This window comes from Bacillus rossius, chromosome 1, assembly GCF_032445375.1.
Source record: "Bacillus rossius redtenbacheri isolate Brsri chromosome 1, Brsri_v3, whole genome shotgun sequence".
Lineage (NCBI taxonomy): Eukaryota > Metazoa > Arthropoda > Insecta > Phasmatodea > Bacillidae > Bacillus > Bacillus rossius.
The window spans coordinates 361,058,930-361,635,645 of NC_086330.1; the positions used below are offsets into that span (position 1 = coordinate 361,058,930).

Consider the following 576,716-nt stretch of genomic DNA (forward strand, 5'->3'; position numbering starts at 1 on the left):
GTAGGCATCGATGTACAGGAACTGTGGAGGGATTTTAAAAAGGTGGTGGGAGATGCTCAAGAGCAATATGTACCTAAAAAAAGGATAAATGTGGGAGGGGACCCACCCTATTATGGAAGGGAAATTCGAAAACTAAAGAGGAAGGGTAGAATGTTATATGCATTGGGGGAAAAGGAGGGAAAGAAGACAGTATCAGAGGAGCTGAAAGAAATAGGAAAGCAACTTAATTGAGAGATAAAGAAAGCGAAGGAGGCCTACCTCGGGGACCTGATGGTACAGGATACCAAAGGCAACTGGCAAAAGCTATACGGGTTTGTTAGGAACACGAAGGGCACAGGGACAGGGGTACCGATTCTGAGGAATCAAGAAGGTGAAATTGCAGCGGGATCCAAGGAAAAGGCGAACATGTTGGCCACGCAGTACATGTCAGTGTTCGAGAAGGGAAAACAGTGGGAAAGGAAACATGCTGAGCAAAGTACAGGGCGACATGAGAAACGGCTGGAGTTCAGGAAGGAAGAAATCGCAAAAGTAGTGACAAGGTTAGACAGCGGGAAAGCCATAGGCAAGGATGGCATAGGGAATGGGATGATAAAGCTGGAGGGGGGGGGGCAAGCCATGGTGAAGTACCTGGAGTTGTTATTTAGTAGATCGCTGCAGGAGGGCAAATTGCCGCAAGAATGGAAGGAGGCAGTGGTGGTACCTATACACAAGAAGGGGGGTAGCAAAGAGGACCCAGCCAGCTATAGACCAGTTAGCATCACATCGGCAGTAAGTAAGGTAATGGAGAGGTTAGTGCACAGGCATGTAGTAGGGGAGCTGAACGGAAGGCAGTGGATTGACAGGAGACAGCATGGATTTCGGAGGGGATATTCATGTGAAACTCAGCTGGCGGGCCTATTGGAGGAGCTGGTGGAGGGGGTAGATAAAGGTCTGCAGATTGATGCCTGCTTCATCGACTTTGAAAAAGCATTTGATTAAGTTCCTCATGATAAAATGATGAAAAAAGTGGAGGGAATTATAAGTGACACGAGGGTGGTGGGTTGGATTGGTGACTTCTTAAGCAACAGGACACAGAGGGTACGTGTGGAGGAGGATATGTCGGATGAAGGAAGGGTTACGTCAGGGGTGCCACAGGGCACTGTGCTCGGCCCACTGCTCTTCACCATAATGATGAATGATATAGGAGAGGAGATACAAGGGCATATTAGGCTTTTTGCAGACGACTGCGTTGTATACATGGATGCTGAGAGGAATGGGCTACAGGATGATCTGAAAAGGTTGGAAGAGTGGGTGGAAAATAATGGCATGAGAATAAATGTGGGTAAGACAAAAGTGGTCAGGTTTACCGGGAAGAGGAAGATTGAAAGGAGGTAATATCGCTTGAGGGGAGACGTGATAAGTGAGGCCACCAGTTATATATATCTAGGGGTGGTGCTGAAGGGTAACCTGGGGTGGGGGGAGCAGGTGGACAAGGTGGTCAAGAAGAGCAGACAGGCTCTGGGCATACTGGGACGAGTGCTAAGGGGTGGAAGCAGCACCTTACGTGATAAGGCCTACAAAACTATGGTCCGCCCCATGCTGGAGTATGCCGCAACAGTGTGGGACCCGTACACGGCAGTGCTTGAGAGGGAGCTGGAGGGGGTGCAGATGAGAGCAGCTAGATGGGTGAAGGGCAAGTGGAGGAGAATGGACAGAGAAGGGAAGGGGGAGTACAGTACCACAGAGATGATGATAGGATTGAGATGGGAGAGCTTAAAGGAAAGAAGACAGAAGGAGAGACTAGTCAAGATGTACCAGGTGCTGAGTGGAGTGGGAGGATGGGAAGAGCTGGGGGGATGAGTCAAAACGGGAATGCCTAGAAGTAGGACGGAAAATACTAGGAAGGTCTTCAAAGAGAGGAGGAGAACAGAAAGGGGAAAAAATTCGATGGTCGTGAGGACGGTAGGGGAATGGAATAGGCTGGAGGAGGAGTGTGTGTCGGCTGGGAGTGTGGACCAGTTCAGAAGGAGAGTGCGGGGAAAGTAGGGAGAATGCTTACCACTGGGCACTTCTGTACCCATTTGCAGTTATATAATAATAATAATAATATAAATGAATGGGAGGTCTAGTATAAAAGTGAGAATATGTTTTTTAAAACTCTGTTCCGTTTTGAATGTCTGGTAAGGTTTAGGTTTTTGAAATTTGTTTGTCAGCTTTTTAGGGATTTAATGCATATCAATAATTTGTAGCATTGCCAGAATAGTAAATTCAAATTTGGATTCCTAAACAAAATCGGATAGATTTCCTATAAAAAAAATAATATTTGAAATGTTAAAAACTTATTTAAATCAAAAATATTCGTTTGCTATAAATCTCACTCTTCAAGCAGGTCTCTTTTTTTTTAAACGTGATTTTAAATTTAGTAATTTATTAAATCTAACGAGGGGAGAATCTAAATTGGGGCTCACCGGTTTGGCTTAAACTGTGAGTGGAAACAGGTACGTGCCCTCTTCAACATTCTGAAATATCCTGCTTGAGTGGGCCGTATAAAATGAGATTAATTCTTTAAAGATTTTAAAGTAATAATATAAAACATATGTAAATATATTTTTACAAGTTTACTAAGTTAGTTGCATTGTGTATTCTTAAACACGTAGCCTGACAATCTCCCGACTCGAGCTCAATGCCAACTGGAATCAAATCTTATTTTACATTTTTTCTTGCAATATTAAACAATTAATTCCAGATATTAAAATATATTTAAACAGTTAAATGTATATATTTAAAGTGAATTTATTTAATTTACTATGTTTCCTTTAATTTAATAATAGATTATATTTATATTTAAATAGGAAATGTTTTAAATTGCCGTCACCCGTGGTCTCGTGATAGAGACCCGGGGCGGTCCTAGTGGTTTTCAGTGGCTCTATAGGAAATCTCCAGCCGGCGCCAGGTTAATTCGAGGATTAACCGAGGTGGTTGTGTGTTTTTGCCCCTGCGCGTACCACTAGGATCAGCGGCTGTTGATGGTGGGAGGGAGTCCCTGCTTCTAATACGCACTGGCCCTAAACAGTGTAGAGGACTGTTTCCTAATTGTTCAGGAGGCATCTACGAAATAAAGAAAACGGTATTTAGGTGCTGGTTTTTAATTCCGCATCTCACATAGTGTGGATGGGGCACAAGTTACACAATTACACTTGACAAAATACGCTGGCACTATACACACTCGCACTGAATAATCAATTACGTGTTATGTTGCGGCACTTGCAAATAAGATCCCTACATGGGTGTGAAGGTCGTCAAAGAGTTTGAGTGGATTAACGGCCACTCACGTGATGAACTGGAACTAGCTTCGTGCCCGGGCTCACCTGTGTGAGTCGCGGGCCCACGAAGGTAATATTAAGAGACAAGTCTTTAAGTTTGTAGTCGGCAGGCGTATGCTCGACGAATTATATTAATTTCTGTTCGCGGGAGTCAGCCCGGACCATAAAGTGACTGCGTCGCGAACCGTTGTTGCACGACGGGCAAAAATTAACGCGGCCGGGTTAAGCCCTGCACCGGAAAAGGGCACAGGGGCACGATGGGAAAGGAAAAAGAGGTTTTAATGAATTATGATATTTACCAGTATGAAGAATCAGGAGTACAAAAGTTGAAGTCTACCCGCGGGATCAAACGTCTGCCCCGGCCCGTGAGTAAAACTTGACGCCAACCGCCGGTGCTCCCTCTGGTCCGCAAAGGTCGTTATGCCACAACAACACTTGCTCGTAAGTGCATCGAACACGCCCGAGCGTGATGTCCGCCGAGTGTGTGAAAGTGCGCCGCGACGAACACCAAAGCGACGTCAGCGCCCGGCCGGGTGTGGCAATGCGCCTAATTAATTGTATAATTATTTTGTCAAATTAAAACAACTAAATTAATAACAATTTAAAAGAGGATTCATGTAAGGGAAATTATGTCTAATTGTTTTATAAGCATTTATTGTGTAACTTGTCTTTAAGTCCAAAACTGGCCGGGTCGGTTTTCCCGCGTTTCACGTGGTTAGGCGCGAGGCCGCAGGGCGGTCTCGCGCTCAGTTACCGTCTGGAGCTCGAAGGGGTCACGCGCTCCGCGAACGTCGGGTCATCAACTTTAGCATCTCTTCAACATTTCAGCAATAGTGTAAGTCTTGTAAATCATTTAATCAGCTCGGCGCCAACCCCAACCCGGTCGCACGATATGTCATGCGACTCTTAACTTATTAAATTCTTCCCACAAGGGAACTTTATTTTCATACGTAAACCCATTAGTAGTAGTGGTACGCAATTTTCGGCTCATTAGCCAATTAATCGTTATCGTCGTAGATCCTCCGTAATAAATGTTGAGAAGAATACTGACTAACTTTCGTCTCTTAACTTTCTCCATTTTTATAGTGCAAAGTGTAACGTGTATTTTAAGTGACTAACTTTCATCTGCAAGAGACGTTTACGTGTACGTCTCAAGTTGGCGTTTCCACGTAATTTCTGAAATGTTAATATTTCGTTGCAGGCTAGACTGCAAATCATCCTAAACATAGGAACTTTTCTACGTATTTACCAGCCCGCCTAAGTTGGGGCAATACCAGTTTCATTTACATGCTAAACCTTTCACAGGGACGAGAACCCACTGTTTCAGTTTGTCGATATAACTTTGCAATCCATCTTGGTCGTGCAAACCGTCACGTATAGAAATACGCGTGTCATAGCGGCCTGACAACGGACGCGGCCAGTATCGGGACGAACGAGTGTATCAATACTGTGCCGTCGTCCGGGGTCTCGGGCTCGAGTCCCGGTGTGGCTCCTAGTGGGAAAAGGCGGTTCTTGATACGTTTTGTCCGGGTGGGCGCCAGACTAGCTCGGCTCTAGTCGTGAGTTTGGGGTCGTGGATGTATGTGCCCCTGCGTGGCCCACTAGGGCCGGCGGCGGTGTTGCGTGAGATGATATTTAAATAAGAGACGTGGAGTTGAGGTGATGGTGACGTACCTTTTATTCATAGGAGTGAGTCATACACAATACAACACTCTACAGAGGTCCCCGGGGGGGGTTTACTCGTTCTTCGTGGCGCCGTATTGTTTGTGTTCCGCGTTACGTGGGCCTCGGACGCTGTTACGTCTCATACGTCTAACTGGTTACGCGGGTAACGTAATTTCGTAACACAAAGGCGGGACACAAAAGTACACTGAATTAAGGGGGTGCGCACAAGTTACGTGGCACTCGTTACTCGGGTAACATAAGTTAGTAATACAAAATACGGGACACAAAATACACTGAATTAAGGGGGGGCGCACAAGTTACGTGGCACTCGTTACTCGGGTAACGTAAGTTAGTAATACAAAATACGGGACACAAAAATACACTGAATTAAGGGGGCGCGCACAAGTTACGTGGCACTCGTTACTCGGGTAACGTAAGTTAGTAATACAAAATACGGGATACAAAAATACACTGAGTTAAGGGGGCGCGCACAAGTTACGTGGCACTCGTTACTCGGGTAACGTAAGTTAGTAATACAAAATACGGTGATACAAAAATACACTGAGTTAAGGGTTGGGCGATTGGAGACGGCCAATCCCGTATATGAATGTCTCTGCGCGGGTGTTGTACCCACTGTGGTGAAACACGCACCGCAATTAAGTTTGTCCAAGCTCCCTTGCGGGTTTGTGGTCAGCGCCGTGCGCGTGACCTTAAGTAAAGTTCTGTGCGTTGCGGGAGGCGGCCCGTGCCGTATACTGAAGATCAACCCCGCTGACCAAGTGTGGTGCGGGGTGTCTTTAAACTGATGCAGTCGGATTAGGTCCTGGACCGAAAAGGGGGACCGGGTACTCACGGAGAGTTTAAGTAAAAAAAAGGGGTTCTGTTAATTAGTGACTATATTTACCGGACGTTACTTTCGATGAAGACAAAGGTTGTTGCCTCTCCGTGGGACGTAGGACCGCCCCGGTCCGCGCGCCGTGATGAACTGCCGAACTGGCATGGCGTCCGAGGGAGGCTCGGCCTCTCTCGCGCCCGGCTTGACCTCATTACGCTAGACTCTAAATGGGTGTGTCTGGTAAAGACTTTATTGTCGCTAAAATCCTAATTTAATGTTCCAGGAGGAATGGGTACGGTTCTTCTCTTGTCTACTCAGGTTTTCGCGGGTTTGCCTTTAATCGCTGTTCGGCTCGCCTGACTCGGGAGGCCATGGCCAGGGGTGTGTTCCGTTAGCGGGAGCGTATACTGGCGGGTGCAGGTCGGGCTCTGGGGTGGTCGTCGGCCGGACGACGTCAAACGCCCCCCCCCCCCCTGCGAAGCCATACCTTGCGCCGCTTATGGTCCCGCTAACATGGGGCCACCCCTAACTCCGGCCGCTCCATCCCGGCCTGGTTCGCGGCTCAGCAGCTGGTCGGCTCCGCGTACCGGACCCGGTGATCGTGGCTGACTGGGCCAGCGTGCGCGCCGCCCTGGTTGCCGTCGTGGCAGGCGTGCCGGGGGCGGCGTCGTGGTGCCGGTGTGTGGTCAGCGGCTGGTAGGGCCAGCGCACTGGACCTGGTGATCGTGGCTGACTGGGCCAGCGTGCGCGCCGCCCCGGTTGCCGTCGTGGCAGGCGTGCCGGGGGTGGCGTCGTGGTGCCGGTGTGTGGTCAGCGGCTGGTAGGGCCAGCGCACTGGACCTGGTGATCGTGGCCGACTGGGCCAGCGTGCGCGCCGCCCCGGTTGCCGTCGTGGCAGGCGTGCCGGGGGCGGCGTCGTGGTGCCGGTGTGTGGTCAGCGGCTGGTAGGGCCAGCGCACTGGACCTGGTGATCGTGGCCGACTGGGCCAGCGTGCGCGCCGCCCCGGTTGCCGTCATGGCAGGCGTGCCGGGGGCGGCGTCGTGGTGCCGGTGTGTGGTCAGCGGCTGGTAGGGCCAGCGCACTGGACCTGGTGATCGTGGCCGACTGGGCCAGCGTGCGCGCCGCCCCGGTTGCCGTCGTGGCAGGCGTGCCGGGGGCGGCGTCGTGGTGCCGGTGTGTGGTCAGCGGCTGGTAGGGCCAGCGCACTGGACCTGGTGATCGTGGCCGACTGGGCCAGCGTGCGCGCCGCCCCGGTTGCCGTCGTGGCAGGCGTGCCGGGGGCGGCGTCGTGGTGCCGGTGTGTGGTCAGCGGCTGGTAGGGCCAGCGCACTGGACCTGGTGATCGTGGCCGACTGGGCCAGCGTGCGCGCCGCCCCGGTTGCCGTCGTGGCAGGCGTGCCGGGGGCGGCATCGTGGTGCCGGTGTGTGGTCAGCGGCTGGTAGGGCCAGCGCACTGGACCTGGTGATCGTGGCCGACTGGGCCAACGTGCGCGCCGCCCCCGTTGCCGTCGTGGCAGGCGTGCCGGGGGCGGCGTCGTGGCGCCTCCTAGCTCCGGCAACAGCTCCACCCGGGTGGTGCTCGCGGTGGCCGCAGTTGGTAGGGCCCGGGCACCTGTCCCGGGTCGTCCCACGCCGAACATCCGCGGGTCGACTCGTCGAGGCGGCCTTGCGGCAGACAGGCTCTGCGCCCTGGTCCTAGGTCGTAGTCGGCTAGGTGAACTGGAGGTCTGTGGGCCCGTCGGGGTCGTTCCGCGGGCTCGCTGGCGGGTTCGCTTGTCCCCGGTCGATGTCCCGGTCCGAAGAGGTCCTCCTTCGGCGGCGGTTGACAGTTCGTGGACTGGTACGGACTCCGTTCCCGTTCGGGTATGGCGGCTGATGCTGAGGCGGCGATTTCCGGGTCGGTCTCCTCGGGTTGCGTGACGATCGGCGTTGGCCCGTCGTCGTTGCCCGCGTCGGATTGACCTATGCTGTGCGACAGCTCGGCGATCTCCACGGTCTCTGCCTCATTGCCCCGTGGGTAGTATTGCGGTGGGGGGCTCTCGTACACCCCGCTCCCCTCCCAGGGTACCACTGCCGTCTCCGGTGCGTCCTCGTGGACCTCTTCCGGTTCGTCTGGCACGTCGTGGGCGGGGTCGCCCCCGGTGTCCCCCGGGGTCATGCTAAGGGCGTAATAGTCGAGGTACGTGGGCGGGCGCCGCCACCACCGTGGTCGTGGCCTCGCCTCGTCGTCTGATGCGGTCTCCGCGGGCGATGTCCCGGGCGTGTCCGCGGGTTTGTCTCGGGGCCTATTGGACGTGGTTTTCGTGAACACCAGGGTGCGGTATGGGCGTGGTTCGGGTCGGCTTCTAGCGGGGGTCACTTCTGGCAAGTCGTCTTCTTCGTGGACGGCGTCGCTCTCCGGCGTACGGCGTCCGTTTTCGTCCGGAGTGGGGGGTCCTGCGTCTCCGTCTGGGTTCCTCTCCCCAGGTAGGGCGGTGAGTCGGATGTCGTCCCTGTGTACTTTCTTCAGGCGCCGTCCCTCCGTGCGGACTAAGTACGTCATCGTGCCTAGTCGTCGCCGTACCGTGTATGGCCCGCCCCAGCGCGTGGCCAGTCCCGCGCAATAGTTGCGGGGTGCGGCTGAAAGCGGGTGTAGTCGCGCGAAAACCTGATCGCCGACCTGCACGGCGGGTGGAGGATGATCTGTGGTTGGGGTGATCCGGTTGGCGTATCTCTCCTGCCTGCGTCTTGCCTCGTCGTGCAGAGTCACCCGTCGTTGGTCGCGTTCCTCCGTCGTCTCGTCGGGGTGTGGAGTGCCGTGTGTGGCCCATTCTCCCGGTAAGGGCAGGTTGTGGCCCTGTATCATTTCGGCCGGTGTGCGGCCAGTTGCGGCGTTGGTGCGGCACCGTACACAGAAGAGGGCATCAGCCACGTGTAGATCTTACTGCGTGTGGTCCGCCCCCAGCCAGATCCGGAGCTGTGCCTTCAGTTCCTGGTTCCGGCGCTCTGTCGGGTTCGCTCTCGGATGGTAGGCGGGCGTCGTGTGGTGCTCGATCTGGTGTTCGTCGCACCAGCCCTTCCACTGTCGCCCCAGTAACTGGCTGGCGTTGTCCGTCAACACCGACTGGGGGTATCCCCAACGTGACAGGAATTCCCTGGTCAGCAGGCTGATGATGGTAGTTGCGCGCACGTTCCGGCATGGATACGCCTCCGTCCACTGCGTGAAGAGGTCCGTTACGACGAGGAGGAAGCGTTTACCGTGCGGCGTGCGGGGGTAGGGGCCCATCACGTCCAAGGCTATCGTTTGGAAGGCGGTGGTGGGTTCCCTGGGTCGTTGTTGCTCCTCGCCGTCACGCCGCCTCGCTTTCCTCGCCTGACATATCTCGCATTCGCGCACGTACGTACGTACATCGTACGTGATGCGGGGCCAGTGGTAGTGCCGGGTGACTTCTCGTCGTGTCTGATCGGTCCCCGGGTGTCCAGCGAGGTCGTGGTCGTGGAAAAACCGAAGGACCGCTTTTTGGGCTTCCGTCAGGACGTAGGTCCTCCAGTCCTTCTGGTGTTCGGGCGTGTGAGTCTGAATCAGGCCGTCTCGCACGCGCCACGCCTCATGTCCGGCGGTCGCTTGCTGGCGGCGTTTTGCCGCGTCTATTGACGTTTCCTGTGCTCGACGTACCCGGTCCTGGACGTCGGCCACGGTGTTGGGTGGGTCTTCGTCTCCGTCCGCGTCGGCCGTGATGCGCGCGCATGCCGAGTCGTGCGATGCGTGTCCGTGTGGTGTGGAGGGGGGTAGAATCTCCTCCCAGTCGTCCTCGTCCATCAGCTCTGTTCGGTCGTCGGGTTCCCTCGACAGTAAGTCGGGGAGCTGGTTCTCCGTGCCGGGAACGTGCTCGACGTCGAAGTCGAACGACTGGAGGAATAGCGTCCATCATATGAGTTTGCCTTTCCGCCCCTGCATCGTACGCAGCCAGGTGAGGCAGCTGTTGTCCGTCCTCAGTGTGAAGCACTTCCCCTCCAGGTGGGGCCGGTACTTCTTCATGGCCCAGACTACGGCTAGGCACTCTTGCTCGTTGCTGTGGTACCGGCGTTCGGCCGGTCCGAGCTTTGCGCTAGCGTAGTCGATGACCTCACGGACCCCGTTCGGGTCCGTGTGGAAGAGCACCGCGCCCACACCGAGTGCGCTGGCGTCGGTCTGGAGGTAGAGGCGGCGTCCGGGGTCTACTCGTGTGAGGGTGTGACAGCGAGTGAAGGCGGCTTTTATTTCTTCAAAGGCGCGTTGCGCGGGTTCGCCCCAATGGTACCGTGCCCGTGGTGACAGGAGGTCGGTCAGCGGTGCGATGGTACGGGAGAAGTCGGGAATGTACCCCCTGAGCCAGTTCACTAGGCCGATGAACCGCTGGAGTTGCTTCCTCGTCCGCGGTGGTGCCGCTTCAGCGATCTTGCGCAAGTGAACGGGTTGGGGTCGGTTGCCAGCCGCGCTTACTAGGTGGCCCTGGAATTCGACCTCCTGGGTCCCTATATGACACTTGTGGTGTGCGGCCGTTAGATGGTGTGTGGCTAAGCGTTCTAGGACCAGCGCCAGGTGTCTGGCGTGGTCCTCCCACGTCTCGGAGAAGACGATCACGTCGTCGAGGTACGCGATCGCGAACCGGCCCAGGTACCCCTCCAACACTCGGGTCATCATTCCCTGGAACGTGTCCGGTGCGCACTTTAGCCCAAAAGGCATGGCACGACATTGAAACTTCCGCCCGTCTGGTATCGTGAACGCGGTTTTTCCCCTGTCTTCCGCTCGTATGGGCACTTGCCAATACCCAGCCTTCAGGTCGAGCGTACTGAAGACTTTCGCGCGGCCGAGCCCGGCTACGGCGGCGTCGACGCTGATTTGATGTGGGGGTGAGTTAATCGTGATCGCGTTTAACGGCCGAAAATCGACGCAGATGCGTAGCAAACCGTCTTTCTTTGGGGCTAACACGACGCAAGCATTGTAATGACTGTTGAACGGTTCGACTACCCCGTCGCGAAGCATGTCCGCCACCTGCTCCCGGATGGCCCTCTGCTCCCGGAACCCGTAGCCTCTCGGGGCCTCGTGTACTGGGTTGTCGTGGGTAGTCGGGATGTGGTGTTCGGTGATGGTGGTGCGCTTCAGTGGGTCGGCTACCGCGAAGACGTCCTGTCTTTCTGCCAACACGCGTTCAACTGCTGTTCGGTATTCGTGGGGGACGTTGTGGCGGAACTGGTCTAAGGTTACCTTCTCCCCCTGACTCACGGGGGTAATGCCTATAGCGTTCACCGTGAGTCTCTCGCGGGTGCCAATGTAAACTCGTCTGGGTTTCATTTCGATTACCGCATCTTGTCTTGCTAACCACGGTTGGCCTAGTACTATCCCTTCGTGTAATTCCTCTACCACCAGGGCGGTTACTGTGGTGACGTCGTCCCGAATACGTACCTCGAGTTCGGCTTGCCCCACTGTCGTTCCCGGTTGTGTGCTGGTTGCCAACCGCAATTCGGCCTGGTGGGGCTGCAGCGCGCCGGGAGGTACCAGGTGGGGGGCCACGAACACGTGGCTCGCGCCAGTGTCTACTAGGGCTGCCGTGGGTCATCCGTTGACTTCCACTGGGATGCGGAGTAGGCCGTCGCGTGGGTGGCCTAGCTGGTTTAGCTGCGGTGTGGCTGCCTCCGCGGCGGGTGTGGGTTGGCTCGGGTTGCTCGGAGGCGCGGGTTTTACAGCCGCGCCCCCGGGTGGGCGTTTCCCGACGTGTTGGTGACGGGTAGTGTTTGCCGACGTGGGCAGTCGACATGTCAGTGGCGGGTACCTGCGGGGCAGCCCAACTGGCATCGCGGTAGTGGGGGTTACTGTTGTGTCGATGTCCCATCGGGCCTACCGGGTGGTGGTGCGTCCTCGATGGCTCGTCGCGGGTAGTCGGGTAGGTAGCCCCCTGCTTCCCGGTTCTGGATTCTCGGACCCATTGGGCGCCTGACCAGGCCCCGATCGGTGTTCGTGGGGTCGTAGTGCCGCAGTCCTCGGATGTTCCGTTGCATGTCTATGGCTTGTCGGACGTAGTCCTCGACTTCCTTGGCGCGGTAACACCGCATGAACGGTTGCAGTTCATTGTGTAGGAGGGTGGTTATGGTTGCGAGCGCGGCGGTTGGTGCGGCGTCGGGCGCTACTCGGTTGAACAGCTGCATTTTCTTGGCCAGAAACTGTTCGACGGGTTCGCCATCGCGTTGGCGTTCGCCATAGAACTGCGTAGTGCATTGGACCAGTGCGTGTTCCGTGTCAAATCGGCGGTTGAATGACGTGGCAAACTCCTCCCAGGGCATGCCGAAGCGTCCCCAGATGTTCCACCATTGGCGGGCGGTCCCCTCCAGCTGTTCGCTCGCTCACCCCGACCATTCGTCGGTCGGTATTCCGGACCGCGCCAGTCTGACCTCGCAGTGTGTTAGGATGTCTCTGGGTACTTCGTGCCCTATTCCGCTGAACTCGGGTAGTGCTAACATCCCTGTGTAGCACGGGTTGCGTGTATGCATCCCCGTGTTTGGTCCGGTGATTGGGCTTAGTGGTTGGATGTATTTGGGTGCCAGATTGGTCCGTGCACTTGTAAGGCCCGTAGCCGGTAGTATGCCTCCCAGTGTGACGTTAGCTAGTGCCTCCGTTTTGAGCGGTGCCCATGACCACGGTAATTGGGTGTGCTGCTCGCCGAGTAACGTCTCGCTCCAGGGCTGCCCCAGGTGTGGTCGGTTACGTCTTCCCGGGCGTTCGCGCATTGGCATGTCCTATACCACGGCAGCGATCCCGTCAATAGGTCTATTTCCCGCGGTAATAGGCAACGCGTGCACACGAGGTCTGTAGGTGGTGCCTGCATGTTGAGCTGTATGTTGTATGTTCAAGTTCGCCGTTTGTGACGGGCTGTTTGTAGTCCGGGCGCGTGTTGTAGCGCGCGGGTTTGAGATCGGCGGCGGGCAGGTGCCCGGATAGCCGCACAAAGAGGAGGCGAAAACGGTCCGCGCGGGTGGGGGTATCAGGATGGTTGCCCGAATCGGAGAGCGTGAAGAAGGGTGACGAGGTGGGGGCAGGTGCCCGGACAGCCGCACAAAGAGGAGGCGAAAACAGTCCGCGCAGGGTGGGGGTGGTGACGTCGCTCCGATGCTCGCCTCGCCGTGATGACGAGTGGAGGTGGGGGTGGTTGGAGTGTCCTTTGTCCGCTCGCCTCGTCGCGCCGGTCTGTCTGGCCTTCGACCCTTCCTGTGTCCAAAATGGCCGTTTCGTGTCTCCGCTGTCGCCTGTTGGTGTATTTATCTCGAAAATGTCCAGGAGGTGGAAAAAAAAATTTTCACGTTATTTTCTGCCCCACGTTGGGCGCCAAATGCCGTCGTCCGGGGTCTCGGGCTCGAGTCCCGGTGTGGCTCCTAGTGGGAAAAGGTGGTTCTTGATACGTTTTGTCCGGGTGGGCGCCAGACTAGCTCGGCTCTAGTCGTGAGTTTGGGGTCGTGGATGTATGTGCCCCTGCGTGGCCCACTAGGGCCGGCGGCGGTGTTGCATGAGATGATATTTAAATAAGAGACGTGGAGTTGAGGTGATGGTGTCGTACCTTTTATTCATAGGAGTGAGTCGTACACAATACAACACTCTACAGAGGTCCCCGGGGGGGGTTTACTCGTTCTTCGTGGCGCCGTATTGTTTGTGTTCCGCGTTACGTGGGCCTCGGACGCTGTTACGTCTCATACGTCTCACTGGTTACGCGGGTAACGTTATTTCGTAACACAAAGGCGGGACACAAAAGTACACTGAATTAAGGGGGTGCGCACAAGTTACGTGGCACTCGTTACTCGGGTAACATAAGTTAGTAATACAAAATACGGGACACAAAATACACTGAAATAAGGGGGCGCGCACAAGTTACGTGGCACTCGTTACTCGGGTAACGTAAGTTAGTAATACAAAATACGGGACACAAAAATACACTGAATTAAGGGGGCGCGCACAAGTTACGTGGCACTCGTTACTCGGGTAACGTAAGTTAGTAATACAAAATACGGGATACAAAAATACACTGAGTTAAGGGGGCGCGCACAAGTTACGTGGCACTCGTTACTCGGGTAACGTAAGTTAGTAATACAAAATACGGGATACAAAAATACACTGTGTTAAGGGTTGGGGGATTGGAGACGGCCAATCCCGTATATGAATGTCTCTGCGCGGGTGTTGTGCCCACTGTGGTGAAACACGCACCGCAATTAAGTTTGTCCAAGCTCCCTTGCGGGTTTGTGGTCAGCGCCGTGCGCGTGACCTTAAGTAAAGTTCTGTGCGTTGCGGGAGGCGGCCCGTGCCGTATACTGAAGATCAACCCCGCTGACCAAGTGTGGTGCGGGGTGTCTTTAAACTGATGCGGTCGGATTAGGTCCTGGACCGAAAAGGGGGACCGGGTACTCACGGAGAGTTTAAGTAAAAAAAAGGGGTTCTGTTAATTAGTGACTATATTTACCGGACGTTACTTTCGATGAAGACAAAGGTTGTTGCCTCTCCGTGGGACGTAGGTCCACCCCGGTCCGCGCGCCGTGATGAACTGCCGAACTGGCATGGCGTCCGAGGGAGGCTCGGCCTCTCTCGCGCCCGGCTTGACCTCATTTCGCTAGACTCAAAATAAGTGTGTCTGGAAGAGACTTTATTGTCGCTAAAATCCTAATTTAATGTTCCAGGAGGAATGGGTACGGTTCTTCTCTTGTCTACTCAGGTTTTCGCGGGTTTGCCTTTAATCGCTGTTCGGCTCGCCTGACTCGGGAGGCCATGGCCAGGGGTGTGTTCCGTTAGCGGGAGCGTATACTGGCGGGTGCAGGTCGGGCTCTGGGGTGGTCGTCGGCCGGACAACGTCAACTGAATAAAGTGCAGTGTCCTGTAACTCGTTTACCATTCATTTACAAGGCGTCCTGGGTGGCCTGAACAGCCCAGGTAATTTTTGAAACGAGACGCGCTCCTGCCTGCAGCTACGAGGCCGAACCCCCGTTAAAACCCCTGAGATATTTTACAACGCTAATAATTAATTAAAAACTAAAACAGGCAGCGGGAGTGGCCTCAAACTCTACTGCCGCTTTGTGCCGGCTTGGGAGGGAAGGAAGCGCCATGACGCGCCGAACTTTCTAATGTGCCGTTATTCCAAATTTATAATTATAATTAGACATTATTATTTCTAGAACCCTTGTAACTTAATGACATCTGTCTGAATTAGTTGGCGGAAGGCCTATAATAATAATACATAATAAAATTCAGATTAATAATATTTAAAAATAAAAAGCCAAGCTGGAGACTGTCTGTCACTTGTTGACTACTCCAGTGGCTATTTGCAGGTGAAAACAGGGAGGTGAATTAGGTTGATTAATGCTGTGGTTAATTATTGGCGGAAGGCCGCAAGGGATGTTCCGGATGTTTATTAATTGTGGTTTCCCACGGGGAAAACCGCTGCACCCCTACAACACACTTTCACTCTTAAGGGTTGTTTTGTTAATTAAAAATCACTTAATTACTCACAGTAATTAATTATGTATAAAAACTGTTTGGCGGAGTTGTCTAATGGGCGTAATATGTGAAAACACTCACCGATATCGACGGCTCGGTTGACTCCCGTGACCTGGGTTAGGGTTGCGTTCTGTTAGCGGGGTTTTATACTGGCGGGTGGAGTCCGGGCTTTATGGCCTTTGGACGGACGACGGCAAAATGATACATTTTGGAATTGTATTTACTGTCGAGTGTAGATTTTGATTCAAACTTTAGTCCTTTGATAGTAATATTTTTTCTTGTTATATCTCCATTTGATCCTTTTTCTTTATCTCTTTCGTGCCTTCAGAGCACGTGGCCCTGGCAGGTGTTTCAAATCCCCTATAGTATGATGCGAACCCCACTACCTCTATGTGAATTTAAATAACTGAAGTATTGTTCGGAATCTCAGGGTAAGTTCGGCCTTGTGGCTAGAGTCAGTGGTTCGACACAGTAGCCCCCCCCCCCCCCCTCACCGAGCTGTTTAGGCCACTCGTGCCGCCGGAAATAAATAAGAAAATACCGGCTGATTTCTGATTTATTTATTCCGGCACAGCCCTATACACAGTGCTGCCCATCCTGGCCGTAACGATTATCCCGAATCGAATCGTCACACGTGCGACCAGTCACTCAGTGGCGGTTCACGAATTTACTACCCGGTAAGGTTATTCACTTTGGACACGATGCGGTGATTACAAAAACAAACCCTAACATAACACACTAGAACCCTGAACACGATTACACTTCACAACTATAATTACATAGTACACTGGGCTAAGAACACATAGGCCCGTAACTCTGGTGATGCTACCTGAATCTTAGGACTGTCCCAGAAATTGACGCATTAGTAAGATTGATTGTTACATTTTGCTTACTGGCTGCCCCGTGCGGGCTGAAACTAATTAGCCGATTGGCTAGGATATCGCGTGAAGCGCCGACGTACCATCTCGTAGTTCGCACAGAGTACTTACGTATCACATCGAACGCTCGTCTTGGAGAACTGAATAATTAGGTTAAATACAACTCGGTAAGTCGAGGTCGACCACGGAACTGATAGAAAAGGTTTGCAGAATTATACAACTAGGTACTTATTGAAAACTATATATCAGTGAAAAATAAGAAATGCTTGTCCTGTGTTGCGCGGAGGCTGCCGGCCTCTGTGAGCTCCGGAAGGATACTGCCACTCTCACCGCGCGCAACCCCCCTCCTCCGCCAGCCCTTCTGCGGAAATGTGTGATTTTCGCGGGAAACTGAACCGGCCAGGTTCGGGATAATGTGCATGGTGAAACATAATTTTGAAGAAAATAAAGTTGTAAATAATGAAAATAATTTCTAATAATATCCTGTAGGAAAAATACATAAACATCTGTTATAGTTCGGCGGAGGGATACGCCACACCCGGCCGGATCCTTCCGCCTACGTAGAACTTGTTACCTGACGTTCGCCCCGTTGCACTTTCTACACTCCTGTGCGCGCACGAGCACGTTCGGTGCACACGCCTTCATGAGACATTGATGAGGCATAGCAGTCTATGCGACATAGAGGAGCATTGGCGTTCGGCGTCAAGTAAGCCATTGCTATACACTTTCCCCTACAGTGTGTAACAGTCTCTACAGTTATGAACAGAATTTGGCTACGTGTATGCAGCCATTTGTCATAAAAACATTATTCTATTGAAAAATGGAAACAAAAAATGTTTCTAGGTGGTATCGAACCCGAGCCGCTATATTGTCAACTGTACTTTTTCTTTTTTCTTTTAACCAGATTGTTAGTTAGGTATAAAAACGAAAAGAAAAAGGGGGTTGTCTGTAAAGTCAGTTTACGGACTATAATTTTACGTGATAACGTCATAAGAAAACATTGATGAAAAATTGCATACTTTTAATTTTTAAATATTATTGACAGTTTTTGCAACTTTAATTTAAATAATTTGTTTAAATATAATCACGAACAATTAGTTATAGAAATAAACTGAAATCAAATCAATGTCAATAAATTATTAATTTCAAATGACGAAATTGGACAAATAAATAAAAAAATTTATAATGCTGCGTTTAAAAAGCCCGCCTTAACCTTGTTACGCAGTTTCGCACTGCGTAACTATACGACTACCAGACAGCGCTCCTGGCTATCTGATGGAAACCACCTGCAGTACAGGGGAGCACAATGTTCGATTCCTGCGCGCCAGACGGCAATGCATCGGGGCTGCTCGGGCCACTTCAACTCCACCTGTCTTCGCGGGCTTCGTCCGGAACAACAAACGATGACGTACATCCGCCAGTGGGTATCCAGACTGTTCCTCGGTCGGGTCCCGGCGGACTATATAAACCGGCCCAGCCAACGCTTCTGCAGGCAGTCTCCGACTGGCCCAGCAGCATGAACCTGCAGTGACTACGATGACATGCCGGCCGCTTCAGGAAGAAAACAGTAAGAGACGCAGTCAGAATCTAAGTCCGTAAGGGACTCTGAAAAATTTTCAACCCAGTAGAAATATTACAAGTCCATGAGGGACTTAGAATAAATTCAAGCCGAATTAGTTTGGACTTAGAATTTTCGCAGAGTGAGGAAACAGAAAATTTGTCTCGTCTGTAGAATGAAGGGAACCGTCTCGTGAAGGTTACGGGATAAGTAAATGTTTGACTGGTGTTGAAAATAAAACGACAGTGGGGCAGTGTGGCAAGGGACGGAGTAGAGGTCGAGTACCGCATATCGTAAAGTGTACCAACTTGCAATACATGAGGCTTACCGTAACGTAACCAACGTAGTTTTACATAACGGATTCGACTGAACTGTTATAAGTTCCCGAACAACACGATCAATGTAACGAGCACTCCTGTGTGAACTTCAGTACGCAGCTACTTCGTAGAACGACTGACGAGGCGAGTAAAGATAAAGACTGCTCGTCGCAATATTGGCGGGGCACCACGGCATACCGCTGTCAGTAACCAGGAGACTTTTGAATACGACTCGCTAACTACAAGTATGTGTAAGAACATAAACATTTTAAGTGTCATAAATTTGGTATTGAGACTTACACCAGAAACACTGTTTAACTTTAAAGAATCAGACCATGATGAGAGAGAATGAATTTCAAATTTAATCGATATTTCTGGGTAAACTAGTTACAGATAATATTTAACTGTACTAAGCGATTGCATGTCAGTTCTCCTTGATTATTTTCTTTCACTTTTCTTATTCTCTAATTGTAATTTGATGTGTTTGGCAAATGTTAAATTCATGTTAGTACAGTTATTTAACGTAATATTGAATGTACCAAAAAGCCAAATAATTAGATGTTCATATTTTCTGCTAATATAATATGCTGTTTGCTTAATAATATGGCGTTAATTTAATGTGTATGAAATCTATATGTGATCCAATATTGTTAATTATATTTTTCTGTTCACAAACATCATGGACACTTGCTGTAATCATCAAAATCAGAATGTTGTCATATCAGAACATGCGTGTATTGAAGGATGTTATGTTGTTATTACAAGTTTTGTTAATAAAAGCAGTTTTGTTTCACGATCTTTAGAACCACTTTCTGAGATTACACCCCTTATCCTCCTGCCCTTCCGGACTGGAGGTAACAACCTGTTTGATATTATAGAAGATTTTCTCGAACGGTGGTTGGCTGGTTGTTGCACGCTCGGCACAGGCGGAATGTGACAATGAGACATGCATTTTCGTGCGAGCAGCCGGCGTTCATCAATTTATAAGGCGTTAGCACGTTAAAAAAACTTGATGGTTTTAAGCCGTAACCTTTATTACAATCAGGTGTTATACAAGAGCGAGGCATTCTCTCTCACTATTTCAATTTAATTAATAAATGTGGAAAATGTTAAGTTTTGGGTACATATTAGGCATTTACCAAGCACCCAAAATAATGGGAAAGTAGTGATCTAAGAAAAAATTAAAAAAATTAAAATGGAATTAGGAATAATATCATATTTAATATAATACTTCCCTTTATCATGATGTTAATCGTTGGCATGCCCACTACTAGCGCCATTAGTTTGATGGCTGCCACGAGCTTCACTAAGCGGTCGAGGCACGCTAAGGAAACGAGCATCCAGACGTATCTATATATCTGTGGTCAGATCCTATAAACTTTTCCGTTCACTACTGACCCCTATTGAGAATTTGAAGTACTTAAGATAAAAAAAAATATTATTTTTCTAATAAAATAAAATATTTTAACATTGTTTACAGAATTTTTGTATTTGAATTTTATTTTTTTCGATTTATGTTTGAAATTGCTTTTTTTTAAGGATGTATTCTTGAGTTATTTTATTTGGAAATTCTAGACCGGATATTTCTGATAGCAATTTGAGCGCGTGGCTTCTCAGGTCTCACCTGCAGTTTGGTGTGTGTCTGCAGAAAGAAATTTATTGTTCTTGTGCGTCTGGTACTGCTTGAAAGCGCTTGGTAGGTGATGAAGTCATTGTAATTATTTTATGTTTACTCGAAATGAATATCATGTCTTAACGTTGCAATCGGGAATGGGTTTTTAGATTGTAAGTAGTATGTTAAATTGCTATTTTTTTTTTCTCTAGGTTTGGTGGTCTCGAAAGGGTCCACCTCGAACGTTGTCGAGCATCTGTTACGTGAAGGTTTTTGTTGCTGCGGATTTGCTTTCGTCCGGGTGGGCGTTACCATTTTATATGACTTTACTTACATGCAGAGGTAAGAAAATCGACTTAAAATTAGAATTTAAGCTTTTCCAAATTTAAAAGACGAGAAAGTTCTGCGACTCTTTTGGTTTGTTCGTACCTATGTTATGGTAACATCCGGATCCGATTCATGTTATGGAGTTTTTGTACCAAATAACCATGCTGCATTTTCGTGTTCACATGTGAAAACTTGTTATCTGAATTAGGTTACATGTAGATTTTTATTTACATGAATAAATTCTTATTTCGGTTTGGACTCGTAAATTTTGAGGCATCATTTTATAAATATTTATAAATCGATTAAGTATCTAGGGTTTTATAATGCACTTGGTTGACTGCAACGTTATTTACAAAGTTTGAATCTCATTTAGATATAAATTTTGTAAAATGTTGAGAATATGGCTCCATTGAGCAATGCACACAATCAGAATTGTTGGTGATTAGATAATCCTTCGAGATTTATTTACAATAAGATTACTCAATAATGTTCGGTTGTGAAATGTACTTCACCCGACGATTTTCACATTAACACTTAATAAAAATTAAATTATCTATTACTAGCATTAATGTGAAAAGGTGTGTGTTCACCAGTGAGATTAATGGCATGTTTACACTAGGCCAGTAATTTAGTGGTGAGTAATTTAGTAAACTTGTGTTTGAACAGAATTGTTTAGTAGAGGTTTAGGTAAATATGTATTGTACGGATTAGCGCCAAAAAAAATCGTACAAATATGAAATAACTTTCATTATATGCTATCTTACGTCCTCTTTTCAGAACCGCCTGCGGAGATAAAAAATTCCAATTACTTTAGGAGATATCGAATTTTTTAATCTTCATTTTTTGGCGATTTTTTTTAAAAAAAAAATTAATAAATCCGAAAATACCTTTATTCTGTGCTCTTAAACTTCCTCTTTTCATTGAACCTGGCTGAGATAAGAAATTCCAAATACGTTTGGAGATATCGAATTTTTTAATTTTCATCCTGTGCACTCATGCAGCGATAACGGTTGCTTGTTTACAAGTATGATTTTTTTTTTTGCGATGTTCCCGAACGGAGAAACCTAAGATGTACATAAAGTTCTGCCATTCCCGATTACACCCGAACAATTCACCTTCGGCCAACCTCGGGTTTATTAATATTTATATTTCTCTCTTTATTTTAATGTAGCTATACTAACCTAACTAACCATCCAAAGGGTTTTAAAGTGTTTTAATGTAGCTAACCTATCCGACCACTTTTAATATTTCAATTCATTTTTCCTGCGCAAAATTAAATAAATCCCGAGGTTGGCCGAAGGTGAATATTCGGGTGTAATCGGGAATGGCAGAACTTAATGTGGATCTTAGGACTCTCACGTGAACGAATACATCATGTAAAAAGAAACTTACGTGAGTTTATTCTGTTCATCCTTTGTCCCGGTTTGTTAGGTCAGGTCAGCTACATTATAAATACTTAAAACTATACAACATGTAAAATTAATTGATATTATTTTTAATTTCCGTTTATTTTGAAGTATTTATAATGTAACTAACCTTACCTAATGGAAAATTTCTGTTATTTAGACATTCAGGCGCACACGGCAAAATATAAAATGGCAACTGTCAAATTATTACACACGTCTCATATAGCCGCATGAGTGCACAGGATGAAAATTAAAAAATTCGATATCTCCAAAAGTATTTGGAATTTCTTATCTCAGCCGGGTTTAATGAAAAGAGGAAGTTTAAGAGCACAGAATAAAGGTATTTTCAAATTTTTAAAAAATTGTTTAAAAAAAATCACCAAAAAATGAAGATTAAAAAATTTGATATCTCCTAAAGTAATTGGAATTTTTTATCTCCGCAGGCGGTTCTGAAAAGAGGACGTAAGATAGCATATAATGAAAGTTATTTCATATTTGTACGATTTTTTTTTGGCGCTAATCCGTACAATACATATTTACCGAGGTTTAGTAAAATGGCAAGTGAGCTTGATAAGTGTAAAAGAATGGTGGATGGTCAAGTAGGATTCCCTCACCCAACCTTACTCTCCCTTTACTGGAAAGGTAAGAACGACGTTATAGTAAGAGGGTAGGTAATTGTTGCGGGTCATGTACCCAAGTTTATCCCTTGATCTTGAATGGAATCATTCTGTTGTATATGATGCTTGCCGTTATAATTTATTACTTCGAAAGATCCTGGACATAACAAAAACATTACAATACAAACAATGTTAGTAAGTAAAAAAAATTCATTTTCTGATTTTTATTTGTTCAAATAATTCAATTGTAATTCATTGTTACATCACAATTTTTGTTGTATCCTGGATGTTTTGATAGAAATCATCATTTGCCACAGGGTCTGTGCATTCAGGACCATGCCATTAGGATTGAGGGATAGGCTTGAATATGCAATACAGAACTTTTACCTAGTACGTAGTTCATTACTGGATTGCAAATTTACAGCTAGACACACTGAACATTTATGAAAACACTCTTCTTGCCTTGTGTGTGAACCCTCGCTCACGTACTTGCCATTTTGTCATCCACTTGCGGATACTAAATTTCTGATCTACTTTAAACCGGCTGTTGTGCTGTTTCCAGCATATAATTGTACTGATAATTCAAAAATAAATTTTTTTTAATGATACTTTACTGTCCTGCAAACAAAAAAAAACTTTTTAAATCTTGATTCTGAATTACTCTTTGTTTCCAGGGAAACATTATAAATGAGAAAATATTTAAGTGAAGATAATTAGAATATCTATAAAATTAAAGATTGCAACTTAAAGAATTGCTCATCAATATTTTTCATGGTGTTAAATTGTTCAACCAAGAATTTTGCTAGACTTCAAGGCCATTTACAACCAACACAAGATTCTCTGGAATCAGTTGGCCTAACCTACCAAACCTTTATTTTAGTTTTCTGTGAATACCTACCTTCCTGTGAAATTATGTAATTAGTGTGGACAATCTTGGCCATGGCTGTAATGTAATGACATTAAACATTGCTGTCTTAGAAAACAGTCAGCTATGCTGTATTCTCAAGGCTCTCTGGAGCACAACAGAATCAAGTTGCGGCTAGCATCAAGTAACAGAAGGGCGGTGACAATAATCGGGCCAATCTCTTAGAAAACTGTCTTGTCTATGCTAAGTACAATGGTGACTGCTGAATCCCTGCACAGGCTACCTAATTTATCTTTTAGCTGTAATTTTTGAGAAATTATTAGGAAGTTTGAAACATTCTGTTTTCAGGGTTAGTAAAGGAATGTCTGAAGTTTTCAAAAACATTTCAAATTTTAGTATTTTTGTAATGCTGAGACTTTGTGGCTTTTTAGAACAGAAAGAAAAAAAATCTGATAACATGGTTTTCACACACTACACACATCCCTAAATTTACTTCGAAGGGATAGTTTCGTAATTCCTACTAGTTGGTGAAAATAATTAATTTCTATATCCTACATTACAATCCCTCTGCTTTTACGCTGCCACTGCCATTTATTGTTTACTCGTGAAAAATAGGAATATATGTTTTCCATGCAGTTAAAACGACGACGTTCTTGAATTAACCCTGAAAGGAAGGTTTCTTAATTCCTACTGGTTTAAAATAACAGCTTACATTACAATACCTGCTATCCCCAACATTTATTGTTTACATGTTTGGTTATTTTTTCAATTGGAGAACTTTAGTCACTGTAGATGTTGTAATAATGAAATTTGGTTAAATAACGTGTGTACATATAGCAATTGTAAGGAATTTTTAATGCTTAAATTTCATGTTTTTGTTTTATTAGAATAATTAATTGTATTATGAAATGTTTGTTACATTGCATTTAAAGTACATACTTTTTTGAGTCAAGTGACGTATAAGTCAAATGAGAGACAAAAATTTGGTAAATATGTACAGTCGCGGTAGATGCCAAAAAAAAATGCTAAAAATCCGAAAACACTTTTATTCTGTGCTCTTTCACTTCCTCTTTTCAAATCAACCGGCGGAGATAAGAAATTCCAACAACTTTCGGAGATATCGAATTATTTAATTTTTATCACAATACCTGCGTATTCATGCAGAAAAAAATGCTAACAATCCGAAAATACTTTTATTCTATGCTCTTTCACTTTCTCTTTTCAAATCAACCGGCGGAGATAAGAAATTCCAAATACTTTATGAGATATCGAATTTTTTAATTTAGCAATACAACGCCCGTTTAACCCTTCGAACGTCGCCATTTTTTATTTTGACGTGTGTTAGTGAATGCGTAATAAATAAAATGGTCGATTAGGTCAGGTCAGTTACATTATAAATACTTTCAAACTAAGTGGACATTAAAAATAATGTGAATTTAATTTAATGGTTCTTTAGTTTTAAATTATTTATAATGTAACTGACCTGACCTAACAAAATCCGGACAAATGATGAACATTAACAACTCACGTAATTTTTTTACTTAATACTTGCGCAACAATATCCAAATAAAAAAATAATACTTTAAAATTAGAAACGTTAAAATCTCACCTAAGTTGGAGGCGGGTACATTTCCTTATAATAATAATAATAATTTTACACCTGCAATTGGGCTTCCGCCCGGTGGCAAGGAGTTGCCACCCCCCAACTACCCTCACTCCTCCCCCCTCTGGAGCCTCCTTCGTAAGTCCTTCCCTCCTCCCAGATCCAGTGTCCTCCCCTTTGCCACTATAAGGAAATGATGTAGTCGTTCACGGCAGAAGTTGACCGATTAATTAAACATCGTATTGAACAATAAATGAATAAATAATCACGTATTGGTTCATTTCAATACTGACCAATCACGGAATAAATAATCACCTATTGGTTCATTTGAATACTGGCCAATCACGGAACAGTCACGTGACAAAATTGTCCAATAAGAAACATGATACTCGTAAACAAGAAACCTTATTATCTATGACAAGAAACAATGGTAATCGCCGCATACTACGCAGGTATTGTGATGAAAATTAAAAAATTCGATATCTCCTAAAGTATTTGGAATTTCTTACCTCCGCCGGTTGATTTGAAAAGAGGAAGTGAAAGAGCACAGAATAAAAGTATTTTCAGATTTTTAGCATTTTTTTTGGCATCTACCGCGACTCTACATATGATGAAATTTAAAAATTCGATATCTCCTAAAGTATTTGGAATTTCTTACCTCCGCCGGTTGATTTGAAAAGAGGTAGTGAAAGTGCACAGAATAAAAGTATTTTCAGATTTTTAGCATTTTTTTTTGGCATGTACCACGACTGTACATATTTACCAAAAATTTAAATAGAATTGTTAATCTCGTTCATTTTCTTTGAGGAATACATGCTGTGCACTGAATTTACTGATACATTGAATTTTGCAATCTTTCCAAGGAATTCTTTGATTACAGCCATCATATATTCTGTGTTTGATGTGGATGGTGTTTCATGTATTCCAGTTTATTCCTGGATCCTGATGGCTTGATCCTGTTGTAGGTGATACTTGCTGTTTTAATTAAGTACGCCGACAGATCATGATGGCTGGATCATACCATCAGAATCAAGCCTTCAGGATCCAGGGATAAACTTCAATATATGAAACTGAAAAATTATTATATTTTTAATTCTCCATAGTTGGCTACAGTTGTGCTAAACAGAGATATCTGATAACTGATAAACAATAAGTGTTGGCGGCTGTGTGAAATTCTTAATGCTATACTTAATTAAACGTTTTTTTTAAAGTTATACTTTAGGTGCATTATGAAAAAATGATGAGAGAGAAATTTTAAGATGCGCACGCATCACTGTAATAAAATTAACAGGTTGAAGCTGCGCACGCAACATGTAACGACATTTTCACGGTAAGATGGTAGACCCACGAGTATGAACATAAACCCACATTAGGGGACATACCAAATGTACTGGTGTGCCAAATGAAACTTTATGATAGTGAAATTACCATGGAATTTATTTTGGTATTACATCAAATATAATACACATTTTCCTCGTAACCTTCTGTCAGAGCAGGGGTTATACTGTACGGTCAATATGCTGAAGGGCCGTAGTTCAAAACTCTGTGGTGGTTTTTTTTTTTTTACTTTTTTTTTTTTGAAGTTATACTACTTTAGGCGTGTTATGAAAAAATGATGAGAGTGAAATTTTAAGATGTGCACGCATCACTTTAACACAAAATTAACAGGTTGAAGCTACCCGCTAAAGCGCTCATTAAATCTCAAAAAAAAAAAACTACCAACAAAATAGAAATAGAACCTCTATTAGTCGCGCATGTTGGCATGCTCGTCGCCTCTGATCACTGTTTTCATATTTATAATATTTATCCACATGTTTCTACTTTCTACATTCACAACACACGTTTTAGTTTCATACAAGTGCAAATTATATATGTGCTAATAAATTTTATTCAGTAGTGATTTAAATTGAATATTTTGATTAATATTATTTACTATTTGTAAATATTAGTAAAAAAAAATTGTGCCTTTATACTTTTTCAAGTGCTCCAATATAATTGAGGTTAACTATCCATATGTATTATTTATTGATATAAATTAAAATTTTATTTAATATTCACAAGATAAAGAAATAAATTTAATAAAATATTTTATAAAAAAAATTGTGATTAAAATTGAACATCAAATTAAATTATTAATTTTTAATATTTATTGTTAAATTGAATAAATAATAATAATTAATGAACAAATTTAATGAAAACTTTTTGATAAAAATGAAAAGTGAATATTAAATTAAGAAAATAATATATATTTAAAAAATAAATAAACTTAAATTAAATTTTTGAATTTATTAATAAATTTATTTATTTATTTTCTTTTAAAATATTAAATAATCAATAATCTAAATCTAATCTATCTAAATATATATATTTATATAAAATGCTTTGTTAGTACGTAAATAAACAGTTTTCTCTAACCACCACCAACCCCAATCAACTTCCCGTTGGGGTGGTAAATACCCCTTGGTCTCCAGGTGGTAGTAAGGGAGTTTGGTCGCGGTGGGTGGTTGTGGGTGGCGAAAATGTAAAAACATATATTTATGTCCTTTTCTAATGCATGAGGACTTCTGAAAAGATCTCAAAATTTCTTGAATGGTCTAGAAAGTTCCAAAATGTGTAGAGCGGTTATAATTGATCTGGAATGTTCTAGAAAGTTTTAGAAATATCTGGAACGATCTAGAAAATTCTAGAATGAGTGCAAACTATTATAATCAATATAGAATGTTTGAGAAAGTTCTACAAATTTTTGGCTTCATCTAAAAAGTTTCAAATTGTCCAAAACTATTGTTATTGAGTTAGAATGTTTGAGAACGTTCTAAAAATTTCCCGAATGATCTGGAAAGTTCTAGAAAGTTCTAGAAAATTTTAAAATGAGAGAAATTTATTGCAAGCGATTTCAAATGTTTGAGAAAGTTCTAGAAATTTCTAGAATGATCTAGAAAATTCTAAAATGAGTTCAATTTAGAAAGTGTTGTAAAAATAAATTAAAAACAAAAAATAATACTAAAATAAAAAATTTAAATGTATAATATATGTCAATATATAATGTAACATGTATATGAATAATATACTATGTAAATAAAACATGACTTTTTCATTTACTAATTTTTTTCTTAAAATTATTTTGATTCGTTAATTAGTTTACTCTATTAAATATACTCTATATACACCACATGTTTAATGGCAGAATAAGTTTCGCAATATCGAAAATAGACATCTATTAATATCTATATTAAAAAATGTATCCTTATATATTTTTTTTATACCATTAAACATGCGATGTATCTTAACCCAAGCAACGCTGGGTTTCGCTGCTAGTAAATATTTAAAATTAAAATCTTATAATATTTAGTACAAATTATGTCATAGGTATATATGTATTATTCTCTAAATTTTATTTATTTAATTTTTCAAATTTAAACTGAACTTTATTGACCAGGGTTGGCACGTTTAAATCAAAATGTTTAAAACAATATGTTCAAAATTGTTTTAAACAATACACTCTGAATAAAACAAGTTTAAAACACAATGTTTAAAACATTCTGTTCTAAATATGTTTTTCATATGTATTTTAAAAAAAAGTTTTATTTCTTACAAAAACGAAAACTGCATATTGACATTTTCATCGCAAAGCATCACTGTCTCATTGTAAGTCACCAATTGTGATAAATATCCAGACTAGGATGAGAAGTTTTGAAGTGTAACACATTCCTCACGTAAACATAAAATACCAGCACTGCTTGGGGTCAAACCAGTCATACCTTTTAGGGTGCTAGTTCTACTAAGTTCATCTAACCTCATTAAAAATCTGTTTTTGTTAGTTAAGTGCACGGAAAACAGTTACAAGTTTGGCAGCTTCTCTGTTCCTAGCCGGTTCCTTACAGTACTATGCACAAACCCGAATGTGGAGAAAAGACGTTCAATACCAGCTGACGAAGCTACTGCACTGTGTAACTGATGTGCCAGGTTCAGAGTTGCATGGTGAGTACTTTTCTCCAAAGCCATCCACCATACTAGGGGTTTAATCTCTTTTAGTGTTACAGGACTGAATAAGTAATCCTTGAAAGGTGAACTTTTTGCCTTGTACTTAATAATATCCGGAATGGCTACAGTCGGGGAAAACCGGGCAATGTCAGGGAATTCCATATTCAAAAATGTGTAGCAATATACCTTACACCTGATGGGACTTCTACTGAAACCATATGTGCAAAACATATTCTGGTGGTTTTGATTAAAATTAATATTAAAAACAAAAAAAAGTTAAACTTAAAAAAATTCTTTAAAACATGACAAACTTTTAAAACAAAAAAAAGCAGTTTAAAAAAATAAAAAAATATTTTTTTTATTTAAAAAAAAAACAGTTTTTTTTACCAACTCTGTTATTGACTGTGTTGACTATCTTTTTACAGCCCTTTTATTATTTTATTGTAATTAATTATTTGCATGCAATTAAAAACTTTTAATGATGCCAAAGAAGTATAACTTCTCACGCGTGTACATAAGTACACGTACCCATTTTTTGTAATTGTGTCAATTTCATGCTGTTATGTAACCGTTCAAAATTGAAATTGTATTTCTTGGAAAATGGGGTGGGTTTTCCCATCCCCTTTTTTTGAACCAACCTCTTCTTATGTTGGCTACACCTTTTGAAAGTAACAGTTTCGAGAAATAGCACAAGGATGAGCTGCTGCTTACTTTTTTCTTCTGTAATTAAACTGTAGTTTCTGGATATATGTGGGGAAATATTTTATCCATACTGCTTCCTCAAATTACATTTCCCAATAAAATAATCTTTGCAAAAAAAATAATAGTTATGACAATTTAGCAATCGCTTGGTTATGTTGATCAGGGCACCAACTAATCCTAGATCTTTACAGTGGCATTAATAAACTGAGTTAAAACACTGTATTTTTGAAGAAAAAAAATTATCAAATAGTTTGAGAAAATTAGTCGTTATATTCAAAGCAAGTTGCAAAGTTAAAAACGTCATCGTGAACAAACAGCGTCAGACACACTGACATATATCTCGTTACCTAACTTTCACAAACAATATATACTGATTATCAGAAAGTAACCTCCAGCTTGTTAATTGTACCCAAAACAGAGTTACCTGTGATTAGTAATGAAGGGAACAGTAAAATCTTAAAATGCACACACGTATTAAATTTCTAATTAGGCAACTTGTAGCAGCAGAAATATTATTACGTGTAACAACTAGTTCAGTCCATGAGCAAAATAACTAAGATGTGCTCAATTAGATATTTTATGTTTTTGAATATTTTAATTTTAGGTAATAAAATTTGCAAGGAGATAAATGGAATCATTGCCCAGTGTGGATTTACTTTACAAGAGTGTATCATTACGGGATTAAAATTGATATCTTGACAATAATTTTCATAAAGTTATTTTATATTAATATGTTTTTTAACTGATTAAAATAATGTTAAGTCATTGTATTTTAATGAATTAATATCTTTAAAAAAATATTGATAGTTGGTTGAGTGATCATGCTCAAGTTTTAATCATTATGTTAATAAGTGTGGTGTTAACATGATTTATATTAAGGGACCCGGCTAGTCAGGAGTGTTTGTGTGTGTGTTAGTGAGGCGGGATAAGTGTGAGACCTATTGGTGCTTCTAGCGCGGTATCGCTTCCAAGTGCAAGGCACTGAACTAGTACGATTTCTTCTTAAAATGCAGTGGGTAACTATGAGACTTTAGCGGTAAACAGTACATCGTATGGCTGAGAAGTGAAGTGTACTGCAAGGCCTTTGAGTGCTTTCAAGAATCTCTACTGGGTCACTCTCATCCCTTAGAATTATTCTGAAAACGGGCATTTAACATTTTCACTCTAATAAAAATAGTTTAGTTTAAATCATAATACCTCAACCCCCCCCCCCCCAACCGGCTGTATTCTTAATGCTTTTCGTAAACATATGCTTTCGTAAACTTTGATCTGCTAAGAAGTTTTTAAATGGCGTGGTGTTTTCTGAAGCTTAGTACACCATATGTGTGCCCTGGTAGGCGAGGCCTTTAACAATTAATTAAAACTTAATATTTGAACATCACTTTATTAATATGCCTTAAACGATTTGTACTGGTAGCTATTATATTGGGTACTGTCCAACCGCATTAGTCAAAAAGTAACAACCTGTGAAAATGAACAGGTATACTTCACAGATAGGAATCGGTAGCAATGACAGTAACAGGTTGCCGTTTCGCATTTCGGCACAGTTCCAGTCTGTAAAAGACCCGCAATAGCCATTCCATTGCAAAATGAACGTTCGTGCGCCTGTCGTGTCTTGGGATTGCCCCACCGCCGAGGGCGCTGGTATGGCAACGTCGCATTTCTTCTGCCGCCAAGGTTAACTGCCAGTCCTCTCCTCTCTCGCCATTATCTGCACCGTGTCGGCTCTTACGCGCGGCCCTGCGGCCGCCAAAAGTATTTTCGCAACCATAAAAAATACGCGAAACAGGCTTTCGGTGGTTCCCCCGCCGCCCCCTCCGCCCATAATGTACTTGGCTGTACCCGGGTGGCGCAGTAGTAGCAAATACACGTAACACTCGTACCGAATACTAATACCAATTGCACTAGAGAATAATCCCAAAAAAAGACGTAGCTGTACAAGGTGTAACTACATAATTATTTAATAAGTAAACTGTTTAAATTGTATTTATTATATTCTGTTAAACATGAACATTACTAACTTTTTTGTTGCCATAAGCATGTGTTATAAACACGTACTGTGCATACCGACTGCCATCTGTGGAACCGACGTGACAACACCGCCAGGTTTATAGTTCATGAACCGGTTCTCCAAAATGGTGGTTGCGGAACATTTTGCGTGTTGCGTGGTTGATGATCCAGGCCTAGTCCAATGCCTGTGTGTCCGTCGACTGCTCGCTACTTGGGAGGATGTCGAGGTTGTTTGCATGGGGGAGAAACTCTTAATTGTCGACACAGAGATGAAAGTTTTGAAGCACTTTTGGACCTACCCGCTAGATAGTGTCTTTCCTAATATATATTATATAACATAACTACATTGATTGTGAGAAGTAATGCATCAGCTATCATCAGCAAACAAACCATTGAAATATTAGTTCACTTTATTTTGGTAGCCACATATTTTGTGCTGTGGCATACCAGAAATACTGTATCTCCTACAAATTTATGTAGAGAATATATTTTTTTTTACAAACCAGTAATGTGTTTTTTTTTTGCACAGTAATTATTTTTTTACTAAGCAGTTGCTTCGAGTAGTTAAATTATCATAAATCTTAACACATTGGATTTTAGCCTCCCGCCCGAGACATTTATGCCAGTAGTAAATGGGCCCACCTAACATGCGTCGCATGTCGCGCAAAACTTGGCTTTGGTTTCCGCTGTGAGAGTCGCACTTCTGTATCTCTCTCGTTCTGTGGTTGGCTGCCCTCGTACTGACAGTCCGCCGCCATTCAGGATCTCGTAACACTTTCCCACGGTTCGCCGTACGCATTCCATCATTTATGCATATGGACGACTTTTGTGACGCAAAGAGGAAAACCAGTGAAACGAACTTAAAGGAATACATTCACTTGATGTGTGACCCTGTTCCATTCATTCCACGTAACGTAACGTTTACTTAATGCAGCGGTGGTCAGTCGACCGTCGGTATCCACTACCAATTTCCCCCCCCCCCCCCCCCAACTTCTGTTTTCTGTTTTATTTTATGAAATTATGGTTTGTGATATGATTAAAAACGTAAGATCGTATAAGCAATGCGTTAGTAAGATCACGGCTTTCATCCATCAGTTGAAAGAATGAATCACGATTTTTTTAAGAATTTTGCGTGCTGTTCTAGATTACATGTGATATTAAATAATAAATTAAATTCCTTAAAATCGCGTTCAGAATGTACACCTAATTTACTTACCTTTGAATTCGATTTATATATTCTGAAATATCTTTTAATCGTTACCAAAATTTATCAGAAGCAAATGTCTGTATGTATGTATGTATGTTGTGAAAATATACTTTACTGAAAAAAAAAAAGTAGTGCGTTAAAAGTGATACTTTGCCCTTCCTTAATTTTCTTTTAAAGATCAAATAAGGTATTGATTACATAATTCACTGGAACGTTAAATGCTAAGCAATAAAGTACACAATGGAGATTCACACTCGTAAGAAAAATGGCTATGGAAAACCTGCAGAATCCTAGTTGTCTGACTCACTACTTTATTGGTAATCTCTCCCTCCATAATTGTTCGTTCCGCTCTAATGAGTCATCGCCCTATCCTTCCGGTTGTAATGAAGCTTCTCTTAAAGAAAACCAATCAACATACCTGTATACCTACCCGTGTTGTGCTCAATTGCAGTACCGTGGTTCAGTTTGCAATCACTTGTGTGATAGAAGCTATAGTGTCTCTTATATTGCAGTGTTGCCAAATTGATACTACCCAGCTTTTTAACATTAAAATCTTATTTCGTGTACAATCGTTAGTTATTACTTTAATGTGTGTTTCATTTTACTATTTGTTGAACTTCCAGTTGCAGGCATCCTGAAAGAAAAATAGAAATTCATTGCTAAACGCCAATTATTATTTCAGGGGAGAAACTGAGATGGTCAGAAAATGTATTTCCATAATTCTTGTTGCAAATTTTTCTTTACAAAAAAATACAGTGTTTCAGATACATTTTAAAGATTTTTCGTTACATTATAAAGTTGTGTCTGAAACTTTTGTTCTATATGGCAACAGTACACTGAAACATAGCGCTAATTGCGGAAGTCGTGCGTTGAAAAGAGAGAGTAAATGCACACTTCAGTCTCGAGGTATGAGAGGGGCTGTAAACGTAATTGTGTGAAATTCCGTGTCCAGGTTTTCTTGCCGGACACACCAGCAGCACCGAGCATAGAGCATACAATGAGTGAGGTATAGAAGTGCTACACTAGGGGCGGTATTCCAAGATTTTCGGGCAAGGTAGTGTATTCACACTGCCTTGTTGGGATGCAACCGTAACCTAACTCGCGGACCGTATTCCGGAACGCGTTCAGACCGAATCTCAGCAAACAAATCGGCAATCGTTTTAATGAACTGTGCCCTGCGCGAGGCTAGAAACTGGTTTAAACGCACTCTAGCGGACGTTTTGAAACCATCGAATACAAATGTTACTGCATAAATACTATAGATAAGCAGCAACATCGCATACAAAAAGACAGCCTTTCTAATATACTCAAGTTGCGATCATTTATTGTTATTACCGTTAAAGTGTACGAAATTTATTCCAGGATAGTTTCGCTCTCACAAAGTTTAATTTGGAATACCAACACGTTTGGTTCGCCCCCCGATGATAACAAAAATTGACTATATACGAGTTAATGGCGCCAGACGCAGGTCCGTCATCTTGACGAAATCGACGGAGTCAGCTCTGCGCATGTGCGGAATTTGGGCAACGGATAGGACACCAAAATACGTTCCCTAAAAATAAGGGACTGGCTGTGTCTTATCGTGCACAAGGAATGCGGTTAGGGTACTGGTGTGGCATATTCAACACCCAAATCCTCAATTTTGTCGTGGAATGCCGGTCTTAAAAGTGGATACTGAAACAGTGTTTTGCGCGACATGCGACGCTATAAGAGTTGCCCCGTAACTACTATCAAATAAAGGTTGGTCTAGAAGTTCAAATCTAAAGTTTTAGGTGTACGAAAACAACTTAATGCTGCTTTGTAATTTTTTTTTAAAAAAAAAGCATATTTTCTTTATAAATGAGTTGGAGATGCAAAATTTCTGGTTTGCCATACCACAAAATATGTGTGCAACCAATCAAAATAAAGTGAATTAATTTTCACTGGTTTGTTTGCCTGGTAATAGTTAGTGCATTTCTTCTCACAATCGATGTAGCTAAGGTGGTAATATATTATGTAAGCTGCTATCTAGCGGGTGAGCCCCAGACTACTTCAAAAACTAGGTCCCAGTCTCGGCAACGAGAAAGTCTCCCCCGTGGCGCCGAGTGTTCGTTGCGGCTGGGCGGTGCAGGCAGCGGGCGCTACAGCCACACAGTCGTGTTTGTGTGTGCGCGTTGGAGGGGGAGCTCCCAAGGTCGCGGTATTTCTGTGTCCCCCGCCTCCCCTGTACGGCCCCTGTGACTCCGGTGCACTTGCACGCGGCCGCGTGGGGCATGTTGGTACCACTGCAGCCATCGTGCACTGCACTAGAGATAAGATTTCTATTGCTTTGTTTTTAAGTCCAATTTATATTTTAAAACTGAGCGCTTCGGTGGTGTTGTTTTTTTTTTATTTTTATGAAAGCCGTGTTTTAATACTTGTTCCACCCTAATAGGGGTAAAACGTATGTGCTGCAATTTTACGGTAAAACTTTTGATAAATTGGTCTTGAACATATGCATTTGGAACAAAAATAAATAAGCGAGCATTTATGGTTTCAATTTGAGATTTATTATAAAGCATAAGCAATAAGCATCCGTGCACTTTTGTACATTTTTTTTTTTTTAGAGATAATGACATTCATTGAATTTCAGACATTAAAAGATTGTTTTTTTAATGATTTGAATTAATTTGGGTTTAATACTACCCAATTCCATTAACAAGGTGTATTAACTTGTATTTCGATGTTTGACGGTGTTTTGAAATGCTTATTGGTTTTATCGCATTTCACCATATAATCTTGTGCCTTTTTATTACGTACTCCTTGTTTCATTTATCTGCTGTTTGCAAAAGAATCGGCCTATTTAATCAGATCAGTTACGTAATGGCCACTCTCCAGAAGTTCATTTTCAATTCGTTCTTTGAATACCCTTGCATGCGCCACTACTGGTTTACCCTGCATGTCTTGGAGAAACCTCAAGCACGGACAAATATATGAATATACAAACACGCACAAAAAAATGGGCCAAATTCGGCCGATGTCAAATGTTAAATGTAAGTGTAAGGAATTGGTCGGGAAAGTTATCACTGCACAGAACAACAGTGGGCTGACAACGAGCAGGCAATTGCAAGACAAAAATCCACCTTGGACAAGAGCGATAAACTGAAGAACTCAACGATGATACTCAACGGATAATATGGACAACACATCTGACATCTCCCGTCATCAGGCACAGACATACTAGGGTTGCCGAAATATCGCAGCTGTCTTGTATTAGGAAGTTCGCCGTGTTCGTCTGTGCTGTAATATTTTTATGTCTATGCATTTAACTTTTGATTTTGTCGTGTTTTCTGTGTGTTTGTCTGTTCATCTAGAGGTCCGTTCTTGAGATTTCTCCATGACATGCAGTGAAAAGTTGGGTTTGTGATTGAGAAACTTAAGAAGAGTTGTAAACTTTACGTGTACGCCGATAAGCACATAGTTACGTCATACTGCGAGTTTCCAGTTAGATTTCGTGGTTAATTCTAACCAATGTAATTTATTTTGAAGTGCATTTAGATTAGGAACCATTGCCAATCGATAAGTTGTTCAGTAAACATTTTTATCCATGGTGCAGTTAGATGTACCCACTTGAAATACCAAATGTATGAATACGTTTTAACCTAAAATTGCAACATTTCATCTCGTATTTAAAAATTCGTATAAAAATTAGAATCACTATATGTAAGTACTATTCTCATGTAATGTTAATATTTCTATTCCAAGCCACCATAAAGTGGCTTTACAGTTTAGAAAATATATTCATGAATTGTAAGTACATTTTTATAGACTCGAATGATAGCAAAAATAAACCAGAAAAATCAGAATAATGAATTTCCAAAATCATAAAACAAAATTAAAAACCCAATCAGAGTTTTTTTCCTAATATTTCATGCAATTATCTTCTGAGTAACTATCTTATCGTTTCTTAACATTATTCTAATAATTTTGTATTTCCTACTCCTTTCGTAATATTTTCCCCAAGGAACATTTATTTTGCGCCAACAACACACTGTGCTCTAATTAGTGCTTCTAATAATTATCAAGGAAAGAAAATAAAACATATAATCATCTCTGTTAAGTCTTAGTCAACATATGATAAGCACACACAACTCGTACTCAATAATCGTAAACTATCCCACTAGTAGTATACATAGTCAGACTTGCCAACTTGTACGATTTTCCCGTACAATGTACGGAAAACGACTTACTTGTACGGTGTACGGGGACGTCTGGAAATCTTCCGGATTTTTTGCATTTTGTAGTGTAGGTATGTTGGTGAAAAGTGAAACGTTAGTTGCTCGCGCTCATGTGTCATGTTTAGGCTTACTGGCAATTTTTTTTTATTGTGATTTACTGTTAGTCACGCCGTACCCTTTTCGCCGCCAACCAATACAAATATTTTCACAAATAGAAAATATACTGGTAAGTTTTGGATAATTAACGTACTACGAATACGTTTGTGTGGCCGTCTTTTGTTTAGATAGCTGTATTCAGCTTGCAGCGACAGTTGCGCGCGCACAGGTCAGTGTAAACAACATGGCGTCTCGCAGCGCGTGCCTTTGTTGATCGTTAAGGTTTTATATGCATATATTCTTTGCCAACTCACGTAGAAAGTTATTTTGTGCAGTGGATCTAAATCTGGTTTACATTTTTGTGCTCACACTTTCGCTCTCCGCCCGCGAAGATTTAATTTCCTTCATGTAATAATATTGTTGATAGTTGACGACGCTTCAGGTGGAAAATGCCTCCAAAGTTGAAAAAACAGTATATGCAAGTTTTCCTTGACGTTTACGCGAAAGATTTTCCGTGTATGATTAAATCTGGAAAAGGAATAAACTTCGCGTTTTGTTCGATTTGTAGGTGTGACATAAATATCGGACATGGTGGCAGAAGTGATATAAATGCTCACTTAAAATGTGCAAAACATGTTTCGAATATTATGAGTAAGGAGACGAGTTGAAAATTTCTTGACTACTTTGCTAGGAATGAAAAATCTGACAGTGCTGTGATAAATGCTGAATGTCTTTTCACAAGTTTTCTTGTGGAACATAACATTTCGTTAAGTGTTTCTGACCATGCCGGCCCACTCTTTAGGAAAATGTTCCCAAATTCTGAGACCGCCAAGAGATACGGTTGTGGTAGAACTAAGTCAACAGCTATTATGCAAGAAATGGCTGCATCTGCCACCGAGGATATTATTTCTTTGTTGCTGTCTGTACCATTTTCGATAGCAACAGACGGCAGTAATGATTCAAATTCTAAATTATATCCTTTGGTAATTACATTTTACGATGAACATTTGAAGTCTGTAGTGTCCAAATTGCTTTCGTTGCCAGTTTTAAAGGGGGATGCCACTGGCCGAAATATTGGCAACCTAGTAATTTCAGAATTGGAACATTTGAATGTCCCTTTAACACACTTGCATTTTCTGCAGATAATGCTCCAGTTATGCTGGGAAGCAAAAATGGTGCAGCTTCTGTGTTAAGGGAAAAACAAGAAGCGCTTATTGTAGTTGGGTGTCCCTGTCATCTGATTAATTTGGCTTGTAATGTCCATGACATTTTGATAGATGTCTACTACTATCTTGAAAAAAGTTCAAAAAGAAAAAAAAACTGCAGAAAAGTTTTGATAACATCTCTATAAGGACATCAGTTTTTACAGATACTTGTTCCAAAACTCCCGCGAGCATTTTACGCACTTTTTAAACATTTTTGCTTATTGTACTATTTGAGAATTTTAAAAGTTGGCAAGTCTGCATAGTCATATCTTAGGTACACAACTACTTCTTAATTTTCGATCGTAAACCCACCTCATACCAGGAATGGCTTATGTAAAAAAAAAAAAAATTAAAGTTTATTTTCTGTTTTTCACACCTGGATAATGCATTCAAATTTATGTAGTTGCGTTTTCTAAACATTTCTTCGTAAAGATCTGGATCTGGAATTAGCTGGGGAAACGCAGCTTGGTGGCTGAAGTTAGGCCTTAACAGTGTTTTATAGAGTTTAAAAACTTTGCTTTGAACTACTTTTCTGTGAAATGACCGAAATTCAATGCTTTCGACATTTTTTTAACTAAGGCCTAATATGATCTGTCTTTGTTTTTGAGTTAGTTATTTTTCTACAAAAATGTTTTATTCACTCCAGATGGGACTATCGTTTTTTTTATCAGCGTCAGTTAGGTACGTAGAGTTATTTACTCGCCTGCCTTATCTGTCTGCAAAGTCGCTCGATGTGATTAATGTGGACTAGGCGCTCGCTTTGGTCATAAAGCGAGATAAGTTGATGCCCATGGGTCTACTTTTCTCGCTGTTAGCTCGCTTCTTGTTTTGTTTTGAGATTGTGATTTGTATGGGTAAATGTGCTTTAGATTTAAATTATTAAAATGCGAACAGCTGAAAAGAGCGTTGTTTTACCACGCGCACGTTTTTGATGTGTTACATCTTAGCCCTCGGTATACGGCATTGGTGAAAGAAATTTCGCTATTGTGACGGAAATGTGTAACCTCGTTGCTGCCATCCTTTATTTAGTATTAATTGTGTCATAAATTTTAATAAGATTCATTGTCGAAAATCATGTCCCAGGCCGGGTTTTAGTGTTTTTTCAAGTCATTTTCGCTTTTATCGGAGCCGTTTCGTTGTATTGTTTAACCTTTTACTCTGCAAATCTAATAATTCGACAGTCAATGTAGCTGCTCCGGCAACGAATTCTAGCGGCGAGTGCGGAAACTGCTTGTGATTCGCGTTAAAAAAAAAGGTGGTTGAATATCCAATTTACGTGTATTTTATCACGGTCGGCATTATTTTTAAATTTTCGTATGGTAAGTGTATTTGCAACTTGAGAACACGGTGAATTTTCTCGTTACAGAGGTTAGATGTTGCACAAATCTGGCGAGTACTGAAAGAATGGCTCACTTTTCCCCTCCCTCCCCTCCTCTCCTTTTACTGTCCCACGTGGTAGTGCGGGTCAGTGAAGCGTTGGAAGTTGTTTTGTCGCGAGGCGGAAGTGACACCCCGTTTACCCCAGTTCGCCGCTTGGCTGGTTCCGCGGGCAGTTACAGCCTGCCGTCGCGGCCAGGGGAATGCCCGCTGTGGCGTAATTTCCGCGTGCTTTCCGGGAGACTAGAGGGAAAACCCAGGGAATTAAAGAAAAAATGTCTTTAAAAACCTGGAGACAACAGGGAAATAGTATATAAGTACAAAAAGGTATCAGTAATTTATTCACGCTACGCAGTGTAATATCTTATTGCCCTGAAACCGAATCTATTTCGATCATAAATTCATTCGCTGTTAGTAATCCGTAGCCGATTTTCTCCATCAATTAATTGTAAGGGATAAAAATTAGTTACTGCGGATTAATTTGAAGCAGAAATAAATGTGTTCGTATCTTTTCTAACGCTGGTGGCAGTGTTTGATACATAAGAGTTGATCAAAATAATGGTTCAAATTGTATATTCTGCAGGAAAATATTTAGTCAAATTGTAATGATATGTATGTTTGTCTAAATGTTTTTGATAGCATTTTTATTTTAGAATCTATTATTTTGCCAAATAGACCGATGTTGCATGGGGGGAAAAAATGTATGGGACAGGGAAAACTCGGAGAAATGAGCTGATGTGAGAGTGGGGGAAACCCTGTGTTCTCTAAACGTCTCTGCTGCTGTTACGTCGGGAGAAGCCACGCTACTGCATACAACCAAAATAAAACAGAGGATATTTTTTTTGAGGACGTTCAGCATAAGAGCTACTCCGAATCCTCCGTGTGCCATCTCTAGGGTGACGCCTGTCTTCGTGGCTGTGGCTTTAATAAGGGAAGGGGGGGGGGGGTACAGACAGAAGCCATCTTGGTTCCAACTTTTTTTTTTACATAAAGAACGATTGTTTATCGGTCACTGTTGAAAATTTGTCTTCGTTAAGGCTGAGATCACACAGTAAGAGATTTTTAAGGCTCTATAATATTAAATTTTCTATTGCCAGTATTGTTACAGCTGTAGTCATCCTCAAAAGTGAATTTATTACTAAACACCGGTTACTTGGAGCTCTCCAGTTAGTTACGTGCTACCCTTTAACGATGCTAAATATCCAATACTAAACTTAAAAAAAAAAAAAAAAAAACGGAATTTGCCTAAAAACTGTTATCGTGGATTGTGTACCCTGCAGCATAATGCATTCATAGTACGCACCTGTAAACTTTATTCAACAGCAACGTAAATATGAAACCGGTACTTATGAAATTTTGTGTGGGAAAAGAGTTGTTCAGTGTATGAGTACGAAATAATGCTCTAGCAGTGTGTCCAGTTTCCTGAAAAACAGGGAATAGTCCGGGAATTTTGAATTTCTGGAAAAATCGGGGAATAGTCAGGTAAATTGAATGAAATCGCTAGTCAGAGGCTAATCATGAATGGATGATGCATTACCTTTGCCGTGCATACCTTGTTTGGATCCAATCTTGTTTTGTTAGCTTGCTACGAAGAAACTTTGTGTGATGATAAAAAAATAACCGTCAGACGACCTTGTTAGATTTTTATGAAGCCTTTTGTGTCAAAATAACGTCGGTTTGCGTTTTTTTGCAATCATAATATAATTGTATTATCTAAAAAAAAATTGACTTTTTAAAATTATTTTTTTTAGTTTCTGGTTCCAATTCAACATAATTTGTTTGTATGTTAAATTGTTGTACTCCAACTTAATGCGAATTCGACTAAAACGATTATCGCTCGGTCCCATCCATCGCGTAAGTTCAGGGTATTACTGTATAATTTTTTTGCTACCAGCGTTACATATATGGTAATATTGAACTTGTTCAGAAGTGTCCGGTGTAGTAGTATTGTGAACATTCCGTGTGCGTTGATAAGACCTGACTCGTGGCTCTCGAGCGCCGGCGAGTGTCTGGGGGCGGGGGGGGGGGGGCGGGGCGTCTCGCGCCGCCGACGCCGACGTGTGACGTCCCTCGCTCCGGGGAAGTCGGTCGGAAGCGGCGGCCCCGTCTCGGCGCGAGGGGAACGCGCCCTGAAATAGACATTGTCGGGCCGAGCCGCGGCTCTGATGGCGGCTCGGTGAGTCCGCGCAGCACCGCCGTTCCGCCCGTCTCGGCGCGCGCGCGCACGCGGCTTGCAGGGGAAGCCTTCATTTCACAGACGAGAGAGCCACGCCCGAAGTTCATGCTCGCTTCCCCCCCCCCCCCCCCCACCCCACCCCTCGTTCTATCTCATTGTATAAACCGGTGTGGCATTTAAATTTTGCGTTCGATTAGGATAGGTTAGCTAAATTATCAGTAGCGGATCCAGGGGGGGGGGGGGCGGCTAAGGGGCTCAAGCCCCCTCCAAAAGCATTTGGGTCTACTATTGTTTTAGTGTTTGCCTTGATAAAGCCTAGCCTCAGCTGGGTCAAGCCCCTCCCAAATCAAAATCCTGGATCCGCCACTGTACATTATAAATACTTTTAAAACATTGTGGATGGTTGGTTATATTAGGTAAGTATAGCTACATTAAAAATACTGCAAAATCATTTTATGGTTGCTTAGCAAATAACTTTTTAATATGTAGCTATCCAGGGCTAGGAAATCGTTTACATGATTTCACAATATCTTTAATGTAGCTAACCTAACCTTTTACAATGAACCAAAAAAAAACCGAAGATGCACGATTGGGAGTTTGGCTCTCTCGTCTGTGAAAAGGATTCCCGGCTTGCAGAGCTTCAGAGGAAGCCGCGCGATTTGAAAACTGCTCAAGACATCAGAGCATTGTATGTTCACGAAAAAAAAAATTGGGGAATACGCTGATGGTGGATAAGTAGCTCTGTTTCCGAATTTCGTTTTGAGACAGTGCTTTTAGAAAAGTGAAGATTGCTGAAAACGTTAGTTTTAAGACTAATTATTTGGCATAGAAAATCCTGTAGAGAATTGAAAGCACACAAGGGGGGTTGCATTACACCTCAATCTTCATTTCTTCGCCCATGTAATGTTACGGTCACCGCTCGAATCTGTCAGCCACGACGAGGAGAATGCGCGCCAGTCCAGAGCCTTGCGCTTTTTCTTTCAACCTGACCTGACTAAAATTATCCACCTCTGACTAGGCGGGCCTCTTAATTCTGTAACTTGGAACCAAACGAGCATAAATCAAAATCGAGCGAATTTGCAGGAAGTGGTAAAAGAAACGGTTGTTTTCCTCCATCAACCTGTGTATTGCCGGCAAGAATTTCTTCCATATGGGGACTTTATCCAACAGCCACAGGTATATAACATTTGTAACTGGTGTTACGTTTGTCAGGTTCAACTTAGGCTGTTAGAATTTTTGTTAAATGCTTAAAAAAAAATTTTTTTATTAGGTCACGATGTTAAGATTCGATATAAAATTAACTTTCGAGACATAATCTCCAATAAAACATAAATCGCTGAATTTAGACTGAGTACGTTTGACTTTTGAGATACAAAATTATGGTTTGAATTTGAAGTAAGCTTCGGTAGATAATCCAACGGTTACTAACTGTTGAAGTAGGCGTTACATGAAATAGACGTCTACTGCCTTTCGGGAATCTGCTTTTTTCTTAGCAAACACATATTCTGAATTTTAATTTTATTCTGCATACACATTAATCAAGAAATTTGAATGAAATGGTAAGCTAAAAAAACTATTTTGTATAGGTTTATTTACTGTGCTATGCATATTGTATTTGGCTTCAAGCAGAGTCGTATTTGTGGCATTTTAGGCTTATTCCATCTGTTTTGATGCCTTGGAGTGGAATGTAAGAAAAATCACTTACTGCATAATTATCAAGCCTTTTGTTTTTTTTATACTGCGTCAGTATTTTTGTCGCGCCATTCTAGAAACGTAAGTACCTAGTAACTATGTCAGTGCAAGGAAGTTATGGTTATCGAAATATTACATGTTTTGGTTGGTGAAAAATGATAGACCTGGCGAAGTCAGAGTATTCGGTATGTAGGACATCTGAAGTAGCCAAGTAGTAATTCCAGGATGTTGCAACACATAATCCCGACAAATGTTTCTTTCAAAACATCTAGGATCTGTTCAGGTCAAAGCAGCTTCGCTTTAAACGTTTACCAATGAGACAAACCTATTAACTCACATGATAATTATGTTCTATGCAACAAACTAGGCTATAGAGATTTTCAAACGGGCAGGGTAAATTCTAATAAATTGTGTTTATTTTACTAGTTTTTCTAAAATGGATAGTGCCGTGGGTGGTGTGGCCTAGTTTATCCGGACATGACGCAACATTGAATTACAAGATTTGATTTTAAACAAGGAGTTTCGGCGGTTTAGAACAAATTTCGCGTCATACATCGGTTTGTGGCATTCACGGAAAACTTCGTGCGACTCGTTGCTTTCCAGCATTGTGTGCGATATTGCCACAGCGATGACCTTGAGAGCTCTTTGACGCGTGCACTCGCGTGCAGCATGGTGGTTGAAAGGTCAACCCGCGTGGTTTTTTTAATGCAGTTAGCTTTGTCAGTGGCGTGACGTCGCAATTGAAGGTCTGCACTAGCCAGTCGCTAGGGGAGATGCATTTGACTACACACTGGGCAATGTTTCTACCCGACTGCAAATTAATTCGCTAGTTTCTGTCTTATTAGTTGACACCTCCGGCTGCTAAATTCGCAAAAAAGTACAAGATGTGTACAGGTCACGAAAAATCATAAAATAAACATAACCGGTGCTGTAAGTGTACAAACTATAGTTTCCAGAAGTCTTTTGCTAACTTTCGTTTTGATTATTGTCGCCTGACTTCAGTTTATAATTGGACCTTAATGAGGATTAGACTTCGCCATCTTCAAATTGTTTTTATACCGCTTGCTATAAAGCTTTCTTGCTAATTTTTTTGGCTCGATTTGGGCATATAACTTAGCTTTGGTGAACTGCTGTGATTATAATGATAGTTGTCGCCCGCGGGAAATAAGTTCCTTACTCACGGCGCTTACAGACTAGAACCTGTTTGTAAATGTGTGGCTGCAACAAGGTATACGAAATCTGGGAGATACTATTCGTGCCTTGAAATGCCAAAAATAATACATTGTTCTTGTCACATAGTCCTGAAATAGCCCTGAAATCTGTTAACCAGGTATTTGTAGACAATAATAAACGCCGTTTATTGTCCAGCTAAGTTCTGAAAAAAAGATTTTTTAAGACGCTGGTACGCTGATTTATTATTATTATTTTTTTTAGTATGAAACGTTCTTTGTAAAACACTACTTGTAACCGGTATTGAGCGAGTAAGCAAGTGAGATGGACCGCTCGCCGATGAAGCGACTCGCCAGCGAGTATCTGAGGGGACCGGCTCGCGGGCTGATGTTTGTCGTCGGGCTAGTAGCGGCGGGGCCGGCGCCCGGATCAATACCAGACTCGCACGCCTGCCCGATTGCGAAGGGGGGGGGGAGGGAGGGGGGGGGGGGTTAGCCGCGGCGTAAGGCGAGAGACCCGGGGAAGCGATTTGTCTGGGTCTTGGCGAGTGTCTGGCGGCGATTACTTGTGGTCGATGCATTGCGCGCGTGGGTCACGGAGCTTTAAGCCCCGGTGTCACGCGCCATGTTGCATTCGTACTGCCACAAATATCTTCAACAGATGATCACGTTGTAAATATCTTGGGTCTAAAAAAAGGCGCACAAATCTTCGTAACTATCATAATTGCGCGACGTTTTACACAGTGTGAATATCTGTTGAAAATATTTATGGAAGAGCGACTGCAAAGGAGGTATCGTTAAGATATTAAAAATAACCCTTGAAAAAGGAACGAAAAAATCAACACTGTGTGTGAGATCGACGATCTGATTGGGGTAAATCGGTGGTGGGTAGAATCCGAGGTAAAATTTTCAAATATTACTCTTCAATTTTTTTTTTTTTTTTACCTACATTAATGTAAAATATGCCCAAATGTTAACAAACGTAACGAACATTTTGTCATATTTAAATTAATACACGTAATAATAAAGTGTGACAATATCTTTTTGAAAATTTTACCTCCGAATTACGCGTGCACAGGTTTTCTCCATCTTACCGCATTAAAAATGTATAGCACGGTTTGTACATTTCTTTACAGTGTCCCATCTGAAGTTCCCGGAGCCGAACAGTGGACAAGGATTCGATTCTTGATGCAGATGGCTTGATGTCAGTTTCCCGCTTTTCCAAAATCATTCGGAAATGGTTCCTTTCCAGCAGGTCGTGTACAATTTTCTTTGGAAGCTTTCCTAGCCCGTTTAAATTTCAAGATTTTTTTTTTAATTCGTGAGTTCACACACAGATAATGAAAATTACAAGTCTGTTGCTAATGCAATTATTTGGAAACATAAGTTAATCCTATACACGGAGATCATGCTATCAGTTATGATCACGGTACCGTTTATAGTTTTTTTAATTTTTTTTTTGTGAATGGGATTAAAGAAGTTATACATAAGTATTGGAGAGTGTGCCCGAAGGTCTTGTTATGGTCGAAATGACCTCGCGATTGCAATGACACCAGAGAAGAGCAAGATGGGCAATCGCCCAGGGCCCCGCGGTGGTGTTTTTAATTTTTGCTTTACTGTTTGTCTGGTCTTCTCTTAAAAATATGAACATCAATGGCAAAAGGAAAATTAAGATTTAACATGAAAATTAAAATACTGGTCAGTACCAATTTCTATTTATGGTTTCATATTAGAAAAAAAATCTCTTTTGTTATTGCCACGATTATAATTACGCGATTCCGCCGGAATCAGATCTTAATCATTTATAAAACTGACCCGAGGATATTTTATCGGGAAAGAATGTTAAAATTTCTAAACCATTGTCGAAACTTAAGTTCCAAGTTGGCTTAAAAAATTTTTTTAAAAGAGATAATTTTAAAAAATTTTTAAAAGAGATAATTTTAAAATTTTGCAAGGGGAGGGCGTCCTTAAAAGTAAATAGCCCAGGGTCTCGTGGAGTCTAGGACCACCACTGGCCGTGACAGTTCATGCAGTGCAGTCATTCTTAGTTGCTACCTGGAAACGAAACTTTCGAGATAAAGAGTGCTGGGGAGTGCGTAAAGCCGCTGATATCTACTTTTATTGAGAAGGTAGCTGAAGCGGCAGACAATATGCCATCGTTTATCTGATAGTGCTATCTGGAGTTCATTGTGTTTGGCCTCGCGACTTCATTTCAGCAACAGCAGAACTGTAGTTTTTGCGTTCAGTTTGCCGAGCGATCCACTCAAAACAATTTCATTTGAGTTGTCAGTATGCCAGTGGTGCCAACCAAGTTGTCAGTATGCCAGTGGTGCCAGCCAAGTTAGTTGTCAGTATGCCAGTGGTGCCAGCCAAGTTAGTTGTCAGTATGCCGGTGGTGCCAGCCAAGTTAGTTGTCAGTATGCCAGTGGTGCCAGCCAAGTTAGTCAGTATGCCAGTGGTGCCAGCCAAGTTAGTCAGTATGCCAGTGGTGCCAGCCAAGTTAGTTGTCAGTATGCCAGTGAGTTGTCAGTATGCCAGTTGTGCCAGCCAACCGAGTTGTCAGTATGCCAGTTGTGCCAGCCAACCAAGTTGTCAGTATGCCAGTGGTGCCAGCCATGGCAGTGGTGCCAGCTGTGTTAGTAAATTATGTGGTAAATTGAGGTGCTGCGTTGGTAAGACACTGCACATTCAATCCAGAAGACGTGGGTTTGAGTAGATGTCCGGTCATTCTACACACACAATACCTTTAATAAACAGTAAAAATCTTGGGCGACGATTTTCCAAATTATACTTTACTTAATAAACAAACATCGTTCTTTGTAACGTAAATTCATTGAATATGCGCGCGCGTGCGTAAAACATACGAAAAAAATGCGAGTAACGAAATGCATTCGTGTGCAACGTTTCGTTACTCGGTACTAGATGGCGCACCCGTTACGCAGTACCGAATACATACGGTTTGCTACAGCTCTACTAGCGTGTCACTAGGCCAGTGATGACGTCGCACGCGTCGTTCACTCGTGCGCGCGGTGGCGCCTGCTGACGGGGCGGGCCACGATCACGCGCCAGGCGGGTGGGGCTTATCGGCGGGGAATGCTGTCCCTTTCCCGGGGGGGGGGGGGGTTGTTGTGTGTGTTCCCTACTACGTCTTATCCTCGTGTTGCAGCCCGCACCCAACCCTCGGGTAGCAGCCCAGACCGGGTCGTAACCACAACGCCGAAATACCACAACCTAACGTAACCTCACCTAACCTAACCTTTGTGGCAGTCCTGCAATGACAATTTTTTTTTTTTTATTTTCAAGTATTTCTCTGGCGTAATTCGATGTCGAATACCGCTTTCACTTCTGGGCGTAGCTACCAAAGCGAATACAATTTTTAATTTATTATTTAATAACCATGGTGATAATTTATGTTTTGCACGTAACTTTTGCACTGAAAAGATAGCACTATATCGTGTCGCGAGAGAGGAGAGCAATTCAAGTGACCCAAGGAGTTTTACAGTGTGTAACTTGCCAGTTAACACTCCACAAGGAAACATTTATCATTTTAACGAAAATCCATCAAGTGTCCCCGTGAATACGCTTCGCGAAAGCGGTGAGACATCGTAGGTCTCAAAAACCATGGGTAGTTGCATATCCTCAATAGCTTACGACAAGTTAATCGTTACAACTATGGAGTTGCATATCCTCAATAGCTTACAAGAAGTTCATAGTTACAACTATGGAGTCAGCTTGACATCTAGTTGGGTCGATATGTGAATTCGATTAATGTGACTGGGGGATGATAAGTGCGACGCTCGCTGGTGATTCTGGCGCGGTATCGCCTCTAAGCGCAAGACTCTGAACTGGCGGGCAGTCTTCTCATCGTGCGTAGGCCAACTACGAGATTTGAGCGGTAGCCGTATCATCGTGTGGCGGAGAGATGAAGATAAATGTGTAACTTGAGTGCTTTCAGGAATTTTGTACCGAGCGTTTATTATTCGGAAAACCTGCGTTTTCGGTCCCTTCCACTCTCCTAAAGATCTAGTTAAAAACTACATCATGACACAACTTTCGTAAACAGACCCCACTCTTGATATCCCGAGCAGTTTTCAATTGGCGTTTTTTCTGAAGCTCTGCGCACCGTGTTGGCGCGGGGGGGGGGGGGAGGGGGGGATGGTGTATCCATTGATCGTGCCCCAGAACACGTGTTATTCGCGACGCCCTTTGTCGTGAGCGTGCGATGCACGGTGCGAGGAATTGTCCCGTGCCAGGCGCCACGCGTTTGTGGCGTCGATATCGCCCAGGAGCGGTTATTATTAGCCCCGTTCACAGGCCTCTGCGGGTCGCCGCTAGCTGCTGCACTTCCTTGCAGACCGCACGCTCTGGTTCCGCGCAGGCGCTCAGGGTGAATGAGTATTTCTTTTCCGATTCTAAACTGTGTTTTTTAGGAGAGTGAAAACGGCTAAGATAGTACTCAAGGTACTTTGCGTTACACCTTCATCTTCAATTCTCCACTATCTAGTGTCATGTTTACCTCTCAGATCACATGGTTAGCCCATGCAGGACGATAAGACTACGCACCAAGGAGCGTCCCACTTCCCATCCAGCCTCACCAACACACACAAGCTTACTGACTAGGCGGGCCCCATAGTCTCAGTGGTGCAAGTCATTTCCGTCAGTTGTGCATTTGTAACCGTTGTACAAATTCAGTTTAGCTTAAATCTCGCATGTTGAATTTAGATTCTAGGTGGCATTACAACATCCCCTCTCTCCCCTCTTCCGAATTTTATACAGTACCTTATGCGTTATGTTTCTTTCTCTTAAACGAAAACCAGTGGAGAATACAGAAACCTTTTTTTTTCGGGAGGGGATTTTAAAAATTTAAAAAAAAATTATAATTTGTGTGTTAAAAAAACATCAACAGGGATTGGAGTAAAAGGTGATTGAACAACTCACCTTGCATCATCTATAAACTGAATTCTCGCATATTTTTTCATAACTTAAGGCGAAGGGGATATACATATCCCCTATCCCCCCCCCCCAATCTTATTCCCACAAAAATTGTATTGTATTGAATTTCAGGAGTCTCATAGTTATATTGTTTTCATTAGTCAGTGACTGCTGAAATGTGACATCACTGTAAGTCTTAGCCCGTCCAATTATGAAGACATAAGTTTTTTGCAGTATACCTACAATGTTGATACGGTTGAAGACACTTAGAGCTGTATTGCAAATACCTTTAAGCAGGACATCGACTGTAAACTTTCAGTGTACCGCCATGAATAGGGAGTAGTTAATCTGTATTGTTAACAAAGCGACTTAAATTCCCTCCGCAATCTGCGGGCTTAAAAACTCATAAATATACACAGCCTCTTGTTTTGATCAAGTAAGTATAATTTCACCAAGCTCGGAATAAAACTATATTTGTGATTTATTTTTATTATGAGTAAAAAAATAAAGATTATATGCCTACCTAGTGTAAAATAACCAAACAAACTTAGCTGTGCATTATAACAATTTGTTGAACAAATAAGTTATAATATAATTTTCTTATATTATGACGTTAAAAATGCAATAATCATTATGGTATGAAAATAGTATCGTTAGTGGTGGGATTTGAATCTCGGGATATGCATTTCGAAACCACGCATTTAACCTCCGAGTTAAGCAGATATTTTGATGATCCTCTGAGAATATTGGTTCATCAGTATTGTAATCCCAGGATTATAACTTTTTTTTTAAGTTCTTGCTAGATTTTTGGTGTGACTTTTTGTTACAAAATGTATCTGTGATAATATCGTTATCACGAAGATTTGTTTGGCACACCGATATGCTTAGTACGTTCCCCGATGTTTATAAAAGCGAACGTATACGAGTTCATGCCGCCGCACGCGATCGGCAGTAAAGCGCATGCGCGTTGTAAATGAACTTGTTAAAAATTCCTGGGCGTGTTGCGCGCTCGCAGTTTTTTTTTTTCATTCCCCATAAAACAAGGAGGAAGATGATGAAGTGCGCATCTCGCAGTGGAAACTGAAACCGTATTTACATTTAACGAACGCTATCTGTTGGCGGGCCCATGACTACTAGTAAAAAAAAACTCAAGCTAGAGGCTCAAATCCAAAGATTTAACTGCTTGACTAATTGCGTAGTAAAATAAATTTATACTGCCAAAAACATTGCTGTTGTATAATGAAAAAAGAATGTTCTATATAAAGAAGTAGGCGAAATAAATTTCTGGTATGTCACGCCTCATGATATAAAGTGAATTTACACTGGTTTGTTTGATAATTACTTACGCATTGCTTGTCACAATCAATGTAGCTATGTTATTAATGTGTTATGAAAGCTGCTGTCTGGCCGGTGGGCCCGAAACTACCCAACAAAACTGGGCTCTTAGTCTCGGCGCTCCCCCGTGGCGTGCTGAAGGGTCCACCCCAAGGCAGTAAACGGCGGCGCTGCAGGGGACCGGACAGACAAAAGACGGTGCTGGGTGAACTATGGCCGGCCGCGCGGGCCGGCGCCGGAGAAAGTGAGAGTTCCCGGCCCGCGCGAAGGAGAACTTGTCCCGTGACGCGGGTCGTTGACACCGGGGCGTCACGGTCCGTGTCTGCAGAGCGTCTGACTTCAGGGGATAACAAAGTATAAATGGTGGTTATTGGTGGCTGATTCATTTTTTTGGAAAGGGGTGGGGAAGAGCGCGAAGGGCTGAATCGGTTTGAAGTGCGCACTTGCATACATACGCGTTCGCATACTTGCACACATTCTCATGTACCTTTATCTGTGAAACTTCACTTCTAACACGCTTGACGATCATGCACTCCTGTGTGTGTGTGATTTTTTTTTTTTTAATATCTTAATTTTTCAAAATTACGTTTTCTAAAAAAAACTGAAAAAAAGGTGTTTTTTTTTTAATGAGCTATTTGCGACATTGTTGCAGTAGTTCTTTTTTACAGGCTCAGAATAAGTTAAATCAAGATATATTTTTTTTGCGCCGTGGAGATGATTTAAACTCAATTAGTAAGATCTTGGTTTCATCCACGCGTTCGCATCCCTGCCTATAATTCGCACATATTAACGTGAACATGTCCTGGTACACGTCGTCATGTCACGTTGATGGAGAGCTAAAGGAGAGTAGTTCGATGCACGTATTCCCTTAAATCGTCATTTTTTAATCATTATGGACATGAAAGCTGTCCTCGATCGCGTGTTGAGACTGCGAATCGGTGTGTGTGTGTGTGTGTGTGTGAGGACCCGCATATTGGCGTGGACATTTCCAGAGGCCTTGACTGTCGCGTGGACAGAGTCGTTGGCCCACAGCAAGCGGCGCGGTACAATGGACAGGAAGAGCTAACAAAGCAGGGCGGCTACCCAGCGGTAACACGCGTGCATGGCTTCTGTCCCTCTCACTCGCCCGCCATGTTGGTTACTTACTTCATTTTATCATTTCCATAACGGGACGACTTCGATTGTAAATTTGTCGCGATAGCTCTCTTGCATGTTGTGTTTGTTACCGAATATTTTCTAAGCGGTAATAAGGTCGTGCAAATGTTAATATGATCCCTTGCGTGACACTTTACTCCTCACAAGTAACGTTCAGTAAATATACTTTGATAAAATTTGTGACCAAACAAAAAATGCCAAAGAGCTATTGCGATACATTTACACGAATAGCTCTTAATGAAGATAAAATACGAAAACAAAATTGTTTGCTGCAGGCTTTGAAAACCTAGAAAAGTCACGGGGAAAACGTTTTGTCAGGGAAAACGCTTATTTAAGTTGTGCGTTTTAATCTGTCCGTTAAACTCGTTTCTCTAGGACTATAAAATACTCCCACTGCAAAAATAATTTTCATTGTCTGCAGCTGTTGGGTGGCATTAATTTTTTTTAAGTATATAAAGAATCAGTATTGATTAAAAAAAAAGTCAAATAACACTACCATTTTAGCTTTAAATGGGTTGAATATTTTGTATTTTTGTGTGCAAATTTGTATGAAATAACTTTTGTTTAAATGAGTGAATTCTTAAGTTTTTTTGTCCTGAAAATCTAGAAATAACGGAGGAATTCGGGCCTGCATTCTATGAAATAATGTTTAAAAGTGCATTCCATTATAACGAAGATGTCTGAAGTTAACGGTTTTGATGTGACTGCTCGTCACGTTTATTAACACCTGAATATTAAATATCATACAAACATCCGCTAATCTATTTTTTTTTTGTTAATTTGCAGTATATTTAAAGAAATGTGGCCGCTGTATTTTTCAAGGAAAATTTCTATCCCTAAACGACAGTGCAAAATTAACAAGTTATTTGGCCTACCGCTTAGCGGTAATGCGTCTGAAGACAAAGAAAACAATCTTGGGTGCTTGAAAGTCCGTAAAGAACTGCATTGACCTCGGACCGTGTCGAACGGTAGCTTGGTGCTGTGTGTGTCTCACTTAGCGGTACCGTTATCAGTGCCCGGTGGAAGTGCGAGTAGAGCGGACCGATAATTGTTTGAGAACAACTTCCGGAGTGATTGTGATTTTCCACACACGTCAATGTTCGTAGTCAAATGCAGCGACAAATTATTTTAGTGATAACAGCCTGTCACTGTTGGGATATGAAAATGGTGAGCATTATTAATTAGTTCTATTTTAAGATACTGTGTTTATAAATTTTTTGAAGACGATTTGTTATATTATTGTCTAGTTAAAAATAATAAACATTATCTACGTGGTCAAGTAAACTAGGGTTTGCTGCAAAACTTCCAACAAAGCTGTTCTTCGCAACTAGCAAATTCCATCCCCATTAAGTTATGCAGAAGTATACAATATATTCACCGCTACATCGTGAATTTTTTTTTTCGATCATCTTTTAGAAGATGACGGCGACGTCTTTATAAGCGTCGTAGCCTAGAGGGGGAAAAAAAGGAATGCCACTATTGATTAAATATTGGCCTGTACAGCCTCCCCTCCATTTTTTTGCGTCGTGCATACTTTAAAAATATATATTATGATGATCAGTCCTTAACAACCTGGGCACATACGGTGTGCCGAGATTTAGGAATATCCGGGTGGGGTCTGTGTACGAAAACCATCGAAGAATACGCCGAGGTCGGATCAGTAGTTCTGTTTCCGCATTGAGGTATGAAACACCTGGTGCATATTTTTTCAAAGCTCTCGAGGGACTTGCATTACAACTGTATCTCCATTTCTCTGCCACATGATGTTGTGGTTACCACTCGAATACCATAGTTGTCCTTTGCACGACCAGAAGACTGCGCGCCAGTGCAGGGCCTTCAGGGCCTTGGGCTTAGAGGCGATATCCCGCTGGAAGCATCAGTGAGCGTCGCACTTATCTCGCAAACACAAATATGGCCCCGACAAGGCCGGACCCTTGCCAGACTGACTCCCAATGCAGTAAGTAACCCTAGACAACTGCACGGTGATTAAATCAGCAACGCAACTGTGGTTCTCATAACTGGGTGATCGTGCTGTGATTGTCGATCGTCTTCCGAAGTATTTGGTGATAGAAAATGGGGTGGGAGGGGGGGGGGGGTTAGCGGAGTTGAATGAACAACGCAACGGGATATACCCAGTAGTGTTTGCTAGTAGAAAACGTGAAGTTGCCGTACGCCTGTGAAATAATGTGGAATTCCATGCGTTCAGTCCGTCAGTGTTAAATTCTGATTTATTCACACTTCACCATGTGGCTATCGACGAGACATAACCCGAGTAAAATAAAATGGCCGCAAGACCAAACTGTCAACATGAATTAATCATAAAGAATTATAAAATAAACTCTGAATCTGTCTTCGTTGGGTCACCTAGGGGCTTGAATTATTGGTCCATCATATAAATTAGAAAAATCGTTATTTAGGATTATCACAACCCATAGTTGGTTGTTTGGTTTTCTGTCACTACTACCATTTGATATTTTCAGTAAATTAGTCCAATACTTTTAGCATTTGTTGGCCCACACATTTGTCACAAGATGCCTACTAAACGTTATTTTCGAGCTGTAAAAGGTTACAGAAATGATAGTGATAATAAAAACTTGCGTTACTTTTCACCGCTATCATCTAATGTACAGTAAATATTGGTTCAGAAAATTTGAGACGGAACACAAAATGCAAGAGAGTTGTGATAAATTTATAGGGAAAATACCTCAAATAACAGTAATTACTAGAAAATTGGATAACCAACATAACGGCGCGAGAAAGCATTTGGCCGCCAAAGTTTCGTTTTATGTTGAGCAGTGAAAGAGGTGAAATCATATAATTTAATGGACGTTTGTAAGTATTAAAAATTCTACACGTAAATTACCGCCTAACGTTCCATAGAGGCACGTTTCCGACGCGAATTCTGCTCGCAAGTTCGATGGCCCGGTGTGTAGAGGTGAAGATGTATGTGATGCGCCAGCCGGTGTCGCCCTTAGTACCAGGCGGGCCACCTTAACACAACTTGAAACTGACGAAGTGTAAGATTCTACATAGCGTGCGTGTTTGAAGTAGTGTGTTTGTGCGTTGCGGCGGGCACACACTACAACGCCGAAATACCGCAACGCCGAACGTACAATAACGCCGATTGCCAAATTGACTACAACGCCGACAGCTATAAAACTGCTGTGTACCACAACGCCGAAATACAGTAACGCCGAAAAATGTAGCCTAACCTAACTTGGCAGTCCTGTAATGACTTTTTTCGGCGTTAATGTATTTCGGCGTTAACGCCGAAAAAAGTCATTGCAGGACTGCCAGGTTAGGTTAGGCTACATTTTTCGGCGTTACTGTATTTCGGCGTTGCTGTCAATTTGGCATTCGGCGTTATTGTACGTTGGGCTTTGTGGTATTTCGGCGTTATTGTACGTTCGGCGTTGTGGTAACGACCCCGTTGCGGCTACACTCCTGGAGGTAGTGTGTGTGGCGGCGCGGTGTAGGAATGCGGCCATCGCGCTGCCGGTTCCCTCCACCCCGTGTCCTTGGCGAGTGTGACGTGGCTTCCTGTCCCCCACCCCCCCCCCCCCCTTCTGAGTTATTATGGGGGGGAGGGGGCATGGTTGAGCCGCCGTGCTCGGTGCCCCTCGAACCGTGACTTAGTGCGTCGTGGCGTGTCGTCGCTCGTCCTCGTCCGTCCACGTTGCTGATTCCAGATATGCACCAAGAAAAATATTTCCAAAATGGGAAAAATACAAGCGAAGTTATTTGCGTTTACCAAATTTGCATTACAAGTGTAACAAGAAATAATGCCGTAAGACGTGGTTAGGTCTTGCAGCTCACTTGTAGCATTTTTCATGTTTAATTTATGTGGATGTTCGTCTTGTTTGTGCGCGGTGCAGCCAGTCATGAAACAGGATATCTGTAGTTCATGGAAAAGTAACGAAACTAAAGGACTGGTCACGAAAGTCAAAAATAATCCCTTTAATTAGCAGCTAAGGTGCTGAAGTCACGAAACTTTAAATATACGTTATATTGCATTCTGCTGGCATATTTTCTCTTTACGCCTCACTTAAGTTTTTAGTCATGTGTAGACTTTTACTCACTACCATTTGATTTAAAAAAAAATATATTGTAGGAAAATTTTGTTAAATGTTCTGAAAAGGTCCATAAATCAGTTCACTATGTATTTGTTGAAATAGCAGACCCGTGATACCATGCAAAGTACCAGTGCTGGTATGGCTACGTATCTGTGTCTGTTTAAGCTACGAGTTTTGAACAACGCAATCATCGGACAACTTTTCAACTTCCTGCGTTTAGCTTGCGTTTCCGCCCTCTATATTTAAAACGAAGTGTTCAAAGTACTTTTAAAGAAGCAGATGTAATGTGAATAACCGCCTAAGATTATATTTTTAACGCATCCATTACGTTTTCACAACATTTATCATCACAAGTCCGAGGAAGAAATTATTTTTCTACAGTTTTAGAGATCAAAGTTGTGGGGTTGACGGTGCGGTTATACAATTACACGGCCTTGGTTTTCTTGCGTTAGTAGCGTCCTTGCGCTATTGCGTAGTTTATAATCTCGGCCTTAGTAATATTAGTAATTTCGCTTGTGTTCGTGGTAGCCTCACAACGAGAAGCCCGTGTTAGGAATAAGACATGAGAGTCTAGACAGTAGAAATTGAGAACTTTTACGTGCGTGACATCAATAGACGGCAGAGGATATGTCCAGTACCAACGTTACGGCAATTAAAGTTAGTACTTTTCTCTTAAAAAATTTTTTAAAATCGTTTTACAAATTTATGGTTAAACTGCCCGTGCCGCAAAATTTCAAATAGGTGCAAAATGTTACGTCACCTGATTTCAGTTTTCCTTGTTTCCCCGGTCACTCCATGATGCAAATGCTATGATGCATATTCCATTACCCTCGGAAATCCAACCGACAAAAGGAAATACATTCAAAGAAAACAGAGGTTCTACCCCTGAAATTTTGTGTACGCTCAATGAATGTATTCATATTATTGTAGGGACACGGTGTAATGCTGAATGCTATTGCTCGGGTTGGAATGAAAGAAGTTAATTATTTGTATTTATTTATTTAATTTTTTTTACATGCCCACCGAGTCTTGAGACTTGAGGTGGGCACGACACAAAACGAGTAAAAAAAAAACACCGTCACAGGATATTCGTAAAACACGGTGGATTGTGGCCGTGACGTGTGCCAACCCGCCGACAAAGCCCCGCGGTCGGTCGGCAGCGAGAGGTCGAACCCGGCCGCGCTGCAGCCCCGCGCGTGCGCCCCGCTCCGCCGTCGATCGACCCCCGGGCCCCAGGAGCCACCCCCGGCCCGCCAGTGCATCTCCGGCGCGGGTCGCGGCAAGGGGCGGCTTCTGTTCCTGCTCGCCTGTGGTGGTGGTGTTGTGTCTCTCGGGTGAGCTGCCTCGAGGGTCCCGTCCCCCCACGCCCCTCTGTTGCCCGCCCCTGGTCTATTCTCTGACTGGGCTGTTTCTGTTCCCGGTGGCGCAGCAGCAGGTCTGAACCAAGGACTGACAGCGGGCGGCGCACCCCCTATCCTCCGTCAAACATATGGTGCTTCCCGGCACAGGTGAGGGGCGATCTTCCTCAAATCCTTCTTCTCGAACGAGTAGGCTTTTTTGTTCGTGTGGACTTGCACTACGTGGTTCCGGAACCCAATTTCCCTTGAGATATCATTTTCCATCGATTTTTGGTACCTTTGCACTGATGTAGGGTGTTTTTTTTTGTACAGTGGTTCAGAACACCTTGTTCTCTACACACGACTCTTTAACGCTACAAACAGTGTTTCCGCGAAATCATCCTACTGAGTACATATTATGGTATTACTGGTAAAAAAATTTTTGTTTGGTTGGGCGTAGCACACATTGCGTGCTGTTTCGTGCCGTGTGTGCATTTGATTGCGTCACGGAATACCTCCGCGTTCTCGTAGCTGAGGCGCGCGCAGTCAGTCAGTCAGTCAGTCGTCCCGTGTGGGTTATCTCTCTGATAAGACCCTGGACATCTAGTTCTTACTGCTCCGAGCATTTTTGTGGTGTCTAGAGCAGAGGTTCCCGACTTTTTTTTTTTTTTAGCAATTGCGTAGCATTTTACATTTTTAGAAACGTTGGTGTACCACTAGGCACTAGGACTACTTAAAATTAGTTTTATACTTTAGTATATAAGCTATGGATACATTTTTTTTTTAATTTAGTAAAGAATAAAATGTCTATTGCAAAACATTATTTATAACGCATAGCTCTGAAAACAGACAATTATAGACATTAATTTAAATTGAACATTACAAAAAAAAATTTTAGACAATCATTTCAAATTTAGTCCAAAAATCAAGATGCATAGAAAACTGCTATTTTTAGTGGGGAACAAGTTGCTGTTTGTCCAACATCAAACTTTTTAATATCAGGGTCAATGGAACTTGACAGCATTTGATCGTCTTATCACCTGCAACGTTGCCATGTACCATCAGTGGTATGCGTACCACTGTTGGGAAACCATGATCTAGAGCATTCTAGGTGCAGTTTGGACTTAACTTTAAAGGGCGAAAAAATGCGGTCGAGGAGTTTTTAATTAATCTCAGCTTTTTTTTTTATTGAGAGGGTGTAGAAGTGCATATCAGTTTACTTGCAATTTACTTTCTAAAATCATGTATGGTTAAAAGCCTGTTTCTTTTTCTAATGCATAGCTTATCTTGCCTTGGTGCTCTTATTAATGGGGTGCTCAATTATTCATAATGTTGGTTTTGTTGGTGTGTAAATATATATAATTTAAACCAGAAAGTAAGAATATGAGATTGATCATCCTTAACTTGTTTTTTGTACTATTGACATTGGCACATACTGAAATTCTTCTGGGGGGAGGGGGGTGTCTGGATAAAAGACTACAAAGGTTGATAAAAGCACTTTGTTAGGCATCTCCATCTTGCAATTTTGAATATTTAGATACTGCTTACAGTAAGCTTCAGTACTCAAATTTTTGGTTTGATATGGCATATGACTTAGCTTTGGCTAATTGTTGAAGTCAACGAGTGATTATATTGATAAAATAAGTTACTTCCTCGTGCTAACAGGCTAGAGACTGTTACTAATTATGTGGTTACAACAAGGTATAGAAGATCTGGGCGATAGAATTTATGCCTTGACATGCCAGAAATTGAGATAAATAGTTTAAGTTAGAATTCTAGTAAAAAATTGGAAAAAAATTAAAGATGAAAGGGCCAAATTCTCCTTAACATATCTTATCCCTTTTGACTAGTGAGCACAGATTTCTTACGCAATAGCCTAATAGCATCAACATTGTTTTAAGGGCACATTGTTCTTCATTATACACTCCCTAGTGGCATGTTTTTTCTGTGGTCCTGATTAACCAGGAATAGATTATCTCAATAATTTTTTTATTCTAAATTTTTCATAGAATGGACATTTGTTTAAGAAAGAACTATACAAAAATGACAACCCCATTATATAAACAATATTATCAAAACACTATCAGCCACTGTGGAATTACATGTATGTGAATGGAAAATGTCAGTTCAAATGGTGATAAAACTGATAACATTTAATGACCCCATTAACATCAGTAATGTCAGAACTGTTGATAATAAAATTAATAGCAACCATAATGTAAGTGGTATCTTTGTTCCTTGAAAGAATTGTTTGAGGCATCGATTGATGCCCACTGGCATACTGGGAGTTCTTGGTTTTGATTATGGACTAGTAAAGAAAAACTTACGTGTAAGCAAGTTCACTAGTTTGAGAACAAATAAAAAGAATTAATGAGAATTATTATTGGTTGCATTGATACTATCAAAGGTACCAATAATGTATTTGATTCAGACATCATTGATAGTATCAAATAACCAGTACTATATGGATGATTCATTATATTTGTCAAAACAGCTCTAATTCTTACTGTATTATGCACCTAGATCTACATTTATTCCTCATAGAGAAGTATTGTATAGTTATAAGTTCTACTGTAGGACTTCTTGGCATTGCTCTTAATATTTACAAGGCAATTTTACCTCTGTGATTATAAAAAAATTCCAGATATCTTGTGATGATATCTTTAATAAGGCAGACTATGAGAGGTAATTTGGTAGAGTATGTTAGTAATGACACTCATCAATGCTAAGAGAACTTTGTTAATTTTTGTGATTAAATCTGATTTGTGTTAGTGATCAGTAAAGGGAATGCCTGTTTTTTGTTAAGATAAAAATTAATATTTATTGGCAAAGAATAATTGGGTTGTGGTCATTTAAATTTGAGTGCATTTTATACATATAATTACTTTAATTTTACCTGAAGTTTGTTTAATAAAAGGCTCTAGTGAACATTGTGATAGGCATTTGCAAGCCCTCTAAATGTAAAGATTTAGCTTGGCTTCTGGGTTGTAGCCGTGTCCTTGTCGAATAATTCACCGAAGTTTTGGTTGACATTGCAGTCGCCATCATCAGGGAGGAGTTACCTGATGATGGCGACTGCAATGTCAACCAAAACTTTGGTGAATTATTCGCCAAGGACCCGGCTACAACCCAGAAGCCAAGGTACATACTTCAGACAATGGTCGTGAAAGCCTGTGAACATTATTACCCTCTAAATGTAATTGATCAATCCTACAAGAGAATGGTGTAAGTCCTTGTATTTTTTTCCCCGACCCTGACCCCTGTCTTTTTATCTTTCTTCCTCACATTGTTTTGTATTTTTTTGTGCTTATATTATTTTAATGAGGGTGAGATCAAACCTAGATGTTAAATCTAAATGATCTAAAGTTTTTAGTTTCATAATTTGTTGTATGTGGAAGTGACCCTTTCATAGTGTCTTTAATTGCTTTTTGAGAATTATTTTGAAATATATATATATATATAAAGTTCCTATTGATATACTTTTTTCCACAAATTCTAAATGTTTTATATTAGTGATTAGAGGTTATTTACTATTTTCTGTTAAAAAGTTTAAATATAGAATTGTGTGCCTTGATTAGATGGAAATAATGTTCATTCATTAGTATTAGTTGTACTTTTTTTTTCAGTGCTTAGAAATGGTGAATATGCTTGACCCGTTCATAATCATCAAATCCATTAGTAAAAATTACTCAATTGTTTCATCCATTCATTAATTTATTGTTAATGACTGTTTCCACTTTAGTAAACAGCTTCCATGTTCTTTATAATGCTACTACTCTCTCCCATTCTGCACTTCCATTTGAAGTAATGATACTTGCTATTAGATTTTGATATAAATTATCATCTTATCTATGGAAACTGTTTAAGATATCACCAAAAAATAAAGATAATTAATCCTAGGGGTTACTATCTAAAACATGTTTGAATTACAAGTTGATGAGCAGTTCTTGAGCAAAATTATTTTTTTACAGTCATGAAAGTATTCTATTTTTTTCTTAGGTATCTAATATGCTAACAAAAAAAATTTTAACATGTAGTAATTGGAAAATCACTGTCTTCGATTTTGTTGTGTTTGGTTTTTAACAACCAATTAAAATTGTCATATCAGGATGTGAATCCGAGAGCACTCAGTTTCTTTCTGGGGAATTTTTTTGTGTGTTTCTGCATAAGTAGCAGACACAGACACAAATTTTCTGTAGGGGCGATTTGAAGTGGAGGGGATGTGGTTGGCTGGAGGTTTTTTTTTTTGGGGGGGGGGGTGGGATGGAGGGATAGTTGGAAATTTAATGCAGTTTTGACCTCTTGGATTTTTTTTAATTTTGCCGTTAACGTTTATTGCTTAAATTTTAGGAGGGAGGCTTGTCATCCCATCACTCCACCCGTAGGACTGCCACTGTGTTCTGTGTAACGCGGATATTTCCATGGTACCTGCATATTATATAAAGAGCTGTTGGTTTCATTGCTGATGTTGCATGGCACTTGAAAAACTACACTCTGCATGTGTTTGTTGCAGAGACAACATTATCCAGAGGAAAATCTGGGAGTTTTCACATAGCTCAAGAGCCAGTTCGTGGCCAGGACTCAGGGTGTATGATTTCAACTAAGAGGCAGGAGCCTATCTGTTATAGGTGAGTTGCTTTCAGCCCCGTGCAAGTGTAGTGCTGTTGAGTTTTATCTGACAGTTCGCAAAGCAACAGAAATGAAAGCCAGGACCTAAGTGGAAAATAACACAAAAATTCAAGACAAAATGCATCAAAATTTACCTCAATTAACTCATTTTTATCTAGAGAAATGATAACTTTAATTCGTAAACATTTAGTTTAGGATTTATTCTTAAACAAGTTTCTACTATAAAAAAATTTATTTAGTTTCCAATGTATGGTTTTCTAAAAATAAAATAAAAAATAGTCAGTGTCTAATATCATACAGATGAACCAAGGTCTTTTTGAGAACAGTTAGGATTTCAACATTGTGATTTTACTTTTTTTTAAATTCAAATCAGTAGTTTTGTAATAAGACAGTGACAAAATGTAAACATAAATTTGAAACTTTTGTCAGCACCAGAAAGAAATTTCAACCCAATAGTTTTAGTACTTCCACGAGCATGGTTTCTTGTTTAGGTCATAAAGTGTAATTAATTGCTACAATTTGAGTAATTTTGCATACTTAATGCACGATACTACTGATATGTTCCACACTTGTAAAAATAAATATAACAAACAAAGAAATCTTGAAAGTTTTCACAGCGAAGTTGGTCAAAATACAAAACCATAAAATCTTTCATTTATAACAAACTAGCTATGTATTTTGCTGCATGGGTTGTACTCTGTTCGATTCTCATAAGTGAAGCACCTTGTTGCATACAACAATTTTTGTTTTATCAGGCGCAAGAACAAATAAAGCGGGTGGTTTGCAGACACTTGAACATGCCACGTACAATTGACCATGAGAAAAACATGCATTTTCTATATTCAGATCAGACCACAGACATTTAAGGATTGGCCTTGTGATTTGTTAATCGTAATGGCGAATGCAAGACTAATCGGAAATTGAATTTGTTTAAACTCAAAGGGTATATCGGTTGGGATCATCGAAATCCTCGTAATGAGAACTTCCTCAACTTTGAATTTTCCTTTGAGTATCATTGCGTGAATCACACTGATCATCAGTTTTCTTATCACCAAACACGTTGCATTGTTTTGGTTGGTTTAGATTTCGAAGCATGATGACTACCGGCCCAACCTTCGGTTGTAAATTGTGCGGTGGTAAGCTAGGCACATCTAAGGAGTTTAAAAATTCAATTGGATAGTTGGTGGCTGTGTCTTCGTTTGAATGAATGCAGAGTACCAACGATTTGATTCTGAATTAGGAAGTTTGTCATCCACATCTATGTTCTTAGCTGCCAAAATTGCTTGCTCACTCAACCATTTTTTATGATTGTGGTTAGCAATGATGTTTGGGAACACTTTGTTTATGAGCTCGTCTTTTGATGAGCCGAATTTGCAAAAATTCAGATGAAATGAAATCAATCCGCTCTTGTGTTTGAGAAGCACGAAGTCGGGCCATACTTACGCAGCGCTCTGTTCCGAAGCCTAATTGCATTACGGCTTTGTTGGGAAAGATTAGATCGTCTTTTTTGCAGCATTGTTAATAATAATACTCTCATAATAAGATTTATTAATAACACTCACACAAAACAAACAAATCTACCGGTAATCTTAATAGACTTTTTTGACAACATGAAACAAAAAAAAATGTACACTTTCGTGACTTAATGCTTATATACTGACAGGCAGCGGCACTGGAATTTTCAGAGTTTCTCATACATTCTGTGTTGTCAATCTTATTATTTTTTTTCTGTGGTAGTGCTGTAGTGTAATGTGATTGGGTGATTCACTGTTATTAATTTTAATGATAAAAGTAAACAATAAACCACAAAATTGGTAAAAACAATTGTCCCAAACATGATGACTATAAACAGTTAAGAGCTTTAGTTTTTCTTACTCTACTTTATTCTTTAGACTAGCTTCACGGCTATTGTTTGGCGGACATAGAGGAATAACACTCGCAGTTTATAAGTCTGTAACTTTGTATGTCTATGGCCAACCTGTGTGATATGAGCTGTCAACTGCGGAATATGGCGGAGTTCCAAACCGAATTTATTTTCAAATATATTATTTATTTTTTTCCTATGAATTTTTTTAATATTTTAATAGTTATTCTGCTATTCGGGGTGGAGACGAATCCAACAAATCAGAGATCATTAAAATTGGCCCAGCCGTTCTTGAGTTATAAATGGTGTAACTAACCCAACTTTGTTTTATATATATATATATATATATATATATATATATATATATATATATATACACACACACATACATAGATACATGCATACATACATAAGTACATACATACATACATACATACATACATACATACATACACACACATACATACATACTAATTGGTTATAGAAGTTTCAGAGTTGGGTTTATAACTTGATAGGTGGCATTTAAAAAAGAAGCAAGAACTTAGTCTGGAACTAAGTTGTTCACAGTCCAGCGAATCTTTTAAGGTCACGTTGCTCTTTAATGTACAGCTGTTTGATGTTGATGGTATGGTTGATTTAGCAGACAGGTGTTCACGCCATGGGAAACTGTATAATTATCAGGGTGCCAGAAAATCAGAGAATACTTGGTGATTTTTATGTTTGTTATTTGCAGAAATGCTTCGATGCAAGGGTTGGTATTTTGTTTGCTGTTGTGTCCTTGGATGTAAGGGCTGTATTGTGATTGGTCTGCAAGTTCACACAGCTGCCGCTTCTCTGCGTGGTTGTACGCAGTTATGTACAAGTGCTTTGGTTGCGCCGTTTGGGGGCTCGCTGAAAACAATTTTAATGGTATTGAAGGGGCAAAGAATTTCACGTCTGGATGCTGGGGCCATGCTGCAGTAAGCTTAAACCTTCATTTATTCATTTTCAGACTTTTAATTACCCCCAAACGTGCAATGTGGACCCATGGTGGCTGGTGGGTCCTCCAGGATGTAGTTTCAGTGTTTTTTGTACCTGGACAATGAAGTCTATACAACATTTTTTGTTAAGGCACAGGAGTGTGAGTAGCTGACGGTGAAAGTGAGCAAGTGGTTTTCAATAAATCATGTGATGGTCAAGTATTTTTAACCCGGAGAAGAATAAATTTCAGAAATCATTTCAAACTCTTTTATTTAAAAGTAACCATTCAAAGTTTTGAGTAATTTAACAGTCATTAACAGAAATTTACATCCCACTACCTCAGATAAAATATTTTTCAAAAAAAAATTTGTATATGCAAGGGACAATTGTCATCTTAGCCAGGCACGGTAGTGGTTGGTAGTTATAAAAAATGCTGGATATCATGTGATGAATCCTTTTAATAAGGGAGACTATGAGAGGCAATAATTCCTCAGAGTATGTACCTAAAATACCTACCTTTATATATATATGTATATATATATATATATATATATATATATATATATATATATATATATATATATATAGTTTGATTAAATTTATAATAATATTTGGGTTTGTTATTTGCTATTCAGAGGTACAGCCCATGCTGGATTATATATTACATCTAGAAAGCACATAAAATGGTTAATCATAGTAGTTTTTCTTAACATATCAAGACCATTGTTTGATGGGTGGCAAGTTATGCAAACCAACACCTTAGTATAATTAAACCTAACTGCCCTTGAGCAGACTTTGGTGCAGTGAGTTTCTTTATTCTCTTAAAGACAAACACATGTGCACAATTGATATAGTAGTTCCGAAACAACAACTCGGGCTATCAGGATTTTAAGTGGTGTTTTAAGCCCAGGGAAATGTTTTGTTCTTTGTGGTCATATAGTTTTAATGACTTGTTGAATATGTTCCATTTATTTTCCAGGACATCAAAATTTTCCAGTAATCGGCACCGGAAGCTACAACCATTCAGAGAAACGTGACTATTTTGTACCGAGAGCAACAGCAACTTTGTTTTGTCAGCCACATTTTTGTCGTCATCGTCTCTGTCATCCTTGCTGCCAACACCCCGTCCCCTGTTCCGTCGTGTTGAGCTCCTTCTCCGCTAGCTATTCCTTCCCGACAAGATGGGGAGCGTGAACGTCAACCGCAACGTCAGCGATGCCTTCTACCGCTACAAGATGCCCCGCCTCATTGCCAAGGTGGAGGGCAAGGGGAACGGCATCAAGACTGTTATCGTGAACATGGTAGAGGTTGCGAAAGCCATCGGCAGGCCTGCCACATGTGAGTGCAAGACTTAACCTCTACACACTTGCCTCAATTACTCTGTTACCTCTATGATTATAAAAAAAACTTATTGCAGAAGAGTTGTGAAGATATCTTGAATAAGGCAGACTATGAGAGGTTTTCATTTTTAAGATTGTTCATTTGTTGCTTACGTATCTTTTTGTTGATAAGTCTACATAATGTACTAAATTTTTGTATTACTGTGATGATCATGGGTGTATTATCTAACAGTTTCTTTCATAACATATTTTAAAAAAGTCCGGACTAATTTATTTATTAATTTCTAATCAGTTCATTGTAAATTTTCAACGTCACACATATCACTAGATAACTTAGAACAGTGATAAACATAATGAATTTTTGTCCACAAGGATTTGTTTAATGACATAAGTAACTGATCAATTTACAGACATTTAAATAGAAAAAAATTATCTTTTTCTTAAGAGTGTACAACTTTTTTTATATATATAAAATAAATTTTAACACAAACATTTATAATTTATGTGTAAAATGGCAAACCCATTTTACAATAAATATGTCTTGAATAATATTGTTCTTGCATTTTAATATGTATCAGTCTTTTGATGAACAAAACAAACTAAATTGAAAATGCTGGTATCGGTTGTTATAAAACTCGTCCTGTAGACGATGAATAGCCACGCGAGTGCTATCAAGCATCTTAAATTAAGTCCATCTCTTGTGTAGGTTGTAAGAAATATGCCAACTGAAACATTGCCCACGCTCTAATAATCGCTTGGCGAGTAGCGGGTTGAAGTCCAGCACATAATTATCATGTACATAAGATTTTTTTTCTCCTTCCAAAGGTGAATAGACTTCAGACGCCAAATAAATATTTTCTTAAGGTTTAGAAAAAATATTAACTTTTTCTATTTTTGTTTTTTTCCCCAAGAATTTGAGCACCATTTTCACTCACGATTTTGTTGCAGTTATGAGATTAACAACTATCTTGATTAAATCATCTTTTAGATGTAATAGTCATAATGATGGTGTTGCAATAAAAAAATAAGTGTGTTGAAGTTTTATAAAAGATTGAGAAAAGAAAGGAAAAAATTATTTGACATGTAAGGAATTTTTATTATTTCATTATGCCTTACTAATGTTTTTTCCTTGCATTGTTATAGGTTACTGGTACAAAAAAAACATATTTAATTAGACTTTGAATTTCTGGGCCAAATTAATTTTTTACTTTGTCACAAAATGAAATATCCAGCTGTTTCTTATTTTTATAGGTTTAAATTTCCCTAGTATGTACATGCAAAAATTGAAACCATAATGGTATACATTTTGTCACAGCTGTAGTTGTTTGAGCCTTGTTGTGTGCCATGTTCGCAACACTGAGTGGGACTGTGTGTGTGCGTGCGTGCGTGCCAGACCCCACCAAGTACTTTGGGTGCGAGCTGGGCGCGCAGACGCAGTTTGACTTCAAGAACGACCGCTTCATCGTGAACGGCTCGCACGACGCCGCCAAGCTGCAGGACCTGCTGGATGGCTTCATCCGTAAGTTCGTGCTGTGCCCCGGCTGCGACAACCCGGAGACGGACCTGCTGGTCAGCCAGAAGAAGGGCCTCATCAGCCAGGGCTGCAAGGCGTGCGGCTTCCACGGCCCGCTCGAGTTCAACCACAAGCTCAACACCTTCATCCTGAAGAACCCGCCCAGTGAGTGGCTGGTTCCCGTTTCGGTTCGCGAAAAGAATTTTAAGAATGCGTTTTGGTTGGACGAGCAGTTCTGGTTCCGTGTTTCGTTCAAAATGCCAAGCGTGAAAATGGCTAAAAAAGTATGTTAACAGAATAATTTTCAGTCATGAAATGAAACACCCAGGGTGTTACCTTCAACTCACTTCGCTTACCTTTCCGCGAACTTTCCAAACTATCCTCCGTTGGCAGTGAAAAACCATTGTTCGGAGATTTAAATTTTAAATTTTTCAAAAATTAAAAGTGCTTATTCGTGTTATCACCGCTTGGTTCACATCAATCCTGTCGGGCCCGTGATTTTTTTTTTTCATTGCACCGTTCGTTGAACTACCTTTTCCCTATGTATCATGTGTTCATTTCTGTTCCCATAGCTGATGTCAAATATATTCCCGCTAGTACGTCCAGCAGCATCAGACTTATATGAATATTTGATAGTCTTTATTTTGTATGATTGTGCGAGCAATTGACTTGTTTAAAACTAAAGTGCGGCCAACATTAGTGTGTGTGGTCTTCATGTGACAACAGCACAGCGGCATACATGCGGACGTAAAAAGTTTGGTCTCTTACGCTCCGTAGCTACAACTTAGCTTGCCATAGCTGATGTTTGTACAACAGCCGATAGCGTAGTCAGCTGCGTGCGCATCTCTTCCTCCCTCGTTTGGCTAACTGTTGGCACGTTAATCTCTTGTTTACCGGGTTGAAACAGACTTCGTAGAGTCATGCCCGAATTTTTTTTTTTGCCTGTGGCGATTTCATACTAACTGAAATTAACAGATGTATTCCAGACTGGAGCAGTAAAATTAACATCGCGCTAAATTAATTCACTCAGTCAGATGTTTGGTGAAGGATTTGTGTACTTATTTAAGGCTTAAAAAAAAAAATTTTATGCCACATTTTTGTTAAATTTGATTGTGTCTTAAAACTTGTGTGTTTGAATGTTGTCAGATCTGAACCCAGCTGCCCAAGGTTCATCTCTGACTGAAGGCAAGCGCGGCAAGCGCTCGACCAAGAAGAACGGCGAAACCAATGGGGATGAGCGTGTTTCCGATGACAGCGAGCAGACTGTGGAGGCCCCCAACAAGGTGGCGAATGTAAACGTGAGTTGACACAGTCTCTGCATGCTAGTACGTCAGCTCGCTAAGGTACCCATCTACCTGCAGCCACTGCTCGTTCAGCTTCGTATAAGGAATAAAATGTTGATTCCAACATTAGCGTGCACAAAGGATGGATGGTCTGTCACTTTTTCCGGTATTTGGATTTGATTCAGCATTTCACATTTATCTTAAAGCATGAAACCTTTTGTACTTTCATTTATTCTGTGCATTGGCAATATGCGTTCTCTTCCCCTCCCAATTGAAAAGAAGCATTGATGGAAACTTTGTTATGAGAACATCATCTTAAAGTTTTTTAATTTTGCTTAGTGTTTGCAGGATAGTTAAGTATGAACAAGATCACACTTTGATGAAAATTTTTGAAAGTTTTCAGTATCCTTCTGCCATACACCTAAATATAATTTTCATGAGTATATCAGACATATTAACAATTACGAATCAGTCTTAATGGTTAACATTTTCCTTCATAGTTACATTTTTATGAATGGTACTTCTGAAATTACGATCACTATCACCATCTCTCACTAGAACTATCAGTATTTTGTATGCTAAAACTTGTGCGTATTTTTGGTTGGCTGTCTACTGCACATCTGGCACAATAATATTGGTATAATCAATTTTGGTTAGATTCAGTTCATCTTATTAAAAGTGCTATAGAAATAAAATTGTCCCCAAGGAAATTCCAAATCCAAGCATGTGATCAATGCTTGCATTATCAAATTTTAATAATGGTAGATGTAATATGCTATACATGAATACTCATGGTTGCTACAGGACTGGAAAACCGGGAAATGTCAGGGAAATTTAAATGGTCAGGGAATTCCGGGAAATGTCAGGGAAAATTCTACGAATTCTGGAAATTTTAAAGTTGCGTATAATTCAAACAAAGCTTTGTTTTGATACGCTCGTACCGCTACCGAACGACTCCGCTAAAAGGCTGTTGCTTAAGGCACACGGCAACTGCAATGTTTTTTTTACTTGGTCTACTATTGTCCATTGCAATAGGCTGTTACAACCACCCACCATAACTTCTGGCCAATCCAAGCACTCGTTTGTTCACTAGCGAATACAGGCCTTCATTTGTTCGTGTTTTGCTCCTTTTTAATTTGCCCTTGAGACTTTGTATTATGTTCCATTCCATGCAATGAACCAAAAAACGGGCATGGCGTCATTTATCTTTTGAAGGCTATTGTCACGTGGAATAAAGTGAAATCAAAGTTATTACGTGAATTCAAAGGCGTTGTTTCAGGTGAAGTTAGTTTTTGATGCGATAATAAGATAATAAAGTGCATTTTGATAAAGAGGCAATACCAATTCTCATTTTGAAAACTACCAAGCTGATACGAAAACACGTGGCTTTTGTGTGCAATTATGTTCTTGCATTTTTTTCTACCTATTTTTTTTAATTACTTTTTTTTTCAACCGTTATAATCCGTGATTTCTGTTGCGTGACACATTATGTATAAAAAAATATGCATAACTAAACATGTTTTTTCCCAGAATCGTTAGTTAACATTGTAAGAGTATTGCATGTTGTAATGCTGATATTGTAATCTAAGTAGGCCCGTTATATTGCTAGGTGTGAATTCGTAATACTTTTTGTATTTGTGTAGTTATATTTTGTTTAAGAATTCATAAACAATAATGTTTTAACCTAACCTGAAAATATTAATATGTACTTTTTTTTAGCTTAGAGATGTCGAAGAAAACTACTTTTAAGGAGAATTGGCTCAAGGAGCCACAGTTTCAGCATATCAAACCCTCTGCTAAAAATATAAATTCTGCGTACTGCACTTTGTGCTACAAAAGTATTCAACTCAGCAATATGGGTCGAAGAGCTCTCACCAGCCATGTCGAAGGAAAAAAACACATTCACAATTCTGCTGTCAAAATAACACAAAAAAACAAACTTATTTTACCTCATTTTGAAATTTTTATACTACATTTAATCATATGCACGTTAATATTTATGGTATGTACTTCAAAAGAAAGTCAGCGAATTTTTCTCTTAAATTTCTGGAAAACAGGGAAAAGTCAGGGAATTCTAAGATTCTATTTCTGTAGCAACCATGATACTAACCCTGATACTTATTTTGTACTTAATAAAGTAGTTTTATACCTTTGTAATCATTAACTATTTAATGGATTGATTAGCTTATTACTGTATAAGTGCCGTAATCATTTTCTATAGTCTAGTATTTGGCGTAAACTTTAATATGTTTTGTTGTTCGGATAAATGTGATTACTGATAGGTGTGCCTGGAAGTTCGCAGTACTGGAACTAAATAAAGCAGTACACAAACAGGTCAGGACCTACATAATGTGTACTGTTCTAGATGTTGTAATAACAAAGTAAATGTAAACCAAGGGTTTGTGGCTAAGAATATGTAAAACATGGTAACATGATTTCTGATACCATTAACAGTTATTTCTTGGCCCAAACTTTAAAACTACGAAAATGTAAAATGTAAAAAATGAGAAGATAGATTATTTTCATATTATTTGTCCTATTTATTGGAAGTTTTCCATGGGACAAAGTTTTTCTCCGCTTGAAAAAGATTGAATTATTTGTGTCTCGGCAAGTAAAACAAATTTATGTAAAACCAGGTATAAATATAAATGTAAAGATAGCCATTCCGCTTTACAACTAATTATATGTATATACACGATGTTTATCTTTTTGTTTTGAAAGCACAGCACAAAGAGCAGAGTATTATGTTTGAGGCATTCATAAATGATTGGCACTGTAGTAGCAAACATACTATATCTGAGATATCTATATGTTTTGTTATTTTAATTAGTTTCTATGTTCTATACGATGTACTGCATGAAGTTTTCGTGAATTGCATCCTACAACTCATGGAAACAAGTTAATTGCATGCCAAACTTTATGTTGCCACGAAATTTTTAAATTCTGCGTTAAACTCTTCATTTTGTCATTTTTCGCAACTTCTGCATATCACCATTTTTCGGGGTCCCTACTAACCCTGTTTATAAATGCTCTTTTAAAATAAGTTATAAATAATTTTCTTTTGTATCTATAAATAAATACAATTTTACCCTTTAAATAAAATTCTCCATAGTCTAAATAAGTACCTTCAGAAATTTCTTATGAGGAATTAATTGTACTGCCCTTAAAACATGTTTACCAGGTAGTTTTACTGTATTTGGATTGTCATGTAATGAATCTTTACAAATTGTCTTTGTCCCGACTGAAACAATTCATCATTGTGAACTTAGTCCTGAGCACAGTTCGGTAGTCGTGGGGATCGACATGTGGTTAGCAGGATGTTAGTGTGTTATGTTTTCATAAATATGCTTATAGCTCATGGGGTTAATTAAACAATGAGACTTGTAGTTTTAAGTTATTTTATGTGCAGTATTGAAATGGTGTTTGTTATAAACGAACATGTTATGTTTACATTGTACAATGAACTCTACATACGAGAGATGTATAGAGGGAGCAGGAATCTTTACTAACAAAAATGACTATGGAAAGAGCAACGAACGACATTTGAGTTTCCGTCGGAGACACGCGCCGTGGCGAATACCTGCCGGTGGAGCCTGGTTGCGAGCGAGCGGAGAAGGGTTCGCAATTCCGACAGAACCATCTTGTTCGGAGACGGGGCCCTGCGACCTGAGACGCAACACAGCAGCTGGCGGACGACCGAAGATGGAAGACCCCCGCCTGGTCCCGGGAGAACGCGTGTCGGCAGTGCCTGGACGGAGGACCGAACCGCGGCGTGGCCCCCCGGTGACTCGGTGCTGGTGTGCCGGTGCAGGAGGAAGAGGACGACACCTGGGCGGTGGACGTGTCGGAGGAGGCGGTTCGCGCCCGCATGCAGGACCTGACGGACGGCGCCAAGGGCATGACCATCTCGGACGACCTGGAGAAGACGGAGAAGGAGCGCATGGACCTGGTGTACGAGCTGGTCAAGTCCCGCCGCGACGCCGGCACGCTCGACTCGGCCCACAAGGAGATCACGGCCGAGGCGGAGCGCCTGGAGATCAAGTCCAAGACCCCGCTGGTGCTGGCGGAGCTTCTGTTCGACCACAACATGCCGCTGCAGGTGGGCGCCATCTTGCTTCTCCGTAAACTTAACATTGTGGAACTTGTACTAAATACTGGCTTTACACTACTTGTCAAATTTGGAACTCGCAAAGAAAAAAAGTTTTTATAGGTAGTCTACACAATGTTTTTTTTTGCAAAGTACTGTCATACCTGCCAACTCTCACGATTTTGGTGTGAGGCTCACGATTTTAAGGTCCATCTCACGCCCTCACGCCAAAATAGTGTTTCCTCACGAATTTTTGGGGCCCCAAGATTTTGTTTGTAAAAGTTACAAAACAAGTTTTATTAAAGCTTACAGTAACGAGTTTCCATCAATACTCGAGTCACGTAAAGGAAGCAATTTTGCATTTTGTAGCATGTGCCGTGCTGATTTTTCTATCTCGCATAGTGGAAGAGGAGACATTGTGAAACATGTCGCTACAAAAAAACACAACTAACACGTGAAGTGTATTGCTTCCAATAAAAAAATTAATTTTGCTGTGAACAGTGATAATAGTGTTACACGAGCAGAATGTTATTTTACATCTTTTTTTATGCGGCCCTGCATGATCACTACACAACAGCGCTAAATTATGTTCAACTAAATTAAATCTGCAACCTATAATTTGTTGAAATAAATTTTGAAGCAGAGACCATGTAACATATGTACAGGTATGTCACTTAAATTTAAAGATTTTCATTTGTTGTTTTTTATTTCTAACTTGTATTTATGGGCCTGAAAATTTTTATCGAGGACCTCATGATTTTTTAAATTTGAATGTTGGCAGGTCTGTACTGTATATTCTTATACAAAAAAAAATTAGTTGCTGTTCGTATTGATTCTGTGTTCACCTTTAGTTCACACACTGATCTTTATTATCCTCCACACCAGAAACTCTGAAAACTGACTAAAGTTAATACTCGTAGAGTTTAAATTTCTAGGTCGCTTGAGAAATATACGTGTTTTTACTCAATGTTATTGCTGCTAATTGATGTATTATTTATTGGTTATAGGTAGGGCCCCCTGAAAGTGGTAAATAAAATTTTCAGATTTCGTCATTAAAAATTACCAAAAGCGGTGTTAAAATTCACTTTAAAACACAAAAGCGGTGCTAAAATTCACTTAAAAACACAAAAGCGGTGCTAAAAACTAAAAAAAAAAAAAAAAAAAGAGCGCGTGTTTTCGTAAATACATCTAAAATTATTTAAGTTAAATAATTTTACTTGAACCTACTCATTACCCTAAACAAATAGGTTACATATATTTATATGACAATACTTTTGATTTAGACACTGATTATTAGTTCGTTCCCATAAACTAATCTGGAAAACTATTAATTAGGCATGTGCGAGAAAGACTTTTTTGATTTCGAGACGAGATCGAGAAAGCAATTTAAAAATTCTCGAGAATCGAGTCGAGATCGAGAAATCTGTACTTTATTTAACAGGATAATATGATCCAAAAAAGAAAACTCAATAATCTGACAAACATACATAATAATTCAATAATTTTATCAAGTATCCACAATTGCAATTGCAATTACAACTTTACCTTTACACTCAACAGTTTATTTGCCTACTGTCGTATGTAAACATACGTTATTGACTCCATAGTCTATACAGTTTCCTTGAGCCATGGACGGTACTTGATCATGAAAGTCTGAACATTCACCACTATCGATATGTCACTATCGATACGGACCGCAATTTAAACATCATGTTGCTTGTTATATACTGCTGGCCGTGTGTATAACGTAAGGCCATAAAACAAAATGCAATCGCGGAAGAATTCTGCAGTCATGTTTATATTTTTATTTTTTACCGTACCGTTTTACGTTGATACTTGATATTGATACCGAAAATGATTTATTTTTAACTTTAATGTTGGTTTTATTAACGGAAAATAATCATTTTCTTCTGTAATTTAATGTGATAACCACAGCACAATTCATTGTTTACGTTTACCGTTTCATGTAGTGACTTGTGAACGGAAGTTGTTCGTTTTTAACTTTTTAATAATTTATCGTGTATACTATCGTAACAAGTAAGTATATTTTATTTTATTCGATCTACGTTACGTTGAAGATATGTTAATTATTTCAACACGCAACGCAAAATGCTGCCTCAATATATTATATTACCTAACCTATTTCTTGTTTACAAAATTCTCGAAAATTCCGATCCAAAAAAATTATCTCGAGACGAGATCGAGAAAATTTCTGTCTCGACTCGTTCTCGATGATGCCGAGACTCGCACATCACTACTATTAATCCCTTTAAAAAAATCGAGGATGCATCACAATGCCGAAATGCCAAATTGATCACGACGACAGCTAGAAAACTGCTGTGTACCACAACGCCAAAAAATGTCATTACAGGGCTGCCACAAAGGTTGGGTTAGGTTAGACTAGGTTAGGTTGGACTAGGTTAGGTTGGACTAGGTTAGGTTGGACTAGGTTAGGTTAGGCTAGGTTAGGTTAGGCTAGGTTAGGTTAGGCTAGGCTAGGTTAGGTAAGGTAATGTTAGGTTTGATTGTGGTATTTCGGCGTTAAGGTACATTTAAGAAACGCACACAAATTCATTCAGTTGTTATTTAGGCTTTGTGGTCAATTTTGACATTCGGCGTTATGGTATTTCCGCGTTGTTGTAAGGACCCAACAAAATCTATAAAAACTGTTGGCCAACTAATCATCATCGTCACACCATTCGAAAATTAATGTTTGTTTACATTTTCCCGCTTTTTGGTGCGATTTAATCTGCTTGATACTACGACGCTGTTCCAACTATATGGCAGCGCCCCCGGCAGACGTGATATGGCCACTCACGTAAGGCTGTTACAAACACCGTTCGCCCAATCATCTGCTTGCTTTTGTATTTATCCGGTGTCGCTGTTCCAAGCTGACGTCAGTGCCCCGAGCGGTGTGCGTACGCTTTAAAACTTCGCCTGTTTGTCTTATCTATCCAAACATTATGCCGGAAAGGAAAATAAACGCCGTAGTTTTGCGTATTTTTACAGTATATTTTTGGGTTTAACATTATAACGTGAGCGTGTGTAAGCTTTTGTTTGCTTTAGTGCATTTATGTTTGTTTGGCGGCCATGTTGCGGTGTTTGTTTACCATTGACGAGACAAGTCTTTTAACCAGTATTTCAATTTCTCGTAAAAACACTGCGATTTCGCGTTTTAATACAAAATTTCGTGTAAAAACACTGTGTTAGGGCGATTTCGCGTAAAAACTGTATTTAACGGTGATTTCGCGTTTATCGTCGTTTAATCGCGATCGCGAAAAGAACAGGCCCCTAGTTATAGGGTTTGAGTTTTTTTCATACAAGCCTTTGCTGTGATGAAGTCTTATTTTTCTGAAAATTTGTGTGGTGTTAGTGGTATTTCTGAGCAAAGGGTATAATTTTTTCATAGAAAGAGGCCAGATTCTCTTGAAAATTAATTTGAATAGATTATGCAATATTAAATTACATAATCATGTATTGCTGTCATGGGTATTCTTTGTTTTTACTCTGTAAATATATTGTTAAAAAAATTCATGTAAACTAATTTTACATAAAAGTTCTTCAGATACTGTAAAACCACACTTTGGTATTTAAATTTCTTGTAGCAATTACAGTGAAAAAATATTTTTATTTACTGTGTTCACAACAAATTATGAACTAGTCTGGAGATGAAATTTGTTTTTAATCAAGTTAAGTAATCGGTGAATTATTTATATTTATAAAAAAATACTGAAATAATTATTCCAGTGGTTTCTCTCATTCATCAGATAGAGGGTAAGTTCTTTTTAACTTAGTGTTTTGATAATACATAATGTTAATGGTTCTTTATGATTAGAGGCAAGATTTTATGGTGTTATTATAAGGCAAATTTCGTTTTTTAAAAACATTTCGGTGTTATCGGTTTTATTATGAATGACTTTTATAAGCGATCCGATAACTTATCTAATGTATTAAAAAAATATTCATGTGAGAGATTAATTATTTTTAATGCATGAAAACACATTGTAAAATATTAATCAAATAATAAATGGCATGTGTTACACTTACAGAATGGTGAAATTTGAATCTTAAACTAATGAACTTGAAAATAACTTAATAAACTGTAACATGGTACAGTTAATTTTGTCAAAAAAACATCTCCTTTGGAAAGGTATGTTAAATTACATTCATTTTTATTTACACTAATATTGGCTAATAACACTAAAATGTTAGCATTGTTAAACGCTCTGCATTTTTTGGAGAAAGTAGATCGCCTGTCAGAAACTACTAGAGAGTACTCCGTAAATGAACGTTCACAATCAACATTTGCAGTTGGGAACCATATTGCTCTTAATCCAGCAGTTGAAAATTCACTGTAGTTGGTTTTAATTGAACACAGAACTTGCACAATATCGACAGTCTTTGTTCCTGGTTTCGCTGGTAATATGAGAGTTCGCAGGTAGGTTTAGGATTACTTATTGTACGTTTTCAGGTTTCATGCACACCCTACTTACATTTTGCTGGTTAAAGAAGTAATCAATTGCTTGAAATGTTTCCCTGCAAAGATCATTCTGCATCAGTTCTAGAAGTTTAGTTCCACATTTCTTGCCAGTTAATTGCAAACATTGTTTCAATTCTGCCTGCTTCACGGTGCGTTGTTCACAGATCAAGTCATTTACTGAAGCTGAAACACCACCATTGCTCAAAACACTGAATTTATTCTGCAGAGCTTTCAATTTTGTTGTCAACAAATGTGCAGTTGGGTACGTATTTCCCTCTAGGGAAGTTATCAACTCTGTTAGAGGAGAGCAGTTTAGTGCCACAAACAGAGCTTCAGCTTTCACAACATTCACTTCCTCTGCAGACATTTCTTTCAGGAATTTAATGCCACTGTTGTGTTCTCTCAACTCTTCAAAGAATTCCAAGATATCCTGCAAATGTATGCTAAGATAGACAACAGACTCAAACCGTGTGTTCCATCTGGTAAGAACAGGTTGTGGAAAGAGCTTGCACATTGCAGGATCATGAGAGTATTTAGTGTTAAGAAATTCCAAGTACTGATTTTTGCGCTTACTTGTGTTCTGAAACAAATTTTTTACCTTCACTATAACATCGTTGAGTTGCTCAAGGTTAGACTGCCAAACAACTCCAACTAAATTAATTTTGTGCGCCCAGCACTGCACATGTATCACACGATCACCCAACACACCTTGAAGTGTACTGGCACATTTAATCATGTACCTAGCAGAGTCTGATACAAATGCACACACTTGTGAATGATTCACTTCATATTTAGTTAGTGTGTCTAAAACAGCACGAGTACATGATACAGAATCTGCAGAATCCGAAACAACTGATGCAGCAAGATGTGATGATTGGGTTGCACCAGGCTGAAGGGTCCTGAAAATAATATTGAACACACAGCGCCCATTCCTGTCTGTAGTTTCGTCAGCCAAAACACATATTGGAATGTGACTGACTAATAATTTTATAGTCTCTTTTTTATTTTCTGCGACTATTGGGATGTACTTCTTTCGTAACCAATCTGCAGTTGGTAGGTCACCACCAACCTTTACACACTCTTGAATCCATGCTCTAAGTGCAGGATTGTCCAATTTCTCCACCGGGATATTTGCTGAAACAAAAGCTTCAGTTGTTTTTATGATAGTCTTCTTTATCATTTTTGGCCTTTTTCATTGTAACTACCGACTCGGAAATAGAAACTTGCCTTTTTGTGTGTATCCCACTCTTTTTACACCTTTTATGTTTTTCACTCGACACGTTTCACTAAAGTATCGCGTCTTTAATGTTCGAGCCGGCAGTTGCAAAATTTACACATCAAATTATTTTCACACATGTAAAAACCTTCACCAACACACTCCTTAATGGGCCCACCTCGTCAGGGGTGTATGTGTGTTAGTGAGGCGGGATGATAAGTGTGACGCTCGCTGGTGCTTCTAGCGCGGTATCGCCTCTGAACTGGCGCTCAGTCTTCTCGTCGAGCACAGGATAACTGTGTAATTTGAGCGGTGACAACATTATATTGAGGAGAAATGAAGATAAATGTGTAATGCAAGTCCCTTAAGTGCTTTCAAGAATCTGTACCGGTTGTTCTACGCCTAAAAATTACTCTGAAGAAATGTGTTTTAGCCATTTTAACTGTTCTAAAAATACAGTTTAAAAACTTACTTAATCCAAAATCAAAAGTACTTTTCGGCCCTCAGCGAACTCTTAAATGCGTTTTGTAAGCAGACCCCACTCGGATATCTTGAGTAGTTTTGAAATCGCGTTGTTTTTCCTGAAGCTCTGCACACCGTGTGCCTTAACTCTCTCGTTAGCCGAGACACTATTCTTCGGCATTATGAAATATTTGTGTTTCAGAATAATTTACATTGATTTTCCGTAGCAAAATTCACCAAGCCTACGTTTCAAACTGTTTGAAATCATACAATATAAACTGAAAATAGTACCGTTTGCTGGTTTTGTGAACTAAACAACAAACAAAACATTAGTTTTGGATAGTCTTAGATGTTAACGTAACTAAAATAAATAATTCCAACACAAATAAAACATGCTACACTAGCACTTCGTTGCGGTCTAATGCATCAAATTGGTATCGCAACGTCCAAATATACGAAAATTGTTTCATGTGTTCACTTCACCATCACGCGTCAACCATTTTGTCTATGGTGGAACTTCTGAACTTGTGGCATTTAGCTCGTTGGGCAGTACGCATCTCGTAAATTAAGGTTATGTTGCGGACTTCGGCATATTTTGCATTATTTCGCGGACTTCGACATATTTAGTTTTATTTCGTGTGTATAACCAAATTTCGGTGTTATTTCGTTTTATCGCGATTCACCATAAAATCGTGCCTCTATTTATAATACTTTTGAATTTGATTTGTATTCTTGTACAGGATTTTGATTTTTTTGTTTGCCTTAAGAAAAATCTGTCTAAGGAAATTAAAACAATTTCTGTTAGTGATTAGATTTTTTTTTTTTATTTGAACTGTTAAAATTGTTTCCGTAATTTTGATAATGTTATAAGTACATATAAATTCCATATTAGGCTTAAATCCAAGAAATACATTTTGTCAAGCAAAAAAAATTAAATTATAAGGTTTAAAATTTAACCTTCCATTACTAAATAGTGTGAGCATTTTTTATATTTTTACAATGTGTATATAGTATGTGACAGCTGAAAATATGTATGAAACAACCTAACATTAAATTGGATGTTTATGTTAATGGTTGGCTATTTGTACATGTTCCCAATTTGAGTAATTAAATGTACAACCCGGCAAACACGAAGCGTTGTGAATGTTGGCATAAGTGGAATATTTTGTTCCAGGTAAAGAAGCACAGGGTGTTGTTTTTGCGCTTCACCCACGAAGATCAGAAAGCCCAGAAGTACCTGCTGGGCGGGATAGAGCAGGTCATCAGTCTTCACAAGGACGCGCTGCTGCCGAAAGTACCGGGCATTTTGAAGGTGAGCTGTGATCGCATTGTTTCTCTCGGTGATTCCTTAATAGAGATAATAGGGTTTTAATTGAACTCAACAGTTTGTAGGTCCTCTTTAGGGTATGAAATGTGATATAATTTATTGATTGAAAGGAGCAAATAGGTTGTTGTTTGAAATGATTTGTGTTTTCAAATTTAATTTAATTTCAAAGAATGGCCATAGCTAAAAACATTTAGAAGTATTTAGTATGTGAAGTCAAATTACCCTATATGAATGGTTAAATTTTCGATAAAAACAAATGTTTAATCCACGATGATGTCTTCCCCTTAAGTGAGCGCACACTTAAAGCTTTGCTAGATTTTCAGTAGAAAATAGTGTGCTTGCCTACTAACAGACACCTCTAGCACTATAGTGATACAATGATTCACTTAGAGAGATGGTGGCTGGTACTTCTAGCAGCTGGCTGAACTACCTGAGGGACAGGTTCATTGGAGCTGTTCGCTCACTTCATCTTCAGTCTGACCGGAAACACGTTTGGTATGGGAAACATGGTGCCTGAGGATCTATGGCAATGTCATGCCATTGGCTAAAACACCACAACCATTACTATCTATGAACTTGAATTTTACTGCAATTAAGCTCGCTAGCCAAATAAATGTGAGAGTTCCATGTTCAAAGTTTTAAGAGAATTACTTGCACATTAATGCTTTGCTGTGATGAATATATTTCAATTGTCTTCTTTTCCCAACTGATTAAAATCTGTGTTGACAATTGTTAGTAACTGAGTGAAGCTGAGGACAAACCTACACAATCTTTAAGTCTTTGTATTCTTTCAAGTATCATCTTAAATAATGGTTGATGACTTAATGCACAAGCTCAGGTGTGTGTGCATAGGTGGTGTTTACTAGAGCTGTGTTACTCTGTCAAGTGATAGTTTGTGTGTAGGGTCTTCAGTTGCATCCGGTACATCAGCAAATGTGTACCTGTATGTATGACTTCGTTCTGAATACGTGTTTACTGTCCAAAATATTAACCTTTAATAATTATTAGTGATAAGATTTTATGGTTAAATTTTTAGGGCTAATTTCTTTTTATTCATTGTTTTAATTAATAAAATTATTATTTAAAGCAAAAATTAAATAAAATATTAATGCTTATTTCACTAAAATAGTCTAATTTTGTCTACATGATGCACTAATACACTAAATAGCTTTGAATAATTAGTATATCAAGATCAAACATAAAATAATTTTTTCTTTCTATTTAGTTTATATATTTGGGTCAAAATTTTTGTAGTAAGTTTTGTCAAATTGCATATTAATTTCCTGTTAAAAGTTACAATTTGGTGCTAAATGGTGTATTAAATTTCATTTTGGTGTTCTATATGATATTGACATGCCTTGCGGTGATAATTCTGTTTTCGCAATTCACCATATAATATTGTGCCTAACAATTATTTATATTTATATATATATATATATATATATATATATATATATATATATATATATATATATATATATATATAGAGTTAGTATTTCACTGAAAAGAAATACAGAATTAATAATTAGTGATGGGTCGAGACTCGAAAAATCCAGCGAGTCGAGTCGAGCCGGCGAAACTAAACTCAACTCGAAAACCGAGTTGAGTAAGATCGTGTCCTCGAGTCTCGTCAAAGTTTAGTTTTTGGCTCGACCATAATGTTGCACAATTTCCAATCATGAAGGCACTTATCCGAAACCATGCATTTTAAAATAAAATAAAACGTATTATTTAGGCCTACCTAGTGGGAAACCTCTGATCCAACACTGAAAACCTTGAAAACGAAGTCGGAAGATTATTTATTTTCGATCGTGTATAACCGCAAACAGTGCATCCCATCCTTCAATATGCACTTCATATTTCTAATTGCAGCAAAGTACCTTTATTTAACTATAACGGAATTAAAAAATGTTCTCTAGATTGTCATGAACAAGACCACGAACATCGTCAATATTTGGGCAGCTTTGTAAGTAAATAATTTTTACTACTAAACACTAGATAGCCGCCATTTTAACTCCGGGCCAATGGCCTACGTAAGTTATCATACAGCCAGGGAATGCTGCCACTTTGACAAATCGATATCAACAATAATTGAAATTACCAACCAGTTTTCCATGGCCGAACGGAAAATTGAGGCTGTTGAAGTTTATGTTTACACTTGAAAGTAATGTTTGTGTCGCCGGCGTCGTATTAATAATAAACGGTTTAGTATTAGTGGAATGGATATGTTTGTACGGCCTGGGAAGTCACAAAGTGACGAACAGAAATCAAGAGCAGAGATTTGGGAATTTTTTGAAAAAATTGATCATCAGACAGCTAGATGCAAGTACTGCAAAAAAATTTACAAGACTCCGTCATCATAAACTTCAAGTCTGATTCGTCACTTGGATGTGCATTTTCACTTTAAGATGAAGATTAAAAAAAACAGACAAAAAATCAAAATGTTTAGGGCAACCTTCAATTATTATATTATATTGAGAAATATTTAACTTATATTTATTTCGCTCATTATTCTGCCACTTGAACCTCGCTAAGTTTGCCTCATCTCGACAAATTTCCATGAGTTCGGCTCGAGTTCGACTCGAAGACAAATTTCTATGAGTTCGACTCGAGCTCGACTCGAAGTAAATTTCTTTGTTTAACTCGAACTCGACTCGATGCTGAAATAGGGTGACTCGACCCATCACTATTAATAATAGATGTATAATGGCTGTTAGAAGATGGTTATGGATAGGTAGACTATAAATATATATTATTTATGCTTTGCCATGATGAATATATTTTTGTCTTCTTTTCCCGACTGAAGATAAACAGTGATGACAATTGTTAGTTACTGAGCAAAGCTAAGGTCTTCAAACTGTTATGTATTATTGTGGCAGTTCAGTCTCATGTTAAATAATGGTTGGTGATGTGACACACATGATCATCTGTGGTGTGCATGGTTTGTGATAGTTTACTTAGGCACTGTTGCTTTTTGAAGTAATGTTTTGTGTGTACGTTCTTGTTTTAAAACAACATATTTAAACTGTTGAATCAAAAACTAATTTAGTATTACATTACAGTAAGTCCTCGGTTTACGTCGGGGTTACGTTCCTGAAAACCGCGACGTAAATAGAAACGACGCAAAATGAGCCATGTTTCATGCCACGGCCCAAGGTCGGCCGGAAGCGCTGGCATACAGACGTGACAACGGGCAATTTTATCAGCAAATGACAACCGACAGCGTGGGAAACAAGTCCAACTAGTACTTCTCAGCTTTATAGAATGGTTATTTAACCAGCTGCTTTATTACCTTTATTGATTGAAATATAAAAACAGATATATAGTCGTTTGGAAGACATCTTATGAAGAAAAAATCATAAATTGCAGTGAGCTGATACTGTAGGCCTACTACAAACGCATTTAATCACGATAAAGTTAACAACGGCACGTTTAAAACTCCGGCCAACTCAATGATATCATAGCGACTGAAGTGTAGAGCTGTAGCAAACCGTATGTATTCGTTACTGAGTAACGGGTGCGGCATCTAGTAACGAGTAACGAAACGTTACACACGAATGCATTTCGTTACTCGCATTTTTCGTATGTTTTACGCATGCGCGCGCTTATTCGTTACAAAGAACGATGTTTGTTTATTAAGAAAAGTATAATTTGGAAATTCGTCGTCCAAGTTTTTTACTGTTTATTAAAGGTATTGTGTGTGTAGACAATGTTTAAAATTGGAACAGAAACAACGTAAGAAAGTATTTTTTACAAATTATAAATATGTATGCTTTTGTTTTTTATTATCGCGTATTTTCACGTTTTTTGTTCTTATCTTAAAAGAGATATTATAATAAAGCTGCTCTAATGAGATTTTATTGTTTCTTGGTTAACAAAAGCTGTTAATTATCAAATACTTTTAATGGTTTATATTCGATTTATTATTATTTACGCGACGTCATACTGTACGCGTACGAAATACGACTCGATTCGTTGCTGTTACATAACATAGCATGTTATGCGGTATCAGAAGTAACGAGTAACGATACGAAAGTAACGAGTACTAATTGTTATAGTAACGAATACATACGGGTACACTTTTTTTAGTTACTTTTACACCTCTACTGAAGTGCCAAGGAGTTGGACGAAAAGGGGTAGGAGAAAATGCTGTGTCGTTGCGGGAAGTAGATAACACTTCTACGTGCGAGATACGTGGGTGGCCGAGCGGGTGGGCTGGTAGTATTGCATCACCGTGCGGAGAGCAGCGGAGAGCAGGAAGTGTCCCTCATGATGTATGATAAGATAAGGCGGTGAACGTGTAGCTTACGCTACATAGCATAAATTAACTACCGAAGGAAACAAAGAATTATAAACGAATTATATACGGTGTTTTGGTTAAAATAAAGATTTGCGGTCATTGTAAACGACGTTATTGTGAATCGGCGACAACTTAAATTGAAACATGAGTACTCAAACATTAGCGACGTTAATCCAAAACGACGTAAATCGGTACGACGTAAATAGAGGACTTACTGTACTACAAAATTGTACCAAAGTAACTGTTTGGCATTATAAATTCTATGTTATTATTAGACTCTGTGGAAGCATTTTTCATCAGTGAACTGAATTAACTGGGTTTTATTTAAAGAATTTTCACTGTAGCTAGTATTTTCACTTAAAATCCAGCTTGCGAGGAAAATAATCATGAAACTAATGATTTCTGTTTTGAGTTTATTGGTCATGTACTTACGCTTTGCTGTGATGAATACGTTTTATTTTGTCTTCTTTTCCCGACTGAAGATGAACAAGTTGATGACATTTGTTAGTTACTGAGCAAAGCTCTCATGCGTGCGTGCGCGTGTGTGCGTGTTGTTGTAAGCCTGAGCGGAGCTGACCGGTGCTTCCAGCTGTTCTACGACGCCGACATCCTGGAGGAGAAGGTGCTGCTGGACTGGGCGGACAAGGTGAGCCGCAAGTACGTCACCCGGGAGCTGGCCCAGGAGATACACAGCCGCGCCGAGCCGTTCATCAAGTGGCTGCGAGAAGCCGAGGAAGAGGAGAGCGACAGCGAGGAGGAAGAGGATGACGACCTGGAGGTATATGCCCCGCCCTTGCGGCTGAGGAGTGGTGAATGGGAGAGCGGATTGAACTGGGTCATTAACGTCTCGTCAGCGTCGAGGGGCGTTGGTGATGAGGACGGGGCATTCGCGGATAGAATTGTGTTGGAAGGAACGGGAACACCCTAGGGAAAGTCCGTCTGCTTTTGTCGTTTGGGTTTGACCCTGTCTGGAATTGAGCTTGCGTTGCTTTTGTTGCACGGAAGTGATTTGAATACGTTGACCACTTTGGTGTTTATGTAGCGATGAGGCGGGGCTGATGACGCCATGCTTTTAACTGTAACATTTGGTGACAACTGCAGCCCCCTTCACTTCCCCCCTACTCATTTTTACAAGTATATAAATGTGCTTATTAGTATTTATAGAATCAACTGACAATGTGAAGTATCTTGCCACCTTTCTCATCTTCAGAAAAGGGGCGGTTTAAAAAATATGCAAAATAGACGGGAAGGGAAAAACAGGTATAAATATTAATTTCCTTCGTCTTTTTTTGTTAAGTGGTGCAGGGAAATTGATGGGCCATAAAGTTTGGAGGGGGAAGAGAAGTGGGCACAGGACTACTGCCTCACCACCTCCCTAAGTAATAAAGTAGCACAGAAAGCAAAGGACAAGGGTCAACACCAGTGCAGTATTTGATATGCTGAGATGCAGAACATAAAGACTTATCATGTGCCTGTCGAACACTACTGGAGATAAGTATATGGTGTGACCCATATTCGGGGGCGACCTTGCCATGAAAATATCAGAGTTTATGTCAACACTATAGGTGCAACCCATAAGCAGGAGTGACCCTTTTGCAGGAAATACGTTAGCTGATCAGCAGGAAAAATCAGTGAACATGATTCCGATTGCAAAGATTGATAAGAAGACAATACCTGCCGATTAATAGTTTGGAAAATTTGTATCTGTCCAGCTATACAAATACAACCTAAACAAAATAAATATTACAGTCTAAATATTCATAAACTAAATTTATTTAAAAATACCTATGAGTAAAAACCTTGTTAAGTTTAGTACAAAGATCACACTATTTTAAAACTTTTTAGACTAAAACCATAAAAAATTTAAACACTATGACTCACCCCCCCTAATGATGCCCCCTCTTCCCCCCCCCCCCCCCCCCCGAATATTTTTATGCCATTTTCTCAATGATTTACTCAATTATTTTATAATATTATACTTTTTTAGTATTATATTTTATCACATTTTGCATTAATTAAAACTGATTTTCTAATAATAATTTTGGTCATATCAGGTAATATTTCCATCTTGAACAGACAGATGCCAAACTGCTTTTGTTGAGGAAAGTGCGGGGTTGCCAATTTGATTTACAAGATCCCTTTCAATTACCAAAGCACCAGAAACGTATTTTCACATTACAAGCTATAATTATGTAAATAATAATATACATTTTTTTAGTCTTTTAACCCCCCCCCCCCCCCTGAAATTTTAATGACGCAGTCTGCGTCGTTACCCCCCCCCCCCCCCCCCCCCTCCCTCCCTTGTGGGCACCCCTGTGTTAATTACGTTTAAAAAATTGGAAATGCAATATGATAAACTTTTGAGTCACACTTTAATTCTTAGAATAACACACAAACCAACCAGATTAATTGAGTTAGGTTTGATTCACTGAAAAACGTTATTTGGTTAATATTCTTTGCTAAAAACCTACAACTGTGTTTGGCTTTTGTCAAAATTATTCCTTTGAGGTTTTCCGTGTGTGTAAAAGCAACCAGATCATGTTCAAGAGTAATACATTTTTCAATAGTTGACTGTTAATTTACATTCATAACATTTATTTGAAGGTTATATTTGATGGACTAAGTTTGATTAGGTAGTCTGAACATTCGAGAGGGTATTGTCACCCTGGTATGTTACTGCAGAATATGGGTTGTGTTACCTGCCATTGTGTGTGTGGTAAATTCAAGAACTGCATTAGAAATGTTTGTGCTTCTTCCAGATTGAGTACAACGACAGGGCCAAAGCTTCACCTCTCAGAGAGCAGCCGAAACCAGCCGTTAAGAGCCAGTTGAACAACGCGGATGATGTGGATGGGGAAGATGACTTGGACATTGACGCCATTTAGAGATAACCTTCTACGACCAGGGTAAGGTTCCCTGCTGGAAATTACGTAGTTGCTTAATTAGTAAGTTTGTCTAAGTTAGCTTTCATTCATTAATTATAGACCTGCGCAAATATTAGAATTTTTGAGTTCATATAGTTCATTAATCATATTCAATTTGACTTCAAAATAATTATTTGATATAGCATACCAGGTGAGTTTGTTATAGTCCAACTTTTATTGTTTATATAAACACCCAGTTAATTGGTTTTAATGGGACTGCATAATCAAAAACTTGAACAATACTCTGTATTTTAAACATGCAATAATTAATCCAAGGTTTTTCACTACTGTCTTGCAAAACAGTAGCATAAAAAATTGTGTGGTGTGTTAAAAATACACAGTTTTTTTTTGTGACATTTTCAAACTTTGAAACTATTATTTTTATTAGTTTCTTCATGAGTACAAGTAGTGGGGAGAAAATTAATTAGTGTCAAATCCACTAACTTTAGTAGAAATCTTAAAAGTATAATATTAATATATTATCTTCTGTAATGTGTAAAAAGATATATCTCTGGTAACGTTAGGGTTATACTGTAGCACCTGTAATGCATGTTTAATAAGGCTCTCTCTTGCCACTGGTTAAAGGGTGATGTACCATCTTTCGGCCTTAGTAACACTTGAAAAATAAAATATATCTAAATAACATGTGTGATAACAGACCGGATGTTTACTGCCCAGATTTTCTACCTTCACAGTTTATCAATATCTAATAACATTCAGATAATGCTACGCTTTGCAGTGATGAGTATATTTTTTTATGTCTTCTTTTCCCGACTGAAGATAAACTATGATGACTTTTTTTTTACTGAGCAAAGCTGCCTCATTTTTTTCCTATATTGTAATTACTCAAACAATGTTAACAGTCCGGTATCACTTGGTTTAATTCTAGAAGATAAAAATAGTTAAATATTATTCTTGCTATGTTTACTCTGTGGAGTAGTTGATTGGAGATTAATGTTCTAACAAAATGTTTGTGTTACTTTTTCACAGGTGTGGCTTATTATACGGGAGCAGTCTCGGGGGAAAAAAAGCAGCTGTTTGCTCTTAGCACTTCTAGGAATGTACATCTAGTTAGCAAATTAAAAAAGTGCTGTCCTGTTCAGTGGTTTGCATTTATAATATAATATATAGCTGTTGTCATATTTTCTCAAGTCTAATCTGATGAAAGAATGTACCCTTGTATACGTGGCATTTCAAGTTAATTTCCTCATTTTGAGTATATATAGATTATATGGTAAAGTAAATGTTACCTTATTTTATTTGTACATTTTGTGAATATATTATTTGTGAATTTTTTTGTTCTTACTAGACTGTTGCTGTTTTGAAAGAATGAAATTTCTTGCAATTAAATTTATCTTCAGTGTATCACTTTCTTGCCTGAAACATCTTGACCATCCTTGCTTCGTCCAGGCGTTGTTGTGTTTTGTGTGCATTTTGTTATCTGTAAGAGCTGTAAGATATGTTGATTGATAGAGACATCATACATAAATGCAAGGAAATTTTGTGGGCATAATTTTTGTTGTAGGAAAATGCTGATCTGTGAAAAATGTCCAGAGGTGTTATAAAAGTATGTGTATGTGCAGTCATTATCTTGAAAACACCCTGAGATTTTAAAAGTGTATGTTTATTGCTTAATAAAGATTAAGAGAATATTCTTACTTGTTTCTTTGTAATGTTTAGATTTGTTTTTTTCAACACAATAAACCATTAACTAGGGATGTGTGAATCAATGATTTTCAGTTTGGTTCGAATTCGATTCGAATCCCTGGCAATATTTGAGATCTGAATCTGAATATTGAGCACAGAATAATTATAAATAACATTAATTTAAAAATAATGTGTGTTCTCTTTTTCTAACTATAACTACTGGCAATTATTTCTTACACTGAGATTGAAATGTTTATAATTATATTAACTTAATAATAAACCCTCTAAATTATGAAATTCAAAACATGAAGCAAGTTTCAAATATTCCATACTTGGCCTATCTAATACAATTGGTTTTCAGAAGTTTCAGAATACTCTTTCTTGTGCATCATTAAATGTTTCTTCATGCTTGGAAGTACAGTGAAAGACCGTTGTAGCGAATACGGTCTATAACGTAAAGTCCGCTGTAACGATAATTGCCATCGGCACCGTTGTGCATATGCTGTGTAGGATAAAAATTTCGGAAATAACGAATGCAGCGTGGGCTCATTTTCGCTATAGTGATAGATTACATACCTGTATTTTGCTCTAAAACAATGAGAAAACATCTACATTTCCTTAATAAATGAACAGCTTCGCACAATTCCACGCATCCGGCAAATGAAACAACGCGCATAATGTGGCCTTCTTGGCAACACTGCACAAGGTGGGGCCCCAAAGCGAGCATAGCTTACCTCGCGGCGACGAAAGCAAGACAGGGCCTCGCTGCGAACATTACTTATTTAGAATCACGCTGACTGTAGCCCATAAAGGAGCATAATTCGTCTCACACTTGCATCGTAAGCGTGCGGGGAGTTGACGAACATGGAACTTGTCGAGCTCGTCTCTTCTAATCAAAACGAAGTGGCGTTTGAAGATGATGGCAATAATGACGACGAACCAAGTGACATATCTGTTCCATCGAAAACGTCAATGATGGAGGCACTTGACACAATCAGTTGTTTTTATCACCATACAAATGCTTCGATGAAAGATTTGATGAACTTCCAAGAGCTCCAGTCGTTTATTTTGTCCGAAAGTCTAGTGAAATCAAGGCAAACGAAAATAGATTCGTTTTTTAAGAGTAATTTTTAATTTTGTGTTATTTTCCAAGGGTCTGTACGAGTGATTATTTTTGTGTTACTGACCAATTGTCGAAAAAATTATTTTATATAATTTGTATGGTTGTCCAATGTAATTAAATATTTTTTTTTTGTATTCAAAACTCCGCAAATATGCACCCGATATCATCAGCTCTCCAGCAAACCAGCTGCGGTCAAAGCAACAGGAAGCGGCCGGCATGATCTTGCGTGATGGCCTTATCACAGCCACGCGGTCTCATATTTCGTAGTCAGCAAGTGCTGATATAGCTTAAAAATGTTATTTTAGTAAGTTTTATGTCTATTTCCTTTATTTTTGTTGTGAATTTCTATAGTAAATACAAGCAAGAAAATAATATATTTTAAAAATGCTACAAAAATAAGATTTTTTTTTAAATTTTGGCTATAACAACAATTCGCTATAACCTATAACATAAACTTTTGGCGCCGTTATAAATTTACGTTATGACTGACTTTTACTGTACTACCAGAGGTGCATTTAAGCTCACGTGTACACGTGTTACACTTTGACTTAAAATCTGAAGTTTTAGCGAAAGAATTCCAAACAAAGCTACGCCAACTATGGTGTTTTTGTTTTGACGTCGCTGGCACCATCATGACTGTCGGAACTATTTTTTTTTTCTTAACCGATATCTGAAAACTGTTACACCATGAAATATTGTAAATTACAATTCAAGACTCAAATACAAAGACCAGTATGGAGGTTACGTTGAATTTGAACGAATGTGGTGCCGAAAGTAAATCTCATCGACGAGCATATCAAACGCAGTTGCAGGAAATATTTCGAGTTTCGGCAAAAAAAATTGGTTGTTTGTAAAGTCTGTTTACGGATGATAGTTTAACGTTACGTCATAAAACATTGATGAAATGATAGCATACTTTTATGAATAAAATGGAATCATTTTTAATTTAAAAATAAAAGAATAAATACTTGAAAAATCCTCGTTTTATTCGAAATCGCGTATTCTGAATCATTATTTACATAAATAGCAACGCTAATTTATTTAATGTGTTCCAAAATTGTGTAGGAAAATATACTTAACGTAATATAAATGTGTTGAATAACACTAAATATTAGTGATGGGCCGAGACTCGAAAATTCAAGTCGAGTTGAGCGAGTAGCAGCTCGGCTCGGCTCGGCATTCGAGTTTATTTTACTCGACGGGGCGAAACTCGAAAGGAAATTCGGGTAAGACTCGATGATAAAATATAATAAAATTGAATTACAATAAATTCTTAATATCTCCTTAAGTGACTTCGGCCGACACTAAAAATTACGTACGTAAGGCCGAAACACGTACTTACAAACGACGACAATCGGCCATATTGTTTAAATTTTAGTTTTACATATTATATTGGGGAAGTCTACAATGTACAAAAGTTGAGGAACATCCCGATGAAGCCCGAAGGGTTAACCTTCGGAAGTTGGTTTTCTTTTGAAAAAACGCGCGGGAATGTTAAATAGATTGTAAATATTGCACACGATAACAATGAAATAGAGAATTTGTTTAAAGAATGTGTAAGAAATGTGTCTCAGCAGGTAACGACGGCGAGGTCTAGAGCCGAGAATTTTTTTCATTTTTTTTATTGATTTTTGACCAGTTATTCCCAACAAACTTTAATGTAATGGCATTGCATTGTTGGTGCCTTCTTTATCTCCTGGCAACAACTGTTACATTGCCGGTACTTTCTTTATGTTTGTATCTTAATCCAGTCTTTCTTAATTTATTACATTTGCTGTCATATTGACAAATTATTGTTGACTTAAAAATTAGTTTGAAGGCCCTTAAAAACTGTTGCCTGCAAGACATTGGTTAATATTACATTAAATCACAGCACTCAATCAATCAATCAATCCATTTCTTCCCGTTTATTGCTGTTATATTTATTTCTGGAAGTTGATTTTAAAACATCTAATTTTTTTTCCCCGCTCGATATGCGACAGTGGGGTTCACACTAGGAGGGGATTGTGAAATAAGCAGTGCGAGAGTGTTCTGCTTGTAGACTGCCACGGGTGCATTTAATTAATTAATTTAATACAATAATATTTCTCTTTGTATCTATTGCATGTTACCTTAATGTTTCATTTTCCTGTGGTGGCAAATCCAAAATCAGCTACATGCATTTACACCTGCTGTCACCTGGTCCTCTGTGGAAGGCCCGGGGAATACCTGACGGGCTGTACGGGTGTTGTAATGATGATGATGATGTCCGGAGGGCGCCAGGATAGCTTGGAAACCTTGGCCGTTGTTGGTCGTGGGTGCATTGCCCCAGCGTGCTCCGTCTATATCTTATTTGTAACATTTTAAACTTTCTATATAATCAATATGGGATTTATAATGTTTGTAGGCCTATCAATTCCTAACTCAATGAAAAATGTATGTACATACTTATAAAATTGTGATATAATAATTTGGTTAGCATTTTTAATTAATTTTTATGTATTTACTGGTCATAATAAAAAACTTTTAAATGTTCTCCTGTAAACTTAGATAAATGGACATAGCACCCTTTCCCTATGGGGTACAGAATTGTTTAAATTGAAGAAAGTTATTTTAGCCCAATTTTAAAGTTAAAACTAATAACTTTGAATTGTATTTGTGTGTGTACATATTCTAATGTTTAATGGCTGATTCATGTATGTTACGCAGGAACTGTTTTGTTTGTTATTGAGTATATGTACTTACTGTCATTATTCTGAGCATTTTCCTGCTTAAGTTTTGTTCGAGGAATAACTAATAGAATATTACCAGATTACATTTACAGGAATCAAGTACATTGAAAGAGAATAGGAGTTACTAGCCATATAGCATTTAAAGCAGAAAATTTTAATGTATCAGCTGATATTTGGGTTGCTGGGAAAGAATTGGATACATGTATGCATGTTATTGCATCTAACAGTTTATTTCAGAGATACCAGAACGTACTATACTTCAACTAACTATGTTTAACATCTAGGCACACTGAAGTTATATAACTTGTGATGACACAAATTCTGTTGGTCAAAATAACAAATAATTATTTTATTTAATTTTTTTTTGCACAAATTAAAGATTCTGTTTCTCACCATAAAAGTAATTTTTCACATAGATGGATACTGAGGTTCAACACAATTGTGTGCTTTAGGGCCGGTTTCACCAGTCGAGTTGAAAATCCCGATGATGTTATCGAGATAAAAAGTTAATCTTCCATTTCTATCTCGATAAAGTTATATGTGTTTCACCACATATTATCTTTCTCTGAGAAAATCGAGATAAGTTTAACTCGATCTTCTGAAATTATCGCGATTTTCTGTTTGTAAACACCTTTCGTTATCAAAGTTTGGCTAGAAATTTCGTAGGCTATTATGGCGAGCCAAGGCTGTAATTTGTCAAAGAAGCAGAGAAATAAAAATACATCGCAGCAGGAGAAATACATTCTTTTAGATTTAGTAACTGAACATTTCAATATCATTGAAAATAAAAAAACAGATGGTGTTTCACAGCAACAAAAAATGAAGCAGTGGCAAATACTTGCAGATACTTTCAATTGTATGTCTGGAGAACATCACAGGACTGCAGAAAATTTAAAAGCGGTGTGGGAGAATCTCAAAAAGCACACGCGAAAGACTTCTGCTGATCAACGAGTTCAAGTATTAACTGGAACAGGTAATATATTTTATGTCTGTATATCCTGGTACATTATATTTAGGTACAGCAATAAATATTGTATGCATTTTTATCCATAATGCAATTTTACGAATTGTAAACATGTGCAATAACAATTTTTTTAGTTACTTGAATTAATTGTAATATATTAAAGAGGTATCTTGGGTGGAGTTGGAATCAGAACTATAACCTTTGCACTGTCAAGAAGACACTTCGCACTATACCACCAGTGGATATGAAATATACACCACATAACTAAATTAATTCTGTATTTTTTCAGGTGGAGGTCCTTCAAAAACAGTTAGTAAGGATCCCATTTGTGAGAGAGTGCAGAGCCTAATCAAACCGACTATCGATGGTGCCAAGAATCCCTTCGATTCAGATTCAGATGCAATAATATTACCATTTGATGCATCAAATAGGCCTACTGATGAGGATGACAGCATTCAACTGGATGTCGGAGCAGAAGTGGATGTTTCTTTCGTGGAGACGGCAGAGACAGTTAGTAGGCCTACACTTTATTTTGAGAAAACCTAATGGATGTGTCACTGTGCATAGTTATGCTTATTAATCATGTATAGCTATAGCCTATGCACTGTGTTAACTTTATTTCTCTCACATAATGTTCAAATTTAATTTTTCCACAGGTAACTCTTCCAAATGGCGACTGGACGCATTATACTCCAGCCATGCTCAGCAGTCCTGTGTGTTCTGCCCTTCGACACTCCAATAACAACTTGGCTATCACAAACACAGTGCAGACCAATACTACTGATTCATGCAGTGCAAGTAGTGGGAAGGCAATGCCTCCTAGCAGTAGGGGAAATGCTTCAGTGCAATCTCCCTTTACTAGCAAGCGGCGACCAACCCCGGCCACCAAAGTGAAAGAAGTAAGTGCTGTCAATGCAGCAAAAATCGAACTAATTGAACTTGCAAAAAAACATGCAATCGAGGAAAAAGAAGTTATGAAAGAAATCTGGGAACTGCGGTTACAACAAGAACGAGAAAAAGTAAAGCAGGAAAAGCTGCAAACTGAACTTTTATCTTTACAAATCTTGAAAATAAAGAAAGAACTAGAACATTTGCAGTAATTTAATTGTTCTTATGTATTAAACATTTGCTCAACTATCATGACATAATTGTTATATATTACATGTATATTTACAAAGTGATATTCATTGTGCCTATTAACAAACAGTTTCAAGTACAAATGTTAAGAATTATATAAAAGATAATACATGTTCGCTTATGTCACATTATTTTGTATGATCTAAGCAGTTGTACAATGCAAATGTATTAAAATATTCCATACATCTTGCTATATGTAGTTATTTTCACCAGCAAATCTTCAAGTTGATGGCATCTCTGTGTGACATATAGATCAGTATGACCTACAACAAACTGAAAATACACAGAGTGATAAATAATCGTATCTTAAATAAGTATTACAACACACACACATATATAGGTATTTAATTATAGGTATATGTAAATTTCATTTACCTCCTGAAATAGTTTTCAATCAGTAAATGCCTGACACTGTCATATCTGGGCCTTCTGTTTGCATTTTCGTTGTTCTGCTGTACATTTCCTTCCTCAAGCAACTGTTGCCAAGGGAGGTGGAGATTGAGGTTAGGGTCGTCTGGAGGGAGTTCTTCCCCAGTTTGTCGCAGGATATTATGCAGCACCCCAGTCGCTACAATGATGGCAAACGAATGTTCTAATGACACTCTCAATCCTAAAGATAAGACTGGGAAACGTCGCTTCCAGCAACCGAATGTTCGCTCTACAGGATTTCTTGACCTAATTTGCGACTCATTAAATAGGTGTTCCTGTGGACTTCTGGGATTATCTAATGGAGGCATTAGATATGACCTACAAGCATAGCCCGCATCAACAAGTAGTACAGAATCACCATACTCCCCTCTCTCAAAACATGCCCTTCTGTTGCTATTGTTGAATATGGTACTATCATGTGAGGAACCAGGCCATCGTGCAACAATATCTGTAATTTCCAATTTTGTATTACAAATTACTTGCACATTCACAGAGAAGTAACCTTTTCTGTTACGGTAGAATTCTGCATTGTTTCCACCTGCAACAAACATAAAACAAGCTTGTATGTGGATTGCAATGTTTAATAAAAAGGTAGCATAAAATCAGTGTTTAAACCAACCTGGTGACTGGATTTTTACATGAGTGCAATCCATAGCACCAATAGCCCTGGGAAATTTAGCAATTGCATAGAAATCCCTTTGTGCTAAATTCAGTTCTTCCATCGTCTCTGGGAATTTAATGAACTGCGGTCGAAGAGATGCAATTGCGGAGCTAACCCTATGTATTATTCGGTGAGCTGTGGGTTTACTAAAGCCAGCATAATCCCCAATGGTTAGCTGGTTACAGCCTGTAGCATAAAATCGAAGTGTAGCCAGCAGTTGGTTCATTGGCGACACTGACATATTCCTGTGAAAGACGAAAAAAGTATGTTGAAGGTTGTAATGTAATGTTCGTATAAATGAGTTTTATTTTACTTGTCTATGATTTCATATACATATTTATTATTCTACAGAAACAATTAACATTAGGAAATAATATTAATATAAACTTACTTTTCGGGAAACTGTAGTTGATTTTCTATAAGTTCCAAAACAAACATAGTCGACTGTTTTGAAAGGCGAAAATGTATTTTAAAGTCTTCTTCATCATACATTTCAAAATAATCGCTTCTATCTCGCAGCCATCGTGGCCGACGAACAATGGCATCTTCTTCATCACTTTCATCTTCAAAAATCAAATTGTACATGCCTCGAGCCATTACAATTTTTAAAATCTCCTCTCGTCACTTCGTTTTACAATATTATCTCGATAATAAGACTTTAACCACGAAAATCGGTGGTTAAAATATTTTATCTCGATAACACTAAAAGATCGAGATATTCGGTGTGGTGAAACGGGATATTCAGTTAATCTGGATAATTCATTACTTTATCGAGATAATTTCGCTTGGTGAAACCGGCCCTTAGTGTATGTTGACTTGCAGAGTGTCATCTGGTCGTAGAATGTAAAGAGGAAATATTACTCTGTAATCTCTGTTTTGGTAATGCTCAGTACAGAAATAATACATTTATTTATGTGAAAGTTAGAGCCCACAGTTTCATCACAAATATATTAATGGAAATAAACATAAATATTGAGTAATTTTTAAAGTTTTGTTGTATTTTTTTTATTCATAACAGCCCTGCCCAAAAGAACCCTATCCATGTCCATTTCTTTCAGCCTATACCGGTACCTCATAAAAGTTGACATGTTACATTTAAATATATATGTGCAGTTCATATAGAAATTTTTTTATGTACTATGCATGAATAGAATAATGACATATTGAATATGTTAAGCCCAGGGGCGTAGCCAGGAGGTGGGGGGGTTTAGGGGTTCAAACCCCCCCCCCCCCCCAGCACCAAATCTTTAATTAATTTCTTATTCATCACTGAAATAAATTTCATATTAAAATTAATAAAATTTTTACCATTAAAATATTTAAAATTTAAGAACCGAAAACTGCTAAAATAGCACTATTTTACACCTTAAAATCCCAATTTTTCCGGGGGAGGACCCCCAGACACCCACTTTAATACAGGGGGGCCATGCTTCTTAACACCCCCCATACACAAATCCTGGCTACGCCACTGGTTAAGCCTAAATCTTTTTTTATGATTCAAATATTACACTTTCTTTCTTGTAACTTACCTACCAATAACTATCAATGTGTTTGAAAATATACCTATTATGTTATTATTATTATTATTATTATTTCTGCAAGTGGGCACAGAAGTACCCAGTGGCAAGCATTCACTCTACTTTCCCCGCACTCTTCTTCTGAACTGGTCCACACTCCCAACCATCACACACTCCTCCTCCAGCCTATTCCATTCCCCTACCATCCTCACTGTACAATCATTTATTATGAATATGTGGCAAAAAATCTTTATACTTTTTTTCTCTCCATCCAAATTTCATAAGTTTTTTTCATTGAAATATAAGGTTGTAAAAACATACTCTTTGATTTTTAAATAATACCTACAACCAGTTTTATTTCAACTTTCTAAGTTACTATCCTTAAGTGGCAATTAAATAACATTCTAAATCCAGTAAAAAAGGCAAAGTTATGAGGATTGATAAAAATATCTCCTAATTTTCATGTGGTGTCCAAGGAATCGCATGTATAAGCAGATGTTCTAATTTTTTCTCATGCCTGCAACAAACGGAAAATAATTCTTCATTTCCATGGCGCGTCCAAGGAATTTAACGTATAAGCTAATATTGTAATTTCTTCACATGCTTGCAACAAACAGAAGCAATTTACAAGTAGGTACTGAGGATGTAGTGAATTGCTCAAATAAAGTTTGTTTGTTTGTTTATCGTCTTTATTGGTGGCGAAGTTAAGGCACGCCTTCTCTTACACTTAACCACTTTTCTGCAATTACATCAAAGATTTGAATATTAAAAACTAAGCATGACATAGACTAAATATTAAGAGAACAAATTAAAATTTTAACTTAATGTTCAAATATTAACTATTACAAAAGATTCAACCATAACTTATTATAAAGTAATTAAAAACTAAGCATAGACATACATAAAAAGGAAAGTAATTAAACATACAGCAAAAAGTATCAAAACCAAAAAAAATAAGAAAAAAAACATTAGGTGCTACTACATTAAAACCAGTCACTCGCACATTCACACACAGAATCAAGCAGTAGGGTAGCAGTGAAGTGGTCATGGTAAGCAGTTGTTACAAAGATGTTTTTTCAGCCTGTACTTAAAGGATGCTAGATTTTTTGTTTGCCTTGTCGCTTGGTCTAATTTATTCCAGAGCCTGCTACTCACGGTTGCAAAAGATCCCGACAGACATTTGGATGAGTGCACTGGGATAGATAGCATTGGGTTGCGTGTGGATCGCGTGTCATGGCTATGGTAACTATGTAGGTAATTAATACCGGCTGACACATAATGAGGTGATACCTGCTGCAGCACCTTATAAGCAAGGATAAGTATGGGTAAATATGTATTAAACGGATTAGCGCCAAAAAAAATCGTACAAATATGAAATAACTTTCATTATATGCTATCTTACGTACTCTCTTCAGAACCGCCTGCGGAGATAAAAAATTCCAAATACTTTTGGAGATATCGAATTTTTTAATCTTCATTTTTTGGCGATTTTTTTTTAAAAAATATTTAAAAATCCGAAAATACCTTTATTCTGTGCTCTTAAACTTCCTCTTTTCATTAAACCCGGCTGAGATAAGAAATTCCAAATACTTTTGGAGATATCGAATTTTTTAATTTTCATCCTGTGCACTCATGCGGCGATAATGGTTGCTTGTTGACAAGTATCATTTTTTTTTTTGCGATGTTCCCGAACGGAGAAACCTAAGATGCACATAGAGTTCTGCCATTCCCGATTACACCCGAACAATTCACCTTCGGCTAACCTCGGGTTTATTTATTAATATTTCTCTGTTTATTTTAATGTAGCTATACTAACCTAACTAACCATCCAAATGGTTTTAAAGTGTTTTAATGTAGCTAACCTATCCGACCACTTTTAATATTTCAATTCATTTTTCCTGCGCAAAAATAAATAAATCCCGAGGTTGGCCGAAGGTGAATATTCGGGTGTAATCGGGAATGGCAGAACTTTATGTGGATCTTAAGGACTCTCACGTAAACGAATACATCATGTAAAAAGAAACTTACGTGAGTTTATTCTGTTCATCCTTTTTCCCGGTTTGTTAGGTCAGGTCAGCTACATTATAAATACTTTAAAACTAAACAACCAATAAAATTAATTTTATTATTTTTAATGTCTGTTCAGTTTCAAAGTATTTATAATGTAGCTGACCTGACCTAATCTACCTTTGTCCCATTTTGTTAGGTCAGGTCAGTTACATTATAAACAGTGGCGTAGCCAGGATTTGTGTATGGGGGGTGTTAAGTAGCATGCCCCCCCCCCCCCTACGTATTAAGGCGGGGGGTCCGGGGGTCCTCCCCCGGGAAAATTTTGATTTTAAGGTGTAAAATAGTGCTATTTTAGTAGTTTTCGGTACTTAAATTTAAATATTGTAATGGTAAAAATTTTATTAATTTTTAATATGAAATTTCTTTGAGTGATGAATAAGAAATTTAATTAAAGTTTTGGGGCTAAGGGGGGGGGGTTTTAACCCCTAAAACCCCCCCCTGGCTACGCCCCTGATTATAAATACTTAAAACTATACAACATGTAAAATAAATTGATATTATTTTTAATTTCGGTTTATTTTGAAGTATTTATAATGTAACTAACCTTACCTAATGGAAAATTTATGTTATTTAGACATTCACGCGCACACGGCAAAATATAAAATGGCGACGGTCAAATTATTACACACGTCTGGTATAGCAAAATAAGAACGGCCATATCTCCAAAAGTATTTGGAATTTTTTATCTCCGCAGGCGGTTCTGAAAAGAGGACGTAAGATAGCATATAATGAAAGTTATTTCATATTTGTAAGATTTTTTTTGGCGCTAATCCGTACAATACATATTTACCAAAAGATATTATTTACAGCAACATAATACACACCCAATGGTCAACATATTTCACACGTTAAAAATTTGTATTCTTTGATAATCTCGATAATTTTGGTATCTTATATAAATATACATTTATCTTTTATCTATTCACACATTTCATTATGAAGTCATCAACACAGCAGCGTTGAAGTATTTACGACTGTACATTCTTAGGTCGAAAATATGGTCTCAGGGCGGGTTCTACCACGTGGCTGCAGGCAGGAGTGCGTCGTTAATTTAACTTACCTGGGCTGTTCAGGCCACCCAGGACGCCTTGTATGAATTATGAATTAATTAATTTGTACTCTTGCAATTGGGCTTCCACCCGGTGGCAAGGATAACTCCCTCTCAACTCCCTGAGCCTCCTCCTTAAGTCCCTCCCTCCCTTCCCCTTTAATACTCACTCCTCAAGCTCACTCCACTCTCGTCCCGTTCTCACCAGCAATGAAAAGGAAACAGACTGAGTAAAAACTATGGCACTTTATTGACGTATCATACACACGCTTGTCCAACCAATGGCCGAGTCTGTTGTCGAACCGTCGTTTCACGTTAAGTCTATCACTCTGACGTTATGCACGGACAGACTAGAGATAATAAATTCATCTTCACCTGCTGAGGCACCTAGTAAGAATAACCTAACTGTTACAATCCATTCGTGAATGTTTCACAGACAACTTCCATCTCCACATACCCGACGATGTTTTCCATTTTATTTTCTATACATTCCTTAAATTAATTCTCTATCTTACTGTTCTTATATGCCATGTTTACAATCTATTTCTAAATACCACGGGTTTTCCCAAAATAAAAACAAACTTCCGAAGATGGCCGAAGGTTAACCCTTCGGGCTTCATCGGTATGTTCCTCATCTTTTGTACATTGTAGGCTTCTCGTACAGGGTAGGCTTCCCATTATATTGCCAACTTAACAGGTGTGACCACATAGCAAAGAAGACGAACACATTTTTAATAAACAAAACACGAATTAAATTTTATAATCATAATATCGGCACAAATATTAATTTATTTTTTTTAGTAAATCCGTGCTACAATCGGCGCAACGTTACAATTACAATAATAAATTAACAGTACCGTAATATTTGTGTTACAGAACGCATGTTTGCGACTGATACGCCACCAATAATGAAATGGCAGTTAAAAAAAAAACTTTACTCCACTAATTTAGGAAGTGTAGGTTGGCGAACATGAATTGTTTTTCCGTGTTTGTTTACATAATTACGTTCGGCGAGATTGCGTTTTGTATAATTGTTTGCTATCCAAGTTAAGTGGCAGGTTAAAATTAATAATGAAGTATAAAGTATTTTATAAAGTGTAACTATTCAATACAAATACAAAAGCATGGATTGGTTGGAAGTGCCAGCTTTGCGATTGGCCGGCAACGTAACGGCGTTAGTGTTGTAGCAATAATCTTTAAATGTATTATATTTGTTATGGGAACGTTTATTGTAATGTTGCGCCAATTGTAGCACGGCCTTACACTTCCCATAAGTGAAAGTTTTCAAAAATGTTCTAATGATTGTGTGAAACTTACCCTAACCTTCGCGCCAACAAGCCTAAATTATATTCATTGTTTTTTATTGACTCGTGAATGCTGCAGGCCGCAGCTAACTCGTTCGGTCCAAAATAAAGTATTATCGTCGGTCTAATTAGCAAACCTCGTAACTCCACTTTTTGTCAAAAATTGTTTTTTGGCACTATTATATACTCAGTTATGTGTTCTATTACCATTCCAAAGATCATAACAATAAACAATACCTATGGGCTACAATCCTATTTTCAGAAAACCTCTTATTTCCAGCTGTCGATTTTCTGCATATTAGCATACCTCGTAACTCCATTTTGTTAGTAAACAAACACAGTGTTATTGTTGGACTGTCTATTTTTTTAAAATATTATTCTAATTGTTTCGATATTGTTTGAACTTATGGAGCAGGTACATTTTATTATTATCTCACACTTTAACTATTGTCCATCGGTTATTTATGCGTGCAAAACACTTATTGCAATAAATTATACTTTTCAAACTTTTGTAATACAGGCCATAATATCAAATGTTTTTGGAGGTAATGTCTAAACTATTTTATACAATTTAGTTATCCATTCTTCATTTCAGAATGTCAAGAGCCAATAATGATTTCGGCATGGATCTCATGAGTATTCCTTGTAGAACATCATACATTCTTTACGATATTGGCACTTTCATTGTTTTCTTTTACTGTTTTCGATTTGAAAGCCAAAGATGGCTTCTGTTATCTGTGGAACGAGACTGAGATGGGCCTTGGTTCAAATGAGTTTGCTACAATAATTTGCAACTTCATCTTGTCGCAACTACCTTTGAGGAACGATGCCGACAAATTGATACTGTATTGTGATGGTTGCTGCTATCAGAACAGAAATGTGACTATAGCCAATGCACTCTTACAGATATCGGTGACAAAGTGTGTAACGATAAAGAAAAAGTTTCTGGAGGTCGGACACACACAAATGGAGGCAGACTCCATGCACTCGAAGAAGAAAAAAAAGCTGAAAAACAAGAAGATTAATGTTCCAGCTGACTACATTGCAACTTGCAGGAAAGCTCACAGAAATCCACGTCCATATGAAGTTCATTATTTGACTCACAGTTTTTTTTTTAATTTGATCATGCTCAAGTGTATAGCTCTATCAGACCAGGCAGAATAACTGGGGATCCATGTGTTACCGACATCAGAGCCTTGAAGTACACTCCAGATGGGGTTATTTCCTACAAGTTGGGTTTCACAGAAGAGTGGAAGAACTTGCCTATTCTCAAAAAGAACATTACTGATAAGCCATTTAATCATTTGCCAGCACTGTACACTGAGAGGCTGAAGATAAAGAAAACTAAATACGACCATTTGCAGTCCCTGAAAACAACTATGGAGTCAGACTATCACTTATTTTATGATAGCCTTCCTTTTCAAAACTGAAGCATTGATTTTCTGAGGGGTAATTTTTTTTTTACAATTTATTGGAGTAATATTTATTGCCTCAGTTATCAGTACTTAAAAGCTAGTTTTATCTTGATGTTCTTTCAAACGAATTCATAGTTAATGTTGATTTTATGTACTATACAATATTGCTGTTGTGTATTGTATACTGTCCTTACTGTTCAATATCGGAAATAACCCTTGTATTGTTTGAGATACTTTTTTATAATACACGAATAAATTTGGTGCTATAACTATTCATCTCAAAATTGTTCTAATATCAATATTAAGTTTACGCCAATAAGATGATTTATATCTTATCAAACCTCGTATCTCCATATTTAGTTTGAATTTATGATTGTAAAACCTCGTAACTCCATTAAAAAAAGGTTTAATAATTAAAAACTGACACAGAGTTTGTTGACAAACGTCAGAGGGTGTTTTAACTTTTATGTGATGAATTAAACACATATTTAGTACAAACAAAAAAGTTATTCAGTTTTTTGCTTCTCTTGTAAAATTTGTCTTCAGGGAGTTACGAGGTTTGCTAATTAGACCGACGATATATGTAGTTGAGCTAGAGGTAGAGGTGGGTTGTTACAGCAATTTTCGGTATCTGTTCCAACCTGATACTGATACAGTAATGTACCTAGTTTCAAGTCTCTGATACTTCTGTATCAGACGGTCCCAGGAAGCAACAAAGCTCCGCGTACGCAGACCGTGCGACCGGAAGGAGAATCTGATACATTATTTATCACGCCCGGTAATTCTCTACCTCTGTTACTCTCATGCCCGCCTGATACAGCCAGTATCAATCAGTTCAACATTCACTGCAGTTCGTCCTGGCCGTGTATCACCATGTACATTGTTGCGGGCTGTCATGCTTTTGTAGTTAGTATCTTTATAGTGAAATAAGGAATGGATAAGTGCACGAAAAAGACTTCATTTGTGTGGAATTTTTTTACGGAAAATAATGAGTTTGCTAATTGTAATTTGTGTAAACAAAAACTGAGTTATAAATCATCATCGACTAATCTGAAGAAACATTTGAAACGTAAACATTGATATAGTATGCTCACTAATGTACGTATCTGTTTTTTTTTTTTTAATTTTTAATTTTTTATAAAATCGTAATCTTTTAATGTATGAAAACACTAGTTACTAATTGTTTTCGAAAAAAAAGTCCTAATGTTGATTACATCTGTTATTAGTGTCAACTGAGAATTTATTTGCATTTTCATAGCTGTTAGGTGCACAATTATAAATATTATATCTTGTATTAATGTACTTTTTAATATTAAAATTTCATTAGTTTTATTATTGAACGAGTCTGTGCACGCACTGCGCTCTGAGCATACTTTGATGTGGGACAATAACCAAACGACTCGTAACAATTTCGCTTTGCGCCTCTCCTTCAACGCCTTCCCCTGCGCTTCCTCCCCTACATTATTTCCCTTCTTTATCCCTTATTCGTCGTTCCTGCTCCCTCCCCTTTCACAAGCTCCGCCCAAGTGACCGTCATCTGCGATCGGGTTCTGCGCACATTGGCCGTGGTGTAGTTCCAGGCGAATTTTGAACTGATACTAAAGTACCTGATACTTTTCAAGTGTACTCGTTTGCCGTTCCTGATAAAGGCGCGTATCAGTGCTAAAGTATCAACCTGATACGTTGATACTTTGGCACTGATATGCGCCTGTATCAGGAACGGCAAACGAGTACACTTTAAAAGTATCAGGTACTTCAGTAACAGTTCAAAATTCGCCTGGAACTACACCACGGCCAATGTGCGCAGAACCCGATCGCAGATGACGGTTCACTTGGGCGGAGCTTGTGAAAGGGGAGGGAGCAGGAACGACGAATAAGGGATAAAGAAGGGAAATAATGTAGGGGAGGAAGCGCAGGGGAAGGCGTTGAAGGAGAGGCGCAAAGCGAAATTGTTACGAGTCGTTTGGTTATTGTCCCACATCAAAGTATGCTCAGAGCACAGTGCGTGCACAGACTCGTTCAATAATAAAACTAATGAAATTTTAATATTAAAAAGTACATTAATACAAGATATAATATTTATATTTGTGCATCTAACAGCTATGAAAATGCAAATAAATTCTCAGTTGACACTAATAACAGATGTAATCAACATTAGGACTTTTTTTTCGAAAACAATTAGTAACTAGTGTTTTCATACATTAAAAGATTACGATTTTATAAAAAATTAAAAATTAAAAAAAAAAAAACAGATACGTACATTAGTGAGCATACTATATCAATGTTTACGTTTCAAATGTTTCTTCAGATTAGTCGATGATGATTTATAACTCAGTTTTTGTTTACACAAATTACAATTAGCAAACTCATTATTTTCCGTAAAAAAATTCCACACAAATGAAGTCTTTTTCGTGCACTTATCCATTCCTTATTTCACTATAAAGATACTAACTACAAAAGCATGACAGCCCGCAACAATGTACATGGTGATACACGGCCAGGACGAACTGCAGTGAATGTTGAACTGATTGATACTGGCTGTATCAGGCGGGCATGAGAGTAACAGAGGTAGAGAATTACCGGGCGTGATAAATAATGTATCAGATTCTCCTTCCGGTCGCACGGTCTGCGTACGCGGAGCTTTGTTGCTTCCTGGGACCGTCTGATACAGAAGTATCAGAGACTTGAAACTAGGTACATTACTGTATCAGTATCAGGTTGGAACAGATACCGAAAATTGCTGTAACAACCCACCTCTAAGTTGAGCGGTATTTGCGGGAAAAAAATGTTAAAAATCTGAAAATACTTTTATTATATGCTCTTTAAATTCCTCTTTTCATTAAAGCCGGCGGATATAAGAAATTCCAAATACTTTAGAAGATATCGAATTTTTTAATTTTCACAGTTGGGCGATATTTGTTAAATAAAATTTAAAAATTCCGAAAATACTTTTATTCTATGCTCTATACCTCAATTATTGAATTGTATTATATCAGTTAAGAATTTATTCTAAATGAATTATTTGTATTAATACTTGTATTTTAAATATATTTGATTAAGTGGGCCATGATATAACAAGACATCCATCTAAGGACTCTTAGCAGTGAAGTGCAAATAAATATTCAAGCTCGACTTAAGTGTCAAAGATTCAAATAAAAATTCAGACTCGAATCGACTCAACTTGAATTTATGATCTACAAACTCAACTCGACTCGACTTAAAAATTTGCAGGTTCGTACATCTCTAATAAATATGTCACATCATTTATCTTTAATATATGCCTCCCATTGCACTTAGTATGACAAATACGACACTGCGTAACAGGAGATACGTAGTTATGTACTTTATCGTCAGTCGGCTTGCCCGCCCGGTCGTGTACCTTTCCAAACCATCCTTTACTGACAGTGAAACCAATATTACTGTACGGATTATTACATTTTAATTTTTCAAAAATTAAAGTGCTTATTGGCGTATCACCACCTGGTTCACACCAATCCTGTCAGGCCAAAGATAATTTTTTTCATTGCAACATTCATTGAACAACCTTTTCCACGTCAATCATCTGTCCATTTCTGTTCCGGTATCTAATGTCAAATATATTCCCGCTAGTACTATCAACAGCATCAGACATATTGCTTTAGTTTGAGTGAATTCCCTGCCACTGGCTAGACTGAGTTCACGGCCCAGGCCCCCATAATGAATCCGCGCAATCTGAAAAGTGAGGGATAGGTGTAAGGATATTTGAACCCCATTAGAGAAACGGTTTGTTAACCTATATTAACGTAAACAAAATTATAAGGATAATATATTAAATGGCCGCTACCTAGAGACCCGGAAAAATTCCCTCTCGTGAATTTTAGAAAAATTACTTAACACTACATATTTAACAGTGGGAAATGAGTTTTAATGCAAGTTAAATATTTCAGGAAATTTTTTAATTGCGAATTTCTTTAACAATGATTATATTTTTGTATTATTTTTTGTATCCAGTAAAAAATATTAACGAATTTTTAGTTATTTACGGAGTCTTTTTTATAATAGGTAGTTAAATAAATAATTGGGAAGCCTCCGGGGATATTGAGTGGCAGTGGGAGGCAGAGATAATATAATTTATTATTTTCTTAATTGTAGACATATGTTCAAAATAATGTTTCACTGTTGTTTATACATGTATTTTTAATCTTAAAAAAAAATAATTGTGGTTAGAAAAGAAACATAAAATTTAAAATGTAATCAAACCGAACATGCATGATGGCGCTGTTCGTTGGCAGCCACTGCCAGGAAAGACTGTAAATAAACCAGATATCTCGGTGCCAATTGCTGATTCAGGCATTCAGCAGTCAAAACAAAAACTTATGTTGTTAGGCAAATTGAAATGATTGTTGAGTTACTTCATTTTCGAGTTGTTCTTGGGATATTTTTATCACTCCTAGCCCTTTTCCTGGCAGGACCTATTTCCCTTCATATGCCCCTCCGTAACACCTATTCAACCAGCCTTAGCAGTTCCACCCCTGTGGATCATATCCAAGCCACAGGTTTAAATTAAAGAATAAAGAACCAGTAGAATGAAATAGCATTACATGCTGAAGTTTTCATTTGTGACAACTTCCTATTTAATCATTTCTACATCAACTAAATACGTTTTATGACGTTTACTAAGTATATCACAATTACAAAGTATTTGTAATCCTAGATTTCTCCAGGTTTGTGTTAAGAAACATTTCATTAATGTAATTGTTTCCCTCCATGTAATTCCATTTAGACTTTAATACTGTATATTTTATGAACATCGCAACTATTTAATCTATTAAAATTTATTTTTATTTACCTTTTTTAATGTTTTCGTGCTTCGAACCACAATTTTTTTTCTTCAATATTTTCTTAAGAGGATTTTACTATATAATAATAAAAAAAGGCATAATTACATTTTACTCCCATCACACTTTGTATGACAAATCGACATTGAGTAATGGGAGATATGTACTTTATCGTCAGTCGGCTGGCTGACTTGCCCGCCCGGGCATGACCTTCAACTCACATCGCGTACCTTTCCAAACCATCTTTTACTGACAGTGAAACCAATATTACTGTCCGGATAATTACATTTTAATTTTTCAAAACTTAAAGTACTTATTTGCATATCACCACCTGGTTCACACCAATCCTTTCAGGCCAGTGATTATTTTTTTCTTTGCAACATTCATTTAACAACCTTTTCCACATTAATCATTTGTTCATTTCTGTTCTGGTATCTAATGTCATATATTTATTCCTGCTAGTACAACCAACAGCATCAGACTGATATAAACTTTTGATAAGAGTCCTTATTTTGTATGATTGTATACACAGTTGACTTACTTAAAAATAAAGTGCGATCAACATAAGCGTGGCCTTCATGACCATCTGCGCACCGTAATACTTCTAGTTTTTTGTTTCAAATACGTGAACACCATGCATTATGAGTGATCAAGCACGTACAGTTACCGGCAGCTGAATGGACAGACGTTGCTTTTGTTTGAATAAATTCCCTGCCACTGGCTAGACTGAGTTCACGGCCAGGTTTGTAGCCAGGCGACAACGGTACTGAATGCCGTCATACGCGCGGACGTAAAAACATTTGGTTCTTTACACTCCATAGCCGCAATTTAACTTGTCATAGCTAATGTTTGTACAACAGCGTAGACTGACCTGCGCGCGCATCTCTTCCCCCCTTGTTCAGCTAATTGTATCCCACGGCACATCTGTTTACTGAAGTTGAAACAGACTTCATGGCGTCGTGCTCGACTTTTTTTTTGCCTGCCGAGATTTCGTTTTGTGCTAACTGAAATTTACAGACGTGCTATTCAAGACTGGGGCAGTAAAATTCACATCGCGCTAAATGAATCCGCGCAATCTGAAAACGTGCTAAGTGAGGGATAGGTGTAGGCAAGCATTATGCTGGGTTTCTACACACAAGCAAAACAGAGCAGTCCTCTTATAAACAAAATGTCATGTATATGAAGGTACAAGATTTATCACTTATATGTTCATACATTTATGCCAAACACACATACTATCGAGATTGACAATGTGATAGAAAAGTTTGAACATTTGAAATGGTAAAATATTTTCTTTTTGAGGTTTATTTGCTGTGTTGCAACTATATGACATACTTTTATTTCCATGTGGCATTGCTTCCAGGATTTTCTGATTTGATAGAATGCATAAATTCATTTTCCCTAGCCAAGAAGTCAAATATAAATAAAACCTTTAAAAAGAAGCAAAGCAATTTTGTTAATTTTTAAATACCCAAAACATAAAGTGAAATCAGTGAATCCATATATCCTAGCCAAGTAAATTAAATGTTATTTTGCATTTGTAAATTCACTTAATTCTGTCAACTGAAGTAAACTTAGAAAATATTTATGTTGCTTAGGTAAACACCCGAAAACTCATGTGAACACCTTTTAAAAATCAACTAATGGAACTCCATCTTTTTACTTTGCTACGAACTATACTAAGCTGAGAAGACACCTAAAACATTAAATTAAGATTTTTTTTTTCAGTGAGCTTTGATGAAATAAAGCCTGTATGTTGTTCTAAGCTACGCTTAAGTTACCTGTGAAAATCCCATGAAAAATTGTTTAGTCATTTTGGAGCGTACAAACATACTTAGTGTCCAACTGGTTAATCACTATTTCAGTTCAAACATTACAAGCATTACATGATTATTTTCTTTATATGAATCCTAAAATTTATCCAATAAATGTAATATTGCTTCATCAAAAACAATACCTATTTGCTTTGCATCAAAAAAATATTTCACAGGCATAGTTCAGAGTTCCCACACGCTTACATTAGCCAATTTCTCTGATTTTAACCTATATTTCCTGTCGAACCAAAATTTTTTTTCCTGTCTCATCAATTCATCTCACAAGATAACATAAAAATATTGAACTATAAACAATCATCAAAACAAATTTCAAACACAATTGTCAAGCAAACCATTAAATTTTTTTCTAGCACAACACACAGTTTCACGTATTATTTCCGTCAATTCTATTAAAAACAAAGCTGTCAATTTGTGATTAAAATACAAACAGATTTTTATACATTAAAGGCAGACACTAGTATTAAATATTTCTAATCCAGCTTGTGAACTAATATTCTGTCAATTTCTGTTTTTTCTAGGTTTTGAAAACTTTTTTTTTTATTACATGAGTTTTGCATTTTTCCAGATTTTCCATGACTGTGGGAAGCCTTCTGTTTACAACCTCTTTCTTATGCACGTTTCATCCAGTGCCGATACAAGATACCGAGTAACTTACTGGGTAAAAGAAAAAAAAATTAGCTTTCACTATTTAGAATTTTAATAGCTTTATCATAAACCAGTTTATATAAAATTTTATCACCGCTATAACATGTACACACAACATATGCACCAAATTTTTGCATAGCTATAAATTTTACAGAAGTTCTGAAACACACAGTTTTGATTCACGACCCGGCAGCAAATACAACAAAACCTTATGCCATCATTAATGTAGGGGCCTAAATCTCGAACATGTACAAGATGCGGCAGAGAATTTGGTGATTTGACATCACTAAATGTAATGTGGGAAGAAATGGCTCAAATTTCTGTGGTCATGGTACACAATGTGATGGGTAAACTATGTACAAAAGCTCTTAAAATGGAGTTCAATATCTTGAAATTATTTAATAAGTGTTATTTGATTGATTTGCTTAATTCACGCTAATTATTTTCATTTGCATTAAGAACTATGTTATCAGTGGAATATTTATAATCACCAGAATCACTGCCACATCCTGAATATCTACTGGGCCAATAAAAAAATAGATTACAAAATGAAGGCACTCAAGATTACACTTTCTCTCATAACTCAGGTGTAATATGCCCTTGGCATGATAAGTAAGTTTAACAATTCAATATGGAAATGAAATGTTGATTTCAGAAAAAAAATGTGTAACAAAATACATGGTTAGAATCAACTGAACTAAATCTGCATTATGTGTTTAATTATGTACTTGGGGATACAAACAAGGGCGTATCTAGAGAGCGGAGCAGCCAAGGACAGCTAACCCCAACTAAAATGGAAAAACAAGGAGCTGAAGGTAGAAAATATTTAACTAATTGTCAAAAATTATTGTTTAAAAAAAATAGTTTTCTTTTAAGTTAATTATGTCTTTATTTTATTATTGTATGGCACTACGAACACTCCTCTCCCCATAAAAGATGTTGAATCCTGAAAAATACGTACCCCCCCCCCCCCCCCATTCTATTTTAAGCTGAATACGCCCTTGGATAATCAAAGATAAAAATTAAATTTACACATTCCCACATCCTCCAATGCAATTAGTTCAATAGGTTTTTGGTATGCAGTTCAAATAACCTTATCTTTACATCAGCATTTTCTGCTGAAAGTATAGCCAATACTTCTTTCCTAACACAAAAATTTAAGTCATATCTTAACTAATGATGTAATTATTAAAAAAAAAAGTATTAAACTTAATGTCATTGCTTTGAATCATCTGACTTTGAAGATGGTGATGCTGTTGTAGGTGACCCCGGTGTCAGTGATTCTCCTGCTTTGACACTCATTTCAGCCAAACTTGAAAGCAATTTAGCTTCTCTTGCTTTTCGCTTCGCTTCTTTTGCTATTTTCTTTTCTTCTTTTTCTTTCTGAGCAAGCATTTCCTGGAATCGTTCATCGCGTGGATCAACTTTGAAACCAAAATGTCGACGTACCTCTTCCATCAACCTATCCTTCTTATCTTTGGCAGCCTGTGCCACCTCTAGTTTCTTCGCCACTCTTGCATTAAGTTCTTCTTTCCACTTGTCTAGCTTCATAATTTTTTCATCTATTTCTTCTTGCCTTTTCTTTAACGCAAGCTCTTTTTCCTGCTTCTTTGCCCTATTCTTTTCGATCATTTCTTGTAAAGTTTCAGGAAATGCAACTGATTCATATTCCAGTGTATCTGCCAATTCTTCTCTAGTAGGCCACGTTAGAGCTGGGTTCACACCACTTGCCTCACCATAACGGCCGTACATTCTCCGTTTATACTTGATGGTTTCGTGAAACCACGCTTTTGGTTCTACGTAAGGAATTTGCTCATGTACCATATTTTTATGGTGCTTGAGTAAACGAGACTTATCTCTTTTTCTCTGAATTTCTCTCTCCTTTGCTTGGAGAGCCGCAGCTGCTTCTGCTTCCTCTATTTCTTCACTAATTTCATCCAACACGTAAGGATCAATTGGTTCACTTTTAAGTGTTCGAGTAATAACATCCGTACGGCAATACGGGACTAAGATTGATGTAAGGCTGCGCTGCCTCATTACATTACTTACAACACCGAATAACCTCATTATAATCATATATAATAATTATAGCATTATAAGAATACAAATTCCTCTTCTTCTCACGTATTTCCAACACAAGCAAAATGTTAAAATGTTTGTTATTGTTTTCGATCACAATTGTTAGGCTACAATGATACCAACAAACACGCAATGAATCTGATGAAAAATTAAAAAAAAAACCTCTAAAACTACGGATTAAGAAACATTAACAAAATATTGGTTTGATTTGTTTACATTTTGTACAAAAATTGTTGTCTGTAAAGTCGGTAAACGGACGATAGTTTAACATGACAACGTCATAACAAAACATTCATGAAATAAATGCATACTTTTATGAATAAAATTGAATCATTTTTATTTTAATAATAAAAGAATAAATAGGTACTTGAAATTATACTAATAATCAGATATTTAAAAAGCAAGACAAATTAAGCTTGATGTCACTCGGCCTATGGTCCCTAATTTCCTTTTTGCAAAAATTTCCTGTTTTGCCCATGTAGCTCTCGTCGGTGAGGAAGTGAGTTCAGGCCAACGTGGCCGGGACCAGAAAATACGGGACCTGGAGGGAATGTTACGTGGGTAGGAGGAACGGTAGGTAGTTCAAAGGATAAGGCGATGATGTCCGTTTTCACGAGCCCCGTTTTATTTCCGTCTAGAAATCCTGCCGCAGCCTGGCCGGCACGTCGCGGAACGAGCGTCCTCCCGCCACGACCCGGAATCCCGGAAATAAGACTCGTCCTTAGGATGCGACCCGAAACGAACAGAGTAGGTAGCCTCGTAGCTAATCGTACCTGTTACGAAAGTTCTGTATCAATACGCAGCACATACGCGGCCCGTCACTTGAGCGAAAGGTCCAGTAATTACTCGTACTGACTGAGAGGTTCGGCGGTTCGAAGAGGCACTTACACGGCCTGTGACGTATGCAGTTAAAGTCCCGATAGACACATAAAGCTGAGAGAGTCCAGCGGAATAACGAACGCTAAAGAAGGACAGCTCGGCTGCAGGCAGTCCCGTGACGTTTCACTGACTACTAGCTAAGAGCTAAGAAAATGCGTCTCTCGAGCGGACCAGAGCGGAGCGCACGACTGCTCGCTCTCGCGTCTGGTTCACCACTGCACTCCTCCGCCCGCTGGCAGGCCGAGGCCCGCGGGCCGCGGAGGAGGGGAGGGGAAATCGGCCGGCATGGGAGAGGCCCGCCTCGCGATGCGCCAGGCTGCAGTTACATGGCATAACACTTGAACGAATTACAGAATTACTATAACGATATAAAAAATAGTCAGTTAATAAAATACAAACACAAATGGACCAGTTAATAAATTACAGAATAAAGACGAAGTATTTACATAACATTCATATACACTAATCCAGACAAAAGTTATATATTTGCGGAGGCTCGTGGGTTATTTAAATGTATTAATAGAACATAATTATTTACAACACTCCTGACGTCCGCTGACGTATCAGGGCGCACGCGGGTGCGTCCCTGTTCGCCGCACTTCACAGTCGGTGCACTGGGGGGAAACATATCTCCCTTAGGTCCACGTCGGTGGACAGGTACGGCCTCTGCATCTGGAAGGGTACGACGACTGTCGTCATATGCCCCCCCTCTCCCGAAACAGTCCTGGCCCCCGACGTCGGCCTAGACTGGCAGCTGCGGCCGCGTCCAGCCTAGTGTCTGGTCGTCGCTGTCCGTTACGTCAGTTTACATGGGTCGGGTGAACCAGGGCAGGAGCTGCATCACACTGCAGTGCACCCCCCCGGCGGCCGCCTGTCGTACGTCTCGGGGCTTGTACTGACCACCCCAATCGTTGTCCCGGAGGTAGTGAGGGGCAGTCGTCTCACGCGTGGACCGGCGCAATGCCAGCCCTCTTCCCGCGTGAGTGGTTGTCATCGGCTTCCAGGAAGGCAAGTCCAGGACCACCTGCTGTGCCCTGTCGACATCACCCTCCCCACTGAGGAGGCGGACCATCACCCCGTCTGTCACGTCCTTGTTCACTTCCGTCCTCGTTACCTGCCGTTCCCAGGGGTGGACGCGTCTCCGTCCACATCCCACGTCAGGCTCCGGCAACGTCACCACAGGGTCGCTCAGGTTGACCAGATCGCCCTGGACAGTGTCGTCTTTCGTCACGTCCTCAATGAGTGGTCTGTCGTTAACGTTGGCGTTGTCGTCATCGGGCGGAAGTACCCGGTCCACAAGGCGCTCCAGCTCTACCATGCTTGCGCCACGCGGGCCCCTACCGCCCATCCTGTCGGGCGTCCTTGCCCCGCCCCCTCTCACAAGTCGGTAGCCGTCGTTCCCTCTCTGATGCCCCCTCGCAGGAGGCGGAGTCGGTATTGTCGTGCTGTCATGTTCGTGCGTCGCGCCCTGTGTGTCATCATCTCCGTCAAAGTCCTCGCATACCACCCGCCGTGCCCAGGGGTGGGCGTGCCCCCGTCGATGTCCCTGGTCAAGCTCCAGTGGCATCACCACAGGGTCACTGAGGTCGACCAGTATTCCTACAGCGACGTCGCCATTGACCCTGTCCTCAACTATTGGCCCACTGTCGTCGTGGTCGTCATCGTCGTGCGTCCCGTTTGCCAATCGGATGTCATCTCTATGAAACTTTGTCGTCCGTCCGTCGGCGCGACGGACGAGGTACGTGGTGGTCCCCAGTCTGTCAATAACCTCCTGCGGGCCTGACCACTTAGGGGCCAGGCTGGCGCAGAAGCCTCTCTCGCCCGACGACAGGTGGTGACACCTGACAAAAACCTGCTGGCCAGGCTCCAATTGTCCTGGAGGCTGGTGCGTCTGCGGCGTGCGTCGGGCCAGGTATCAGCCTGGCATCGTCGTGCATCTTCGCGCAGATCGTCCGTGGTCGTATCGTGGGAGTCGGGGAGTGTGCGTGCTTCCCCGGGCAGGGCGAGGTTTCGGCCTTGCACCAGTTCAGCGGGGGAATGGCCCATGACAGCGTTCGTCCGACGGCGCAGGCAAAACAGCAGCGTCGGCAGGTGCAGGTCCCACTTGGTGTGGTCCTTGTCCAACCGGATGTGCAGCTGAGTCTTAATGTCCTGATTCCGCCTTTCAGTCGGATTCGTGCGCGGATGGTAGGTGGGCATCGTGTGATACTCCACCCCCCCTCCCGCGCAGGACATTCGCCAGTTTCTCCCAGTGAACTGCACCCCGTTGTCCGTCAGCAGGACCACGGGGTACCCGTATCGCGGGAAGAACTCACGCTCGAGCAAGGCAATCACAGTGGCGGCTTTCACGTTTGGCACTGCGAACGCCTCCGCCCAGCGGGTGAAGACGTCCGTGCAGTGGCGTAGCGTGGGTGGGGCGGAGGGGGCGGCCCGCCCCGGGCGGCAGCCCGCGGGGGCGGGTCGCCGGTGAAGCGGGTTGTGACCTGATCTATGATTCATTCATTACATGTGTCAGACACATTATAATGTTCCATTTTTATCTAAAATTTTGCGCACCAACTATTTTTTAATATTTATTTAAAAGAAAAACTGCGAAATCACTGACAGAGCTCTTTATAACGTTTGTTTGTTTACATACGAACGGCAACATCGCATCACGCCGAGCCGCCCGGCGCGCGCGAGCGAGTTGAGCAGCACTCCTTATTATGTTAATTACTCATACAAAATCTTTTGTTTCACGCGTCGGCCCGTGTCAATGCCTCTCTTTCGCACTCATTGAATTTAGTACTACGCATTGTACTGTAAAGTTTGACATTATCAAAGGTAGCAGCTGTAGCACACATGCTACAGTACTGATCTTTGTTTGTTTTAGTGCATCGTGAAGTACCGTTACGCAATCACGCTTTACTCGTATGTTCGTTTCGCGAGAGTTTCGGATACGGAACGAAAGTCATTTTGATTGTGTTTCGATCTTTTAAATACTGTTGAATCTTCTAAAACTAAACATTTAGAACTTTACCCAATCTTTGAACTAGTTTTTGAAAATGAAAAGGAGTCAAAGAAAGCGGTGCGGAATTCCGCAAAAAAAAAAAAGGCTAAGAAAGAATCAAATGCGAAGAAGTCTCAAGGTGCATTACTGAAATATTTTAGTTCCAGTTCTGGTTCGAAAGCCACGTTAACGTCTTCGGTGGCATCCTGCAGCAGCGGAAGTGATTCCAGTGTAAGTAGGTATATGATTCCTCCATCTAGAATCATGCATGGCCTAGAATTACTCCAGTTATTTATTATTATTTATTTATTGTTTACAAAAGTTACAATATTTCTTACATTAGTCTCGCAAAACCTATTCACCTAGGTTTGTCTGCGAGTACGGAGTCACACTCGTTCATTAAATCTTATTTTATAATACACTTAAAATAGCTCTAATAGCTGTTTGAACATTGATTATTGTTTAAAAAGTATGGAGTATATTAACATAAATTACATTGAGTTAAGGTACATCTTTTTAAGTTTACGACTGAATTTTGTCCTGCTACTTGAATTTAAAACTTCAATAGGGGATGTTTTGTAAATCTAGTAGTAGTCTAGGAATTTTTTTTTTTGTTTTTGGATAACTTGATTATTTATGGTACCTTTCACAAAGAAAACATAATTTTTCATTTAGCTCAAAAATGGCGCCAACAATTTTTCTCAAATTTCTCGTCATTTTATCTTTTAATAACATCTATAACATGGCTTACTCAGTCAGTTTTTACCGGGAAACTCTAAAAAAGGTAGCTGCCATACAAAATCAATTTTGTTTGTAAATTTTCCCATAAGCCCAGCAAACCGCGCCGTCACCAAAACCACTTTTGTTTTGTGATAGATAAAATACTTATTTGAAATTCTAACGTGTCCTCCGGCCAATATTCATGGGAATACATAACTTATTTTACAGGTACAAGAAGAAGACGTACCTGCCGTCGCAGTTGGAAGTAGTTCTGATCCCACCACAGAGCAGGGTAAAGACGAAGTCGACTCATCAAAAGTACCTCAAGCATCTAGTCATAAGCCTGCAGAAAAAGTGAAGGCCTCGTCTGCGGCGGGGGTCCACCGGAACTTAGTCTTTGGCGACAGAAGGTCCGTCATCGGGGCCTTGATCGTGGCGAATTCGGGGACAAAGGACCGCAGCCAGTTGAGCAGCCCCAGCAGCTTTTGGAGCTGCTTCCTCATCTTCGGTGCCCCCTTCCCCTCGAACAGCTCCAACTTCTCGGGTCGGGGATGGCACCCCTCCGCTGTCACTATGTGTCCCAGGAACTCGATCTCAGTGGCCCCAATGTGACATTTCTTTGGGGCACACGTCAGTCCATGTCTGGCCATACGTTCTAGCACCAGTTCCAGATGGTGCGCAATTTCCTCCCACATCCTGAACCAGATGATAATGTCGTCCAGATAGGCACTGGCGAATTCACCAATGTACCCGTCCAGAACACGTACCATCAGGGCCTGGAACGTGGCAGGGGCATCCATGAGACCAAAAGGCATGGCCGACCGTCTGGTGCTGTGAATGCCGTCTTTGGGCGGTCCTCCGGGCATACTGGCACCTGCCAGTAGCCCGATTTCAAGTCAAGAGTCGTGAAGATGGTCGCGTCCCCCAGTCCGGTCAGAGCGTCCGTGATGTTGATCTGCGGGGGTGGGGCGGGAATAGTCAGTTTGTTTACTGCCTTGAAGTTTACGCAAAAGCGTAAACTCCCGTCCTTTTTGGTGACCAGCACCACCCGCGAGTTGTACGGGGAGGTGCTGGGCTCAACCACTCCGTCACGTAACATCTTGTCAATTTGAGTCTGTATGGCCTTCCGCTCTCGGATACCAAATCAGTACACCTTTTCAAAAGGAGGGCGGTGCGGTACCATCGGTATCCGGTGCTCAGTCACGTTCGTCCGTCGTAGCCGGTCCATGGCCGCAAATACCTGTATTTGGGATTCGAGGACACTGTTGATGGCGTCGACGTGCTCCTCGGGGACACCGTGCTGAAGATCCTCCAGGCAGATGACTGACTGAGGGGGACTGGTGTGGACCTGGTGTATGCCGTACACTGTCCAGCGCCCCCGGGTGCCGAAGTGCATCCGCCCAGCTCGTACTTCCACGGTTAAATCGACCTCATACAGCCATGGGACTCCCAGGATCAGCCCCTCGCAGAGCTCGGCGACCACCCAAGCCTCAATGTGGCTAACGTGACCAACGATGCTCAATGTTACCTGAGTGATGCCCCCTGCTGCGACGACGTCGTCCCTGGTGGCCAGCTGCACCAGCTCCCTCTGCGGGGTCACCGCCTCCACCCTCACCAGGTGGGCCGCGATGTAGGATCGGCTGGCGGCGATGTCCACCAGGGCCAGCATCTCCCGTCCGTTAGCATGGACGGGGACTCGCAGCAGCTCCTGCTCCTTGGGGCCGACCTGCCCCAGCTGTGCAGTCGTCTGTTCTCCACCGCCCCTGGCCTCCTGGCCGTCCGGGCATGGGGAACTCGCGGTGAGGTCCTCAGCTCGTCCCGGAGTTGACGCATTGATGTTCCGGTGGTCCACCTCGTCGAAGGCAGGTCGACGAAGCGGCTGGTCCGGCCCCGGAAAAACCTCCGTTGGGGCCGCTGTGGTCGTGGTGACACTCCGTTGTCCCTGTTGCTGCCCCGGCACGGAGACCGCTGGTGGGATGCCTGTCTCAATGCTCAGGTTGCCCACCTCGCCGACGGCATGTCGACGAGGCGGCTGGTCCGGCCCCAGTAAAACCGGCGTCAGGGCCGCGGTGGTCGTGGTGGTATTCAGTTGTCCCTGGGGTTGTCCCGGCACGGGAACACCTGACAGGGAGCATTTCTGTTGCCCCTCGCTTCCCGGCGACGGACATGATGTCGGTGTTGTAGGCACGGGCGGTGTTCGACGAGTCATGCTGGTTACTGGGTCTGCCGGTGGTTGGCGGGTCGGGGAGCGGCACCCAGTTGTCCCTCCGCCCCCGTCCCCGCATTTCCTGCCTGCGACGTGTTGCCCTCACGCTCCTCCTCCCACGCGGCTCTGGTGGGGCACAGGCGCTCGTCCCTCTCCAGCGTTCCTGTCCGCTCGTGACGTCCCCCTCCTGCGGCAAATGTCTCTGGGCGTCCCCTAGTGCCACTTCGGTTTGCTGTCTTCCGAGGTCCCGCGCATCGGCGCATCTCACCATGGCCATGTCATTGTCCGTGACTATTGTGACGGTCACCCCCCGCGGTCCTGAGCAGGCCCGGGAAATTTCTCGCGCCTCTTAGTGCCGTCCTCCAATGCGACATGTCGCGCTCAATCACACGAGCGAGGGCCACGAACTCCTCTGTGTCACGTCCGGCGGCTGTCCTCATGAAGGGGCGGAACTCTGGTAACAATTGTTCGACGATGGTTGGTAACGCCACACTCACGTCCCCACTTGTTCCCAATCTGCGGAACATGCGCAGTTTTTCGTCTTCATCCTGGTTCCGGCAATAGAAAGTCCGCAGACACATCGCACGCGCCTTGATTTTGATGTTAAAGATGCAATTTGGCTTTCGCCTGGTGGAAAGCATTCTCCCTCCCTTAATCGACTTCCTCTACTTTTTTCTGAAGCTTCTTGCATTAGTGTTCGCACCTTTCACTTTCTATATTTTTCAAGCTTTATTGCTGTGTTATTTCATTATTATCATGGAGTTAGGAATTTTGTAACCTTATATTTACAAATGTATGTCAATTTAGTTGACAGCCATTGGTGACACTGTTCGTTAGCTTAGTTTTAGTTAACAGTTAAAATTAAAGATAGCAGCACTACCTAGTTTTTTGACAAAAAAAAAATAATTTTTGTATGCTAGCAAAGCAAGTGTAGTGAAGAAAGTAGGTGGGTTTTATTAGAAGTTTTATGTATAACATGACTTTTTGACATTGATCTAATTTGAATGATTTCAGTTGATCACGAAATGATGTTTTGTGTTGGAAAATAGATAGTTAACAACTTTCGTTTGCAATATTGACTCGTTTCGCCATTTGTTCATTTACTTTTGCTGGTAGTTTTTTTACTTGTGGCTAAATTGTACTGGTATTGTGTATTTTCGTTTACTTTGTTTATATACTATGTCAAACAGCACATAATGTAGTTCATTTTTTACAGATCATTAATTGACACATTGATCAATGGACGGACGTCCGTATGGTGTCTGCTGAAATAGTAATGGAAGATCGCTGCGACTCGTAAGTAAACAAATGTATTTTTGCCAATAATTTCAATGGGAGTATTTATTGGTAGAAAAATAGTGTACGTTCTACGGTAATTATTTATAATTTTTAAAAGTGTAAGAAAGGTAAAATGCTTGCATGAAGTGGTTAGGAGTATACATAGTTCTTTACCAAATTATGATAAATTATTGGCAAGTATTAGTTTCTGGAGTTCGATTTAAACTGGTGTATATGGGTCACATTCGGCAAGTGTTACTTTATTGTCATGGTTCAGTAATTTTCGGCTGTCTGACAATTTTAAGACTGGCTACATTCGTAACAGTACCTACCATATACATACAGCTCACGTGCAAGGAAGCTGAATGTACACGAATAGATAGCAGCTACTACATCGAAAATAGTACATGCATCATGACAAAGTTGACTTACATTTAACTCTAGACTCTACAAATCCCAAGCACCAGCTCGCCTGGTGTCTAACTTTATCTAACTTATGCCAAGATACAAAGTTATTTCTATACAGTGGTTTTGAAAAGTCAGCTAATTTTGTTGTTAAAAAGTGGTTGTTGTACAGAAATAACTGTGTCCAAGTAACTTGGTCGTCAGTCTTCCTCATGGCGGACTCGCTTCAAATACAGCACCCGTTTGCTCCAAACTCTTCGCATCATCTCATATTTACAACTATATTATAATGCAATCTGAAAACATACAAGAATAGCACTCACTGGCTCTGTATTATTTACTTGTCTGGTACGCGAAGTGTGATCAGTAAAATCTGAATAAGCAGAAGACTAAGACTGGCTCCTAGTTTTGGTAAATATGTAGTTGGGTGATATATGTTAAAAAAAAAAATTTTAAATCCCGAAAATACTTTTATTCTATGCTTTTTAACTTCCTCTTTTCATAAAACCCGGCGGAGATAAGAAATTAAAAATACTTTAGGAGATATCGCCATTCTTATTTTGCAATACAAGACCTGTGCAATCATTCGACCACCGAAAAATTAATGGTAAATATTTACTTGGGCGGTATTTCCGAAAAAAAATGTTAAAAATCCGAAAATACCTTTATTTAATGCTCTTCAACTTCCTCTTTTCATTAAAAGCGGCGGAGATTAGAAATTCCAAATACTTTAGGAGATATCAAATTTTTAAATTTCTTCATATGTAGTTGAGCGGTATTTGCGAAAAAAAATTTAAAAATCCGAAAATACCTTTATTACTTATATGCTCTTCAACTTCCTCTTTTCATTAAAAGCGGTGGAGATTAGAAATTCCAAATACTTTAGGAGATATTGAATTTTTAAATTTCAGCACAAAACCAGCGCATTCCTGTGGCGTGCGTGCACCATTGTTTCTTGTTTACGTTACGTACGAGTATCTATTTTTTTATTGGATAATGATGTCACGTGATTGTTCGTGATAGGCCAGAATTCAAATGAACTAATATGTGATTATTTAGTTCAATTATTGTTTAAAACGGTGTTTAATTACCGCCTCCAACTTAGGTGAGTTTTTAACGTTTCTAATTTTAAAGTTTTATTTGTTATTTTGATATTGTTGCGCAAGTAATAAGTAACAAAAAAATTTACGTGAGTTGTTACTGTACATCCTTTGTTACGGGTTTGTTAGGTAAGGTCAGTTACATTATAAATAATTTAAAACTAAAGAATAATTAAAATTAATTCACATTATTTTTAATATCACCTTAGTTTGAAAGTATTTATAATGTAACTGACCTGACATAATCGACCATTTTAGTTTACTGTTCACCCTCTGTCCGGGTTTGTTTGGTCAGGTCAGTTACATTATAAATATTTTAAAACTAAACAGCCATTAAAATTAATTCACAAAATAATTTTTAATGTCGGCTTAGTTTGAAAGTATTAATAATGTAACTGACCTGACCTAATCAACCATTTTATTAATTACGCATTCACGATTCACGTATTCACGAACACACGGCAAAATAACAAAAATGGCGCCGCTCGAATGGTTCCACAGGTCTTGTATTGCAAAATTAAAAAATTCGATATCTCCTAAAGTATTTGGAATTTCTTATCTCCGCCGCTTTTAATGAAAAGAGGAAGTTGAAGAGCATATGATAAAGGTATTTTCGGATTTTTAACATTTTTTTTTGCAACTTCCGCTCAACTACATATGATGAAATTTAAAAATTCGATATCTCCTAAAGTATTTGGAATTTCTTACCTTCGCCACTTTTAATGAAAAGAGGAAGTTGAAGAGCATAAAATAAAGGTATTTTCGGATTTTTAACTTTTTTTTTCGGAAATACCGCCCAAGTAAATATTTACCAAATTAATTCATATTATTTTTAATATCTGCTTAGTTTGAAAGTATTTATAATGTAACTGACCTGACCTAACAAACCTGGACAAATGATGAACAGTAGGAACTCACGTAATTTTTTTTACTTATTACTTGCACAACAATATCCAATAAAAATAATTGATACTCGTAAACAAGAAACAATGGTGAATGCCGCAAGAAAAAAAAATTTCATACTCGTAAACAAGAAACAATGGTGTAAACCGCATGAATGCACAGGTATTGTGATGAAAATTAAAAAATTCAATATCTCCTAAAGTATTTGGAATTTCTTATCTACGCTGGGTTCAATGAAAAGAGGAAGTTAGCATAGAATAAAAGTATTTTCGGATTAAAAATTTTTTTTAACACACATCGCCCAACTACATAGGTATTTACCCTAGTTTTTTGGTGTATGTCTTGTAAAATTTCAGAGATTTTGTAGAGACCTGTTTTAACTACAGTGTGTTGTGTTGCAATTGCTGTGTGCAACCAATCGGCAAATACTGGTCAATAGCATAGTTGGACTATGAAAACAAAAAATCTTGTTTCAGTAGCATATTTCATATTGTTTTTCTCATTTCAAAGATAAGAGATGTATAATAAATTGGTATAACATTTAATTGTAGGATAGTGCTTTGTAGTTAATGACGTGTAGCTGTTAAAAACAAATTATATTGTTTTATTTAGGTTTAAAACTGTTTATAATAATAATAGCTGACAAAAATATTAAAATTTACAGAATTGATAATTTTGTTAGTTATAAATGAGAGGAAGAAACATTTTGAATGTTACAGTACATTCAAAATAGACACAAACAACACAGCTCTGAACAGCACAGAATTTGATGTTTTGTGCTATTCTGAGTGAAGCCCAGAATGTTTCCTAGGTGATTTCATATTTATTTAATATTAGTAGGATATGACTTGAAGGGTCGAAGAAAGGTAAAATACATTAAGTACCGGTACTTGGAAATACTTTGAAGTAAAATACATGAAATTTATCTGGGCAAGGTGCATAAAAAAATCAAATACCCAAAATGCCTTTTTTTTACTTTTTTAGTCATTTAGTTAAACAGCATTGCAATATTTCAAATAGTTTACCAGTAAAATACTGTTTTATTGGAGTTTTGGATTAACTTTATTTAAAATACCTACTAAAAATTTGCGTGACTTTTCAGTTAGGTTAGGTTAGCTTCATTGGAAATACTGGAAAATATTGTTAACGGTAGGTAATTAGGTAATGTTAGATTAGCTGCACTACTTACATATTATGTATTAATCATGTAATAAATATGTTTTTTTTTTTTTAAATCTGCAACACGTGTAAGAATCTAACCTTGGTAACATACATAAATTAAATCTAGTAATCGGCAAAACTACAAATTACGAAGAAATATGAAATAACTCACCTTCACAACAACTTGTAACTGCTAGTGACACGCGAACGTCTAGTTTCAAATATTCAACGTGGCAGAAATCATATCCTATGAACATCTACTGGAAAATAATCCTGTGTCGGGTGATTAAATTATAGTAATGGCTTTGCCGAATTGCTGAATGATAAGAAACAATGTCAGGAAAAAAATTCACATTTTTTTGTGCATTCCTCTCCTAGATGATTACTATGTACATAAATTAACTAAAGAGTGTAACATGTGAGAATCTAATTTTCTGTCCGTTGGTTATTACTTAATTATTTGTGAAATTTTTTTTTGAGTTTCTGATAGTTTTATGTAGGTAATAATGTAGATTGCAGGCTTCCATGACCATTGACAAAAAATAAACTATCCTGGCTTTCGAGATTGAGCAATGCATTGCTCTGCATTGCAGCAGGTATCTTAAGGGTTGAAAATAATCAACTGAGCCAGAAGGTGGTAAGGCTCTTTATATATTGAAACTGGTGTTCTTCAGGGAGCCAACTACGAGAGGTCTCGTCCTATTGTATTGCTTTAAATGTAAGAAATTTGTTGAACATTTTTATCTGAAGAGCTGTTTAACCACAACGTGCCTAAATACGTCCTGATTATAGCTAAACCCGAATACTAGCCTTATGGATCTGTTAGCTAAGGGGTCCACTATAAGGTCATCGTAGTGGATGTGGCCATCTTTGCATTGATTCTGAATTCTCATAAGGGATGCATCGGCATCCCTACATGCGTCCACTAAAATCGAGATTTCTAGGGAGGTCACTCGTATCCACTGTCCCTACATCCATTACCTTTAGAATAGTTTATTTTGTTTGTAAATAATATTTAAAATTTTGGCATAATATTTGGTTAAAATGTTGTAAGCATAAGTGATAACTCAAATAGATACAAATCTAAATGTTGATAAAAATCACAGAATGGCAAACTTAAACTAACAGAGGCATTTAATGCTCATTATAAGACTTTGTAATATTTTGAGATTCAAAACAAATTTTGAATTTTGATTGCTAACATTTATAACATCCACGCTACATTACATTTTTTAAATATGTCATTGTTATTTATGTTTTGCTGAATATTCGTAGATATTTCGACTCAAAATAAGTACGTGCACATTAGTACTATCGACTGTAAACAGGTGGTGATAGCACTAAAGGTTTTGGATACTATCCATCCCTTAGAAATGGTCTTTAATTTGTGGCTGCATTTGCTTTGTTGCATTTGCATTGTTAGGCTGGAATCACCATGGTCTGTTGTATCCGTGTGTGCGCATCTGTCTGTAAACAAGGTATCGTCTTCAGACTATCACAGGGCAGACTAATGAATGATGAGTGTCATAAATAATTACTGTAGGCTATTCATAATTATTATGCTAAAAAGCGTAGAATTTTTATGTAAAAGATACTTATTTCAAAAAATTATTTAAAGTAAAAATAGAAAATTTTGAAGTCTACAAAATTTTTTATGTTATATGAGGACAGCATTTTGAAGAATTTAAAAATACGCTAAGTGCAGATGAGTAGTTCTGTTTTAACTTATTTCATTTTTAAACTTTATATTTTTAGAAGAGTGAAAATTGCTAAAACATGTGTTTTCAGAATTATATTTAGGCATGAACACAGTAAAGATTCTTGAAAATACAGTTGGCATTTAAATGTCACATTTGTCTTCAATTATCTGCTGTATAATGGTATGTTTATCACTCAGATTATGTAGTTGCCCTATGCTTGATGTAATGATTGCGCGTCAGTTATGAGTTTGGTGCTTAGAGGCTACACCATGCTAGAAGTACCAGCGAGTGTGGCACCTATCATCCTGGCTCACCAACACAAATACACCCTTGACTAGGCAGACCTCTTATCCGTCGGGCAAATCCCGTCGGATCACTGAAATACGGAAATGGAGTTTGGTACAAGTGGCATTGTGAGTAAGTTAATACTTGAGTGTTTAAGGCATCAAGCAGTTTGCAAATGTAGTTTCATCACTGCTCCAATGTAAAACTTTAATCCACCTCATCTCTAGGCACCAGTGAACATGATATTTTCCCCAGAAGTCTGCTGCTCTGGACTTATGCCTAGATTCCAACTTCACCACCTCATGTCAGTAATATTTGATAACATTTTTATTTATAGTGACCAAGTTAAGGGATTGTTCAAGTACTTAAAAACTTAATTTATACTTACATTTGTGTATGAATATGTATCACATTGCAGTTACTTTACATTTAAATTCAAGAAGATAAACAAAACTGAAAAAAAATGAAGGAAATTTTTTTTTTTACTATGTAGGTTAAATGTTATTTTACAATAAATTTACAGAGAAAAAAATGTTTTGTTTTAAAAAAATTCAGACTGCATTTCCTCTTACCATTCATACATACAGTGTTGAGCATTGATTTCCCTGTAGTTTGATGTGACTTCACAAGATCCCCAGCTTCTTGTTATTTGGTTATTTTAAGGTACATTAGACACTAATGTATAGTACTTAAATGTTTCAAAGGGGGAAACGTAAGTCTTCACTCTTAAAAGTCCTTTTATAACCACATAGATTTAAAAACTTGAATGACATGGAATCTTTGGCATTTTCATTGATTTTACAGCAAAAGAGAAATTTTAAAACTAATTTACTTCTCAGTAATTACTGCAAAGAAAAATCTAACTATTTTCGAAAGCAATCAAAAAAGTTTTCAGGCTTAGCAATACAGAGCGAGTTGATAAATGGAATTCTCTTGAGAGGCTGACAAAACTGTAAATTAGACTGTTTATCAAATTGTAGTCAATAAATTGGCATATTTTAATATGTATATGGTCAGAATTTACCTGTGTTGCATGTTATGAATAGATATTAATAATTCAAAGAATAGTACCAATAAAACAAATGTTATTTTTGTCATAATCTTTAAAATTTTGTCTTAATGGCTTTATAATGATTACAATTTTAAAAACAAATTAAAATGAAATTAAAGTGCATTAAAACCCAAGTACTACAGCTTAAGTCAGTTTCCTACTTAATTATTTTGATTTTCACTCTCACCAAATAGTACTGCATTGCAACATGCAATGTGAATTCCCTTTTGTTTTTGATAAAAAAGCAGGTAACAGTAACTATTTTGTCTAAAATGAAATCTGCTTATTTGAAATAGGCCTGGGTTTTAGCACAGGGATGGTCCTTTTGGAGTGTCCTCTCCCCTTCCCAAAAACAAAACCCTTTAGCTAAACATGAACTGGAGTGACAAAAATCATTTACTTCAGGCTACACCTGACCTTTGATGTAAATTTTTTTTCCCTAAAAATGTGTAATTATAAATTTTTTTCATGCTACTATAATGTGTACAATTTTTTTTTAAAGTTTGTAAGGTGTCAGTAATGCATTAAAAATTTTGTTTAAAAATTGCATTTGTTTAAAATTTTAAAAGTTTGTGTATGTATGTGTATATTTTCGGACTTCCTATTTAACTGTGAGGTACAAATAGCACACCAACGAAAACTCTTGTCATCCGCCCCTTTCAAAATGCGTGGCAGGGTGTGTCCCCCGCCTCTGGTGCTTCAATCATCCCTCCCCTCTCCCCTCCACCTTCCCAGCCAAGTTCAACTGTGCATTGAAATTGCACGCCACATGGATAGTGCAGATGCGATTGGCCACAGGAAGGGCTGGGTTTGGGAATATAAGCATCGGACGTCGGGCCGTGCGCGCTCGTGAAGCTGTGACGTGCAACCCGGAGTGGCTGGTCGAAGCCTGCCTGCTCCCCCCCTCCCCCCGCGGGTAGTGTTTTTGCATGGAACCCGCCGGTTCGCGCCGCCCCGACCGCCTTCGCCGCTCGGGTGAGTCATGTTGGTTGCGTCACGGCTTCCCCGGGAAGAAGAGGTCAATATCGCGCCGCGGTCTGCGTGCAACAAGCGCGCAAGTGCGCGACGCCACGCCACGCTTGTGGCTCTAGAGCGGTGCTTCACGTAGGTCGTGGCCGCAGCATGTACTTGCATACTTTCACTTGCCCTTGAGGTGCACTTGAGCCATTCGGAGGGATAAAGCTTTTGGCTTAGGTATATGAATGTTATTTAGCTAGCTAAATAGGTTGTTACTTTTTTTTTTTTTTAGGTAAATATATGTAGTCCTTGCGAGTAGTATATTCTAACATTCGGGGGAAAAAAATTAGAGGCTAAGTACTTTAGTTTTAGGTTGGTTTCAAAGAAATACTACCTATTGTAGCCGTTATCATGGTCTATGATCCATAGACCCCAAAACCATGGTCAACTCAAAAGTTTATTTGTGTGTGTGTGTGTATGTATGTATATATATATATATATATATATATATATATATATATATATATATATATATATATCGCATTTTTATGAACACGATAACTGCCATTATTTTTCACATCACTTCCAAACTGATACATAAAATATAGAAGTGGAAAATCTGTGTCAAGTTCGTTTATGGGGCAATATCCGACCAAAGGGGTAGAAATGAGGAAGGTTTGTTCAAAAACAGAAAAATTTCTATAACTCTCATAATATGACGAATATCACATCTGTTTGACGTATTAAAACTCTTAGCAGAAATACTAAAAACTTTTGACTAAATAAGTTTTTGACACGAACAATCATAACTGCAAGGGGTGGAAAACACAAGTGTAGGAGGACAAAAAAAAATCTTAACTCCCATCGTATGCACATCATAAAATTCGTTCAGGTTGTTTGTTAATCGTATTTTTATCTAAAACTTTTGTCTGAAACAATGTTCGATAAGACGAACTATTGCTGCAAGGAGTTAAAAAAAAAGAGGGGTAGAATTTAAAACAAACATAACTCACTTAGTAGGCACACCGTTAAATCCGTTCGAATTGTTTTTAAACCATATAAATATTTTCTAAATTTTTTGCCTAAAGTAAATTTTTATGTAACACACTATTACTGCAAGGGGTGGAAATAACAAGGGTTGAAAGACAAAATGTCATTACTATAAAATCCGTTATAATTTATTGTAAAAATCCTAAACTTTATTTAAAACCTTTGGGTGAAACAATTTTTTATAAAACGAACTATTACCGTAAAAACAGTAGTTGAAAATTAAAAAAATTTCAAACTTCCTTAGTATCAAATTCGTTCCAATTTATTTAAAACCTTTAATATTATCTTATACCTTGGTGACTATATAGAATGTTACACATTATTAAAATGTTCTAGGAGTTAATAGAAGTTAATAGAAGTTTCCCGAACATTTCCAGAAGACTTCGAAATCTAACTACGCCTGTAGGCTTTGCCAAACGTGATTTTTTACTTTTGTTTCGTAAGTTACTATTCATTTGTTTAAATTTTCTTTAAAAATTGATTTTTTTATAAATGGTAATTATAGTAATATTGAGTGAACATTATTTTAAGAGCAATGTAATTATTTCAGTTTTCAATTAGATATAATCTACATGACGCTTCAAAAAATGGCGACATTTCTTCACCTCGAAGTACTTTCGGACATCTCTTCCAGTTCAGACACGGCCTTAGTTTGAATTGATATTTGAAATTTAACGTAGAATTCCTTAAAGTAATTCCGAGAGGTTTAAATATACACAAATTGTGTTTTCAACTACAGATCTTGACGCGAATCACAAGTAGTTCCCCCACCCGACGCTAGAATTAGTTTACGGAGTAGCTACGTGGATCATCGAATCATTCGATTTGCAGTTCGAATAAATAACTAAACGGCTCCAATAAAAGCGAAATATATATATATATATATATATATATATATATAAAATACTAAACCCCGGCTTTGGACTTTATTTTTCGATAGTGCATTTTATTAAAATTGCCTATCTTGTCAGAATTCATTAAACAGCAATACTACAAAGTTACCCGTTGACTTTTTGAACTTTTATTCGCGCTATCCGCTTCAGATGGCAGCACCGTTACACATTTCCGTTTCATGCGACTTACGTTCCATCCACCAAATGGTGTATACCGAGATCTAAGGTGTTGCACATCAACAACTCGTTCATCATGATCGCTGTGGCCGATCCAAAGGAATAGAGCTTCCTTCTGATCTCAACTCGCACTGGAGAAAATGACGTAGATAATATCGTGAAAAACTTGGTTTATGAACACAAGCACGTCTCTTCACGAGCTTTACTGCGGCACCGAATATGGAACTCATATAATTCATATATTCGCATAGTTATATTATAATTAATTAATTAATTATGGAGTATTGATACCACAATTATTACAATGGAATAATCTTTCGTCAGCGACATGTTTTGCTGTGGTTGTAAAATGTGTTTAATTAAACATTTAAATTAAATATTTGTGGCAAGGAAGGTATCCAGTTAAAATGTCAGAAATAACCCTTAAATAATAATAGTTAGCTGAAAAAAAAATCTAAATGGCGTGTGGGACCGAGCCTGGCATATAAAAAAAACATCGGGAACGCGCATGAAGAGGCTACTTCTACATAGTTTCGCCCGGCATGACATGTTGGTTCCTTGACAGCAGCAGCATTGTGTGTGGTTTGCACAGCCATGCAAGGAAAATCTGAGCATAAACTACACAGATTAAGTGGCGCAATACGTTAGGTATTCGCAGACCGTAACAACTTTTATGATGTTTGCGTAACGCACGTATCCTTTCCCACGAGGTTTAGGGTTTCGTTTCAGGATAAGATTTGTTCTTCATTTGTGGGTATTAAAGGGATGGTTTTCTGAATTATTTTTCTCATATAATTTCGGGTTATTTCACATTATTTTTTAATAAATTCATAATATAGGTAACCATTGTTGTATCCGAGCGGCGAGGATTTATATTGGGCAGCGATGTTGCGGGTAAGCGAGTGAAGTTTCAAGCAATTTTTTGTATTTATGTTTATTTGTAATTTTTTTGACATATTCTATACCATTGTATGGTCTATTGAATGAAATAATAAATCAAATCACTCCTGTAATACTATGTTCTCTTTTATTAGACTCTACATCGGTGTTATCTTACAATAATCATAAACTTAATTCATTATTAAGATTACTAATGGCAGCCAAGCCATGGTGGTTGCGAAGTATCTACATTAACTGCTTCCAGTATTCTGAAGACTTTAACTAATCATTGCGCTTCCTGCCAAGCGCGCGGACCCTGCTTGGTCCCTACTTTACGACTGTCCTACTCCAGCTTCTACTAAAGACTCCCTCTACCCCGATAGCTTCATCTGCCTTTTCTCCTCCTCTGTCTCAACCCTGTGACCCGGGGGTCACACTGTAACAACCTGGTGACCAGGAGGTCACTCAACCTCATGACTGGGAGGTCAGTTCCTGCTCTGGTCCTGTAAACATGGTTGCTCACATGTTTGTACTTCCAGGCCAAGAGGCTGTGCGCTATTTACCCAAGTTCCGCTACTGGTTCATGTGCATTCCCTGTTGTCCCGTGGCTTTAGGCTCCCGCGGATACGCTATTGACTCTGTACACACTCGGTCATCTCGACTCGCTTGCCCGACAGTCCAAGTAGCTAATACATTAACTAAAATTAATACACATAACTCAACACATACAGTAAAAGTTTCACATATATCACACCATATGTAATTGTTTATCAAAGGTTTTTATGTTTTTAGGAAAACCTTAATATTATTGATTTAATGAATGAAATACTAAAAATAAACATATTATTGGTTAATTCAAAACTATATCACTTGAACTTATGTTTTTAGTTCATGCTAGGACTCACATAAAAGTTAACCTTTAAGTTAATAATAGAAGCAGAATATTTTAGGATACTGCTTCCTTAAGACGAGGTAAGTGCTTTTTTTTTTTATCTTTCCCTGACCCCTTCGTTAGTGTTCTGGCAGTGTGGAAAAGTGTAAAATAAATTAAAATATTGACGTGCCTAGGCCATGCATACGGTGTCGAAGCGTCTCTTATTCTTGTCTTCTTGGGATACATGCTTACAGAGGCTCAAATCTGTATGTTTTGCGCGGGGGGAATCTGCGGCCCATGTATTTTGTTAGAGAAAAATAAGAGGTGGGTTGAAGTTCAAGCTTGCGCAGAAGGGACAGGGGAAATATTAACGGAACCCTTGAGTGGGAAAAGAAAATATGTTTCTGTCGTTGGTATATTTTCCCCTCTTCAACAATACACCATGGTAAATAATAATCTGACATGTAATCAGTGAAAATCATTATGTTGAAAATCAATAGGTGGTCTAGGCCTAAATGCATGGAATAAGCGAAACACTTGATAATATTAAAAATGCTTTACTTAAAATATGAGTTTGTCATTATTATTACGTTTATCATCCCTGTTTCACAGCTAAGAGTTTTGCTATGGGGCCACTGCAGTGATGGTCTTCATAATTCATTTGAGGGGGGGGGGGGCTGTTGCCCTGCTTCCCTCCCCACAACCATCCTATATCTACGCCCATGGCTTCACAAAAAAGATTTCTTGGTTATATTTATTGTTTCGGAAAGTCTGTAGAACATACTGGTACCTAGTATACATTTTTATGAATCATGGACTCGAAATATAATTATCACAATTATGGATATATTTTTTAACTAGCGCAGATGAAAAAGGGTTCGTGATGTCGAAGGATGAGGGTTGAAACAAAGAACAACACCCTTTAAATCTGGGTTAAGGGTTTTTTTAATTTTATTTTTAGGTTTGACATTTTCCATGAATGTCAGGGCTACTCGACAGTAAAACCTAACCATGTTGGCAGCAGTGTGCAATTGACGGGACATCAAACGTGTTCTGTCGTACTTAGTATTGCCGCCACATTGGCCTAAATACTTCCAACAATAAAAATGAAATATATTTCTTTTTACTGGCTCCTTGAAAATTTATTCGACACCACACGATATTTAAGAAATTTCATGTGATCATGTTTTTTGTTTAATTAATTAGAAGTTAATATTTTGAATGCAGTTTATTGACTTTTAATTCAGCGCATATCGAAATGGAAAATTGAAAATACTTTTAATTAAACTTAGAAAAAACTAAGTCATACCACCAAATTATCTGTCTGTGTATTACCGACAGACTTTTTCAATAAGAGTTAAATTATTCTGTGTGATGCTAAAATGATGTCATGACAAATGGCGATTATAAAATTTTGTGCAAATTTCATCTACACAACGTATATTAACTAGCTCCAATTCACAGATTAGAGTACGTATATTAATTTCTCATGTACAACTGAACAGGCAGGAATTTTCCTTATCCTGAGCTCAACTTGATTATTATTGTAACACATAGGACTTAGTACTCATTGCCACACAAATATTAGCAAGTGGGCAACACAGTGCTGCTGTATGAAATCAGTCGTAGAGAACTCTGGAGCGAGTATGAAATATTTCAGTTCCTCAATGGTTCTCCTTGAAAGCATTAATGCACAAATCTAATTCTTACACCGTTTTGAAGATATGCGGGAGTTATTAATTAGGGAAAGCTGAATAGCTTCAGCTTGCAATGAAATCGTTGATTATACCGTAGTGATAACCTCATCTGGTTTTGTTTTTATTTGCCGTGAAATTTAATAGTCGTGAGCTATAAAAAAAACTTGACATTCAGGGGTTCACCTGGCACGTGCACACATCTGGGCACACACACATACGGTGTGCAGAGCTCCAAAAAAATAAATAAAAAAACACGTGATTTGAAAACTGCTCAAGATATCCGAGGCTTCTCGTTAAGAAAAACATTTAATAATATGCTGAGGGCGCATCGTTACTTTTGTTTCCGTATTTCGTATTTCAGCTCTGTTTTTAGGAGAGTGAAAATGGTTAAAAATAAGTTTTTTTTTTCTTTTCCCATTCGCTACATATTCTTGAAAGCACTCTATGGCCTTCATTACACCTTTATCTTCATTACTTTGCCATATATGTTTTGGTCACCACTTAAATCGTATAGTTATCCTATGTACTATAAATACTGCGCAATACACACAAATTGTCTTAATTCAAAATGGTGGCTATAAATACTGCAAATACGCAGATAAGAATTTAGAATCAGTGTCTTCAGAGAATCACCTGTTAAATTAAAAACACATGGGCGCACAAAATTAACATAAATGTGAGGTCTCCCGATTTCTTTACATTTGAGGCGTTACACATTATTCAATACTTAGAGATTCTATTTATTATTTTAAATACATCAGGCAGGCATGTGCAAAACATAACGATATTTTGACGAGCGCGATATGAAGGAAAAAAAAAAGACTTCAACCTAATGGTGTATCCTTTGGTTATTCTTAGTACCTTTATTAAAAAAAAATTGGTTGTCTGTAAAGTCAGTTTCCGGACGATAGTTTAACGTGACAACGTCATAACAAAACATTGATGAAATGATTGAACCAGAAGAAAAGGAAATATCATATTCGGTCTGAGACTGAGCCGTAATAGGCTTTTGCAACCAAACCATTTAGGCATTAAAAATATATTCTTTGAGGAAGAAATTTTTTTTAATTTGAATCATTTTTATTGAATTATCACTATTTTGTATGGATACAAAGGAGTGAAATGAAATGTACAATTTAATTAATAAATTTACTTTTATTTGCATTCATTAATTCAAATATATTTATTACTATTGAAATGATGCGCGCGCCGTATTTATTTTTACAAGTACAAAAAATTTGTTTGCACCTGCCAGGATTTGAATTGACATCCTTTGGACTGGAAGTTTGCGACGCTGACCCCACAGCCACGAACCATACATGAAAATTGGTAGTTTCAAATGGCATTATAATTTATAAACTTTTTTTCAGGGTAGGAGAATAATATTATTTCGTTTTTATAATACGATTTGATAACAAATACGCATCCCAAATACACCAAACTTATTTATAATGTGTTACAATATTTTTTAAAACATTGTGCAAAAGATCCCGGGTGTAATTTGAATTATTATGTGTAACTGTAAAACACCATTGTTGGTTCAAAACGTATTTGAATATTCAACATTACTTTTAAATAACCGTACCGATTGTGCTGAAAATCGGTGGACGATCGTTAAATGACATAATATTAATAATTCAAACGACGAAAATATGATTGAAAAGTCAAATCGATGGTTGTTCCAATCGAGTGGAAGAGAGATGCCACGCATGCGTACAATGAGCACACAGGACACATCCGTAGTGGGACATCCGTAGTGGGACACTTTTTCGTGCGTGCATCGATTTATTAGACGTCACGTCAAAAAATTGTAAAATGGTTTCTTCAACACTAAAATGTCATACTAGTAACAATAAACATTTTAAGAATATAAAATTATAGCTTGTTCACAAGTAACATTATTGAAAATTATTTTTAAATTAGCTTTTAATGTGACTGACATTCTGATGTTGGTACGGACGAATCGTTAGTGTAAAATAAGCTCATCGCAGACCCTGACTAGTTAGTGACAGCCCCCTGACCTAGACCACACCAGTGCGACGCTCCCAGACGGTAAGCCTAAGATGTACATCAAGTTCTGTCCCTGCCCGAACACGCCCGAATATTCACCTTCGGCCAACCTCGGGTTTATTTATATATATTTATATTTCTCTGTTTATTTTAATGTAGCTATACTAACCTAACTAACCGTCCATAGTGTTTTAAAGTGTTTTAATGTAGCTAACCTAACCGACCACTTTTAATATTTCAATTCATTTTTCTTGCGCAAAAATAAAACAAATCCCGAGGTTGGCCGAAGGTGAATATTCGGGCGTGTTCGGGCAGGGACAGAACTTGATGGACATCTTAGGCTTCTCCTCCCAGACACACTGCTCCCGCTAACTGAACACCAAAGAGAGAAAATGTCAGTTACTGAACGAACGTTAATGCTTTTTGAACCTTATTGAAAGACCTACACTGTAAAACAAAATCTTGGTAACTCAAGTTGCCAAATATATCATTTGTAAAATTGCAGATGGTACAAAGCTCTGGCTTGCAATTTCATAAGCGATATCGTTGGCAACTGATTTTTCAAGGACTGCCATTTTATAAAAGTGCAAACATTTTTTTTATAGTGTAGAACTTGACTGCGTGGTTTCAGATGTTAAAACCTACAGTGAACGGACTTCATTTACGAGTTTTTGTAGTAATTCAAGATCTTTGTTCTGTTCTAAACAAGGCTAATGAAAGGTACATTGTAGGAAGAATATTGTCCACATTCTGGAAAGTCAGGTGAAAAAGTTCGAAATGGCCAAGGAAAGTCGGGGAATTCACTTGAAATATTGGAAAAGTCAGGAAATTCCCCAATGCTAGTAATTTGAGGGGAAAAGGTAATCCTGTCTGCCATCACACAGTCTGTAAAAGCATTTTTTTTTCGAGATGGTGTGTTAGTGCATAGCTCTGCACACTTTAAAATGGCATATTAAAGGAAAGTGTTTGTTGAAACAAACCAGCTGTGAGTATGGTCTAGGCTAGATTATATTTATTTCTTACAGAAAATTTCAAAATCTAAATATATAAATAATTATTACAAATGATTACTAATTAATCATTTTAATAGACCACGTTTTAAAACTAACTAAAAAAGTATAAAATAATTTTTCTTAGTCTCATAAATATTCAAAATCATTACTATTTTTAAAAGCGTACAAAATTTCCCGAAAATTTGTGTTCGTGAATTTTCAATAGCTATGATAGATAATACTGGTAATATTTCGGAAAACGTGGGGCGCATGGAATACATAATTGATGTATTAATATTAAGAGTTAGACTAACAAATTTATTGCACTGCAAATGATATGGACTGATTTATGAGTTTTTTCATTAATACAAATACACTAAATGTTTAGCATTAATGTATTAATAGTTCGACTGATAATTGTATTTCACTGCAAACGATATGAATTGATTCATGAGTTTCCTCATTAATACAGATTATCCACATGATTAACAAATATATTTTAAATATTCCCAATATTATTGGAGATATCGTAAATTCACAATCACAAATTTTGGGGAAAATTTGTACGATTTAAAAAATATTAATGAGGTTTAGAATATCTATGCGACTAAGAGAAATTATTTTATACTTTTTAGTCTTGTTTGTGTGAAACTGTGCAATTAGTTTTAAACACCTTGATGAGATAATGCCAGCCAGACGAAATATTTTAGGTTTAATTCAGTTTCTTTTCATTTAAGTATATTAAGCATAACCTATATTTTGCGATCCACTTATACCAAACAATTTTTTTGTTACATTTATAATTGTGCAGGAAATAATCTTCGAACTAATATTGAATTCCACAATCGAAATATATAAAAATAATTAAGAAAGAAATCAACAGTACAATCCGGTTTACTTACATTTTTTAATATGATCAATCATTTTCTATGCGAGCAAAATATTATACATATATGTCGTTTATTTGTACACTCAATTATTCAGTAGCAAGTTGCAAACGAACAAAACATAGCTTATGTTTATCTGACGATAGGTAAGCGATATTAAAGTGTCTAGCTCATCGAAAAGTTACTTTCAAATCGATTATAAAGTTTGCACCGAACATTGGCATGAATTGTAGTGTTTGCATTGTGTTAACAGTACAGTTTTAAAATACATTTTCTAATGACAGTGACTGTTTTTGCAACGGAGTTTTAAATTCGAACTTTAGTACCACCATACGTTATAGAGAACTATTTCCGCAAAGTTTTGGACGAAACAGTACGGCGATGGCGAGGTAAAAATGTGACTTCAGTTACGTCACAGCAAGCCGTCTCCTTCATGCTACCACCGTATGTTTTCGTGAAAACATCTATGGTCTGCTCGTTTCAGTTAGCGGGCGGCTGTTGCCAAAGGATGTGCAGTTTATTGAATACATATTTACTCCATGTTTTCATTAATGATTTAGGTTATTTTTTCAGGTTTTTTTCTCTCTCTTCATTTTCTTGCATTGTCATCCGATTCTGAGCTATGTTCAATATTTCAAGTCCATATCTCATTAGGAAGTTAATTAAAATTTAATTACAAAATTTCACCCGAACAGACATTGCCCTAAGCGAGCTAATAAAAACGTGATAAAAAAAAATTAGGGAAATTTGAAATTTTTGTCAGTGGAAAGCCAGGGACTTTTTTTTTTTTTTTTTTTACATATCTGTACGGACACCCTACTTAACAGTGTTTTTATTAGGTTTTGTTATCATACCAATGCGATTATTGCTAATTCATGACCTTCGTAAGTAAAAGAAGTATCCGTTAATCTATGGAGATACTCGTAAACTTATTTATATATCTGGATGTTGTGATCGGCACTGTTCGTGAATTCGTGGGGAAACTTTTTAACATTGCCGCGGCTGGCTGAAATGTTCTTAGTCCGCGCTACACGGAGGATTTCCCATATGGGCGGAACTCCAAGGAAGTACAAACTTCCCTAATGAAACATGGCTATCTATGCACAGCTGGCCGCGCTTCGTATCATTCTGCTACCCGCAGCAAATGTCGAGAGATAATACCATTCGCAGATGTCGTACACCGGGAGAACAAAGTTGAATTGAAGGAAGCTCACTCACTCCCTCTGGGCGTGTTCCCCGGGGCCCGTGGTCGCCTAATGCTGGAACAACAATGGCGCGACAGACGCGATGCCACAGCGATATATAGCGTTTTTGTGAACATGTTTTCACCCGCGCGACAGACAAAAATAAACGATTATATATTGGAAAGCCTATTTTATAAAAAAATAATATAATACATTTTTAATAAAATTTTATTTAAAAATCGCGTTTATGTTATGAAGCTTGGATTCCTCGCTCCGAACCAGGTGGGGGCAAAATAAAAATGTCGATGGATCCTTCCCCCATGGTGGCTGCTAGACTGACCCGGTACCACCAATACATATGCATATATGAACTAACAACCCCCCTCCAATTCATATTCCCACCATCCACCACCCCTCCCCCTTCTCTAAAAATTATTTGTTCTTGCAGTAACCCTTCTTTTCCCCCACCTCTTTTGTCCATGAAATTGTCACCCCTCTCTCTCTTTTCTGACATTACAAAATTCCCATTTTTGACGCTCCCTACCCTCATCGTCCTCCTTTTAGGCTATAAATACCGACTCTATGACACGGGAGCTTTCAGTTTGCAGTAGTTCCTCGTCACGCACCATTCGCCATCTTGGATTGACATCACAGCCGCATCTGGTTTTATTCTGCTGTAGGACGCCATCTTGGATTATGACATCGCAACCGTCATATTGTTTTAATCTTGGATGATGTCATAGCCTTCATATTGTTTTAGTCTGCTTGAGGCCGCCAACTTGGATGGCATCATGTCAACCATCTTGATTTTTTTTGTTGTGCTGGAGGCCGCCATCTTGGATACCTACATCATTGTTTGTTGTTAAGAGTGCGTCAGCATAGCTGTGTCTCGTGGTCTCCGTCGCATTTATAAGCCTTATAGACATAAGTTGCGCCCGCAGTATGTAGGTGGCTGGGCGCCCTGTGACTGGAGCTTCCGTAGCTTTCGTTCGTGCTTCGGGGCTACCCCCCCCCCCCATCCCGCTCTAAGTGCCCATGACGTGCGCCCTGTGATCCCGCTTGTGTCGACCCCCGGCCACCGAGCTGCGCCTGACAGGGGCAGGATCATGGGCGTATCCAGCTCAGAATTTATAAGGTGAAAAAAAGGGGGGGGGGGTAGCCGTGCAGTAATAACCAATAACAATAGGAAGAACATCATTTTATTTTAAAAATTTACCAGTTTTCACCAGTAGCGCTTTTTGGCCATGTTTTTAATCCACAAACACCCCCCCCCCCTGGTTTCATAAATCTGTTCATTCAAGAAAAGTATACATAAATTTTACATCTTAGTAACCATCGGGTACAAGTCATACACCAATACAGAGTGTCAAACCGAAGTTTCTCTGTGATTGCAAATATTGTCCAACAGGTGTACACCACCATATGTTCATTACCAGGAATTAAGACACTCGGGGAAAATTATTGGAGAAAAAAAACCGCAGACGGGTTTAAAAATTTAAATCATGATTAAACATTTTACACTTGCGAACAATAAATTGATAACACAAGAGGAGATTTTTTTTGCAAAGTCTGAAACTGTTCTACACACTGTGAATAATGACAACAGATAATGAAACAGTTGTTACAGACACGGGTCAAAATGGCACTGAATTTCGTTTAGCGAACTTGGCTGCTCTGACGTGCAATGCACTTCAACTGGGGAGCGGGTGCTTTTGGAATGTGAAAGGTAGGGAGGTATGTAAAGGAAGAGTAATAAAGGTGTGATGTAAGTATCATGGAAGTGGGTTGCTTTGGAAAGGGAGCAGAGGGGAATGCGCCCTGCAGGAAGGTGAGGATAACACGGAAAAAATATGTCGGCCTGCGCGAGAGAAGTTGTCACCCAGGAGATAGCCTGAAGGGAACTGATACAATCAGGGAGCCAAGGAAGAACATGACATTGAACTGGGTAATGAAATTACGAATTGTCAGAACATGGCATGCTGTGACTTAGTTTGTCACTTTTTTTTTTACACGCCATCGCCGTATTGCAGTACCCAAAACATTGCCCAAGTGGAGCTTGCTCACGCCCGATGATTGGAATTTCCAGTCGTCGAACACAAGTCAACGCCGTGCAGAAGCAGTCTTCTAAAGTTGTCTCTACGATGCGAACACTGCATCCCACACACGGCGCAGACAGACGGCTGGACAAAAAGCGGCATCACGATGCATCCGTGTTCAGGATTCCCGCAGACAGGAAAAACTCAGGGAATTGAAATGATGGCTTCAAAACCCGGGAAAAATACCTACAGCGAAATTCACAAACAAAATGCAAGTTTTAAAACTGGCGTAGTAATTTTTAATCCTAGTGCGTTCTTTTAATATTTAAAACCTATTCTGTATTTTGATCACAAATCGTGTCACTGAAGGCCCATATGTTGTCATGAATTAAAACGTAAGGAAAGCAATCAGTGCATCAACTTTGTATTAATGGATTTAAAGTACCATCAAATGACGATAGTCATTTACATAATCACAATCAATGTATTGTTTCAAAGTCTGATCAAATATAGTAGTATATTAGGACTAGCAGCTTGGCAGCGTTGTTTGCAAAACATTGATTAAACTGTTGCGCGATAAGAGATTCTATGTTCAATTTCACATGTGTTGTGGTTGAAATGTGTTTTTAGTTGATATATTTGTCATCTTGCAAGTTTGATTAAGGAGATAAAAAAAAATGGTTGTACTGGGAAAATGGAAAAACTCAGGAAAATTGTCGAAAGCAAGAGTGTGATGTAGTAGAGACATGGAAACGTGTGTTTTCAGAATATTGTCACGAACGCGAGCAAGGCCACGTCACATGCAGGTGCAGAGCTAGCTGGGCTGCATCACAGCTTTGAATATATATACTGTATAGAAGTCGCGAGTGGATAGGATTTACTCTACGTTTTTCAGAAGCGTATGAAGAGCAGCTTGGGAACTTCACCGCTGCAGTGCGCTGCCGTAACGCCCTGTATCGTCTTAGTTGTTATTTACACGTTAGAGTGCAGCACTGTCGCCCGCTGTCATTCCCCGTACCCCCTACCCATCATTCACTGCAGCTCAAGGTCGTTCAACGGGAGGGGGAAGGGGTGTTTGAAGAGTTCGACACTTGTCCGCTAGGGACCACCACAAGTCGATGCCCTAGAGATGGTGGCGATTGCGGCGGTGAATTAAGCAACTACCTCAAAACCGTATTAGAAATTTTAACCTGGGCTGGCGACTTCTATACAGTATATATATTCGAAGATCACAGGGAGACCTAAGATGCACATAAGTTCTGCCATTCCCGATTACACCCGAATAATTCACCTTCGGCCAACTTCGGGATTTGTTTTATTTTTGCGCAGGAAAAATGATTTCAAATATTAAAAGTGGTCGGTTAGGTTAGCTACATTAAAATACTTTAAAACACTATGGACGATTAGTTAGGTTAGTATAGCTACATTAAAATAAACAGAGAAATATAAATATATATAAATAAACCCGAGGTTGGCCGAAGGTGAATTGTTCGGGTATAATCGGGCAGGGACAGAACTTGATGGAGATCTTAGACTTCCCTGCATCACATGCCGCCGTAACACGAGATGTGCAGTGCGCACCTGGGTCGCCGCTTCCCCTCCCTCCAGCCCTCAGCTCCCCGCGCGGCTCTGTTAGTGGGACATCCGAAACCTGACAGCTGCGGAGTTACGCGAGCCGTCGACACGTGTTTCGAGAGATTTCTGCCGTCGGGTCGGCGCGGAATGACGCGACTGGCCCCAGCCGCGCTCGTGAGTTCCAGAAATGGCGGCTGATATATAAAAAGAGGACGTCGGCCTCAGCAGGAGAGTTCAGAGAAAGAGTTCAGGCGGGAACCTTCCCGCGGCGGAGCTTCCGGGGCGATAGTGCCGCGGGTGCGGCAGAGTGGCGAAGTCCTTGGACGAAGGTTCCAGGGCAGGGAGTGAGTGAGTGGAGTCGGGAGTTTTCCCGCGGCGGAGTTTCCGGGCGATAAAGCGGTGAAGTCCCTGGACGAAGGTTCCAGGGCAGAGAGTTCAGTTCCGGGCGATAGTGTCGCGGGCGCGGCGGAGTCCCAAGCGAAGTTCCGAGCGAGGCGCCGAGCGGATCCTCGGCGAAGGCAAGTGCGTCGGCGGCGGTTTGCTGCGACGGAGTCTCGCGGTGGAGATCCACGAGGGGTGCTGCGGCGAGAGTTGCGCCAGAGGTGCGGCCCAGCGAGGTGTGTGGATTGTAAAAACGAGTGACTGGGGAATAGACATTTCTTTAAGTGCAATTGACTATTTGCTATTTTATAAGATCAATTGTAAGTGACATAAGTAGTGGCCATCAATAAAACTGTGTGTGTAGTAAAATCTTCAATTGGGCTATCCTCTACGAACCCCCGCGGTAAATCGTAACAGAATTTTTTTATGGGGCCCGGTAGAGATCCTTGAAAGCACTCGAGGGACTTGCATGACATCTTTTTTCATTTCCCCGCCATATAATGTTATGGTCATAGGTGCCCTATGCACGACGAGACTTCGTGCTCTGAGGCGATCAGAGGCGATGCCGCACTAGAAGCACCAGCGGGCGATGAATCGAGAACCCAGCACTGGTCGCGGCGCGGCGGAAACTTGTTGCGCGCGGTGTGCCCCCCGCGGGGAGAGTGTTTTAAGCGTTTGTTGCACGGCGTGAGGTGGGCCGGGCCGCGGAGAGAGGGGGGGGGGGGGTCATCGCTGCAGTGCTCGGTGAAGTCACCGCACGCCGAGGCTCCAGTGAGTCTCGGACAGCTGGTCGGTGTCGCCGCGGTCGTCTTCGCGAGCGTGTGCTTGGTGCTTGGTGCTTGGTGCTTGGTGCTTGGTGCTCGGTGCTCGGTGCTCGGTGCTCGGTGCTTGGTGCTTGGATACACTCACACCCCCCCGTGAGATGAGACCGAGCTGACTTCCCGCGGGACACGTCTCCACCGGCCCCATCACGCCTCTGTCCCTGCAAGGTAGGTCTACTGTCCGCACCCCTCGCCCTCCTGCTGATCCGCAAAATTTTGAATCGACTTCAGAAGTTCATTCCTGCAAAACAGCTGCACAAGATTCATCTCTTTAAGAGTGGTATGTCCCGTTCCGGGTCATTATTATTATTTTTTTTTTACGTTTTATCTGTTAAACTTGTCTTTTTTTTACTGGCCTAACACCATCAAACCGAGAGGGAAAAAAAATGTAGTGCATACTTTTTACATGATTAGCTGGAAAATTTGAATTTTTAACATTTCTGTACCTAAAAAGTTTCCTGTTTCATATTCCATTTAATTCTCCGTATTCATATTGCACAAAAACGCAACTTTTCCAGCTAATTATGCAAAAAGTATGCAATATATTCAAACATATATACTTATTTTGTAAACGTTTAGTCACTCGAAAAGACGGCAAGTTTAACGGCGAGGGACGTAAAATATAAATAAATGACCCGGAACGGTATATACGTCCTCTACAGATCCTGTCTTCCATCCGTTCCAACTGATGGCACATTAAGACAAAATTATTTGATTTTAAGGTGCGGTATCTCACAGGATTTTTTTATCATTTTACTGTCGTTACTGTTGATTGAGGGCTTTTCTTAATAATTTATCATATCTATATTGCAATTTAAGTATTGCCCCAAAGTTCTTCGTGACCTTTTGCGGCTCCAAAATAATGCTTAGTAAATTTGTGACCGAAAACAAATGCAAAAAAAAAAAGCTATCAGAATAAATTTACGGGGGAAACCCTTAATAGTAATGACAAGAAAATCAAAGAGACATAGTCTTAAGCCACAACATTCAGAACAGCTATGTAATGGTTTGGCATTGCACATAAACTAGCTTTTGACACTTACTGACGTCGACATTCTTGGACTGGTGTAATAATTACGACATTTAAAGTTTCTCACGTGATACAATAGGTTATTTTATCCTGACTAACAAACTTCTTAACATTAGGCTGGAAGAGTATCAAATATTCTAAATATGTTATTTATGCTTGGTCATGCCTAAAATTTGGATAAATAAATCAAAATTGAAATTATAACAAGATAAAAATAAGGAAAAATAGTGGTGCCTGGTTATCCTTAAAGAAAACACTTGGTAATCTTTCAAAAGTGTTGATATTATCGGAGCAATCATTGAACAGTGTTGATGTTTCTTGGAATGCACCTTAAGTTTCTTGCTCGTAGCCCCCCGTGGATCATGGCTAGGGATTCAGCGACCTCTAGGATGGACTTGGTCGTCTTGTGTCATTAGCTGCCGACTCGATGCTTTCCGTCGGTCCAGAGTTTTGGACCAGTTGCAGAAGCAGCCCTCGGGGGAGAAGTGTTCGCAGATCAGCCTATCGCCAAACGAATCTTCGAAATAAGTAAGTCGCCAGTGGCCAGTAGCTTGCAGCGCACATTCTAGGCGGCTCGGCCGCATACACGTTGTTTACATAAAAAAAAAAAAAATAAAGACCAAAGACAGTCTTGAAAGTAGTTTTTTTTAGTTAATTAAAAAAATCGCTTCCTATTGTAGTCGTTACCATGGTGCAACTTAGAAAATATTTTATATAGTTTTTCGTTTCATTGTCTACAAACCCCAAAACCATCGTCAACTCAAAAGTTTATATTTGTATATATCACGATTGTGATGACACTATAACTGTCGTGGTCGTTAGTGGGGAATATCCGATAAAAAAGATAGAAATGGAAAAGGTTTTTTTGAAAATCAGAAAAATCGCTGTAACTCACATAATATGGAAAATATTATATCCTTTTGGACGTATTATAACTGGTAGGAGTAATACCAAAATCTTTTGTCTGAATAATTTTTTGATACGACCAACTATAACTGCTAGGGACTAAGGTTTGAGGACTGGAGGACAAAAAAATATAACTCCCTTTGTAGACAAACGAATTAATACTAATTAATTACATATTAAACGTATAATTTTTATCTAAATTTTTTAAAATTATTGTTAAAATAATATTTGTTTACCCAACTATTAATACAAGGGGTGAAAATAACATGGTTTGAAAGCAAAAAAATAATTATATATAGATATACTATCATATACGTTATAATTTATTGTATGAATCCTAAACTTCATCTAAAACTTTGGCTGGAACAATTTTTGATGAAACGAATCATACCGTAAAAACATGGGTTGAAATTTAAAAAAAAAAATAATTAAAAAAAATATTTGACCATCAAATTAGTTTGAATTTATTTTAAACCATCTTAATATTATCTTAAACTTTGTTGGAAAGCAAATTTTTATACACGTTATTAGTGCAAGGGACGAAAAATTTCGTTTGAAGGACAAATTTTTTAAATAATTACCTTAGTTGGCATATAATATTAAATTCGTTGTAAGCTATTCAATGCTCCGTTTTAAACTATTAATTCATTAATTAATAAATTCATTCAGTTTAAAATATTCGTAATATTTTCGCTACATGGAAAATGAGCAAATATTTTTCGATCATTTTGTAGTAGTGGAGAACGTAAATGTGTTATGTACATTAAGTTCTTAAAATGTTCCAGAAGTTTCCAAAATATTTCCAGAATAAATAGGTACTTCGAAATCTATCTACGCATGTTGGCTGTGCCGAAAGGTCTCCCCCCCCCCCCCCCCCCATCATTTGCTGTAGGTCGAGCCTTGGAAGATGTCTCATAATTTGCCTAACCTAGAGGGAGGAGATATAGGAACCGCAGACGCTATCTTAGTTTCATCAGTTTTTAAGCTATAACCATTTCTTGAGTTATTTTTTAAATTAGGCTTTGTTAATGGAATGTCTGAATTAAATAGTGACAGATCGCTTCAAATAGTTTTCTCTGTGAAGTCATTGGCACTTAGTAATAATTTTATTTTTTGAGAATGTTATCTATGACTTGAAAAGAGAGCCAATTTTCATTATTAAATTATAAAAAATAGTTATGACAAAAAAAATGTTGAACCAATATGGTGTCCACCTGTTTCTGTCTCTACCCCTTAACAAACCTTGTTGCAGCAGATAAGTTTATAGACTTCATATACAGGTAAGAATGCCTTTAAAAATGCTGTATTTTTACGTGTGGGTTGGCTAATCTGAATACTTTTGACTTTTTTTTGTTAAGTGTTATAATTAATTCAGGAATAGAAGGCGTTACGTTTTGGAAACTGAGAGTTGCGCAGTTGTTGGCCGGAAAGATAGTTGGAAGCAGATTCCAAAGAATTCTGTTCAGCTGGATTGTACAGCGTGTGGATCTGGAGTGTTTCTTTTAAATTTAGATTGGAACATTCACAGCAGTGTTTATTGTAAACAGGGTGTCTACATCCTGGAAAATGAGGGAAAAGTCAGGGAAATTTCCCAGTGATCGTATTTAGTGGCCCGGGGGGGGGGGGGGTATGCTCAAGTCTGCCACAACGTACATAGTATGTTTTAATGCATTACTATACACACTATAAAAATGCTTATTTAAAGTTCTGTTTGAACCCATCCAGCTATGGGGGTGGTGGAAGCTAGATTTTCTTTATTTCTGTCAGAAAAGTTGCAAAATTGGTAAATAATCAAGTAAAATTAGGTAGGAACATTGGAAATTTTGGTAAGGTAAATTTTATTACACGTGTAGACATCCTGTGTAAAACAAGTTTCATTCTATTGAAATACATGTAGTACACGCGTTTAACGTGCGAGTAACATGATCGCAGGTGATAACGCGTTTGTGAAACGGATTGACTCTCATCGTGATATATATATATATATATATATATATATATATATATATATATATATATATGTATATATATATATATGTATATATATATGCCGTAAAATAACTTTTATCCTTCCCAGAAGCAAAATTTCAAAGAAGTTGCACGAACGCGGATTTTACCGGCGTCTTAAGTGATATGTGCATCTTAGGTTACCCGTATTTTTTATTGGGTGTGGTGGTGTAAATTCTCTCGTCGCTTGAAGCTGTCCACATTCTGGAAAGTCAGGGAAAAGTCAGAGAAGTTGAAATTGGTCAGGGAAAGTCAGGGAATTTACTTTAAAATCCGGGAAAGACATGGAAATACTTAAATGATGATTTTTTTTGAGGGGGAAAATGTCATACTCGGGTATGTCATCACGTTGACATTGAACGCATTCCCAGTCACACACTGTAAAATGGCTTCGTTAAGGTTCTGTTTGTACTAGGCCAGCTATGGGGATGTGGGAGGCTGGGTTTTTCTTTAGTAAATAAAAAAAATTAGGGAAATTTAAATTTTGGTCCTGGAAAAGTCAGATAAATTTTGCCACAGATGATTTTGGAACACCCCGCAGTCCTGTGACGTCACGGGAATCTGCGAGCTCTCAAGGACGACGTGGCGAGTGCTTGCCAATAAACGACCGGGCATGTCTTTTTTTTATAGCTTCCCCAAGGCTTTTGGGATTGTTTGTTGCTGCTCTTCTCAAGAGTTTCGCCTCTTCCTCCTCCTCCACGTTCCAGTTGCGCGAGTTTGCCATCTGCCCTTTCCGTGCCACTAGCTTCATGAGAAATTCTGGTGGAAAAACAAGCCGATCAAGATTTTTGTTTCAGCTCCTTCTGTCCCGCATCGCAATAACAGCTTGAACGGATATAGAAATAAATCACTCCAAGCAGATTTCACGGTCTCTTTTTTTTTTCTTTTTTAATCTCTGCATCTACTAATAAGATATTTATGTATTGACTTCAGTTATTTCCTAATTTTCTACTACGTAATATGGAAGACATGCCTTCTTTGTTCGCTATCCATACTTATAATTCCTATATAAATTGCTATCATTTTCTCTTGTCACGCATATTACGACCAAACGTAGTTATGTGGAATTTTTTCTTTCTTTCAAATTTCGCCTTTAACCCCACTTGCATGCAAAAACAATTCGGCTAAACAGGAAGTAGTTAAGTGGCATGTTGAACTATTGGCACGAGAGCCATTACACGTAAAAACAGTGCAACCGATATTGATGAAAGAATTGTTACGAGAAGAACTTGCATTATATGGCGGATAAATTAAGATAGAGATGTAATGCAAATATCTTGAATGCTTTCTAGAATCTGCATCGGGTGTTTCAAGCCTATAAAAGTCACCCAGAAAACTCGTTTTGAAATACGGAAACAGAACGACTCTTCCATTCTCAGCGTAATCTTGAATGCTTCTCGTAAATGGACACCACTTTGAAATCTTTCAAATCGCGTGGTTTTATCTAATCTCTGCACAGCGTGTGCTAGGTAGGCGGGCCCCTTAATGAAAGGGACTTTTTAAGTTTGTTATATTGAGTTATCGGCTAAAATATAATGATGGTATATAATATGTATCATATCAATTTTTTTGACGTGATAACGTCTTATAAATCGATGAACGCCTTCTGCACGCACGAAAAAGCATGACCCATTGTCACGTTCCGCCTGAGCCTAGCGTGCAAGCGAGAGCGCGGAACAAGCGATAGAGAGGCAATGACAAGTTGAACCGGCCAACCACCGTGCGAGAAAATCTTCTATAATATCAAACAGGTTAAGGCGGGCTTTTTAAAAGCAGCAATTTAAATTTTTTATTTATTTGTCTAATTTCGTCATTTCAAATTAGCAATAATTTATTGACATTGATTTTATTTCTGTTTATTTCTATAACTAATTGTTCGTGATTATATTTAAACAAATGATTTAAATTAGATTTGTAAAAACTGTAAATAATATTTGAAAATTAAAAAGTATGCAATTTTTCATCAATGTTTTCTTATGACGTTATCACGTAAATTTATCGTCCGTAAACCGACTTTACAGACAACTCCCCTCCTTTTTTTTTTTTTTTGTGTTACGTTGGAAGGTGTATTAAAATGTAAGCGTTTCATTTCCCCTGTCCTGTGAACACCACGCCACTTGCTCTACACGTCGTAGAACGGCGTCTGCAGTGTGGCACGACTGCAGAGCAGCTGTCGAACGTGGCGTCACCCATAGGCCATAGAGCGACGAGGATGTAGACAGATCCTGCTTTTCTAGAGGTGTAAAAGTAACGAAAAAAAGCGTACCCGTATGTATTTGTTACTATAACAATTAGTACTCGTTACTATCGTATCGTTACATTATTCGTTACTTCTGATACCGCATAACATGCTATGTTATGTTGCAGCAACGAATCGAGTATGCGTACAGTATGACGTCGCGTAAATAATAATAAATAGAATATAAACAATTAAAAAATATTTGATAATTATCAGCTTTTGTTAACCAAGAAACATTTAATCTCATTAGAGCGGCTTTATTATATTATCTCTTTTAAGATAAGAACAAAAAAAACGTGAAAATACGCGATAATAAAAACAAAAACATACATATTTCTAATTTGTAAAAAATACTTTCTTACGTTGTTTCTGTTCCAATCTCAATCTTAGTCTACACACACAATACCTTTAGTAAACAGTAAAAAACTTGGACGACGAATTTCTAAATTATACTTTACTTAATAAACAAACATCGTTCTTTGTAACGTAAATTCATCGAATATGCGCGCGCATGCTTAAAATATACGAAAAATGCGAGTAACGAAATGCAGCCGTGTGTAACGTTTCGTTACTCGGTACTAGATGGCGCACCCGTTACTCAGTACCGAATACATACGGTTTGCTACAGCTCTATGCTTTTCCCGCGCACGGGGCCGACACTGGCTGACGATCTTTGGTGATGATGGCGAGTCCTTGATGATCACTCATGGGCGCAGTGGCACTGGATAGCTCTGTGGTCACGTTGCACTTGAGGCTGTCGTGGCAGTGCGATTCTGCGATGGTTGTCGTTGCCTTCTGCAGCATGGTGGTGAAGGGCCTACGTCACAACACCTAGTAGTGAACTCAGGAGGAAAATTTCCTTTGTCCGTTTGTTTGTTTCATATTGATGTGTTCAGTTAGGTAACATTTCAATACATTTCCATTCTTTTTTCTCGATTTATTTCGTTACAATTCAAATTGATCGACTCATTTAAATTCGTTTTATTTCATTACAATTATTTTCTTTCGATTCCGTTTCATATCGTTTCACTTTATTTAATTTATTTCATAACATAGTTAAAATAAATTCTGTACGATTTTTTTCTTTACCTAACTTAAAATACGTTTTTTGGGTTATTAGAGGTCCGAGAAAATATATAAGTACGTCTTTTCATTTGCGAGGTTGAACCATGCAGGTAAGGTAGCATGCATCATGTGCTTATCGGGGATCGACAATCCTGGGCAGCGATTGATACCACGACTAAGGTTGGATTCACTATTTAAAAAATAACAAACGTAACAGTAGGTCATGTGCACGAGATTTGGCAACCATGTTTTCAAATTCAACTTGATTCACAACATCGCATAGGACGGACGTGTGCATGGGAATATATTTATGTTACGGACGCATGGCGCAAAACAGCCAACGAGAGAAGAGTAGGGTGCCATCTTGGCGGGACTTGAGAACTGTTAATATTTAATTATAATATTTTGGCAAGAAATTGTGGAGACATTACATTTCTCACATTGTGTCCACTTTAAAAATAAATTAATGCCATTAGTAAAATGTACTAGCAATCAATATAAATACAAAAACCTAAAGTTTAGTGGTTAGAATAGGTAACTAAAAATTGTACGTAACCCAAATTAATTTGTGCGTTAGAAACTCTGTTCTTAAAACTGCTGGTCAGATTACATCGCAAAATTTTCAATGCTGAAATTTCAGTTGTCAACGGACTTTGAACAGGCTGTGTGCACAGTTGTGTGCATGGTTAGCCGTATTATTTTTAAATTGTGAACCCGGCCCAGCTCGTCTAATCTGCGATATCCAGACTAGGGAACTGTGCGCACATCTGGCAACACTGGGAGCAGCTCACAGCTGTCGCGCATGCGCGGGGCAGACGGGGGCGGGCGTCGCCGAGTCGGCGCGGTGTCGCGTGACTCCCCCATGTGTCAGTCAGGTGGTCCGACCGCACAGGCCTGCCAACCTTCCGCCCGACACCCCAGGACTGCGCTAGTTCATTACCATGATTTAAGTAGTCCGTTCGTCGTTGGGGAGATAGCGGCTTACCTTGTATTGTAAGTAAACCGACATGTACATACAAACTATTCAAGAAATAGTTGCCTAAATGTTATTTTTGATGTTTAATATCCTAGCTTTCGGTATGCGGCATTTGGTGGGAGAAATTTCGCGAATGCGACGGAAGTCACGGAACGGAAATTTTCAACAACCACCGGGTGCTGCTATCTATGGCGGATGTCGCGCTACTAAGTTCACAAAGACAAAGAGAAACGTTAACTGGTTAAATAATTTAAAAGAAGGGGCAGAATTTTAATAAAATTCCTCGTTGAAAGTCAGGTACAAAGCCGTTTCATTATATTGTTTAAAATTTAGTTCTGCCAGTCAAATTTTTCGATAGTCGACGTAGCTGGTCCGGTTGTGAATTCTAGCGGCGGGTGAGGAAACTACGTGTGATTCGCGTCCAGAAATGTAGTTGAGCATACAATTTTCCGTATATTTATCACTCTCGGCATTATTTTAAAGAATTCTATGTTAAATTTCGTGTCAGAGTTTCGTATTATAAATTTATTTGCAACACGAGGACATATGTCCTCGTGTTGCAAATACATTTATATATACAAGTATGTGAAAGTAACAGTGGCATAATGTTAAGAGATATATGAAAATAGCTGTTGTGAAACAGCACAGTGAAACCTATCCCAAGTTGCTACTATTTATGGTGTGAAATAGCAAGCGTCAGTATGTCGTTAACGGTAATTTATCTTCGACGATACATCATGTGAGTGAACATAAGGCTGTTTTATTACCCCGAGTCGGCAAACACAAAAATAGGTGTTGTAACTGGTGGCCTGTTAAGTCTTATGTCATCATATAGTTCACAAACGACCCGTAAAAAACGACCCGTCACACACGACAGTCACAAACCATTCCACTAGTGATTAAAAAAAAACCTTTGTGACAATTTTTTTTTTCAATATATTCTATCGTCACGCACTTCCGATCACGTTACTTCATTTGTAAATTCATAGATGGCAGTGTAATCGGTGATCGTGTGCGGGCACAGAAAAAATGGGGTGTGGCTGTGTCATGGACACGGCCGTGTTATGTACGTGAATACGTGTACGTAACAGGTAATACTTTCTATACAAAATATAAAATGCGCCATTTTTTTTAAGTTTAACACCATATATATTCACTGTAACTATTTTACACAAATATTTTATATAAGCAATCGATAGATTTTGACGAGAGCTGACGATTGAAACTCAAACGAACGTTGTAGCTTCTCCGAGTCAAAAGTTATACCTTTGAATATATATACTGTATAGAAGTCGCCAGTCCAGGTTAAAATTTCTAATACGGTTTTGAGGTAGTTGGTTAATTCACCGCCGCAATCGCCACCATCTCTAGGGCATCGACTTGTGGTGGTCCATAGCGGACAAGTGTCGAACTCTTCAAACACCCCTTCCCCCTCCTGTTGAACGATCTTGAGCTGCAGTGAATGATAGGTGGGGGGTGCGGGGAATGACAGCGGGCGACACTGCTGCGCTCTAACGTGTAAATAACAACTAAGACGATACAGGGCGTTACGGCAGCGCACTGCAGCGGTGAAGTTCCCAAGCTGCTCATCATACGCTTCTGAAAAACGTAGAGTAAATCCTATCCACTCGCGACTTCTATACAGTATATATATATTCAAAGGTTATACTAAATGGAAATCTCGAAACGCAGCAAAATGACCTCAAAATGGCGGCGCTTTCCCCTCCACTGCGCGCGATGCGTCTTAAGTCCTCACTTAGCGTAACAAGTTCTTTGATCCTTTAGCTATCCAGTGGTGTAATTAAAATTTGGATGGAGATTATAGATATGTTGCTGCAACACCAAACTGTATCCTCCGATTTTGTCATCATTCGTTTTTTGACGTGACGTCTAATAAATCGATGAACGCCGTCTGCATGCACCAAAAAGTGTCCCGTTATGCACATTGTCCCGTTACACCCATTGTACGCTTGCGCCGCATCTATCTCTCTTCCACTCGATTGGAACAACCATCGATTTGACTTTTTCGAGGCACATTAAACTTGAAACACTCCCATTCGTTTCCTACTTTTCCTATCATCGGCCTATCCTTAACAGAATAACACAGATTGGAAGAAGTTAAATAGCAAACATGTATAAAAGTTATCTTTAAAATAATATCTTCGTTAAAGTAATAAACATATTTGAATTAATGAGTGCAAATAAAAGTAAATTTATCAATTAAATTGTATATTTCATTTCACTCCTTCTTTGTATCCATACAAAATAGTGATGATTCAATAAAAAAAATGATTCAATTTAATTCATAAAAGTATGCAAATCATTTCATCAATGTTTTGTTATGACGTTGTCACGTTGAAAATATCGTCGCAAACCGACTGTACAGACAACCAATTTTTTTTTTTTTAACTGCCTCCCCACCATGGAAGCAATTCTAAAGACGTATTCGCGTCAAAACAAGGCTGAGTCTCCAGTCTTGCAGATGCTCACTTGTTCTCCTCGGTGGCCGCCTGGCCGCGATGCCCGACTGCGCTGTCGTGCTCCGGCGCGCACGGCGCTGTGAATGACCCGCCCGCAGTGTTGCCAACAAGATCGCCGGCGTATTTCCGCTCCCTAACAACAAAAAAATTCCCAAGATTCCCACGATTACCTAATTTTGTTTCTTCTATTGCAACTAAACTATTTGTTTGTATTTTTGTGTGGTAATTTACTTACGCCAAAAATTTATAATATTAATGTATAACTATTTTTTTTAATAATTGATTAAATTTAAATTTATTTATTTCGTAGCCATTTAAGTATGATGTCCACGTGAATGAACCTACACATTTAAGGTTTGATAAACCCCATGCATCACAGGGATATAAATTGTCCACTTCAGTGGACGAATACGCTGAAAGGGTTTAACAATTTGGAAAGGAAGGGAGAACACTTATGAAGGTATACTATACTAATGGCTGCAAAAAAAAAAATACGCCACAGCATCGTTTATTTCAATTTCATTTCTAGTGCAGAACTCTGCTAAATTTTGAACTAACAGTTATTGCAAGTGGAAAAAAAAATCCTTACAAATAAAAATCACGCCAATATTTATCCATCCAGAACGATTCATCCAAGTTTATACTCGGTGAAAATTTCCCAAACATTCATTGTGTAGCTATACATATTCTGTGCACGTGACTTGGGACATTATATCTCCCAACGGTTGGCACTGCCGTCTCTGCGCCCACCTGCCCGGCGACTCATCCTCCCGGCTCCTGAGAAGCCTTATTTCACAGACGAGAGAGCCAAAACGCCCGATCGTGCATCTTCTGTTTTTTTTTGTTCATTGTAAATAAAGATGGCGGTGTTGATAAAAGGAAAGACCATAAACAAGGCAACGGTATTTATTTGTACGCCGCCATATTTTTCGTTTGCAGTGTGTCCGTGAATGTTTATTTTGGACAACTCATGATAACTAATGGTCAATTAGGTTAGGTTAGCTACATTATAAATACTTTAAAACATTGTGGACGGTTGATTTGGTTAGGATAACTACATTAAAGATACTGTGAAATCATGTAAACTGTTTCCTAGAGCTGGATAGCTACATATTAAAAAGTTATTTGCTAAGCAACCATAAAATGATTTTACAGTATTTTTAATGTAGCTATACTTACGTAATATAACCAACCATCCACAATGTTTTAAAGTATTTATAATGTAGCTAACCTATCCTAATCGACCGCAAAATTTAATGCCACACCGGTTTATACAATGAGATAAAACGGCGTATGACGTATGAGTAAGCTACATCCCAAATACACCTGTTGTGGTACGGGAAAAAAAAGCGAGCATGAACTTCGGGGAACTTCGGGTGTGGTTCTCTCGTCTGTGAAATGAAGGCTTCCCCCGGCTCCTGGTCGAGACAATAGACAATACTCTTCAGCGATGGGACGGGCCAGGGTGTGGACTTGCTGTAGGTAGCAGTGATAGCTCATCACTGTTTTACATGCATTTATCACATCAAATATTTCATCCTGTTTGGTTTCGCTCATCACTGTTTTACATGCATTTATCACATCAAATATTTCATCCTGTTTGGTTTCAACTTTATAAGAATCCTCAAATTATAATTACTTTAAAAATTAACAAACTGATTTTTTAAAATTATTTTTTTTATCACGTGTTGCACATGCTGGGTCTTGGCAAAAACGAAGACATCATGGCGTGGTGAAAGTGACCGGCAGAATCTTTTTGAAATGTGCGTGAATGTTATACCTTTGTGTGTGTTAAAAGGATTGAAGACTAACAAAATTATTTATATGCTTTCATTAAATCTCCCATCGTTGTATCAGTTAAATCAAATGTTGCAAACCCATAGAAAAAAAATTGCAGGACTGGTACTACATGCTAACGAAAAAAATCTCTAGTTTCCTCATAAAAATTTTATTCACATTTTGACCCTTTGTTGTATACCTAAACATGAGGTTAGCATTTAAACATATAGTTTTTGAATACCACAAATAATTTATAGACTATTGATTTCCCCTCCCCCCCATTTTTAAAAAATTAAAATCATGTCAAAACTGCATTCATTTTGTCTAGTTTGCGATCTTGTAGCAAAATTATTAAGAAAACTAACATGGAACATGACTCAATAGCATGAAGTGTCCGCTCTTTACTAGTACTTTATTTTATCTATGGGATGGACTAAGCGCCAAATTACTTGTATTTTACATAAATTCTCCGACGGAGTATAAGCCCGTGAAGAAGAGCCACGTGGCGTCGCAGGGTTCTTTTTACAGAAAAACTGTATGGAATGTTATCAGCTATTAATTTGTATCTGCACTTCCTATATTTGGTAATATATTGTACTCTAGAACCGGTAAGCGGCTTCTCACGGGCGTATATATGATTATATAACTAGCGTAAACCAAGGAAACAGTTAATTTGATCATTTCCACTGTTTCCCAAAAACACTACAGGCAAATGCTGGGTTTGCTTCTTGATGTACGTACGTAATGACAGATTTTAGCCATGTAGGAGGGGTAGCATGTATCATGTGCTAGGATGGGATTGGCCAGTCAAGGCAGCGATTGATGCCATGAATAACTCCCCTCTCTCTTCACTCTAGACTAGAGTGAAGAGAGAGGGGAGTTATAGACTATAACTAGATAAGTTGGGGCCAGGTGAAACCTGCATAAACACACGGCAAACCTGGGCTTTTTAATACGTGTTGCATAAGTCATTATGCAAGCAGGTTGGTTACAGGAAACAGAAGGATGGTCCAGGAAGAAGAGTGATGCGGGGTAGAATAGAGACTGCTATGCAAAGGGCGGGAACTTGGACAGCAACCAAAATCAAAAATTGATATCTAGGCAAAAACATTAATCATGCCACGGTAGGTATATATGCGCGGGGTGAGGGGGGGGGGAAGCAAAGGGAATAAATATATAAATCACAATTTTCAGAATAACGTATTAAGGTTGTTTGTATCTAAACACTATAAAAAACTAATTACGAGATAGACAAACTGCGACATCTTTGAGGAGTCATAAGAATAACAATCTGCAGGATTTCTCATGAGATTACAACTGTTCAGAAAAATTGCCCCCTTGCCGCCTTCCGTTTTTGACTGAACGCGCTCTTGGGCATTCATAGAATGGTCTCTGTGCTCGTAACCACACCACTCAAAAGTTCGAGTGATGTTGAGGTTCCCCGGGGCCGTCTGGTAATCGTGCAGATTTGCGCCCTTGTTACAATCGATGGACCGGCTTGTTTCTTCTGAACACAACTCGTGCTTACAGCTTGTGCTGCGACAATGTCGTCGAAACCTTGTGTTTCATTCAGTCTTCGCGGGGTTTTACAACTCGCGTGTTCGGCTGTGGCTCTGCAGGGTTGCAGCTCGACCAGGATGTGAAAGCGCGCGGAGAGGTGACGTCAGTGCTATTATTCCGTAATCGCCGCCTCTCGTGGGCGTGACCAATATTGGAAAGCATTTTTTTTGTACTTTGACGATGTTACGTGTGGGTGTAGAATATTGCCAACTTTTTTTTGTGACTTTGCCTTTGTCGTCACCAGTCGATGAACAGTTGGATTCCCCCTCCATTCACCATAAGTAGGGACCGGAAAAATTCGCGGGTTAAATGACCCGTAGAATGAACTCCACAGTTCTACGTACACTCGGTCAAATGTCACCCACTCATTGGCTGCTGTATTGTGAGACGTCCCAACGTAGCAGCCTGTGATTCATAAAGCTTTGGTCGGGTGTTTCTCATTGGCCCAGAGTCATCCAGGTGAGTTGTGAGCCAATAGCAGAGGCAACACTGAGGTATAACTATTTGTATTTTAGCCTATCGCGAAATGAACCCGCGAATTTTTCCGGTCTCTACCCATAAGCCACGAATGCGTTATTTGTAATAATGGGGTGCAGTGGTTCGACACCGGACTCATCATTCCAGGGTTCGAATACCGGTCATGCCATTTTTGGTTTCGGTATTTCAAGTATTATTATTTTTTTTACGAAATAACTCCAGGTAAATTTAGGGATTGGTTCCGCGCATAGGCCATGGCTGACCTGTGCTCAACATTCTTGGCCAGAATGGTTCGTCGTTACCGTCTCTAATGGCCTCGCTGCCAAAAAAAAAAAAGTCTTAAAGAGGATAGGGAAGTCTCATCGTGCAATGAATGACGAGAATATAAAAAAACAGTAATAGAATCTGAACGACTTTATAGAATTTGATGGGGTTGATTTTGTTGGTCCGTATTTTCATTACGGTTACTTTAATGTACATAAATAGCCAATCTAGTGTATAGGTAAAAAGAATACAAACAGTTTTTCATAAGTAAAGGGCTTGAAACCAAAAAAATAAACTAAAATGACTAAAATTGGTCTAAAATCATTAAAATCACATATTCACCCTATTAATTACCAAATCTTAGAACGAAATATACCTATTTCAAAGATTTTCTTTTACAATTGCATAGTAAAATGTTTAAATAAGTTAAAATTAGCTTAAAAAGACCACCTTCTCTACTTGCCCCGCCCACCCCATGTTTCCTTGTAGCTCTACCGCTAGATATTTTTAGCTTTGCCCCCACCTGTCTCTTAACTCCCTCCTTCGGTAGACTCTCGTATACGCTTTCTTTTTCTTAGTAAATCTCACCACTTTTGCTTAGCCCACGTTTTTCCTGAAGTTATTCCTCTCTGCCCGGTGTCCTTACCTCGTCGCTGGACGCGACATTTGCGTGCAACAAAGACTCTGCGTGAGCCAACCTGCCACTCGGCGAACGAAACGTAACTGTCAGAAGATGAAAAAAAATATATTTTATATATATTCACATAAAATCTCCACATTAAAACTGAATTCAAAACTGCTTTAAAAATGGCAACATGCCAGCAGAGCAAACTTTAAGTTTTACAGAAGAAGGAAAAAAAAAAAACGAATAACCATAACTGTGGCAAAATAAAATTTAAATTTTAAATTGGAAGTCCAGCACAAATTCTTTGGAGGGGCCTTCAGCAACAACCTTTACTATTCGAATTGTAAAGTCGCGTGTCTTTAAGTTTTTAATTTGATTGCTCGAACGAAGGCATTGCGTGTGGTTTCCGTTTCTGTGGACACTCTGTAGCAGCGACTGCCGCGTTGGAGCAGGGTTCGACTCGTATCTCGTCTGCTCGTCGTGTTGTGCAGCGGCGATGGTGATGATGATGATGATGATGATGTACCCGGAGCGCGCTTCCTGGCGGGGTTATCAGACCGCGGCCGGCGGGCGCGCAGGTCCGGCGCATTCCAGCGCCTTGTTGCGCCGGGAAGCCTTCTTTTCACAGACGAGAGAGCCAAAACCCGAAGTTCCCCGAAGCTCGTGCTTTTTCTCCGTATCTTTTATGTAGCTATCCTAACCGAATCAAACGTCCACAATGTTTTCAAGTATTTATAATGTAGCTAACCTAACCTAATTGACCATTAGTATCCTTTTATAAACACCGCCATATTTATTTACAATGAACAAAAAAAAAACCGAAGATGCACGATCGGGCGTTTGGCTCTCTCGTCTGTGAAAATAAGGCTTCCCTGTTGCGCCGCGCTTGGACGTCGTCCGACATCCCGCGCACCGCCGTGCAGCGTTGCCAGACGTACCCGGTACCCGAGAACATCCGCTCGGGTACGCAAATGTACCCGAACGTAGGAAAGACAGTATTCGTTTGGAATGGAAAAAACAATTAGGGTGGAAGACAGTGTTTGCCCGGGCCGTAACGCTCTGACATTAAACATCCCTGCCTTTTTTGAAAACAGCCTCGGCTACGCTACACTACTAAGGACCTCTGGAGAACCACAACATTAATTTGCAGCTAGTATCAAGTAAACAGTAGGGCGGCGACACCATGATCCACACGGAGATCCACTAATTTTGCCAGTCATCACAAGCAGCTTGATAGCTGAAGATTTTGGCTCATTTCACTGATGGAAATGATTTATAAATTATAGTGAACGGTACGATCGATTATGGCGTATGCACCATCTAAATAACGGTTCAGTCCTTGAGCCAAGAAACTCCCTACTTTCAAGAGTACACTCGCTGGTGCGTAAAATGCGGTATTGCCTCTTAATTATTGCAGGGCTGTTGATTCGGCGCGCATTTTTATTTCGTCGGGCAGACCGCAAATATTTATTTGACAGCATAATGCAAGACCATAGTGAACCGTTGTATGAAAACGTCCCTCAAGAAGCTGTTCAATGTTTTTGTTACTCGGAAATTTATAAATTATCGTCAAAGAATGTTGAATTATTTTACTGGTAACACGATAATTTTACTGTTTAACCTTTTCAGCCTAACGCAACGTGATATTTAATCATGTTTAAAAAAATTACTTCAAAGGCTTGAAACATTGTGTTAACACTACACCTGTGCTGATCGATCTTGACCCAAACACTACACAATTGTATAGAACTTACTTGACCTGTAAGTGTTGGCAGCAGAGGGAAAGCTGTGTCTGCTGGAGATGAAACTCCTGGACAGATTTACCATTTCTGGGTTGGGGAAAAGGGGGGGGGGGGGGGAGGGAGACCAAAGACACCAAATTGGTTTCAAAATAATACCATTATTCTTTTATAGTTAAGTATTGTAAATGTGACTTCTTTAAGAAAGAGATCACTTAGTGCCTGTCGACAGTATTATTACAATTGTAGCCATTCCCAAAATTGCACTCCATAATAAAGATAGGTCACATATATGACACCAAAAATTCGTTCCCAAAAAAGAAAAGGAACTGGCCGTTTCCTATCTAAGGGTTTGGGAGCGGTTTTGTGCACAGGAAATACGGTTAGGCATATTCAACACCTTGTGTCTCTGTGAATACCGGCCGTAAACTCAGTTTGGGTGTCCGTGTAGGCGGGCGCCCGTGTGTCTGGTCGCCAAACAAACACATTGTAACTGCGTGGGTTCGTGAACGGTGAGCGCACTCCTAGTAGGGAGTTGTTTCCCCGACTGCAGACGACGGTGCGGCGGCTCGTATTTGGCCTTCACTGCCGCGAGCGTCGACAACGGCTTCCGCCCTTGTCGCTCGAGGCTGACGAAAAGTCTTCACCCATTCGGTTTACCCGCAAAAGTTTTACTTAACTTTGCAGTCCGCCTGGTCGGTCGCTAAGGGCGACACTGGCTTGTGCATCGCACGCCTCTTCGCCTCTACGCGCCAGGCACAGAACTGGCGTGCAGAGACTTCGCGTTCGGTAACGCGCCTCTATGGGACTTTCAGCGGTGACCGTATAATTCTGTGCTGGAATATTGGAGATACAGGATCCCTGCAAGACCTTACTCCACTTATACAAATTCGATACATACTGCGCAGATGGCGTACGTGGTTTGGGTGTTTATTGGGTGTAGGGGTTGGGCAGTGGGAAAGCGGCCCGGACTTTTGGCTCGGGTTGTTGTCACCCCTGCGTCTTGCTGGGACTTCAGGAGCTCCTGCAGCAAGTTTGGATCAAACGAAGTGAGTGTGTGCATCATTAACCACCGTGGCGCCAGAAACTCATGTCTTCATGCGGTCCAAACACACTCATTCATTCACGTGAATAGCTAATGTCCCCGGTAGATTGACAGATGTTTTTCTTTCAGCTCTAATAAGTAACAAGAACATACACGATATTCAAATCGAATCATTTGTATAATATTGGTATTACTCGGGATATGATGTAGAAATTGTCCAAGCCTTGTGAATCTTCCTGGTGACGCAAAAGAGGCACTCGTTTAATTTTTATGTCGTAGGTATACGCTGCATATCTGATGCAATGGAAACACGGAGTAGACGAGGCGGGTCGAGTGTTTCGTCGTTGCCATCAGGCGCGCGCGCGTGGGCCAACGTCGCGGCGGTGGAAGGCGGTTAGGGAGGACGACGGGTCCTCGTCCCGATATGGGCACGCCCGGGTGTCGTGGATCGCGTTGGCCGCGCCGGCGGCTTGTTGTGACGTGTGCTGGTGGGTCGGCTCCGAGTGGCTTCGGGACACGGCAATCTGATTCAAAAACTCTTATTTCGCCATTTCTGGTTTGCACTGTATGTCACGGTGTGTGTGTGGGGATCGGGGAAGGCGCCAGCAGTGCTGATAAAGTCTTAGGGCTCAGGACACAGCCAACTGTCTGGTCAGCTGAGTGAGGTTACGGGGCTGAGGCTGTGACCATGCTGGGTTGGTGGCCCTAGCCGCTGGTCATTGCCGAAGCTCTAATACCCTCCCGATCAAACAACAGGGAGCGATCCCTCACAGTTCTGTTTTAAATAAGCTCTGGAATGCATATAAAATGAACTGGAAGTTTCCCTAAATGGCGCATATGTGGGAGGGGAATGTGAGAATGCCGGCAGTAGGTCGGAAGTATCTATCATGGGCGTAGCCAGGGGGGGGGGTGTTTAGGGGTTCAAACCCCCCCCCCCCCTTAGCACCAAATATTTAATTAATTTCCTATTCATCACTCAACAAATTTCATATTAAAATTAATAAAAATTTTACCATTACAATATTTGAATTTAAGAACCGAAAACTGCTAAAATAGCACTATTTTGTACACCTTAAAATCCAAATTTTTCTGGGGGATGGCCCCCGGACCACCCGCTTTAATACGGGGGCGGGGGGGGGGGGGCATGCTTCTTAACACCCCCCATACACAAATCCTGACTACGCCACTCTATATGTCACGGTGAAAACTCTATAACGGCAGTCTGCACCTGATGACGGGAGACGTCTGATCCCGAAAAGTCGCAACTTTTTTGTATTAGGTAGTCCACTGTTTTCGCCTGTGCTGTCGTCTTCGTGTTGCCAGAATGTATGTTAAATTCCATCGCTAGGTTGTCCAGATTATCAGTTTAGTATGGTCCTTGGGCTCCTCTGTCGTTGTGTTTCCAAGGCTGTTGTTTGTCTGTGTTTACTGTTCTTTTTGCAACTGTCTCGTTGTGAGCCCACTGTGTTCGTCTGCGCCGTGATATTTTTTTGCGACTTATCCCTTCCACGGCGCTCTGTGTTCTCTCTGCATTTAACCTTTCGTATCGGCTGATTATGGATTGTTTTCCGTGTGTTCGTGTATTCATGTTTCTTTGTCCGTTCTGCAGGTTTTCTCTTTGACATGCAGTGCAAATCTGCAATGGCGTATGTCCAAAATAATTTTTTTAATCACTCTCCCCTATTGCAAGAATCATTTAAAGAACGCACAGTGGCGTAAGTCTAGAATTTGGCAGATTTGAGTTTGCATACCAAATAATAATCTGGACGTTTCAGAGGTGAATAATTATCAAACATGTTGACTTCAAGACCGCTATGTTTAGGAGCCCCTCATGTGCAACGAACTCATATGGAAATTTCAGGAAGGAATGAGCTATGCTTTGTTACAAGGATTCTAGCTTTATTTACCTGTAGTGATTTCGCAAACGACCGAAAACAGAAACCAGAATTACTGGATCCAAGATACGAACCTGAAATGCGAGCTTTTCCAGTAAGTTACCGGAAACATGTATGCAAATTGGACAAGTTTTCCAACGTTTTATACTTATACAAAAAAAATTATCACCTTTTTTATAAATACAGACCCAAATGAAACCTGTATTTTATCTTTTTAAAACAAAAAAAAAGTGTTTTTTTTTTTTTTTAACATTACCTACCAATCCGCAGAAAATAAATTATTGTATAACCTGTATCAACCTATCTTAATTATATAAATCTATATTGATAATGGAGAAAAGGAAAATTTTCCAGAAAAAGTACCTAGTTACGTTATTCCAGAAATTTTTCCACGGAAACATTTCGTACTCGTGTCTCTAGTGAAGGTACGTCCAGACGCTGGCCCGTTCAGTATACCGTAGGCCGGTATTCAAAAAACCCAAAAATAAGAGTTTAGGTGTTGAATATGCTACACCTGTGTCTTAACCGTATTCCAACTGCACAAAACTGCTCCCGAACCCTTAGATAGGACACGGCAGTCCCTTATTTTTAGGGAACGAATTTTATTTTCTTATCCGTGACCTATCTGTTGCACAAACTACTACGTATGCGCAGATCTTACCTTTTTTTGGTGTTTTCGTCTAGATGGCGGACCCGCGTGTGGAGGCATTAACCCGTATATATTAACTTTCGTGAACATCGGGGGGACGTACCAAGCATATCGGTGCGTCAAATGAAACTTTACGATAGCGAAACTATCCTGGAATACATTTTGTACACACGAATGGTTATAAACAAGAAATTATCACAACTTAAAAATACTTGAGAAAATTAAGAATAACAGCTTTGAATAACCATGGTTTCCGCCACATATTTGCTGTGTCGCCGTGGCAGAGTAGTCAAGTGTAAGGTACACAGGAGCAAGAGTATGGGTGTTAGCAAGTTGAAACCACGACAGCAGGAATTTTCTTCACCTTTATAAAATGTATTATTGCATTATGAACACTGTAATAAATTCATGTAAAATAAATTAAATTCTATTTGTTTAAGTAATTGCTACATTAACTTATAATTCCTTAGTTTTTACTTAATATATAAATAAAACACAAACGCAAAATAAATTATAGTATGTATGTGTACAGAAATAATTAATTTTTTATCTTCTATGCAGAAAAATATTTTTTTGTTAGAAAAAGTTTTTTGTTACCAAATGTTAATATTTTAAAAAAATATTATTCATCAGGTGTGAAACACACGTAAGCAAACGTGTAAAGACGCGTAAAGTAGCGTGCTCGTTCGATTAGGTTTGAACACATTCTGGAATACGGCCCACGAGTTAGGTTATGGTTGGATCCCAAAAGACAGTGCTTATTCGTTATCTGAGCTCTCGGTATACGGCATTGGGTGGGAGTAATTTCGTGAATGGAACGGAAAGGTGTAACCACGGCGCTGCCATCTGTGGCGGATGGCGCGAACTAAAGTTCACAAAGCCAAAGGAAAACTTTGTATTATTAACAATTCAATGAATTTAAACAAGTATTTTAATAAAATGTCGAAAATTAGGTACACAGTCGGGGTTTATCATTTTATTCAAGTATTATTTTTCTCGCATCTATCGTAGCCGTTTCATTATATAGTTTAACATATTGCTATGCAAATGGAATGATTCTATAGTCGACGTAGCTGCTCCAGCGACGAACAGATGCTTATAATAAGTATATTTGCAATTTGCGAACACATTAATTTGCTCGTTACCGAGATTAGATGTTAACACATCTCTGGCGAGTACTGAAAAACTCTCACTTTTTTTTTTTTTCATGCCCATCCTTAAAGGTTGAATCCGCTGGTAATAGCAGGTTCATCACTGCCTCCAGGTCGTGAAGGAGCTAGCTGGAATCGATGGTTATGCGTCTCTTGTCCTAACACATTTGCACGAGATATTTGACATAAACTAATTTGGCCAATATATGGTCTAAATTAATATAACGTAAAATAATTTGGTTTAAATTATTTTGGTCATAACATGTTTTCCATTAGTTAGTTAGTTTACATTAGATACTAAAATTTTCTTGGCCCAAGTTACGTCCTTAAATATTTCTCAATGTCCCTTGGCGTAAAATTATTCCCCTTAATTTTTTTTTTTTTTTTAGTCTCAAGGCAGCATGTAACGAATGACTTGTGTTGAAGGGAAGCCTTCTTTTCACAGACGAGAGAGCCAAAACCCGAAGTTCCCCGAATTTCATGCTCGCTTTTCTTTTTTCCGTATCTTTAATGTAGCTATCCTAACCAAATCAACCTTCCGCAATGTTTTAAAGTATTTATAATATAGCTAACCTAACCTAATTGACGACCATTAGTATCCTTTTATCAACAAATTTACAATGAACAAAAAAAAAAAAAACCGAAGATACACGATCGGGCGTTTTTTGGCTCTCTCGTCTGCGAAAAGAAGGTTTCCCTGTGTTGAATTCCTGGCTGGTAAAGCTGGATTCACAATTGAAAAAAATAACAGTAACAGTAGGTCGTGTGCATAGCATATGAACATGTTTCCTAACCTAACGATTCACAATAGCAGAAAGTTGGTCGTGTGCATGGGAGCGAGGTCGTGCGCATAGGAGTGAAATGAATATATTTTATTTCCGTCGCGTACGAATGGCACAACAGCCAATGAGAGAAGAGCAGGGTGCTTTTTTGGCGGGACTAGAACTATGTTTATATTTATTAACCATATTGTGGTAAGAAAATGTCGAGATAATAATAGTATTATCATTATTTTGAAAGTTAATATGTTTATTTACTAACACTGGTAACAGATGTCGCATAGTTAGCGAAATTTCATTGGCTGAAATTAACAGTAAGAATTCAATTGTGAACCGATTTCGCAGTTCGCACAGGTCGTGTGCACAGGTCGTGTGCGTGGCTTGCTATGCACTCGCTTAATTTTTTTTTATTGTGAACCCAGCCTAAGGCGGAGTGCGAGCGGCGGACACGTGGCCGGGTGCGACCCTGGCCCGCGGCGAAGGGTCGGCCTCGAAAGAGGGGGGGGGGGGGGGGGGGAGGATGCGCAGTGCGGCCGCGCGGGGCCGCGGGGCCGGGGCGTGACCAGGTCACCTCCGGGGACGACCGTCTGTCTTGCCGCCCGACTTTCGGTCCTGGGAACTCCGAGCCTTCCCGTCTCGGCAAGCGCGGCTCCAGAGGAAGGGCGCAGGGGACGATAGCCCCCTCCGAGCCCAAATTTTACTTCTTATTTCTCTGTAGGGAATATTAATGTTAGCTTAAATACTTTCGTAAATGTGCTGAACTCTTCTTTCAATCAAAATTCGTACGAAAATACTAAATTTCAGTATTTGATACCATATATTTTGTGAATATCCCAAGGGCAATGTCATGATTATTAACTGCATCCTGCCCGAGAGGTCTTCCTGGAGCCGCCATTGCGTCTCGGAACACGAGAGATTTCAGCCGGGGACTAAGATTATTTAGTAAAAAAAAAAAAAAAAAAAAAAAATGAGGGAAGACAGATTTTCAATCAAGGTCGGTTGCAGAGTATTGCAACGTTCTCGCAAACCTCATCTTCGTGAGAAATCTTAAACGTCGTTATCTTTTTGTTCACGTTACCACGGAAATGATTCGGAATCTGTGCAAGGTGGAATGATGATCGTTCCACAACTTTTTAAACGCTAAGCCAGATTGTTTGGCATTGTCAAGCATTAATTTCAAGCCAATACGACAATCAAACATTACTTTCAACATTTTTAGTTTTTTATTTTAGATCGACGTTCTTGTTAATATGACAAAACGTCTTACAGAATCAGCCTTATCACTTGCTGGTGTTGATTCACAAACAGTCCTGGGAACATTTGTTCTGCGCCGATCTCATCCTGGTTGAGTGATGAATTGATGAGCTGTTGGTTGATGATGGTCGTTGCTTTGTTAGCAGCTCTTGGTGAGTGTTCATTTATGAAAAAAAACGAATACAGCCGAAGTATATCCTATCTGAAATGTTTGTGTTTTTTTTTTGCAACTTCACGCACATTTTGTCTTGTCCAGTTCTTTGGGAATCTATCTTGCCAGCACATATTTCAAATCTGTAGTCCTATCGTGTTTCCCCGCGTTGTTGCAGCTAATTTGTTGCAAAGTTACATTTTTCGTTCAGATGCATGTTACATTTAAATAACCGATGCCTTGGTATCTTTGAGCAGAGGGCGAACCCACGTATTCAAAACTCTCCCCTCTCACTCTCCCCCACTCCCCCCCTCCTCCCTCTCCCTCCTCTCCCCCCCTCCCCCTACCTTTCCCCCTCTCCCCTCTCCACTCTCTCCCCTACCTCTCTCGCCCCCCTCTCACCTCTCTCCACTCTCTCCCCTCTCTCCACTCTCTACCCTCTCTCTCCCCTCTCTCCCCTCTCTCCCCTCTCTCCCCTCTCTCCCCTCTCTCCCCTTACTACTCTTTCCCCCTCTCCACTCTTTCCCCCTCTCCACTTTTCCCCCTCTACACTCTTTCCCCCTCTCCACTCTTTCCCCCTCTCCACTCTTACACCTCTCCACTCTTACCCCTCTCCACTCTTTCCCCTCTCCATTCTTTTCCCTCTCCACTCTTTCCCCTCTCCACTATTTCCCCTCTCCACTATTTCCCCTCTCCACTATTTCCCCTCTCCACTATTTCCCCTCCCCACTCTTTCCCCTCCCTCCTCTCCACTCTCTCCCCTCTTCCCTCTTTCTCCTCCCTCTCTCCCCTCTCCACTCTCTTCCCTCCCTCTCTCACCGTTCCCCTCTTTGCCCTATCCCCTCTCACCTCTCCCTCTCTCCCACTCTCCCCTCTTTTCCCTCCCTCTCTCCCTCTCGCCATTTTCTCTCTCCCCCGGTCGCATGTAAATTTATTTTAGCGGCCCACAGGCAATTTTCTAGAAGGCATTCTATTATGAACTCTACTGCAGTAAACATACTTTAAAAAATTAAGGAAATATTGATCGGCATATTGAAAGTTAAGACTCGGGTTCTTCTGTCATGTTGGATTTTTATTTATTTTTGTTTGTTTTAATAATTTCAGATCTTCATGAAGAAATATTTCGAAAATGGACCATGCCGTGAAAAACACAGAAAATGTACTTTTACGTGACCACGAGTCCACCAGCCGGGCAGAAATGTAGATTGTGAATATTTCCCTGACATTTTACCAATAGAATGGTAGTAAGCAGAATATTGTTAAGCAAACAATTATCAAAAAAATATGTGGTCTGTGCCACTCTTGGTAAAAATTTTATATCCTTTTTTGTATTTATATTTCCGCAGGATATATTTTTTTTTTTTGTGATCTTGTATCGTGGTTTATTTGGTGCTGGCTGATTTTATAATATTTTTATTCTTTTGTTCAGACATTTGGTTTATTATTCTGTTTAATTTAGTTGTAAGATATTGGTTAGGTTAGATACATGATCGAAAAATACCAGAACAAACTAAAGACTTTCAGAATGTAATTTATAATTTTAGTGTATCTTAAGTATTTTTATTGTGTTAATTTTCGGTATTGCTTTTACCTTTTAATTTTTTGTAGATTTAAAAGAAATACTACGTATTGTAGCCGTTACCATGGAGCAACTTTCGGAAAATCTTTATATTGTTTTCTGTTCATGATTCATAGACCATCGTTAAAACCATCGTCAACTCAAATGTGCGTATGTATATATGTATATGTATGTATGTATGTATGTATATATATAATATGTATGTATGTATATGTATATATAATAAATTTGGTGGACACGGTAACTGTCGCAATTTTTCACAAATCACTTCCAAACTGATACATAAAATCTAGTAGAGGAAAATCTCGGTCTAGTTCGTTAAAGGACAATATCCGACCAAACAGGTAGAAATAGGGAAATTCTTTTGAAGAACAGAAAAATTGCGGTAACTCTCATAATATAAAAAAATATCACATCCGTTTGAACGATTATAACTCATAGGAGTAATACCAAATTATTTTGTCTCAATAAATTTTTTTATACGATAAATCATAACAGCAATGTGTTGAGAGAAAAAAAGGACAAAAATATAACTCCCTTCGTAGGCGCATCGAATGTGTACAAATGTTGTATTAATATTATTATTTTTTTCTAAAACTTATGTGTGAAACAATTTTGATTAGATTAACCATTACTGCAAGGAGTTTTAAAAAAAGTAATGAAATTTAAAAAAAAGATTTATAAAATCCGTAAATTTTACACTATTAAATCCATTACTTTTTTTTTTGTTAAACCTAAAAATATTATCTACAACTTTCGTCCGAATTTTTTTTTTATGCGACCATCCATTACTCCAAATGGTGGAAAATAACTGAGGTTGAAAGACAAAAATTTTCATAACTCCCTTAATATGCACACAATTAAATCCGTTCAAATTGTTAAAAACCTTTATAAATATTTTCTAAAATTTTCTTCTGAAATAATATTTCATACGACCAACTATAACTGGAAGAGCTGGAAGAAAAACAAGGGTTGGAAGTAAAAAAAAACTCCCTTAGTAAGGATACAATCGAATCCGTTCAAATTGTTTGTAAATCTTATCATTTTTATCTAAAATTTTGTCTGCCACTGGGGTACAGAATTGCAATTGGTGAAACATTCATTAAAAAAAGTGAAAAAAAAAACATTCATTAAAAAAAAGATGTGTAACAACTGGATTTGGTAACGACCAAATTGATGTGTTCTCATGTTGCGAATACTCTTATAATACGAAACTCACTGAATTTAAATTAGAATTTTTTTTAAAGTAATGCCGAGTATAATAAATATACGATAATTGAGTTTTAAACTTCATATCTTGACGCGAATCGAATCATTTGATTTGCAGAGCGAATAACTAATGAAACGGCTCTGATAAAAGCGAAAAATATTTGAAAAAAAATGATAGTAATCCTCGACTTTGGACCTGATTTTCGATATTGAATATTATTAAAACACTACCCATCTTGATAAAATTCATTAATTAAACAGTTAATGCTAAAACGTTTTTCCTTTGTCTTCGTGAACTTTTGTGCGCGCCATCCCCCACAGATGGCAGCACCGTGGTTACACATTTCAATCCACGCAATTACTCCCACCTAATGCCGTATAGAGAGGGGCAGCCTTCTTTTCACAGACGAGAGAGCCAAAACCCGAAGTTCGTGTTTTTTTTTCCGTATCTTTAATGTGGCTATCCTAACCAAATAAACCGTCCACAATGTTTTAAAGTATTTATAATGTAGCTAACCTAACCTAACCTAATTGACCATTAGTATCCTTTTATCAACACAGCCATATTTATTTACAATGAACAAAAAAAAAAACCTAAGATGCACGATCGGGCTTTTGGCTCTTTCGTCTGTGAAAAGAAGGCTGCTCGTATAGAGAGAGAGAGAGAGAGAGCTGAGATGTTGCACATCAACAATAAAGAATACGATTGTGGTGGTGACTATGGGACACGCAACGTGTTAGCTGGGTAGAACAAGTGGCTCTGGAACGAGGATAGCTTGAAGAGCTGAACAAAGACTGCCTCCTTTCTTCGCCGTAGTTCGGCAAGAGACGCGGACAGCAGTGCTGCGGTGTTCGAACGACGTCTCGCGGCCTTGTCCGGGAGTAGGTCGAGTCAGCCGTCGACTGCCCCGGGCAAGGGACTTGTCGCGAGTCGAAGGAGCGGTAGGGACCGAAACACGCCATGTTGGTTTATACGTTTTCGTGCCGTAACAATTTGTTACCCTTAAGTATGCGACCTCTCCTGTCCTCTTTAAAAGCAGAGACCACACACATGAGTTTTACAAAGACCGTAAAATAGTGTCTATTGACAGTATCATCATCCCCAAAAATGGAATAGGTGACTTCGTCGGGGAAACTTATTGTAGCAACAACTTACTATTAACTTCAATCATTCCACTGAATTATACAATGTGAAAACCAAACTATAGAAAACAGTGGAAACAATGAAAATGCACATGTAGTTTACCGACTGAGGCAGGGTCTGCATGGATGGAATGAGGCTGACAGTGACAGAAGCCGGCTTCCGTAGCAGAGGAACAGACCTGTCGTTCCGGCCAGCCTGGAGACCGCGTGAGGTGAGTGAGATGAGGCGTGGAGCAGCGACGGAATGAAATGGTGGGGGAATGGGAGTACCCGGAGAAAACCCACAGGCCACGGCAACGTCCGCAATGTTATCACTTGCGAAAAATCCATGTTCGATCTCACCGGGAATCGAGTTCCGATCGCTGTAGTGGGAGACGAGTGATTTAGAGTGGGGGCGTAAGATTGTTGAAACCAACATGGCGTCTTTTGGTTTCCTACCTCTGCCCTCCCCTCCTAATTATTCGTATCACCCCCCTTCCACAGTTTTATAAAGAAATAATTTATAAAAAGCTTTATTATAGACACCATTGTGTATGCGTTACTTATGGAATCGCAGGAAATCCAACTCTGGTAACGATGAATTAATTGGTCGGACAAAAAAGGGTTTGAATAATTTCTTGGTATTTTACGATCAAGCCGATAATATTTAGCATTTATGTGCAGTAAAAAATGTAACGGAACAAATATTTCAAATCTTCTAAGCTGCAACATCTGTAGAAACTGCCTCAAAACAAAAGTTACAAGTGTAAGATATGGTAAATCGACGGTAGTACCTATTAATTGGATGTCAAATTAAAAACATTTATTTAGCTGTTTTTTATTGATTTAATTAATTAAAAATATTTTTTTTAAATGTTGCTCATACATATGGAGTTGATTTGGCATACTTCGAATTAATATAAAAATTTAACAAAAGCAGGAGAAAGTTTTCCTCCGATTTCATCTACCGCCTATTTACCATATCCCGCGCTGTGTGAAAGTTGAACATACTTAGCCTGACTGGTAGCTCATACCGAGCATTAAAACGGAGCGTTTCGGGTCCACACGTAATCATGAGCGTCACTTGATTCCAGAGAAAATAGCGAGTGTGAGGGGTTCGTGCATTTACCGTGCATAAAAACGAAACCAATCAACATTTGCTAAGTTCATGCGGTAGGTAAGCCGCTGGAAGTTGGTCCATGGTGAAGTCACTCGAGACTCTGCACACCCGGTTTAATTAGAGGGTTCGACGTCAGTTGACATAACAAGACACTCCAACAACTTCTTCTTGAAAGATAATGGCGTGTTTTAGCAGTCAAGTTTGACCTCAATTAGTATGCGTACCCAGTCCGTAAAAGCGGAGAGGGAGTTTGTTTTAATACTTTGTTTTAATACATTGTCAAATGTTTGCATAAATTTAAACAGGCTGCCCATAACTATGAAAGTAAATTTGTAAACTTTGTACAAGAACTATATGAAAGAGATATCGTAAAGAACTATTATACTTAGTATTCTTGTAAATTTATTTATATACATATTGTGCGGTAGATTATTATTAATATAATTTTGTAATCTTTATTTTTTGATATGTACATATGAGTTAAGAATACATGCACGGTATATTTCCTGGTAAATGTTAATATAAAAAAAACTTTTATTCTTTAAGTATTTATATCTTGTCATTTTTATATTGCTTTGATTAATTTAAATTACATCAATGTGAGACTTCAGAGACTTTTACGTAAACTTTTTGTGTTCACGTGAACTAACCTATTTCCTATTCTTACAGGTGACATTTTGATTTAATTTAGGACTGAGGATGTGTAAATGTACTTGGGTTACTTTATAGTTGGTTTTGCACAATTTCTCTGAACGCCTGTTTACAGTTGTGACGGGCAGAATTCATTGACGGATTGTTCGATTTATTTACTAGTTATACTGTAAATAAATAAAATGTGTAGTTGTACACAAAATGTACGTAGCTGTAGTCTCCACCTATGCTGGGACGATTTTACACCTTTATTGTTGTCTTGATCATAAAAATCTATTATCAAAAGTGTTAAGTAAAATAGGCAATATTTTGGTAAATTTTTAATTCTGTTGTAATGCCCCTACTGTTTAGGACCACTTTACTCTATTAAATGAGCCCCTCACAGTTACAGAGTTAATTCTCTCCATAATGCGCTTCTTAATCGTTAATCGTTGTCGGGCGCCAGTTTTGAATGTACCCAACTTAAGTATTTATTAAACACAAAAAAATAATAATTATTATATTACGTTTATTATTTAACATTAAAATTTAAATGACAAAAAATTGAAAACAAGGTTGTTTACACTTATGCATAAAAGTAAATCAACATTTATTAATTAACTATTAAAATTACGTTGGGCACAACAGATACAAGATTTCAGTTATTTGGAGATAAAAATAAAATTCGCTAGTTAAGAATTTCGTCGGTTCGCATGAGGATCAAAAAATACATCAAGACCTCTGAGTGAAGTCGTGTAAAACATTAATTGTGCCATAAGTTCAAGAACCTAGAGGCTTTAAGAGTATTTAAAGACGACCGATAAAGAAAAACCAGTTTGAGTTCTCAAGCAGCAGATAGTCACAAACGCAATTTGTGCTATGACTCGGTACAGCGACAGTTCAGGATTTAACACAGCATAGTTATACCTGATTATCCGCTGATATCTGGTTTTCAGGTTAAGGCCCAATAAAACCAATATTACGAAAGCTTCGCCGAAGCTCGGGGCGTATTTTCTCACCAATTCGGGAGACGTAGCGATGTCAGAAACTATTTAAAAGGTCGCGTCGTCAAGGCCCGACGCGACAGCACACACCAGCTACAAGATGGCACACAGAAGCTTTTTTCTTCTCTATTAAAAATTATAGCGTCTCTTACAACAATGTCTTTAACATAAGTTCAAAAGATCCGCCGATCTATCGGCCAATCACCGACCTTGAATTACGTATTTAAAATACATAACATGTTACATTATTAACATAGAGAAAGGTTTCAATGCTCATAGCAATATCCAAAACTACTTAGAAATTAATTAATGTGAAAGATATATAAATTTGACATAAAAAAGAAAACAAATACTGAAAAACATAAAAAAAAAAAATAGTTTAAATTAAAGTTTCAGTGTTCTGTGATCTGTTGTAGTATCACACTGTTTGTGTCTTTTAACTCCGTGGTATATAAATTACTATATGCATGCGTTGATTTACTGCAACTCAATTCTACTGCGTAATGAAGTAAATTTACATTAACAGGTTGATTTGTACTACGTACATATTTTGTTTAAAGTTACTGTTTTAAATCTGCAATGTGTACATTGGAGAAATTTTTAAATTTTTATCACTTTTTTATCATCAAGTAAACACTTCTAATCTGAGTGAACTATTATCAAACCCATGAACGTCTGTTAGACCTTTTGACCATCGTGCACTGATAAATGGTAACATTGTGGTTGGTAGTTTTTATATGATTTAAGATTTTTACCCAATATATTTTCTTATGTTTTAATCAGATACAGAAATTTAACTTAAAACCATATTCACCCCTTTTTCATCCCCATAGAGATTAAATTTTGTAAAATATTAAAATAGTGGTTGGTTTCACGAAATTACTCCAACAAAATGACGTTTGCCGAAAGCTAAGATGTTACACATCAAAAACAAACAAATAGACAAAAATTATTTATACTAGATTTTTGATTTCAAATAATGTTAGTAGCCATTTCAGATAGTTTTTCCTAAATTTAATCCACTGTTCAGACATTTTACCTCGAAACAGTTTTATTACTAGGCCTAGTATAGATATTAGAAATATATTAGTTAAGGTAGAACATTGATTATCTGTATTATGTTTAATTTAATGAAGTTTTTACAAACTCTGCAAATCGTGGTTGTAGCAAAATTATTTCATTGAAATAATTGGAAACATTTTGTTTTCGTCACATAATTTTGTGACGCATTGCTACGTAGAACTTAATTAAATTAACTATAATCCATTCGCTCAGTGTTCTGTCTTAAATAGTTTTTTTTCTATTTACATTGAAAATGTTGTTGAGCTCTAACTTCAAAGACGTGCACCAGCCTTGGGAAGCACTTATTTCGTGTCGATGATCCTGCTGCCGAAGCTTGACGGTGGAATCCAGACTCACTCTGGGTAAACGCACGGAAGTGACCTACCAGGGGACAGAATGTGGTGTCGTGTCACGTCGTGCCTCAGTGTGCGCCCGGCCTTGGCGATGACGGCCGCTGAGGCGCCGCGGGGGTGCAGTGTCTCTCTCTGCGCCTCGCGAGTATTGATTCGCCCCGATGCGCCATTGTTGCCGCTTCGCCCCTCCGTCCCTCCGTCCCTCCGTCCCTCCGTCCCTCCGTCCCTCCGTCACTCCGTCCCTCCGTCACTCCGTCACTCCGTCCCTCCGTCCCTCCGTCCCTCCGTCCCTCCGTCCCTCCGTCCCTCCGTCCCTCCGTCCCTCCGTCCCTCCGTCCCTCCGTCCCTCCGTCCCTCCGTCCCTCCGTCCCTCCGTCACTCCGTCCCTCCGTCCCTCCGTCCCTCCGTCCCTCCGTCCCTCCGTCCCTCCGTCCCTCCGTCACTCCGTCACTCCGTCCCTCCGTCCCTCCGTCCCTCCGTCCCTCCGTCCCTCCGTCCCTCCGTCCCTCCGTCCCTCCGTCCCTCCGTCCCTCCGTCACTCCGTCCCTCCGTCACTCCGTCACTCCGTCACTCCGTCCCTCCGTCCCTCCGTCACTCCGTCACTCCGTCCCTCCGTCACTCCGTCCCTCCGTCCCTCCGTCCATCCGTCCATCCGTTCCTCATTCAGTCTTCTCCTCCTTCCGGCCTTCCTCTTCTCCCCCTCCTTTACACCGCCCTCTTCTCCCCCTCCTTTACACCGCCCTCCTCCCCTCCTTCACTCCTCCACTCCTCTCCTTCTACCCTTCTCCCCGCTTCACCTTCTTCACGCCTCCCCTCCTCCCTTTCTCCACTTTTCCCATTCTCCACTTCTCCCCATCTCCCCTTCGGTCTCTCCGCCACTCCGCCACTCCGCCACTCCGCCACTCCGCCACTCCGCCACTCCGCCACTCTGCCTCTCTGTCACTCCGCCCCACGCACTGTGCGCACGTCCCGTTCCAGGTCTTTATCTTTTTTTTTACGTTTAACACATTTAAATTTTGAGGGGCCTAACCTAAAAAATTAATATATATATATATATATATATATATATATATATATATATATATAGAGGTTAATTTTTGCATAGTTGGCTAGCAAAGTTTAATTTTTAACATTTTTGTGCAGCATGGAGTAGGGAAACCAATTGGAATAAACAATAGAAATTTTTAGGTTTGAAGGCAATGCTAGTGGCTATTGCGAGGTATGGTTTAAATTTTTTTTCAGAAAAAAAAATTATTTAATGTTATTACCTTGTTATTAAAAATCATAAATATTCTGAAAGAATTTAACCATAACACATAGCAGCCAGTAAAATTGACTTTAAACCTAAAAAAATTCCAGTTTTATATTCCGTTTCATTCTTCTTATCGATACTGCACAAAAACGTTAAAAAATGCAACTTTGTCAGCTAATGATGCAACAATTATGAGATGTATATATATATTTTTTTTTCGTTTTGTGAAAGTTCAGCCACGCTAAAAATCGGCAAGTTTAACCATGTGGAACGTAAATATGGAATAAAAACCTGGATCGGGACATACACCCTTAACCAGAATGTCCACATCCAGGAAAAGTCATGGGAATTCCTCAGTGATAGTTGTTTGCATTCACCCAGATTCTGAAAGCATTTTTTCCCCCAGGTGGTTGGGGTTTAGTCCCACACACTATATATGGTGTATACACGATTCTGTTTGGTCTTAACCCCTGTGCGGGAATGGGGGAGGCTATATTATCCTTATTTCAGAAAATTGGAAAAAATAAATTCAATATATTTAAATAAAAGTAGTCAGGAATATTTATAATTCTGGTCGTGGAAAGTCAGGGAAAAGTAATGAGAAATGTGTTAGTTTTGCGTGCGGCGTTGTTTTTTCGTTGTTTTTTTTTTGTGGGGTGGCGGTTGTGTGAAAAAATTAAAAAAAAAAAAGGGGGGGGGGTTCAGTCGCTGCAAAGCGCCCTTTGGTTTTGAGACCGTTGTGCGTTTGATTGATTCGCTTGTCTCGCGGCTAATAGAGGAAATTATAATTGATGACAAACCTGGAGGTAGGTAATGTAGACAATTTTTTTCCTCGTTAAATGAAGGACTTGAAACGACTCTAAAATCTTCCCACGGTTCGTTTGACGTGCGAGCGAGTTGTGAATTTGAGCTAACAAGAAGCAAATAAAGTTGACATTGTAGGCTTCCGCGGCTATTGTCTACTTTAACTACCTTGGTTTTTTGTGTCGAGCTGTGTCCAAGTGGTAGAAAACCAAAATGAGTTGTTCTCTCAACCCTGAAGATGCCTGCTGCAACGCAGAGCGAAACTTGGGTACAATCTGCAGAAAGTTAATTTTTAAATTTAACTATAATTTTATATTTCTAAGCCCATAAAATAGTGTCTTTTGACAGTATTATTACAGTGTTGTTATACATCAGTGTCAAACACCAATTATTATTTCACACGAGAAACTATTTGTGGCATTCACTATATGCTATATAAAATTGCAGAGTCAAATTTTTTAATATTTAATGATATAAAGATATTTGATTACAAAAACTTTGCAACCAATATGGCGTCCTTAGATGTAAGGATTTAATATATGATTTTTAATAAATAAAACAACAAAAAAAAATCGAAGTTCCAAATTTCTCATTCCACATTTTTTCTTTACCAAGCAAAATTATTTAAAGTAGATTAAAGGAACATCATTACGTTATATAGGTGTGTGTAAACCTTTTGTGTTCTCAGGGTATATGTGGCAACAGAGCACATCGAAAAAATAACAACACTAAAAGCAAATATCGTGCATTCGGAAAAGAGAGTTAAAATGCACTCTGCAATTCAAGGATGAGACGTGCTATAGCAACGTAAGACTTCTCGAGGCATCCGCCAATGAACGTACAGTAGTGAACAGGCTTTTCCTTACCGCAGTGACGCGTCTGTAGGTGTGCCATGATATTCTAGTAAATAAACGAGTGTGTTGTGCTTTAAACTTTAAGCATTTTGTATCAACACAACATGTTAATACAGCTCTCATTGCATGCTATAGTAGATTAAAATTGGTTTATTTTTCCATAAAGCCTCTAAAAACTTTAAACCCGGGACAAATTCCAAAAAAAAAAAAAAAAAAAAATGTCGCAGACAAAATAATTACTTAAAAATACATGTGTGCCGTCAGTGTCAGATATTAATGGTTACATTGCCAGGTTCCAACAGAGGCCGGGAAATATTCTGATCTTAAGAGTTACGCAGTCAGAGCTACTTATTATTGATATTGAACCTGCGGCATTTTTGGGAATAAACTTATTAATTTCCTGTTGTCGTGTAATATTCCACTTGGTTTTTTTAAGATTAGTATTTTTTTTAAATACATGTTTTCCGCGTGCCAAATAATGTCGTTTTGTTAATAATACTTTTGTTTAATCGTTATTTATGTTTAATCATTTAAATATAATTATTTTTCTGAATAAAATAAGAGGTTAATCTGTGCGTTTGTCTTGCCGAAGTCAAACTGCTAAAACGAAGGATGAAGTTACAGCTGCAATTTGAAGGGACATGTAATATGTATGGAAATTTGCTTTGTATTATGCAAATTCGCGCATGTTCAGTTGTGTTTTGCTTGCGGAACTGTGCGGTGCTTGTATGGATCCGCGGAGGTTATTTCACGTGCGCTGTCACGCGCGGACTGTAGTAATGAGTGGCTTGAGACACGGGAGTTCGTTATCCATGCTCCGCGCTGCCACACGGCTCGATCACGTACAACTCTGTCTCCCGCAGTCTTGCGACTGTGGTGTTCGTGTACCGCCAATAAAGCAACGTTAGGGGGAGGGTTGGGAACTAAATGACGCCATATTGGTTTCAACAGTTTTTTTTTGGCCATAACGATTTTCTGTAGTTCCAATTTCAAAATTTTACTTTGCAAAATTATGGTGTATGATTTAGTGGGATGTCTGAAGATAATCATTATCTGACTGCTACAAATAGTTTCCTCTGTTTGATGTTTAATTTGACTTGGGGAAGAACTAGTTATAACCTTAATAAATTCAAGACATAAATCATATCTCCCAGAACTTATAAACCTTGTGGCAACCACATATTTAATGAAAGGCTCCAGTCTGTAAACGCTGCGAGGATATGTCTTACTTCACGTGGGCGACTACAACTATCATGAAAATCAAATCAGTTCACAAATGTTGACTTGAACAAGTAGCCAAAGATAAGTCATATGCAATATCAAACCAAACAATTCAGCATGGAAGCTTTATTTCAAGCAGTATCAAAATATTTTAAGTTAAAAGATGGCGAGACCTTAATCACCTTAAGTCTTGTATATTTTCTCTTTTATGTATTTGTATTTTCTCTTCCCTATTTTCGCAGTTAACATTTCGTTTTCAAAGAATTGCATGTATTCATGTGTCGGATCACACAATAACTTGAATCCTTGCGGTTTTTTTTCCCCCACCTTTACACGATACACTATATTCACTTTTATTTCTGTTTAGTACAAAATGAAACCGATGGTTTTGAAGTATTGCGATTGCCTGTCTGAATTTTTGATTCGTGGAACTATCTTCAGCTTCCTCTTTCCCCAAATTTATTTTTTCAAAACTTTTCTCGACATGTATATGGGGTTAGCGATGTTCAAAGTTTCTTTAATCTTCCAAAATACTCTCAAGGGCTGGGGGGGGGGGATTTATTTTACTGCGATGTGAAAAGATAGAGAAGATGACAAAGTGGATTGATCGAGTGTCTCAAAACGAGTATGTCCTGAGGAGAGAAAATGAGTAAAGAATCAAACTGAAGGATTTTCTGCGGTGGAAAGCTAATAGAAACGAGAAGAATGCATGAGCACCGAGTGGTTCGCAGCACAGATCTTGGGAGTTCCGTCATTTCGGAATCTCTGTTCGTAACTGTGCGTGACTTTTAAAAATCCCCTATCTTCAATAATGTTCGCAGGCTTTCACGGCCATTGTCTGAAGTAGCTTGGCTTCTGGGTTGTAGCCGTGTCCTTGGCGAATAATTCACCGACGTTTCGGTCGACATTGCAGTCGCCATCATGAGGGAGCAGTTACCCACTGAATCAGGTAAACTGCTCCCTGATGATGGCGACTGCAATGTCGACCGAAACGTCGGTGAATTATTCGCCTAGGACACGGCTACCACCCAGAAGCCAAGCTACTTCATTATCTATCTTGTTCGATAGTTTTAAATACTACACTTTAATACTCGTTCTAGTGTTTTGAGGCATCGGCGAAGGATGAGACTCCTGGTGACACATTTTGCGGTTGAACCAGAGCGGTTTCTAGTTTCTACTCGATTTATTTTGGATCAGTTGTTTACTTTTTAGATTTGGATGTTTTTAGTGTGTGCATTCTTGAGATACCGGCATTTTGCATTCTAAGAAAAGCCGTCGAAAGAATATTCACCAAAAAAAAAAAAACCGCTATGGAAGGTTTAGCCGTAGCGGCAGAAATGCATAGTGTTGACACCGGTTTTCCTGTGACGTCATTCGATAAACCAGTCGCAGGTATAGACTATGTATATCTGACCTAAGTCTTGTTTACTGTCAAACGAGAGCACAAAATTTCATGTGTCTTAAACATTCTTAGGGTTTCGGTGTTCAGGAAAATATAGTTGTTGATTGCACTGTGTTGCAGAAACCTGTTTCTATTGTAATTAAGGTAAAATGTTACAAACGCCGCTCCTTTTTACGGACTTTATTAGATCAAAACTTTCTTCTTTAAACCATGGGTAATTTAATTTATTTTTACTTCCGTCCATTTTACTGTACAAGTGTTATCACTCAATTGTATCAAACACTTCAAAATAGCATTTATTTGTTACAAGTACAAATGTATGGACAAAAGTTCAAGAATACGTAGATAAACATTAAACAGTTATACAGATACATGTGTAAACTCCACAGGCCAAAAAAGATACAAACGTGCACATATAAAGGTAAAACAGTTACACATGAGGTGCTAATGAATTAATATACATTAGTAAACATTAAATTAGTATGTATTTAAAAAGGGGGAAGTGGTTTTATGATGAGAAGTTAGTTTTATTGAAAGATTCTGTTGTAAGGTAATTACGTGAAGTAGAAAGTAAATAAAAAAAAGGGCCATTATTTCTGTAAGATCCTGCGGTAGTTTATTGAATAGCTTTCTTCCTTTTGGATATTTTCTTGTAGAGTACCTCGGTATGTTTCACTTGACGATTGGACAAAAAGTAAAAAAACACCCCCTCCCCCCTTCCATAAGACCTTGCGCCTGATACCACAGATGAACGAATGACTCAAAACTTCCTCTCTCGCGCACCACCGCTCCGCAGAAGCGAAGGTCGCGGTGCCGTTGTGCTGTCTGCTGCCGAGTGGCGAACTTGTGGAGAAGACTGTACACTGTGGTTGATTCGAGAGCTTAACAGGCCGTGTCGTCTTGCAGAGGGACTGGACCGTTGTCTTTATTTTTACGTACTTTGAATTAATTTTCGTATTGTTTTATTTAGTTAATTTATTTCATTTGAGTACTTCGTCTCGTGGACAGCGAGGTCATCAGAGAAGGCAATACACAGCACGGTCCAAGGATATTGGGACAGGGTTTTGCCGCGGCCGCTAGAGGCAGTCACTTTGTCAAATATTTGTCTTCAGTTTTTTTCACAATAGAGTTGGAGGGGAAGTATTGGACGGAAAATAGCTTCCAATTTTTTTTTCATCAAATACATTTGATCTGATGACCTCAAATATATGTTTTTTTTAATCATGTCACATTATCAAAGCTTGAAGTACTTAGCTTGGCTTCTGGGTTTTAGCCGTGTCCTTGGCGAATAATTAACCGACGTGTCGGTCGACATTGCAGTCGCCATCATCAGGAAGCGAAAATTATACAAGTTGTGACAGTGTCTTAAGAGCGAAGCCTTCCTAAAAATAAAAACACACGCCTTTTAAAAATTGCTTAATATATCCTAGTGGTTTCTGTTTACGAAAAGCTGTTAGTAGTACGTCGATGGCGGATGAGTAGTTCTGTTTACGGATTTATTTTTTAAACTGTATTCGTAGGGGAGTGAAAATAGCTAAACCTCGTGTTTTTCAGAATGATGTTTAGACATGAAAAACTCTGTAGAGATTCTTGAAAGCACTCGAGTGACTTGCAGTACACCATATTCATTTTTCAGCCACATATAGTTATGGTTACCACTCAAGTCACGATTAGTTGTACAATGCACGACGAGAAGTCTGCGCGCCAGTTCAGAGGCGATACCGCGCTAGAAGCACCAGCGAGCGTCGCACTATCATCTTTCCTCACCAACACACATACACCCCTGGCTAGGCGAGCGCAGTTTGGTCTTCTGAATGATTCTTGAAACGAGAAAGATTGATATAAAACATACACTGTATGTCGTAGAAACACCTCAAGGACGGTCAACAAGGATGAGTAGGTACATAAACACTTGAGGACTAGCTAAAATAAGCTTATGTCAAATATTAAACGACCAAACACACGAAATTTCATGGAAGGAATTTAGTCAGAAAAAAATGTTACAGCACAGACGAGCGCAACTGCGACGAGCACAACTGCAACAATAACAGTAAATACATAACAAAAATCAACTTTGGATATCACAGCGACAAACCGGCGAACCCAACGATGATAAACGGATGAACTGAACAACTCGACGACACTTGTCCTTCATTGAGATTTTTCTATGACGTACAGTGGAGTAGGTCCTATGTTTTAAATAGTCTGAGCAGTTGCCTGGAGTGATTTATAATAGTCTGAGCAGTTGCCTGGAGTGATCTGTAATCGTCTCAGCAGTTGCCTGGAGTGATCTGTGTGTTAATCAGGACGGCCAGACCAGGATTCCTCTGTGGGAGAATGTAACCTGCTGTAGCCTGTTATTTATCATTACTGTGATTCACGCCCACTGAACAAGAGGAGAGGAAAGGTCGCATCGTGGCTGAATACTTCCCAGAAGTTTCTTTGTTCCAAAGCAATGGATTTCAGTTCGCGCCACTTCAGCCGGAATTACGATACCGTCACTCTTCCGTCCGTCATGGCCACCCAGCCAGCCAACATGAATTACCATGCGTCCGTTAGAATGTTTTCCCAAGTATGTCCTTCCTGTCAACAATACATGTTTTTCTCTCCGACATTTATATCGATGTTTGATATTTATGCCGTTTTCCTGTATGCATAGTTTTAGGAAATCCTAGGAAAAATTCAGAGTCGCGAATGAATTGTTTGGATGTTAGTTTTAACAACCGTAATGTCGTTATGCGAAACATCTGAACGATCAGAATACACCACAGGCCTGTATTCCGGTGACAACTGACAGGCGCAACCAAACCATGTACATGATCCGTCCGTCCGTTCCTCTGGAGTATGAGATAGCCAAACTTTTGACGGACGGATGAAAATTTTCGGGCCATCAGATTGGTTGCAGGTCATGTTATCAGACGGACGGAGGTTACGGGCTATGGTAATTTCGGCCTTACTCGTAGGTCTGCAACTTATTTACACAGTTTTTATTATTTGTAAGTGGAATTCATTTTAGTAGCGTCTCTGTAACTTTGGACCTACAAGCTCTGCCAGTGCGAAGCAAATTTCTTCAAGGAACGTTGAAGATTTCCGGGAGAGCCAAATTAATAAACCCATTTAAGTTCAATTTATTAAATTAAGTTTTGCAAACCTGTGGAGCAAATGCAGACAAGAAGCAGGTATTTTTTTAATAATGAAATTATTATTTTTTAAATTTTACTACTACATATTTGCAATTTTTCTTTTATATCATGAAACTGAATTTTGCTTTCTTGAATTGTGATAGTCATTTTTGTCCGTCTGTCTTGCGTGGCCGTGATTTCCACAAGCCTAACCTTGGATATTACTCTTTGAACCGATCTATTTGAAGCTTTTTCTACCTCTATATATATAATTTTGTTTTATGTGGAATAATTAATTTTCCTTCTCGGTACCATGCATGTGGGGGCAGGTGAGGCCATCCATCTCTCTATAGTTGATCAAACCGCAGCTAGAGGGGGGGAAAGTGCCGAGGGTGGTACGACTGTCGCGGGGTCGAAGACGCGGGAGGTATCGATATATCGCGGGCGCGCGCGCGCATGCGCGGTGGCGGGCGCGCGGCGCGCAGATGCCGGCGGGGTCCGGTCCCGACGACAGTCGCCGCTCGCGCCGCCCGAAGCTTCTCCGTCCCGGCGGGACCATTCAGCTGCACGTTCGCTCCTTTACGTTCGCTCGCGCTTTTTGGTTTTCTTTCCTTTCGGTTTGGTTCGGTTGGCGGGTCCGCGAGCAGGTCGCAGTGTGTGTCCGGGGTCGACGCCTGAGGGACCGGCGGGAGATGCCATCGCCCGCCGCGGCGACCAGGCCGTCGGCGTCGCGAGTCTGTCGAGGGGTTGTCGCTTGCAGGCGGCGCTGAGGCGGCGAACATGTCCAAGACCATCAATGCCTACCGCGTGTAAGTCCAGTCTCCTCTTTCTCTGCGTATCACTCACTACTTCAGACCATACCTGACCTCTGAAGTTGATACCAGGTATTCGTGAACACGTGTATAATTAACTATACGTTTAAAAACTTTGGTACTTTATAAAATGACATTAAAACCAATTTGATGTGTTTCCGAGACGTCAGAAATGCTTCATAATAGACTTCTAAGGAGATATTGCTTTTCAAAAAAAATTTGGATTCCTCATTTAATTGGCAGGTATTATTACATACCCCCAAACCCAAAATTCTACGATCATCCACTTTTACACATAATTCCAAGTTGGGTCCGTCCCTGCAATGATTTTATTTTATTTTATGAATTTAGTGTTGTACTGCTTAAATACTAAACAGACTACAGACGGATTAAGGATTAGTTTTACATTTATAAACAAAAAAAAAGACTCAATTCGGGTAGGCTGTCAATTGTTCTTTGATTGGCTTGCAAATTTGAATTTGAACTACTAAACAGGTGCATAATAGTTAGTAATAAATATAACACCAATAACTATGCGTGCGTGTTGCAGAGAGGGAGAGCGCTATCGGCTCAAATATCATAGCGTCGTTTACCCCGGGCGAGTATACGTAGTTACTCACTGGACGAAAAAATAATTCACGAGCTTGTCAGCGTGACATCACCAGCTCTTGTCTGTGGAACTCCCGTACCCGCCGACAAGAAACTTCCTGTTAGGTTATGGTGGTGTAAGTTACCCACGGACACGTGACTAGTTAATTTTGATTTTCATAGAACATAATATTTAAGGGCACATTAAATTGACGTTTAAAATGTTAAATCTCTTAAGCACAATGGGTACCTCTTTATTCGTGGAGCTTTGCTTTATGTTTTATACTTTGGTTTTAAAAATGAATATTTTTAACTTAACCTACCAACCAATCAAAAGTTAGCTTTCACATGTCTAGAAATGCTAATTATTTAAATGATCACGTTAATGATTTTACTGAATTGAATATTTTAGTGAGACGAAATTTGTGTGTTTTTTAAAACAGGCAGAAAATTTTTATGCCTAGGCTATATTTTAATATTAAATCTGATTGGTCAGAATTTTCTTCCTTAGTGGAATAGATCAAAATTATTTTATGAATGTTTGAGTAGGCAAAGAACATTCCATGGGATGGGACTTGTTCTATATTCATTCCTCGTCCAAAAAGACGCAAATTATTACCGAAGTCTAATTTCGTATTGACTTTTATTACTAGGAAGAGAAAATTAATAATTATTCTCAAGAAAATATATGTATTTTAGTATATTTCACGAAGAAATAAGATACGATACTAAATCAACGTACTAAATTTAATTTGTTTAGACGGCCGAAGTTTTATAAGGATTAAATAGTTACGAACTTATAGTTTGGGAAAGTTAAATATCAGTATGAACGATTTGCGGTGCTAACAGAAGATAATGTTTTATGAAATTATAAATAAACAAATTGCTGCTACTTATCACTGCCACTCCAGAAGTGTTTATTAATACAGTTTGATACTCTTATAACGGAATGTCTTTATATACTCGAAGGGGCGAATTTTTTTATACTAGCATCCAGTTTTGATATCGAAGTTTAAATACCTTGTTTGATCGTGAATTAATATTTTTCACTTAATAAAAAATTTGAAAGAAAGATTTAAGTTTCAAGACAAATAAGTCTTAAATTGTTATAACAAAAATTTTCTACCCGGAGGATACCTGATATCGTTGAGGTTTCAGAACTTCTCGACCTTACGAGTAGCTATTTTGTTTTTGCTTAAGGGATGTCGTTCTTTCTGACTGCATTACAGTGGTGTGTGTGTTTCGGAACACTATGCTCTTCACGCCTTTTATTTTCCTTCAGTAGATTCTGGATCTGCCACTGATGTGTGTCGTAGACAGTATAAATTGCAACCTAATCTAGTTGGCATTGCTTATGTAGTCAAAATAAAAGCAGAAATTCTTAAAAAAAAAAAAAAAAATTTGCCGTGGAAACGCAACAAACCCGGGAAGTCTTCTTTTCACAGACGAGAGAGCCAAACGCCCGATCGTGCATCTTCGGTTTTTTTTGTTCATTGTAAATAAATATGGCGGTGTTGATAAAAGGATACTAATGGTCAATTAGGTTAGGTTAGCTACATTATAAATACTTTAAAACATTGTGAACGGTTGATTTGGTTAGGATAGCTACATTAAAGACACCGTGAAATCATGTTAACTTCGGGGAACTTCTGGTGTGGCTGTCTCGTCTGTGAAATGAAGGCTTCCCCAACAACCCCAACACGGTGGTCGAAGGCGAGCCGCAGGAGGATGGCAGTTGCTAGCACAGGTGCTCGGGAAGAACGCAACACAGCCAGCCGGTGGAACGCGAGTCGCAGCTGTTATCTCGATTGTTAGCACAGTGACTGCGTCACCGCCTGGTCGCGTCGGCCGGCGCGATCCGGCAAGACACGTGATACCGGGAAGCCTACGATTCACGCCGAGTATTCGACATGCCCACATTGTCAGAAAAACCTTGTCAAAAAGTAGTTGTTTTTATTATTATTATTATTTTCCCTTCTATAAAAATGACTGACCTTAATAATTACAAATTTATTATTTCAGAAGAACAAACATAAATGGTGTTTTATTTTTTCATTCATACATAACTTTCCAGTATGTGTAACACTCACATTGACTAGATTTTCTCATTGGTAGCATTGGAGAAGTTAGCATTGACATTTCCGGCATTTAAAAAATACGTTTTTTCACCTAAAAAAAATAATTCCCAAGACACCCGAAGGCAAGTATTCGGTAATCTTCGGGCATGTCGAATACTCGGCGTGAATCGTAGGCTCCCGCGTGATACCGCTCGTCAGTTTGCCGCTACAACCCTCCCCCCCTGATTTCCCGTGCTTAAAGACCTCTGAGCAACTCGCAACGATATAGCCTTGGCTGCATGCGCGACGACAACATTGAAAATAGCACACGAGTACCAAACTTACATCTTAGTTTTTCGCAAAGGACTGTTTATACTCTCAACACTCAACAGTCAATGAGAGGCTTACGTAGAAGAGATGTAAACCACTTTGCCAACTTGTTTAGGTTGAATGAGAAGTGGCCTCGAACGAAACAAGTTCAGACTTTGTGTAACCGCGCGCTTAGGTTGAACATGTTTTTCTCGGGTCGTTACCACAACGCCGAAATACCATTACGCCGAATGTCAAAATTGACCACAACGTTTACACCTAGAAAATGCTGTGTACCACAACGCCGAATTACCACAACGCCGAAATAACAACTGAATGAAATTGTGTGTGTTTCTTAAATGTATCTTGACGCCGAAATACCACAGTCAAACCTAACCTAACCTAACCTAACCTAACCTAACCTAACCTAACCTAACCTAACCTAACCTTTGTGGCAGTCCTGCAATGACATTTTTCGGCGTTAGTGTATTTCGGCGTTGTGGTACATATCAGTTTTTTCTAGCTGTCGGCGTTGTGGTCAATTTGGCATTTCGGCATTGTGGTATTTCGGCGTTGTGGTCAATTTGGCATTTCGGCGTTGTATTTCGGCGACGTGGTGCGTCCCCGTTTTTCTCTTAATAGTTCATTGTCCCGTGTAACCGCGCCCTTAGACATTATTTCCTCGTATCACCATGCCAATAATATAATTAAAACTTAGATGCGGAGTGTAGGCATCAAATCGGTGCTCGTTATTTTGACGCGAGTCAACAACACTTCCACGCGATTTTCAGGATTTTTCGACCACGTGACTGGAGTCGCTAGAAGCATGTCTATGTACTTATTTTCTTTACTCTGGACTGCACCCTATTGTCTTGTGTTAGCATTTAAAACCGAACTAAGCCATTTTGGTTTTAACAGTTATTATGCAGTAACAATTTTATATTGTTATAATTTAAAAATTTGGTTTCCTTAAAGCATCATAGCTTATATTTTAAGGGAATGTATGAAAATATTATTACTTGCTGCAGCAAATAGTTTCCTCTGTGAAATCATTGGCGTTTAGTATTGACTCATTTTTAGAAATGACTTCAACTGTAATGTTCTTTGTAAAATTCTTTTGTGATTACTGCCTGAGCGAGGAAAATTGTCATTGTTAAACATAACAAATTATTAAGGCAAACAAAAAATTGAAACCAATATGGCATGTATAGGTTTCTCTCGCCCCTTAAATGGGTGATAGGCACGGTATTCCTTTCCCGTGTCATCAACTCTGCGCGTTACTTGTGAGGCAGAGTGTATTAAATCTAAAAAAAAGTTAATATGCATATAGAATATTTCCTTGTTGAACAACGGCCCTATAGCATAATAGCGTATATTTATCGGTTATATACTTGTTTTATTCCCACAGAAAATGTGTTAAGGTATCTTTTGAGATTGATGAAAGCTCTGAGCTCTAATCTGTTACGTAATCACCCGACCACCTCGCATGTATAATCAATCTAATGTGAAGTATAAACATGATTAGATTGTTCCTATGTGCAGCCAGTATGTGGTTTCCGTGATAGAGTTTATCAGTCGTCACTATTTTGCTTCTGTGCGCATGGTTCGTAGGCGGGCCACATGTAGTATAGAGTGGTTCAGTTTAGTATGGTTTATTGAACACTTTTTTTGTGTCAAGTTTGGAAAAAAATATGAAATAACGTCATAGAAAATACAACGATACAATCAATACATAATTAATAAGCAAATAAACAGTGTTACGTGTGTATTTATTGATTATATCACAAATTCATTGAGGGAATGTAAAGAAAGGACAATCAATAAGTTTTCTGTTCTTTTAAAGCTGCCTGTTTAAAAAGTATGTTTTCTTTTAAATGATACAGTTTGTAAGGGGAATTTTTTTTTTGCATAGTTAAATTAACCAGTGGCTTATGTAGGTAGTTTTTTCTAGAGCAATTAGCAAAAGAGTATCAAGTAATTTTAAGTTGACAATGTGCAAAAATGTAATATTTTATGTCAATACATTAATTGAAAGTCAAGCTGGGTCATATATGGGAAAATGTAGTTCCAAAATACTCTGTACACAAAATATCCAAAATACACTGTACACAAAATGTACAAAACACACTGTACACAAAATATACAAAACAGATTACAGTGATAAAAATAAAACCTTCTGAAAAATACTATTTTTGATTTATACTCTTTTGCCTAAAAGTCAAGATTTCTTGCATTTTGTTTATGAGTTATATAAATTTGTCTAAAATAATTAGGGTGTTTCGATAGAAACAAAGGTAATGATAGGTAATGATATTCACATGCTGGAAATATTGTGTCGTATACATATCTCAAGTAGTGGCTTCTAACTGAAAATGTTCCCTTGTTGTTGAGTGATTTAACTGTAGCGTGCTCGGTGGCGATGCTTGCTGGGAGCGCTACGCTCATTAGGCAAGAAAGCCGGGGAGTGATGGCATCTAGTCAACACTCCTGCATGAATCATTCACAGGGTTCTTGCAGGCAGGGAAAACATGTAACTTTAAACTTGTCTTCAAAACTTGGAATACACAGGCAAATTGTCAATATCTGAGTACAAAACAATATCGGTGATTCTTCATACTACGAAATATCTTAATGTCTTAAAACCGAATATATTTTGATCATAAATTATTTTGCTGGTAGTACATCAGAAGCCCATTTTCACCTAAATTAATTAAGTGTAAGAGGCACAAACAATTTTCGTACATTAATTTGAATCAGGATCAAACACCTTTGGGCCTAGTCTATAGTTTCATCACAATCGATAAATTTACCGTTTCATAGTTTTATCAAACAAATGTATATTCGTTATCTTTATCATGCTACCATTGTTGGTTACGCAGTGTTGATTAAAATAAGTGCAAACTGTACCTATATTGTGCAGGAAAACATTTTTAAGTTAATTTACACTATATTGTTTCGACCGGGTTCGTAAAGGGATAGCTCAATTAATGATTTTACTACACAGTTTTATTTATTTCCACTGTTTACTTCACTAACAAATAATCTTCTAAAAATGCCTAAAAATCAATTACACCTAAATAAAAATCTATTCCCCAGTCACTCAGTTTTTACACACCGCACACCTCGCTGGGCCGCACCTCTGGTGCAACTCTCGCCGTAGCACTCCTCGTGGACCTCCGTCGCGTGACTGCGTCACCGCACTCCGCCGCCGCCGTCGCACTTCCCTTCGCCTAGATCCCACTCGACGCCTCGCTCGGTATTTCGCTCGGAACTCCGCCGCGCCCGCGAAAATATCGCCCGGAACTGAACTCTCCCTGGAACCTTCGTCCAGGGACTTCGCCGCTCTATCGCCCGGAAACTCTGCCGCGGGAAAACTCCCGACTCCACTGAACTGACTTCCCGCCCTGGAACCTTCGTCTAAGGATTTCGCCGCTCTGCCGCACCCGCGGCACTATCGCCCGGGAAACTCCGTCGCGAGAAAACTCCCAGCTCCCAGCTGAACTGACTCGGAGGCCGGCGTCCCAGGCTTATATATCACAGGCGCCACTTCTATAATTCACGAGCGCGGCTGGGGCCAGTCGCGTGATTCCGTGCCGACCCGACGCGAGAAAAATCTAGACACGCGTCGGCAGCTGCCAGGTGGCGCGCGGGACTCCCCAGCTGTCAGGTGACAGTAACGTCGCTGAGATAAGGCGTCGCACGGGGAGTGGAGGGAAAAAGGGGGAAAGCGGCGACCCTTGTAATCTACAGACGCGCGCGGCACATCTCACGTTGCGGCGGCCACATGATGTCATCCAGCTTTCACCTGCGCGCCGCAGCTCTGCTTACGTTCGTAACAATATGTATACCTACCTATATTTGTCGAGATGTGTTTTGATCAGGGTTTAATAAAAAAACGAATTTTATTTAAAAAAAAAACCTGTGATTTTTGTTAAATCACCTTTTTTATTACGTTATTCCGCTTTCTGCCACTCATGTTCAACCAGAAAAGTTGTAACATCAAAGAACTGAAGTCCAGCAAATCTGCACATCTGATTCGGACTAGACCACAGAGAGGTTATTTCCCATGAGGATTATCCATAAAATGGGCGTTTCCCACAGAATAAGAATTAACAGTACAGTCGGGGATTTCCCACAGAATATAAATTTTTAAAAATAATATATATTTTTAGTTCATTATACATACTGTATTTAATTTACTAATTAATTCAATTGTACAAGAGTATATAGCTGGGTAAAATTTACAACTTAATTCAAATAATGTAAATAAGATCTTGATTCGTATATAATTTTTTGTTCAGGTAAATCACAAGAAACATTAATGAGCTAACTTTTGTTGCTATTAGAATAGAATCAGACCTTTCATTAAAAATATATAAAGTCTTTTTAAAATACATTAAAAACCCATCTTTTTTTAAAAAAAATATTAAAAAAAACTTGGTTTCAACGAGACAGCCCTGGCTTTGATATTAATTTTTTCTTTTAGTATATAATTTATTTTGCCAGTTATACCGACAAAACAGTTGGGCAGGGGGGGGGGGGGGAGATGTTGCATGTGACATGGAAAAGGAAATGAGCTGTGGGCCCCTGATCAAGAGACCATGACAATTCCGAGTTTAATAGACGGTGCACTGTAATTTGGAATGTCGTGCCGTTTTAAGGGGGAGAGATAGGAACCGAAATACGCCATCTTGGATCCAACGGTCTTTTCAGGTCGTACCAAATTTCTGTCGTTTAATATTTCAAAAATTAGGCTTCGTTGAAGCATGTTGTATAATTTTATGGAATGCCTGAAATTAACTGTGACTTACTGCTACAAATTGTTCACCCTATATGAAGTAATGACCGTATGGTATTAATTAATTTTTGTGAATGACTATGCAATTTACTTAATACTGTCAATACACAATATGTTACGGTCTTTTTAAATCTCATAATTTGTGATGTCTGTTTTAAGAAGGGGTCACAATTGCCATGTTTTTTCCCCCCTTCATTACTACTAGTTACGGATATTTCTATAAATTTAACACTATACCGAGTTTGCATTGTTAGTGTTATTAAAATATTTTTTACATGAAATCCAGTGAGTGTCATATAATGGGTGTAAAACGGCGCGCAAATGATACAAATTACAAACATGTGTATACTACACCGGAAATATCTGTGTAAACCTAGGTATAGTGTTAAACTGACAGAATAAACAATTTAGTAGTTGTAATGACGATAAAAAATCAATATGGTGTGAGAGATCCCATTTAGCTAAGGCAAATTTACAATGTAGAAAAAAAATTGTTATGGCATGCAAAGTGTTCAAACCGATATGACATATATAGGTTCCAATCGTTCCTTCTTATACTCTTGCTTGCTTTAGCGCACGACGTAAAAAAAAAATACACAGGTTCACTTATACTTAATAACATGTTATTGGTCCGTTTGGAAATCGCTGTCGAGTTTCACACGAGACGCTGCTAGGTACTTTAGTCCCGCTTTTGTCTGTGAGTGGTCCTCCTCCTAATTTTGGCGGGACGTCAGGCTGGTGGTGAGTCGAAGTTCCCGGAGTCAATTACCCACCGGTTGAATCATTTTCCTCCCACGTTCCAGTCTTCAACTTGTGTACGGATGAAAAATCTTGGGCATATGCCGTTGAAAAGCTAACCTGTACCGAAATTGCTTCGACAGTAATAATTCTAGGGTCCAATAAAGTTTTAACTAAATGTCGTCTTCAGATAGTTGTTGAATTAACATTTCTTCCCCCTTCCCCCTCAAAAGTATTTTGATGTATTTGCTTATAATTTTTTTTTTTTGTTAAGTCGCGCCCGCTTCTTTGCGGAGAGTCGAAGAGCAGCGTGTGTAGTGTTGTTTGGCCCTCATCCTGCGGGAGTCGGCGGGAAACCACGGCGGGATCTCCCGCCACCCCGGGCGATGCGCGGGGGCAGCAAACGAAACCCCTGATTGGCCGGGCGCCGGCGTGGAAGCGCGCGCGATAAGGCTCGCGGGGTCACCGCAGCCGTCGCCCCAAGACCTCGGTGCGACTGTCGTCCGCCGAGGTCGCCCCGAGTAGTTCGTCGGGGCCATCGCCCGAACATTCCTACTCCAGTGTTTTCTTTCACGCCAGAATACGTTAAACTTGTGCTTACCGTTTCAGTTGGTACGTGTACGGTCGGCTGTGGTAAAGTAAAATTAAAATTTTCACTTTTTTCTTTTGTTGACGGGACTGGATGCCGAAATGTGATTACAGAATTTGAAATGTTTTAGAATTTTTGTTTTGGACAGACTATGTATTTAGAAAATACGTAAAAAAAAGAATAGTGCATGACCATATTTTTTTAATTAGTAAGTGTAACGATGCGAACAAAGGCTTTATTTGGTTGTTTTCGGTCATATTTGTTATTGCTTTTAGTGAAAAACGGCGATAATTCGAAATATGACATTCATGTCCAATATAATTAATATTCTATGTGAAAACACCGGATACTCTTGGGGCCAGCCTAATCAGGGCTGTATCTGTGTTAGTGAGTAGGGATGATAAGTGCGACGCTCGCTGGTGCTTCAAGCGCGGTGTCGCCTCTAAGTGCAATGCTTTCGACTGGGCGCAGTTGTCTGGACGTGCAGAGGGCAACTATGGGACTTGAGCGGTAACTATAACATTATATGGCGGAATAATGAAGATACAAGTGTAATGCCAAAAAAAATTTCTCAAAATACGCGTTTTACGTTCTTTTAATGAATCTTGCAATTGGCAATTTTTAATTAATAATATTCTTTGGAATTATGACATTACATTGTATGTGCCTGATGACGGGACCATGTCTATTCCCGTAACGTCGCAACTGTGTTGACATTTAAAGCTTACTGAGTTCGTCTCTTAGCTATATTGTTAAAGGTTGTTTTGTCTGTTGATATTTACTATTTTTTTTGAAACTGTCTCGTTGTTAGCCCCACTGTGTCTGTGTGGTTATTTTTAATGACTAAATTTCTTCCACGGAATAGTCTGTACTGTCTTATATTTAGAGATTGACGTCAGTTGATTTAGGCTTCCTCTCTGTGAGTTTGTGCTTTTATTTATCATTCCCGAAGTTTTTCCATTATAAACAGTGCAAAACTGCAATGGCGTATGTACAAAGAAATGGTTTTAATTTATACTAAAAATAGAGGTTAAAAAACGAAATAACGGCAACAGAATTACCCATCTGCTGTCAGCGCATTCTTAAATGTTTTTTTTTTTTTTAAACACACTACTCGGATATCTAGAACATTTTTCAAATCGCGTGGTATCTTCTGAAGCTCTGCACGCCTTAAATAAGCCCCCTTAATGGGGACAAGGCCCTGCCGTATTGGATTTTTTTAAAACATATTTTTGCTTTAACTCGAATTTTGAACTATTCATCCCAATTTCATTTTTTGGCATATCAAGACACAAATCATAATCCCAGATCATCTATACCTTGTTGCAACCACATATTTACTAACAGGCTCTAGTTTGTAAGTGCCGCGAGGAGAAATGACTTGTATCACAACTACAACTATCATGACACACACAAGTGTTGACTTCAACCAGTGGTCGGAGCTGTGTCCTGTGTCCACGTGAAACAAAAAAACAAAACAAAAAAATCTCTGAAGCTGTACCGCAACCGGTGTCAGTATTTGAAAAGGCAAGATGGCGGGATGCCTGACACCCCTCACAGGAGCACACGTTGAGGGAGCGTGACTCTCGCTTGCTTGGTCGTAGCTTTGAATATATATACTGTATAGAAGTCGCGAGTGGATAGGATTTACTCTACGTTTTTCAGGAGCGTATGATGAGCAGCTTGGGAACTTCATCGCTGCAGGGCGCTGCCGTAACTCCCTGTATCGTGTTAGGTTGTTATTTACACGCTAGAGCGCAGCAATGTCGCCCTCTGTCATTCCCCGTACCCCCCACCAATCATTCACTGCAGCTCAAGGTCGTTCAACGGGAGGGGGAAGGGGTGTTTGAAGAGTTCGACACTTGTCCGCTAGGGACCACCACAAGTCGATGCCCTAGAGATGGTGGCGATTGCGGCGGTGAATTAACCAACTACCTCAAACCGTATTAGAAATTTTAACCTGGGCTGGCGACTTCTATACAGTATATATATTGAAAGGTCGTAGCAACGTGTCGGCCGCTCCGGAACACGCCCCAGGATGACCCGCGCAGCTACCGGACCGGCCCGGCGGGTGCCTTGCACGTGAGAGTGTTCGCTTCTTGAATGTTTTAAGCGGTTTCTTTTCCCCCCTCCTTCCCAGGCCGTCAAACCGGGCGGTGGAATGCGGCGCCCGGGAAGCGACACGGGACAAGGCGTTCTCCGACGTGTCGGCGCGCTTCGAGCGCGTACATCATTCCGAGAACCCGTTAGCAAGGTCCGCCCAAATTCGTTATCATCGCGGAGTTGACAAGTTTTCACCTCAAATTTACGAAAAAACACCCTGCTTGCTTACAGGGCTGTCCTGAGAAACCAACGCCCCGGGAGCAAATTATTTTCTCGGACCCTCTCCCTATTATTATATAATGTACTACTTTTCAAGGTATTATTATTGTGTATTCAGTTGTATTTTAAAATAAAATATTAGAATTAAGGAAAGGAATGGGCCATGTTTTAAATTCAAAGCTGTATAATTACCAAAAAGATATTTTGTTTTGAAAATGTGTATAAAACTTTGAGGAACATATTCCGCGGATAAATGATTCTGTGCAACATATCCAATCGTATTTTAACGTTAAAAAAAAAAATAATAATGAAGTAAGCAGATGAACGTGTTTGTGATTTGAAACGGTACACTTAAAATAATATTTTTGGTCCGGTTTATATCAAAACTTTATAGTGCATAAAGAGCATTGTCCGCTGGAGCAATTATCCAATTTTATTTTAACTCAAAATATTAAAATGAAGTCAGCAGTTAAATATGTTCGTGATGCTAAACTGTATCATAAGCAAAATATTCTTGATTTTTTGAAATATTATTTATAAAATTTTGGTATGAACTGGGTACGCAATAGAGAACAATTACCCTTTTCAGAACGTCACAATTGAAAAACAAATCTTGAAGACTAAATGAATGTTTTGTGGTCATAACGGTAAACGTTATTTGTGCGTATCGGATAATTTGTAATGTTTCCCTGTGAATTATATTAGCAATATACTTGTAATTTTCGTCCTATCAGGGTAAACCCAAGCATAAAAAAAAACTCAGTTGGTGCTCCACTGGTGCCCATCATTCTTCCTCTCTTCCCCCCTCGTCCAACTACTTTCCCCTCCGCCAAGATCCAAGGATATATTTTTATTTACTAATATCTTGGTGAATTTGCCGGTTGTGAGTTCACGGATTATGGTTATGAACTCGTAATAACCATCTTGATGTGTATACGAAACCTTCAAAAACTTGTTGACCCTACAGCAGACGTATTCTTCCTCCTTCCTCGTGCATGTTTGCAATAGAACACAGGAAGTAGGAAGCAGGGATCTGACGTTTATTTTATACGAAGAGACGGTTATCTGGAAACACGAAGAATACCTAGTTTATTTGACGTAATTTTTTCGCTGAATAGCCCGTAAATTTTATTGGGTTTTATAACTGTGCATGAATATGCACAGTGAGATTGAGAGTTCAGATCATTCGCAACCTTCCGAGGTGATGACGGGTTGTGTTTGAACCAGGATTTTAAGTGAAACATCGTAGCTCTTCGTATGCGGCATTTGGTAGGAGTAATTTCGTGCCTGCTGCCATCTGTGACGGGTAGCGCGAAATGTAAAGTTCACAAACAACAAAAGGAAATGTTATAGTATTAACTGTTTTAGTGAATTTTGAATGAGATGGGGAATATTTTTATAAAATTGCTTGTCGAAAAACAGGTTCAAGACCGGGGTTTAATATTTCTTCACGTCTTTTTCGCTTTTATCGAAGCCGTTTCATTATATAGTTTAAAATTTATGATTTGCTAATTAAACGATTCTGTAGTCTACGTAGCTGCTCCGGCAGCGAATTCTAGGGGCGGGTGCGGAAACTACGTGTGATTCGCGTCAAGAAATGTATTTGAAAACACAATTTACTTATGTTTATCACGACTCGGCATTATTTCAAAGAAATCTACGTTAAATTTCGTATTAGTAGTGTATTTGCAACATGAGAAGACATGAATTTGCTCGTTACCGAGTTTAGATTATGCACATCTCTAGCGAGTACTCAAAAGACTCGCTCACAATTTTTTTTTCTCGCAACTAATTTAAACGTGGCGTACGGTTTCTTGTGTCGTTGGGTAATACACCAATTTACCTCAACCATTCATTCCGTCAGTGCTCCGTCCTCACGTGATCGCCCCTCGTCTCCAATGACCTCGTTGGCGACGAGATGTCATGCCTCATTCATTCATTCATTCATTCATTCATTCGTTGGGATGATTACGTAACACACAAACAAATTAATCCAAGTATGTACAGTTTGATTTTTTTTGTAATGTTAGAGATTTTTGTAATGTCGAGTTTTTTTTTTTTTGCGTATCGAACCTTGTTACTTCATCCACCAATTATTTTTAATTGATTGCGGAAATTAATTTCAACGTCCACCGGCGAAGAATAGGTCGTGGTGAACCGCACCTCGCTTCGTACGGAGATATATCGAGATGGAATAATGTTTCCGCGATAAAATTTTAATTAATTCAGAAAATTCTGTTGGTAGGTATTTATTGTGAAGCGAGCGCATTGCAAAAAAAAAAAAACCACACACACACACACACACACAAGCAATTCAAAATGTAACTGAATGAGAAATTGTTGCTATGCGTCATTGCATGGCGCAACCTTAATTTTTCAGGAAGTACCACAAAATATCAATGCATTTGTAATTTTTGCATGAATATTTTTTACAGTTTGTATGTATTCATCATAATTAATATTTAACTGCAGTAGTGTTAGAAAAAAACATCATTAGGTTGATTTTTTAAAAATTGTTTCTAAAAAAAAAAACAATTTCCCTAGCAACTTCAGCCATATTTATTTAAAATGAAATTGAAACACACAAAGAATTTAACCTTAATGCTATGTGTTTTGGTGAGTTAAATTAATTACAGTAAAAATTACTTAAATATTTAAACTTTGTATTTGATGAAGAAAAATAACTTTACAGAATTCCTTCAGTTTAGTTGGCACAACTCTTCTGCCTGCTAGTTTTATAGTAAAAAAAATTGAAGATTCATTCTCTAAACACTTAATTACATATTAGTGCCAATAGTCTGATGTTACACTTGTGTTGGCCTTTTCGTTTTTAATCCCATTCATTTCTCGTTCATAGCTTCTTTCTTTTATTACCATGCAGAAGCATAACTTCGTCAGAATCCATTTCCTGTTTATAAAATTACTGAAAAAAAAGACGCCTATTGCAAACATCTACCGGGCTGAAAAATAACATAACCTCTGGAAACAAAACATTCAATCATTTCTCATGAGTTGCCAACCTCGACAATTGGCTATGGTAGGTGTAGGTAATTTTGTTTTTACTGTTTCGTGAAGAAACAACACAACTCTTTGTATCTAAAATAAATGATGGATTTCACGACCACATTAAGCTCTAAATAATGAGCCGACAGATGTTTCTTTTGTTTCATTGAATTCGTGCTCTACTCAATGCAGACAAAATAGTGACGCACGTTTCTGAAATTATTATTATTATTTTTTTTTGCTATGTTGAAAACGTAAGACTACAAAAATTTACTCACAAAATACATACAGAACAGAAGCCGACATTAGCATTTGTTTTAAGACCTTGCTTTTTTTTAATAAAAACATATTTATCATAAGGAATTAAGTCAGCAAACAAACCTGAATAACAACAAAAATGAGAGCGAGTCTTTCAGTTCTCGCCAGGGATGTGTCAACATCTAAATTCGGTAACGAGCCAATTCAAGTGTTTTCATGTTGCAAATAAACATATAATACTAAACTCGGACACAAAGTTTAGCGCAGAATTCTTCAAGATAATGCCGAGCGTGATAAAATATACGAAAATCATTATTTTTTTCTTTCCCTTTTAAAACATGGTTCTGTTTAACAAGATGGTACTATTGATTTCTCAGGGCTATCCTCAAAGCTGAACCTGAAACATTTCTCCCGAAGACAGGAATGATCATCGCCTGCGTTTTTGAGGTTGTATTTCTTTAGGCTCGTTGGGGGTGAAATTTTTAGAAGCACCAGCAATGAAACAAGCGCGCATCACACAACGAGATTTTAAAACATTTGGAAAGGTCCAGTGCGCACGCGCGCGGAAGCTGGTATTGCTGAATTTCGCGGAGCGTGGTCTTGAGGAGAGCGGGGATTGGCTGTCCCGCGACCTAGACGCCGTGACGCGGCGGGCACGTCAGCTGCAGTAGTTTTTATTATGGCGGAGGGAGGGGGGAGAGGAGGTCATCTCGTATTCTCGGCCGTGACTAAGCCTGCCGGCAGCACTTGCTTGGCAGTCATAGCCTCGCCTCGACCACGCAGCGGGAAGCCTTCATTTCACAGACGAGAGAGCCACACCCGAAGTTCCCCGAAGTTCAGGCTCGTTTTTTCCCCCCGTATCTTTAACGTAGCTATCCTAACCAAATCAACCGTCCACAATGTTTTCAAGTATTTATAATGTAGCTAACCTAACCTAATTGACCATTAGTATCCTTTTATCAACACCGCCATATTTATTTACAATGAACCCAAAAAAAAAACCAAAGATGCACGATCGGGAGTTTGGGTCTCTCGTCTGTGAAAAGAAGGCTTCCCGTAGCCTCGCCTGGACCACGCAGCGAGGTCCACGCGCCACTGCCGAGTTCGCGGACAACCAATGGTGACGGGAGGTTGACGTAGGATGCGGTGTCAAAGTTTTTTGTAAGCTATAAAAAGGCGAATAGGAAATAATAATCCTATATATAGTTACTGTTATCACCGACTCTGTAACGCCGAAGATAATGGTGATGGGGGGGGGGGGGGGGTTGGGTTATCACGAAGCACAAATATTAGCCTACTCCATAGAGATGTGTATAAAATAGAATAAGATTGGAAACGAAAAACGTGGGGGCGCATGCAGCAGATAATTTATGCATTAATAGCCCAACTTAACAATTTTATTGCACCGCAAATAACGTGAACCGTCTTTTTTCGTTTTCTTCATCTTTATCTACTCCTTTTCGTTTTTCTTCTTTTTTCACATTTTCATGCATTGTCATCCACTTCTGAGCTATGGTCCAAATTTCAAGTATCTAGCTCATCGGGAAGTTAGTTTAAAATCGATTACAAAATTCCACCGGGATAGACATACAAGAAAGCGAATTAATAAAAAAACATTGTAAAATGGAAGTGTAAAAATAGAGTAACATTTGCAATACAGCTACATAAGCGGAAGACGCCTTAGTTATTAAACAAAAGTGTTTGTTGTACTTATCTTACAAACCCATAGTTATTCAATAATACTTATATATATTTACCGGTGATAGTTTTTTTTTCAATGGAGATTCGTATATTTTTTGTTTAAAATACAGTAAGTGAAATAGATGGCACACTTAAATGTAATTTGATAAAATTTATCTGAACATGTTACGTAAAAGATACACGATTGCAAAATTTATTACACCTGGTACGTTTATATTTTTAGGAAAGGGGGGGGGGATACTACCAAGGCATGCTTATTTGAATGCAATCTTGAACCAACTAACGTTTCTTAAATTTGGGATCTTGGTTGAAAAAAAAAACAACTTATATGTGTCGATTTCTTTGAAAACGATTCAGTATAAAAATGTTGCCAATTCGTGCACTGTCGAACTAAAGTGTGTTTTTCTGCAGTAGTGATATTTTGAGATTTTTGGCCAACTAAAGGTCTAAGACTGTTTCAAAACAAAATTACTCATGCGTTTTAAGAATCAGAGATAAACTGGTTATCAGTTGTAAGAAACCTTTAGACATTAGTGTTTATTCACCTGCCACAAATTTTAGAGGAACTAGAAACATATAGTTGTAGACATTTTAAAACTGACCGAAATGCATGTTGAATGTTCCTATATTTAATAAGTCCTACCGCGTAGACAGGGAACGCAAAGATAGGACACTGGTTGGACTCTCATTCCAACTCTTTTGTGTGTATATATTTTGTATTTATATATTATAAAATGTATACTTAAATCACAGCGAAACAGCAAAATCAGTATTACTTCATGTATTCACAAGGCCAAAAGACGGAGCTGAGAAATCTTCACAAACACGACGGCAGTCGAAGGCACACAAACTGAAAACCCCTCGATTAGCGGAATGTTGTGTTATTTGCCCCTTTATGTTGGTTTTACGTGCCTTTTGTTTTTGCTTGGGACTATTTATCCGATGGTTGGATTACATAAGCATTGCAGTTTGTGTTTTATAGCAAATGTTGCTGCCAGATACGCATGCTTTATATTTGTTTTAATGGTATAAAGTTAGGTAAATGAATATTCATGATTTTTTTTTTCCTAGATACGTCGCGGTCGTCGACTAGAAGTTTACCGTTTGTGTTTCACAGCTGGTTATTCGTACGACATTAAAATGGTAGACTAAGCGTAACTTTAAATGAAATTACCTTAAACTGTTATTTTTCCACTTACACTTGGATGAGAGCATGCATGGGCTATCTTGCGATTTTCGAGTAAAATTTCATGCATGTGTTTTCGATTGAGAAATGTTCTGTTCAGAGGCTCATTTAGAGAGTTAATCGTTCAATGAAGTGTGCGTTTAAATATTTCTTTACAGTTAACCTTTAGCTTTGATTGAAGGACGGTTCTAATGATCTACGAGTCTGCTGTATTAAATGTGTATGTAGTGATGCTGTGGAATTTTCTGTCGCAGACGTTGCCCACAAAGAATCCCCGGTATTTCCGCAGTTGTAAAGACGTGTAATCACCCTGGAGCCTCCCGATCCAGCTGTATAACGGAGCGGGCCCATTCAAGCGAGTGATATTGCGCTGTATTCGTGTATATTTTCCACGCCTCGCCTCGCCTCTCGCTGCTCCGCTGCACGCTGCAATCAACGCGGAAGTAGGTCAACTCCTTCACTGCAGAGGCCCCCGTGGTGCGCCCGGAGGCACTTTGCCCGCATTCGCTGCTGCTCTAGAAGTATACTGATGCTGCTCGAGAAGTATACTGATGCTGCTATAGAAGTATACTGATGCTGCTCGAGATGTATACTGATGCTGCTCTAGAAGTATACTGATGCTGCTCGAGAAGTATACTGATGCTGCTCGAGAAGTATACTGATGCTGCTCGAGAAGTATACTGATGCTGCTATAGAAGTATACTGATGCTGCTCTAGAAGTATACTGGTGCTGCTCTAGAAGTATACTGGTGCTGCTCTAGAAGTACACTGATGCTGCTCTAGAAGTATACTGATGCTGCTCTAGAAGTATACTGATGCTGCTCGAGAAGTATACTGATGCTGCTATAGAAGTATACTGATGCTGCTCGAGATGTATACTGATGCTGCTCGAGATGTATACTGATGCTGCTCGAGAAGTATTCTGATGCTGCTATAGAAGTATACTGATGCTGCTATAGAAGTATACTGATGCTGCTCGAGATGTATACTGATGCTGCTCGAGATGTATACTGATGCTGCTCGAGAAGTATACTTATGCTGCTTGAGAAGTAGACTTTGGAGGGAAGTGGGGATGCGTAACTTCGTCCTTTTGTAATTGGGGGGATAGCGATTTAAATTTGTTCATGGACATAAGTCATTGCTGGTTTACACTGATTGTCATGGGAAAAAAAAACCATCAGGAACGGACGACGATAACTATGAATACATAAACACGCGATATCAGATGATTGTGCCATGTTACATGCCAAGACCGCGCAAATAATTATATGGAATAAATTATGTCAAAAAATTACCACGCAGTGGACTGACAACGCTACAAGAACAGCAAATACAGAAGGGGAAAACATGCATCCACCTTGGACCCCACAGCGACGAGCTCACGAAACGCAATGAAACCAAACATATGAGCTGGACAGCACAACGACAGCAAGAACAGCAAATACAGAAGGGGAAAACATGCATCCACCTTGGACCCCACAGCGACGAGCTCACGAAACGCAATGAAACTAAACATATGAGCTGGACAGCACAACGACAGCAAGAACAGCAAATACAGAAGGGGAAAACATGCATCCACCTTGGACCCCACAGCGACGAGCTCACGAAACGCAATGAAACTAAACATATGAGCTGGACAGCACAACGACAGCAAGAACAGCAAATACAGAAGGGGAAAACATGCATCCACCTTGGACCCCACAGCGACGAGCTCACGAAACGCAATGAAACTAAACATATGAGCTGGACAGCACAACGACAGCAAGAACAGCAAATACAGAAGGGGAAAACATGCATCCACCTTGGACCCCACAGCGACGAGCTCACGAAACGCAATGAAACTAAACATATGAGCTGGACAGCACAACGACAGCAAGAACAGCAAATACAGAAGGGGAAAACATGCATCCACCTTGGACCCCACAGCGACGAGCTCACGAAACGCAATGAAACCAAACATATGAGCTGGACAGCACAACGACAGCAAGAACAGCAAATACAGAAGGGGAAAACATGCATCCACCTTGGACCCCACAGCGACGAGCTCACGAAACGCAATGAAACTAAACATATGAGCTGGACAGCACAACGACAGCAAGAATGATATGAATACATTAGGCTTTCTATGACAAAAGAAAGTCGCGACGTTTCAGGGGAACAAGACATCTGCTTCTTTTTATCAGGCACAAACAGTTGGGTGGCCGTTATGAAATATTTGGTTGAAATTTCGTTGCACCGAATGATTGGAGTGACGAAGTCGAATAGTGTAGCGGGCTGAAAAGCTTCTTGATATGATGGTTGTCATAAAAATTTTTTTTTGGGCATACGGCGAAATTATTTTGCTGCTGCCACAAAACTTTTAGTATAATGATGTTTCACAAGATATTTTGGTTTTGGGCCGGTGGGGTTGCGTTGCGCGCTCTCACTTGGGCGACTCGGGTTCGAACACCGCCGGATGCGACCAGCACTTAACCATAGACAACAAAGATAACGCGTGGATTGTGGCTTGTTGTGATCACTAAACACTAAAAACATGCCCTTGCGCAAGTAGTACCATCTGTCTATGAAAGGGCAGAAGTAAACTATTATCACAAAATCGATCAAAATTAACCGATTCATTAGTCACTTTGTGCAGAATACCCACGAAATATTAATGTACGGCAAAACAAATATTTACTTCTTGCAACAAAATTCCACCAGTAAAAATTTTTATTTTGTTGGCCTACATGAAAAAAATGTAAAGTGGAGTTGACGAAATCATTTAGTCAGGTCAACCGCAGAATATATATTTTTTAAAATAATGTTTGTAAATTTTTGTTTTGTTTCGGTAAACAAACTCTTACTCTCAGTTTACTAAAAGTGCAATTCGCTATCCGTCCAACAACTGAATGCATAAATTGTTACTTAAATAATAATTTTAATAAACGCTCTTAGTGCCTTAACTATGTAACTTAGTAAACGCAACATTAAAATACCGCAGAGTAACTTAAGACTCACATTAAATATGGTAATAAGATTATAAATAGGAAACTGAGGCAAATTAGTATTGGCGAAGCGTATAAGACGGTACTGCATTGCTTTCTAGATATTTTACACCCACGCCGCTAGATGCTACTATTGTATTGTCTCATACTTGTTTCGGTGTGTTCTGTTGTCAGATTAACGCCATAGAACACAACACTTTTAGACACTCCTTTATAATGTCATGAAATTTTTGTTTATTGTATCTAAAACATTTTATTTTTTAAAGGAAAATTTGGAATGAGAATTTTGTAAATATATTTTCTTGTTGTATTTCATCAAGAGAATCTTCGTGATAACATTCAATTTTGTTTATTGAGATGTAACTGAAGACCCCATCTTGGTTTCTGCCGTTTTTGTCACCAAAATTTTCTTATATCATTTAATATTAAAAAAAAACAACAGAATCTGTTTGAGCATAGTCCATAATTTAATGGAATGCCTTGTTATTAATATTGGCTGACTGCTACAAATAGTTTCTCTTGTGAAATAATAATTGGTGTTTAGTATTGAACTATTTTTTTCTTTCAGTACAACTGTAATAATACTGTCAATGTAGACTATTTTATGGTCTTAATAAATTAACTAGTAAAACTAAAATAAAAACTTATAATCAACGATGGTATAAAAATAAGATTTTTAATGTTAACGAGCTGGGTAGAATCAATCTGGCAACAGTGTGCGCCATTTGCTCTGTACTGCAATCTAAGCTTGGGACACACTATGGATATTTTCGTTAACTTTAAACATATATTGTAGAAAATATAGGGACATTCCAAGCTGCCAGGTTCGCTGGCATCACTTACACTTTTCTCGCGTTTTTATCTTTTATCACTTTCATACATCGTCTCTATAACAACATTTGCAAACATTTCAAAAATGTACTACTTCTTCTTGGTGCTTCAGTGTGCGTTGGTACTTGGCGTACAGCTGTAGCCAGGTCGTGCCAGAGATGGTTATACGGCCGTCTGTTGAGAGTTATCTTATCAGCAAGGCAAAGTTGTTTTCACAGACTGGCGTGAAGTGAACATGTAATTCGCTTGCAAGCAAGCCAACGTATTATTCGACCTTTTCCCACTTTAATATCTTCGCCTGGAAAATAGATCTAGTCGTACCACGATGCTGTAAAAGCCCTTGAGGATATTAGCCTGTTACTTTGTAGTTAAAATTTTGGGACGTTGTGATGTATTTCTAACAGTGGAGTTACGGGAAAGATGGGTCCATAGTGCTATATGACCTCTTCCCAAGAATTTTTTGAATTCACCTTTTTATTGTGAGCAAAACACTCCGATATTGCAACACTAGAGAAATATATTGCAACAATAGAGAAAGATTTAATATTTTTTATATCACTGTGAGTGTTGATATAGCGTTATAGGCCCAGCTTTTTCAGAATATCAATTCAGAATATTGCTTTGTTAACGTTATAGTATATGCCACTTAGTGTACGAATTTTAATTTTTAAAAATTGATTTTGTTATTTCTAACGGGATCCGTGGATATGTAGTGTACAGTTTCTTCGCACTGCTTCAAATGTTCATTACATTTAAAGTTTATAAAAAAACCACAAATACACTGGGTAGACAAACTGATTTTATCGTAAATTTACGTGTAGCTTAAACCTTATTCAAAAAAAAAAAATTACCGAAGCCCCAGTTCATGCACAATACTACATGTAGCCTATATAATACTAAGGAACCTTGAATGGTGATTATTTATGTGTAATAATTTTTCAGATTGGAAGTTCAGAATACTTTTTTCAAAAGTATGTTCAGTTATGTGGTCTACAGAATCTGGCTCCGCGACCATTGCATATGTACATCCTTAACGCCATTGGAACACTTGTCTTAACATTGAGCGGAAAATTGCCTGGAATTTAGAATTTTAAAATATTAGTGGCTATTTTAACTTTATGAACACTTCTATCGAAGATCACAAAACATGATTTCAGTTTATTTAATACTAGATTTTGTTTTTAACATATCGTGCATCCAAATAATTCATTGACGAGCCATAAGTTGTAATTATAAACTGATAAAACTATTACGATTAAAAATGTAAATAAAATAAATTCCATAGATCATAGATCGCAACATTGCAGATCTTAAGTGGAGGGGAGCAGTTTTCAGCTACGAAACATTAGGTATTCATCATTTGCTTTCAAATACTATTAAAATAATTTTAATGTATTTTATTTAGTCTTGAACGTACATGTAAGTGTATTATCTTGCAAAGGTTTGAGAAACACATCAGTTGCAGAGACTCAACTAACAGTTAAACGCTCTGTCACTGACCTGTATTTTGTGTAGAATTCGACAGTTATATAGTACCAGTGGTACGCAATCATCAAATGTCACTTGCAATTACTAATCTCAAAGTTGTTTACACTGACGATAGAACAGCAGTGGTATTAGGGATACGTAGGCAATTGGTATTACTTTTGAAAACTGTCAAATTTGAGGAAACGTTTGTGACACAGACTGCACGGAAATAAACAGACCTTAAAAGAAGGTAGCGAATCAGTGTTGCCCATGTATTACGTCATAAATGGATTTAAAAAAAATACAGCACAATGATAACTGAGTAAGAGTGTTTTTTTTTTCATGTGGTCGCGCGCCATCTTGTTCTCTCTGAACTCCTCCCTCTTGCAGGGGTTGTGTATTTCTGCTGGCGTAATCCAATGCAGTATTGATCCAGGCCAGTCCGTGGCCGTGTGCCAAGCCACGACAACGGAACCTGACTTGCGGCAGACACGACTGGACAGAGAGCAAACGTTTTTCGTGTTCTGGCGAGTGCAGTTGTTTTTTAACGATCCCGAGTTTTCCGTGCAGACAGTTTACAATCTTCGGTTGTGCCGTACAGTGACCTAGGCCATGCCCACGATTTTTCATCCAGTTGGATACCTGTGTCAGAAATGTGAATCTCGTAACCTTTTGCAGCCCTGATTAAGAATTTATAATAACAGTTTACTGTCGAGGTGAGATATAAACCGACATAAGTCTTCCATGTTTCACCTGTTTTTAGGCCATTAAAATGTTATTTAGTTTTCAGGCTTGGCTTATTTTAAGCATAGTATATAAGTTAATAGAACTACCTGCTTCAAACCTTTACCTTGTAAAATCATTGGCCCTTTCTTTGTATTTAATTATTTTTGTTAATGAATACAGCTGTAATAATACTGTAAATGAACCCTATGACTAAATTTCTTAAATTATGATCTCGACCATAACGAAGGTATAAATCATCGAAATTAAATTATCATTAGATAGCATAATATAGCGATTAATATATATTTTTAAATATTAAACTAATTTTTTTAACATTTTATATCTACGAAATTTATCAAACAATTTCTTTTTGAAAATAAAAACTGTGAAGATATTTTTGTACCAATCAGGGCTCTCGATAATGAATTTTATTTCACTATATGTGTATATGGGTATTTCCTTTATTAACTTTTAATCTTTTGTTCATTGATTTATATCTAATCGGAACATTTTAGAATTTTCGCCATTTGCTTTACTCCAGTCAAAAATGTGTTAAAATGAAAAACCACTTTTAGTATGTTGTTAGTTGTAACAGTTGTTGACATACCAAAATTTGATTATTTGAAACGGACTTAATGTTTATTTTGTACCAATTATTAAGAAACGATAACTTAAGTCGCTTCTACCATATTTTTATTTATTTGCCTCTATTTGGCAATACCAGTTGCCCGACAAAATTATTTCTAGTCGTCAATGTACCTTGTGTTTGTTATTGTAAATTATTGTTAGTAAACGCTTAATATGGTTTTAATGTGATGTCATGTTACAATCTGTACGTTATAGTGTGTTTGTTGTACGCTTAAGTATTTTGTAGTAAATACATGAATAAAGGGGTTATCGTTTTATAATATTTGCTGGTTTATATTTCAATTTACTAAAGTACTTTTAAAATTTTCACGCGTCTTTTCATGCCAAAAATCTTGGTTGGCGTGGGCAAGTCTGCTCAGTAGCAACATAGGATGTGTTGATGCGGGCAGTATACATTATCGCGAATCAATCAAATGCACAACTAAACGTAATTAAAACGGACACTACTTCATTGCAAGATGGAAATCAAATTCAAATTCAAAAGCTTTTTATTGCGATGTTTGCGTACATTGATATTTACATAGGTTTACATAGTGGAACGCCAGCACATTGTGCTCTTTTTCCATAGTTTATAGACATTATACAACCCTTCATATATACATTTGCATTTATTTAATAATTGTTAAGGTAACTGGTGTTTTATTCGGAGGCTTTTGTGCAGTGTGTTCTGTGCGTCTGACCAAATGCGCGCGCTAATATGATTAGAAACGAATTTTGTCGAATGCTGACACTTGAAATATTTGAATTCGAAGAACAAGGCGTTTAAATATTTTTTTTTACTGCTACAGTTATTATTAAGGTTTGCAGCCAGCATCATGGAAATATGGGAAACCTGGAATTTTAGGGTCATTTTGAATTTTGGGAAATATGAGGGAATAGCCGGGGAAATACTTGTCAAGCCGGAGAATTCAAATAAATGGACAAAAGCTAATCCTGGAACGATATTCCACTAATTATGTCATTTATATTGCATTCTGAATTCACCCTATGCTTGTTGCACTGTAGTTGTGCCAAATATTTTTGAGCAGAGTTTCGTGTTTTGGACGTTGGGATAATTTCCGTCTGCGATGGTGCTTAGGGGTGTGACGTAATAAAAATCAGTTTATGCACACTTTTCAAGGTTATTTTTACTGCGTAAACAGTTTTGTCACGGTAGTGAATAATTCGTTATTAGGTTTGACTATGGTAGTGTTTAGTAAGTAGTGCAAACATAAAAATTTGTTCTTAAAATGTAAATATCATTTTTTTTTAGCCCGTGAAACACATAAAAAATACCCGGATTTTTCTGGACACATTCATTATTTTATTCCACTTGTACTTATCTGTCTGTTAGAGTATATATATTTTTAATAGGTTTCGGTGCTGTCAAGTTTATAACGAGGATTTTCATTGATCGCAGCCAGTAAAGCGCAGCTAATGTCCAGTTATACAATAAATTACAGTAAGAGCGTGATCTAGTCGGATACTAGTTCGAACATGGTTCGAGCAAAACCATGACGATCTCGGATCGAACAGTGCGAGCAGACATGTTCGGTTTTTGTACGTACTTTATTCAGGCTAATTTAATCAGCCGCATCAAAATATTTAAACGTTATTTACAAAATTACAGATCATTTATAAAACTGAGCAAAACTGCTACTTATTGTAATACCCATATTTTAGCTGCTTTATAATTAATGTCTTTAAAATCAAATTTGTGTTTTGTAATAGTATAGTTTCGCATCACATGCACATTCGCTTGCTTACTTTATTTTAATATTTCACCTTAAAATACAATTGTATTATTATAAAAAGAAACAATGTGAACTTTCAACTAAAGTTGTACTAATACAAGCTTCTTGGTCCAGTGCAAAATGGGGAAAATTGCTTAAAAACTGCACATTTAAGAGTAGCACATTACCAAAACATTTTTTTTAAACAAGTGTACCTAACCTAAAACATAATTTTAATAAACCAGAAAAAATACATTTGGTTTCTTCATAAAATATTGTACAAGTTTAGTGGAGCACATTGTACTTTTTTTTAGGAGTGGTGTACATACTTAGGAAAAATATTTCTTTATTCGATTTTTCTTTAGAAATGACATAAAATTTTTGATTTAGTTAATTTGGAATATTTTGGGTAATGCAAACCACGTTTTTGTACAAAGCACCAAAAATATGGTTCCTTCATTCAGGCTTCTATTCATTTTTAACTGGTAAAATACGTTACACACTAAATTCCAGAGAACATAAAAGCCAAAAAGGGAAAACTTACGAGCCCAGGGAACTACGTAATTGAATAGAGGATTTTTTTATGTTGAACGGTGAACTTGAAAACAGTGTCATGTAGGCTACGTTCAACATACTGTAACATATTACAAAACAAAACTGATCCAATCGCTATACATAATATAATTGTCACTTTATTGCTATGATTTTACTCGTCTATTTCAGTTTACTGCGTCGCCTTGATTTAAAAGTAAACTGTTACACTCAGAACATTTAATGGTGTGTTGCTTGTTATTTTATTATCGCCTACAAATTAAAGGGGGAATTTAATATAGATGTTAAACTTGGTGTATAAATTTTTGGCAGTTTTTGTGGTTGATTCACTTCAGAGAAGAATATTTTAAGACATGGAAAAGTTTGAAGGATTTTTTTTTTTTGTAAAACGTGGAAAACACAAGGAATTTTCGAATTAAAATTATGTAGCGACAATATACAATTTTCATGCGTTTCATGTGCAAAGGGTTAAGTAGCCCAACCTAATTAGGGTTTTAATTTTTCTTAATGAAGTTCCTTCTTGTTTAAATGTGCGCTGAAGCTTGCTTATACCACAAGGCTTGAAGCCCTCTCTACTCTCTACCTCCTGTATTCGCTGCCTGTGCCGTCACAGCCTAGCAGGCTGCGCGCAGCTAGGTGCGAAGTGGAAGGAACAATTCTGTACCTCGGAGGCAAACGAGCCTAAGTCGCAAATTTGAAGTTTTTTGTTGGCATATTATTTCTAAAAAGTTAAGTTTTCTTTCTATCTAACCGTAACATCGCAAATCACTCAAGAATGTCTAAAGCTTTTAACGAGCGTCGTAAGAGCTCAAGTCCAAAAAAACTTTCGTTGAGCCAGCCAAAACGTCAATCCAATTAAAACTATATGTACGTGTGGGTATTTGGAGGAAGTTTATCATACTTTCCTTACCGGCTTCACGCGGCCGTCAAGAGAAACCCAACGTCTGGCGGCAAATAATTTGGTTGGACCGTCCCCCCATTACTCGATATAAAAAATTTTCAAATTCCACAATATATAAAAAATAATAAAACGACTACACGTTACGGAGGCTATAACTGTAAATTTGAACTGTGCGTATTGCTTGACTTGTCATTTTGGCAACTGATCATTTCGTACTGCTATCAGGGTTAGCTGTTTTGTGTGTTTATATATATATATACACACACACTCATTCACACACTCACTCTCTCATTCACTCACTCTCACTCATTCACTCACTCTCACTCACTCACTCTCACACACTCACTCTCACACACACACTCTCACACACTCACTCTCACACACACACTCTCACACACTCACACTCACTCACTCACTCTCACTCACTCTTACTCTCTCTCACTCTCTCTCACGCACTCACACACTCACACACTCACACACACTCACTCTATCTCACTCACTCTCACTCACACACTCACTCATCCTAACTCACACTCTCGCACACTCATTCACACTCTCACACGACAGGTGTCCGGGCCCCAGGGATTGTTCCACCCTGCCTCCACTTCTGGTCGACGCTGCGGCCCCACGCATGTGGAGGTTGATGGTAACAAAGCAGCACCGAGGAAAGGTGCCAGTAAAGTCGGCCAGCCGTGACTTGGTATCGTCTGGCTCCGAAGCGCCGCAGTGGGCTTGCTCCTCGGCCGAAGGAACGCAGGCCTCGTCGAACCCACGATGACGCCTTCACCCGGAGGGTGGACGACTCATCGCTGTCGTCGGGTTCCCGGACGGCTCAGGTCGGATCACGTTAAAGCCCGCATACTGACTGATAAGAGACGTTAGCTCATTGACCATCACCGGCCGGATGCTTGCCGCACCTTCCAGAGAGCAGTCAACCTTTGAATATTGCCACTGTTTGATTTGATGGGGGGAAAAAAAATTGGCGCGCTTACTTATGTACGAGTGTTAGTAGTTATACTTACTTGCCACAAAAAAAAAATTAACTTCAATTTTGCATTAATATAAATAAAATAAAGGACTTGAGTGATGTAGGGTTGTAAAGTATAAATTCAGTATGATTAATAAATTTTAATACTCAATATTCAATATTTATATAAGCACATGTATAGAATTAATTTTATAATTTGGTAAAATAATTGAGATGAATTTATATATTTATTTAATAATACTGTAATCATTTATGATGCAATACGGAAACATAACCTCGTATAAGAAAAGTTTGAACACGCATACCATCACTAATATTCACTATAAATAAATGTTATTAATTATATGAACCAGTTAATCAATATAAATCACTTAAGTATTTGTTTGTAGCTCTTTTTTTTTTCATCTTGGGGAAAAAAAGTTTTTGCATGGTGCGCGCGCATCGTAAAAATACACTCTTTTAATTTTTTGCGTACCGCGCCCAAATAAGTATAACTTCATAAATAAAGGCTGTGTGAAGGACGACTTGACTGTAAACCTGCGTGCGAGTTGCCGAGCGAGTAAACGCTCCCCCAGCCCTCGCCGTGCGCGCGGATGTGACCGGCAGCGCGCATGCGCGGCGGCGCCGGCACCTGTTGTCGCCACGTGCCGCGCGGGGGAGACTATGACTCAGCGGCCCCCTCCCCTCCCCCTCCCCCTCCCCCTCGTCGTCCACGAGGGCCGTGTGCCCAGCCGGGGACCGCCGTGGCTCGCTTTCCTAGCTTCATACTTCTTTGGCGCGTTATGAAAAAAAAAATCAGAGTGAATTTTTACGATGCGCGCGCACCATGCTACGAAATTTTCACAGGATGAAAAATAGCTACTTAGAAATAAAAATTATGTGTGTTTCAAATCTTATACTTCAGTGATTTATATTGAATACAGGTCCATATAATAAAAAACATTTATTGTGAATATTAGTGATAGAAATTGTGTTTATTAACTTTTCAAGTGATATATGTCAGATTATGTTCCCGTAAGTATAATTTTTTTGCATTATAAATGATAACATTATTATAAAATAAATAATTCAAATCAATGTATAAGAATATACATTCTGATTCACCATTTTATTGATTTTCATTATTCATTGGATTTTATCTCGATTATTATACTAAATTAAATAATTTTATATGGGTGTTTATATTATTGAGTTCTGAGTATTTATTTAATTTTTAAAATTTAATTTAACATATAATTTGCTAACTGTATTTATAATATCACTCCAATTCTCTTATTAATTAATTTATATTAATTATTGTCATGCAAAACTAGTTTTTGTATTACGACAAGCTAACTTCTAACGCGCGTACATAATTACACGCGCAAATTTTTAAACATTAATCTTTTGCATACGCATGATGAACTAAAATCTTGTGCAACACAAAAAATATTTAAATACAAAGTAAGAGTTCGAAGTAGATATACTACAAAGATAATTTCAATACTACCACAAACTTGCCAAAACCACAGTATTTTGGTTCAATATTAAATATAAATGAGATAAAATACAAGAGGAGCGATGGTTGAGTGGGAAGACCACTGTCCCCCACCTAGGCGATCCAGGTTCAATTCCCAGCGAGGCGTGTGGGTTTTCACGTGATGCTCCTGTTTCCCCCCACCAATTCATTCGTCGCGGCTCCATACCCTATCTCACCTCGCCTCACGCATCCTCCTGGCTGGCCGGAACGACAGGTCTGTCCTTCGGGTAGGGCTGTTGGCTCCATTCCATCCATGTAGACGCTGCCTCAGTCGGTAAACTGCATGTCGATTTTCTCCCGTTAAATATCTTTCTTGATATCAGTTGTTAATTTGGGTTTGCACTACTGCCCGACTGCTTTTCAATACATCACAATATTTTAAAGTTGTTAAAATGTATCGATTGTTGGATACTAGATCAGATTTAACACAAATGCACCGTCAAGCTTGTAGCTGACTCTGAACCCAGGAGGGCGCATCTATATAGGCGGAATATGGCCACTAAAAAAACTGTGCGCTTCAGAAATCACAACATCAAAAATTAAGTTTTCAGTACCAGGAAAACATAGAAATTTCTCAAACATAACTTATATTAAAATGTTACTTTATAAACATTCTTACCAGAGGGGTGTATTGAATATAATGGCAATATCTGACGAGTTTCAGCCTCATTCCATCCATGTAGACCCCGCTCCAGGCGAAAAAATACATATGGATTTTTTTTTCATTATCTTTTGGAATATTTTTTGACAATGTTGAATTATTTTGGTAGCAATGCAATACAAAATAGTTTATAAGTTTATTAAACACAATAACACTATTAATAATGTAATAAAAGTTTATCACATTATTTGTACGTTTTTGAGAGTTGTTTTTCAGACCGTAAATATTCTGTGTCAAAGGCAAGGTTAGTAGACGTGTGCACGTGTGTATTTTTTGCGCTAGAAACTGGTTATGATTTTAAACACCCATGCTTTGCGGTTATTCGGGTTTTAATTAGTTAAGGAATTTTAGATTGTTAGATTGCCTTTAAATACCGCACTGTTCCCGGATATCAAAAGAAAATAATAATTTTTTTAATAGCATTGAGTTGCCACTCTTTATTTTCCTTGCTTTATGCTCTGAATGCTTTATGCTCTGAACCAAATCGTTTAAAGCATTATTGATCAACTGTGACGCTCTGTTCATGATAAAGCTAGACATTTTTGCAGGTGCTGCAAGGCACATACATAAAAAATGAATACTTATTTTTTAAAAAATATATAATCAAGATATTGAGTAAGTACGAGAGTGAGAAGCATACGAGATCTAAAGTATGCGAGTGAGCAGTCGAGCGCTGTTGCTGCCGCCATCCGTGTTTTCGGCGAGTAATTTGTACACAGTGGAGGTTTACAAGTAGTAATTGTAACAATCATGGCTACGAATAAACCTACGAAGAGTTTTACAGTAGTCAGACGCTCTACTTTATTCGTTATCCCCACCACCACCACCACCACCATTACAACCACGACCACCACCACCACTCCCCCTGTCCATCGAGCTCCCCAATACCAATCCTGAACGTTGCAGTTTTCGTTACGCACTAATTAGTATCGGGTGTAAAGAAGTTTCACTGATGTTGAACAGAGGGAAAGTGCGGTTTCTAGCAGAAATGTTACATTCCGAGTGATGTAGAAAATGCCGTGCGCGCGCCTCCCTCGCGACCGCGCCTGTCACATGACCGCGGCGACGACCGCCTCCAGAACTGGATCCGAAGGTCGGTCGGTCAGTTGCGCAACTCCCGATGCCGAGTTGACGCCGCCGAAGGTAGACAAACAAGTATCGGTTACCACCTTGCCCGCTCACCTGCCGGGTGTCGCCTAACAGCTGGCGTGGTCGGCTCTCGGACGGCATCGTGCCGTTCCGCGTTGGTCAGATCCGCGCTCGGGCCTTGAAGGGCCCGCCCTGGACGCACATGCGGGCTTCAGAATAATTTTAAGAGGCCTATACAGACAGTCTTCAGGGCGTGATTGTAGGGCCTTTTGTTAAGAAGAATTTGCAGCTTCCCATTACAGATAAACTGTCATGTTTTTTTGTGTGTAGAAGGAAAGGATGAATGGGTCGATCTATAATTTTTATAATGCTTTTTAAAATTCGTAACATAGGTAAAAATATTACCGAATATGTGGTTTTACGCAGCTGTTTTATGTATCGTGTGTAATGCATACAAAAAAAGTAGATACACACAACGATAGAGTATTAATCGTTGATTAAAATGGTGTAAAAAAATACATAGGTCACCGCTGAAAAACTCCCAGAATTCTTCTACGACAAAATGGTTTTCCGCACATTTATTCTGCCGGGAAGTGTCTCCCTCGCGCGGCGTATTCTTCAGCCGGCGACTGGAGCCGAGGAGTGGGGCTAGCGGCTGCTGTGAAGGCAGCGGAGGGGAAGTTCGTCTGACGGCTGCTCGGTCGCCTTATCAGCGCGTCGGGGTATCGGATATCGCGATAAGCATATGTGTCTACAGCTGAGGCCGCCTGGTCGGGAAGTAATAAATTCTAGGATTCAGGAAGTTATTCCCAGAGCAAACCTCAACCATTCTACGCCCACCACATCGCGCGGCGAGAAGACTCAGTAAGGCATATTCGGAGCCAAGTGGAGGTTATCTGTAAGCGAAAAAAGTTGAGCGACTGTTATTTTTACCCCTTGTTGAATCGATATTTGACTTTGTAACAGCATCGAGAAATACTATTATATGCACGATTTCTTTTTCAAGAATGGATGAGAAGAGAAACTGGAGGAAAGGAAAGAAGAATCATCTTTATATTTCTGCAACAAGAAAGAAAAATAAAGCTACTCATCTCAAAGCATACTGGAGTCAAAGGTCAGTTTGTTTTGTAATATGTCATACAAAATACAGATGGCGTTCATTAGCCTGCGTAGTCGAAACTTACCTTGTGATCTCTCACCTACAACACCTTCCCCACCATAATGTTGAATTATCTTAGATGAACAGTAGCATATTGAAAAGTTTATTTAAAATATATAGGTTAAATATGTATGTTTATGATATGTAATGCATCCATAAGTTATCAGTTTTGACAGGCTGAGCTCCCTGTTGAGAAGGGGGAGGGGGGAAACAAAATCTGGCTCCTCACAGTCGAAGCATATAATATGTGTTTGTATTAACATTGTAGTATTAACCTTTAAAATGTGTATGTGTACATTTTTTTAATTTGGCACTGAATTATCAATTTATTCACAGGAAAAAAACTATACCTAAACAAAACAATGTCAATGAAGAATTGGAAAACCAGAGCCTATCAAGAATTCACTGCAGCCATCAAGCACTGATTGAAAACGAAATAACTTCCGGAGTGCATGAAGAAAGCTATCCGGCAAAGTGAGTAACTGTTTACATTTTATTTAAAACAAATCTAAGTTATTCCCAAACGGTGGGTCGCGGAAGGGTTACAGGTGGGTCGCGACTCAATCCTATAACTATCAGAAACCATCGAATAAACAACCAGAAAAAATAAGAAAAATCGAAACAAATCGAATTGTGTGCAAACACGTATCTATTGTTAAATAAATAACTGTTTTGCTACAAAGTGCTTATTATTTGTCAACAATTTTAAAATCAGAACACAAATTGTTTATAAATAATCAATCTGTATCTTTAAAAAAACATATACATGTATATATTTGCAATATTTGTTGGTAAATTATGTATACATAAGGAAGGGATACGATACAAATAAGGTTTTTTACTCCACCATGGACCGATAGACCGTGGAGGTATTCCTATAAGGAAAGGTGGGGCGCCAGCTCGAAAAGTTTGGGAACCACTGTTTTAGAGAAAGTAAGATTGGCAACACAACCAGTTCTATTAATTTAACAAATATGCTTTGGCCAAAATATACATATGATTTTTGGTCTGTTCAGTGTAAGGTCATTTATGGTGAAGGCTTCCATGAGCTTCATGGGACAGTGTAAACAGGTGAAGTACATTCACGTGAACCTTCAACTGCGTGTAACACTATCCTAAAAATACTGAATAAATTATGCTGAATAAAAGGTTTTCAAAGAGGTAATATAACAATTATAGCCAAGGATGGATGCAAAGGTTGAATTAGCAAGAATGAATTTACATACATGTCGTTTAATCCTGGGCAAAAGCCTCACGTAAAACATTCTTTCACATACAAGAGTAATACTGGGTTTTTAATAATACTGATAGCAAGAAAAATTAGCGGTACAAATGCTACGGCAAAATACGTGAACACATATCCATGTTTTCTTTAGGATTAAATGCTTGATTGAATACATAATATTAACTTGATAAGAAATTTTACAATTAAGTATTAACGCTTACACACAAGGATAAAGAACACTAACATGCCTCATTAGAGAATACAAAAACGTCAAATGAACATGCAGGCGACCGCGGCCTAACCTACACTAGGCGGTATAAGCTTACTGTAAAGCATGATAAGGCATGATATAAAAGGAAAATTTACATATTAATACATTAAATTCATTACGAAAAAACAAGTCCTAACGAAGACTGTAGACCAGACGGGGAGAGACGTCAAACAAACTATGCATGGTATTAATACAAAAACGATCAAGGAAAACAATAAATGCCAAATTGAATTTAGACGGTGACGCCGAAATGGAATTTATAATACAGCTATTACCAAGTACCGTTTACATTACTGTAAGGGTCACCACCTTACAACACTTACGTGCATTCTCCCCGCTGTCACACACTCTCTCTAAAGCAAGTATCAGACTACATGCTTAATTCACGACCAGCACCGACTGACTGCTAACGAACAAGAATTGCCTTCAAGGCATTACACCTAGTTTTAATTAAGCAAGAGGGCGCCACGCGCATGCGCGGACACCTCACGAGGGGAAGACAAAACACAGCACTGGACGCAGATAGGGGGGGGAAGGTAGGAAGGGAAGGAGCGCCGAAGTCCGCCGCGCGGCGCGAAGTTCAAGTGACGCGCACCGACCACTTCAACTCCCCCACCCTTGACGAACGCAACCGCGAGCCTCGCCAACCAAGTCACAAGGACGCGAGGAACTGCAGGTCCGGTCACAACACTCTTGAAGTAACTCAAATGTCAAGTCAACACAATTCTATGTGTGTACAAATACAAACAATGTTTCTAAATAACAATTTCTTGATATCTAACTGATGATTTCTTGAAGTAAGTTCAACACATTTCTCTGTGTATACAAATACAACCAATGTTTCTAAATAACAATTTCTTGAAGTGAGTTCATGACTGTTCGTTAGCTACACAAATAATGACATCAGGGCACGTAGTCACACGGCTCTGCAATGCAGGTAATTTATTACATAAAGAATCAAAAAAATCAGCACTCAACAAAGAACGAGTGGCTCCGGAATCCACTAAAGCCGGGACAATATCACTAAACAAATTAACATGAACAAAATTGTGAAATTTATGAAAGGCGGCTTTTCTCTGACGACGATCGCGGCGACCGCTCATACGCCCTGATCGGGGCCCGTTTCCCGGACACTGATCCCTATAGTGCCCTGCGCGGTTGCACCTAAAGCATTTGCGTAAATCACGGCTCACAGCGGGCTGCGTGCACTCAGACACCGCGTGACCGAACTTTCCGCAGTTGGCACACCTAGACCGGCTGGCCTTAAGGCCGGGCGCATTAGTGGGAGGGGGGCGCCTGTCGGTAGCGCGGCCGGAGCCGACAAGGGGCTCGGTTACACTAACCGCACAATCAACGAGCTGCGGCGCGCGCGTAGCACGAGCAGACTGAGAATAAACATTCACAGCAGGCTGAAATTCTAAGTTTTTAGGCTTATAAAACCGCGATGTAGATGAAATGGGGAATTCCTCCTTATATTTTCTAACAGCGAGCAAGCGATTCTCCACTTCAGAGCTCCACTTGCGTAAAGCATTCAAAGTTGTGGGAGGACTAAGCATGGCGCTATGTTGAAGCACAAGCGGAGAGACATTCCCTAATATAGTTTGTACTAACTCAGTTTCCGTGAGATTTAAATTAAGAACGGCCGCATAATTGGCCACGGAATTAATGAACTGAAGAGTGGGCTCGTTAGGCAATTGAAACCTAAATACTAAGTCTCGTTTACAGCTCTCAAGCACACGTGGAGGACAGGCAAATTGCAAAACTGAGCTTTTGAACTGAGCAAAAGAAAGATTCTGAGTAATTGCGTCAGTAAGTAATTGCAAAAATGCGGCTCCACAAAGACTCAGCAGGGCCTTTAACAATTCTGCCTCACTAACTAATTTCAGCCCTTCAAGACGTGATGCCGCACATAAAAAATCCAAAACAGCTCGTGGCTCGCAGCTATCAAGCCGAGGAAGAAGCTTAAGGTTAGAAAAAAATATTTTTGTATTAAATTTTGAGTTCAAGGCGGGGCCAGAAGGGGGTGGGAACTGCCGAGACGGTACCTCATCAGCTGATTCCCAGGAGTTACGAACATGCTGGACGAGTAGGCTCCTCAAAACAGCAACAGTAGCGCCCTCCTCGAAGGAAACGCCCTCCTCGGAGAGGATTTGAACCAGCTCGTCACGGCGTAGACGATACACCCATCCCGTGACCGGTGACCCCATGGTGCATGCAAGACAAAAGAGAAAAACAAAAACGTTAATAGTCAGCATAACATAGCAGAGTTGCGCAGTTGAAGGCTTCCATGAGCTTCATGGGACAGTGTAAACAGGTGAAGTACATTCACGTGAACCTTCAACTGCGTGTAACACTATCCTAAAAATACTGAATAAATTATGCTGAATAAAAGGTTTTCAAAGAGGTAATATAACAATTATAGCCAAGGATGGATGCAAAGGTTGAATTAGCAAGAATGAATTTACATACATGTCGTTTAATCCTGGGCAAAAGCCTCACGTAAAACATTCTTTCACATACAAGAGTAATACTGGGTTTTTAATAATACTGATAGCAAGAAAAATTAGCGGTACAAATGCTACGGCAAAATACGTGAACACATATCCATGTTTTCTTTAGGATTAAATGCTTGATTGAATACATAATATTAACTTGATAAGAAATTTTACAATTAAGTATTAACGCTTACACACAAGGATAAAGAACACTAACATGCCTCATTAGAGAATACAAAAACGTCAAATGAACATGCAGGCGACCGCGGCCTAACCTACACTAGGCGGTATAAGCTTACTGTAAAGCATGATAAGGCATGATATAAAAGGAAAATTTACATATTAATACATTAAATTCATTACGAAAAAACAAGTCCTAACGAAGACTGTAGACCAGACGGGGAGAGACGTCAAACAAACTATGCATGGTATTAATACAAAAACGATCAAGGAAAACAATAAATGCCAAATTGAATTTAGACGGTGACGCCGAAATGGAATTTATAATACAGCTATTACCAAGTACCGTTTACATTACTGTAAGGGTCACCACCTTACAACACTTACGTGCATTCTCCCCGCTGTCACACACTCTCTCTAAAGCAAGTATCAGACTACATGCTTAATTCACGACCAGCACCGACTGACTGCTAACGAACAAGAATTGCCTTCAAGGCATTACACCTAGTTTTAATTAAGCAAGAGGGCGCCACGCGCATGCGCGGACACCTCACGAGGGGAAGACAAAACACAGCACTGGACGCAGATAGGGGGGGGAAGGTAGGAAGGGAAGGAGCGCCGAAGTCCGCCGCGCGGCGCGAAGTTCAAGTGACGCGCACCGACCACTTCAATGGCACAAAAAATAAAGAAGTCTAGGTATTAAAAAAAGGATAAATTTTATGTATTGCAGGAAAAAAATTAAACTTGATAGCTGCATTTATCAAGTTCCGGAAGGCAGAGACTCACGAAGTCACCTTGGCAGCCAGGGAGTAAATAAGGCACAAGAAATTTCTTCAAGAGAAAATGACACTTCAGATGAAGAGAATAACTACTCTGTAGCCAATGTCCTGCACAATGAAGATGGACAGTGTATGTAAGTCCCTTAGGCCACTTTAAAAATAAGTTAATTACAAATTAATACATGCTATTTTTCTTTCTTCAACTATTTCCTGAAAAATTGTTTACTTTTTTTCCTTCGTATCATTTGCACACGGTCCGGTAGTTATACTATTACACAAAACTAGATATTCTTTCGAAACTATGTTTCTATCTAAATAAATCAATATAAATAGTTAAATGTTATTGCGACTGTAATGTGGCTCTTTCAGCTCTACAGCCGTGTCTTACACAGAAATGCAACCGCCTCTGAAACTATTTGAGATGGAAGCAGGATGTTCTTTCTGGTCAACCACCGAAGGAGCCATTGACATTCCATACGAGCTGGTAGACAGGAATGAGCCAACTGTAGACAGTAGATGTATCAACAATTCAGAGACAAGCAATCAGGTTAGCTGAATGACAATGATATTGCTTTTAATTATATTGACCTGTTAAAAAATTTACAGTTAAGTTATAATTTAACTTTACAAATAGGCTATACTTAAATTGAAAAATTACACTACTCAAACTACATAAATATTTTTTTATCTGAAATTTCACTAAAAACAGGGCTAATAAATGAAGACAGTAAAAAATCTTATCCCCATTTAGTGACAATAGACAGTATATTTTTTTTACCTTACTTAATAGTGATACACCATACCCAGTTAAAACACAAACAGCATTCTTAAGAACACTGACTTAAGCACTAAAAATGTTTATATTGTAGCAAGACTTTTCAAAGTATGCATCATACATTGGACAAAAAACTATTAAAAATACTACAGCTACTATTTACTGCTTTTACTGCTATCAATACTCCTTTTTTATTCGTAACTTGGGAAACAATAATATATACATATTTTATGCACATAGAAATATAACATGATTTTTAGTTACATTAATAGATATAAGTTATTCAAAAATAATGTATTTATGGATGATTTCAGCCGAACAGTTTATTCATTACTCCAAGAAAATATCAACATTTGGATGAATATATTGAACATGTAAAGGAAGACAACGGTTTGATACTCCAAAAGCAGCAAACATCCACATCCTCACCAAGTAGCTGTTCTCAGGGTGAAAGAGTGTTTTCAAATGACGAAGAGAAAACTGAAGAAGTGTTGTACGGTGTCAGATTTGTAGATATGTCGTACTTCTTACGAAAACTCACGGAAGCAAGTCAGCATAATAAATCGTTTGGGTGTACTCTTGCAAATATGTGTGTAAAAAAAGAAATTCGAAAAGGATTTTCATCTATTATAGTATTTTTTTGTAATATGTGCAACATGACTGTCGGTGTTCCTACGCATAATATGCGTAGACGTGCATCAACAAGCTGCGCGAACTTAGTTCGCAGTATTGTTTATACCTCCGATATTTTGAACGTGCCTGCAATTTATCATGGTAAAAAGTTTGAGGTAATGGCTATAGAACAACTAGAAAAACAAGAAGGAATTAAGGTTGGAAAAAGTGGACTCTTCATTGACAAGGAATTGCCTTTCTTGGGTGCCACTCCGGATGGTGTTATTGGAGAAAAGGGTCTTGCAGAAGTTAAGTGTCCATCATCTGCAATTGGAAAAGATGTTACTGCAGCAGTTAAACAAGGGAACATCCGATATCTGAGTTTCGAAGGAGATGAACTGAAACTGAAAAAAACACATTCATATTTTTATCAAGTTCAGGGACAGCTGCACATTTCAGAGAGGGAATATTGCATTTTTGGTGTTTGGACATCAGTTGAAAAAGAGATGGCAATATTTCGAATTGAAAGGGATGACAATTTTTGGAAACAAGAGATGGAACCACATCTTACAAAATTCTATTATAACTGCATTTTGCCAGAACTGGTGGACCCTAGGCATACGAGGAGCATGGAAATTCGAGACCCTCCATACATTATTGACGCTATTGAAAAAAGAGCAAGAAAAAAATTTGCTGCTGTCAAGACTTGTTCAGCTGCTCATTAATTACTTCTGTAGCTTAGCTTCTTAAAAAATGGGGGAATATAATACCTATGTATTTTTTCTCAAATTATTTATTGCGATGTAACTTTATTATATAAGAAAATATAAAGTCAGTGTGCTGTTAAATTATGCTTGTAAAAGCAGACCATCTAAATGTACCCAACTGTATCCATAAACGCATGTTTTTATCTTTGTGGTGTGTAATTGTGTTCAAATTCAATTATATTTGATTAAAGAAGATGTATTTGTACAACATCATACATTAACTTTGTTTTTCTTCATAAAAGCCAAAAATAATTTGTACAGATAAATCGATGATTGTTATTTTCTGAACAGTTATTGGGTGGAGATGCATACAAATATTTTAAATAGCAAATTGTAAACAATCTAAACATGTACAAAATGTAGAAAAAATAACATGATTCTGTGTCGTATTGAAAATGCATTTTGGCACATATTATCTTTACCATACTTTTTTTTAAAATCGCTAATAATTGATATTGACAATATTGCAAAGATTCTATTTCTAAAGGAATAAGGAGTTACAAATACATTATTTGACATGCTGAGTTATCGCGTCATTATTACAAAAAAAAAAAACTATTCACAAACAACCGGTTTGTGTACGTTTGGAATAAAAATTGTGAACACTAGTCACTCACCGTAAACGCCACACATCTTCCTGTATACTCACTTCATGTTATAGAATGGGGAAAGTCCGGGTGAACAAAATTACGATTTTTGCCTCATAACGTCACCACGTTTCGGATGACTTAGACGACTAGTTCCGTAATTTTGCAAACTTTAAATACAATTTGCAGCAACAAATAGTACCTGTGACTATGTTATATGACTTCGTTGAGCTAAGAGATGCATTTCAACCTGTTGTTGAAACTAACATATTTTTATGTACGAATGTTTGTTGACTGATTGTTGCATCAGTGCACGCTTCGATTCGTTTGTAGTCGTATCATAAATTGTAGTTTAGTACATACATTAAAAAAAATACTGGAAGAGTGAAAAATCATGTAAACTATTGATGAGTTATTTCTGAAACCCATTAATAATATAACTACGTTCGTACATAGTATAAAATTGAAAATTTGGAAAATATTATTCTTTATTTGATGGTAATCATATTACTTTGTTGCTGGTGGACACGTAATAGCACACAACTTGAAGGATAACCAGACCCAAGTGTATAACTGAATTATTACATAACTCAATAAGTCACAACTTAATCATTTAAGTAAATCATTGCTTGCCAATAATTGGCACAAATCAATTTTAATTTCTTAGTCAGCAAGGTTTAAAACTACAAACGAAAAATTTCCCAGCAAGGAAGTGTGCATGTGTCCGCGTATGCGTACCTCTGTTGTTTATGCATAGGTAAGCGCACTTGCTATGCTATGTATGCATTATTTTTGACTAGGTAACATGTAGGCCTACATATTTCCGACTATGATATTAACATATGTAACATTTTTGGTTAAATATAACGGAAAATGCATTTGATTCGTTATATGGATATGAGTTGCGTAGTTTTGACAGCTCCATAGAACTTGCAATGAAAGATCGGCGCAGCTCCGAAAGCAAGGAAAATGAGAGATCTCTGAGAAGAAATACTCCAGCAAATAGTCTTGTCTGGTGTAAATAACCTGGCCGGGAGAGAGAATTGGGAAGTTGGTGGGCAATGCGCTCAACACAACGCCAAGTGTGGCCTTTATCCACTGACGTATAGTAAATAACTGTGCCTCGAAGGTAACGCGACACCGCGACAACACGAGACTCGAGGACAGAGCGATAGCGGGTACGGAACACCGCGATCTTTCCCAAAAGACACTGCAAGTTGGAATGACGGCGGGGTGGAAAGTGTTTCCCCCACTCCGCCTCCCAGTCGAAGTGACGCGCCGCCAAGATAACCAATCCACGTCTCCTCCTCCCAGCTTTGTCCCGCCCACCCTGCACGATATCGTTAGCTAAGAACCCGCTGGCGGAGTTGCGCCCTGTCTGTATAGGCCTCTTAAGAGGCCGTGTCAGTAAATGTTTATTTCCAATATTCTGCTCTAGAAGTTCTCTCTTTTAACAGTGAGATTTAGTGGCTTTTTCAACCGAAGGAACTGTAGCCGCAGCGCGTGATAAAGCTACTATACCCTTATCACAGGATTAGTGGGAAGGTTGACAGCTCGAGTTTACTCGACGAAAAATGTATCTGGTTCCTCGACAATCTGAGAGGATGACAATCTGACCGGCGGCTCACTAGGAAATTGCAGATGCAGGGATTCAGAATCAAGAAACCTCACTTTAACAAATGTAGTATGAGTCGTATCTAAAACTAAAACTAAAAATTTTAATACTTTAAACGTATCGGAATACAATTAATCTTCAAACATGTGGTAATTATTCTTTATCTGGATGTAATAGTCCGTGAAAAATAATGTTGACATTAAAAAGTATACGAAATTCATCATGTAACGTTTTAAAAGGATAATAACATAAATGCATATGCTTAGATATTGCATATGCATCACACACAATCTAAATACAATCTCACTTAAGTCAGACTACCTAATTTTTTACAATGCACCATCATACAGTTTAACAGAGGTAGGTGAACCTCTTATCGACGTTGTTTCAAAGAATTTAAATTTAAAATATTACTATTTATCTTAATACGATATGTAGCCTACCTTTATGAATACGAACATACAAAAAAAATATTGAATTTATCACATTACACAAGACTAAAACACTAAGAAAACTTAATTTTATACATTGCTGTAGCATATTAGAAGACGAAATAACTCACAAGACTAACATTAAGAGGGCTGCATTACAAATTTACTTTACAGAGAAGAAAATATCCTTTCAGGATATTTCATTACCTCATTGATTACATAATACTGCCGTTGATGTGATCGTAGATATAAAGTATTTAAAAAATATATTCCATTATGTTTATGTAAATATTTTGAAAACGTTATTGCTTAAAGATGCTCATTATTTAAATAATAACGAATCTTTTACTTTTATGTACTGAACAAACAAAATACTTATAAGTTAATAAGAATAAGCTTAGTTGAGTAACATCTTCAATTTGTATTGAATTCAATGTACATATCGAAAATCATGTACAATGAATGCAACAGATTGAATTCAATAAATATTTGATCTTGTGAAACGGCCATAATATTGATGTAGATTAGGGACCGGAAAAATTCGCGGTTTCGACGGCCTTCAGGATAGACTGCACATTCCCCTGTACACTCGGGCAAATAACGGCAGTTCATTTGCTGCTGACTTGTTAGTCGTCTCAGCTTGTTTGTCTGTGATTCGATCCTTCTTTGGTCGGTGTTTTATAATTGGTTGAGATTCGGCCAGATGAACAGTAAGCCAATAGCAAAATCATCTAAAAGGTATATGTATTTGACTTCTAGCCTATCGCCGAATGAATCCGCGAATTTTTCCGGTCTCTATTAATTATAGATGCTCACATGCATCGTGAGAGTCCGTATAAAGCCTATTACAATTCTATAAGTATACATTAAAATGCTTTTAAAATATACATGTGTAATATAATTAAAACTTGTTTAAGTAAGATCATCACAAAAAAAATGAAAATCCTTCAACAGTAAGTGATGTTTTATAAGATTTTAACAAAACACATCTTACAATAAGAGAATACTAATCATACCACATAATTCAACACAAAATATACATTCCAGTAGGCGCTACGTAAAAACAACTTCTATTTTTATGCTGATTACTCTGCATTGTTTTATATATATATCATTATTTCTAACTTTTAATATTCTCTACACATTAACTGAAATTACTTATTTACAGAGTCTTAGCTAATGTTGGTCTGTACCACATACAGTTCGTACGATATCTCTACGCAAAACACATACAGTTCATTATTAGTAATATCAATTATATTTCATGAACATAATGAAATTAGTATAGGCCCTAGGTTGTTCACTGTTAATTGAGTACTTCTGAAGTATTTTCATTGTGAGTTAACATACATACCAAATGCCATTCTTCCAGTAAAGTTACAAAGAAGACAACAAGATAATATAAATATGTATGTAGTACCATATTTTAAACTCCTATTAAATGAATAATAACTCAATCTCTATTCTGGACTATTAAGTAATAATTTTTATTACTGTTATTTATAACTTAAATAAAATGACAAGTAACAAATTAGTAAAAAAATAGAATTACGTGCGATATAGTGTGACATTTGTACTTGGACGGCAAACGAATATAATAAAATGTCTATGACAATGTTAACTTTACTCATTATTATGGAAAGAAACAAAATGGGCAGATAAGCATATTCTACGCTGACATTTAAAAATGCTCAATTCAAAATGAACATTCCCTAGCAAGAAAATTTATTTTATATCACCACAAAAAATCAAACTGCGGCGTCATTTTCCCGATGACAAACAAAAAAGTTGTATGGTCGCGAATAATACATTCGTATAGCGTCACATCAGCGGAATATTCCCTTGGCATAAATGTGTGAAGACTGTGGCACTTATGGAGAAGTAAACCTTCGCTCGAACACAAAAACAAATGAACGAACAGCTTTTTTTTTTTGATAAGATGTGCAATCGGAGACCCCTGGGGTGGTTGAAGAGTGTCAGGTCCGTCGCCAGACCAGATAGTAAAAGCTCAGGGGCTGAGGATAGAAAAGGCATATCTCCAAATTATTAAGTATAAATGTTGTCATGTAATTGTTAAAGACTTGATTACACCCAGGTTTATAAACCCATCATGATCATGAAGACACTGATCGGAAGGTAATGTGCAATACATTTCAATGGCGTTTTCAGTTTTTGCTAAATAATTATAAATATAAGCAAAATTTCAATGTATCTGGACAAATCAAAATATTGATAATATTATTTTCATCACAGAAATAATATATGATATGATAACTAAATTTGAAAAAAGTGGTTATGTTAAATGTATTGTATACTTTCAGTAGGCAAAATTTCCGGCCCCTACCTCTTATAGACTTTGAGAAAAACTGCCTTTTAAAATAACATTGATATAGATAGGAGCGCAAATTTGTGACACGGCCTCTTAAGGCGTGATATTCTTGGAAGCAACTCGCGGGACTTCATACGCTCGACGAGAAGACTGCGCGCCAGTCCAGAGCTTTGCGCTTGGAGGAGGTAGAGCTATTAGCACCACTTTGTGACTAGGTGGACACCTCTAACTGCTGCATCACTCCTCTTCCACCAAGGCTACCCGCCGGGACCCAACCCTTATTTCTCGCAAGTGGAGTGAACATGGCGGACGTTGTCGTTGTGAACACCTCCAGGTGACTCGGTGTTCGGTAAACAAACACCGAGCGATGCTCAGGCATCGCCACAGCAGTGGCGGGCCTCGGTGGTCCGACTGTTTTGCCAGGCATCGAACCACGTGTCTGAAGTGATTACTTGGCAGAAAAAAAGAGCCTACGAGATGCTATTATTTATTCCAGTTATGGTGTCCATGCACACCTTTTGAGCTTTCGATGTTTTTGGGGTCTTAAGGCCTTGAAACGAAAAAAAAAAAAACTAGGTGGAACCTTTTCCGTAACACACGCAATGGTAAAGACTGCAGTATATTATATCCTTTTGAAATCTACCTAAAGCGACAGTAACGCTACAGATTCGACACTCGGATGGGTTCTCGCTGGTTTCTCGAAATTCGGGAGTGCATTATGGAAAACGGGCTGGAACGTAAATGAATGAGTTTCGGTAGATCATAAGTGAAGGTTGGGTATGGGTACCACTTTCGAGAATTGTTGAATTCGATGTGCAGTACGGGTGGCGTATGTCCAAAAACTTACATCAAGTCATGCACTCCCATTGCACAAATCTTTTAAAGATAACAGTACGGGTGACGTTTGTCGGTGGCGAGGGATATCCGCTGTGTCGGGATTGGCTGGAGCGCGTTGACGGCGGCGCCGCCGCTATTTCCGTCCCGCGCCCCCGCCCCTCCCCCCTGGGCCGCGTGCCTCACCTGGAGGGTGGCCGGCTATTCCTGGGTCCCCGCCGGATCCGGCGGACTGCGCCACGCCGCCTCGTCGCGCGCAGGCCCGGCACCGCGGCGTTCGCCAAGCCAAAGGGAAAGAAACTTCATATTTATTTATTAATTGCCTTATTCATAGTGCCGAAGTTAAGGCGCGCCGCCTTGTCTTACACTTAACCACGCGCATCTTTCCTAAGAAAAGCCTAAGATGTCCATCAAGTTCTGTCCCTGCCCGAACACGCCCGAATATTCACCTTCGGCCAACCTCGGGATTTGTTTAATTTTTTTCGCAGGAAAAATGAATTCAAATATTAAAAGTGGTCGGTTAGGTTAGCTACATTAAAAACACTTTAAAACACTATAGACGGTTAGTTAGGTTAGTATAGCTACATTAAACTAAACAGAGAAATATAAATATATATAAATAAACCCGAGGTTGGCCGAAGGTGAATATTCGGGCGTGTTCGGGCAGGGACAGACCTTGATGTACATCTTAGGCTTTCCCTTTACTAACTAGGTATATGCAAAATAAACGTGATAAATATTATAGCCTAGACATACCAAAAATTGTCACAAATACATTTCATTAAAAACTGAATTAACATAATCAGTACAAATATGAAAATAACAAAAAAAAATTAGCATGTATGATACACATGAGCTACCTAAAGTATAATATATTAAAGGCATAATATAAAAAGGCAATTTTTTTAGATCTAATGCTAAAGTTATAAAGATTTAAATATATTTAATAACCTAAACTAACGAAGACACAATTTAAATATATATACCAATACATTTTCTTAGAATAAATTATACATATATATACATTCACAAATATAGTATTAACTGTTTAATGATTTTTAAGAAGATGGACAGTATTTTAATACAATTCCTTGTCGAAGATCAGATCCAAATCCATGTTACACATCACTGGCAAATAATGAAAGACTCGCAGTTTATTTTTGTATTACAGTAGACTTCCGATGATCCCGGCATCCAAGGTTCGGAATGGCCGATGATCCGGCATCAGTGAGTAATGTACGGACTCTAGCCAACCAAGCTAAGGTTGAAAAAACGTCTTTACGTACGCACGTAAGTAGTTGTCGGAAGTGCTATGCGCGGCCCGGGACGAGGAGTCGGAAGCGTTCGGCGAGAACCGGAATCGCTCGGCAGTGATCGGTGCACTTCTCTTGAAATGTATACACGTAATGCATGCCAATTTGCATCCAGCATGAATGTGCCCAAGGTTTTCCCTGTGTCTATGCAGGTTTTACCTGGGCCCAACCTATCTCTAGTTATAGTCTAGATTTAAGAGTGAGGGGAGTTAGTCATGGCGCCAATCGCTGCCTTGACTGGCCAATCTCCTCCTAGCACATGATGCATGCTACCCTCTCCCTGCATGGCTAATCCCAGCATGACTAGGCGTATAGGCTTCGGCCTGAGACGCACCTAGGTCCCTCCCTAACCCGGACCTCTCCAAAATACACTTAGTTTTAGTTAGGTTAGGAAAAAAAATTTGTTCATCCCTGTGTTACTAGACAGTATTTGCAGCGAAACATCATCTTACAGATGCATTTTTTTTTCTACATCTTAGCGTTCAGCGATCGCGGGAGATACTTCCCGATAATACAGCATTTTCAGTAATCCGGCACCTTACGAAGTTCTTTGAACATGCCGGGTTATAGGAAGTCTGCTGTACTATGTTACTATTCTTGTAACTGTATAGAAAACACAGGTTTACAAAAAAAAAATGGAAATTTACTTTTACAAAAAGAAAATACTTCAGTTCAAACTATTTTAAATTTGCCATGTACCTGCCCATGTTTTTATAATTTTTTGACTATTCGTTGATAAATAGTCGAAGGCGTACGTAATGCGCATGCGTTGTTCCCCTAACTCGAGAGACAGCTTGTGTTCCTTGGAGTTGCAACAAAAAAGAAACTTGCGACGACCGCGAAAATGCGCTCTCACTGGTCTCCCATGTAATGGTAGTGATTATCGTCAGTCACTGTCTCCGTTAAGGACACGCATGATACCAGAGTCGGGCTAGAATACAAATGGAAAGATGTACTAAGAGTAGTTGTCAACACCAATGTTTAATTATAGTATTCCAGCCATTTTTGTTTTGTATGTATTGCGTGGGGAGAAGTGTAAAGCAGCTATTTCATAATACTAATGATTTGTGGTTGGTATGGAAATTATGAGTTAAACAACTTGGAGGTTGGATTGGATGTCCACGGCGTGATCAGGGCGATCTGACTAGATGATTCTACGATGGTTCGCAGTTGCCTTCCGCAGTTTTGTGGTGGCGTAACACAACATCCAATCCGGAACCTTGCGGGGGGGGGGGGATAAGAAGAAGAAGACAGAGTTTTCGACAAGTGAAACAAACGTTCAAATATAAATTTCTAACCATCGCAACGACCCGACAGGTTGGACATGTAAGGCAAATTTAAAAGCAAGAACGTTGCAGCTCAATTATATGGAGTAATAATTAATACTTTCCTTCGCTGCAAGTGACAACTTGCAAGCTGGCGTAAGTCTTACTTACGCCACTGAAATGGTTTTTCCCTTGGCGTGATAGTTGAAGATTATTTCGTGTAGGTTATTGAAAAAAAAAAAAAGAGTTGAAAATCGCATGGCTTTTTGTCAGGTGAACGTGAAGGCCATCGAAAAAGAGCTCTGTTGTCTCGACCATTACGACCAATCCAACCGTCAGTATCTTCAACCACTCTTGTACGAAGAGTGTCCAAAGGGGAACGCATGTCGAACTGAAATTACAGATTCGTTTTTAGCAAATTTCAGAAATTAGCTCAGGGGGCGCCATTTTGTGTAGATGGCGTTGCAAGCGAAAAAAAACCAAAACAGTCCTAGCTCATGCTCTTATATAAAACTGAGTTACTCTTTAATTGTGACCTTGAACTAACACTTCACAACGCTAACAGTTGAGACTATTACATTTTATTACTGGGACATTCTTTTATGGACATAAAACAGAAGTAACTTGTCAGTTTGGTTTATGTAATGAGTCACCCTCGCTTTGTTACGCCACCCCCTGGTTGTCAACTTTGTGCCGGAACAATGCCCGACGGGGCGGGGAACACAGCTTTCAGGAGGGCCGGGCTTCCGAAAAGGTTCAATCGACCGTGAACTCGACGGGCATAGCGGCGCTGGTTTTCCTCGGTCCTTTTCCGTGTCCGCGGGGAGGGGGAGAGTCGGCCTGCATTATGCATCGCTGCAATCTCCCCTCTGCGGCGTGCTGGCACCTCGGGGTCGATACTTCCCTTCGGGCGAACAGGCCCTGCCCGGGTGTGTGTCCGGCTACAGTAGTAGCACTGATATGACGAGCAGAAACCACATTCGGGTTGTTCAGCTGGAATTTGTTTGCGTGCTGTACGCATGCATGCCTACATATAGTCAAGTTTTCTCTTTGTGTATAGTTTTGCACTGGGGGAAAAAAAAAGATTAGTTGGAACTAAACAGTGCTGAAAATAAAATGGAAGAACACGACAGTGAAATCCTGAGCACGTCTACACTATAATTTTCTTTTGTATTTTTAGATGGATAGTCCTTGGAAACTCAGTTGCCAACGTTTATCACTTGTAGGATGCAAAGCAGAGCTTAATACCGTTTGTAATTTTACAAATGCTCTGCCTTGCAGTTTTACAAGTCATATTGTTGGGAACTGGGTTTCCAAGGATTTTCCATGTAAAAAGTACAATTTTGTTTTTTTTTTTTTGTTTGGTAGTCCGTGCGACTGAAAGGATGACGGTTGCAGTGATGCCAAGTTTTACGAATTTTACGTAATCATTACTGATTTAGTCTTCCAGTTACGAAATTACGGATTATTATTTATTGCGGAAACAGAAAGCTTTAGTGACACTTCTGAAGTACAGTATGTACCACCGTTTTGTATAGTAAACATAGCTTATGTAATTAAAAGGCAAACCTTTTGAAATAGCCTATTTAACATAAATAAAAATCCTTAAACTTATTTTAGCATTTTAAATGTTAATAGTTTGCAAAATTATATATGTTTTATATATTTTTTTTTAACTAGTTACAGAAAATGTTAGTGTTTATTTGTTTTTTCGAGTAGTATTTGGTGTTAAATTAATCGCACTAGTTTTACGCTTGTTATTTTTTAAATAACTGCCACACTGAACTTCTATCCAATATACGTGGACAACTATGCTTTATTTATTTATTTATTTATTTATTTATTTAACTGCGTTAACCCGTACTGCGCCTTGCAGCTCATTGCGCGCCTGTCGTGACAGATGAATATTGCGACTTAAAGTGGCAAAAAGTGAGGGGATAGCTGACCTCCCTTCCGACGTACTAAAGAAATAGGAAACTATATATAAACAACAAATTTCTGAAAAAAATAAAGTACCAGCAGGTTGGTTGTTGGCATTTCAACACGTTGAAAGGAACTTATTATGAAATAGTGACACTGCATCATCTTAAGATTTCATTATTGTGTGGTACCATGGGTCTGTCTCCCCCATTGAAGAGATTGAATTCAGAAAACTGATCCCTTCCCTTTCCCCCTTTTTTTGACCGTTTTGAGCCGGACGAGGTCGACGAGGCGTCGCGCGTTCAGGCTGTCCCACGCGGCGACGGAAATTAACCAGGTAGTTCCTGTGGGCGCGGCGTCGCTATTTCCTGTCCGGCTGTCCGACTGTCCGACTTCCTTCGCCGGAATCACGGCAGCACGATGGGTGAGCTGCGACGCGAAGCAAATCAAATAAAAAAATATAGTTTAAAAAACTAAAGAAACATGCTTTTAAAGATTATCAAACTAAAAAGTAAAAAATAATTTTAAAATTTAATTTATGACAATAGTATATAAGCAATACTAGTATAAATGAGAAAAAAGCTTGATGCGCTTTGTGCCATATGTTTTGTATATTAAGCGCCCCATGCTTTTTTCTCATTTATACTAGTATTGCTTATATACTATTGTCATAAATTAAATTTTAAAATTATTTTTTACTTTTTAGTTTGATAATCTTTAAAAGCATGTTTCTTTAGTTTTTTAAACTATATTTATTTTTAACTTTTTAGTTTGATATTCTTTAAAAGCTTTTTTTTTAGTTTTTTAAACTATATTTATGTATAATTATCATAGGGAAATGAGTTACCGACACTACCTATTACCATCTGAGATAACTATTTGGAGTTGCAACGTCACAAAGAAATGGTAAAGTCTCTCCGAATCATTTACAGTTAGATGTATGGATATAATCTTAGAATTTACCGGAAAAAATTTTTTTTTTTCGGCGTGGTCTGGAGTAGAACCCGCGATCGCTGAATCCGAAAGCTAACGTCACAGAAGTCGCGCGCCTTAGACCGCTCGGCTAACGAGCGTAATAAAATTGGTGGGACATTTTACAATCATGAGACACTCACTCTTAGTCGAAAGAGTTACAGACGGACAGACAATCATTTACAGTTAGATGTATGGATATAATCTTAGAATTTACCGGAAAAAAGAAAAAAACATTTTTTTTTTCGGCGTGGTTAAGCAAGCTGAAAGGCTAGCACAGAGGAAGGAACAATTGAAACTGGTAAAAGTATGTGCTTTGCAAGAAAAGAAAACTTAGTCGAAAGAGTTACAGACGGACAGACAAACATACAGGTGAAGCTAATATAAAGCATGTAAAAAAAATTGGTTGCCTGTAAAGTCGGTTTACGGACGATAGTTTAACGTGACAACGTTATATCAAAACATTGATGAAATGATTGCATACTTTTATGAATAAAATTGAATCATTTTTATTGAATTATCACTATTTTGTATGGAGTGAAATGAAATCTACAATTTAAATGATAATTTTACTTTTATTTGCACTCATTAATTCAAATATGTTTATTACTTTAACGAATAGATTATTTTAACTATAACTTTTATACATGTTTGCTATTTAACTTCTTCCAATCTGTGTTATTCTGTTAAGGATAGGACGATGATAGGAAATGTAGGAAACGAATGGAAGTGTTTCAAGTTTAATGTGCCTCGAAAAAGTCAAATCGATGGTTGTTCCAATCGAGTGGAAGAGAGATAGATGCGGCGCAAGCGTACAATGAGCGTAACGGGACAAGGTGCTTAACGGGACACTTTTTCGTGCGTGCAGCCGGCGTTCATCGATTTATTAGACGTTGTCACGTCAATAAATATTTTGTTAACCAACCGCGTTCGACGAAAAATCGACAGTGCAAGACTCACGGACGCGGCGTCCTTATCATAAAGTCTTCGCGGGTAGCGATGGTACTGAAATGATCACCAGAATTTCTTAATCTAAGAATGGTTAAACTGGTGCGTTGGTTATTATATTACGTGAATTTCTGTTTTTTTCCTCTTAATTCAGTTTTTTTTTCAATCACGAAAATACTTTCACGTACAATTATTTAAACAACTTGAAACCAAATTGGAAAAAACGATTGCGGTCTCGAATATGTGGTGCATTGTAATGGCAGTGATCTTTTTATATATTCTCGTTTCGGTTTTCCGCTCGGTTTAAAAACTACATGTTTACAATACGAAACTATGCTCTCTCATCGCGTCCGTAGCATGTCGTCTGTCGCGTTGTAGTGATTTCAGCATCGGTTCCAGCCCACGAATTTACTAGCCGCTTGCGTCCAGCGATTCCCAAACTCTTCTCAACCACGGCCAATTTTTTTTTATTAAAAAGTTTCTCGTGGAGCCTCATGAAGAGTTTGCCTTTGCGTGGTGTAGTGCCTGTTGTCTGCGCACCGTAGTATCGGATTCGAATTTAAATTCCTTCCAGCGCTCGGAAAAAAATTGGGGTGTGCACAGTTCAACCCAGAAATGGAACTAGGACAGTTATCGGGGAAAAATAATTTGACGTTTTTTTTTTTTTTTTTAAACCAATGATTCCCTAACGGGATAAGTGCGACGCTTGCTGGTGCTCCTAGCACGATGTCGCCTCTAAGCGCAAGGCTCTGAACTGGCGCGCAGTCTTCTCGTCGTGCATAGGGAAACGATGGGATTTGAGCGAGAAACATAACATTAGATGAGGGATAAATGAAGATAAAGATGTAATGCAAGGCCCTTGGGTGCTTTTAAGAATCTGTAGCGGATTTTTAATGTCTGAAAATTATTCTGAAAACACCTGATTTAGACATTTTCACTCTCTTAATAATGCAGTTTATAAATGACATACGGAAACATACCTACCAATTCGCCTTCGGCATATTCTTAAATGATCTTCGTAAAGAGACACCACTCGGATATCTTGAGCAGGTTTTAAATCACGCGGTTTCTTCTGAAGCTCTGCGCATCGTGTGTGTTCTCGTGGGCGTTGTCCGGGGAGCTCAGTTCTAAACTAACAAGAAACAGAGCGAAAGTGTTGCAGTGGCAAGACAACGTACTCTCATTCCAGAATAGCGATCATGTTCATCCTGATTACCGTTTTCCGTGTTTTTGAAACACTCCAGGAAAAAAAAATGGCTACTATATGCCGTGGCTGATTTTTTCTCTCTTATAGAACTGTTTATCGTGTGTTACCGTCATTTACGAGACGGTAAAGCACGATTAAAAAAAATTAAATTAAGAAATTCACGTTCTTGCAACGAAAATTTATATCAGTAAATTATTTAAATCGCTTCAAACAAAGTTATTACGCAAACAAATCATCGATATATAATAGGCCAGTTGTCACAGTTTCATATTTACTGAGTTGTGTTTTTTTTTTTCCTTCGGGGTAACAGTTTAAGCACGAAACTAGAGTTATTGTGGCTTCCTTTTAAAAATATCGCCAAAAGCTTGGATTTTAAACGGTTTTAAAGCACTGCGTAGAAAAAAAATTGTAAGCCTGAATTATGAACTAAATTGACATGACTTTCTGTGCTCTGTTGTAAAGAATCGGTCGCAGGAATTATCACGTAAAGGCCCCCCACACACGATAAGTGCGAACTGTCAGTTCGTACTTATCAGTCGGAACTGTCAGTTCGTACTTATCAGTTTGTTCTGTCGTGTTTGAGCAAGGACTGAAGGACTGACGAACTGATGGCTTCCCGTCAGATCGGACCGTGGGCTCGAGAGTCGTCAGTCCGAACTGTGGGAACAGCATCTCGCCCGTCCAAACCGTCAGTCAAAACAGTTAGTCCATCAACCGAGTGTTTTGCAGACTTATTTGTTTATGTTCTTTAGTTGTTTTGCTATTTTTTGACGTGACAACGTCTAATAAATCGATGAACGCCGGCTGCACGCACGAAAAACGATGACTCATTGTCCCGTTACGCTGTGTCCCGTTATGCTCATTGTACGCTTGCGCCGCATCTCTCTCTCTTACACTCGATTGGAACAACCATCGATTTGACTTTTTCGAGGCACATTAAACTTGAAACACTCCCATTCGTTTCCTACTTTTCCTATCATCGTCCTATCCTTAACAGAATAACACAGATTGGAAGGAGTTAAATAGCAAACATGTATAAAAGTTATAGTTAAAATGATCTCTTCGTTAAAGTAATAAACATATTTGAATTAATGAGTGAAAATGAAAGTAAATTTATCAATTAAATTGTAGATTTCATTTCACTCCTTCTTTGTATACATACAAAATAGTGATAATTCAATAAAAATGATTCAATTTTATTCATAAAAGTATGCAATCATTTCATCAATGTTTTGTTATGACGTCACGTTAAACTATCGTCCGTAAACCGACTTTACAGACAACCAATTTTTTTTATTTTTTATTTTCAAACTAAAAGTAGGCTACAACTTCATTCACAACATCCAAAGTTTCTTCCATATTATACGATGAAACGATTCATCCAGCAGAAACAAAGCTGATCGTATGTGGGGGAGGCTTCAGCAGTCTGAATTAGGAGCTGCCCTGATCGTGAGAGGTTGGCCTTAAAAGCAAGGGAAAAGGCGAAAATGGCGCTGAACGAAGGCGTTTGGTCAACTCTCGCAGGTGCGTGACCGCACTGCCCTCTTGAAGGCCACATAGTTTTTGTGATACAGTTTGCTTATTGTGGTGGAGGGGGGGGGTGTTAGTGAGGAAAAAGCCCGTTACCACACTGTTACAATTTTAACCTAAATTAACGAAAAACACTGGTTGCGAAAATTCAACGTACCCTCGTGAATTTACTCACAATATTCATCCTGTAGCATAAACAAAATCTTAAAAAATGTGTCAAATCAACAACCAAAACTCTTCCTCGTGCATGTTTGCTCTGTTTCCAGCTGAATAAAACGCCGGGGTCGAAATGCAGAGACGTTCATACGAACATCAAGTTATCTGGAACGACGAAGATAGCTTCGTTTATTTTAGCGGGATATTCTTTGTTGGTTGCAATTACTGACAGTGCAGAAACTAATTGTTCTGAGTTCTCAAAATAAAACTTCTAACTTAAAGAAGTAAAAATCATCACCAATGACTTAACAAAATCGAGAGTAGTAATAAAGATATTCCAGCAATCGTGGCAAGTTCGATCAAAATGAAATTGAATTCAGTTGGAGCCAAATGCAGTTTTAGCACTTGAAGTTGTTGCAGCACTTGGAGCACTTGGAGCTGTTGGAACTTGGAGTACTTGAAGCACTTTGAGCATTGGAGCACTTGAAGCACTTTGAGCATTGGAGCACTTGGAGCATTGGAACACTTGGAGCCAATGACTTTTGGAGCCAGTTTGTCACAAAAAGATGGTTTTATCCAGCGCAAGCGGTGATCAGAAAGGGAATGTTAATTTAACTCTCTAAACCTCCCACTATCGTTTGCAGCTGTGGGCACGAGGAGTGGCCATGGACGGTGATAACCGTAAATTGACTAAGATCCCTGGATAATTTATAACCAGTGCTCTTTGTGAATTTAAGGTAAAAATTTCTTAACAGTTACTAGTCTGGACAATAAAAACACAAACCTTGTTGACCAACTGGCTGCTACAAATAGTTTGTTGTTCTTCTGTGAAGTAATTGGGTTTTAATACTGAATTAATGATTTTTATTTAAAAAAAAACTTAAATACTACTGCCAATATGTCGTGGTCTTCAAAAGCCTTTTAATATGCGAACTCTGCCTTAACTAATGCGAATTTTTATTTTATTGTAAACGGCAACAAATTGTCATGACGCACATATGACATCTTTCAGTTTATTTTATATCCCATGTGATATTTCGTCCAGTTTCCATTAATCAAAAAAGTTTTAAATCTATGAGGTTTGTCATTTTTTTTGCTGGGATTTTCTGTTCGTGTGAATTGAGTTGCAATTAAAAAATTTGTAAACGCAGAAGTATTAATTCTATTAAACTGATATGTTTTCGTTATTTAATTTTTGGGTTATATTTTAATAACAAACCATTGGCCATTTTATTGCGATTTTTAAAAGTCAACTTGTTATTCTACCGTCGTTTTTTCCACGAGTTTGGTTTTTCCAAGTTAACTAGACTGCCGCTTGTTTCCCCGAACTCCCGCTGCGCACAGCTCAGTTGTGCTGCTTCGTTCCAACAGCGAATGCCGGCGAATGTGCTCACGGCAGTTTGAATGGCTAGGAGTGAGAACAGTCGCCGAAGAAGAAGAGACTTGCGAGCCCCCCCGCTCCAAGACTCCTGCACGGAGTCGTTTACCCAGCCCCGAACGCTCCCGACGCGAGGGCGTTGTTTCCACGAAGCAGCAGTTAATGTATTCATGGCTGTGCGGCGCGCGAGGGCCATGAATTCTGCGCGCGCGGGTCGATTACTCGCCCGCTCTCTCCCCCTCAGTCACCGGCGCTACTTACAAGGGACACCTTAAGATTCACCGACCCGCGATCAGTCCCCGAACATATCCGAAGTTCGCCGATCGTTCTTTCTAATCCGAGGTATGAATTTGCGTTTGTTTTTTTTTGGGTTAGGGAGGGGGGGGGGGGGAGGACATTTTGAGAATTATTACTTTTTGCAATTTTTGATTATTTTCAATATAGCGGACCAAACCTAATCAACCTTCAATTTTAGTTTCAATTAACAAGACATCTGAATACCTACCCTCCCGAAAGGGGGAAAATATTGTTTTTTTTCCCCTCAAGAATTTTAATACCTTATTAAATAAGGATTTTACGTATAACTTTTGTAACGATCTAACCTTACCAAGCTGCGTTTCAGTTACGGTAACCTATGCACGATAAAACCTACCTTCCTCAAAAAGAAAAAAAACAGACTTTCGTTTTATTTATAATCTAGGCGTGCGAAAACCTATAAATAAAGAAGGAATTTTTGCATTTTTTTGTAAATTGTTTATGTAACATACTTAACCTAACTTTTAATTTTTCAGCAGAAAATGCACTAAAATGCACGTTTTGGGATTATTTGGGCGTTTGACTCTTGGATAGTAGGTTTATCTTATCAGCGATCAGTGCTTCCTGTTAGCAGCTTGCTCTCGCATTGAGCCCGTTAGCTGGAGAGCCCGCTGTTATTTGTTATTAAGTGTTTGAAATGCTGCTTAGAGTAAATGTTCTCTGCTTATTTTTGAGTTTATGTTGAACGTATATTTTCCAGTTACGTTGGCTGAGCGTTTTGTAAATAAACGTCGGTCGCGTGAATGAATTCTTTTTTTTTTTGAAACAATATGTTACTTAAATCCAACAGTTCTTCCCTGTTTGTAGAGTAATAAGCAATAAACACTTTCTTAGAATTCTAATCCCAGGTTTGATTTTTTAAGCTACTTTTAGTGATTTATTACTCGCCTTGACAATATTATAAAAACAGTTTTTAGGACCACTCTCCCAAATTCAGCTCGTAGTTCGAAGTAACCTATATAATGCATCATTTAAGACAGGGTTTAAGTTTAAGTTTCGTACATCTTCATGGGATATATTCTCGAGGAGAACAGATACTAGCATTTTACTATAAAAAACATTTACTTTTTATTTAAACTTAATTTAATTCAGTATTAAGCCTGATTACCTGTTTCCTTCACCTTGTAATGTCCAAAATACAAAATTCTTGCTAAACACGTACCCATATTTCTACTAAAAAATGTATATATATTTAAGGTACATTTTCGATGATTTTTTTATGCAACCTTGCAAAGATGTCTTGGCCACGATACGGGGCAGTTATTAGAGTGTAAAGATGGCAGGTTTAGGGAGGGTTGAACTGTGTGCGTGGTCAGTAGATTGTCGTGAAGGGAGTGTGCTGACGGGGATGCCGTCGTCTGTCCGCAGGAAGAAGATAGAACACATCGGCAGAATGACGCAGATGACGCAGGAGGAGATCGTGACCAACACGAAGACGGTGGTGCAGGGTCTGGAGGCGCTCAAGAACGAGCACAACTCCATCCTGAACGGGCTGACGTCGAGCCTGGAGCTGGCCGCCGACCGCGCGCAGAACGTGGTCGAGGAGAAGCAGGGGCTCGTGCAGAAGTCGCTGGAGATGATCGAGCTGGGACTCGGCGAGGCGCAGGTGAGTCTGCCGGTGCGGCCTGCTCAAGTCTCTGTCTGCACCCTCTCCGCAACAAGTGTCTCCGTGTCTTTTCTATTACCAACAATCGACCCTCTCAACGATAGAGTCTCCGTGTCTTTTCTATTACCAACCATCGACCCTCTCAACGATAGTGTCTCCATGTCTTTTATGTTGCTCAGCAACGATCCTTTCCACAATAGTGTCCCTGTGTCTTTTCTATTACCAACCATCGACCCTCTCAACGATAGTGTCTCCATGTCTTTTATGTTAACTCAGCAACGACCCTTTCCACAATAGTGTCCCCGTGTCTTTTCTATTACCAACCATCGACCCTCTCATCGATAGTGTCTCCATGTATTTTATGTTAACACAAACGACCCTTTCCACAATAGTGTTTCAGTGTCTTCTATTACCAACCATCGACCCTCTCAACGATAGTGTCTCCATGTCTTTAATGTTGCTCAGCAACGACTCTTTCCACAATAGTGTCCCCGTGTCTTTTCTAATACCAACCACCGACCCTCTCAACGATAGTGTCTCCATGTCTTTTATGTTGCTCAGCAACGACTCTTTCCACCACAATAGTGTCCCCGTGTCTTTTCTATTACAAACCATCGACCCTCTCAACGATAGTGTCTCCATGTCTTTTATGTTGCTCAGCAACGATCCTTTCCACAATAGTGTCCCCGTGTCTTTTCTATTACCAACCATCGACCCTCTCAACGATAGTGTCTCCATGTCTTTTATGTTAACTCAGCAACGACCCTTTCCACAATAGTGTCCCCGTGTCTTTTCTATTACCAACCATCGACCCTCTCATCGATAGTGTCTCCATGTATTTTATGTTAACACAGAAACGACCCTTTCCACAATAGTGTTTCCGTGTCTTCTATTACCAACCATCGACCCTCTCAACGATAGTGTCTCCATGTCTTTTATGTTGCTCAGCAACGACTCTTTCCACAATAGTGTCCCTGTGTCTTTTCTAATACCAACCACCGACCCTCTCAACGATAGTGTCTCCATGTCTTTTATGTTGCTCAGCAACGACTCTTTCCACCACAATAGTGTCCCCGTGTCTTTTCTATTACAAACCATCGACCCTCTCAACGATAGTGTCTCCATGTATTTTATGTTACTCAGCAACGACCCTTTCCATAATAGGGTTCCCATTTCTTTTCTATTACCAACCATCGACCCTCTCATCGTTAGTGTCTCCATGTCTTTTATGTTAACTCAGAAACGACCCTTTCCACAATAGTGTCCCCGTGTCTTTTCTATTACCAACCATCGACCCTCTCAACGATAGTGTCTCCATGTATTTTATGTTACTCAGCAACGACCCTTTCCATAATAGTGTTCCCATTTCTTTTCTATTACCAACCATCGACCCTCTCATTGATAGTGTCTCCATGTCTTTTATGTTACTCAGCAACGACCCTTTCCACAATGGTGTCCCCGTGTCTTTTCTATTACTAACTGTAATCCACAGTGATCGGGTTTCGCTTATAGCATGTCCCACAAACCAGTTCACTTTTCTTAATTATAACTTCATCCACGTTTTTAGTCTTGACAGCTGAATTTCTTTCCCCCCCCCCCCATAATTTCTGAGAACATTGCGGGTAAATTTTAAGTTGTATTATTTCTTTGGGAAACAAAGTATTTTATGTAATGGAAAAGACTTTTGAGAAATGGCAGCTTAATGACTCGCATGAATTTTTCAAACCCGTGTACTCTTTCAAGCGATAAACCATTGGTTCACGAATTTATGGGTTGGAGGGAGGTCTGTAAAATGATTTTAAAAAGTCTGATTTTTATTAGTGTGGTTATCGAAATATTATTAATTATTTTTTTCCTTTGAGATTTATCTTAAATCTTAACAAGCATTTGTTGCAAAATAGAATTCAAAACTGAAAGGGGTGGTATTTAGTTGCTATATTGCTTTTTTTTCCCCACTATTAATTGGTTTCTTTGCTCATTTTGCTAAATATTATCTCTTCCTTAACTGTTTTTCGTGTTTTTTTTAACGACCTCTAAAAACGCAGCGATGACTTGCAAATGGCTCTAGCATAGGGCCATATGCTAAGAATGTATATAGATCACGCGCGCAAATTATGCCTTGAAAAAATATTTGAGCACTACAGTGAATGGTTTGTTTGCCAGCAGAACTGTACAAAAATAGTATGTTATAGCTCGACTTCCCACGGATATGATCAACTATAAAATATCACGTTCTCGTAAGTGACCGGTGTTTTCAGAAATCATTTACCTGCTAACACGCACTGCCTATAACTAAATAATTTCTTTGTCATCTTTTTAGACAGTTTTTTTGTCACGAAACAAAACAACCAGAATTTGTTCAGAAGTCACATGCGGAAGGTAGCTGTCCATGTGAAAAGCACTCAACGCTCAAATCTATTCCTGGTGTCTGTGGGTCATCTTTAAAATATAGACATATGCGATCGCGGACTTTCCTGTAGGGCTTTTTAAGTAATACAATTCTGTGGTGCATTTATTTGATGTACTAGTCATGTATAATTCAGCATTAAGCCATGTAAGCACCCTAAAAGCGTATTTTTACAACTTGATTACAAAACACCAAGACTTATTTACTATCTTTAAATATTTAATACGAATGTTTTATACACAAAAACCTTCCGGAAGAAATTCTCTAAATGATGGTGAAAACCAATCAAAATGAGTTGTGAAGTTTATAAGAAGTAAGAAAATAGACAAACGTGGATAGAGACTTTGTTTTATAAAATTAGACGAAACATTTCTCTACTGGTAGACTTTTTAGAATTAACATTATATTCATTTTAGAAGGATAAGTATCCTTTGCATTTATTGCATAATTAGCTGTAGAAGTCCTACTTTTAAAGTTTTTGGTAGCTTGGATTTCATTACTACTGAAACAATCAGGACTAAAAGGCAATGCTGATTGCGACGACTGGCATAATTATTACGTATTTATCTCGCATAAATTTTCGGTCTTTTATTGAAGTGCCAAAATTCTCAAATATCATAGGAGGTATACGACACAAATATAAAGTAATGTTATCTTAGAGAAATTAAAATTGTAATGGAATTTCAAGCACCATTGCATTGTAACCAGGAATGTTTCAATCCTTTAATGTTTAATTAATCAATTGACCTGGTCTGGTAGTCATTAGGTTAAAAGAAACACTGGTTGTTAATAAATGAAATTGACGAAAAAATGTACAAGCAGAGCAATGTTTGACATAAATATTTAAGAGGAGGCATGACAGAATCGAAATACGCAACTACTTTCCATCATCTTTCCAAATTTGTTTTCCTTACAGCGTAATTTGTAATTTAGAGGAATACCTAAGTTTGTAACTGGCTGCCTGAAGTATAGCGCGACAGGAAACCAAAGAGCCTTCTCGGACATTGGCATTGGTGTCTGTGCAGGTTTTTTTTGCTTGTTGTCGCATTTATAGTGGTGTTTAGTATTTAATTTATAGGAATAACTATGATTGTAATAATACCGGCCATACACAATATATTATAGTGTTTGAAAATCTCTTGAATGTTAGATCTCTACTTTAATGAAGGCATAACTTTGATATTAAACGTTATAACATTGTTATGACGTGGAAATTGTTTAAACCAATATTTAACACGTAATTATAGGTGCTAAACGCCCTTCAAGCGCCTGAAACGCGTTAAAGCTGTAGTTAGGCGAGGTTAGAAGTGACAACTGCTTGCGTAATCACGTAGCTGGCTGCAACACGTCATTTCAATGTGTGGTGTGAAATTGACATCTGTCGATAATTACAGTCGCTTGGAGCATATGCAACCCGCCGTGCAGCTCCGTGCTGCTCTTTGCAGACAAGCGCGGGCGTTCCAAAATGGCAGTTTGAATTTCAACCACTTCAGCCATCCGAACTGGAGCCGATCCGAATTTCGGTTCTGGGTTCCCTCCACCCTCCCCCAGGCATGTCGGACATTGCCGTGAGCTCATGGATTTGCCCGGGGTTATTATGTTTCACAAACAAATTGAATTCCGTTGCCGCTCTGTCTTAACCGTTTCATTCATCATCCGTTTGTAATGACTTCGATGTTGACGAAAAGATAAATTCTTCCTTACTCATTCATTCATTTATTCATGAAACTGTTTCTTTCACGTATCATTCGCATTTATATTTATTAGACAAAAGCTTGAAGTCTGAACAATAATACAGTGTAGTCTATAATACTGATTTACGTGTTTAACTTACACTTCTAAGCATTATCATTTTTGAATTAATATGGTCTGCAAGTTAAGCAACTCGCCCATGCTTTTTTCTCCGACACTTACTGAAGCAAACCAGTGCACTTTTCTTAATCGTAACTTCATCCACGTTTTTAGTCTTCACAGCTGAATTTTTTCTTCTATCATTTCTGAGAACATTACGGGTAAATGGTAGGTTAGATCATTTCTTCGGAAAACAAAGTATTTTATGTAATGAAATAACTTTTGGGAAATGGCAGTTTAATGACTCTCATGAATTTTTCAAACACGTGTACTCTTTCAAGCGATATACCATTGGTTCGGAAATTTACAGGGGGGGGGGTGTAAATTGATTAAAAAAACGTATTTTTGTGTATTTATCGAAATATTATTGATTTTATTTATTCCTTTGAGACATATCTTAAATCTGAACAGGAATTTGTTGCAAAATGTCATTCAAAACTAAAAAGGGGTGGTATTTAGTTGCTATATTGCTTTATCTTTCTTTCACTATCAATTGGTTTGTTTGCTCAATTTGCAAAATATTGTGTTCGAAACAAAATCATATAGAGCAGGTATTTCGTGAAACCATTTTAAACATTTTTTTCCCGTATTAATTAAGTTTGGGTTTAAATTCCTCCCCATCACCGTGGCCAAAAAGGAATTTTTGGGGGCAGAGGGTCACTTGCCACATCTCGGTCTCTTGACCATTGTTCTCTAAGGACGGTATTCCAATACACAGAAAAAAGTTTAGGTGTTAACTATGCTACATCTGTACGCTGACCGTATTCCTAGTGCTTGATAGGACACGGCCAGTCTGTTATTTCCAGAGATGAATTTTTGTGGACGTCCTATTGCCCAAATTACGCGCATGCGCAGAGCTCACGTTTTCGTTGATTTCGTCCAGATGTATTTAGTCGACTTGTGTATAGTCATTTTTGTGATCATCGGGGGACGTACCAAGCGTAATGTTGTTCCAAATGAAAATCTATGATATCAGAACTATCCTGGAATAAATTTTTGTACACTTTAATAGTCATAACAAGAAATAATCGCACCTTAAAAAGTACTTAAAAATTTAACAAGGCGGTTCTATTTTTGAGCGATGGTTCTGGTATCTCTAGTATTTTTGCCGTAACAATTCGATGGTTGCGAAACGTCCGCTAGAATGTGTAGAAACAAGTTTCTAGCCTCGCGCAGGGCACCGTCATTAAAACGGTCGCCGATCTGTTCCTTTACTGGGATTCGATTTGTACACGTTCTGGAATACGGCCCGCGAGTTAGGTGACAGTTGTATCCCAACAAGGCAGTGCTTATTCGCTACCTTGCCCGAACGTCTTGGAATACCGCCCCTAATGCGTCCAGAAATTGTGTCCAGTACGTGGACCCTCGCCATTCCGTCCACATTCCCATCTTTTGCCTGCAGGAAGTTGAGGTCACGGGCTTCGAATCTCGTGACTAGGAGGAAATTAACGTTTCTTTCATTTGCGCATCCTACTTCCTACTAATATTATAAACGCGAAAGTTTGTAAGTATGGATGGATGGATGGATGGATGTTTGTTACTCTTTCACGTAAAAACTACTGAATGGATTTGAATGAAATTTGGCCTACAGCTAGCTTATAACCTGGATTAACACATAGACCCCATATTATTATGAAATTCCATCCCTAAGGAAGTGAAAAAGTGATAATTTCATTTTATAACAGAAAAAATCATAGTCATAGACATACAAATAGTGAGTGAGTGTCATTTCTCTATGTCTGACACACGACCATACACATAGTAAGGTCTGGCAAATTAATATTTTTTCTCCTTTGTGAGATCAGTCCGCTTTGTGGAGCTCCCAGCGGCTAGCAAAATAAAGGCGCTAATAACAGTTTTGTTCTTAACTTCGTCAATAGATCGAGTTGCCTTGAATTTTAAACGCACCATCGTTTGATGCGTTTGTCATGTCTTTAATTTTCGTTTGTTTGTGCCGTATGCGTTCCTATACCATTCATCCGATTGCGATGAAATTTTGGTGATTTGTTATGCCCATGCCCATGAAGGTTACTGAGACGGTATAACTATTTTTCAATAGTTGGAGCACGAATCGTGTCAAAAAAATGTGTTTATTTCATTTTATATAGCGGCAGTTTGTTTGTTTTTGTTGTATAAGTCCGCACGCATGACACAATTTATTTAAATATAAAAGAGAGACAGAGATAGAGTGATAGAGTGAGATAGAGACGGAGAGATAAGTTGAGATAGAGCGATGTATAGAGAATGAAATGGGTTAGATAAAGAGATATACCTATAGATGTATAGAGCTCTATAGAGACTTATATACAGAAGATATATAGATTGTGGGAAGTATATATGTAGATATAAAGAGATAATAGAGATAGAGAGATACATAGATGTATTTAGATGTAGATAGAGATAAATATATGGAGAGAGATGGATAGATGATTTGTATATGTGGAACTACTTCAAACATATTACAAAACAAAACTGAATGAGGCATTGCAATGCAGGCCGAGCATTAGCTAGATAATGGAATCTTTTCAATATTAGTAATCTCTTATTTTTCAGCTTTTTTCTATATTGCTTTATAAAGTCTAAATTACATACAGACCAGGTGAATAACTATAAACTGGCAAAACAACGTCTGTCGGGATCTGAAAGTGATATAAATTAATTTTCACACTTGACATTCAAATTAAGAAGACAATTACTAACTACACCCTGTGTTCAGCCCGGGCAACGCCGGGTATTGCAGCTAGTCACATCATACAGTTGAATAAATTCGTCCTAAAATCACGAATAACTTTTGTCACAAATTATCCAGGATACTTCGCAATTTTACTGCATCCCATATGCTTACACTAACTCGAGATTTGTAGGGATGCGACACTCGCATGCACTTATGCGTCCCTACACCCATTAGCTTCGGAATCGTGACTTATTCTGTTTTTACATAATATTACTTCAGATTTTCGGCATAAGATTTGTTTAAAATGTAATAAGCGTAAGTGATTACTCAAAAAGAGACAAATAAAGGCGTTAGTAAAAAATATGGAAAGGCGAATGTAAACTATATGGTTATTTGAAGTTGCTTGGCTTCTGGGTTGTAGCCGTGTCCTTGGTGAATTATTAGCCAATGACACGGCTACAACCCAGAAGCCAAGCTACTTCAGAAAATGGCCGTGAAAGCCTGCGAACAATATTAAATGGTTATTTAATGCTCATAAGTATGTTTTATAATTTGAGATCCATCACAATATTTTTATTTTGATCGCTAACATTAAATCTTTTAAATCGGTCGTTGTTATTTATGTTTTGCTGAATATTCGTAGATGTGTCACGAGTCAGAATGGCTACGTGAACACTAGCACGACCAACTGTCAACAGGTGGTGCTAGCAGTGAAAGAATTCGGATACAATCCATCCCTTCCAAGTGCGTCCTCTACATTGTGGCTGCATTTGCCAAGGAACGTAGGGATGTGTGTTCTACGGACGCATCCCAGTGTATTCGGATACAGCTCGGGTCCTCAGAATCTTACCCGGGCACACACCCGGAGCTTCAGGAATAACCACGAGATCTGAAAACTGCTCAAAATATCCGTGTAGGGGTGTTTACAAAAAAAATAGCATTTAAGAATACGAATGAATAGTTCTGTTTCCAGATTTAGTTTTTTATACAGTATTTATCGAAGATAGAAAATGGTTTTAACGCGTGTTTTCAGAATGATGTCAGGATAAACCGGGTGTAGATTTTTGAAAGCACTAAAGGGACTTGCATTACACCTTTATCTTCTTTTATTCACTGTACAATTTTATGGTTACCACTCGAATCTTATCATAGTTTGCTCATGCACGAAGGGAATATTGCGCGTCAGTCCACAGCCGTGCGCTGAGAGGCGATACCGCGGCAGAAGCACCAGCGAGCGTCGCACTTAAGGGGGATCAGGTCCTGCCATCTTGGTTTTTTTCTATCTTTTTGCTGTAATAATAATTTTGAACTACTTACCCTAATATTTGGCATGTCAAAGCATAAATCGTATCTCCCAGACCTTCTATACCTTGTTGCAACTACACATTTACTAACAGACTCTATTCCGTAAACGCCGCGAGGAAATAACTTAGTATTTCACGCAGGCGACTACAGCGGTCTTGATATAACCACACCAGTTCATAAGTGTTGACTTCTACAAGTAGCCAAAGCTAAGTCCTATGTCATGTCAAACCAAATCATTTAGCACGGAAGCTTTTTGCAAGCGGTATTAAAGTATTTGAAATTGCAAAATGGAGAGGCCTAATTCCCCTTAATCTTCCTGTCTTTCTAACACAAATACACCCCTGACTAGGCGGACACAATGTTTGCCACTAAGCCACCTGGCTCCGTATGCTCGAAATATTGCTGTATTATTTTCAATATTTCATAAATACATTTATAGTCAATATTTTAGTTTATTCAAAATTATTAGTGTGTAAATTGACTTGTAAAAATTTCTTTAGTTGACACTTATAGATTCCATTTCCCGACAACAGTAAGTAATACACTTTTTTTTCAATTAACTATACGAGTAGATGTATTTGGTTCGTATGGGGGCACCGGTGGGTGGTGGGGGATCGGGGATCCGCGGCAGTCACCTTAAGGCTTCGCTTCATCAGCCATGTTGGATTACGTCACTTCCGCCGGCCATACACGCACGAAAAAGTGTCCCGTTATGTTCATCAGCCATGTACGCACGAAAAAATGTCCCGTTACGTAACGAACGAACGGAGGAGGACGGACAGACCAGCTCGCCAGGACGTCTCGCTCTGAAAAGTATTAGGCGGTAATAAACAGCCAGGAGGTAACGAATATAAGCCTACTTCTACACGTGTTATGAACGCCGGATACATACGGCCAGGCAACCATGTGTTTTGGCGCGCTCTACTTCCACGACGCGCAACGGCACCGGCAAGTTTTTATTACTACCTCCTCTCAAGTTCTGATCTCCTAATACTTCACAGCAGAGAAGCGCTGTTGGTCGGAGCCTGTAGGTACTTCCTTCGCACACCTAACCTAACCTAACCTAACCTAACCTAACCTAACCTAACCTAACCTAAACTAACCTCACCTAACCTAATCCATATGCTAATCTATGCTAACCTAACCTAACCTAAACTAAACTAAACTAAACTAAACTAACCTCACCTAACCTAATCCATATGCTAATCTATGCTAACCTAGCCTAACCTAACCTAACCTAACCTAACCTAAACTAACCTAACCTAACCTAATCCATATGCTAATCTATGCTATGCTAACCTAACCTAACCTAACCTAACCTAACCTAACCTAAACTAAAATAAACTAAACTAAACTAAACCTAACCTAACCTAACCTAACCTAACCTAATCCATATGCTAATCTATGCTAACCTAACCTAACGTAACCTAATCCATATGCTAATCTATGCTAACCTAAACTAAACTAAACTAAACTAACCTAACCTAATCCATATGCTAATCTATGCTAACCTAACCTAAACTAAACTAAACTAAACTAAACTAAACTAAACCTAACCTAACCTAACCTAACCTAACCTAACCTAACCTACCCAAACCTAACCTAACCTAACCTAACCTAACCTAATCCATATGCTAATCTATGCTAACCTAACCTAACCTAACCTAATCCATATGCTAATCTATGCTAACCTAACCTAACCTAACCTAACCTAATCCATATGCTAATCTATGCTAACCTAACCTAATCCATGCCAATCTATGCTAATCCATGTCAATCTATGCCAATCCGTATGCCAATCTATGCTAATTCGTATACCAATCTATGCTAACCTGTATGCCAATCTATGCTAATCCGTATGCCAATCTATGCTAATTTATATGTTAATCCATGCTAATCCATTTGCCATTTTGTATTTCTAGTAATTTCCACCAACTTCGAATCGTGACGTCACCGTTGCACTTTTCGTCACGGCCGCCATCTTGGATTCGAATTTTTTTTTCGAACTTCAACTTTTCGAAATTTGATGTAAACATCAGCCGCCATCTTTTGCCTTCCTTAATACATACCTAAGACGTCACATTTGAAATTAAAATTATTATACAGCCACCATCTTTAATTCCAGCACAGACTACCAGATGGCGCTAAATTCAAAAATTAGTTGCCATAGGCGAAGCCATCTTGGTCCTCAAGTTGGTTGGTAGATGTCGCTAGTATCGCGCGCCAAATTCAAAAATTAGTTGCCAGAGGCGCCGCCATCTTTAATTCTTAAAGTTACTGCCGGAGCGCGCCACCGTCGCCATCTTTAATTCTTAAATTTACTGCCGGATGTCGCCAAGTCGGTAGCCTGTATTCACCAAGTTCTCTGTTGCCGCCATCTTTAATTCATAAAGTCGCTACCAGATGGCGCCACTGTCGGCCATCTTTAGTTCAAGGCATTGTCGCCGGATGATGACAAGTTTGAATTTAAAAAACCTACAAGTGTTATGCAATGTGTAACCAGTCGAGACAAGTCGAGATAAGTTTGGAACATGAAGCCATATTCTAAACTACGTTTAATATATATATGTATGCATTTATGTTTAGGTTTGATAGAGTAATGCAAGGGAATGGCTTTTCATTTATATTTGCGACAAACAAACCATCCATCCGATTACATTATTCCAAGTAACCATATTGGATGATGACATCACCGTTGCAATTTCCGTTACGGCCGACATCTTTAAATATATTATCCGAGTTTAATGAAAAAAAATTTTTAAATTTATAAAAAAAAAAAAAACTTTTACGACACTGAGCTCGGAGTCCTCGGTTCGAATCTGGTGAGGGCAAAAAAAATGGCGACCGATCCTTCCCTCGTGGTGGCTGCAGGCAGACTGACTCCCACCACTTTTTTTTTCAAAGTATATATAATGTCATCTAGTATGATGCCATGTCCGCCATCTTGTCTTCGATGCTGGAAGCCATCATCATTGTATCGTCAGCGAGAGTACGCTGGCGCCATGTTAGTTTAGTTCTTATCCACTAGAGTGCAGTAATCATTTATTACTGTGACACCAGACATCTTGAAATTTGGCCGCCATCTAGAAAAACCGTAATTATTTAGTTAGGAATTCAGGAAAAAATCCAAAATTCATCAAAATAATCACTCATTAACTTACATATTGATTCGATCCGCTCCAGTCCTTGGTTCGATACTATATCGATGCAATAAAGTTTAATTTTATGAAAAAAAAAAAAAATAATTTCAAGAAACCATGTTCAACATTCTTAAAGAGAAATAAATCCTCTACTACCATCATCCTATCAGACATCAAGACCAACATCTTTGGAATATTCGTAATAATTAACCTAGAAATTCAGGAAAAAGTTAAAAATTCATTAAATAAATTTGCAAACAATATACTGATTAATTAGGTCGACTAAGGTCCTTGGCACGATCCTGGACGAAGCTAAAATATAATTTAATTTAAATACCAGAAAAGTGTAAGGTTCTAGAAATAAAACACCACAAAGTCTTTTACAAACATAATATTTATTACACAATTTCTATCCTACTACAGGATTTCTTGCGAAAGCCAGCAATCTTATAAACATTTAGCCCTGCATAGACGTGCAACGACTACTTCTTAGCTCCAACAGCTCCAAATGCTCCAACAGCTCCAACAGCTCCAAATGATCCAACTGCCTTTTCTTTCAACAGCTCCAATGATATTGGGCTACAATGGTACGAGTCTAAGAGACTACGATGCTACAAGGCTACGAGTTTAAAAGGATCTAGCTGGTTCCGAGTTAAACATGACTGTGAGACTGCATGACTAAAAGACCGCATTGCTACGAAACTACATGTCTATGAAGCTACATGGATACAAGTCTACTCGGCTCCAACACGCAATCTACACACAGTACACACAGGAAACTGAACGTACACACAGTACACACAGGAAACGGAACGTACACACAGTACACACAGGAAACGGAACGTACACAAAGTACACACAGGAAACAAAACGTACACACAGTACACTCAGGAAACGGAACGTACACAAAGTACACACAGGAAACAGAACGTACACACAGTACACACAGGAAACTGAACGTACACACAGTACAAACAGGAAACGGAACGTACACACAGTACACACAGGAAATGGAACGTATACACAGTACACACAGGAAACGGAACGTACACACAGTACACACAGGAAAAGGAACGTACACACAGTACACACAGGAATCGGAACGTACACACAGTACACATAGGAAACGGAACGTACACACAGTACACACAGGAAACGGAACGTACACAAAGTACACACAGGAAACAAAACGTACACACAGTACACACAGGAAACGGAACGTACACAAAGTACACACAGGAAACAGAACGTACACACAGTACACACAGGAAACTGAACGTACACACAGTACAAACAGGAAACGGAACGTACACACAGTACACACAGGAAATGGAACGTATACACAGTACACACAGGAAACGGAACGTACACACAGTACACACAGGAAACGGAACGTACACACAGTACACACAGGAATCGGAACGTACACACAGTACACATAGGAAACGGAACGTACACACAGTACACACAGGAAACGGAACGTACATACATTATACACAGGAAACGGAACGTACACACAGTACACACAGGAAACGGAACGTACACACAGTACACACAGGAAACGGAACGTACACACAGTACACACAGGAAACGGAACGTACACACAGTACACACAGGAAACGGAATGATCATACATACAGTAGCGGAAACACACAGGCTTAGTTGGAAATCGGAATACAAGAAATAAAAATATTAAATTTTTACTTTCAATATTTAATTACTTCTCAACATTACCCAAATACAAGTAAAAGAAGCCATTATTGTATGTAGCCAGCTCTCCTCAGTTCTTTGATTATGAAGGATATTTCTTTGATGCACGAATAGTTTCCTGCACAAAGCGAGCCATGTAGAAGTCTTAGCCGGTCAACCAATATGTTTGGATCTATCCATGACGTGTAATCAATCTCTTCTACCACCATCTTACTTGCTTGTTTATTATAAATTCTTTTATAATCACAATCGTCCCAGTGATCATAATAAGCATTATCAGATTTATTTATTATAACACGGCGTTTCCATCGTTTCGGTCTCAGGACATCGCCACATTCTTCGATCTTGTCAGCTCTAGGTGCTTCATCACAGTCTATGCCTTTGTCAACAGCATCAGAGTCACTGTAACAATCACTGTAGAAGACATCCTCTTCACCCAGATTACCGTATGAATTCGCTATCGATGATGTCGAAGTGTCTTCATCGTCTTCATGCTTCCTTTCTAGGAGTCCATCATTTTTACAAAGAATGGAGGATCTACTGAATATAGGCTTGAATGTATTCTCACTTTTCACGGTGTTGATACTTACATTAGTTTCAGTCTTCCCGAAGCCATTAGCATCCTTCAATTTATGTTCTTCCTCACGATCGGGTGAGCTAATACCATCACGCTCAGGACAAGGAAAATTATTGTCGTAATGCAGATCACTCTTCTTTAGTCTAGTGGATTCATCGGTGTCCTCTATGCCGTAAGTAGTCTTGACTTTACATGTTCTACCATGTCTTTTTAAGCTGTCAATTCGTGTTAACAACCTGCTACAACGATTACAGCTTAACATGTTGCGTAGTGGGTTTCTAGCACAATCATTCTTCTCATGACGTCTAGCATTCCTTCTCATGACAAAATCCTTGCCACAGTATCTACAGTGGCTTCCTTCCGATTCAGCTGCAGATAACAAACCATGATCCATGGTAGCTTCTGTGACTAATGTTAGATACAAACTGTCAGTTTTCTCCAATTGGAACCATTTCTTAAATAGAATTTTTTAAATATTTCATCAGCGAGAGTTAAGTTATCTAATGCAAAGCAAATTGATGCAAGTAGTTCTGGCTGTCATCAAAAGATGTCGCCACGTGTTGCTTGCAGGTAAATAATATCTATTTCATTAATGCGGGATGCGGAATGCTCACTATCGATCGCAAAGGAAGGTTAGTTTCGCTAGACTCCAAGGAGAAGGAAGTTCGACCTTCCTGTTAGTGCTTCTTAGATTTCTCATAGATTATTATTATTCGACTGAGAAATGATTTTTTTAAATATCCACCTGATAAAAATATTACAAGTGATGATTCAGTGGCAGAAGTTCACTAATTAAATGCAACCTTGAATAAAAATTACATGCCTCATTAAGTAAAAAAATCCTTCATGCAGAGATCAATTCCTCATCAGTAACCAGAAGCACTCGGAGAAAACCATCAGATGTCTAGTCAGGAATAATCAAAAGCACCCCGAGAAAACCATCAAAATATTGTCAAGTATAATCAGGAGCACACGGAGAAAACCACAATAATATTGTCAAGAATAATCGGAAGCACACGGAGAAAACTATCAAAATATTGACAATAATAATCAGGAGCACACTAAGAAAACCACCATAATATTGACAAGAACGAACAGGAGCACCCGGAGAAAACTACCATAATATTGACAAGAATAATAAGGAGCACACGGAGAAATCCACCATAATATTGTCAAGAATAAACGGGAGCACACTGAGAAAACCACCATAATATTGACAAGGATAATCGGAAGCACACGGAGAAAACCGCCACAAGTTTTGTTTGATATCATAAAATTACAACAAAAAAAATATTAAAAAATTAAAAATATAAACGAATAAAATTCAAAATCTGATTCTGCTAGCTTGTGAACTTCTCTTTGATGTGCAAAGTTAGAGTTCTAGTACAAGCCAGAATCAGATTTTGAATTTTATTCGTTTATATTTTTAATTTTTTAATATTTTTTTTGTTGTAATTTTATGATATCAAACAAAACTTGTGGCGGTTTTCTCCGTGTGCTTCCGATTATCCTTGTCAATATTATGGTGGTTTTCTCAGTGTGCTCCCGTTTATTCTTGACAATATTATGGTGGATTTCTCCGTGTGCTCCTTATTATTCTTGTCAATATTATGGTAGTTTTCTCCGGGTGCTCCTGTTCGTTCTTGTCAATATTATGGTGGTTTTCTTAGTGTGCTCCTGATTATTATTGTCAATATTTTGATAGTTTTCTCCGTGTGCTTCCGATTATTCTTGACAATATTATTGTGGTTTTCTCCGTGTGCTCCTGATTATACTTGACAATATTTTGATGGTTTTCTCGGGGTGCTTTTGATTATTCCTGACTAGACATCTGATGGTTTTCTCCGAGTGCTTCTGGTTACTGATGAGGAATTGATCTCTGCATGAAGGATTTTTTTACTTAATGAGGCATGTAATTTTTATTCAAGGTTGCATTTAATTAGTGAACTTCTGCCACTGAATCATCACTTGTAATATTTTTATCAGGTGGATATTTAAAAAAATCATTTCTCAGTCGAATAATAATAATCTATGAGAAATCTAAGAAGCACTAACAGGAAGGTCGAACTTCCTTCTCCTTGGAGTCTAGCGAAACTAACCTTCCTTTGCGATCGATAGTGAGCATTCCGCATCCCGCATTAATGAAATAGATATTATTTACCTGCAAGCAACACGTGGCGACATCTTTTGATGACAGCCAGAACTACTTGCATCAATTTGCTTTGCATTAGATAACTTAACTCTCGCTGATGAAATATTTAAAAAATTCTATTTAAGAAATGGTTCCAATTGGAGAAAACTGACAGTTTGTATCTAACATTAGTCACAGAAGCTACCATGGATCATGGTTTGTTATCTGCAGCTGAATCGGAAGGAAGCCACTGTAGATACTGTGGCAAGGATTTTGTCATGAGAAGGAATGCTAGACGTCATGAGAAGAATGATTGTGCTAGAAACCCACTACGCAACATGTTAAGCTGTAATCGTTGTAGCAGGTTGTTAACACGAATTGACAGCTTAAAAAGACATGGTAGAACATGTAAAGTCAAGACTACTTACGGCATAGAGGACACCGATGAATCCACTAGACTAAAGAAGAGTGATCTGCATTACGACAATAATTTTCCTTGTCCTGAGCGTGATGGTATTAGCTCACCCGATCGTGAGGAAGAACATAAATTGAAGGATGCTAATGGCTTCGGGAAGACTGAAACTAATGTAAGTATCAACACCGTGAAAAGTGAGAATACATTCAAGCCTATATTCAGTAGATCCTCCATTCTTTGTAAAAATGATGGACTCCTAGAAAGGAAGCATGAAGACGATGAAGACACTTCGACATCATCGATAGCGAATTCATACGGTAATCTGGGTGAAGAGGATGTCTTCTACAGTGATTGTTACAGTGACTCTGATGCTGTTGACAAAGGCATAGACTGTGATGAAGCACCTAGAGCTGACAAGATCGAAGAATGTGGCGATGTCCTGAGACCGAAACGATGGAAACGTCGTGTTATAATAAATAAATCTGATAATGCTTATTATGATCACTGGGACGATTGTGATTATAAAAGAATTTATAATAAACAAGCAAGTAAGATGGTGGTAGAAGAGATTGATTACACATCATGGATAGATCCAAACATATTGGTTGACCGGCTAAGACTTCTACATGGCTCGCTTTGTGCAGGAAACTATTCGTGCATCAAAGAAATATCCTTCATAATCAAAGAACTGAGGAGAGCTGGCTACATACAATAATGGCTTCTTTTACTTGTATTTGGGTAATGTTGAGAAGTAATTAAATATTGAAAGTAAAAATTTAATATTTTTATTTCTTGTATTCCGATTTCCAACTAAGCCTGTGTGTTTCCGCTACTGTATGTATGATCATTCCGTTTCCTGTGTGTACTGTGTGTACGTTCCGTTTCCTGTGTGTACTGTGTGTATGTTCCGTTTCCTGTGTGTACGTTTTGTTTCCTGTGTGTACTTTGTGTACGTTCCGTTTCCTGTGTGTACTGTGTGTACGTTCCATTTCCTATGTGTACTGTGTGTACGTTCCGATTCCTGTGTGTACTGTGTGTACGTTCCTTTTCCTGTGTGTACTGTGTGTACGTTCCGTTTCCTGTGTGTACTGTGTATACGTTCCATTTCCTGTGTGTACTGTGTGTACGTTCCGTTTCCTGTTTGTACTGTGTGTACGTTCAGTTTCCTGTGTGTACTGTGTGTACGTTCTGTTTCCTGTGTGTACTTTGTGTACGTTCCGTTTCCTGAGTGTACTGTGTGTACGTTTTGTTTCCTGTGTGTACTTTGTGTACGTTCCGTTTCCTGTGTGTACTGTGTGTACGTTCCGTTTCCTGTGTGTACTGTGTGTACGTTCAGTTTCCTGTGTGTACTGTGTGTAGATTGCGTGTTGGAGCCGAGTAGACTTGTATCCATGTAGCTTCATAGACATGTAGTTTCGTAGCAATGCGGTCTTTTAGTCATGCAGTCTCACAGTCATGTTTAACTCGGAACCAGCTAGATCCTTTTAAACTCGTAGCCTTGTAGCATCGTAGTCTCTTAGACTCGTACCATTGTAGCCCAATATCATTGGAGCTGTTGAAAGAAAAGGCAGTTGGATCATTTGGAGCTGTTGGAGCTGTTGGAGCATTTGGAGCTGTTGGAGCTAAGAAGTAGTCGTTGCACGTCTATGCAGGGCTAAATGTTTATAAGATTGCTGGCTTTCGCAAGAAATCCTGTAGTAGGATAGAAATTGTGTAATAAATATTATGTTTGTAAAAGACTTTGTGGTGTTTTATTTCTCGAACCTTACACTTTTCTGGTATTTAAATTAAATTATATTTTAGCTTCGTCCAGGATCGTGCCAAGGACCTTAGTCGACCTAATTAATCAGTATATTGTTTGCAAATTTATTTAATGAATTTTTAACTTTTTCCTGAATTTCTAGGTTAATTATTACGAATATTCCAAAGATGTTGGTCTTGATGTCTGATAGGATGATGGTAGTAGAGGATTTATTTCTCTTTAAGAATGTTGAACATGGTTTCTTGAAATTATTATTTTTTTTTTCATAAAATTAAACTTTATTGCATCGATATAGTATCGAACCAAGGACTGGAGCGAATCGAATCAATATGTAAGTTAATGAGTGATTATTTTGATGAATTTTGGATTTTTTCCTGAATTCCTAACTAAATAATTACGGTTTTTCTAGATGGCGGCCAAATTTCAAGATGTCTGGTGTCACAGTAATAAATGATTACTGCACTCTAGTGGATAAGAACTAAACTAACATGGCGCCAGCGTACTCTCGCTGACGATACAATGATGATGGCTTCCAGCATCGAAGACAAGATGGCGGACATGGCATCATACTAGATGACATTATATATACTTTGAAAAAAAAAGTGGTGGGAGTCAGTCTGCCTGCAGCCACCACGAGGGAAGGATCGGTCGCCATTTTTTTTGCCCTCACCAGATTCGAACCGAGGACTCCGAGCTCAGTGTCGTAAAAGTTTTTTTTTTTTTTATAAATTTAAAAATTTTTTTTCATTAAACTCGGATAATATATTTAAAGATGTCGGCCGTAACGGAAATTGCAACGGTGATGTCATCATCCAATATGGTTACTTGGAATAATGTAATCGGATGGATGGTTTGTTTGTCGCAAATATAAATGAAAAGCCATTCCCTTGCATTACTCTATCAAACCTAAACATAAATGCATACATATATATATTAAACGTAGTTTAGAATATGGCTTCATGTTCCAAACTTATCTCGACTTGTCTCGACTGGTTACACATTGCATAACACTTGTAGGTTTTTTAAATTCAAACTTGTCATCATCCGGCGACAATGCCTTGAACTAAAGATGGCCGACAGTGGCGCCATCTGGTAGCGACTTTATGAATTAAAGATGGCGGCAACAGAGAACTTGGTGAATACAGGCTACCGACTTGGCGACATCCGGCAGTAAATTTAAGAATTAAAGATGGCGACGGTGGCGCGCTCCGGCAGTAACTTTAAGAATTAAAGATGGCGGCGCCTCTGGCAACTAATTTTTGAATTTGGCGCGCGATACTAGCGACATCTACCAACCAACTTGAGGACCAAGATGGCTTCGCCTATGGCAACTAATTTTTGAATTTAGCGCCATCTGGTAGTCTGTGCTGGAATTAAAGATGGTGGCTGTATAATAATTTTAATTTCAAATGTGACGTCTTAGGTATGTATTAAGGAAGGCAAAAGATGGCGGCTGATGTTTACATCAAATTTCGAAAAGTTGAAGTTCGAAAAAAAAATTCGAATCCAAGATGGCGGCCGTGACGAAAAGTGCAACGGTGACGTCACGATTCGAAGTTGGTGGAAATTACTAGAAATACAAAATGGCAAATGGATTAGCATGGATTAACATATAAATTAGCATAGATTGGCATACGGATTAGCATAGATTGGCATACAGGTTAGCATAGATTGGTATACGAATTAGCATAGATTGGCATACGGATTGGCATAGATTGACATGGATTAGCATAGATTGGCATGGATTAGGTTAGGTTAGCATAGATTAGCATATGGATTAGGTTAGGTTAGGTTAGGTTAGCATAGATTAGCATATGGATTAGGTTAGGTTAGGTTAGGTTAGCATAGATTAGCATATGGATTAGGTTAGGTTAGGTTAGGTTAGGTTAGGTTAGGTTTGGGTAGGTTAGGTTAGGTTAGGTTAGGTTAGGTTTAGTTTAGTTTAGTTTAGTTTAGGTTAGGTTAGCATAGATTAGCATATGGATTAGGTTAGGTTAGTTTAGTTTAGTTTAGTTTAGGTTAGCATAGATTAGCATATGGATTAGGTTAGGTTAGGTTAGGTTAGCATAGATTAGCATATGGATTAGGTTAGGTTAGGTTAGGTTAGGTTAGGTTTAGTTTAGTTTATTTTAGTTTAGGTTAGGTTAGGTTAGGTTAGGTTAGGTTAGCATAGCATAGATTAGCATATGGATTAGGTTAGTTTAGGTTAGGTTAGGTTAGGTTAGGCTAGGTTAGCATAGATTAGCATATGGATTAGGTTAGGTGAGGTTAGTTTAGTTTAGTTTAGGTTAGGTTAGGTTAGGTTAGGTTAGCATAGATTAGCATATGGATTAGGTTAGGTGAGGTTAGTTTAGGTTAGGTTAGGTTAGGTTAGGTTAGGTTAGGTTAGGTGTGCGAAGGAAGTACCTACAGGCTCCGACCAACAGCGCTTCTCTGCTGTGAAGTATTAGGAGATCAGAACTTGAGAGGAGGTAGTAATAAAAACTTGCCGGTGCCGTTGCGCGTCGTGGAAGTAGAGCGCGCCAAAACACATGGTTGCCTGGCCGTATGTATCCGGCGTTCATAACACGTGTAGAAGTAGGCTTATATTCGTTACCTCCTGGCTGTTTATTACCGCCTAATACTTTTCAGAGCGAGACGTCCTGGCGAGCTGGTCTGTCCGTCCTCCTCCGTTCGTTCGTTACGTAACGGGACATTTTTTCGTGCGTACATGGCTGATGAACATAACGGGACACTTTTTCGTGCGTGTATGGCCGGCGGAAGTGACGTAATCCAACATGGCTGATGAAGCGAAGCCTTAAGGTGACTGCCGCGGATCCCCGATCCCCCACCACCCACCGGTGCCCCCATACGAACCAAATACATCTACTTATACGATCAAAGTGCAAGTTTTTCTTAACCTTTTTCATCTATTAATATTTATTGTATAAAACAAAATTAAGTCTTGCCTTTTTTGTAGCTATTTTGAGGCGAACATAGCTCTTCAATAATTCGGCCTCATGAATACTTATTCACCTACTAGCAGTGAAACTTCAATACTATGTTCTCATATGACGCTGGCGCTATTTATTAGAATGCGAACCAAATTATTTATCAAAACAACCTCGTACATGTAATGCCAGGGAACTTAAATGAAGTATTCATTATGCTTCGCTAAACCATTAAGGGTTTCATGCATATTGTACTTTAGATTGTCCTTTTTTTGGCACATGGGGCTGAATTCCGTCAGTGACAGAGTTTTGGAATTTGTGCAATGTTCCCAGGTGTTTTGATACTGCGTGAGAAGTTTTGTTGTATTGAATAATCCGTTAATGTGTTGTTGCTATAGTAGCGTTAGGAAGTAGTGGAAAAGAACTGTTACATGTTTTTGATAGCGAAAAAAAAAAAAAAAATGTAGATACCCGGTGAAGTGTGGTAAACGTGAAGGGATTCGGGTTTGTGGGTTTTTGCCGGACATCCCGTTGTGAGTGAGCGAGTGAGCGAGTAGTCGGCAGCGGCGCGCGACTGATCGATACCACTGCAGTCGTGCATGTCGGCACCCGTACAGCGGCACCGTATCGATCACCGGCTCTTGCCATCCGCCTCAGAAACGTTCGACGTAGCGAGATTTCATGCTTCTTTAACTCCGGGTCTTCTTGTAGTCCATACTACGTGCCTTCTTGTAGTCCATACTCCGTCCCTTCTAGTAGTCCATTCTCCGTGCCTTCTTGTAGTCCATTCTCCGTGCCTTCTTGTAGTCCATACTCCGTGCCATGTAAATTATCTGCAATCTGATAATTCCCAGAAGTAGTGCCGATGGTCTACGTATCAACCTGCCACTGGTGTCTTCGTCAGTGTCCTTAAAGACACCCTCATAATTACCACTTTGCTTTGCAAATGACAGTTGCACCCGAGTATATCTCGAGTTTTTCGAGGGTGCTTGTAGGAAACCCCCCCCCCTCCCTCTTTTCCCAACCAGTAATTAGTGGGTTTGATGTATTACAGACGTCAAGGAACAGAATTGTGCAACAACCACGGTGCTGCTGTCTGTGGTGGATGGAACGAACATAAATTCACAAATGCAAAGGAAAATTTTATTGTATTAACTGTGTTATGAATGTTAACAAGATTGCATTATTTTAATAAAAATCCTTGTCGAAAATCAGGTCCAAAGTCGGGGTTTAGTATTTCTTTCAAGTCTTTTTTCACTTTCATCGGAGCCTTTCCATTATAAAGTTAAAAATTTCTGTCTGCAAATAGAATTGCAGCGAATTCTAGCGGAGGGTACGGAAACTACGTGTGATTCGCGTCCAGAAATGTAGTTGAAAATACAATTTGCGTATATTCATCACGCTCGGCATTAGTTTAAAGAATTCTACGTTAAATTTTGTGTTTGTGAGTTTCGTATTATAAGTGTATTTGAAACACGAGAACACATGAATTTGTTCGTTACCGAGGTTAGATGTAGCACATCTCTGGCGAGTACCAAAATACTGGCTTACATTTTTTTTTTCCACTTTGAAAAACTGGCAAGGGGGTGGCTGTTCCACTTTCTCATTCCCCTTGGATACGCCCTTGGACTTGTGGTCGCTCTAATTACAAGTCGCCGTTATCACAAGACGCGTGGCTTGGCAAGTCTTGTGCAGCAGCCTTGCTGAGGATTGCAATCCGTCGATTCACAAGCCTTTGATTGATTTTTTCCTAACCAAAACCAAGTTTATTTTGTAGGAGGTGTCCGGGTTTGGGAGGGCCTACGTCTCGTCATGCTGGGATCAGTCATGCAGGGAAGGATCGCATGCATCGTGTTTTTTGTGCGGGTATTGGCCAGCCATGACTAACTCCACTATCTTAAATCGTGATTAAAACTATGTAGAATTATACCCAGGTAAAGCCTGCGCACACACAGGGAAAACCCTGGCCACATACACGCGGGGTGCAATGGGAATGCATTAACAGTGTGGGAGAATACTTGATACAGAGGATGTTATGGATGAAGAGTTAGTGGGCAAAAAATGTCTACCATGCGGGAGAGTTGGGCACTTGTATGTAAGGTCCTATTTTGTTCTTTATTTAAATTCTGGATTTTGATAACCAGTGCCGCTAGTGGTGTCCGAACTTTTAACTGATTTATATCGTGGACGGGCTGACCGGTTCACGCCTATTTTGGGGTCCTAACACTTTTCAAACTTCTGTTTACAATGAGCACACGGGTTTGGTAACTATGGGACCAGCGAGCAGTACAGCATTCAGGGACCATGCTAATTTTTTTTTCTTCCCCCAATCGGTTGCTTACAATAAATAGCGGTGGCATTTAACACGATCCGCACGTCACGAACCTGTATCGGGGAAAGGTCGAGCCAGCCCAGCCTCCTCGAGCGATGACCAGCGATCACGTGACGCGAGACGCGAAAAACTCCCCGCCCGGGCTCGCCAGGCGTAAATGCCACCGATATTATCTTTACGAAATATATATATATATATATTTTTTTTGGGGGGGGGGGGGGAGGTAGAAAGACTAACACGGTGGTTATGCTCGTATGCTTGTATCTGATTTTCGACAAGAAATTATATTAAAATACTGCCCATCTGATCAAAATTCATTAAATCTTTTATACTATCAAGGTTTTTTTTGTCTTTGTGAACTTGAGTTCGGACCATTCGTCACAGATGACAGCACCGTGGTTTGTTTTTACACATTTCCGTCTCTTGACTTCGTTTGAATTTACGAAATTATACTCCCACCAGATGCCGTATGCCGAGAGATGAGATTTTAAACAAAAAAAAAAACGAGAAAAACCAGGAGAAAATGGCTGAAGTAAGAGTTCGGGCACCCTGATGCGTATGCTCGTTGCATGTCTGGAGCATGTCTGACAAAGTGGCCGAAGGAGACCACACGGAGGAATCGCGAGCGGGATCTGTCGACGACTTGACGCAGCTATCGCTACAGCTCGCTGGCTCGCCCCACGCGCAATTCTCGCGGCGCCCTCGCTCCAGCCCCGCGGGCCTGGCGTTCGCGTACATCCGCTCCGCCGCACCGCCGCGTTTAGACCGTCCGGGCTATTTTCGGCCCACCTTGACACTAGCGCACACTGCACTAGCCTTAGCGGCTCCGTTGCTCTCACTTCACTGTCTCAGTATGTATTTGTAACACTTTGAACATTTTTATTCTCTTTTGCAATTTTTAATACTTTGTTTTAGCTACCTTTTTTATTGTTGATTGTGACGGTGTTTTTTTTACAGTTGTAACTGTTATGATTCTTTTTGTAATTTTTTCTCATAATTAAATTAAATTTTTAGTTTAAATTGTTTGTCAGTTTTTTTTTGCTGCCGATGCGTTCCTTACTCAGATATAATCCAGTCCAATCAATCTACAGTAGAAAAAATGGGGGGGGGGAGGGAGGGAAATACAGTGGTGTAAGTAAAAAAAATAATCCAGATTTGAGTTAACTACATATTCCACCTCTGAAAAAGTTCAAATTAATATTTCGTATGTCACTCTCCAATATGAAAATTTTTGGACCTACACCATTGTGTTTCGAATTCCCTCGATTTTTTTCGGTGTACAGTAGGTAACCATGCATGATTTTTAAAATACATATTTTTCGCGGTCTTTTTTTATTAGGAACTGAGCAAAAATTCAAGTTATAGTTTGTCACGTGTTATTTAAGAAATTGTCTTAACAATTTCGTCTGTCTTTATCAAACTATCAAGACCTGCAAGTGCCAAAAATGAAATAAATCCTGACATATGTTTCTTTTTTAGGCAATATATAATTTTGCGGGTACCTTTAAGTTAGGAGTGGCTCGTTTTAGTAATATAACTTAAGCTGTTGTGAAATCAAAATGAATTGGATCATTTGTTGATTTTTTGTTATCAAAGCCCTTCCGGAATGGGCCATTATGTACACGATGTCGACGACTTGGATGGACAGAATTTTATAATTCATAACCGGATGATAACAGTGCTAGTCGTTGATAAGATACATAAATCTACCTGCTACAGCTGGTCAAATGGTGGCGTATTTTAATGATTCTTTGGATTGTTTCACTGGTTGTTTGGTGTGCCAATAAATATTTGTATGAAAATTTAAAGTTTTTTTTTTTGTAATCTGGATGTAAGTATATTCATCATGCTTTAACCGTATGATTTATAGTCTTTGGAATCCGCCAATAAAATGTAATTCCATTTGTCGCTTGATTAAGTTAGGATATACACTTATTCTGCAGATTCTTTTCGCTCCAGGATAGACTTAACTGTTCTATACATAGTCATTTGATTGTGCTGAATGGTTGATCAGTGTGTTTAAAGGTCATAGGTTTTACTACCTTTGTACTGGTTTGCACAATATTGGGTCAACACTTGTCCTTGTTTAGTATTGGCTTAGATCTACATGCAGAACTGACTCGAATAGCTCATATATGCTCCTCCTCATGGGTAATAAATAAATAAATAAATAAATAAATATATAATTTTAAAAATGAACGTGCGAAGAAAAAGTGTTAAAATTGTTAGAACGAAGATAATTGAAAGAAATATTATTTTAGGACGCCATCTTGTTTCAACAGTTTTTAGGGCCCTTTAAGTTCATATTTATTTTGGTCGAAAATTAGTCGAATTGTTAAATAAAAAAAAGGTTAAATAAAAAGGTATACTGAATTTAAAAAAAAAATGACCCGAGTTTCTTACAGACCCCGTCTGGAGATGTATTGCCAAATTGCTCTGCTCTATACCTTTCTGTTCCCGTGCTACGCGAACTGCAGACAGAAAAATCCTCTCTTTTATTATTATAGACGATAGATAAGCGAGATAAATAAGTTGGTTGTGCCAGCCAGGGTGCCGGGGGACCGCGGCGGTCCTCGTTCGTGTGATGCAGGGAATATGGTGGTTCCGGGCGGGGACGGGCGGGATTGGGCGGGAGTGGGCGGGAGGACTGATGAGGCGCCGCCGAGAGCAGCACTCGACAGCTCGCGGCGCTCCGCGTCTCTGGAAGACCCGGGTAATGAGCCCGCCCACTCGTCCTTGTGTACGGCGGCCGAGAAGCGAACCACCAACTCTCTCTCTCTCTTTCTCTCTCTCTCTTTCTCTCTCTCTCTCTCTCTCTCTCTCTCTCTCTCTCTCTCCCCCCCCTCCTCTGCTCGTACCAAACAAACTGCAGGGGTTATCCTCTATGGCCGTGGTCGATGAGTCGTGCGCATGTAGCGAGGATCGTGGGTTCCATCCTGAGACCCGGCATGACTCATATCTACGACCACCTAGTCAGTGTAGTCTTGGAGGTGGTTGGTTATTTTAACTTACGTATAGAATTTTTTTTCTAATCTTTATATGAAAATTATGTTTAATAATGTTCATAATATTATGTGTATTTTATATAATGTGTAATTTTAAATTGTTTAAATTATTTTATTTTATGAGGATACGATTGTTACATTTTAATTCATTTAATCAAATTTACTTACATTCCTTTTAACAATTTCCACAATGTGAATATTTATATCCTATCAAAATTCTATGAAGAATATATTGGAAATCTTATATAGTGTGTGTATTTGATTAGTTTGAACTGTGTATGCATATAGTGTATTTATATGTTTTAAACTTAATAGCAATAATTTTACAATTTAAATTTATATAATTAGAACATCGCATAACCGTGCGATGTAAAACCCCAGGAAACTAACAATGATTGAGCAAAGAAGATAAAGATGTAATGAGGTCCATTAGAGTGCTTTCAGCAATCTCTGCCAGGCGTTTCATGTCTAAAAATGATTCTGAAAACATGCATTTTGGCTATTTTAACTCTCCTAAAAAAAGTTTAAAAACGAAATACGAAACCAGTACCACTTATCTGCCCACAGCACATTCTTAAATGCTTTTCGTAAACAGACACCACTCGGATAGGTTAAAAGTTTTCAAATCGCGTGTTTGTGCCCGGGTAGGTGGGGGAATTAAGGTGCAGTCGCATTTTCTCGTCATTTCTACTAGTTAAAAGCTGTTTCCATAAATATAACACTATATCTAGTTTGCACATGTTTTCTCACAAATCTTTTTTTTACAGATATTTTCTAAGTGTAATATAATGGGTGTACAAAGGTGCGCAAGTGATAGCAATTGCACACTTTTTACATTAGTTATTTAACAGTTAGGAATAAGCTGTGGATAATATTTGTAACAACAAATGCAAACTAGTTATAGTGTTAATTGATAGAAACAGTCCATAACTAGTAGTTATGATTATAAAATAAAATCAACATGGCGAGTGAGACTCCGCCTTCAGTTGGTCGCTCCTTGTCATCGCATACCCTTCCACCACTCGTCAGATTGAGTGAAAAAAGTTTCCATTTGCAGGTAATACTGCGCTGTGTTGCGAAGACAGGCAGAATTTACATTGGTATGCACCTGAAAAGACCCCAGTGTGTGTGTGTGTGTGGTTGGGGGGGGGGGGGGGAAGTGGGTATGTCAGTAACCCCCCAGGTGTGACGTCAACGACCTTCGCTTGTGACGACAATGACTGCGTGCTAGGAGAGTCCGTGGCATCAGCACAATCGTAACAGATGGACAGTTAAATTGTTTCCCATACGACCTATTGTGTTCCTTATCTAATATCCTAAGGTAAACTTTTATTCGACGTTAAATGTACAGGACTATGATGTTTTTTGAGTTTAAACTTGAAAGGCAATGCAGACAGACATAAAAAAATCGTTTAGAAGCCATCGCTATTCCAGCTTGGATTCGGGTGTAAAACCTTTTTCTTTCAGTGAGTATGATCCGTACTACACTTTAGATTGAATCGATATTCCGACGTGGTTTGCCTCTGTGGGAGTAACTTTATGTGGTGCTATTTGTAGAGATTGCATGGAACCTCAATCCCTGGTCGCATTGGACCAAGCGCCCTTCACTCACTGCCGTCTCTCTCGCCGAGACAGCAGGTCCGCTCATTTCTCCTGGAAAACCCGTCTCTTGCATAGTCCGATGGCTGTCCGACCGCAATTTACGCCCTCCGATACCCTTTGATACCCTTTCTACTGCGGGCCGCATCGACGGGAGAGAGATACGTCCAGATGGCCGTGGAGAAAGTCTTCCATTGGATTCGTTCGGCAACCTCCCCCTATCTCTTCAGTTCGCAAGCGACCCCAAGCACAAATACGGAAACTTTTACTTGGCGTTTTCTTGAAGTTCCCTTTTCTATTGTCGAGCGAACTTCGCCTTGTGTGTCCTGTCGATCCTTCTTCGTTGGTTTCAAAGGAATTTTTCGCCGACTTCGACAATCGTGTTCCAACTCTTTATGAGCCACTAAAAATAAAACTGATGTAATGCAACCTTCCGTCTCCTTGAGCGTTTTTTTTATCATTAGCGAATAAGTTTTGTAGTAAAATGTGAATATAACAAATTAACTGGCAACGGTTAGGTATTACCCTTTCCTCTCTCTATTAAGTGAATTTCAAAGGCGACAAAATCGGGATATTCAGTAAAACTGTTATTTTCGAGCTATGAATGGTCACGTAAGTGAAAATAATAATGAACACTTGAATTTTGAGACGAAACATACATATGAGAGAGTTATCGTGGTAAATTTACAGAAAATTCACGCGCATAATAGTTAAGACAATAAAGTGAAATATCCAATATGGCGCGTGAAACTGATTCAAAATAGAGCTGCTGAAGATTCAATATATTTCTCATACACATAAGACGTACGATAAATTTTTACTTTTAGCTTAAGATAATTTCCATCCAGCGTGTCATTCCTGTACAACGTACCGTACACAACGCACAACGCACAACGCACTACGTACAAGTAGTAGCGTGCGTACAAAAGAAACAGGTTAGGAACCTCTCGCTTCCCTGGGCTCTCTCCTATGTGCTGTTTTTTCTAAGTTTATCCTTTTGGGTGGGTCGTTATTGATCGATTATAATTCATTCCAGACAGTTTCGTGTTCTAAGTTTTCATGTGACGTCATTCTCGATACTTAAAATCGTTAAAAACTATAGTTTCGTCACACTTCACTAGAGGTTACAAGCTATCGAAATTCCTGCACGTTGCTAATTTCCTTGGCACTTTACTATTATATCAACATGATGTTGCCAGTTTTATCGCGTGTTTTTTAAGTTTTGAGTATTTCTTGCCATGACATTTTAAGTTGTATCCCAGAATAGTGTCACTATCGCAAAGTTTCATTTTGCACGCCAATACGTTTATCTCGTCCCCTGATATTAATGAAAGACAATATAAATGGGTGTTCGGAACCTATGCTCTAGTCTCAAAGGAGGAGAGTAAATCGAAAAACCCGAACTTAACCCGAGCGACTGTACCTTCGTTCTCGATATTTTCTTTTGTTAGAAACCCCTTGGAGTGAACTCGACGTAGAGATGACTCGGTGGATGTAACTATATAATTAGAATAAGCCCCCTTGGGGACGAGGCGGGAGAGAGCATTTGCGTCTGTGACAGCCCTTCCCTCTGTGTCACCCCTCGTCGCTTGTCCGCTGTGACTGCTGCTCTTACCACTTGCTTGTCCAGACAACACTGCGACAGTCTCAGCGGCTGTCTGATCCGGGCTTCGAACCACGGACCTCCCACCGCCTCTATCGCTGAAATTGCAGCATTATGTATTGGTTGTGTAATTAACGTGGTTAGCTACGGAATACTGTGTGTTGAATTTCATTAGGTGCATGCGAGTTTGCGGTCGGGTGTCTCGGCCCTGGTATCGGGAAAATTACGCCCCAACGAGAACATCAAACAAAGCTCGGTGGTATCGGGAAAATTGCGCCTTCGCATACAAAGTGGGATAATATTATGACCTTAGTCGGTGTAATTTATTTTTGCGTGAGCATTTTTACTATACTTGTATTTACATAAATTATGTCTTCCGTTTGACATTCCCAATGTACGTAAAATCTAAAGTTTGTTAGTTATTCTCAGTTTAAAATGGAAGATGTCCGACAGTAGCATTTTTATGTTTTAATTTTTGTTAAACTTGTATTTACGTGACTAGGAACTGCCGTTGACATGTGATTCCATTTTTTTTTTTTTTTTTTTTTTTTAATGAACGGACAGACTCTTCAAACACTTGGCGAGGTCTTGTGCGTACTTGTTTTGCATGCGTGCCGAACTATGGCAATTTGTTTGTCCGGTTTTGTGTACAGCAGCTTTCTCGTTGATACTTTCAGACTGAGGGTAACCGTATCACACGTGTAACCGGTATATTTCGTTTCATGCGCTAATTCCTTCAAAAGAGTCTATAAATTCGGGTTAAGAGGGTATAGATGAACTTTGTTCTTAAGTTTATTATTCCACTCTTCACAGAAATTGTTTGTTCGGTGCTTTGTATCTCCACAGTGTCAGATATCGACATTTTCAGCCATTGGTGCACAAAGTAGTCACAGAATTTTGTTAGTTTCTCTTCTGGCGCCGCACTATGGATTTGGAGCCATCCGTCTTTGACGTCCACGTGGGTTATCATTGCCAGAGCGCTGCACATGGGTAGGCCTACATGAAGCCTTAATTCCCCGTTATTCTTGTAGTCCTGCGCCAGTACCAGGTCTTAGAACCTTGCGCCATAAACACTTATTGAAGTGGAAATTGCAACATTTTACGATACTAAATTGGAGATACTAGACAGACACAGGTCTTCGAAGTCGATCATGATTTTTTTTTTTTTTTTTTTTTTACGAATTCCATCCCGGTAAACAATCCTAAATTTATAAAAAAAAAAAGTTGCACGTTTCCTTTTTTTTTTTTTTTTGTTGGGCAAAAGGATTTCCAAGGACTATCCTTGTAAAGGGAAAATAATTTTTTAGAGTGTAGTGTAAAACTTACCTGTGTTTTCCAAACTTCCTGGGTTTGTATGAACCTGCACGTAATGATACAACGGCAGCCGACATTAACATCAATTGGAATTAGGGAGTTGTATTTTGATAGTTGCTAAATTTACAAACCCAGAAATGAAGTTAAAGAGCCCGGGGGGGGGGGGGGGGGGGAGGGAATTCGCCCTTGTGAGGGTGACACAGGCTGTGCGGATGATGTGCGGCCTCGCTCCAGCGAAGCCTCCAGCCTCCAGCATCCGCCTCCTCGCTCCTTTGACTCGTCACGTGTGCCCGCGGGGGAGACTCCCTCTTGCACGAGCTCCTCTGAAGTCTCCCGGTGGCGTGTGTTGCCTGGAGCCCGGTCGACTTCATCATCCACCCCAGCGCCGTCGAGGGAAACTCATTACTCTTCACTGCACGGATTTAGAATCACCATAATTAAAAAAAATTGGTTGTCTGTAAAGTCGGTTTACGGACTATAGTTTAACGTAACAACATCATAACAAAACATTGATGAAATGATTGCATACTTATATGAATAAAATTGAATCATTTTTATTGAATTATCACTATTTTGTATGGATACAAAGGAGTGAAATAAAATCTACAATTTAATTGATAAATTTACTTTTATTTGCACTCATTAATTCAAATACGTTTATTACTTTAACGAAGAGATTATTTTAACTATAACTTTTATTCATGTTTGCTATTTAACTTCTTCCAATATGTGTTATTCTGTTAAGGATAGGACGATGATAGGAAAAGTAGGAAACGAATGGGATTGTTTCAAGTTTTAATGTGCCTCGAAAAAGTCAAATCGATGGTTGTTCCAATCGAGTGGAAGAGAGATAGATGCGGCGCAAGCGTACAATGAGCGTAACGGGACACAGCGTAACGGGACAATGTGCGTAACGGGAGAATGAGTCATCCTTTTTCGTGCGTGCAGCCAGCGTTCATCGATTTATTAGACGTCACGTCAAAAAAAATCCTTTTGGCATAGTCTGCAGGCGTAGGTGTATTTCGAAGTACCTATTCCTTCTGGAAATGTTTTGGAAACTTATATGAACTCCTGGAACATTTTAAGAACCTAATGTACTTAACATCGTGTATGTTTGCCAGTATTCAAAGAAGATCGATTATACATTTCCTCATATTCCATGCGGCGAAAATATTTTGAACTATAGAGCATCCCACTCTTAGATTGCAGTGTGGAAGTAAATGGGCGCATTCTCTCTCTCTCTCTCTCTCTCTAACACACGCCGATTGCCGTTAGCGCTGTCCTTGTTTCTTCGTGCGTTGTTGCCAAATATCAAACGAAATTTAAAATTTTAATTTTTGGACCAAGCTTTTTTTCATATTGCATAGAATCAAAATACGCATCAGGCAATGCTTATTTTGAATACTTAACAATATTTTAAGTGTCCGAAAAAATTAAAAAACATAACTTATTCGCTGCGAACTGTTTTGAAGTATTCCGATATGTTTCACATCAAAAAAAGAAAACCTACATGTGTATTTCTTTCAGATTTTTTTTATTAGTAAATTAATGCCTTAGGACGCCACCGAACAAATGTTAAGACAAAAACTGTACAGGTTTCACTTAAATAATTTTTTTAATATATTGAAATGCATTTTCTCACAAACTGAAACATCAAAAAGTTGACCCGCGGAAAAAAATTTATCTATTAAAGATAGATGGGGGACGAAAGCGAGAAAAATGTTCACAATGAATTGAATTAGTTTTTAAAAGCAGCCCCATCTCAATTGCTTCTACAGTTTCCGTGGAAATAGCTGTTAAAGATGTGTCTTATCAGTACAAGAGCGCGCGCTGCCGTCGTAAGAGGAAACAGGGTCGTGTGTTTAGATAAGTGGGGTTCTGTCCTACAAGCAATTTCAAATACATGGCTTCCTTAGTCAACAAAAAATATTATAATCGATTCTTGAACATAATATGTAAAATGAATGAAATAAATACGAAGGAATTCAATAGCGATCATGGTACAAAATTTTGAATTACTTTTATATCCTTCTCAACACCAAGCATCTTATCAAACATTGTTTTAGACAAAGTTTTGGAAAATAACTATGATATTATTACAAACAATTTAAACAGATTTGATAAGGTGTCTACTAAGGCAGTTACGTTTTTTTGTCCGGTGAAAATTTTTTTCGAACCCATGCAGTTATGGCTGGTCGTATCAAAAATGTATTTAGAAAACATTTTTCGGCATTAGGTAATACGAGTTATCATACGTTAAAACGGATTCGATATTATTCATATTATGGGAGTTGTTGCGATTTTCCTGTTTTTCAAAAAATCTTCCCCATTTCGAACCAATTGTTCGGATTTTTCCCATAACTTACTCGACCGAGAATTTCCATTACTGTATTTTATTTATCATTTTGGACATGACTTGTCCAAAAATACGGCATTTATCGGGCCCATGAAAATGTGATATATATATATATAATGGGATTTTTAGAACAGAAAAGCAAACTATAAGAAATTTTCGTCTACAATAGGTAGTTTTTATTTGAAATTTACATAAAAGTGGTATTATTACAATTTTATATGTGTAATAGTATAAAATATTATAAATTACGATATGATTTCTTAAAATGCTTCTTGTTCGATCCAAATTACAAATACACGCATCTCCTGAAATTCGTAATGTGTTAGAGATTTGGCAACAGCGCGCGCCATAAGCCGTGTACTGCAATCTAAGAGTGGGACGGGGTATAGGAGGGTGTAAGACCTTTAAGGCGCCCGTTGAAAAATTATGAATACGATAAACACTTTAATACACACACAATTTTATTACTACTTACATTTTTATTAATAATGCGGATAATTTTTAATATTTTTTCATTTAATTAATAATTCCTATAAATAATTTTAGCAGCAATAAATTAAGTGACCACAAAAGAATAATATAATGTAAAAATTCAAAAGGGCGTTACTACATAAAAGCAAATCTACAAAAAAAAATTGGGCGTAAAAACGGATACGTGTACATAAAATAACAAAATCCTGTTTTTAATATAAAAATATAAAAATAAAAGATATAAATTCATTTAAAAAATAAAAACAAAGATTTTCGAAAGGTGCAAAATTTCAAAAGATTCCCAGTGACGCAAACTTATATTTCCAAAAAGAGAAACATTTTCACAGTTTTTCTTTAAAAGCTAAACTTTTGTAGATATAATAATTTTTAGTCACTATAATTATAGTTATTCGTAATGCGCCTAAGGCACCCATTAAAAAATTATGAATATAACAAACGTTTTAATTTAATAATTAAGGCGTGGTCCACTTATATAGCTGTATTTCAAATGTTAGTCTTTTGTTATACTACCATTTTCTATTTAAACACATCTCTATGGATTAAGCTAATATTTGTGCTTCATGATACGCCTGTTTCCAATGTATACATATCTCTTTGGCGTTAAAGAGTCAGTGAGTCAGTGATGAGCGTAACTATATATAGGATTAATTAATATAAATACGTGTATAAAATTAATTATTTTATTTAGTAAAATTATCGAGTTAAATTTTAATTAATAATGAAAATAAATTGATATTCTGATTTTTTTAAATTTAATGTGTATGATAAGTCAGTGAGTGACTGCTAAGCTACTTGAGTCCATCTCTGCTCGTGGTCAGCCACTGTCCTTTCTTGTGGGTACGCCATTCCATGCTTCATGGCTTTTACGCTCCGAATGAAAAATAATAAAAACTAACTTTAATTCTGCATGTAAATGATAAATAGAAATAGAATAAAAAAAAAGACTGGAGTGATATTATTAACACGGTTGGTAAAGTTTAAATTTAATAAAATTAAATTTTTTTATCAAACGCACAGTCTTAAACATTCATATAAATCCGTGTACAAAATTAATTATTAAATTTAGTTAATTACTCGAGATAACTTTTAATTATTAATGAAAATCAAATAAACTGAATTTAATAATAATAATGTAATTTATAATTTGTAATGCAAATAAATAATACCTACGGGAACATAATCTCATAAAAATACACTGAAAAAGTTTTTAATTATATGGTCCAGTATTCAATATCATTCACTAAAATAGGTATATGATTTAAAAGCACATATATATTTTTATTTGTATGTAGCATTTTTTTTATAAAAAAAGGAAAGACCATTCATTTACCTTATGACATTAATCATTCAAACACAGAACGACGGAAGGGAAGATAATTGGTATACATTTGGAAAGATAATGGTCATGTGTAGGGGAAGAAATGGTCAAACACAATCATTCACACGCAGAATTATATATTTAAGAAACTTAAATCACCGATGATGTGCAAGAAAAGGGCTTATCCCAACACCAAGATGTCAAAATATTATCTTTGCGCCACGAACTCGGCAGCAATGCTAGGAGGAACACGTTAGCAAAGAGCAATGAAAATTTACACTGTAAGCGCATACAAACAGAATTGCTGCACGGATTCGGTCGCAATGTTAGAAGGTACAGGTTAGCAAAGAGCAATAAAAATTTTATAGCCTACATTGTTACGCTGTAGGCTATAGAGATGTATGAATCAGTGTCAGTGATGAGCGTAACTATATATAGGTTGATGTTTTTAACCCAATGCATCCAGTATTAAATTTTTTAACGAATTTTTCATATGATACCCACTATTTTTAATCCCCTGCACTAATACGTGGTCGTAATTTTTTTGCACATATGTTTAGAGTAATATTAAGATGGTTGGTAAAAGTTCCATATCACGTACCCATGTTAATCCCTTGATCCTGATGACATGATACTGTACACATTGATCCTGTGGTACATTATGCTTGCTTTTTTAATTAAGTACGTCGAAAGATCCTGGACTTAGAAAAACTTGTGATATAAAAATTAATTATCATTGCAAGTTGAACACAAAAATTAAATTCCACAAGACCTGACAATATATTTTTGTATTATTGTGATATTTTTCTTAGGTTCAGTATCTGTCGACATACTAAATTAAAACAGCAAGCATCATGTACCAAGGATCAATGTGTACAGGATCATGCCGTCAGGATTAAGGGATTAACTTGGATACGTGATACGGAACAACTATCAAAATAAATTTCGACAAACTTTATATTATGAAGTTTGGAATTTTTTTTTTAATTTCAACCCCGGTTTTTACGGTAAGTTCGTTTCATCAAAAATGGTTTAAGTCAAAAGTTTTAGTTGAAGTTGAGGAGTTTTACATTAAATTATAATGGATTTGGTAGCGTATCTATTAAAAAAGTAATGATTTTTTTTACCTTTGTTATTTCTACCCCTTGCAGTTATGGTCTGTCGCATAAAATTTACCTTAGTCAAAAGTTTTTCAACAATATTTAAAAAGTTAACAAAAATAAACAAACATTAATTCGTTAGAGTACATGGCAGGAAAGTGTTAATTTTCTTATTTCAACCCCATTTTATTCCAACCCCTTGCAGTAATGGTTTTAGATCAAATTATAAGATTTACAAACAATTTGAACGGATTTGATGAGTGTACCTAGTAACGGAGATATGAATTTTTTAAAATTTTACCCCTCATTTTCAACCCCTTGCAGCAATGGTTAGTCCAACTAAAAATTTAATTAAAAATTATAAAATTAAAAAATATCCAAACGAATTTCATGGTGTGCCCTACGAAGGGAGTTGTGATATTTTTTTATTGCCCGCCAACCCTTGTTTTTTCAACCCCATGATGTTATGGTTGGTCATATCAAAACGTTTTAAACATACGTATTTATTTTTCATAACAAAAATGTGGGATTTTGGAAAGAAAAGGTAGTCACTCTTGAAACTAAATTAAGTGTTTATTCACATAGTTAAAAAGTTTGGTTTTTTATTTCAATCAGAGTTTTAAATAAGTAGTTGGAAATAGGGGGTTCAAGAACAGGCGGAGGATCGAGGATCCGGCGGCCATCTTGGATGACGTCATCTAATCCGTATGCTAATCCATGCTAATCCGTATGCTAATCTATGCTAATCTATGCTAATCCATGCCAATCTATGCTAATCCATGCCAATCTATGCCAATCAGTATGCCAATCTATGCCAATTCGTATGCCAATCTATGCCAATTCGTATGCCAATCTATGCTAATCCATATGTTAATCCATGCTAATCCATATGTTAATCCATGCTAATCCATATGTTAATCCATGCTAATCCATCCGCCATTTTATATTTCTAGAAATTTCCACCAACTTCGAATCGTGACGTCACCGTTGCACTTTTCGTCACGGCCGCCATCTTGGATTAGATTTTTTTTTTCGAACTTTTGAAATTCGATGTAATCATCAGCCGCCATCTTGTTTCGTCTGCTGGTGGCCGCCATCTTGTTTTCGTCTGCTGGTGGCCGCCATCTTGTTTTCGTCTGCTGGAGGCAGCCATCTTGTGACGTCATATAGTTCTGTTGGTCGCCACCAGATAGCAGCAGGGATTATTTTATTTTAACTAAAATATTTTCAGTGCCGAGGCTGGGATTCGATCCATGGGACGTGAAAACGTCCAGGATGTCGTGGTTACGAGGCGGACACCTTGACCACTAGACCACGAGACCAATTGGGATATGGTGGAATAAATAATCTATATATGTTACGTACTGACGGCAAGTTTATGATAAATGGGGGAGGAGGGTGTTTTTGCCTTCCTTAATGCATACCTAAGGCCCCACATTTTAAATTAAAATTATTATACAGCCGCCATCTTTAATTCCAGCACAGACTACCAGATGGCGCTAAATTCAAAAATTAGTTACCAGAGGCGCCGCCATCTTGGTTCTCAAGTTGGCTGGTAGATGTCGCTAGTATCGCGCACCAAATTCAAAAATTAGTTGCCAGAGGCGCCGCCATCTTGGTTCTCAAGTTGGCTGGTAGATGGTGCCACCGTCGCCATATTTTAGTTCATACAATCGATACCAGATGACGCCACCATCGCCATCTTTAGTTCCTAGTGTTGCTACCAGAGTGTGCCACCGTCGCCATCTTTAATTCCTAAAGTTACCGCCGGAGCGCGCCACCATCGCCATCTTTAATTCATAAAGTCGCTACCGGATGGCACCACTGTCGGCCATCTTTAATACAAGGTATTGTCGCCGGATGGTGCCAAGTTTGAATTTAAAAACCTACAAGTGTTATGCAATGTGTAACCAGTCGAGATAAGTTTGGAACCTGTAGCCATATTATTATTATTATTTATTAATGTATGTTTATTAAATATGATAGAGTATTTATAAAATATTGGTGTTGTGTAGAGTCTCTCTCTCTTCTCGTAGTGGCGGAAGACATCTCGAAGGTAGTGTTAGAATTTATGTATTAAAGCAATCACTCTAGCTGAGGAGACTAATAACTTATAGTTACAATTCAATAATAGCGGCAATTAAATGTTTTGAAATTAAAGCAAACAACGTAAATGTTAAACACATATTTATTTAAATCTTATTACAAACAGCAAGGGTTAAGAACAATCGATGATTTAAAAGAAGTAAATAACGAGTAATAAAATCACATAATATTCACACACTACACATCATAGTGACAAAGGCAACATTAACTCGAGACCCAATTATACATAGTAGTATGGGTGGTCGAATAGCCAGAATTTAAGTAGCTGAACATTACAATGAGCGCAATGGAATTTGCCATACAGTTTTATACATTTATCCAGGCGGTTTCCATAAGTCTTTAAAAGTTTGGACTACCACTTTAGTGGAGCGATGCTGTGAGACCCCAGAACTCGCTCGAAATATCCTGCACAACACATTCCAAAAACATGACGTAGCCTATGGTTGACGGCACAAACACCCTGAGTGGCTCTGCGTGTTTCCTCCTGCCCGAACACGCGCTGCTATGAAAGCCTCTTCCCGAGCACAGACGTCACTCCCGCAGCAGACAAAACAGGCGTATGCTACAGGAGCTAGAACAATTGAATAGCCAAATATATATTTAGACTACCCAACTTCATAAATGACATGAGATAATTCCTGTGCGATAATCATACTTTAAATGTTGTAATGTATGTATAAACAATAATCATGACTAGTACTTGAAAAAAAAAATGTAAGTGAGGTGTTATTCACCTTTAGCGCTTCTCGATTTCTGTATCTGCTACCCACGAATTAAACTGAGACGGGAAACCCCACCATTTCACAAAAGACCGGCCATTTCTTCGTTTGAGAACTTTTTCCACCAAATATGTGTCCGGATACATCGTAGGCTGGATCTCTTCAGCATAGAAGCCACCACGAATAGGCTTGTGGTCCAAGTCTTCGAGGTAGTAGGTCCTGGGTTCCGATTCACGAACATGTGTCACACGGAAAAGTTCAGAACTCCAATTCGCTGTGAAACCTTTCTCAAAGACACCTTTCTGCTTGGAGATTCTCACAATGTCACCAACATTAGCTTTATGCTTGCGTGTATCTTTCTTCTTCGTGTTGGTGAATACAGTCCCAAGCAGACGATCATCCTTTACATCTTTAGGCTTCATTTTCGTGGTAGAATGCACTGTGGAATTATATTCACTTATAAGTTTCGACAAAAGATCCAACCATTTGTAATTACCATTAACTGTGAACTGACGCCACATCTTGGTGCGCAATGTTCTGTTAAACCTTTCTACTACAGAAGCTTTAACATTACTAAATGTGGAGTAGTGATTGATACCATGCTTTTTCATCAAAGCCTTGAAGGCTGCATTGTAAAATTCCTTGCCAAGATCTGTCTGTAGGTGTGACGGTATGCGCCCATCACGCAGAATGTCTGCCATAGCCTTGGTTACATCGGCTGCATTCTTCGATTGTACAGGTCTGGCCCAGGCAAACTTGCTATACACATCGATGACTGTTAGCATGTACTTGAAGCCCTTGTTTATTCGTGAATATGGAATCATCTCAACAAGGTCTGCCTGAAATAAATCATTAAGACCATACACTATAACCTTACGACGTTTGTAGTTCCGTCTTGCAGGAGCATGAAGCTCTCGGGCAATCCCAGCTTTACTCATGATATGTAACCTGCTTCACGCAGTTCTTCCAGAATAGAGAGTATTTCGTTATCGTGACCACTATGTCCGGCTGATTGTGAAGCCAGTAACAAGCGAAGTCGAGAAACTAACTCGTTTGGATCATCCCAGTAAATATAGTCTCTTTTGCGCTTCAAATCAAATGTTTTTTGCACTAGTCCACTACCTTTCCACTGCGACCCGATACCTCCAAACATGTGGTATATAATGCCGAATTTTGGATGTTCCAATGTCTTATACTGTCCAGTCAAAGCATTATTATTTTTAAAATATCCATTCGTGATTTCAAGTAAATGTCTATACTGTTTTAAGGCCATGTCGGAGTATACAGATGGATCTCGTGTGAATAGTAGTTCGTATAAGCCAGGTGCAGCCCGAAAAACTTCATCATTCACACGTACCTCACTTTTGGGGAGAAAGAATATTTCTGAATTTCCTATAAACCATCTGTTTTTGCGACGATATACTCCATATATGACATCATTTACTCTAGGGTTAAAATTACTTAGATATGTTTGTGCTTCATCGGTATTGGATTCATCTGATGTAGTAGGTTCAGAATTCTGATGTTTCCTATACCATAGATTCAGTGGTAAATCATCATCGCTGCTACTAGATGTAGCCTTAGGTTGAGGGTTTTTAAAAGTAGATTGTAAGGGTTCTTGTTTCACAATGGGCACAGGTGCTACCTTTTCAAGTCGGGAAGTAATTGGTTGAAAAATAGCTTCATTGATTTCATTACGCTCTAGGCGAGCTCGTTTTGCTAATAAATATTTAGCACGTACATTCTTAATGACGTGGTCTAGCTTATCTGCCTCGAGCGACATAACTGAAGACAAACGAGATAACTGAAGTCTTATATAGCTCTAAACCCGAACCGATAAAAGTGAGGGCAATCGCACTTGTGTACCCAGCTTTACATCCTACGATGTCTTAGGCTTAGTACGGGGAGCTATTGGTTTAGGAGTCGCAGGCTTCGGTAGAGCTATTGGTTTAGGAGCAGCAGGCTTCGAACCTGTATTGATGAGAGAAAGTAATTTATGTATATCATTCTTCATGCTATCGACAGTGCGAGCCATTTGTGTAAACCGCTGAGTGTTATCTATGCTACTTACACTTATTGTCTGGAAAGCATCTGTTAAGTTTGATGTTAGCACATCTTTAACACTAGTCAAAATCGATTCACGCAACTTTCCTTCAAATGAAAAGAGCTTATTTTCCAACACCGAAGTAAACATGTCACTTAATTTTATTAGCATTTCAGAAAGATTTTTATTCAGTTGATCCACAGAGTGCTGCTTATTCGTTTCCATAGTATGCAAGTAGTTGGTAAGCTCTAATTGTACACTTCTCATGTTAGTGAGTGAGCTATTGAGTCCAGTAAACCATTGCTTCAACTCATCCGAAATGGTTCTTAAGGCATGAGTAATCAATCCGGAAATACCGTCAAAATAGTTTTTATTAACAGCATCATCAGGATCTTTAGGTGTAGCCACGCGTTTCAAACGTTTACCATCCGCACTGCATTGTCCATCATATGTAGGAATCAAACACGACTCATACTGACGTTTAAGACTCCCACCACCAAACTTGGAGACGCTATTGTTCATTCTTCAACGATGCACAACTATGAAGTGGTCGAAACCGCAACGATATCGTCCTTTAAGTAGGGGACTGTCCTTTACAATCACCAGAAACCCATGCTCATGTTTCCAGCATAATGAGCACATATCTTTAAAAATATTAAATGCCATGTCTGTGTTTACATGATCATCATAAGCGTGACGTAAATTAAGTTCGTCCATGCGGAAAAGTACTATAAAATTCGCGTTATCGCGGAGCAAATGTTTGGGTATACAGCTATATGTCTGACACAGGTATATGCAGTCTACCTTGGCATGTCTGCCCATGGAAAAGTACTCTTTAATTATGCCTTGCTTCTCGCACGCAACATCGTCGAAAATAATCACCGAATTAGGCTTCGCTTCGTCAGGGGGCACCACATTGGTATTATCGTTAAATGGAAAATACTCCACTCCTTCCACCGAGCGTAGAACATTGGCTAAGCGCAAGTACTTTGGCTGTTGTAGTGATTTCGAGTATAGGTACACGTTTTCGAACCGAAGACCGTTTGGTTCCTCTAGTAAACTCAGTAGTACACACGTTTTTCCGCAGTTGGATGGGCCTGCGATTATGCATCGAACAGTTGAGGGTAATAAAGACCCATGTCGCGAATCACAAGCATATACTTCATCATCATTAGTGATGCATACTGGTAACGACTCGCTCTGTGCTACGAGCTCCATGACACTGAGTGTAAACCTATAAAACAGGCATACTTATAAAGAATACTATCAGTTCGTTGTTATGACTCGAGCAAGAAGGAAGGTACAGAAAGGTGGAGGGTTAATAAATTCTGTTATTAACAAGCTACCAATTGAACTACACCTGCCAGGATATCAATACTGTGGTCCAGGGACGAAATTATCGAAACGACTAGCACGTGGTGACTCAGGCATAAATTCTCTAGACAAAGCATGCAAGCAGCATGATATTAGCTATTCGCAAAGCAATAATCTAAGTGACAGACACATAGCAGATGGTATATTAGCAGACACAGCTGCGCAAATTGCAAAGAATTCAGGGACGAAATTCGGGGAGAAAGTTGCGGCTTGGGGTGTAAATAAAATCATGCGTGTTAAACGTAAACTTGGATCGGGCATAAGACACAAACCTATGAAGAAAAAACAGAATAGGAAAGCACCCATAAAGAAGGGTGGACTGTTGCCCTTTATTTTCCCAGCATTGGCTGCGCTAGGTAGTTTGATTGGTGGAGCTGCAGGCATAGCCAAATCTGTTAACACTGCTAAGAACCAGGTGAAATTGCTAAGTCAAAATGCTCAGCATAATGCTAAAATGCAGGCACTAGCACACATTTCAAAAAACGGGTCCGGCCTCTTCTTGCAACCTTACCCAGTGATGGGAGGAGGAGGAAGGCAGAAACCAAGAAGCAAGAAGAAGGGAAACAAGAAACAATAATAAATAACTTACCGAAACGACTTCTTACCAATGTAGACTTAAAGATAGCAATAAAAAAATTAAAAATTCCCTACTTTAGAGATGTGTTTATGAGGAACAACCTACCAAGAAAACCATGGCATAACGAATGTGCTATTATTAATTTAGATTCCTCTGAAGGCCCTGGAAGTCATTGGGTTTCCTTTAGCAAGAAGGGTCTGAATGTTACATATTACGATAGTTTTGGAGATTTACCTCCACCCCTGGAACTAAGACAATATTTGAATCCATCAAATATAACCTACAACTATACTAGGCAGCAGAGAATAAACTCATGGAACTGTGGTCATTTATGCATACAGTTTCTGCTCTCTGTATATAAGAAACACAAGTGAGAGTTTAGGCTCACAGTTCAAAAACGAGGGAAAGTGGTACCACATAGAGAGACGTAATCGTATAACCTGAAATGTCGATTACGTTAATACTAACGGGAAACAGTTCGGAACTATGTTCCACACACTTTCCTCCATTGGAACTTAGTGGTGGAGAGTGGGAAATGGCTCTTGTCGACTTTCACAGCTATAATAGCATTCCTAATGTACATGAAACAAACCATTATTTTCGTTATATCTTAAAGGGTGAAGAGCAGTCCCACGAGCTGATTCTACCAACAGGCAGTTATGAAATTGCGGACATTGAGATGTATGTGAAACAAAAGCTACCAGCTAACATCATCTTCACACTAAGAGGCAACCCCAACACACTACAGTGTGCAATGTATAGTGATGCAGCAATAGATTTTCGTGCAAATGATACTCTACGAAGCATGCTTGGCTTTGAAGCTGGAATCTACAAGGAAGGAATAGTACATGAATCAACACTGGCAGTGAATATCCTTCCAGTGAACGTCATACGTATTACAACCAATATCGTCGGCAACAGTTTTCTCAACGGAAAGGTAAACAGCACGCTACATGAGTTTGCTCCACTTGTACCACCCGGATATAAAATAACGGAACTACCAAAAAGTCTCATTTATACTCCAGTCACCGTCAAGAGAATACAGGAACTGATTGTGCGGGTTGTTGACCAGGACGGTTACCTAATTAACTTTCGAAACGAACAAATCACTTTACGTCTACATCTGAGGAAATATGGGCATGAAATACTTTAATCTGTATAAAGGTAGGGGAGTGACGAAACCTAGAGTCAGTGGATCACGAGACCTCAAGCGACTAACACGTGTAAACGTACGCTTACTTAAGAATTTGGGGTATAAAGTTAATCAAAATGGCCGATAGTATTTTAGAAATTGAACAGCCGATACAATACGATGATGACATTACCAAAAGTGAATACCATTCTTATAGGCCATTCCTACATGGTCCCTATGAAGCAAGCTCTGAGGTAAGAATTTCAATACAAAATGCTGATATCTACACTCTAATCTCCAAGAGCATTCTACGCATACGTGGCACTTTCGCCAAGGCAGATGGTACAGCACCGGATAATGCAAAAATTATAAACAATGGAATAATGCATATGATGAGTCGGATAGCATATGAGCTGAATGGTGTTCAGATTGATGAGTGTCGAGATGTGGGGACTGTATCTACCGTGAAAAACTACTTGTCACGCACAAGTGATGAAAATGGACTTAGTGAAATGTCAGGGTGGAGTCTCGAAGAGAACTACAGCCTTCCTGTTACTGCAGCTGGACAGTTTGAGATTTGTGTGCCACTAAACCATCTGCTCGGATTCGCAGAAGACTATAAGCATATTATCATAAATGCAAAGCAAGAGCTAGTGATAGTATTGGCAAATACATTTACTAATGCCATTGTAGATGTAAGTGTCCAACCACAACAAGTGTCACTAACTCTAAATAGCTTCGAATGGCTTGTTCCACAGATCACTGTTTCACCATCCCAAAGAACACGGCTTCTTCGACTGGTGGAGAAGGGAAAAAATATCGACCTAGCTTTTAGATCGTGGAGCATAGAATCATATCCTAGTTTACCACATGCTCAAACAATTTCTTGGAATGTGAAATCGAGTTTTTCCACAGAGAAGCCACGGTATATAATCGTAGCATTTCAAACTGCTAGACATAACACCATTAATGCTGATAAATCGAGATTTGATCACTGCGACGTAAAGAATATCAAAGTATACCTCAACTCAGAAAGCTACCCCTACATTGATTTAGAAAACAATTTCACTAATGGGTATTACTTACTTGCATATAACATGTATGCAAACTTCCAGTCGAGTTTCTATGGACGGCAATGTGCACCGCTTTTGACTCCTCAAAGTTTCAAAGACAGAGCAACTATGTTTATGTTTGATGTATCTCGCCAGGATGAAAGGATTGCTTCAAATGTAATAGATTGCAAAATTGAAGTTACAACTTCAAGGAACATCCCTGCTTTAACTCAAGCCTTTGCGATTATACTACATGATAGACTTGTATCGTATAACCCAAGAGACAAAACTGTTAAAATACTGACCTAGAAAGGATATTGGCTTAGTCTAGTCTCGACCGCCATGACGAAATGTGTAAACCTCCAAGGCTTCTCTAGTCAGTATGGGTTTATTATCAAGGAACTTAGCATTGCAGATGAAGAAGGAAATGTAATAACACGTAACTTTCAACCTCCATTTAAATGGCGATATCTCACCAGGAAGCATCAAAAAACAAATGCTTGGCTCACTAGAAATTTTCATGGTTTACATTGGGAACACGGACTCTTTCATTATGCTTCAATACCCAACATATTGACAAGTCATCTGACCGGACCTGTATTGGTTGTAGGAATAGAGCAGAAACGGTGGCTGGCTAGCTATTGTAAGCATCATGTGCTAATATTAGATGTACAAGCAGAATATGACTGTCCATCATTGAAAGAATTAAATAAATTGTACACGTGCAATAATACATGTCCAGGTCCGATCTCAAGACACAATGCAAGCATGCTTAGGGCTTGGATGGTTGATCACCGCGTTGGAATGTTGGAGGGCGTCAGCAAGGCGGTGGGGACAACAACGGAAGCAACGGTACATGTGACTGGACTGGAGGGGGGTCCTAACGGTATAAATTGACATCAACACCCTAGACACAGCAGTCAACTCATAGTCGAGTGGGTATAGTGCTGCTGCTACAAATTCAAGCAAATGCCGTTCGATCCGTCTGCAAAGTATGCGGAAGTAACGCCGGGATTTCGCCGTGTGAACTACATCACCGAGGATGGATACTTTCAACTAGAGGTCTGCAACTTCGGTCATCACTGGACCAGTGATTGTGACGAGGAGGCTCCGGACATCATCGAGACATCCTGCAACAAGGTAGATTGTGTCGTCCATTATCTAAGACCTGACAGTACATTCCCTACAACATTAGAAGCGCTTAAGGCTGCATCAGCGACTGAAACTATAAGCTCGGAACCAGACTATTCCTCAGTAAGGTGCGAGTTGCGGCGCAACACCGATCCGGAGGCAGTTATTAGTTGGAAGGAACAGTGTGACGGGTTTATTCACAACACCACCTACGTTAACCATCATTGGTACACATCCTGCAGCTTTCTACTGTGTAGACTCTACCGCTTCACACCCTTCAGTTAAATTTGTAAGCTAAGAAGCAATTTGAAGGTTCGTGCGGTTGTTATTATGTCTTCACGCCATGACAATGACTTCAACAGCTTGTGGCGGAATACGTTTGAATGTATTAGGACCATACCCTTAGAGGACATACCAAGTGAAGCAGAGGATGAGGAAACATTTCTACACAATTGGTTTGAAATCGAGTACTGCAGACAACATGGGCGACGCTGGTCACGTGAAGAGCCGTGGGGACGATCCCCTGAGCGTGATCGTTCGCCAATAGAGTCAGCACATCAAGTTTTTAGAGATGTACCTACAATTCAACCTGCTCGTGAACCAATGTTACCACCAATCATCGCTGTCGAACCACTGCCAATTGCATCTCGTCAATCACCTCCTACATCAATCAAAGAGAGACCGTCACCTCCATCAATTGTGGGGAGACCAGCACGGACATCGCATCTCATGCTAGGAGCAAATCTAACGTCTAACTTTATAAACGTAAGTGAATCAGCAATTAACATCTCATAGAGTATAGTATACAACTGAAAACAATTTTAACAATGGACTGTTCTAATAAATGCTCTACTCTATGGAATTGCATAACAGACATATTTATCCAAGTGATACATATATTTTTAAATACGACCCTCGCCTCGTGCGATGGCAGTCGAGCTGAAACTGTGGTGGTGTAAGGACCTACAGCAGAAGTAGTTAACCAAGATGTCTAACTTTCAACCGAACATGATATACTCCAGTGTAACGCCCGGTCTAGGTACTGTTGATTACAGTGAGTCTATCGACGGGGTTTTAAAACATTTTTCGGAGAGATGTGACGCTGTGTTTCACGTGAAACAGGTTTTAAACCCAGGACCTCAAGATACACCTCTAGAAGTTATCAACTGTCTGGGCTATAGACATTGTAGTGTGAATATGATGAGAGACGATACAGTTCTCCCTGCAACACCTGAAGAGGTTTTCGCACATGCATTCAACCTACCAGCTATTCGGTCACCACCAGCATCTGCATGTGGCCAGACTTCGCCAGTACAGACATCAACTGCCTGTACCCAGATGGGTGCTACATCGCCAGCACCTACTACATCAGTAGCAGTCCAGCCTAAACGCCGGCGTCAGCTTCGCCTTCCTACATCTCGCAAGAGTCGAACCCGAGATCTCAGTCATCTAGGTCCGATCAGTGAAGACACCACTCAAGTATGTTCCACAGAAAACACTAGTGATGAAAGAACTGTTGAGATTGCCCGTGTAGCTGTACGTTCATTACTTCTGGAACTATTGAGCAAAGTATAATGTTATTTATATCAATTTTCTCTTTAATATGTATTTCAGAGTTTATTATACTCTATGTAACTTGTAGTTATGCTTAATATTTAGGTATTGGGTCTCGAGTTAATGTTGCCTTTGTCACTATGATGTGTAGTGTGTGAATATTATGTGATTTTATTACTCGTTATTTACTTCTTTTAAATCATCGATTGTTCTTACCCCTTGCTGTTTGTAATAAGATTTAAATAAATATGTGTTTAACATTTACGTTGTTTGCTTTAATTTCAAAACATTTAATTGCCGCTATTATTGAATTGTAACTATAAGTTAATAGTCTCCTCAGCTAGAGTGATTGCTTTAATACATAAATTCTAACACTACCTTCGAGATGTCTTCCGCCACTACGAGAAGAGAGAGAGACTCTACACAACACCAATATTTTATAAATACTCTATCATATTTAATAAACATACATTAATAAATAATAATAATAATATGGCTACAGGTTCCAAACTTATCTCGACTGGTTACACATTGCATAACACTTGTAGGTTTTTAAATACAAACTTGGCACCATCCGGCGACAATACCTTGAATTAAAGATGGCCGACAGTGGTGCCATCCGGTAGCGACTTTATGAATTAAAGATGGCGATGGTGGCGCGCTCCGGCGGTAACTTTAAGAATTAAAGATGGCGACGGTGGCACACTCTGGTAGCAACACTAGGAACTAAAGATGGCGATGATGGCGTCATCTGGTATCGATTGTATGAACTAAAATATGGCGACGGTGGCGCCATTCTACCAGCCAACTTGAGAACCAAGATGGCGGCGCCTCTGGCAACTAATTTTTGAATTTGGCGCGCGATACTAGCGACATCTACCAGCCAACTTGAGAACCAAGATGGCGGCGCCTCTGGCAACTAATTTTTGAATTTGGCGTGCGATACTAGCGACATCTACCAGCCAACTTGAGAACCAAGATGGCGGCATGCGACACCTGCCTGCCGACTCCCTAACTAATATTTTGAATTTGGCGCCATCTGGTAGTCTGTGCTGGAATTAAAGATGGCGATGGTATAATAATAATTTTAATTTCAAATGTGGCGCCTTAGGTATGCATTAAGGAAGGCAAAAACACCCTCCTCCCCCATTTATCATAAACTTGCCGTCAGTACGTAGCATATATAGATTATTTATTCCACCATATCCCAATTGGTCTCGTGGTCTAGTGGTCAAGGTGTCCGCCTCGTAACCACGGCATCCTGGACGTTTTCACGTCCCATGGATCGAATCCCAGCCTCGGCACTGAAAATATTTTAGTTAAAATAAAATAATCCCTGCTGCTATCTGGTGGCGACCAACAGAACTATATGACGTCACAAGATGGCTGCCTCCAGCAGACGAAAACAAGATGGCGGCCACCAGCAGACGAAAACAAGATGGCGGCCACCAGCAGACGAAACAAGATGGCGGCTGATGATTACATCGAATTTCAAAAGTTCGAAAAAAAAAATTCGAATCCAAGATGGCGGCCGTGACGAAAAGTGCAACGGTGACGTCACGATTCGAAGTTGGTGGAAATTTCTAGAAATATAAAATGGCGGATGGATTAGCATGGATTAGCATGGATTAACATATGGATTAGCATAGATTGGCATACGAATTGGCATAGATTGGCATACGAATTGGCATAGATTGGCATACGGATTGGCATAGATTGGCATACGGATTGGCATAGATTGGCATGGATTAGCATAGATTGGCATGGATTAGCATAGATTAGCATACGGATTAGCATACGGATTAGCATGGATTAGCATACGGATTAGATGACGTCATCCAAGATGGCCGCCGGATCCTCGATCCTCCGCCTGTTCTTGAACCCCCTATTTCCAACTACTTAAATACTTAAATATAATTTATCAAATCCAATAAATAAAACCTTACTTAATCCTCACTTCGTGTGTAAAGATGTTATTTTTTTATTACAAGTAATGTGAGCATATTTTTCGGATGGTTGGGATTGTCTTGGTAGTAGTAGGAGGATAAAATTAGAGGGAGAATCGAGAGCGTTTTACATTGCACAGTTTTTGACAAAGGCCGAAGATGAGACATAAAAGACTAGTGGTTGCCGAACACCTTTGGTACGTAGATCCAACCTCGTGGCCTTGCTAAATGACCGTGGTATCTCAGCAGTCACCACCGCCAGTTAACTCAGATACATATGGTAGAAGGAAAACGGGATGGACGAGGATAATAAAGGAAGAACAGAGTGGAAGATATGAAGTGAAAAAAAAAAAAAAGAAAAAAAAAACCTATGCGGCTGGAGAGTGTCGCACTGTCTCGGGTTGTCGGGGCGACGCGACGTGTTCTGTGTTCACAACCGCCGTCTTGGCGCAGTGCTCGGAAATCGACCCCGGGCATCGATCCGGGCCCGCCCCGTGCCGCAGCGGTAAACAAACCACCTTCTGCTGCAAGCGTTGCCACCCTCAGTTCGTCTGTTTTCCTCTAAATTAGCTGCTTTGTTGCTTTACCTATTCTGATTTCACTGCGATTACTCACATTTGACTCCAATTATTCATGTTTCGACTCCAATTATTCATGTTTCGACTCCAATTATTCATGTTTTGACTCCAATTATTCATGTTTTGACTCCAGTTATTCAGGTTTTGACTACATTTACTCAAATCTCGCCCAGATTAATAATGTTTCATTGCGTTTTCACTCCGAACACTCGGATTTTTCTCCGAACAATCGGATTTTACTCAGAACACGCGATTTAACTCCGAACACTCGGATTTAACTCCGAACACTCGGATTTCACTCCGAACACTCGGATTTCACTCCGAACACTCGAATTTCACTCTGAACACTCGGATTTCACTCCGAACACTCGGATTTCACTCCGAATACTCTGATTTCGCTCAAAATATTTTGATTTCTCTTAAATTACGCAGATTTCCTATGATGAGCCGATTTAACCATGATCACTGTTTGTATTCATTTCTCTAATTGTGACATATTGTGACCAACTTAACACAATTCAGATGTGTAAATCCTTTGCTTTCAAAAATTATTGTATTTAGTTATTATACTTTTTTTGCTAAACGTATTGCTTGCAATGGGTGAAAAAATATATATATTTCTTTGAAACATTCGCCATTAAAGTTACTTCGAGTTCTCCCTTTTATGCGAGGCCAACTGCTCACACAACTATAATACTAAACAATTGGGACTACATTGTGTTGTCTCCGACCCGGTATTGGCCCTAGTAATGGGCAGAACGATTCAACTGACCGAATCGATTCATTCGAATCAGTTCCGTATCAATGATTCGTTCATTTCGTAATTTTTGTTCTGACCACCGACAGCGTGATTCGACACACGTCATCAACAGCCGTGACGAGTTAACATCTAGGCGGCTGGCTTCGTCGCGTGACCCTCCAACTCTCTCGCCCAGACTTCTCTCTGCGTTTTATGCACTCCCGAATCGTGTTCGGCTTTCGAGTAATCGACTCTCTTAAAAATAACCGATTCTCTACTTAGCGAACGATTCACGTTTTTTCGTTCGCCAAAAGATTCGTTCGCTCTGAAGGACAATGGCGGCTTCAGGATGACTTTTCGGGAGGGGCTATCGCACAAAAAAAGGTCGTAGTTGCAAAAAAAATGAAAGTGGTCAGATATTGGCCTTGGAATATTATTTACAAATGACAGGTTTCAAATACAGAACCTTAGTAGCTCCATGCAACTTTTGATGAGATAAAAGTTTTATCATATGAAATTAAATATTTAAGTAAACATAAATATACACTAATCAATAAAATTGGTCTCGGGAGGGGCTATCGCCCCGACTGCCCCCCTTCTGGAGCCGCGCTTGCTGCAGGAGTCGTTCACGAAGGAGACGTGGCTGACTGATACCGGTGTTGCGGACCCCGGGCGCAGACACAGCTGGCGGGCAGCTCCTTGCGACGGGGAGAGGCGGTATTGATTGGCAGGCTCACGTGGCCGTGAGTGCGCGTGTCGGGGCTTATTGCCTTGTTGCCCGCCAGCACGTGCGCCCGCCTCGCCGTTCACTCCCTTTTTTCAAATGAACTCGTCCTCTTCCAACTGTGCTCTCTTCGAGGACCAGATATCCTTTTTTTTTTTAAACTAATCCCCTAACCAGACACACGTGATTAAATATTAAAATTTTGTGCAACTATTTTGTTTTTTCTTATTATTCTAGAGGATAACCAGTAAAATACAATGCATGGCATGTGATGAGAAAACTATAAATATTAATATATAATTAATATAAATAAATATTTTACAGAAACGAAAGGAAATATCAATATCTTAGAATGCAGAAATGTAAAAAATATATTTTTATTAGTAAAAATATGACTTTATAGCAGTGTACACTGTCATCTTATTCATATGCACGAAAAAAAAAAAAAGTACGGCTAATACACTACAGTATATCTGACAATATTTATTTGCTGAAAGATTGTTCAAGCAGGCCGGACGTGGCACGTGGACCACCAGTTGATCATAACTGCTCTGTCTGATCAACATTCAATATATTTCCCCTGGTTTTTTGTTCGAGGCCACGTCCACGTGGACTTGCTAAAATCTCGCCAAGTTGGCACCTCTTGTCATTGACCTGCTAGTTGCTGACCTGCAATATGATGGTCACTGGTCAAGCCTCTCTAGTTACAGTTCATCCTAGCCAATATGAACACTTTCAAAAGTCTTGACAAGTCAATAATGTGACAGATTTGAAACTACATGTACAAATATTATGTCGTCAGTTGAAACACGTGCAAAAAAGTCTGTGGTCAAATTTTTTTTAAGGAGTTATTTCAGAAGCAGACTACAAAATGTTCACATTAACTGAAATGCACTATGCATCTGCCTGTGTGCTTACAGTTTGACATAAACAATAGCCCTCTGTTTGTTAAAATGTTTTGGTGTTTTACATGGTTGTGTTCATTTGTAGAATGTATTGACTTATTTGGGCAAACCAAACTAATATTGTCAGATGTTTTCTTTCCATTAATGGTAGTGAGGCGTGCCTTTTATGCAGCCAGAATTTTGTGTTGGTTATTGCGATTCAAAAGAAAATTAAAAAATCCTAGCAGCAGATACACAATACTACTCTGCTTCAACAAAATGTTTCTGCCGTTTAGTTTCTTTAACCTACCCAAAACCTGCGTGCCTGTACAGTCACAGTAAAGTACATTGAAACATTTTAGTTTCATATATTGCTTGTAATAAGTGTGCACTGTTTGCGTATGTACAACTCTGGATTCGTTTTTGATAATACCTAGGTTTGAATCCGGATCCATCGTACTCTCAGTTTTTCATTTTTTACTGAAATTGTTCAAGGTATATGCTTAAATGGTTCCTAACTATAGGTCATTGCTAATTTCTTCCCAAAATTCCCTGACTTGTACTGTCTGTCTAATAACCTTTAAACAAAAATATATAAAAAAAAAATAATAATTTTTAAAAATTTGGCGAGGTGGTAAGGGCTCTGCCCTTGTGAATTCTCCGGAGACAAAAACAAACATAATATGGTTAAATTGGGGAAGGAATTTGCCGTGGCTTGATGCGAGCTCAGAATTGTGCTATTGACAAAACCTCTCTCGGTCAGTAGTTTGTCCAGGGTTCATACGCCTCCTTAATATCCTTAAAATGTCCTTAATTTGTCATTTATTAACTAAGGGCCCTTAAAAGTCCTTTGATTTAACTAAGGATTTTGGTTCAGATCATTACATTTTATGTGTAAAAAAACATTTCTAATTCATTTTTTGTATTTTGTATTGCACTTTTAAACTAAAAAGGAGCTTTTCACTGATATACTTTTAACATATAAAAAAATGTAATTAGTGATTAAAGTAAAAGTCAGGGCTGCAAATTTCAGTTATAATTCTGGACAAAAGCCTACAAAATTAATTTTTGGGCTTTAACTATTTAACTTTTTTTTTATTCAGGGATTTGTGATATTACGAACTGTTTTCTACGTTTTGATAGTGGTGAAAGCGATTTCCTTAAAAACTCAACTTAAAAAGTTTTGATCGCACAAGAGGGTACGAACCATGGTGTCGAGCGAGCCCATGCGAACAGGAAAGTAGCACCAGGAAGCTGGGCCGTGAGCGTGCTCAAAGAGAGCATTGCGCTGTGTTTCTTGACAGAATTAACAAAGATGCAGACTATACGTGATTGCTGGGCAGTAAAAAAAAAAATACTTGTGACCCCAGCACTGAAAAGCTTATTTGCCGATAGAACCGTCAAAAAACGTGTCATGACGGATGCAGTTGGAGCTTTGCTGAGGTTGCTTCTATGCCTCTGTTGCAATGCAGTAAGTGTTTTATATTTCACTAGCTGCCCGACCCGGCTTCGTACGGCTATACTAATGGAAAAAAAAATCAAGCCACATCTCCCATTTACAGTAATGGTAAATAAAACAAAATTCAGTGAAAATTTATTACAATGCTGTATAATGTACCGGAGAGAAAATGAATAGCACCGATGGTTTCCCGACTCGTGCACGCAACGTACAACTGATGTACCCGTACTTCGCTACGGCAGTCTACAGGCAGATCACTCTTGCGCCACTAATTATACACGCCCCTCCTTGTGGTTACGCCACTGCCGCGCGATGCCTGTTGCCATGGAGACGCAGAAGGCACGAACAATGCAAAATCCTGTTCTCATGCAGACAAAGTATCCACTGTTGCCTGGTTTTAACCACCCATGGGATCTAATTTTCGGAAAATGTCATCCTGCGTAACATAAGGAACATTACTGTGAAGTTTCAAGTCTGTAAAAATATATATATATACTTGAAAAAAAGGGCAATTTTTGATATTTAAAGTACCCACAAAATTTCAACGGTGATGAGGACTGCACTAACAATGAAATAGTCGTTGCCATAGAGACGAATGAAGCATCAACAAAACAACAGCCGTTGCCATGGTGATTTCCTACCAAAAACTGGAAATTTTGATATATTACGCCCCCGAAACTCCCCTTGGGATCCGTTCTTAGTGAGCGTCTACATCACAAAATGAGTAACTATGGCAAATTTCAAGTCAATCGGGTGTACCGTCAGTTGGGGTAACATTAGCCCTTTGAGGGTAACTTTGGCCCAAGACAAAAAAAAATGTTAAACCATGTTACAACTCTTCCAAATATTTATTAGATGTGATGATACATATGTAACATATGTATCATGACATCTAAACCCCAACTGACGGTATAGTTTTAGAGATCTCATGATGAATGAGTCAGTGAGTGGTATTTCGCATATGTGTGTGTGTGTGTGTGTATGTATATGTATATATATATATATATATATATATATATATATATATATATATATACTATCCTTGTCAGAATTGTAACGGGAGAGGAAAATTATTGATGGTCCGATAAATGAAAATTAACTAAAAATAATAAAAATAATTCTAGTAAAAGAGAAAAAAAAACAAATTAAACACAGAGATAGGGGGAAAAAAACAATAGTTAAGGTTTGCGATTTAAAGTGATAAAAAGTATTTAAATACTTATTGAACTCTTATGAGGGTACTGATTGCTTCGTTGTTAATATCACACGGGTGTTTTTCACTTGTATGGGAAAATTAAGAATGATAAGGTATCTAGTGTGTGGCAAAAATGTTAATAGGCAATAGGAAATAAACTTCTAGCGTCTGTGGCATTGTCAACACACACTTCGTACGTGTACTGCATGTTGTATCTAACCCCCTCCGACGCATTTGATTCTAAATTGGACTTTTAGTAAGGATCCCTAATGTCATTGATAATATAATATAGCCTATAGCCTTCCTCGATAAATGTACTATCCAACACTGAAAGAATTTTTCAAATCGGCTCAGTGGTTCCTGAGATTAGCGCGTTCAAACAAACAAACAAACAAACAAACAAACTCTTCAGCTTTATAATATTAGTATAGATTACTGGTACTGCATCCGCTGCATGTGCTGGTAGTTTAAATCTGCTGATGGAAAATTGACAACCAACCGGGGCCTACGGGACGGGGGGGGGGGGGGGGGAGACATCCCCTGCTCCACTGAAAACCTAAAAAAAATCTTGTCATTCCCGCCTAAAAAAAAAGGAAAAGAAGTTTTTAGCAACCAACAGGCAAAGTGGTTCTTTCCTTTCCCCTCTCCAGAAAATGAAATTCTGCCTACGCTCTGGCCAGCCAGTGTCGGTGAATGGTACCAGCGTGTGTGTGTGTGTGTGTGTGCAGGTGATGATGGCGCTGGCCTCGCACCTGCAGATCGTGGAGGCGGAGAAGCAGAAGCTGCGCACGCAGGTGCGCCGGCTGTGCCAGGAGAACGCCTGGCTGCGCGACGAGCTGGCCAACACGCAGCAGAAGCTGCAGGCCTCGGAGCAGGGCGTGGCCCAGCTCGAGGAGGAGAAGAAGCACCTCGAGTTCATGGCCTCCATCCGCAAGTACGACCAGGACGTGGTGGTGAGCCCCCCGTGTCCCGCCCTCTGTGTTGGACAGTGGCGGATCCAGGATTTTGGTTTGGGAGGGGCTTGAACCAGCTGAGGCTAGGCTTCATCAAGAAGGCAAGCACTAAAACAATAGTGGACCCAGATGCTTTTGGAGGGGGCTTGAGCCCCTTAGCCCCCCCCCTTCCCCTCTGGATCCGCTACTGGTGTTGGATGAGGGAATTTTTCACAGTTCATCTTCTTTTTTGGTGGTTCATACGTCGAGGTTTCTCTTAAGTGTTCATTCTGGATACTTACGCTTAAGGGGCCCCGCCTCGTACGGGGTGTGTGTGTGTGTGTGTTAGTGAGGCGGGATGATAAGTGCGACGCTCGCTGGTGCTTCTAGCGCGGTATCGCCTCTAAGCGCAAGGCTCTGAACTGACGCGCAGTCTTCTTGAAGTCACAGGATAACTGTGAAATTTGAGCGGTGACCGTAACATTATATTGCAGAGAAACGAATGTAAATGTGCAATGCAAGTCCCTTTAAGTGCTTTCAAGAATTTGTACCGGTTGTTTTACACATAAAAGTTATTCTGAAAAAATGTGTTTTAGCCATTTTAACTCTTCTAAAAATACAGTTTAAAAACATAATCCAAAATCAAAAAGTACTTTTCGGCCCTCAGCGAACTCTTAAATGCTTTTCGTGTGCAGACCCCACTCGGATATCTTGATTAGTTTTGAAATCGCGTTGTTTTTCCTGAAGCTCTGCGCATTGTATGTGTGCCTGGATAGGCGGAGCCCTTATGGTGCTGCACTACTTTTTTTTAAGGCACTTTTTTTCTGTTTTATCTTTAGCATCACCTTATTCTACCTGTTTCTTCTATCTGATGGTTCCTACATAAGGATTTTTCTCAGTATTTTATTTTTTTTTTTGACACATTCGGGTGTTGTGCTCTATATGTTTTTTTTTTAATTTTATTGTACAATATAGTTACAATGAGCTTGTGCAAGTCCAAGTCGCTGAGAGTGGCTACTGCCACAAATTCCAAACTATCGCATCCTAAAAGTGAGTTTGTATCTCGGACATAAGGTCTTGACTCTCGATTACCCGTCGATTCCCTGGCTCTTGCTGGTCCTAGCTAAACAGGAGGAGGTTACTCTTCGTAGCCTCTGCACCGGAGAGGAGATTTCTCCCTTAGCAGGACAGGATTGATTGGTTGTCACCTAGGTGGAACTACCAGGCGGGGGTGTGGAACATTCACGGAACCTGGGCAAAGGGTGTTAAAGGTTAGTCGCTACTGCCAGCACGTGAGCCCTTGCTGTCGGTGATTCCGGGCAGGTGGCCACAGGGGAACTGACCAGTGATTAAACCTACTATAGTCATCAAGACAAAGAGCATCATGGAAGAAATGTTTGCCCAGCTAAAAATGGATATTTTTCTTTGAAATAACAATGTTACCTTCAGCCATGGGTGAAAATCTGTAGGATTCCCATGGGGGGCAGGGGGTGGGCAAGATTTCCGGGGGGGGGGGGGGGGCTGGGATCTACGCCTATGCCTGCAATTTTCTCACGATCATGATCATTGACATGTTTTATTACATGTAAACGTGAAATGAATTTTTTTTTTTGGATACATGCAAGAAACAAGCTGAATATTTAGTCAAACTTAACTCTTAACATTAGCTAAGCTAGCTGGTCCTGTATTTTGGTTGTTTTGAATTGCTGTTGATGCATAATCTTTTTGTTTCTTTAATATTGTGTTAATAATGTAGGTTATTTCTGTGATGTTATGTACTTGCTTGTATGGCAGTGTTTGACAAAGGTTTTAAATTCAGGTTAACTATACTATCTGGAAAAAGTAAAGGATATATAGACAAAGACTAGAATATACAATCTTTGTTACTGTTGTAGCATGTGCAATGTGGAGATAGATGTATTGATACCACACGAGATGAAAAAGCTTGTTCAGTTGCCAGATAAGTAAAACTAAATAAAATAATTCTTCTTGTGGATGCAATGTGAATGAAAAATTATCTTAAGAGAAAAAATTCAAACAATTCAAATAGCACATGCTACGTAGTTCACACTTATTTATGGTATTTTTTTTTTTAATTTCAGAATGACGAATCATCTGAATCGAAACAGGACAAACCGAAACAAGATGACCCAGTTGTGGATTTGTTTCCAGATGATGATGCAGAGGAAAGGAATAGTAAGTAATCAAAGTTGATGTTTCCTGTTGGTTATTTATGTAAGTAGACAAAGGAAATGTACTTACAATTGGTAGTTAACTATATATACATAAGCTACATGCTGTGTAAATGCAATTAAGAGCATGCTAGTCAATTCTGGGAGATATGTGATCTGCTAGGACTTGAAATGATCGCATCCAGTGCTGGCCGGTAAGTGAAAAGAGACCAAAAACATGCTAATAAAATTAGCATCTGTATTAGTAATGAAGTAAAGAATGAATGAATGAATTTTACTTAAGGGGTACCAAGATGATTCCCAACAAAAATAAAACCAAGAGTATTATGATTATGATGAATGTAACCTCACTGGTATTTTATGTAATGTTTGAAAACATACTTGATATTTTAAAAAATTTCTCAGGGGAACATAAAAATGTAAGTTTTTGTGACTAAATTTGCAACAAAAATGTAACTCCATTTTTTTTTTACAAATAGCATGCGCACACAAGATAAATTAATCTCAACTTAAGAGTGCTGTACCTTTTCCATTTGTATTATATAAGTAAATACATTTATTGCAATAATGTGCCCCTCCGCCGCTGGAAGAAATGGCGGAGGAAGCCATGCTGAGACTTCCGGTGGTACTGAGGCATGTTAAAAGTCGACAATAGAGCTAGATAATTCTCTCGGTCTACGAAAATAACAGCTTATCAACCTAAATTAATGTTACACAGGTAGACAGTTAAATCTGTGTTTTAGCAGCTTTGATAATGTTCAAATTGGCATAAATAATATTTGATAAACAAATTCCAAAAAATTAGTTGTGCTGCAGCATGATTGCTGTGCCTTATACACTGCCACTGATTATGTCTGTTGCAGGTGGCACATATCTGATTAAATGACAAAATAAATAATTTCTTACCTAAGATCCTTAACAATGTTATTCTAAAAATTTCATTGATATACTTCCCTGAAATTTTCAGCTGAATATAAAAAAGTTTTTCACCAATTCAGGAAAACTACACACAAAAAAAAGTTCTCATTTTAAGGTTGCACATAGAACTTTGTGCATGATATAATAAATGCAACTATACTAGAAGGAAAGTTACAGTAAAAAAGTAGAAATGCCTTTTTTTCTGTTTACTCATATATTTAACTAGTTATTTATTCATCTTTAATGTATCTAATAAGTGGCTAGAGATCATTTGGCTCCCCCAAGGTGATCCAGGTTCAGTTCCTTCTTAAATATGTGCATGTATTTGCTTTGAAACTCCATTTTGGTGTTCAGTAGCAGATTGTTTTATGTTCTGCCTACATTACTTTTTTGTTGTAGCCTAAATATGTATGTAAAATTCATTTAGTATATCTTTGATATTACAGAAGTGTCAGGCTCATCCAGATCCCACTCATCCGGACATTCCGTTAATTCCAGAAAGATTAAAAAAAAAAGAAAAGAAAACAGGATTTACTTAGTTTCGTGGATTGAATCTATGTCTATGTTTACAGTTTTATTAAAACTAAGCTGTAGGAAAATTTTATATTTGAAGAAGGAAAAAAAAACATTTATTTTTATAGTTTTACCCTTCTAAAAATTGTATTACGCTTTTTTTAAAGAAAATTCCTTTTAATGTGGACTACTTGTGATTGTGACCGGGGTCTGATCCTCTCTTCTTGATCAGTGAGGCTCTACTGGTAGGTCTTGCGTAGTTTGTACATGTGACTACGTACACATGTACTTGCAGTGTAACTGTGCCACTGAGATTGGACGCAGGGGTAGCTGGAGCGGGCGGTGGCGTGTGCTTGCAGCCATGTCGCCGACCCCGCCCAGCCAGTTCGCGCAGCAGGTGAACGCGGGCTACGAGATCCCGGCGCGGCTGCGCACGCTGCACAACCTGGTGATCCAGTACGCCAGCCAGGGCCGCTACGAGGTGGCCGTGCCGCTGTGCAAGCAGGCGCTGGAGGACCTGGAGAAGACGAGCGGCCACGACCACCCCGACGTGGCCACCATGCTCAACATCCTGGCGCTGGTGTACCGGTGCGTCCCGGCGCTTCGCCTTCTCACCTCTCGCGTCCGTGCGGGTTTTTTGATGAACGCCGGCTGCACGCACGGAAAAGTGTCCCATTACACTGTGTCCTGTTACGCTCATTGTACGCTTGCGCCGCATCCATCTCTCTTCCACTCGATTGGAACAACCATCCATTTGACTTTCTCGAGGCACATTAAACTTGGAAACACTCCCATTCGTTTCCTACTTTTCCCATCATCGTCCCATCCTTAACAGAATAACATGATCGGAAGAAGTTGAATAGCAAACACGTACAAAAGTTACAGTTAAAATAATCTCTTCGTCAAAGTAATAAACATATTTGAATTAATGAGTGCAAATAAAGGTAAATTTATCAATTAAATTGTAGATTTCATTTCACTCCTTCTTTGTATCCATACAAAATAGTGATAATTCAATAAAAATTGTTCAATTTTATTCATAAAAGTATGCAATCATTTCATCAATGTTTTGTTATGACGTCACGTTAAAATATCGTCCGTAAACCGACTTTACAGACAACCAATTTTTTTAAAAATGTTTTTTTGAAGTGAAAACTTCTATAGGAAGGTTTGGATAGGGAGTAAATTCATGTAAGTCTTCATCGACATGGTCACGTGACGTGTTAACAATAACACTATATATTTTCCTATTAGTATAACTTATTGCACTGTCTTAAGTATACGATTACTGTTCAGTAAAAAGTGAGTACAAAATATTTTAATATTCTCATATAGATATATAGTTTGAATAACAAAGAAAACGAAGTCTTTGTAGCAATATAAACTAAAAATTAAGAACATCATAATTTATTTGTTTAATACCTACAATTACTATGCAATGCATATTTTATAGTAATTTAGGAGTTATTTTACTAACATGATAAAACAAATTTGTTGTGTGATAATATTTGTTCGTAAAAATTGCGAAAAAGTCTCTGATTTTAATAAAAAAAAAATCTTTTATTATGTTACACAATTATATTTTACAATTAGTATTTCTTATTTCAAATTATATTTGTATTTTCTTAATTCTATTATTAATATTAATACTTATATTATTATTATTATTAATTATATCATTTGAAGTTTAGGAAAAAATGTTTGTTTATAGTTTTAAGTTTTCACTTGTCGGCAGTCCTCATGACTGCTTTGAAATTTTTTTTAAAGTTAGTACAGTGGAGTCCCTCTAATTTTAACCAATTGGGGCTGAGACCTGCATAAATTGCCATATTTTCAGATTAGCTGAATGATTTCCATAATGACACATCTTATTAGTAAAATACATTTCTATGAATGTTTAGTTATCACATAAAACAGCCTATAACATTTTTGCAAGCGCAGATTCACTATAAGAGTTGATGATCGGGTCAGCACATCAAAAATAATTTTTAAAATACAAAAAAAAAAAATTCAAGTTTTTACTGAAATGTGTTTCTTCGCAAAAGAATTCAGATTAGCTGGATTTCTCGATTAATGTGGTTCACATTAGGGAGAGACTACTGTACTCTTATAAATCTGATAATAAAACATAGTTTGAATTATGATTTTTCAAGATGTCAGAAATGCATTAAAACAGTAGTTCCACTAGGAGAGTTGTTCCGTATTAACAGAAACTTTTGAGAGCTAGGTTTCGCTCTGGCCAATGGTGCAGCGCCCTAGGTTGTTACGCTCCTGCTTGCCGCTCAGATGCTCGGATTTAGATTCTTGTTGATGGTCACTTCTTTTTAATATCAAAAAATCTTTTTATAAATATTATAAATGTAAATATAAATAATTGTATTTTATTTATTAAAACAATTTATTAGATACTATCTAATATCCGGCATGCGTTGCAATGCCTCATTCATATTTTCGTAATTATTTTTATGAAGGTACACATACACAAACCATCTCTATACCTCTTTATGTAACTCCCTATATATCTCTCTATATCTCTCCCTATATCACTGTTAACTTTTCTTGTATATGTCTCTCCATATCTCTAACAATATCTCTATCCATATATCTCTCCATAGCACTATCCTCTATCTCTCCATCTCACCTGTATCTCTGCATGTCTACATCTATCTGTCTATATTTCTCTATCTATCTTTATCTCTCTCGATTCGCGTGCTACCATTAGTATTCGGACCATAGAAAAGAGGAACTGTCATTAAATACTGCTGGTACTATTTACTCCGATTCTACTTACGCGTCATATTAAATTACCATGGATACGCAGAAGGCATCAACAATGCAGAGGAATAAAGCGTCACCAATGAAATGATGAAATTTCATCAAAAATAATTAATTCTGCTTTGAGGGTTGGTTTTATCGAAATTTCATCTAGACAGTGACATTCCCCTTGTTTCGAACGTTAAGTGTACAAAGTTTCAACTCAATTGGATGAATGATACATGAGCGCATAGAATATAAATAAACAAACATTGATTTTTATATATTAGATAACTTTACATTTTAATCACAGCAATAATTAATTTTTAAAATTAAATTATTATTTGGTATAATAATAGTTATAAATAGTGCTTATAATAATTAAAAAGTTAGATTTATTTGTTCGTAAATGTTATTACCTAATATATTTTTGGTTTTACAAACAAGAACCTAGATGTTAATTATCATTAAAACACTGGAAACAAAAAAATTTTTTGTCATCTTGCACAAATAAAAAAAGAGGATTGTTTACATGAACAATGTTTTGAAGTAGGTCTGTTTGTAAACATACTTCATTCATGAATAAACTGGCATGTTTGTTCAGAGTCTGCAGAGGTATAAGAACAATCAAACTGTAGAAATATTATATAAAATAGTGCCAAGCAAAATAAGTTACTTCATTATCCTTTTCAATGGAAACCATAGAAACTGATAGAAACACAACTGCTCAGGTCATGTCAAAACCGATTTCAACCAAATATTTTGTAACTTTTTGAATGGAATATTTTAAAACTTTTAGTTACATTTAAATGATAAGTAATTATAATGTTTATTTATATTATTTTATATTTGAAGGACTGAATTATTACTGTCATTTAAATATATATATATATTTAAAAATATATATAAATTAATATTTGTAAACAGTAGATATATTGAGAAAATTTTTTTAGATTTAAAAAAAAACATGGACCATCAATTAGAATTGAAACCGTAGCGTCTGAGCGACAATCAAGCATGTTACCACCCAGTTCGTTGTGCCGTTGGCCCGAGTGAAACTTGACTAGTATATAAACTGTGCTCAAATTTTCAAAGGCATTTTTCTCTGAATTGGCAGGCCAGTGCAATTAATTATTACAATGCCCTCCCCTTGTTAGTCAAGCAGTGCCCCTCATAGTAAGTTTTTTTTTTGGAAAATACTATCGCACTTGATGCCACAATGAAATTGATGAATGTACTATCCAAACCTAATTTTTCGTCTTTAATAAATTCATTTGTAAGATAATTATATTTAGAGGTGGGACGATACCACACTTTCGATACTCGATTCTGTATTGTTTTTTCAGTTCGATACTTTCGATACTTTCGATACTCCAGGGAAAAATATTTTCCCATTAAGTAACAATTATTACAAATAACATAAATTAGTTTTAAACTATATAAATTCAATCTATCATAACAGCATTATGTCAGATTAAACTTAAATACATAATGTGTAAATAATTGCATTATATTATTGAAAGATATGAATTCATCATTTTATATACATATAATAAAACCACCAGAAATGTAAAATACAGTCCATAATCAAGTAAAGCTGACATGAGAAACAGTGGCCTTACAAAATGTTTGAAGTCCTTTCTTGGAGGTGGGGAAAAGTCACCAAGCCTAAATTAGAAATTAAAAAATTAGGCTATTGTAAATAGAAAATCAGAAATTTTTGCTTGTTTGTTTCATTTTACAAACAACTTTATGCAACAGAACAATTTTCAATAAAATTTTAACTTGAGAAACGTAAAATACAAAACAATCCGATCGTAAGAAAACAATAACAAAAGGGTATATTCAGTTCAAAGATTAATTAATGCACCAAATATGAGATCCGTGCTTTGGTAAAGCGCGTGCACCATTTTCATAATCATTGCTAGTTTGCGCCACTAGTCTCGCTTGGTGCTGGCCATAGATGCTACTAGCGAAGTGCACAGTCTTCCTGATACTATCCATATCTATGGTGCGATAAAGTTATTTTCTTACGTTTGCAAAGGTAAACGTTTTTCAAAATAAAAGCATTAATTTAAACGTAATTTATCACGAGGAATATATCTAACAAAAAAATTTGTGAATTTTAGGACTTTTCCGCTTCGTGAAAACGTATGAAATGGAAAATTAATGATTTTATAAGTGTATGTTCCGGGAAAGTAAACCATTGTAAATATAGTACTTTCGGCGGGACCAAAATTAATCGGCGTATGACACGGGAAAATGTATGAAACGGGAACGTATCATCGAGGTTCTACTGTAGTTGTATTTTGTACGATGGCGACTCAAAACTTAATTCAATACAAATGAACAAGCATTCCGGTATCGAAAAAATGTATCGAACTTACAGTTTCGATACTCGATACTTTGCGATACCGTCAAGTATCGAAGGTATCGAGGTATCGAAGTATCGAAAATCCTATCACTAATTATATTACACGCTATGCTCAAAAAAGTTTTATTATAAAGTGCTATTTGTATTGATGTAGTCCATTAATTTTATTGTTATTGTTTTGTTGATACAGAGATCAGAACAAGTACAAAGAAGCAGCAAATCTTTTGAATGATGCTCTTGCCATCAGGGAGAAAACATTGGGAGAAAATCACCCTGCGGTAAGTAGGTTCTATTGTATTGTTTTTGTGTAAACAGTTAATGTAGTTGAATACTCATTTCTTCCTATCTCGAAAGGTATCATGCTTTGGGTACATATATATTTTGGTGGCTTCTGAATATCATGTTTGCAACATGGTGTTCTTTTTGGCTGTTTTCACGGTATTTATGTGGATCGTAGTACATGTATTACCAAGTTTAAAATATGACTTCAGAATTGATAAAAAAAATTCCAGTACAAGATTTTGCTTCTGCTGCATCGTAATGCAATTATTTTTTTTATGCTGAGATACATTTTGCGCTCCAAAAATTGCTGCAAATTTTGCTGTGTTATTGCAGGTGTCCACATTCTGGAAAGTTTAAAAAAAAAAAAAAAAAAAATCAGGGAAGCTGGAATTGGCAAGGGAAAGTCAGGGAATTTATTTGAAATCTTAGAAAAGTCATGAAAATTCTTGACAGTATGAAAAGGTGCTGGAAGATCTGCTAATAATATTGATTTCCTTAAATATGTGTTTTGAAAGACAAAGAACAATGCTTTAAACAAATACTTTATAAATCCTGTATAATTTATTTCAAAATTAATGGGGACATACATAGTTACATTGTTCCTGTAGTTGCATGCTTCTTTCTTTTGATTTTTTTTTAGTTATGATAGATAAATAGATTAATAAATAAAGTGGAGATATAACTAGGCCAGCTATGGGGATGGTGGAAACTTGATTTTCTTTAATTCTTTCGGACAATTGCAAAATAGGTAAATCGTTAAAAAAAAAGGGAAATTGGAAATTTTGGTTGTTGACATTTGTGGTAGGGTGAGGGAAATCATGATACAGGTTAATGTGCAACTTGGCGAGCGAGTGTGTGCTGCAGGCAGAGATTAGAGAAAGTTACAGATGGAGCATAAACACAGTTTGTAGGTATCTCTGCTGAAGCCAGGGGACGTAAGGGGGAAGCAGGTCGCCGCCATATTGTGCAATTAAGAAAATCACATTTTCTCATAGGTGATGTATGTATGGTGGTGGAAAAGTGCACGAATATAAACAAATAAAGACTGTTGACTCGAGAAAAAATGATTGTGCACAAGAGTATGTAGTGAACTACATTTCTGTATACTACACAAACAAATGGCTGCCATCTTCGTACGTGAACAAACTGGCCACAGTGCTCAGAGCTTATGCTTAGAGACCCGTCAATTTCGCGGATTCAATGACCTCCAGGATAGACTCCAATATCCTGTACACACTCGGGCAAATGCCAACTGTTCATCGGCTGCTGACTTGCGAGTGGTCTCGATCGGGTGGCCTGTGATTCGACACTTCTATGAGCGAGGGTCTCTAATTGGCCCTCGGTCCTCCAGATTAACAGTGGACCAATGACGGAAGCAGCACTAGGGTGTAATTTTTTTTGAATTTTAGCATAGCACGAAATGAATCCGCGAAATTCACGGGTCTCCACGCTCCGTCTGTGATGTCTGGCCGCAGGTGGCCGCCACCTTGAACAACTTGGCGGTGCTGTACGGCAAGCGGGGCAAGTACAAGGAGGCGGAGCCCCTGTGCAAGAGGGCGCTGGAGATCCGCGAGAAGGTGCTGGGCATGGACCACCCGGACGTGGCTAAGCAGCTCAACAACCTGGCGCTGCTCTGCCAGAACCAGGTAGCGCCCCCCCCCCCCCCCCCCACACACACACACACACACCTGGTGGCATTCTGTCGAATATATTCACCAATATGAAATATTTTTCTAATAAAATTTTAACATACACTTAACACAGGAATCCAAGAAAAATTTATCTAACATATAGTAAATTAAAAAGAGAGAGGAATATATGTGGAACCATAACAAATAGGTGTAAAGTGAAGAAAAATTAAAAAAAAATAAATAAAAAGTTGGCAATATATTTTTGTAACCCTGTGATATTTTAAGTTTGAAAATTGTTTTGTTTATAAATGATTATATACATAAAATGGAGTACTATTTATAATTTTTAATTGTCATTGCTGATTTGTTAGGTAAAAAGCAATTTTTGAAAAATGTTACACGAAACAAATCTAAATTTCTCAATAAATGATGTTAACTTTATACATGTTATGTTTTTTCAATTTTTTTTTAATTAGTTCCACTTGGTGTAACAATATGTATTAATCAAATAAATCAAAAAAAAATTTTATTAGAAATATTGTTTCAAACATAATTTTTTTTGTTATTAATATTGAATACCAAATTATTCACGAATATTGAAAATTTTTACTGTACTCTCAGACCCTTACAAACTGTTTGAAATGCAGCCCTTTACAGAAGTATGAAAGACAACTTACCTACACACATAGTTTACCAGTTCCCATCAGTGTTCAGCTTTGTGCTATGTAAATTTTCCAATAATTTGCTTTGGCCACCTATTGTTCTCTTTTTTCCTCTAGCCCTCTTCTTACAAATTTTTGCCCATCACTGCTGTAGATACGTATATGTACTTGTTGTACTATGCTGCTGCTCTCGTCATCTACTAATTACGTATCTGTTTTATATGAGGCAATTATATTTATAATTGATACATGGTCGTTTACGTTACTTGGACATTATTTAGCGTTATATTTAGCGTTATTTTATATTTTTATTAGTAACAAATTATTGAATTTCCAACTTCGCAAAAGTCTTTTAAGTCTTTCCTGGATTGAGAGTTTCACATCAGAGGTTCTGCACATGTAATTTTTGAAAATACTTTCTTTTAGCAATTGTATAATGTAGGGATGGGCCAATAAAAACCTCAAATTCTCAAATACCATCAAACCCTTGGTATTAAAATGATTCTATTTACGAGGAAAATGATTTGAAGAAAACCATTATAGGAAATATAATGTACGTGGCAAATGGTGGCACGGACCATGCTATATGCAAGATATCTTACCAATGTGCGTCTACCAGCCCACAGAATGTGTAGTTGTAATAAAGTGATGAAAATAGTATGGTGTGTTGAATATAGTGTATGCAATATTAATATTAATTATAATATCAAATAATGATCACATACAAACCCAAGAAACCAAAATTACATTTAATTTATTATAAATATAGTAATACATGAAGTAATTGTGAAAAATAACTATTATTATTGTTATTGTTATTATTATTATTATTATTATTATTATTATTATTTCATTTAAAAAAAATTACTTTGTAAGTCAAAAGAGGACACAAATCATATAGTTTATTACAATATTGAAATTATTTATTTTAATTAGCAGTATACCTATTTATATAAATTTATGCAAATAACTGACTTAACGTGCTGCAAAATATTCAGGGTTCGGTAGAGCTGTGAATCTTCGTTGACGGGACCTCTAGGCGGACAGCACAGCATCCAGAAACTTCAGCTATGAGGATGTAGAGTCTACTAAAACTACAACTGTAGACGTCAGGAATTTGGCTATTTTAGCTCCTCCAGGTTGCTGAAAACTGCTAGGAATTTGAGACACTTTCATAATACTCTCGGATCAGGGTGTAGGATGACATCAGTGACTCCGCCGAACCTTCCAGACTGAAATATCGTAAACTCCCGATGCAGAAGTTCACTACAGCTTCGGTGTTGCACCCTATGTCTGTAGTCACAAATGACAAGACGTCCTGAAATTTAACTTTTGTGTTAAGACAACTAATTAATCTGCGGTCGTTGCGTGGTCTTCTTGACTCTCGTGCGGGGTCCCGTGGGAATCGGGACCGCCCCACACACAGATGTCTTGCCCGATGTCCTGCTAAGAAGTGACTTCTTTTTACTCTTCCTTAACCTCCATTATTACTAGAAACTTCCAGTTCGAACTGAGTAAGGCACCAAAGAAACAGTTCTATGAGAAATTTTGGATGAAATAATTTTTTGCCTGGCGAATTGTTCATGTGAGAATGTGTGCCCAATGCAGACTCAGCACAAAAAGGAATGATTCAATTATAAAAATAGATATAACGAACAAACTAGGAGAAGTTAAACTGATAATAAAGATTAATCAACACTCCTAATGATGGGTAGCTCACTATAACACTACTATAACTTTAGTATGGAACACTTCAATAATTATAATTAATATTTAAAAACAAATAGCTTAAAAATAACCATAATAATCACTATGAAATTTCAACACGGATAACCTCTGAAGTTTACTAGGTCTATTTTTTCTTCATATCAATCCTGTTACCATTCCCCAAGATAATACTATACTTTTAATATGTAATTATATAAATAAATTACAATATATATTGATTCTTGAAACATAGTTTGTGAAACAAACATTTAAAAGATGGAATATTTCAACACTTAATATTTTTTTATTTCTTGTACATTATTTTATTTCTGACCCTTGAAACCAAGATTCGAATTCAGGGGGTACATTTGAGATTCTCTTTGGGATTTAAATTTGAGATTCGGATTCGATAAAATTAGGATTTGACCCTCACTAATTTAATGCATATGTCCTTTTTAATTTTAATTTTCTGTGTGTGTGGAACTAAACGAGGTTACTTAACCGTGAAACCGTTGGACTTGCATTCTAGAGAACCTGGGTTCGATTTTGATCCATCTAACCTTCCTGAAACCACTTCAGTCAATTGCTGGGATGGTCACAGAAAAATGGGCCATGGTCAGTTCCTTTCTGGTTTCTCTGACTTGTGTGGTGTTTGTCCTGTTTGTCCGTCTGTAATAACCATGTTCACAAAATAAAATAAATAAATAAAAATAAATAAATTGTGTGATAGTTTTCAAAGCAATTCATGTTCTTAATTTGAGTGTGCAATTTCATGGGCTTCTACTCTCTCTTTCCAATGCACGGTATCTGATATTAGCGCTGTTCTTGTTTGTGTGCTCTGTTGCCAGAAGTATGCCGTAGAGTATAAATTAGACACAACTTTGTAATGTAATGAAAACTGTTGAAAATGTATCTGAAACAGTGTATTCTATTAAGTAAAATATGTAATGAGAATTTTGGGAATACATTTTCTTGCTGTATTTCATCACTTTTAAGAAACATTACTGCAAGACACCATCTTGGTTATATGTCAGCTGTTTTTGCTGTCACATTTTTTTTTTACATAATTTAATATTAAAGATGTCTAAATCTGTTTGACCATAGTTGTGATTAATGTAATGCATTGTTATTTCTAGTGACTGACTGCTACAAATCCTGTGAAATAATATTTGGTGTTTAGAATTGATACATTTATTTTGAGAATGCATACAAATGTAATAATAGTGTTTAAAAAGAACTTTTTTTTTATGGTCTTAGAAAAATGAACAAGTAGTAAAATTTAAAAAAAAAAAAAATTAAAATTTGCTATAATTATTGATTGTAAACAAAATAAGAATTTTAGTGCTAACGAGCCGGGTAGCATTATTTTGGCAACACTGGATGGCATTTTCTCTGTAGTGCAATCCAAGTGCACTCTACAGCTTATGTGCCAGTAATTGCGAGCTGTAGAGCTGCCGCTGTGGTATTGTCGTGAGCGTGACGAGGGATGGTGCACAGGGCAAGTACGAGGAGGTGGAGCGCTACTACCAGCGCGCTCTGGAGATCTACGAGGCCAAGCTGGGCCCGGACGACCCGAACGTGGCCAAGACGAAGAACAACCTGGCGTCGTGCTACCTGAAGCAGGGCAAGTACAAGGAGGCGGAGATCCTGTACAAGCAGGTGCTGACCCGGGCCCACGAGCGGGAGTTCGGCACCATCGACGGTGAGTGCCCCACGACCCGTAGCTAGTGCGAGGCGAGGTGCCTGCCAATGTCGGGATTAGGGAAGTGTACAGACGAGGGGGGTGAAGCCAGACGGGGAGGAGGATTCAGCTTACTGCACGTACTACGGCATTCGTTTACAAATGTGGTATCAGCTATTTCTGTGTCGGGAGTTGAATTTGAGAAGTATGTCAACTCATATCATTACATTTGTATAATGAAGGTTCCTTGTGGGCTATCAATGGATATAAACATATTAACCAGTCATATTTTGATCTAATTTTCTTCTGAACAGCTGATACAAATATAAACAAATGTCTGCCGTATTGGTATGTGAAAATCGGGGGGGGGGGGGGGGGATGAGTGTGGGGGGGGGGGGGGGTGCTTCAGGTCAGACGGCTAATGTTCACCTGTATCTTTTCGTAATCTCTGGCCTGTGGTGTGAAAATTGTGTGTGTTTCCAGTTGATTTAGAGGTTTGGGTATTTTCTGCAGCATATATAGCTTTTGTATAATCGTAGTTACGTGGTAGTCAGATTTTTTTGTCTCCTAAAATGGCACGAACCATGCTGATAAAGGGGCTTGCAATCATTTATGTTTTGATACCTGGAAACTAATTAAAGTGGACATAAAATTTTGATTCTCTTAGCCTTAAAACTTTTGTAAATATGTATTTCATGGATTGAAGTATTGCATAACTTTTCCTGGAAGGCAGCACGCGTGCGTTTTACATGGACAGGGAGTTTAGTTGGGGGGAAACATCTTTCAAGCAAAATTTCACCTGGTCTTAAATGACTTGGTTTTCAGCGGAGAAATAGATTTTTTTAGGCGGTTTGAGTTTTAAAACTTAATTGTTAATGTTTTATGTTTACTGTATTAGAATTGTAAATATTTTGTGTGTGCAGTTTTTAATAAAAGATTTTTGTATTAAGTAAAAAATTTTAATAAATTACTATTTCATAAAAATAGATTGCTTCAGGAAAAACTGTAGTTATTGTATACATGCAGTGACTATTGATGAGTGTCTTTGTGATTGCATAATATTTTGCATGTTTTACAGACTCAATTGTGACTTAACCTTATATTCAGTTCCATAGTAATATGAGAATTTGTAAGGAAAAAAAAGTGTAGAAGACTTTGTGTTACCATGGTTAACACACACCACTCTCTGCTATGTTAAATAGCAATTATAGCATGCTGCTTGGCTGCAATGAATGCATGCTGCTTTCTAATTATTTGTTAATTTTCATATGCCATGTGTAAATATGTATTTATTTTTTGCTTTTGTTTGGTCTTCAAGGTAAGGAATTTTTTTAGTCTCTAATTTGAGTTATTTCGTGGCCGTGCAATAGACAAACCACCACAAGCGAAGAAGCTAGCTGTCAAAAAGTGAACTGCGAACTCTGGCCTGCTATGACTGACCTCACCCAGCCACTTTGATTGGACAGTCAAAACGTCGGGAAATACGGTGTATCTTTTCTATTGACAAATTTGCATGTGAATGTGTGCTAATACAAAAACGTTGTCGCAATAAATGAGAAAACCTGTTTTGATATTGTGAGAAATGTCTCGAACACACGAATTTGGACGTTAGGACGAAAGTCAGTGTTTTAATATGAATTAAGTGCCTCTTTTATACAAGTGCTTGTTGACCAATTTAAAACTCAAGATTGAGTTGGTTTTAGTCATTTTTATTAAAGAATTTTCGTGATAATTGTTTTATACTGTTGACTAATGTATACTAATATTTATTTTATGTACCTGTTCTACATAGAAGTATGTGTAGTTTTAAAAATAGTTGCATAAAGTTCCTGAGTTTTTAAGTAATTAGTCATTTCACTACCTTATGTCGGTATGTAAGAATAATTTATTGTGAACTATGGCATGTGATGAATTAATGACCAATAAATATTAAGGTGTGCTTGATTCTTGAGGAGATAAATGCCATAATAGACTAACGTGAATGATTGTATTGTATAGTAATGCTGAGAAGAAAAATACGAAAAGTGGAAATATTTTAAGATTAATATTTAATGCTTTAGAAACCACTCTCTTTCTTTCCAACCTGATGTAACTTGGTGGGAAAAGTATGTCTTCTTACATAATATCCATATCGTACATCATCGCTGTGATGTACATCTGTAAGCTAGTGAGACGTATGTACACATCAGTGCAGTATTGTAACTTAATTGTACACAGTTTGCATAGCTGGCAGGCAAAAAAGTGTACAGTTTCACTTTGTTGCTGTTCACCTGAGTATGTTACACAAGGGTTTTGTTTCTTTGTCAGTTGACAAATGAAAATAATAATTTATTATGAAAATAATAATTTATTACAATAATAATTAATTATTTATTTCCATCACAAACAAACTTTTTATCAGTCAACTTTTTACAATAGTAACAAGGCATCGACTATGTTCCTAATTGAAGAGTATGATATTACCCACTATGTTTTCATTGTTTTCAGATCTCAATCCACGTAAACTTTGTCCCTAAATTTGATGTTTCATGTTGTGATGTTTCCACATATGTTTAAGGACACAATTCGAAATTCAATATTTCATGGGCCAAATTATCCCATAAGTTATATATGTTTTCATGATTATTTGTTGTGAGAAATCACATCTCTTTATTATGCTTTTTTTCCTCTCCCTTTCTAAAAGACAGAATGGGAAACATGATCTTTTTTTAATGATATCATTCCATTCTAATAGCTTTTTTAGTCAATGTGGCAGCACTGTTACTTGGTGAAACAATGGTTCATGCTCTACCAGTGGTTGCCATAAACAAAACCCTTGTTACTGATAAAGCATGTGTACAAAATAAACTCATTTAAAGCCATTCAAAGTTTTATCAAAAATGCTGGAAAATATAAAAATAAATAATTGGAGATTAAAGTTATGATTTTTTGACAGTTTGAAACATTATTGCTATAAAATCATAGTTTTTTATGTAAATTGTTTTACAAAAATATGCTTGTATTTATGAATATGCATGCCTAAAAAGTGAAAATAAATAGTAACCATAAGTAGGCCTAGGGTTATTAATGATTAAGATACTAACTGTAGGCTTAAATAGTTATTTTTAGAAAAAGTGATATTTTGAATAGTAGAATATTTTCTGGTGTAAAAGATTAGAATTTTAAGAAAATTTGAGGAGTTTAAAGCTGTGACTCATCTTATATGAAAGGTCATTTTACTTGACATTACTTATTTCGTCGTTGCGTGGAGTCCGCACACCCATTGGTGCTATTGTTCCTCAGAGGAAGATGTAAAAGAATATTTTTAGAATGAATTGACTAGCTTGAGCCAGGTTTTTTTTATCCTTGTTTCCCTTTAAAATTACATTAGGTGCTTTGTATCTATCATGCTTTATTTTATAATATATTTTTCTGTGCTGCAGAGTTTGAAGTTAGCCAAAGATAAAAAAATCCTCTCATTCTGTTCATCTTGGTTGTCAATTTCTAGATTCTTACCTGAGAGTGATCAAAATGAAAGCAGTCCTTATGTACTGCTTCTCTGCCTTGCATAATTCCCTCATAAATCGCTACCCCTAATGTTAATCCTGCATGTGGATAAGCAATTTCTTCCATACACAAGGCCAAGTGACCTCACATCTCACATGAAGGTGCTGATTTATTTTCCATTCTTACATGCCATGTCATCTTATAATGGCCGGAACACACCTGAAACAATCTGAACGCAAGTGGCTCTATTAGTGCTGGATTACAGGATGTGTTGAACCGTAGAAACCATGCTGTTAATCACTTAGAAAATCCAAAACATAGCTAGTTCCATGTCTTAACGTGAAAAAACATCTCTGTCGACGTTTTACACAATGCTGCCTGGATGTGCTAGTAGAAACCTAAAGTCTGCAAAAATAATCTCTCCTAGTCAAGCCAATCACAAAGTGTTCTCAGCTTGTTGGTAAACCTAGAAATTTGACATTTTCAACTTCCTTTTGTTAGATGAAAATCATGAACTTAAGGTCTCTATGGCACACCCTTATTTTATTTAACTAATCCTAATTGTAAACTCCCATAGCGATTACAATGAAGTGTTTGATGCTTGCATGTTTTCCATTGCTTCCTAAAGTCACACAGGTAACAAGTTGTAAGCTTTACGTTAGTCCCTGCTGGTTACCCCATCTCATTCGCTGTTTTGTGAATGTAGCTAATGATTTTCAAACAATTTCATATTGTACATACAGTTCAGATTTGTGATATAGTGTGATTACCTTTTTTTTTACTGTACAAATGTTTCTAGATCTTTTGGTAATGGTGCAGTAACTTTCAGAAAACAAAATTTAATGCTGGGTGTTTTGTAGTTTTAAATTTTATTTACTTGATATTAAGGGAAATTGCATTTATTATTAACTTAAGTAGTGTATTAATTTAAAGTAACTATACGCTTCCTTGTGAAAGGCCATTTTTAACAATGAACAGTTCCGGTATGTATCTTGTAGAAATAAATTTGCATGTATAATCACTATTTTATATTTTTCTTAGCCATGTACTGTAGTTAAGCAAAATCATGTTTCTGTTTTTTGTAGTTTCATGTAGAGGGAATAGGTTTTTTTTTCATAGCTATCATGTTTGAATTTATTTTCATGCTTGCTGTTTTAGGTGTACTTAAGTAATTTAAGTTTTAGAGCTATTGTATTTTTGGTAATGTGTTTGCCATTGGAAACAGAAAATGTGAGATTCTACTTTGATGGTTTTATTTTGCTTTTGTAAATAGTGATGTGTGTGTATGAATGTGTGTATTTACGAATATCTTAGTCAATGTCCAACAATATATTTCTGTGCAATAAGTCTAATTTTGTTACAGATATAATTTCATGAAAGTAATAAAATATTAAAATGATATTAATCAATCACAAATTACCAAATAAAATCATTCGTATATTGTGATGAATATTTTTTAATTTAATTTCAGTCAACATTCTTTATGATTGGTTCATTAATTTTTCATGACTGTAAATGATTCACTATATTCATGGCTTCTAACATTTAATGTTTTTTAGTCCTAATTAAAGATATATCTTTAAAAATTGTAACATTCATTATCTTATTGTTTTTTATTTTGGTTCTTAACATAGAATTTTCATTTGAAACACCCACTTAGCTTCTGTCATTATTCTAATTTGAAGAAGAAATGGTTGACTGAAAAACTTGAAGTTAGTCATATAAATTTTCTTTCTGTTTGGTGTTTGAGAAGATTTACAAAATTATCTTAGCAAGAATTTTTTTTTTATAAAGAATCTAGTTTCTGTAGAAATTGATGGAGCATAGCCTTAGCTGAAAGATAAAAAATTAATTATAAAACTGTGTATTGTATTATTAATGTTTTTGTTTTTTATGATATTAAATTTCTGTAAATGAAATTTTTAAATATTATTATAATTGATTTTCTTTATCTGTTTTGTTACTTTTTGACTTTTTTTTAATTGTTATATAATTTTTTGTTTGAAGTAAAACAAGGCAAAACAATCATACAATTAATTATTTTACTTACCATTTTGTAGGCCTAATTGTAATTTGTTTTACTATTTTTTTCTGTTGGTATTCAAATTTTTGAATTTTATTTGAAAGTCTAAATTATTTTTCCTTGTGAAGTTTGTCTATCATTTGTGTTAAACTTGGTAATGGTTTATAACCTTGTTATAATTACATTTGTTAATTACATTTAAATTGTTGTTAGACATTTTAGCTTTGTTACTCTAATTTTAAATTCAAATACTGTTCATGTACTGTTCATGTGACCAGCATGCTAAAGTAAGAATAGAGTATATTTTTTGTTGTACGGGGGTTTTTTTTTTTTTTAAAAAAAGCAAATGTTACTAAGGATTTTATAAATAAATATAAACAGAAATGACAAAACAAACTTTTTTTTAAATATTTCTGAAGGCATTTTATTTTTTAAAATATTCTGTGTTACATTATCAAAATTAGAATTTTCTAGAATTAACAATTGTTCACAAATAAACTTTCTCCCTTCAAAATGATTTTGTTACTTCTTTAAATGAAATGAAAGCTATGGTGGTTCGCAATCATTTTGAATTTTAGTCTCTTCTTTGGTTGAACGTATCGGTTCATACAAATATTTTTGTAACTTATTGGTTATTGTAAAGTATATGTTTAGTTGATTTTTATTTTGGAATTTGACTAATTTTATTTAGTTTGACTTTTGTTATGATTTTATGTTCTTTTTGCAAGATTGTATTCAATGACTATTGCAGGCATTGTACTACATATAATAATTATATATTTTATTGAAAATATATTCTGTATTCCTGCTAGAATAGTGCTGTTTTTTTTTTTTTTTTGGCTTACAGTTTATCAGCCAGATTTAATGGACCTCTATTTTTAATACTTGCTTTTCAAATAGAATGCTGATGTTCATTCAAATTTATTTCTCAGTAATGCTTAAAAATTAGACCAAAATTTAATACATTGATATTTTACAACCAATCTGAAATAGCATGGTTTAAATATTTGCTGTTTGTCTTAATATTGTGATTTAAACATATTTAGCTCCCCATTTTGAGGTAACTTCTTTAATGGGGTGGGCCTGATAATTGAATCTGTGCTGGCTTTAGTGTGATATCAGGTCTTATACCTGCCTTTTGTTTGCAATTAACAAAGAATACAAAAGGAAACTTTTAATTTTTAACTTTAAAATAAGTGAAAATTTATTATATTTTCATTTCCAATTTGTGTAGATATCTTTAAGAATATTGAATATTTCTCATTAAACCATACTATACATAAAACATAAAAATTATGATTATAATCATAATTTTAGGATTCTTACTGTAAGTACGACAAAAATTTAAGCAAAATATTAAAAACTATATTTTCAAAGGCTGCAAAATGTTTAATAATGTGATTCAGGTTAATTTAATAGACCTTATAGTCAATATCTTATATTTGAAACTCATACTGGGTTCTATTGTAGTCAAATCATAACTGATGAATCAATAATAATATAATAAATCATCTTCACGATTAAAATAATTATTTTATGTTTCAAGAAACTTAAGCTCTTAATGTTGTTGTTTTTGGTCATACATAAACATTATAATTAGTGCAGCGAAATATATTGGTTTGTGGTAAGTTGAGTGCTGGTTAAAACCAACCTCATAATTCACTACCATATATAAATAGAATCTTGTATCCTTGCATTAATTTCGTAAAACTGTCTGATTGTTGGAAGAATAACTTAGTAATTATTATGTTAATTCTTGGAGGCCATTTTACTTTTCAGGTGGTCTTACATTCAAGGTGGTCTTGCATTCGGGGTGGTCTTACATTGGAGGTGGTCTTACATTGGAGGTGGTCTTACATTGGAGGTGGTCTTACATTGGAGGTGGTCTTACTTTTGAGGTGGTCTTAAATTGGAGGTGGTCTTAAATTGGAGGTGGTCTTAAATTGGAGGTGGTCTTACATTCGGGGTGGTCTTACATTCGGGGTGGTCTTTCATTTGAGGTAGATTTTCATTTGAGATTTACTTTATTTTGAGGTCATCTTTCATTTCAGTTGGTCTTACATTCAAGGTGGTATTGCATTTAGGTAGACTTTCATTCGAGGTAGTCTTTCATTCAAGGTAGTTTTTAATTTGAGATTTACTTTATTTTGAGGTCATATTTCATTTCAGTTGGTCTTACATTCAAGGTGGTATTGCATTTGAGGTTAATCTTAAGTTTAAGTTGATAAAACATCCAAGATGGTAAAACATTCAAAGTTTACTTTCTTTCAGTGTCATATTTCATTTATGTTTTTATTTTTTTGTTTACAGGGTATTGTCACTTGAGATGTTCTTGCATTTGAGGTTATCTTAGATTCAGGTGGTCAAACATTCAAGATGATCAAACATTGTAGGTTTACTTTCATTTGATGTTGTCTTTAATTTAAGGATTATTTTATTTTTAGGTGGTCCTGTCATTCAGGGTCATATTATAATTTCTGGCGACTTGTAAATTAGTTCATCCTGAACTATTAAATTTATATTAAAATTAGGTTCTTTGGAATTTTGTTTCTGATTTAAAAAAAAAAAAATAGTTTACTTGAAAGTAGTAGTATAATTTCATATGAACTAAACAACTTTGTTCATTCAAATAGTAACTAGAAAATTGTCATTTAATGACCTAGTTAAGAAAATGTTTTTTTCAACATCATAAATGTTCTCGTTCTTCTATATAGTGGCATGGACTTGTCCAGTACGACTATCGACTGGTACGTCTAACGAACGCACAGTGGTGCACAGCCTGCGGAGTGGTGTGCGTGCGGTGCCGGCCGCGCGGGGTGAGGAGTGTGTGGTGGCCTGTGCAGGGGACAACAAGCCCATCTGGCAGGTGGCGGAGGAGCGGGAGGAGAACAAGCACCGCAACAAGGAGAACGTGCCGTACGGGGAGTACGGGGGCTGGCACAAGGCAGCCAAGGTGGACTCCCCCACCGTCACCACCACCCTCAAGAACCTGGGGGCGCTGTACCGCCGCCAGGGCAAGTACGAGGCCGCCGAGACGCTGGAGGACTGTGCCCTGCGGTCCCGCAAGGAGGTGGGTCCTCGGCTGCTCCGTGCCGTCTGCGCAGGCGAGCAGTGTCGCTGCTGTGTTCTGTTTACAAACATTACCTTCTATTCTTTATCTGTAGCTTTATTTTATACGATAATTTTCAAAATTTGTCGAGATGTGGATGTTTTACTATTTTTACAAATACGTACAATGTTTATTCTTTCACCATCCATCAGACTTGTGCGACGATGCCAGGTTTTATCGTAGCTAACTTGGAGCTGTCTGGTAACTATTATCTAGCTCAGCGGTTCCCGGAAGGTGTTCCGCGGAACCCCGGGGTTCCGCGGCAGGGTCACAGGGACGAGTGTCAAGTAGAGCAGGCACGATTACTGTCCAAATAACTTTCTTCGAAGGAGTTGGGGGGTTCCGCAAAAAGAAAAGTCGAAAATAGGGTTACTTTGGCCGAAAAATGTTTTTCAACTTTTGAATACTAAAGTGTTCAGACAAAAGTGAATAAACGTTTTGTATAATCTGTTCATTGTAAGGTGAGAATTTTGTTGACAGGTGCTGCAAGGAATATGCACACTTTATCAGCGGAGTATTCTTGTAAAATAAACAAAATCATTATTCATTCATGATTGGCTGGTCTGGTGCGACATGAATCTTGTGATGGTTTGGCCGGAGTTAAAGGTCTTTAATCTGTCACGTCAGGACCTAGGCCAAGCTGTAGTAGAGTGATTTTGCCATGTTTATTAACAAAAATTACTATAGTTTTAACAGGAATACCAAAGAAAAACAAATATAAAGTAGTAGTATTTAAGACAAGTTGCATTAACCTCTTATACGGAAAAAAATACAGATGCACGCTTGTCTTCTAAAATTAATCCTGGAAATGTCCCGGCTGTAAATTTGAAAACACTGTGATGAAAACTACTGATGCTAACGATAAACTCGGAGCGAACTAAAAACTCTGGCGGGGCAGTGATGTGATTGGGCGGCCAAGGTCATCCATCAGCCTGAATCCTCAAAAAAAAATATAAATGTGAGCTGCTCAATTGGTGCCAGACTACAGAATGTGCTGAATCAAATAAGTCTTGATCAAAAACCTTTCACTGTGCATCACAATGTTCAGCCGTTGAAGCCTCACCTTACTTTGCCAATGCTGCCAAGTGTTAACAGATATTCAAGTAATAATACCGATTTAAGACACCCAGATTCGGTACTTAAATACGTTAGAAATATCTATGTATTCACCGTATCGTAAGTTAAATCCCATGCGTATATCAGATGGCTAAATGGCACAAAAATTTTGGTAATGTATATATATTTTTTTAATCCCATTTAAATGATTAGGTGTATAATGAAAACATAATTACCCACATAGATTCAGGTGTCGATGCATAAACATAAGTATAAATCCTGATACTGACTGTAGTGGTTATTAATTTTAAGTGGTTTTTAGACTTGTGTATTATTTAAACGGTATTTGATGGAAAAAAAATATATAAATCAGCCCATTATTGTATACGTGTGTTATTTATCTTGTGGAGTCAAGTGTGTGAACGCGATCGCATGCATGGAAGTGGGTGGAAGCGGAAGTTGGCAGCACTGCCGTGATGAGAGAGTGTGTGCGCTGCCGAGTAGAGGCGCGGAGGTGCGAGCCGGTGTGGTTGCTGGTCGCAGGCCCTGGACATCGTGAAGCAGGCGAAGGTGTCTCAGATCCTGAGCGAGACGCCGGACAAGCGGCGCGGCTCGGGCGGCAAGGAGAGGGCGAGCCGGCGCGGCTCCCGCGAGTCTCTCGAGAGCATGCAGTATGAGACGGAGGAGGTGAGTGTCTTCTCGCCACGTTTCCCCGTGCTCAGCACTCGCAACAGTCCCTGCAGGTCCAGGGTGTCCACGGGTCACGGAGGCAACATCTGGAGGACTGCTGTTCAAATAAACAGTTACGTTGCCGATTAATTTTTTGACACCTTACTTAAGTTTCTAGCCTCACTTAAAATGAAAATAGTTAGAAACTGTCCACTCAAACCTTGTAAATTATCTCCGTGTATAGTGGATATTTGAGGTTATACTTTTTTAGGCACGTATGAAAAAATGATAGTGAATTTTCACCATGCATGTGCACCATGCAACAAAATTTTCACAGGATGTAAAATAAGCTACATATAAATAACAATTTTCAAATATGCACGTTTTGAGAAAATCAAAATCAAAATTTTGAATTTGATTTTTTCAAAAACACTTTTTTTTAACAAAGTATGCTGTTTTGTGGATCAAAAGAAAGAGCATTTAAAACTGAGTAAAATGACACCACTCCTATCTCTCTAGGTCAATTAGGAGAAAAGCTATGGTGATCTTAAAATTTGTCGGTTAGGTTTTTTTTTGGCGGATTTTGGGAAACTTTCATAGCCGTAAATTTGAAACCATTTGAGATATTTGAAAAAAATTACCATTTTTCTTCATCTCTAGAGGACAAACTTCATATCAAAATTCATCAGATTCTGAGGTGGTCAAGTAAATTTTTATTTTATTTTAGTGTGTTGATTTTATATGGAATGACCAGGTGGAACTATTGGTCGCTGTTCTCTTTTGTGATTGTGTATCGAGTGACTACGTGCAGATGCCTATCTTTGTGTGATTGTGTCCTTTGAACACTGACCATTGTTGTTAGTCTTTCCTTGTCACTACATTCAAATTTTCTGGTTTCCATTACCATAGAAAAGTATTTGTTTGGTGGGTGCATTTAGATGCTTTGGAAAGCCTTAAAATTGCTGTGTTTACAATGAGGAGTTCCCTCGCTTTATCATATGCAGCTTTTTAAGTTACTAGTTCATTTTGTATCTGCTTCTGAGTGAATATTGATTGGTCCCTGAGATTGCTAGTTCAGCTAAAAGTTAATAAATCTGGATTTATGGTCTAAGGTTTTGAGACATTACGCCATCCATTTAATATAATAATCTCTTGATATCCGTCTCTGCACTTTTCTTACCCTGCTTGGGTGATGGAGGATTGGACTTCACTCCTGGTGTTATTACAGTATTTTTCACATTGCTTCTCTAAATTCTGACAGGTGGCCAACAAAACAGTATGCGAACATGTAAATCCTCCCATTTGAAATTTATTTTGTAATGAGATCATGTTTCTGTTTGGATGTCAGTAGTTTGGAACAAAATACTGTCCAAAACCTAAATGTGTAAATATTATCGCCTAGAAAAATTAATGAGTGGCTTTATTTATGGATGCTTCAAAGTTAATATAATTTTTTGGGGATTTACTTTGACCGCCTGTAAAATGGTAATAAATAGTGCAACAGATTTTGGTTCATGGTATTTATGTAAACATCCATTGTTGAAAGTGGAATATTAGTAGATGTAAGGGTTTTCATGTGTCTATGAGAATTCACATTTCATGATTGCAGTGGTATGAATAGGCTGGTTATTAATAATCTGTGTGTACTGTCCACAATAAAATAATTTTTTATAAAATATAACAACACTTTTGTAACAATCAGATGTGTATTTAGTTTATTGTAACTTCCTTGGTGGTAATAATTTCCATTTTGGCAATCTGTGTTGCAATCAAAGGTGCTGCTATCTAGTTACAGTTCACCTATGGCTTTTGCAGGGCTGGGGGTGTGGGCGAAAATTATAATGTAAAAAATTAACGTGAATGCATCTGACCAATACAGACATAACCTTAAAAAAATGAGAGGCACATAAAGAGCGTGATTTCCATTGACAACTGTTATGAAGGGATACATTGTTGTGCACTCCTTTTCTACAGAAATGTAAAAATTTAGTGCTGTTTCATGTCACCGACTTTATCTACTATGGCTGGAGGAATTGCCTTACGGCATCTTATGTATTATAAACACTTTCATTGAGACATTTTCTTAGTCAGTCTTACAGCAAAGTTTGTGTCTTCAGCTAGAAGACAAACTCAGCTTAACGCAGCTTGTGTACTTGATGAGTTAAATCCCTCGGCTTTTGTGCAATACAAGTGGAAATTCTGTTTCTCTTTTCCGTGTTATGGTACATATTTTTTATGATAGTTTGCACATAAATATTCCTTACATAGCACGACTGCGTAGTTCCTAAAATTATTGCCAGTGAAAACTTAATTGTGGGTGTATTTTTGTTCAGTGAAGTGGGTAACCACCCAGAGAATTAAATAAAATACAGTAGAACCCTGTTATTATGTTCCTGCATATAATGTTTTCCTGCTTATAATGTCATATTTTTAAAGTCCCAATATTTCCCCCATAAGGACAATGTATTTATTTCCTGCATATAACGTTCATAAATTTCCTGCTTATAATGTTTGCTTTCTAACATTCAATAAATGGGGAAAAAATGTTTTAAAACCAAATTATTCCAACACTTACGATAAAAAGTTTCCTTTATGTATGTTTATGTTTACAATCACTGCCATACAATACATGAAGTTTGTTAAAATACAATTTTATGCAATATACTGAAGGTACACAATGTTCATAGTTACGTGTCAGTTGGCACCCTTAGTCAACTCTTCACTTCCTTGCCATTCCAGTGGGTATTCAGATGCACGTACATAGTCCTATGATATTTAAGTTGCCAACCATTGAGCGAGGGCATAACTGAAAGTGTTTTCTATTGCTTACAAATAATTTTTTTTTTTTTCATTCATACGTAGGAATCCCAAAATTAAACATTTTCAGGTGGCGAAGGAGTAGACGTTCTCACTCTTAATGTTGTCATCACGAATCGTGAGACAATTTTACAAAAAATGTGGCAGTGTATCTTTAAAGACAAACCAAATTTAACCAGGGAACAAGAGGGAAGTTGAAAAATTGTTGGCTTGTTTCAGAAAATTCATGTATCAAGTATACTATCTTTGGTTTTAACATTAAAGTTGTTTACATAGCTTGGTGAGTCCATTGGTACAAAGCTCAAACATTGTTAAGTGCTAAATTGAGATTTTCTGCTTATAACGTTTTCCTGCTTATAATGTTTTTTTCTTGTGCTCCCTTGAAAAACATTATAACAGGGTTCTACTGTAGTTAAGTAGTTTGTTGGTGTTTGTATGGCAATTTTTTTTCCAAAGAAATTTGACTTTAGGAATAAACCTGTTTTTCATTCTCACACTGCTCATTAGTATATTACATTATTTACTAGGAATGTTGTTGTACCTGGTAAATTGTTGGAGGAACACATTATTTGCTAGTATTCTGATTTTTTTTTAAGTGTTTCTTTATTATAAAATGAAGAGGTCATGCATATGAAATGATCAGCTTACCTGGTTGCTTCTATTTTTACAGTCTCAAATTCTCCACCAGTGTACTTTTCAACATCTGGGTTGGGGAAGCATCCTTCAGCACATGATGTACAAAATTAGACTTGCCAAACCATCTTGCATGAATGTAACTTAACCCCGACAGCCAAACCCACATTGTGTGTCTGGGTGTTATCAGGGGAAAATTAAGGAAATATGGAATGGGTCAGGGAAAGTCGGGAATTTATTTGAAATCCTGGAAAAGTCATGAAAATTCCTCAGTGGTCTTAATTTGAGGGGGAAATGTCATGCTCCAGTCTGCAATCACGCAGACTGTGAAATCATTTTTTTTTCCAGACTATAAAAAGGCACATGCAAGGTTCTGTTCGAACTAGCCCAACTATGGGGATGAGATGCTGATATTTTAAATTTTTTTTATTTTAAAAAACTGCAAAGTAAGTAATTTTTTTAAAAAAATGGCCAGGAAAAAGACATAGAAATTACATTACAAATTTGTGTGGACACACTGTATAGTTATCATTTTTGAAAAACTTTTTTGAGTATGGGTTTTTGTTCTTTTATTACGCGACAAGAGGCAAAAGAACCTGTGCGTACCCCACTGTCACCCGGCGGTCAGGTGATGAATGCATCATACAGTGGAGGGGTTTAGTCAAGCAGCTGCCTGCTAGCTGAGAACATCGGTCGAGTGCGGTCTGAGTTACACGATCCGACTTACGGAATGGTTTCTACATTGTAATTGAAATTGCGCATTAAGTCTGGTAAACCACTGCAGGGACAAGAACAGGGAATGTAGTTTACAATGCTATGACACAGTTTGACGTACAATGTCGCTAAAATGACAAGCGTTGCAATAAGTCTTTTAACATTAACAATAGAACAAATTCTGAACAGAGGGAAAGAGGTACACCAGTGAGACTTTTTTGAAACCCTCGGGTTAAAGAAACAGCGCAGCCTCTAAAAGATTTGGTCCCAACATAAAAAAAAATTAAATAAGGCATTGCAAGAAGACAGTTATATAAATTGCAGAGAAATAGTTGAGCAATCTTCAGAAAATAATTGTTTGGTTTTTGTTAGGGAAATGTAAAATCAAAGAGAGATATTTTGGTTGAAAAACTTGGATTGGTTATTTGGAGAGGGTGCTATCCTAACAAATACGTTAGTTTCATAAGACTGGCGGAACTGTGGTCTATTTTTATTTATTTTATTTATTGTCGTCATTCAAATACGAAAGTTGGTGTCATGAAATTAATTTTACCAAGTACACAATTAATTATTGTGCATGATTATGAAGAAAAAGGTTTTGTTCTGAATGGATTACTTGTTTTTAAGTCAAAGCAGAAGTGTGGAGATAACCTTGATGATATTAATTTTGAAAAATTTTCAGTGTATGTGAAAAGTAAATTACTGCCAATAAATTATTTGTATTTTTTATTAACAAGAGATGATCATTGAGAATATTAATGATGCGGGTATGATCTCAAAAAAAACTCAGGAGTAGACAAACATAAACAGTGTTACTGGAATTCCACAGCATCACTGCCGTCACTCAGACTGAAAGAATTTTTTTCATGTAGTGTTTTAGTGCATAGTCATAATTCATGATTATGTACTATTAATGGAATATGTAATATACTGTTTGAATTAGAATTTTTGTTTTATAATCTTAGGCCAGCTATGAGAATGGTGGAAGCTGTATTTTCGTTATTTATTTCAGATCATGACAATATAGGTAAATTATTTTTTTTAAAAAGTCTGGAAATTTTGAGGTTTTTGTCATGGAAAGTCAGGGAAAATTCAGTGACATTTTATTACAAATTTGTGTGCATACCCTGATATTGAAGTTATTATTTATTTATGCATTATATTACTCAACTAGCTAATGCCCGGCATAAGTTGCTATACTACTTGCTATTTTTTTTTTGTAATTTGTTTGAAGTAGGTACACACATACAAAGTATCTCTATCTCTCTCTTTCCCCCCCCCCCCCCCTTTTTATCACTATATTTTCCTCTATAAATTTCACTATATTTCTCTTTATATAAATATATCTTTATGTAGTTATGTTTCTATCTCTCTATCTCTACAGCTCACTATATATCTTTATATAGCCCATAGCCTTCACTCTCTGTATATCTCTATCTATATATATCTGTATATTTTCCTCTCTCTAATCTGTGTATACCTCTCTCTATCTGTGTCTGTATCTTACTGTCTATATCTTTATCTTTACAAAACAGATGACGAATACACATTCATTTATTTATTTTTATATATATATAGTGAGATAGAGACGGAGAGATAAGTTGAGATAGAGTGAGGTATAGAGAATGAAATGTGTTAGATAGAGATATACCTATAGATGTATAGAGCTATATAGAGACTTATATATAGAAGATATAGAGATAGTGGAAAGTATATATGTAGATATAAAGAGATACATAGAGATAGAGAGATACATAGATGTATATAGATGTAGATAGAGATAAATATATATAGAGAGATGGATAGATGATTTGTATATGTGGAACTACTTCAAACATATTACAAAACAAAACTGAATGAGGCATTGCAATGCAGGCCGAGCTTTTTTTCTATATTGCTTTATAAAGTCTAAATTACATACAGACCAGGTAAATAACTATAAACTGGCAGACCGTCTGTCGGGATCTGAAAGTGATATAAATTAATTATCACACTTGACATTCAAATTAAGAAGACAATTACTAACTACACCCTGTGTTCAGCCCGGGCAACGCCGAGTATTGCAGCTAGTAAGTATATAAAAACACGCGCGTACTCGAATGCAACTTTGTTTTAAAATTTCAAAGCAATCTATGAAGAATTTTTCGGGATTTAAGATATTGAACGAACATTTACATTTTTATTTGTACAGATGTAATGATTCTAAAAAAAATGCCATTGTCAAACTCTTTTCTTGGCTTCTGAATTGAAGCCACGTGCACAATCAACAGTTTGCCCGACATTCAGTGTGCCTTGTTGCAACCATCTCCAAGGGCACGTAATGCCTGAAGAGGGCGCGACAAGGCATGCCGAAAGGTCTGGTAAGTGATCGATGATACAGACATCATAGAAGTATTTATTAATTACATTTTTTATTACATCAAAATCTTTTCATCGTGCATTTCATTTATGCCAAAGTTTAGTTTAAAGATATCTATTAATTTACTTGAATATATTACTACACAATGTTTAATCATGCCTAATTAATGAGTTTTTTTGGAAGTTAAATATGTATACTTAAGAATTAATTAAATAATTACCTTGGCCATAGCACGAAAGCCTACAATCAAAATTGCAGTGTGTTCATTAATAGAATCCATCAGTTTTTTTTTTGTACGTGTTTTGTAGGCTTACTGTTGAGTTGTAAATACATACATGGTTGTTGACATTTGTTAGAATATATTCTTTCCACTTAATTTAGTTATGAATGTATGGAAGTTTAAAGCATTAAGTGAACCATTGCTTCGACTAAATCATAGTATTCTTGAAGAAATAAATTTTTTTTCTGAATGCCTGAACATCAATTTTGAAATTATTATTACTAATCTTCCTGTAGCAGTCAAGCATGATTTGATTTAAATCAACATTGGGTTTATAGTTTAACTTAGTTGCGGAAGCATGCTGACAATTGATGTGTGGTATGCTGGTATGCATGATTGCTGCAAATAGCTGAAACTTTATGTACATAAAGCATCACATTATTGTAATTTAGCTAATCTTTAGATTTTTTGGGAACATAGCAAGGGATATTCTGTCAGAAGCAAGAAATGATTCTTGTAAGTTTAATAATGAATTCCTGAGATGACATTTAATTAGTGATAAAATTGCAAATAGAAATGGAACCATATAATTAAACAATATGGTCTTTTTTTAATTTAAAAGCAGCGAAAACTGTATTTTACCTAGTTTCCATGCACAATTTTATAGTGTAGTCTACAGTTTACCACTGCAACAGCTTAGCCAGAGCCATTGTGTCTAGGATCTTACTATCCAACAGTTGCTCTTAATTTTTTTTACCATGTAAGTTTTTTTTAATGAAATGTTTGTAATTTTATGTTCTGTGTCTTGGGACTTCTTAATCTCCTTCTTCCAATAACATTCATTGTTTGATACAGTTTCGTTTTCTGGTATGGTGTATTTGGTTTTGGCTGAGGAATTTTTGATGTAAATAATTATGTATTCACACAATGAAGCAGTGTAACAAGACTTAAAGCAAGTAGAAGACAATGGTATTGTTTGTGAAAAGTGTCAGACCAAACCATGTTGCAAGTATGGAAGCATTTAGTGGTTACATTTTCAATTTGTAGTTTTTTTTTTTAATGGCATCAAGTGTACAATGCACTTTATAGCAAAAGTTCTATGACCATTTTATTTTGCTCTGCTTAAAACTTTTGTGACTTTGCATCAGGAACATACTTATTTTATGATTGCTTTAAGAGACCTTGAAGTGTTTTGGAAATTTTGCAAAGCATTGACTCACATTGCATGGAAAGTAAAATTACTGAAGACATTAGATTTCTACATGAAACGTTTTGTTTAGAAAATATCCCAATAAAATGTTACCTACTTAGGCGGCAGAGCATTATATCTTTTGAAGAATGCTCCAACAACTAATACCAACCCTATAAATAGACAGTTTTTATATGTACACTGAAGTATCACATTCAAAGTTAAGCAGGTTCGAAATAAATTTAATGTACAAATATTCTCTCTTAAAAACTTTGAAGGCTTAGCCAAGCATGATTGTGCATTTTGTTGTTTTAACTACAATATTTTATGAAATCTGCGGTTTTATATTACAGTTGTCTTATAAATTTTTTTATGGAAAACAGTTAAATTTTGAGATCAAAGAGTTTCTTGAGCAATAAATTATAAATTGTTTTATTGAATGTATCTTTGTTTTCACCCCCTTAAATTCACCTTTTGGTGATTGCTAAATGATAGTTGATTGTGTCATGTAGTGCTGCGACCTGCTCCAGTTTGAGAGTAGTGTGAGTGGCACCGATGTAGTGTGTTGCCTTGACAGCACTGAATCCTTGGGTAAGTTATCTGTGGGTAGCACACTGTTCCCGACTGTTCCCGCCCGTCGGTGCACCAGCAGTCAGTATGTGTGCATCTTTCCTTATGTTTCGCATCGCACTGCATGTTGCCTTGTTCACAAACTTTTCTTTTTTTCTTTGTACTGTATTCTGCAAGCTCACCACTTTGTCCATATTCACCTTAAAAAAATTTTTGAAAGTAGTTTCACCAAAATGTTTTTTTTTTGTGAATTTTTGGTAAATTTTTTTTTTTTTTTTTTTGACTGATTATTGTGTTTTTGAAGGTGCATTTTGATATTTTCGTCAAAGAGGTAGGTTGTCGAATGCAGTACTCCAAGGGGTGTGTCATTTTTGAAGTTAAGGTGCGCGTAGCAGAGCAGATTTCTCCCCAGCTGCGCGCAGATTTGACATCCAATGTACGTATGTCCTTCACCCCCTCAAGTTCTAGTTGTATCTTTTTTCACACAGCCCTCCCCCGCCCCTACCTTCCCCCCAGTACCTGCGATGATGGGTTCTTCTGTTATCTTGTCTGCAGACACCTGCGTCCATTGGCTATGTACAGAGATCGCCAGAGCAAGGTTCGTCGGAGGGTCGGCAGGGCGGGCTCAAAAACAAACTTTTCCACGCTCTCGGCCTCCACTCGTGAGAGTCGCTTCCTAGTAGATACGTACCGGACTGAAGTTCGATGGCGCGGCGTGCGGAATGATTACTGGCGAGCATTGTGTGGCGGCAGCATCTGTGTCACGCCAGAGCTGTGGTCTTAGGACGTGCAGGACTGCCAGCCTTTCAAAGACACAACAGTGCGGATCGCAGTGCACAAAAGCAAGCGTTGGTGCTTTATAAGTTGTACAGTCAAATTTTATATTTATTTTTTTAGGTTAAGTATCGTCAATCTGTGCTGTGTTGGAACTGTTGCTATATATCTTAGACACTTGTAATCACAGTTCAAAGTTCTTTATATTCTGTTGCCAAGACATGTGATGGTATTCACCATTCAAATGGTTGAGAATTTTTTTTTTAAATAATGAGTTACTATTATAGAGTTTAACTTCACTACTATTCTTTAATTATTTTTTTTCTATGTTACCAAACTTATTTGTTGTGTTTAGAAATCTGTTACTGAACCTATGTCATTTGTATTGTTAAAAGTTTATTTTTATTTTGTTGTTAGTTAAATTAAAATGTAATAATTCAGGTTTTTGTCAGTGTTTATTATTAAGTTTTAAAGCTGTTGTTTCTTTCTTTTGTTTTATTTTTAACAGGCATATTGTGAAAGTATAGAAAGTTTTAAGAGTTTATATAGCACTCTTTTCCCACACACTTTTATAAGTATTGTATTACAACAGAGATAAATATTTTTATATGTGAAATATGCATTATTAAAAAAAATACATAGGTATCTTTGTCTGCCCCTCATTTGTGTATCATTCATTTTATGATATTATGTTTGGCCAAACTGAAATTGTGAATCTTAAGTAAACTTTTATTTGTTTATTTTATTTGTTGACTTTCAGTTATTAACTTTATTTTTTGTGTATTTTGGAAACTCAAATATTGCAATAAAAACTGTGTACAGAATTCATAGTTTCATATTTTTGATTTAGACTCCCGAAAGGCTGAAACAATGGGTCTTCAATTTTTGTGTTGATGGTCTGAACTGTCTGTATCCCATTTAATGTTGGTTTAATATTAGCTTTCATAAAATATAACTTATTAAAAGTTTTGACCAAAGTCAAAATAATAACTATCCCAAGCAAAATCAACCTGCAAAGTAATTCCTCAGATGCAGCTATATTCAACTAATTAAAATTGAAAAGCTTATGAAAATAAAGTGATTAAGAAGAGCCAAAGTTTTTTCTGCCTTTTTTTCCTCCAACTTAGTTATCGGAAAATGCAATCACCATCTGCAAATACATTTTTTACCAAACACTAGTGTAGGTATTTTTTTTTTGTAAAGAATGTTGATATAATTCAGTTTAGTAAAAAGCGATTTTTTTCATGGAAAAAATTAAGTTGTTTTTTATGTTGAAAAACCTTGAGCAGTTACATGCTTTAATTTTGTTTTCAGTCATTTTTTTTTTCCAATAATGGTTTAAAAAAAATTTTTTAATGAATTGTATCTTGAACTTTTGAGAGTACAAGAATTAACAGTTCAGACAGCATAAATATAAAATTTGGTGCCTGATGGGAATTTTTTACTTTTCTGTGAAAATGAGCAGTAAAATCTATTTTATTTTCCAAAGTGACACTAGCATCCAGGCTCGTTGAGGTTGAGTTGGCACTCTGTGCTTGAAACTGTCTTATTGAGAGTACTTGTCACTTAGCAGAAAGTGTTTCACTGCTGCCATATCTACCGACCATAACAACTTGAAGATGCAGGTAAATGCTAGCTTGGTGCGAGATGTATTGGAGTGGCCTGCTTCTCGCTTTGGTCCGCATCATAAGGGAGTCTCCCAGATTTTTTTCTGCTCTTTGTGGTTGCCACATTAACCTTCCCTGCTTCATGCCTGGAAGACAGAGCAACAGCTTTTGTGCTTCTTCCCTGATTCAACCCGCGACACAGCATTTTCGTCAGAAATGGGACATGACCAGCTGGTTCGCAGCCAGAATAAACTCTAGTTGCAGGATGTCTATGAAAGTATGTCCATAAAAGAATGTTCCAGTTTCAATGGTATATTATAAAAATTTAATTTAGACTATTTACAACAAATTGTACATCTAATTGAAGGTAAACTAATCTAGTTTTTTTATTATTATTTAAACAAATGTTCACACTGTGTGCAACTTTAGTTACCTAACTCACATCCAAACTAAAGTCCAATTCTTCCCACACTTTGGTTAACACGTCCGGAGTAATGGAAGCAATAGCCTCTTCAAATCTGTGTCTGAATTCTGGCAAATCATTAGGTCGCGGCAGAAATTAGACACAATCTTTTATAAAGCCCCAAAAGAAAAAAATGCTTGGCGTTATGTCAGGTGAATGTGGAGGCCAGTGAAAAAGAGCTCTGTCGTTACTGCAAGCGAGAAAACAAAGCAGTATTCGCGCACATGCTTATCTAAAAGTTTTTGAGGTACTCTCTAATTGTGACCTTGAATTAACACACTGCAAAGCTTACAGTTGATGCTATTAAATTTTATAACTGAGACTTACTTTTATTATGGACATAACTGTATTTACAGAGATGGTCCAAATTCTTGGCAAAAATCTCTTGTTTTTTAGTATTTTTAGCTAACTGATAATTTTCAGAATCTTAAACATGCAAACTACACCATTAATGCGGCTGAAATAGCTTTTCCCCAAGTTAGAATTCTGCAAGATAAACATAATGTTTTTGAATATTCTTTTTCTTGAATAACCAATTAATTAATTTTTTAAGTGACTATTAATTGTTTTCTCAGGCTGGTTCTTTCAGTTACAGAACATTTAAGTATAAAAAAAATTCTCTGTTGGGACACTGATTGTGAGGCACATTTTCAGGGAAATTACTCTTAAAAAATTTTTCAAATATGGCTTTGCTCATTGAGTTCTTCCTGGGCAAAAACTTGGGCATTTCATACCCATAAAGTTGCCTGTTATTGTCTGCTATGCTGCAGTGTGACCAGTTCTCTGCTGTATTTTGCGTGTGGCTGCACAGTGCAGACATAATTTATGCTGAGGAAGCAAAAAAAAATATGGGTTCCAAAACATTTGGCAAATAGGTACTATATTACCTCGAAAATAACGCATTTCTGAATATAATGCAACCCCAAATGTTTTTATTATGAGGTTATGAAAAAGACTTTAAGGAGTGGAATCCACAATTCAAGTCCTTAGCACATTAATTATTTAAATTTTAATAGAACTAACATTTTCTGGTGCCACTTTTATCAGTAGAGTGATTTACACTGCGGCCAGCATATTTTGAATCACCAAGCTGCAGTTAAAAGAAAAAACTGTATTTTAACTGCATTTTAAAAGCAGACATTCAGAAAGCAAAGAATGCAGTGGTCTGGGAGGGTGAAAGAGGGGGGGGGGGGGGGGAACACAGCGAAGAGAAGCAAAAAGAACCCTGGATAAACTCCATTTGCACCCTCTCCTTCATCCTGCATCTGTCATTTGTACACATGTGTATATGTGTAGTTTACAGACAGAGCAGGTCCCAATGGCAAGGTACAAGTTGGCAATTATAATGCTACCCACACTGTTAGTGTTTTCTTAAAAACTGTTTTCTTAAAAACATCACCTTAAATTCAGGTAAATACCCTTACATTCAGGTAAATACGGTTCATACATTGCTGGGAAATATCTGTGCATTTTATAACTAATGAAAACATAGTTTATATATATGAGAGAGAGAGAACATAGTGAACCGTGCTTTTGATGTCACTTAAATTTTTAATAGAACAAACTTATACAATTTTACATTATTATTTATGATTTTATATCAAAATGATTACAAATGTCCTAGTAGTCACGTTTTTCTTTATTTTAAAATTTAAAAAAAAGTATTTTTTGTCTTTAGTGCAAATCCTTTTGCAGAATGCCTAAAAACAGTTATCTTACAAAGCAGTTTGAAACTCCTGATACTTTAGGGTTCTACCAACAAGTCTTTTAAGGAGATTGTGATTTAAATAATATCCCTCATACTGTGTGGTGTGTTTGTGTGCTTTATTTTCCTTAACCATTATATTGACAACATTTGAAATCTTATTACTCATCGTCATCACTTAAAACTGTTGAAAAAAGAAAGGCGCATATATACAAACACATGTTTGACAACACAGGACAAGGAAATTTTAAGAACTAACCAGAGATGAACATACTACACAGCCCAAAACGTAACTGTCAGTTAAAAAAAAAAAGAAAACAATTGCATCTTTTCCAGAAGTTTGTACCAATCATTTCATATTGATTTTTATTATTTAAATTCAAGGAATTACAAACATGTTTTGACTGCGTGCTACGTTTCGCAGTGTGATCTCTGTACATAGCCAATACTGTTATTTTTAACAATTCCTTCTGTTAACTCTTAACTTTTAAACCAAATACATTTTAAGACTGTTGCCAAATATTAAAACTTTGTAGCTTTCTGTAAACAATTTTGCATGTTAATGTATGTGGTCAAGTTTCTACTTTTAAGGTATTTACATAGTATTTTTAGTGTTCTGTGATAGGTACGATGAGGGTAAGAAAATCCTCTTTGGACCTTATTGCTGCCAATTTCAAGGGTAGTGTGTTAATTTTTGACTACATTTTTATTAGGTTTAAGAAACAATCAGGTAAGTGGTGCAAGCATAAAAAATTATTTTTACGTAGCGCAGGATTGAAGTAGGCTTTGTTTTGGAGTAGGTATCATTTAAACTAAGGCCATTCATATTGCAGGCACATTGTGAAATTGACATGAGCCAGCAACAAAATTACATTTACACATAAAACAAAAATAGTTTGTTTGGCGATGGTGTATTCTAAGCCATCACACTTTCATGGAAGAAGGCCACAGGTAAAATACTCAAATTTTCTAAGGGCTGAGTCTTAAGACAGCTATTTGGTTAGGAACTGACTAAAATGAAGAGTTCCTGTATTTTTTAAGCCTTTTTGTAAATTTCTATGATATTGAGACATGATATTAAAATAATGTTAACTTCATATTTATTGTTGCATTATTTTAATGAAAAATGGTAACTAAATAAGTTTGTCCTTCCTCTCCCATGTACAGAATTCGTATTCACAAGTTTTATTTTGTTAGAAAATGTTTATAATCAGTAAAATTTATTGTTTTGTGTGATTAATTTTTTTACAAATATAATAATTATCAAAGAAAACTCAAAAGACTAGAAAAATAGTGACGTAGGTTGTTTGGAGAGTTTAGTATTTACACAATCATTGCACCAGTTCTGCATAGTAATGCTTGCCAAAATTTCAGATGTAGAAAGAAACTGTGGTTATTATGTAGTGTGTAAGAAAAATCTGTAAAAATAGTTTTTGCTGAAAATAAGTTGGTCTCAATATCAGTAGTTCATCCTTACAAGCATAATTATTTACAACATTCTTAAAAACTTGAGTCTGTGGCCCAATGTAATGGTTTGACTTAAATATTCAGTTTTTAAATTATAGGAGAAAAACAAGCAAATCAAACAGTTTTTATATTTGAGGTGAAACAATTTGCAAAACAAAACTCTTGGCCTTAGTGCTGATAAATAAACGTATGAAATAAATATTTCAATTTTATCTTGGGGAAAATAGTGAACTGAAGTAAGCTACCTCAGTTTTTAGTTTATTTATTAAACACACACACGTGCACATATAAATGCCGCTAATGAATTATTCTGATAATAATTAAGAGTGTATAAATCATTAATTCCTGGATGAGTAATAGTGCAACAGGTTTTTTCTAGTTAAGTAGTTTTTGATTTAGTAATCCTGTAAGTTCTCAAGTTCTTGTTTTCCATGTATATAAATCTAGTTGTTTTAATTAACAGTTTGCATGATGCATGTGTAAAGTGCTCCTAACACTGTCTGCTTGTCTGTGCATGTGGCAGTAAGTGGTGTTTTTTTTTTTGTTATTCGTCCTATTAATACTAATTGTTAAGTCCTAACATCATCTTGTCTGGTCAAGCTGGTGGAAGACTTGCTGTGGAGGAAGGTAGGAAGAAAACAGGTTGTTAACTTTTTCAGACAAATTGCTTGCTGTCCAATCAACAAGTGAAATATCTGTCTCAGGCACAGTTTTTTTTTTCTTATTTTTTTTTATCTCATCAAGAGTAGTAATTGGGATATCCTAACACCGTATTTATTTTATTAAATGGCTTTTTCACTTCGGGGAAGCAGGATCTTTCTAGATATTTTATTATTATTTCAAATTTTAATTGTAATTTGTGTGGTCACTCATGTTATATTCAAAACCACTATTTTTTTTTCCTGTCTAACTCCACATCACGTTTCTTGAGATTCGGAAGCAAGCGGTTTCACACGGCTGGATATGTGGCCCTGTTTGTAGTACGGGAAGCTCAGACGGAGCGCATCTTTCTCAAAACTACGGGCCTCAATTAGACGCTCGAGTGCCAAGCTGATGCAGAAACTGACAAGTCGGGGAGACGGGGTTGCCAACGCGATAGGCAACTGTAGCAACAGGTACGCGTTGCTTTCTTTATGAATTTATGATCATTCTCCTCGTTCCATGACTTGTCTGGTTTTCTTTTATACTTCATAAGTATAGTGGACATTATCATTACATATTTTAATTGTCAGATTTTAAACTGAGTTTTTCATAGTCAGTTAAAAAAAAACTTAATTTTTAAGCCCAAAAGATTTGCTCAGGTGAAATCCTTACTTGCATGCCCAAATTGGCAATTTTTCATTCAGTAATATAATATTATCCACCATAAAGTATGCACAAATTATGTCAAAAGAATGTTCATGGAAGTTAATTAAAAGTCCAAAATGTAAAACTGCTCTATTCATAAAATTTAGTTTGTAAACTGCATCGTTAATAAGTTTCCTCACAAATATTGTGTCCGAAGTTTCCTGAAGTATAGCAGTTAAATACAGTAACTTTTAATATGCAATACACCTCGCAACAATAATTAATGCACACATTGGAACCAGAGTAAACAAGTTTTGAATTAATACATCTGTTAAACTGTGATATTAAAATAATCTGGGAAGGAAGGGGGAAGTGACCATTTGTCATTCTCTGAAAAAAAAATTTTTTTTGCTGCTTTTTGTTCTTATGGACAGCTATATAATTTCAAGAAGAGAACTGCGAGTTGCAAATTCAAGACAACCAGTTAATAAATGATTGGCGGCAATAGTATTTCAAATAAATTTTAGTATGGTTCTGTATTAATCAAGGATTTCATGATTAAATTTGAAAGTATCATATTTCAAATTTTTTGCTTTCCTTTTTTGGGTTGACATAAGAAAGGGTGAACTTGCATTGTGTGTCCACTAACAGTGTTCTAAGTAAGGTGAATTCACATTTTATCTGCACTAGTGATTCGTTCCAAAATACATTTTCAAGAAATTTTTCAATGTGACCTGGATTAATGCTTATTTCTTCCTATGTTTTTACGGTGTGGAGCACTTTTTAGTGGCTTAAAATTTACAGATAGAACATATGTATGAAAATTTCACAGTCAAGAAGATAAAAGATAGTTTGTAAATTAAGAAAATTTAAAACTGTTCATATTTTCGTAATTGCTAATGTGTTACTTGGTGCAGTAAAGGCTCTTCGATCCAATGATTTTGGGACTGAGGTCGTGCGGCATTAGCAATTTTGTCTGATTATCGAATCAATGTAGTTTTAATGGGGATACTGACGTAAATTAATACAGTGATATTATACATACATGCAATGATCCACTGAGCAAAGTGAGGTCTTCTTCACAACTAGGGCAATCAGCATTTGTATTTACAAGGGTGTTTCACAAAGTAAGCTCAATTTGATTTTTAAAAAAATAACTTGTGAGAAAAAGATTTTATTGACAGTTTTAGTTTACTACAGACCTACTTTACATTTTTACATAATCGCCATTCAGTTCCAAGCACTTTTCGCAATGCTGCACCAGTTTCTTTAACCCCTCTGCATAGTTTGGCGCCTGGAAATTAAACCAGTTGACAATCATAATTTTGTAATATTTACCGTAGTTTTGACCCACGTTTCATAAAATCAACCAAAATGATGCCCTTTTCATCCCAAAACATGGTAGCCATCATTTTTCAACTTGAGCACGGAGAGTGATTACATGTTTTCCAGAAATGTTAATTAAGTGTCTGTGTATAGGCTATACACATTGTGTATTCAAAGTCCACGATACCTATGGCCGAAGTGTCCATTCCATTCCCAGGCGGTGAACTTCTATGCAGAGGGGTTAAACAAACTGTTGCAGCATTATGAAAAGTGTTTGGAACTGAATGACGATTATGGTAAATTGTGAAGTAGACATGCAGTACACCAAAACTGTCAATAAAATTTTTTCTCTCAGTTTTATTCTTTTTAATGACCAAACGGAGCTTACTTGATGTATAGCCCTCGTATGTATGTATGTATGTAAGTCGACTTTGTTTGACAATAACTTTAGAACTGTTGATTGGATCGTCCTAAAATTTGGTGGGGAGGCAGGTATGGACAATGGAATTTTTAAGTTGGTGTATGTGCAGAAACATTCTAGGGGTATATATAATAAATACACGTAGCTTTCAAAATCAAATGCATTACTTAATATCTGGCTTAAAACCCGAAGAGGATAAACAGTGTCTTTAGAAATCATGATACTGCATTCCTCAAAGTGAATTAAAGCAAGTGATTAAATGTGACTGAATTATATCTACTACTTCTTTACAGATTGTATTCGTTGAACAGTTAATTATTTTGTCAGTAGGTTGTCAAATGCGTTGTAAATGTTAGTTAATAGTTAGGGTGCTAAAATTTACCAAGTTTCTATAAAACGGAACATCGCGAGGTTTCAGTTCAGGCCGATGTTTAAAGCAAGGTCTGATAAGCTGCTCTATGGGTAGATGAAGTACACATCCTCGTTGCTGGAAAATCAGAGTGACTATGAACACTTGAGCGCGGTGGTCTAGGTCAGCAGCGTCCGAATCTACCCAAAAAAAATTTGAACATGAGCCGCTCTACGGGTGCTCAATTACAAATTGCCAGATTAGAGAGCGCTGGCTGTATTACTTAATATTACTTTTTATTTCGGTACCAACATCATCAGTGTGTTTGCATGAATATTTAACCTTGTGCGAGCATACAGGCTGTGTCTCAATTCAGTGATTGGAGCCATTGCAGAAGCCTACGTGGAGATAGCAGCTTCGGTTTTACATTGCAAGTTGCAGTGGGCAGTAAAGAAAGTGCTACTAAGCTGCTTTAAAGTAAGATTGTGTAGTCTTTCTCATGCTTAGATTGCATTACAAAGCAAACGGCACCCACTGTCACCAGACTGACAAAACCCAGCTTGTTTTACGTCAAAATTCTTATTTTTATATTCTATCAATAATTATAATCAGTTTTAGTAAATTTTTAATTTTACTATTTGTTGATTTTCCTAAGACCGTAAAGTAGTGTCTTTTTATGGTATTATTACAGTTGTATACATTGTGAAAGAAAAAAATATCAATTCTAAACTCCTATTACTATTTCACAGCAGAAACTATCTGTAGCAGTCGGTCACTCACTATTAATAACAAGGCATTCTCGTAATTATTTCCTTTAGTCAAACAGATCCAAAATGTATAATGTTAACAATGTTAAAATTTACGAAAAAAAGTTTAAAATAAGATGTCATCTTTCTGGTACATTCTCCTCAGAAGTCAGGATTTAGTATTGTCAGGTGATGCTTTTAATGAAATACAAGAAATTCTATTCCCAAAATTCTCATTTCAATATCAAATTTTGTCTAAAACTGTTGTGCTTTTTGGGTATATCTGGCAACATAGCACACTGAAACAAGGATAGCACTAATAGAAGATATTGTGCATTAAAAAGAGACTGTAAATGCCCATTAAATTGCACACTGCAATCTAAGGTTGAGATTCGCTGCTGGGCTCATTAAGTATTTTGAAGTATTAGCGCACTGAGCCTGCACTTGTATTATAAAGTGGTAGCTGTCAGTTATGGATTTTTATTGAATTGAGGCTTGCTGAAGTTCTGGTTGGTAACATCCCACTGGTGCATGTTGTGTGTGTGATTAATGCATTACCATAGTTATGTTTCTTCTTGTTGACCGCACCCTTGCAGCAATAAGTATGCACATTACGCACTAATATCTTTATGCTAGATGTGAACGTAAAAGTACATTGTGCTGTGCCATCAGTGTAGTACATCAAAAAAAATGGTAAGTATATCTCGTTAATTCAAATGTTCTTACATTCAGGTGAGGTTAAGCAATTCAGGATTTTTGCAAAAACTTTCTTGAAACAGTATCATGAATAGGTTTTTTTTTTAAAAAAAAAAAAGGGGGGAAAAAAATTATTTCCTGAAAATATTTTGGTTGTAATTTGTTTGATGCCAGATCTTAAATTTTTAAAATTAGATGATTGGTAAACATAATAGCTTAATTGATTTATGAAAGGATGCATAGCATTATTTGAAACACAACAATATTCATAATATACATAATCATTAAATGATTATTTAAAGAAAATTTTAAGGGACAAATTTTCTTTAAATTTTTTGTATTCATTCATATTTGTGAATGAAAAATGTTTCTGGCAATTTTGGAGGGTGATTTTATTAAGTACCTTTTTTTTCCCCACCTGTTTTTAATTTCTTTTATCTGCTATGTTGTGCCTCGGAAGAAGTGTCCATTGGGCCAAACAGCATGACAAAACCTATACTTTCTCCATAAAAATCATTTTTATACATACTGTATATTTTTACTCATTTTTAAATGTGGTTACTTACAATAATTAGTGAATTTCTCTCTTGTTTAAGAATGTATTGCACAATTAGGTTTAAATAGTCATCCTTAAATTGTGCTGGAGGTTATGTAACAGTGGAGTTATCTGTACTTCCCATAGCAAAATAGGTAAGTAAATATTTAAAGACTTAGGAACTAGATTTATGAAATTGTAAAAGGTGTCAGTGGCTTGAGAGGTATAAAAATGCTGAAAATTATGGCAAAGATTCAGTGGGGCAAAATGATAGTTTCAGGAATGGTGTAAAAAATTAGGAAGGTTAACAGATTCAGTACCAGAAAAAAAAATCTGTTAAAATTATTTTAAGTTAGTTTTAGCTGTAAAAATTTTAGAAATTTCTTTGCTGATAAAAATAACTGCATTAGGGGAACAAAACTAGTTCAAAAGACTTACTGTTTGTAATAAAATAACTTGTAAGAATATTTGAAATAGTTGTGTACAGTACAATAAAGTTGGTCTTGATGTAAGTTTTTGGACATACGCCATTGCTAAGAAGTTCTTAGCAATGGTGTATGTCCAAAAACTTACATCAAGTCATGCACTCCCATTGCACAAATCTTTCAAAGATAATAAAGTTGGTTTGTTTTAAATCATTTTTTTAAGATTAAACTAGGGATGGGCCAATCAAATCCTCAAATATCAAATCTATAGTTTTGAAGGATTCAAAATTGGAGGAAAAATATGTGAAGGAAAACATTAAAGTACAGTAGGGCCCCGGTTATCCGAGCCCCGACTAACCGAGTTCCGGTTTAACCGAGGCGCAAAAAAAAAAAAAATTAAAAAATATATTTATTTAAGACGGCGCCATGGATGCCGGGCGCCCGGCGACAGTGTTTGTACTCTGTACAGTACCGTAGCGAGCGAGCGGTGGAGTGGGGTGACCGCTGCTACTGTGCCAAGGTCATTGCCACCCCCCTCGCTCTCCCACCACACTGCACGTACGTAGTCTAAAGCGCTTTGGCTGAGTCAGTGTCTTCTCACAGTCTTGGTTGGTGTTAGTCCCGCTGTTACTCGAACGGTATTCTGACATTTTGTGCTGTGTTACTGTGGTGTTTTCATTATGAGCTCTTCACGTAAAAGAACTGTTGTGAGTTTAGAGACTAAACTAAAGGCTATTAAAAGACTAGACAAAGGGGAAACGATAAAAAGAGTGGCTGCAGATTTAGGTGTTGGTGAGGTAACGGTTGGTGATTGGAGAAGAAAACGGGCTGATATTGAAAAGTGGTGTTCGCAAAAGGACAACGAAAATGACAGCAAACGAAAAACAATGAAAACTGGTGAGTTTGAAAAAACATCAAGTGCCCTTTTTATGTGGTTTACCCAATTACGGAGCAAAGGAAGTCCCGTCAGTGGGCCTTTGTTACAAGAAAAAGCTAGTGAATTCCACAACAAGTTTAAAGATGGAGAAGAGGAGTTTACTGCAAGCAGAGGATGGCTGCATCGCTGGAAAACCAGGTATGGAATTAGAGAGCTTAATATTTCAGGCGAAAAACTATCATCCGATCATGAAATTGTTGTATCGTTCAAGGACCAGTTTAAAGCTTTGATTGACCAGGAAAATTTGTCGCTTCAGCAGATTTTTAATTGTGATGAAACGGGATTAAATTACCGTATGCTTCCAACAAAAACACTTGCCTCCAAACAAGAAGCTTCTGCTCCGGGGTTCAAGAAATCAAAAGACAGAGTTACACTTTTGGCTTGTTCAAATGCTACCGGAGACTGCAAACTAAAGTTATTGCTCATAGGGAAATCTGCTAAGCCTAGAGCGTTTAAAAAAATTTCCATTTCTAGCCTCCCCGTTTTGTACAAAAACCAAAAAAGTGCTTGGATGGATTCAAAAATTTTCAAAGAGTGGTTTTTTGATAGCTTTGTGCCTCAAGTCGAAAAATATTTGGCAGAAAACAATCTCCCTCGCAAAGCTCTTATGCTTATGGACAATTGTCCTGCTCATCCCGACACGGAAGAAATGGTTTCTGGCGAAATCAAGACAATGTTTTTGCCCCCTAACGTAACCCCACTTCTCCAGCCCATGGACCAAGGGGTGTTGGAAAACCTTAAGAGAAATTATAAAAGAAGACTTTTAAAACTGCTCATAAAGGAAATTGATGAAGGAAACAAAGTTTTGCATACTCTAAAAGCCATCACAATGAAAGATGTTGTATACATGACAGCCGAGTCCTGGGAGGAAGTTAAAAGCTCTACCCTTGAAAGATCCTGGAGAAAGCTGTATAGTGTTGATGTTCAAGAAGCCGCAACCTCGGAAAATGAAAATGCTGATGACTATCGTAAGCCTGGTGCAAAGAATCCCATCTGACAAGGCTATTACTACAGACAACGTGGAAGAATGGATTAATGCGGACGAACAATATGAAGTCACAGATGACATGATTGTCGAGACAGTCAATGATGAGGCACAAAACGCCGAAGAGGTGAGTGATGAAGATGAGCCGATGGAACAGACTGAAAATAAAATAAGTCACGCCGAGGGCTTCAAAGCCATACAAAGTGCTATAGACTATTTGGAGCAACAGGCAGAAACAACTTCGATGGATCTTCCGCTGCTTCGTCGACTTCGAGAAACAGCTGCAAAGAAGCGGGCCAGTTCAGTAAAGCAGAAAACTCTGATGAACTTTTTCAAGAAGTAGGCTTAGTTTTAAAGTTAAATTTTTATTGATAAAGTACTGTACAGTACCAGTACAAAACTGTTTTTAATACTGTTATTAAGTGTGTTATTCTTAAGTGTATATTTTCATATTTACCATTGACCTTGTTTTATATTTATAGGCTGGATTTTATTAACTAAAACTGTATTTTTAGTGGGTTTCATAATAAAGTGAACTTAATATGTTACTGTAATTCAATTTTACGTCTATATTTATTACTGTATCAACCCTAAAATGTCTTTGTAACGCCCGTAACACAGACCAGCGGCCCAAAACGCACACGCTATCATTGATTTCAATGGCGGCACGGGACGCTCTCGTTCGCCGCTCTGTCTGCCCGTGTTATCCGAGTTTCTGGTTATCCGAGGGTCCTCTGGTCCACATTAGCTCGGATAATCGGGGCTCTACTGTAAATAAAGTAAACAAAAACATTTAACACTGATAGCCTCTGAAGCCTCTAGGTCAATGTTTCTCTTCATGCCTATACTGTTACCATTCCCCCAAGGTTTTTAACTTTTAACATGCAATTATATTAATAAAATAACATTTATTAATTCTGGAAACTTAATTTCTGAAATATCCATTTAAAAATAGAATGTTTCAACACCATAGTTAGTATTTTTTATTTATTGTACATTATTTTATTTTTGACCCTTGACACCTAGATTCTGATTTGAAGGGTACATTCGAAGTACTCTCTGGGATTCGAATGCGAGATTCACATTTGAGAAAATTTGGTTTTGACCCATCACTGGTTTAATCATGAAGGAACTTCGTTTTACAAGCATCGGTAAGGTTGTATGTATTTCATTGCTCAGAAAAATGTAACTAAAAACAATTATAAGTGGAAATATATACGTATGTATCATTCGGAGATAATTTTGTTAACTCTGTTTAAGAGAACAGTGTTTTGAATGGATTTCTTATTGTTATTTAGTATTTAAAATGTTTCCCTCTTGTAGAAATAAGTTGAAATTACTGGTTAAATAAGTACATGCATAATTGTTCAAACTGCTGCAGTTATATATTCATTTTTAGTTTAAAAATATTTGTGTTATAAAATCTTAAAGCATTTTGTTGAGCAGTTTTATTGCATTTGTATGTTTCAGCATGAAGCGCGCAAGTTCGTTGTCCGTTCTTAGTGGCCGCAATGTGGAACAGGTACGTTGTGCTTTGTGTCAGCTTTTACTTTCACCATGCAAGGCACAATTATTAGGTGTATGGTATGGCCAGAAGTCCATCACGATGTTAAATTCAAAAGGAATTATTTTTTTCAAACATTAGTTGTCTCAATTTTCCAATTTCATGCATGTTTCTGTTCAATTTTTATCAGAGAAAAGTGTAACTTTACTATAAAATTTTGAAATATTAAAAGTTTTAAAATTTAATTAATTTATATATTTTTGCTGTTAAAGAAACTTAAAATATTTATTTTAAATTCTTAAAAGAGAGATTAATTAGTATCTTTTCTAAATGGGTTATCTTAAGATTTATACTGCACGCCACATATGAGCTTGAGCGCCACGAGAAAAAAGTTTTGTCACCACTGTCAAAAGTTTTCTGTTGTGCTGGAGATGGTGTCGCATGTATCTGAAAGGAATGCTTTCATCCTTTCCCTGCCCGCCCATCCTAGCGTGGTCCTGAATTCAGCAGCGACACGTCCTTTCCGCGTGGCGCTCTGGCTCGCAGATATCTGGCGCGCATATAAACTATTGCTTAATGTTGTTGTTTTGAAGGGTTTCGTCATGAAATATGCTAACCATATTACTTTATTACTGTAAGCTTTTTTTTTTTAACTAAATCTAGCAGACAGTTGATTGCTCAGGACTGACTACATAAGATTCCTTTGTGAAAGTATTAAATGCTTTATTTCAGCACCCCGTGTAATTAATGTGTACGTTGTAATCGTGCATTATTTAGTGTATTTCTTTTATGTCTGAGTATATGGCTTGTTGATGACATCATCAGTAGGGAACACTAGAGTTCCCGCACAGTCTCCGTCTACTTACTGCAGAGGCCGGACGCATCTTTTGTATTCACCGATCTGATAATTCTTTTCAGTTTAATTTTCTAAAAGCTTTTGCTGTCTATCCGGGGCAGCCTCCTTTAGCTTCACCAATAGGCAAGCTGCTTCGGTAATTAATTGTTACCACTTAACGGGGTTTTAATCATGCGTTGTAAGACTTAAGCCTGTAGTCCAGCCACGTCTGTGTTCCTGGCCTCACATAAACCTATCACGTGCCTACATTTTATTACAGTTAAACAATTTTTATTCATATGTGTAGAATAAATAAATAGTAGTGTAATGGAAACAAGTCCCGCGCGTTTTCACATCATTGTGGCGGAAGATTTTGCACGGTGTACTAAGGCGCGTGGGTCACCTTAAGAGCCAACTTCTCGTAGCAGTGTGCAAGTACAATATCCCTGTCACTTAGAGGAGGGCAGGTTTAGGCAAATTGAATGATAAAATAAGTTTACAGCCTTTCAGCTGCGGAGGAGACGTCACGCCGTGGGATGGAGTCTATTTTAGTCTTTTTAAATAACACAGGCTGGCGCCTAACACCATTAACACTGATACACAACTTTCTCCCAGCGTGATCCTTATTAAAGTGTGAAGGGAGAATACTTTTAACCATGTGGAGAGTTTTGTTATAAAATTATGTACAGCCTGTAAAGTCATTGTTTTTGTTTTCCGTCAGAACGGTAGGTCCGGGATCGCGGTTCTGCGCGGTCGAACAGCCAGCACTGAACAACTAAGGCTAAAGGACACAGCGTAAAGCTGTAATGTGTGTGTATTTATTCAAAAATGTGTTTGTTTTCTGAACATCAGCTTAGTTTGCCTGTGCAAGTTTTTTTGGTTCGCCAGGCTCACGTGTAGAATGGATGTAACTGTTTCATTCATTTTTGTAATAATTATTATTATTATTTCAGTCAGGGAATGCATGAGTTGGTGATTTTTATGTGCTGTCCATGCCATAGCGCACATTGTGATAATGGTTCTGATGCTGTATTTCATTTTTTTTATATAAAAACATGACTTGTTTTCAGTGAACTTACACATTTTGTGAAAGTGATGATTTTATTAGAATGAAACGTAGGAGTTAGTGGGAGCCCCGAATGACCGACCTCATGAAGGAAAAATGATCACAAGGTCAATATGCACACTTTCACCGAGCACTTAGTAACCTTTGTGGCTGGCAAGAGGCAAACCTTTTGCTCTAATATACTTGCTTGAAAAGTTGATCTGTGGCGACGGGATTTAAAGAGTTCATTTGATACAGAACACAAAGGGACGTGTTGTTTCTGAAGTTAATGCTTGCATATGTTTTCTTGCACAATGCTTTGAAAACATTGAAAAACAACTCTTTTTTTTCGTTTCTTTTTTTTCAATGCCAATTTAGGAGAAATAAATCCATACAACCCTGATGACATACATGGCATACATGAGAAGGATATCTAGATAAACTTTGTTTTCATTATGAAAATTTGAAAGGCCTTCATCGAGGGCAGTTGTGGGCTCTCACTAACTCTTTAAGTTAAAACCCAAAGATAGTGCATGCATCTAGTATGTTAAAGTCATCATTTAAATAAAAAGTAAATCTTTTTTTTTATTTCTGCTAAAAAAAATTTTCATGAGCTGTGAAAAATGTTAAGTTGTACATTTTGAATATAACGACATGATCCTACCAATTTTTTAAAATCTCATTCCATGGATTTAATTTGCATTTGTCAGTTTTTCAGAACTTTTACCATTCAATTTAAAATGCATAACGTGGCTGAAAATTATGCCAGTTTTTTATTTTTGAGTTTTTTTTTTAAAGAAAACATATTTTACTCTTAAAGAATGGCAACTAATGTTTCCTTTCTTTTTTTCCTGCAACCAAATCATTTCCAACTAGACAACAGTACCACTTGTACTAATTTACTAGCTGTATATAATTATTTTATCCCTTATTTAATGCATGTATCTTAATAAATAATTATAATTCAGTATTGATTATACAAGACTTAAGTACATATTCATTTGTGTACTGTGTACACGTGACAGGTTACCTTAAATTTCTGTTTAGTTTAAGAGGCTGTTTATAAATTTAAAACACAATCTCTCATTACCCAATACTGTGCTTAATATTGGGATATTGTCAGGGATCGGACTAAATGTGCTAATGTTTTTTTATTTTGTAATTTTTCATTTGTATATAAATAATAATACTTAAGAGTGTATAAACTCGATGATTAATGAAATTGTTTTTGTGTACTTAAACCTGTTAATACTGCTGTCAATACTTGCAGGTTGTTCAGTTTGTCATTTGAGAATATTGTAACAAGACTTTCATTTTGGTTCTATTTTTTTTATATAAAAAAATCTTAACTTTGCATGTTTGGCACATTGTCCTTCATTTGAAAACAGTTATGTTTTCTCAACCTTTGCCTCTTAAACCTAACAGAATTCTCAACTGATTTGTATCTTGGTTGGATCTGGAAAAATAACCATTCTCATTTCATGAAAGTTTAATTTGATGTGTACACTTGTTATGCATTTGTACTCTTTTAACACAGTGTACGCTTTTTATGTATGAATATATTTTCTGTTCCTACTTTTTACATCCAAATAAATATAAGATATTCCAGCGAAAAAGACTGTTGCATTTTATGCCAAGTATTTGTTAGCATATTTGTTTTGAGGGATCAAATTTTTTGTTGAGGGTTCTTTCCTGTCTTGTTTGAAAGATTGTTGAAATGTTTTTGGCTTCTATTTTTGTAATTTCATACTTTGCTGTCACATAGATGTATTTGCACCAATATTGATTTCAGTATTTTAAACATTGTATGATTACATTTCAAATGTTACTCATATGGCTGGAAAAAAAACACCCGTTTGACTTTTTTTCCCCCAGGGTTTGGTTAAAAGTGTATTTTGCTGTATATTATGGCATAAGCCTTTATTATTTTTATTATTTGATGATTTGAAAATCCTACTGTAATTAATTATTATTTAATGTTATAAGAAGCAATTAATAGGCAAGTTTGTTTTAATAATTCAAGAAAGCACAGCAGTCTACTTTATTTGCAGAGTAAATAATGCACTCAGGATTGTGCTACGTTATATACCTGGTCAGATGTTTTGTTGCATTTTATTTTTGATATATTCTCTCAAAGATGGTGAGTGTTCTTTGGTCTGAAAGTGGTATTCGAACAACCAATCAATTTTCATGTGAGATGTTTGGAAGTGGTTGTGTTACTATAAATATTTTTATTATTATTATTTTATACATGGCAATAATATTTAAATAACTAAAGTAATTTATGGATTTGGGGGTGGCTTTTCTCTGATGCACTGTCTTGTTAAATACGGCTTACTTCACCGAGTGATATAGGTACCTTGATATTTGATGAGAGTTTTATTGCAGTGGAAAGCTATCACGATGCTGGATGTATGAGATGCTAAGTTTATACAAGTTGTAATTATTGACTTTTATAAACAATTTTCTTAAAATAGAATTGCAATATGTATTACAAATTTTGTTTTGCTTTATATTGTTTTGAATGTTTTTGAATGGTAATAAATGTTTTTATTTCCAAGTGACAACATTTTTTTACAAATAAAAAGTTATATTAAAGATATAAATAAGTTATCAAAACACTAAAATAATGAGTAGTGAGATTTCTTTTTATTTGGCAATTTGATTTAAAAGAACGTTTGTGTCATGTTTTAAAAAAAAAATTGAAAAAAATTAATTTTGCAATAGAATATTGTAGAACTTTTAAACTATGTTTATTTTCTAAAACCTTTTGCAAAACATTGAGTCCATTCCAAAAGTAGGATTTTCAAATACATTAATTCACCAGAAAACTTGGTATCCAATATAGGATATTGAAGTATATGCTTAAAGTTATCAGTTTTTAAATCTTGCATTTATGCCACGTAATGTTAATTTTGTGTTTTAGAGTACTTAAAAAATTGATATCGGATAGGTTTAAATTATGTCTTCTGGTATTTAATCAAGATAATTACCTAAGAGACAACACTAAAATTCAGTGAAATAAATTTTGTTTAAAAAATAGTAACTATTTTCTATTTTCTTATTTTATTTTTAAAACATTCAAGACAAAATTGTTACCACGTGAGGGCTGCATTAAAAATGTGGCGTAAATGCATCCAGTCTGTATATTATTAGTGCTATCATCTATTGTATTAAATGCATATAATGTTTATACGTAGTGTTGTTTTAATGCTTGTGAAAGGAAATATACGGGAAAATTAAACTTCTACACCTAAAGTGAGCTAATGAGGATATATGCATAGTAGATTATGCTTATTCCATATTTTTCGAGCATTGCACAACACCGCTGCAATTACTGATGAGTGATTACAAGTGGTGTTAGCTTTTCTAAAGTTGGCAAAACATTCTTGTTACCTTGCTATCTTTAGTACCGCATAAAGTAAAACCAAAAAACTAAATGTTATAAAAACTTTCTGTGTGTGAAATAAAGGAGCTGTAGATTTGAAGTACTCTTCTTTGGAAACAAACAAATAAGGTATTGTTTTATGAATATAAAAGAGAATAAAATCAAATAAACTGAAATGTGTTTTTTTTGGTACTTATTGGTGGTGTGTATGAACCATCAAAAGGGAATTAAAAACACATTAAAAGAACCGTGAATTTGAAGGAATGCACATTAGGGAATAGCATGGTATTTTTTTTTTTTTTTTTTTTTATGATTAATGCAGTTGGGAATTCTGATTTAATACAATTTCTTGGACATACACCATTGCAGGTTTGCACTTTTGTTCATGGACAAATATTCAAGAACTCAAATTAAGAAATAAAAATGAAAAGATAAACCCACAGAGAATAAGCCTAAATCAGCTATGTCAAACTGATAATCCCAATGATGCCCGTAAACAGTTAGCTATTATGGATAACACAACACAGACAGCACAGGTGAACATATTCAAATTTAAATATCAAACAGTGCAAGAATTCCATGGAAGGAATTTAGTCAAGAAAAATAACAGCTCAGACGAACGCAGTGGGCTAAAAATGATGAAACTGTTTAAACTGTTACAGTAAATGCAGGCAGACAACAAAACCTGTTCAACCCAGCAAATATACCATCACAACGATGAAGATTAACAGATTATAGACAACACAATGACTAATCGGTCTGTGTTTGTCAATGATGTCCAGAATATCTGTTTATCTTCCTCGTCATGTTCGTATATTTGTTGCATTGTCGAGGTTATGTTGTCTGCCTGAATTTGCTGTTATCGTTGAAACTGTTTGGTCATTGTTAGCCCTCTGTGTTTGTCTTTGCTTGTGCTGTCCATAATATGTACCTGTTTAGGTATAACTTTGGGTTTATCTGTTTGACATAGCTCAATTAGACTTGTTCTCATTGGGTTTGTTTTTAATATTTATTTCGTTATTAGCATTCTTGAATTTTTTTACATGTCAAACGGTGCAAAACTGCAATGTTGTATGTCCAAGAAATTGTATTAAATGGTGTTTTATTTTATGTACTTTTCAAACATGTGCTGCTGAATATTAAGGTGCCTGAAATTAGTCATCTCGGGGTGAAGCAGTGGACCCAGTAGCGGGTAGAGTATGGCTGTGCCCTTCTTGCGTGAAAAGTCTTCCAAATCTGGGATGGGCAACACCATCGACCACCTGATTATAGATGAGAATGGAGTGGGGGAGGTAATTGAAACATGAGTGATATCCTTTCGCAGTTCTTCCCCAACTCAAAAAAAATTTTTTGGACCTTTGTTGATTTTAGCTTGTTATACTCATCCAACCTGTGATTATGAATGTACACTACGTAACACCATCATGGCTCAGCTCAGAATGAATGGCCCTACGTCAGTACTATGCTGCCAAAACACAAGACCTTCAGTTGTCAAATCGCCTTGAGAATGACTGCAACAAGGCATGCTAAAACATCAGGCATATCTGTCATCAGTTATACAAACATAGCTTCAACTCAGAAGCCAAGAAGCAGTTAAAATATATTTTATTCATTTTAACATGAATATGTTAACTTTACCCCATTTGTAAAAATGCATCAGGTTATGAGTCATACTTCCCCTTCCCCTGCCGCCTTTTTTGCCATTGATGTCAGTTTCCCTTTGCAAGTGTTGGAAAATTAAAGTCTTCAGACAGCACAGCAAACCTATTGTAGGTATGAGCTGGCTGCTGTGGTTAGGGAGTAGACACCCTGCTTCCTGCTGAATACCATGTACATGCCTTGATGGGGCTGGCTGTGCAGATATGTTGGGCTGCCACTCTTGGGCAAGGTTGTTCCATTCGTTCGCTTGGCGTGATTTCTAATCGAGCAGCTTGCGAGCGTCTGTGGGAAGGCAACTTTATGTCTCCTTCTTGTACTCTGTGCAACTAACGGTGACGTAGTGCTAAATGGAGTAGAACCAAAGTGCTTTGTATAGTCTTCATCATGCTTAGGTTGCTGTACAGAGTAAATGGCGACCACTGTTGCCAGATTGGTGCTACCTAGCTTGTTAACGTACTATTCTTATTTAGTATAATAGCAATGATTATAACAGGGTTTAGTATATTTTAAATTTTATTATTTGGTGATTTTGTTAACAGAAAAAATAATTCAAATCTAAACACCAATTATTATTTCACAGTAGAAATCATTTGTAGCAAGTCACTAACAATAATAATGTCTTCCATTTAAGTATTGTTTTGCTCAAAAGAGCCAAACTTTTTAATATAAAATGATACAAAAAGTTGTTTACAAAAACAGTTGAAACCAAGATGGCATCTTTAAATTACATTTCCTTAAAATTAAAAAATGCAGCAAAGAAAATGTACAATTTCCAAGCCATTCATTACATTACAAAGTCGTGTCAAAAAATTGTGTGCTCTCTGGTGTATACCTGGCAACAGAGCACACTGAAAAAAGCGCAGTGTAAATGGAAGAAACCATGCATTGGAAAAAGAGAGTGAATGCCCATTTAAATGAACACTGCAAACCAAGGATAAGACACTATAGCATCTCCAGCCCATCCCCCCTCCTCCTAAAGCAGTTTAATGAATAAACTAGCCCATAACATGTCTTTGGCGTCAAGATCATTAGAGGCGAAGAGGGATGATACAAGAATGTAGCATAGGCCTAATGTATGAGGGGGAGAAGGAATACCCTGAGAAAACGCACAGTGTTGCTGCAAAGTCCACCACAATTTCCACTTGCAAGAACTCTGGACTTCACTCAGCTAGGAATGAAACCTGGATCACCTTGGTGGCACACAAGTGATCTGACCACTCAACCACCGAGGTCCATGGGGAAAAAAAACAGTCATGCTTCTGTAAAGAGTAGTTTGCTCCCTTCCACTATACCAGCATCGTTGCTTGTAATAGTAACCACAACCAGTGACGGAGCTTAGCTGCTACTGGTTGTAGCAGTACTGGAGCGTGCTCCATAATTCCCCGCCAACACTACACCATATGCAACAATGGTAGTTTCTACTGCAGAGGGTGCAGTTTAAACAGTCATCTGTAATGCTTCTGTGGCTGGAATGATGCCGCCCACTGCAATAACAACACTTTGATTTGGCTGGGTACCTCCAGCTGTGGGGCCGCATCTCTGGCATCGTGAACAGTCGGATGAAGTCACCCAGGGACTGGGGTGTATTTTTGCCATTGGACAATTATTGTACTAGTTTATTTTCATATTTGTGGGTGCACTGCTTTGTGTAAAATACAAGCACTACATCACATTCACCTGATAATTTCTTCTAGAAGAAAATCCTCCAATCTAAAAACAACAAAAAAAGTGTGGGCTGTCTGTTTCAACCAGCACTCGACAAAATAATATAATCTGCACGTATCACATAGCTTGTTCATTTCATATGAATTCTATCAACTATATCAAAACTCAACTGGGGCCCTACTGATGCCCAGGCTCTTGAGATTTTTCACCTCTGCCCTAACCACTCGACGAGCCTAGTCACAGTAAGCTGTGTTGAGAGCCTTGTCTTTTTACTGCTAACAGGTTGCGTAGTGTTCCGTGATGGCACTGGTGTGCAGTCGCACTTCTCGTGGTGACGTTACCAGTGTTCTGTGCACTCCAAGAGTCTTTCATCCAGCTCTTCGCTTCAGGGTGTCACTGCCCTTGTGTAGTTAAAGAGAGCTTTATTTTAATTTGGTTATAAAAGCCCTGGGAGCTGCTTTGAGTGGGCGAATGACACTACAGTATACTCAGAGGTACACAAGGGAGAAACATTAAAAAAAAAGGAAACTTACTTCTCACAAGAGGAAGTAGAAAATGGATTGTATTTGAAGAAATTAAAACGAAGAGGTTTGCTTAAAGATTACCCTTTTTATTGTTAGTTATAGTTTTCATTATTTTCTTTTGATAGTTTCAAGAATTACAAAATTACACAGAGCAAAGTCACTGGGGCCCCGGCCGTCAAAACTTAGATTACAAATAGATTGTTAATTGTACCATAAATACAAATTTAACTAGGATTGTTTATGGTTAAATATTTGTTAGGCCAACCAGAGCGGGACTATGTATAATTTAGGTAACTATTTCTGATTTAACAATATCTGATATTGTTGACTGTTCACTGGCGATGACTAGAAGCGAGGAGAAGAGGTGACGGCTCAAAGGTTAGGCGGCAGGAGAGAGACGTGGAATTCATGCACATTCAAGAAGGAAGCATGTAAATTTAGCTGAATTTAGCGATGAACTTGAGCCAAAGAAAAACCTGAGCTCTTGGACCATCTCTCGTACCCCACTGGAGCCAAAAGAAAAAGGAGGTCCAGTGGTTAAGAATAGAAATAAAGGTGATAAGAAACTGGGATTGTGCAAACCAGGGCAAAAGTTAAGTAGAAAGTCAACTATAGGCGAAAAGGAGTAGAATTTCCCAATTACCATTCTGGGGGTAGAATGATGAAAATAGCTCCCTCTGGAGATGCACTAACATTCGCAGGAGCCACGCGCGGTCATGCTACAAATTACATAGTAATCGGAACTAAATTGAATATCAATCTAGAAAATAAATAAAGTAGGGATCACTCCTAGACTCCCTGGGATCACATCCCTTAAGCTAGTCGCTGCAAGACTGCTGCACGAAAGGGGTCGCGGGTGAGAAGCACCGTAAAGAAACTACCACGGTGACGGCAGAAGGACAAATCAATCGTCCCTTTGGGCTGCATGTAGTTAAAACTCGCGCTAGGGACCCGGAGGCCTAGTAAGTGCGGGAACAGGCCGGAAGTGGTGGTCGAGATTGCTCCACCGACCGAAAGAAAAAAATAACAAAGGTGGCTGGTAGCCTAACTTAAGGGGTATCGGAGGTAACTTGTCGTGCTCTGAAAGCAGCGCACTCTGTTGGGGCACAGGCGAAACAGACTCGGGGTTAGTTCACAAAAGTCCCGCAAGAGGAACTAGCGTGAGCCTGGCACTTATGGGTCCAGCTGGTTCATACCCTGTCGGGCTAAAAGGAAAATAGAGAGAGGAGTGGTGGCGGCCACTAGAAACCTCCGTACTCGCAGTAGTTGGCATCTTCGCCACGAGATGGCGGAGGCAGACCTTTCGCCGACCAGCGAGATGTCCTTGATTTCGGTTCACCGAGAGCCGAGGTTAAAGCCTGGTAAGTATATGTATAATTTGTTAAGCTCAATATTTTTGGTATCTTATCTTATTTAAAGGTACACTGTTCTTCAAGTATTCACAGATTTCACATTTCACTTTTTTTTTAATTTTTGTCAAACATTCAGTTACATAAAAGATTGGAAATATTGTATGCATCACACATCACAAAGAGTTTGGTGTTTTAATAACATTTATGAAATGTAAAAATATAGTACCTACACACATTAATTAAAAAAAATTATAAACACAAAAAGTGGTAACAAAATAGTTACAGCACTTAGCTCAATGTTCCTCAGGTATGTAGACATATGAATCACAGTGTTAAAGGCTTTTGAAAAACAGTAAAACAATTATGAAAACACTAATGAATGTTAATTTATTGGATATATATGGTAATGAATGTAGTAGGCCTAGTCACAAGAGAAATGAAATTTCATGTTTCTTTATATTCAGTTATTTTAATCATGTGTAGAGTATAAACATGTTGTGATTGTAGTAGCAACAGTTAGCATTTTGCGATACTGCGTACTGCAACATTAAATGAGATTAATGGAAGAACAGTAAATATTTTTGGTGTAGACTTAATACATGCAACAAAAATATGATAGTAAATAATTATTGCCATTTAGCCAAATAATGGGTGGTTTATTTCTATGATTTTTAAATGTTATAGTAATTTGTAAGCAGTGTTTTGTGTTGTAATACCCCAAGTGTCTTAAAGAAAAATTAAATAAGTAGGTAAAAAGATTTGGAAACTCTGAATACTGGGGCCCTCATTTAATAACTATCAAAAGTCAACATCAGAGGCAACACTAGGAGTAAACAAAGAAAATTTAGAGACTCTCTATAAACACTTGGGAGGAAAGGGATCGTTATTATAGATTAACTAAATAAAAACAACAGTTACATCTATAGACTTCCTTATTTTATTAATCATTTTTCTTTCTTTTTTTATAGATTAAATTTTCCTTTGTAACATCTGTTTTTCATTGATAAGTGATCTTACATAAATTCCTCACAATTACACTTATTATATTATATTCTTTAACTTTAGTTACGAGAGGGCCGGCCCTAAATGTTTAACAAAATTTACAATATATAAAGAAATGAATGAAATTAATATCACTAACTTTAAAGGTTGTACATATAGTCCTTGCAATACATCATATGAATTCCTCTCCTCGAACTGCTTTAACTGTCCGCTGTCTTAACTGGGTTAGACTATTTTTGAGTTCGTAAAGAAAATGATTGAATGATGCGGGTATCACCCGAGGCTGTAGGTTGACGGTGATCGAGGTAGTAGGCCTAAAGATGGTGGGTTCTGCTCAGGATCCGACTCTAGAGGTTCTGGCAGAGGATTTTGGTTGTCCCAAACTTGGAACCCTGTCTGAAACAGAAGTCCAAATTCCAAAGAATCAGACCTGTTTCCAGACAGTATACTTAAATGGTGCAAAAGGCCAATAAAGGGAAATGAAAAGGGGGATGACGTCAAGACTTACCAGAACAGGGTGTTGGTCCTGGCGCTCAGGAGAGGGTGTCTCGTTTCCGAAAACCCGAACCACGATGCGCGGTAGACGCGGAAGTCTTCATGATTTAAGAAAAAATATATATAAAAAAAATACTAAGATTCTCTACTTTTTACTAATCTACTGACTGGTTAACCTAAATTTTCAGATAGGGACTTCATCCCTATAGTCTGAGAAGACTACATAATAAAAGATGCGATACCGATAATTCGTCGAAGATCGCAGCTACAAGAGGTACCAGTCAGCCAGGAGGCGCACCAAAGTCCCTTGTCCCTTCAGCGCGGGATATCGTCAGTATATCATACGCGCGGGATCTCTAGAGAATGGGAGGGGGGTTAGGCTCTGAGCCGAAAATTACAGAGCCCACCCAAAGGTGTCCGGCATAAAAAATATTAGATCTTACTGGAATGACTGCGCGACTGAATGCAAATTCTGTACCAACTTTGGGATTGCCAGGTAAGGATTTTGTGTACATTCTATATATACTACAAAATAAACTCATTCACTTCGATACCAGGAATTACAGTATTATGAATATTCATGTGTGCAGTACTCGAATACTGTGAATGAATAAATTGTTAATTTTATAACCAATAACTTATTTTTGTATGCATTACCTACATAAAAATTCATGTCATAGGGCCGCTAGTCTATTCCCACATTAATGCAATGGAAAGTTACTACTATGTTAGCCCATCCAGCATGATAACAAACATGGCATACCTTAACCATACTTTAGATAACTTAAGTGTATGTGCATGCTGCTGTCTACTTGATGCCCATAAGTCGACTGTAATTGGGACTATCACTTTGTGATACCAAAATAATATTAATGACGTCACCAAGATGGCATCGCTTGCGTCATTACCACCCTACTTTCTTTTGGGACATGCGCAGGAATATGGGGGCTTTGGGCAGGGAACTGTAAACACACTATTTTTTTCACACATTTTTTTTTCCAATATATTTTTCCGGTATCGATTACTAGATAGAATACAATCCCGGCCACTCTATTCCATTTTACGATACCACCGTTACCGCAAATAAAATTGACTGGGTGGGTCAGTGTTCTAGTTGACGATACTGCGAATATTTTTTATTGAATTATCTACTTTAAAATAAATAAATAATTTCATCACATAATTTAATTGACCGGGAGGGACTCTATTCTACTCCGATTAAAAAAAATATCAAAAGTCTTGCTTTCAGAGAATTAATAAATATTTGTATCACAAAAAAATAATAGACTGGGTGGGACTGTTTTCTATTTCATGATACTGATTAAAATGTTATCTAGAATTTTCATTACAGTAATTATTTAACTCCCGTCTTCGCCAATATACTAGACTGGATGAGCCTTTTTTTTTCTATTCCATAATAACACAAATTTTGACGCACTAAAATTCTTAATTCACACAACTGATATACCACTATCGCAAAACAAAGTAGACCGTGTAGAATTTTAGTCTCCTTAACAATATCCTCCACCTTTAATTTACTTATATATAATAAGCTAAATATTTGTACCAGCCGACCTACGACCACCAAACCTTTCGCTTTGTGATAATCACTTGAAATATTGCACTACTAACCTACAGGGAAATGAGCCATCTTTTCATTACCTCACAAATGTAATACAAATAGCAGCTATCTATTTCTTCATGCAAATTCATTGAAGTCAGGTTTTACCAGTGTAGTGCAATGAGTACTCATTTCACAATTTAGGCCCTATTGACAATTTAAGTAGGTATCTATTTAATCAACAATGTGAATATACCAATAGGTTTGAAACCTATAACTAACTATGGTAACTTAAGTATTTAAATCCTATCTTTACAATATTAAAAAATTTATTTTAAAATAACTGTGTTCTCTTTACTTTGAAACAAAAAATCAGTGTACATTATTAACATGTCCACTACCTAATAGCATGTGTATATTGTCATGAGAGATTTTTTTTACTAAGAAGTTATAAATTTTTTACAGGTAATTAATCACTTTTAATAATGCATTAGGCCCTATTTTTGCAGTAGTTATGTGAAATGGATGTTTTACATTACTTAGTGCCACTGGGTATCTCATGGTTACAAATTTAGCAGTAGTCACTAAATTGTAATATTACTTCCTAATTTTCTGTAATTTTCAAATAAATTTAAGAATGGCAATAGGTATCTGAAATGTCATTTCCAAACAGATCCTGTGCCTACTGCAGATGAGAATGCTGCAAATATTTCAACTGACAGTTCTTCGTGTGCTTTGGAAGTAAATGCAGGTACGTACAACTTATTATCTTTATCATGTTTTAATTGTTCATCTAATCATAGGTAATTCAGGATAGATATCAGTCAATTTAAAACGGTACCAAATTCCTAAACATTCAAGTAATTTAGTACCATTGTATTAGGTACAAGTGTTCAAATGTTTAAGTACCTATTAATCGCACGAAAGTAGCCTTTAGCAATAGGGTATCTCACATGTGTATTTAACAACCACAAAATATTTCATATAAAACCCTGCACATAGTGAAATTTGAGAATTATGTAATTTTATGCAGGCAGTAGGCTATTAATTATTATTTACATTACTTAGTGCCACTGGGTATCTCATTATTTCAAATTTAGCAGTAGTCACCAAATTGTAATATTACTTCCTAATTTTCTGTAATTTTAAAATAAATAGTTTCTTTATGTTAATGTTTATGTGTATCCATACTAATATAATACATTTAATCTTTTAACTAACAAATTGATAAACATTATAAATGCATCAATGCCAATAAAACAAGTTAGGAAAGACAGTAAGGCTAAACCATGGATAACCAAAGGGATTTTCATATCAAGTAAAAAAACTAAAAATCCTACATTTTTACTAAATAAAACACAATGTCAGACTATCAACATGTAACATTATTATATTAAGAACTACAAAAAAATTTATAGAAGTATCATAAGGCTAGCAAAGAGGAAATACATTCTAAACAAGATCATACAGACACACAATAAAGCTAAAAAAAGAAACATGGAAAATAATCAACTCTGAATTGGGTAGGGACTGTAAACCTGAAAATGAAGTAAATAAACTAGAAATAAATGGTAAAGTAATACACAATAGTGATCAGATTGCATCAGAATTCAATAGGTTCTTTACAAATGTAGCTGACACACTAAATGTAACTAACAACACTCAATTAATGACAGCCATTGAGAACTTGAAAAGTAGGTGCCCTTCTAACAAGAAAACTATTTATTTACATCCTACATCAATAAAAGAAGTAATAAAAGTCATAAAACAGTTGAAAAACTCAAACTCGACAGACATATATGGTATATCAAACAAAATTATTAAACTTGCTGTGTATCAGATTGCAAAACCATTATCAATCTTAATCATTGAAGCTTTCCTTGAAGGTGCAATGCCAGATTGCCTTAAAAAAAGCTAAAATACTACCAGTGTTTAAAAAGGGAAATCCTCTGGACGTAGCCAATTATCGACCCATTAGCTTATTACTAGGGATGGGTTGAGTACACATTTTTATCGATTCCGATACCAGTACCGATTCCTAAATTTCGATTCTCGATTCCGAGTCATTCCAGTTTGCGATTCCTGGTAATTCTGGTCACATAATTAAAACTACTTAAGAATTGAATGCATTACATAATGATAATAACATGTATGAAGGATAATTATAGACTTAGGATTAAATGTTGAGGTTTTTTTTTTTTTTCAATTACCAGTGAAGAAGCATTTTCACATAAAGTTTGTTTGCTAGTAAGTACTAGGCTGTGCACAAAGAAGTTCAACATTTATACAAGGTTCTTTAACAGGCGATAACGCCGATAACATAACATCTTTGTTCAAAATGGGTTCAAAGGTAGCACTACTTTTTTCTGTGGTACCTTTTGACTTAGTTGGTGACAGTGCTGTAAACAAAAGTTTGTTTTTCTTCAAAGACTATTTTTTCTGGTAGTAATGTGTGCCGGGATTTCAAATGCTTCATTAAATTGGTTGTAGATTTATAAGTACCGCTCCGTGAAATTTGCGCACTACCATTATTACAAATTGCATATTTGTCATTTTCACTATTGATGCGAAAATGTTCCCAAACTTTAGACATGTTAATACAATATCAGAACATTCGCATCGTAATTTGAAACGACCGTCGGCGAACATTTTTTTACTAACAAACTAGCAAAACACTTGAAAATAGTTTTAGCAAAACAATATTTGTGCCAAATAAATAGCATAAATGCGAAACAATTCACAGTTACCTCAATAGCACGACGGTGAATTACGGCGTAATTCACCGTCGTGCTATTGAGGTAACTGTGAATTGTTTCGCATTTATGCTATTTATTTGGCACAAATATTGTTTTGCTAAAACTATTTTCAAGTGTTTTTCTAGTAATTATTACGGTTTTCCTTTGCAAGAAATAAACACGAGCCTCTGTTGGCGGTATGGCCAGAGAATTCTTTATTATCGATTGTTGCTTTCATTATACAATTTGTCCCGTACGCTACGAATCGATACGTTTCGACTTGACTTTATATTTTATGGCCACCAGAGATTTTGTGGAGGCCATCATCCTTGAATGGCTCACATCTAAACTGGTGACGACACGTGATGTGATCTCGTTTCATAACCGTCACTTTCTTCACAAAAAACAATGGACTTTTCTTAACTGCAAATAAAATTAATAACTCTTTTTACAATTTATTTACGTCTATTACATGAGTGAGGAATAATGTTCTTCGATCGTGGAGTTTTAATTAGAGGTTAAACATGCCCGGTAACATTGTTTTTATTTATTTTTATTCGTATAAAATTAATATTTAATAATAATGAGCATTATTAGGAATTTTATGCGCATACGGCAGGTAAGATATATTAAAATAAGTAAGTAAAGTTCAGACGAAAATATATTACTACTGTATTTTCTTAACTTAACCGATTCCTAACCTACCTTGCCCTTTTTTAGTACCCGATACTGAGTACCCAAATTTTTTAATAATCGGTGGTATCGAGGAATCGAAGAATCGAATCGACCCATCCCTACTTATTACCAATTATTGGAAAAATATTTGAAAAAGTGCTATATAGTAGACTATCATCATTCCTTAGAGACTGTGAAATTCTTAATAGTAATCAATATGGCTTTCAAAAAAAACCAATCAATGCTGAACGCAATATGTACACAACTTTACTAGTCAAGTTCTAGAAACTTTGGAGGGCGGTAATGCAGCAATGGGAATTTTTTGTGATTTATCTAAAGCTTTCGATCTCGTAAATCACACGATATTATTGGAAAAATTGACTCATTATGGGATCAGAGGTAAAGCGCATGATTTATTGAGTTCATACTTGCTAAACTGTAAACAAAGAGTTGAAATAAAATCACACAGTAAACTAGATCTCTCAGGCCGGAGTGACATTAAACATAGTTCCTCAAGGAAGTAATCTAGGTCCACTCTTATTCTTAGTGTACATTAATGACTTGCCTTCTCACATTTTACAAGAGAGCACAGTTCTCTTTGCTGATGAAACTTCAATATTAGTGGAGGGAAATAATGTAAATAATGTCATACCAAAAGCTAATCTAATACTTATTTCACAACTAAACAATTGGTTTGAAGCTAACAAACTGTATAAATTTTAGTAATAAATGTTGTATAGCATGTGATAAAAGTATGAATTTGAAGTTTAACGACAATGTCATATCTGGAGTCACAAAGGTAAAGTTTCTGGGTGTAAACTTAGATGAAAAACTAAAATACAATGATCATATTAACTCAATAGAAAGCAGGCTCAGTAGTTCATATTATGTGTTAAGACGATTAGCGGATACGGTAGAATTTGAAACCTTGAAAACAGTTCACTATGCCCAATTTCACTCTGTAATGTCGTATAACATTGAAATCTGGGGCAATGCAGTAGGAGTTGATAAAATGGTAAAAATACCAAAAAGAGCTATTAGAATAATAACTAAAGATAAAAAGTCATCTCACTATAGACCAAAATTCAAAAATCTTAAAATGCTGACTGTCATAAATGAATACATTCTGAGAACCCTTTTATTCATTCGTAAGGTAAAAAAGCAATTAAAAAAAATAGATATTCACACATATAACATTATAAATGCTAGTAAATTGAGTATAGTCGAACATAACACTAGGCTATTTGAAAATGGACTAAATTACATGGGAGTAAAACTTTACAACTGAATATCACAGAAAATAACTAACATAAACAGTTTACCAGTATTAAAGAAAGAAAAAAACAGTAAAATAAATACTTATAGATTATCCTACCTACTCTCTGAAGGAATTCTTTAATTTGATTGATAATAGAGAAATTGAACTGTTAAATTGTTGAATGGACTTGTGATGACAACTGCTTCATGTTTTGCATAAAGTATCATATATCACTATACAGGTAAATTGTGTAACATGTTCTGTACTTTTTTTTTGTAACTTGCATCATGTAAATATTAGTCTGCACACATACATATTTGTATGTAAAGGGAACTACATGTATAACGTGACATGTTCTATATCCCGGAGCCTTGACTACATGTGGGATCAAAGGAATAAAAATACTAAATAAAATAAAAATAAAATTTTGCATACACATTGTCAGTGGTACAGAAAAGGACATGGGGTACCTATCATTAATCCAGAAATAAATTATTAATAATAAAATACTAAATATTAGTAAAAAATACAGCAGCAATAGCCGTGAAGCCATTATGCTTTGCTATTGTAAGGAACTAAGTTAACTTAAAGGCATATGATTGACTGGAAAATTTGCACTCGTGGCAAGAGCCATTGACAATACAATATTTAGATAACCTAAGTCTTTAGTCTTAAGGGATAGTGGGGTAGGAGGGGCCATAGAACTATGCTGTTGGAGTGAAAATCGTAAGGGGTGGTTTTTTTTTTTGGGGGGGGGGGGGGGTGTTTTAAAGACACAAAATTTTGGATAATTTTAAAACTTAACGCTTTTTTGATTTGGAGTGTTCCGATCCAAAAGGTCGGGTATTGGTGGAAAAATGTGAAACGTGTTTAATGTCGAAACTATGTCTTAAGGAAATATTTATGTTGTTTATGTATATAAAATTAATCTTATTTTTACATGAACCCTCGTGGTAATTATGGTATTCATTGTTTTCTTAACAGTTTTTGTGTTCATTTTTGTTCCAGGACAGACTGTTGATCACATTTCTGAGCATGCTAATCGTACTGGAATTGCAAAGAGAAAACCATCGGAAATGATGGAAACAAATGCAAGAAAACGGGCATGTGTAAAACCACTTTTGCATTCTGTAAATGTAAAAAGAATTGATGACCTTACACCAAAGGCCAAAATATTGTATGGTCTTAATTAAGTTTTTATAATTCTTATGATTAAATAAATGTAAATTACACTTTAGTGTATTGTTTACAGAATTTTCTACCACTGAATGGCCAATTTTATTTTTAGTTCAAATATTTAATTATTTTATTATGTTTGTGTGATTTAATGTCTTCATATTTGGTCATAAATTATTTTATGTGTTATGTATTAGTATTTTCATTTAGTTGAAATTATGTTTACGTAATCCGCGGTGGGTTGTATGAATTTTGGTTTGATTCTGTCCAGTCTTTCTTGCTATCAAAACTCGCAATGAGACGAATAGACAGCGGGCCAAGTTTTGACATCAAATTTAATTTATATTAATTTAGTGAATTTTTATTAGCTATTTTAGTGATAATGAATTTAGTCACCCCAAGAGGCGGCTTATCTGGAAGTATAGTAATAGCTACTTTTGTTACCAGAGGACGACATGCAATCCTTCTTTTGTCACGTGTGTTGATGAAGGGAGAATTTGCTTTGCCATGTAATTACAAGAATTTAAATTAATTTAATGGTACTAAATTAGAGAATAATGGTGCTCAAAATTTGCCATACTACCCTAAAATTCCGAGATTCTGGAATCTTATATTTCTATCCTTATTGGAGTTCTGTCGGTGAGGTCCTGTTTAATCAGTATTACTATTGTGTGCACTGAAATTTTACGGTACTCATTAATCCAAGCGAAGAATGTCAAGGCACTACGATCTTGTCATTTAAAATGTAATTATTCCTCGTTATTTGAGTGGCTTACATGTAGGTACTATTAGGTAGATTTCAAAGAAATACTACCTATTGTAGCCCTTACCATGGTGCGACTTCAGGAAAATTTTTATACAGTTTTTTGTTGCATGGTCCATAGACCCCAAAACCACCGTCAACACAAAAGTTTGTGTGTGTCTGTGTGTGTATATACAGTAAGTCCTCTATTTACGTCGTTTCGGATTAACGTCGCTAATGTTTGAGTACTCATGTTTCAATTTAAGTTGTCGCCGATTCACAATAACGTCGTTTACAATGACCGTAAATCTTTATTTTAACCAAAACACCTTATATAATTCGTTTACAATTCTTTGTTTCCTTCAGTAGTTAATTTATGCTATGTAGCGTAAGCTACACGTTCACCGCCTTATCTTATCATACATCATGAGGGACGCTTCCTGCTCTCCGCGCGGTGATGCAATACAACCAGCCCGCCCGCTCGGCCACCCACGTATCTTGCACGTAGAAGTGTTATCTACTTCCCGCAACGACACAGCATTTTCTCCTACCCCTTTTCGTCCCAACTCCTTGGCACTTCAGTAGAGGTGTAAAAGTAACTAAAAAAAGTGTACCCGTATGTATTCGTTACTATAACAATTAGTACTCGTTACTTTCGTATCGTTACTCGTTACTTCTGATACAGCATAACATGCTATGTTATGTAACAGCAATGAATCGAGTCGTATTTCCTACGCGTACAGTATGACGTCGCGTAAATAATAATAAATCGAATATAAACAATTAAAAGTATTTGATAATTAACAGCTTTTGTTAACCAAGAAACAATAAAATCTCATTAGAGCAGCTTTATTATAATATCTCTTTTAAGATCAGAACAAAAAACGTGAAAATACACGATAATAAAAAACAAAAACATACATATTTATAATTTGTAAAAAATACTTTCTTACGTTGTTTCTGTTCCAATCTCAAACTTTGTCTACACACACAATACCGTTAATAAACAGTAAAAAACTTGGACGACGAATTTCCAAATTATACTTTTCTTAATAAACAAACATCGTTCTTTGTAATGAATAAGCGCGCGCATGCGTAAAACATACGAAAAATGTGAGTAACGAAATGCATTCGTATGTAACGTTTCGTTACTCGTTACTAGATGCCGCACCCGTTACTCAGTAACAAATACATACGGTTTGCTACAGGACAGCTCTACACTTCAGTCGCTATGATATCATTGAGTTGGCCGGAGTTTTAAACGTGCCGTTGTTAACTTTATCGTGATTAAATGCGTTTGTAGTAGGCCTACAGTATCAGCTCACTGCAATTTATGATTTTTTCTTCATAAGATGTCTTCCAAACGACTATATATCTGTTTTTATATTTCAATCAATAAAGGTAATAAAGCAGCTGGTTAAATAACCATTCTATAAAGCAGAGAAGTACTAGTTGGACTTGTTTCCCACGCTGTCGGTTGTAATTTGCTGATAAAATTGCCCGTTGTCACGTCTGTATGCCAGCGCTTCCGGCCGACCTTGGGCCGTGGTCGGCCGGTGGCATGAAACATGGCTCATTTTGCGTCGTTTCTATTTACGTCGCGGTTTTCAGGAACGTAACCCCGACGTAAACCGAGGACTTACTGTATATATATTTTTTTTCACTTTCTTGTGGACACAATAACTGTTGTAATTTTTCTCAAATCAATTCCAAACTGATTCATAAATTATAAATGTGAAAAAACTTGGTCGTGTTCGTTAATAGGCAATATCCGACCAAAGGGGTAGAAATGGGGAAAGTTTTTCAAAAAACAAATAAATGGTTCTAACTCCTGTAATATTGAAAATATTACATCCGTTTGAATGTATTAAAACTCGTAGGAGTAATAACAAAATATTTTGTCTAAATATGTTTTTTATTTGACCAACCATAACTGCAAGGGGTTGAAAACAAGGGTTGGCTGACAAAAAAAAATCATAACCCCGTTTGTAGGCATAACATTGAATTTGTACAAATGATGTATTTTTCGTATATTTTTTATCTAAAACTTTAGTCTCAAACAATTTTTGATAAGACGAACCATTGTTGCAAAGCGTTGAAAAAATTAATGGGTAGAATTAAAAATAATAATAATAATTATTATAACTCCCTTAGAGTGGCATACTTTCAAGTTCGTTCAAACTGTTTATAAATCTTAAAATGTTTACATAAAACTTTTGTCTGAAACTATTTTCTTTATAATACAAACCATTATTTCAAGGGATGAAAATAACAAGGGTAGAAAAACAAAATTCCATTACTCTTTTTAATACGGTTACTTTCAGTACCTATTTGAAGATCAAAAATAATTGCATGACTACCTTAGTAGGCATATTATGACATTCTTTAAGACATGCTTTCTTGGATGCATTAAGTTATAAACATTCAAAATATTTTCTTTGCATAGAATATGTGAAAAAGTCAAATCAATTTTTTTTTAATATTGCCGAACAGATAGGTTTTTATGTCAGCTACATTAAGTTCTTAAAATTTTCAAGGAGTTTATAGTAGGCCTAGTTGAAATAATATTTCCAGAAGGGATAGTTTATTTCAAATCTACCTACACCTGTTCCGGAGGCTATCAATTCTTTTCAGTGTCCAAACATTTTTGTACAATGTGATGCAACAATTTTTTTCTGTGTATTCAATGATTTAGATTTAAATCAATTGAAATGTGGCTTGCTATGTTTTTTTTGTATGGAAGGGTTTTATGTTTAATCTTGTTTAATTTTGCTTGTTGCACTCAACAGTTATGATTTTCATGTTTGTCAATTGTGTAAAGAAAAGCATTGTATTTATTTATTATTTTATCTGTTATTAATAATAATTTACCCTGATGTCAATATATAGCTGCATGTAGACTTATACATTGTATATGGTTAATTAGGCATATTTGCTATGTTATCAAACTCTCCTATTGCTTAATGTTTGAACCTGTTTTATTCTTCAGATATATTCACTTAAGTGTTCCTTGCAGATGCAAGTTGCAATACCTATTCCTATCATGATTAATTTTTTTTCCTTGAAAAATTCAATAGTTTTGTATTAAAGGGAAGTTAATAATAAAGTAATCCAATTATTGTATGAAATAATTCATTTTGTGTTTACCTGTACCACAGCCAAGTTATTTTAATTGTACAATTGTAGCATGTACAGTACAGTTGATAGTTAATGTGCCCAAAATTTTTATACTTAAAGAATCAGGGTATTATCAATTGAAAATATACACATTAAGTTCCATGTGTAATTAAAAAAAAATATATGCAATTTAAAAGTAGGCAAATTTACTTTAGTTTGGGACTGTGCTAGGTATATATTTTTCCATATATATGTATATGTTTGTATATATATGTTTATATATATGTTTATATATATATGTATGTTTGTATATATAAACATATTTGTATGTACTTTCATATATAAATATATAGGTATACATATATTTACAAATATATATATTGGTATATATTTTATATATGGGAATATAGTTTATATATACACATATATACGTATATATTTGATATATTGGTGTATATATATTATAAATCAAATATATAGGAATATAAAAATTTTTGTGCATGGACAATACAATAGGTACAAATTTCAAATTTCCCGCCATGAAATCAATTTGAAAAGCCCGCCCCGCATCCGCCATCTTGGTTAGTTCGTGACCCATCCTCCGGGAGCGTTAGTGGGCTTTGTCAAACCTTGTTCTATGACAGATATCTATCTATATTACCCCCTTTTATCTATGGTCGCGAGCGAGTCACAGGCCCGCATGTAACTGGCAGTATCATCGTCTACCTTTTCATCTCCGCACACGCGGCCCTCGATTGTCAGTACTGATTCACGTTTAGCGGAATTCCTGAGGACTACCCCACCGAGGGTCGCAGGTACCCTGAGATTGATAGTGATGACGATGAAGGCACGTGGCGAATTTAGCTGTTAGGGAGAGTGGTAGTCCGGATGGTGAGATACAAGGATAGCTTACTAGTCACTTATTAAATGGCTTAGATAAAACACTGAAATTACACAATACGCCAGGCTGATGGCGGAAACTAATACTAACATTTAAACCTGGAAATAGAGTTTACCATGGAAATGTCCCGGAGATCGGGATGATACTGATACGGCGGTACCGCTCAGGGAAATTAATATGATTATCGAGAGTTCATCCTCGTGTTGGCGTGGGGCCACGTTAAGCTGGGTGCGGGCACGATGGTACCTGACGTGGAACTCACTCGCGGCCGCGGCACGTCCCAGGAACTGATGCGTTAGAGAGTCAATGTTCGCTTTAGGCGCAATGCCGCCCCGCGTGGGCAAAGTTCAATTCTCCTGTCAGATTTAATATGGCGTGAAGCGTTGGCACCTCGGCGGGCTGCCCAAACAATAGAAATATGTATTACACTAAACAACTCGTGGATGAGTCACACACATTTAGTAAAAAACCGTACGACACGCCGTACAGTTGATTTAAGGCCGACCGTGGAGCGGATGAAAACGAATATGAAAATATTACCTATTGAAGCTACATGCTAATTTTGGTGCAAGAAGTGAAGGCTCCACGTGCGTGGAGCTGCCGGCCCTGGCGAGCAGGGTTGTTAGACGTACCATTTTCATGGTACTTGTACCATAATTGGACCTAATGTACCATGTACCCTGGCGAGGTCGTCATGGTATGCAAATGTACCATAATCTGACTATCCATCAGGTTTCTGGCGATTTTTGTTGTATATTATATTCGCTAATCGGCTTCCTTGTAGATAAAATGTGCCCAGTGTATATTCTAGTTTCGTAGTGTCGCCTGTTCACACGCATGCTTACTTATCTGTAATATAATACTCCAACTGGGCTGCCAGGACTGTCAGATCATATGACAGCAGTTCCCGCGTTGCTCAAATCTTAAAGGGAAGGAGGAAAGAAACGCGGGAAAGCTTATCACACTGAACATGGAACGAATTACAGTACATCGATTGTTTTTAGAGGTGTAAAAGTAACGAAAAAAAGTGTACTCGTATGTATTCGTTACTATAACAATTAGTACTCGTTACTTTCGTATCGTTGCTCGTTACTTCTGATACCGCATAACATGCAATGTTATGTAACAGCAACGAATCGAGTCGTATTTCGTACGCGTACAGTATGACGTCGCGTAAATAATAATAAATCGAATATAAACAATTAAATATTTGATAATTAACAGCTTTTGTTAACCAAGAAACAATTAAATCTCATTAGAGCGGCTTTATTATAATATCTCTTTTAAGATAAGAAAAAAAACGTGAAAATACGCGATAATAAAAAACAAAAACACATATTTATAATTTGTAAAAAATACTTTCTTACGTTGTTTCTGTTCCAATCTCAAACCTTTTCTACACACACAATAATTACCTTTAATAAACAGTAAAAAACTTGGACGACGAATTTCCAAATTATACTTTTCTTAATAAACAAACACCGTTCTTTGCAACGAATAAGCGCGCGCATGCGTAAAACATACGAAAAATGCGAGTAACGAAATGCATTCGTATGTAACGTTTCGTTACTCGTTACTAGATGCCGCACCCGTTACTCAGTAACGAATACATACGGTTTGCTACAGCGCTAATTGTTTTCACTAAAAAGTAAAGAAAAAAGGTGTACCCGTATGTATTCGTTACTATAACAATTAGTACTCGTTACTTTCGTATCGTTACTCGTTACTTCTGATACCGCATGACATGGCACATGCTATGTTATGTAACAGCATCGAATCGAGTCGTATTTCGTACGCGTACAGTATGACGTCGCGTAAATACAAATAAATCGAATATAAACAATTAAAAATATTTGATAATTAACAGCTTTTGTTAACCAAGAAACAATTGACTCTCATTAGAGCGGCTTTATTATAATATATATTTTAAGATAAGAACATAAAACGTGAAAATACGCGATTATAAAAAACAAAAACATACATATTTATAATTTGTAAAAAATACTTTCTTACGTTGTTTCTGTTCGAATCTAAAACTTTGTCTACACACACAATACCTTTAATAAACAGTAAAAAACTTGGACGACGAATTTCCAAATTATACTTTTATTAATAAACAAACATCGTTCTTTGTAACGAATAAGCGCGCGCATGCGTGAAACATACGAAAGATGCGAGTAACGAAATGCATTCGTGTGTAAAGTTTCGTTACTCGTTACTAGATGCCGCACCCGTTACTCAGTAACGAATACATACGGTTTGCTACAGCGCTAATTGTTTTCACTGAAAAGTAACGAAAAAATGTGTACCCGTATGTATTCGTTACTATAACAATTAGTACTCGTTACTTTCTTATCGTTACTCGTTACTTCTGATACCGCATGACATGGCACATGCTATGTTATGTAACAGCATCGAATCGAGTCGTATTTCGTACGCGTACAGTATGACGTCGCGTAAATAAAAATAAATCGAATATAAACAATTAAAAATATTTGATAATTAACAGCTTTTGTTAACCAAGAAACAATTGACTCTCATTAGAGCGGCTTTATTATAATATATATTTTAAGATAAGAACATAAAACGTGAAAATACGCGATTATAAAAAACAAAAACATACATATTTATAATTTGTAAAAAATACTTTCTTACGTTGTTTCTGTTCGAATCTAAAACTTTGTCTACACACACAATACCTTTAATAAACAGTAAAAAACTTGGACGACGAATTTCCAAATTATACTTTTATTAATAAACAAACATCGTTCTTTGTAACGAATAAGCGCGCGCATGCGTGAAACATACGAAAGATGCGAGTAACGAAATGCATTCGTGTGTAAAGTTTCGTTACTCGTTACTAGATGCCGCACCCGTTACTCAGTAACGAATACATACGGTTTGCTACAGCGCTAATTGTTTTCACTGAAAAGTAACGAAAAAATGTGTACCCGTATGTATTCGTTACTATAACAATTAGTACTCGTTACTTTCTTATCGTTACTCGTTACTTCTGATACCGCATGACATGGCACATGCTATGTTATGTAACAGCATCGAATCGAGTCGTATTTCGTACGCGTACAGTATGACGTCGCGTAAATAAAAATAAATCGAATATAAACAATTAAAAATATTTGATAATTAACAGCTTTTGTTAACCAAGAAACAATTGACTCTCATTAGAGCGGCTTTATTATAATATATATTTTAAGATAAGAACATAAAACGTGAAAATACGCGATTATAAAAAACAAAAACATACATATTTATAATTTGTAAAAAATACTTTCTTACGTTGTTTCTGTTCGAATCTAAAACTTTGTCTACACACACAATACCTTTAATAAACAGTAAAAAACTTGGACGACGAATTTCCAAATTATACTTTTATTAATAAACAAACATCGTTCTTTGTAACGAATAAGCGCGCGCATGCGTGAAACATACGAAAGATGCGAGTAACGAAATGCATTCGTGTGTAAAGTTTCGTTACTCGTTACTAGATGCCGCACCCGTTACTCAGTAACGAATACATATGGTTTGCTACAGCTCTATTTTTTAGTAGTTAGTTACCTCGCCTCGCCGGTGGAGTGATATCTGTTCCGCAATAATATTTTATAAAGTTGGAATTATCGGAATTATACATCAAAAGTTTGTATTGCTAGCTGCCTTTTTAGTGTTGTTTTTAGAGATTAGAGGTAGTGACGCCACTCCCGCTGCCTGTCTAAGTTATTTAAGGAATTATTAAGTTTGGAAAAGATCTCGGGTTTTAACGGGGGTTCGGCCTCGTGGCTGCAGGCAGGAGCGCGCCGCGGTTCGAAACCTACCCGGGCTGTTCAGGCCACCCAGGACACCTTATAAATAACTGGTAAACGAATTGACACAACACTGCATTTTATTCAGAACCGATACACTTTATTGGTCCAGGTACTGGCCGCGTCTGTTGTCTGACCGCTGCGACACGCATATCTCTACGCATGAACGGTGCGCGCGACCAGGATAGGTTGCAAAGGGGTATATACGGACTGATACAGTGGCCGACTGTCAACGTGAAAGATGCGGCGGATAGTCCTGGAGCTACTGTGCTGCAACAACTTATGCAGACATTTACGTTAACATGGAGAATGACACATATGTTCCAAAGTTATTTGCACTCTAACCTGTGGCGAAATATTAAAGTCCCGAAAAGTACGTACACCCGGTAAGCTGGAGGCATACATGTTACAGTCACTTTACAATTGGAAATTGCTCGGTTAGATTGCTCATGACAAGTTACACATTTATAGACGATGAAAATTAAGAGGCGAAAGTTAGCGAGTAAGAACTCGACACACGTTGCTAAGAGTCTTCGATAACAACAATTAAGTGGCTGTGAAGCCGAAACTGCGTAACTCAATTACGCTGTCCTTAATCTCTGGACACGAAATTACGTAGAAAATGCAAAGTTCCCTGTTGGGATAAAATTAATTAGTTACGAGTCGCACGAAATATCGTGCGACTGGGTGGGGTCGGCGCAGAGCTGGTAAAAGGATTTTAAGAACTTACACTATTGCTGATATGTAGATGAGATGTAGCGCGAAAGTTGATAGCTCTGCGTTCACGGAGCGTCCGACCCCTGCGAGCTCCCGACGGTAACTGAACTCGAGACCGCCCTGCGGCCTCGCGCCTCGACACGTGCAGCGCGAGAAAAACAGCTACGACCAGTTTTGGACTTAAATTATATATTTCACAATATAGGGTTTAAAACAATTGGACATAATTTCCCTTGAATTAATTATCTTTTAAATTGTTATTAAATTGGTTGTTTTTGATTTGAACATAATAATTACATATTTAATTAGGCGCATTGCCACACCCGGCCGGGCGCTGTCGTCGCTTTGGTGTTCGTCGCGGCGCACTTTTACACACTCGGCGGACATCACGCTCGGGTGTGTTCGATGCACTTAAGAGGTGTTATGACATAACGGCCTGTGCGAACCAGAGGGAGCACCAACGGTCGGCGTCAGTAGTTTGTGCTAACATAATGACTTCATGCGGAGAAGATAGTGATGATCCTGGAGTACATTCTCCTGTTAAGAAAAAATCTGCTCTCAAAAGTGATAAAAAAAAAGTGTTCAGAAATATCGTCGGGAATGGGAAAAATTGGATGACATGAAACTGTGGGTGAGTCCAGTCCTGGGAGACTGTTTTAAAGCAAAATGTAAAATTTGTAATGTTGTAATGAAAGCTGACATATCTGTTTTAAAACTGCATGGAAACTCGGGAAAACATTCAAAATCTATGAAGGATGCGAACATGAAATCAGTAAACTGTATTAATTTTTTTCTTAAACCAGAGTAAATCTGTTCAAAACCAGGTAAAAGAAGCAGAAATAAGGATTGCAGCATATTTTTCTGTTCACAATATTCCTTTCTCTACGATGGATCATTTAGTAGAAGTTATGAAACTGAATTTCCCTGACTCTAAAATAGCCCAAGGCATGGTCATGAAAAGAAATAAGGCTACTGCTGTTGTGAAAAATGTTATTGGTGCTACACATACACACGAACTTTCAGAAAAGTTAAATCTGGTAAAGTTTTCTATTTTGACAGACGAATCAACTGATATAGGTGCTACAAAAACTTCATGTGTTGTGGTGCGTTTTTATGATTCGTTTATTGGGCGAGTGGTAAGCCAGTTTTGGTATCTCGCAGAAGTGTTTCCATCTTGTGATGCAGCCACTGCTGAGCAAGGAGCAACAGGAGCACATCTGTACGAGATCATAATGAAATAGTTTTCTGATTATTGCATTCCAAATGAAAATATAATCGGTTTTGGATCAGATTCTGCTTCAACAATGGTTGGCGAACATAATTCGGTGGCAAGTCGTTTGAAAAAATCTTGTCCAGGGATCATTGTAATGAAATGTATTTGCCACACTCTTCATCTGTGTGCAAGTGAAGCATGTGAATGTCTGCCACGTAGATGTGAATATCTCGTAAGGAATATATACAACTACATGAAATGCAGTGCAATACGGCAATCTCAACTTTCAGAGTTCCAAAAATTTATGGAAATCAAGGTGTAACGTGTGTACCTGCGTACACTTGCAAAGTATTGTACCCCTGACTTTTCACGGCCTACCACCTGCAACACAGTGAGCTGGGAAGGCTTCCCCCGAATAGACGAGACTATTCTTCTTCCAGCTCGTCAGGGAAGCCTGCGAGTATAAAAGGGCATGCGCCCAGACTATAAATAAGCAGAACAACTAAGACATCCAGCCAGGAGGCTGCCTCGCTCCTCCGACACCGCTCGCCGGCCTACACCGTCAATCGCCGCGGAGTTTCTGCCGCCGAGGACCGACAAGACATCGACTGGGTGAGACCTCTCCGAGTTGTAACCCAGGGTATAGACAGTTCAAGTGGAAGCGTCGCTGGAGTAAGCATAAAATCTTTCAGAACGAACATTAACTAAAAACGACGGTTCAGCCACAAGGGCAAAGAGGGCGGGCATTAGCAAACTCCGTGAGGGCCGAGCGAGCGGAAGTTTTGACACAATCAAGACACTATCAAGACACTATCACAACCAGATCGGAACTCTGTATGGACTCTAACTCTACCGCCGGTAACGAGTAATTCTAGACACAAGAGACAGTGGTCAAGATAAAGAACTTAGGCGTTACTACAGGAATGCGGAGAAAGCTTCACATGGTACCGGGGGAAGAGTGCTGAAAACCAAGCTATAGACATTGACAGCATTTCATGACTAGTTGCGTGTATATAATTGTAACCCACCACTGGTATTAACTATCTCTATTGTTTGTTACTTGTAACATTGAGTAATATTTAGATTAAGCATGTTCATTAAGACTTTGTATGTGGTATAGCCTTAGTAGTTTAAATTGACGGCGTATCGATCGTTAGCTGTGACGAGCGCAAGGCTCGCCACAATTAAGGGTATTGTTTTGTTTTGTTTTAATTGTTCTGGAATCGATCACGTAGCGTTAATTCGTACGTTTTGTGTTCTAGTGGGAACGTACCACAGCAGTTCTTCTCCACAAGAACCCGACTTGTTTAAGTGTTATGTCAGTTTGAGAATCAATGCAATTCCTTTTGGTGTTATTAAGTTTGTCAATAAATTGTTATTGGATCGAATTTAACTTAGCAACCAATTTCATAACCACCCGCAAATGTCCCTTTTTCCTCCTTGTTAGGGTTTTCCTATGCCCTTAGTAAAACCCGCGACAAAGGTGCAAAAGTTATTACACCCTGCACAAACTAGATGGCTGTCTTTGTTTGCTGTAGTGGAGAAGGTAATAGAACAATGGGAGGCATTGATTTTATTCTTCTCAGATAAGTGGCAAGAAGACTGTACCATTGCTGCCGAAGAAATATTCAATGCTCTCCGGAACCCATTCATGAAATTGTTTTATCTTTTCCTGAAGTGGGTACTTCCAAAGTTTGTTTCAGTGAATAAGTATTTCCAGTCTGAAAAAGTACTACTTAATGTTCTAAAAGAGAAGATGTCAAGTTCCTACCGGGAATTACTTTGTGCATATATGGAGCAAGACTATGTGGCACACACACCTCTGTGGTCTATCTGTTCGGAGTCTGAACAGCATTTTTTGCAACTTCAAAACATATATCTTGGTGTAGGTGTGATGACAGAAATAAATAAGCAATGTGTTCAAGATAGGCCCGATCTGATCGAAAACTTACGGACGAAATGTCGAGAACTCCTCATAAAAGGGTGTCAAGGAATAAAACGACGATTTGATTTTGCAGATCCAATGTATGATTCCATTTCTGTATTGCATCCAAAGAAAGCTTTGTCGCAGAAGGAACACATTACAACTCCATCTCTTCTGGATCTTGCAAACCAAGTAAAGAGAGCAAAGCCTGTGGAGATGTGCGAAATGCAACAAATTTGATGATGATTGGAGGCGCCTACCATTCGAAACTTTAGCAGAATAGATGATATCGCTAAAGAGGAAGAACCTGACTAGTTCTAGGATAATTTGCTGAAATTCAAGAATGAAGATGAGAATGTTTTGTATACAGCATTACCTAATTTTGCTCTCACAGTATTATCTCTTCCCCACTCGAATGCTGATTGTGAGCACATATTTAGTAAGATAAATCTCATCAAGACCAAGACCAGGAATCGACTTGTAACAGAGACTGTTAATGGAATTGTGCTAGCATCACAGTCTGTGAAAGAAAAAACTGGTGCTTGCTGCAGGAATTTCCAGCCATCTGACGAGATGTTAAAGAGGATGACAGCAGTATCCCGAATCTGATTCCAAAGAACACGCTACATATGATAACACACCAACTGTCACAGGCATATGTTCTTTTAATTCTGATAGTGAATAATCATTGTGCCAGTGTTTCAGTGCCAAACGTTCGTAATTATGTGATTTTAAAAGCATGAGCTAATTTATATATATATATATAGACGTCGACCCAAGTGTCTCCTCGGCTCCTTCAGGCCGTTATGCCTCGTCAACGTCCTCTCTTGCAATACTAGTGCACCGACTGAGAAGTGCGACGGTCAGGGATGAACCCGCGTGCGCCCTAGTATGCCAGTGGGCTTCTTTTTGTGTGTAAATAAGTATGCTTTTTATGTAGTTTTTTATGGTCAGGAGCCTCAACAATTGTGTATATTTTGTAATCGTAACTAATTAATTCATGTGTAAATTTGCTTTTTAATTAATTACTCGGTAAAGTTGTGTTAATGATTCTGTGATTTTTCTCAAGTGCTTATGCCGTGCTAGTAATGTAATCGCAGCCTGGCGCGTCGCGGGGCGGGCCTCTCCCACACCGGCCGATTTCCCCTCCCCTCCTCCGCGGCCCGCGGGCCTCGGTCCGCTGGCGGGCGGGGAAGTGCAGTGGTGTTCTGGGCACGATAGAGGCAGACGTGCACGCCGCTCCACGCTGCTTGTAAGGCACGTTTTCACATCTCGCAGTCCGACGACAGTGAAACGTCACGGGTCGTCTCTGCAGCTGAGCTGCATTCGTTGTATCGCTGGCCGTATTAAGTTTTACGAGTTTTTCCGGGACATCACCAGCCGAACGTCTTAGGCCGTGTACGCGCAGTTACGGACCGCCGAACCTCTCAGTCAGTATGAAACTCTTACGTGACGGACTGCGCACGCGCTGCGCATCATTACAGAGCAATCTTAACCGGAACCATAGGTACGGGATTACTTTCCCTGTTCGTGTCGGGACGTTCTCTACAGACGAGATTTATTTCCGGGAGTCCGGGTGGCGGCGGGGGGGGGGGGGGGGGAGCGCTCATTCCGTGACGTACCCGCCAGTTTGCGGCAGGTTCTCTGTGCGAAAATAAAAGGGGCTCGTGGAAACGAACATCACCGAGTTATCCTTGGAGCTGCATACCGTTCTTCCTTCCCACCTAAATTCCCTCCAGTTCCCGTATTTCCCCGTCCCGGACACGTTGGCCTGGACCCACACCTCACCGACGAGAGCTGCACGGGCAAGACAGGGCAATTACGCAAACGGGGAATCAGGGACCTAAAGCGGAGGGACGTCTATATATATATATATATATATATATATATATATATATATGTTTTATTTCTTGTTCACACCTTTATTCTCTATCTCACAAGATACATCTCCATCTTTTCTCTCTACCTTCTTCCTCCTGCCTCATGGCCTCTGCAACTCCATGTGGCCATGATGGCCACTACAATATATATTACATCCTTCCACCTTTACAATTACTTCTTTAGCTCTACATAACTCAACATTACATGATACATATAACAATACTCCACTGCATTTACTGATGACACACAACCTCTCCTACATAACACACCATTACATGATACATATAACAATACTCCACTGCATTTACCGATGACACACACCCTCTCTTACTCTTATAGTACATGACATGTTACATCAAACAAACATATAAATACTTTATTAACTTACATGTTACATAACCTCACCCCCTCTCTTACTCTTATAGTACATGACATGTTACATCAAACAAACATATAAATACTTTATTAACTGACATGTTACATAACCTCACCATCTCTTACTGCAACATAAGATACTACTAATATCACTCTTAGATAACAATACTCCTCTCCTCTCACTCCAGACCTGTGTTTACTCATATTCTGCTAGCCACCTAGGTTTATGTACACATCTCCCCGATCTCGTCCACCTCTCCTTAGGTTGCTCCTTGCTTGGAGTGGTTCCCTGTTCACCCTCTTCAATATTTGGCTCATTTAATTCCCCATTGTTATCCACGCCTACACTGGTCTGTTTATCGGACTCATTCATGTCCCCATCGATATCTACATCGACACTGGTCTGTTTCCTTCCCGATTCCTTTATATCTAACCTATTTCTTCTGAATTCTCGTCCCCACCTATCACTCACAACATAGGACAGCGGATATATACTTTCCTTTACTATTCGACCTGGCTGCCATGTACCTGTCACCTGCTCTCGCATCACGACCTCTTGTTCCGGCTTTAGAACTGGCAACCTTTTACTCCCCTTAATAATAAGTTTTACTACGCTCTGATTGCTCCATTTTTTGCTTGATCACCTCTGCTGGTTTGATTGTGCATGGCTGTACAATCTCTGAGTGGACTGGCATCTTTGTTTTGCACACTCTTCCCATCAGTAACTGAGCTGGCGAGTGTCCCATATGTTTGAGTGGCGTATTCCTGTGCTCCAATAACATGCTCCAGATATCCCCAGAGTGCAGGCCCAGTTTGCGACACATCTGTTTACAGATTCCCACCCCTTTTTCCGCTAGCTCGTTACTCTGCGGGTAATTTGGACTTCTGAGTTTTACCTCAAACTTCCACTGCTCTGCAAACTGCCTGAATGTGTGAATGCCAAATGGTACATTGTCTGCACTTACCACATCTGGAACACCATGTGTTGCAAATATCGACTTGCACTCCCCTATTACGCTAGATGCTGATTTGTCTCTAATTGCTATTACCACACGATCACGAACCATTGCCTCCCCATCTGTATATTCACACGTCTTGACTGCTGTTTTTAACGCCATTAAGAAACTGTCAAATGACTGTCCTTCCACTTGTATTATCTTTCCGAACCTGAACCGTTCCACTATCACATTTTTCTGTGGCGCACAATACTCTTCAAAGGCATCCACCACTTGCTTATAACTATTGCCAGATGCCTCATCAATGTTAAAAGTATTAAAAATGTCCAACCCGTCATCTCCGATGCAGTTCAACAGCAATGCCACTTTCAACCCATCATCTCCTTTGTCCTTGCCAGACGCTCGTAGAAATATTTCAAAACGCTGTCGGAATCTTTTCCAATTCTCAGCTACATTCGATGACAAGTCCAGCACCTCCGGTAACCTATAAGACCCGTCCGCACTTTGAGTCGCCATGTCTCTCTGCAAATCTATGTTAGGCACAAGCACAATAAATTCACATCTGACACCATGTTTTATTTCTTGTTCACACCTTTATTCTCTATCTCACAAGATACATCTCCTCCATCTTTTCTCTCTACCTTCTTCCTCCTGCCTCATGGCCTCTGCAACTCCATGTGGCCATGATGGCCACTACAATATATATTACAATATATATATATATACACCATTTATAGGTTTTTTTATATCATTAGAGTAAAATTCAAATATGTGTTGAGCAATGAAAACTCAATATTTTTATTTAAGACATTTTTTTATGTACCATATTTTTTACCTTTTTACAATAATTTTGAATTTGCAGTACCATTACAGAAGCACTGTCTACCTAACATCACTGCTGGCGAGTGCTGGAATGCGACTGACGATTCTCCCAGGCAACTAGAGCTGTAGCAAACCGTATGTATTCGTTACTGTGTAATGGGTGCGCCGTCTATATACGAGTAACGAAACGTTACACACGGCTGCATCTCGTTACTCGCATTTTTCGTATTTTTTAAGCATGCGCGCGCATATTCGATGAATTTGCGTTACAAAGAATGATGTTTGTTTAATAAGTAAAGTATAATTTGGAAATTCGTCGTCAAAGTTTTTTTACTATTTATTAAAGGTATTGTGTGTGTAGACAAAGTTTGAGAGTGGAACAGAAACAACGTAAGAAAGTATTTTTACAAATTAGAAATATGTGTTTTTTTGTTTTTTATTATCGCATATTTTCACGTTTTTTTGTTCTATTCCTAAAAGAGCTAATATAAAAAAAGCCATTCTAATGAGATTTAATTGTTTCTTGGTTAAGAAAAACTGTTAGTTATCAAATATTGTTAATTGTTTATATTCTATTTATTATTATTTACGTGACGTCATACTGTACGCGTACGCAATACGACTCGATACGTTGCTGCAACATAACATAGCATGTTATGCAGTATTAAAATGTAACGAGTAACGTAACGTGATACGATAGTAACGAATACTAATTTGACGTCGTCCGACCGACGACCATCCCTAAGCCCGACCTGCACCCGCCAGTATACTCTCCCGCTAACGGAACGCACCCCTGGCTGTTGCCCACCCGAGTCGAGCGAGCCACCGAGCCGAACGGCCAAACCAGACATTTTTATTATAAAGCACACTAAATCCGAGTGGACTAGAGACGAACCACACCCATTCCCCCTCAAACAATTAATTACGAATTTTGCGACCTTAAAGTCTCTTCCAGACGCAGTCATTTAGTTTTTAACGTAATGAGGTCAAGCTTGGCGGGGCAGGGGCCGACGCGCCACCGGACGCCATGCCAGTTCCGCAGTTCTACTCGACTCGCGGACCGGGACGGACCTACGTCCCACGGAGAGACCACAACCATTGTCTTCATCGCAAGTAACGTCCGGTAAATATAGTCATTTAGCATAAACCAAACCTTTTTCTATTTACCTCTCCGTGTGTGCCCGGTCCGTTTTTTACGGTTCAGGACCTAATCCGACCGCGTAAACGTAAAGACGCCCCGCACCACACCTGGTGCGCAGGGTCGCTCTTCAGCATACGGCACGGGCCGTCTCCCGCAAACCACATAACTTTTCTTAAGGCCACGCGCCTTCGCTCTGACCACAAACCCGCAAGGAAAACTTCGCCAAGTTTAATGGCGGTGCGTGTACCACCCCAGTGGGCACGGCACCCGCGTAGAAACAATCGCTTACGGGGCTGGCCGACTCCAGTCACCCACAAACTCTGTGTGCCACGTCATTTGTGCGCGCCTAATTTTCATTAAGTGTACTTTGTTAACGTAACTTTGCGCCACGTCATTTGTGCGCGCCTAATTTTCATTAAGTTTACTTTGTTAACGTAACTTAGCGCCACGTCATTTGTGCGCGCCTAATTTTCATTAAGTGTACTTTGTTAACGTAACTTTGCGCCACGTCATTTGTGCGCGCCTAATTTTCATTAAGTGTACTTTGTTAACGTAACTTTGCGCCACGTCATCTGTGCGCGCCTCTCATGCATCAAGTGTACTTTGCCTGCATACTGTTACCCGAGTAACCGGTGCCACGAAACATTGAACACGTACCGGCCTGCACCTCGCAACGGACAAGTAGCCCTCAGGGGCATGTCTGTGCTCAGTAATTGTATGGTGTGACGTCAACCCCTTGAATAAAGGCACGTCGCTACTACGGCAATCCCACGCATTCTTCTTTAACGTAATTTCCCAGGCAATACCGCCGACGGTTCTAGCGGACCACGCTGGGGCAACGAACCACGACCCCCCCCCCCCCAATGGTTAGACACCGAGCTAGCCTGGCGCCCTCCCGGAACATAAAACGTTAACCAGATCAGCCACCCCGCTAGAACTCGCACCCGGACTCGAACACGAGACCGCAGCCGACGGCAAATTGTTATAGTAACAAATACAAACGGGTACACTTTTTTTCGTTACTATTACACCTCTACTGGCAACCCGGCCAGGGAGGAGGTGAAATCCCGAGGGAAGCTACATAGCGTGGGAAGATGTTGACGGCCAGTTTTGTGATATCAAAACATTTACATTAACATTAAATAATTATTTAAGACTTTTCAATACATAAAAGGTTTTAGTTTATTCTTTTAATTAGAAATGCATGTGCACTATGTCTCAGCTGCGCATTGCCACACCCGCCCGGGTGCTTTGCACTGCCATCACCCGGGGTCTTGTACTCGATACCCGGGGTGAGCCTAGTAGTTGCTGGTGTTTCTGTTGAGGTGTTTGTTCTCCGGGAGGGCACCAGGCTAGTCTTAAAGCGTCTAGCCGTTGTTGTGGTGGGTCGTCGGCCCCAGCGTGCACTACTAAGCTCCTAGGCTATATGGTGGCTGAACACAATGAACACACGCACGTAATTACCTGATGGTTTTTGAATGGATGGGAAAAACACGGGGAACGGCACATCCATCCTAGTTGAAGACCCGTTGTCGACTGACGTTGACCGCGGCCGGCCTTGGACGGGGCGGGAGGGGGGGGGGGCAGCGTCAGCCTGCATAGGCTAGGCTAGGGGTGCGGTCTCGCAGCGGGGTAAGGTACTGGCGGGGTGGAGACCGGGCTTCATTGTCACAGGCAGTACAATCTCAAACCCCCCCCCCCCTGGAGAAGCCCGGTCTTTCCCGGTGATCGGTACCCCGCAGAATGGTTGCACCCCAAACATTGGCAGCAGGTCCAAGCTGGAGGCACTTGGAGTGGCAGCAGTTGGTAGGACCCATGCTCTGCTCACAAGTCATCCCGCTGTGTGTACCCGGGGGCTTCATCAGCATACCGGGCGTCCCGGATTGTTCCCAAGTGATAGTCTGCGCGGTATCCCGGTGGCCGTTTGAACCGTTGGGGCCGTCCGGTCAGGTTGTCATGTTGGCAGAGGTCAGTTTGGGTGGCCGACGTGGTCTCTACACTTTCTGGAATCCTGGGTGATACCAGACCACTCGAGTTCTGGTTGGTTCGGTCCTCCTCTGATTCCATTGCGGGTGGTGTCAGCGCGTGGTCGCTGCTCCTATCAGGTGCGGTGTCTTCGCCTGTGAACAGCCTTGTTCGCATTTGTCGATGCATTTGTCGCTGTGGGGTCATTGGCTCATCGAGGCAATTATCATCCAGGTGACACAGGTGCTGGGTTGGCCGGTGGGGCTGTTCGTTAGCCTCGTCGTTCGGCTCGATCACATTGACAGTGAAGTGGGTGTCCTCCAGGGATGCCAGGTGGCCCCAGGCGCCCCGGGTCAGTGACACAGGTGCATCGGGGTCAGTCTCGTACGGTTCGGTCACGACCGGTGGTGTACTTGGTGCCTCGTCTGCATCGAATGTCGTTTCATCCACCGAGACATAACTGATAATTGCTCGTGGTAATCGTTTGCGTCTGAACCGTCGGCATGTGGCTTGCCCACCGTTCTGGTCCTTGTCCCCCACACCCTCGGGGGTGGTCGGATCGTCCAGTTCTCTCCTGGGTGCTGGGTGTTCTGGTGGAGTCAGTGTTACAGGCGATTCTGGGAGCCTGTCTCCCGGGAGTGTGGCAAGGCGCAGGTCATCACGATAAATCTTCACCCGCCGTCCACCTAGGCGCACGAGGTATGTGGTCTGGCCCAGGCATCTTTGTACCATGTAGGGACCTCCCCAGCAGGGGGCCAATCCTGCGCAGTAATTATGTTGTGTGGCCGACACGGGATGGACATGCACAAACACTTGGTCTCCTGCTTGTACGGTGGGTGGTGGGTGGTACGTCGTTGGTGTTATTTCCATCGCTTAGACTCTTTGCCATTGGCGTACTTCTTCGTGTGTGGCTGTGCGGCGGCAGTCTCGCTCTTCCGGTCCTTCTGTTGGGTGTGGTACTCCATGTGTGGGCCATTCACCGGGCAGGTGTTCTACCAGTTGCCGCATTCACCCGATGGCACGTGCAGAACAGGGAATCTGAAATGTGCCTGTCCCACTGCACATGGTCTGAGCTGAGGCATATGCGCATCTGCGCCTTCAGCTCCTGGTTGCGGCGTTCGGTGGGGTTTGCCCGCGGGTGGTATGCGGGTGTGGTGTGGTGCTGTATTTGGTGATCGTCGCACCAGGTCCTCCACTGTCGGCCCAAAGAACTGGCTATCATTGTCGGAGAGGGCTGACTACGGGTAGCCCCAGCATGGCAAGTACTCTTGTGCCAGGATCTTGGTAATGGTGGCGGCTCGCACATTTCGACAGGGATAGGCCTCTGTCCACCAGGTGAACAGGTCAGTTACTACAAGCAAGAACCTGTTCCCCCTCGGTGTTCGTGGATATGGACCCATCACATCCAGAGCTATTGTCTGGAAGGCTGTGGTGGTTTCCCGTGACTGCTGCTGCTCCTCTCCATCTCGCCGTCGTGCCTTCCGTGATTGACAGACCTGAATTTCGCGCACGTACTCGCATACATTGCTGGTGACTCCGGGCCAGTGGTAATATTGGCAAACAGCCCGATTCGTCTGGTCGGTGTCGGGATGGCCGGCTAGGTCGTGGTCATGGTAGAACCGTAGTACAGCTTCCTGGGCTTCAGGTGGTACGTATGTCTTCCAGTCCACTTGGTGTCCAGGTGTACGACACCACACGGTCCCGTCTCGTACACACCAGGTGTCATGTTCCCCCATCGTCGCCTGTTGGCGCCGTCAATCGGCCTCTGGTGACGTCCCTTGGGCTTCCAAAACTTGGTGGTGGATGTCGGCTGCTGTACTCAGTGGTACGTAGTCTTCCTGGGCATCGGCTGTAATCCGCGTGCATGTTGCATCTGCTTGGGCTTGCCTGTTTTGGTGGCTGGGTGGCAGCATATCCTCCCAGTCTTCATGGTCGGCTAGCTCGCTGTTCTCGTCTGGCTCGCGAGACAGAAGGTTGGGCAGCTGGTTGTCTGTTCCAGGGACATGTTCGACTTCAAAGTCAAAAGATTGCAGGAACAATGCCCACCGGATCAGCTTGCCCTTCCTCCCCTGCATGGTGTGCAGCCAGGTCAGGCACCTGTTGTCGGTGCGGAGCGTGAATGGTTTTCCTTCTAAGTGCGGGCGCTACTTCTTCACGACCCACACAACAGCCAGGCACTACTGCTCGTTACTGTGGCCGAGCCGAACTTCGCACTCGCATAGTCGATGAATTGTCGGTCACCATTTTGGTCCAGATGGAACAGCACAGCTCCCACCCCTAGGGCACTGGCATCGGTTTGCAGGTACAGGCGGCTCTCTGGGTCCACCCGTGCCAATGTGTGGCAGCTCGTGAATGCGGCCTTGATGTGGTCAAAGGCATTTTGTGCGATCGCATCCCACCTGTAGCGCGACTGTGGTGATAAAAGGTCTGTGAGTGGAACAATGATACTTGACAAGTTGGGTATATAGCTCCTTAACCAGTTAACGCGTCCCACGATACGTTGTAGCTGTTTGCGGGTCTTTGGCACCTCAGCCTCCGCGATTTTCTGCAGGTGGACTTGTTGTGGGCTGTTGCCTGCCGCATCCACCAAATGCCCTAAGAACTCGACTTCGAGCACCCCGACATGACACTTGGCTGGGGCTACTGTTAGGTATTGTGTCGCGAGCCGCTCTAGGACGAGGGCAAGGTGGCGGATGTGGTCCTCCCATGTCTCGGAAAACACAATGACATCATCGAGGTAGGCTATAGAAATCTGTCCCACATACCCCTCTAGCACCCGCGTCATTATCTCTTGGAAGGTGGCTGGCGCGCACTTTAAGCCGAATGGCATGGCCCTGAATTGGAAGCGCCGCCCATCTGGTGTTGTAAAAGCAGTTTTACCTCGGTCCCCAGGCCGTTTGGGCACCTGCCAATAGCCAGCCTTGAGGTCAAGTGTGCTGAACACTTTGGCTCATCTTAAGCCTGCGATGGTGACCTCGACACTGATCTGGGGCGGAGGTGAGCTGATGGTGATGGCGTTCAGGGGCCGGAAGTCCACACAAAAATGCAGCGAGCCATCCTTTTTCGGGGCCAACACCACACATGAATTATAATGGCTATTGGAGGGCTCGATGACGCCATCCTATAACATTTCCGATACCTGCTCTCTGATGGCGCTCTGCTCTCGGAAGCCATATCCCCTGGGTGGTTCATGAATAGGTTGATCATGCATGGTTGGGATCCGATGCTCCGCCACTGTGGTGCGTTGCAGGGGGTTGGCGAGTGCAAACACATCCTGCCTCTCTTGCAGCACCTTTTCCACAGCTGCCTGATGCTGCAGGGGTACATCGTGACGCAGTTGCGCCAGTGTAAGCGGTTCGCAAGGTGGTTCGGGTGCGCCCCCCGTGGCATACACAGTGTATCGCTCCCGGGTTCCCACGTGGACTCGTGCAGCCTTCAGCTCCACCACAGCATCATGCTCTGCTAGCCAGGGCTGTCCTAATACAATGTCCTCATGCAGGTCCTCCACAACAAGGGCAAGAACTGTGGTCGACATTTCCCGAAGGCTTACCTGGAGTTCGGCTTGGCCCACTGTCATCCCTGGCCGTGTGGTGGTCGCGAGGCGTAGCTCGGCGCGGTCGGGTTGGAGTGCTCCCGGTGGTACCAGTCTTGGGGCGACAAACACGTGGCTCGCACATGTGTCGATCAGTGCCGGAACAGTTGTCCCAGCGTCGGTGTGGTACCTGGCATTATCCCGATAGTTGGTAGTGCAGGTGGCATTGAGGGCATTGGTCCTGTGGCCGGTGATGCCGTTGGTAATGATGGTGTCAGTAGCACTGCTGGTGGTGTGGCTGGTGGTTCCAAGAGTGAGGTTGCAGCAGGTGGTGCCCTGGCTGAGGTCATGACAGGTGGTGCCGAGAAGGGAGTTGCGGCAGGTGGTGCTGAGAAGGGAGTTGCGGCAGGTGGTGTCGAGAAGGTTGTGGCAGATGGTGCCATTCTCGTAGGGGGTGCGCCCCTCAGTCCCGCACCCCCAGTGGTCCATTTCCCGACTGTGGCACTGTCTTCTGCTGACGTGGGGGAAATGGGCATTCACTGTGCCAGTGATATGCCCCAGTGGCACAACCCTGTTGGCACTGAGGTGGCCGCTCATGGTTGTTTTGCGACTGGTTGTCCCGGCGGCCTGGCTGCGTGGTGCTCTGGCGTGATGCCAGTGCATCCTCGATGGCCCGCTGCCGCCTCGGTGATGGTTGAGGCTCACTCGGCCTGGCTTGGTGGTTGGTCACTGGTGCGCCCGGTAACGCTAGGCTGTGGTACCCCCGGTCTGTCATTGATGGGTTTCGGCACCACACCATCTGGAGGTTTCTTTCAGTGGCCACTTCTTGTTTCACATAGTCTTCTACCGAGGTGTGTCGGTAGCAGCCGAGGAAGGGCTGAAGTTCAACATGCAGCAGGGTGGTGACAGTCGGCAGCACTGCCGTTTGTTCTGTGTTCGGCATGATCCACCGAAACAGCTGCAGTTTGTGGGTGACAAACTGCTCCACTGGTTCCCGTCTCGCTGCTGTCTCCCATAGAATTGGGAGGTACATTGTACCACCGCCTCTCCTGTGTCAAAACGCTGCATGAACTTGGTGGTGAACTCCGGCCACAGCATTCCGAACTGGCCCCAGAGGCTCCACCAGTGACGTGCCACGCTCCGCAGCTGCTCACTCGCACGTTCTGCCCATTCGTCAGGTGCTATTCCCGCCCTCGCTAGGCGCACCTTGCATTGCTGTAGAAACTCGCCCGGGTTCTCCTGCGGCAGTCCACTGAACTCCGGTAGTGTTGCTCTACCCGTGTTCGTCACCATTCGCGGTGCCCCCCATGTGGTGCTCAGGTCGGTCAGCAATGTATGTTCCCGTGCCTGCCTTAGCTTCTGCTCGTGCTGTGCGCAGTTTGCACACTCTGTTGTTTCTATTTTATCTGATGGGTTTCCCATGGCGGTGTGCATGATTGGTGATGTGGTCACTAGGGCAGGTGGTGCAGTTGGTGGTAGCCCCGCTTTGTCCTTCCTTGGCCACACAGGATTCCATTGTATTTCGCATGTGGACTTTACTGTTTCCTGCTTGATCGGGAACAGTGGCGAGGCGTGAGGTTTACATGAGGGGAAGCAATAACTCCGTTCACACCAAAACATGATGTGGTTGGGGGGGGGGGGGGGGTCTGGGGGCCCTCCGCCGGGAAAATATGGATTTCAAGGTACAAAATGGTGCTATTTAAGTAGTTTTCTTAACTGAACATTGACTGTTCCACAGGTAGAAAAATTGAAATTTTTTTTAAATACATTATTTTTTAAAAATAATGATTGACTAACATTATTCTGATAGTAAAATACCTACTCTACATTACTTATATACTAAGTGGGAGTGTAGTATCATCGTACGCCCACAAATCCCCCACGCACTGCCAGCCAACAGCCTGCGGGAGAGATGCGCGCGCCCCGAGAGACGACCGCCGACTGAAACGCGACATCGCCACCTGCCGTGCCGAACTGTACCGGACATAGCCGAAGCAGTCGGCGGAAGAATTCCACCGTCTGCTTCGGCCATGTTCGCTTGAGTTCGGCAAGAAAGCGTTACCTTCGTAGCTTCTACCGCGTATTTTTCCAGCCAATCCCCTCCCTGAACCTTTGTACCATGCCACCCCCCTTCCGAAAGGAAACTACTGTGGCAGCCTTCCTGCTGAAAGCGATCCTACCAGCGCTTCTAAACCTAGCAACGCTTCTAAAACAGCATGTTTTTGTGTCAACGAGTTCTTTTTTTATAGCGCACAGCGCACAGTATTGGGTCCCAAGAAGATAGTGTAAAAAATACATACACCTAACTGCACGAGCCAAAGTAAAATACTATTCTGAATAAAATATTTATTTAAAAAATACAATGTCTGGAAACAGCCTGGCCAAGCACTGCTTGCCTTGCTTGCCCTGACGAGACGCCACTGATCGGGAATTTTAAGGTGTCGAGTGCGCATCGGCATGTGTTATGCCACGGTAGTGTCCCTGTTAATAGGTCCATTCCCTTAGGTAGGTAGCAGTTTGCACAGACTGTGGTTGAAATGTGTGGTAACATTTTACTGGTGAGCAATTGTGTTGTTGACGTTACTGGTAGGTGTCAGTTTATTTTGTGTATCTAATATAATTTAGAAGGATTAGATTACGTAACAAATTTTACCAATATAAAAGAAATTCACACATAATGTCCGGTGATGTTTGTTGTAGTCGGGTGAGGACTCTGTGCACTGGAGGGAGGTGTGGTGCGGTAGGCCGCTGCCCGGACGACCGCACAAAGAGTAGAGCGATAACTTCGGCTGGTGGGAGAAGCAGGTTGGTCCATAAGGGAGTTCTCGTGGTGAGGAGCGCGGGGAGGGGTATGGGCCACTGCCCGGACGGTCGCACAAAGAGAAGAGCGTTAGCTCCGGCTGGTGGAAGAAGGGGATGGTCGATCTCGCTCCTTTGAAATGTCCAGAAGTGAAAGGGAGGGGGGGCCCTTTGTCCGCTGTCTTGGTCGCGCCTGGCTGTCTAACCCCAATTCCTTTACACGAACGAGACGGCCGTTTCACGCGCACTGGTTTCCTTGGTGTTGGCGGATCGCGGAAAAACACTGGAATTATAAATTTTTGTCACACGCATGGGCGCCAAATGCCATCACTCGGGGTCTTGAACTCGATACCCGGGGTGAGCCTAGTAGTTGCTGGTGTTTCTGTTGAGGTGTTTGTTCTCCGGGAGGACGCCAGGCTAGTATTATAGCGTCTAGCCGTTGTTATGGTGGGTCGTCGGCCCCAGCGTGCACTACTAAGCTCCTAGGCTATATGGTGGCTGAACACAATGAACACACGCACGTAATTACCTGACGGTTTTTGAACGGATGGGGAACGGCATGTCCGTCCTAGTTGAAGACCCGTTGTCGACTGACGTTGACCACGGCCGGCCTAGGAGGGGGGGGGGGGCAGTGTCAGCATGCATAGGCTAGGCTAGGGGTGCGGTCTCGCAGCGGGGTAAGGTACTGGTGGGGTGGAGACCGGGCTTCACTGTTACAGGCGGTATGACGTCAGCACAACACAGCCGGCTGTGACTACCGTCACGCCGTTCGATGTATTGCACTTCCTATGCTGCTCGGCACGCGTGGGCGTGTTGATTATGCCTGCCCTAATTCGGGTGTTGAGGACACATAACGGCCTGTGCTCTCAGAGGGAGCACCGACGGCGGTGTCAACCTAATTATAATTTCCGTTTGGTAACAAAAAAAAAATCTTTCTAATAAACTGTTCCCTGCACGAGCCAGAAATTTTTACATTGCATTCTAACAGACTCTGACTCTCAATTTAAAACCTCCTGCTATTGCTTACTTTTTTAAACTTTAATGATTTGTTTTTAGAATTTCGCAATAATTTTTTTTTGCAGCCGTTTAATACGCTCTACCTATATTTTATTCTATGTTGTTTGTCGTGATTGTATATTGTTTATTTTTTGTGATACCTTTTCATATAACTATGATTATTTGTTTGCGCACCGTTTGTTAAAAATATGAGCTCAAAGAAACGTAAAAGAGCTTGCTGGAGTTATTTTTACTAGCATAATACCATGTTGTAAGTATCAGTACCAGTAAATTGTATAATTTTCCCATAAATTGTTTTAAAGTTCCACTTTACAGTAACTCTGGCGCCTCCATGCGTGAGTTCGTACTGTGCTCGCAGCTTTCCTCAATACTTGCTGCAATTGTGGGTAAAACCAAAAAACCATTAAAATCTAGGTAAATATGTAGTTGGGCGATATTTGTTAAAAACCGGGTGGAGATAAATTACAAAAACTTTAGGAAATATAGCTGTTTTTAACTGTGCAATCATTTGACCGTCGCCATTTTTTATTTTGCCGTGTGTTCGTGAATGCCTATTTAATTAAAATGGTCGATTAGGTCAGGTCAGTTACATTATAAATACTTTCAAACACATATTGCCCAACTACATATTTACCAAAATGGTAAATAAAAAATAAAAAAAGGTTTTCGAAATTGCAGCAAGTGTAATCTTTTTCTGAATATCCCTTGATACTTGTCACTTTGCCACAGTTCTGATTTTATTGTTCCTTTTATTGAGGTAAGCTGTTTACATGCACAGTAGAGACTAAAGCATTGTTACACCTGCGTTATGCGTTATTAAACAATTTTTTTAAATTAATCAAATATCACACCTTACACAAGTAGTACCAAAACATATATATATATATATATACACACACACACACATAGTTAACAAGGCGGTAATGATATACATACTGACTTAAATACACCACTTCACCTATAAATGTTTTGCAAATCATTGGTCTCCTGTTATAAAGAACAAGTACATGTAATATTCTTGTAAAGGGTCTTTTACATTAAAAAACATATATAAATCTGAAAATACATTTTTTGATCATTAGAGACGTTCCTATATTAACCCTAAAAAACAGATTTTTAGAATGGAAAGAAAAAATCTAAAAAACATGTTTTTCACACAACACACGTCCATACATTTACTCCGAAGGGACGGTTCCATAATTCCTACTAGTTTGTAAAAAAAATTAGATTTTATATCATACATTACAATACCTGTGCTTTAATGTTGCCGCCGCAATTCATTGTGTGTATATCCGTGAAAAATAGGAATATATATTTTCTATATATTTGAAATGTTCCTGAATTAACCTTGAAATGAAGGTTTCTTAAATCTTACTGGTTTGTGAAAAAATTAACAGTTTACAGCTTACATTACAATACCTATGTATTCACACAATCACAGACATTTTTTATTTTTAATATTGTTTTGACAACTTAAGTCAATGTAGAGGTTGTAATAATGAAATTCTTTTAAATAAGGATTGTATTGCAATTGTAAGAAATTTTTAATGCTTATATTTCATTTTTGTTGTTTAATAGAATAAGTAATTGTATTAGGAAATGTTTGTTTTGTTACATTGAATTTAAAGTAGATACTTATGGACTATTTTGAGTGACGCTGTAACAGACAAGTCTAATGGGAGACAAAAATTTGAGTAGAATTTTTAACATTGTTCATTTTCTGTGAGGAATACATGCTGTGCACTGAAGTAGCTGACACATTGAAATTTGCAGTCTTTCCAAGTAATTCTTTGATTACAGCCATTGTATATTCAGTTTGATATGGCTGGTGTTTCATGTATCCCGGTTTAACCTTGGATCCTGAAGGCTTGATCCCGATGGCATGATCATGTAGGCTTGATCCTGTGGCACATGATGCTTGCTGTTTAAATTCAGTATGTCGGAAAATCCTGTACCTACTTGAAAGAAATTGCGAAATGACAGAATTATAATTGCAGGTTGATAAAACAACCTTTTTATTCAACTTAAGATCATACTTTATTATTATAAGACTTTTTTTTTAATGTACAGGATATTCCGAGGTACTGCATTAAAACAGTAAGCATCATGTACCACAGGATCAAGCCATCAGGATCTTTTGACGTACTGAAATAAAACAGCAAGCTTCATGTACCATAGGATCAAGCCAACAGGATCCAGGGATAAACTTCAATATATATAATGGAAATATTAGCGTATTTTTAATGCTGAATAGTTGGCTACAGTTGTGCTAAACAAAGTGATTTGTGATTGTGGGTAAACAATTAATGGTGGCGGCAGTGTAAAAACACAGGTATTGAAATGTAAGCTTTAAACTGTTATTTTTCACGTATCAGTAGGAATTAAGAGACCACCCTTTCAGGGTAAATGTAAGGACATGTGTAATGTATGAAAAACATTTTTTACATTCTTTCCATTGTAAAAAGCTGTGATATCCGAGTATTACTTAGCATTTCTATATTCCTACTGGTTTCTTAGAAATCACAAATAATAGGTTTCCTTACAATACCTGTGCATTGAAGTGGTTGTGCCATTTTTTTTGCTTTCACTTGTGGGTAAGTGTGTGTATATGATTGGGAGAAACTGAGTTAATTTGTGAAAATGGATGATACTTTAGGTTGGCAACATAAAAAAAATACTTCATAACAATGTGGATGGTTGGTTGGGTTAGTATAGCTACATTAGAAATACTTTGAAATCATGTCGACTGTTATTTATGTCAGGATAGCTACGTCTTAAAATGGTAATTCATAAGCAATTTTTAAAATTTTTTTACAGTAGTTTTAATGTAGCTGTACTAACCCGACCAACCATCCACAATTTTTTGAAGTATTTTAATGTAGGTAACCTACCGTAATCAACCATTCTCATGATTTAACTCAAGTTCTCCGAATCATAAACACACACATAACCACACGGAAAAGTGAAAAATGGCGGCTGTTGCGTTAGTGCACACCCGTTTTAATGTAATATATTAATTTTGATTTCTCAAAAACCAGTAGGAATATAGAAACACAGTTTTCAGGGTAAACACAGGTGGGTCAATCCATACCAAATGGTCCAGCACTGGTTGCTCGACCATATTAAGAAAATTTGATAATTTGTGCCTTGTTAACATTATGTATTGACAGTTTAATCAAAAAACCATGCATGGAAACACAAACCACCTTTCATATACCAGTGCTGCTGGCAGACTAACAAGCAGATATTACCAGAGCAAGTCCATGCCTGTTGAAACCTGCGCACTTCAAACCCTTGACAAACATCTCAGGCATACTTTAAAATGTTCTTAGTTCAGGAACTCTTTTCAATTACATAGTAAATGCCAATTTAAGATAGTATTTGCATTTTAAATATTATTTCAGTTTATTAATATTTTCATTGTTTTAAAAAAAATGTAATTTTACACAAGTTTGGCAAGGCTGTAACTTATGAACCAGTTGAAAGTAAAAGTCAAAATTTTAACAGGAGTTATGTACCATGGAGTACTTAATTCTGTGCAAATTTCATGTTTTTAGATAACTGCAGACTAGAGATATTAAGCCGTAAAGTAAGCAAAAATATGGAGGGGAAAAAAACTCATTTTTACAAGCATGTAAAAAAAAAGTAGCAAAGTCTCACACTACAAATAATTTGTGTTTACACTACTATTACATAAGTACTTCCAAAAGTATTTTGAAGTCCAACACATACTGCCTTCATTCTGAAAAAAAAAATTATGAAAATGCACATTTTTGCATTAGCGAGGCAGAAGTTCAACCTTCAAAGTTGGTAAGATTGAGTGATTTTAGAAAGATGGTTTATGATCAGAATTGTAGTATATAATGTGCTTAACACCTCAGATTTTGTTTCATCATGAGAAGTTGAGAAGTACCAAACATGTCACATATGAATGCCTTTACGCTGAACCTGTAACATTTCCTACCAGGCCAAAATTATCGTTTACGTTTTTGAGGTTATACATATTGAGGCGCGTTCAGGGCGAAATGTTAGCATGCACCAGAAATGCAACAAAGTGAGCGTGCATTACACAACAGAAATTTAACAGGTTGAAAACTCATTGCACGTGCATGCAGAAACTGCTATAACCATGAGTCAAAGTCATCAAAATGGCGGACCCATGTGTGACAACATGCACCCGTGCAAGTTTCGTAAATATAAGGGGATGTGTTAAACGTATTGGTGTGCCAAAGTAAAGTTTATGGTAGTGAAATTATCCTGGAATACATTTTGTAAACTTGATTAGTCATAACAAGATATAATCATAACTTAAAAAAAACCTGTAGTTTATTATTCAGGAAAATGGTGTTGAAACAAAAGCGTCAAAGATACCTAACATTTTGTTTGTTATCTAAAGTATTACGAATGTGGTGTTACCTTGTAGTATTTTTAAAACTAAAAGTTTCAGTCCAATAGATACATTAAAACAAAATTAATCCGAAACATTTAAAATCATATATTATATCACAAAGTTTATGTACTTATATTTGTCTGTCTTTGATTAAATGACAGAAATCATTGTGTAAATATTTACTACAAACCTTAAACTTACTGAGCTGATTCAACATTTTTTATTTAACAGTAAAAATTTAATCATGAAATTCTTTTATTCATAATGGTGTTGAATATATCTAGGCTAAAAGTTTCTTGTGTGTCTACAGTTACACACATGCTTTACCATCTCTATATTTCAATGTTAACTAAGGATTGCTAAAAATGTAATGCATATTTTTTAAGTTGCCATTATTTCTTTTTATTACTATAAATTATAACGTATGAAAGACTAGTTGTACTATTATAAAATTTAGTTTGGCACACCAATATGCTTAGTACAATCCCAGATGTTCATGAACGTTAATATTAAAGGATGAATCATGTGGTTGTGCCATCTTTTACAGATATCTGAGACTTCCACAGATGGCAACATAGTGTTTACACATTTAACTTACGTTCCAATTTACTTCCATTAAATCACAAAAATACTCCTACCAAATTTTTAATATTGTTACGATCGCGCTTGGCTGCAGTGCTTGGCGTCGCCGCGCTCGTTCGGCCTGTCTGCTCCCCCTTCCACCCGCATCCTCTCCCTGGTATCTCGTGTCATACTATCTCGCGACATCCTGACCATCGCAGCGCGCACCTGCCTCAAATCGAGTTACTTAAAAGACGCCGCACTGCGGAATAAAAGGACTCAGATATGTTTATCGGCGCGTTTTGTGGGAACCCGATGCTTGTTGCGTTTATCGGCGTTTTTTTAGCAGCCGCCGCGTCCTTCGAGGACTCACGACGCGTTTCTGGGCATTTCGACGGCGAAGGTCGTGCGATATCTCGGAGACATGCCCGATTGTTCTGGACGGGAACCCAAGGGCTATATAAGGAGGTTGGGCCGACTTTCAAGGCAGTTCAGTGGGGAGTTCTCCCGCTGCGGAGTTTCCGGGCGATAGTGCAGCGGGTGCGGCAGAGTGGCGAAGTCGTTGGACGAAGGTTCCAGGGCAGGGAGTGAGTGAGTTCAGTGGAGTCGGGAGTTTCCGGGCGATAGAGTCGCGGGCGCGGCGGAGTCCCGAGTGAAGTTTTGAGCGAGTTGTCGTGTGGGATCTCGGCAAAGGGTGTGACGGCGGCGGCGGAGTGCTGCGACGGAGTCCCGCGGCGGAGACCCACGAGGGGTGCTGCGACTAGAGTTGCGCCGGAAGTGCGGCCCAACGAGGTGTGTGAAACGAGTGACTGGGGAATTGACATTTCTTTACGTATAATTAATTATCTGCCAATTTAGAAGATTATTTGTAAGTGACAAGTAGTGGTAATAAATAAAACTGTATGTGTGATAAAAATCTTTAATTGGACTATCCTTTACGAACCCGCTGTAAATCGTAACAATATTGAGAGCTAACATGTTTACACATCAAAAGTATATGATTTGGAACATTTTTTTGTCAGTAGCCTGTGGCAATGCACAATTGTACCTGGCTAAGACGATGATTGTTCCTTGCACATACAGAAAACACTTGAAAAATATTCCATCGGGTGTTGCATATAGGTGTAAAATTCTGCCTACAACAGTTAATTAACTTGAAACTGTTATTGTTTGTTTTCAAATAGATGGGTTGAAATTAATTTTGAAATTTATTCTTTGTAAGTTCAAAATTACAGTCTGTTTCACAGTTATACGATGTAACATAAAACTTTCATACACTTTTGCTGTTGATTCCGCATAGTCCTCATAGACCTGTTCCTTCATAAACTAAATGTCCCTAGTAACTTTGTCTTCTAGGTACTGAAAATAAGGCAGCTAAGTTCTGGGAGTCCAATCCAGCTCGGCCTGTGCCTAAATTTTTAATTAAAACATTCAAAACTTGAAAAATAATAATGGCGAAAACTTAGCAGTGGCACGGCCCCAGCACCCAGGGGTGAAATTGTCCACCTCTATGCTCTCATAATATTTTTCAGGTAGCAGCCCCATCTCATGTCCTTTTGGCACAGCATTGAACAACAACTGATAGAGGCTACAGAGCTGCCTCTAGCTACTCGGGGAAGAGGCAGTCATGTGACCTCGTTGACCACAATCCATCTCTTACTTACAAGCATTCAAAATACATTACCCCCGCATCAATCCGTTTCTGTAAAAATCAAACATATAAATTGCAAAGTCCTTACTGATTAGCTGACACCCTTACCTTGAGAGCTAAGACCTGCTGGTTTTTCCATTATAAGAACACGTGCGGAAAGCACCAGATTGTCTCGGTTACTGATAATGTGTTTGGATAATTGGTACTGCCAAGTTGCACCTGACTCAGTCTTTCTTTTACCAAAACAATACTCAATGTTCTAGAAACAATATTAAATCTTTTCAATAAACACAAACGTAAAATATAGGTACCAATAAAAATAATAGTGAATGTAAATAAATAACTTTAACAAGCCCTAACCTAGCAAACAAAGTGAAATACAGTATGAATATAGTTAAAAAGCTTTTTTGATAAAAATAATTATTATAACAACTATTACAATATATTTACAACAGTAAAGTAATAATATTAGGCCTATGATTTTGAACCTATATAACCACCTGATGTATTGTATTGCTTGAAAACAGACATTAGCTCTAAAAATCTTATCATGGTGCAGAATTTTGGTAATATATTACTAACAGTCTACACTATTTTAAAGTACTATTTAAAAATTTAGGTATCCTAACATACCAGATCATTCTTATGATTTTACAGTACTTGTAACATGTAAGCCTGTCACTTACACATGAACAACTTTCTGTCGCCACGCCACGACTGAGCGACAGAAAGTTGCAGATTCACGCGACAGTCACTTGACCTTGCACACGAACGTCACATATTTCGCAGTATTAAGATGGATTTATTAGAATTAGCAAGCCTTCCTGTACTCCTCTTTCGGAAAGCACATATAAAAAAAAGACGCAATGGGTTATCCGCCAGTAAGTCAACGACTTATTAAAATCTTTTGATAAATACAATTTTATACCTTAATCTGTCTTCTCTTCTACACCTAGGTCATCCCAGTTCGTGTTAAAACTCTTACATGCATCTGCCCACAACTTCGGTTTCAAATTTCTATCATTTAAATTTTTTAATGCACAAATATAGAGGTTAGGTCATTTTTTTTTGCCTCAAGTTAACAGTTCCAATTCTATATTCATTGTTGAATGCCATGTCAATGCACTACGAGGCACGAGCACCCGGCTCTGGTGTATCGGCTCATGGCAATCGCTGGTACAGTTACGTCGCCCGTATGAAGGGACAGGTTTAAAAACACCTGTTTCATTGTCCTTGGTGGTCGTTCAGCAAGTGTTTGGATGCTGCTACTTACGACAGAAATGGAACCAATTCAGTCTTTTAGTCGTGGCTATAAAATGTTGCTCATGTGCATGGATCACTTACAAAGCATTGGTTCCAACAAGAGCGACTTAAATCGCTGTGGCAGAGCGACAGAAAGTTGCCCGTGTGTAAGGGCCCTACTTTAACCTCCTGTCCCTCTCCTGTACTACAAAGGCAAGCTCAGTGAGCAGATGATCTGCAGTATGTCCATGTGCCGATTGTGATTTGGCTTCTGATTGCTTTGATGCCTGTCAAGTAACTGCAGCTCTGCAGCAGATCGGTAGGGCAGGACTAATTGTATTCGTTGATTTTAAGTTTGTCATCCTGTTGGTTAGCACTGTGTTTGCTGTTGGCTTTTACAAATAACATGAACAAATCAAAGATGTGATACATGTATGCAAGTTCAGAAAACATGAAGTTTTTGATTAAGCTATTATATGAAAATTCTCAAAAACGTTTCCAAAAAAATGTAAAAAATAAAGTTTCCGTAGTATACATACATCAGTAAAACTATCAAATAGTAAAAATAAAGTAACAATCACTCTGTAACCTGTTGTATGCTAATTGTACTAAGCTCATTAGTAGTGCATCACACAAAAGTAATGTGAGGACAAGGAAAACATTCACATAAAAACTCTTCTCTCATGGAGTTGGTATAAATTTTTAGTAGCGAGTATGTGCGATTTAGTATTGCTCTGAATATATGTTGATGCTACATTTATTCAGTAAGAAATTCAAACCAATCTGCAATACCACAAAAATTTACATGGTAAAAACATTCTGGAAAACCAGAGTAAAACAGATGTTTAAAAATTAATTCAAAAACAAAATGCAAATTTCAGCATGCCCAGTCAACATATAACGAAATGGCAGCTAGTATTTGTTGGAACCTTTTACACTCTATATTTAAAAATAAAATAAAAAATAAAAAACTTTAAATACTTATATTGTCTGCACAAAGTTAATAAAGTAGAACTATGATTACAATAAAATTTATAAGAAATACTTACTAGAAACTATAACTAGGCCTGATACAAATTCCAAAATATCTGAACTCATGTTATAACCAGTTTAGTAGTAGTTGTATTGCACTTTGTTCCTTTATTCACAGGTAAAATATAACACTCAGGAAATATTTCAGTGCTCTGAAGGCATATAGAGATTTAATTGTAGGTACTGCAAAATAAATTTATTTTGTTGTTTAATTGACCATCTTTGGAGAGGACAGAGATACTGAACTTCACACACAAGATGGTGTACCAAGATATACTGTTCCTTTAGACTTAATTGAATATGAAATGTTATTTAGTTTAATGAATTTCATTACTGTGTTTTATATCATCAGCTCAATTGATTTCTGTTTTGTAAAAATTTTTTTTTTTTCTTTCAGGTATTTGGGTATCTTGCTACAATATTAATATAAAGAAATGTTCAGGTGAATGACAACTATAGTACAGATGTTAACTTAATGATACTATTTAAGATGGAGGAACTTGAATTCGATGAGAAGCTTGTCGAGGAAATCGATGAGCTTGATGAGTTTGGAGATGATCTGTTCTTCGACTTGGATCTGTACGATGTGGACGAAATGGACTGGGAACCGTCTTTCAAGAGGCCGAGAGGCCGTGGCAGGGGCTGGAGCAGGGGAAGAGGGCGCGGCCGAGGCAGAGGCCGTGCGAAAATGGGAGGTCGAGGCGAGATGCAGTCAACATCATTTGGCGACGAAATTGATTATTGGGACTTGGATGACGACATAGATCCGGAGGGTCAGCGGAGCCATGGCTACTGGAGGGAAGACAAGATGTTCCGAGGACGTGGGAGAAGGCAACTTCCAGACAAACACGGGGGTCGGGAAAGTGACTCTCGCTGGATTAGGGATCGGGAGGGTCGTAAGTACGAGGACGGTTCGGGAAGTGAAGAGAGAGTGGTGTATTCAACATCGAAGAGAGACCAGAGACCTACAGAGGAAGAGCTTAAGGTTCATTTCAGTCAAAGAAGTGAGCCAAGACAGAATCATCTCGAGTCCAAAGAACAGAAACATAAAGAAGAAAAAGACTCTGAAGGTTCTGGGGGGATCTCAAAGCGGGATGGTAAACTTTTAACTACAGAGGCAGCAGAATTGTCTAAAAGTCGAGAAGGCCTTAAGAAAGAACCTAATTTGTTATCTTCCCTGTCTGAAGCAATTAAGAAAGTAAACATTAGAATTGCTAATACACAAGCCAAACTTAAGGAGAAAGTACAGGAAATTGATGCTGGGCCAAAGCCATTGGATCTAGATCTGGAAGTAGAAAATAAAACTACCATTCAAAAAGGTACTAAAGGTATAAGTGGTAAACCACAGACTTCTCCCAAACATGATAAAGATGAGACTTGGCAGAATAAAGGACAAAGTGGTAGCTTTGACAGTGAACGCAGCCCTACCAGGAAAGTCTTCTACGATTCAGAGTCGAGGAGAAGAATCTCTCCACCACCACTTGAGGGGCGTGAACATAGGAGGAGCCCCCATAGGTGGCATTACAACAGGTCCCCGCACAGCCACGAGCGATCTCGCAGCCACGAGCGATCTCGCAGCCGAGAGCGATCTCGCAGCAGAGAGCGATCTCACAGCAGGGAGAGGTCCCGCAGCCGAGACAGATCCCGCAGTCAGGAGCAGGCTCGACGCGGCAGCTACTCTCCTCGCCGGAGATACTCGCACAGTTCAAATCGTAGCTATTCACCGCGGGAGAAGAGAAATGCTTCGCCACGGAGCAGGAGTGGCTCCCCAAGGAACCGTAGCAGGTCCCCTCCACGCAAGAGGTCTCCTTTGTTGAGGAGCAGAACTTCCAGACATGGCCTCCTGCCTCGCCCCCCTAACTACACATCTTCAGTGGCCCCTCGATCGGGCTACTCTGCTACTCTTCCATACCCACAGGTAAGCTAAACCTTGACTTGGTGTGAGGAGTTTATTTGCAATTTTGTCTTAATTATAAAGCCCGTACCAGATGTAGAGATGTTCAGAAATTGCCTTTCGTATCTTTCCTCAGTACGAGCACTGCTGGAAGACCAATAGAGGTGCATTGCCAATGGGAAAACAGTACATCAGCTCAGATTTTGTGTATGGAAGCCATACAGCATTAATGCACTAGTTATAATCATCATTTTTCACCATCTCTCGCACAAAATTCCCCAGGTATTAGGCAAAAAATTTTCTAATTCCAGCCATTTTGAATTCATCAATTTCTTGCTATAGTTTTTATTTTTAATTATTTATGCAGATTAATATTGGCAGCAAGTTATAGGCTGATGCTATTTAAAAGGCTGAAACATTTAACTTTTCAGAGTGTCCACATTCAGTAAAGTCAGGAAAAGTCATGGATAAGTCAGGATAATTGAAATTGGTGTAACAAAGTCATGGACTTTATTTGAAATCCTGGGAAAGTCATGGAAATTCCTCAGTGATAGTAATTTAAAGGGAAAATTTTATGCTCCTGTCTGCCATCACTCAAGCTGTGAATTATTATTATTTTTATTAAATTTTGTTTTAGTGCATAGTCATACTATGAAATGGCGAGTGCAATGTTATGTTTGAACTAGGTCACCTATGGGAATGAGAGAGGCTGGAATATCTTAATGTTGTTAAGAAAATTGGAAATTAGGTAAATTATTTTCAAAAAACCATTAAGGAAAATTTGTAATTTTGGTCATTGAAAGTCACTGAAAAGTCTGGAAAAATTTGTATTACAGATTTGTGTGTTCACCCAGCTGTTAGTTGAAAATAATTGGGTTAAAGTTGAAGTATAAGGTTTTCCATCGCTCAGTCAAGCTCGGAGGCTAACGGCGACAGAACCTGAAAGGTTGTAGAGGGATCTGAACCATTTGGATACGGACTTGGTGCTCAGTTCACCCGTGCCACGTGAGCTTGATGCTTTAGCAAACATGGCCACCGAGGACCCAAAAGTGCAGCGAAGGGTCTTTAATTGAGCAGGTTTAGAACCATGGCCATGCGGGACTAGCAATTTTGTCTGGTTGTAGAACGCAATTTAAATTTTAACGGGAATGTCAGAGAAATATTATTATTTAGAACATTGGTAATTAAAACAAGTTTTAATAACCTGCTCCATACATACTGTTTGAAAAAGTCTCTGATGAGATTTGTGTCCATATTCAGTTTTCTTAAAACAATTAGTGTGAAAATGTAACATGCTAGAAAACAGGAAACACTTCTGAAATGAAAACTGACAGTAACGACAAACTCTGAGCAGATTAATAATGCAGGCAGTGCGGTAATGTGACCTGACGACCAAGGCTATGTCCGGAATCCACTTGGAACGTTTTAACGCGAACGATTCGATCAATGTTGGATTACAGAATCGCCAAACCATAGAACACTAGAGTTAAGATCTTTTACTTGAACATGGTCAGGGAAAACTCAGGGAATAGAAAAAAGTTTCTACAAAACCTGGAAAAACAGGGAAATCGACACTGTTGATGACCAAACTGGGTTAATAATTTTTTAATACTAGATTTTTTCTTTTATTCCTTAATAACAGTCTGTAATTTAATCACAGTTTCAAGTGTAATTGAAAACTCATGTGAGGGATGAAAATTACAGCAGTGTAAGTCATGTTTTCATTGTTTTTCAGAAACAAAGGTTTTACTTGAAAGGCTCTTAGAAATTTAGAATACAATTTATCACTATGGCGTTATGCTAGGAGTGTTACCTCGACCCTAATTCAAAATACAAGCCTCGAACATATTTTATTAAAATTTTTTTTTTTTACCTTTTTTACACATCCGTAAATGAACTAGACCACTGTTCATGTTAACAGAAGAGACTTCAAATTGACTTGAACTCCTCAAAAATTGATCCAAAATGGATTTTATTTTTTAATGGAATACAATTACAAAGAAGTATTTATAAAAAGAAAAGAGAACACATTGTAATTGAAACAAAAATTTATGTCATTCCTGTGGATCTTGTAAGTTTTCCACCTCTTCTAGTGGTCCAATATCTTATTGTCCCTCACTGTTGTGGGTTTCAGAGAAGAGAAGTAATTGTCTGCACTGGTGGTATGTGAGGAAGCAAATCTAGTGTTTCTTTCTTCTTGGCCTCTGTAACTGGTCTTCCATTTGGATACAAGATGTTTTGATCATACTCTCGAGAGATAAAGGTCTCCCATTTCTTTCTGGTTTCAGGTTAAATTCAGAAAATAGAATATTATTATTTAGGGTTTCTTTATAAAAAAAAGTATAAGCCTAAACCATTGGATCATCAGCCATCTCACAGTCCCATTTCTTACATTTTTTTTCTCTCGGGTGATGAATTTTTCCTTAAGTTCGCAAGCTAGAATCCAAACCTTCATGCTCTTGCACTATGTCCATGATTGGAATGCAGTTATTTAGACCTACCCCTCTATGACCGTGAGCCATTTATGCCCAGCAAGGAGAGAACTACGTGAATCAGGTAGTGTCGATTAAAGAGAGCAAAAGGTTTTCTGCTAAAAAAAAATCAGCCAATGGAGAAAGCAAACATTGGTGGAACTATATTTAACCTCACGCCAGACGAATTCGCGAAGTTTCCGGGTCTCTAGCAGTGGGTGATGCAGTAGTTACTCTGACCAGGAATGGTGATATCCATCACATGGTCAGTGCTAGGTCATGTGCTTTGTGGAGCCTTGAAGGAAATAACATATTGTACTCAAATTCTGCTGCGGATACAATTTTTAAAATCAAAATTTTTGGTTTTAACAGAAGATGCGAGACTGATGTTAACACAAAGTTTTGTAGTTGTTTTTTTTTTGACGTGATAACGTCTTATAAATCGATGAACGCCGGCTGCACGCGCGGAAAAGCATGACTCATTGTCACGTTCCGCCTGAGCCGAGCGTGCAAGAACCAGCCAACCACGGTGTGAGAAAATCTTCTATAATATCAAACAGGTTAAGGCAGGCTTTTTTTAACTAATTGTTCGTGATTAGCTATATTTAAACAAATTGTTTAAATTAAATTTGCAAAAAAAACTAAAAAATAATATTTGAAAATTAAAAAAGTTTGCAAATTTTTCCATCAATGTTTTCTTATGACGTCATCATGTAAAATTATCGTCCATAAACTGACTTTACAAACAAAAATCCCCCCCCCCCCCTTTTTTTTTTTTTTAGTTAAGACAGTGTCGTTGCAGGACTTTGATTTGTGACAGACTGCGCCGATGATACCTGCTCCGTACGGGGGAGCGGGGCAAGCACCATACCCTGGCTACCAACAGTATGATTACTACCAGCAGCAGCAGCAGCAGCAGCAGCAGCAGCAGCAACAACAACCACAGCCACAGCCGCCCTACTCTTCAGTGAGTGTCTGCTTGGCTCTTGAAAACCGCGTCCTTAGTCCTGAAAAATTTCACGTCTTATAATAGGTCCCGGGAAGTTCCCAGACGTCATAAGGATTTAGCAGTATATCATTCATTCAAGTCACTAAAATGTGATCTGCATTAATTGAAACTACTTCACAAAAACTTTTGGATATTGCACGAATTGAAACTGTGATGTTTTAAGTAAGGGCACTTTATGGTACCTACTGTGTTTGAGAAATCAGCTTGCGAAATAAAACATTTAATTCGCTGAGGGAAATACAAAGTAATGGCAGACATGCTTGTTTGTATGTTTATATGTATGTATAAACTGAAAATGTCTGTACCAAGTCACTGATATGTATTTCTGCAAAACCAGTAGACGCCAAACTGATCTGACCATTGGGACCCAATTACAGAATATGTCTTCACTAATTTATCAGTTAAGTTAAAGTAATTTGCACACTTAGCATAAGAAAACAATTTCATTGTTTTGGGTTTTGTTTTGATGGACTACAGTGGAACTTTGAAGTAACATTTCTTTTTTAATGACATTGTAGTTGATGAGATTTTTGTTTCCTTCAGTTCACATGTGTTTAAGCTCCTGAAATAAAAAACAATTTGACACTACAGGAGTTTATCCCGTTTCAGGTCAATATTTTGTATTTAAACACTGTTGATAACTTCTAGACTTATTGAGTGGCTAAACTTTCACAAAATGAAAACAAATAAATATATGTAGATTGCATACTTTTGCATTATTTTCTGTCTTTCTAAAGTTTTTAACAATTTTGTGCAATTCAAATAATGAGAAATAAATGTTTTACAGATTTTTTTTTTTAGGTTTCAACAATATTGGTTATTTCATGAAATAGTTTAAATATTTTTTAAGAAAAATTTGTTGTATTTTAATTAACTTTCAAAATTCTCACAATTATGAGAATTTAAGGAGGCCATATAAAAAATACATATTTCTAAAAAAATTCAAATCATATAATGAAATAGCCGGTATTATTGTCTCCTAAAAGGTATGCAATTTATATTTGTTTCATTTTGTAAAAGTTAAGTCACTTATAAGTAGAGACCTGCAAAATTCACGGTTTCGATGGCCTTTACACTGGGCAAATAACGCAAGTTCATTGGCTGCCGACTTGTAAGTCGTCTCTGCTGGTTTGTCTGTGATTCGATCCTTCTTTGCTTGAGGGTTTATAATTGGTTGAGATTCGCCAAGATGAACAGTAAGCCAATAACAAAATTATCTAAGAGGTATATGTGTTTGAATTCTAGCCTATCACCGAATGAAACCGCGAATTTTGCAGGTCTCTACTTATAAGTCTATCTATACATTTAACAGTGTTTACAATAAATATATATTAATTACCTGGAATGGGATAAACACTCCTGTATTTTTGGAACATAAAATGTAATGAGGATAGTGCATGAAATATTATTTTTTCACAGACTATAACTGCATGGAACAATTTGCATGCAGCAGCAGATTTGAGTAGGTTTATAATTTTGAGAGGAAATAATGAAATCTGCTGTGTGATAATGCAGAATAGCAGTAAATAGTAATATTTTACCTACCACATAAATCATAACAAAGCTTTTAGGTATAATAGTACATGAGTTGCTGTCTCAGACTACCAGCTTTCATGTTTCTACACATCCCAAACTTTCCAAATTTTGTAAAAAGGGAACTTATATGATGACCCTTATAATCTCGTACTACAAGAGTTATGCATCTGAAAAGAACAGTTCAAAAAAATGGCTAATTTTGACTCATAACTTGGTTTCAATATTTTTTTTCTATTTTTTTTCTTATATATTGTATTGTATTAATACAGAAGACCTTCAAAAATTTGAATCACGTTCATCTGTTAATTTCAAGCAAGAATCATTTTTTGTAGGTAAGTTCCAAAATACGTACTTGTGTTTTTTTTTTTTTTTTTTCAATAATTATTTTAATTGTGAGCAAAGGTGTATCCAGAAGAGGGCAAATATTTGGGTAGGGTGGGGGAAAAAACTGCCCCCCTTCTGAAGTGGAAAACAAAATGTAAACAAAATATGAAAAAAAAAATTTTTTTTTTTTTAATAATTTATTATTTTTCCCTTTTATAATTTATTATTGTATGGTTCATTGACCCTCCTGGCCTTAAAAGAGTTTTAATTACGAAAATTGCAGCTCTCCTTCCATTTTGAGCTGGATACACCATTGGTCGTGAGCACTTGTTTTGTTAAAAACTATAACCATATTAAAATACTTTAAAATGCAATTTTAATTTATGGTGTTTAATGGTAACACACCTGTGTGTGAAATTTGAAGCAATGTGTTTTTAATTTTTCCAGGTGGCTTTATTAATTGTGCATATATAATTTTTTTTGCCACCACAGGAATACCACGGTCAGGCGCCATCTCACTCCTGGCCGGAGCCTGGTACAATGTACGACGTTAATGCCCAGCAGCAAATGCCAGCGCCACCAGCCGGTGAGAACGTATTTCAGTTAGCACAGCTTTTGAGTTTTGCTTACCTGAATTTTGCATGCTGCCGAGTTAGTTGTGACCAGACGGTTAGGAATCCAGCAGACATGGTGCTGATCCGTGTTTGCTGCACAGGTGATCCGACCCAAGCCTTGCCGCCCGCCGCCGTCTCGGCGCGGCCGCACGGAGCTGTCGAGGCGACTCCCGAAGCCATGGAGGAAGCCAAACAAGAAGGTGCTCAGTTTCCTCTACGTGTGTCTTCGTTTACTTCCACTGGTCACGTACCGATATAGCTCTCCGAGGGGAATCTTGTAGTTATTGCCTGTGAAATGTGCTGCCTGTCGGCGATCGTCAGAGTCGGTGGTCACCCTTGTTGGCAGCCATCAAGAACGAAATCCTGCAGCAGAAGCAGGCCCTGTCCAAGCAGCGGGAAGAGTACATCAAGAAGAAGTCCGTCATGTTCTGCGAGCTGCAGCTGCTCCGCAACCAGGAAGACGAGCTGAAGCAGGAGAAGTCTCGAGACAACGATCGCATCCTCAGGGAGAACAACAAGCTGCAGGTGGGTGTGTTTGTTGGTTATCGTCTCAATGCCACCTTCAGGGCAGACACAGGACTGACGGAGGGGCACTAGAAGTCTATTTAGATACTAATAATTTAGATCCAGACTAAGTTCTTTATAGTTACACACCGGTGTTTGATAAATAATTAATATAAAAATAGCTCAGAATTTACTTTAAAAGACTTTTTTTGCCCACTGAACGGGGAGGGGGGACATGTGCTCTCTGCCCCCGGCTGAATTCACCTCTGGCTACAATCATTCCTTGCAAGAAGGCACCAAATAATTGATGAACACCGGAACAGGTATTTTCTTTTTTTACAATTTTTAGTAGTCCATATTTAATGATTTCTTAATTTTGTAGTGCATTTATAGTTAGTTATGATTTCACGATATAAGTTGTCGTCCTGCCCCCCTTTTTTTTCCACTACACTTTCCAAGTTTCTTGTTCTAACCAGTACTTATTTCAGTACACAACACATTTGTGTAAATACGTGTACCCTCTTTTTCCATTCATTTTGCCAGAAAGACATAATTTTTTTCCTGAATTTTTATTAAGTTAATTAAGTACTGTTTTGAAATTGGTATGGTTACCATGTTATTATTTGTGCACAATTTTTTATTTGTCAGTAAACTGGTTCTATTGTCTCAGCTCTATCTGTTCTATTGAGAACATCAGTTTGTCAGAGAACTTTCCAATCCACTAGTACTGTATAGTTTTAACAGGAATACCAAAAAATAAAAAAGATTAAATACTACACAAAGTTAATGTTCATATGATAAGTAGGCCCAATAATGCTGTTGAAATACTTATTATTAACATTTATTGGTTTCTTACAAAAATGTGATACAGATTGCTTGTGAAACATTAATTTATTTAGATACAGTTCTTACCCAATAAATCAATACTGAGAACATGTAATAATGTCTCTCATCACCATAGTAAGCATAAACACACAGTATTGCTGAATCTTTAGTGAACAGCCACCTCAAAGTCCATTTTCAATAGCCTGTTGCAAGAAAATAAGAAATTTTTATTATTTTTTTTAGCTACTTGTTTTCCCGAAGAAAATGGTACTACAGAAGGGCATGTTCAATATATTATTGTCACAAAAACCTAAGAATAAGCACTGAGTGATGATTAAGTTTTAACAAAATTTTTTTGTATAATCAATAATCGGAGGCTTTTAATGTTTATTTAGTTATTTAAGTTTTTCACATGCCCACCACAGTTTAGGAACCTTTTAGGTGAGCACGACATACAGTAAGGTACTAGGACAGTATAAAGGTCCCACAGGCAGGCACTAAGTGTACGTAGGCACCACCTTCAAGAAAAAAAGCTACTACCAACAGAGCAGATAGCCAACTGACATTAGCAGGCACTCCATATCTATATAAAAACTTAGATGTTGTATGTTTTAAATTAAATTTATTCGGTAGGTAGATGTCAAAGAGTGCTGTACAACTGCAAATACAACTTTTAGCTGTGACCAAAAGGAAATGCATAATTAATTAATTGCACCTAGCTTCAAACAAGTGAACAGTGCAGAGTACACTTGTTAGTGGCTCGTTACTAGAAAATAAGAAGTTTCACTGAAAAATATAGAAAATAATTTTGTTACTAAAATGTAGGTATTCTGAACAAACTTTTAGCGTTATCACGGAAACATCTCATCGAGTTAATCAAACATTTTTATCGATGCATGCACAAAGTTTATTTCCAGTGTCTTTTTACATTTAAGTTTAAGACTATTTTTATGGAGATTAAAATTTGTTTCAGTATGTGAGGGAATGGAGAGATAAGTGAGATAAACCACTGAGACTGCAGTGAGCCAGGGAAAGAAAGATATGAATGTGGAACAGAGAGCCATTTGTGGCATAATGTGGACTTACCTTCTGGGCAGTTGACCGCAAGTGTAGTGTTACCAGAACCATTGCAAACCACCACGACTGAAGTTTTTTGATTGATCTAATTTTTCAGTTTGCAAAAACATAGTTGTAACAAGAGATGGGCTTGCCAATATGCAAAGTATGTATAGTACCACTCAAAAATTAATTGTATATTTTTGACATGAAAAGTGATGTGAACGTTTTTGAACAGTCTCGGAACTCAGGAACTAGAGGTATACAACAAATACAAGCAAGTTATGTAGGTATTTTATATTTTATGCATTAGAACATTGCAGTAACATTTTAATTGGTGGTGATAGTTTATTTTTTATGAAGGGTGGTTGTTTGTGTTTTATGCGCTCGCGTTGAATTCCTGAATTGAATAGCCATATGGAACATTCGTGAAGTAGTGATTTTAGGACAACTGGTTTCCTTACAAATATGTAGTTGTGGATCTGTCATAAGTAGAGCCAAGATTATATGGTTTTATGCGAAATCGCGAATTTTCACGCGAAATTCATCCCAAACCGCGAAAAATGTGAAATGTTTTCTAACCACAAATAAACACCTCAATATTGATTTAAATCGTTAACTACCGACTATTGGTTGATTGACAAAAATTCCGTATCTGTTTGTAGAAGAAATGGTTGTCATCCAACTGTAGTGTGGTGGTTATTTAATGCGTTAATTATTCATCTTAAAAAATTACAAGATATCACAAAAATTGACGATTTCACGAACAAAAAAAAGATCGTTATCGGAGTTAGGTTAGGGTTTTCAAACGCATCTAGCCACTAGAGATCACGCAATATTAACAACTGACGATCGTAAACTAAAATTAACAAGTTAACAAACACAACAACGTGAAAAATCTCAGCGCCTTGTTTGCTGTATCCTTTGAAAAATACACGTGAACAAAAACTGCATTCATTAAATAAATACGTATGAAAATAAAATAAAAGCGAACATTGATATTTAATGATCACTTGATATTTAATGAAATTTCACTGTAACGCAATTTTGTGTGCTTGTTGAATAAGCAGTTTACCGTGAAGCCTTCATTTTCATTTCACACTTCACAGGCGAAAGAGCCAAAATCGTAACATAATCGAAGTTTTCCGATCGCTAATGAAAAAGCAACATATTGCAAGGATTTATTTATTTTACGGTCATTAAATATTTTAAATAACGCTTACCTACCCAACCCTCCCGGAAAATAAATAAAAACATTTATTTCACTGACCTGACATAACCTAACCTTTTACTTCGGGTTGAGTATATGGCTTTCTCGCCTGTAAAAAGTAGGCTTCCCGCGGTTTATTTTTTTGCTGCAACTTCAGTAAATACTAGTTTTTGGTACCTCCGGGCTTTGTTTATAAATGACGTGCATAAATGAAAGCTAAATTTCTTAATCATGCCGAAAAATAAAGCTACTGCGGCATCACGTGCTGACGAGTTTAAGAATGAGGGATTATATGTCAGTGACGGAAAAATACTTTTCTGTAAATATTGTAATTGCCGTTTGGAGCATGAACGTAAGGACACGGTAAACAAGCACATAATTAGCGACAAACATGTAAAAGCTAAACGATCCCCATGCACTTTGAAACGACAGCTTTCTATCCCAGAAGCAGGAGTGGCGCAAATATGCGCAAAAAAACAAAAGGAAGATTTTGTTCTCGAAACTGTTGAAGCCTTTGTAGCTGCAGGTATTCCTCTTGAGAAACTTGACAACAGCAAGCTGACTGCATGGATGCAGAAGCATGTAAGTGGTGCTGGTGATCTTCCAACAGCGGATTGGATGAGGAAAAAGTACATTCACCTACTTAGAGAGAAAAAAGAAGTGGAAATCAAGCAGCAGCTCTTGGGGCAAGATGTGGTCATACTCGCAGATGAAACCACTGACAAGAGTAATAATTGTGTTTTCAACATCTTGTTTAAAATTCTGAAACCAGGTGCTGAACAAGATGTTATCTTAGGGGCTTCTTGTGTCCTTGATGCAGCAAATGCTGTTTGTTGTTCTCGGGCAGTGATTGATGTATGCTCCAAATATGAAGTCAAGGAAGAAAACATAATTGCGTATGTTACAGATAGTGCCAGGTACATGACAAAATCTGCTGGCACCTTGAAGGTGTATTTGGTGACCACATGTACCACATACAATGTTGGGCCCATAAAGTAAACATTGTTGGGCAGATCTGGCAAAACAACTTGGAAGAACTGAACCTCTTCGTTTGTAAGGTAAAGATGGCCTTTCTTAACACCAGAAAGAGGAGGCATGCATACCTTCAATTTCTTCTCCAGAAACATGGAGAAAACAAGGCTCTGGTCAAGTTATTCCCCATGCCAGTTGTTACACGTTGGAACACATGGTTTGAATCTGTATCATACCTCGCACTCCATCTGCACGACATTGTGGAATTCTTTGAGCAGCTTAGCGAAGATAACTCTGGTGTTAAATATATCAAGGGACTCCAGAAGGAAGAGTTACAATGTCTTGAGGCCACTCTTACATTTGTGGCTCAAAACTGTAACACCTTTGTAGAGCTAATTAATTTTCTTGAAGGAACAAAGTATCCTACTGCTCATCAGTTGTGCACAAAATTGAGTAAACTGCAAACTACTCTTGATGTCTTGGCTAAGGGAATATTTCCTGAAAATGTTGAAGACATTTTGGCTGAAATGAAAACTGTCAACTCTGCAGCCCTTAAAGAGCAGTTCAAGAACACAGCTAAACTCAGTCTTATAAAACTGATTGATCTGGTGAACACTGATCCATCTCCTCAACTATTTCTGGGAATCAGCGCTCTAATGAATCCTCAAAATGTAGGAAACATTCGTGTGGAGGAAAAAGAATTCCAGAAACATATTGGGAACCTACCTTTCCTTTGCAAGGTGCAGAAGACCTCTGTAGCGACAGGCTACATAACACTCCAAAACCTGGTTTCCCAAGAGCAGAAGAAACCGCATGTGAACTACATAGACATGGTGGACATACTATGTAAAATGAAAGCGGATTATCCTGAATTTGCAGCTGCTGCTTTAAAGTTAATATAGATACCTGCAACGAATGTGGACTCAGAAAGATCTTTTTCTAAGTATTCTGTAGTTGTAAGTGACAGAAGAAGATCTCTAAAACCAGAGAATGCTGAACTGCTGACAATGGTGGCTTTTTCCTGAGCTTAATTATATTGCATTTATAGAACAAAAGTTTAACTGTAGTTTCTATTTTAATTAATTTAGACTCTCTCCTGAACTCAGGAACAGTACTTACCTGCATAAGAATACTGAATATTTTAGTTGTTAATTTTGTATGTACTCTCAACATAGTATTGTTTAATGTGCATATTTTAAGTCTCTAACCACGAATTATTGAAGCATTTGATCAAGGCAGCTCTGCTAGGTGTGTATATGTTATTACATGTGTTTTAATTTCATTATGACGATAAAGACGAAATCCACAATTCTTAATGACGAAAAGTCCTTTTTCATAACACCATAAAATCTTGGCTCTAGTCATAAGCCAGCATTTCAATGAGCATAGAATAGCTAGGGACAAGATTTTATGGTGAATTGCGAGAAAACCGTAAAAACCCCGAAAAGTATGTCAATACACCATGCCCATATAACAAAGAAACGCAACTAAAATAAATAAATTGTTCATTATTTTTCACAATATGTATCTCAAATCATCAATGAAATTTTAATTAAAGTAATTAATTTATCATGGAGACTGTACATGAACCAAATAGGAAATAAAAATTTTACTTAGTTTGATCTTTCATCTCTTATCAACTTATTATTACCATATTGGAATTTGTATAACATGTAGTTATTGTTTTGAGTAAATCTTTCCTAGACTAGCTTGTTACAAATTATTTTCTTGTAAAATTATATTAAAGATCATAGTCAAAATTACATTATTTTCGTGAAATAAGTACAGTATTAAGGAATTAATATATTTTCCCAATTCTAATAATCATTTATATAAAAAAAAATTGTTTTAAAAAGAAAATTCATCTGAAAATGAAACCGTTAGGTCTTGTCTCTAGGAATAGTAAAGATATGTATTAAACTGCACCGATTGTTTGGAGTGGAGAAAAGAAACTTGGTGTGGCTGGGTGAATGTTTTGAATGCCAGTTGGGGTAGTGCGTCCGGAAACTGTGTTCCTGTGTTTCAAAGTTTCAAACCAGAGCTGGTATTTATTACATTTCATAAATATGTATTTCAGTTTTATTTTGGTAGGGAAAGAAAACAATGTGGTCATTACCTAAATAAAACAGTTTCAGGTATGTGCAAAACATATATTAAAAAGATATTAGACTGGTGTTAACACGAATCATCTTTAGTGCCACTTGGTGATCTGTATTGTATTTTTGAAGTTAATGTTTTATCAGTAGGGATGGTGATTTTTCGTTTTCGCGAAATAGATGCGAAAATATGCTAAATTATATTTTTTTCCGCTATAAAATGCGAAATATAGACTATTCCGAAATAAATGCGAAATCAAGGTAAAAAACGTAGATTCATCTTGACTCTACACAATTTATTTACCGATTGTATTTCGTTTCAGTTCAGTATCAAAAGAAACCATAATTTTATGGCGTATTCAGCACAAGTATCTTATTGTCACGTCATTCACAACACTATTGTTCGTAAATATTGAATGAAAAATGGCCATCCGTTCCTCGCGATTGTAAACAAAGCAAAGAACAACTAGCTGGAAGAGTGTCCGTCATCTTGCAGAGTACAATTTTTTAGGCCGCCATATTGCGACATCTCTGCTTCGCCGCCCTAACAATTGTAAGTCCCATTTTCTGGCTGTGTTTCACGTGAAAGCCGCGTTCTTGTGTAGTCTGTGGAAGGTGGTGTGTTTACAAATACGTGCATACTCGTGAATGTGTTGTATACTGTTATTTCTCGTGGTAAAAATGGGACGAAACGTAATTTCCATTCGCGATCGCATAAATGAATACAAAAGTGAAGAGTTCTACGAAAGTGATACAAATATTTTAATGCGCAATTTATGTAATTGCCGTCTGGAGTGGAAAAAAAAAGATGTACTTGAAAAGCACATTAAATCTGAGGAACATCAGACTGCAAAAAAAGAGATTCACCGAGAAATCGGATGAAGAAAAAAAGTCGGTGAAACTGCAAGCAACGGTTTCTGGCAACCAAAAGAAGGCGAAAATTGAAAAAACGAGTTTCAATAAAATTATTTGTGCACTCTACATCAACTATGGCCATGAACACGGCTAAAAAATATTAATTGTAATTTTAAGTATTCAATTTATTGCACTTATAAGTGCTAAAAAGTTGTTTGGAAACCTGCCAACATAGGCTATCTTTGTAGTTGTGCTAGATATTTATTTCTGTGGTTGTTAATAATTAATATGTGTATTATTTAATGCTTTTTAAAAATATGCTTTTCTTCGGTAATGTAAAATGAGAGAATTGGCTAAATCTTGTTTTTAAAAATGCTACAAAATGCTAAATTTCAAATTCAAAATGCTAAATGTTATTATTTTAAATGCTATAAATCACCATCTCTATTTATCAGTCATAGTAAATAGCGTGTTTATGTGTTCCTATGTTTAATTCAGTTTTTTTTTTTTTTTTTTTTTACCTCGTGTGCTTTAGGTGGAAATCCAGAATAAATTGAAGGCAGTTGATAATGTTATTGATATGCTTACTGGAATAATTGGTGACGTACATCGGACAAAGCTAGAAAAGGAGGAAAAACCTTCAAAGGTAAGGATGGAATCTTTTATTCATATTAGTTGTATGCATTTTTTTAATGTGTAATTTGAGTGTGTTCTTGATTTACAGTGCATAATTTTTTTTTTTGAAATGGCTGAATACCTTTGCAGTGTGTTGGTGTATGACAAGGTAACGAATTGAGCTAGGTTACTGTTACATATTGGCACAGTGCTGGCTGTACCGTGTGCTTGGTTCTTCCAGAAGCGAGCGGCCAGCCCGCCGCCTCCCGCGGAGGTGAAGCAGCGCAAGGGGGCGCCCGCGAAGCTGGAGTCGCCCCTCCTGCCGCCGGGCGTGGACAGGGCCGAAGACGCGTCGGGCAAGCCGGTGTACAACTACGTGCACTACGACCCGGAGATGCACTGGTGCCACTTGTGCGACGTGTTCCCCCGCACCGCCAAGGAGTTCCTGAACCACCTGCACTCCCCGGAGCACCGGCAGACGGCCGCGGTGAGTGGGCAGAGCGCGGAGCGCCCCTTGCGATCTGGTTTACTGTTTCGCAGGCTTTTATCGTCTTCAGCGCTATGTCAAGAAGTTCCCCTAATTCAAGAAGGTAATGTAAAAAGTACTAATTCAACCAGTTTTTTTTTTTTTTTTAATTTTTGCTCTACACTTGTGAAATATGGAAAAATAATATGAAATTAAAAGCATTTTAGTTGATAGTTATCAAATTCATCGTAAATTACTTTTTCTTGTTGTTTTGGGCAGGACCGTAAGTTAGTGGAACTGCCTTGGCACGACAGTATGCCTGAGAAGCCGGTGCCCACTCACGAGGGGGCTCCAGTCAAGAGAACACCGATCAGAGGTAAGTAGCCGTAGTTGCAACAGGTGCGGTGAGGTAGTGGTCGGTGTGTGTGTATCTATTGCCGTATTTACCCGAATAGAGGCCGAGGTTTTTTTCTCCAAAAATTACCTTCAAAATATTGTGTCGGCCTAGAAACGCACATCAAGACAAAAAGCACTCAATCAAGTCAATTAAAATAATGACTTATCGTTACTTTAAACAATGAAAAGTATACTATAACCGCATTTAATGATTTATGCAATTGGATTTGGTTTTCCATGGACAATAGCAATTTCACTAACTAATATATTGGTTGGGGAATACTGTATGTATGTTAGCAACATACGTAAGAATTATAGGTAAACAAAACATTAGCCTGCAGAGTTACCAACATCTGTGCTTATTAGGGTGTGTTCCATTATGAAACAGTGTATCAGATGAACAGCAAAATGGCGTTACATTTGAGCATGAACCATCATGGATGTTGGCACAACTGGTGTTTCATCATAGATAAATACTGTTTTCTAACTTCCGATACTGGTATTGATGTCTTTCGTTAATAGGTATATTACTGTAATCTATGATCAGATTCCAGTGACAAACTAACCTACAAAAAAAACTTTCTTCGTAAACACGTGGTAGATAACGTTAGGTGTAATTTAGTGTTTATTATAATATTTTTTCAGATATTAACGACGAGTGACCATGTTGAAAAGCGTGGGACATCTTCATCTGAAATTTATGAACAAGAACGGCACTATTTTGATGCTAACTATAAACTTAAAGTTATAAGGTGTGCCGAAGAAACAAACAACAGTGCTGCTGCACGGAAATTTGGAATTTGTGAAAAAAATGTGCGGCGGTGGGGGAAGCAAAAAAATGAACTTCAAAATGCTTCTTCAACTCGAAAATATTTTGGAGGCCCTAAAAAAGGACACTTCGATACAGTAGAGGAAATACTAATTGCATTTGTACGTGAAAAGCGTGCAGAAGGAATGCCTGTATCAACAGAAATTTTAAAGTTGAAGGCTTTGGAAATAGCTACTGCTAAGGGTATCCTCCGAAGCAGTTTCAGGGCCAGCACAGGGTGGTGTGTCTGCATGATGCGCCGTGCAGGTTTTTCATTATGCTGAAGAACATCCTTGACTTCCTACTGACTTTGGTGAAAAGTTAATAAAATTTCAGAGATATGTTATTTAACTGAGGAAAAAATATTCCTATCTGCTAGGTCAAATTGGAAATGCAGACCAGACCAAACCCCTGTTTACTTTGACATGCCTTCAAGTTAGTGATGGGACAATTCCTGTTTTTTCCCGGTTCTCGGTTCGGTACCAGTTCTTAAAAATCGGTTCTCGGTTCTCGGTTCTGACTTAAACAATAAAATAAATATTATTCACCCATTATTTATAAGGTGTTTTAAGTAATAAACTATTTATTTCTTTGGCTACAAAAAAAGCACTGTTTCAAGCTACAGTAAACACACCAACATATTAGAAATCTAATATGTATTAATAAAAAAATTAATTTGAAATAATATAGAGAACACTTAATAAAACTAAAATTTACTATATCAATCTAGTAATTACCTCAACATAGGAATAAAAAGAAAATGTTACAATAATGGAAATAAATACAATGATGGTGAACTTTCAAAGAATTAAAATGTTAAATGTTAAATTGTTAAATTATTATTGCCTACATTGAATTTAGTTTGTTTGCACAGTCAACAGTAAATTACTGCCACACTTCTGATGCCATTTCTTACACAATTTGCTCTATTTGGCCAGAATAATTATACTTTACAAGTGTCAACAAGCATTTCGTTTGACCAGCCAATAGTAAAATACATCTACACATCCATACACTACTTTACTAAAAATAAAAATAAAAGGTCCCCCTTCAAAGCAATCCCGTTTACTTAAAAGAAAAAGTTACTAGCCATTACGCTAGATGGCTGCTGATGCAGTGAACTTACAGTCCAAAGCACTGCACAAAAAGCTTAAAATGTTAGGATGCCAAAAATTATTACGGAAAATTTTAAATCAATCATTAATTCTACAAACAAATATTCTGTGGAATTTTGCACTTTTAATTGTTCTTTATACACCAGTCACCCTTACGTGTCAGCGACTTAATTAACTACCTATTTTTAAAAACAAATTGAAACAAACATGGCGTCTTTCTGTTCTCACATCTCTGCTGAGGTATGTTATAGAGTTGCACACATCTATGAACTACATACATCTATGGCACCTTCAACTGTTATATTTTGATTGTAAATCGTACTTTGTTTACAGATGTGACGAGAACATTAAATATTTTCACATGTAATTTATTTTATAGTTAGAGATGAATATTATTCCACAGAAGTCCAAAAAAATAATTCATATGTGAATTGGACGTGAGTTGAGCCATTTCATGCTGCAGTTAAGTTGTATGAAGGACTATTTTTGTAAATAGTTTTGCTATACTGCCGGTACCGGCACCGACATTTTAGCTGCGGTTCTCGGTGCCGGTTAAAATGCTGAGAATCGTAGGAACCGAGAACCGAGAACCGGTACCGACCCATCCCTACTTCAAGTGTTACGGGACGAAATCAGTAATAGTGAAAAGCACAGGAAATGAGAAAGCAAGGATGACAGTGATGTTGTGTGCACTTGCTGATGGCCGGAAACTGCCACCATATGTGGTGTTACGTCGTAAAACAATGCCCAAAGAATGTTTGCCTCCAGGGGTAGTTTTAGATGTCAGGAGAAAGGTTGGATGGACCAGAATTTGGTTATTGTTTGGTTGAAAGTTGTCTGGAACAATCGGCCTGGTGCACTTCTACGAAAAGGGGGATGCTTGTTTTAAATGCATTTAGAGGACACCTTACAGAGCCAGTGAAAAATCAGATAGAGAAATTGAACACAGATCTGGTTATTATCCCAGGTGGCATGACCTCGCAACTGCAGGTCTTGGATGTCGTGGTCAAAAATCCATTCAAGGAACAGCTGCGTAAATGCTACAATGAATGGCTCTTATCTGGAAACCACCAGCTAACACCCACAGGAAAAATCAAGAAGCCATCAGTGGCCATGCTCGGTCAGTGGATCCTAAGAGCATGGAACCACATGCATCATGAAAGGCTTCAAGAAATGCTGTATTTCCAATGCCATGAATGGGTCAGAAGATGATGATTTGTGGCAAGACAGAGTAAGTGGAAGTGAGCAAGATGACAGTGAGGAAGAAGAAGAAGACAATACAAGTGATTGTGATTCTAATGTGGAGGATGACGACTAACTGTTTTTTCCACTGGACAGTGAACAGGATTTAGGGGTCGGCCTCTATTCGGGTAAATACGGTACAGACATTGAAAAAGGCAGGACATAAAAAAACAATGAATGAAACAAAAAAAATCACAAATTTTAAACAGAAACAAAAAAAATCACAAATTTTAAACAGCATAGTGGTTGGTCTTCATGAGGTATGAAGAAGACACTGCCCACACAGCTAAAAACAAAATGAAATGGCAGCCACAGTAGGCAGTGACACTGCCATTGGCACGAACAAAAAAAAATGAAGCATATGAAACACAAAACATAGTACATAGTACCTAGGTATGTATGAGTGAATTAATAACACCGTGTTTTATTGCATAATTGTCGCACTACATAATCTTTGTACAGTTATTTCAGGGTGTCCAAATTTGGAAGAAAAAAATTCTCGCATAAAGTCACATGATATTTTTGGTCCTGCTGTTAGATTCCAAGTGCTTTGTGTAGGTAGTAAACATGACAGGATAAAGCACCGAACAACAGCAATCAGTTTTGAAGTTGCTGTTAGGCAGAGTGGTAGATATAATGGGAAAATACAGTAATATTTACAGTAATTATTACAATCACAATAAAACTCATTTAAGATGTACCTGCAAAATACGTTTTCCTGTCCGATATGGCCGAATGTTTCGGTCCCGCTATTTTCTCAATAAATTATAAGTGTTTTTTTTTTTTTTTTTAATATTATTTAAGAAATTGCCCATAAACATCTTTTCCCATATAAAGCAATGTATTTTAAAGTTGAAATATATTATTCGTTCGGATATTACAGCTTACCTATTTAATTAACAAATATGTAAAGTTTCTTTTAAAGATGTTTTCAAACATCTGTTCGTCTTCATCACCGCTGTGTATCACTTTTAAAAATGTATCCAGCGTTAGTTGACAGCATTCATTCGTTCATTCATTCATTCATTCATGCATGCATTCATTACATTGATGCTCATATAAAGTACGTGCACATATTCAAATATTGATTATTATTAGCTCACAGATTGCATGCATCACGTATGCTCAGTCTAGTGCAGAGTAAACTACATTTGATTGCCTGCACTTTTTCGTGGTTTTTGTGTACTACGACGATAGTTATGCCATAGTTTAGTTCACTTTTGGATCAAGTTTTCGTTTGTTCATTTAAAGTTGAACAAAATATGTTTTTTTGCATGACATTAATTTAAATTGTTTGCCGTGATTTTGTATACTCTACTTTAAAAAAAAAAGTACCATCCATGAAATAGGTTTTTTTTATGAATAACTTTACCTCAACAAAATTACTTTTCTCACATAAAAATCGCACCCCTACTTTTCAAACTTGAATTTAGTATACAATGTACTGCTACAGTTAAACGTTAAAACATGGTATGTTTGCTGGCATACATGTTTATCATCGTTCTTCTCATGAACCTAATTAATGTCTTTCTGCACAGCTGTTGGTAAATAAGTGTTATTTTAATTTCATAATATTATATTGTTCCTACCTCAAATGTTCTTCAACTGTTGGTAGGCATATTACAAATAAATATATAAATAATAACGTTAACTATTTCAAAAAAAACTTGTAAGACTCTTACATCATCAAGCTTACTTAAGAATTTCCTTGGTTTACTTGCTTGTTCTTAAGTTCCTAGAATTAGCCAATTTAAAGCTATAAAAATCAGCTTGTGAAGTTGGATTAATGAGATTAATTTTTATTTACTAAATGTGCTGAAAGTGATTGATGTTAGTATGTGTATGCATATCATGACAAGCCACCAAATCTTGAATGGTTACGAGTTTGTTTTTAAATGACAACTAGAAATACACATATTTTAACCCCTTAACATATATATTATGGCTATATATATGTGTCTAAAAAAACCATTTTTTAAATTTGGTTTTTTTGGAGTAATCTATTGTTTTTAATATGCAAATAAACGTACCACATGTAAAACATACGTTTTTACATTTTTTACAAAATAATGTAATTTTTAATGCACACTGTTTTACTAACCCGAGTATACTCGTCAATGTTGAAATATATGTAAATACATTATAAATATTTATGGAATATAATTAAATAGATAAATATTTAGATAAAAAACATTTAACACAAATTGGAAGTTATTATAACAACATTAGTAATGTTCAGCATGGTTAGAATTATTTCTCAAAAGTAGTTATCTGAAAATCACATTTATGTAGCAATATATTTTACCTATCAATATGCAAATGGACATACCACACAAAATACATTAAAATTTCACGTTTATCACACCATCATGTCATTTTGAATGGACACTGGTTTACTAACCCGTGTATACTCGTCAGTGCTAATATTCACTAAGATTACTAAAAATATTTATAACATTGGCCAGATATAGTATAAGCTTACATAGAAACCAATGAAATAACTTTTGCAACATACCATATTTCTTTTACAAAATTACATCTACTTTTATAAAATTGCCTGAATAACATGAAAAACAAAATATGTACATATGATATGTAAATGTTGTCAGGCCGAATAGATCTTCGTATAAAAATTTACCTCACAAGGTTTGTACAGTATACACTAATTGCAATAGCTGAACATTCACAAATACACAAAAAATCATTGTAATGTCAAGGATGTCATTCTTCACAAAAAACAAAGTTTTTATGTGAGACATTCAGTTTTTTTTTTTTTTTCACAGCACAATAAATAAAATAATGTTTATTTGAATACAGTAGCTGAATAATGTCACGAGTCTGTATTGACATTTGTGAAGTTATTCTTGAATGCATTTCACTCTGACTGTAAGCCTAACTAATTTATGCCTAAATGTCTGCTGTTGTATGATAAACTCTGAAGCACGGCACTACACACAGTGGCACACCACAGTCTTCACACATGTACCGTGTTTCACGCCGTATTTTTTTCCCCCGTGCATCTGTCACCCTGCTGCACATTGCACACTGGCGTGTAGGATTGCTTTTTTTGTTAGTTGGCGGGATCGTAGCTGGAAAGTGACGTTCAGTCATTTTCAGTGGATTCGTTGATTTTCCAGGCCTACCTCGTCCTGGCGACATTGTTGGCTTGTGAAACTGTTCAATCAAATTTTTGACGACAGCCTCTCTGTACTCCAAATGTGACTGCTTCCCTCCCAACTTTGAATATAACAAAAATGAATTCCATATTGCTAGGTCCACTAAATGGAAAAAAATCTTCTTATAGTATTTTTTCCCCCTCTTCCTGGGTACTGCATAGTCTGTTGTGCGCTGGTCAACAATGTCCACACCTCCCATTGTACTGTTGTAATCTAACACAACTTGTGGTTTTATGTGCTGTTGTCCATAGATTGTAACACTTTTCATTTCAGAATTGTGGATTGTAGACAACATTGTGACTGGTTTTTTGTCCATCCACTTCAATGCCAATAGTTTCCCTCTTTGGAAAGCCATGACACTGCCTTTCGGCAATTTTTGTTTCCGCAATTCTGGTGGCATTTCTTTTCTTGTCGTTTTCACAGTCCCATAAGAATCGGTTCGATGTGATAGCAACATATCTGATAGCTGTGGTGAGGTATAAAAATTGTCAGTAATGACACAATAACCTTTCCCAAGAAGAGGTTTCACTAATGACATGACTACTTGTGACGACATTGGCAAGCTTTTGTATTCATCATCAAAATTGGTTCCTCGTCCGGTGTAAATTACGAAGGAATATACATATCCACTTGACGATTCACATAACATGAATGACTTTATTCCGAACCGCGCCCTTTTGAGAGGTAAGTACTGTTTCTAACCTAGACACCCTTTATATAACATAAGGCTTTCATCTACTGTGACATCTTTTTCTGGAGTGTAAAGTTCAGAAAATTTATTTTGCAAATTAATATATATAGGCCATATTTTGTTCAGTTTAGGGTTTGGATGGGTGGCTTCATCATATGACTCATTATCCACAAAATGAAGAAACTGTTTCAGCTGAACAAATCTGTGAAATGGCATGGTTTTACTAAAAAATGGTGTGTCAAATATTGGGTTCTTAGCCCAGTACATTTGATATGTAGGTTTTTTGACTATGCTTTGAGCCACAACTAGTGCAAGAAAAACATAGATTTTCTCTTTGTTTGTTGGTTTCCATTTTGTTTGAGGATGTGTTTGAATGTACTGTGATGCAAAACGGTTCGTTTCTGTAGCTATGAGTTCAGCCAAATCATTATCAAAAAATAAGAGAAAATAACAAAGAAAATTATCGTCAACATTTACATTTACATTGACGCCTGGTTTACCTGTAAATGGGTATCTTGGAGGAGAGATAGTTGGCAAACTACAGTTTATCTCACACCACATTCTGCCAGATATCTCTTCACTACCTGATTCTTCTGAGCTTGAAATGTCATTATAATTGTCGCTACTATCAGATCCCGATTTATCAAGATCACTCACGTCGCTTCCTTCACTGTCGGAATCACTCATTTTGAACAATTTCTATTATTCACATTACAGTAATGTTGACACCTCAGCTAAAATATATAAACATTGGCGGGAACATCATAAATTCATAATAGTACTATTAGAGACATCTAATGTACAATTGTTCAAACACAAACGGCGAACGCGTGTAAGTAGGCTACCGTGATGGATCGAATCTGCCCTGACATCTAGTGGGTAACATAAAACTACTGGAAGTCTGTTTCAAAGGCTGAAAATACATACCGTGACATCTAGCGAGAGCTCATGTAACTCATTCGAGAAAACACGAAATAATATAATCAGACGCACGTTTTTGTTAGTCAGACGAGTAAACTCGGGTTAATAATTACGTGCCAAATGTAAAAAAATGAATATACTCGGGTTAATATGTTAAGGGGTTAAAACACAACTCACAATGAGAAAACATTATTCTTGAGTGTTCGAAATTTAAAATGCAAAATAATGGCATGGAATGCATTTACATTTTGAACTTAAGTTTGCAATTGAGTAAAAACCAATATTAATGTCACAGTCATAACAAACGGTTATAGTAATTTATTGCCTTGTAAAGTGTTTTTTTAATTTTATTTTAACTTATTGCACACATGGTTATTGTGACTTTGTTACGTATTATTAACTTTAAAAAAATGATAAAAAGTTAAAATTTTGCTGTAGGTTTGCTATGTAATGCAATGAATATTAAATTTTTACAATGTGTGTAGATAACAGTATATCTAATGTGTGTTTCAATTGTTCCATTAAGCAGAATATTTTATCTCTAATGTGAATGCATGTAATTTGTCCATCATAATATGGTCCTCTCCACACAATCTAATGGTTTTTCCTTAATCTTACCTAAATCAAATCTTTGAGAGAATAAGTGAAATACATAATCACATGTAATTCATACATAAAAAAAAATTTCAGCTGTAGAAAATTAAATCTTGCCATGCTGGCAGGATGTGAAACTATTCCGTAACGAATTAGAAAATTAATTTCAAAATTTCTTTTTACTCAGAAATAGCAGAATTAAATCAATTTTGAAATTGTAAGGAAACTCAAGTTGAATAAATTTTTCAAGAAGCAATCCTCATGATTGGAAGAACAATAGAATCAGATCTTATTCAAACTTAAAAAAAAATTAATAATTTTGTAGAATAGAATGCTGTGTTTTTTTAATAATAAGGAAATGAATACTTTGAACTTTTTTTCCTTTGTAAATCTACTTAATTACAATTATAAACATAGCTAAGAAATTTGGTAAATTTCTAATTGGAAATGAAGTATAAAAGTTTTCTCTACGGCTTTATTAAAGGCACAAAATCTACCTAGTACCCTTGAGTACTACCGAAAATCATAGTTAGAGTCTTGTAGTCTATCATAATATTTTTCTCAGCAACAAAAATAGTTTTTTTTTTCCTACCTAATTAAAATCTTTGATAGAATAAGCAAAATACCAACTTTTAGAGAAAGAGAAAAATACTAACCAGTAGGTTAAATGATTTATCATTCCACAATTTTGCATTTAGGGTTCTAAAAGTTTTTTTGTGTGTTTTTAAGTTTAAAATCATTCACTAAACTTTGATTAAAATTTCAAACATAACCTTTTCTAGCGTGGAGATCTTAGTGTTCTAATAAAACATGCCCATTATGGTTAACATTGTTTTCATTTATTTTAATCTATCTTAAATTAATATTTTCAGCCATTTATGTCTGCTTGTGTGTGATAAGCTTAAGTGCATAAGCTTAATCTCAATTCAATTATTGTGTGAAATTACAAAATGGCTTGTGTTTCACATGTATGGTGAAGTACAGTACAGTTTGCAGATTTTTCAGGAAATCACTTCATATGTTTTTTTTTTTTTTTAGGAAAATTTATATTTTCAGTCAAGCACTTCAGGTTTTTTAAGTGTTTCCAGGATTAGTTTTTTTAATTTATCTATTTATTTGTTTGTTTTTTTTTCCTTCTTTTTTTTTAGAAATTATTTACACACAGCATAAAAGGTTTTAATTTATTTGTGTAGTTATTTCTAGAGCAGCCCGTCAGCTATCGCCCATTGGACAGATGTAAGTTGTGGTGCAAGTATACAAAATCATTTATGATTACAATGTAGCATCGGCCAATTCACAAAAAATATATATATATATTGGTTGTATTCTCGAGTAACTGGGTCTCATTGGTCAGGTACGAGAGCTCTGATCTGTGGTAGCGTACAGGAGCAGACAGCTCAGACAGCAGATACCAACCTCCCAGTCCAGCCTTTGGCCAATGCAAGAAGTGTGTTGGTGACTAGACCACAACAAGCTACAAACATAAGACAGAACAAGTCTATTCATATCAAAGTATCACATGTTAAATATATGTTCTATCATTGTGGATGTCTTTGTGAGAACATTTTGGAAGAGATTATTCAAATCACAGATAAAAATAACTCTTGGAAAGAAGAAAATATATGTTCTGTACAAAACGTTTTATGTTGTGCTGAATTAAAATATGTGAAATACATATTTATTAATTCTTCCAAAGTTTTTATTGTTGCCAAAGGATTGGAAGCATGAATCGACACTGGTGATGATAGTTTCGAGATTCGTTGGGACAGCCGAGGTCAAGATGTGGGATTGGCCGTCATTCTCTGAAGATGCATTAACAGACACAGACAGAAAATGTGTACTTCAAGGGCACCATTGCGCCGGTTTACGTAATACTTGTCAGCATTATTTATTATGTGGCCACAGTGCCATGCTGGCTAACACTACTAGTGACCAATTACAAGTTTGACTGTCGAGCAGAAACAGTCTGTGAATGTTTTCATACAGTTTGGAAGATGAAAAAGAAGAAAGTTAATTAATAATTGCAGAAAATCTGGAATGGATAATTTTTAGCCTTTTGTTTGGTTGTTGGAGTAAATTTTTGTATTTGCGAAGAAACAGAATTACACAATATCCACAGTATATATTGGTTTAATATTCATATTGTTACCAGCTCTTTGAATACAAATACCCTGCTTCTGCGAAAACATGTATTTATTCTTTATTTGTGTGTTGAATAATTAAATAAAAATTTTTTATTGCTTTGCAAATATACATATTATACATTTGATGTTTTTTTTTTGAGGTAATCATACTTCACTCTTGTTATAATGATGTACAATAAATTATTTTCCTGTCATATTAATAAATTTAATGTGAGCATCATATAGGGCACCAATATTTTTAAACTGTAAATGGCCTAAATATCTATACCATGTAAACATTCTATTGTAAGGTTTTAACAACATAATTATCTTATGTGTTTTTGTATCGTGTGATTATGTTTTCATCTTAAAAAAAAATCTGATCAAATGTAATTACGTGCAATCAAGCGAGTTGCAAGTTTTTAATATCAGCAATGTAAGTAAAATAGTGTACATTTGTGCAATACTATGTAAATATAACATATTTCATTCATATTTAAAAGTGTTACTATTTTCATCGTGAGCATATTGCCACTCGTGCAGTTAGGGTTTGTTCACCAGAGATGGCTTCCTGGATTTCTTTCTTGTCAGTAGTATTTAGTTTGCGTAGCATCCAAAAAGGTTTAGGGCTCAGATTTACACCTCAGTTAATAGCTGATAGTAAAAAACGCATTCATAGCTCTGTAACAGTCGGAACTTGTACGCCTACCATAAATATTTAGAATTTTTGGCTCCCTCAGGTTGTCGTGCTTTGCCGTGAATTTATGTTCATGATCTTTTTTAACCTTGATTTTGACATACAATTTTATTTTATTATCTTGTAATTGAGTGCTCTCTTATCTATTTTTCCTCTCCACGCCCAAGTGTTTTTTGTAGCATGCAAGTATTTGTTTAGAAAACAACAAAATAATTGTCAGTAAAATATGTATTTCTGCGTACATCTCCCACTCCGAGGATAATGCGTATTGATGCAAGTCAAGGAAATTAAATTCTGGTATAAAATGAGTAACGGTAGGTTTTGGTGTAAATTTTTATCTTTTCAAATATATGTAACAAAGATTTGTAACAAATGTCAGCTTTTGTATGTTTATATGCATAAGAAAGAAAAATAATCTGTCTACATACTTAGTTGAGATGTTATATGTGATGTTCTTATTGGTATTGAGCATCTTTCTAAATATCATTCAATTCTATTTTCTATTATGTAATATTATTTGTGTTTTGTGTAGTTTATAAATAGTGGTCGTGTGTTGGATCACCATTACATTGCCAGGCCACATGTAAAATCATGCAAAATTATTTTCTGAGATAATTATGTTCAGAATAATGGTTTTGACACAGCGGGAGATTGATGAAAATGTACCTCACATCCTGAAACACTTCACAGAACTGCTTGGAGGGAATTTGAAAGACGTGTGTCGGTGTGTTCACAGGCTTGCAGTTCTTTGTTTCCTCCACGGCCTGGTTCTGCAAGCTGTGCAGTGTTTGGATCGGCGACTTGCACTGTGCCTCTCTTCATCTCAAGTCGAAAGTTCACGCAGAAAAGTATTCTGTAAGTGTCGAGCTATCTCACCGTGGTCTGGGTTTGAGACAGCGGAAGGGAATTATATTTGCTTGCAAAATCTGGGGCACCTCGTTGTAAACATTGTAATTTTCATAACATGCAGATTTTCAGTTGTAATAATTGGGGAAAATAATTTTGGACCTCCATATAATACGTGAGGTCAATAGGTCTTGAGCATGCTTATCAAAATGCAGACTAAATAATTTTTGGTGGCTTGTTAATGGAAGGTTGCATGAGTTTAGAGAAGCTATAAAAAATTAATAGAGTCAGCTTTCTTTGTGCTCAGTCAGATGAATTATCTCGGACTGACAGCAGTGTTGATTGGCAGAAGGATGGAGAGGGTGCTGTCTGCATCCTGACAAATGAGGGGAAGGGTAGGTGCCTAGTATTATGGTCGTGCAGCTTTTTGTACAGACTAAATATGGAAGATCAGAACAGTGCTTGTATTGTATGCGTAGAGTAAGTGACAGATGTGGAACATTGACTCCACTGGCGGTTACATGGGTAAAAAACAAGTCCAAGCTGTACGTAATTTCTGGAATATACAAGTAACACATAGTGCAAATTAGTGTTTCCATAAACTATCTTAATAGCGAGCATTTTACCAACAAATAACACCAGTTCAGTTGGAAAAATGACATCATAATCCATGGGCAGTGGTATCCCATGGTAATTGTTAGCAACTACTTAAACAAGAAAAAATTAACAGTACATACGGTGAAAATGAAAATGAATTATTTTAATTTTCTTAATCAAATGACTATTCATATTTTTTAATACTAATGCAAATAGTGCATTTAACATTTTCCAATCAAATTTTAGTACTAACGCTTCATAATATTGAATATTTATTGGTTTGCAAAGTTTAATGGATATTTGACGTACTATATAACTCATACGTTTGTCGTATATGAAAGTTGAGTGTTGAAGTTTAGTCATTTGTGCAAAATAAACATCCAATTAAGATGGTGTAACGGGACTACATTATTAAACACATGAATAATTACATACTCTGCTTTTTAAACACTCAACAATTATTCAAAGGTATTATCTCATGAATAGGAATGAGATTATGTGTTGAATTGCGATAAAACCGAAATAACGCCAAAATACAACTTAATACATCATAATAGCATCGAAATACAAGTTCTCTGATGGAATTAAGACACATTTAATCAAAACTTAATTCCAATTTTAAAAAAGGTAAAGTTTTTTAAGTTTTTAAGTCAAGGAATGTCATTATTTCTTGACAAAAATTGTACCAAAGTGCGTAGAACAGAAAAAATTAATTAAATTTGTTTTATTGTACATCTCTTATTGAATCACTTTTAAACTGTAAATGCTGGCCAATTAATTTCTATTCTGAATGTATCTGTTTTAGACCAATTTATTACAAATTATTTTATCGTAAAATACAACATACAATTACAATGTTTTGGTGCAGAAAGTATTACAAAACAGTATTCATAAAAGTAAAAACAAAAACACTGAAATCCACTGAAATTTTGTCTCTACTCATGAAGCAATACTCGAAAAGTACAGTGGACAATTAAGAAAACCTACTCTTATTGACATTTTAAACTTGGGAACAAACTATTATTTGTATTAATTTCTTTCTGCATACCAGTAGCGCGAAAAGAACATATTAAAGACTACGACTATGGACTAAACAGATAACATAGCACGATTTTGCCATGGAAATTAAAAAAAGTGAAAGCGATAGTTCCAACTGGGTGTAAATCGTTAGTCATGATCGATCTATTACACAGGGACACGATAGTAGCTGAAATATTGTATTTATCTTAGGTGAAACACAGGTTGTGGTTAAGAAACAAAATACCGTATTCACTCGCGTAATGTCCGCCCTCGCATAATGTCCGCACCCTTTATTTATATATCCTTAAAAGAAAAAATTAAAAATTCGCATAATGTCCGCACCAGTCGTCTACGGCGGGCAACACAACTTTGGCCACCCCTAAAGGACGCAGTACGAATGGAAAGTTGACGGCTCTGTAAACAAAGCCGTGACCTTGAGCTGTCCTTTCTCTCCTGTTCTGAAAGGGTGGGGAAATTCGTTGAACTGAACAAAGCACGGTAACGGTAAACACAGCTGACCAATGACCAACACGCACGCAAGTTCAAGGCATGAGTGCGTAAAGGCCCCGCCCGCGTATAAGCCCCCCTCCTTGTTTTGTAAACATTTTTGAGAAAAAATGTAAAAACGCATTTTTCTGGGTTTATCTGAGGGCAGGGCAGCTTGGCATGCATCAAACAAGCCATGTATTGTGAGCGGCAGGAGGTGATTTTGTAAGCGGCAGTGATAGAGAGACTGCTATTATAGTTTGTCTGTTCTCAGTAGGACCGTCGTGAGGCATGTCAGACGTAAGCAGTTAGTCCTATCTCAAACGACATAAAGATAAAGAAAGCTGGACTCGCGCGCTGCCACTGTGTTGATGTGGAGTGTTGACGGTGAAGTAGAGGGGAAGTGAAGGAGGAAGGGAAGTGGGTCAAGGATTCTAACACTCCTTTGTCTGGTTGGCTGGCTAGCTGGCAGGAGGGAGGTTAAGCCACGCCTCTGCCTCTCTCCCCTCCAGCAAAGCGCTGCCTCTGCCTCTCTCCCCCCTGCGGAGTCGTTGCCTCTCTCTTCCTCCTGCCGCGTCGCTGCCTCCCCCGCCGCCCTCATTCGAACAAAGACGCACGACTTGAATAGAACACAAAATTTTTTATTTTTGTATTTTTCCTCGCATAATGTCCGCACCCCATTTTTTTGGCCATAAATGTGGTCAAATTACTGCGGACATTACGCGAGTGATTACGGTAAACATAATGGTTAAGATTCCTGAGGATATTCGCAGAAAGTGTGTCTGTAAAGTTGCTGAACTAAAATATAGTTTACCAGGCAGCTGTTGCCAACCAAAAGGTTGAATGATTAGGATTTTAAATGTAAATATGAACTCTTTCTTTTACTGCTTCTTAAATTAAGGTGATTTAAAAAAATTTCTTATTGTTCTAATACTTACTATTCAAATTTTATGTTTGTATTCAAGAATAAATTTTTTATTGAATTTGATTCAAAGTAAAGAAAATTGATTATAGATTTTAAACAATTTTCTTTATGAATTTTCTATATTTTTAATTATCAGAAGTAGTTATAACTAATTTAAACTTAGTCAATTTTTTCCATTAATATTCTTCCGTGTTGACAGAATTTTACAGAGCAGAATCCACATTGGGAGACAGACTGGATGGCTGACAGAGAGAAAGCATATGAGCGTGCTCGGAAAATGAAAGACTCGGAGCCTGCTGATGGTTCTAAAGGAAAAGTAAAGAGTGAGAAGCGGGAACCAACCGCAGACAAAGAGAGGAAGCAGAAGAAGAGCAAGAGTCGTAAGAGCAGTTCGAGTAGCAGCTCCAGCAGCAGCAGCTGTTCCAGCAGCGACAGTGAACAAGATGATGCCGAGAAGTCGAGGAGCATCCACGTGGCCATGCGGAACAAGCAGAAAGAAGTGGCCAAGGAGATAGTGGGCGGTGTGAAGATGCCCAAGAGCAGGTGGGACTCTCCCGTCAAGGAAGAGGTAGAGACTGACAGAGAAGAGCCTCCCACGCCTTCACGCTCCTCTCACGATCAGGCGATGGCAAAGTTGAGCGCAGAAGACAAGATGCTGAAAGAGTGGATGTCGAAAAATGTGATGCCCGAGGGCATGAAACGCATGGCCATTGATTTGAAAGATCGCTTGAAGCAACGGCAGGATAAATTATATGATGAAAAAAGTAAATATCATCATGGCTTCTACATTCGAAATATTGAGAAACCGCAGATCCACCGTAAAATGAACAGGTGGGATAGAGAACGTTTTGATAAGCAAGTTCATTCAGAAAGAAATTTAAGTAAAGAGGTTAAAAAGGGGTCAAAAATTGTAAAGTCTTCTGAGAATAAGACACCTGATAGAAGAGAGTCAAAGAAAGAGGAAAAAAAGGAAGGTAAAAAAGAAATTGAGAAAAAAGACATGAAAAAAGAGGTAAAAAAAGAAAGTTATAAAAAAGAGGAAAAGAAAGAGTCAGAAATGAAAAAAATGGAAGCAAAGAACCCACTAGTTGCAAACTATACAGATGTGGAGAAGAATGAATCTGATGAAAAGCAAGGATCAGAGAAGAAATTTAAAGAATTCAAAGTTCCATTCCCAGTTAGTGGAAAATCCAAATTACCTTTCATTGGCAGGATGCCCATTTTGAAAAGTCTGAAGAAAAAACCTCAAGGTGAGATGAAGGCTGCTATAGACTCGTCAAACACAGACAGTGCTAACACAGTTAGTGTGACAGACCCCTCATCTGTTACCGCTCCTGTCATCAGCCACCCTCCATCTAATCCTCCCTCACCACCTAAACTTACGGCCCGAATGTTTGAAAAGAAAGAAAATGCTAAGGGTTTAGATGGTCAGACTTTCAGTTTAGCATTTAATAAACTTCCAGTCGTCGTAGAAAAACAGGCTGGCGGTAGTACGCCCACGTCCTCTCCACCTTCTGCCAGAGATGCCATCTTACCTAAGAAGCTCGGAACCGCTCAGGGGGGCCAGTCTCCCGGGGTGCAGACGAATGCGACAGGAATAGGGAGTTGGCAGCTGGTGAGACAGCAGGGTAAGGTTCCCCTGCTGCAGCTTCCAGCATACAACTCTGGCCCTCCGCAGCAGAGCGAACGAGACCCGTCAGGCCAGTGGCCGGGATTCAGCGCCCCACCTCCGCACATGGCTAAAATGCCTGCCGCCATGAACACCCTGGTTTACAACCAGCCCCAGCCACCTGTCATGAATGCTCCAGTTTTCAACCAGCCTCAGGCTCCCATGTACAACCAGCCTCAACACCCGCCGGTCGGGAACGCTCCTGTTTTCAACCAGCCGGGCCAGGAGCCGGGCATGGGGTACATGTCGGGCCCGCCCGACCACCAGATGATGAGGGGTCCGGACCCCAGACAGTTCGGCCAGCGGCCGGGACCGTATTTCGGGGCGGGACCGCCCGGACCGCCCCAGCAGCTGATGCAGAGACCTCCTGGCCCGATGCCTTTCGGCCAGGGAGGTCAGCACCATGTCTTCAGACCTCCGAGCGAGCCTCCGCCAGCGGAGCTGCCACCTCGCAAGGTCACCCCGCCGTACATCACGGCCTCCGCGAAACCCAAGGGGCTCGAGAAGTTGAGGGAAATGGAAAAGGCAAAGATAGCTGCGGTCGTAGAAGCGGCCAAGAAGATTGAAGCGTCCATCAAGGTGGAAGAGGCCAAAAAAGCAGCGGAAGCGGCCAGACAAGTGGCGGTGAAAGCGGAAGCCCGAAAAGCAGCAGACGCTAAAAAACAAAATGATGAAGACTTGGCAATGCTGGGTATAGATGCTAGTGATATGGCAGCACAGAGTTTGAATCAGACTGCAGAAACTAAAAAAAAATAGATAGGACTAGTGTTGAGGCCTAGATTTTGACTTTGTTATTGTGATTATAATTAGGGTGTGTAAATTGTGAACATCAGCAATTATTGCACGTGACATCATTCATATACTGTGCATGTGCTGTGTCAAACTTCAGATATATTTAATAAGCTTTATTTGTTGCGGAGTCTTTGTTACTCTGATTTACAGTGAATCAGGTTTATAATAACCAAGTGAAAAATTAAAATTACCTTTATTCTGTATGTGCTAGCCTGCACATGAATTTTGATTTATATTATAACTTTATTAAAGTTTTTAGCTGCATAATTGTATATACAATTAATTAATTGTATGGTTTTTATTCCCATTGGTTACACTGATTTTGTATATGAAATTAATTTAGTTTATAAAGTCATTCAAAAGTAATTTGTTTGTTCAGTAAATATTTATAGAAGCATTTTGAATACAGCACAATGTACAGTTACATTACGCAATTATGTTTTGAATGGTTATTTGACTTTATTGTGCAACATTGTGTACACTTGGAGTATTGAGTTTCCGTGTACTGCTGATTAAATTTTTTCTGTACACGTGATATCCATAAAATGCAAATATCACGCATCCATTACAATTGATGTGCTTGATAGACTAATGCAAATGTGATAAACTGGAGTTGAAACTCTGCACAGAAAGGTAACAACGGATGTAGTAGAGGAAAAAGTTAAAATTAATTTTTTATCATATTTAAGTTATTGTTTCATTAAAAAATAGTGTTTTTCATAAATATAATTTTCACACTTATTGTTTGATGTCATTGTCTGTTTATTGTATATGTGTCATTTTTGGTGGTTCCTATACAATAATGTAAATGTACTTTTTTTTTTCCTTCCTCTTAATTAAAATAGTTCACATAGTTGGAATTGATCAATTAACCTCCCACCATGTTCAAACCTGGATATTTCACAAGTTTAGTTATCAGGAAGCCCGCCACCTCCCTCCTCATTGCTACTTAATAATATTTGACCATTAAGCTCTCTTCAGCCACCTTTACGTTAGGATACAAAACCCTCAATTAAAAAATGTTTCAAACTTTTTCTTGTCTGTAACGACAGTTCAACAAAAATGTTCTGATTCCTGGAACAATGTTGCACTGAAAACAATAAATACATGATAATAAAAAAAATGTGATTTTATTATAAAGTTGCTTTTGTAAGGTGGCAGTTAGTGTGCACAGATTATGTTACTCATTGAATTTGACATTATTTTTAACACATAGTTTTCTGTTAGCACAACAATATATGTGTTTGCCATTTGCTATAAATTAGTGATGTTAAAGTTTATTCCTCAATTTTCATGATTCTGTAAGGTGTAAGGGTTGACAGTATCGAGGGGGTTAGATGTCAATTTTTTTTCTCTTCAACTATGCTACTTTTACCTGCTGGTGTTTATCACCACTTTTAACACTTCACTTTTGGCCCCTTATTGTTCACTACCTCGTTATCTGCATCGGATGTGAACGGAACTCGCCAAAACAATTGCAGACACTACACAGTTTTAAAACTACTGGCATACAGTGATGTAACATGTGAAAAAAACTGGGGTAACTTAATGGGTGGAAAACCCTATAAATATTCATCCACACCAGGGTTGCTACACATTTTTGAATATGAAATTACCTGTCTTTTCCAGAAATTTTCTTAGTCTATATTGAAAATTTTTCAACAGTCAAACCTCTCTGAAACGACCCCTCACGGTTCCCAGGAATACGGTCGTAATATAGGGGGGGGGGGGGGGGTCGTAATAGACGTTTTCCGAAATTTTCAGTTGATTTCAACCCCCCCTCCCCCTCCCTTCCCTAACCGCTTATCGCTAAGAAACCAGCCGTACAATGGCAGAATGCTGTCACTCACAATGCTAGACGGTTTTGCTTTAAACCCACTTCAACCTTCATGACAAGTCCGTCGCCCTACAGGCCACCTCTAAAGAAAATATGTCATAAGACAGTTTATTTTTACTTGTTAGTTTACATGTACGTTTTCTGCTTGCCGTAGTTAAATACACTAGAACGCCAATGTCACGAACCCCGGATTTAACGAAGCAGTGATTTTACGAATGCATTCTCGGGAACCGTCAAAAAATTGGACATTTTGACCAAAATGTGAAAATAAGAAAAAAAAATTTAAAAAAAGAAATGAAAGATCATTAAAATCTGTTAATTTTAACACACAGTGTATTTTTGTGTCGGCTTTAATACTTCCAAAAATGTTCATGTAAGAATAACAAAAAAATAATGGGACATTTCCTGTAAAAATATGGCAGCGGTAGGTTCTGCAACGCGAATGGGCCCGGCTGGCTGGCGGCAGCGGCTTCATGACGCATAAGCTCACCCCTCTCTCCTCTCGGTAGCATTCTTCAAGGCTAGCTCATCCCTCCCAGACACAAACCATATAGTGTCCTCCCTTATAACACCCCAACTTCGCTTCCTTTGAAAAACCTTCAGTGAGAAAATGCTCATTTCACCCTCCCTTCTTCCGTAAAATTGGGCTATTATGAATGGGGTACTAAAGCGGTGAGGGAGGGGTCAAAATATGTCACTTTTCACACCAAGTTCGAGTTCAGTTATCTCTGGCAAGGAATTTACAAGCTTTCAAACTTAAATATAAATGTATTTTAATAGCAAGGGTCCTATGAAAAGGAATATACCGAATAAAATCAAACTGCTGTCACCAAACAAAGCATAAAACGGTCCAATGCGTGGTCGCTTCGTTATTGCTCGCGCGAGAGGTGAGACGTGGAATGTTAGAAGAAAGATAAATGCGGGGGAGACAGACGGCAGCCAGTGTGTTTCCTGCGTGGGGAATAAGTGGCGTAGCCTTTTTTTTTAATGCTGGGTAAAGCTACCTTTTTCTGTTAACCCACGGGAAAAGATAATTGCTTGAGCTGTCAAAATAAACATCGCTGCGGCAGTTAAAACAAGTCGAGGTGGGCGTGCATCCAGTCGGTCGCTAAACGTAAACACGTTGCCACAAAAACCTTTATCTGCACCCTGCCGGCAAAGGGACGTGGAATGGGGGTTGTTAAGCACTGACAGCGGTCGACAGGAAGTGGTAACTATTTTTAGATTTGCGCTGCTTACGGCAGTACAGCATTCGGCAAGAGAAACGCAGTAACACGCTACTCACCACAAGAAACTTATTTTCTGTCCGATTTTCTTCGGATTTTCGGCAATTTTTTCACGGTTCCTCGAAATCGGGTTGTAATAGAGAAGTGGTCGCAATAAATGGGGTCACAACAAAAAGGTTTTACACATATGATTGTAATCGTGCTTGGTAACTTATTTTGGAAAGTTCGTAAATGGCGATTTTATTCCAGCATATTTGCAGCATGGCTATCTGATAATTTGTATAAGAGATGTCCTTTCAGAAAGTTAATCTCTTAGCATTTGTTAGCCTGAGTACTCTCTTTAAAAGAATGGTTTAGCTATATGCATATGCTTCAAATAGAATAAATTAATTAAATAACTACCAAAATGTACCAAAACTTGAATTTTAATAATCATATGATAGGCCCACAATTGAACAAGCACACAATTAAATTAAATTAGATTAAATTAAATTTAAATAGTACTTACACATTTCAAAGATGTAATGGTAAATTTGTTTTTTGCGTGTTAAAAATAACAAAGATATAAAATGTTTGTAGAATGTACAATATTTCAGACATTTCAACATGCTGATAAGTTTAAACACAACCTCATAACTTATAAGTCATCAATCAATATAGATAAAAAAAACTTGTGATAAGTAGGTAAACAGTATCATCATTCACATTTTAAGTCTGTTGCTTGGTAATTGAAGAGATTTTATCTTCCTTCTGAGCATCTTATAAAATTTTTTGTTTGTTTACTTACAATGCTTAAACCATTTCCGATTATGGCTAGGCTATAATCATAGCTCACCATGGAAGTTACAATAATTTTTGAAGTAAAACTTCTTTGCTGAGAGGGTAAAACATTTGGAGCATTACGAAAATTCCGATTGCATGAGGGAAAATACTTAGGTATGTGGTGGGGGAACCGATATAGGAGACGGCAGGAAAATGTAGAAATGAAGCAGCATACTTGTTCTCTTGCGCAGTTGTTTCTCGGGGGGTGGACATTGCGTTGTCCCCACTGCGGGGCCGTTGCCACGGTCGGTTAATCGCTGTAGCAGCCTTGAGCGGGCTCCACGTGGCGGCGTGCTGCAGGGATAGGCGGGTCCAGCGGTAGGGACCCGCCTGTGCCTGATGCCACGCCGACTTGCTGGCATCTAGTAAGGGAGTGTTTGGGCAGAGGGCAACACAGCGGGGTTAGAGCTTGTTGTTGTGTGCCATGCCTTGGGCTATATTCAAAATAAAATACGTATTCTTTCATGTATTATGAATTTAGTTAGTTGTGTAAATCAGTACTGTTAGAAACAGTGTTATGTTAGTATTGTATTAGCTATGTAAATAAATATTTCTGCTGGTACAATGCTTTTCATGCGTTAGCTTGACATAGGTAATTATTTGTCACAAATTATTATTTAACTAAATCACATGAACAGTGTTATGTGAGTATTGTATTAGCTATGTAAATAAATATTTCTGCTGTTACAATGCTATTCATGCGTTAGCTTGACATGAATAATTATTTGTCACAAATTATTATTTAACTAAATCACATGCCGTATTATAGTTACAAGCCCATGAGAGTGTAAATGTGTAAGGTTCAACTAAGAGGCGTGAATATTTCTCAATTCGAATGTAGCTGTGGATGACTGTGGCTCAACAAAGTAGCATTGAGCCAGATACCCACCTCAGACTGCACACGTAAATTTGAACAATTAAGCTAATTATCAGCAAGATTCAAGTTTACAAAAAAAATGTTAGTACTTTTTTTATTTAAAGAATCTACAATTTATTTATTCGTGTGGAAAAGTTACGTACATATTTCATTTGAGATCATACCCGCATCCATACTATTCTCGATTATCATCTCTTGTTCTATTAAAAAATATTAGCAATTTATCTCTATCTATAACTAATAATCAAGAAGTTTCACTTCTGTCGCACCATGGACTCCACACACACTTTTTTCCCTTCTGTTGCGTGCATTAATTAATCTAAATTGCCAAAGTATCGGTCTCGATGTACATCACAGCACAGTGTGGTTTGTTAAATGCTGTCTTGTCTATCATGATTGCAACGTGACAAGAGTTAAAAATTACAGGAAGAAACAAACATGCTTTTGTAAACAAGTTGAAAATTTTTTAACATATTGGGAGGAAGAGCATTTTTTTTAATAAGCATTTATAGTAATTTCAGAAATACTTTCGAGATCCCTGACTTTTCCATGACACGTGGAATTCCCTGACACGTCCAGGTTTTCCCTGACCATGCCTCAAAGCACTTCAGTATCACTAAAATAGTGAATATAGTGAGTGACATTTCTGCCTATTAAAGTGACTTCAAAGCCAAAAAAGTTACAGAAATAATATACAATAATACTATAGACTACATAAAACCTTTAAGAAAATATATAATCACTAAAACAATAAACTAACGCTTTTTAAAAAAATGCACAGTTATTTTAAGTCCTTCCAAAAAAATTGAGAGTCCTTAAAACACAAGATTATACAGAGGTGCCATTAATAATTGAAAATATATATTAACTTAACCTTTTATTTAAAAATTATCCATTGCATATAAACCTTTTGATACTCAAATGACAGTTCTTAAAACACATTTTACAACAGTAACATTAATAATAGAAAAATGGATACTTAGTAGAGGTAGGCCTACATATAGAAACACAAAATTATATAGATTTTGCGAAGGAAAAAAACTATAGTGTCCACTGGATTTTTATGGTATTGAAAAATTAGGGAAATTAGTAAGCAAGCTTTACAATTTATGAAAATTGTAAAGATAAAAATGTCCTAACCGAGCTGCTTTAATACATGAGCATAGCTACTGCCGTAAAAATAATACAGGAAATTTAAATCTTCAGCTTTTTTTTGAAAAATAATCAGATATTATTTTTGACTTCCTCTTTTCAACAGAGTTCTGCACTGCTTCCAGTTCCTGCTTCTTCTCAGTTTCTTCTTTCTTCCCATTAAGCACACCTTCAAGCATAGCTTGAGCTAATAGTATTTCAGGCATTTTATTCTGAGAAACAGCCTTCTTTAACCTACTGTTAGCTTAAAGGAATAGCTTATCCATAGATTTTCATTTTTGCTCTTCTTCTCTCCTCAATATTTTCAACTTTTCTTCATCTATTGAAATCTTCTCTCGTTATTCAATTAAGTTTGTCCTTTTCAGTTCCTCTGCAACTATTTTTTTCTCAGCTTAGCTTTTAGTATTGCATTTTCCTCTAATTCCTTTCTCTTCCTCTCCAAGTGGGCCTGGTAGCTGGAATGCGCACTTCAAGCCATAGACAGAAGCTCTTTTGTCATGAGAACCAAATGAGGATTCAAGTCGAACATTTTCAAACAACTTTTGACAATCATTGCAGCATTTAATGTTCTTTCAGACATGAACCTTCTTTCTTCTGTCAAAAACTTGGAAGAGACACAGAAGCTGCGCTCCACATCTGCATTTCCATGTGGTAAACACAACACAGCTTTCACTACTGCACTCACTTGAGGATACTTGAACACATTAAAGGTACTTTTCATGACAAAACATTGCAACCAATAATCATCAATACGATCACAGATATCAGGTACTTTTTCTTGTTGTAACAGCTTCCATTCATCTTGAAGGACATCAGTGTCAATATTCATGGGCAATGCTTTTGAAACAGTGACAATATCTGAACAACTTCGCAGAGAAACTCTCTCCTTTTGCTGAAGGAAGCGGAATTTTTTTAGCAATGGCTTTGACTTTAAAGAGGATTTAGATAGTACGTGTGAACAAGCTTTTACAAAATGCTTCTGTACCATGTCAAGGAATGGGAGGCGGTCACACTCCTGCATCTGGAAAAAACAAAAAAACAAACAATTTTGTATTTATAATACTAAGTGACTATTTTATAGCAAACTGAGAGGTGGAAAAAATTTGTAACAAAGTAAAATGTAATTAAATAAGTAAAACAATCATATTTTACCTGATTCAGTTCAGATAAAACATCATCATTGACTTGAACTTGACTTGCAGGAAGAAGATTTTCTGGTTTTAGCAGAGCCTCACACACCCCAAGTTCTTTGATGGAGTCAGGTTTACAAACTTTCCCAATTAATGTTTTTACCAAGGTATTAAGTTCTTCAAACATAACATAAATCATAGGCTCATCTTTCTGAAACATGCCAGTGAAACGTGTGAACAAGAGAGCACTTGAAGTCACAAACAATAATTCAGGTTTGAATGATAACCCCGATTGGAAAATTTCGGAATACATGCAACCAGATGCTGATTTGAATATATTCCAACAAAGACTTTACCTTTGTTAAGTGTGTTTTCCTTGTCCTTTGTTTCCCAGAGGATATGACATCCTGCAGGGGTGAGACGCGACGTAGCCAGCCGTCTAAAGTGAGTGGTGCGTTGAGGCCGGTTTACGACAGAGTGCTTAAGATTAATAAATAAACATTAGTCCTGGCCTTATGGCTCGGTCTTCCATGCAAAGTTTGGAAGTCTACTCCAGATAATAAACAGACTCTAGAAAACCTAACTGAAAGAATTCTGGTGGAAGAAGAAAGCATAACGAAAGGGGAACGTCCGAGTATAAAGCTCAAGTGATGAAAAAGGGAGAACGAGTGTGCTACGTGTAACAAAGCAGGGAATTCGAGGAAATAATATAGAATTGAAGGTAAGGGAGAAAAACTTTGTTTCTAGTGTAAAAGACTTGGACCTTTCAACAAAGTATTGTAGAATCATACTAAGGAGAGGAGAAATTTGTAATGCCTTTATTCTTGCAATATTAGACATATATATATATATACATATATATATATATATTAATATATATATATATATATATATATAGTTACAAACGTGGGAGACCAGACAGCGATACCAGGTTCGGAGCTGGCTGGCAGCCCTGCACGCCACTGGCGTCATGCGCATATCACGTGGCCGCCACTGACATAAGGCATGCCACACGCTCCTGGCCGGATTACAAGGGTCGTCGCTAACCCCCTACCCCCTCGCATCGTCCTACCTCGGCGCTGTTATCTATCGCTGAGCGGCCTTGGGAATTACACGGGCCACTGTGCGGAGCGCTGCTTTGATCAACTTTTCGGCCTTGCTCGGCCCGGGATGACGCGACTTGTCACAGCCGCTCTCGTCGGTTTGAGAAGGGCACCCCAGGTACTTGAGCAGCAACACTGGACTCCGTGGGAGTGCAGCGAGAGTTCCGCGTGTGAAGGGAAGTGCGACATCGGCGAAGAGGGTGAGAGACCCCATCAAGAGTGGTGCAACGTGATCGACAGAGTGCGACAGAGTGGTGCAAGACTGTGTGTGTGGACAGGCACAAGGTAAGGGGCGAACTACTGTTGAGCCTAGATCCAATGAAGAGTGCGAACTGTGGAACTTGAAATTGAGGAACTTGCAAATAATCATATTTAAGTGTCGGTGATTGGTGATCGTGATCGGACATTATTTCAGTACAATTATTTATTAGTAATGTAAATACTAGTAATTAATAAAACTTAATTGGGCTATCCCTCTCGAACCCACTTCTCCCCACATTAGTTCGTAATAATGTATCATAAATACCCTGATGAAATTCATTAGGTATTATTATGAAACAGTAATGGTATGCTGGAACCATTTTGAGTTGTGTGCAACTATAGTAGTCCCAATGAAAGTCATCTGGTTTGCACCTGTCATGTTAGCCATTTTGCTTTATTTCTAGATTTTGGCCAATAATAATTATTACAATTATTTTAAGTACTGAAATTTATTTTATGACTAAATTGATGGTAACATTTTTTTTTCTGATCTTGCTAAACTATATGCAAGACGTAAAACTATCCGTACCTTTTACAGCATTAGGCAAGTACACACTAACCACTCTAAAATATGAATACTAATACCCAATAGTAGTCAGAAGGCTTAGTGTGAGAAAGATTACAAACTAATTAAAAAAAACGAAAAGAATCCCCTTAGTATATTTGAACCAGTATCAATAGGGTTGAAGTCAGAGGAAGTGTAACACTTATGAACCTAACTCCGTGAAAAGATTTAACTGATATGCTATAAACTCACAATTGTTTGACTTATGTTAAAATTATTCTTTTAACTATTGAATTTATATGTTATAGTATTTCTGAAAATAATCTTATAGCATTAAAAATTTACTTTACAAATGTAATTAATAAATTATATATTGAGTATTAATAACAAATATTGTAATTAAACTTTAAATTTAATGAACTAAATTTTTTAGGTCTGAACATTCAATGAGACGACTTTGAATAACCTGGAAAAACCTGGACTTTGAGCTGCGAGGAGAGTGGCTACTCTACTACACAGAAATTACAATGCTTTTTTACAACTCAGCAAAAGTTATGTTTAGTAGTTTTGAGCTACGAAGCATATTCTAAAGAATGCTGCATCAGTTTCTTTAACCCCTCTGCATAGAAGTTCGCTGCCTGGGTATTAAACCAGATAAAGGTGCGTCCTCTTCCAGAAATTCATCAGTCAGAGTAATAATCATGGCTATGCAATTTTCTGCTGTGAAAAAAACTATGAAATCTGATTTTCTTGTGAAATTTGCCTTGTTTTCATAAATACACAAAAAAAAACACGAGAAAAATGTCTTACCTTCTTTGATAGTACAAAAGAGACAATGCATACTTGTACCTTGATATGAAAATAATTTGCAGTCCATTTTAACACTGTAAACACAGCAAGAAATGGCAACAATCCCTAAATAAAAGTCATGCGTACATTACAGAACTTCTATTGCCTGCCATAAATTTGTGTGGTATGAGATGTTATAATCCAAAAAAATACTTCTTTTCTCTTAGAAACATGATACATTTTTTCTAAGCTCAGATAACTGTGGTAAATATAAAGAAGTTGAAAAAAAAGGCATAAACTTATAATACGATATTCGGACACAAATTTAACGTATAATTCTTTAAAATAATGACAAGTATGACAAATATACTGATAAATAAAATATTCACATTTCAAGTAACAAAATTTCTACATCACATACACTTACTTTCTGTACAACTTAATTTAAGGTACATTTTTCAAATGCTATTTTCCATCACCTCTAAACATTGTTGAATATTTTAATATTTGCTTACGAGAATGAATAGCAAGGAACTGTATAGTGCTAGCAACATTGATCAAATCTTATGTGGGTTTTTGGGAGACAGCTCCCAGAGAGCGAAAGAGATGAGCTTAAAATGCCGTTTTTTTTTAAGTTGATTCCGACCTTTCTTGGGAGGTCCATTGTGAACAAACAGATATAAAGATTGAACTGTCATCAGATTTGGCGAGGTCTAAATTTTGGCCCAGTAACTTACCACAACACATTAGGTGCAGTCAACTTCTTATATCCTGGGCAAGTTTTCTAATTTTTCACAAATGTTCAAAATATTTTCCATGCTTAGTTACAGTTGTCCTGTAGAAATTAATGAGATGAATAATTTCTTTACCATTGCAATTTGTTATAGCAACAACAGTTATAAGTAAAAAATTTAGTTATAAAAATAGAATTTTATTTTTCCAAATATTAAATTTTTTTCCCATGCTTATGCGACACCTAGTCATCAAAATTTAGCATATTTTAGACAGATGTGCGACAGTTACAGACCAAATGTGGAGGGTTTGGGGGCGAAGCCCCCGACAAGCAAAAGCGAGTTCATTCAGCACCTACCTAAAAGCAAGCAATTTCACCTTCATTTCACCAGGCAGTTATAAAAAAAAATGCAAAAGAGGTAGTGTATTAGCTTTAATAACTCGCACCCATTTAATTTTCATTCTACCTAGGGCAGGGGTCGGTAGACCGTGGCTATTTTCATAGCATTTTACGGCTCTACAACTCACCGTGCTGCCACGCCACAAAAAAAAAAAGGCACAATGCAAGTTCTCGTCCTGCACGCTCACACCTACCGTCGCACCGCCCAGGTGCTGTTTTTTTTTAAATTTTAATAATTAATTAATTAAAATAATATAGGTTTTCTTGTTACTAGGTATACCTACCGTATTTTCTTTTTACATGTACGTGTTTTTTTCCCTGTAACTAACCTTAATTTTTAAAGACTTCATGAATAAAATGTTTTGATATCTTTTTTTTTTATCATCTTTATACGTAGATGCAGAGAAAATACATGCTGCAGCTCTCAAAAAAATTGGAGAATCTGTTTACTTAATATTTGGCTCATCTCATTCGAAAGTCTGCCAACCCCTGACAATCCCTGTTGATGCTCCGTCAGCTCGCACAGGCTGTTATGTCCCACTATGCCATTTCTTTAGGGGTATGTGCTTAAGTGCGCAGCTCGAATTTGTGTTGTTCGGTGCAGGAAAGTGCAACTATACGAATGAACGCCGCTGCCAGCGGTTTGATAGTCTCCGGGCACTTCTATTGATCAGGGTTTTGTGATTTAAATAACGGATGCATTATGAAACATGTTTATTATTAACCTTAAATTAATTAACACTAACCATTGTGCGACTGTTTCCAAACATGACCTAGCTCAACTGCCGTTCCCTTCACGCTTTCGCGCACGAAGAAGATCCCTAGTGGACGGTCGTCACTAGGGACTTCGCTCAGTTGAATCTTCCCCTGCACCGGACGTGTTCGCGCATCGCGGAGTCTACGTCATCCTTTGTCGTCACTGAAGTAATTGTTCCATCAACTCCGAGGCTGGCCCCAATCGGTCTGAGTAATCAACGGTCGCGTAACTAATCTTTGTGCCTTCAGGACAGGTTTCATGTAATACCACATTTACTTGCAAATGAGTCACCCCAATCGTATGGGTCGCATCCTTAATTTTGGGCAAAAAAATTAACTTGTTCACGTTAAGAGTCACCATCAAATATGAGTCACGCAATAAATTGTCTTCAGCAGAATACAAGTGAAGTCTTTATGATCCGTGTCTCAGCTTATTGCCACACGTAAGAAACACAGCGTCCTTCCCCTCTCCACTACTCTACCCACGTCTATTTCTTTTTTTTTACTCGCTGCCTTCCCCAAGAGAAAAAAAGACCGCTGTTTTTCAATAATATGTACGCTGTTCACAGCAGTTTTGTCATGAATGAAATGTTGCAGTAGAAAGCGTAGTAAATCTCACACAAAAACAATGTTTGGACACAGCTGCGACACAAATCCCTGTCGAGAAAGAAACGTTATATTTCAGGACGGTGCCAGTTCGCACACACTGATTTAATTGAAGGATAGTAAATTCAGTAATTTAGCTTGTAAATTACCAATGAAATCAAGTATTTAGGAATGATGATCATGAAAATTCATTAAGTATGTAACAATTGTGTGATTTTCAGCTTATTTTATATAGTACCAAGCGTAAGTTCTGTCGCCCTCACCTATAGTGTCAATATCTCGACTTAGGTGACATAATTTTACACAGAGTCAGTAGACAACACACACTAGGTGCACTTCATAGAGTATTACTTAATTTTTTTATATCATAAATCAATAAAAATATTTTTTTTCTACAAACCTGAGCTAGGTATGCTATAAAATCTGTTACGACTTATTGTAAAAATCACAAACATTTGGGTGAAAATTTGAGACAAGCTTATACTGCAAGGGGTTGAAAAATCAGGGGCTGAAATAAAAAATTCTTAACTTTACACCAACAAATTTGTTCACACTTACTGTAAACCTTCTAAACATTGCTTAACCTTAACCTTGGTCTAATTCAAATTTTTATACCAACACTTATTAGTGAAAGGGATGAAATATGTTTTGAAGTTCAAAAAAATTCATAAATAACTTAGAAAGCATTGTATTTCCTAAGTTATTCAAAGCTGCTTGGATGGCATTAAAAACATTCAAAAAATTTTTGCAGTATGGAAATGAGAAAATGTTTAATCGGTCATTTGGGAATATTGGAGAACATATAGATGTTACATACATTAAGTTATCACAATGTTTTAGAATTTTCCAAAAAAATAAGTACTTGAAATCTACCTTCATCTGTAGACTGTGCCATTAAGTGATCATTTTTTGCTTTCTTCTGTGATTACAAACGTTGATTCATTAAAAATGTTATCACAATATTTGTTTTAAAACAGTATTTCGAATGTCAATTTTAGAAATATATTTATATTTTTCCTAATAACAACTTTACAAACTTTATGTCGACATCTATAAATTATAACATCAAACAATCTCATTCAGTTACTTAACATAGGTTAATTAGAATACCACACACTTTTCACCAATAAAAAAAATTACTGCCAAGATACTAGTATATTTTTTGATGTATTATTCAAAGTGAACAACACCACAATAACTGATGATAACTTTTATCTACTAGAATTTATTACAAAAATAATTGTTACTTGGTCTCAAAAAAATTAATATTTGAGTTACATAAGGCAATTCAATTTTATGAATTACATTAAACTCGGGGTGACATTTACAATACATCAGCAACAAGATTTTAATTTAAAATGTAAATCTTTATATTTTTGAATTGTACAGTGTGTCTGTATCACTTAAGGTTTAGCACATTTAAAAAAGTGTTCTTAAACTGTGCAAATTCTATCTTAAATTTGTAAAATACATATAATAATAATAACATAATCATAAACCATTTTTTCCATTCCCTGTTATATGGTAAAATAAAAGAAAATACAATTTCAAGAAAATAATAAAAAAAAAAACCATATAGTAAAAACAAATGCATCATATTTCAACATGAGTAATTTTTAAATCAATATTCAATTTGTCTTTTGTACTTTTCTATGATATAATCCAATTTCTGTGTATTTTACAGTTTCTGTTTGTTCTCGTTCATTCTCAGGAACTCTTCATACGCCTCTTCCTCCTCTTCATTCATTTCTCCTTCACACTCGTACTCTGGATTCCCATTCAACCTTAACAGAAAGAAACATTTATAGATTACAAAATAACTTAAGGCAACATAAATCACCATAGAAAATTTTTTACTGTTTGCAATAGTTAATATAGCACATTGTGATGAAGAGACTTTATAGCTTCTTGTGATCCCAAATGTCCATATGCATGCCCATGACACAATGTCTTATTTTAGTCCTTTAAACCATAGATTTCACAGATGCCATGTAATTACATGACCTTTAATTTTTAATGTTTGTGTAAATCAATAGTATACAAAACATTATATTGTATGTGTGGCCATCAAAATTGTCAGGTACTTTCGCCTTGGAATTCCAGTCAGGGTTCCACTTGCATCTGTACATACTAATATGTTTAATAAGTTAACTGTAGTTACTGAAGAGTTCCGAGTATGTTTGGGAATTTTGGTTCTGGTAGGAAATTTTTATTACAAACATTGTGTTGTTACACTGGTCGGTGTCTCAAGATGGCTGACATGTAACAGTCGTATCGCAGTTGGTCTTCCGGGAGTTTTTGGAACATGCATTTACAAACATTTTCAAGCATTCTCTCCTATTTATTTGTCTAAAAATTTTTTATAAACTATATATTCAATTATATAACTGACTTCAAATGTAAACGACACACTTAATATTAAATTGCAGTTTGGTACTTGAAATTGTCCTTTCGAACTCCTGACTAGTCCTTGAAAATACGTACAACTAAAATATCTGTAATGAAGTTGGTTTCTCTTATACACCTGTCCCTCTAAGTAATACCTAATTCATTCCAGGAAAACTGATCACTAATCATATACAATTATGTTAATCAGAAGTGTGTTTGTTTACTATTTTAATCAAGATGCTACTATCATTAAAATCAATTTACAGTATTAATTATGTCTATAATACATTTATATAAATGATTGAATTACATTTTGATAATAAATATCCTCAAATAAAATTACCATATGAAAAAATCACAAGCCACATTGATCAAAAGTAACATTTCTGAGTTAGAAAATAATTTGTTATTAATACAGAAGCTCAGTTTTAAATTCCTATAAGATTAAAGAAGCATAAACTTTAAGTTTCATATTAACAAGAAAGATTATTTTAGCCCAATTCCTGACTGTTGTTTACTAAATGCATCCTGGTAGGTGCAAAGTCAACTAACACTGAAAGCTTCTGCTGACTAGCGAGATCCGAGTCATGTAAACATTGGCTGAACACACGCACATAAAATGTAGGAAAAATTCCTGTGTAATATAAATCATTACACAATTTCAATTGGGTTCAAGTAAAGAGGCAATCAATGAAGCAAACAGGGAAAGGAAATCGTTAACTATGGTTTTAAGATTTGTGATATTATTATTATTATTAAACCATTGTATTGTTTTTAATCTTACACAAATGCTGTTGCAATTGTGTGCGTACAGAAATTAAAAATTTTACGCAAATAAAAAGAAGTGCTTCTTAATATCTATGTCCATGCCACTTCAATCATGTATTATTTATTGGCATTTTTATTGCAAAACCACACAAATTGAACAGTGTTGCTTCGTGGGGCGGGACTATTATATATTATAGTATTTCAAGAAACCATAGTAAGAATATCATGAAATTTAGGAAACATTTTATGACTACCATTCCATCACATTTTCACTAATTGGTAAGCATGAATCTTATCCTCCAGCATGCTGAATAATATTTTAGTATGTAATTATGCTTCCACTAAAAATAAAAACTCTTAAAGAATATAAATGCCAGTATTTAACAACTACCAAACTGACCTATACTTTCCACGCCCTAAAAACAAAACAAAAAAAAAATCAGTTTATATATATATATATATATATATATATATATATATATATATATATATATATATGGTGAACACAGATGAGAAGTGTCAGCGTTAAAACATCAGCTGGCACACAATAAAACTACTCACTCGAAGCACAATGTATAATTTAAAATTTACCGTACAGGCGTACATGTAACTGGGTCAATTACACTAAACAATTTGATTAAGTAAAAGACTTACCATGATTCCTCATAGTCTACTTCAGAAGCCAAGTTCTCCTGCAGAAACTCACTTTCTTCATGAGATAGCACATGGCCATCAGGTCCATAAAAAACTGGTTCTGCATCCTGAATTAATATTATACAACTTTAAAACACAAGAATTTCTGTTATGAGAGTACAATGGTTATCGTGGAAACTAGAAATTAATAAAAAAAAAACTTTATTCACAGACACCACTGTTATGCAAGGAATTTACAGTCCCTTTCTTCTTTCGGTACACTGATACTCAACCTGAAGGATTAGGGTGGGGGGAAAGGGGGGGGGGGGAGGCATTGAAGACTGCTGCTAACAGCTGGAAAAGTGCTACATGGATGAGATACATTGGTAAATTCTTGTGTACAGTTACTCTTCATTCACACACGGATCACCGAACAGTGTCTGAAAATTTAGCTAAGCCTACTTAGACGAACAAAATCTCAAATCAATGTAAAAAAAAATGTTAAAAAATACATGTTCTTTATAATAAATATAGTTAATCTATTTGAAACTATTGATAAATGTAACGAAAACCTACAGGATAAAATTTCATTAAATATAACAGAAAAAAAATTAAGACAACCTTAAAATAAGATGGCTTATAATGTTCCTATACGTGAACATATTCCTAAATTATAATGTATAATGTAACATTAACGGAATGAATGGGTGAGGTGAATGGGAGTACTACATCGCTGCAACTTCTGCTATTTACCACTTTCGAAAAATCCTATTGGGAATTGAATTAGGATCACTTTGTTGGATGGTCGCCTGTCTTTGTGGCAGCCCTGCTTGCTAGACCACACGGACAACAGATTGCTGTGATATTGTTCCAGTGAGCCTACTACGCCAATGAACTAACGTACCATTACTAAGCGGTTTAAAACTGCTAGCGAAAAAGACAATACTAAGGTACAAGATAGTGGTGGATTGCATTAAAACCGAAATAATACCAAAAAGCCTATCAATTCAACATATAACACCCAAATGCAAGTTAATACACCATAAAGCACCAAAATGCAACTAAAGTCATGAAATTAATCAGCATTTTAGTCAAAACTTAAGTCACAAAATGTAATATTTTAATACTTTTAATGAATGTAATTTCTTTAGCATTAAATTTGCATCCACATGTTATGCACCAAATAGATTGAAAAATATTTTTTTTTATCTTGCAACTGTTATTAGTAATTCATTTTTACATTATGACATTCGTAGATATTTCTATATTTCAAAGACAGAAATACTTGTAGTCCTAAGTAGTTCTGTCCTAGACATGCTTATTACATCTTGAATCAGTGAAAATGAAATTGTTTTGGTGAAATAAGTATCATGAAACATTTGAGTGTCATATTTGTTGAATAATAAGCTGTATTTATGAATAAAAAATATTCATAAAAAATAATAAAAACATGTAAGTTTTAAAAACAAAATGGGCCTAAAAATAAAACTATACAATATTGTGTGTAGTGATACACAAAAAGAAGAGTGTACCTCCACCGAGAGATGCTGGAAGTAATCCGTCACAGTCGTCCCAGGTTCTGTCGCGTTGCTCATGCCCCACGAAGCCAGCCTTAGCTGATTAATGTTGGCAATCATGCTTGCAACAGATTTGCTTGTAGAAGGTGAGACTGCAACTTTATGAAGGGACTGCAGAAGTGTGTCCATTGCTGTGGTGTCATCTTGGTCCAAAGCATAACCTGCCAACTGGAATCAAGTTTCGTTGCAATGGTTTCTAGCAAAAAAATATACACATTAATTTTTTTATATACTTATGTACTGTTATTCAATGAATAAGTGTTGTACAGTGCCTACTATGTGCCCATCGTCACTTATGGAGAAGAGATCCCTTCAGGATTATGCAAGTGAAGTTCGACTGCACGTGACATTCAAAATTATTCAAATTAAATTTTATCAAACATTAACTTTGGCGTAAACTTGAAAAAACTCCAGAACTATTCACACTGTTGTTTATCAAAGCAAAACTGGCAGTACTCGAAGCCACAGTCTGAACTTGAATTACCTTGAGGGTCATGCAGGCACACTTGATGTTTTCTGGTGTCGGATTTGACGCCAGAACTTGTAGGAGTTCATGAAGGGCATTGCCTAGAATGCCTATTCGAAACCTCATTCCTGGCTTCAGCTCCAGCTGAATGTACAGCTCTGCCAGAAACGTCACAAACCCTTGCAGGTGACGTGGGTTGCTTTCAACATATTCCAGAACCAAGTCCACCTCATTTCTACACCTGCAATCAACATCAACAACTCTCAACAATCTAAAAATTTCACCATAGCAAATGTTCTTATTTTATTGTATATATTTTTAGACATCTATTTAAAGAAATGCTATGTTTAGGACCAGCGCGGTGCTGGATTGGCGATTTTGCCGGATTATTTAACGTCAATAACAAATGTGAAAAAGTAAATCATAACCCACGAGAAAATAGGAAACATTGTACTCTCATGAAGAATGACAGTAATGATAAACTCCAAGCGAACTCTAAACTCCGGCAGAGCAGACTAGGAGGGAGTACCATAATTTTTCTACGGCACATACCATGTACAATAAGTTTTCTTGAAATTCCTGCATGCATACCATAATAACTACCTTAACAAGCACAATTACCACCTCAGAGCAACATTATTACTACTCACAATACTACAATTACCACCTCATAGTACCATAATTACCATGTGATGTATCATAATTGCCTGGCATAACAGAAAGATGGGTCAGGACTCCCCTTGTCTCCCAATAAGTCACAGTTCAGGGGAACCACAGAAGGAATCAGCCAGTGTCTGCAGTCAGGAGCCATTCCATCACCTGCCTCAACTGACAACAGGAAGGCTGGACTGGGATTCGAACCCAAGTTCCCTGGAATGTGAGTGAGTCCAGTGTAGTTAGTACCATTGTGCCGCCTCGCTCCATCTCCATGTGTTCACTACCACTTTCATTCATTGTTTTTTAACATTAGCTTGCTCTGTTATTTCATAGTACATATTTTCTGAAACAGTGACATACTGACCAATCATCGTGATCATCTTTATAATGAGATCAGTTATTTTTACAGCACCAATTAAATAAACTGTCGATCATCATTCACAATTTTCAAACAATTTGTTAGTACTATGTTCCCTCATTATAGATCTTTTACAAGAATCACAATTAAAAAAATATTTAATTCAAAATTTTTTCTATATCCCATTATAGTATCCATGACAATGCTGAATACAAAATAAGTTAAACTTTTATTGTGTCAGAAAAAAATTGAGCATTAAAAGGTACCTGTATTATGTGTAATTATTCTGATTATTATTCTAAACAGAGAAACTGGTGGTATAGAATAATCAGCTTGACTCAATATTTCACCAATTAATCAGCTAAGGTACACTACAAAAAATTAGATTTTTTCAATTCTAATTTAATGTAAATAAACTGAGTAATATAAATAAATATAAATCAATAAATTACAAATACTTATATAAAAACATTTAAACTACTCACACATTACAAATAGACCATAAAATCTCTTCTTGCACTGTAGAGATATTTTGTGCAGCCAATAGGAGGGTTATTTTTTCCAGGGAAGCCCCGATAGATAAACTTTCAAGGATTGGCAGAAGCTAATGAGAGTCAATTACTAACATGGAAGTCCATCATTGCAATTCTACCAATGCTGCCAGTTTATAATATACAATCAAAATATATTATCATGAAACAATACATTAGTGATTGTGACCATTTGAATAGTTATCAAAATTTGATTGTGCTTCAACACACAATTTATTCATTGACTGTTTCACCCATGTCCAATAAATGATGAAAACAGATTGGGTTTTCAACCTCACAATTATGTACAGTAGAACCCCGATTTAACGAAGTGCTATGGTTACCGAAAATGTTTACTCTAAATCGATGTTTCGTTAAATCCGATTTACAGATTTTCAATTACCCCCGCACTCATAATCGCGTCCCTACGTTTCCATATCGTAGACAGGGTCGACGCCGATATCTTGTGCTGCCGTGCTATCTCAGCAGACTTCGTCAACTTTATATCTTCAACGTCTTTTAATCTCGATCGTACGGCCCCCGGTTCGTACGTACACCTCGGTCGTACATACAGATTTTCAGAAACCGTGAAAAATGAGGCATAAAATAAAAAAAAAGTTTAAAAATATGTAAAGTGTAAGAAATACGTTAAAGTTTATTAAAATACAGTCGCAACCTGCAGCGTTTATAACAAATACGAGCTACATACACATGGCGTCACAGTAAAAAATTAAAAATAAAAAAAAAAGGCCGCAAATTGATGGATAATTTCCGTCAATAGCACGCCGTACGCGGAGAAAGGTCATTGTACTCGGTCAGCTGCTGTTACGGCGCGGCGTAGCCGCCGGCTGACTCTCTTTGTTCGCTGAGCTGCGCAGCACTTATAAAAAACGTATTCCAAAAACTAAAACACCGCGCACAAAGCTCTTACTGAGAATAATAGAGCTGTAGCAAACCGTATGTATTCGGTACTGAGTAACAGGTGCGCCGTCTAGTAACGAGTAACGAAACGTTACACACGGCTGCATCTGTTACTCGCATTTTTCGTATGTTTTACGCATGCGCGCGCATATTCGATGAATTTGCGTTACAAAGAACATGTTTGTTTATTAAGTAAAGTATAATTTGGAAATTCGTCGTCCTTTTTTTTTTTTTTTTTACTGTTTATTAAAGGAGTGTGTGTAGACAAAGTTTGAGATTGGAACAGAAACAACGTAAGAAAGTATTGTTTACAAATTAAAAATATGTTTTTTATTATCGCGTATTTTCACGTTTTTTTGTTCTTATTTTAAAAGAGATAGTATAAAAAAGCCGCTCTAATGAGATTTAATTGTTTCTTGGTTAACAAAAACGGTTAATTATCAAATATTGTTAATTGTTTACATTCTATTTATTATTTACGCGACGTCATACTGTACGCGTTCGCAATACGACTCGATTCTTTGCTGCAACATAACATAGCATGTTATGCGGTATCAGAAGTAACGAGTAATGTAACGTGATACGATAGTAACGAGTACTAATTGTTATAGTAACGAATACATACGGGGACGCTTTTTTTCGTTACTTTTACACCTCTAGAGAATAATGATAATGGCGTATTGGTGTGACGTTGTCACAAGTTAAAAAAAACCTGGAGGATGGGAATGGAATATTTGGAAACGTGTGAATATTGGCTAGCACTGTTACTATGCGGGCGTGTTTGGAAGATAACGTGGTGAGTCAAGCCATGGATATGGCAGGGGGAGGGGGATGCGGACAAAGAAACCCTTCATGACGTCATGTGTCGCGGACAGTCTATCTATCCAGGCGCGCGCAATGGCACGCACCTACGCAATCCAGTTACAGCGCCCGGAGTTTTTAAGCAATTTGAACAATTTTTTTTTTTAATTTTTTCGTATTTGGACAGATGATGCAAAGGCACATATTAATATATAGTACCTCCATTCTATTACTGACACCACAGAGTGTATTTTTTAATAAGATTCCATTACAATTTACTTTCATTTTTTGGAAATCTATATTATTATTTTAATAAAATGGTGTTTTTTGATGGTTCCTGAAAACCTTTACGTTAAATCGCTGTTTTCGTTAAACCCGTGTTCGCAAAATCGGGGTTCTACTGTAATTAAAATATAGATTAGTTTTAAATATGACAGCCAAAAACTCAATAGTCTTACAAAAATCCAGTTTGATAGCTTTATTTGGCCAATTTCCCTGTTTTTCCAGGTTCTGAAGAATTCATCTAGTATTTTTCTGTTTTCCATATTTTCCTGTCTGTAGGAACCTTGAAAGCTATCACACTACAAATACTGCAATTCTGAAGAAGGAAACAAAAAATGTTTTATGCATTTGTGTTTACTCACCTCTCTAAAAGAATAGTTCTGATGTTAATTTTTTCATTGTTAGCTAAGAACTCACTGAGGTCTTTACACAGCCGAGCTCCATTATAACAGAAATTGGGCTGCAATATACTCTGTAAAAATAAGCACAAAAAAATATTGATATTATTGATAATATTTATTATTATTATTATATATTATATAATATTAATAGTATTGATAATAATTTATTATATAAACACACACTCTGAAATCATATATCCTGTACTTGCCTAGCCAAGAAAACTTTATGTCATCAGATTATTAATATAATTTACTATTAATAATATTATTAATATTGAAGATGTAACTAAATATCAGATGCAGATAATACTAGCAATTGGTCGATTCTGAATCGGCAGGGGTTTAGAATTAAGGCTGGTGGTGTAGTCATTCCCTAAAGTTAAAACTTGAAATTGCAAATGTCCTAATATTTTAATAAGACCATCAATTAGTCTAAGCCAAATGCTATGGAACTCAGCACCAGACACTCTCTGGAAATCATGGAAACCACTGCATTCAGTGATCCTAGCAAGAGTTGTTTTATACTTAGGATTGAATTTCAGTAAATAATAAAACAATTAGAGTATATTTGTGTAAACGGATTTGAAGAACTGTGTTTACGGCTTCAATGTGTCTAGTTAATAAATCAATAATTGCATAATGAAGAATAATGTGTAATCATTTGGCATGTATTTAAATGTGCATTTTCTAGCAGCATAGACCGGGATGTTAAATCAGAGTTGAAATCAGCTTTGATCAGTTGGGATACATTCTGTAAAAATAAGAACGAAAAATTAAGTATCAGATGCACTGCAAACTGGCACAATATGTCATATTTACAGCTGTAATAATTACAGAGTGCAAAAAATGTGAAATTGTTTTATTCATTCCAGAAAACTTACCTGTAAGTATATGCTTGTAAACCTTTTCACTCTGTAAAGATTTCCCAGCAAACGTATCACATAATATGAAACGCCTGTTGATCGATTAAACGTTTAATAATTAATAGGAGGTACATATATACAACTACTTGAAAAATAAATATGGGATTATTTTTCAGGTATGATTGCTTCCATTACGCATTATGTCAAAGATGTTATGAATAGTTTTTAAAAACAAAGTACAGGAACCTTTTTTTTTGTTATAATTCCTACACATGCTTCTAACAATAAAATTTACCCTAGTCTTAATTATGTAATGTCCCACCACTTTTCTAAACAAAGTTAAACACAACTCTCGCAAGGCAGCTGAACATGCCGTGTGTCCGATATTAAGTTTAATAGTATTTGTCTTTACTTTCAAATGGGTTTTTCAAACAATTTATAAATGTTTTCTAATTAATCTGGAGTTTTCCAATCAATTGGGATTTATATTTAATAAGGGTTTTCTATTAATTGGATCTCTCGCTGCTTAATCAGGGAATCAAGCTTAGACTTACATGAAAAGAATTTGTTAAATTTGATGAGTTATACTTGATTAATAATAAATCCATCCAATCAATTGTAACTTTATTTAACTTATTGTTTATCATACAAAACATTACTAATTAAATCACTAAACACATTTCAGTCAAAGTATAAAAATACAGCAAATATAGGTAACCAAATGTATGTTACTTTAATTTATTGTGTTAAATACATTATCTTTAATGAAATACAAATATATAAGTGTTACAGTACAAAAAAGACAACAATGACACAAACAAGTTAATTTATTTTGGGGTTCTCGGGTAGCTGAAATTATGTCCTTATTTTATTTATCAAAATTCCATCTTTTCTTTGTTATAATTTTTAGTTTTAAATTTAAAAAAAAACATATTTCTAATTAAATTTATATGCCAACATTAAGGTTTCTGTAGTCTAGTTCATAAAACAGGAGGAGCAGCTTGATGGAAACCAAATCAAAGAATCGAATAGAATCCCAATATGGAGAAACCAAATCAAAGAATGGAATAGAATCCCAATATGGAGAAACTAAATCAGAATTGCATATTTTAGGAATTGACCCAACACTAAATTAATAACAAAAGATTTTGATTAAGATTCTCCATTTAAAACCATTAATATTGTAACAAACAACTTCTACCCTATTATAATATTCAAAGTAATATTGGCTTTCACTGAATTTGCAGGAATTTAAGTACGTATATGGGTATTTGGGATATTTACATGATATTCAACACATATTTTCATGGGAAAGGTTTGGTAAAACATATTTCACTTTCTTTTAGGTTGTAATAATGTATTCACAATGACTTAGTGGAATAACTTGTTATTTAATTAAATTATTTTATTTATTTTTTGCTTTATTTTAAGTGAGGAAGTTAAGTTGTACCACCTTTTCTTACTTGTTTGACGAGTGTGACAGTAAAAAAAAAAAAAATTTTTTGGCAACATTTATTATTTTATAATTTATTTATTTCGTTTACTATGCTACACATGTGACTATGGGATTACATCATCCTGTGTTACAGAATCCCAAAGTTTTTTCTGTAGATATTTTTTGTAGCCAATAGAAAAAGGCATTTTTACCAGAAAAGCCTCGATAGATAACTTTCAAGGACTGGCAGAAGCCCATGAGAGCAACTACTAACGAGAAAGTCCTCATCTAGGTATTTTTGTGAAGGACTTCTTGTGTATTTTGTAACGTGTGCTTTGACTCGTCAGTCATTGTTCTGAGGTTACCGTCGTTAACTTACGAATTTGTCTTCTGATGAAGTGAGGAGCAATTTCACGTCCATCATCCCAGCCAAGCCACAAACAACTTCATTCTGACTAGTATTTAGAGTTCTCGCAACTCCAGCACTGGCATTAGTGTGAAGCTATGGTGCACCTTAGCTGTTGCCTCGGGCATGGATATTCTCAGTGGTACCGGGTGTTGTAATGTGACCATGTGTTGTAATGTGGAACATTTCCATCGATAACTCATTTTCTGGTAAATAATTTTCTACGCTGTTACGACTTTGAATATTAATTTGCTTGTGCCAAACAATGAGCGGTCTTGGTGATTTTGTTGATAAAGATCACGTGGCCGTAAAATTTATGTAATCATGGGCAGTGTGTAACTACTTTCAAATAATAAACAAATAAATTTTCAAAATTCAGCTTTTAAACACTCATCTGAATGGAACATCATCCAAAATTGAGTAAATCCTGCATTCCAATAAACTTGTATTCATGAACTTGCAGTGTATAGTGGAGTTCAGATCATAGCTAGCTGGTGAGACTGAATTATAACAAGTTATTTCTATTGAATAGAAAATAAAATAAGTTTTTTTTTTAAAACAAGCAAATGTTGGTACTAATTATAATTTACATGGTTCTGCTGAATTTTTTCCTCTTCCCTTTAAAGCTTTAAAAATGATGTGCCATCAATTTGATAGTTTTACAAATCTGTAGAGTATTTGCCTAATTTAATTTTAATTTGAGTCATCACCATTTTTTGGTAGTTAAAACTGAGTACATCATATTTCTTTTGAACTTTGATTATCACAAGAAGAAATTTCAGAAATATCTATAATGCCTAACTACTTTCATCTTTCCTTAGTGTTATCTGTTTTAACAGTTCTCTATAAATAAAGGTAGAACAAGATATTATGGAGAAATGTGATCAAACTGAAATAACAATGCAAAGCATATCAATGCAACATATACACCGAAATAAAAGTTAATACATACATTATTTAGCACCGAAATATAACCAAAAACATGGAGTCAATAAGCAATTTGACAAAACTTACGACGAATTCCAAAAATGTTATATATGGTAAATCCATTGAATGTAATTTATTTAATTATATAATAAAATGTTTGAACGAAATGAATTGAAACAAAATAAATATAACTTTTTATTTTTATTTTGTATCTGTTATAAAAATAATACGTTTTTACATTAATGATGGCACATTTTTCAAAAACACACAAAAATTTCCCGAATTATTTAAATTTTTCTCAGTAGTTCTGTTCTAGAATTCCTTACTACAGTATTTTTTTAAGAATAATAACCATGTATAGAAATAAAAATACAATAACATAGAACACTTCTTTTTTTAAAATATTGACCTAAAAAAAAATTGGTTGTCTGTAAAGTCGGTTCACGGACAATAGTTTAACGTGACGTCATAACAAAACATTGATGAAATGATTGCATACTTTTACGAATAAAATTGAATCATTTTTATTTTAATAATAAAAGAATAAATACTTGAAATTATACTAGTAATCAGATTTTTAAAATACAAGAATAATTAACCTTTATTGCCGAAATTATTGTTGTAATAAGCAATGAACTTCACTTTATAAACAGTCGACGAAACAGTTCACGTGCAGATGACTTGTAATTCATTTTAAAAACTGGCGTTTAGCTATAAAGTTTAAATATTATTATGAACAAGTTTTCATATAAATAAACTGTAATCAAAATCTATCATCAATTATATGAATCACCATAATTTTTTAGTCAATTATAACATAACCTATTATTACTGCACTTGCCGACAGCGTAACGGAACAATGAGTGTAACGGGACACAGCGTAACGGAACAATGAGCATAACAGGACACAGCGTAATGGAACAATGTGTGTAACAGGACACTTTTTCGTGCGTGCAGCCGCCGTTCATCGATTTATTAGACTTCACGTCAATAAAACCATACAATCTTGTTCCTCTGTGAAGGAGTACATGTTAGTACTACACATGGGAAGAAAACAGACTTGAGAAGACCCAAGTAACAGGCGGTACCTGCTCAATGATGATGTTCAAAACGGTGCTGACGACTTGTGGATCTGCGAGCGCTGGCCCAAACGACTCTAAGAACGGGTCAACAGTTCTCTGGTACGCTCCAGGTTCAACTGTGATGGAGTTCACTGCGTCCAGAAGGCGACTGGCAACCACCTCCGATGGCATCATCTCTTTTTCCACGTCCGTCGGCCCGTCTCCTGAAGCCTGAGGGAACCGTTACGTCGAGACAGGCTCGGAAAGAGTCGAGCAACGTGTGATAACCAGCACTGACACTTTGCTCAACCTTGCCTGCAACACTCACGATTCCAGCATCGTATCCACGAAACTGAGAATTTCAAACCTTACAAAATTGTCACCATTTATACTCCTCCACAAAAACCTGTAATAACATTTCCCTTACTTTCTCCCTAACCAAAATTTAAAATTTCTGTGAATTTTTTTTTTTAAATAAATTATTTTCTGAACGGAATTAAGAAAATCCATTCGTCACCATCCCCGTGGCTGGCCTAGTTCTCTCCATTGTCTTTATTTCAAACAGAACCTTGCAAATGCCATTTTATAGTGTGTACTACTATGCACTAAAACATAATCTGGAAAAAAAAAAAAAAACTTTTGCAGTCTGGGTGGAGCATTAATTTACTAGGTTTGCTGACATCACTTGTCTCGTGTATATCTCACCAGTTTCCCACACTGTCCCTATTACAATATTTGCTATATCTGAGGAATTTCCACAACTTTTTTAGGATTTCAAGTAAATTCCCTGACTTTCCCTGACCAATTCCAACATACCAAACTTCCATAATGTGGATTACCTGATTTTGGTTTAGTAATGCTCTGAATACATAAAATACACCACCCCCGTACCTATCTTGTGCAAAGTATTTAAGGTTCTGCTGCAAGCGCCATGTTGCATTGTTAGGTTTTATGCTTATTTCAGACGTTAATGAAGAAATATTTTGAAAACTACACTATTGAAGTAAAACTGTATGCATTGTCCAGCAGTGAGTGGCTAAACGACAACAATGGGTTTGAGAAATATTAAACTAGGTATGTATACTTGATTTACCACAGCATGTTTGTAGTCCCTCGGATAGAATTCATTTGCTTCAGCTGACAATCGTGAGTTTCTTATTGTGTCACCACCAGCTCCAGGATCATAAGTGCTCACATCATCTGCGAAATATGAACCCAACAGAAATTATGTTAAACTCTATTAGTGATAATTTCTCAAACAACTTCATCATTAAATAGAGTAAGGTTCAAAATTGTAGGAGCTCCAGGATTAAGCCTCCAAATCCCATGTGTACTGATTTAGTGCCTTGTTCCCTGGGCAGTACAACCACTTGTTACTATAGTAGACTGTGAATGAAGGTAGTAGTGCATGTCCTTAGTTCAAACTCCTCCTTACAAACATAAAAAAGTGTGATATTCCCAACATCAAGACAAACCACAAAAATCCTAAACCCTAGTTTATTCAATTATTCCCACAATCCCATCAAATGGAGTTTCAATTAAATAATATTAATGTTTCCAGTTGTTATACATTTACAGTAGATTCTCATTACTAACTACTTAAAGGGACCTCAAGTTTTTGCACTTAGTACCGAAAGTACTTAGTACTGAAAAAACATATCATTACAAAGAGAAAAATAATAAAATTAATAAATAATAGCGTTATTATAAGGTACAACATTATCATTTGGTGAACATCTAACATCAGTTTAAATATTGGTGTTTCTAAATAACTTAAGTTTATTTATTTTTAAAAGAATCTGTTATTTCAGTTTGAATGATGCTATGTTGAATAAAATGTTCTATGTCATAGAAAGATTTCCTGATCTCTTCTGGAACCTTTTCGTGTTATGAGATGAAATTGTTCAGTTTTTCTAAGCTCAGAATAGCTTCCGTAGCTGTCACAGCCGGTTCCTCACAGTCAGAATCATCATCTGATTCAGCTTTTGATGATGTGATCGAATGACTTCCCTAATGATGTCTCTGTCAGTCAAAACTGGTGTTGTTCTATTTCATTATCCACAGAGACATAGTCTGTGAATGAAACAGCATCAAACTGCATGGAGGCTGACACTTCTTGCCATACTTCAGGGACAATATCATTGCTTTTTCATGTTTGTGCTGTAGTGTGGCTTGCATCCTGGTCTGATGAAGTTGCAGTGAGCTCATCAGCATTACAGTGCCAGACTTTCTTCTGCAGTATTTAATCTTTTTCAGACCTGTCTCCCCAATCTTTCCTAGCATAAATATAATTTGCCTACCATCTAATGACCCAGCAAGTGCTATCGTCTTATCCCCGCCTTCGGCGCACATCCGTCGCCTGTAATTCTTCTCCGAGCCCTGACAAGAAGTGCTATTTCCTGCAAGCTATTAGAGCAGCTAGGTTCTGATAGCCAGCCTTACACGTGCAATTTCAGGCAGGAGCACGGGTCATTTTGCTCGAGCCTTCAACATGTCGAAGGCCTCTGCAGAGAGAATTTCCTACTGGCAGCAGCACATTTCCCATTTCCCCCCCCCCCCCCTCTTACAGGCTTTCCTGGGAGCCAGGTCCAGTTGATCGGCCTGACGTCAACCCCGAGCCAATTTCAAGGCCACGACACCGGTCTCAGAATGTATCACACCTGACCTCTCGTGGCAGAGTTGCGAGTTATTTCCTCTGGGTGTTTGAACGCCCGCTAAACACCTGCCCCCTGGCACCTCACACAACAAACAGTGCCCCTTAGTTCATTTCCAAGCCACCAGAGCGCTGCACTAGTCCCTTCCATAAGCCCAATGCTTTAGCAGTCGCCTCGTGTGAGTCGATCTCTCCTTGTTTCAACACCCCTCAGTAGGTCGCGCAAACATCGGCCAGTACCACCAACTTCGAGATATCAAAGAAAGTATTTCTCAACCATCCCCTCGAAAATCGTCAGAACCTTTCGGTCCGGAAGCCGAAGCCTCCCCCCTTTCTTTTGATTGACTTCGTCTTTTAATTATAAGTAGCTGCCGCCCCAAAGGGACTTCGCGCTGCGACAGCAGGCTGACCACACCGCATCGTCGGCGAGCCGCACATCAAGACTTCACTCCGGTCGTTGTTTAAAAATGTAATCAGCTAGGCAAGGGATGTGATCCCTACAACTTTAGTAATTAGTAATTAGTCAGTCTGCGTACCTTGCAGAAGTAGTCTAGCTTAGTTAATAATACTTCATAAAATTTGCAATCTTTTTGAATCATGGAAACGTTCGCAACAACCGCGTGTTCGCGAGCTCCGCACCCTGGCTGACGCTAGAAGCCATCTCCCTGTGTGGTGAGTTTTTGACAAACCTTATTCCCCGACCACAATCATCTTTGTTAGTAAGCATTTTCTGCCTATTTTGCTGTCTGTTATCATGTTCTGATCATGTTTGACTCGGACGTGTTCACAAACAGGGTCCAAGGGCCGGATGCGGACCTAAGAACACCACCCTCGAGTCCTTCCTCCAGCAAGCAGGACGACTAAAGCGCCCTGACGCCTCGTTAGCTCAACTTCGGCCAGCAAACGTCAAACCTCCAGTCCTTCAGATTTTTTTTTATATCTTCAGAATAACATTAAATCACGACATTGAAAAGATCGGAACACCAGAAATTTTTCCATCGGGACTTTAATCGCTCTCAATTTTACTGGGATTGTAAAAAAAAACTGAACCTGTTTATTATTTCTGATTCCATTTTAATTATGTCCAATGATAAATGGTAATTTTATAATTAGGGCCGGCTCATTCTTTAGAAAATGTAATTTTAAATACATGTTAATATAATTAAATAATTTTAATATATTTGTCAATCAATTTATCAAGTATTATAATTCTATGTGAATAAAATAATTAAAAGTTAAATAAACATAGAGGTACCTATACTTAGACAAAATCATAATTTTAGCCTTTTGAAATTAAAAGATCCACCAGTTACACAAGTCATCAAGAGAGAGTGAAGTGTGACCAAATGGTAACAGAGCTTGGTTTACTGTTCACTCTGTAACAACACATTGAAATGAAAGACTTTCCTGTAAGGTGAAAAAAAAAAAAAATCCCAGTAAAAGTGAGGTATAGGGCCTTTAAGATGCAGTGTAGATAAAAGGCCCTATAAATAACTTACCCCCCCCCCCCCCCCCCCCCACACACACACACACACATTACAGGAAAGTTTGAGCAGTCGTCTTTTCCCCACAGTCAGAATTACCCCACATGACCCTACCTACAAATGGACTAAGATTACCCAGGCACTTAGTGTGTGTGGATTTACCTCAATACAGATGCTGATAAGAATTAAGTTTTGCGACTTTGATCCTCTGCACCTACCTTGACTTACTGACACACTGCTCTGCAAGGTTTCTGTGTTGGCATGAGCAAACCCACTGTCTGGCTTGATGTGAGGCTGCTGGTTCACTGCAGCGTCTGGCGTCGCGCCGTGGGCTCGTCCCCTACCCCGGCCTATGCCCAAGTTACACCTGGAGGGGTTAGCCTGAGACACACAAGAAGACCGAGCTGCAAACATTTCGGCAGACTGCTTCAATCAAGGTACCTTTTGAACAGTTTGGGTCCTCGCAGCGATACAAATGCAAAGTCCACAAAATCATTGTGCATGATATGCACATGAGCAACTAAAATGGGTCATATTTAAGAACACGATACCAAGCATTACAAATGTTTGTTATTCTGGGGAAAAAAAAAAATAATCTGGGGAAATGTATGCCATGGAAGTACACCAATGAAAGTGTTATGGTTGAAAAAACAATGTTTGTTATATCGGTATCAATGGAAGAGAATAATATCGTTAGGTTGGTATGCCAGTTAGTATCTTTTGTGGAAGTAAGGAACATTTGTGTGATTAGTCGTCGTGAAATAACACACAGTATAAGAACTGGGAAAAAGTGGCATAAATAAGTATTTTTGGGTGTTAGCGATGTTAGACGGGGCGTTTGACAGGTGTGGTAATAACGATAAAATGGAAATAAAATAATGTCTTCTGTTTTTGCTAAAAATAAAAGGTTGTTTTAAGTTTAAGTTTTCACTTAATGTGTCATGTGTAAATGAAGTTGTTACATTAAATTTATGTTGATAAAGTTAATGGTTTGAGAAAAGTATACAGAATCAATTATGTTATAAAGGTACCATAGGCATTATATTTATGGTATTGTGATCTATACTATAGTTTGTCTCATGCTTAGATTGCAGGCAATCAATGTTGGCAGAGTGATACTACTTAGCTTACTAACACCAAAAATTTTATTTTGTGCCTAAACCATCTTTATACATAGGCTAATAAGTTTCAATATTTTTGTAATATACTGTTTATTGAATTTTTAAGACTATAAATTAGTCTCTCTTAACATATTATCACATTAGTAGTCAATCTGATAAAAAAAATATAACGCAATGCTAAAAACCCATTGCTTTTTCACAGAAGAAAATATTAGTAGCAGTCCATCACTATTAAGAAACAAGGCATTTCGTTAAGAACAAGCTATGCTCAAAAGAGCAAAAAAAAACAATTTTAAATGATAAAAACAATTGGGGTCAAAGTCACTACACAATACCACGCATTACTATTGGTTGGAAAGAAAATTGGGGAATGTATGATGTAATGGATTTGGCCAATGATAACAAACTTGAATGGATGAACCAAGAAAAATATTTTATGCAATATTGGTAACAGCGAAAGAATAAATGGTGTTTTGAGTTTTGGAGTGATAGTAGCAGTAATAGTAAAAGTAAAGTGAAGTAATAAGTGGAATAGCATATCTTTATAAAGTGTATAAATAAGTACACAATTAGTCTTTAGTAGGTAGTAAGAAATTAATTAAAAATATGTGGTAATGAGTGTAGTAGTCACAAGAGAAATGCAAGGTTGTGTTTATTTACATTGAAGTAATTTAACAATACAGTGTAGAAAAATATGTATGGTTGTGACTGTACTAGTGACCAGAAAAGCGATGGTTTGTGTTTCAGAAGGTTTGGTGAGGGTAGGTCAGCTATTTAAAAAAAAAAATTCATATATTTACATTGTGATGTGGTAAGGATATTAAGGAAGTCGTTAACAAGGCAGTGCTGAAGTAATTATGACCTTATATTCTTACGGTACAAGCGCGGGAATAAAGCATTTTGAACAGGAAAAATTCACGTGCTTGTTTTGCACAAAATATTGTTATTGAGGAAATAAAATTATAGTACGGAATATATTTTCAGTATCATGTTCTATACCAAAGTAGGTAGGTCTGAAGTATACTTTTCAATACATATTAAAAAATAATCAAAAATTATACAAATGTGATAGATATATCAAAATATACCGAACTGGGTGGAACTGAAGTATAGTATAGAATACTCAAAAGTTAGTTTAGTAAAGAAAAATATTTTGTGCAAAACAAGTATGTCAATGCTCCCCGCCTAAAACCCCCAAATTCCTGCGCTTGACCCGTAATAATGTAGATTGATTGATGACCTTGCGATTGGGTTTCCACCCGGTAACAAGGAGTCCCCCCCCCCCCTACCCACACATTTCTGAAGCCTCTTCAAGTCCTTTCCTCTTCTCACATCCAGTATCTTTCCCTCAATCCCATTCTACTCCTGCCCCGTCCTCACCAGAAATACTTGCCTTCCTCTTTCCATTATCTCTGAATCTTCCACTCATGATCCCTTCCTTTATATGCCCCTTTGTTCAACCTGTCTCCCAGTGACCCCCAGCCTCCCTTGCCCCTTGTCAGCCTAAAAAAACTTCACCAATCCCTCTATTTTCCTCCTTCCTCTTTCCAGCAGTGTCTCTCACCCTTCACCCCTTCCCTCCACCACCACATACCTTTCGCCCATCTAGAAGCTCTACGTTGCACCCTTTCGAGTTCCTTAATTTCTATCCCTAAGTATGGGTCCCAAATTGCCACTGCTTATTCAAGCATTGGCCTCACTAACATTGAATACGGCTTCTCCTTTGCTGTCCGTCCTGTCACCTTCAGTGTCCTAGCAATCAGCCCCAGCCACTGTCCTCGCCTTCTTTACCATCCACTGCACCTGCTTTCCCCAACCTAGGTCACTCTGTAGGGTTACTCCCAGGTACTTGTATTCCCCTACCTCCTGAATCTCTTGCCCCTTCCAACTATATATTTGCTTAACAAACCTTTCTTCTCCTTGAGAATCTGACCACCTTCATTTTGATATTTATCCCCATTCCATTTGCCCTTGACCAAACTTCCAGCTTCTTCAAGTCTTCCTGCAGATGTGCAGCTTCCCCCCACAGTTCCACAGTTTCAACAAACAGTCTCAGTTTTCTATCCAATTCCTCCCCAACATCGTTCATCATGTTTAGGAACAGCAGGGGCCACATAATGCTACTCTGCAGTACCCCTGATGTCACGTCCCCTTCTTCTGACCATTCCATTCCCACCTTCACCCGCTGTTTCCTATCCCTCAGGAAGTCCCTTGTACAATTCACAACCCTACTATCCTCTATCAGACTATCAACCTTCTCCATCACCTTCTTGTGTGGCACCCTATTGAACGCCTCAAAATCAATAAAGATTGTGTCTACCTGTGTGCTCTCATCCAATGCCTCCAAGTCCTCCTGCAGTCCAGCCATCTCCATCTCACAGGAGAAACCCTTCATAAAGCCATGTTGCCTCTCATCCATTCATTCCAGCTTTCCAATTTTTCCAAACATACCCTCACTATCAGTTTTTTCATCACCTTCCCTGCACTTGACATTAGGCTGACAGGCCTACAATTTTCTGGTTTTGCCTTATCACGACCTCCCTTGAAAAAAGGCACCACCACTGCCTCCTTCCATTGCCTTGGGAGCTGTCCCTTCTCCAATGACTGCATGTATATCACCTCCTCTATCTTTATTTCCAGGTCTCTCTCTCTCTCCCCCCTTGGCTTCTCACCCTGTACTCCATACCATACCTCTCCCTCCACAAAAACAGACAGGTATTGCTCCTGTAGTACTTTTGCCTTTTCCAGATTCCCCACACACTCCTGCCCGTCTCTCCCCCTCATTACTGGTAGCCCCTCCTACTTTACTTTTTGACATTGTGACAAAGATCTGCCCAATTCCCCCTACTCCCTTCATCCATCAGCCTTTCCAAGTAGGTATCCCTTACCTTCTTTGTCTTTTACCCCAGTTCCTTCCCCAGCTCCATCTCTGCTTTCACCCCTTCCCCTCCTAGCTTCTTGGCCCAAGCAGACTCCTGCACCTACGCTTAATAGTCCTTATCTCTCCACCATAGTACAGAATATCACCCCTTTTCTCAATTCTTTTTTCCGGCACAAAACGCTCCACCATCCGCCCTGGGATGGTTTTCAAGACCACCTATTGTTCGTCAAACCCCTTAATCTTTACCCACCTGTGATGTTCTCCCATTAAGAATGCCTCCATCTCGTTCTCTTTCAACACTTTCTATCGCCTTTCCTCACTATCCTGCCATCCCATCCCAATCTACACCATCATTATCCTGTGATTGCTGATCCCCGCCATCACCATACTGCCTACCACCGCATCCACCTGTCTAACAAGCACCACAACCAGCAGGTTTCCACTCTCCTCCTCACCTCTACCATTACCCTTTCGGGTGTGCTCCCGTACCACCTGCCCCAATCCACAATTAACCAGCTGGAATGCCCATCTTTGCTCTTTCTTCCCTATCTCCTCCGGTCCCTGTTCCCACACCACCCCTGGCATGATAAGATCGCCTGCCACTATCACCCAGCTATCCTCCCCTAGCATGTTCAACCAGTCTTTTACTGCCTCGATAGCTTCATTATATTGCCTGAACAATAATTTTAGATCAGTACCTACTATTTTATCTTACCGGGCATTTTGGTTATTGAGACACGTACAGAAAGATACCTCATAGTTATTAAAGTGTAGTTTAAATTTCAATGATATGATATAGGCCTAGATATATAGTATATTAAAAATAAAAAAATTTCAATATACTCCTACATTTATTGTTGCTATCTTCACATTGTTGTATTTTCCCCTTTGACTCTGTTCCTTTCCAACTATTACATGTTCCTTTCCCACATAATACTTCCTTCATCAGCCCCACTTCTGCCATGTTTACCTTCTCTACCCCATATTTCTTATAAAGTGCCATTTAGTCTCTTCAATCTGCTGATCTCTTCCTCTAGCTCCTCACCATAACAGTATGCTCCCTCAACCTAGAATTTTCTCTCATTATACTCACCTTCAACTTTGCTCTTAACTGGTTTACTTCATTTTGTAGGTCCCCATCCTTGTCTGCTCATCCCACCACCTCCCCATCTATTTCCTTTCCTCGGACACCTACATTTTGCTCCTCTGTATACCTGCCCTCCATTTACGCTAGAGCCCTTTTTAGATTCTCAACTTCCTCAAGTTTATTAGGTCTGTCTATTACTTTTCTATTTGTCCTATACTCTTATAACTTTCTCAATATGCCATTTTCTTTCTGCTGGAAGATTTCCTTCCTCCATTTCTTTCCTTTAGCTTCCTCCACTTTCCAAATCTCCCCTTCTTTAACTACCTAACGTCTCACAAAACGCATTCCACAACCATTCCCTCCCTTTGTTTACACCCGATTTCCCTGACTCCCTTCCCATCACCTGCAATGGACTCCCCCCATCTTTCGCTCATTCTGCATTTGACCTACCTTCCTTTGCTAAGCCACATTTCTTGCAAACCCATGGTTTATTCTCATGGCAAAGTGAAACCACTTGTCACACGTATCACATTGGATGCCAGTATCCCTCTTCGTCCACACTTTCCCGTAACCCTTACATTTCACCCTACCACTCATCCCTAACTTAAGACACCCAACTTGCTTGCCACCGAGCTTTGCCTTTCACGCACTTCCACTCCTTATGCCTGCCTGGACTTTATTTGTGCCGCTGCCTATACTTTTCAAGTACGTGCACCACAACAATCTCCACCCTACACTGATGCTTATTTAGTTAAACAAATTTTAAATTTCACTCCACCGACATCGACACACACCTATATTCGCCGCCATAGAGGTGGTAATGCCATCAGTGTCACCGTGTTGATGATGTCATCAATAATGTTATAGTATTGGGATCTAGACTACATCCCAAATTTGATGAAAACAAAGAACTTGAAAACATGATGGTAACTTTTAATAACTACCCCTTAGAAATAAATAATTAATTTAATTAGATGATTCTCTTGATGGAATAAGCCAGAAAAAATGAATTACCAGAATTCTCATTCCAAGTTTTAAGTTTCTTCACAAAAAAATGTTTCCAATAAATATATATATAAAAAAAAATTATTAAGTAGCCCACAAAGTTATGTCTAAAACAATTTATGCTCAGTACATAGTCCTATATATGGCCAAAGAGCAAACTGAAACAAGCTAATAGCAGAAATTGTACATTGGAAAGAGAAAGTAATTGCCCATTTAAATGCACACTGCAAATTAATTATTTAATATAAATTGGGTAGGGCATTAGTGTACTTTAAGATACTCTGCAAGTTAAATTGTAGTTAAACATTAATTCATACTTAAAATGTCTTAATGTTAAATACTAAACAAGGTGGGATTGTAGTATAGAATACAATACTGCAGGTAATATGTACATACTTATGTTCTAGACAAGAATAGATAGGGCTGTAGTATGAAATACAATACTCAGAAGTTAATTTCATTAAGAAATGTAGTTTGTATAAAAAGGCATATGAATTTTCCCTGCCTAAAACCCCAATTTCCGGCGCTTGTCTCTTAAGAATGAAGGGGTGGTAATGATCTAGGCAACACCATGTTTGTGACATCATCAATACCTTTTTTGTTATCGGGATCTAAGACTACTCACACCAAAACTCCCTATGATTATCATATATATTGGTAATTTGTAGATGTTTTTAATTTTTAAAGTTATGAAAAAAAAAAAATTGAAATGGTGTTTCCTAGGTTCTACTAATGTTGGTTTCTTAACCTGCACTCACTTTTTTGATCACTAACCTGTGCCAGTATGCTTATTTATTTATTTAATTAATAGCTGCAATTGGGTACAAAGTGCCCGGTGGCAAGCATTCTCCCTCCTTCCCCCTCACTCTCCTTCTGAACTGGTCCACACTCCCAGCCGCCACACTCTCCTCCTCCAGCCTATTCCATTCCCCTACTGTCCTCACGACCATCACATTTTTTCCCCTTTCTGTTCTTCTCCTCTCTTTGAAAACCTTCCTAGTATTTTCCTTCCTACTTCTAGGCATTCCCATTTTGACTTTGCCCCCCAGCTCTCCCCATCCTCCCACTCCACTCAGCACCTGGTACATCTTGACCAATCTCTCCTTCTGTCTTCTATCCTTTAAGCTCTCCCATCTCATTCCTATCATCATCTCTGTGGTACTGCACTCCCCCTTCTCTTCTCTGTCCGTTCTCCTCCACTTGCCCTTCACCCATCTAGCTGCTCTCCTCTGCACCCCCTCCAGCTCCCTCTCAAGAACTGCCGTGTATGGGTCCCACACTGCTGTGGCATACTCCAGCATGGGGCGGACCATAGTTTTATAGGCCTTGTCACGTATGCTGCTGCTTCCCCCCCCCCCCGAGCACTCGTCCCAGCATGCCCAGGGCCTGTCTGGTCTGCTCTTCTTCACTACCTTGTCTACATGCTCCCCCCACCTCAGGTTACCCTGCAGCACCACCCCTAGATATTTATAGCTGTCGGCCTCACTTATCACGTCTCCCCTCCAGCGATATTCCCTCCTGACAATCTTCCTCTTCCTGGTAAACCTGACCACTTTCGTCTTTCCCACATTTATTTTCATACCATTATTTTCCACCTATTCTTCCAGCCTTTCCAGATCCTCCTGTAACCCATTTCTCTCCGCATCCATGTAAACCACGCAGTCGTCTGCAAAAAGCCTAATATGCCCTTGTATCTTCTCTCCTATATCATTCATCATTATGGTAAAGAGAAGTGGGCCAAGCACACTGCCCTGCGGCACCCCTGATGTAACCCTTCCTTCCTCCGATAACTCCTCCTCCACACGTACCCTCTGTGTCCGGTTGCTTATGAAGTCACCAATCCAACCCACCACCCTCCTGTCACTTATAGCTCCCTCTACTTTTTTCATCATTTTTTCGTGAGGAACTTTATCGAATGCTTTTTCAAAATCGATGAAGCAGGCATCAATCTGTAGACCATTATCTACCCCCTCCACCAGCTCCTCCAACAGTCCAGCCAGCTGAGTCTCACACGAATGTCCCCTTCGAAATCCATGCTGTCTCCTGTCAATCCACTTTCTACCATCCAACTCCCCTACCACATGCCTGTGCACTAACCTCTCCATCACCTTGCCCACCGCCGACGTGATACTAACAGGTCTATAGCTGGCTGGGTCCTCTTTGCTACCCCTTCCTGGAGCATAGTGGGCACACCAATATAATTTTATTGAATGAACATTAATATTGAAGAAATGCAGCTCCTGAGAAATAAGGCAATCAATTAAAACGAAAGGTTAGTTAGGTTAGGTCAGCTACATTAATAATAGGTACCTATTTTCCACTAACTTGTACCGTGTGTGTAGTATTGTCCAAGATGTTTCCTGAATACTAGGTAAAATTAAAATAGCCATTATTCCAATTTAAGCCATCCGAAACTAATCAATTTATTACTCTAATGTCGATCGTTGACAAATGCCGTTGATCAATGGTTTAAAATATCACTCTTCCCCATGTGACATGTTAGACAAAATATTAACTATTTGTAAAACTTACCATTTGTTATCGCGAAATTTCAACTGAAATTAATGTATTTATCGTATTGTAATCAAAATGTTACACAAACAATTTAAACACAAAATTCTTAACTGACAACAGAAATTAAAGTCGTTTTAAAAATTGACTTGACAGTTTTGACGGATGTAAATTGTAAACTGTGAAGTTCATTGCCGCACAACGACAAACATTATTCAATAATGTTGCTATCGCCATTAAATAAAAATAAAATGTAAACTGCTTTACGAAAACATTTATCGACAGAAATATCTATAATATCAAAAACATTTCCAGAATTTACTTATATGTAATTTTCATTTTAAAATAATTAATCGATAAACTAGAATGGAATACGGTATGATAATCACACAAAAATTATGCAGTCTATAAATATTAATACAAAAAAGTTTCTTGAAGGTAAAAAAAAATAAAGAGTCCAATAATAAACGAATTTTTGCCACTAGATCTAAACAAACAATATCATACAATGATCATAGTGGACGGAAGTTAGACACGTCTGCATGATTAAATAGTATATCTGAAACCTTTTTTTTTCGTTAGCTAATTGTAGCGGCATTTTGGTTAGACACCCAAAACATTTCCTGAAATGTGTTGTTTGCATTGTAGAAACTGTTTTAAGCGACGTTTATTTATTAAAGTGACTAGTTTTATCGACTGAGATTCTACTCATTTTTACCAACCATCATCTGACGTTATTAAGCACCATTTCCACAATGTTTTGGGCTGAACAATATGGCGTTTACAAGGTCATAGCACGTATGGTTACAGGATTAAACAATCATTAATGGCTTAACTCAAAAATTCTTGCACTAACCCATCAATAGTTGCATGTTACACTGGTACACCTGACGCCGACCCTCTACCTCTATTAAAAGTTACGTGATTTTAGTATTATTCGAAATCTCAGGGTAGGTTCGGCCTTGTGGCTAGAGGTAGTGGTTCGACACAGTAGGGCTCCCCGAGCTGTTTAGGCCACTCGGGACGCCTAAAAATAACAAGAAAAGACCAACTGATGTCTGATTAATTTATTACGGCACAGCCCCATACACAGTGCTGCCCGTCCTGGCCGTAACGGTTGTCCCGAAATGAATTGTCACACGCGCGACCACTTTCTCAGTGGCGGCTCACGATTTTATTCCCCGGTAAGGTCATACACTTGGACACGATGCGGTGATTACAAAACAAACCCTAACATGACATACTACAATCCTGATTAAAAATTACACTGCACAACTACAAATTACGTAATACACTGGGCTAAGAACACGTAGGCCCGTAATACACGGCGACGCTACCTGAATCTTACGACTGTCCCATAAAATGACTCGTTAGTATGCTTGAATGTACTTTGACGTCGTCTGGCCGACGACCACCCCAGAGCCCGACCTGCACCCGCCAGTATACGCTCCCGCTAACGGAACACACCCCTGGCCATGGCCCACCCGAGTCAGGCGACCCGAACAGCAATTAAAGACAAAGCCGCGGAAACCTGAGTAGACAAGAGAAGAACCGTACCCATTCCTCCTAAAACATTAAATTAGGATTTTAGCGACAATAAAATCTCTTCCAGACACACCCGTTTGGAGTCTAGCGTAATGAGGTCACGCCTGGCGCGAGAGAGGCCGAGCCTCCCTCGGACGCCATGCCAGTTCGGCAGTTCAGCGCAGCTCACGGGCCGGGGCGGACTTACGTCCCACGGAGAGGCAACACCCTTTGTCTACATCGAAAGTAACGTCCGGTAAATATAGTCACTAATTAACCAAACCCCTTTTATTGCTTAACCTCTCCGTGAGTACCCGACCCCTTTTTTCGGTCCAGGACCTAATCCGGCCGCATCAACTTAAGGACACCCCGCACCACACTTGGTCAACGGGGCTGCTCTTCAGCATACGGCACGGGCCGTCTCCCGCAACGTACAGAACTTTATTTAAGGTCACGCGCACGGCGCTGACCACAAACCCGCAAGGGAACTTGGACAAACTTAATTGCGGTGCGTGTTTCACCACAGTGAGCACAACCCCCGCGCCGAGACATTTGCATACGGGATTGGCCGTCTCCAATCGCGCACCCCCTTAATTCAGTGTACTTTGTATCCCGTATTGTGTATTTCTAACTTGCGTTACCCGAGTAACGAGTGCCACGGAACTTGTGCGCACCCCCTTAATTCAGTATATTTTTGTATCCCGTATTGTGTATTTCTAACTTACGTTACCCGAGTAACGAGTGCCACGGAACTTGTGCGCACCCCCTTAATTCAGTGTATTTTTGTATCCCGTATTGTGTATTTCTAACTTACATTACCCGAGTAACGAGTGCCACGTAACCTGCACGCACCCCTTAATTCAGTGTATTTTGTGTCCCGCCTTTGTGTTACGAAATTACGTTACCTGCGTACCCAGTGAGACGTCTGAGACATAACAGCATCCGAGGCCACGTAACGCGGAACACAGACAATACGGCGCCACGAAATAACAAGTAAAAAACCCCCCGGGGACCTCTGTAGAGTGTTGTATTGTGTACGACCCTCTGAATAAAAGGTACGACACCGCCACCTCAACTCCACGTCTCTTATTTAAAATCATCTCACGCAACACCGCCGCCGGCCCTAGTGGGCCACGCAGGGGCACATACATCCACGACCCCAAATTCACGACTAGAAACGAGCTAGTCTGGCGCCCACCCGGACAACACAGATCAAGAACCGCCTTTTCCCACTAGGAGCCACACCGGGACTCGAGCCCGAGACCCCGGACGACGGCAACGTGTTTCCTGCTGACTGCCCCGTGCGGGCTGAAACTAGTTAGCCGATTATTTATCGCTTGAAGCGCCGAAGTAACATCTCTTAGTTCACACACAGTACTTACGTAGCACAACGAATGCTCGTCTTGGAGCACTGAATAATTAAATTAAATACCACTCGATAATTTGAGGCCGGGAACTGAAAGAAAAAGGTTTGCGAAAAATTACAACTATTGAAACTACATATCAGTAAAAATAAGAATTGCTGGTCCCGTAATGCGCGGATGATGCCGGCCTCTATGAGCTCCGGAAGGATACTGCCACTCTCACCGCGCGCGACCCCCCTCCCCCGCCAACCCTCCCGCGGAAACGTATGATTTTCGCGGGAAAATGAACCGGCCAGGTTCGGGGCAAATTGCACGGTGAAACATAATTTTGGTGAAAATCAAGTATTAAATAATGAAAATAATGTCTAATAATATCCTGTGGAAAAAATTACAAATATTACATTTATTGTAGTTCGGCGGAGGGATATGCCACACCCGGCCGTATCCTTCCGCCCAGTGGCGGATCCAGGATTTTGGTTTGGGAGGGGCTTGACCCAGCTGAGGCTAGGCTTTATCAAGGCAAACACTAAAACGATAGTGGACCCAGATGCTTTTGAAGGGGGCTTGAGCCCCTTAGCCCCCCCTCTGGATCCGCTACTGCTTCCGCCGACGTAGCATCAGAGATTAGAGAAAGTTTCTCTAATCTCTGCGTAGCACTTGTTACCTGGCATTCACCCCGTTGCACTTTCCACACTCTGGTGCGTGCACGAGCGCGTTCGGTGCACACGCCTTCGCGAGACGATGAGGCATAGCGGTCTATGCGACATAGAGGAGCATTGGCGGTCGGCGTCACACCATTAGTTGTGCGTGAGAATTTTTCTCACATTCGCTTCTTTTGTGAAAACATATTTGAGTAAATAAAATAATACCTATTGACTACTCGTTATCTATTCTGTAATTAATTCTACTTAAAAATTATTTTATATTACATTAACATCAACATAAGTGTTAAAAAGCAACAAAACCTACCTATATCAATATTAGTAATTTGCTTTTAACTTTTCAGAATTTTGCCTAAGTATTGTTTTAATCCCTTAATAAAATTATAGTGTACAAAATAGTTAAATATGATTATAAGTGATGTTTCTTAACTACACAGACTTTTTGCATTCGTTGGTTTGGGAATGTAGGTATAAGTAGATGGGTGCCACACATGTTGTGTACACTTTTGACATTTTTAAGTTTTTTGACATGAATACATCTTTAAAATTGCTTCCATAGCAGGGGCGAAGACAGGGGGGTGTTTTAGGGGTTCAAACACCCCTCCCCCCTTAGCATGAAATCTTTAATTAATTTCTTATTCATCATTCAAACATATTTCATATTAAAATTAATAAAATTTTTACCATTACAATATTTAAATTTAAGTACCGAAAACTGCTAACATAGCACTATTTTACACCTTAAAATTCAAATTTTCCCGGGGGAGGACACCTGGACCCCTCGTTTTAATACGGGGGGCCCATGCTTCTTAACACCCCCCATACACAAATCCTGGCTACGCCACTGTTCCATAGTGGGAGCCCTTGGTGGGAGGCAATTCAAACAACAAATAACAATATCGGGAATACATTTTGGTGTTGCAGCTACATATCTATCATCGCCATCCAAAATTTAATTACACCACTGGATAGCTAAAAGATAAAAGAATTTGTTATGCTAAGTGAGGACTGTGACGCATCGCGCAGTGTGTGTGTGTGTGTGTGTGTGTGTGTTTGGGGGGGGGGGGGGGGTGAAGTGTCGCCATTTAGAGGTCACTTTGCTGCGTTCGAGATTTCCATTTAGTATAACTTTTGACTCGGAGAAGCTACGACGTTCGTTTGAATTTCAATTGTCAGCTCTCGTCAAAAATCTATCGATTGGATATAGAAAACATTAGTGTAAAATAGTACAGTGAATATATATAGTGTTAAAATTTAAAAAAAAACATGATTATAACATACCTACATAAACTAGCGTATTTTATATTTTGTATGGAAAATATCACCTGTTCGTACACATATTCATGTACAATACACAGCCGTGTCCATGACACAGCCACACACCATTTTTTTTTCCTCTAAGAGACATTTTAACATCTGTACTTGGAAATGTGTTGCAGCCTCAACGCCAAAAACAAAAACAAAAAAAAAAAAAAAAAAAAAAAAAAAAAAAAAAAAAAAAAAAACTCAATCTGCAGTGCCGCAGTGATAATATTCATAACTGTTTTCTCAGGGTTTCATAAACATGGCTGGATGTGAAATAAGAAAAGGTTCTCACATACTATGTACACCAGTAAACAGAGACTTGTTTAAAGGTCAACAATGCATCATTCATCAGAACCAATTTGGCTGTTGGCCAATGAAAGTTAAAAACTCAGCTATATGAGAGCACAGGGTTGCTTGACTAATCTTCAAAAATAAAATCCATTTTTTTTTTTAGTGTGAGAGAAATGCTCATAGCATGACCAATGACTGGTTAATTTGATAAGTGATTAAAAAATAAAATATTTTCACTGGTGTAGCACTCAATTTTACATAATGCATCCAATACATATCTACTTAGAAGAAATCATAAAACAGAAAATGTCTACTGCACTTTTGGATACTGGAAATAGTTGCCTTGACACTTTATAAGACATTCACCCCAAAATATCTTCTCTGGCTGAGCATTTTAATAATGTATTAAATGCATTTAAATGAATTACCTATTTGTTTTACAGAATATGCAAACGAGATGTGGAGTTTGTGCAGAATAAGAAAAAGTTACACATTTCAGGTACACATTTTAAAAATATATTGGTAGCCCTTAATCCTTGTAGGGGAGGCTGCTTACATTAAGTTATTTACTACCAAAGCAAGCAAGTGCAAAGAGAATGAAAGCAGCGCACACCTTAAGTGTCCTTTCTCGTCTACATGACATTGTAAAATAGTGAATTTATGTGCTTTCCATAGTGTTGCATATAACAAGGAGCTTCAAGTGGTGACTATCATTTCATGACACATAAAAAAAAAAATGCTGTTCCTTCGGTAATTAATATATTCACTGTGTAACAGTTTAAGTTACAAACGGTTACAGTATTTCTAAAACATAGGTTTCAATCACTTAAATAGTAAAAAACAAAATGCTTCAAGATTTTATGAAATACTTTTTTTTTTTTTTTAGCAAAAGACACTACTAAGAAATCTTCAGCAGTTCAAAAATTATGCGTATTTGAAGCCTACTGTGGGGGAACTTCTACTTAGGCTCCACTTGGGTCGCCAATTAGTTATGTGCGGTGACAGTAGCTTAATGCCCCACACACTAAAAACGTTGGGCTGTGTTAAAACTATGTAGCAAATTTTACTTTACTTGTGTGGCTCTCTGCTGGTAATTCTGATATCAAGTAGGCCACAGTTATGTACCTATTACTTATAGGGGTACAAACATACATAAACATACACTGGGGTAGATGAAACCATAAATAACAATGACACAACACTATGAAAATAAAATATATAGTGATTTATTTCAAATGTAAAATTGATTTCAAAATTTTACCCTTATTAATATATTTAATTTAATTACTATTTATATTCGAAACAACAACCTAACTTGTACTTGACATCATATAACTCCAATAAAATTCCAATTACCAGGATTTATGTTGCGCACATTTAAGTATTTACAAAAGTCTTTATTCGGGTTCGTTGACACTACACAGTTTTAATTAATGTTTTAGGGAACTTAAAATCAATTTACCTCGGCTAGTTAGGTTCAAAATGTCATCGGCAGAGCTCAGAGCCTCTTATCTATAGGACCTCTGAGTCTGTTAATTAGTGTGTAAAATCGTAAAATTTATATCAAAAATATTATTCAAATTATAGTCAATGTCTATTTACTTCATAAAATCAATGTTTATATTAGTTACCGGCGACGATGTGACGTAAAAACGGGAGTTGCGTGATTGAGTTCATGAATGGAGGACACAAATTCTGGGTACTTTTATTACTCACGATTTTCACTCCTATATTATTTATCTTTTTAGATAAATCCTATTCCAATATTCTGGACTTCCTAATGATTCATAATTATCATCCTCTATCCGGGATGCCTGTTTCTATATAGCTAATTTTCAGGATTTATAATCGCCGACGTCACGAAGTTGCCGCTCTTTCAGCTGGCCATTATAGAACTCACTTTCTTACTAGCTTCTCAAATTAAGCCAGTAAAACTTAACTTTTAAATGGCGGCCTGTGATTGGCCGAAAACCAAAATCAGTTACTTAATTTCTTAACAAAAACGTGAAATCCGAACGCAACAATTGCGCGGATAACAAAATTTCACGTACAATTTAAATAAATAAATAAATATTAAAATAATAATTTACATTATAAAATCACGGCGTTAATTTTACCGTTTACAGTTTCCAAGTTCATTAGTCCTTAGAGGGGTATCAACAATACCTAGTTCAAATAGTCCGGTAAAAATCCAAAGAGTCAATTTTCCATAGACATACATAACAATAGATTGCCGTTTCTGAAAATAAATAATATTAGACATAGAGCAAACAAAATAAATAAATCGTAAATAATAATAAACAATTAAACTGTCAAAACAAACATGTTGCAGTACACTACGTAATATGTAATGTAAATAGACGGCCATTACATAGTGAGGTATGGTAGTGGAGCAATTAGATCACTTGCTGTGCAAAGCAAAGTAGGAACCGTGACATGATGTATCCTCCATCTATTCTTTAAATAAGTCATCTCCTCTCATCACACATTTCTACCTCTAACAAAGACCTTATAAACTTTTCAATAATGACAAAATTTGTTCCTAACTGATAGAGTAAACCATTGCAGGATCAACATTCCATCAGAACATCGTGTGGTCTGTGGCTTCCTCACCACGCCACTACACGGCATCACCATGTATGAAACTGAGCTGTTAGGACTGATCATCACAGTGACGACAGGTTTGCTCAGTAGATGTATGTCATAATATTGAACATATTTTCTGTTAAAATTGTATTTTGTATTAAACTCTCGTCCAATTTCTTTCCAAAATTGTAAATGGTAAAGATCTACTGGATGTATCATTAGACAAAAAGAACGTAAATGTTTTTTTTTTTTTCAAGCAAATTAATTCTTTATTGAGCTTACTGAGCTTAAGAAATTATTTATTGATGATTTATATTTTCTGTTATCTTGTCATTGCTCTTGTTTTGAAAGTTGAGTATGCAAAGTTTCAACAAGCTTGGAATAAAACTTTAAATTTGTATAGACAAATGCAAACAAACATAAACTCTCCTTTATGTGTGTGTATGTATGTACACATATTCTCACATACCCAATAAATCTTTTTGATGTATAGATATACAATTTATTTTTATTGTCAGTAAAATGTTATACGACTACCTAGTGTAAAATAACCAATCCAAAGGAATGAGCTGTGTATTTAAAGTTATAATTATAACACTTACTTAAACAAAAACAAGTAATATGATTTTTTTTAACTATTGTCTTGAAATGTAATACGTAATGAGTCATACAAGAAATAATGTAAAAAAAAAAAAATTGTAATGGGCAGCAGTTGATCCCATTAACTTCCCAAAATTAAAATGTCTTTTTAAAGATGCTGCCAATTCTTTGTGTGACTATTAAAGTCTATAAAATTTATTCCAGAATATTTTCGTCATCACAGAGATTTATTTGGCACACCAATATGCTTGATATTTCTCCCGATATTCATGTAAGAAAAATAAACTAAGTTATTGCCTCACACACAAATGACTTCGGCACCAACACGCCAAAATAAATTAAATTTAAAAACGATTTCGAGCAGTTAGCAACATTGTAATTGTTACAAACAACCAAACATTCCACAAACTTTTCCAGCTATAATAAAGGATTACAACTGCATAAAACTGGGAAAATAGTACATTAAAAATTGCCAAAATACCCTTATCACCAATTCTTTAAAGCCTTAGGATCAGGCACTGCTGCTAGATTGCACGACCTATGGTTTTCACTGCAGCATTAATTTGTTACTAGAATACGGCCTGTGGTGTTTGTATAGGTCGTTCATATGTTTTGTATAACAACATTGCGATTCTTAAAACTTATGTCCAAACAATTGAATCACGACTCAGAATTTTTCAGAGGAAATACATGACAAAAATAACAAATAACATCTATATAAATCTTCAAGAGAAAAAAAGGGTTGTTGACAGCACTTTTTGGGAAAATATTCTGATGGATGGATGAGGTCAAGTTGTAAATCGCTTGGCTATATGCGTGGCGTTGACAGATGAAAGAGTGACGGACGGACATAGTCAGACAGAGGCAACGGGCTATTGTAATTCTGCCGTAACTGTCAAGCGACATTAGCCTGTCGGATTACAAATAATGACCAGTCTGTTAAGCAAATTAAGCATTTTGACAAACAGGACAAGACCATCTTGATCCAAATGCTTGAAGCAAATATCTCATCCCTATCATTCCAAATGGGACAAAAAAGTGTGTGTGGGGGGGGGGGGGGGGGGGAGAAAGGAAAGTGTGTGTGAGAGAGAGAATTCAATTTTTATTTATTTTTCACCATAGAAGACAAAGACATGGATAAGAAATTAGCATTGGCCTATAGTAAGGGACCATCCAATCATTGCCTGGAGTGATTTTCAAATGTACCAAAAATTAACTGAAACTTGTTTTGGATTGGCGATGCATCATTAATTACACAAATGGGACAGTACGATTTCGTACTTTTTACATTCTGAATAAATATCATAATGGGCTTGATGTTAATATAATCATAACAAATGCCAGAGTGACTTTCAAAACATACACATAATTTCAAAACTACAATAACATTTTTACTTACTCTTCTGGATTTATGTATGTTGTCTTTTTTTCTTATAAATAGACATGGAATGGATCTCCAGTTAGCAATTTGTACAATAAACACAACTAACAGAAGCGTAAGAGTGAGGGAATAGACTTGAAGAATCAACAAAAAAAAAAAGATAATAAATTGCTACCACTTTTTAAAATATTGTATTTTATAACACGAAATACATGAGCTGAGAATTAACAAGCAGTTACTGGTGCCATCATCTGTGTTTCGCCGCGTACTCCACACCCCTCTCCAGCAGGCTGATCATGATTGGGTACACCGGGTGGAAGCTGGTGTCCCCCTTCTGGCGAACGGTTTGCTGGTAGCGCTGCAACGCTCCGCTCATCAGCTCCAAGCGCTCGCGCTCGGAGCAGTGCGCGTCCAGCCACTGGGAGAAGTGGCTCACCGACCAGTTGGCACTCTTGCAACACCCGCACAGGCAGCGTGAGGATCTTTCCTCGTGAGTCACGAGCTCATGACACACCATAGAACACTTCAGCCAAGCCTAGTTAACTTTTTCTACAAAAAAAAAAAGGGGTGGTTTTCTGTAAAGTTGGTTTACGGACGATAATTTTACGTGATAACGTTATATAAGAAAACGATGATGAAAAATTGTAAATATTATTTACAGTTTCGGCAAATTTAATTTAAATAATTTGTTTAAATTAGGGATAGGCCGGTCGAATCGTCGAATCGTCGAATCTCACCGAATCTCTAGTATTCGAAAGATTCGAAATTCGAGGGAAAAGATTCGGGATTCGAGGAAAAATATTGATGTAAATGTAGTACTTTAAAAACTTAAATGCTTACAATTTACTTGGCCTGTTTACGTTTTCCTTGGAACACATCCTATTGAGGTACAGTAGAACCTCGTTAATACGTGATGGTCAGGACCGAGATAATCACGGATTACCGAATTTCACGGACTAGAGATTAAAAGCCCGGAAGGTCTTGTTAAGCTTCTCAGACACCGGCGTGCAGCTGGGTTAAGGCCGTTCACGGTAAGGGCCGGCCGTCTTCGAATTAGTGTCTCGGCTTAAAAAAATACAGCACTGCCTAGCCATTAGTTCACGGTCATTTACAACAGCCGAAGAGAGAAAGATAAGATCGTGCTGACCTTGCACCCCCCCTCCCCCCTTCACCCTCGTACAACCGAATGCCAGCCAGACACGTCACTCGCCAGGCGCCTGCCGTGCGTTGGCGGGTGGAAACAAACAAAGGGAGACTGGAAGCAGAAGTCAGGACATCCCCCTCAAGTTTAAAGAGTGACAAATGTGACAGCTGAAAGGGGGGGGGGGGGAGGGCGACACAAAGGGTCGGTACAAACAGCGTTGCAGAGTTTGGCGGCCCACGCGATGGCTTGTAGTCATGGGGAGGAAACTGGTATAGGAATCGGTTGCAATGTTATGTAGCCTTTTTTTTGGTAGTTTCTGTTATTCCCGTGCCAGCGGAAACTATCGCTAGTTGTAACATATTAGGTCATACTGGAGACTTTTGACAATTATATTTTTACATATTAACGTAAATAAGTAGCTTTTAACAGAAATATTAATAATTTTTATTTTTAAATTCAAAACTATGTTTTACTTAAGTTATAAGTAATCTTGTAATTATATATTTGACACATGTAGTCATAGTAGTGTGTTTGTTTGTGTTTGTAAGTTGGAATTAACGTGCATCTATTTAATAAGCATATTACTTATTTTTGTTGAAGCAATAACCTATTAGAATTTCTAAGCAGATGAATGTGATAAAAGCAATGTAGAAGCTCCAGTATACCGGCGTAAGAGTTTAGGGAGATACTTGTGAATCCTAGTTCCTCTACACATTTGTGTATGTTTCTTAGGGGAATTGAACATGGTACATATGTTTTTGTGTGAAGCATGTGCTTCTTCTGGGGCCGTATTCTTGACGCTTTTACGGGAGGGGTTGGCAGACTTTCAAGTGAGATGAGCTAAATATTAAGTAAACATATTCTCCAATTTTTTTTTAGTGAGCGGCAACCTTATATTTTATCTGTGTCTACACAGAATATTAAAGTAATAAAAAAATGACAAAATTAAAATATTTATTTCTCACATTCTACACAAAACAGTTTTTTTGTAAAAAAATTATGTTCATTAATGGAATGCATTGGTGACCATGGTGCTTCACAAATATAGCTGTCAGAAATTCTTACATTGTTGATGTGTCACATTGCAAATAAACTTTCTCTACACATGCATTAAAACTTTTTGATTAATCTAATTTCCTTTTTTTATCATCCTGTAGTGTAACCTGACAAGCAGAATATTTTGCTCCACTAATTTGTTAAAAACTTCTGTTAATTAATATTTAAAATAATAGCACATATAGGTTTTTCTGCTAAAACAAGATAATATAACTCATAAAAATACTAATTAATTAAATAGTGTACATACCAATTCAATTAGAATGCTAACTCATATTCCCAGATGAGAACATATTTTTTTAGTATATGGTATACCCTTTTGATGTTTGTAAACATGTTTTTATATTCATTAGGGAAACTTTTTAACAGAGGTGTTATTTTCTCCCAAAACCTTTCCCCTTAAAATTAGCATTTGTAAGTAAATTAAAGTTGTAAATCTGGGATAAAAAGTTGTGTACTTTTGTATTAGAGTTTCTAGAATATTTAATAATAATTTCGTTTACTATGTTATGGCATGTAATTTACATTTTAAGCAAAATTCTCGTGATATCCACAAGTTTTTACAAAAGGAATATATCAATATCCTATGTCAAATCTATTGCAACTTGAAACAATGTCACGATGCGTCTTAATAATTTTAACATACGGAGGCGGCAGCAATTAATTATGTAACATGTTAGAACCCACATGTATATCACGTCATAAGATTAGCAGCAAATAAGTATTACATCCGAAGCTGATCCAAACTCCATTCTGCTTTGACAAGAAAAAACATTTTCATGGTTACGTTACCGCTACCAAACATAAACAAACAAAAAAAAACATGAATGTGTGCGTGCGTGACAGCTTCCCACTACGCATGCGCAAGTTGTTAGTTCTTATTTTGTCCGTGCCAGCGTCAACTTCGCTGCAAACGCTCCATAGCAGCCATGATAGCAGTCTGCTTATCGTGACACGCGTTTAACATGGGAGTTTCCACTCTTTCAGAATGATTGTATGCTCGTTGCTTGTAGTGTTTGCCGGCCGCCGGCCCGTGTGACGTTAATTTTAAGCGCTGACAATTTTTACTTCTTTTTTTTCTTCTCTTTTAAATCGTCCCGGATTATCCGATTCCCGAATCAGCGCATCACGGATTAACGAGGTTCTACTGTATTGTACTTTTAATTCGTTATTATATAAAAAAAATTATGAAGCATGTACTGAGTTGGGAACATAGGCGTGCCTACAGGGGGGGCCAGGTGGGCCATGGCCCCCCCCTAATGTAATCACTCAGATCGGCATTTACTCTAATGCGTTCGTTAATATTCGTATATTCCTGGCACTGTGACACTCAAACTGTTTTTCAGTGTTGCAGCGTGCTAATTAACAATATTTTTAAACATTTTATCGTTCTGGAAATACAGCCGCCTTAGTTTATTTAAAACACGAGGTCCCTTAAAATGGCCAAGTAAAAAAAAATATTTTAAGAGGTTTGTTAAAGTTCTGTTGTCTGAATTGCTGTGTTTGCATTCTCTAAAAAGAAGTTCATTTCAAGGTAGATATGGACCAAGCTATAGGAAAATTTGAGGGGGAAAAATGTGTAAGTACCCTTTAAACATTGTCTATGGAAAAAAAAAAACATATTTTCAAGATTGTTAAAATTATACGGATATAAATATTAACTAGTAAACATATCTCGTTGATACTGCACAAAAATATAAACACGGCAATGAGTGAATGTATTTAGGCTATTTATCATTCTAAATTCAGCTTCTGATTTAAAAATTTAGTAGGGCCCCCCCCCCCCTAATGGAAAAGTCTGGGCACGCCTATGGTTGGGAAACTTACTTTATATTCATGAACATGGATGCATTTTCGCTACATTGGCATTAAATAAGGCATAAATCACATATGTATTCTCAGAATATGCTAAAAAATAAAATAAAGCACATTTAGGATCTAGACTAAATATGAATCTTGTTTTTTTTTTTTTTTTTTTTTTTAATAACTTTACTGAGAAATCTGTTACTTAGTAATACAACAATAATGCCGACTTTCATCACAAGTTACGGTCGCACATTTAGTAATAACAATGAAATAATGAATGACAAAAATTAATACATTATACAATTATTATTTTAATCGCAATTCAATTTCAAATATTCTGATACACGTTCTATTTATGAATTTTTTTAGGACCAAGTTTGGTTTGTGTAGACTACCAACGTTAAAATATGTATTATCTGAGATTTCCATGATGGCCAACCAATGAATTTGTTAGCCAATCATTTTGAGCAACATAAAAAATAACTAATATTAATATAAAAAATTTGAATGGGTAAACTAGAGAAAACACCCCGTCACTTTTAACTTCGGGCATATTAATCACTATGCTTTAGTGAGGCTTAATTTTAAAAGACGCACGACAATATTTCTTATGGCCTAAAACCATTGAAGCCAAGGTGGCGCCTTTCAGTTTCCATTAAATATTTCAGGAATGCATTTACCTTCATTTGGGACTTTAAACAAATGTCAAGTTGGTAACTACAAAATATTGTTCCGTCGGATGTTGAATTTCGTTTTCCGATTTCCGTGGATACATGAATCACTGTACTCACAGATAATGCCTGAATGCCTTAAATCCACCAAGTCGGATTCTACAGCAATTGATGAAGTGACCAGATTCTTACGTGATCCTACAGTTAACCCAGAAATAAACATTCTCGAATACTGGAAAACTCAGTCTGCGTGTTCACCCAGGCTACATAAACTGTCCAAAAAATATTTGTGTTCACCACCTGCGACAGTGTTCCTTGAACGTTTGTTCAGCACTGCAGGAAACATATGTGACCAAAAACGGAATCGTCTTGATCCAGACCATGTCAAAATCCTTGTTTTTTTAAATAAAAATTTAAAGTGTTAAATAATTCTGCATAATGTTTAATTTTTTCTCTTAACTTACAAATTATTTTATAATTAACCCTTGAGAACTGGATTCGGATTCGATGGGTGGATTTGAGGTACTGTTTGGGATTCGGATTCGAGATTCGGATTCGAGAAAAATGGGATTCGAACCATCACTAGTTTAAATATAATCGCGAACAATTAGTTATAGAAATAAACTTAAATCAAATCAATATCAATAAATTGTTAATTTGAAATGACAAAATTGGACAAATAAATCAAATTTTTTAAATTTATACTTTTAAAAAGCCCACCTTAACCTGTTTGATATTACAGAAGATTTTCTCGCACGGTGGTTGGCTGGTTCTTGCACGCTCGGCTCAGGCGGAACGTGACAAAGAGTCATGCTTTTTCGTGCGAGCAGTCGGCGTTCATCGATTTATAAGATGTTATCACGTCAAAAAACTCCTATTTGTTGAGAGATTAGTCATGTTCAGCATTACTGATCAGAAAATCAAGAATGAAATTGAAAATATGTAAATATATATGTAACACAGAAAAAAAGACTAATAAATGTATAAAAACAAAGCCCACCACTAAAATGAAGCATATTAATAATAAAATCATTAGACTACCACTTCTATGGGGTAATGTACTTCTATGGGGTAATGTCTGACAAGGGGTCTACAGATAAACGAAAAACATGGTTAAACCAATGTTGAAAAAAAAAGTGGTTAAAAATTTTTTTATCTTGACTATTTAGACGGTTTACATAATAGGTTCTAAAATGTTAGTCATAATTTACAGAAAAAATAGCAGTAAATATATCTAAAACAAAGCTGTATTTTACGTCACCCTCTTTTATGCCTAGCTGGACAATAAGTCAAATTTTTTTTTGTTGAATGTCAAGTACCACTCGTTTGTGTTTATTATTAGCCATTACTGCCTAAAGATTACGACAGAAAAACTAGGCACGCCAGTTATAGCTCGCGTGATTCACGGAACAGCCGCACCATGCAAGCGCCAACTTGAGCGCAGTTCACAAACATGCACAGCTTACCAAGGTGCATTTATAATTTGCTCAAGCAGTTTCGAAGTTTATAATGTATACTAACACTTACCAACTATGTATGCACTAAGTTTGGCAGCATTTTTCATCTTCAATCACAGCATAAAATGCTCTCACGCCAATATCTCACAAAAATAAAAATAAAAATAGTCAAAAATTATTTTTGTGTTTATGGTTTATGGACGTTATATATGGCACGATTAACCCGCGAACAGGATAACCTGGATAGCAGGTGTCTACTATGAAAAAATGGAGGATAAATTACTACTTTCAAAAGACAAAAAACTTTAGATGAAACAATGAACACAGTAGAGAGAAAACTTGGATCTGCAAACACATTTTCATATTTTTCCACCAAATTATTTACGCCACTGCTACAGATTTTCAAATTCTGAACATTCCGCGAATATGATTTATTTCATCAATATTTTTCCATATGTAAAAGCTCTTCTTACTAGTTCTTTTGTACACACATTTGATCTTTTTTTAAAAAGATCTAGTCATTGTAAAAGAGAAAAATTTTGTTTTATTCGGTTTCCCATTTCATCAACAGCAAAGATATCAGGAATGGAAACACAAGGTACAAATCAAGTACATAGGAAATAACAATTTTGGGGACGAAAATATGCATGGCGTGTGGCAAAGAACCATCCTTTAGGGATTTTGGGCAACCATCTGAACAAGAAAAAAAAATGGCCAGACCGAGATTCAAATCCGAGTTCACTTGGCACTCTGCTGGGGACTAAATGTTTTGGGAGCCACGCCGGCAGTCCCTAACCTGATGAGGAGACGGCAGTTCTGGAGGCCCCCTTGCGAACAGAGAGAGCAGAACCAGGCTGTAAGGGACGACCTCACCCAGGGCCGGACACAACGATATGTCCTCCACGGTCTGGAACAGCAGGGGACGGAACGACCGCAGCAGCCGGTACGACTGGCCCATGGCCGAGAGCTGCCCGCACAGCGGCGCCACCGCAAGCTCAATCTAAAACCAAACACACAAGCAAAAGGCTGACCGACACTGAATTGCAGTAGGGACGTGCTGCATTTCAACCTGATGGTGGAAGTTGCCTGTAAGTGTTTCCCCTACGAACTCCGTGACTTTGAAGTGTCGTATCTCTACGTGTTCACATCAAAACCCCCACTACTGTGTCCACACAGAACAGTGAATCAAATACATTCTAACAACCCATGTTTCTGCCCTCCTCACTTTGTAAATGACTTTATTAAAGATTTTATTAGGTTTTTATAATCAGATATTATATGTACTTAGGTTTTCTGGTATGAAGTAAATAACAACTGTTCATTCTTTTTTTTTAAAGGTATTTATGAATTTTTCAAATATTTTATAATCATTAATAACATTATTTTATTTTTATTTTTCTGATGGTTTGTTTACTTTATGTAAAAAAAGTTGTTTCAAGTTATTTTTATGTATATTTTCATTGTTAAGATTTTGTGTGAGTTCACTCAATTACAATTCTTCACAACCACAGAAGAAATCATAGTGAATACTGACATGGACAGAAAACACTACAGTAACATTACGTATTGAGAAACTTACAAAAGTAAAGTGATTACATATATATATATACATACATATTTATTTGATTTATTAGTAGTGGGACATTTTCTTTTCGGTGTTATTGTCACCAATTAAAAAACCATGAAAAAATTAATATATTAATATCCATCTAAAAATTATAATAACTACAGAGTGTAGTGATGGAACCTACCTGTGCAAAATCTGACGCAAGTTTCATCCGCCCTCCGTCTCCCAGCGGTCTGATGAGGCATACGTGTTGCAGAAACAACTCCACACAGCGACTCGCTACTGGAAGGCAACTGGAAATTTTTTTTTTAATATCATTAAATATTTTATAACGTTAAAAACAGAAGGGCACACTACTTCTCACCAAGTATCTGCAATCTGTCCGACTTGTTGGCTCAGTAGTTAAAAGCTTCAAGATGGTGAGCCAGAGGTCCTGGGTTTGATCCCTCACAAGGTGGGGATTTTTCACTTGTGAAATATTTGTGATCTGGATTTGAAATTAGGTGGTGTGTTGTTTCTCCACCTCCATACTGCAGAAGGCTATATAAATCATTGTAGAATCATCCTGTAGCCATCTCCTTGTGCTGATAGCTTAGAACATTATACTTAGAGTTGGTGAACTACTGATAATAAAAATTACTCGGTGTGTATGTCACCCTATCTGTCTCAATCTCTCTCCATTTTTAAAATCAATTAATATGTATAATATATATATTTTTTTATTATTTCAGGTTTCGTGGAGATTGAAACAAATTTTTCTGTCACTTGGTCTTTTTGTTCCAACCTACATAATTTATTAACCTTCGAAATATTTCTCCACCTGCATGCAAAGCCGAAAAGATTTTTTTGATCTGCAAAATTGTTTTGTTCATTACTTGTAGTAAGAGTTTGTTGTATGAGAAATATTTTCAAACACAAGGTTTATATAAAATTTAGGTGTCCAATATATTCAAACTGTTTTGATAATGCTCCTACAAATAAAAGTTATTCATTTGTTTATTTATAAGGATAAGTGTTATTAAGAAAAACATTTTAAAACAAAAGTTATCGGTACTAATCTTAGTAGGTGTAATAAACTTTTAATGGAAATATAATTTTTCATACCAAGGGAGTCAAGAGAATTCTCCACCTGCCAGGAAATTTAAAGCGAAGGTTTTGGCTGTGTTCACTTGAATACTATGATTAAAAGATTCATTGTTGGTTGTCGCCCCCTTTTTGCTCCCAGTGGAAGATGTAAAAGCGAGAGGCGGCCTGCCACAGGGCCTGCCGGAGAGGCTCCTCTCGACGGCCCTGGTGTGGGCACAGCTGGTGCCGCAGTGTACCGGGCGGTGGTAACGTGCCGCCAGCCAGGCTCTACGGGCTCCCCTATTGCGGCAGGGCATCGGGCTGGGCGGGGCACGAGCAAGGGAGCAGGGGTTGAGAAGGGTTGCTCTGGTGGCTGCCGCGTTGGTGCGGTGTGCTGAGGGGCTCGCGGGGTACTTCCAGTCCTACCCAAGCGCTCGGGCCATGGCAACTACAGGCAGTGGGGACAACTGCTGGTGGCTGCTTGGTCGCGGCCTTCTACACCGTCCTGGCCGGAGGGGGGATGCGTAGGGTGGGCACGAAGGAGGGACGAAGGACTTCGGCCGCTCGGCCCACCCCTCTTCCCAAGGCTCTGGAGGGGCGGCGAACAGGTGTGACGCCAGGAGCCGCCACGGTCCCGTGCGCACGTAGGGCGTAGCGGAGGGGGAACTGACGTCAGTGCCCCGCAACATCGGTAACACTTAACACTTGATATTAAGGTTACCAACTATTTCACCCTGACCATAAGGGACACTGAACCTCACCTAATAACGCGCCCCCCCCCCCTCCGGAAAAATTTGAATTTCTAGATGCAAATTGGTGCTATTTTATCAGTTTTGTATCTGAAAATAAATCATGCACCTGGTTGAAATATTAAAATTGTTTGTATTGGCCTAATAATTTTTTTGAGTGATGAATTTAATACATAAAGATATTTTTAGTTAACAAAGTATAAAAATTCCAGACAACTCATATATGTGATTGAACATTGGTAAACTTACTTCATCTCTCTCCAATGCAAAATGTAATCAGGAAAAAAGTGGGGAAGGGGAGGTTGCTAAAGCCACTTAGCCCTTCCCCCGCCCCCCTTAGATTAGAACCACCACTAGGGACAACAAACAAGGAACTTAAAAATATATATGTATTTTAATAAATGTATGCCTAACATATATTTTCTCATTTTTCATTTCACCAAACAAACCCAACTTTAAATTAAATATCATCTCGGGTATAAAGTACAATATATAACATGCAAGACACAAAAAACAATGTTTCACAAAAAAAACTTAACAACATGCTGTATCAATTTTGTATTACAATCAAAACTGTTATAACTTAAACCATGCATTGTATTGTAATAACATAGAGCTAGTTCAGATGCTACAACAGCATTTTCATCGCTAGTGCCTTGTTTTACAAATTTTCTGTTTATCTTAGTTTTTTCACTCGCATTTGCTTGTTGAACCGTGTTTCTATGTAACAATGTTGAATGCTGTTTTACATAGTTTTTGCCGCCGTGTGCTATTGAAAACTCTCTTTAGCAAAGTACACATTTGGCTTTGTAACTATTATCACTACATGTTAGCCACTTATAGTTATGTTCCCATCGAACTAAATAAACGCACAGCCGTTCTTTTTTCGCGGTGGCGAATCGCACATTTTTTTCAACTCAACTTAACAGATTTACTCAACTTTATCCGTTTTCAACTCAACACAATATCAACATAAACATAACAGACTAAGCGCGGACGAGTGATGCCACCTGTCGGCGTCAACATAAACTATTTGGTGGCCAGTGAACTGCGGAGTAAACGGAGCCTCGCAATGTCGCAATACATATAACATATAACAGTTGGTGCGGCGCAGGCGGGAAAATACCTTTTCAATTTTATGCAGGTGTGTGAATGGAACTTTAAACAAGATACGGGAAATATCACGTCCCGTCCTGCCTACGTATGGGATAATTCTTTTAGTCACAGAATACGGGAAATCCCGTACAATACGGGACGGTTGGCAACCCTACTTGATATTTTATTAAAAGAAGTGCCTGATCAACAAAAGTAACAACTACTAGGAACCTTAATTATACTATAAATTAATATAAATACTACATGTAATACGGTTTACTTACCATTTAGAGACAATTTCTCGGTTATCGAATTTCACCAGGTAATTATTGACTGCCCTAGAAATAAAACCTTGCAATTCTTTCATGTACAACGAACAGGGAGCTTCAGGTTTCTTCGAACTTTGGGTTGCAGTTGTCTCTGGAGTAAGACTCCTGCGAAGAAGAAAAAGAAGCAATGCTCATAGAAAACTAATTATACAACAGAAACAAGTTTTTGTTAAAAAAAATAATAATAATTCTGACTGCTTTCTGGATGTTATGCCTGCACTAGTGGTTTCTCCCTTGTGATTCGCGGCTGTCTACAATAGGTACCGTCTCATTATTTATCAGCTCATTCAGGATGTATTCTCACAAACAGAATAGCTGTGATTCTGTGTGCTGACAGTAAACATGTATCAGGAAGAAATTCAACCAGTCACGAAACACAAAAACTGCTACAGTTTTTTTTCAACATACAAAATATCCTTAAGTTTTTTTTTGCAAAAAATCTCAGCTTTAATGGGATCATGGTCTGAACCTATACTAAGACAAATTAAAGTGTAATGATGAATAAGTGTCAGTGCTTACATAGAGTAATCTTCGTTGTGCATGGTTAGTATGATGGCTTCAATGGAATCCCCAATGGAGGCCAGGAGCGGGCCGAGAATGTTCTCGGTCATCGCATCAACTCTGGATACTGACTCCAGCACCATAGAGAATGTCTCTTCTGGGATGCTAGACTTCATGTTTGAAAACATTCTCAGCACCTGTCCTTTCAGGTAGTACAGCAGGTTTGCAATCGACACGTTCATCATCTGGCCTGGTGTCGAAACATCTAGTGGAAACAAACATCAGAGACAATTACTGGTAGTCTACATAACAGTGCTCCGGAAGAAAGTTAAATATTCATACTTAAATTAGACCTGTGCGAAGCTTCGAATAAGTGAATCGATCGCTCTCTTTGCCAAGATATTTTCTATTCATTTTATTTGAAGCTTTGGTTGTGATGCAAAGTTCTGCATCTGATGTGAAGCTTTGCATTTGTTGCAAAGCTTTAAAACGTTGTAAGCCCAACGTTCGCTCATCAAAATATTTAGTTTACATTTTGCTTGAATAAAATTGGTTACTTTAAAAAAAAATTTAAAAAATGGCACTGTTTGCTTTTATGAATGCTCGATATTAATATTATGCATGGTTATTTCATAATTTTTATAAATTATGTTATACGTATTGGGCCCAATTGGTTAAATATCTTATCAGTTCAAACATCACAAATGTTAAAACAAATTATTTTTACTTCAATCCTCTATTTTATAAAATAAATGTACCACAGCTTCACTGAAAACAATATTTGCAATTTAATTTGACTTCACAAATATTTTAAACATTCAATTTAATCTCGTTTCGCATCAAAAATCTATTATTTGCAAAGGCCTAACTTAATCATGAATGAACTAATAAATTACCTAGGGCTTATGGTCTGAACGTTATCAGGTTCATTAGAGACGTGATACTTAAGAACATTTTAATATGTTAAATAAAATTATATTTATGTATCTAATACGTAAACTAATTTTTCAAAAAAGAACATTTTGTAAAACAACTTTTGCCTAATCTATTAGTTAAGAAGAGTAATCATGACAATATTTTTGAATTCAAGCATACAAATACAAATGTTTTGAAATTATGTACCACCTTGACATAACAAATTAAAGATGTACAAAAAATACACAGAAATTTAATTTTGTAGAGTTTATGACATCTTGGATGAAAAAAATTAGCTATGGGATATTATAAACTTTTCTTACTTGAGAGAAAATATTTTCAGATACATAAAATTTTTTTTCGCAACACGTAACTGTTCAGTAAACAGTACTTTCATTATTAAATTGGGGAATTTTGTCACAAGCAAACACTACACAGCAAAGAACTTACCTATGACCTGTGTGGCTTCTTCATCTGTTACGATCATCACTTCACACTTCGAACAAAACATGCGCACAATCTTGCTGATGTTCTGTGCCACAGTGTGAATCAAAGAAGCATCGACCAACGATGCACTCAACTGACTGGTTAAAAAAACAAAATACACTATGTTAAAAACCATGACAATTTCTTATCAACCACTAAAAAGAAAGGATACAATAATAATTTTCGTAAAATTTGTTTGTTATATCGAAGGAAAAAAATGAAGAGATTGGCTCTTCAAGATTTTATTAAGTACAACACCTTTTCGTATAAAGCAAAAAATATATAATAAAAAAATATACTTATTTCCTTTTTATGTTTTTTATACAATTTAAATATGTAACAATGGAATCCTAATATTAGTTTACTCTACTTACAATATTAACACACAATGTTAACTAATCTACAAGATAGTGAATATCACAAATATCTGAACATTCATTTTAGATTAAATTAAATAATTCAGTTCACTAATGGCTGGTGTTACCTAGTTCTGACTGGGCCTTGGCTGATGGTGTTATAATGAGGTTCACAGTAATTGACTATAATTACTGAGTAAACTCTATTCTTCCTTAAAAACCAAAAATTGAAGTAACCGACTTTTTAAAAATCATATTTCAATTTTTTAATAATATTTTTACTCTAACATATAACATGACTTTAAACAAACAAACAAAAAAAAAACCTAATTAAATTTTCCAAAAGAATACAACAATTTTCATAACGCTGTAAATTACTTTAATTAAGAAAGCCCTAATAAAGATAATTTATGTTTCCACTTAATTTCCACAAAAACTCATTAACTACCGTTTCATTTTAGTTATGTAAAACAACGGCGGCATTTACACAACCCTAATAATCCACCTCACAATTTTGAGCATTGTACGAATCCATTTTTAAAAAGAAAAAAATTGGTTAGATAAGTTTAAATGATTTTCTATAAAGAAATAAAGTCTGCTGGAAACATCATAGTTATTTGATAAGTTTTTCACGGAAAAAAATTGTGAATTAAGTAATACAAATAATTGGAAATATTTTTGCAGTCAGCAGCATATAGATATTGAAGCAAGTAACATTTATGGGCTGGATGTAGACAAAAAAAATTGCATTAAATCTTTTATAGTCAATCACAAATTACAAAATATTTACGTTAACTTTTAAATCCATTCACAATAGTTCAGAAGAAAATTTAATGTTGGTACCATTCCTTGCAACTGGCTAAAAAAAAAAATACAAAGAGCTGAGATGAGAACGGTGGTGATGCAGTACCTTGACATGTCCCTGACGAGAGAATCCACCTCTTCGTGGGTGGGAACAGTCCTGCCGGAGAACATGAGGTCCACCGGGTCCAAGAGCCGGGACTCTGACCGCGACAAATACGTGGCCTCAAACTTCGCAACCACGTCACGACTGCAAACAAATGAAGAAAAAGTCGAGCTGATGATTTTGCAAATTAAGGCCGGGTCTCACACTTCATACTGACTTTTCATTTTCTCATCATTGCTATAAATTGAGGGCTAATTCTATAAATTTAAAACTATAACTCTCTTACATTTTTTGATCTGTCACTATACTTTCAAGAGATATTTACTAAGGATGTTACAATAGGTAACAATTACAAACACTTGTGCAACGTTTCACACCCATTTGTGAGTCTGTGCGAAGCTTCAATTAAGCGAGCTCTTTTTAATATTTGATTCGACTTCACCACAAAATTTGCTATTCATTTTATTTGAAGCTTCAGTTGTGATACCAAGTTTCACATCTGATGTGTAGCTTCGCATCTGTTGCAAAGCTTTAAAAAATTGGAAGCCTAACATTCGCTCCTCAAAATACTTAGTTTTTTTGTGTGTTGTATATGTTTTGCTTGAATGAAGTTGTTTACTTAAAAAACAAAAAGGGAGGCACTCAGTTTGCTTTTACAAAATCTTATACATAGTTATTTTATAATTTTTATTGAATTATGTTATACATAGGGCCCAATTTGTTAATCACTTATTCAGTTCACACTTTACAAACATTAAACAATTATTTATGTAAATAAACCTCAGTCAAGATTCATACAGGTATGTAAAGATGGCACTGAAATGACATTGAAATGCTAATGTACAATACCAAACAAAATATTTTTACTAAAATAAAATTTAAAAACAAAATAGTACTACATAGTTTTTTTAATTTTTTTAATTTAAGGCTTGGTAATACTAATGAGATTTGTAAGGTGTTGCTTTGAAATGGGCTATCCTGCACTCCTAACATAAGTGTGATTTTGGAGTAAACCAACACAGTTATGTAACTACTAGAGGCAAGATTTAATGGTTTTATTTTAAGGCCAATTTTTTTTTTTAAAAACACAAGATTTTGTCGTCATCTTTTTTTTTTTTTTAATTTTTTTGTGAACACTATTTATTCACTGAGGTAGTTAATTTTCAACAAATACAACACTTACTTGTTCAAAGATACTTTCTTCAAAAAACATTGTCATTTTGACTGATACATCATGCACTTTAACAATATAATAATTGGTAATAACAATAAGTAAATAAGTATGTCTAACCACTGGGAATAAAAATAAATCAGCAAGTATATGTGTGTTTGTAAAATGTTCCATTGTCATAATATAAAAATTAGTTACTAATAAAGTAATAACAGTTGCATTATCAAAAAAGCAAAAAAAAATTTCAATATATTTAACACATACATTTCGGTACTAACTCCAGCTAAATAATTTACCTTCATTGAATTTAATATATTAAAAGATTATTTTTTTATCATATGAGTTGATTTTTGATTAAACATGCTAATTAATTTCATGATATGTTGTTGCATTTTGAGGCTTTGCATTTCAGTATTATATGCATATGGTATATAGACTTGCTTTTTTGTGTTATTTCGGTGTAATCGCAATTCATCATATAATCTTGTCTCTAGTATCCACTTAACTTACTTCAACTAAGCTTTGTAAACAAAGAATAAATTGTTAGTGCGTGGACTTTTACAGTACAGCACAAGCTCTTTACATGATTATGGGTAAGTTAGATATGCTACCGCATGAACATACATTGTAGTTATGGTGCAGACAATACACAAAAATATTAACATGGTGATAAATTGGAATTTAACATGCATTTAAGTACGCACTTGAAATTCCACTATGTATTTGCATGTTTAACAGCATGTTTCCATCACAAAATAAGGAGGAAAAAAAACTTACTTGATTCTGTACACTGTCGCACCAGATTTATTCTCGGAAGATTTTGCTACCCCATACTCTGTCTCGCCATTCAGCTGACTCGATGCTTGAAGTCTTTTGCACAGTTCCAAGTAATGGCTCAAAAACTTTGGGTACTCTCCTTCAAGAGCCTGCTTCACAAAAGACGATTCTGGAAAAAGATCACATTTAAAAATAACAATCATATAGTCATAATTTTAGTTGGAATCAACAGCTTTGGTTCATAAAGTACATGGTTAAAATATTCAGTGGTAACACGGGATATTAATGATGGTTTAAATTAGTATGAAAGTACACAATACACTGCCTTTGTAAAAGGGAAAATGATGATAAAATGGTTTTTAAAATGAATGCTAAATGCTTTCCAGTACAGTAAGTCCTCTATTTACGTCGTACCGATTTACGTCGTTTCGGATTAACGTTGCTAATGTTTGAGTACTCATGTTTCAATTTAAGTTGTCGCCGATTCACAATAACGTCGTTTACAATGACCGTAAATCTTTATTTTAACCAAAAAACCGTATATAATTCGTTTATAATTCTTTGTTTCCTTCGGTAGTTAATTTATGCTATGTAGCGTAAGCTACACGTTCACCGCTTTATCTTATCATACATCATGAGGGACGCTTCCTGCTCTCCGCTGCTCTCCGCGCGGTGATGCAATACTACCAGCCCACCCGCTCGGCCACCCACGTATCTCGCACGTAGAAGTGTTATTTACTTCCCGCAACGACAGAGCATTTTCTCCTACCCCTTTTCGTCCCAACTCCTTGGCACTTCAGTAGAGGTGTAAAAGTAACTAAAAAAAAGTGTACCCGTATGTATTCGTTACTATAACAATTAGTACTCGTTACTTTCGTAACGTTACGTCACTCGTTACTTCTGATACCGCATAACATGCTATGTTATGTAACAGCAACGAATCGAGTCGTATTTCCTACGCGTACAGTATGACGTCGCGTAAATAATAATAAATTGAATATAAACAATTAAAAGTATTTGATAATTAACAGCTTTTGTTAACCAAGAAACAATAAAATCTCATTAGAGCAGCTTTATTATAATATCTCTTTTAAGATAAGAACAAAAAACGTGAAAATACGCGATAATAAAAAACATAAACATACATATTTATAATTTGTAAAAAATACTTTCTTACGTTGTTTCTGTTCCAATCTCAAACTTTGTCTACACACACAATACCTTTAATAAACAGTAAAAAACTTGGACGACGAATTTCCAAATTATACTTTTCTTAATGAACAAACATCGTTCTTTGTAATGAATACGCGCACGCATGCGTAAAACATACGAAAAATGTGAGTAACGAAATGCATTCGTATGTAACGTTTCGTTACTCGTTACTAGATGCCGCACCCGTTACTCAGTAACGAATACATACGGTTTGCTACAGGACAGCTCTACACTTCAGTCGCTATGATATCATTGAGTTGGCCGGAGTTTTAAACGTGCCGTTGTTAACTTTATCGTGATTAAATGCGTTTGTAGTAGGCCTACAGTATCAGCTCACTGCAATTTATGATTTTTTCTTCATAAGATGTCTTCCAAACGACTATATATCTGTTTTTATATTTCAATCAATAAAGGTAATAAAGCAGCTGGTTAAATAACCATTCTATAAAGCAGAGAAGTACTAGTTGGACTTGTTTCCCACGCTGTCGGTTGTAATTTGCTGATAAAATTGCCCGTTGTCACGTCTGTATGCCAGCGCTTCCGGCCGACCTTGGGCCGTGGTCGGCCGGTGGCATGAAACATGGCTCATTTTGCGTCGTTTCTATTTACGTCGCGGTTTTCAGGAACGTAACCCTGACGTAAACCGAGGACTTACTGTAGTTCCGTAGCTAAGAAAAAAAAATTATTTTCAATTACAGTGAAATCTCATTACAATGTACCTGAAAAAACCCCACCTTTTTGGTAATAATAAAAATACATTATATTGAACTGTTACTAAATGTAAAGCATCGTGCTGGGACCGGAAAATATATAATTTAAAGTGAGAAATCCAGTGAGGTACTTGGTTTCACTGTACATTGACACCAGCACACGTACATACAGGTTGGTACTAGTAGAAAACACAAACAAAAGTGCAGATGCAAAATTTTCTTGTTCTAAAAAGCTTACTCAGGTGGAGAGAAACAGCTGAGAACTGTCTCTTAGTGTAAAACCTGCAAATTCACACAAAAATGTATTTTCTTTTTGTGTCTTTCTACAAGTACTAGTCTCTTGTGCACTTGTGCCGCTGCCCATTTTCTATTATTAAACACAAAGTTAACCTAGATCTAAGATTAAATTAGGACTGTCCACAGGATCAACAGAAATAATGAGGCGTGTGATAGTACATTTGGTCTGAATTAAACGCAGAAAATTAAAGTAACTCTTAAACATAACAGAGTTCACGGAAGGAAGGTTACATATTAAAAAAAAAAAAGAGAGAGAGAGAGAGAGAGAGAAAAAGTTATAATACATGTGAATTTTCTACTACATTCAATCTTACCATGGGTCACTTTTTGGTGAATTCCCAAAACATTAGCGATTAACGTAGGTGCAAATTTTTGAAAACGTTTTCACGTGAAAAAATATCTACAGCTGGTAGAGACATCATTGAAACATAACGCTCAGAGGGCAACGAAAAGTGCAACGATCAGGAGTGGGGTGCTCAATGTCAGAGAGAGAGAGGGGGAAGGGGCTCAGGGGTGGATCCTTCGATGACGTGTTTGATCATAGCACACTTGCGTACCTTCACATTCGTATACTTGCTTGCACACATTGTTATACACGAAGTTTCACTTGTAACACACGTGGCAGCCACACATTCACACGTTTTATTTCATGCAAGCGTATTACAAAAAAAAAATAAAGTTATTTCATGTTGAACCACCTGAAACTTATTTCTTTGTAAACTAAAATAATTATTAAGTATTGGGTTGAAGGAAAGGAAGATGTTTTGCGTGTGACTGCAGAGCGGCCTCACTGTGGGCGACGTGCTCCAGCCGCTTGGCGAGCAGGCCCGTGGCGGCCAGCCAGAAGTCCCCCGCCAGCCGCCCGGTCTCCTCGGGCTGCAGGCCGGGGAGCGGGGCGCCGTGCAGTTGTGCCCCCCCGCTCGTCTCGCCGTGCTTGCTGGCCAGCGCCCGCTGCAGCAACTCCACCTGCACAGCGCCAGCACAATCACTCCAACACCGCGAGCCGACAAGGAAAACTACCACACTTTATTTTAAAATTACTATTAACATCTTGTGAACAGAAAAAGACACAACAACTAATCAAACCGGGGTCAGGCCTACTTGATGAAATGCTGACCAATATATATACTACAACCTAAGAACTTTACATATACACTATTTGGGACATAATTCCCCCCCCCTCCCCCCCCATCTTCCTTTTGCTAGCTTCTTGGTTCTCCACGAACCTTTATCTACTCGAGTTTAGATCCACATATCGGGGATCTCCATTCTTTATTAATTTTGCTTATGATTCAATCAGATTCTACAGTCTTTACAATGATGCTTTAATCCCTGCAAAGTATTCTTGATTTGTTTACTTAAGATTCCAAAACCTTTTCGTTATTCACAAATCAATGTAATAAGAAATTAATAATGTTTCTTATTGTTTACTTTAAATTATTGCAAGTAATAAACCATTAATAAAGACGTGGCAATATAATTTAATATTCATACTAGCTAATGCCCGACATGCATTGCTATGCCTCTTTCAATTTTTTTATAATTTGTTTAAAGTAGGTACACATATACAAATCATCTCTATCTCTCTATATATGTGTATGTATGTCCTTCTATATATCGCAAAATATTCTCTCTCTCATACACACACACATGCATACATAAATCTCTCTATATCTCTATTTCTCTATATACCCCTTCCATGTTGGACGGAAGGCGGGTTACAGTCTCATATATGAATCAAGACTTTGGCATGTGAAATCTGTCCACCTGTAGGGTACAGATTTGCTCACTTCAGACCAAAAATGTGTTCGAATGAACATTTCCAATGCTCTGTTGGCGCAGTTTAGGTGCAATAAATCAGAGTTTATTACCATAGATGAAACTTGAATTAACCATTACACTCTGGAAACAAAAACACCATCAAAACGGTGGACTGGGAAGGGAGAATCAGGTCCAAAAAAAGAAAAGTCTGTTCCTTTGGCCATGAAAGTGATGGTAACTGTTTACTGGGTGGGATAGTCATGCAGTTGTCTTTAATTTATTATCTTTAAAAAGGGAAAAAAAAAAAACATGACATGAGCATACTACGCTTCATTACTTGACAAGCTGAAGGCAGAAATTGCAGAAAAATGGCCACATTTGCAAAACAAAAATTTGTTTCACCAAGACAATTCACAGCTGTATATATAATAAACCCTCAAAAGCTTTCGTACCGACTGATTTATTATTATGGAACTTCCTCTTTTTTGGAGTGGGTTGGCGTGATTCGGTCACATCTATTGGTAGCTGGTACTAGTTGAATGGTCACAATCAGAAGGGGAGTAGTGAGAGAATTCTATGTCATCTAGCGATGCAAAGGTATAAATGTTTGCTTTTGTTTTAACTCTATGACAAAAGCAATCCACACTAAATTTCCCAGGTCCACAACATTTAAAAGCTTCATAGTTCCAAACTTAACTTTACCTGAGAACAACTACTGTAGATGGTGTCGTAGATCTGTTCCAACGCTGCCCACAAGCGAGAACGAAATGCAGTCACTTCACTCGAGGTTGTCATCGGCACACGTCCAGGAACAGCTGCAACAAAAACAGATCCAGCGATGCTTCTGTAACTTACTTAAGAGGACCGAAAAAGTCACATTGTGCACGAATGACGAGAATACAAAAACAATAACGGAATCTGAACGATTTCGCAGAATTCGATAGGTTTGTTTTGTTGGCTGGATATTTTCATTACAGAGACCTGAATGTACAGAAATAGTCATTACAGCTTAAAGTTTACAAAAAAAAATGCAAACAGTTTTTCATAAAATAAGGGCTTGAAACCAAAAAATTAACAAATATGAAAACCATTTGGCCGTAAAATTATTAAAAACACATTTCAAAAACCCTCTTGAATATACAAATCTTAGAAAGAAATACATTTCATTGATTTTATTTTACCATTGCATAACTACTATATGTTTTAGTAAGTTAAAATTATTTAAAATTGTTATATATTTTTTTGTTGTCAGATTTTTTTACTATAAAGGTTTTTCTTGTTTTTAATCTTTTACAACTAAAGTTGTTTCATATAATTTTACTTTTTGGTTTGAAACACTTATTTTATGACAAAATGTTTTCAATTTAAAAAAAATTTACACTGTTTGACTATTTCTATACATTCAGGTCTCTGTGATGAAAATATCTAGACGACAAAATAAACCCCATCGAATTCTGTCACGTCATTCAAATTGTATTATAGTTTTTATATTTTCTACATTCATTCATGATGTAACATTTCCAATCCTCTTAAGTCCGCATGGTACAAATGGCACATGAAGCAGATGTTGCTAGCCTTAGAGTGGGATAATGGATAATCAACAAAATAAATGGATGAATTGAAGTTTAACATCTCAGCCACATCAATGTCATTAGAGATGATGAGTGATGTGAATGGAGCAGTACTGGTATGCCCTAGAGCAGGCCATAGCCAGGAGTCTGTGAAGGAGGAGGTCCAGTGAAACAATTATATTACTTTGTATGAGTAAGTTATCTTTATGATTAATTTTTAAAAGAAAATTAATGGTCGCATTAAAATCTCATGGAACAGTGGACTTTTAGAACACCACCATTTTACACATAGAACTGTGTGTTATGATTTAGATAGAGAAAAGAAAACTAAATTTATTTTATTTTATTTTTACTTAGTTGTTTTTAATACTCTGTTCTTAAGTAAATTGTTCAGTTATTTCATTAAAACATTTCATAAATACATAATGTTATTTGCATAAGGCATGCTTGCAAAAACACACGTGCAAACTGGCTTTAAATGTATAGAATACTTGGAAAAAACATTTCTGACAAATCGGGCTATAATGGATAGAAAATACTAATGTAGCCCTCTAAGGATTATGATAATTAATCCTTCCAAAATAATATTTCTGTAACCTTATGTATCAAGGTTGCTAAAATTTTCTTACTCAGTCAACTGATTTTTTTTTTAATCCTGGAAGGGAGGGGTTTGGACCCCAAGGACATCCCTCCCTCCTCGTTACGTCCCTGCTTGGTGCAAAGAAACAGGTGTAGGTACCCCAAAAAAACTCACTGCAAAGTTTGCCATATTTTCCCTTTGCAAAAATACGGCCTTGAACCCACCGGGAATCACACCCGAGGAAGAATGAGGAGAAAGAATAAATAACGTAAAAGTCAACATTAAGAATGACTGACCAGTTAACACACTACATTATTCAAAATTTGGTGTAAACTTTTATACACATTACCAGCTAAATGCAGCTCAGCCTGGTGTTTAGCCACAGAATTTATTGAATAAAATTTATAGTTAGTGCCGCAAATATCCACAAATCTTGGTCAACTGAGGTACAGTGAATTTCTCAACAGATAAGTTCCTTTTCTAACCCACTTAGAACTAATAACTTGTGCTAAATTTTTTGTACTTTTTTTTTTATATTAATGTCTGGATCTCAGTGCATGTTTCAAACAGTAACTATGGACATGGAAGCAAAAATGGACTGTGTTGTACAAGATAATGATCATAATTATTATATTGCTTGCCAGAATGCACTTTACCTCTGGTCCTGGCTTCTGAAGAAACTGTCTGGGTCAGAGTGTGAACATCCAGCATGTCATTTATCTTCTCAGAGACATTTTGCTCAGCCAACTGCACAACTTGCAAGACCGATTGTTTCAAAGTATCGAGATGGAAAAATACTTGGATAGCTGTACCAACCTGGAAAAATGTTCCAAACTCAAGTAGCCATAGGTCACATAAATCACTGATCTTGCCTACTTTGACGAAGCTTCAGCTTTGACTGCCTAGAACCACCATGCAGTACATATAGCCAGCATCAAAAGAAGTAATATATAATGAAATATAAAACGAAAAAGTATTCGTACTACAGTACCAAAACAAAAGCAGAACCCATGAAAGCAGCAGAATCTTACCGCAGAACACTGATATCACGAAACTAAACACCTTCACAATTCTATAAATACTTAAGCAGAAACTAAGCTGTGACTCACAATGTTATAATCAGTTAAACAAAGAAGGAAAACATCTAGTTACAGTGAAACATCATTAATACAAACCTGAGGGTACAGAACTTTACCCACTTTGTAAAAACAAGGTTTGTAATAATTATACTACTTTCCCACATTGCACATACACAAGACCAAAGAAAAATATGTGTATTCTTATACTGCTATGTACATATTACAAACCTACATTAAAGCATTCTCTTAAGTAAAAACTTGGTTGGCCTACATAAAAGTTAACACAAAATTATTTACAATTTTGGATGGTATGTTGCTACAACTTATTACATATCTAACCGATCACTGAAAAGATTTATGTAAAAAAAAAATTAACTATTTGGTTTGCTTCTCATATTTTTTTAATACACGTTTAACAAAGTGACAAAACTGGTCAAAGGCTTTGATTGTTTCAGTGTCGATATTGCAGGAAAGTGTAAATTGAGGAAAAACTCTTAAACTCATTGAATACATAACCAAACATGATGCCAACCAGCGCAACACGGCGGCAACAAAACAGATAATTGAAAACGTGTAGAAAGAATACTTTTACTTTGAACAGCTTTGTATTCTTGTTAGTAAATAAGTTAACAGTAATTTCCTAACAAATAATGAATTTCAACTTTTAAAAAAAAAGTTTTATACGATTAACAAAGTTTTTGGGCAACTTTGTCAGGAATAATAACGTATATCATACATAATATGGAGAAAATGATGGAATGTAAACATTTTATCATATTGGATGGGAAATTGTATTGTGTGAGAAAGTCTTAAAGTGAACTTTACATAGTAAACGAGAAATGAATAGCGGAAAAAAGTAATTTCCGTGATGTAATTTGAGGGAGAAGTACATACTGCATTGCATTTACTGACACATAAATGGAACCTAAAGAAAGTGTCGTTAACTGTGGGAGACATAAATACCAAGAATGCAAATATGAGGTTGCACTTTAACGCTTTATCATCACTATTATCAAATATTAAAAATACACTAGAGTCCCGTTATAGCGAGGTGTCACGGTTCCGGGTTTGATCCTCGCTACAACTGTGTCCTCGCTATAGCCGAATTAGACAAATTTTGGCCCCCACAAAATAAAAATTAACCTAAAATAGTTTAAAATTGTGTTTAAAACAGTATAATTGGAAAATAACAGGTTATATTAACGAAATATTAATTTCTGTGAGCAGATGTGTGAATTCTCTTTAAAACGATACCCCATAAGTACGGATGCGATCACCGATTGCGTCAAATTAACCAGAATACCCTACCAAGCCACGTAAGTATAGCATCTCAGCCTGCGGCCGACGCAGCATTGTCCTGCTATCTATCGTCGACGCGGGCTGTCTGCTGGCGGCCATGTTGGTTCGGGATGTTGCTAACAGGTGGTGCTAGTGTAGCGCGACGATTTAATTCCTTACAAAAAAGCAGGAGTGCGGCTGCGGCAACGCACGTACGCCTCAAACGAAATAGTCGCTGAAAAACTATACTTTTTTCATTTAAAGAAACCTGTCAACTTTTTTAGAAAATAAATTTGGGATTAAACTCAAACCATCACCACCCCTTTCCCGGACAGATACCCAAACAACTGACCGAAACAAAAGTTACAAGAAAACTGCCCTAGCGTTTCGGAAATAAATACGGTAGTGCCTACTAGAGGTGTAAAAGTAACGAAAAAAATGTGTACCCGTATGTATTCGTTACTATAACAATTAGTACTCGTTACTATCGTTACGTTACTCGTTACTTCTGATACCGCATAATATGCTATGTTATGTTGCAGCAACGAATCCAGTCGTATTGCGTACGCGTACAGTATGACGTCGCGTAAATAATAATAAATAGAATATAATCAATTAACAATATTTGATAATTAATAGTTTTTCTTAACCAAGAAACAATTAAATCTCATTAGAGCGGCTTTTTAATATTCTCTCTTTTAAGATAACAACCAAAAAAAACGTGAAAATAGGCGATTATAAAAACAAAAACATACATATTTCTTATTTGTAAAAAAATACTTTCTTACGTTGTTTCTGTTCCAATCTCAAACTTTGTCTACACACGGCACAGATAACTAACGGAAGTTTGATAAAAGAAAGAAAGGATGGGATTCTATTTTTAAGCCACGCACTTAGGTGGCGACTGCACGGCTGAAGAATGTGACAGGCGTCAACGGCAAGATGTCTAGTGTCGAGCGAGAGGGGTGGAGATAAAGCAGACAAATAACAAAAGCGTGCTTCAAGCGATCACGCCGTAAATTCCTCAAAAATATCTCGTTATAGCCGTGTTCTCGCTATTACCGTGCTCGCTATAACGAGATTCTACTGTACGTAAAACTAATTGGGCCATGATGAAACTTCGAATCACATATTATCCGGTATTTCGTAATATACAAACAAATTAACTCTGAACAGCCTATTCATGTTACCAGGGATTTAAAAAGGTTTGGAATAACGAGGATGTTGATTAACAGATATCGTACTAACGAGGTTCACTGTAATTGCTCTGTATGCAAGTTGTTAGTTTGTTACCTTAGTCGTGCACTCTCGTACACTTGAGAAGACTGATAATCAAAACAGTTTTATTTCAGATAACTGGAGTAGTTAGTTGCACATGCATAATAATGCTATACATACCTGGGCTTGGTTTTGAGACTGGAGTCCTTGCGTGAGCATTAGTTTTCCCAGCCGCTCCACTTCACCTCGGTGAGTCCGGATTGCCCGCTGATCCTCCTCCAACACCTCAAGCCCAGATAAGTCTAAATCTTCAGACAGCTGAGCTGCAAACACACAGTGACAATAATTCTCTAATATTCTGTAGTCTTTTTGTGTGAAAAATTTCCTTAAAAATATACTTATAAAAATTATAAAAAATTTAACTTCATTAAATATTCAAAGTGCATGCCGCATTGATAGTACACAACATTCTGACATTTGTTAAGTTTTCATAGGTTTCAGGTATTAATAATTGTACAAAATGACATTACAAAAAGTGTTAATGAATAGATAAGAAAATTTTCCGTGCTTTGTAGAGTTAAGAATAGCTAGAAGCAAAACTGTTTAGCAAACAAAGTACCTAAACAATAGTGTGTTTCTCAAAAAGTTAATAGTATATACATCACACCCGTGTTTAAATAATTGCCTTTTGACCCCTTTTACCCAAACACTTCAGCAACCACTGTTCGCTCTTGTCACGAAATGTAAACATGTTAAAATACAAAGCACAATAGTATAATAAGCACAAAGCTTGGAAGTAAAGAGAACCAAAACTTATGGTCTTCCACTTTTGTACTAAGTATGTTTTACTGCAGTAGATATACACGTAAAATACTATTTCTGTTTTGTGTATTTTATAGCCATGATTATTTGTATCTAATCACGTCAAGAGTGACGAGCTGCTTCTCAAAACTATGGCTACGGTTTACCATAAGTAATGGTTTAACTTAATTACTAATTGTAAATTAATTAGCCTGTATTTTTACAGTATCTAAATGGTATCTATAAATGATATTATACTAGGGCGGAGATAGTCAACCTGCAGCCAGGCTGCCATTTCTGGCTAGCCAAGATTTATGTAATGGTCTACTTCACCAATGGAAAATCACTTCTCGATTCCTAAATAAATTGATATCAAACATGACAATGTATTCTTGGCCAATTTAAATAGCTATTAATGAGTGCTGTGGTTTTACAGATGTGGTTCTCAGTTAATTGTCTTCATGTCAAATCACAAAAAAAAAACATTGGCAAAACAAATTAGAGAAGAAAGGGAGGAGAGTTGCTGATATGAGAGAGACCACATAAGATGCAAATTGACCAACTAGATTTTTACATTTTTTGCTATCTGTCCTTACTATTTAAAGGTTTGCTACCCAGTACTACAATTAAAAAAAAAAAGTATGAATATCTGCAAAGACAATCATCAGCACAATATCATATTTCGGGAATTGGCAAGAGCTGAAATCTGACCAGTCTGAATCACTACCACACATTCAGCAAGCAAGTTAAATAGGAGTCTGTCAGTATTAAAAATAAAAGGTTTTTGTGAACAATTTTATATTTCATATTCGTGAATAATTTTGTGTTTGTTTCGACATGTCTTTTTGTTATTTATTATTATTATTTGATGCCAACAGACAACACCAATTAAAACGCATTCACAAAAATTTTAATTTAAAAAAAAAAAGGTAACATGTATGAAGCTAAGATTTATTAAGAAATTTAGATTTGTTTCCTGCAACATAACATTGCATTGTTTTTATATGTAACATATTTTATTACGATTAAAAATATTTTTAGTAATATTATAGATTTAAATTTTTATGCATATGATCAGTTGGTTTAAAAAAAAAAAAAACAATTTTCAGACATAAAAATTTACTGTTTTAAGAAAATGAATTAATAGTTTTTTTTTTCCAATGTTCTTTCATTTCACATATTTTTTACTATGTTTATGGTTATATATATATTTCTATCTTTTTTTCTTTTTACTGTTTTTGGACTTCTGTTAAGAGTGAAAAAAAAAGTTTCACTGTATGTTAAATTGTATGTTTTAAAGTATTTAATGTAATATATATCCTCATACTAATTATAGTTAGTATTTTTTTCTCTTTCACGTTTACATTATTGTACTCCATTAAATTTTGTGTCTTGCTGCTTACTACTGTAATACTACGGTATTATCAGACTAACTGAAACTGTTTGTTATTGTTTTACGTTCGAGGTTAAGGGCAAGCTTCAAGGTCGCGGTTGTGATTCACGGTCACCAGATAGTGCTGGGGTGGAGCTGAGAGCGAGAGATAGCAGACAGAGATAAGACCGTGGCAGCGAGTGGGCCGAAGGGTGGAAGGGGGGCGCCGGCGGGATCACGTGTTCATCCGGTGTTGCCAAATCTGTGTCCCACTGAGGAGCACAGGCGCGTGCCTGGCTAGGGGTGGACCGTTAGGCGAGCGACACTCACTCAGCAGAGCTTCAGCACTAGAAGCCCGGGACAGCAGGAATCATCATTGGGCATCGTATAGAGCAGGATTTTTTTGAAGATGAATTCAGATAATACGACATTGATAACGTTTTTTTTAAATTATAATCCTACAACCAATGGTCAGTTAAACCGAAAGCTATCGCATGTCACATTCAAGGATGACGTGCACTTACACGTCCCATAACATAAGCCCCGTCACTCTGGCGGGTTTTCCTACACACACACATATAATTTTATGAACAAACCTTTTTTTTTATTTAAAATATTTTAACTTATCCACATAATGTATGCGAATATTACACTTATGACCAAATGTTTGAATTATGTTATATATATATGTATATATATATATATATATATATATATATATATATATATATATATATATATATATATATATATATATATATATATATATATATTCGAGTTATAGGGCAGGACTATTTTCATAATATTAAACAATTTGTCTTTTATTTAAAAATTTACAGTAGTCGAGATGCGTTTCTTGAAATAAATAAATATATTATTTTTTTTTTATTTTTATATATTTTTTTATTTCAAGACACAAATATTTCGTAAGAAATAAAACACAATGTACATACATACATATACTTGCTACACATTGGCAATATAACGAAATGTAAAAAATGAGGACCTAATACAAGGATGTATTAAAACTTAAGTTTATAAAAGAATTGCCAAGTGCAAGTACAATATGCAAATCAAGTACTCCGTATCGTTCATGGATATGTGTTCTTAGCTTGCAAACTTGTAAACTGAAAAATCTGTTAATTAGTAGTATAAAAATAATTTATTATAATTAAATATCGTATTCCTTACACAGAAAAAAAATGTTTTTGGACATTTACACAAAATTCCTTTAGAGATCGGTTGCCAAGAAATGAAATATTTCGTAATATTACAAGAGAAAATATAGTAAATTTCTACAAAACATTGTTATGGTTATTTTTGAATTTATGATTTGCGTTTTTCGAAACAAAGCTGGATATTTACTGTCGCGCTTACGAATATTGCAATATAATATTAAAAATCGACTTTTTTGTACAAGAGTACATTTTTGAACCCTTGGAAAATATAATAATATTTAGTAATTTGACTTCATAATTGTTTATTGTGCTTTTGTATGTGCGCATTTAGTCTGGAAATCTATACAGGGAATAGTTTACAAATAACTTTAACTAATTCAGGTACTGGGACAACCCAAAGCATAAATGCCCGGGCAATAATACAATCCCACATTTGAAGCGATTTGCTTTCGTGCAAATGTACAGATTTACAAATATCTGTAATTTTGTGTGCATGGATATTTCAGTTTGATTGAAAAAAAATTACAGAGTACTGTCTAAGCTTTCTAGTATAAGAATCAACAGTGTTTCAGTCATATATTGGCTGTAACCACGGTAAAGTTAATATGCTTGACGAGCTGTCAACTTTGCAGATGCAGCGTTCCTAACGAGCTATGTAATATGTGAACATGGAAATTTTTATAGTTTGTCTTTTATGATCTACAAGCCAGTGCGGACAAGACCTACAAGCAAATGCGGACTGACAAATGACCATATTAGACAAAACAAGGTTGGTTACCAAATCTGTTAGACCTTTTACCTGAAACAGGGACGGAAAAGTAAAAAGAGGCGAAAGAAGTATAGGAATGTATGTCCGGGCCAGGCGCCAGGCGCTGGTGCCGGTGCCTGGTCAATGACCGACTGACCTCTGACGTCATGGCGGCCATCTTGGTCTCAAGAATTCCTCAAAATGACTCAACATTCCTCAAAAATGACAAAATTTCTAAGAATTTCCCGTTTTTCATGGAAAAATTCCCGTCTTGAAGGAAAATTTACCGTTTTTAGACCTTAAAAATACCAGCGGCTAGAAATATCCATATTGAGGCTTAAGCATCCATGTCTACAGCCTCCGATAAGAGCCCGTCTACAATAGTCCGAACCTGTGCGTGGTCCGTGTCCTTATCCGAATGTGAGTGACGTCACATTGTCTCACCGAAAACTGCCCTGTTCACAATTGCGATGTCCGATGTCCGAATGTATTGATTTCTAAAGTTGTCACCAGAGCGCAGTAAATGTGCCAAACCAAATGTTTTTCTTTATTGTTTTGATGCGTTGTAGTTTGAGATTGAACTTTTGAAAGTTGTGGGAGTTCAATATTATATATTTATTCAGTAAGGCAAAGTGGCAAATGTAAATACTAAAAAATGAACTCATATCACATTTCAAACGGGAACCGGAAATTCAAATATCGTGAGTGTTCTGTTCTTTTTCTGTGTCCGCAGTACACAGGTTGGGGCAAAAAGTTCAAATTGACGAATGTCTTCGGACCAGGTAGGTACGGACCTTCGCCCACTTGACGCATGACGTCAGAGGGTCACATGGACCAATCAGCGACGAGTGTCCTTCGGACACAGTTTAGGACATTGCTATTGTAGACAGGCCTTATGCCTCTGGCGTCATCATTGAATATGTTATGTAAAATGACGTCACCGTTGCAATTTCCGTTACGGCAGCCATCTTGAAAATCATTATTTATTATCCGATTATAATGAAAAAATTAATTTTTTTTATTAATATAACTTTTTATATATTTTTTTAATTTTTTTCATTAAAATCGGATGTTAAATAATGATTTTCAAGATGGCTGCCGTAACGGAAATTGCAACTGTTACGTCATATTACATGATGACATATTCAATTATGACGTCAGAGGCTTATCGGAAGCTGTAGACATGGATGCTTAACCCTCAATATGGATATTTCTAGCCGCTGGTATTTTTAAGATCTAAAAACGGTAAGTTTTCCCTCGAGACGGGAATTGTTCCCTGGAAAACGCGAAATTTTGAGTCATTTTTGAGAGATGTTAAGGAATTTTTGAGTCCAAGATGGCCGCCGTGACGTCAGAGGTCGGTCGATCATTGACCCGGCACCGGCACCAGCGCCTGGCGCCTGTGCCCGGATATACATTCCTATACTCCTGGCGAATCGAATCACAGCCAGTATTATCAGCCTGGATAGGCCTATAAATAGAGATAGGTAAATTTCGCGCATTCATTTTGTCGCAAGCTAGTATGAAAACATTTATACTGTTCCACTGAGTTCATTTTTGGGCGATAGTTATTTGGCTACCCCTCTGCGATGCCCAACTAGGAGAAAAAAAATAGCAAAACAGGTAGTGCTGATCAACTAGGATAAGAAATCAGCCAAAGGAAAAGCAAACATGGGTTGAGCACATGTAATAAATTTAATTCTATTGTGATTCCAGGTTAATTCACGAAATTTCCGAGTCCCTACATAGACGTAACGAGAAATCAGTAGGTACGTTTGTACGAAGGTTCGTATTCACTTAGTCATTTTATCAATTTTCTAGAATTGGCCATCCAAACCTCATTAAAAATATATATTTCCTTTCAGTTTCCCATTACCAAGGAAATAATGATAAATCAGCATTTATTAATACACACAGAGATTTTCAGTAGAGTAAAATTGTGCTTAATGCATGAAAAATAATTATATATACATATATATACATATCTACATATATATGTATGTATATGTGTGTGTGTTTGTGTGTGTCATTGAAATGTAACTTTACTTTGAAAACGATTTTTTTGCGAAACTGAGATCTCTCCAAGATAAAGAAGTTCGTTATAAGTTAGTAAGAACTACACATTAACGTAGTTATATGTTTTTATTATTAATTTCAGTTAAGTGTAGGGCATTCTTAGCTGAAACCGATTTACTTTTTTAATATTCAATTGCTGCAAGAAAAAAAATCTCATAATAATAAAACTTTAATAAAACCTGCCAGAATTTGAATAATTTTCATCCACATATAAATTCACAGCTAAAGCATTACATAATAATTAAAGTTGTTTGCATTGATTTTTGAAAATTATTTTCAGGCAATTAATATCAGCTGAGAGTGTGTCAAAATAATTACAAGAAATGTTTTATGTATTTGTGAAACATAAATACGGTTCCATAAGTTTCAAAGCAGTACTATATTTTACAAATATTTTTTTCTTTATTGATCAGTAAATGCAGCGATATGAGTTAATCTTTATGAAGGATCTTATCAGAGGATGTGGCTATGACAATGCTCAAAAAAATTGGTATTGTGAAAAATGTGTCTAAATCAGAATTAACACAATATTAGATTAACTTTTCTTTAAAAAATGTATTTACCCTCTGCCATATTGTTTAATGCTAATGATTGTACAACTATTGGTAACCGTGTATTAATTATTACATTTACCGGTACTACAAATAGTTATTACGTAGAATGACCACTTATTAAGTTGCTGCGAAATGTGAACCACAGTTAAAAAAAAAATACATTAGGTTTGAAAATCATGTTTTATATTTCATATTTTACAAAGAATTCAAAATAATAGTGACATTAACTCATTCAGTATAATATATCATACAAAATAGAAAAATGAGAAGAAAAACCATATAACTGATAGTAGAAACGCAGTTTATATCAGCATAGAGACCAAAAGACACGTATATTACTGGAACATACAAAACAAATAAATAACTATAATCAAAATAAACAACTATAATCAGTTCTTCGGAATTCATTGTAAACAATATTTTAAAAGGTATGTCTCCACAGAATTAAAATATAAACTTCAGATAAAATTATAACCTTATATAAAACTCATGGACAGTTACTTCCAAAAAGAAATTTTTTTCTCTCTTTTAACTTAATGTTTTCGATGTTTGAACAAATTTGAACACAACAGAACATTTTATGGCAATCGTCCAGAGTTTCAAAGAACAAAAATATCTAACTTCAATTATATTTACATTCATTTATCCCTTGCTTTTTCCGGGTCAGTTTTGACGTATTGATTGCTGTTTCTCTGCCAAGCTTCTTTCAGCTTCCAAAATGTAGCCTGGTTCTCTAATGGCTCTGTCTATGCTTTGATTTTGCACGACTATCTCAGGCAAAAAACACCTACGATAAAATCTAGTCAGTTTAGGCAACATTTCTGTTTCCCGCATGAGCTTATCTCTTTCTACTCTTTCTACTTGTAAATTCTGACGAACAACGGACATTACCTTGAAGTAACCGTATTCGCGCTCTGTATGATTAAAGTCCCTTGCAGCTGATAAAAATAAAGGTGTGAACTTTTAAGAATTAAACTTCCGTTTCATTCACACGTAGAAAAAACTTTCTTTTTCTTATTGCAGTTTCTTGGAGCCCTTGATCAACTGCAGAAGGCACACACTTGATTTCAACAATCGCATTTTCTTCGACCACAAGTCCGTCAGGGGTAGCACTGAAATATCCGTATTAGAGATCCAAAAATAAAACACACTTCTGTACAACTAATTCGGTTTGTGCTTGAAACCTCTGAATGGCAATATGCTCATTGCGACCACCGTACTCCATTGCCAGTGTCGAAAACGGTGCGTGTAAAGTAGGTAACTGTTTAACATGATTTGAACAGGACATAGATTCTTTCCGGCGACAAACAACGTCGAAATTACTGACTTTTAACCACACACGTCTCATTTTGTGCCTTAGCTCACAATCAGCTAGCATTTTTGTTCGTTCCACGATATTAGTTCTTTCTCCAAAAGTGACTTGCAGTGATGCGATGTAATCAACATTAATTACATAAGTTGTTTTGTCACAGAAATAATACTTCTAAATATACTAACTTGAGCACCTGTTAGATGTCAGACATGCAATTATAACATGACAATAATATACATTTTTAATACTATTCATTACTATTAAATAAAAATAAACGTTAATTATATGACGTTTTTCAGTCACATTATAGTAAATACAAGACGTGTGTATAATCACAATGGCAGTCCATCGGTGAGTGGGCAAAAGCGTCACCGAAACTCAGAAATTCTAATTTAGTACTACTTTTAATGTAAATTGATTTTTACATTAAATTACAATTTTTAATAAAATTTTTGTTTTACATAGACGTCTAAAATAATTTATACATGGTAAAATTTAAAAATGGAATAACATAAAGCATATTTTACAGAAATATTTCTGGATTAATTTCTCAGTTTCTGTTTTATAATCTATTTTCGCTGACAATAAGTGCCAGCACGTGCAATTGACAGTAAATATTACAAAAAAATATAGACAAAATTGCATCCTAATAAAAATGGTATTTATAGTTGCATATAAAATCAAAATTGTCCCGCATGCATCCGCAATTTTACGGCTAACATTGTCACTAGCACACCAGTGTAATGTATCATTAATAAATTTTCAAACTATAGGCTTATTTTTACGCATAAAAGGAAACGTTAAATTCGTTTGAAATGTTTTTAGAGCAAATATATTTATCAACTCTTACAAATGTTAAAAATTAATTTCCAGGAGTCAGTTTTCAATATTATTTTAAAAGTTTTACAGTAGGTCACATATAAATGTTTCATATCCATGTATGTATAATAATATATATAACACATGTACATACTTTTTATTTTTAGCAGTACGTGCCAGAAGCATTTTCTTTTTTAGCGGATTTCTTTCGCTTTGACAATTGTGGCCGTTTCTTGAAACATTTTGTGCTGCCGATAATCGCACACTGCGTACCAAGACTTGATAAAACTTCGTTGAATAAGTCACACGTAGTCGAGCGTTCTGAACACTAATACTACACAAGAGAGAATGAGTGACCTCGGTGAGACGCTGGCGCCAAACATCTTTCCCCATCCCTTCCCATCATGCTCGGTAGCCGAGGGCGCAGCTAGCCACGGACCTCGACGCCATAAAAAAAATTTCTTACAAAAAGTTATAATTGACAGAATGTGAGTGTCGCTAGATTTTTTTTATCTACTTAGCTCTACCAATAATATCGAAGTTTGAAGCAAACAATCATAATGTAATAGTTTGTGCGTCTTCAGAAACATTTGCATTTTCAGGAGAAGCCTAAACCTAAAGATAGCAAAAGCTATTCTATGTTATTTTTTAAACTCGTTATTAAAATATAATGTTATCAAGTATATGTAGATATTCAGACAGGAATTTGAGATCTGTGTCACAATAAATGTGAAGTTAAAATTTTTAATAAACATTTGGTTTAGACAGGATTGTTTCTATGAAGCGTCGGTGTGCATAACAGTGTGACATAAAATCCTCCTAAATTATTAACGAAAAAACGACCACAGAAAAAGCTATTTAAAATAATAAACAAATTTAATTTGTGAAGTCGAACTGCGAGAGCACAATTTATACTGTTTTTAATAAATGCCATCATGCTATCAGTTTTTGTTTTTATTTGCTGTCCTGTAAAGAGTTGAACACTAACCACTGAAGTTGTAAATGCAGAACTGTCAGTACCTCGCGCGCAAGGCGTGACAGATGACTAGCCCGTGTCCGTCTCTCTGGCTCACAGTCGCGAGGGGTGGGTGACCTTCCAGGAAGGAGCTGGCAACACGGCAGCCTGTCTCCGCCACCTCGCACGTCATCCTCTCCCCCCTGCCACCCCTCGCCCACAACCACGTGCTAGAGCCTCGCGGCCTCAATGTTTCCATTACAAATAACCATCCTGTTTCTTTGTTTTTAGAGATAGAGTATCAGCCCCGCTGACTTTTTTAAAGAATTCAACTCAGTCAAGGTTTCAGTACAGCTGTTTAAGCGATTAAATGAATTGCCTGAAAGCTATGATACTTTGAATATTATATCACATCATATCACCATCTTGAAATAAAAAATTAAAACTTTTGAAGCTATAGCGCTGATAAGGTCTTCAAAATCTACAACATGGTTTTTGTTTGGCGCCGTTATTACAAAAATTGTGGAAATCGCGCGGGATTTGTTTTGCATGTAAATGCCTATCCCGCGGCCGGAGTGAATTTGGTTGAAGCTCGGCCTTAATATCGCTTCCCAATACTTTCGGCAGTGTTTTGTTTTATTTCACGCATGGCGGCGCGCGCAGCTCGTGCTGCGTCGTCATGACAACTGCTAAAATAAATAATCGCGCGGCGTTCGGAACAGCTTTAACAGGGGGTAGCAACTCAAATGTCCGACAAGGTTCCTTGATGTAACTACGCTTGGCATTCACAGATGGAGCTAGTGATCCGGAGTTAATTTTTGGTACAAAAATAGATAGCGCTAAAGAAACTTAATTTTTAGTAAACAAGTTGTTTATAATTTATTTAACAATTATTAAATTATGTTAATTCATGTTTCGTATTTTAAAAAATATATTTTTAATTTCGTTATATAAAAACGAACATTATAGAACATTTTAAAAAATTAAATGAAAATGAATTTATTGTTGGTAATGGCGTGTCTCGTGTGCGTTCGACAAATGTTTATATTGTGAGGAGAGTGAATCTTTAACCGATTTCTTACTTTTTTGATAACAATTTTGATTTTGGTCGTTTTTTAATTGCGGGAGCTGAATAATGTAACTATTTTGGAGATGGCTAGAAACGCTCACCGATGCTTTGTAGAATCGTGTGGAAATAGCACATTCGTAAATCCAGATGTGGTTGTGCACCGTTTTCCAAGATCTTCTGATCAGTGAGTATTCCTAGTTTTATGAAAAGTTTTACAAGTGAAATAAGTAAAAACTATAATAATATGTATAGTACATTCATGGGAAACATCTTAGACGCATTCGGCACGCCCTTTGTTATGTGGCCCTGGTGTGCTTGCAAATAACTTGTTACTATAATAACCTTAAAATCCATACCTATCGCGTTTTCCGTTCGCTCTGTTTACCTAAGCGATAATTATCTAGTTTAGCCCCTATTCATTAAAAAAATATATTAAAAATTCGGAAACATTTCAAATTATTAATATAAACCTTCCTGAATGTATTGCAAACGGCGGAGATAAATTCCTACCATTGACAGTGGTACTATATGGGGAAGGTTATAGCGAAGTACAGAATTGTACAGAATGCCGATTTGAGGGCAACCGAGACTATCAGATTAATTGTTATATAGGCTTTCGTTCGTTTGGCAGTCTACTAGGAAAGTCTGTTGCTTATATGTTGAAAAATTAAATTAAATTAAATATTAAACAATCCACATAGCAATAAAGTTTAAGCAGACCATCCTTTATATCACACATGTCACAACTGGGTGAGCTCATACCACATTTTTGTAAGAGCCTATCTTAGCCAACATATATTTCCTTAACACTGCCACTATTTTTTTTTAGTTTATAAAATTATAAAGCCATGTAGCAATATAGTGCTTAATAAAGTGTAAGCAGACCATCCTTGTGTCGCAGCTATGTCACCACCGGTGATCTTGTACCAAATTTTTGTAAGAGCTCATCTTAGCCAATGTATATTTCATTAACACTGCCACTATTTAATTAAGTGTATAATAATCAAAGCCATGTAGCAATATTGTGCTTAGTACAACAGTTTAAGCATACCATCCTTTATGTCGCACCTGTCACAGCTGGGTGAGCTCGTACCACATTTTTGTAAGAGTCCACCTTAAGAGCAAATATGTGATACATCAACACTGCCAATGCTGGATGGGACTGTATTATTCGTCACAATTCCAATAAAATATCTTTAAGTCTCAAATTCAAAAAGTTAAATGCTGTTATTGCGGAATATATTAGACTGGGTGGGAGTGTAATCTACTTTAGGATACAGAGATAAAATCATCTCAAGAAGTCTTACACTAAGTTATATACTTCCCATCAAAAAAACCACACAACAACATGTCAACTACATTGTTACTAAATAATGAAATCCTACTGAATCCCAACCTTTTTTGCTTACTCCTATAACATCATTCATTTCTCCTCCTTTTTTTAAAATGTAACACAGTTTTCTGTTTTTAATTTCACTTCCTGCATTACAGTAAATTTTCAGAGTAATAGAGCAAGTATAGGCTTACATGTAACACTTATGTTGTTTAATAGATAAGGCTATATTTTTGTTAGTACGTATAAATCAAAAATTTTAATGGTTTTTCTTTGCAGTATATCGAGTGAAAATTGTATTAATTATTAATTTGTTCTTTTCAGAATCAAGAATTGGCTCAATGCAGTCATTGAATTGGGTGGGCAAGAAATCACTCAAATTCATGATTTGGGTGTTTACCATGCTAAATATTTGTGTGCTGAACATTTTCTTTATTCAGATTATGTTTCTGCGGAAAGAAAGAAATTGAACCGAAATGCTGTACCTTCAGTTTTTGGGCATGTAATTCACCCCATAGCTAAAGTTCAACCAAAAGTTACAGAACCGCAGGTTTTTCCTAGTCAACACCGTGTGTCATCGTTGTCGCCATCATCACCATATGTACTCCCAGGCAGTGTACAGCGTGTGTATGCCAGTTCTTCAACAGGTGTGCCAATTCCTGGTATTTCTGGAAGACCTGCAGATACTTTTCTAGTACAGGAGACATCATCCACATTGATAAAATGTCCTTCCAAAGTCAGATGTAAGCTGAATGTTGGTTATAACAATGAAAGTTCTATGAATGAAGAATTGTCTGAAATACTGGCACTTCCTTTGGATACAGTGTCAAAAGAATATTTTGAAACTAAGACTACTTCAGTTCTACCGGGAGTGGAGAAGAAAAAAAAGAAACTGAGACCAACCCTTCTGAGAAATTTTGGTGTGTCTCGAGTTAGTGATTTGACACCTAAGAAAATAAAATTATTCAGAGAAGTTCAGAGCAAAACAAAGGCTCTTAAGAGGTTACGCAAAAAATACGTTGCAAAAACCCAGTTAAGTCACTTTGACAAGAGTGTTAGTTTAGAGAGCGATTTACAATTTCTGAAGCTTAGGGAAGGAATTTCTCCAGCTGCATATCAACTACTTGTTTCCCAGTTACGATGTGCAAAGAAAAACCCTAGAGGTAGACGATGGACAGTAAGAGAAAAAATAATGTACCTCACAATCTTGAAACGTAGTCCTGCAGCTTATCGTCTTCTGAAGCAAATGATTGTTCTTCCATGCAAACGAACGCTGACATCTATGCTGAATGCTGTGCCTTTCAAGTGTGGTGTGGATACGAAAGTGTTGAACGTGGTGCAGGAAATTGTAGCCTCAATGAATGAAAATGACAAATACTGTTGTTTACTGTTTGATGAAATGTCATTAAAGGAGAATATTCAGTATAGCTCTAGTGAAGACAGAATTCTTGGTTATGTTGATGACGGTGCATGTAGAACAGGAGAGCTGGCAAACCAGGCAATGGTTTTCATGGTGCGTGGTCTACGTAAACGTTGGAAGCAACCCATTGCATGTTTTTTTACCCGGAGTGGAATGAAGGGGCCAGCCCTGAAACAAGCCATTCAACAGGTGCTGGGTGCGTGTTTAGCTGTTGGGTTAAAAGTAGTGGCCACTGTATGCGACATGGGGACAAACAATGTTTCTGCTCTTAGAGGACTCGGAGCAAAGTTTCCGGACCCTGTTTTTGATTATGAAGGGCACAAAATGGTAGTATTTTTTGATCCACCACATCTCTTAAAGTGCACAAGAAACATGTTCGAAAGTCATGTTGTGAGAGGTGTGAAAGTGAGAGGAAATGTCACTGTTAGTGGAGCGGCCCGTTGGGAACATTTGCAAAGGATGTATGAAGAGGATAAGAACAACTCCATTTTCAGACTTGCCCCAAAACTTACAGATGCCCACCTCACACCTACCTCCAGTGACCGGATGAAAGTTGCAACTGCTGCACAAGTAATGAGCCATACTGTGGCAGCAACTTTGCACAGCTTTGTCAGTAGAGGTACTATATTTTTGCCTATTTTTTCTTGTTATGTTTATAATAAAAACATTTTTCTTTTAGTTGGCAAATGACAATAAAATGAACAGTGTTGGGTAAAAGTTCTGTTTTGCATATCCGGGTGTATCCAGATATACCTTTGATCATGATGGCATGATCATTTTCACCTGATCCTTTGGTACAAAAAGCTTATTTTTTTAGCAGTGGGGAGGCGCGTAGCGTCGACGCAATAAGCACGACAGCGCGAAACATGTTGTAAAAAATAAATTATGTATAAGATAAATTACATCAGGATTTGCGCTAAGCGCGAACCACATCGGCGTTACGTGCCTCCCCACTGCTAAAAATAGGCATCATGTACCACAGGATCAGGTGTACAGGATCATGCCATGAGGATCATACCATCAGGATCACAAGGTTTATTTGGATACACAATAGCCTACGGAACTCTTACCCCCTGTTGCTTCCTAGTAATGAACAATAATTTCACACAACAAATAATTTCTTAACAGTTTTCAGGTTTCCGTACATGCAGTTTGATTTTATTATGTAGATACATAATTGCAGTGCATCCTTCACTACATTTAATGCACGGGAGACCTATGACTATCAAAACATTAATGTATATAATAATTTATTTGTTTATACATCAAATATTTTTCTGTTCATATCGGAAGTTAATTAGGATATTTTTATACATTTATGTATATAATAAATGGTGTGTGTGTGTGTGTGTGCGTGCGTACATGTGTGCGTGTGTCTGTCTCTCTCTCTCTCAATATATATATATATATATATATATATATATATATATATATATATATATATATATATAAAAACCTATACTTTAAATTATGTAGATGTTTTATTGTCAGTTTGTCATTAATGCCAGAGCTAAATTACTTTTATTTATTTTGTAATATATTAAGTTTTTTAGACTCGCTTGTCAGTTCTTAAAGTTTTCCAATATTTTTTTCCAGATATTTTGCCAATCGAAGCTACTATTACAGCTTCATTTGTGGCAGATGTGGATGCTATCTTTGATAGCTTTAATGGAACTGAACAGTATCCACAGTCTGGCAAGCCATTGAGGTGTGCACTGTCTGCCAACAGCCCACATATTGAATTCTGGCAAGATGAAGCTAAAAGCAAAGTTCAGAAATGGGAGTTTTGCTTTGATCCAACTGCTGATCGAAGACTAAACAGAGAAAGGAAACAAAAGCCTCCACCAATAACGCCTGGTAAGCATCGTAGTTTGGTATCTCGTCCTCCTTCACAGTGGGGCTGGATTACATCTATGAATGCTGCAGTTCATGTGTGGCGTGTTTTGTCGGAAGCTGGGTTTCGGTTCCTGCAGCTTAGGAACCTTAACCAGGATGCTTTGGAAAACTTGTTTGGAGCAATTCAATCTTACTGTGGGTCTAATTATAACCCAACAATATATCAGTTCTCAGCAGCATTGAAGACAGCTGTTATCAACAGTTTGGCATTTAAAGGTTACTCTGGTAATTGTCAGGCAGATCACGCAACAGTTTTGAGTGATTTACATACTTTTCTTTTTGGACTTGAACCCTCTGATAAAAATGCTAGTTCTGGTGATGTAGTTGTGAAGCCTTGTTATGACAGTTATGTTAATGCAGTGGCAGATATTGAAAATGCAGTTCAGTGTGGAGACATATCTGTACTGCCTGATGCATATGTGGCTGGTTATATAGTCCGTAAAGTGTTGAAGAAGGTTGTGTGTGAAGAGTGCAGTAGGCTGTTAGTGGGTAGTGAAGAAGACTTTTGTAACACAGCAATATGTTTCAAAGAGTTTTCAGATACCACCAGCAGATTAACTTATCCATCACAGTGTACAGTTAAATTAGTCAGGCAATGTGCATTACTGTTTGAAGGAATTATGGCTAGTATTTCGCACTCCAATGATCTGCTAAAAACAGTATCCATTGAATTTGAAAATAAATGTGACTTTATGTGGTTGAAGGAAGGTAAATGTCAGGAACATTTGGACATCATCAAAAATTTCCTTATGAAGGGAATCTGTGAGATTTTAGTGAGGTGGTGGTGTAAGAGGGTAAACAGAAACTTAATTTCATCCAAGAAAATGAAAAAGCACTGTAGGAAAATGTCAGTTCTGTCACACAGGTAGAAATGTACAAAACAGTTCACACAAATATGTGTATATGCAGCCTAAGTCTAAAATTATGATGGGTATTTGCCCCCTGTGATTTCTCTTATTATTTCACATATTCTTTTATTCATTAGTATTATGGTAATGATAGAGACTTGTTGCAAAATTGATATACAGTGATAATAGTTAATGTATACTGTATTAAATCATATTGTTCTGTAGTAAAATTGTCACTTGAGCATTGATTGGTTGGATGTAACATAATGGCTTTTAATTATTTCTTATTCCTGTGTAGACAGCCCATTTAAAAGTGTACGAATACATTGTGTGATGATATTTTTGTGCAAATTAAGGAAGTAAATATTGTATTAGGTAGATTTAGAAGAAAGACTACCTATAGTGGCCCTTAACATGGTGTGACTTCCAGTAAATTTTTGTAAATTTTTGGTTGCATGGTTCATTGACACCAAACCCTAAATCATCTCAGAAGTTTATATATATATGTAAATGTGTGTGTATGTATGTATCTATCACATTTTTATTGAAATGTTAACTTCTGCAAATTTTCACCAATCACTTTCAAGCTGATGCATAAAATTTAGGATTAGAAAATATTGGCAGAGTTCGATAATGGGCAAAATCCGATGTAGGTATATAAATTAGGAAGATTTATTGAAAAAAAAAAGTTTATAACTCCCGTATGACAATTATCACTTCAGTTTGCATGTAGTATAATTCATAGGAGTTATAAGAAAACTTGTCTAATAACATTTTTTTTAAATGACATAACCAAAACTGCAAGGGTGAGGGCCTTACACCTAATGTGGTTTGATATTGAGGTTATTTATGGTGGGTGCCACCACATGAATGGGCACGTGAACCCGTCTGAGACTCCTGGTCAGTGTGTTATGTGGTATGTGTGAGGTGAGATATTGACCCCCTTAATTATGCTCATTTTCAGAGACCTGGCCATCTCTAGGCATCGAGCATGCCACATTGATATAGACACATTAGGACTACAGGGTATGGTGATGCATGGCCAGTAATACAGTGTGTTGTATATAATTTGTCATAAATAGCATTTTGCAATAATGTTCATTAATTAACTGCGAGCTACTTTGTTCCCATGGAATTAATTGATTAAATACATTTTAAACCATCTTTATTTTGTTTCCAAAGATAAATTTTTTACTACTACTTATTATTGCAAGGGATGAAAAATAGTGTTTGAAGGTCAACAATAAAAATTCATAACTACCTTATTACGCATAATAGGAAAATTATTCAAAGCTCATAAAAGCTGGATGCATAAAATTTTAAATATTCAAAACATTTCCTCTACATGGAATATGAGAAAATGTTTTAGCAATCATTATGGAATATTAGACAATATGATATGTCTATTACATTTTCAAGAGGTTTATAGAAGTTTTCATAACTATTCCAGAATAAATAGGTGCCTGTAGGCTGTGCTCAAATGTTTTTTTTAATCTACTCAATTTCTTAGTGAATTCTAACCTTAAAACTTTTATAACTCAATATATGGTGTTACAAAATGTCAATACTTTAGCATACTCATAATGTATTACAACCGTTTATTTTATTTATTTATTTCATTTCGTTCAGTCGATCCCATATGGAGGTATTCCAGGGATACAGAACATGTCAGAGGTCACTGAGACATATACATATATACATACAATATTGTTACAATTGTCAGTTTTTGTATGTATATTTTTGAGGGATATTTTACAAACCCCCCTTTATTTTTTAATTTACATTTTGGTTTTTTTTTTTTTTTTTTTTTTTAGTGGCTGCATTTTTTGTTCCCACTTAATGTTTAAATATTTCCATTTCTTGTTTAGTAATCAGGTGTGTTGTATTTTTTTGGGGCTATGGCTAAAATGTTACATGCTTTAACTGAAGTGTTTGTTTTTATCAGTATATCATGCTTTTAAATAAAATTGGGATACATGTTTAATAAAAAAAAAGTTTTACAGGTTTCTCAACCTCGTTGAAATTCCTTGAATTTTGCCTGTCATGTCAAAGCCTGGAAAATTCCTACAACTACTCGAGTGTATGGTCTTTAATGTTAATAGAGAAAATCACAAAATGTTACTGTTTTTTACTAATTAAAAATTATTTTTGTTTGTACTATTAAATGATCATTGAAACCAGTATCATTAGTACTGGAATAGTTTTAACCAACTGATAGACAAAACCTCACCAACTCTGTATTGTATATATGATAAATCTAATGTATTTGAATGCTGTTCATGATCCATGTAAAATGCTCAATGCCTTAATTACTTAAAAGTTATTAATGTGCAAGGACCTGAAGTTTTGAATAAAATAATTAAATATAATTAAATACCTAGCATTTGTTTTGGAAGAGCATTATGTATAATATGGAAATAAAATCAACCATTTTAGTGGAAGTAAATGACTTGGTTTTTGTTTTACCCCTTACAAGCAAATTGTTTAAATCTCTATCTAAGCAAATAATAGAATTGTTTGATGTAAAAAGTCTATACATTGGATGAAATGATGATAAACTGTTAGAAATGACTAGTAAAATTATTTAATTTAAAGTCAAAAATATGTTCATACTTTTTAGAGTTTTCGTCTGTTTGTTCCGGCATCAATCAAACCTTAACAATTTTTATTAGGTGTTTTGATTAACTTAAACACTAGGATGTGTGTGTGTGTGTATATATATACACACACACTTAAAGAATTCCACCTCTTAAGGGTAGAAAAAGTGGTTTATGGTTATAATTTTATTAATCGTAGCTCATAATCATATTATATGCATTTCTCGGAATTAGACTCCTGAGTTAATAAGCTGTTAGTTGGGTTTTATTATAAAAATTTAATCTGTTAAAGTAATCAAGCTAACTACTCGCTGAAATTCTACTGTAAAGGAGTGAAAAGATTTTGATTGGTTACAGTAAATTAATTTATATGCTAATACAATGAAACCTTCTTAAATATATAGCCAATGACAAATAAACATAAATAAATTTTTTAAGTTGTAACACAGACAAATATTAGTTTTAGAAAATATTACAGACCAAACTTAATCAGATTATAGTAATTTGGCAAGAAATATTTTACTTACTAAATGTAAGTTGGGTAATTTTAAATATTTTAACTTTCACACTTTGGTTTTATTTTGTTAATAGATTCTGCCATATTTATGTAATCTGTTGTAAATTTTCAAACAGCCATTTCTGTTGCGCAAAAAATGGAGAGGGGTGAAAATTGTAGGAACTTGTAGTTTTTCTGAGCATATGTATGACCAAAATAAAAGTTAAGGTATCTGTAATAGGTGAAATTGTGTAATTTTTTGGGGATCACTATATAATATTAATTACAATGAGTATTTCACATGTTTCACTATTTTTCAACCTGGCTACTTAATGAAGTAAAAATGAGGTAAGTGTATGTTCATCAAGGTAACATAATATGTAGAGGACACGAAATTGGGGACGTAATCTAAATTAAAAACTTAATTACTTGCAGATCATTGCATTATATCAAACAGTTTACAAATTGATAGTCTCACATATATTATTATCTCCTGATATTTTATAATGGCTTTTTATTTATGAGTAATACTTGTAATTAATTATTTTCTTATAATAAGAAAATAATAGCAATACCCTGCACTATACAATGAAGATGTATATTTTAAGGTGGCTGTATAATTAAAACAAGTACTTAGGTAAAACATTTAAAAAATTTTTTTGCATGATAATATGTTACCTGCTTTGAAAACAGACTGGTTGTTTCTCTGCTTTTGTACACAATAAATACAAATAGGTTATAAAGAAGGAGAAAAATTTAAACTCAAAGAAAAATTATACAAACCAGTAATTCCAAGTTTTATTTGTTTCAATGTTGCTGTAGTGCTGGTATTGTATGTCAAACCTATTAAATATACGTTTATTTTGTTTATTGCCCTCTCTAGATAGCCTATTTTAAAAATAAAAACATCAGTTAATATTTACATATAAGAACAGTATATTCGAAAAACCCGCCACGACCGAGCGTGGTTCACGTAGTTCCGGTAGTCGCCACTGGGAGCGCTGATGTTTGCCTTTTGTCTAAATAGTTTGTGGTACAATCACAGATGGCAGCACGTGTCGCCTTTAAAGTCGGAACCGTGTATTATCTATGACTTACCGGTCTCCCCGTATAGATTGTCTCTGAGCTTTAACGAGCCTATGCTTGATTGATATTGACATTTCATTGGCTTCATTAAAAAGGACGCTAACGTGTCGCGGCCGTGATTGGCCCTTTTCAATTAACAATTTAATTTCGGCAAGAGAGAAGAGAAAGAGTGGAAAATGACGCCATTTAGTGCGTGTGGTAGTGTATTCCCTCTGGGAATATTTCGTTCGTGGCGATGCTAATTTCGGCGTTATTGATCTGGAAATTACGTCAAAATACTGGGCAATGTTAATTGACGCCCTGTAATTGAATGCAGAATAATCGCATTCAATTCACGTGAGCGATGAAGTATTTTACGAACGACATTAAGCATCTATAGTTAAGGTATGGTCTGCATCATCGCTATATATTAAAATTGGCGTAAATTTTACCGTCAACATACGCGAACTATAATTATATAAACTTTGGATTATCATAAAATTAGTAGAACATTGACTTTCGGCGATTAACAGCAAATTTACTCACATTGGCACAAACTATATGTACACAAGTCCAGAAGTCTTTTGGTTAGGCGTTTCATGCTCGAGCAAGCCGGAGCAAAACCCCAAAACTTTTACTCAGTGAACAATTTCAGGAACTTTATTTATTTTGTATTTTATTCAAGAGTCAGGTTATCTACGACATCCCATAGACTTTATTTAATATTTGTTTATTATTTCCATGACTCGAGGTTTCTCATTATGATTAAAACAATAAAATAAGTTTTTTTGTGTTATTTTGTTGTTAATTCTTGATGACCTCTGGCGCCCTAGTATTAAGTCCTGGAATAATGTTCTGAGTAATTAAAAATGGAAAATCTTAGTTTCATCACGTACACGTTTGTGTACAGAAGGGAATAAGAGACACAACATTTTTTTTTCTGGCGCACGAACTGTGGGGCCGATAGTGTGCATATTTGTATTGTGTTCTTATGTTGTAAGTTATAAGTAAATATGGAAACTAGGGGAAGGAGTAGACGTGTCAGTCAGGACAGCTCCAGGGACAGCAGTGTGGAGTCTACACACTCTGTAGATGTGTCTGTTCCCACATCACCTAGCCAAGTACCTAACACAGATTTTGTTACCCCAGTAACACAGGCTGGAGCGGCTAGAGTGGATGTGACACAACCCCAAGCTACCACCACACCACACACACACTTACCTGCATTGCCAGCTGCAGTAAGTAATGAAACAAGTGCTAGCTTGCTCATCATGCTGCAGAGCATGTGGCAGGAGGTGAAAGCTAACCACAAACAACAACAAGCTAGTTTAGAAAAACAGAGTGCTAAGTTAGAGGAGAGTCTCCAGGGCACTAGTGCTAGGTTAGAGGAGAATCTCAATAGCACTAAAGATAGCATTAAACAACAACTGGAAGTCATAGATAGCACCCTTAAAAGTGAAATGGGTGAAGTAAAAAGTAGTGTGGCTGCTATTTCTGTGCGGTTGGCAGAACACGAAAGCTACACTGATACACAGTTGCAGCTAATACAACAGCAGTGCAGTAGTACTACAACTAGGTTAGCAACAGAGTTAAATACCCAGACCAGCCAGCTGAATGACAGGTTAAATCAATTAGCTGAGCAAGCTGCTCAGAACAGCTGTGGCCTGGAACAAATTCAATCCACATGCCAGACCATGATTGAAAATGTGGTAATCAATCACACCACAGACATGAGGGAGCAGGTGGACACATTAGTGAAAAGGCAGACAGAGTTTTCAATGGACATAGAGCAGCAGGTAGGCAAGCTACAAGAGAAGGTATTGCAGTTGAGGGTAGACAATCTTACTCGCACCTCCAGTCACCATGTAGCATTGGCCCCAGCCCTGAACACCAATGCCAATGAAATCCTCAGTAGCTGTGATTCACCGCAAGTTGAGCAACCTGAGCTCCCAATCACACGCTCCAACCCCGCTAACACACACACCACCTTGGATCCCGTTGCAGTGATGCACCACCCGGCACGCCAATGGTCAGAGGCGATGCCTAGGTTCTCTGCCCATGAAGGAGAGAATCCAATGAGATTCCTTCGACGTTTCGAGGAATACGCTGACATGTTCAGGCTAAGTGATACTGAACGCCTGAAATGCATGGCAACTGCACTGAGGGACCATGCGTATTACTGGTGGGAGGTATTACAAAGTACCATCACTTCCTACCAAGAATTCAAAAGCCATTTCAAACAGCAGTTTTGGAATGTGAAAATACAGGGAACATTGAGAGCACGTCTGCATACCGAGCGGTATGATAGCAAGAAGAACCGAACTCTGGAGACACACTTGTCTCAAATGTTCGAGAGGACGCGCTACCTCGAACCAGAGATGGGTGATATTGAGTTCATGGCGATGGTGACCTCCCAGCTACCCATCAAGTACCAAGTACATTTGACAGGGCGCAGCTTCCACAATATCACAGAGTTCCGCGAACAGGTCCTCGCTTTCGACCGACTGGAGCGGCTGTCCAGGAACAACAATAGCGAGGTGGAGAAAGACCTCAAGCCTACACATCAGAAGGCAGCACCACTCTACACACCCTGGCAGCGTGGTAACGACGGCGGCAAGGCCAACGTCCACTGCACGTCATGGCAGCCTGCGAAACAGTACCGGACAGGGAAGTGGAAGACCAGGAGGGAATTCCAACCTCAACATCAAGGAAACCGCCAGCCGAAGAAACCCTACACCCACAACCAAAACCAGTGGTGGGGAAAGCATTACCGTCCTGAAGATCCAAATGGAAGGCCACCCAGGTGGGAGTACAGGAGTTACTCTAACCGTCAGCCGCCCAACAATATGCAACAGCATATGTTGCATCCCCCTGTAGCAGACACCGCTCCTGTGAATCAATCACCAGCGAGTTTCTCTACAATCAACCATCCTCCAACCACATCGTACCCCATGCAGCGTGGATACTTTGCTCGGCAGCAACCGATCCCGCCCAACTGCACTGGAACGCAGCCTCAGCAGACTGCGAATTGCAGCTACTCTCAAGCTGTAATTGAGGAGCATCAAAATAATTATGCTCAATAAGGTTGGATGTATTAAACAACCTTATACCCGGAAGTGACACTCCTGGACATGACATGGAGGGGCTAACAACAGAGAAGGAATAGAGGAAGAAATCGAAGAACTGGTACGAGACAAACTAACAAGAGAATCGACCTTAGGAAGAAAAGGAAGCCAGCATCTAGGATCAGTAAATTCACTGTAGGAGACTTAGTTCTACGCCGTACAGCACCAACTAGTAACAAGTGGGCTCATCTAGCGAAGAAACTATTTTTATTGTACTCAGGTCCCTACAAAGTAGTAGCTGTGGAGAAATGTAACTGCTACACTCTACAGGACCCTGATACAGGAAAAATTGTAGGGAATTACAATTTGAGTCAGCTTAGGCCTTACAAAACACCTGTGGTGAATTAGAACACCAAATATGTACCATTATTACTTGTGTTATGCTAAAACCATTGTATTGTTTATGTTGCTAAGGAAATTTAATTATATATATCCTCATGAGTTGATAGAGGTAATCCAGGTGTATAGGTACCTCATTGCTTCGATATGGTAATTTATATTCGAAGAATTAGGGTGTTTGTCAGTTGATGATTTTATTCCAACTGATATTTGTGCTTGGAGCATATGTGTTGCCTGAGCGTTGGTTTGGTACATTGTCCTAGAGGGACATACCAAATATTATGTACTGTGTGTACAGTTACTGTGTTGAGACACAGTTATTATCACCCTATTAGTCGAGTTCGACCATATTAGCAATGGATATACACGTGAGGTTTAAATAAAATTTGGCATAAGATGTGTACAAACACTATGTGACATATTACAATGTATAACAAATGCAACACACAACTAAATACTACATATAATTAATGGCCTAAAGATTAGTTGACAAATATCCTACTAAATGAACACACTTGTTGGTATGAGTACTTACAGTTTGATCCAGGCTACTGCCTTGCCCCTATCTATGCTTCATCATCGTCTAGTAGTTAATGATGCACTTTAATTGGGTTCCCACAGGACACCCGAAACTATAAGTGGATATCAACTTCATCCACACTCTTATGAATAGGATGTAAAAACACTCCACTTTATATTGAGAAAAGAAGAAATGAAAGATAAAGAATTTTAAAGATTGTCTTTAATGAACAGCTTTAAAAACATAAACACTATACACTAGCACTCAATCAATAATATTTATCTTGAGGTTATTGTCATTATTTCATAACTGAGAAGCAAATAATGTCTCTTCTTGTAAATAAGTGTAGCTATTGTATAACATGTGATGAAGGAAAATATTCACATATGATATGTGAGAAGCATATTAAATATGCTAATATGTTATTGAAAGCCCAATATTATTGACAAATCTCAATTAAGAAATTGAATGTAATTATTTACTAGGTGAGGATATTATGTTTATAACATCCATAAAATATATTTTATTTATTCATCACCTACTACAAAGGTAAACAATAACCTGTTGTTGTTATTGCAAAGTACTATGCAATGTTATTGTTGCAAATACTGTTTATGTATGCATTACCTTATTATTTAACAGAGTTATTATGTGTTCAATTAATGTTTATATTTATTATTAAGTTGTTATGAATTATTAATTTTATGAGTTTGAGGAATCTCGAGTCATTTAATTTATGTTAGAGTAGGGGAGCAAGAGAAGAAGAGGGGTTAGTGATAGCATGAGGCACGATCACAGGACGCTGTATATTCATATTGCGCAAGTGATAAGAACTGTTATAGGACGTGTGATTAACGTGTGTGTGTCTTCTGATTGCCGACGAACTGAACGAGTTTTGTTGCGGTCCCCTTCGACACCGTCTGCAGCAGTAGATGCAGCTGCAGCAGCAGCAGCAGCAGCAGCAGTAGTCCAAGGCACATGTAGAGTCATGTGTTGGACATTTGACTCAGCAGCTCGTACCAGTTGGTACGACCCCAGCGAACACGCCGCAGACCCGGTGGGTCCGCATCAGCACGACACCACAGCATCCATCGTGATGTCATTGGTGACATCAGGTGATGCGATCATCGATGAACAGCACACTGGTCCAGCAGTCTTCACGACGTCGATCGCCTACAACAGTGTATTGTTGGCTGAACCGCCATCCCAGCACTGTGGTTTACACCGCAGTAGACCTCTCTGCTCAGCTGTCACTTACCATGTATGGAGATTGGTGAGCCTTCTTCTACATCCTTGCTTCGCCTAATCAGGTAACTGATATTCCACAACATGTAGACAGATCATGTTTACAAACAACAGTGCGACTGTCCAGCCTACGAAGAGTAGTGTCGTTTGGCAAGAGAATAACGTTTTTCAACTTTCATCGCAATGTTGCCAACTTGTGAAGTAACCAGTTCCAGTTATTTGTTTTAACGATCTAAATTGAATTTAACTTTTTGGACAGTGAAATATAAAATTATATCGGGAGCGGCACTGTAATACTACTGTATTATCAGACTAACTGAAACTGTTTATTATTGTTTTACGTTCGAGGTTAATACCGCTTCCCGATACTTTCGGCAGTGTTTTGTTTTGTTCCACGCATGGCGGCGCGCGCATCTCGTGCTGTGTCGTCATGACAACTGCTAAAATAAATAATCGCGCGGCGTTCGGAACAGCTTTAATGAGCCTATGCTTGATTGATATTGACATTTCATTGGCTTCATTAAAAAGGACGCTAACGTGTCGCGGCCGTGATTGGCCCTTTTCAATTAACAATTTAATTTCGGCAAGAGAGAAGAGAAAGAGTGGAAAATGACGCCATTTAGTGCGTGTGGTAGTGTATTCCCTCTGGGAATATTTCGTTCGTGGCGATGCTAATTTCGGCGTTATTGATCTGGAAATTACGTCAAAATACTGGGCAATGTTAATTGACGCCCTGTAATTGAATGCAGAATAATCGCATTAAATTCACGTGAGCGACGAAGTATTTTACGAACGACATTAAGCATCTATAGTTAAGGTATGGTCTGCATCATCGCTATATATTAAAATTGGCGTAAATTTTACCGTCAACATACGCGAACTATAATTATATAAACTTTGGATTATCATAAAATTAGTAGAACATTGACTTTCGGCGATTAACAGCAAATTTACTCACATTGGCACAAACTATATGTACACAAGTCCAGAAGTCTTTTGGTTAGGCGTTTCATGCTCGAGCAAGCCGGAGCAAAACCCCAAAACTTTTACTCAGTGAACAATTTCAGGAACTTTATTTATTTTGTATTTTATTCAAGAGTCAGGTTATCTACGACATCCCATAGACTTTATTTAATATTTGTTTATTATTTCCATGACTCGAGGTTTCTCATTATGATTAAAACAATAAAATAAGTTTTTTTGTGTTATTTTGTTGTTAATTCTTGATGACCTCTGGCGCCCTAGTATTAAGTCCTGGAATAATGTTCTGAGTAATTAAAAATGGAAAATCTTAGTTTCATCACGTACACGTTTGTGTACAGAAGGGAATAAGAGACACAACATTTTTCCATTTGGTTTATGCAATGCGGTGGCAGAATTTTTCGATGCAGAAAAAAAAATGTTGTGTCTCTTATTCCCTTCTGTACACAAACGTGTACGTGATGAAACTAAGATTTTCCATTTTTAATTACTCAGAACGTTATTCCAGGACTTAATACTAGGGCGCCAGAGGTCATCAAGAATTAACAACAAAAATAACACAAAAAAACTTATTTTATTGTTTTAATCATAATGAGAAACCTGGAGTCATGGAAATAATAACCAAACAAACAAATATTAAATAAAGTCTATGGGATGTCGTAGATAACCTGACTCTTGAATAAAATACAAAATAAATAAAGTTCCTGAAATTGTTCACTGAGTAAAAGTTTTGGGGTTTTGCTCCGGCTTGCTCGAGCATGAAACGCCTAACCAAAAGACTTCTGGACTTGTGTACATATAGTTTGTGCCAATGTGAGTAAATTTGCTGTTAATCGCCGAAAGTCAATGTTCTACTAATTTTATGATAATCCAAAGTTTATATAATTATAGTTCGCGTATGTTGACTGTAAAATTTACGCCAATTTTAATATATAGCGATGATGCAGACCATACCTTAACTATAGATGCTTAATGTCGTTCGTAAAATACTTCGTCGCTCACGTGAATTGAATGCGATTATTCTGCATTCAATTACAGGGCGTCAATTAACATTGCCCAGTATTTTGACGTAATTTCCAGATCAATAACGCCGAAATTAGCATCGCCACGAACGAAATATTCCCAGAGGGAATACACTACCACACGCACTAAATGGCGTCATTTTCCACTCTTTCTCTTCTCTCTTGCCGAAATTAAATTGTTAATTGAAAAGGGCCAATCACGGCCGCGACACGTTAGCGTCCTTTTTAATGAAGCCAATGAAATGTCAATATCAATCAAGCATAGGCTCGTTAAAGCTGTTCCGAACGCCGCGCGATTATTTATTTTAGCAGTTGTCATGACGACACAGCACGAGATGCGCGCGCCGCCATGCGTGGAACAAAACAAAACACTGCCGAAAGTATCGGGAAGCGGTATTAACCTCGAACGTAAAACAATAATAAACAGTTTCAGTTAGTCTGATAATACAGTAGTATTACAGTGCCGCTCCCGATATAATTTTATATTTCACTGTCCAAAAAGTTAAATTCAATTTAGATCGTAAAACTAATAACTGGAACTGGTTACTTCACAAGTTGGCAACATTGCGATGAAAGTTGAAAAACGTTATTCTCTTGCCAAACGACACTACTCTTCGTAGGCTGGACAGTCGCACTGTTGTTTGTAAACATGATCTGTCTACATGTTGTGGAATATCAGTTACCTGATTAGGCGAAGCAAGGATGTAGAAGAAGGCTCACCAATCTCCATACATGGTAAGTGACAGCTGAGCAGAGAGGTCTACTGCGGTGTAAACCACAGTGCTGGGATGGCGGTTCAGCCAACAATACACTGTTGTAGGCGATCGACGTATTGAAGACTGCTGGACCAGTGTGCTGTTCATCGATGATCGCATCACCTGATGTCACCAATGACATCACGATGGATGCTGTGGTGTCGTGCTGATGCGGACCCACCGGGTCTGCGGCGTGTTCGCTGGGGTCGTACCAACTGGTACGAGCTGCTGAGTCAAATGTCCAACACATGACTCTACATGTGCCTTGGACTACTGCTGCTGCTGCTGCTGCTGCTGCTGCAGCTGCATCTACTGCTGCAGACGGTGTCGAAGGGGACCGCAACAAAACTCATTCAGTTCGTCGGCAATCAGAAGACACACACACGTTAATCACACGTCCTATAACAGTTCTTATCACTTGCGCAATATGAATATACAGCGTCCTGTGATCGTGCCTCATGCTATCACTAACCCCTCTTCTTCTCTTGCTCCCCTACTCTAACATAAATTAAATGACTCGAGATTCCTCAAACTCATAAAATTAATAATTCATAACAACTTAATAATAAATATAAACATTAATTGAACACATAATAACTCTGTTAAATAATAAGGTAATGCATACATAAACAGTATTTGCAACAATAACATTGCATAGTACTTTGCAATAACAACAACAGGTTATTGTTTACCTTTGTAGTAGGTGATGAATAAATAAAATATATTTTATGGATGTTATCAACATAATATCCTCACCTAGTAAATAATTACATTCAATTTCTTAATTGAGATTTGTCAATAATATTGGGCTTTCAATAACATATTAGCATATTTAATATGCTTCTCACATATCATATGTGAATATTTTCCTTCATCACATGTTATACAATAGCTACACTTATTTACAAGAAGAGACATTATTTGCTTCTCAGCTATGAAATAATGACAATAACCTCAAGATAAATATTATTGATTGAGTGCTAGTGTATAGTGTTTATGTTTTTAAAGCTGTTCATTAAAGACAATCTTTAAAATTCTTTATCTTTCATTTCTTCTTTTCTCAATATAAAGTGGAGTGTTTTTACATCCTATTCATAAGAGTGTGGATGAAGTTGATATCCACTTATAGTTTCGGGTGTCCTGTGGGAACCCAATCAAAGTGCATCATTAACTACTAGACGATGAAGAAGCATAGATAGGGGCAAGGCAGTAGCCTGGATCAAACTGTAAGTACTCATACCAACAAGTGTGTTCATTTAGTAGGATATTTGTCAACTAATCTTTAGGCCATTAATTATATGTAGTATTTAGTTGTGTGTTGCATTAGTTATACATTGTAATATGTCACATAGTGTTTGTACACATCTTATGCCAAATTTTATTTAAACCTCACGTGTATATCCATTGCTAATATGGTCGAACTCGACTAATAGGGTGATAATAACTGTGTCTCAACACAGTAACTGTACACACAGTACATAATATTTGGTATGTCCCTCTAGGACAATGTACCAAACCAACGCTCAGGCAACACATATGCTCCAAGCACAAATATCAGTTGGAATAAAATCATCAACTGACAAACACCCTAATTCTTCGAATATAAATTACCATATCGAAGCAATGAGGTACCTATACACCTGGATTACCTCTATCAACTCATGAGGATATATATAATTAAATTTCCTTAGCAACATAAACAATACAATGGTTTTAGCATAACACAAGTAATAATGGTACATATTTGGTGTTCTAATTCACCACAGGTGTTTTGTAAGGCCTAAGCTGACTCAAATTGTAATTCCCTACAATTTTTCCTGTATCAGGGTCCTGTAGAGTGTAGCAGTTACATTTCTCCACAGCTACTACTTTGTAGGGACCTGAGTACAATAAAAATAGTTTCTTCGCTAGATGAGCCCACTTGTTACTAGTTGGTGCTGTACGGCGTAGAACTAAGTCTCCTACAGTGAATTTACTGATCCTGGATGCTGGCTTCCTTTTCTTCCTAAGGTCGGCTTCTCTTGTTAATTTATCTTGTACCAGTTCTTCAATTTCTTCCTGAGTTGGCCTCTCCATGTCTTGTTCTGGTTTGTCGCATTCCGGTATTAATTTCGGTGGTAACACCTCCGATCTTACAGAGCATAGGGCTTCATGGGGGGTTATGCCAATAGACGAGTGAATTGTGTGATTCAGTACACACTCAATAAATTTAATTTGATCTCGCCATGACTGTTGCTTGTCGTGGCAATATATACGTAGCATATTGCCAATTGATCTCATCTGACGTTCCACGGGGTTTGACTGAGGGTGTCTAATGGAAGATGTTGTTGGTACAATGTTCAACTTCCTAATCCCTTCTCGCCAGGTATCACTGGAGAATTGTGTACCCCTGTCAGATAGCACCACAGTAGGTTTTCCTACAGTTTCCACAAAATTCTTCATCTTTGCGAGTACGGTCTTAGCATTAGCATTTACAATAGGGTACAATTTGGTGTATTTACTGTAAATGTCTAGGATTACAAACACATATTGTACTCCTGCCTTGGATTTAGGTAAAGGACCAAACAAATCTACTGATAGCTGTGCTAGCGGTCTGCTAGGTAGTATGGCTTGTAACTCGCCATGTAGTTTCTCGGGTGCATGCTTTGCTTGTTGACATAGCAAGCACGAAGCAGTCACCTTGGCTATGCTTCTTGACATGTTGTTCCAATACAGCTGTCGACGGATAGCTCCATATACTTTACTGGATCCTGCATGTCCCAGACTTAGGTGTAGTTGCCAAGTAATTTTATTCTGCAGTGACACTGGCACTATAGGCTTCCAGTGGTCTTCGAAAGTGTCTGCTTTCTCCCTATGATGGAACAGGGTACCATCAGATGATGTACAGAAGTATCTGTGTATCTTGTGCGTAAGATCACTGGATGCTAACTTCTTCCTAAGTTCTTCACAGATAGGATCTGTCTGTTGCAGTGTTTTTATGTCTTGCAGCATCTTCTTCAGTTGTTTGTTGTTTTTCCAGAGGGACTCTACACTCACAGCTGTTACCAGAAATTCCTTGTTTCTGTTGGATGTTGACACATCTGCCGCTCCATCTGGTGTAATTCTGCTAAGGTAGTCTGCTACAACATTATTAGAGCCTTTAATATGACTGATCTCAATGTCATATTCCTGCATCAGCAGGTACCATCTTGTTAATCTTTGGCCAAACATTTTTCCAGCCTTGAGGCATGTTAACGCCTGATGGTCTGTCAGGAGTTTGATTTTCTCTCCTAGCAGTAAGTCTCTAAACTTTTGTAGGGACCAAACAATTGCAAGTGCCTCCTTTTCTGTTACTGTGTAATTTTGTTCAGCAGAATTTAATGTTCGACTGGCCATGGATACTGTCTTCTCAATGCCGTCGTTGTCTAGTTGTGCCAATTTGCAGCCTAATGCTCGGTTGGATGCATCAGTGTATAACAAAAATTCACGTCCTTGAACTGGATGTGATATGACATGTTCTTTTAGAAATATTTGTTTCAGCTTTTTAAAGGCCAGTTGTTCTTCTTCGCCCCACTTCCACGTACAATCCTTCTTGAACAATGCAAACAAAGGTATGGCTACTCCTGCTACCTGGTTACTATAGTTCCTGTAGAAACCTACAACACCTAGGAAGGTTCGTAGTTGTTTCACATTGGTAGGTGCTGGAAACTCTTGAATAGCTTTCAGTTTGTCAGGTGCAGTCTTGATTCCAGTTGGTGTTAGGATATGCCCTAAGAACGGAAGTTCCTCTCTGCAAAACAAAGATTTTCTTATTTTCACTGTCATTCCAGATTCCTGTAATTTGGATAGTACAATGTTGATATGTTCTAAATGCTCTTCGAAAGTTGTTGATGTGATGAGAATGTCATCTACATATGCTTTGGCAAATGACTGGCATTCAGGTCCCAATGTGGCTGATAAGCATCTTGAAAATTCTGCCACCGCATTGCATAAACCAAATGGTAGCACCTGAAAAGTGTACTGTTGATTGCGAAAGAGAAATGCAGTGTATTGGCATGACTCAGGCTGTAGAGGTATTTGCCAATATCCAGCAGATAAGTCTAGAGTAGTCAAATATTTTACTCCTTGGTAAAGCCTTAGGATCTCGTTGGTCTGGGTAGGACTCTCTCTGTCCTTCACTGTGATTCGATTCAGTTCACGTGCATCCAGACATAGGCGCACCGATCCATCCTTCTTCCTCACGCATACCACAGGATTGGCATACGGACTGGCTTCACGCTTGATGACATTCCAATCCAGCATCAGTTGTAGATATTCCGTGGCTTCGTTCAGATACTTTGCTGGAATAGGATAAGTTTTCCTATGGAAGGGCTCCTCTTGACGTACTACTATCTTGGCTTGGTAGAATTTGTTGTACCCTGGCTTGTCGCTGAAAACATGGCGGTGTTGGCACAACAAGTTGTATAGCATCTGTATCTGCCTTGGCTGTACTGTCGAAATACCTCGAACTGCTTTAGTGAGTTCTTCGACAGATGCGATTAGGTCTTCCTTGATGTCAACATTGAAAACATGCTGGTAAAATGATTCTCTGGGTACTCGACTAGCGTAATTACACTGCAACTTCCATTGTCCAATAGTTACAGTTGTAGGTAACTTATTTTCATTGGACGAGACTGTTAGGTTATCAAAGTCCAGTGTCACACCATAGCGCGTAAGGAAATCAGTTCCTAGGATGAGTGTTTTGGCTAATCCTCTCACTATTAATGCAGTGATGTGTTTAACCTCACCTACGCCCTTGATCTGCAGTAGAATCTGTCTGTTGACAACAGGACTGGAACGAGATGTGGCACCTATTATCTTAATAGCAGGAACTGGCATAATGTAAGTTTTCTGCCCTATTTGTTCTAGGTGTTTAACAAACTCTTCATCCACGCAGGAGATTTCTGCTCCACTATCGAGGAGAACAGTAACTGTTTGATCATTAATGTTTAGTTGTACCTCAGGACACACGGTGGAAAACTGTGTTATGGTGTCCTCACTGTACTCTTGGCTAAGGAATTCCCGTTCGCTCTCTTTCAGTAAGACTGTGGCTAACATAGATTTATATGGCAAACAATTGTAACTTGGCATAGCAATATTACCCCCTTTGCTCTGTATGGGGTCTGGTGATCGGGGTGTTACGTCACCAACCCTCTCTAGTTTGACGAGTTCGTATTGTTGTCAGTTACAGCTTGTGTGTAGCTGCAACTCGCAGTCGGCTGAGGCTGCGTTCCTGTGCAGTTGGGTGGGATCGGCTGCTGCCGAGCAAAATATCCTCGCTGCATGGGATACAATGTGGTTGGAGGATGGTTGAGTGTAGAGAAACTCGCTGGTGATTGATTCACAGGAGCGGTGTCTGCTACAGGGGGATGCAACATATGCTGTTGCATATTGTTGGGCGGCTGACGGTTAGAGTAACTCCTGTACTCCCACCTGGGTGGCCTTCCATTTGGATCTTCAGGACGGTAATGCTTTCCCCACCACTGGTTTTGGTTGTGGGTGTAGGGTTTCTTCGGCTGGCGGTTTCCTTGATGTTGAGGTTGGAATTCCCTCCTGGTCTTCCACTTCCCTGTCCGGTACTGTTTCGCAGGCTGCCATGACGTGCAGTGGACGTTGGCCTTGCCGCCGTCGTTACCACGCTGCCAGGGTGTGTAGAGTGGTGCTGCCTTCTGATGTGTAGGCTTGAGGTCTTTCTCCACCTCACTATTGTTGTTCCTGGACAGCCGCTCCAGTCGGTCGAAAGCGAGGACCTGTTCGCGGAACTCTGTGATATTGTGGAAGCTGCGCCCTGTCAAATGTACTTGGTACTTGATGGGTAGCTGGGAGGTCACCATCGCCATGAACTCAATATCACCCATCTCTGGTTCGAGGTAGCGCGTCCTCTCGAACATTTGAGACAAGTGTGTCTCCAGAGTTCGGTTCTTCTTGCTATCATACCGCTCGGTATGCAGGCGTGCTCTCAATGTTCCCTGTATTTTCACATTCCAAAACTGCTGTTTGAAATGGCTTTTGAATTCTTGGTAGGAAGTGATGGTACTTTGTAATACCTCCCACCAGTAATACGCATGGTCCCTCAGTGCAGTTGCCATGCATTTCAGGCGTTCAGTATCACTTAGCCTGAACATGTCAGCGTATTCCTCGAAACGTCGAAGGAATCTCATTGGATTCTCTCCTTCATGGGCAGAGAACCTAGGCATCGCCTCTGACCATTGGCGTGCCGGGTGGTGCATCACTGCAACGGGATCCAAGGTGGTGTGTGTGTTAGCGGGGTTGGAGCGTGTGATTGGGAGCTCAGGTTGCTCAACTTGCGGTGAATCACAGCTACTGAGGATTTCATTGGCATTGGTGTTCAGGGCTGGGGCCAATGCTACATGGTGACTGGAGGTGCGAGTAAGATTGTCTACCCTCAACTGCAATACCTTCTCTTGTAGCTTGCCTACCTGCTGCTCTATGTCCATTGAAAACTCTGTCTGCCTTTTCACTAATGTGTCCACCTGCTCCCTCATGTCTGTGGTGTGATTGATTACCACATTTTCAATCATGGTCTGGCATGTGGATTGAATTTGTTCCAGGCCACAGCTGTTCTGAGCAGCTTGCTCAGCTAATTGATTTAACCTGTCATTCAGCTGGCTGGTCTGGGTATTTAACTCTGTTGCTAACCTAGTTGTAGTACTACTGCACTGCTGTTGTATTAGCTGCAACTGTGTATCAGTGTAGCTTTCGTGTTCTGCCAACCGCACAGAAATAGCAGCCACACTACTTTTTACTTCACCCATTTCACTTTTAAGGGTGCTATCTATGACTTCCAGTTGTTGTTTAATGCTATCTTTAGTGCTATTGAGATTTTCCTCCAACCTAGCATTTTGTTCCTCCATCCTAGCATTCTGTTTTTCTAAACTAGCTTGTTGTTGTTTGTGGTTAGCTTTCACCTCCTGCCACATGCTCTGCAGCATGATGAGTAAGCTAGCACTTGTTTCATTACTTACTGCAGCTGGCAATGCAGGTAAGTGTGTGTGTGGTGTGGTGGTAGCTTGGGGTTGTGTCACATCCACTCTAGCCGCTCCAGCCTGTGTTACTGGGGTAACAAAATCTGTGTTAGGTACTTGGCTAGGTGATGTGGGAACAGACACATCTACAGAGTGTGTAGACTCCACACTGCTGTCCCTGGAGCTGTCCTGACTGACACGTCTACTCCTTCCCCTAGTTTCCATATTTACTTATAACTTACAACATAAGAACACAATACAAATATGCACACTATCGGCCCCACAGTTCGTGCGCCAGAAAAAAAAATGTTGTGTCTCTTATTCCCTTCTGTACACAAACGTGTACGTGATGAAACTAAGATTTTCCATTTTTAATTACTCAGAACGTTATTCCAGGACTTAATACTAGGGCGCCAGAGGTCATCAAGAATTAACAACAAAAATAACACAAAAAAACTTATTTTATTGTTTTAATCATAATGAGAAACCTCGAGTCATGGAAATAATAACCAAACAAACAAATATTAAATAAAGTCTATGGGATGTCGTAGATAACCTGACTCTTGAATAAAATACAAAATAAATAAAGTTCCTGAAATTGTTCACTGAGTAAAAGTTTTGGGGTTTTGCTCCGGCTTGCTCGAGCATGAAACGCCTAACCAAAAGACTTCTGGACTTGTGTACATATAGTTTGTGCCAATGTGAGTAAATTTGCTGTTAATCGCCGAAAGTCAATGTTCTACTAATTTTATGATAATCCAAAGTTTATATAATTATAGTTCGCGTATGTTGACGGTAAAATTTACGCCAATTTTAATATATTGCGATGATGCAGACCATACCTTAACTATAGATGCTTAATGTCGTTCGTAAAATACTTCGTCGCTCACGTGAATTGAATGCGATTATTCTGCATTCAATTACAGGGCGTCAATTAACATTGCCCAGTATTTTGACGTAATTTCCAGATCAATAACGCCGAAATTAGCATCGCCACGAACGAAATATTCCCAGAGGGAATACACTACCACACGCACTAAATGGCGTCATTTTCCACTCTTTCTCTTCTCTCTTGCCGAAATTAAATTGTTAATTGAAAAGGGCCAATCACGGCCGCGACACGTTAGCGTCCTTTTTAATGAAGCCAATGAAATGTCAATATCAATCAAGCATAGGCTCGTTAAAGCTGTTCCGAACGCCGCGCAATTATTTATTTTAGCAGTTGTCATGACGACGCAGCACGAGCTGCGCGCGCCGCCATGCGTGAAATAAAACAAAACACTGCCGAAAGTATTGGGAAGCGATATTAACCTCGAACGTAAAACAATAACAAACAGTTTCAGTTAGTCTGATAATACCGTAGTATTACACTACCTTACTACTTTGTACTAATTATTATTATTCTAAGTATTATATTTGTATTTGTCCTTGTGTTGTCTGTTTGTATGGATGTCTTGTCCTTTGTATCTTGTTTCTCTATGTACGTATTTGAGTATATTTTGTAAACGTCGTGTCCACCACTGAAGTCCCCAGACTGTCGGTGCGCACGTAACAGAATTCAAATAAATAAAATGAAATAAACGAATGTTAGATGTGTGGTTGTAAGGGAAGGCCGACGGTGCACGCACCCAGCTCGCTGAGGCTCCGGGCGGCAAGGACGAGGTCGGCGGGCGGGCCGGAGGGGCCGGAGAGGCCTCGCAGCCGCCGGGCCAGGCGCTGCGTCCCGGCCACGCGCCGCAGCAGCTCCGACGTGGCGTGCAGGCGGGACAGCACCAGCGTCTGCTGCTCTATCCTGCCGAAGGGCTCCACGACCCGGGCGCGGAGGCGCTCCACGCCCGACAGCAGACTCTGCGGGGCGCACAACAGAGCTGCCACGTACCTGGGACGCCTTATGTGTCCGCTAGGCGGCCCTTCAAAGGTATTTTCAAGGCCCATAAATAAAACGTAAGAATAAAATAAAATTTATTGTTAGCAGGAAATGTGACAGTTTTCTGCTAAGCTATAACCAATGTGCGAAATGTGATTTTCTTATTTTTTTTTATAAATAAAGCGGATTTATTTTCACCACTCTAATTTCATGTTAACTGCAACTGAATTAGATTGTTTTGTCACTTACAGGTTCAATTATGTTCTGTTTTTTTTTACTGGCAGTGTTCTGTACCCACTCTCGACTCGATGGCACTGGGACAGCGTGAGATGGTCGCGAGTACCTGCACGTGTCCTTGCATCACGGCCAGTACCCCCTCCAGCTTCTCCACCCAGGTGGCCTGCGACAGGAGGTCTTCATGCTTCGTCAGCACTTGCCTCTGCAGCTCCTTGTCGAGCAGACTGATACCTGCGACGAACAAGCACCAAGCACTGCTTGTCAACTGTGCAGTACTGTGCAAAACAATGTACAAGTGTACTATGTGCAAATAAAAACTCTTGAACTGAATTGAATTGAATTAATTTATTTATTTAAGATTATTTGTTACATGCCTACTTACAGCTTATAGCCTTAGATAGTATACCAAGGGCGTCGCCAGCCGATGTCCAGCCGTTGGTCTAGGGGGGTGGGGGGTTGGGGGGGGGGGGGGAGCAAGTTGTGGGAAAAGTATGTATTTTTTTGCATTTGGCTACATTTTTTTGAATCTCTAGGGCTCTAGGGGGGAGGGGGGCTACTGCCCCCCCCTACCACCCCTGGTGACGGCCTTGTAGTAGACTCAGTACAAAACACACTAATACCATATTTACGTAAATAAAACGTGATTTTTTTTTTATTTATTTTTTTTTTTTAACCAAAACTGCTAAACCTAAAAATATGTGTTGCATTATAATTGCAAAACTTGTATCTTGTCGCTGGAAGATGTTAATTTACAGCGATGAGAACGGCTTAGTTGAAAAACCACACGATCTGCCTGTGAACTACGTCACTTTAATTGCCACATTAGTACACTCTTGTTTACAGCTTTCTGAACCTTGTTGGGAGAAGGGGTATATTCGGAGGAGTGACAGATGAGAACAAAATAACACTTTGGAATGCGGCTGCTAGAAACAGCAAATCCTTCCCCCTCCTCCTTCGATCTTGAAACCAGCATATATTACAGCATTTTTTGCTCTCTGACAAATGGCTTAAAACTACAGCCTTGAAACTCTTTTACTTATAACTGCTGCTTGCTGTTTTTTTAAAAATAAAAAATATAAAATATAAAAAAAAACCATGCAAAGCAGGAAACAAATATTTACACACAAGTGAAAAATTCCTGACTCAACCTTAATTGACCCATTAGTAGAGACCGGAAAAACTTGCGGTTTCAATGACCTACAGGATGAACTCCATAGTTCTATGTACACTCGGTCAAATGTCACCCACTCATTGGCTGCTGTCTTGTGAGACGTCCCAACGTAGCCGCCTGTGATTCGATAAAGCTTTGGTTGGGCGTTTCTCATTGGCCCAGAGTCATCCAGGTGAGTTGTGAGCCAATAGCAGAGGCAGCACTGAGGTATAACTATTTGTATTTTAGCCTATCGCGAAATGAATTCGCGAATTTTTCCGATCTCTACCCATTAGCCAAGAGTACTGAATGTTAAATCAAATGGCTGGACCTAGTACAATACACAATAACAAAATTTTTTTTACTAGAATACTGTGACAATAAGAGTTCTTCAGTAAAATCATTATGAAAATATCTGAATTAAAAATATATACCTAATTGTTATATATATATATTAATTAGGAAAAAACATTTTTCTCTTTCATTCATAGAGGAATTTGTGTATTGAACTAACAATTAGGTATTAAGTAGGCATTTTCATCAGACCAAACAATAACTGTGTGTATTTTTATAATCAATTTTTATACACACAGCAAACATGCACTACCAGAGCATGCAGCACGGACACTCCACTGAATCTACTTCTCGTAACGTTTGGGTTTGAAGGTTAAACTTACCATCTGAAAGTTTCTTAATCTGTTCTGCAACTGACAAGCCTTGTATATGAATATCAGACTTCAGCTCAGACTTCTGTTTTACATTCAGGTATTGCTTGTAGAAGTCTGTAACAAAAAAAAGCCATTTATTTTATAATTAATATGTAATTAATATTAGCCTACATTATTACAATCATTGGAAACAATATACTTAAAATATTTAGGCAACTAAAAAAATACAAAATATTTAAACAAATTATTCAAAATTCACATATTTCACAGAAGCACAAATAATTTGTATTTTATTTTTGTATTTAATTTGTATAAAAATTGTGATTATAAATTAGTTGATATGTATATAATACAGATTTTATCTAATGTTTATGTCTGTAATTAATATTATCATGTAAATACTGTGTCTGCATATTCGTGCATTAGGCAAGTTTGATTAACTATGGAACTGTACATAATCGCAACATTATTTCCATATTATTTAATTAAGGCTATTTGGATTAATTATTTCTATAGGTAATACCAGTAAATAATTATTGTTTTTTCTATATATATATATATATATATATATATATATATATATATATATATATATATACACACACACACACACACGCTAGCACGCACGCACGAGACACACACACACACACACACACACACACACACACACACACACATATATATATATATATATATATATATACACACACACACACACACGCTAGCACGCACGCACGAGACACACACACACACACACACACACACACACATATATATATATATATATATATACATACATGTATTTGAAATCTTTTTATAATTATTAATTTATATAAATTTGGAGGGATAATGTTCTTTAAATAGTCAACGAGGAGGAACAATTTAATTAAGTTTTACAAATGAATATGTCTATATTGATAATATTAATTAGACTAACTCATGAAATAAACAAACAAAACAAATTACTAGGGCATGAATCAAGGAAGTGGAGCAATACAATTTTGTCACCTTTTCATTATTATTTTTTTACAAGAAATAAACAATGTAATATCTACACTGAGTTAACTGTCTCTCTTTTTCCACTGCCTATTTTAAAATTTTTGAATATTAACAGGTAAACTTTTATTTAAATCATTATGAAGTTTTAACTACTATATAATATCTTAAAGTCATTAACAATTTTCATTTTTTTGCAACATATTTTAGACACCTGAAACAATATTGGATTATAAAATATAAAACAAATAATTTTTTATTTGATTTTAACCTGAAATAGGGCTTTCAGCCAGTGTTAGGAAGTACCTGCCTTCTCTAATTCACTCTCCCAAACTTTACATTATTCTGTAGTTACTTTGTTAACCTTTTATTTACAATACCTTCCTTTTAAGCCCATTTCCTGAAATAACATGCTTCACCCTTTCAATTCTCTTCCATACTCTTGCAACTTCTTCCACTAATGGTCCCTTCTCTCTCTATATATCCCCATCTATGTAACCAATTTCATAACATTTCCCAACCCATGTCTCCCCCTTGTCTTAGCAGATTTTTTACCCTCCTCCCCCCTTGAAGCGATCCCTACACCAGCTCCTTGACCATCAAAGCTGGCCTATGCCTTCCTTCTCCACCACATATTCATCTGCCATTTCACTACCCAGCACTGCATCTTCTCTGAGTCACGTACCTCCAGCATCATACACAGGTCCCATACCTGCAGGCATCTGCCTGACCATCATCCTTCCTGTTTCCTCCCATGTTCTACCAAGCATCCCCCCCGCATCCTTCTCTGCTTCTTGACCACCTGCTCAATGTTTCCCCCAGCTTAAGCTGAATTCCCTGTAACTCCTGTACCTTCCAACAATAACTTTCCTTCATTAACTTAACCAACTTTGTCTTTCCCTACAGTTTTACCAACTTGTCCGGATCTCCTTCCAACGCCCAGGAATTTAAGGTTTTTACCTCGAAAAAAATAAAGTAAATCTGAAAATTTGGTCATTGATACAAAACAAATTGCTGAACAACATACTGAAATTCCCCTATTTTCCCATGCCCGCGTCATAATTGTTTTCGTGCAATAATGTCGTAAGTCCCTTTAAATGACACAAGGACGCAAATGTACATCCGAAAACTATTTGCATCAACTGAAATCCACGGGAATCGATTCAAATTAACCACTGGACCACACCAATGTTATATATAAGCAGACACAGTAAAAAAAATCTACTTGAAGTAAAAATATTATAGATCAAACATTGACAATTGTCCGAAAATCATGGAATTTATGAAAAAACTATCCATAGGTTAAAAAGTACCGCAAAATAACAAAAAATAAGTTGCACAAAATCAATTCCTTAGGATTTGAGCTTTTCAATGGTGTATCTCACACTGCTCTGTGACAAACGGTTACCGAGATACGGTGGCTCAAGTACCAGCGTGCGCCATCAGAAAGGACTCGGACGGAAGGCGGGATGACATTTTCACCCATCAATATTCTGCTTATGGTGCTTCTAACGATCCATTGCTCTAGTAAGATATAAACAGCTTTGTTATACTGTGTAGGTAATTTTACATATGATTTAATTATTTACTACATTTATGATATTAAAATTATGTTCCTGCTTCTAAAAAAACATTGCTTCCATATTTAGCAACACATCTGCTACTGCACAACAAATCACTGCTGCTGGCGAGGAATTCATTATCCACATGTACACTACAGAGAAATTCTCCACCCTGAATGAACTTCGTAGACATCTGTATGCTTGAACTGTGGCCCGAAAAGCTGTGACTGCTACCTTCGAGCTGGCGAACCTTCCTCCAACAAGGTCCGCAGCCTTACAACACTCGCGCAGGACTTACTTGCAGGTACGACAACTCACGTTATAAGGATCTGTGTGTACAGCAAATTTTATTGGCAATCCTTATCAACTGATCATATATTTAACCCTGCATTATAGGTCCAGGATTGGCTGGGTAATACTTTAACACCAATCAAATGGGGCTGGCGTGAGGTTCAACAAACACTTCTTCCGATTACCAGTGACTTGCCACCAGCTCCCGATGAACTTCTACATCTCATCTCATGTGCATGTAGATCTGAGTGTGGATCAAAGTGCTCCTGCCGCATTGCTGGCTTCTTTGCTCTATGATTTGCACTCGCTGTAGAGGTAGAAGTTATAGGAATGTAGCTGAAGATATCAATGACGACCCATATCATATGTAGTTAGCTAAGGTATGTGAACAAAAACTATATTTCTGTGTTATTGTTTCTCGTTATTTGAGATTTCTTATGATGCCAATAAAGAATTTGTTATAGTGCATGACATTACAAAGTAAAACCTGAATGAAAAATGACTACACAGGGTATAACATCGTAAGAGATGTTTTTTGAGAAGCAGGAACATAATTTTAATATCATAAATGTAGTAAATAATTAAATCATATGTAAAATTACCTACACAGTATAACAAAGCTGTTTATATCTTACTAGAGCAATGGCTCGTTAGAAGCACCATAAGCAGAATATTGACTGGTGAAAATGTCATCCCGCCTTCCATCCGAGTCATATCTGATGGCGCACGCTGGTACTTAAGCCAGCGTATCTCGGTAACCGTTTGTCACAGAGCAGTGTGAAATACACAGTTGAAAAGCTCAAATCCTAAGGAATTGATTTTTTGCAACTTATTTTTTGTTATTTGCAGTACTTTTTAACCTATGGATAGTTTTTTTCATAAATTCCATGATTTTCGGACAATTGTCAATGTTCGATCTATAATATTTTTACTTCAAGTAAATTTTTTTTACTGTGTCTGCTTATATATAACATTGGTGTGGTCCAGTGGTTAATTTGAATTGATTCCCGTGGATTTCAGTTGATGCAAATAGTTTTCGGATGTACATTTGCGTCCTTGTGTCATTTAGGGGGACTTACGACATTATTGCACGAAAACAATTATGACGCCGGCATGGGAAAATAGGGGAATTTCAATATGTTGTTCAGCAAGGTGTTTTGTATCAATGACCAAATTTTCAGATTTACCTTATTTTTTTCGAACTTTCTTTAAATATTAACCTAAAACTCCTGGGCTAGTGTCCCCATCCTCTTTTGTACATCTACAGTCTTCTGTGAAAACTTTAACCTAATTTCATATCCTCCACAGCTGTATCCGAATAGTGGCCTAATGGATCCCTTAGCTAAGGGATCCATAGATAGTGCATCGTAATGGACGCTGCCATCTTTGAGTTGTATCCGAATTCTCACAAGGGATGTCGATGCATCCTCTCATGCGTCCACTAATTCAAGATTTTTAGGGATGCGACTCTCGCATCCACTGATACGTCCATATATCCCTTAGCTTTGTTATTGTGAACATAACCCTTAAAGAGTGAACGTGTGATACGAGATAGTTAATCAAAATGGATTTTGAACTAGAAGCTTAACATGTGAAATGTAACTATGGTATTTATAAATACTTATACCATAAGTATATGTTTACATAATTCACATAAACAATAAATTAATTTGATTTGTAGGAACAATTAAAAATTTCTTCCATATTTCAATTCCCAATGATAATTTAAATCATCCGAAATTGTTTACAATTTTGAATGTTCATTTAGTTTTACTGGCCCAACTTAGATGTAATGAATATAAAATGCCAATCCACAATAGTACAATGACAAACCAACAGGTAGTACTAGCTGTAAAACAATTTGGATGTCGTACATCCTTTAGAATGCATCCTTTAAACTGTGGGTGCATTTGTTTAGGGATGTAGGGACGTGAACTTAAAGGACGCATCCCTATGTATTCGGATACAGCCCATCTACAGTGGCGTAGCAAGCGGGTAGCAGGGATGGCCCCCGCCAGGGGCGCCGGAGCAGGGGAGGGCACCGCCGCGACGGTTTCTCGGTTACTGAACCCTCCCCCATCTCTTTTAATGCATGAGAGTGGCGCCATTTTCAAGTCTGGCCAGGGGCGCCAGTCACTTTAGCTACGCCACTGCCCATCTATACCATTCATCATAACAGTGAATCAACATGAGCCCCAGAACAAATCTTTCACTGTACTCCTGAAGTTACGTTATGTCCTGTTACTGATCTTTTCATCCCCTCTCTCTACAATCTCTCAGAAAGTATCCCACGAAGTTCACAAATCTGCTGGTCTTAAAGCGACATAACCTCCTCCATAGTCTCCTGTATAGTCCTTTAAGTACGACCTTTTCTAAGTCAACAATAGTGACATCCAACTGTTATCCCTCATTCAGCAACAACAAAAAATAGAATAGAATGTGATATTACCATCGGTTTCAATTGTTTGCCATACATCACACTCAGTCATTTTAATAGAGCCGCATTATTTTTACTTGTTTACAAATACAAATACGTGTCATATGAGCGTACAAAACATTACACGACAGGATGACAGGAACTGTAAACTAGTGTGAAATATTTTAGGGTCATAGAGAGCGCTTAAAAACCTCCCATATGCCTACAATGGAGACAAAGAATAAAGTATTAACTGTTATTTATTTGGGTTTGAGTTTGGAAGATTATAACACCTAAGTTTACTTTCAGAATTTATGAAAGCATTACATTAAAAAAATTAATATAAATCTTTCACAATATTAAGGCATTTGCCAAGCTGGTTTCTCCTCCCCATGGGTTGTGAACTCTTTGGAGGAAGAATTGGAAAACTCAAAACTGGAAATGGCGGAAGTTAAACCGAAGGAAAATGAAAGTGTAGTAAATAAGGCAGTTCATTTTAGTGAAATGAAAGACGAAAAGAGCAACAATATTATCAAGGTCGAAAATAAAGTAGGGGACAATGATGATAACGAATCAATCGAAGAAACTCTTGATATTGGTGAACATTACTTGGTCAGAAGATCCGATGGTTCTTGGCGTGAGTTGAATTTGTTACATGTTCGTGTATTCTTAAATTTTCATATTATTCACAAGTTTTGCCACCAGACAACAATCATTAACCTTTTGGGAATAGTATTTCTTATTATATTGAGGTGAAAAACGAAAATATAAGGTTTGTCAATAAAGTAATGACAGTTGAAGAAACTGTTGTTATTGTTGAACATTACGTGGTGAGATCCGATGGATCTTAGCGTGAGTTCACTATGATTGTGATTATTTTTTACCGTGTATGTTTGCGATTAGTCTGTTCCGCATTTTATAAAACATTAGAATAACCTACAATTTTTTATAGTCTACATTGAGCACTTTTTTACCTGAGGGGCCTTTTTTTTTTACGTGGAAACTAATTTTATTTTCTCTCATTAATATTTCCATTCACACATTTTCCTCAACTTCAGAGAATCCTTAACTACCCAATTTCAGAGAATCCAGCGAGAAATATCAATTTTGCAACAATTAAAACATGTTAATGATTCCATAGTATTGTAATGTAGTTGACCTAACTTAACCATTCTTTCATTTAAGTTATGATCACATATACTTTGAGGTAATTGTTCCGTATCACGTATCCAAGCTTATCCCTTGATCCTGATGGCATGATCCTGTGTATGATTGATCCTGTGGTACATGATACTTGGCGTTTTAATTTAGTAGGTCGAAAGATAATGGACATAAAAAAATATTACATTACAAAAAATGTTAGAAATCTAAAAAAATTCATTTTCCAATTTTTATTTGATATTACAATACAATCATAATTCATTGTTACATCACATTTTTGTTGTATCCAGGATTTTTTTGATGTTATAAATTAAAACAGCAAATATCATGTACCACAGGATCAATGTATTCAAGATCATGCCATTAGGATCAAGGGATAGACTTGAATATGTGATACAAAATTTTTACCGACCTTGAAAGGCCTAGCCAGTAACTAAAGCTTATAAACCTAGCCACCATGCAAAAACTAATTTGCTAAAATATTCTAATGGTTCTGCAGTTCTCTGAATTACCTAGCCTAACCCACTCTGTACTATTATTCTGAACACATTTTTCAAAAATAAATTTTTTTATATTGATTTTATAGTAGTTTTAATGTAGCTCGGTAATTTTCTCGCGTCAATGCTTTACCATAAATAAAATAATAAAATTGGGAAGATACCTATTTTGGACACTAAATATGTTCCTGTTTTTACAATGTAAACACCTTTTCTTAATTCTTACTGGTTTTTGAGAAATTACCGTTTGTAGGTCACGTGAGGATGCGTATGCAGTGAAGTGGCTGTTGCCACGTTGTTCTTTAAATATTATAATTTAACTGTGCACATATACTAGGCATGAAAATAGTTAACAAAAACAATTATTTTGGCGCTCTATATTTATTGCGCTCTGATAACTACTTTAAAAAACAGTATATTCGGACATTTGACATCGCAATCGTAGACATGGCTGTTTTCCGTTCAACAATGTGATGTAATTCACGTGAGGATGACACATATTGTCCATTGTTGCACATTGTTATCAAACTTAATAATTCCTTTTATACGTCACATTACGTATTATTGCATGTAACAAGTCAGTGCTTCATGCCTCCATAGTGCGAAATAAAATCTCTGTCTTGGTTTGATGCTTGGGTTTAGATGCACAGTAAGGAGTTTTTTTTTTTTAAGTTATTATTCACATTGTTTGCGTTACAATATCCAAATAAAAAATATACACCTTCTTATGTATGGATCAGCAATGCAATTAAAGCACAACATGGTGATGGCCGCTTCACTGCATAGGCTATCTAATGTTAACCTACAAACTGTAATTTCTCAGAAAACAGTTGGAATTAAGTAAAGCTGTTTACAGGGTAAATAGTAAAACGTCACAAGTGTTCGAAAAAGGTATTTTCCGAAATTTATTATTTTATTATCGGAAAAGTCGCAATGCAAAAAAATTACCTTCAGCTCATCTAACAAACCTTTCATTTAAGTTATTATCACTTAAGACATGCAAATACTTATGCTTCCCACTGACAGCAATTTAAAATATGAAAACTGCACCACACGCAAAAACTAATCTTATTTGTAGTCATAATGAGTACTTAGAATGGCTTGCGTAATTATGTACATTTGTCTGTAAAAATATGTGATGCAAATGAATTCAGTAAAATAATATAAAGATACAATATCGCACAAATTCATGCAGTTATTTGTAAAATCGTTAAACATCCCATTACATATTCCGCCTTCACAAACAAAATGAACGTTTCTGGGTGCTCATTCAACGCCGGCTACCATTGATAAAATTTGATGAAACATAGAAACCATAACTGTAACTTCCTCAAATGCTCATGGAAATGTTCTATAAGAATCATCAATGTTTACCAAACTTCAGTCAAAGAAATTAGTATCCAGTGCTACCAAATTTTACGTTAAAAAATAATTAAAACAAAGAATACAAGACAAAACAATTAAAATATACTTTTTAAATTTTATTTCTGAAATTATTATTTACCATTTGCTACCTACTGCAAGTTTTTTTTTTTTTTTTTTTATTTGCCTTATATGTTACAATTACATAAGCATTCCAGCGGAAAATGAAATTGTTCACAGGCAAAATATTTCCATTAATATTACCATCCTGTGTGCCGCAATTGAAATGAAACTGTTTCGTAAGATAATTGACTGTTTAAACAGTCCAGTTTGAGTTGGCATTATTTCTCATACTAGATTCATAAACAGCAGAGAAATGCTCGCAAAGACTCGTGCTCTGCCGAAGGTTACTCTGTGGAAATGGCCTTCAACACACATTAATATTTTTAATTTAAGTTACCCTTGTACAGCATGTGAAACAGCACTGAAGTTAGCATGTTATTAGGGCAAACCAATGACAATAATTAAGTTTCAGTCCTGCAAAATATTAAATACAGCACATATTAACATACCATAACCATGCCCTAAACGTAAACAACTATTAAAGAATAACTATTTCAAATCTTAATTAGCTAGTTGTTCACTAAGGAAACGTAAATACCAACACTGGATTTGTGAAGGGAAATAGTCATTGATTGTGAACACGCATGTTGTGTAAACGTATTGTCCGTTATGCAACGTAGCCGTGACTCGCGAGTTGTGAGATGGTCAAGTGTGACTCAACAATTCTTTGTGCATGGCCATTGCATAGTTCTGCCCTAGTAGTTGATTCTAAACATGACTAATCCATTAAAGTTTCTTTTAGTACACAAACTAATTACCTTCAGTAGATCCCCTTAAGTCCACTGCTAAAAGTCTTATCGCCATACAACACTGGATGGGCTATCTTCAAATTGTTTACCATCCATAGATGGTTTACTGCTGTTAAGTTACAAGCTAAGTGCACTCAAAATACTCCAGAAAAAGAGAAAATGTAGCGGTGGCAAATTCATCTCCAGTAGTTCGTCATTTATTGCTGGCGATTCCGAGGTACTGCATTCTGAAGTACACTACCCCACATTGTGGTTCTGGCAGAGAACTCACACTCCGATTAAGCAAAAAAATTTGTTTCAACGCTATTGTCCAATGAAGAAGAGGAAGTTCTAATGCTGTAGTGGTGGCTGCAAATTATAATAAGAAAATATTACTGGGTTCATCCACTTATTTGTGATAAACAGAATAGTAGTTATGTCGTTGCAAAATAATTAAGTACAGATGAGGATAAATTCGAAAGTCTTTTCTAAAATCAAAATCTCTTTCGACATCATTATAAAATAAAGAAGAAAAATTTAAATACACCAATTACGTATATTAATATTCATGAAAACAATGTAAATGATTCCAATTGGTACTGGAAATTTCCTTTCAAAACTAATGAAATTATGCAGAATGAAACCATAGTCAAAAATAACATGAAACTCTGGTGGCGTAATTATGTGAAATTTTGGTTTTGTGAAACTTAGTGTGCTTATATTCTGGTTTTATCTTTGAAAGGTTTCGTGAAATTAAAGTTTTGGGTTTCAAGAAACTTTTCTTCAGTGCGAGGCTCGCCTGAAACCTTAGTTTGGTGCTGGCGGCCCAGAAGGGTAAGGGGGGGGGAATGGCCTTGTGCACTATGAGACGCCACTGAGCTCAGTTCTTTGTTAATAAATTACCTCAAAAATTATTTTCTCTAAGGAATTAACCTAATTAAAAGAGAACAGTTAATATTATTGCTAAACCATTTACATTTACAAAATCCAAATTATATTGAAATATTAAACTGATGACACAGACTTCCAATAACGAATGGTTCTTGGGTGGGAGACCCTTCACTGTGGCGCCCTTAATTAAAGTTAAACGATGGCAGCACATTGTAGATCTGCTTCACTACTTTACACATGTTAACTTCCGAGAGTAATGAAAGTCATTGTGAATTTTCAGATCCTGCCGAAGTCATCCAGACGAGGTTTATTGAGTCTGACGGGCACCATGAGTACTACGTCCACTATGAGGGGTTCAATAGGCGCCTGGATGAGTGGGTGCAGCGTGAAAGGTGAGACAGTGAACTAATGTTTTTCCTTTTAAAAAAATCCTTTTCCAACTTAAATTTTTTTTTTTTTCTCGGTGTCTGTAACCGTGCAAACTTTTTCCAGGATTATGAGTTCTCGGTTTGACTTGTCAGAACAGCAGTGGAACAGCACAGAAAAAGCTTTGTCTGGTGAGTCAACTGACAAATCGAACAGAAAAATAACAAGAAATCAAAAACGCAGACATGATGAAATTAATCATGTTCAGAAGGTAAGAAGAAATTATTGCCTGTTGATTTCATTAAAAATTTTATTTTATTTAAACAATTTTTTTAATGTTTGTAAATTTTATTTTTGTCGGGGCACTATGTCATTTTTATTTTAGATTAATATTTTAACTACTGAAGCATCATAGTTTCGTGGTTGATTTTTTTTTGGAGGGGGGAGAAATTCTTCTGTAGTGAGTGGGTTGTAATTATAAATCATAAAAAAGGGTACTAAATGATTAATATATTAACCTATGGGGAAAAAATTTACGTCATGCATTAAATCAATTGTAACACTTCGACTTTTCTCAAAAAAAAGTTCATAGTTACATGCTTTATTTATATTTGTGGTAGCTCTCTTATTAGAGATACTTTGGTTACATAGTAGTTACATATCTGGGTTTTTTTTTTACGATAATATATTCACGCACAGTTTTTTCATTGTTGCAAACTTCAGGAAACATAAGTTATTTTATCATTTGGATACTGGTGTTCATGATATTTGTCTTAATATTCCAGAATTAAGTAGGTATTTTTTAGAGCTGTGCCGATATGAATTGGCAGAAGCCGATTCTGCAGATATTTAGTTGAATTGATGTTTCTGCCGATTCATGATACACTTCTTAATTTTGGGCTATATTATAGTAAAATGAGAGTACCTGTCATATTCTAAAAATCCACCAGTACCCTTTTCACTTTTCATACTACTACATTCTTTTAACATCATTACATCATTTCTTAGCTACTTGTGTCAACTGTATATTCAAACTTGGGTAAAGTTTGATAAGAACAAAAACTTGCTTTAATTGTAGCATGTCTACCACTACAAAAATGGACAATACCAATTGCTTGAACTGCAAATAAATGTTTGTAATATATGACAGAGACATTTTTTAATTAACTTAGGTAAATTTTTTAAAATTGAATAAAAGAAATAATAACCAACAAATATGGGACTTCACATAACGTAAATTACTGTAAACATTAGGACATGTTTACATGTTTAACTTATTTGTTTCAGCACCATATGTGTATTTTATCTGTAAATATGTAAAACTATCTTTTTCTTGTGTTTGAGTATTGATTTTGCGTATGTGGGATGACTTAAGGTTAATTCATAGCAATTCATGTGGTATTTATATTGGGATTCATTTTGTCCTATTAAAGATTTGATATTTTGTTTCCTTCTATGTTTTAAATCAGTGCACATTATATTATAACCAGTGGCGTCTCGTCAGGGCAAGCAAGGCAAGCAGTGCTTGCCCAGGCAGTTTGCAGACAATGTATTTTTTAATAAATATTTTATTCAGAATAGTATTTTACTTTGGCTCGTGCAGTTAGGTGTATGTATTTTTTACATTATCTTCTTGGGACCCTGTGCGCTGTGCGCTATAAGAAAAGAACTCGTCGACACACAAAACATGCTGTTTTAGAAGCGTAGCTAGGTTTAGAAGCGCTGGTAGGACCGCTTTCAGCAGGAAGGCTGCCGCAGTAGTTTCCTTTCGGAAGGGGGGTGGCATGGTACAAAGGTTCGAGGAGGGGATTGGCTGTAAAAACACGTGGAAGAAGCTACGAAGGTAGCGCTTTCTTGCCGAACTCAAGCGAACATGGCCGAAGCAGACGGTGGAATTCTTCCGCCGACTGCTTCGGCTATGTCCGCTACAGTTCGGCAGGGCAGGTGGCGAGGTGGCGTTTCAGTCGGCGGTCGTCTCTCGGGGCGCGCGCATCTCTCTTGCGGGCTGTTGGCTGGGAGTTCCCTGCGCCCTATTGGGTAACCAAAGGCTGGCAGTGCGTGGGGGATTTGTGGGCGTACGGGAGGCGGCCTAGCAGTGCCAACTGCTACCGACCGCGTCCCGCGGGTGGCAGATACGGGATCCCAGCTCGAGAGTTGCAATCTCGCTGGAGTGACTGTGAATAACCACGTACCAGTTAACAGAGTTTCTGAATACGTATGAAGATAGTTTCTTTCGTGTTGGTACAAAAAATACCAACATTTAATTTTTACTATTCTAGTACATTTTTATGAGCTTCTTCTCTTTATTTTAAGTACTTACTTTGCCATGTGTTGTCTGTTTATATATTTTTTACCAGATATCAATGATACTACACTCCCACTTAGTATATAAATAATGTAGAGTAGGTATTTTATTATCAGAATAATGTATGCCAAACATTATTATTTTTCAAAAATAGTTTATAATTTTAAAAAAATGTCAATTTTTCTACCTGTGGAATAGTCAATTTTCAGTTAAGAAAACTACTTAAATAGCACTCTTTTGTACCTTGAAATCAATATTTTCCCGGGGGAGGGCCCCCGGACCCCCCCCCCCCCCTCCTGTTTTGGGGTGAACGGAGTTGTTGCTTTCCTTCATGTAAACCTCACGCCTCGCCACTCATTATAACACAGTCTTTATTATTTTATCTGCTCGTCAAGTAGGTTCTTCCATCATTCCTCCTAGCATAGTTAGTTGCTCATTGTCCTGCGGAAGTAATGAATAGCATTAGGCAAGAAAGAGAGAATGGAAGGTTCTGGTCCTGGGTTCTGCACATTCAAGATGTCTCCAGTGTTTAGGGCCGTTCCCTCTGATCCAGGGATACCGCACTGAGGACGGAAGCTGTGCAGTGACCGCAAGTTTATGTAGCTTTGCTAGCAGTACACAGACTTAAATAGTCTTAGTCGCTTCCATAGCACATCCACATCATTCAATGTCCGCCATTGTGTGTTTAAAGACTCCAGTCAAAGCAGAGCAGTTTTTACATATGTCGTCGTGAGTGAGTCCAACCTTTTATAACAATTTGTAGCCCAACCTAATGGAGGATAGCATCATTCCAGTCATACATTCTACATAGTCATAGTTGTAGATATTTTTTTATACACCAGAGTTGACATTTATCCTGATATGGAAAAGAACAACACCAGGGGTCCATAACACCAGAGCTTCATCCACCCTATCCCTGAGTTACTCCAAGTATTTTTATCCCCGTAAACCGTATGTACATTTGAGGCTGATACCTATTCTCATGATGAGCGTAAATTTTATATTAGCTTCTCAATGGGTCGTCCTGCATGTAAGTAATAACTGTTCAAATAATTTACAGAGTATTGAGGGGTACCGGTGTTAAGGTTTGAATACTGGTGGAAAATAATGGGCGCCACCACGTGAGTGGGCACGTGGACCCGACTTGAAACTCTAACTCAGGGCGTTACGTGGCCCGTGTGCGGCGAGATATTAGCCCTCCTGATTTTTAACGCAACACCTGTCCCTAACTAAGCCCGCTCTCAGCGTCGGGCACGCTTCTAATTACCGCAGTGGGCTCTCAGGATGTCCCACACGCCGCTGACCAGGTTAAGGACCCATGTGGCCCCCCGAACACAAAGACAAGTGACTCAATTAAGTTGGTCTTTATTACTCACGTTACATGCCCTTACCCAATCCTTCCTTGATACTGTTATAAAACGCCCGAGGCACGAATCGAATTAGGTGAGAAGGCGAACCACACACGTGGTCGCCTCAAGCCGTTACTTATCACACAGATGACCGAAAACTCCGGAGAGTAAATAATTACTAATGAAGCAGTCTCTCCGACCGAGAGAGGCCCCGAGGATAAAATGAAAACGATTTGAATAAATTACTTAACAGAACTACTTCTCGGTGAAACAACGGTGATGTCCTCGGGGTGTCTGCAGAGAGGTCCGCTCTCGGCCGGCTGTAGGAGGAGACTGGGAAGAGATCAGGGCTTGCGGAAGGCAACATGGCGCCCTTCGCGCCGAACACAATTACCGTTAACAACTTAGCTATTGCGTGCCCCGGGTTATTATTGAAAATAACATAAACTCTACAAAAATTAGCACATCACATCCCTACCCAGACCGTCTGTAATAATTACTTATATGATAGAAAACAGTTTAAATCAAGTTACGTGCTAGTTCCTCCGCCGCCCGCTAGGGAGCGTCCTTGTCCGTGCTTGCACGTATTTTATTACAAAACATAATAATTTAATTAAACAAAAGACACTCACATACATAGCCGTCATGACACTATTTTGGGGCGAAAAGAAAAGGATTACAATAATTATTAAGACATATTAGGGGTGTGGCGCACTGCAGCTAAGCGCCCTCTTTCTGTAGTTCGTGGCGTGCAGTTTGAATCTCACACGGCTACGTACGTCACGATACAAATGCCGGGTAGGAAAGGTGGTGGGAAAGGGAACGGGGATGATCAGGCTTGTGGGGCGAAGCCCCGGCTGACGACAATTCCCCCCCCCCCCCCCCCCCTCGAGTAGCCTGTCATGCCGACGTTTCCTTTCGTGCCCGGTGGGCATGGTCGCTCCTGGTGTGCGCGCTGTCTTCCAACGTCCGTATCGCACAGCAGTTGGGTTCTCGCGCGGTCACGCGGGTTCGCAGTTGGTATCGCGGTGCCGGGATCGGTGTCTCCAACGCAGGATCTACCTCCTCCCTCTGCGCCGTCTCGTCCTCCGGCGGATCCTCCACTGTCACTGAACGTAGAGTCCGCCAGAGAGAAGTGTAGCGGCCACAGCGGCTCATCTGGTGATGCCGGTCTAATTTCCGCTTCCTCTGGTTCCTAAACGAGTGGCTGGGGCTCTGGTTGGTCTGACGTTTCGGCCGTGTCGCTGAGGAATCCCCGTCCATTAGTAAATTCACCTTTCAATAAGCACCTAACGGGTCGTCAACAAACAAATGAAAACAAGCTAAAAATACTAGTTAAAAAAAAAATGTTTATGTTCTGTTCATAAACTAATTTAGGTACATGTGCATTGCGTTCTTTTTTTTAGTATGAGTTATTTTTGGTAATTTAGTACATTTTTAAAAATATTTTAACCAAGATGTGTTTTCTCCCGTTTTGGTTTGGAATTTGTGAATCGGGTAAAGTTGTACCGGCATATCAGAAACATTTTGTGATTAGGTACAGCTCTAGTATTTTTAGTTTAGGTACATTCTTGTATTAACATTTTTAGAACTAAATGTGAATTACTGACATTATTCATATTTAGCCTAGACTAAGTTAAAAGTACGAAGTAAAATTTATTGCTGTGTTGTAGCATCTTGCAGCTGTGTGGCATGTCGATTGTACAAATATTTCCAGACTTATGCAGAAATGGATCCAACAACAGCAGCTTTGGAGAAGGAACATGAGGCCATAACGAAGGTGAAGTACATTGACAAAATCCAAATAGGTCGCTATGAGATTGACACTTGGTACTTCAGTCCCTACCCTGAAGAGTATGGCAAGCAGTCAAAACTTTGGATCTGTGAATACTGTTTGAAGTACATGCGCCTGGAAAAAACCTACAGATATCACCAAGTGAGTGTTGGTAGCGTAGTTGGATTAGGTTAAAATTAACTAAACATTATCAGAACCCCTTTTTGAAACTTAGTCTCGCATAATTCTTTTTCAATATATCGTACATGCATCCTGTTGAAATTAGCATTTTTGTAGGCCTAGTGACTTTTTTATGTGATATTACTTGAAACACAAATGCTGTACCTGTTAAATTATCAGAACTATTATAATCATAAGATGTTAAACACATAAAAGACTAGAATTCTGTGCCCACAAAGTATAATTTTCATCTGTAACATTAAAAGAGTTTGTCATTCACATTGCGCGGAATAGATGTAACAATCCAGATTACAGTCTTCCCCATGCAATCCAGTAATAATAATTTTTTATGAATTTTTTTATCAAATTTCAGGTTAGATGTAAAAAAAATTTCCTTTTAGACGTTATTGTGAACAAAATTCTCCAGGTTTATTGTTTTTATTTTTAAAATGCAGAAGTTTATTTTTGAAGTAATTTTTTTGCTGGCTTCTTTGTGTGGGAAGGCATGCTGATGTAATTCTCCTTCGTTTTTTCCACGACCGAGGCTTTGTTTCACACGCTAGGCGTGTGAGTCACGGTCGCGGGAGTGTGAGAAAAGAGACAAAATTGCTGCGTCGTGGGAACAGAAGTAAGCATTTCGTGTAAGTTTTTGTTGCCATGCGCCGTGATTGGCTGAAAATTACGTCAGCGAGCCCAGGACACTGCCCGCACAAAGGGAAGGAAGGCTGTAAAGTCTGTCATTGTCCGAACACCGGGCCGGACGGTCATTGTTTGGGCGGGCGATAGCTCCGCGTTTTTCTCCTTTCTGAATATACAGTTTAATTTTTTTCTTTTTGTTCTGTTCTGAATATAGTGTGATTCTTACATGAATAAAAAAAGCAGGTAATACATCAAACATTGAGTATAAATTTTTCGTGACCTGCTACTAACCTGTATGTTCCACTCATCACCTAATTTTGAGCTAGCCGGAGGTGGTGAGTGGTGACAAAGAAAACGCAGTGAAATTAGGTATGGAGATCCTTCAGCATCTTAAAAAAATTGAGTTTCCTTAATTTTTTAAATAAATTTTGAGCTATTGTTGCTCTTCACTGTCTCATGCAAATAACTTGAATAAAGTAGACGATCAGAAATTTTAAACTCTTTTTCAGATTTTTGTCACCATGTTTGTTACAATAGGAAAATTAAATCTGCAGTTTCGATTCAAGTTAAAAATTGAAACACCCCCAGAGCTTATCAAAAATAAAAAGGTTAAGGGAGGTGGCATTGTAAGAAAGAAAAGGAATAGAGTGTGATGCTAGTTGTAATTGGCCAAATAAAAATCAATGTCAACAACTTCCACTTCCACAACAAATTACAATACCAAACAATTAGATAGAAAAAATTAAAAAGGGAAAAACCAACAATATGCACGCATAATAAAAGCATTAACAACCAAAAAAAAAGGGGCCAAGGGCATTAAACTCTGAGAGTGTCTAGGCGGCTCCACTGCATTCACATGTATTAGCTACAAAAAAACAAAACCATACCCATCAGTGACTTCACTCATAAACAGACCTCTTGTCCCTCCCCTGGGTGCACCCTTAAAACAATTCCCTTGATCTCCACAGAATTAATATACAAAACAAAATTACAATATTTCACAGACCAGTATATAGTTTTTAGAAATGATAGAAATCCTCAACTTACACTGAAAAATAGAGGGGGTGGTGTACTTTCAGCCTTTAACAAAACCAAATTTTTATCAGTGCTACCTGTTTACATGTACGACTTTCCCGGTATTGAAGCTATCTGGATCAAGGTAAAAACGTCTCATGCAACAACTTTTATCATCGGAACTATCTACCTAGCCCCGGACATCTCGCCGAACAAATATCTCGAGTACCTTGAACACTTGGAAGAAAAACTATCTACTACTCAAGAAGATATTTTAATTCTTGGTGATTTTAATGTTCCAGGTATTGATTGGCTCACTCGGCACTCTTCAAACATTACTCATTCACATGTCAAATCCAAAGCCAATTACCTTCTCAATTTTGTGTCTACATTGGGTCTGACCCAATATAATCACACCCAACCTTGCAAAAATCTTCTCGATTTATGCTTAACAAATCTACCTCAGTGTACAGTAACGCAAGCCTCTGAAATACTTACCAAAGAAGATCTGTATCATCCAGCTCTAAACATTAACATTGAAATTTATTCTAGCACAAGAAGTGTTTATCCTCCCTACAGAAATTACAAGGATGGTAATTTTTTAGGTCTTTATAACTCCATAAAAAATTACGACTGGTCTCATTTCTATGAATCAACCAATGTTAATCATCAGGTGGATGTTTTAACAAATTGTATAACTGACAATATGAACATATTTATACCACTAATTTCTAAAAAATTACCCAAATATCCATTATGGTTTTCTAATGACTTAATTCAAGCATTAAAATCAAAAAAACATTTTCACAAACTTTATAAACGATCCAACAATCCTTATTATTATTTACAGTTTTCACATTTTCGCAAAATGGCAAAATCTTATATAAAACGTGATAAAATTAATTGGATCCGCTCTACTAATAACAACATCAAGAACAATCCAAAGAAATTCTGGAAGTATGTTAAATTAATGAAAGATGGTTACTATGAACAATATTCTTTAAAAATCAATGATGATATTTGTGATGATCCAAATGTTTTATCTAATGTTTTTGCACAATATTTTTCCAGTGTCTACAAGACTTTAACCAATAATGTGACGTCTTCAAACATGTCCTCGGATTCTATTCCTATGTGCTACATTTCCGAATCCCTTATTCTATGGGGCATCAAGGCTCTCAAGTCATCCAAATCCACCGGCCCAGATGGCATCCCTAATTTTATCTTAAAAGGCTGTTCGTACTTATTAGTTCCTCTTCTTTATCATATCTTTAACACCAGTTTGCATTCTCAAGTTTTCCCTGACAAATGGAAAATAGCAAAGGTCATTCCGATACACAAACATGGCTCTAAATTGATTGTGTCAAACTACAGACCAATATCTTTACTTAATGGCTTCGCAAAAATATTTGAAAAAATTATACACAAAGTTTTAAATTTTCAACTTCAAAATAAATTATCAGCCACTCAGCACGGTTTCAGATCTGGAATGTCCACCACTACTAACCTAATTACTTTTCTTAACCCAATCCATAATGTAGTTACTAACAGAGGTCAGGCAGATGCCTGTTATTTTGATCTAGCCAAAGCATTCGATACAGTAAACCATTCGCTACTTTTAAAAATCTATCAGACTTTGGTTTTTGTACTAACTACTTGAACTGGTTTTCTAGCTATCTCAATAATAGATATTTCTTTGTATCTGTCAATAACCATAAATCCTCTTTACACCATGCTAGTTCTGGAGTACCACAAGGTGCCACTCTCTCACCTCTCCTCTTCAATATATTTATAAATGACATTACCATGGTCCTTAATTACTCAACTGGTGTACTCTTTGCTGACGATCTGAAAATCTCTAAAATAATATCGACAGTCAATGATTGCGCTCTTCTACAAAGGGACATTAATGAAATCAATAATTGGTGTCTTCTAAACTTGGTCAATCTTAACGATAGTAAAACTAAGGTAATATCCTTTACTAGGAAATATAACCCTATAGTTTATAATTACATTCTGAATAGTAACCCAATCTCAAAAACTTTCATTATAAAAGACCTTGGTGTCTTTCTAGATTCAAAATTATTTTTTCATAAACAAATCGACTACTTAAACTCCATTTCAAAAAGAACATTTGCTATTATAAAATATATCACTCATTATGCTACCAATTCTGATTCAATTATTTCTCTTTACTTGGCATTAATTCGATCTAAATTAGAATACTGTTCAACTATCTGGAATGACATTGGGTCGACTGATATTGAGAAACTAGAAAATTTACAAAACAAATTGTCTCAACTAATAATTCATAGAGGTTTTCCGCATCCCAAACTTATTCCTCTAGCAGACCGTAGAGCCCATTTGGACTATCTTTTTGTACATAACATTTATAACTATAAAATTAAATGTAGCTATATTCTTGAGAACACCGGATTGAGAATCCCCCAATTCAATTCTCGCCTCTTTTCTAGTTTATGTACTATTTATAACAAGAATGATCTTATTTATAGACTCGTTAAAAACTATAATAGACACAACACCAAGTCAAATTAATTGTGTACAGAGCTATGTTAAAGTATTTAATGTAATTTATATCCTCATACTAATTATAGTCAGTATTTTTTCTCTTTCACGTTTACATTATTGTACTCTATTAAATTTTATGTCTTGCTGCTTACTATCTTACCACTTTGTACTAATTATTATTTTAAGTATTATATTTGTATTTGTCCTTGTGTTGTCTGTGTGTATGGATGTCTTGTCCTTTGTTTCTTGTTTCTTTATGTATTTGTGTATATTTTGTATACGTCGTGCCCACCACTAAAGTCCCTGGACTGTTGGTGCGCATGTAACAAAAAATTTAAATAAATAAATAAAAATAAATAAATAAATTATAAATAGATTTACTAATCTCAGCTGGTAATTTTAAATCAAATTTTATAATAAATTACTATTTACATAACACAGTACTAAGTTTCAAAAAGGCAACATAATAGAATCGACTATCTGTGACATTCAACATTAACCAAAAACAACAAATAGGAATAATATCTAACACATGGTAATAAATAAGAATAATGGTTTAGTGAACCAAACCTCAAAAAAATTCATTTGTGCCTCAAAAATCTCTAGCGCGCAAAATAAATTTACACCACAGTTTATAAGTTTGTACTCATCGGCCAGGATTTACAAAATCCACGTATTATATTTACTATCCATCCTCCGCTACGCAGGACTGATAAAAGTTCACCAGATAACCAGCAAATAAATAATATAAAAATATGATAATATTTATCATTAAAAAAATAGCCTATATAAAATATATATAAAAATAATTGCATTTCACAGCACAAACCCTTCATTTACCACACAAAAGACAGTAGTAGACAGCGACGTTATCAGAATTACAAATTATAAATTCAATTCGCAATGTGCATAAAAAGATACTGATATACTGTGGTGTACCCTGAAAGGCTCAATATTTTCCAAAAATACATTTTAGCAAAAATAACACCATTAAATGCATATCAAAGTAAAATTAATTTAATGTCAATACTTTTTTTGTGTTATTTTTGTGTAAATCACGTTAATTTTGGGAGAGTAAATGTCAAAAATAGACCTAGGTTAAACTATGTTTTTATACTTTTCATTAATATTAATGAATGGATATATCTCATGAGTGTGCATTCAGCTGCGGGTCAATCACTACCAAATAAGTTAAAAACATCTACTTATGTCTTATGGTCTAAAGTACTCCCCAAGGCTGGTATTTGCCTTTTAAGTAGGGGCAGAGCAACATTTATATTGTAAATAATAGTGAAATTACTTGAGATAGAATTTTGTGTTGTCGCAAAATTAGGTATTTCATTTAAATAATTGGCGTCAACTTTTACCACAGCAACAAAATTTGCGGTGGCAGTAGAACTTCATTCAATTAAACAGATTCCAGATGCTCAGTATGCTTAAATATTTACTCTCTTATTTGCAATATCAAATTGTTGTTCAGTTCCAACTTCAAAACATCTATGCAATTTATGGTCTAAATTGCTTCCCAGCCTTGGGAAGCAATTTAGACCATAAATTGCATAGATTTTTTCAACTTGTTTGGTCGTTTGAATTGTTTCATCCTGTTTATACCACTTCAATTCCAGAGGGAAATTTTTTCTTCTTTTGAGGCACTGCATTGGCATTATTGAAGTAGTAGTTCACTTTTAACACGTGCTCATGAACCAATAATTATAGTTTTGAATGCTTTTTCAGCATAGAATTTACTTGCATAATACGAATCTGTTAACTGGAAGTTATAAGAGTAAAATATGTGCAGATTATAAGTTTTAAATACAGTTCATTCTGGTAATAGCTGTTTGAAGAAATTTTCTTCAATTATTTTCCTTTCTGTATTACAAATTATGATTTTTGGTATATGAGTCTGAGATTTGTAAATAATTGTAACCATCAATAGTATTTTAAACTTTATAGATAGAGTCCCGATTTTATGGTGTTATTTTTTGATCAATTTCGTTTTAAAAATATGAGATTTCGGTGTTATCGGTTTTATTTTTAGTAAAAGTTAAAAACCATCGTTTATTTACAAAACCAAATAAAACCAGCATTTTATAACTTACAAGAAACAGCAATATACAACAATACTCAATACAAAAACAGCATCTCAAAAAGATGTATTTTAAAATGTGTGAAAACTCTATGGCTAGACGCTAGAGTACTGTTTCAGTGTCGCAAAGTACTAGCATCCTTATTGGAACATGCTCCGAGATTTTTTCCGCCTAATCTAGGTTTCACGTCTTTGCATTGTATGTATCTATGGACTCTATAAAGTGAAGAATCAAAACAAAGCAGGACATTGTACATATAACCTGTATTTCATTTTATAGTGGTCTAGAATGGAATTCAAAACATGCCGAGTTGATTCCAGCCATAATGATGCTACGAAAACCAGAAGTTTATGTTAAATAAATAATAATAGCTACTGAAAGTTGCCTATTTTCATGTTTTGTCGTGTGTTGACATGTTTTTCGGTGTTTTGTCGCACGTTAATGTGTTTTTCGATGTTATTTCGTTTTATCGCGATTCACCATATAATCGGGACTCTATTTATAGTCTTATTTCCCTTTTCATTTTGAACATGCATGTGGTATCTTATACAATCACAGACTTTTACATATTGTATTAAGAGTCTGATTAACATTCAACTTGCCCTGAAACAGTCTCTTGTGACATTGCAGAGTGAGTGTACATGGCGGCAGCCCCGCGGCAAGGAAATTTACCGCAAAGGCACGCTGTCAATCTGGGAAGTTGATGGCAAAGACCATAAAGTGTACACCCAGAACCTGTGCCTGCTTGCAAAACTGTTCCTGGACCACAAAACACTTTACTTTGACGTTGAACCATTCCTTTTCTACATCTTGTGCGAAGTTGACAAACATGGTGCTCACCTTGTGGGCTACTTTTCAAAGGTAAGTACACAGTTTTCCATCCAATAGGTAAAGCATACTACATAGTTTTTTTTAAATATTTGATAAAACCACATGCATACATTCAACCCACCTTGATTGTAGAAATCAGAACACCAAGGAGTTTGAATATCCTTTAATACTAAAATACTTTTACTTGAAAAGTTTTTAGGATTAATAGCACAATTGCATGTTAATCACAGGATGTATTAAGGTCACGGAAGTAAAGAGAGTTACAAAAAAGTAAAGAAACTGGACACTAAAATGTCCCAAATTTAAGAGTCTAATGTGCTCCTAGCCACAAAAATTTAATTCAAAAATGTTTTGCTAATCAGCATTTTGTTTTTTGATGCCTCACCTCGGTTTTTAGTGCAGATTAATTATAAATATTCATAGAATGTTCACTTAAATCATTTGAAAATAATGTGAAAAGTTTTTAGGTTTCTAATGTAAAAATCAGCATGTGTCTGCAAATAGTATATCTATTGTGTATTATTTAGTATAAAGATTATCCTATCTGGGATAAAAAAAAGTTGTAATTAAGGTTTTTTAATGGTCCTGAAATTGTTTTACCAGGTATTCGTAAACACTCTGTACCACTAGTCTAAATATACTGTCTAGGACAATTTTGTTTTAATTTTAAGAGAAAAAAAGAGAGCCTTGCTGTAAGACAATTCAAA

General features: G+C 38.0%; 7 protein-coding genes and 1 long non-coding RNA gene across 28 annotated transcripts in view; 5 read left to right on the forward strand and 3 right to left on the reverse strand.

Moving 5' to 3' along the window:
* Positions 1-19,453: 19,453 nt before the first annotated feature.
* LOC134528303 (eukaryotic translation initiation factor 5) lies at positions 19,454-89,156 on the forward strand. Of its 8 annotated transcripts, none has more exons than XM_063361809.1 (12): positions 19,454-19,742; positions 19,871-20,000; positions 57,212-57,290; positions 61,633-61,747; positions 65,552-65,910; positions 67,306-67,590; positions 68,572-68,723; positions 72,520-72,807; positions 80,128-80,265; positions 85,170-85,358; positions 87,340-87,486; positions 88,495-89,156. In XM_063361809.1, exons 5-11 carry the CDS (start codon positions 65,754-65,756, stop codon positions 87,463-87,465), a joined length of 1,335 nt encoding a protein of 444 aa, XP_063217879.1. In that variant the 5' UTR covers positions 19,454-19,742; positions 19,871-20,000; positions 57,212-57,290; positions 61,633-61,747; positions 65,552-65,753; the 3' UTR covers positions 87,466-87,486; positions 88,495-89,156. The 8 variants fall into 8 exon arrangements, with proteins under 8 accessions (XP_063217879.1, XP_063217878.1, XP_063217882.1 ...); XM_063361815.1 differs by lacking the exons at positions 19,454-19,742; positions 19,871-20,000 and adding exons at positions 55,345-56,439; positions 56,867-57,116; XM_063361811.1 differs by lacking the exons at positions 19,454-19,742; positions 19,871-20,000 and adding exons at positions 55,350-55,496; positions 56,867-57,116.
* Positions 89,157-106,496: 17,340 nt separating this feature from the next.
* Positions 106,497-354,306, forward strand: LOC134528296 (kinesin light chain). Of its 14 annotated transcripts, none has more exons than XM_063361796.1 (14): positions 106,497-106,761; positions 120,917-120,996; positions 243,672-243,909; positions 299,873-300,097; positions 302,179-302,272; positions 304,059-304,287; positions 309,018-309,105; positions 310,585-310,755; positions 314,607-314,811; positions 323,143-323,369; positions 325,008-325,151; positions 340,633-340,766; positions 348,829-348,880; positions 350,419-354,306. In XM_063361796.1, exons 2-14 carry the CDS (start codon positions 120,956-120,958, stop codon positions 350,494-350,496), a joined length of 1,926 nt encoding a protein of 641 aa, XP_063217866.1. In that variant the 5' UTR covers positions 106,497-106,761; positions 120,917-120,955; the 3' UTR covers positions 350,497-354,306. The 14 variants fall into 14 exon arrangements, with proteins under 14 accessions (XP_063217866.1, XP_063217872.1, XP_063217863.1 ...); XM_063361793.1 differs by lacking the exon at positions 106,497-106,761 and adding an exon at positions 120,526-120,646; XM_063361794.1 differs by lacking the exon at positions 106,497-106,761 and adding an exon at positions 120,561-120,642.
* LOC134528297 (large ribosomal subunit protein mL64) lies at positions 111,913-113,004 on the reverse strand. Its single transcript, XM_063361805.1, has one exon. It carries the CDS (start codon positions 112,901-112,903, stop codon positions 112,043-112,045), a length of 861 nt encoding a protein of 286 aa, XP_063217875.1. The 5' UTR covers positions 112,904-113,004; the 3' UTR covers positions 111,913-112,042.
* Positions 354,307-365,415: 11,109 nt separating the features above from the next.
* LOC134528298 (uncharacterized) lies at positions 365,416-372,102 on the forward strand. Its single transcript, XR_010074377.1, has 2 exons — positions 365,416-365,742; positions 368,065-372,102. It is a non-coding gene; the product is annotated as an uncharacterized LOC134528298 (long non-coding RNA).
* Positions 372,103-395,261: 23,159 nt separating this feature from the next.
* Positions 395,262-439,426, forward strand: LOC134528299 (zinc finger matrin-type protein CG9776-like). The gene is made up of 11 exons (XM_063361806.1): positions 395,262-395,402; positions 404,426-405,946; positions 409,214-409,360; positions 411,755-411,848; positions 411,978-412,076; positions 412,223-412,401; positions 419,930-420,040; positions 420,251-420,496; positions 420,755-420,851; positions 432,975-433,093; positions 436,312-439,426. The coding sequence occupies exons 2-11, from the start codon at positions 404,504-404,506 to the stop codon at positions 438,535-438,537; spliced, it is 4,761 nt and encodes a 1,586-aa protein (XP_063217876.1). The 5' UTR covers positions 395,262-395,402; positions 404,426-404,503; the 3' UTR covers positions 438,538-439,426.
* A 12,085-nt stretch (positions 439,427-451,511) lies between these two features.
* On the reverse strand, positions 451,512-478,517 carry LOC134528300 (polyadenylate-binding protein-interacting protein 1). Its single transcript, XM_063361807.1, has 9 exons — positions 478,007-478,517; positions 469,599-469,761; positions 466,337-466,443; positions 465,271-465,474; positions 460,513-460,622; positions 456,620-456,842; positions 456,091-456,303; positions 454,580-454,686; positions 451,512-452,553 (listed from the first exon to the last, which is right to left on the reverse strand). The coding sequence occupies exons 1-9, from the start codon at positions 478,007-478,009 to the stop codon at positions 452,448-452,450; spliced, it is 1,236 nt and encodes a 411-aa protein (XP_063217877.1). The 5' UTR covers positions 478,010-478,517; the 3' UTR covers positions 451,512-452,447.
* Positions 478,518-487,862: 9,345 nt separating this feature from the next.
* Positions 487,863-558,331, reverse strand: LOC134528304 (conserved oligomeric Golgi complex subunit 5). Its single transcript, XM_063361816.1, has 16 exons — positions 558,207-558,331; positions 552,918-553,022; positions 551,197-551,321; positions 550,615-550,834; positions 513,637-513,779; positions 510,538-510,697; positions 508,433-508,545; positions 506,761-506,935; positions 503,751-503,919; positions 501,806-501,946; positions 500,504-500,637; positions 499,157-499,403; positions 498,593-498,742; positions 495,584-495,692; positions 494,629-494,832; positions 487,863-488,149 (listed from the first exon to the last, which is right to left on the reverse strand). The coding sequence occupies exons 1-16, from the start codon at positions 558,244-558,246 to the stop codon at positions 487,946-487,948; spliced, it is 2,439 nt and encodes an 812-aa protein (XP_063217886.1). The 5' UTR covers positions 558,247-558,331; the 3' UTR covers positions 487,863-487,945.
* Positions 558,332-558,581: 250 nt separating this feature from the next.
* The window catches only part of LOC134528305 (histone acetyltransferase KAT8-like), a 25,000-nt gene continuing 6,865 nt past the window's right edge, over positions 558,582-576,716 (forward strand). The window contains exons 1-5 of the mRNA XM_063361817.1: positions 558,582-558,810; positions 563,216-563,327; positions 563,428-563,572; positions 568,673-568,891; positions 575,809-576,039. Of these exons, the coding sequence (XP_063217887.1) occupies positions 558,615-558,810; positions 563,216-563,327; positions 563,428-563,572; positions 568,673-568,891; positions 575,809-576,039 (903 nt within the window). The 5' untranslated portion in view covers positions 558,582-558,614. The remainder of the gene's footprint in view (positions 558,811-563,215; positions 563,328-563,427; positions 563,573-568,672; positions 568,892-575,808; positions 576,040-576,716) is intronic.

Excerpts from the sequence above, each read along its gene's own strand:
- LOC134528303 (XM_063361809.1), top strand. The coding sequence starts at position 65,754 with ATGGGGAGCGTGAACGTCAACCGCAACGTCAGCGATGCCTTCTACCGC. Across the intron at positions 65,911-67,305 it reads CATCGGCAGGCCTGCCACAT|ACCCCACCAAGTACTTTGGG; the intron begins GTGAGTGCAAGA and ends CGTGCGTGCCAG. Across the intron at positions 67,591-68,571 it reads CATCCTGAAGAACCCGCCCA|ATCTGAACCCAGCTGCCCAA; the intron begins GTGAGTGGCTGG and ends GAATGTTGTCAG.
- LOC134528297 (XM_063361805.1), bottom strand. The coding sequence starts at position 112,903 with ATGATTATAATGAGGTTATTCGGTGTTGTAAGTAATGTAATGAGGCAG.
- LOC134528296 (XM_063361791.1), top strand. The coding sequence starts at position 218,248 with ATGGATGAGAAGAGAAACTGGAGGAAAGGAAAGAAGAATCATCTTTAT. Across the intron at positions 218,874-243,671 it reads GAAGAAAGCTATCCGGCAAA|GAAGAAGATAGAACACATCG; the intron begins GTGAGTAACTGT and ends GTCTGTCCGCAG. Across the intron at positions 314,812-323,142 it reads GGAGTTCGGCACCATCGACG|GGGACAACAAGCCCATCTGG; the intron begins GTGAGTGCCCCA and ends TGGCCTGTGCAG.
- LOC134528299 (XM_063361806.1), top strand. The coding sequence starts at position 404,504 with ATGATACTATTTAAGATGGAGGAACTTGAATTCGATGAGAAGCTTGTC. Across the intron at positions 405,947-409,213 it reads CTACTCTTCCATACCCACAG|ACTGCGCCGATGATACCTGC; the intron begins GTAAGCTAAACC and ends GATTTGTGACAG. Across the intron at positions 420,852-432,974 it reads CAAGAGAACACCGATCAGAG|GCTTGCAGTTCTTTGTTTCC; the intron begins GTAAGTAGCCGT and ends GTGTGTTCACAG.
- LOC134528300 (XM_063361807.1), bottom strand. Across the intron at positions 466,444-469,598 it reads CAGTGTGTCAGTAAGTCAAG|ATGATGTGAGCACTTATGAT; the intron begins GTAGGTGCAGAG and ends CATATTTCGCAG. Across the intron at positions 460,623-465,270 it reads TGAACATCATCATTGAGCAG|AGTATATTGCAGCCCAATTT; the intron begins GTACCGCCTGTT and ends TTATTTTTACAG.
- LOC134528304 (XM_063361816.1), bottom strand. The coding sequence starts at position 558,246 with ATGACTGAGTGTGATGTATGGCAAACAATTGAAACCGATG. Across the intron at positions 499,404-500,503 it reads AGAAGCCACACAGGTCATAG|ATGTTTCGACACCAGGCCAG; the intron begins GTAAGTTCTTTG and ends TGTTTCCACTAG. Across the intron at positions 498,743-499,156 it reads CACAACGAAGATTACTCTAT|GAGTCTTACTCCAGAGACAA; the intron begins GTAAGCACTGAC and ends TCTTCTTCGCAG.